Source organism: Pipistrellus hanaki (genome assembly GCF_964339955.1).
Source record: "Pipistrellus hanaki genome assembly, chromosome: 18".
NCBI lineage: Eukaryota > Metazoa > Chordata > Mammalia > Chiroptera > Vespertilionidae > Pipistrellus > Pipistrellus hanaki.
This window is the reverse complement of record NC_140520.1, coordinates 22,373,362-22,941,213: the sequence shown is the minus strand read 5'-3', so window position 1 is coordinate 22,941,213 and position 567,852 is coordinate 22,373,362. Positions and strand designations below refer to the sequence as shown.

Sequence of the window (567,852 nt, the reverse complement as noted above, 5' to 3'; positions counted from 1 at the left end):
AGGAGAAATTGTTGGCACTTCTACCAGGTTTCTGACTTCTGTGCCTTAAACAGAATACATGAATATAATAGTAGTGAGAAATCATAAACAAGTTACTTTCTGACTTATAAAACAATTATTTGTGAGTTCTATCAGCTTAAGTTTATTCTCCAAAGCATGAATATATCTCTGGAAAATAAAAGTTTCTAAACTTAACTTAGAAATGGAATTTTTTTTTTATAAATCTTATTGGCACTGGCTTAATGAGTGGTTAAAATGGACTTCTTCCTAGAAGGGGAATTTAAGAAACCTTTTCCCTAAATCTCTCTCCCACTGGCTTTTCAATGCATGAAAATTTGCAATTAGAGATTCATTTCTTTAGATTCTTAAAGTTAGCTCTTAATTACTCTTTTACTAAAAGATAAATAGTTCTTTAGAGGGGTATACATTGGCTCTTATGAGCTAATTAATTGCTAGTTAAAGGGGAGATGGGAAAGTGGGGATAGGGATAGGAAGAGAAGAATAGCCATTAGAAGGAGGGACAGTAGAGCTAGATTTTGCTTATTTCACAGTCTTGCTTGGTTTAGTCCAATAGCTCACTTGAGAAAACCAATAAGTAAACTTGTCATTGCATCATTACTGAGCCTAAATAATGAGGCATGCAGTAATTCTCTAACAATGAGTTGACTATACAGACAACCGTTAACGACCCAAATAACAACTTACCATATGCAGAGGGAGAAGTCTTACATTTTTAGTAAATAATTTGTCATCCAACTTCTCTCAAATCTCGCACATTTTTCCAAGAGAATTTTTTTTTTTTAATTGGCATATTAGGAGAAATGGGCATTACCATTCATTCATTCGTTGCATTCCGTGAATACAGACAAATGTGTTTCTGTGCTTACTGGACTAGCACAGTGCAAAGCTCCTCAGGACAAGTAATGAAGTCACAGTTCTCGCCTCTGATTTGGGAGGCGAATTGTGTGTACAAGAGACAACAGGGGAAAACAGTAGGCTGGATTAAAATCAAGTGCTAGGATGTCTGGGTCAGATTGCAAGCACTATAGAAATCCAGAAGCAAGGAAGAACACACAAAGAGAGAAATCAAAGAGCAGTCACTTTGAAAGAGATCGCAAGAAGCCGCTCTTCCTGTCTCGGGTGCCAACAGTCAACTCTGCGCACTCCTGTCATCCCGGGGAAGATTGAAATTAGATTGTGTGATATCCCACACCTGTCCCGGACAAGTCTGAGAACAGCCTAGGAACCACCCAGAGACGAAAACCACCATGGACTCTGGAAAGTAATTCCACGTCAAAAGAGCAAGCAATTCCTATTTTTTGGTAAGTTTTTTTGTGCTGAGTAAGAGCTTCATTGTGGTCCTCACTGTCCCGGAGAAAGCATCAAGCATGAGGATATGGGTTTGAGTGTCGCAGGTACAATCTCAATCCACAAAGCCAGGCTTGTTTGTGTTCAAACTCAGGAAACTATTGCTACAACCCCTTAATCTAACATGCGGAGCATATTTGAATGTATGGGCCAGTGGATTTGGTAGAATGTCCCTCAATTTGAGTTTTACAGATTGTTTCCTCATTATCATTCAATGTTACAGCACAACTTCATTGCAGTTTTAGGCCCTCCTGTTCTGATGCCGGCTCCTGGCAGGGCTGGGCTGAGTACCAGGACTCAGAGGACACAGCCACATTGCTCCTGTTTCCCACACACCTCGGTCCCTGGTCCAGGGGAGAACGCGTAGGAATTTACTAGAAAGCAGACTGCCTTCCCCTCTACCCAGCCCTACTGAGTCTGAAACTCTTAGAGTAGCGTCTCGTGATCTTTGTTTTAATAAATTCATCAGGAGACTCTGATGCAAGATAAAGTATGAAAAGTACTGATTTATACCTACAGTTATTTTTCTTGCCCTTAGTGCACTACTTCTCAAATTTTCACACACTTCAGAATCACCTGGAGGGCTTTTTAAAACAGCTTGTGGGCTCCCACCCACAAAATTTCCGAGTTGGCAAGACTGGGAGAGGCCTGAGAGTTTGCATTGCAGCAGGTTCCCAGATGATGCTTGATGCTGTTGGTCTGGGGACCACATTTCAGCGAACCATTGCCCCAGAGTTCTTAGCTCTATAATTCTCTTTCCTCTATCTCTCCCAAGAAAATCCATCTGCTTATTATTGCTAATGTACTAACATGTATGTTCTAGAACCTGCCCATATGTAGTCATTTCCAATCCAGAACCATCATCACTAATATGACATGAGCATTTACGAAGGTTTTTGAGAGCCAAGGTTTGATCTTAGGCCAGAATTGCTTATGTTTTTCCATCCCAGGGCGCTCCCCAGTTCAAGGGCTCCCTTAGCTAGTCCATCTGAGGGGCACCTCACACGATTCAGAAAGAGAAAAGAAGCGCCCTGTTCACCTTGCCATCACTAGTTTACTGTCAGCAGGCCAGGGGTCCATTGGCTTCTTCTAAGAACCCAAAGGTTTAGCAAGATTTGGTTCTTTGGAGAATGCAGAGGAGTCAGAGAAAAGGGGGTGGACATAAATGAGCAAATACTTTGAGAGTCATTACTGTTTCTTTTGAGGTGGAGACTTTTTGTCAGGGTTTGGGGCAGAGGGAGAAGCAGTCTAACTAATGAAATCTTGTGGTTTGACTTCTGGTTACAATATCCCCAGATATTGTAATAAAGTGGCCACCATCTCCCATTCTTACTTATATTCAAATACACTTCTTCGTCTGAAGCAATATCAGGGTCCCCCAGCCCTTGATTTCTTTATTTTTGTTCTTTACTTGGCCTCCTGAAGAGACTTTATTTGTGTGTGTACTTGTTTATTATTTATGCTTCATTACCACAGAATGATTCCTGTAAGTCTGCAGGAAACAGCCACACTCTCAGGCAAAGAGCCACTCCAGAGAACTGCTTATCCTACATTAGGTCTTTTGTTTTTTTCTTAAATAAAATTCTATTTTATTAAGTGACCCACATGGTTCTGGAGGAAAGTATCTACTAAAGAATCTGCTGAATATTAGTTACCATAATTATTTGGATGGTTCAGCATCATTTATTAATACTTCCAAGCATTGCTATTATTAGGATAGTCCTGAGGGCTCCCAGAACATAAATTGGACTATTTCACTTAAGGCAAAACTGCAAAGAGTTTTCTGCTGAAACAACACTCCTACTGCCACTATATTGACGGGTATGGGTTTCTTGTGGTCCAATAGAATGGGGTTACTTGTGTTCTTCAAGCACTTTCTGTGATTTTCTGCCTCCATCTTTTACTCTTCCCAATGCTAAGCACAATGCCTTATTCTTTGTAGGCATTCAGTAAGTATTTATTGAGTGGAATCAAATTAAAATAAATACTAGAAACTTGCAATTAAAGATTAGAATGAAGACTTTCCTAATCTACTCTTCTATGCTAAACCAATAACAACAAAGCAATACTAACAAACCTCAGAGAAGAATATGAACTAAGGAAGAAGTGCCAGGGAACAATAGCCTCTGCAGAATAGCTGTCAAACATAGTAACATGAGGACCAAACATAGAGAGCACAGCAAGAAGGGGCTGACAGCCCCACAGAGCTGGAGGAGCACATGGATTTCTTTAAAGTAGCTGGTCATGCTGAGGGCCAAACCATTATTCACGTTCTATAGCAGTAGCTCTGACAGGATGGAGGTGGGTTGTGGGAGTATGCGAAACCTAGATTAACATCACAGGCAGAAGGGAGATGGGGGGCTGAATGATAACCTGTGCGGTCCTGCCATTTCTATAAGAAGCAGAAGTAAGTGACAATCAGTTCAGAAACTGCTGATAATAGACCAAGAAAATAATCAGGAACAATAACTACTAAATCACCACTTAAAAAAACAACAAACAAACAAACATGGCATACAAGGGACTAATGAACTTTCTGTTTATCCCAAACGTGGCTCCAGAACATTCGAATTTGAGAACATGCAGTGTATACATATATGTATGTGGTAGGGAAGAGAGAAAGTCCTAAGCCCAATCAATCTTCTGTCACAATTCAGCTCATGAACCCTTCCCAGACAATATTTGTAAGTAATCGGTCCACAAAGAACTGATCCCATTCAAAGTTGAGTAATTATCACAAAGCAGCCACAAAGAAAACAATACATGGTAAGCAAAAATCAGATTAAAAAAAACATTCCCCAGAGGAAGACACACCACAGAATGTTTCCTCTAGATATCAACTAAATTAAAGATTTGGTCTCCAGAAATATTAAGAGGAAATAAAAGAATTCAAATATAAGGTGAAAGGAGATAAAGAGTGAGTAGTCAAAGCTTTGGAAAGAATAAAAGAGAAAAATAAAGCCATTACTGATTCAGAAGCCAAAAGAGAAGCAGAAAAAGGAACCAATAGTAAGGGTCAGGAAGATAGGAAAGAGACAAATGGGGGGAAATGTAAAAGGACATGATTAAGAAGACTGTGAGACAAAAGGGAACACACATGGAAAGCTATCCTTGCCATATTAGAAAAGAACAGATTAAAGAGAAAAGAGAAAGTGCTAAAAGTATAATAGAAAACACTTTGAAAGATGAGGAAGACATGAATTTCCTGACGTCACCTTCTTCAAGTCTTTGCTCAAATTTTACCAAGTTAGTAAGGTTTCAGCTGGTGGCTATATTTAAGATATCTACCTGGGGTTGATCTCCCTTCCCTATTCTACTTTTCCCATTGCAATACTTGAAATGAAAATTACACTGCCTGAGGTTAACAGCATCTTAGACTCCATAGAAAAAGTATCAATGATCTTAGAAATTTATCTAAAATGAAACACAACAGGAGAAATCTTGTGAGAAAATATTAAGCCATTTAACATATGTAAAATTAGAACCCTAGAAGGGAGAAGGAGATACAAATATTTGAAGAAATAATGACTGGAAAATGTCTAAATTTGATGAATACTCTAAATTTACAAATAGAAACTCAATGAACCACAAATAAAATACAGAGAAAATCATGTCAAGACACATCATGATCAAATTATTGAAAATAGGGATGAGTAAAAATCTTAAAAGCAGATGAGGATAGGGGAAAACACAATAATAGAGGGAGGAAAGGAAATAAGGAAGAGAGCACACTTCTTGTCAGAGCCAGAAGACAATGAAGTACTGAAAGAAAACCCCATCAACCTAGATAAAGGATAAAAAGCTATTTCAAAAATGAAAGTTAAATATAGACTTCTTAAAAGGGAAACTAAAAACTGAAAGGTCTATGTTACAAATAGTGTTAAAAGAAGTTCTTCAGGCAGAAGGATCTGATACTAGAAGAAATGTGGATCAACACAAAAAAATAAAGAGCACTGAAAATGGTAAATAAATGGTTAAACATAAGATACATTTTTTTTTCACTTTTAAAATCTCTTTAAATGGTAATTCACTATTTAAAGAAAACTAATAAGCACATGGTGAAATAATAGAAAAAATATATGTTGGTCCCTGCCCTGGGTTCCTGGCACAAAGCTCCTAAAACCTTGTAATTTCCTAAATGATAAGAATACGAGGAGCATCTTTTGTTCTAGAATTTGGTCTTTGACCCCAGTTCCTGACATACAGTTTTTAAATCCCTTGGAATTTCCAGGGTGATATCAGTGTCTTTTGTTCTAAATGAGGTAACTCTCTGTGGGCCCCTACATAGGGGCCGGTCACAAAAAAGATCAAGAATAGAAGCTTCAAGCCGAAACCAGTTTGGGTCAGTGGATAGAGCTTCAGCCTGTGGACTGAAAGGTCCCGGGTTCAATTCCGGACAAGGGCAAGTACCTTGGTTGTGGGCACATCCCCTCTTGGGTGTGCAAGAGGCAGCTGATCGATGATTCTCTCTCATCGATGTTTCTAACTCTCTATCCCTCTTCCTTCCTCTCTGTAAAAAAGCAATAAAAATATAAAAAAATAAAAAGAATAGAAGCTTCAAATTTTCAGCCTCCACTCTTCTCCCCCATTCTTCAGAGATGGAGTTGGAAATTGAATTAATGACCCATCAATCATGCCTATGTGATGAAGCCTCCATGAAAATCCCCAAATCAAGAGGTTTGGAAAGCTGGCAGGTTGGTGAACAGGTACAGGTGCTGGGAGAGTGACACACCTGGAGAGGGCACGGAGGCTCCGCACCCCATCCCACACACCTGGTCCTATACATCTTCTCATGTTCACGTGTGTCTTAAGGAGGAAAACAATAAGCAAACTGCTGTCCTGACTCTGTGTTCTGCTCTGCACCTACGAGTTACAGCCAATCTGTTAGAAGCCAGGTGACAATCTCAACTTGTGGTTGGTATCTGAAGTGGGGAGGGGCGGTTTTTTAGGACTGAGCCCCTAACCTGTGGGATCTGATGCCACCTCCAGGTGGACAGTGTCAGAGTTGAGTTAAATTGTAGTACACCCAGCTGGCGTCATAGAATTACCTTGTTCTGGGGGAAATCTCCACACAGCTAGTGCCAGGAATGTGAGTGTGGTAATAGTGTGAGAGTAAAGAGAAACACAGGTGGAGAACTGGGCTTTTCCCTACTCACATGTATTGTGAGGTTTAGAACATATATGAACTAAAGCACATCACAACAATATTTGTTTGAGGCGAGAAGATGGAGTACACTGTTGTAAGGCTCTTAAAATATACGGCAAATATTGTACATTTATCTAAGAGATGTATCTAACAAGTCAATAATGGAGAAAATAAAATACAAAAAACATATTTTTAAAGCAGGATAAATCAGGAAAAAAAGCAAAGAATAGGTGGGACAAATAGAAAATAAATAGCAACAGAGTGTATGTAAATCTAACCATATAAATAATTGCATTACATGTAAATGGTATATAATGTTTCTATAAGAAATCTGCCTTACATATAAAGATACAAGCAGATTATAAGTGAAAAAGATAAAAATGCTGATCTAAAGAATGTTCAAGTGACTATAATAATATTAGGCCAAACAGACTTTATAACAAGGAAGGTAATAAGAGTATATAATACTTTTTAACTTGTTTGGTTAATTCCTAGAGTTTGAAATGATTGTGTGTGTGTGTGTGGTTTTTTTTTTTTTTTTTTTATAAGTTTGTCTAGTTTTATTGCTTTGGGGGGGATAACATGTGCTGAGTTCCTCACTCAACCCTTCTGGAAGTCTTATCCTCTACCTGGAGTATTAGAAGAATGATTGTTGAATTTAGTAAATGCCATTTACCCCTTGTTCTAATGAATTACTTGGATAGACACTCTAAGGTACTTCACACTCCTTGAATAATTCCTAATTATTCATGTTCTTTTATTCTTTAGTTAGAAAATGCTAGAATTCATCTTCTATAAGAGTATATGATAAGATGTTGATCAAGAGTAAAACATATTAACTATTTGAAAATTAAGAACAAAAGGACTTGTATGCATGCATATAAGCATAATCAATGGACATAGACACTGGGGGTTGAGGGCATGTGCTGGGGGAGGAGGAGGGAAGAGGGAGGTTATTGGGGGGAAAAGGAGACATATGTACTACTATTTGCAATAGTTTAAACAATAAAAAAGAAATATATAAAAAAATATATAAATTTTAATATAGCCATTAGGGTCAAGAAAATCTTAATGATAAAATTCTAAGTTCTATGGAAAGTATGAAAAAAATATTTCATACATGAACTTATGACTCACAGTCAAAGATGTACTCAGAACTAAAATATAATAAAATATATGGTCCTAATATCTTTATTATTTTAGTAAGAAAAATGAAATATGGGGAAATTTGCTTTCTACCTAGTAAATTAGAAAAAGAATAAGAAAACTTTATTTTGCAATTTAGGAAGAGAGAATTTACAAAGATAAAAAACTGAACTTAACAAAATGAGAAACAAAATTTAGTAGAACAATAAATAAATCTAAGTGCTAGTATTTCAAAAGAACCAATAAAATGTATAACCTCTTGCCAACTTGAGTAAGGAAATAAAGTAAAAAATATTTTAAAAAATAGGGATGAGAAAAAAGACAAACTACAATGTTAGGAGAGTTTTAAAAATATTATAATAGGGATTAAATAAAGTTGCAACTCTATGGATGCAACTTTGCAAATCTGGAAGAAATTAATCATTTTCAGTAAGATATAAATGACCAAAATTAATCCAAGAAGGAGACATGAAAAACTTTGAGTAAACCAATTACCACAGAAGACAATGGAAAGGTCAAAAAGATATTTTACTAAAAATGTTACCTACTTGTTTCAGAGCTGAAATCTATCTAACCTTTAAAGAATAGCTAGTTCTACGTCATTTAAATGATTCTAGGCCATAGTAAAAAAATATTGAATCACCTGTTTCCTTTTACAAAACCAGCACAACTTGAATACCAAAAATTTTTTAAAGAAGGTACCTCTAATTTTTATACACATTTAGGAGTTGAATCAGATTATATGAAGTTAAGTATCTGGCTTCACTACTCAGTATTTATGTCACCTTAGCTAAGTTACATAATTTATTGGTGTTAAGTTATTTATAAAGAAGCAGTAATATTATCTCTTTCCTAGGGCTGTATGAATATTAAACCAGATAATGCCTCTAAAGAACTTGACACAGAGGCTGGCATATACTAAGTCCTTAGTAAAGGGCACAGTGGTTGGAGAATAGTGAAAGGAAAGACTTCAAGCACTGGGGAGGCCATGATGGATTTTTTTTATCCATGGTAAATAGTTCTCCGTAAATAGCTATTAGGGGCTTTCATTTAAATATTAGCTGATCATTTAAATATTAGCATTGGATATTGTTTTTTTGGACTGTAAATAAACAGTTCAAATTGTTGTAAAAACCAAAACAAGTGAACAAAAAAACACACAAATGTCTAAAAGTTTTAATTCTAGCCTTGGCTGGTGCAGTTGGTTGGATCATTTCATGCACTGAGGGGTCCCGGATTAGATTTTTGGTTAAGGCACATAACCAGGTTGAGTATTCTGATCGCTCTCGCTCTCGCTCTCGCTCTCACTCTCTCTCTCAAATCAATTAAAAAACATATTCTTCGGTGGGATTAAAAAAAAAGAATCTTCTTAAAATAAAACAAAATTTTGATTCTATGAGAAAATGCTTAGAAATTATAACAAGGAGAAGCATTTTCATCTGAGAGGCATTAGTCCTGACTGTTCTTGAATCTGCACTATAGCCCAGGGCTTCTCTGCCAGTGAGTGCTCTATTTTGTACATAGACTGTTCTTGAATAGTAAGCAATTGGGCCTTGGGGACAGCTGGCATTTTGTAGCTAAGCAGAGTTCCAGGCCCATAAAAGGAAGCATCAGTGCTTTCTATTTACCATCCTGCATTAACACAGATGCTGAGATCAGACACTGCCCAACACTTCAGAAAACATCTTCATTCTGATGCATCCATGGCATATCTGTATCCAGTAGATGGATGACTCAGTGTTTCAGAAGAACTTACCTTTCCTGGGAGAACTATAAATATCTAGTTACGACACAAAAACTCAAGGTAGTTTAACTTGAGGAGCAGGTGGGATATGGACCACGTAACCCTCAGTTTGAATTCAGGGGAGAACCATCAGCAGCCCAGATGCAGAAGGAGCAGGGGACCCTGGTGGCACTGATTTCACACTTACCTTCATTTATAGACTTGATGTAACAAGTGATGATGGGTCGCTATAATTCTTTCAATTGCTGGCCCTTTATTAAGCTCATGAGTAGGGCAATTACAGTGTCACATCTGGAATATCAGTAAGATTTCCATGAAGCATTGAAAAATCCCAGAGGCAACAGAAATGGGAATGCCCTTTGAGCAGTTTCCCAGTTAATGACTGCTGAATACAGAGTGCCCCAAAACTTAGTGTTTTGAAACCACCACTTTTTTTATTATTATTATTTCTCCTGATTTCATGGGTCAGGTATTTAGGCAGAGCTCAGCTGGGCAACTCTACTGTACAATGTGGTGCTGTGTGGGGTCTTTCACTGTTGTTCTTCCTGGGTTGTCAGACCTGGAGGGTCTGAGATGTTTTTACTCACATACCTGGTGTCTTAGGGAGAATGGCAGGAAGCAGGGCTGGATCCTCCTTCTACTCTATGAAGTCTCAGGGACTCTCCGCGGGTCTCTCAAGCAGGATAGTTTGACACCTGTGGGACATTCCAGGGCTTTAATCAACCAACCCAACTTAGACGCTGCCAGTTTCTTAAAGGCTGTCCCGGAAGAGGGAGAGTGTCATTTCTCTTGACTCTGTGGTTCAAAGTGCTCACAGGCCCTCCCAGATTCACAGGAAGGAGAGCTAGACTCCACCTCTTGGTGGATGGAAGGAGCGTCAAGGAATTTCAACCCACACAATTAGGGACAATTGGTTGGATTGCAGTGACCACACAGCACTGAAAGGCAGCATTTTCTAGAGCTGAGAACATAGACTCTGGAATAGAACTGCACAGCGGAACATGGCAAAGGGACTTGGAGAAGTTCTGAGCCTCCCAAGCCTTCGTTCTTACTTTGTCAAAGAGATAATCATGTTCTCTGCTATACTTCTTGTTGGGAAAATGAGATAAAACATCTACCTGTGCTACTCAGATCTCCAGCAAGCATCCTCGATGCTCTGAGCACACTGCAGGCAAAGCTCCTCATGGCACATTTCAGGCATGGCTTTGCTTTGAAGGCTCAGGTTTTATCTGAGAAAATCAAGTGAATTATGCATTATATTTAATAATAAATGTGTGTTTGTTTTCATACAAAATGGCATTTTAAATGTCTTACTGTCAGGAACAATGAAGTGATGCTCCTTATTCTTTGATCTTGTATACCTGTGTCACATCTCCGATGATCTCTGTTTGAGAAACAACATTATACAAAAGAAAGCACATTATAAACTATAATGGAAAATGAAAACTCATAATATTAGATTCAAATATCAAATACTGAAAGTATCACATTGGTCTTAGCTCCATGTGGTGAATCTAAGAATTTTTAAAGAGTTAGCAAAACCGAAGTCTATAAAAATACAGGATTCCCTTTTTTAAATACAGTCTGATCTGTTCTTTTCAAACTCTGGTGCAGTAGGTTTTTTTAGTTTGACTGTTTGTCAGGGAGGTTTATTCTCAAGGAAAAAATATGTAAAGAGGAATAAAAACCAGTGTTATGTGATGTAGGAGATACTAGGTCTCTAGAGCTTCCATAATCCTCATCAACTTTTTTTTTCCCCAATAGTAACATGTCAAATAAGCTGAATTATTTCTAGCATCTTTAAAAAAAATGTATTTTATTAAATTTTTACAGAAAGAAAGAGAGAGGGATAGAGAATTAGAAACACTGATGAGAAACATTGATCAGCTGCCTCCTGCACGCCCCCTATTGGGGATATGCCCGCAACCAAGGCCCTTGATTGGAATCAAACATGGGACCCTTCAGTCTGCAGGCTGATGCTCTATCCACTGAGCCAAACCAGTTAGCGCCTCATCAACTTCTTAATTATTATCCTTTGAGATGGCCAACTGATGCTTTCTCATTCTTCTTTAAAAATTAGTGCAGCTTCAAAAAGCACCAGTTTCCCTATCCCAATCACCACTCTCTCTTTAAAATCCCCACACCATCATTTTTAAATTAATATGAGAATCCCAATGCACGAAATTCATGCAAGAGTAGGCCTTCGTTCCCCAAACTGCCAGCACTGACTTCCCTCTGGCATCTGAGGTCCCGACTTCCTCAGGCCCACCTGCCACAGCCTGCTGGTTGGTGGCTTGGACTTCCCTCTTTGGGGCTATCATGGAGCCCCCAGATTGATTGCCCCACCGGCTGGCCTGGCCTCCCTTTACTGGGTGGTCATGGGTCAATGGCTGGGCCCATAACCCACCTTGGCTGGCCTGGTGCCAGTGGGTGTCATAGCGTGGTCCCAGGTGGTCATCCAGATGGTTGTTATGCTGTTCAGGCATTAGGTCCATTTGCATATTATGCTTTTATTATATTGGATGACCAATACTCACAAGGGCACCAAGAAAAGAGGATCTGAGTTCCCTAGGACATCCTAGGCAATGGCCAAAAACTAGGTGATTAGGAATGTTGGAAGCCCTTCTAGAGATTTGGTTAGACCTGTATTGTATTGCTCTCACTCAATTCTCGAATGGCCTTCGATCTACTCAGCTTATCAGCTAGGGGCAAATTTCATCAAGGGGCCCAGAAATCATTCCATGACTAACACCACTGGAGAAAGCTCCCATCTTCTTACAACGTCTTTTTTTTTTTTATCTCATTTGTTTCTATTGGAGAGTGTCATAGGACTTAAAACACAGTCCCTTCTCACAAAATCCTTCAGGAAAATAACGCTTCCCCTGCCTGACAACTATACAAATGCATGGTAATACTGTCCTTAGAAAAATATTGTTTTAACATATAAATGGTGGAGATAAGTCACAACAATTGTGTCTTTGAGAAAATTGCTGTCTAAGTTTGTTAAATAGACGAGCCAGATAATATTCTCAAATTTGTAGTCAGGATTTAAATGGCTGAAAAATGGAAGTCTAATGAAGATCTGTTATTGTGGGAAAGGAGGAGCCTGGGTAGTGCACAGAATTGCTAACGAGACGGTGTCAAAACAGGCATTCATGGGGCTGATTGAGAATCTGCAGAATAAAGCCAGCAGACACAGGCCTTTGTGGGCTCATGTGATTAAACAGCAATAGGGGAATGGGTTCTGGTATGAGAGGCAAAGACTGTTTAAGACGGGGAAATGAGTAGCTTAAAGCAGGAATTTAAAAGTAATATTCTTGCCAAATAATCCTTTGGGTTATTTTTCAAAACAAGAAAAACATTGCATGTTTTTGTTCATACCTTGTGAGAAACTAAATTTCAATTCTTTTGCCTTCTACTCTCTAAGAAATTATCAGTTTGCCTTTGCTTTTCTTTTGGTCAAATGTACAAATCCGAAAATGCTATGAAATCCATGCTGATTCAAACTCTGTTCTCAAACAAAAGAAACTCATCTACTCTTTGTCCTCCACTAACCTGACCAGTACTCTATTTTTATCTCTCAGCCCTGAAATGACTTTGGCTCTTAATTTGAATTTTCCTCGCCTTGTACACGTCCTAAGGAAACTTGGAGATGTCTGCTTTTGGTTCACTAGTCACAGTGCAATTCTTGCCAACTGGTGACCTCTCTTAGCTTCACCTCAAACTCCCATTATTCACACATCAAGCTGTTCGAGGGGTATGACACTTTGGACGTGATCGGAAGGCCAAGTGAAAAATATTTAGCGATGTCACATGACAAGGCCACTTGGACAAAAGGACTTTCTCCATGTGACTTCACACAGTGGGGAATCATGAACTTTTTCTCACCCTGCAGGTGGCCTTGTGCCAGAGTAAACTTTGAAGCTTCCTTCTGGCATGAGTCTGGAAATCTTTTCAGTTCTGATATCTGGAGCTTTAATACTAAAATAAAAATGAACACTGGGAAGAACTTAATTATTTATCATAGATTAAAACTGTATAAACCCCTAAGGCTTGTTCAAGAACACTACGTTCTTATAGGCTAGAAATTTCATTTGTTACTAACACTTTGTGTTTATGCAGTATTTGTCACATATGGGAATGATATAAAAAATAAAGGCATAATAGAGCACTAGACAAATAGGAATGGGGAGAAAACAAGAAAGTAGAATTAAATTCATTGTTCATTTAAGTGAATATTGTTCTTCCAGACTACAATCACTTATGCAACTGTTCTCTTCTTTCAGAAAACAACTTTTTTCTTTAAAAGTACATTTCTGAAGCTCCCACCGAATGCTCTGAACTGAACTATGTGTTACAGAGAATATAGGGGGCTGATACAATACAGAGCCTACTTTCAAAGACATTAGTCCTCTAGAAAGAGGCAGTATAATAAAATAAAGAACTGGAAACCTGTAGTAAAATCCAGCACATGTCTGACATTTTATATACTTTACCTCTTATCATCACAACAATTTTACGAAGAAGGTCTGATCCTTCCCGATTTGTAAGTAAGGACAAAAGTGGTCCAGAAAGGTGGAGGAACTGGCCTGGGGTCAGTGAGCTGGCAGGTTGCTAAAGCATCATTCACATCCAAGTGTTTCCACTTTTACAGAACCAAGTGATTGTCACTATGCCTCCCCCTTCCTGTGGCTAGTGTACCACTCTGATCCTTAGAACAAGTCCCTCAGTCATTCTGTGGATTGGTTTCCTACTCTATACAATGAAGAGGTTTCTTCCCTGAAATGGACGTTCATCCTGTTATCTTTAACCCATGAAGCAAAGACTGGTATGATGGGATGTCTAGGTGGGGTCGCCAGCCTCCACCCTCAGGAACAGGGCCAGCGGAGTGCTGGGCACTCACTGGGAGACGCACTGTCCAGGGCAGCTGGTGTGGAGGGTAAGGAGGAACTGGGTGGGCAGGGGAAGCGGAGGGTCTTTTGACTGAAGAGGGGCCAGAGCAGGAGCACAGAGACAGGAGAGGCAGGCCTGCTGGCCGTTGTTTCAATTTGCTAAGTGCTAAGTGATGGACAGAAATAGAAAGCAAACCAGCACGTGCTGGTGTCAAAGTTCGTGCACTGGCACCACTTTGCCCCCTGTACATATCTGAATCAGTCTTTTTTATTTAAGAAACAGATCCGCATGCCACTCCCCATTTTATGTATTCTGTTCCAGAGCATGGAAAGCTACCCAACTCATATTTAACTCTCCAAAACTGTGCAACCCAGGCTGCGGAAACAGCTCCTGTCTCTGGGCCTCAATGCCTTCTCTGCAAAACACAGTCAACACTACATCTCATTTGTCATTGCTGTAAGAATTACACGAGAAAATGCAGCGTTTGGGACATAGTATAAGCTTTTACAATGATTACAACTGCCATTATTATTTTCAGTAATAAAACATAACAATGATAGGATAAAAAGATAAGAATTAATATATATGTTTTTAAATTTTTAAGTAAGTTAAAAGCCAAGTGAACTAAAAATATTTAAAAAGAATAATCTAGTACAACCTAATAGTATCTATCCGTTGGATTTAATATTAGGAATGTATTGTCATCCATCGTATCACACTGAGAGATCAATAGAGGGCAGGCTGACAGTTGTCAGGAGATGGGGGCTGTGAGATGCAGGGTTTGAGTCAAAAAGAGAAAACTCATGGGCATGGACACAGTGTGGTGATTGTGTGTGTGGGGGGGGACTGAAGAGATGGGAGGGGAGGGGAGGAGAGGAGTGCCTAAGGGGATAAATGGTGATGGGGAAAAATAAATAGCTGTAAAAATTTTATTGTCATCATATTATATTGTTAGATCAAATTAGAAAAACTATATGATCATTCCATTTTGAAAGGCCCTGATAAAGTATTTCAATCATTTCTAGTGTGGATTAATATTTTTGTTATCTATGAATAGAAGAACACATTCATAAAATGCATTAAAGCATATTTTTCACTGACAGCTTATATCATCATTTATTGCAAAAGTACCATTAGAGACATTTCCATTAGCATTGGGAACAAAACAAGGATGTCTGCTCTTCTCCCTATTGTTTAATATTATTTTAGAAGTTTTGGATACAGCAGAAAACAGAAAATAGGAAGTGTGATTACTGGAAAAGAGGAAACAAAGTTATCATTATTTGCAGATGATAGGATCACATACCTAGAAAAACCCTGGAGAATCAGCCAAAAAAACAATTAGAAGTGAGTTCGGCAAGATAAATGAATGTAAGTATCCATGGATTTCAAACATCCCAGCCACAACCAGAAAATATAATGAGGACAAAAATCTCTTTCACAGAAGTAACAGAAATCTCAAACACCAAGAAATACAAGCTTAATAAGAAATGTGTCAGACCTCGCGAAAAATGCCTCAGAATTATACCAAGAAACATGAAATAAGGCTTAAATAAATGGAAAGACATACAATGTGTCTATGTGGAATATTACAAATATATCAATTTTATCCAGATTAATTTTTAGGTTTAATGCAAACCAAAACTCTTTAAATGGGATTTTTCTGGAAGAATAAATACATGAGAATAATTTTTTCCAAAAGGAAAACTGATGAGGAGGAGTGGACTTGTTCTAATAGATAGAAGATATATTATAAAGCTATAGCAAAGGGTAGTGCTGGCACAAGTATCCTATATAATAAAAGGCTAATGTGCAAATTGACCTAACAGCAGAACAACCAGTTGTTATGACGTGCACGGACCACCAGAAGGCAGACGCTCAATGCAGAGGCACAATGCAGGAGCTGCCCCCTGGTGGTCAGTGCACTCTCATAGGGGAGCTCCACTCAGCAGAAGCTCCCCCTTCCCCCCCTGGGGCAGCCAGACATCCCCCAAGGGGTCCTGAACTGAGAGAGGGTGCAGACTGGGCTGAGGAACACCCCTTCTCCACCCCCCACCCCCACCTCCTAGTGCACAAATTTTGTGTACCAGGCCTCAGGTGAATTAATAAAAGAGAATTGCCCTGGGGGAAAAAAGCCCCCTTTTGCCGAAACTGGTTTAGCTCAGTGGATAGAGCGTCAGTCTGTGGACTGAAAGGTCCCAGGTTCGATTCCAGTCAAGGGCATGTATCTTGGTTGTGGGCACATCCCCGGTGGTGTGTGTGTGTGTGTGTGTGTGTGTGTGTGTGTGTGTGCAAGAGGCAGCTGGTCAATATTTCTCTCTCATCAACGTTTCTAACTCTATCCCTCTCAATTCCTCTCTGTGTAAAATCAATAAAATATATTTTTTAAAAAGCCCCTTATTTATGTGCAATGGCTTGAGATATGATAAAGGTAACATCACAAAACAAAGGAAGAGATGGATTACTGGAGAAATGGAATATAAAAAAAAAATCAAGTTAGATTCTTATCTTATTCCATATGTCCCAGACAAGCATTAATTTTAGTAATGTTTAAATAATACAATGTATGTAAGCATGGAAAACAACACAGTTATTAGGATAATATAAGTGGCACTCAGGAGAAAAACCCTTTGAGCAAGGAAAAGACTAATAGATTGGATGAGAGAAAGTTTCAAACTCTGAATATCAAAGTTCTCATCTCTTAAACTAAAAAGAAAATATCATAAAAAACATTAAAAGGACAAACTTTAAAAAGTGCTTACCACTGATAACAGGCAAAGAGTTGGTAACACTTCTTTTCAAAGTTTTTATAAATCTGTATAAAAAACACTAATATTTTATAGAAAAAAAGTATAAGAAGACGTAGGTAATTTATGGAGAATTACAAAAGGTCTATAAAGATAGGGGACATCTAACATTCTTACTAACCTTATAAATCTAAACATCATCTTTAATGTATTTCATTTTCAGCTCGGGGCTAGAGAAGATCGGATGGCAGATGCTGTCAGGTAAGCCTGAGGGGAGTATTTGCAATATGTTTCAGGAGCCTAAAAACCTCTGATCATTTGACCAGAGTTCCTCCTTCTAGAATTCTGTCATTAGAAGCGTAAAGGAGATGTAAACAATGTCTTTTTTTATTTTGCAGAGATGCTTTTTACAGTCTATTTATAACATCAAACAATGGAAAGAAATTATATGAAAAAATGCATTAGGATGGTTAGACTATGGTACATTGGTGCTTCTGAAAAATTTTGCTTTTGAACAACTTTTCATACATGGTAAATGTTCATAACATAATTTTTAAGTAGAAGTATACATTTTAAAACAAATGCTAGAGAAATTATCTCTAGATTTTATGGCATGGTATTTTAGTTGGAATATTTATTTGCATTTTAATAGCTTTATCTAACCAGAAGCATTGCTTCCATAATCTAAAATAATAGCATAAATGGGTCTATGTGTGTTTAAGATGTAACACGTATAGTCAGTCAATATGCTCTTCAAGGAATCAATCCAACTTTGAAAACTAGACCTGGACTTTATTGGTGCCTCAGGATGTTGTTTTAAAATATTCACCCTTCTCTCTCTTTCCAAGCTTGTTCTGGTTTCTCCAAGAAGCACAGCCCACTATATTTATTACTGCCTCCATTTTTTTTCTTTAAGACAAATAAATATTTTAAAGTTGGCTTTTATCTTTACCAATTTATTAAAAGATTTTAAGACTTCACTTTGCTAAAAAGTGACAGAACCATACTCTGTTGCCTAGGTAGCAGAAATCTTAACTCAATCAAAAAAAATAAGATTTCTAAAGAAGCCTATGTCTAAGAAAGTGGTATTTTCAAGCGGTGAAGGAGTTAAAGGTCTATGGGGAAAGCTGAAGAGGAGAATCAGGAGGCAACTTGGAATGAAGAGGACGTGTTTGAATAGATGTTCACCTGGGCAGGTCATGTGATGAGCTAACACTGAGATAATACTCAATGGAACATCTTGAAAACACATTTTGTTAACTTTTAATTCTTTATAAATTTCTACAATAAATATAAAAATTCAAATCATATAGTAAAATACAGGAAAAAATAACCACCAATAATTCAACAATCTGTTTCAGTAGAGTTACTTCTGATTTCTATCCTCTCTCTACCTCCTCTCCACATGGACTGTGGGCCCTAGAATCAATCTACAGTGAAGTATGACAGTTGTCAAGCCCTACACATGCGGATGGAGCTTTTATTTCCTCTTTCTCTTTCTTAAAAAAAAAAAAAAAAAAAAAAAAAAAGATTTATTTAACAAATATTTATTGAATATCCACTAGATGCTGGACAGAGTTCTGGGCATACAAGAATAAACAGAAGAGACTAAAACCCCTGCCCTATTGGAGCTTACAGTCCTGTGATGGAAGAGGGGTGGGAAGTAAGCAAATAATTCAGTACACTAGAGTAGCTATGTGCTATGGATAAAAATAAGGCAGGGATGAAAGAGAGACTGAATGCTGGGGCAGGGCTGCAACTTCAACTGGGTGGTCAGAGAAGGCCTCACTCAGTAACATTTGTGCAAAGATACTAGAGGGTCAAACAATTCCTATTTAAAAAAGGAGCCTGCGGGTGCCAAGATGTGTTAGTGAATGGTGACACACAGTTAGATGCACCTGTGTGAAATTCTGGATGTGAGATCATAAAGTTCCCAACAATGAGAGAAGACTGGAGAGGGGAGGGAGTGGTGACGTACAAATGGATGAGATCCCAATTGGCATTAAAATTTTCAAAAATAACCAAAAGAAAATGAATCAATGTCTTTGAGGTCTGAGAAATATATTTAGAATATACCGCTCAACCAAATGATCAACCCAATAATAAAATATATTCAAATATACCCCTACATTGAAATTTTACCTCCCAGACACCCTTCTTAGAAAATTACTTGAAGATGTACTTCTCAAAAAAATTAAGAAAGAGTACTAATGGAAAAATAAGTTTAGGTATATTCAATAGAGGAAATAAAAATAAGAATTCTATTAGGGTTTTCCAGAGAAACAGAACCAATAGGATATATCTCGAAATCAACTTAGTATGAGGTATTGGCTCATGCAGTTATAGAGGCTGAGAAATCCCACAATCTGTTGTCTGCAAGCTGGAGACTGAGGAACTCCAGGGGTGTAGTCTGAGAAGGAGAAAGTAGACTTGCCATATGAAGCCATCAGACAGAGGGAGGGCAAATCCAACCTTACTCCTCCTTAAGTTCTATTCAGGCTCTCAATGGATTGGATAAAGCCCTCCCACATTGGGGAGGGCCATCTGCTTTACTAGTACTCAATGCCCTCATTCAAATGCTAATCTCTTCCAGAAACACCACCATACAGCACACCCAGAAATCATGATTAAATCTGATGTCTGGATATCCCAGGGGCCAGTCAAGTTGACACAGAAATGTAACTATCATGCGGACCTAGGGAAAAGGAGTGGCAAGAGATAAATTACAGGCCTACTTCTGCAGAGGGCTAGTTACTAATCTAATGCTAATGTTGATCAAGCAAGAAATAATGGTATAAACTGAGAGATGATGGTCACATCTCCACCTCCAATGTTAATGATCTCATCAATGGAAACTATAGAGCAAAAGTTGATCCTCCAATTGGCTGTCAATAGTGAAGGGTTAGGTGAAGAAGGAGGACACAGGATAGGGATAAAGCAGAAACTCTGGAGTCATATCGGGCCTAGATGATGTTAAGTAGAACTGAGAGAATTTCCTGAACTAAAAAGGAGAGTACTTACAAAACCCCTTTATAGAGAATATGGAAAGGAAAAAATGATTGAGGGGAGCTTCTCTGTCAGCCCACCACGGTGATGTAAATGTAGAAAAGATAAAACACACTGGCTGGCTGGTGTGGCTCAGTGGTTGAGCATTAACCCATGAACCAAGAGGTCACCAGTTTGATTCCTGGTCAGGGCACATGCTTAGTTTCAGGCTTGATCCCCATTAGGGGGTGCACAGCAGGCAACTCATTGATGATTTGCTCATCATTAATGTTTTTATTTCTCTCTCCCTCTTCCTTCCTCTCTCTGAAATCAATAAAAACATATATTTTTAAAAGATATTTTAAAAAATATAAAAACACATAGATTATTTTTTGCTTGTAGTTGAAATCTACATAATTCTATGAAAGCTAATTTATCAACATTCATGATCTATTCATTCATTTGTGATTTTTTGTGACTGCTACATATCAGGCACTACTTGAACTGATTGAGCAATAAAGATAAAACAGATTCTCTCCCAATAAAGACAAAAGACATTATTTTAGGGACTCATGGGAAGAATCTGGTAAGGGGAGATAGGCATGTAATGATTCAGTCGATAAAAGCATTGTAGGTGCTGGGACAGAAATATGGTCAGAGTCCAAAGTGGACACCAAAGAAGGAGTGGTCCCCTCTGTTTGTGGAAAGATAAGTTCAAGAACTGCCTGATAAATGAAGTGAGAATGGTGCTGCCTTGAAAAAGAATTCACCTTCATTGATTTGAAAATTATAATTATTCTTTTATAAATCAAGCCTAAGGAAGCAACCTTAAAGAAAAAAGAATAAACAACAACAACAACAACAACAACAACAAAAATCCAACCAGCCAAATAAACAAAAACCTTTTTTTGGTGAATTAGCTTTGAAAATGCCTTACAGCTTTCATCCCCAAATTAATCCCAAATATTGAATAATTATTGGGTTAGTGCAATGCTCCATCAGTATATGTATTAGAGATAACACTGCCTATCCTTAGGATTATAGTGTGAATTAGAAATAATATACATACAGCTCTTAGCATATAACAGGTACTCTGTGAAGGGATGGTGATGGGGATGGAAATTTGTGTTTAAATCTTTGCACTGGGGCAGAAAAGTCAATAGTGAATCAAGCATTCTATAAGCAGACCTTTCAGGGAATGAAGAGGCCTCGAAGGCTGGACCTGGCATGGGTCTCAGAGTGCAGTCCAGCTTTCTCATCTTATTGCAGCGGAAACAGACACATACAGAAGCTAAATGATTTGCCAGAGAAGTCTGCATTACATATGAAACTGCCCTTTCCCCTTCTCCTCCCCAACATACTAAGAGACGTGTGTGTTTTAGACAAAGGATGCTGGTGAAATTTGAGAGCCCCTTACTGTTTCTAAATTACTTAAATGATGTGTCAGCAAAGTCATGTTTATAAATTATACACACAATGTACTTTAGGAATCTTTTATCCTGAAATCAGTTATTAGCCCAATCAGTCATAAGACCAATTGTTCTGGAAGCTAAAATAAGAACAATCAAAACCCACATCTTAGGGTACAAACACGGCTTGGATCAAAGCGGTGTCTCCTCTTTAATAGCATTGTGTACTGGTGTGCGGCTATCGCCTACTATGTTCCTATAATCTACTATGACCCACATTTGGTAAGGGGTCAAAGGAGACGTTAGTGCTATCACAGAACTTGCAGAAAGAAACATTATAAATCCCACTCTCTCCTTTTCTTTTGCCAAATCTGAAAAAATAAGGAGGAACTTAACTTTGCTCAATATGAATCCCGGGTCTGTGTAACTCATGGGCACAGCTGTGATCTCTTCATTACAAGACTGTCATCAAAGCATGTGATGAGTGTGTGTCCACCACATCCATCCTGTCTGCCTTTCTCTCACCTGTGTCCCCTTCAAGAGGAACTCTGTGCTTCCTCTCTCCAAGTCAATGCTAAGAATATATGCATTTACATTCTTTGAATTTCAGTTTTTTCAACTCTAAATTCAGGATCTTAACATCTTTGTTAGTGGTTTGTCGAGATAATTTAATTAGTTACATTGGTAATATCTATTGGGAGAAAATGCAATAAATATTACCTTCCTGCTTCCTCCCTCCCCCTTTTGTACCCTCTGTGCTTTCTCCTTTTTTCCTTCCTTCCTCTCCCTTTCTTTCCTCCCCTTTCATGCTGCTCAAATACATTGATCCTATTTCTAGCATCCTTCAATGACATGGACCACACAAGCCACAGTGCCTATTCTTATTCACCTACAACTTCCATTGTGTGAACTAGAAGAGAAGCATTGTTTTAGAGGTTTGGACCAAGATCCTTCTATCTCTAAAATTCCACATTTTTTTATGGCACCAAATTTTACAGTCTTAGGGGTAGAAGCATAAAGGAAGTTGGGTTATAAAAATTTTTGCTTTGGAACTTGGGCTTTAAACAGCTTCTGTTCAAAATCTCTTATTCCCTTTTCTTAAGAGAGAACTGTGAAGACGCCTAGGTTGGGACGAACACACATTTCCAATGGTGATTTTTCATACTGCTCTGAAGGCAGGAAAGTGGAATTGATTTCTATTTCTTCATTTTCTAAAGAGAAGGATGGATGTTTTCATGTGCTATTTTTACCTACAGGGTTTGAGGCAGAAACAATTCTTGGAAAAATTCTATGTCTTGAGAACCAGCCTGGAAGTTTGGTGTAAGTGGATTGTATTTGTACCAAATTTCCCTTTTTTTTTTTTTTTGGATTCCCACTGAACTACATAATACCGTACTGTAGTAGTTAGTGCTTCACTACCCTTTTGCTTCTAAGATCGGGAGACCCAGAGATACAAAACAATGAACACTGAGGGAGAATTTCTCAGGATGAGTTTTGAAATAGAAAATTATTTAGTTAGATTAATACTATGCTTCTTTGCACTCATTTCAGGAAAAGACCACAGATTCAAATATGTTATGACAGTGAGAGAAGTAGCATGGATGTGGAAAAAGACAGAGGGGCAGAAGAGAGAAAGCGGGACAGACAGAAGAAAAAGATGACTGACAATGTAGTCTCTCCTAGTCTCCCAGACATAAGAAACCAGAACCATCAAAACCCATGCTTAGCGAAAATTTCTAAACTCACAGTAAATAGTAGTTACCTTCTCTTCACAGTGAGTGACTGCCTAACTTAATGCCAGAGTGAAAGCTTAGGTGTAGGGTTTGGCCATTGCTAGCTAAAGGACTCACCCAATGGAGGAGGACATGGCAGGAAGCAAAATGCTGGATCACAGAAAGGAGGCGGAGGTGCTGAGAGCCACCAAGCTTTGTCCACCCAGCACTGCCTTCCCCTCTTGCTGCTCCTTCTCCCTAATCATCAGAATGAGCTACAGAAGTCCTTTTTGAAGGAAGGTGGTCTCAGTTACATTCTTGCCCAAGCATCCATACAACCAAAATGATCTGTCCAGATGAATGTATAAGCAAGATGTGATATGTACATACAATATTATCCAGCTTTAACAAGGAAGGACATTCCGACACGTGCTACATTGAGGACATTACGCTAAGTGAAAAAAGCCAGTCACAGAAAGACAAATACTGTATGATTCCACTTATATAAGTTATCTAGAGCTGTAACATTCAGAGAGACAGAAGGTAGAAGGGTGGTTACCAGGAGCTGAGGGAGGAGGAAATGGGAAGCTATTTTTTTAATGGAGATAGAGTTTCAGTTTGGGAAGATGAGATGGATGGTGTTGAAGACTGTCTAAAAATGTGACTGTACTCAATACCAATGAATTGTACATTTAAATATTGTGAAAATAGCTGAAGCCAGTTTGGCTTAGTGGTAGAGCGTCGGTCTGTGGACTGAAAGGTCTCAGGTTCGATTCCGGTACATTGGTTGCGGGCACATCCCCGGTGGGGGGTGTGCAGGAGGCAGCTGGTCGATGTTTCTCTCTCGTCGACGTTTCTAGCTCTCTATCTCTCACCCTTCCTCTCTGTAAAAAAATCAATAAAATATATTTTTAAAAAATATTGTGAAAATAGTAAATTTTATGCTATGTGTATTTTACCACAATTACAATAAATAATATTAAAATTACCTGTCCAGAGAGAAAAAGCAGCAATGAAGAAAATTGCTTATAGAAAATAAGCTGCCTCCAGATGAACCAACACAGAGAAGTGGACAGAAAAGGGAATAACTTTGACTGTAAACAGTTCCTGCTGTCTCAGATATTATGCTAATGCTATCTTATTCAGCAAAAACTCTGTAGGGCAAATATCATCAGGAAAGGGAGCTCAGAGGTTACTGGTGTCTATTCTTAAGGCCTGGGAGTGGCCACAGGAGAGATCTGACAAAGCCCTCCTCCTCCCCTACACTGCTCTTTCTTTAAAGGGCTGGTTTTCCCCTGAGTTTGAAAATCTGAAGATCATAACTCCCTATGCTTTAAAGGAACATTTAAGAACATGCAAACATTGCTCTTGTTGTGGGAAGAGAAAGCAGGAGAAATGGACCCTGCATGGCAAGTGATGAGAAAGTTCCCGTTAACTTCTAGAGATAGGTCTGTGTTTCTTACCCCCTTTGATTCTATGAATTATATAGAAATCTGAATCTGAAAGCTCAATAGTGGATATGCCTATTTTATTCCTAAACTGCTGAAACAGGAGACTCATAGGAGCCTCTTCTGAATGTTCTAATCATAATGGGAGACTTGGGCATTACTTTGAATTTTTAAGAGAAAAGAGGACCAATTCAAATAAAAAATGGCATAGCTCAAACTGAATTAAAAACTTAGAGATAAGAGCATCACTTATCCTTCACCTTAATAATATCAACTACCTTCCTGATTGTCTCGTTTTAAATGAGTAAATTGTCCTGTGATAGAGCATGTCCCTGGAATCACAGAATAAGGTTTGTTTCCATTGGCTGCTTCATAAATGTGTCACTTTGAACTCCTCTCCTAACCTCTGTAAGCCCTAGTTCCAGATACATAAGATGGGAAGAATAATGCCCAATTTTCAAGGTTGTTAAAGGATTGAATTACATTAAAGGAGATGCTATTTGTTACAGTGCTTGACGCACTTTGATTAAATACGAAATGGGAGAGGATCCAAGATGGCTGCTCGGGTATACACCTAGCCGCAGCAGCTCACAACAATTTCAAGGGAATACAACTAAAATGTAGAGTGGACATTGCCCAGAGCTACAGGTAGTCGACTGACTGAAAACTCTACAATAGGAAGGAGGGAGAAAACCAGAAGGAAAATCAGAGGAGCTGAAAAAAAGCCTAAGGTACGGAGACATGCTGTGCGCTCGCACGCACGCGCGCGCGGAGAGGTCGCAGCCGGAGAGGAGGAGAGGGCTGGGTGCTGCCTGGCGTTCCCTAGCAGGAAGGAAATAGAACCCCCAGCCTGGGCTGAACCCCCGAACCGGCAGCGCTGAGCCCCAAGTTATGTGCCAGACCCTGGGGACCCAGGCTCCGGCAGGGGGAGACAATCCCGGGGGACGGCGAAATGCGGGGCCCCCGGAGTCGCGCGCACATGGCGCGCAGAGGACTGAATGTTGACTCTGATGCTGGATTACCCTAGCCGGAAGAAACAAAGCCTCCGGCGGCAGCTCTGAGCCTCAGTCCAGACCGCCCCGAATTCCAGGTCTGGGCCAGTCCCTGGGGACCCAGGCTCGGGCGGGGGAGACGGAGCTGTGAGGTGGAGTCCTGGGAGCGCGGCGAAAGGCCGAGCCCCCGGAGTCGCACACACTGTGCGCAGAGGACAGTCTGTTGACTCTGATCCTGGACTCCCCTAGTGGGAGGGAGAAAGAAAGCTCCAGACTGGAGGAACGCCACGAGGAGCAGGAGCCCCTGCCGGACACCGGCCAGCTGGGCGCCAGCAAGAAGCCAGGCGACGGGGCCCCCAGTGGGGGGGGGTGCCCCTGAGCCTTCGACTGCTGAGCGCTGGCAACGGAGCCAAGGACGGGGGCTGCTTCCTGGGCAGCGCCGACCCCGGCAACAGGCTGGAGCAGCGCGGGAGCCCGCAGAGAACAAAGGGGTGCCACAGGCCAACCTGCTGAGCTCCCAGGACAAGGAGGAAGAAACCAAAGAAGTTCTCAATGTGAAGAAATCAAGTGAGAGCAAATGATAGTAAAATTACTTAAGAAAGAATACAAAGAAGATCTTGAAAAATCAAAGACTAAGTCAGAACTCAACGCACCAGCCAACATTGCAACATAAATGCGTTTTGTTTTTTTTTTAAAAAAAGAAAAAAAAAAGGAGAAAAAAGGGACAGAATGTTGGAACAGCGGCGACCAGGCCTAGAGTGGCCAGGCACAAGGCAGTGGCAGCTGGGCCCGGAGCAGCAGTGGCCAGGCCCCAGAGCAGCAGCAGCCAGAACAAGAGCATCAACGGCCAGCACTGGAGCAGCCAGACCTGGGGCAGTGGCAGCCAGGCCTGAGGCAGAGGCGGCCAAGCCCAGGGTGGCCAGTCCAGGAACACCCAGACACGGAGTGGCTGGGCCCGGAGAAGCCCGGTCCAGAGCAGCCAGGTTGGGAGCAGCCAGGCCCAGAACAGCAGTAGCCAAGCACGGAGCATCCAGGCTGGGAGCGGCCAGGCTCGGAGCAGCCGGGTCGGGTGCGGCCAGGCCCGGAGCAGCGGCGGCCAGGCTGGGAGCGGCCAGGCCCGGAGCAGCTGGGTCTAGTGTGGCCAGGCCTGGAGCAGCGGCTGCCAGGCTAGGAGCGGCCAGGCCCGGAGCAGCAGCTGCCAGGCTGGGAGCAGCCAGGTCCGGAGCAGCCGGGTCTGGTGTGGCCAGGCCCGGAGCAGCGGCTGCCAGGCTGGGAGCGGCCAGGCCCAGAGCAACAGCTGCCAGGCTGGGAGCGGCCAGGCCCGGAGCAGCTGGGTCTGGTGCGGCCAGGCCCGGAGCAGCGACTGCCAGGCTGGGAGCGGCCAGGCCCGGAGCAGCCGGGTCTGGTGCGGCCAGGCCCGGAGCAGCAGCTGCCAGGCTGGGAGCGGCCAGGCCCGGAGCAGCCGGGTCTGGTGCGGCCAGGCCCGGAGCAGTGGCTGCCAGGCTGGGAGTGGCCAGGCCTGGAGAAGCGGCTGCCAGGCTGGGAGCGGCCAGGCCCGGAGCAGCCGGGTCTGGTGCGGCCAGGCCAGGAGCAGCGGCTGCCAGGCTGGGAGCGGCCAGGCCCAGAGCAACAGCTGCCAGGCTGGGAGCGGCCAGGCCCGGAGCAGCTGGGTCTGGTGCGGCCAGGCCCGGAGCAGCGACTGCCAGGCTGGGAGCGGCCAGGCCCGGAGCAGCCGGGTCTGGTGCGGCCAGGCCCGGAGCAGCAGCTGCCAGGCTGGGAGCGGCCAGGCCCGGAGCAGCCGGGTCTGGTGCGGCCAGGCCCGGAGCAGTGGCTGCCAGGCTGGGAGTGGCCAGGCCTGGAGAAGCGGCTGCCAGGCTGGGAGCGGCCAGGCCCAGAGCAGCCGGGTCTGGTGCGGCCAGGCCAGGAGCAGTGGCTGCCAGGCTGGGAGCAGCCAGGCCCGGAGCAGCGGCTGACAGGCTGGGAGCGGCCAGGCCCGGAGCGGCCGGGACCGGAGCAACCGGTCCCAGAGCAGCCGGGTCGGGTGCGGCCAGGCCTGTAGCAGCAACAGCCAAGTCCAGAGCAACTAGGTCGGGAGCGGCAGTGACCAGACCCGGAGCAGCTGGTTGTGGAACGAACCAGAGCAACAGAGGCCAGGCCCGGAGCAGCCAGGCCCGAAACAGCTTGCTCCTCGCCTGTACCTGCCCACGGCTGCCTCTCAGACATGGCTGGAAACTTTTGCGGGAACTTGAGGGTCTGCTGAATCAAGTGATGAAGGCTTAGATCTGGATGTGTTGAGTTAGTATAGCGCTGGGGTGTTGATCTGTGAGTGCCTTGGGTGGGGCCTGGATGAGGCTGGTTGACCTATTTGAAAATGTCTTTTGTGTGAAGTGTATCATTGGGCATGTGGAGGTATTATTGATATGAGAAAATGCTAAGTAACAGATTTACTATCTGAAAAGGGATTTACTATCGGGGAAAGGGAGGGAGGAAGAGACTGAACATAAACTGTGCACCTATGGATGAGGACAATGGGGGATGGGGAGGGGGCAGAGGGTGGGGTGGGAACCTGGTGGAGGGAGGAAGAAATGAGGAACCTTTGTAATAATATGAACAATAAAGATTGATTTAAAATAAATAAATAAATAAATAAATAAATACGAAATGGCTGATCATTCAGGGTGGAAAAAAAAAAAGATAATTTATTTCCAAGTAACTGGTCTCTTGTGTACAAGAGATCTCAAATAGCAGTTACTGGTAAAGAAGGGAAATGCTTAATAAAAACTGTAACCTTTCCATGCTTTGAATATAAAGTGGTCACTGGAAGAATTTTAACACTGATGGAGATCCAGTAAGTAAAATAAAATGACACAGCCATCACATCACATGTTTCGCTGATTATTTTTATTTTTTTTTAAATCTCCCCACCTAAAATCTCTAGGAAAACTAGTGAATATTCGCTAATCATAACAAAATTCTTAATAGTTCACATATTTTACTTATTAGCATTCCCCATGCATAGCCAGGAAACAGTTCATTTGACTTGATCCAATGAGGAGTGGGCAGATTCAGAACATATTTGCTAAAAGTAAAATGAATAATTAAAATATAAAGCCACCACATCATTTTAAGCTACAATTACTGGCTTCAGTGGAGTGAAAATGATCTGAGCAACTGGTCCTTAACGCCTCTCATCAATTGCTTTTCAGTGAAGGAGAGTGGTTTAAAAAAACTAGTTTTGAACTCCTGGTCATTGCTGGTCAGTGTCACTTGGCCAGAGTGGAAGAATAGAGAATGGAAAAGTTGATGCATTTTGTTGTTGTTGTTTTACTGTATCTGTATTCCTAATGTGTACATGAGCATTTTGAAATGGGAGGAACTGCAGAGTCCACCCACCACTATCAGGCAGTCTTCCACATTACTAATTACCCGCCCTACTTCACGGCCTGGCTGGGTGGGAAAATCACACCAAAACCTCTGAGATATGAGAAAATGGGTATCTAGTTCCATAGCTGCTTATATGCTTACCATCATGGAAAATCATTAGCTGGCAACATGTTTTACCACTCTCTTGGAAGAAAATAATAATGAGTATTGTACATATGAGGCAAAGCCAGCTTGCCAGTATGTTAAAGAAAGAAGCTGTTGCCTGGCCAGCATGGTTTGGTGGTGGAGCGTTGAACTATGAACCAGGAGGTCACCAGTTCGATTCCAGATCAGGGCACATGCCCGGGTTGCAGGCTTGATTTCCAGTAGGGGGCGTGCACGAGGCAGCCAATCAATGATTCTCATCATTGATGTTTCTATCTCTTTCTCCCTCTCCCTTCCTCTCTGAAATCAATAATATATATATATATAATATATATATTATATATATATATATATATATATATATATATATATATATATATATATATTTAAATAAAGAAGCTGTGCCCTGCTTATCCATACGAGAGTTTAGACACATGGAACCTCTGTGTTAGAAAGCACGTTACCATCCCTAAAAGACAAAATAGCAGAATTGATATTTTTCTCCTTTGTCAACTAACATTTAGCATTGGTGCCAATTATAGCAGCAAATACAGAGGTGGCAAATGTGCTTATCTCTGGTGAAAATGTGATTTGTTTATTAATAATAGCTCTTAAGATTAACCGGAGTTCTGGTAACCTATCACCGGTGTTTTTGTTTTTGTTTTAAGAAAGGACCTTAGTCACTTTCAGTTTTGACGTTCTTTCTTACTTCCTTGGTGTCTAGGGAGGGAAGAAAGCAAGTAAGAAATCACAACTACGTGCAATCTTTTTCCTGATGTCTAATTTTAATATGGCAAATGTTCCTGATAAAACCAGGACCCTCCCTTTCCCCTCATTCTCTGCCTGCTTCCTGGCCAGAGGTTGATGGTAACAATCCAGAATCTGAGTTGAACGTGGCATCTTAATTTGGTCATCCAAGTCATTTGGGATCAGCTGACTGTCGAAATACAGATCTGACATGTGTTAAAAAGCTGCTCAATAAGAAAACAATTTCATCTACTTCTTCTTATTCTCCCCCTTGGATTAACTGTTAATCAAGTAGTGATTGCTCCTGTTCCCTACAAAGACCCCAAAGTCACATGGGCACCCATCTCTCTTGAGATTTCATTCCCTTCCCTCGTTTATTTTACATTTAAACAGACTTCAATGAATCCCCTTCTAAATCTCTGAATTTGTGTCTTTAACTAGATGCCAAACAGTAAACTTAATGTCACAGGCTTTTTTATTTTTATTTCAATGTTAACTGCTCATTCCTTATTGTCGTTTGATATTGTTATTCAACTACTGTAAATAAATGCTCATTAACAAAATGTCAGTTGACTTTTAAAGCAGCTGCAGATGGCTTTTACTTTTCAAAAACCAGTTTCATCATTATCAGCAACAGATGAAGAGCCACTGTATCTGACAACACAGTGATCCATAATGGCTCCAACATATGCATTTTAAATTAGGCTCAATACAGTGTCTACTGAATGATATATTTTAATTGATTTAATAATGCCTAATGTGATTTTAATAAATGGCCCTCACTGGATGGATTCTTAATATAGTTAAAGATATTTTTTAAAAGACTCACAAAAGAAAAAGAAGGATAGAATGGGCATATGAACAGAATTATATAGAATTGTCTCATTTTTTCCTCTTTTTGAGACATTTTGTAACAAACTGGCAGGCTCAAAAAGTAAAGGACCAAGAAATTTCTGGAGCCAACTAAATGTTCGCATAATAAGTAAGAAAACTCCATTTTAAACAGCAGAAAAAACCTCACTAAATTAGAGAAATTTAGAAATTAGCAAAGATTAATCAGAAGCCTGAAAATATAGTTTAAGAAAATATGTCTTCCCAGACATTGGACTAACACTTATCAGGAAAGATGTGATAGCCACATTTTTCTACTTGAAGGTCTGGACATATTCAGAAATATGAACTAGGTAGGTTTAGCCCTAGAGTAATAAGATATAAGACATTTAAGTGGTATTAGAAGAAGATTCTCATATCTGAGAAGGGATCAAGAGCCAAATTTTCTTGTAACTGACAAAAGAAGAAAGATGGAAGCAGAGAGATGAAAATTTTATGTTTCTATTATAGGAAGCTTGGCCTACTTCTGATTATAATGGAGTACCTCATGGCAGACCAAGTCTCCTATTAAAAGTACCTAGAAAATCCATACACATAAAACACAAAGTATACATGTTTATAAGACATCAAAGAGCATCCAAAATACCTAGAACTTGAAGAGTCAAATCCCAGAAGGCAAGACTCTGATTAGGGTGACTACAGTATTCTCTGTGCTACAGTCAGGAAATTTGCCAATTTTGGGCAGGGATGAAAGGCTGAGAATTGGGCAGAAGGTGGAGGCTAAGAGGCAGAGAATTCAGAAGACCTTTGAGCAGCTTCACACAAACAGGGGGGGAAAACTGGAGTTCAGGATTGACTCTAGGGAGACAGGACCCGAGGAGCCGAGATGTCTAGGAGAAGAGATGTGTAGAGAATACTCTCATTTTCATCTAGAGGCATTTGTTACATTCTTAAGGAATGTGGACAAGAGGCTAAAAAGCCAAGCAGAAGGCAGATAACAAGAAAAAAAGTATTTGGGAGCAATCTCAAGAGGGTGAAGAGACTAAACTGGGGCTCAGAATCTGTCAAGGAGGCTCTGAGTTGATATGCCAGATTGCAAAGCTTACAAGTTGCCTGAATCAGCCCAGTTTTTGTTTTATGATAGCTGGTTGTTAGAGGATAAGATAAATTTCCTCTGGAAAAAGATATCCTGAACATCTATAATTTTTCATAAGCAATGTTGTGCATTCAATAAGACATCACTAGACATATCAAAAAACAGAAATAAAAAGAATTGGCAACAGAAACAGACCCATAGTTGACCTAGATATTAGGATTGTGAGAAATTGATTTTTAAATTTGATTAATGTGTTCAAGAGAAACAAACATCAAGAGGGAAGCATTGAGGTCCATAAAAGCATGAAATGGAACTTCCACAATAGAAGAATAACTATATATTGGACATAAAAAAAGAGGAAGTGTTAACTGGACGATAGGTCAGAATGAAGTACAGAGAGCCAAAGGATGAAGAATGCAAAGAGTCATCTAAAAGATATATTAAATATGGGAAAAAGATCCAACATACATTTAATTGGAGCCATAAAAGCAGTGGAGAGAGATAACAGCGCAGAAGAAATATCTGAAAGGATAATAGCTGAGATGTTTATTCTAAAACTGATGAAAAATATCAAAGAAGTGCTACAAGTTGCAAAAGAAACCACGGTTAGGCTCATAATTATAAAATTCCTGCAAATACAAATCTGAAATGCATCCAGAAAAAATGGACACATTACCTTAAAAGGAGCATCAGTCAGACTAGCAGCATTTTCTGGAAAGAGAAATAAAAGCCAGAAGGCAATACAATGCCAAAAGAAAAGAATAAAAATGCCAACTTGAAATTGTTTATCCAGTGAAAATGTCCTTCAAATGTGAAAGTGAAATAAACATTTTTCTAGATGGAAACAGAGAATTCATCACCAGGAGACCTGCACTAAGAGAAATGCGAAAGGGATTCTTCAGACTCGAGGAATATTATCCCAGAAATCCAAGAAGGAATAAAGAGAAATTGAAATAATAGATGATAAATCTAATGCATATTAATCATCTTATGGAAATTAAAATATGGAGAGGATTGAAATTCATGAAAACCATAACACAAAATTAGGATGGTGACGCCAATTGGACTATATTGTAGGAAGCCAAAATAAACTCGATTGAATTGGCTAAATCCTTGGGGTCCTTGTGAAGACATCTGGGCAGAGCTCAGTCACAGTGATGTTAGTTATAAAAGGGGTGAGGGGACCATGGGAACTACAAAGAACACCAGGCTAAGGGCAGTGTCAAGAGCTGTTGGAGGAGTATGATCACATAGCCCTCTCTCTGAGCCGTGGGTCTACCGATGGAACTAACATTATTCTCATGTATAGACTTTTAAATAATTTTAGATGAAGAAATATTTTCATGAACACTTCCTTCACTATTTTATTTTCTGTTCTCAACTTTGCTCATGATTGGTTATTAAACACCAGGGCCCTTTGTTCTTTTTTCATTTCATTATCTAAAACAAACAAGCAAAAGGTAAGAACTTAAATTCCATTGTAGCAGATCAAGTGAATTTGGTCATAAGACCAACATTTCTATGTAGGACAGAAGCGTCTACATCCTGATGACCCAGCGGGGAGCTTGTCATCAGGGGGCCGAATGTGGCTCCAAAGCTGGATTGAAAATTATCAGTTTAATGTGGGGAAGAGAAGAAGGACAAGTTTTCTTTTCTCCCAAAGCAATATAAATAGATATTCCCACAAAGTTGGCCATGTTCTGAAAAGTATGTAGGACTTTTGGTCCAAAGAAATAAACTTACTCAGGGGGCACTTCCTAATTGTGGGACACTGGATACTTCTCCTCCAAAATGGGCTACTAATATCTAATTCAGTCTTTTGGTGTCTAATCTACTATTAGAAACTTCTATTAAGTTTTTAATTTTTGCTTGTTTCATTTTCCCGTTTTAGAAATTCTACTGGTTCTATAAAGAAAAAATTATGCTGACATATTTAAATATGGTAGGTTTGGGTTGTTTTGTGTGTGTTTTTGGTGTTATTTTTGTTTGTGTGTTTTGTTTGTTTTGTTTTGCTAGTAAGCCTGCTATTTTTTCCTTTCAAGAATAGTAAACATTCTTTCTCTATAATGGTATCTAATAATTCTATTAGCTAACATATTTGCAAATGGGCTTTAGTTGACATTGTGGTACTTTGTTTGATAGTTACCTAATTTTCTTGACTCTATGCTAGGTCCTTGTGTTGGGAAATCATTTGTAGGAGCAATTTGAAGTCCAGGATTCATCACATATTCCTTCTTCCAGAAAGGATTTATATTAGCTTCTGAAGAATGTTTAGCAGGTAGAGGGGGGAGGTAAAAAGCTGTTAAGTTGTCAATTATTATTATTGCTAGAAAGCAGAAGCAAAAAGCCCAGTTTTTGTGGGGTTACCGTCTCATGTGGTGATTGCATCATCCTTTCAGAATGGCTTGGGTTTGAAGCTCCCACTTAGTATTTAGTCAAAGAAGAGAATGTATTAGGGCTTTAGTACAAACAGAGGTTGGAAAACTATAACCTGTGAGCCAAGTCTGCTCTACAGCCTGTTTTTAAAATAAAGTTTTATTGAAACACAGACAGCCCCAGCCAGCTGATTGAGCACTGACCTATGAACCAGGAGAGGTCACGGTTCGATTCCCAGTTAGGGCACATGCTCATGTTGTGGGCTTGACCCCCAGTGTGGGGTGATCAGGAGGCAGCTAATGATGAGTCTCTCTCATCATTGATGTTTTTTTCTCTCTCTCCTACTCTCTTCCTCTCTGAAATAAATAAAAATATATGTATTTTTAAAAAGAAACATGGACAGACACACTCATTTGCTTACATATTGACTATGGCTGCTTTTGTGTTATAAGGACAGAGCTGAATGGTTGAGACAGAGCCCACATGGCCCACTATTGACTCTCTGGTCCTCTGCAGTCCTGAGAAGTCTTGCCTGACAACTCTGCATGGGAGCAAGTCAATGCTATGATTTATTTCTATGAGATTTTCTTAAGCAGGAAATAGCACTGAAGAGAAAAATTAGAATATCTTGAAGGAGTAGCATGGTCATTAAATCACTCTGAAACAGCTCAGAAAAATTTTCCTTTTCTCGCACAGGTATTCGTTCACTTAGTTCCTGCTTTTGTGAAGGATGCATTTTCTTCTTCATTGATAAAGTCAAGCTCTTGGGGTTTTTGTTGTTGTTGTTGTTTTCTTCATTAACCTGTCCTTCTCCGGGCTGTGTAAAGTACCAAAGGCTTAGAGGGAATGGAAATTCACAAGCAGCAAGGAGAGGCGAAGCCGGGCACAGCTCGCTGGTGATGGAGTGAGTTTTAGCACACACAGCTGACTCCCTCTCCACCCGACCAGCAGGGCTTGTGAGGCAGAACACAGCTGACTCCCTCTCCACCCGACCAGCAGGGCTTGTGAGGCAGAGCCAGCCTGCAGGGGTGCATGCCAAAGAGCGGTATACTCACTGTGGCCCTCCCTGCCTCTCAGGAGTGATCAGGGAGACCTTAGCACAAAAATCAAAGAATAAGAACCAGGGAGAGGGAGTTCCTGCCTTTCCCTTTTCCCTCAGCACCAGCTCTGACAGACAGATTCCCCGATTCTGTGGATGATGTCAATTAAGCTACTGCTCTGGCTGCCTGCTGCGCACAGGCTTGTCTATACATAGAGGGTGGTGATGCACTCCTCGCTGTCGCTGTTGAGACTGCATCACGGTCTCTAGGCAGAATTCTGGTTTAATGCTGCGTGCTCCTGAGTCAAGAAGATGACCGGGATGAAATGCCTCTTCCCCGGATGACTCAGGAGTCGTGAAATACTCATAGTCTCGTGGTGAACGTGTTTGTGTTGCCACATGAAACGCAAGAAACACAATAATTTCCCCCGACCCAGAGCCGCGCTGGACAGATGCCTTCTTCCAAGAGGCGGATAATAGGCGTCGGATCCGGGAGTGAGGAATAATGAATGGAATCATGTCTTTAGATAGAATCAGCTGCCTTACATGCCTGCCACTTTGTTTATTAATCCCCCTGAAACTCCCTGGGGACGGGGGCTGGCGCTCTGCCTGCCGATGGGTCCGTAACTCTGTGACCATTAGCTGTAATGACTCCAGGACAGACCCTTCTAAATCACGGCCGGGTTGTGGGCTGCCAAACACCATCTGCACCTGGGTGGCTGGCTAACAGCACCCTCATTTTATTCTGTGTTTTTCATGTGGAATCCACTGTCCTCCGTCTTCGCCGGAGAGCCAGGGCGGCTCTAAACCCTGTCTGTGATGTGGCACGGTAGGGAAGGAGAAGCTACGGCCAGGGAGGGGGGATCTGTGGGAAAAGCCAAGGGGCCTGCTTCTCTAAGTCCAGGACACTGAAAGCCCCTCTGTTCCCGACCACCTGGGCTCACCAGGCCCGTTATGTGAGAAGGCGAGAGCTGACCAGGCAGCCAGGACCCAGGAGCGCCAGAGAAGGGAGCTCCTATGTGGCAGGGAGGGGGTTGGGGGGGACACACTGTGTGATGCTGCTGGTAATTTTCCGGGCACTCAGTATGCTCCACGGTGTCACTCACAGAAGCGGTGCCCACGTGGCTGGGGAGCCAGATGGGCTTTATTCTCGGCAAAGGCAGGAGAGGGACGCAGAGGCGGGGTTCGCTCAGCTCCTCAGCCTTCCTGCTGGCCCTGTCTTCCAGGCCTGGATTCACCTCTCCCAGGTCCCCACAGGGAGGGCACAGCCCAGCTGGGTCCCCTGGAAGCCGAGGATCTGCTGATTTGCACCCTTCCTGCACATATTTGTATGTGGGCTGGGAGACAGATGGCTCCATCCAAGTCGCTGAAAACCCAGCTGGTTATGGCTGCTCGAGAATGACCTGAGTGTGGGGCCTGATCTTTCCTGCCAGAGCCTTGGGGCAAGTTGGGAAATCTGTCCCTGACTGTCTTTGAACTTGAGCATGGACAGATGAGGTCAGCATCGCGCATCCCTCCCTGTCCTGTGAGCTATGGGAAGTACAGGAACCGTGACATCAAGCACATTACACCCAGCACCTGGCGCCCTTACACCCCTCCCCCCCCTTTTTTTTATCAGAAAGTTTAAATATTAATTTTAATAAAACAAACCAACAACAGTCAACCTCCTTTGTCTCTCATTTTTTAAACCAAACCTGCACCCTCCCCCCATTCCAGGTAATGATGAAATAAAAATTCAGAAATAATTCCACGTTTTCTGAGCACCTATTTTATTCCAGGAATCACGCTAGGTGCTGGAAATATAAAACTGAATAATGCGCAACCTCTATGATCAGAGAACTCATAGTTTAGCTGGAAAACACATTTGTAAAATATGTATCTAAAATCACAAAAGCATAATATGCTAATTAGACCCAACAGTCAAATGACCTTCTGGACATCCTCTGGATAAAGCTGTCACACGGGGGCCAAGGCAGAGGCAGTTAGGGGTGATCAGGCAGGAGAGAGGTTAGGAACCAGTGGTCCTTGATTGTGAGAGGGATGTCCTGGATTATGAGAGCGTACAGGCTGGGCTGAGGGACCCCCTACTTACTCCCACCCCCATCCCTGTGCTTGAATTTTATGCACCAGGCCTCTAGTATATCTATAAAAAGAGTAGGTGTAAGTGGTATAATAGAGGTAGGAACAGAGTGGCATGGGAACCTAAGGAGGAGTGGATTATTTTCCCTGGAGAATAGCAGGACCTAGCCCTGGAGTGGCGATAATTGAAGGAAAGTCAGGCTTTGCCTGGAGCAGAGGTGGGAGGGACAGTCCCACAGTGAAGTATGGAGGCCTGTAGAGGACACTGCTGGCTGTTACCCACTGTGCAGTGCCCAGCTCTCTCTGCCTCATCTCCACTTATTCGGCGCATATCACTGCTCACATGATTCCGGGGAGTCCACCTCATCCCGGCTCTGGGGCAGATCCCAGGGAGGCTACAATAATCCTGGCAGTCGTTCTCTCCTGTGAGGATTGGGTTTAGAAATGTGTACATAAAAACATTCTGGCCCTGTCCGGTGTGGCTCAGTTGGTTGGAGCATCATCCTGTACACCTGAGTTCAATTCCTGGTCAGGGCAAACACCCAGGTTGCAGGTTTGATTCTCAGTTGGGGTGCATACAGGAGGCAATTGATGTTTCGCTCTCACATTAACGTTTTTCCTCTCTCTCTCTCTTTCCCGCACCCTCTCTCTTTTTCTTTCTTTCTTCCTCTTTCTCCCTTCCCCTTTCTCTAAAAGAAAAAGAAAAAAATTCTACCAATGACACATGAAGTCTCTGTGGGGTATCTAGCAAAACTTCCTGCCTCCTAAGAAAGCAACACATGAAGACATGGCTTGCCTTTCTCCCCACAGATGTCCTGTCTCCTCTCAGCAAGGGGCGAGTTCTCAGCAGGGGAGAGTCAGGGTCTGATTGTGGGGTGTAAGTGTAACCAGGGCAGGGAGCCTCACCGGGTGGTGGCGGAATATCTACAAAAGGGCCTTAGAGGAATTGGGGGTCCTACTCCCCCAAACAGGTGATGGGTTACTCCCGCCGCCATGGCCATGACCCCATGACAGCAACTCTCCTTGATTCAAGGTGACCTCCTGCTGGGGTAGAGAAAAATAGTGCAACCAGGTGAGGGGACGCAGCTCTAAAAATGGAGGTGGCTCCTTTTTAGCAAAGAATCTGCCTAAATGACGCCCTCCATGGGAACCCTGAAGCTGCGTGCCAGCCTCTCAGCCACCTCCGTGGCAATCGCTCACCACAGAAAACATGTGTAAGGTGCTTAGAACAGTATCTCAAACATGGCAAGTGCTTAGTCCGTGTTAGCAACCAGCATTATCACGGAGAGCCAAGGGTCCTTTCTGGGTGCCAGGGATGGCAGAGTCATCTATAAAAGTGATCCAGAGGGTCTACCTCCTCTTCGCCGCCACTGGGGGGTTAGTTTGTCTGTTTGCATTGTTATTTCATTTATAACATGTATCTTCTCGCAAGTTCTTCCTTGTACTGCTGGGCCCAGCGGAGCAGCGACGCCGGCAGGGCCCTGGCTGCAGGCTGCATTTGGCCTCCCTGGTCCAAATCTTCAAATTTAGGTTGCTGATCCCACAAGTGTGAACCTCTTGGCTCCGTGTCCGGGCCTCTCTGCTTTCAGTTAGACAGGAAACCAGGCCCGGGCAAACCTCCAAGGTTTCAGATGGGCCTTCTGCTCAGATAAGCTTCCAAGGATGTTTCTGCTTGGGAACAGTGGCAGCTCCAGTTCTTTGCTGGATTTTAACTTGTGCCTCTGTGACATACCAACAGATTTAGAGCTGACGTTATAATTGGAGCGCAAATGCCTGCATGTGACTGGAATTAACCAGATGTCCACAGATCAGAGACACAAAGCTCACTGACTTCAGGGTGTTAAGCTGAAATACCCCGAGAGGCACCGAGCAATCTACTCTGTGAGAAAGACTTCTTCGGCCATTATTTTCAACCCAGTACAGTTTTGTGTGTGGATACAAAGCCGTGGGGAAATGAGCTTTCAAGCCATTCTGCCCTGAGCTCCAATCCCTGCTCTGTCCTTATTAGGTGTGGCTGAGTTATTTAATTTCTCTGATCCTCAGTCTCTAGTACTTTTCTCATAGGATTACCCAATCAGATAAGTGGCAAAAATCAGAGCACAAAACATGCTCAGTGAATGGTGGGGATTATGTATACATCCCGGAGGAGAGGAGATTGCTATTGTACAAATGTACGGTACCACGTTTAGAAGAAATGATGTTAATAAAAATAATGAAAGCTAGAACTAATTAAGATTACATGCTAGGCTCTTGTATAAGCATTTACATGTTATATCTCATCAAAATAATCACAGCTCTTTATTATCCCTGTTTTTCGGATGAGGAAATTCAGGCACTGAGAGATAAAGTAACTCCTTTAAGATGGTTATTCAAAATATGCCTAACTATTAGTCCTTGTGATGGGCCTGTTTGCTCGAGAGCACAGATCCTTTCAGACCTTGTCATTATACAGGATTCTTTCTAGATCTTTCATATTGGTTACCCAGGGTCTCTTAGAAACAATATATTAGGGAAAAGTTCTTTCTAGCATGGCTAAAATAATAGTGTTTTCTAGCTCCACTTGGGAGAATTGAACACAGCCTTGGGGAAAGGAGGTTCTTATTTTACCTTTGCAATCAATTCAGCTTTATCAGAAACAGAGGATGTTTAGTTTGTTTAACTAACATTTAAAAAATAGCCACCTGGATGCTCGGCCCTTTTGGAAACAGGATGGCACCCTGTGCAGGCATGGGCATCTTTTCATTCAGGTTCAGGTTCACTTAAATTCGGGAACTTGGCTTATCTATGAAGATCTGCTCCACAAACAGTTTTTGAGCACCTACTGCTTGCTCAATAGTGAAGGGTTCGTTCAGTGATTGCAGAGAAAGAGCATGTAGGTGCCTTAGGTCAGATTTGAACTTGAGGAACTCTAAGATGAAGTATTTCCAGCCAAGAATCTGAGCATCCAGATCTCCCCTCCCCAGATGAACTGTGCACCCAGACTCTCTGGGCTGGCACTTTCCAAAGAACGTGTGAGCCACCCCTCACCCACTCCTTCACCTCTCCTTTCCGAATTAGAGCCCCCTCAATTCTGTCTCAATTTATTAATTAACTCTGCAAAGTGGCTCTCAAAATATAATCCATGGGACACAGGTAAGACCAGTTCCTTAAAGTTTAAAGTGCTCATGCTTAAAAACCAAGTAATAGCAATACATTTCTTGACAATATGATTGCTTATTTCATGCTACACTTTCAAACCCCATGCAATTTGCTCCTTTCAGCAATATTACCGTACTCCACCAGAGTCCTACATCTTCCTGTCAAAATTCTGCATTCTGTATCAAGGCCCTGACTCCATGAATACTTCCAAAAACCATAGCCAATGTAAATCAGAAAAGACTTCAGCACTATTATAACATTACTCGTCCCACCAGTTTAACGGAGGTGTTGAAATGCGTTTGAGGGACGGTAGTTATACGGCAGCACCCTTCTCCCCTCGAGTCTGTCTTGGGGTGGAAACCACAAAGAACCACCTGTCTAGTGCCCTCCTGCCAAGACCGCCTTTCTTAACGGTAGTGAGCCGAGCCCCTGTGAAGCGCTGCGGGAGAGCGGTGATGCAATCATCGCTAATCAGGCTGTTCTGGCTGATATCTGGGCATGGCTGCCTTTGTTTGTGGCACATACGAACACATTTTTAAAGATCCAAAGAAAATGACTGCAAGTCGCCACTTCCAGTAAAAGATCAATTCTGAACTAATAAATGCAAATGCAATTATTGGTGAGAAGGGATTGCTTTGGATCTCAGCCTGCCTGCCTGACTTCGACTTCAGCGGGCTCTCTTGCTGAAGGAAAGGAAGAACCATTCCATCATCTCAACTCAGGAAGGTGCACGTGCACCCCGTGAGGGCTCCAGGCGCCCAACCCCGCCAATACAAGCACATCCTGTACTAGCCAGGAAACGCCAGCGATCTGCGTCCTCAAAAACATGCCGCTTGCTTCTATGACAATGCTGGAAACATGCAAATATTATACATTTAGCAAAATCCCACACATCAGAGAGCACACTCCTGGCTGTCTGAAATGTTCGACAGTTTTCAGTTTTATTTGACATATTTCTTTCAAGTCTGGCATTTCATGCAAAAAGGAAATTGGTTGCCTTAGGCCAATTTTTTTTATTTCTCAATGCCCTTAAGGGAATCATGCCACAGAGTCCTGCAAAAATTTGCAATCGGAACTTTGCTCACAAACTTACAATGGCTTCTTTTTTTCTTACACAAAACGCCAAAACACTTGAGGCTACACAACCTGGTACCAATGAACCTTTCTACGCTTCCATATTTTCTGCGACAGCCCCTCCCCCCCCTTTTCCCAATACCTTATGCTCCAACTATACTATTTATAACTGACTGTTCCCTAGAAACATCCTGTACTTTCAAATTCCATGCAATTTGCTGCTCTGCCCACTTTACTCCACCCTTCCCCTCTTTCCCCAATACTCTGCGAGGGTCTACCCTCCCCTTTAAAAATCCTGTACCAAGGCCCTGATTCAATGAGTCCTTCCATAAACCATAGATCAAAATACATTTAAGCCGAAACTGGTTTGACTCGGTGGATAGAACGTTGGTCTGTGGACTGAAAGGTCCCAGGTTCGATTCCAGTTAAGGGCACATCCCTGGTAGGGAGTGTGCAGGAGGCAGTTGGTTGATGTTTCTCTCTTATCAATGTTTCTAGCTTTCTATCCCTCTCCCTTCCTCTCTGTAAAGTCAATAAAATATATATATATATATATATATATATATATATATATATATATATATATAATTGGCCTTTCCTTAATTGCACAAAAATATCTTTTTAAAAATACATTTAAAAGTTTTTTCAACTATTATAACGTTATCTACAGCCTATGTGATATTGCAATGATCAACTTACAATTTATTCGCTTTGCGTGCCACCAGCTCTGCCACACCCCAAGGCTGGCACATGGTATATGCTCACTGAGTGTCCTCCTGTGTGCTGGAATGAAATAAGGGGTACAGTTACTATTGTTATGTTACTATTGTGGGCAGGTTGATGGGACGGGAAGGGAAACAACCACTGTACTTCAGTGAACCCACTGAATAGTAGACAATCTGTCTTGGGTGGGTAGAGCAAGAGAAAGAGGAGGGAACAGGTTTAGGATAAGCAGTTTGATAATGACTAAAAGAAGCCTTTTAGGGAAAAAAATAAACACTACTAGGGAGCCATGATGGGTTCCTGAGCAAGCTCAAGGCAGAAGCAAGCCTTTCTCTTTGTAAAGATTAGTGTGGAAGCTGACTGCAAAGCTGGTTGGAGGTGAGAGAGACTACCCACCGGGAGACAAGTGAGGAGGCCAAGGCTGTGTTGGAAGTGGAAGGGGAGGAGGGAAGGCCTAGTTAGGATGGTAGGGAATGCGTGGAGAGTTGAGAACTCCCACAGGCAGTCAGAAGGAAGAGAGCACTCACTGTAGGAAGCGGGGAGGGGGTCAAAGAGGAACCACCATTCCAGCCTGGGAACTTAGCAGGGAAGCATAGTGAATTGGTTCTTCCTTTAGGGCACATGTGTCAAACACAAGGCCCGTGGGCCAAATCCAGCCCGCCAGGCCTTGCAATGTGGCCCGCACCGCGCTGTCATCACTGCACTCCGCTGTCAGTTTATGACATTGTCAGTTTATGACTGTTCAGTAAACCATTCAGCCCGCGATTTAGGCTGGATTTTAGATTTTGGCCCCTTCTCTGATTGAGTTCGACACTCCTACTTTAGGGGATGGGGAGAAAAAGTTTTTTCTCAGAACATACTTTTGAATGATGGCCAGAAAACTGTATATCGAATGTATAAACTAATCAAAAACTTCTCAAGCATTTACAATCGGCTAAGTGCTGTGAATCCAGACAAGAATTAGTACAGTTTCTGTCCTCAAGGAGTGCAGATGCAGGGGTAGGTGTGGTCAGGGGGTGGTACAGCAGATATTATCAGGACCCCAAGTTTCTAAGGAAGGCTTTCGGAGGAGGTGCCTTGAGGAGTGATCTGGAGATGACAAGGTGAAGAGGGCCGTTGGGAATGAAGCTTTTCCAGGTACAAATAGGAGCCTGAACAATGATGAACAGAGCTGAGAAACAGGGGTTCCACGTGGGTACTGATGATTGGCGTAATAGGTTTCGCCATCTGTATGTCCACGCTACACTTTGAGAGATTGCACTCTGCCCCATCCATCATCTAGCACCTACAGAGCTGCAAAGGAATAGTGAATAACAATAACAAAAACCAGGAGTAAGTGGAATCAAAGAACCCAGCTCTGAACAGTGAAAAAGATTGCTATTTATCTCTCCTGCAGTTGATCTTGAACTATTTAATGGTGCATATACAGACAAGGTGAAAACATCCCACAGCCGTAATATGAGCCCTTTGCTTGTCTGGTAGACTAGGTAGGGCCAGAAAACTGTAGATGGGAAATAAAATTCTGTAAATCTGTATCACGGATATGAATATGAAATACTGATTTAGTGCTGCCGCTCTTCTAAGTTCTGAATAAATTACCCGAATACTCTCTAAGCACCTAGTGGGCTGAAATATTCAGGGGCAAGATGCCCATCAGTTATTGAAAGCATACCGAGATCCTACTGTCAGACTCTTCCTGTCAGGCGCTATGACAAAATCATCGTGGTTTGGAACAAACAGCAATAGAGTAAGCAGATGTTAAAACTGGCCTAGCCCTGGCCAGTGTGGCTCAGTTGGATGGAATGTCGTTCTATGCACCAAAAGATTGCTGGTTCAATTCCTCATTAGGGCACATACCCGGTGAGGGGCGCATAGGGAGGCAACCCATTGATGTTTCTCTCTCCCCCAACCTCCTCTCTCAGATCAGTCAAACATATTCTCAGGTGAAGATCTAAAAAAACAACTGACCTACAACCAAATTGGTTTTGTGTATGTGTGTTTGCTGACTCTTTGAGGACAGATGTCCTTCAGGTACATCAGATCATCAAAGGTCCTACGTCTATTGCATGTGTAGCACAGGCACAAACAAGCAGAGCAGCTCCAAAGAAGAGGGTTTTTAAGAAGGGTTATGCATGCTAGGGACATGGGGATGTAGGCTGGGGTTTCTATTCCTTTGTGATTCTTCTGATACTTTGTGTGTTTTAGGCTCTCTTGCCACTGGAATCATATAGTGGTTCAAGGTACAGTTTATAGCATAAGGAAATTCCCCCTGGAACCCCAGAGATCCTGATTTCATTCATCTCAGATGAAACCACCAGTATTTTCAAAAACACTGCCCAGCTGATTACAAAGTGCAGCCAAAGTTGAGAAGCAGGCCTGACCAAGAAGAGCACTACTAGAAGGTGGACACGTGGGCCTTGGGTGTTAGCCCCTGTCAGCATGGCCGTGATCCTGGCTCCCACACTCCATGCCACACAATCTGGGGCTGACTCACTCCCGCCCCAGGCAGGGAAGAATGAGCGCTATAGGCTCTAGAGTTGTTTTTCAAACTCTGTCCCAGATGCTCCACTTTTACCTACTCTTGCTCCAAAGGTTGGGCTCCTCCAGAGAGGAGGTAGAGAAGAGGTTGGGGATAGAACTCTGATGGTACTTCCTTACCTTTTGAGATTTCATGAAGACATGTCAACAGCAGCTGACAGGCAGCCCTGATTCTGGAAGCACTGTAAAAGCAAAGGCTAAGCTTTTCTGGAGGTGCACACACACACCGCCCTCCCACCCCCCTTTATACATGGAGTTCATGCCCTGTAGTGACCTGTTGTCAGTGCACACGGGTGCAAATTCCCGGCATCACTTTGGGAGCAGAAACTTATCACTCCCATCTCACCTGACCTCATGGAGGAATCAAGAGGTTCTGACTGCATGGATGGGGCAAGGAACCAGGGCTCCAGGAGGAAGAATCTGCTATGACTTCTGAAGACATGAGAACTGAATATTTTCAACAAAAACTTTCAAGGTAAGTTCCATTTATAGTTCTGAACTCTGCTGTCTGTTAGGGGAAAGCCCTCAACGACATTGCTTTTGCTTCAGCAAAATGCCTTCATCGCCAGCCTTTATTCCCTTATTCTGTCTCCTGTAAGGAAGACAGATGAGTAACGGATAGGCACGTAATTAAAACCAGTGATAAAGTTCCTTTCCTCCTGGATTACAGAAACGCTGGGAGGCCTGGGAGGACCCGAGTGTCAGCCAGGCCACTGTGCTCATTTCACAGGACAGGGAACAGGGCTCCTAAGAGTTGAAGTGACTCGACTAAAACGCACAGCTAGTTGGTGCCAGACCTGTGTCCTTTAACCTGCTCTCAGAGGTATTATCTTCCAGACTTTCAATCATCCTGACAGCTTTCCTCTGAAGCCTGTCCAAAGCCCTTCTCAGCCGAAGCTCCCGGAATGGGACACATGACCCCAGAGGGGCTGATTTTATCTGGGTCTGAAGAGAAGACCGCTCCAGCATCCCGATTCGAGGTGTGCATTCCAGCGCCAGACCTGCTCCAGGGTTATTTCTGACGGTGACCCTCTGGCCCATTCTGACATGCTTGAACACGGCCGCTGAGCTCATGTGTCCCGGGCCTGCTTTCCTTCCCCAAGGGGAATGATGTCCTTATTGAGTCACACCCCGCAAATGATAAAACCTCAGATGTGCAAAACATCTTCCTTTCTGCAAACACAAAGCACCTTTCTAAGACGGCCCGCCTCCTGGATGCTGTGTCAGGGACAATGGGCTGCCAAATGCCAACGTTCTGGACAGACAGATTAAAGGCTGGGGTTGAATTAACACAGCCTGAGTCACCTGTGAAGATGGGGGAAACTTATTCTGGAAGGCAGAGAGGTGACTTTACCCCGGGTCAGCACTGAGCCAATCAGTCCTCACGTGAGGCACCCCTCCCCACCTGCCCACGCTGCTGGCAAAGGTTTCTCCCTTGACTACCCCAGAGTTTTGCCATATTCAATGCCCATGTGCTTCAACTGCATGGCAGACAGACCAAGCCAGTCAAAGGTGCTGAATCCTTGCCCTTGCAGGAGTTCGCAATCCAGCAATGTTTAAGTCATCAGGACATCTGTTTGTTTGCCAAATCTCACCAAGCTATTGTACATTCCTATACATGGGGATTTAAGGCCCTTTGAGATGGGGTCAGGATCAACTGCCTGGTCCCGTGCTCCCTGAGCATTTTATTTCCCATCACTGAATGCATCCCATGTCCTGGACTCACTTAGCTGTCTCATGCTGTTCTCCTCCCCACCCCAGGCTCTAGCCAGGAGCTCCAGACCTGCAGGGCCTGCATGAAGGCGCGGCCTATGCATGTCTATGGAATGGATGCGTGCTCCAAGGAAGCCACGCTGTAGGCCGCCACCCCACCTCTGGGTGCCTCCACTCCGAGTGTGTCCCAGGAAACAGGGAAGCACTTCCTATGTGTAGTAGACAGGTTCTGCTGAGGAGTGTGGATGGAGCTCCACCCTCAAGGCCATGAATCAATGTTCAACTCCTTTAGGGAGCAGCAGTCTCCAACATTTAGGGCTGATTCCCGCCCCAGTGTCTCACTGTGAGCCCAGAGGGGAGCGGGGAGCAAGCAGACACTAAGCTGACTCCAAGATCTGAATGGTTTCGGCCCCACCAAGCTGCCCTGGAGGAAGGACACTTGCGGTGTTTGTTGGTGACTTGACAACGACGTCCTCACTACCTCTCTAGAAACACTCTGAGGAGGGCTCCTGTCTGCTGCAGTCTTTCCTGCCTCAGAAAGCCTGACGCGGTCTGCTGAGGACACAGCATTCTAAACGCTGAGCTCCCTTGGGATGGTGCCCAGAGCAAGATTCTGGGAACACAAATATTTCCTTAATTCCTGGGGTGAAGCTACTGCCCGGAAGCCACTGGGGTGAAATCCCAGCAGGGGGCTTGTGATTCCCCGGCCTCTGTCCCCCACCCTTCCAGCAGGGATACAAGTCAAATGAATGGCCGGCCCTCTGGCCTTCCTCCTCAGAGGGACTCATGGCTGTTATTGTTGGCTTAGGCCATGACCCTGTGCTCGAGACAACCGCACATTCACATGTGAGAAGATAATGTCCCTACAATAACCCTCTGACTAGGGACATTCATCGAGCACTCGTTATGAGGCAAGCTCATCCCATGGGTTACCTTACTTAACATGACCCTGTGAAGTAGGCACTCTATGTCTGAGTTACAGATGAGCAGGTACATGACTTTCTCAGTGTCACTTATTTTAAGTTTAGCACATTGCAGGATCGGAAACTCTAACTCCACGCAGGCCAGGTGCCCGCTGGCCATCCCGTTTCCATTTCACAATACCGCCGCTGACGGTTGGGGGCCGGAAGAGGATCAGGCCAAGGGACAGGACAGCCAAGGCAGCAGGATGGAAAAGGAGCAGAGTCAAGAGTTCATGTGTATAAAACTGGAAAGGCAACGTGACTGCTTCATCCAACAGAGGCACTACCTCCAACACGGTGACACAATACTGATCAAGCTTCTTAAATAAAAAATTGGAGGATGGATGGGGAGCACTGCTTTTGCAGGAATCTGAGATGCACGTGTGTGCACCCCCGGCCCCCCACAAAACAGAGTTCACTGACATCAAAAACACAGACAACCTTCTGTTCCCTTCTGTTTGCTGGGTTTCTGCAATGCATCCCAGACAGAAGAATTCAACAGACTGAAATGGTAGAACTAAAGTCAGTGGCAAGGCCCAGAGTGGAAGCTTTAGAAGAGAAAATCGTTGCTTTTTTCCTGGAACTATCTCAAGAGAAAAAAAAAAAAAGCCATTTGAAGCAAACTCAGTGCCAGTGAACAACTAGACAATAGAAAACATTAGATGTGAGAAAGGATTTGGCCAACTGCAAAGGGCCACACCACAATTTACCCTCCACCTCAGAACTGACCTCCCCCACTTCAGCTTATAGACCCCTTTACAGTGATTCCTATAATACTTTATTGCCCTATCTAATATCCATCTCTTCCCTTTTAGACCTAAGGGATGGTTTGTACTTCAATCCTTCATATGGGGACTACAAACATAGGAACTCAGTATTCATTGGCTAAATTAATCCATGACTTTTTATTTTGCCAAAAGAACACAGTGCTTCTTCCTACCCTTGAAATCTGTATGTCAGTCATCATGAATGTGGACTGATGTGAACCTAGATGCTCTTCTTTTCAAGGCAGTCATAAATGAGTCCAGGCTTGGAAGTCAGGCAAAGCCTGGCTTGAGTTTGATGCCTGGCTCTGCCACTCACTTGATTTTTCTGCCCCAGGTTCTCATTTGTAAAATTCAAAGTCTAGGAAACTCAGAGAACCACTGCAAGGTGGAGTGTTATTCTCAACACAACCACCATGAGTGATTCTTTAAAAGTATATGTTAGACCATGTCATGCATCTGCTCAAACCTCTCCAGTGATTTACCATTTAATTCAGAGTAAAAGTCAACTCCTTCCATTGGCCTGCAAGACCCTATAGGATCTGGCCCCACATACTGCTCTCCTCTGCCCAGTCATGTGGGCCTCTTTACTTGAACTCTTCATGTACCTCCTGCCTGCGGGCCTTTCCATTGGCTATTCCCTCTGCCTTGAGCTCTCTTCTCCAAGATACCTATGCGGCCAACCTCTTCTGCTGCTTCAAGTGCCACCTTCTCAGGAAGGCCTATCACCACCTGATTTAAAATTGCAATCTGAATCACAATCCTGGTTCATTACACTCTGATCTATTACTTTTCCAAAGCGTGTATCCTCTTCTAACATATTCTCTATTGTTCCCTGTGTATATGTGTATTGCCTGGGAGTCTTCTAGGCTAATCTCACCAGCAAATCTTTTCCAAGAGCCCTAGTTTTTGTGTGTTTTGTATATTGATGTATCTCAAGTGCCTAGACAGTGCTTGGCACACAGTGTGGGCATTCAATAAATGGTTTTTGAGTGAATGAAGGCAGAATGAAGTTAGTAAATTCCTGACACACATAAAAATCTTGATAATTGTAGCCATCATTACCACCACCACCACCACCACCATCATCATCATCACTATCATCATCATCACCATCGGGTCAGTGGTACCTCTCTTGTAGTCTTGAAGAGAATAACAGAGTTAAGGTGTGTAATGCATCTAGCACAAGGTTAGTACATAGTACATACTTGATAAATATTTTATTTTTTCTTCTTTTGTGGCTTTTTATGTTACTCCCTTTCTATGGAGGACCCTTGTAAAGTAAAATCAACTAGTAAGTGCACATATAAGTATTGTACAGGACCATTTACAGAGCACTCTAAACTGTTGGTTAATCATTACTACTATTACTAGCTGAGTATCAAAACTGAATTTATATGACTGCATTCTTTTGATCACGATTCTCTGTATTAAGCAACTTTCTGGTACTTTTTTTTTCTACAACCCATGAAGAAGGAAGAAGTGGAGGAGAAGTAAAAACATACATTTCAGCTTTCATAATACCTGGGTTTACATATACCAAGGGAAAAAAATACTTACAAAAAAAGAAAATTACATCCTCAGCTTAAAGTGAAGCATTCTTTAGAAAGTTATATAAGCATAAAAATGATACTGAAGAATACAAAGGTAAACACTGCCATGTTAGTGGCTGAAAATAGACTATAGATGTTTTCAAGCCAGCAGAAATATTAACTTTTTGTTTTACCTTTTCTTTTCTCTCTCTCATGTCAGTGTAAAGGGAATCATTTTCAAATATTTAGTGCATGCTGATGCACAAATTCTGCCTGTGGATAGTTAATACAAAACACAGTAATGATTCGTGTTCCCTGCCCCTTGGAAATGCAAAGAATGCGCAGAACTTAAAGGTCTAGATAGGACCAACCATCAGGACAAGTTCCTTCTGGCTGTCACGTCCAACGGAGTCCTCAGGCTGGAAAAGTACCTGTTTCGCCCTCCTGTCCTCAAAACCCCAAGCACCATTGCTGTGTGACTCGCTCATCCTTCCTCTTTCAGATAAACATTTTTTTTATCATATCTTTTTCCAAATCAAGCAATCCTGGAATGCTGCGTGGAGCAGCTCTAGCAGCTGTTGATGGAGTTGTCTTTACATCAGCCTGGACATGTGCCATTCTGGTTTTCTTGTAAAATGCCTTTACAAGAAACCATACTTTTCATGTCACATTAGAAAGTCAAATGGCTCCTTTATAAATTCTATACTTCTTTCATCGGAAATCATGCCCAGATGCCAACTCTTTTACCATGCCAATAAATATATCTTCTGCATAAAATATGCATTATCTTAACTTCCTACTGGCCAATCCCTCCCCCTATTTAGGAGATAAATAGTCAGAGTTGGTGTTCCAGTGGAGACAGCCAAGTGTGTTTTGTCTGGGGTGGCTTCCTAGAGACAAAGCTAAGGTGGAATTCACACTCAAGTTTAAATACAATCAAAATTCAAATGGTAAACAAATATACACATTAGTCCTGAAGATAAGAGACAGGGCTGCAGCTAGGATCCTAAAGCCAGGAGTGGGACTTATGTGAAGCAACAAGACTGTGGTATATTTACACAATGGAATACTACTCAGCTGTAAAAAAAAAAAAAAAAAGAAGAAGAAGAAGAAAATCTTAACTTTTGTAACAGTATGGATAGACCTGGAGAACATTAAGTTAAAGAAACAGTCAAAGAAAGACAAGTACCGTATGATTTCACTTGTATGTGGAATCAAATGAACAAAATAAACTAATAAACAAAATAAAAATAGAATCATAGAGGCTAAATACATACTGCCAGCTGTCAGAGGTGAGGGGAGTTGGTGACTGGATGAAAAAGAGATGAAAGGGGGGGAAATTCATAGACAGAAACAACAGTATACCAGATACCAGAGGGAAGGGGAGTGTGGGGAGGTAGAAGAAGGTAAAAGGAGGATAAATGGTGATAGAAGGAGATTTGACTTTGGATGGTGAACACAATACAATATACAGATGATATATTATAGAATTGTACATTTGAAACCTATTTAATTTTGTTAGCCAAAGTCACCCAAATAAATTCAATAAAAATGGGGGGGGGGGGAATTTCCTCATACCCATCTGCACCACTGAGCCACACTGTCCAGGCAAGAGAGTCTAAGTTTATAAGTTGTCCACAGACCCTTAGATTGGCCATCAACTGAAAGGTACCTGGGCACTAGCCAGCTTTAGTTTACAAACATCCTTTGCATATGAGATTTTGGTCCATGTCACAGCTCAGTTCAAAAGATTGGGATTGCTGAAACCGGTTTGGCTCAGTGGATAGAACGTCGGCCTGCGGACCGCAAGGTCCCAGGTTCAATTCTGGTCAAGGGCATGTACCTTGGTTGTGGGCACATCCCCAGTAGGGGGTGTGCAAGAGGCAGCTGATAGATGATTTGCTCTCATCAATGTTTCTAACTCTCTATCCCTCTCTCTTCCTCTCTGTAAAAAAAAAAATCAATAAAATATATATTTTTAAAAAGATAACCCCCAAATATACAGTGGGATCACCACTGTATATTTGGGGGTTATGACTACTAACCTCTGGTGACTTCCAAAGGGATGAGTTAGGGAGGTGAATGAATATGTGTGTTATGGCATTATAGGCTGGCGGTAGAGAAGATTAGGAGGAAAAACTAATAGAATTTTGCCTCTAAACAATTATACCGTCCTAAGAAGAGGAAGAGGAGTCACACATTCAAGTCCTGGGTAAATCCTAACCTTCTAAATCCCAATACCACTGCTGAAGGCCAAGTGGTAGCTGTGATGACAGCAATCCCCAATGACCCATGTGCGATGGGCAAAGGAATTCCAAGAACAAAAAGGATGACATGTGTTGTTATGAAAGTTCATGTTTCTCAATAGAGGGGAGAAAGAGATCACAGAAGATGCCACCAAATCTCCTGTGTATATTGATTGTATAAACTTATTTCTCCTGATAGTAGATCAATGACATTTTCTTTTTCCCAAAAACCTTTTCTTTCATAGAAAGAAAATGGACTCCTGAGCTGCTGCAGGAGTGGCCAATGGTTTGTTTAATCACTTTTCCTGGGGCCTGAGAAGCAGCAGCTCCGATAGATGGATGGTTTTCTATAAGAGAGCAAGCATGCACATGTTAACACAGCACCTCCCTTCCCCTCAGAGGCCCTTCAGGGGGAAATAAAAAACTTGCTCGCTTTTGCCTCATAATCAGCATTTGTTTTTCAAAGATTAAAAAGTGGCTTATTATTAGAGTTCCATGGGGTCAGGAAGCTTCACATGAAATAAGATTTGATATTGATAAACGCTATGCTCCCTTCCGGAAAGATGGTTTCATTATAAATGCAGCCTCCTTAGACCTGCATAGCCATTCCTTCCCCATCACAAGTCCGCAGCATACATACTATGACATGGCATTAATAGCTTTTTCTTACCTATTGGTATATGTCACTCAAGCTACTGCTGTCCTCTATGTGTCAGGCACAGGCAGAGGCTGTATGTGGATGTGACTGAGCACAGGTCCTGGGGGCAGGCAGATGCAGGCAGATGTGAATCTCCTTCTAACTGTGGGAACTTGGGCCACTCACATACCCTCTCTGAGATTTCATGTTTCCATTTGTAAAATGGGATCCTTTGCTTGCATTAAACAAAACAGTGGAGATAAGGTGTTTGTCACCCAAACTGCTACATAGTTATCAGACCTGAAACAGCAGCTATTATCATTGTCAGTCCTACCAGGCACCGAAGTGAAGACATGATCCCTGCCCTCAGCGACCCTAAAATCCAGTGGCAAGACAAGACTTGGACAAGTACTACGACCACTAAAAGTGCCAGGCATTGCACAATGCCTGCCACAGATTATTTAAATGAGGTAGTTGTACATCTAACCAGAACATCTGAAAATGTTATGCAGTAACAGATGGAACAGAATCATGCTTTCATTGCTATTTCAATATTATTTCATCTCTTACAATTATTAAAAATTCTGCCTTCTCTGGACATGCATTGGGGTACAGCCTAGCCCCCTTTCCTGATGCTTTTTTTTTTTTTTTTTGATATGTTGATATCCTTTGTTTCTAGTTAATTTCAGGTTACTGCAATGTGACTTAAGTCTACTAGTCACTATAACAACAGCTAAAATGTCATCAGTTAGATGTTAGGTGTTATGCAAATAATTAACTATGTCCAGAGAGGTCAGAGAAGAGAGTAAATTCATAAAGCAAAGATGAAATGCTCTGTTATTCCTAGCTGGGAAGCAAAGGCCAAGATAAAGTAAGAAGTACAGGAGATGGGGGGAGGGAATGCCTATGAAAGATAAAGGGCAGTGGGAACAGGAAAAGGCAGAGTCTTCAGTCTGTGATACAGGTCTAACAGCTTCGAAAGGAGAGGAGATGGAAATAAGGACTTCAGACTGCCGTGAAGTCTGATAAAGTCTCAGCCAGCCATGGGGGTGTCACAACTGGCAGAATGACCAGGCTCTATCGGCCCACCAAGCTCAGTCACTGCCTGGGCGCCTCCAGGGGGTGAGGGCTGGGGCTGGATGTTGTTGTGATTCAAAGGTGGTCACCTGTCAGTTACCCGCACTCCTTCAAGCAGGTTCTTGCAGGGAGGTTTGAGGGGTGCACGTCTGTAGTGGCCACAGATGGCCTATAAAACGAGGCAATCAGAGAAGAACAAAGAGCTCTCAGAGACAAAAAGAGGGACTACCGAAACTAGACATTCAACTGAAGGATTGAAAATTAAAGTTGAAAAAGATCACTCAAAATGTAAAATGAGTCAAAGAGATAGAAATATGTAAAATTTTAAAAATGAGACATTAGAAGAACGATCCAAGAAAGCCATTATCCTATTAATCGGACCCTCAGGGAAAATGAGAGATAAGAAAAAAATATATCACGAAGAGAAGAGAAATTCCTGGAACTGAAAACTAGGTACAGTGTTCAACACAATGAATTTTAAAAATACCTACACCTGAATACAACTGCCTAAAACCACCCAATACTAAAAAAATAAAAGTAAAAATAAATAATAATCCCCAAAGCTTTCAGAGAGATGCCACAGTTCACCTGTGAAGAAAGGAGAATCACAGAATGTCATCAGACTTGTAAAGAATTACGCTGGATGCTAGACAACAAAAGGTGGAGTGCTTTAAAGACGCTAAAGAAAGTGCTTTTCATTCTAAAACTCTCTACGTGATCAATAATGAGAGAAGATTAAAGCATGAAAGCATTTTTTGAAATGCCGTTTATAAGCAACTTGCCTTCATCACTGGAGGAGGTACTCCAGCACAACTGGAATAAGAATAAATAAATAAAATAAAATAAAATAAAAATACAGGAGCCAAGAAACAGTAAATTCAACCAAATCAAACAATGATGGCAATTTTCAGGATGTTATTTATAGCAGATCTAGAAAACCTCAGTCCAGGCTGGAGTAAGAGGCCATACAGGACCGGGAGGGAAGTCTCAATGGAATAAAAGGTGTAATTAACACTGATAATAATTGAGGATATAGTAATATGCTGAAATGCCCCCTCTTCTACCAAATAAAAGGGGTACAAAAACAGGACTCCAGGAAAAACAAAAACTATAAGAAAACTGTGATACCCTTTCATGCCTAGCCCTCTGGAGAGATGGCTGTGGTGCAGGAGGCGGAGATGGATGGGGTCCATGGCAAGCTGAAACTGAGCAAAAATGAGCCAAAGGGAAGCACACAGCTGGCACTTCTGACATCTGGAAGCTGAGAAGAAAGTAGCAGAGAAGGAGGCCAAGCAAAAGGAGCTCCGTGAGAAAGAACTAAGCCAGGCCAGTGCTGCTGCTTCCACTAATGACGATGTGGGTGCTGAGGAGGAAAGCATGGACCCAAACCAAAACCAATGATGTCTGCAGCCAAGTAGTCCACCAACTAAAGGTCAATGGGAAAGACCCACATCACACAAGCTCCATGTAGGTATGTTACTCATTCACTTCATTCAAGAATACAGCCTTCTGCAGCCTGGGGACCACCTGGTGGCAGGTGAGAGCCATACTAAAGAGCTTTTTTTGGGGAAAATTCATCTCCTATGACTTGGAATCAAGTTGCAAATCATGCACAATTCCAGGAATTACAAATCAGAAGAAAAATGTATTCATATCAATAACTAACTGCATTAGGAGACTTAATTGAAAGTTCAGAGGAATCCTGGGAAAACCAAGAAGAGTGAGCTGAACATCATTCCCTATAAGGTCACACTGCTGTCTCCTTGCTTGCATATGTTACCTCATCTTCACTTTGGCCTTAAAGACAAAGAAACACAATATTGTCAGAGATCCTTGGACTTGATCCTGAATGACTTAGTGAGGCAGAAATTAATCATCTGCTCCAAGATCATCACATATATTAAGTTCCTTGGATGAGTCAGGATTCCTAGAGATTGGACCTTCCATGATGAGCATCATCCCAGAAGGAGCTGTGGCCACACCTTTTACCACCTACACAATGAGCTGGGCCTGAATTTATATGTGAGATTTGCTCCAGAATTCCACTGGAGGATGCTGGTTCTTGGTGGCACTCGCGAGGTTTATGAATTTGGGTGCCAGTTCTATTGTGAAGGAAATGATTTGACCCACAATCCTGAGTTCACCCCCTATGCGTTCTACATGGTCTTACACAGTCTACGAGGAGCTCATGGAAATCATGAAGATGATCTCAGAGACAATGAAGCACATTCCAGGCAGTTACAAGGTCACTTACCAGCCAGATGGCCTGGAAGACTAAGCCTTCACCCCATCCTCCAAAGAATCAGCAATAGACAGGAGTTTCAGAAAGCCCCGGGGAAGAAGCTGCCAGAAAGTAACTTCATGGAAAAGCTCTTGACTTCTCTCCACCAGGCCACAGCCAGCTTCCTCAATAAGCTTGTTGGGGAGCTTCTGGAAGTGACATGCATCAATCTCAGAGATAATGAATCCTCTGGTCAAATACCACTGCTCTACAGAGGCTCCTAGTAAGCACTTTGAGCTGTTTGTCATGAAGAAGGACATATGCAATGCTGAATCATCCCATGTGGCAGTGGCAGCTTTCTGAAGAATAGACCAAGGCCAAGGCCACTGGTAATAATGAGGCCATGTTTATAGATGAAAACTTCTGCAGTGCCCTGAACTATAGGCTGGGGCATGAGCATTAACGGACCTAATCATCATGTTTCTCACAGACTACAACAGCATCAAGAAAGTACTCCTGTTTTCTGCCACTAAACTGGAAAACTAGAAGGAAAATGTAGCAACTATTGATGCACTGGTAAGCACACAGCTGGCATTTCTTTCTAGTAAATAATCATTGCAAGTCACATAACTCACGCATCTTTGCACTTCTGCAAAAGTCAAGGACTGCGAGGGAATCCTTGTTTTACTGTCATAGCAAGCTGCTTCGTTAATATTAATTATTAATAATAGGGAAGGAGGAAAGGGGAGGCCAGGCATTATAAGCACAGATATCCCGGCCACTTCACCAGGAAGCTGCAACTTTACACTCCTCAGGGAACTACTGGTCCACTCCCGGCAAATCACTTCAGGAAGGGTCCAACAAAGGGAAGATGGGCGCATGCACAATGAAGCTGGGGTGACACAGGGAAGGTGCTTGTCAGTCAGTCTAACCTGGGAAAAGGATACTTGGCCAGAGGGGTGGAGCCAATGCAAGCATGCAAAAATGTGGGAATCCATAATCCCAAGACAAACAAGTTCTCTTCCTCTTGTTCCTCTTGCTTCGCTCCTGCTTCCTTGAACCTGCCCATGCTCCTTCCATAGCCAAATGGCCCTAGAAGCCAAACGGACCTGCCATGCAATGGACTGCAGCTGGGGACACAAGCCTGATGCTGGACTGGACTGTGCAAATAGAGAGTGGAAAACGTGGGCACTGGCTTTAATTTTAGCCCTGATGCCGACAAAAATGGGACTTTTTCCATGTTAGGATGAAGGAAGATGGGACCTTGGAGACTCTGGGATTTAATTCCACAGAAATAAAGCTTCCCTGGATATCTCACTCTCCCATGGGGACCTTGGGTAATTGTTATTCCCGTAGCACCCCAAGAATCCCACTTTCACCAGCCACAAGTGGGGACTCCCCACCGATGACACTTGTATATACTGTCCATTTGACTATCACCAGAAAAGAGAGAAAAGGAATCAAGAATTCTGTTTATACTCCCTAAAACCAAACAAACTGTTTGTCTCTAAAAAAAAAGAAAAAGAAAAAAGAAAAATGGGTTGCAATAAGAAGCAAATTTATGTCGATTTAGGCAAATGACAAAGTAGAAAAAAGGAAAATCTATTTGACTTTATGCTGGGAACAGTCTCTAAAACAGTTCAAGAAACCTGGTATTGAACCTATAGAACACATGTGTCAAACACAAGGCCGGCGGGCCAAATCCAGCCCGCCAGGCCTTGCAATGTGGCCCGCACCGCGCTGTCATCACTGCACTCCGCTGTCAGTTTATGACATTGTCAGTTTATGACTGTTCAGTAAACCATTCGGCCTGCGATTTAGGCTGGATTTTAGATTTTGGCCCCTTCTCTGATTGAGTTCGACACCCCTACTATAGAAAGTGAAAAGTAACCTAATATACTGCTTGGCCAAGCAGTAAACTCTATTTACATTGTTATACAAATATAGACACTATTTATTCATTTTTAAATTTCAGAGTCAACCCACAGACAAAGCAGGCATATAGGTGAAATTTCAGGACAAGTTGTGACTCTTAATAAATATCTGACAAGGTACAATAGTACATAGCTAGCAAATGGAATGTGGGGTTGGGGTTATATATAGAGGAAGGGTAAGGCCATCTTCCAAATTGGAGTGATACAAAGTTGGTGGAAACAAATAATTTACTCATATTACTTACTATCACAGAAGTAACTAATGGAAGCATTAAAAATAATAAAAATACTAAATATTGGAAAGAGGATGGGAAAGAAGAGGTTAATGTGAAATAAATGTTCATTTCTTGTGAGTTAATTGATAATAACTATAAGTTATAATTATGATAGAGAGTTAGAATTATAGTAACTGTACTTGTGGAAATAACTAGCCAAAGAATTAAGTACAGGAACAATGAAAAGAGATAAAAATAAATCAAGAGCTAGCTGGAAAAAATATCAGTGTTCCTGAGTTCTTCTGTATTATTTGATTTGTACGGAGTACAATTATTGTTTTGATAGAAATTAAAATTAAAAACAAAAAAAACCCTTAACCCTTGCATTGTTTTAAGAAAATAGGAGTTGCCACTTTAGCTACGTATTTATAGCACATGCATCCTAGAAGAGATTTTAAACTCTTTTTTGTTCATTTCCCTTCAGTGGGCAGAAGATCGTGCAACTAATTTCTTCAATTCCCCCATTGCCTCCTCTTCCCTCTCCCGCTTCAAACTCTCTAACAAACACACACACACACACACACACACACACACACACCCACACACACAATACCAGAATGAATAAAAAAATTGGCACAGTTCTTAAGGAGACACAAATATAGTAGTCACCATTTTTAATTGCCTGTCATAATTAAATTATTATTTCATGCCCAAAATAAAACTGTACAGACACTGGCATATTGTGAGCATTAAATTTGCGGTGACATATCAATTAGAGGAGTGTTCTGTAACCACTGATCTGGACATCATCCAGGGCTCAAGCCTGTTCTTTCCCTGGTCCCCTTTTCAGCCCTTCAGGACTCAGAAAAACAAAAGTATAATTTTAATCCCACCTTTGAATCAATAGTCAATGCGGTTAGGAAATCAACTTATAAAAAATGAACATAATTAGACAATGAACATCCATAATCACATGACTACCTAGATTCTACCATCTGGCGTACCTATTCATCTGTCTGTCCATTCATGTATTCGTTCAATCCCCTGTTTGTTATTTCACAATAAATCCAAATCCTTTATATTAATGTTAGTAAGGAACCTGCAGACAGATCTCAACAACAAGGGGTTGGAATAAAATCTCTTGGTTAAAGCTTTGAAGAGAAGATGTTTTTAAAGAAAGCATTTGTTTCTCACAGAAAGTAACCATCTGTTCTTTCTGACAAGTTCTTTGACTCCTGTCATTTCTAACTATGTCTCTAAAATAGATTTTTCAGAAAACTGCTTGTGGACCAATGGGGAAGAGTTCTTAGGGAAAACTCACTGACTGGGGTAACCCAAAACCAGAGGAGTATGTGGATACAGCACTTCCTAGATGATGATGATGATGATGGTTGAGAGGGAGATTTCCAATTTTGAGACTCAGATAAACATCTCTTACTCCTGAAGGCTATTTGAATACCAAGATAATTTACATGCCCTGAGTCACATTCCATTCTTATTGACTAGATTTCACTCTGAGGTTTGTGTTTCTGGTTCAAGTTCCTGAAATCAGGCCTCAAGCATTTGGGGTTTTGTTAACTTGTTTATTTGTTGAAAGGGTTGTTGAGGCAGTGCTGGTCAGATTTCAGGTGGAAAGGTAATGAAGCAGAAGCAACCTCACGGCCATTTTTGAAGCGTAAACACTAGTTAATATCTACCTCTAAACTAGGGAGCATCTATCCTTGGTGCCATTTGTCAGTGTCCTGGCAAGAGATTTCATTTGTGCATTACATCTTGATGGGTGAGTAGGGATGCAATAATGTGTTTTGGGAGAACCGGGAAGGTGGAATTAGCAAGTGGTTGGAGAAAACTTGCTTTAAAAAAGGAGATAGGAATAATACTGCCAGGAAGGGAGAAAAGGCCTAATCTGTAAAGAGTATTGGAACATAAACAGAATCCTGGCACATGTCAAAAACACAAAGTAAAGATGAAAAGTAGGAGAGAAGTGTGGGCATCACCTGCATTAATATAGACTAAATGAAGAAGAGTCATCTCTGAATTCAGCTAGGAAATACTCAAGTAACCAGGTGGTGTCTGCTCAGATCTGGCCTGGGTGATAGGGTACAATAAAAATGAGATGATTACTGGGACTGATAAAATATCTCTGGAGAAGCTAATCTGACTCACAGCTCTAAGGATGGACCCTAATTTGCTTAAGCCGATCAGCATAACCCATCACCTTGGCCACAGTCCCTGGTTCAGGGATGGCCTTGTGGTCCTGGAGAGACAAGTAGTCTCTCCTAGATGGTATACTCTGATTGTGAAGCTTGGAAATGCTTCAGCCATGTTGACACCATGAAGGAAGGCAGTCTTAGCCATGGAAGGCAGAAAAATCAGGTCCTTGAAGACAACACTGAAATTTAAATGACCCCAGAACATAACAAATTTGACCTCATCATTAAATAGCTACAAATTGGTAATGGTGTTGTCATAGTCCAGAAAGCATCACTAGCTTAGCTAATAGTGCAGAATTTACTTCTTATTAGAAAATAATATTTTATCACATCCTCTGACACACAGACAATGCCCAATTCAAATAGGGAATGAAGAAAACAAATCTCATTTTACCCAACACATATTGCTAAAAACCAAGATTAGAAGCAAATATATCACATGTTTGTGTTAGCAGAACATGGTGGTGATGATGAAGGAGGTGGAGGTGGAGGTGGAGGTGGTGGTGGTGATGGTGGTGGTAGAGATGGAGGTGGAGGTTGGTGGCAGTGCAGTTGTGGCCATGAGAGGTAAGGAGGAGTTGAACTTAAAGTAGAAAATTATATGGAGTATATCTCTCCCATTCACCCACTGGACAGAGATAAAATACCTGAGCATGTAGGAACAGTGAATCAGCAAACAGGTTTCTTCATATATATTATCTCAGCTGTTCTTTCAATTTCGTTCTGTTTCTGACAGCCAGCGGTTCACAAGAGGAGAGAGATGATATACTTCTCTTCTGATTTTTCAGGGAAGAGAGCTACCTAAAAGGGAAAATAAAATCCAATAGTGTAATATTAGAGTTCTTATCTGATATTGATTTTTCTAAGGAACCATTGTATCCCCAAATAGTTTCTTTCCACTATTGGTAAATAACTCTATCTTTTCCAAAGAGGAGATAATAAGCCAACACCATCTTACTGAGATGCTCAGAAAAATCTTCTAATATAAACTATTTGAGAAATACTCAGGTACTAGCAGAGAGAAGAAATTACAGAAAAAAGAAACAAAAGCAGCCATTTCCTTAGTATTTATATCCAGGGGTGTGTATCAGGCCAGTGTATAAATTGTCAGTGAGTAGCACCCTGGAGCCCTTTCCTAAGAATCCTAAACAATTTTCAGAGATCAAACAAGGCATCATTTTGGTTAGCAAACAAGGTCATAAAGTGATTACACCGATTTCCAAGGAACCATTGCGTGTAGGAAGATTTTTTTTTTTTTTTTTTTGCTTTATGAACTAAACACATTAATTTTTATAGAAGCTGATTTTCTTCTGAGAGCAGTAGTGTATCTCATTCATCAAGACCCTGTGTTGTGTGTTACAGGGAGACAGAGAGTTAATAAATGTGGTGCAAGTTAAAAAAGAGTGGCTCACCTCTGGGAGGAAAAAATGAGAAGAACTGGGTGATTACAGGGTGATTACAGAAAGGGAGCCGCTTCCTTAATGCCTGTGTCCTGTGCCAGATCCCCAGGGCTACTCAGATGCATGAGTGTAAACATCAGAAAGGTCAGGGATTAGCCTCCAAGTAAATATCCAGTGACTTCTGGGGCTTAGCCCAGGAGAACAGGGGTCAAGGCTTATCATCGAAGTCATTTATGCACCAAGTACTTCAAGAGGTAAATGAGAGAGTCTCTGCTCTTGTGAGATTTACACTCTATTTAGGAAGACAGATCATGCACAAGAAAGGTGGGATAGTATGCCTGATACTATCAGACAGGGCTGAAGGCGTTACATACAGTCTTGATATTGCAGTGAGCCTGGGTAGTTGGGGAGAAAGAGGTGATTTTGAGCTGGGCTTTGCAGAGAGAGTACTAGTGCTAAATGGTTGGGTGGATGAAAAGGTGTAAAGGGAAGTCAGAGAGGTAAGAAGTAAAAGACGGATTCGGAAATCCATGGACCCCTTGCACGCCCACAAATTATTCCCTCATTTCTGCTTTTTAAGCTACTGTGTTGTATGTAAAGGAAGATGATTGAATGAATAAGACAAAGTGCCCTGGAGGCCTTCTAGATATCCCTCACTACAACATTTCTATTGTAGTCCTAGCTTTCTATGATATCTATGTGTGCAATTACTTTCTCAAAGTAGAAGATATGAAGAAAGGAACCTGTAGGCTCCAATCATGATAGTCCTTAGCAAACTAAAATGCAACAGCAGTCCTCTAGAACTTCAGAATAATAGTGACATCCTCAAGTGAGGTCAGAAATCACTTCAGGCACAAGATGAAATATTTTTTTTAAAGTTTTCTGGATATCTTCTTAGGAAGAGGTTTCAGGTCAGGAGTTAAATTAAGAAACTAGTCATTGAGCACTGGGACAAATCCATTCACATGTCGATCTCTGCGATCACCTACCATATTGCTAACACAGGCCTCAATGCCATCATGTGGATGGAAGGGAAAAAATGATAATGTGGGAAATGATGACTACATCTGCTGGAAGTGTCAATGATCCTGGAGATCCTTCCTGGAATTGCTGAATGGTTTCCATATTCTTAATGAGCAACACCTCTTGGGAAGGCAGTAGTGATGTCATGTGGACTGCAGAGCCCTGTTAAACATGAACTAACATCAACTCAACTGCCTGTTAATGTAATAATTTCATCACTTGAAATGCTCAAGCCATGTGTACAAAGCTTAAGTCATGTTCTTTTCCTATTTCCTTCCTTACCCTTAGGGCAACCTATGCTGCCTCCTATCCTAGAGAATGGCCCTACCATTTATCTATCCAGTGACCTAAGCCAATAACCCAGATTCCTCTGTTTTCTCACTGCAATTCCCACTCATTTCACTACTACTCTCTCAGTAGTTTTCCTGTCTGTCCCTTCCACCCCCTTCCTATTGCTATTGTCACTGATCAGGTTCGCACCATTGTGCAACTAGAATGTTACAAGTGTCCTAACTGGCCGCCTTTGATCTTCTGCAACCTATTCCCCAAACTGAATGAGGAGTCACCATTCAAAAATAATTCTGTTCTTGTTACTCTCCTAATTTAAATCTTTCCCTGCTTCCAGGACAGAGTTCAAACAATTCAGCTGGCAGAGACAAGTCCTGAAGATCTACCTCATGAACCTTATCCTTTACCACACCCTCCTTTCTTATCCCACAGTCCAGCCAGGATGGATTATTTTCACAATCTCTGAACACACACACCTCTACTTCCTGCTTCCACATCTTTGCCCAGGCTTCCTTGTGTGGAATGTTCTCTTTGTGACCAGGTCTACCTGGGCCACAAAGCTCACCTTTGAAGGCTCAGCTTAAGAATTATCCACAAAGTCTTTCCTGTCTGCTCCTTTAAGAAGAATCATTTCTAATCCAGGGCTCCCTTGAAACCTGCATGGTCTTCTGGTATCACACACCTACTGTGCTTCCTGGGTTCCTTCTCAGCTGATGATGGGGATAAAGACACCACTGTCATACTTGTGTTGGATTTATATTTGTATTGCCAGCTGGCCCCGTGTCAGGCTCTGCCTAAGGGAGTGCTGGGAAGAAGCTGCAAGACTGGAGGAGGAAAGGACTTGCCTCTTCCTGTCTGCTGCTTTTGGCTTCCTGTCTGCTTCCGGTTCCGGGGAGCAGAACTCCAGCAATTCTTTACCCTACTGCAGTAGCAGCTGAATCCAGTTTTCACTTTCGCTGGCCCTTCAGAACTAGTCTCCTTGTGCCCCAAAAAGAGTCTATGGCATGGGCCAGTACCCCTCCTTAAGATCTTGGGTCCCAGCCCTAGGGACTCCTCCTCCAAGCTTCTAAATTTTGGTAATTCTAACCTCTTTTCTTGTCCCACATAGAGGTGGAGCTGCCTCCTGCAGTGGCCTCCCTCATGATGTGTAGTGTTCTCTTTTTACATCTGTATTTACCTAGTTAACAGCTACATCTGGTTAGCAATTCTACAGATTAAATTTACTCTGTGTAAATAACTGGTGTGGTTTTCAATTTCTGACCACACCCTGACTAATACCGAACCAAAGAAGTCCTTTAGCATGTGGGTTTCTAATTCATATTTCTTCCCATAAAAATCCATCCCCAAAAAAGTTTACTTCCAAAGCATGCGCTGAATTTATGTTTTGCAGGTGGTTTTATTCAGAACACCTTCACTGGCCTGCCCTTTGACATCATTGCTTAGCAGACCTGCTGGCTAATTAATGCCAGTTCCTTCCTCCAGGGCCAAAAACAAGCCCTTTGTGACTTGCTCCCAACCTGAACTGATGGCACTCTTGCTTCCCATTCCAGTCCCCTTCTGACTGGGCCCACCCTCCTGAGTATCCAAGTACATTCACCATTATGCATGTATCTTCTGCCCTTTCCGGTCCCAGCCTGAGAGCAGGATCATTTCATCTGCTTCTGAGAATCCCCACCCCACGGCTCAGTAAGCGGTATACAAATAAAAAAGGAAGGAATGAAGTGAATAATCAGGGAAGAGGAAAACCCATTTGCTCTGAGGTATCACTGTTGACTGGGTGGGAGGCCTTGGGCACAACAGCACTTGATAAACATCGCTGACTGCTCACCAGTATAATTCATGACCGTGTTTTCTCATGAATACCTCTGCCTGTTTGGCTTTTGTTATTTGGATCTAGGTCTCTTATAGGAAACTTTCATTTAAAGTCTACACATGAGTGATGGAAGCAGTTATTAGCAGGAAGAGTATGAGTTCAGAGTCGGAAAAACCTAGGTATAAATTTTGAATCCACCACCCATTACCTATATGACTCTGGGTAAGTTATTTTGCCTCTCAGAGCCTCAATATCCCCATCTGTATACTGGAGTTATAATGATAATGGTAAACGCTTATTAGATGTGATATGCCAGATATGTTCTAAGTGTTGTACATATAGTAACTCATTTAATCCCATTATATTAGCTATTTACTATTATTACCCCCTCTAGAGACAAGGAGAACAGTCTCGGAGGTTAAACAGCTTGTCTAAGATCACCCAGTGAGGCATTCTCAGGGTCCAGGTGGAGAGCCAGGCAGTCTGGCTCCAGAGCCCCGCTTCCTAACCATCTGCTCTATTGCCTTTTTCCTTTCCCGATTCCCAGAAATCTCCCTCACTGAGCTAATATATGTTGAGGGCGTGGCCCATCTAAGCACGGCATACAAAGAGCGAATCTGGCACCTGGGAGAGGGATTCACAAAGAGCTTGCATTTATTAGCATGAGCTCAGATTAGATTTACTACCGAAATGACCTGGCTACAACGACTGTTATTCTTGTGATGAACCATTTGGCAAAAGACTCTGCCTCAAATATAGCAGCACATTTCCCTGCCGCCCTTCATGGACAGCGTGGTGAAAGGTATTTGGTTCTGTAATGTTTCTTCCGTGTTGCTAAGGAAAAGGTGCTATCATCAGATAAAAGGAGTGAGATGAACATGGAGCCACATAATGCCACTAAAACCAGCCACTAAGCGAGCACACATGATCCGTTTACCCTGCTGTGGGCTTCTTACCCATGCCCATCATTATCTGAGTATGTAACATATTTATTCACTTATGTGTGGTCTATCCACAAAAAATATCGGCTCCAAAGGGCCAAAACTTTGTGCTTCTTTCCCTTGGCCTAAAACAATGTCCTGCTCAGCGAGGATTCTGGTAAGTGCTTGCTGAATGAACAGTGGGTTATGTCTTCAGTACCAATGTCCTGCAAATACAGATAGAGTCTTCTGCCATCTGCATGCCTATGGTTGACGGGAATGGAGGACCTAATCCTAAAATGTAACGGAGCAGGTCCAGGCACAGGGCAGAATCAGGGCTGGAACTTCCTTCGCTGCTGGAGTTCAGGATGCAGTGTCAGATACACCGGCCAGACAGGATCTCAGAGGACAACATTTGAGGACGGAGCCCAATGAGGCAGAGGTGGTGTTGGTGTCAGCACTTCAGTCCAATTTGAGAAATTCCCTTCAGAACTTAGTACTGGAAAAAACATTGTCTCTTTCAAAAAAGCTCCGTGCTGTCCTTTTTTTTGCTTTGGCTGCTTGGAAGCTTAAAGCCAAACTTACTGCTCAGTAACAGTAGTGGTGTGGGCCTAAGCTATGGTTCTAGAATCATGTGCTCTCTCTCTATTTCTCTGATATATTTATTTCTACTTTAATATTAAACATTTAATATAGCTTTCTGATATATACATAATCTTTTCTATGTTTATACACTTACATATGTTTCTTTTATTGCATCTCAAACTCAGAAGGTAGACTGTCAAAGTAAATATTCAAATAAAGAAAGAATTCAGAGAAAACCAGGCACAGCAGGTTAACCTGGTGACCCCGGAAGAACCCGCCCTCCTCTCCTAGTGCCCTGCGTGGCATTCTGTCCCTTCCGGCACGCCCCCTGCCTCCAAATCCTGCCCATGGCTCCAATGGCAATGAATGTTCCCGTTCATCTCCTTCCAACTCCTTTCCTGTCATCTACACCAGCCACATACCCAGTGAATTTTTTCCTGTGCTCTTCTACTGACACTGCATAGGACACCCAACTGGCCACAGAGAACATCCACTGAGCCTCATAAACTCTCCAGCCACGTTCTGTGCCATCCCCCCTTCAAATTTATGTTCAATGTGATTCTGTTATAAAAATGTATGGCATGCCTACTACATGACTACTTGCCTGGCCCGGGTCCTGTAAAGCTTAGCGCCCTCTGAGGAGTGCCCTGACACCCTCGAATTAAGCACTTCTCCCTATATCCTACCTTGTGCACTCCATTTATTCCTCTATTACTTTGCTCCAACCCACACAGTTGGATGGGAACTTGCTTAGCTGGATGGCGTGTTTCCTCTGCTTGCCTCTGAGTTCATGGAAACAGGAGACATCATTCATTCTGTCTTCAGGGCAGAGGTGGACACACAGGGGGTGCTGAAATATCTATATGTGTATAAATAATAATTTTTTGATTGAGGAAAGTAAGAACACAAGAAGCAGAAATAGCACCCAGAACAGAGCCTTTTACATAGTATGTGTTCACAAAGTCCTTGTTTACTGCAAGAGAAAATGAGGTTCAGAGATACCCAGGACCTGGGTAAAAAATAAGGGAAAACTGGCGGATGGGATATGCGAGAGCCAAATGTAAGCATATGAAGAACCATGTGTCTGGAAAGCAGTTGTAGGGACTGGAATTTTGGATGTGTGTATTTAGTTTGACTCAATAAATGTTTCTTGAGCATCAGCTGTAAGTACTAGATGAAATGATCAACACTCACCTGTTCTTGATGCGCTCTGGCCAGAACCAGCAGGAGGACTGGGTAGAGGCAGGCAAGATGATCTTATTCAGTCTGCCTCCTAGATCTTAACCAGATCTCCTTTTAGCTGCTGACTTCATTCCCTGTGTGGCTGCCACTGCCACACATGGCCCCTGGCTTAGAAATGCTACATATGCTCCCCCTAATTGATATGTGACGCGTCGTCTCACAGCTACGACAGCAGCACTTTGGGGGCTGTCTCTGTAGAGCGAAAGGCAGATGACAAGAGAGCTTTTGTCTTTCATATGCCATCTAGCCCATGATATGCCCAATGGACAAGCTGGGCGTCAGTGGGTCTCTTCCTTCTATGAGAGATGTGACATGTGTTAGGGAAATGAGCTGGCTCCCGCTTCATGTCGAAAACTTGCTTCTTGCCCAGAACCTGGGATAGCTACCAGGGGGCTCACTTTGTCTGCTAAGTACACAAAGATTAGGCGAATCCCCCAAAACTGACCCAAGACAGCAGTCCTTCTCCACCAGGCAGCTGGGTAGTAAGGAACCTGGTCTCAGCTTGACACTGAATTCACCCTGTGGCCTCAAGCAATTGCTCAACCTCTCTCTACCTCTGCTTCCTGGATTGTAAGATGACAGTTCTGGAGTTTGTTAATAGTCAATAAATTGTGCTACACATCAATAAATATTAATCAGAGCTGACAATGGTGATGGTTTTGCAAAATATTAACAGTGCCCTGGGAAGAAAAGCTTGTCTGATTCTTCTGAGTAATTTCCATAAAGTTGGGCTGGCGCCCAGATATTATAAAACTGTGACACAAAGAGACTGGTATTTGCAGCTTATTCTCTTATTAACTCATCCTGCTTTGTTTGTATTTAGGTGGCTGTCTAAGGGGATGCCATCAACATCCCGTTTGTCACGACTGGGACAAAGGTGTCCCTATGTCAGGATATGTTGTGAATCTGCAATGTCAGTAGTAGGCAAAGCCAGCATGACCCTCTGACTGGGATGCCAGAGGAATGGCTTCATTCCAGCATGGGGTATAGCAGATCAGACACAGGCTCAGAGCTCCCCAGTCAAAGGTACTAGTGAACCCCAGAAGCTGAAGGTCAGGTCTGACAAATTAAGGCAGAGTTATGTTCCTTGAGGAGAGACATATTCAAAAGACATATTTAAAGCCTTGTGTGCTCAGTTTTCTTAAAGTTCAAGACTGCCTATTGCTGCTGCATTTAAATTAAGGAATTTTTCCCAAGCTTGAAGCTAGTCATGCATTCAATAATCTTTTACTGAGCCCATCGCAGGCCCTGTGAGCACTTCTCTCCTCAGCCCTGGCGATGTTAAGGATGAAAGACACGATGCCTGAGAATACAGTCCAGTCAGAACGACTGAGCAGAGACAGACAGGCTCAGCACTGAGCAGCACGGGCTGAGGAGAGGTAGGTCCAGGGTGCCCTGGAGACAGCAGGGCATCTCAATGTGGCAGGAGAAATGACTTCTGGTTGAAGGTAACGGGTTAGCCACACATCCTCAACTTCTCTCTCTCTCTTAAGAGATTATAACCAACAATTATAGAGGAATAAAATTGTGAGGATAAATCCATAAAAAAAAGAGAGAAGTGCCTTAAGACAAGAGACTTGACAAATCTATGAAAGAGAGTGGATGTAAGAGAGGTACTTGGGGACTCGGGAAGGCGGTGACAAGGGGGGAAGGTTGGGAGAGGGTGCCACCGAGAAGCAAGGCTCAGCAAGGCTCAGAAGTGAGGACTCGGGCCTGACAGATGTGAGTGTGGGACTGTGCCAGGCAGTGGAGAACAGGACTCACTGGAAGCCTTCATGAGAGAGCAGTTTCTGAGACAACTTACTTCCCCCAGCAGTTGGCAGTTGACCTCGTCTCCAGAATAAATTAGGGTGTCCTCAGGGTACTGGATGGCTCCAAAGAACAGACCTGCACCTTCTGGCATTTAGAAGTCCTACCAATGAAAACAAGGCTTTCCTCCATCACCCCGATGTGGTGGAGTGTTTGTAGAGGGCATTTTGTGTCATCTGGGAGACACCCTCTTGGGGAAGGTGCTACTGGCATGTGGAGGGTGGAGGTCAGAGATGTTGCTAAACATCCTACAATGTGTAGGCAAGACCCACGAACAGAGATCTCTTGCCCCAAATGCCATCTGTGCTGAGTTCGAGAAACCCCGCTGTAACAAAGCCCTCCAGCTTAACAACCACACTCCCACAAGCAACACACGATGCTCCAAAGCCATGTCAGCAAGAACCTACTGATCAAGTGCCTGGCCAGTGCAAGATACTTCATGGCAGACCCATGACAGTCACTGGCAGTATGGGGAGATGGGGTGCTTCAACGTTGTCTGGAAATCTCTGAGGCAGTACCACGGTTATTGTTTTTCAAAGAAGGAAAAGAAAGCGTGAGAATTAGGACAGAGCAAAGGCTCCAGTTACAGATGACAAAGGGTTGACCAAAGTACCCCTGATGGCCAGCAGAGGGCAGGTGGGGCAACAGAGCCGGAATCAGGGAATTTCTGTCCTCCAAAGGGGCAATTCCAGTGATGTCCATTCAATATCAGAAGTCAAGAGTTCAGATGGAATTAAAAGCAGGAGATAAAGAATGCATTTGCTCACGGACTCCAGGGAAACACAATTTCATGTGGTTAAGAGGTGAGGCCATGGAAGAACTGGGAACCAGGGATGATCAGCCAGGTAGGGCATGGAGCTGGGGTGGGAGAACCCAAACCTTTGCCAGGAACTGGGATCACCACAGAGCAAGAGAGAATAAGCTCTGAAATGCTATCAGGGGCACCTGAGTGTTGACAGGTCTCGGCTCCTCCTCAAATTGGCCTCTACATTGCTCCTTAAGGCCCCGTGTGAGGCAGAGGACAACTGAGAGGATGGCCTGCAGCGATGGGGATGCATCTGGAAGAGGTGAATTCAGAGCTGGTGGAAAAGTGCATTCTGGTGCATTCAGGCTATTCCATGTGTGGTTCCTGCCGGCCCCTCTCAGGATGACCTGCAAACCCAGTATCAGGCAGGTGTGTTTCAACTGTACAAACCTCCTTTACAAGTCACTCTATAGGCACTTCTTGCTTATAGAAATAAAGCAATTAATACAAGTTAAGACTCCTCCAGGGGAGTTTTCAGGAAAGGTATGGAGGTATTCAGGGACAACAAAAGTAAAATTCTGACCATCAATAAGCAAACAGGGCCACTTGCAAATATTCACTTAATCATCACTGATGGTAGTTCCTCCAAGTTTATTAGCTGGAAGTATGAAATAGAATCAAGTTTGAACATCTCAGAAATCTTACAGGTTAAAAGCCCAGGAATTTGGACTGAAGCTGGTAAAACTTTGACCAAGATTATAAGGCACAAAATGCTGACTTATCCTGAATTTTGGACACAAAATTCAATTGTGCGCATTCTGATTTACTGACTGTTTTGTAAAAAGGATTTTTTTTGTCTGATACACATCAGAACCAGAAGTAAATAAGTCTTTCATGCCAAAAAAAAAAAAAAGTGGGGAATGGAACTACAAGTGCTGGGCACTGTGCTAAGTGATTTATTTGTTCCAGCATTTAATGCTCAGAACAGCCATTTGAGTTAGGATTATTGTGCTACTTTACAGATGAAGAAACCACGGTTCTAAGTTGTTATTGTAATAACCCAACACGTTATTAACCATTTGTACACCATTAAGTGTATATAGACACAAGCAGCGGACCTTTCTTCATCCAAAATATCATGGCAGTTAACCGGTTAAGTGCCTTCTATGCCAACTGAACTATTCTCTGGGGGAAATAGATGGAATGACAGACTTTCCCATGTCTGTAAAAACACAGGTACATACACTGACAACTACACACTAGAAACACTACAATGAAAGTGGGAGACTTGCCCGAAGGAGTTGAAGACAATGCCATAATGAGGTGACACCAGGAATTGGGGTTTTCCAGTCCTCCTGCCTACCTGACACTGTATGCCTATACTGTTGCAAAATGGTATCTCCAATTTCCATGGAAACTCCCCACAGGGTAATTAGAGCCCAGTTTATAAATTTAAAATAGGTAGAGCTTGATATCCTCTGATGCATACCTGTGTCTACTTCCTGCTGGCAGAGTTCTGTGGCAAATCAAGAACCTTTTGGGGATCCTCGAGATGGGACAAGAAAGATCAAACATCTGACTAGATGAATGCCACCACCATTCTTATCCAGCAGCTACATTCACCTGAAACATAACATGGGCAACCGGGCCCCCCACCTCTACTACCTGCCCTGAACTCTGCCCCTTGGCGGGTGGTTCTCAGACCAGCTCCGCGCAGACCCACCAGTGGCCTTGTCTGCACCTCCTCATTGGAGTCCATCTTTAAGGGACAGTCAAGGAAGAGAAGCTAACATCAGTGAAATGGACTGGTTAATTCCATGATGACAGGGTCTCTGCTAAGAGTTTTCCAATTATCAACATTCCCGCTCAAACGTCAGAGGAAGCTGTTAGTGAAAAAGAAGATCTTAGTCCTGGTGTTCCATGGTGACAAGTGCTACCACCACAAAGTCCGGTCACTGCTGTTTGATTGGCCAGAACAATATTTATGGTTGCAGCCCATGTCCAATGAGTGCTCTAATTTTTTTTTATAGACTTAAGCCAAGCATCATCAGTGAAGACATCGGTGCAGAGGCAGCAGCTATGTGGGTAAGATGGCTCATGGACTCGTGGCTACGAAAATAAGGAAAAACTAAACCCCCCTGGGTTGCCTGGAGACCTTACGGAATATTAATGTAATGGGTTCATAACAGGCAATATCATTCATTTTAATTAGGACCCCACAATTAAGATGGAAAAGATCTATTAGGTCACCTGGCCTATCACATTCCCCATCCCCTCTTCAATGCAGAATGGCTCCCTGGGGTCTGCTCACAAATGCGTGGCTCAGTCTAAATTTAAATGACTGCAACTATGAGGTTTATGTCATTTCCCTTGGGAAAATATTACTCAGTCTAATGGATTTCACCATGATTTTTTCCCCCCCCCAGAGATTCAGCCCAAATTTCTCTTTGCTTGAGTTTGTCACATTTTTCCACATTATATACCCTCAGATTCAGAAAAATCACAAAAATGACAGTGAGGATAGAGACCAACTCTCAATTTCCTACTCATTCATAATAAAGATGGGAATCTTGGCCCAGACTACTTCCTCAGTTTCACATTTACAGCTGAGCTGGGACATTACTAACCCTTTTACCCAAGTAAGATGTTCTCCTTTTCTCATAAAAAGAATCCACAGACTCACCAGCCTGAGGATCCATTTTTTTAATCCTCACCCTATGTTTTTATTGGTTTTTGTTTGTTTTTGTTTTTGTGGGTTTTTTTTTGTTGTTGTTGTTTGTCTTTTTGAGAGAGAGAGAGGAATAGGGGAGGGAGAGAAATATCACTGTAAGAAATGTCGATCATTGATTGATTGCCTGCTGTATGCACCCGGACCATGGATTGAACCTGCAATCTTGGGGTATGCCCTGACCAAGAATCAAACCTGCAACCTTTTGGTGCATGGTATGATGCACCAACCAACTGAGCAACCCAACCAGGGTCAGGCTGAGGACAATTTGAGTTCCCATGGTGGTGGTGCATTTGACATGACTCATGCCACTCTGTCTTGTCTGGCTCCAAAATAAACAAAGATACATCTGCCAAGACTTGAGATACTTTCTGTATCTGTGAACAGAGGAAATCCTTCTGGCTTTTGGGGAGTGGAACCGAAGTCTTTACCTTCATTAGCACCATTACCTACCCGCTAAGCTACTGGTCCATATTACATTTCCTTGGATAACACCCTAGGAATCTTAGAACATCAAGCTGGTTAGGTGGATAAAGACCTTTGGATCCTTTATGTCATGTATTCCACATATATGCCCATATATGTACAGAGACTGGCAGCGGCATCAGGCGAGGGAAACAAAAGAGAAACACAGCAGGGCTGCAAAACATCCCATGTTCACAATCCCCTATTTATAAAGGGGGATTCAGTCCCGTGCATGGTGGACTGTGGTTCATTTGCACTCCTTAATTAAAGAGGAAGGCCTCCCTGGTGATTTTACTTCCTAGGGTTTGTTTTGGGTTATTATTATTATTATTACAATAATATGAGAAAGAGAGCACTGCCCTGCTCTCAGAGAGGATCATTCTTCTGAGCACCACAGGATGCTGAGAAGACACTAATGAATTCAGAGCACAGCTGAGACTGAATTGCAGCTCCTTGCTGTCCTGCAAGCAAGGATCCCTCAATGCAACGCCCTGAATTATTATACTACATGGCAACTCAGGCTGAGGGAGATGGATGGGAAGGAAATGACTCTCAAAGTGTGATTTAATGACAGAAAGGGCACAGTGTACCTATGACTGGGCCTCTATTTCCAATGACAGGCCCATTCATTCTTTCCATCCTCACTTATGACAGGCTCTTCTGGAGCCAGGCACTGGGCTAGGTATTGGGGAGAGTTGTCCTGGGCTATTGGAAGGAGCTAGCAGGTCATACATCAGCGATTTAGTAGCAAATGATTATACTTTCACCTTCCTTTGTGTTGGAAATCCAATCCAATTTAAAATCTTTTTAAATGGGTTACAAAATTCTGTAAAGTTGTACAAAGTGAGAGAAAAATAACATAATGAAACCTTGCCTGCCTACCATCTAACTTTATCAAATCTTAACATTTCCCCTATTTGCTTTAGACTTTTTGAAATAGTAAAATATTACAACTATAATTGAAGTCTCCTATACACACCTCCTTTAAGCCACCCTGTAGGTAGCCATCATCTTAAATCTAATGTTAATTATTCCTATTCATATTTTATACTACTCTTCACCTATGGGAATTCAAAGATAATAAATTCCTAAGAAGTAAGACTGTCTCATATACTTTTTAACTTTTTAGAAATGACATTCTACTATGCCCATTCTTCTATAATTTGCTTATTGACAATCAACATAATGTTTTTAAAATTTATCCTTTTCAATCCATGTCATTCTAGTTCATTTATTTTAATCCCTACATAATATTCCATTGTATGAGTATTCTATAACTTATCCACTCTTGCTGGTCATGTAGGTAGTTTTGCCTTTTTCTTGTTTTATGACTGACAATGTTGTAATCAACATTCTTCTATAAATCTCCCATGCAGTGTGATAGAATTTCATTAAATTATATGCCTAAAACTGACTCAAAGTGATTGTAATTAAGTACAAAGTAGTATGAGGGAATTTCATCTACCCACATCTTAGCTTATACTTGCTATGATCAGACTTCAATGTTTTGGTCAACATAATGAGAGAGTAATGGTAGCATATGGTTGTTTTAATTTGTGTTTTATTAGTTACTGGGGAGCTGGAGCATCTTTTCATGTATTTATTGGCAATTGATGACTATCATCCCACTTTGCCTGTTTTTATTTTGTTTTCTTTCTTATTGAGTTGTAGTTCTTTTTAAATTCTGGGTACTGGCCTTTATCAGTTATCTGTGTTTCCAATAGCTTCATCTACTCTCGGGCTTATATTTAATCTCTGTTTGTGGTATCAATAAGTGATGAAGTTTTACATTTAAATGTTAGTGTAGTCAAATTTGTCACTATTTCCCTTATGGTTTTTCTTTCTTTCTAAAGCCATGGTTGGCAAACTGCGGCTCGAAAGCCACATGCGGCTCTTTGGCCCCTTAAGTGTGGCTCTTCCACAAAATACCATGGTCTGGGAGAGTCTATTTTGAAGAAGTGGCGTTAGAAGAGTTTACATTTAAAAAGAAATTTCAATCATTGTACTGTTGATATTTGGTTCTGCTGACTAATGAGTTTGCCAACCACTAGTGTAAGGAATCATTCTTCAATCCTTAAGTCAAAGATGCTTTCCTATGCTTTCTTATAAAATTCTTACACTTTTGCTTTCAGGTAGAGCTTTTTCATGCAATTGAAATTTATTTTTATGTGTGTCATATGCTTTTATTTTTCTCCATGTGGTGAACTAACTGTCCATCATTTTCCTGCTTTACTACACACTTTATTTCCTTTTTTACATAAGTAAAAATATCACATTGTTTACTTAGGTGTGGGGCTTGCTGGTGTCCAGTTTATTGGTTCATTTTTTCCCTATTCCTGCACCAGTACCATGCCCCCTAATTGCTTTAACATTATAAGAGATCCTGGTATTTGGGAGGAGCAGTTTCCTATTTTGTCCTTTTTCCCACCTCCTCTTGTCATCCTTTGTCCTTTGCTCTTCCATTTACATTTTAAGCTTGCTAGATGCCACGAGGCAATGACTAGAGTAGGCACTAAACTCTAGACATCTGAGCCAGTTCATCTCAGCTCTGACCGCAGTGATGTACTGAGCTCAAAGGAAATGCAGACATGGGCTTAGTACTTTGCATACATTGACGCATTTAAACTGCACAACATCCCACGAGGCTGTTGCTAATTGTTATTACCTTGTAGTTGAAGGGACTGGGGATCGATGAGATGAAATTATTTGTCCATAGTCCCTGGGTTACTATGATGCTAGCCAGAGTACACCTGAGTAAACCCATTCTAATACTAAGCCAGGGCTCACCGGCACCTTCAAAAACTTTAATTTTTTTCACTCACTGACAAAGCAAGAAAATCGTAATGAATATCCTCCTCATTTGATGAAAGAAGAAACTAAAGCACAGACCAGGTACATGATTTGTCTAATAGCCTAATCACGTGCACTGCAGACCAGAAAGTACGTCCTTGACCTCCTGTGTGAAAGTCCCTTCGTCCGCCCCTGATCCTGCCACAGGTTCTTGCCCCTGTGCCATCCCAGGGCAGATGACCGGCATATGCACAATGAGAAGGTGACAGTGCCCTGCTCGTCTCCACGGGACGCTGCTCAGCCTTCCATGGGCCCCGCGGCCCCGCAGGTGAAAATCAGCTCTAAAGATGCCATGGCGTCTCAGGCCTGTGGTTTCTGGATGGTTACTGACACTTTCACTTCAAGGACCTGGTAGTGGGGGTGGAGACGGACACAACAAGGTCTCTCTTACCTGTGTTTGCCCAAGGGGCGCCCTCCCGCAGTCAAAGATCCGCCTTTCACTCTCCGATCTGCAGTCCGCCCTTCCATCTCCAGGTGCACCCAACCACAGACTGAAAGCAGCACTTTCCATCCGATCCAGCTGGGAAACTGCGGCTGGGAATGAGAAGATGCTGTTTTCAATCCCTGTTGGTTGAATCCCAAGCCGCAGATTCGAAGGGCCAGCTGTATTTAGTGAAAAGAAAATAAATAAATAAATAAATCCTTAGCCTAAGTGGAAACTCCGCAGTTCATACCCATGTTGTTCAAAATGTAACTGTAGTTCAGTAATGAAAATACTGTCGTGGCCGCCAAAGAGAAAAGTTGTTATAAGGAGACACTCACTGACCCAGGCGTGTGTCTGGGGGACAGACCCCACAAGCAGCAGTTTCTCTCATAAATCTCAAGTGGGCCACCAGTGTGTTCAGTGACTTTGAGCAAGTCACTCCAGACAGCCTGGTGTCTGTTCCCCTAGTTTTGAGAGGGAGCCGCGGGGAGGCAGTTCTTAAGGTGAGGGCATCGGGGTGGTCTGGCAGGAAGAGTGTGATCCTATTTGTGGGCTCTCCCTCTGCCAGGGATTGGGGGACACCCTCCTGGGGCCCAGCGTGAGGAGGTGAGAGAGGAGGGCAGTGGAAGAAAAGCCACAAAATAAACCGAGGGCACTCAGACTCCTCCAAGAAAACTGTGAATGTCTGAGCGCTCAGTCTGCTCCCACTTTTTTTCTTTTTCATCCTTTATTTTATTACGTATGTATTTTTATTATCAAACTCATTTAAATTTAAAAAAACTAAAAATAGTTCATCTGTTTCTAATCTACATCTGACAAACTGTTCTCTGTATCTCTGAGCTTATGATATTCATATATATAAGATCATATGGTATTTGTCTTTCTTTGTGTGACTTATTTCATTTAGCATAATGCCCTCAAGGTCCATCCATGTTGTCAAACCACTGTTTTCTTTCACTCTCTTGTACTGGGGAAAAAAAAAAAAAGGTAAATCACATGATTTTCTCCCATGCCAGTCCTCCCTCTCTAAGGTAATAGTATAGTTCCTCCGGCCTAAAATGGAACAACAGATGTGAAGGTTAGGGTGAGGTACTATTAAGTTAGCACCTAGAGCAATTAGAGGAGGTGAGGAGCGGAGGTGGGTGAGAGGTGCTCCTGTGGTCCGGGCCTCCAGCACAGCTGCAGGGGCTGGGAAGAACTGCAAGCCAGCCCCACGCCTCACAGGGATTGCCATGCTGCCCAGAGGCCCCAGGAAGGAGCCTGTTTCCTACTGGGTTTTATATTAATGAAGCAATTACTGTGTGTGTTTATGCACCTGTGCCTTAGTCTCAGCCTCTCTGCATTCCTTCTCCAAGCAATGGGGATCCCTCTCCTGAGCTTTCTCTGGCAGGAGGGGATTAAAAGGAAGCAGTGAAAAAGAAGAAGGTTTTCCTTTCTTTAATTTTGGCTTTAACTTCTGACTTTACCTCTGGTTACAATAGTTAGGGTTTTAACCACCATAACAATAGCTGCATTTACTGTATTTCCAGATTACCTACTAGATCTCAGATAATCTTCAAATGAAGTTTTAAATGATTTACTGTTAGTTATTAATTTCACACACTACAACAGAAGAAACAGAGACCCTGTCCCCAGTTACCTCTGCCTCCCCTTACCCCCTTAAAAGACAAGTTTTAAACTATTCTTACATGCACGTTGCTCTTCTGGATGATCTATGAGCCAATGAGACCCCCTGGGCCTGTGGTCTGTGTAACCAGCACCATACCCATGGCAGATGGGGAGTCCTCCTAGGCACCAGGCACCACACCGGGGTTCTTTCAGCTCTGCACATAGTGGGAGCTGTGGTCACATGACAGGTTGTCCATGAAGAAATAGCCAGAGCCAACGTCATGAATATGATTTACTCACTCATCTCGCCAGGAATTACTCAGCATTAACTCTATTCAGGGAGCAGCACAAGGCAAGACATAGAGCTATACAAAGTGGGGTCCTTGTCCTCAAGGACTTTTCTCACTGGTAGTGGAGCTTACACACACACACACACACACACACACACACGCATAAAAGTAACCAGAACACAAACCAAGTGCTCTGGGCCTGAAGAGCAGAGAAGGGTTAGGAACAAAAAACTAGAAAAACTTAGAATGTGTCAGCACTTAACACTGACAAAACATTTTCAAAACATTTAAGCCATTTGACCCTAAATTTTTTTTGTGTGCTACCACCAGCCAGTACATTTTAATGTTAGTTATTAATTTCACACATTACAACAGAAGAAACAGAGACCCTGTCCCCAATTACCCCTGCCTCCCCTACCCTCCTTTAAAAGACAAGCAAGTCCCTGGGATCTGAGCTAGACACCCTTTATGTGACAAATATTTTGCAATATCCTCTTTACTATTACAAAACGAAATTAACTGAAAATACAACTTCAATACACATATGATTTTTTTAAAAGGCAATTATCTCAATAAAAGAAAAACTATTCCAGATTTTCTAACATGGTCATTAAGGAACTCGACCCAATGCTTCTGATGCCACCACTGTGATATTCCCAGCATCCTCTAAAGTTGTTTTTAATTAAAGACAATTAAAATGAACAATAAGAATTCTCTAATGCTATTATTTTTTTTTTCTCCTCCGAAAGTAGGAGAATACTGTCTTTTCTTTTCTTTTTTTAAAAAAATATATTTTATTGATTTTTTACAGAGAGGAAGAGAAAGGGATAGAGAGTTAGAAACCTCAATGAGAGAGAATCATCGATCAGCTGCCTCTTGCACACCCCCTACTGGGGATGTGCCTGCAACCAAGGTACATGCCCTTGGCCAGAACCGAACCCGGGACCTTTCAGTCCACAGGCTGACGCTCTATCCACTGAGCCAAACCAGTCTCGGCGAGAATACTGTCTTTTCATCTCAGCATCCTGTCCTAGCAAGCCTGGTTTTGTTGTATAGGTCAGCTCTATACAGTAACAAACATCCCCCGATTCTTAGTGGCTCATATGACATTTGTTGTTCATTTGCATTGCTGAAGGTTGTGGGTTGGCTGCTCTGTTCTAGTTTGTGGCTTGGCTCCAGGTCAGATGCGGGCCTGCACCATGTGTTCTTTTCCTTCCAGGCTCCAGGCTGAAGGACCATGGGGGTGTGCTGATCCCCAGGCAGAGGCAGAGAGCTGAGAGCTGGTGATGACCCACAATGCCTTTGAGAGCTTCTGCTCCAATGATCCACACATGGATGGTCTCACAGCAATGGCCAGGGGTGGAGAGTCCTCTCATAGGGGAAGGAGGTGAATAGTTTCAAACTGATCAGATTCACCAGGGCACTGTGGGCAGTCCTAACAGACTCAAACAGGCACAGAAAAATGTGTTCACCATCTTTCTTTCTTAAAAAAAATATATTTCAGAGAGAAAGCGAGAGGCAGAGAGAGATGGAAACATCAGTGATGAGAGAGAATCCTTGTTCGGCTGCCTCCTGCACACCCCCTACTGGGGTTTGAGCATGCAACCTGGTCATGTGTCCTGACTGGGAACTGAACTGTGACTCTGGTTCATAGATCAATGCTCAACCACTGAGCCACACCAGCTGGGCCACCCATCTTTCTTAATACCAAGGGTCACAGATTCAATCACTAAGCGGGGGTGATGGGAACTGAGGCAAAGTGAGGAGGCACCTCATTTAAAGGAGCAGCCACTGTCAGCCCCAGAACATAGCACAATGTAGAAATGAAAAGCCAAGTCCTCAGATTTTCAAGAGAAGTCAGAAAATCAAATAGTTATGTAAAACCTCCCAATTTGTAAAAATTTGGCAACTATTTTAATTTTTTTTAAAAATAACATTATTCTGCAGGCCAAATTAAACATCTAACATCCAAATTTGGACCACTATTTAAAAGGTTTTGTCCTCTGCTGTAGGGAAATTTTAGGGGAGTGGCAAACTGGGTAGAGGCACTGCTGCTCCAGTAAGGGGGTGACAAAGGGTTTTTCTCAGGTAGTTTAGTGACTCAGAGAAAGTCAGGTTCACCCGGGGCCACAATCAGACTCCATAAGTTGACTCAGGACTCGGGTCACCGTCTCACTCAGGGCCTTTCGTTTTTCTGTCCTGAGCTTTGCTCTCGGAGCTGTGCCAGCTCCCAGGAGAAGCCTTGCAGGCTGATTGACTTGAAAATTAGAGCTCAGATGGCAAAAGAAGAGGGAAATAATAGGGCGAGAGATTGCACTCATCTGCCTCTTTAAATTTTAATATGGAGTGCGATTTGTTAACAAGGGGGAGGTCCTGCGGCAGGGAGGACATCAATAATTCAGCAGATGCTGTCAAGCTGCAAATGGCCCCATCATGCTCAGCTGATGCTCCCGGTTGTGACATGGCCTCTTTCAAGTTCTAAGGGATGAAAAAGAGTCAGGTTTCCATCCAGCCCATTTCAGCCCTGCAGTTCCTAATGGAACTGAAGACCATTGTACTTGAACGCTGTGACCCAGAAGCTAAGAGTCCATAATGCTAAGCTGATCACAGGTCAAACACAAAAGTTCCCTGTGTTAACTCTACCTCCCAACCAGATGCATTTTGTGCCCAAGTTTAATAAATTCCCACAAAAAAACAAAACAAAAAACTAATGTCCCTCTTCTCTGTTTTCCAGATCTCATTTCTGGGAAACAATGCACAAAATTCATGCAAGGGGCTTGGCTCTCGCAACCACCACTTCTTCCAGAAGTTCATCTAACTGTCAGGTCTAATTAGCATATTATTTTTTTATTATTATAGATTTTTTGTTGATTTCAGAAAGGAAGGGAGAGAGAGAGAAAGAAACATCAATGATGCCAGAGAATCATTGATCAGCTGCCTTCTCCATGTCCCCTACTGGAGATCAAGCCCACAACCTGGGCATGTGCCCTTGACCGGAATTGAACCCGGGACCCTTCAATCTGCAGGGCAATGCTCTATTCACTGAGCCAAACCAGCTAGGGCTCATTTCTACCCTTCTTCAAAACCAAACTCAAAACTCATCTATTCCTGGTCACTGACCTCCCTGGACGATGGCACCCCTTGTCCAGGGGAAGATAGACATAACTGGATACATGAATGAATTAGGCAAGTTTCTGAATCTTGACCTTCAATTTTTCTCACCTTTAAAACAAAAAAGTACAATGCCTACTCATTTCAGGATCAAATAAGGAGGACAGGCAAATATATTATGATTATTTTTACAACTTTCTGAACAGATTTCCAGATGTTTCCTTTCCCACCCACCTGTACTCTGCATGTTGCCATTTGAGACCACATGTCACATGAGTGAGATTGGGCATCTTCATGCCAAAAAACCAATGACTCAGCTTTATTTTTAACCATAAGGAATAGAAATAGATTAAATTAATATCAGCCAATTAGTATAGGGGCTACCTAGGGCCTGTGATAACCAAACTCAGATCATCAACAAACTGAGGCCCTGGCTAGCTCTATTAGTTGGAGTGTCAACCGATATGCCAGGATTGCAGGACTGATACCCAGTCAGAGCACATACAAGAAACAACCAATGAAACCACTGATCGCATGGATAAGTAGAACAACAAAGCAATGTTTCTTTTTCTGTCTCTCTCTCAAATCAATAAATACAAATTTAAAGAAAGAATGTCAACAAACTTAGCTTTCTTTGGAAGGCCCACCAATTGTTAGCCACAGAGGGCAATTGGCAACATCAAGATGACATTCATTTCCTGTCACTGTTGCTTGGCACACGCTGAGCCTTGGATCCACAGAGGCTCTTTGCATAGCAGGACAGGCCCAGTATCTTTGAGAGAACAGGAAAGGGAGAACACATCGACCCAGTGGGTTCTCCTTCCTGTACCCCATATTGTCTGGGATGGATTTCATAAAACATTAGCAGTTGCACTATTAGCCAGGAGTAGGTCTGGGAAATGCTGTTCAATAGTTTTTCCATGTCTGAGTGAGGGAGCTGCAGATTAATACTGCGACAGGAAAAGCTTTTCTCCTGGCAAAGGGCATGTCCTCTCCCTGTGCTGTTTGGTCACTTGCTTAGAAACAGGAAGCAGAAGCAGAGCTGGGGACAATAGTGGAGCAGAGGGAAGCAGTTATCTTAGTTTATAGTTTTAATCATTTGCTCTTCTATGATTCCCTTTGACTCAGTGTAATACTTTAGAAAAATGTGGAGTCCCTATATCACTCTGAGAAATGGTGTCATGTAGGATAGAGGGATGAGAAGACATCAGAGCTTTCTTCTTCCCCATCCACACCTTCACTGGCCCCTGGGTTGAGGACACTGACTCTATCCACTGGCCCAGGATTTTCAGGTATGAAATGAATAATCATGAGATGGATGGCGGCCAATACCAGGGCTGTGAGTGGCAGGCAAGATGGACAATAAGCCCTCTGTGTCCTAACACACACATGGGGAGATAACCAACACAAGGAGTAAGAGGTTGGTAGGAAAAAGGGGATGGCAGACAGGCTGATGCTTAAGTTATACATTCATAGTCATGTAAAGAAAATAATAATATGAAGGATGGAGTGAGTATGGTGTGAATATGTAATAATTTGGTGCTTTCAATATGGTGGCTTTTGCCTCTCCTGGAAAGTCTTCTCTATTCAGAAATATTTCTACTGGCCTGTTACAGTGCCTACAATTCCATTATGAAGTGGAACTTTCAAATTTATAAACAAATTCCACTTGAAAGAACACTACATATTGTTTTTGACTCACAACAAACTTGAGTTGTGGGGAAGGTTGGAACGTATTTCTCAGGTCCACCAGATGTCCATCTCCTTTGCCACTACTTTAGTCCCACTTCACCATCTCCTTCCTGGGTAACTACAATGGCTCCCTTCCTGACAGGCCTCCCTGCCTCTGCTCGTGCCCTATTCTAGCCCCTTCTCCGGAGAATAGCCAAGTGGTCTCTGTTAAAGGCTACTCAACATGTCACTCCCCTGCTTCAGACTCCAATCACGAGAAACGCTAAATGTAATGATATGGGCTACGACAGTCTCTGCCTACTGCTCCAGGCTCAAAATTCACCCCCATCCCCACCCCCATCCTGTGAACTATGGGTGGTTCTTCACTCCTGCCCCAGGCCTCTGTACCCGCAGCTCCGCCAGTCCAATGTGCCCTTCCTGTTATCTGACCTCCCTCTCCTAGACAAGTCCTATGAAACCTCCTGGTCTGGATGTGGGACTCCTCCCACCAATTCCCATGAGATCCTGCACAAAAGTCTATGACAGCACATGCCCTCTTGTTACTCTTATTGCTGTTCCATTGTTAAACTATATATTCCTTGAATGTTGAATTCACTTAGGTCTTCCTAGCATTTAGGCATGGTATAAAGTGGTTCACAGTGAATAAATTGTGAATGAATAAATTCATTATTTTGATAAAAAACTAATGCTTGAAGGAGTGTTGAGCTTACTCAAGGTCGAACGCTATTTATTGCTAGTGTCAGACAGACGTGTGCAGTTTTTTCTAGTTAAGATATTAATCTTTTCTTCTAAACAAGACGCTAACTCTATGGTGATGAAGGAAATGTCTGTCTATGTGACAAAAGATATCATAGAATTAATACAGATGTGATGCATTGGGAGAAGAGTATTTGCAACACATATAATAGGCCCCTCTCTATATATAAATGTATAGAAATGGGGCTGATAACAATTATAATCCTTGAGACTGGGAGTGGGATGTGGAAGTGATGGTGAAAGGAGTTTTCATTTTTACTTTATTTCAATCATTTGAATGTCTTACAATGAGGAAGTATATGTGAATTATTTGTGTGATCTTTAAAAACTATGGCAATCAACACTCAGATCCATTTGACTATATTCAGAGAATTTTCCCCTACTAAGTATAAAAGAAACTGGCTTAAAAGCTGTCATATTAGCTTATGCATTTATAAGAAGGAAGGTTTCTTTCTAGAGACAGGAATACCCAAACCCACTCTCAAGAGAATAGTTCCCTAATAAAAAAAATATGTAAGAAACCAAATTAGTGAACAGAAGGGACGTGTTAAGCATGAAATCAGAGCACAGAAAGTCAGATGTCCTTGAGGGATGTTTTATCTGAGCTGAGGTTTTTAACTCCAATGAATTATCCACTTGACCCCACCACTTGGGCCTCGAGGCACAGCCTCTCTTTCTGATAATAACTGTCTCTCTCTGTTCAAGAGTCACTTGAAAATAATGAGCAAATTCTCCCTCTGCCACTGTACATCTAAGTTGGATTTCCTATTTGCACACGGCACCGTGTCCACTCCCTTTTTTAACGGACTCTATCAGACTGTCCTCCATCTCTTAGTGTTTTTAGTTTCCTAGCAGTGGACAGAGCTCCATACATTACCCTAGTTAACAAAGAATAGAGTGGGTAACCTCACAGGCAATTTCTGCTAATCAACTGAATCTAATCATGCTAGGGCTTTTTCTCAGCCTCCTTATCCTTGTCCCTAGATCTAGAATTTCAACTTATTTTGGAGAGAATCGAACTTCTTTAAATTAAAAAAAAAAATTGATTTCAGAAAGGAAGGAAAAGAAACATCAGTGATGAGAAAGAATCATTGATCAGCTGCCTCCTGCACCCCACCCTAATGGGGATAGAGCCCACAACTCAGGCATGGGCTCTGACCCAGAGTCAAACCGTGATCTCCTGGTTCATAGGTCAATGCTCAACTACTGAGCAACATAGGCCGGGTGGAACTGAGCTTCTGTCAACTATTCTGAATTATCTTCCTGACTGTGTAACCTTGGGTAATGTTTATTTCTTTTTATCTAAGACAAGTAAGAACTCAACTTCTGCCACCTTACAGAAAACATCTACCCATTTGACAAATGTTTCCCGAAGTCCTTTACTCTGCCCAGACCCATGCTTGTTCTAGGAATACAAAATATATAAGACAGAACCTGCCTTCATAGCACACCCAGTCTTGTGGGAAAAACATACTCATGAATAATTACAATATGGAATAATAAAGGCTAACATAGGATCTTTATCACACCCTGATGAGGAGTAGGAGTAAGAAAGATTTGGGGAGTAAACTCTTTAGCAGAATTTTGAAGAAAGAGTAAGAAAAAGGTGTTTAGGACCAAAGGAACAGTGTGTGAAAAGGCGGGGAGGCAAGGAGAAAACTGCAAGAGTGACCATTGCACCTGCATCTTTGCAACTCTAGTCCGGGAACAGAGACAAAATACTAGTAAATGTTAGCAGAATGAGCACATCTGGATGAGAGGGGATGAAAGTCTGGACAAAAGTGTGCATTCAGTTCCTGTGGCCAGATGTGGGAATGGCTGCATGAGACTCTTGCACCTGAAGAGGACATGAAACAGACAAAGACAAGCACTCACAGTGGGGGTTCAACTTGGAACCCAAGTGCCTCTCTAGATCTTTCACACCTCCGTCCCAGCCCTAATCATACCACCACCCATCACTACCACCGCCCACTCACATCACTAACCAGCCATTCTGGAGTGGCATTTACTACACTGGCCAGATATTCAGAGTCACCTGGGGATACTTATTAAAAACATACACTCTCAGGCTCCTCTACTGGAAATTCTGGGTGGGGTCCAGGAACCTCCATTTTCATTAAGAATCCCAGGCCAGTGTGCCATGGGGGAAGCTTAAGGACCAAATTGGAGCGGATCTAAAATATTATTTATTAGCATCTGAGTAATCTTGGTGCTGATTACAATAAAGATTCCTACCCCCAAACCCACAAAAGATTATACTTCAAAAACCTGAAGCAGGATCCTTGAAAGCTTCAACGTAATCAACACTCCCAAGAAATTCTGAGAGAGGGACTATGCTGTAAGAAACATTATTTTAAAGAGAAAATAGCTTCCTGTTCTCTGCCTACTGCCAGTAGGATGTGGGCGTAGCCCTTTTTCTACCCATTCTGTGATGGGTAGGCCAGGAAAGGACTTTGATCTTTGAGGGAGCCTCAGCAGCCTAAAAATCAAAACCACTGGACTGGAGGGGCAAAGAGACAGGAATGGTCACAGCAATAAAGATAGATCTATCACTTGAAAAAAAGAAACACACTGCATTTGAGGCCCGATGCACGAAATTTGTATGAGTGGGCTTTCCTTCCCCTGGCTGCTGGCACTGGCTTCCCTCTGGCACTTGGGACCTGGCACTTGAAACCCTGGCTTCATCTGGAAAGACATCTGGTCTAATTAATATTTTATGCTTTTATTATTATAACTAGTGACTGGTGCACAAAACTCGTGCACGGGGGAAGGGTGTCCGTTAGCCCGGCCTGCACCCTCTCTAATCTGGGACCCCCTCAGGGGATGTTCAATTGTCGGAAGTCAGACATCCCTCTCATAATCCAGGACCGCTGGCTCCTAATTGCTCATCTGTCTTCCTGCCTGATTACCCCTAACCACTCTACCTACCGGCCTGATCAACCCCAATTGCCCATCTTGCCAGCCTGCTTATCCCCAACTGCCCCCCCTTGCTGGCCAGCTCCCCCCACATCTGTCCCCGCTTCCTGCCTGTTCACCTGTAACTGCTATCCCCCACTGGCCTGCTCACCCTCCAACTGCCAGCCTCCCAACTGCCTCTGCCTCAGCCCCACCACCATGATTTTGTCTGGAAGGTTCCTGGTCTAATTAGCATATTATCCTTTTATTAGTATAGATTAGGGGTGTCGAACTCAATCAGAGAAGGGGCCAAAATCTAAAATCCAGCCTAAATTGCGGGCCGAATGGTTTACTGAACAGTTATAAACTGACAATGTCATAAACTGACAGCAGAGTGCAGTGATGACAGCGCGGTGCGGGCCACATTGCAAGGCCTGGCGGGCTGGATTTGGCCCGCCGGCCTTGTGTTTGACACATGTGGTATAGATAATAACAAGACAAAGAGTTGCTTACTGACATCCTGAACTCTTACTATGCTCTAAGTGCCTAAAAGATGCTATCTCATTTAACCATTGCAAACTGTTCCATTTGTATTTTGGAGAAGATAAGAAACGTATCCAGACACACAGCAGGTAAGTGGCAGAGCCTGGCCTCAAATCTAGGGTTTGGTGAAGTCAAAGAACATAGTTTTTGTTGTTGTTGTTGTTTTAAATATATTTTATTGATTTTTACAGAGAGGAAGGGAGAGAGATAGTTAGAAACATCGATGAGAGAGTCATCGATCAGCTGCTTCTTGCACACCCCCTACTGGGGATATGCCCGCAACCAAGGTACATGCCCTTGACTGGAATTGAACCCGGGACCTTTCAGTCCCCAAGCCGACGCTCTATCCATTGAGCCAAACCGGTTTCGGCCAAAGAACATAGTTTTAACCACCATGAGTATGTGGCTAGAAACACGGATGACTTCTGAAGGCAGGACAAAGAAATCCATAAATGTAATGTTATATACACTAGGAGAATTAGGGACTACTAAAAATGACACTGAGTTTGATCACAAAATCTTTTTGCGGTAAAAAATAACCCATCCCCATAATTTACTAATTTTGTGAGCTCAGATTTAATAACTTGTGTTTTATTAAATTAGACACCTGTATGGTTTAAGAGGACCCTAGAGCTCCCCAGATGTGCAAATAATTAAAAGACGCAGAAATGATGTAAAAGGAAATCAGCTAAGGATCTGAGACTAAATAACTTCCCATTCCCGTGGAAACGGCTGCCCCTGACATAAATCAGATGGCTGTTGGCGCTGTGACAGTCCTCTGCGTTAGTCAGTGCCACGTTCAAGGAGCCTGCTCTGTCCTTGTTCAGCGTAGCCCCTGCTGCATCCTCACTGCAGACGAGGCCACTCACCCTGGTGTGATGGTCACCCAAAGCCGGCAGGGCTCAGGGCTCTGATCCCCATGCCTTGTCCAGCCCCCAGGTCCTCATTCAGGCACCCATTCGAGCAGCCTGGCCCACTCCCTCTGACCTGGCTGCTCTGGTCCCTCTGAATAGCAAGAAGAGGCGGGTCTGACTGGCCTCTCACTTTCTGCAAACTCCTGTGTTGAAAGCAAATATCGATAATCAAAATGCTCCCTGGGAACTCTGCAAAGTGGAGGAGGCCTTTACAAAGGCTAAACTCACGTGTCCAAGTGCTTGCCTTCCAAGCAGTCCTTTAAGATACTAGAAAATGAAATAAATGAACAAACAAAATGGAAACAAACTCACAGCTGCAGAGAACATTGTGATGGTTGCCAGATGGGAGGGAGATTGGGGGCTGGGGGAAAGGGGAAAAGGGATGAAGAAGTACAAATTGGAAGTTATAAAAACAGTCACGGGGATGAAAAATACAGCACAGGGAATATAGTTAATGATATTATTATAACTATGTATGGTGTCAGATGGGCACTAGATTTATTGGGGGATCACTTAGTGATTTTATAAACGTCTAATCATTATAGTACACACCTGAAACTACTATAAAAGGGTATGTCAAACTGTAATGAAAAATTTTTTCTAACTACTATAAAAAATAAAAATAAAAACATACAGGGGGCTGTGGTGGGAAATACAAGGGCAAACAGTGTAGCAAAGTGCGGTGGCTGAGGCCTGGGTGAGAACTGAAACACCTTAGTGTGTCTCCAGCCCTGCTCCCAGCTCTGCCTCCCTCCTCCAACACTGGAAAGACCTTTGTTTTGCTTTTGCTCTAATCCAATCACAAACACAGATAAGAAATGAGTGTTCTCTGAAGCACTAAGAATGCTTCCCAAAGCTCTTTGGAGATTGATGACATACAAGTAACCCCAAACCACAGGGGACCTCAAACCTCCCTACTGCCTGAATAAGGGGTTTTTGAACATTTGAACTCTCTGGTTCTTTCATTAGTCACTTTATTAGCAAGTATTTATAGATTACCATTTGTAAATCCATCATTGAATTGAGCAAGAGTAAAAAATGTAAGACCTAGATGGGCCTTTGAGCTCACTGCTTAGAGGAGGAGGTCAGATTGGTAATTAGAGACAACACAAGGCAGTAGGATTCGAGCGCTACCTGGAGAGCTAGAGAGATGGACTTTCTCTTCCAGGAAAGAAAAAAAGATTCAGGGGGACCTGATACCAAGGAAAGCTTCCTAGAGGAGGCAGGCTTTGCAGATCAAGAGAAAAAAGTGCCTAGGGCAACCCAGTTAGTGGAGAAGGTGGTGAGAGGCATCTCTTCTTTCCTTTTAAAGATTTTCTCAGGCCACCTCAGATTTGGCTTGCCTCTTCAGTCCCCCACCATGAGGACTGTGATTAACACCGACAGGTTTCTGAGTCTTCAGAGAAAACAAGTCTGCTATATGCAGAGTTACATAAAGCATCAATGAATTACATAACATCAACTGCAATTAAGATATTGCGGACGTCACCCTGGCAGGTGGTCCAGTTGGTTGGAACGTTATCCCAAAAGTGTTTGCAGGTTTGATCCCCGGTCCGGGCTCATACAGGAGGCAAATGATTAATGTTTCTTCTCATATCACTCTCTCTCTCTCTTCCTCTTTCTCTAATCAATAAACATATCCTTGGGTGAGTATTAAATAAATATATTATGGACTTTTTAAAAAGGCAGCATCCTATATTCTAAACACCATGAAATTAGAAAACTAACCACCAGATACCTTTCACCTTCTGTTTGCTTGGACACATTTAAAATTCATTGGATTGATAAGTGGTGATTTATTTCCTCTGTAAAAACAGAACAGCTGCATTTAAAGCAGATCATGAGATTCCATTATAATTTAGGCCATCCCTAACCTGACATTTTTCGGAAACACTGGAAATGTAGTTGAAAAGATAGTTTGCATCATATTTGATTATGAAGAGGCAGCATTCTGTGATGGTAAGTGAAAGCTATATTGAAACCCTACACCTGCTTGCAAATAGAATTTTAACAGGCAATTTGGCTTCTAGGTGGTGTGTTATGACTTATAAAATAAATTAATCTTCTTTCTTTCATAAAGAACACAAGGCCACAATCAGTGCCAAGCCTGCTCCCCAGAATTGCTTGGCTGTGTTCCCAGTTGTTTCAATAGCCTCGTGGCAGAAGCCTGCCAACCTATTTGCTAGGTGGTGCTTTTATGGTTTTTCCAGTGTAAATAGCTTGCAGTATGTTGCACCATTCTTCCTGGTATCCTTGGACAACAATATTTTGAACTCTCCCTTAATGTCTTATTTTCCCAAACCTGAGGTCTTTCTAAGATTGACCTTATTATTTGAGTCTGTTATTCTTTTCAAGCCCACATTGCTATATTATTCCCTAAAACAGCCAAATCAAACTCTAGTAGATTCAGATTTAGGTTGAAAGGTGTTCCCCGAACAGTCAAACTTCTCAAGGTATTAATATATTTTCAATAAGATAAAGATTTTGATGTCAAATAAACAAAGGAAATGCTTAAAACCTTCTACAGTCTATCTAGGGATTTATAACTCACATTAGCTGAGAAAAAACTTAGAGAAATCAGTAGGAAATATGTTTAATTTGGTTAAGTAAAATGATTTGATTACTGAATCCTTTCCTTCCCTCTTTTTCCTCCTCTTCCTTTTTTTTTATTTTATTTATAAAATCCCTGGAATGTAATAATTATCTATATATCTATCTATATATATAAAAGCCCAAGTGACCATTTGATCATTTGACAAGTAGCTATGATGCACACTGACAACCAGGGGGCAGATGCTCAATACACAGACATGGAAACATGGAACAGACTGAAGAATCTCAGAGGAAAGGGGGGGGGGGGTGAAGGGGGAGGATGGGAAGAGATTAACCAAAGATCTTATATGCACATTAGAGGCCTAGTACACGGATTCGTGCTCCAGTGGGGTCCCTCAGCCTGGCTTGCAGGAATCGAGCCAAAACTGGCAGTCCAACATCCCCTGAGGGGTCTCAGATTGTGAGAGGGTGCAGGCCAGGCTGAGGGACCCCACCGGTGCACAAATCCATGCACCAGGCCTCTAGTAATAATATAATAACAATAATAATGATGAAAGCTAACATATTAGCTAGTTGTTTTCCTTTAATGATCATCCCAGAAATCTAAACATGCATAATTAAGAGTTTAATATTAATAGTTTTACTTTTTCTGAATCACGTAAGAATCTTAGAATGTTGCCATGCTAATCATTTCCCTCCCTAAGTTATATGCTATCTTCTCTTGATATGCAGCCTCATACATTAGACACTAATTTTTCTATTATACAGTCAATATTTATGATTTCCATTTTTATGTATCACAAATCTTTCTCTGACATGAAGTTCCTTTTGTGAAGATGTGTTGGTGGTAACTTTGTCTTTTTGTCAGAAAATGTCCTTGTTTTGCCTTTATTTTTGCAAGATTGTCATTATTAAGTATAGAATTCTAGGTTGAAAGTTACATTTTTACAGTACTTTGAAAATGTTTTTTTTAATTCAATAAATTAAATTCATAATAATTCTTATTTCTTAAAAATTACCCTACAACAAACAACTAATCTGATAATCATCTAAATGCTATTATGTTATTCATACTGATAACTTATGTCTATGTAGTATTTAAGTCAACAAAGTAAGTGAAGAAATGAGTAGCATTACTTTGGTACTTACTAACCAAGAAATTGTATTATGATCCAAGTGGTGAAATACTTCACCAGCCTCAGCCCTGCCACATCGCTTCATGCAGCTCAGTTGCAAGTTCAGACCTGCTGTAGCTCCGAGTGCTTGCTTCTCGCTAGAGCACGCTTAGCCCCAGTGAGATAGGGCAAATATGTCCCTATTTCACTCTGTCATCCCTAAAATGTGACTCTGAGAAAAGAACTTCAGGACATGTAACTTATTTGAGAGGTGAATTCTGGGAAGGACATTGAAAAAAAATCAGAAAATAAGACAGAAAAGAGGTAAAGCCAATAAATTGTAAGTTAATGAATTGTGGACTAATGGGATTTCAGACTTCTGGGGCATTTTAAGAAAATGGATGGAACGGACCTGAGAACTGTCCCTCTGAGGAAATAGAAGCTGAATTTTTATTCAATACTCAGACCTCCTTGGTAGAGGCCTGCTCTGGGAGCACTGGCACCAGCACCACTGGCCTGCTCTACTCCTTTGAGCGACCTACAGCTGACTACACCTTCAGGCACAGTCACAGGAATCCATCAGGGTGTGGAACCCTTGGCAGGAGACCTCCAGGGCAAATGAGGGGAAATGGGCGGGGCATCAACAGGGTCCCCCTGTCCCTGGAAACAGGGACTCATTCAAACATCCTTCTCTGTTTACCCTAATCAAGCCCAAACATCAAAAAAGAAGAAGGGAAATATGTCAGACGCTCACTCATGGAACCTGACCCCGTACAATATTGTGCGGTGAGGAGACAGACAAAACACTTCCCAACAGTTGCCGAATGGGCAAAGGTTAACAAAACAGTCCGAAAGCAAACCAAACCCTTGGCCCCTTCAGCAGACTCCTTCCTGTAATCTTCTGTGCATCTGGCATGAGGCCGGTGCTGCAGCGGGGTCTCCATGGCACTCAGACTCATGGCTGCTGTGTTTGTATGAGGAGTTGATACGTGAAGTGCACTTTGTTAAGGGAGAGACACTGCCCTTAGGTTTGTTCCCAGAGGACAGTCATGGCCATTTTACCCTCTGTTTTTTTCGGTTTTTCTCCAAGGGATGTGAAGGGGGAGGGGCAAGGCTTCTCACAACATACAGGTGGCCACGGTGATCGGTATAGTTTAATGCCCCAAAGAACCTTGCTCAAACCAAAGCAACACAGTCACCCTTTTATCATTCACTTTTATCTCTAAGTGAGTCCTCAGAGAAACAGTTCTCAGGACAGATACATTTGATAATTTGTGTTCTTATTTTCATTTAATTAAAACATGGTTACATTTCTCTTGAGATTTTTTTTCTTTGACCCAGGTGTTATTTAAAAATGTGTCATCTAATATCCACATATTTTAGGATTTTCTAGTTATCTTTCAGTTATTGATTTCTAGTTGAACTTCACTGTGGTCTAGTTGTGGTTGAGCTCCACTGTGGTCTGAGAGCAGACCCTTTTCCTCTGGCTGTGGGGCACAGGGAGGCAGAGAGGCCTGCTGCCAGCTCTCTGACCATGGGCCCTGTGGCTCAGGCCATACACCCAGGTCATAAAGCCAGGCCTCTCACCTACAGGCAGGCCTTAAAAGGCAGAGACCACTCACCTTTTCCATTCCTTCATTCACACACAGGAAGGGAAAACCATTAGCACTTAACACAAGGACCAAGATGAACAGCAAAGCAAAAGGACATAAAGGAAGCAGGCAATTCAAGTTAGAGAAGAGGACCATAAGGAATTAAGAGATTTCATCCATAAAGCAAGAAAAGGCTGCTATCTGAGAATATGAAAGAATTTCCAGAAATTAAAAATATCTTTGTCAAAATAAGAAGTTAAACAGAAAGACTGGCATTGAGGACAGCCACAGAGGGTTATTAAATCTCTCACTGTCTTAGAGGGAAATCAAGAGATACGGTTTCATGTTTATGGATCAATAAATGGCAGGTTGAATATATTGCGTAAAGCTATGGAAACATCTAACAGAATTAAAAAAATAAAATATATTCGGCAGTTGTCCAAAGGAAGTATATATGAGCCAAGATCCTCATCTTTCATATGCTTTGAAGTTGGTAGTCAGGAATAAAGGGATAATAAGTTATTATAATGGAGGTTGGCCTCAGGAGGATGAAACACAGAAAAATGTTAAGCTGTTACCTCTAGGGAATGCCATGAAGAAAGAACTTTGCATTTTTTTTTTTCTAATTACTCTCTGTTACCACCTGAATCAGAAAGCCTGTGCCCAGATTTTAAAGGTGGTATTTTTAATTTAAAAAAAAAAATAGTTTCTATGAAATAGCAGAGTTTTTAGGACAGAAAAAAAAAAAAAAAAGTAATCCAACAGTTTGCAATTACATGCTGTCTACCAGCAAGGCCCGTCAAACGTTTTGCAAACATTATCTGGTGGTGAGTGTCAGAATCTACATGGGCCAGATGGAGAAATTCAGACAAAGATGGAAGTGACTTGCCCATTTTCAGCGCATCTGTGACCAAGCCGGTGTTGAAACTCAGGCTTCCCGGATTCTGAGTCCAAAGACACATTTGGATTGATTTCTTCTTAGAAAACCACCACATATTGGTATGACGATGGTTATGGGGAAAAAATCCAAACAAGTAGATGGCATGCTCTGTGTTTAGGGCTTGGAAAAACGCCTGTATTTTTCCATCCAATAAGCTGGTGCCAAAATGCACATCGCTTGTCAAGAAAAAGGCCAGTGCTCCTCTGAAGCACCTGATAGGAATATATATTATTTCAAGCAGTTGTGTCTGCAAAGATTTTTTAAAAATAGCAATTACTGTAACAACTACGATGAATTTTTAAATCTTGCTCTGTAAGTAAAGGTTTCTGCCATGTTGTGGCCACTCTGGAAATGACATATAGTTCATTAACTTGATAAGTAATTCTGATTATTCTGCCATATGCTTCTATTATTAATTCAGACTATTGGCACAGGTGGAAAGGAGAAAAAATGCTCAAGCTGGCATTATTTTACTTACTGTGGATTTTTAAATATATATATGTATTTATATTTATTAATGTGGACTTTTATTATAAATATATATACATATACATACACATATACATATATATGTATATATGTATATATATGTGTGTGTGTGTGTGTGTGTGTGTGTGTATTTGCCTGACTTCCTGTATTGAAAACTTTGGAGGGAAGAGAAGTGGGAGTCATTAAATGGTTATAGAAGATACTTCTTGATTTGTCAGTAAAGTTTCCTCCTCCTTCAATTCTACTCCCCAAACTACCCACTAACACTTGGAAACAGGTCAGATTATTATAGAATAGATAATACACGTTCCCTTGCCCATTCCTCTCCAGCCATCATCGCCTTCTGGAAAACCAGTCACATCCCCACCTCAGAGCCTTTGTACCAATATATGCTGTTCCCTCTAATTAGAATGCCCTTCCCTGAACCACCCCACTCCCAGTAGCTGTAATGCCTTGATCCCTAAGCTCCTTTAGATCTTTTTTTCAAATGCCACCTTCTTAATGAGATCCTATCTGGATATATAGAACGCAACCTTCTAACATTTCCTAGTCCCCTTTTTCATCTTTAACTTTTTCCCTAACATTTGTTGCTCTTAATTATCATATATATTTCTTTTTTTAAACTTTATTTTATTGATTTTTTTACAGAGAGGAAAAGAGAGAGATAGAGTTAGAAACATCGATGAGAGAGAATCATTGATCAGCTGCCTCCTGCACACCCAAAACCAAGGTACATGCCCTTGATGGGAATCAAACCTGGGACCCTTCAGTCCGCAGGCTGAGGTTCCATCCACTGTGCCAAACCAATTAGGGCTTTACATATTTCTTATCTTCTTACTTATTGTTTAACTCCCTTGCAGGCTCCTTGGGAGTAGGGATTTTTGCCTGTTTCATTCACTACTATATCCTCATGCCAAAGAGTGGCTGGCACATAAAAGTAACACAATATATATTTATCAAATAAGTAAGTGAATGAATATAAATTCTTCAAGAATGATAGAGTTTATGGGGAAATGCTTTCTTAATATTTTTAATGGGCAAGGTTAAAGCTCCCCAAGTAATATTTATTTTATCTAACTGCTCTCCTTCTCCACAACCATTCTCCTTGTCAGAGCCTGAGCTCCTGTCCGGATGGCTGCAGTTGCCTCCTAACAAGTATTTCTGCACCTGTCCCTGCTCCTTACAATCCTTTTTGTCCATCACAGCTAGGGTGGTCTTTTAAAAAGGAACCCCTTTCACCCAGCCCCCTGACCACCCTCTCCTCTGGATTAAGAAGTACAAATTGGCAGTAACAAAATAGTCATGGGGATGGAAAGTACAGCATAGAAAATATAGTCAATAATATTGCAGCAACTCTGTGTGCTGCCAGGTGGGTATTAGAATTACTGGGGGGGGGGGGGGCATTTTGTAAAGTATATGATTATCTAACTTCTATGCTGTGCACCTGAAAACAAAACAAAATAATATTTAAAGAAAAACTGTAATTGAAACATTTAAAAACTTTTAAAGGAAAACCTGATTGTGACCAAAGCAGGTAGCGTGGTCTAACAGGACCTGCAGGGTCCATCCCCCCACTTCCTCTCCATCGTCACACCCACGTGCTGGCCTCCTCATTCTCCTTCTAGCTCCCCCCATCTTGCAGTTTCTTAAATGGCCACGACTCTTCCCGCCTCGGAGCCTTTCACAAACTGTTCCCTTTATCATCCCTTGGCCTTGTCAACTCTTCCTCTTCCTCCAGATCTCATGGCAAAGATCACTTCCTCCGGAAAGCCCTCCCCAAATCCTTGGGCTCAGGTTTCTCTGACATGTGGTGCCTTTCCTTGAACACACAGAACACAGTTTATCATCTTATGTTTGTGTAAATGGTTGCCTTTCCCGACATTCAGCAGCTTCAGTAAGGACCTCCTAAACTAATTCGACAGATCACTGGGCTAAGCGTGGCCTCAGGTTCAGATGAGCCCTTTGAGGTTGAGTGGGTTGCGGTGTGACACAGGAACCCCTGAAGGAAAGCGCTTTGCATAATCAGTTGAGTCTTCCAGGAAAGACTGGTTCCCACAATATTTCTTTGTCTTTCTAAAGCCACAAAGGTCTATAGACCACTCCTCCCTGGTGACCATCACCAGCCCATTAGCAGAAGAGGGGTATTATTCACAGTCTAAGGAGGGTGGGTTCAAGAAGAGCAGTCTTGTCTTGCTTGCATTGTCATGGTTTATGTAATCAAGCATTGCTTGAGCTACAGCAATTAGGAACAGAAGTGGACCAGCAAGAACAGAGCAGTGCTGATTACTCAGGAAGATTAGCCTCCTATCATTGTGAACAAATGACCACAGACTAAGTGGATTAAAGCAAAACAAATTTGTTAGCCAACGTTTTCCATGGACCAGGAGCCTGAGCACAGCTCACTGGGTCCCTCTCAGGGTCTCACGAGGCAGCAACCAGACCATGCTGCATTCCTCATCAGAGGCTGGGGGTCCCGTTCCCAGCTCATTCCCAGTTGGCAGAATCCAGTCCTTTATGATCTAGCAGGAATGAGTTTCCCATTTTCTTGTTAGCTGTCAGGTGGGGATCACGCTCAGCTCCCAGAGGCCATCACGCTCAGCTCCCAGAGGCCACTGCCTTGCTCACCATATGGTCCCAGAGGCCACTACAGCACGGAGGTCAGCTTTCTTCCAGCCAGCAGGCGTGTACCCCTCTGACTTACTCCATGACCAGTGGAGAAAGCTCTCTGCCTTTAAAGGGATCACCTAACTAACCTCAATAACCTCCCTTTTGTCACAAAACGTAACACAATGTAAGGTAACATAACATCTATAATAATAAAAGCATAATATGCTAATTAGACCAGATGACCACCTTCTGGATGAGGCCAGGGCTGTGAGGAAGGCTGGAGGGAAGCTGGTGCCAGCAGCCGGGGTTGGGGGGGCGCGCGCGCGCAGGAAGGCCTACTCTTGCATGAATTTCATACCACGTGAGTGATATCACATCTTAGATACTGGTCCCCTTCTGCATCCCAGCTGCTATTAACAAATATAATTCTGCATTGTAAACGTCATCACAGCACCCCCACCTTGTGTTTTGGCAACTGGAGACCAACTTCACCTGAAAGTGGTATCTTCTTTGTTTGTCTTGATGGTTCTCAATGAATGGCTAACTTGGTGCAGAAACAGCCATTAAAAAAGGCATAATTGACCTTGGCTGGCATAGCTCATCGACCTATGAACCAGGAGGTCATGGTTCGAATCCCAATCAGAGCACATGCCCTGGTTGTGGGCTCGATCCCCTGTGTGGTGTGTGCAAAAAGCAGCCAATAAAATGATTCTCTCTCTCCCTCTCCCTTCCTCTCTGAAATAAATTTAAAAAAAAAAATTTTTTTTTTAAGGAATAGTTGTTTCCTATACCCCAAATCTAACCCCTCTGTCCTGCAACTGTGCTTCAGGCAAGAATCAGAAAACAAAGTTATTAAAAGAGTTTCTTTTCATTTGAGTGCCCCACGTGGTCAAGGTTTGGGTTATAACTGCGTTCCTCTTTTGCAGCCACGGCTCTAACTGAGGTCAGCCACAGCTGCAGCTGACCCAGGCATCGGCGGCCCCCTCCTTCCTCCTGCCCCTTCAGGAATAGCTCCCACTGCCACTCGTCCCTGGGTTCTACACCATCCCTTGAAGGTTCTTACAGCCCTGCTCAGACCTCAGTGAATAGCTCCCTCATGAAAATATTCTTTGTTACCCTTTAATTAATTAAAGTGCATCAAGAACCCTGGCTGATAATCACTTTAAACTCTTAATGGATTAGTGACTTCAACAACGAGTATAAAATATTGTTAAACACATTAGGCATATGGTTGATGGGACACTGGACATTTGTATATTGCCAAAAGTAATACCACACAGTTTACTTTTCAGCCACAACAGGGAAAAACATAAGGCTACAACAGAAGGATAAGACTGCTTTAATTAATTGGTCAATGCTAGATTGCCTAATGGTGGGTCAACACACACACACACACACACACACACGCACACACACACACATATATATTATTACATATATATATATATATATATATATATGAGGCAAAATGCAATATGAAGTACTCATCTCCTATCATATAATCTAGCTAACAAGGATTAACTTAAGTTCATTATGCTTTTCCATTTTACTTCCATTATTTCCAGTTTATAAGAAATAACTGGGTTAGTGAAGCAAGGTAAACGATATTGTAAGGAAGCAACCAGTCAAATCCAAAAAATGAAATGTTCTCTAGATAACTGGCCAAATATATTTAACAAGCATGATGGGATACCTATGCTTGGTTAAAAAAAAAAAAAAAAAAAAAAAAAAAAAAAGCTTAGAAAATATCCATACAATATATATGCCTGAATTGGTCCCTAATTGGACAAACCAGCTAGAAAGTACATTTGGGGGGTGATTCAGGTAATCAAATAAATGGACTGGGTACTAGATAAGATGTATTGACATGGAAAGTTTCCAATTATTAACTTGAAAAAAATTACAAAAACACAGTAGTATTTTTCTCATTTGGTAGAAAGATACATGCATTAAAATTCTGGAAGGATATACAACAAGATACTAAGAGTGGTAAGTGGGAACAGTGTATTTTCATTTTCATATTTTTGTTTACCTGTACATTTGCTGCTTTGTAATCATAAAAGGTTTTTTTTTTTATTCAATAGGAAAGTTATCAGAATATAAGTTGTCACCAAAGCCATGGGAGCAAATTAGATTGCCGGGGGAAGAGACTCTGAAAGGGGCTGAGGACAGTCTTCAGGAACACCAAGACTTCAGAGAGAAGAGTGGCAAGGAGAGCTGCCCAGGAACTGGGGAGGGGCCAAGGGAACAGAAGTGGGGAAGCCATAGGAGGAGAGTGCCTCCAGGTACCACAAATGCTACCAATGGGCAAGCAGGGTGAGGACAGAAAGGAGGCCACTGATTTGGCAGCAACAAGCCCTTGTGGTGGAGTTGCCCTTCAGGTGTATTGTAGGTAAATGAAACTACTCCTTTGCCCAGAGTATGGTATGTGTGGCGCCCCCTGGAGGACCTAAATGGAAGGCTCTATGAAGCAGGCAGAGGAAAGCATTGTTTCCAAATGGAAAGTTAAACATTTCATAGACTGACTGGAAGAGTCCAGTGGGAACGGAGACAGTGGGAATCTGAGAGGAAGGAGGATCATTTATGGCACACAAGGCACAGCATGCACAAGTTCACAGAGGAGGGACCAAGGTGGAGGGCAGAACGGGTTGATGAGCCTCGTGAGGCAGGAGGCAGGGTCCTCCGAATCAGAAAGGAAGGAGCCAGGACCAACGCCTTCAGCTGAGGCCACCAAACTGGTGGTGTATTCTTTGAAAGCAGGTTTTCAGGTGGCAGTGAATTGGTTTTGGAGATCTGCAAAGCCACATCGGCAGCCACGAGATCCCAGGGCCTCGCATAATTGGGGCAGGGATCTGCCAATATGATGGGATTTGAGGGGAAGGCAAAGATGGTCACCCCAGGAATATCTCCAAAAGTCTTTTTATAATAACAGTGCAATAAAGTGAACAGACAACACAAGGTTTTGAGACAACAGATGAATTGGTGGGCCGTTCCTTTGGTCACATAGTTTTTGAATTTCAGTTTGACTTGCTTCGGTGAACATTTACCAAATACCCTCTGGGCAAAAAGGCCACTGTCCTCAGTACAACCCAGAACATTTCTCCTGACCAAGAATCTGCTTGGAGAAGGGGCTGGACTATCAGGGGCTGTGCCTGCCGTGGGAATCAATGACAGTTCTCCAAGGGCCTGGAACAGAGAGCCGCCTCCCTACCAATCGTCTGACAGAGCTAGGGGCCAGTGCTGACTACGGCCATTTCCTTTCTCTTTTTTTCTTTCTTTTTTTTAAAAAAATTAATTAATTGATTTTTAATTGATTTTTTACAGAGAGGAAGGGAGAGAGATAGAGAGCTAGAAACGTCGATGAGAGAGCAACATTGACCAGCTGCCTCTTGCACACCCCCCACCGGGGATGTGCCCGCAACCAAGGTAAGTGCCCTTGACCGGAATCGAACCTGGGACCTTTCAGTCCGCAGACCAAGGCTCTACCACTGAGCCAAACCGGTTTCGGCTCCTTTCTCTTTCTATACTGTTTCTTTCACCCATCAACGAACCAGAAAGCCCCAATGTCTTCTGGCCTCTTCTGCCCCACGGAGTCCTGCCTGCCTATTGCTACTGACCACACAGCAAACCGCCCTGCGTCAGCAGGTCTCAGATGTACACACCGCACTCCAAGTGAGGGCTTCTGGGAGACCACAGCTGTCTCCCGGGGGAGTCAACAGCTGCTGCGGGTGGAGCAGCTCAGAATGCATCGGTCAAAGGTTATCATTCCCAACAGCTCAACTTGCTCTGTCAGACCGGTCTGGGACTAGCTCCTGGCCGTGGGGGAGGGGGAGAAGGGAGGAGGCGGTGTTTCTTCCTGGTGTCTCTTTGTAGACACTCATCTTCCCAATGCATCCTTCAAGCAATCCCTTGCAGGAGAGGAGCAGCATCCCCGATTTCCCGCGTGGCTTTAGGAACTCGCGGGCTTTGCACAAACGTGTCCAAAATGCGCAGACTGCAGTCAAGAGACGCGAGCGGGAAGGAGCAGTGCAGTGGGAGGGGCTGGAAGGTGCTGGGCAATTAATTACCCAGCGCAGTGGGGATGGGGGAGGAAACCGCGACTCAGAACGGAGCTCCTGAGCTAAGGCAAACAGGAAGGCTGAATGAGAAAGTCCCAGAGAGGAAATGACTCAGTGGTTTGGAAAGAGTGGGCTCCAGCAGGGCCCTCTCCTTGGGAAAGGAGGGAAGCGAGCCAGAGGGGGGCCCACTGGGGAGGTGGAGGGCTGTCTCTTTGGTACCAAGACATAGCAGCCAGCCTCACCTTCACATCCCCCTGGGGTGGGATTTGCGGAGGTGATAGAGAAAAGCCTCTTGACTCCCAGTATGGGGGTGGGCGTGGGAGTGGGGGTGGGAGTGGAGTGCTGAGACCATGCTGTCAATAATCTGTTTGGCAAAGGTGATGGAGTATTTGGGGCTGTGCCCGCGGTGAGGGTTACACCGTGGTCCTTCCAGTGGCTGGAACAGAGAACTTTCTCCCTAAAAATAAATGCGGAGGAAAGGACGAAGGCGCCACGATTCCCACGGTCCCTTACAGACTTGGAGTGCAGAGCAGAAAGGGGGTGTATTTTCTGGTTCAAAAATCAGAGCGTGGCATCTGACCCGACAAAAAAAAAAAAAAAAAAAAAAAAGTTCTGGTTTCTGAATCCTGGTACATGAAATGCCTTAAAGAGGTGTGAAGTGAAATCATGCTTAATCATAAATGTAACAGAATGTATGACTGCATTAACGATCAGCGTGTGACACGGAATTGGCAGCGTCCTCGGCAATCCGATACGAGTGAACACTGTGCTTTGAACTGAAGCACATCTGAGAAGAGAGGGGACAGAACTCTTTACACATCATGAAACGACTCACTTCTTTATGAATCGGCAGGTGGGGGGTCAGGAGGAGAACAGGATCCCTCTGTGGGGTGGGTGTGGGAGAGCTGAAGCCTCTCCCTAGAGCCGCTGAAGGGACAGGGATGTGTACGCTGGGACAGGGACCTGCAGTTGAGCCCTCACTCCTCAAGTCCAGGCTGTGACTCAGGCAGAGCTGGGCTCCCTGATCTGCAGAGTGAGGTCAGCGCCGAGCCCGTCAGGCGGCTGTGAAGATTCCAGCTGACGCCCATGGGCACCTGGTCCAATATCCACAGGAATAAGTGTGCATTCCCGCCAGCTCTCTCCCTACCTCCCCCATCTCAGGGGTGTACGAGAGAGGTTCGGTCACTGATAAAAACCTTGCAGTTTAGCAGACGTCTGGGGACACCTTCAGAAGCATGAGAAGACCTGTCTCTTCTCTCTCAGGCAAGTGGGCGAGAAGAGCACACCAGCATGTCAGGCTGCCTGCTGCTCAGTGCCCACCGCCAACCAGTATGGCCAACCAGTATGGCCAACCAGTATGGGCCGGCCCTCCCACTGGCTGGAAAAGGGCACCGAGAAGGAGCTGTACTGGGGGGAAAGGGCCCGTCTGGGAGGAAAGAGAGTTTCCTGTGCTCAAATGAGGGGCGAGGGAGAGCCTGGTCATTCTGGAAGAGCGAAAGAACAAGGACAGTGAGGGGGAATGTAAACACAAGGATTTGGCCTTGCATTTGGCCTGACCCAGGAGCAGCACTGCAGGGAGGAGGTGGAGCCTCAGTGATGCTGACAGTGACCACGAGCAGCCCCCCAGCCAGAGCTGACACAGCAGGCAGCTCCGCCAGCCACGCACAGGGGCATTGAAAAGCCACTCGCCGGGGGGAACAGGGAAAATGTGTCATTTCCCCCCAAACCCAGCTTTCAATGCGGTCACTTCTTCGTACCCTGGCTTTCTCTAAAAAGGCCTCTGTCTTTTCAATTTCATCATCTACACCACTTGCTTCAGTGACTCTGAACTTGGCATGCGGCTCCATGGCGTGCTGCCCTCCGAATCACAGGCTGTGGCCTGCATTACGTAGTGGGGCTTGGAGTCCGGCCGCGGGAGGAGGTTGCCAAAGCTCCCCAACCCCTTACCGAGGCTGGCTGGTGGCTTCACTGTCAGAAACACACGCCCTTCCCCAAGGCCTCTTTTCTGACTCCAGATGAGCTGTGAACACAGTCCAAAGTCTGGGCCATGACTAGCTGAGAGTCAAGTCATTTCAGATAAATACATATTTGGCACTAGCTATGTGTCAGGCAGAAAGAAGATTCCTAGGTGAGGACCCCTCCTTTCTATTCTCCGGGACCTTGCTATCTATGGGGGAGCACTATGTAGGTCTATATGGAGTCTATAGGGGAGGCTGGGCTAGAGGTAGACTAGCGCAATGGAAACAGTTCACTGTCCTACTAGAACTCTAAAGATATTTATTGAGCATCTAATATGCACTTTTCATTGCTCTGGGGACCTGACCTGAGGTCAGACAGAACCCCATGGCCAGTCTCTCAGTCCCAGCCCCATGCCAGTCCCCCGTGGCAATTCCTATCCAATAGCCCTGGCCATCTAGGAGCCAGGTTCTGTGCATCTCCAGTCAAACTCATCTCGCAGCTGGAGCAGCCTCCCATGAGGCTGCTCACATGCTCCACCCAACAGTTCTTAATCAAGGAAGGGCAAACCTAGGAACCCCACTACCTCAGTGGGCTGTTGCTGAGCCCTCTGTGGGAGGATGAACGTAGTTACAGTGGGGCTCGATAGTATGCCTATGGTCAGACCCATCGAATACAGTTAAGCATGAAATCTGGAAAATAAGCTGGAGATGGAAATATGTACAAAACATATGTCTATCGCTAGGGGAAGAACAGAGAGTGCATGGGTGGGTATATATACAATTGGTCAGTATGGTACCAAGGGTCAAGATTATGAGGTCTGGCTGTCGATGGGCGTGAACTCTGCCTCTGGAAGTCCCCCAGCTCTCTAAGCTCTAACATGGAACTGAGAATAGAACCACCGCATAGGGATGTTACATGGACAAAATGAACGGATACTGTAAATGCCAGCACTGAAAACGGGCACAAGGGAAGCCCTCAGTAAGTGGGAGGCCCTGTCTTTTCCTGATAGGGATCAAGAAGGAAGTATAGGGGGCTGGTTAAGGCTGGAAAAGTCCACACGAGAGGCAGCTGAGAAACGGGCAAGGCATCTCATTGCCTCAGGGGTGTAAGGGCCCTTTATGTTCCTCCTCCCTTCCCCCAGAACCTCCACCGCCCCCTCTGCAGCTACCACCCCGGATTGTTTCTGAGCCATGAACAGTGCGGGCCCCTGGGACTAACACCCTGGGAAAACCCTGCCTCCCTCTCCGCCATCTCATTTGAAGGCTGGCGGAAGGGCCAGCTCGCAGCACTTAACATAACAATCAGAAAACCCACTTAATGCCCTTGGTTTCCCACAAACCCGTGGTGGAGCGGCCGCATTTGCACAAGACGGCATGTACAAAAATAGGCAGTTTGAAATATTCCTGGCAGATGGTGCTAAATATAGCTGCAGGGACAGATCGGCCGGTCAGCACAGCTCCTCGCCTGCGCGTTAATAGCGTGCAGGGGCCAAGGGGCTTCTCTTGGCCGGAAGACCGTGGCAAGGGCCCCAGAACCTCACCCTGCCAGGGAGCTGCTAAGACCTAGGGAAGGGAGGCACCTCGGAGAGTGAGCATCATGGTAAGAAGCTCCCGGATTCCACAAGAGCTGGAAATAAAAAGCCAGTGCAGAGTGATGTTCTGATGAACTGAGTTCATCTGTTGCCCATCTGAAGGGTCAGTCAGTTACTCTCCCAAGATGTGTCTTCCATCAGCAAAAAATGGCTGATGGAAGTTGAGGCACTGTGTACAATGGTTAAGGTACAGAACCCTGGTTTTGCTGTATGCCAACTTTCTTGGCCAAGTTACTTTTTTAAAAAATATATATTTTATTGATTTTTTTTACAGAGAGAAAGGAAGAGAAATAGAGAGTTAGAAACATCGATGAGAGAGAATCATCAATCAGCTGTCTCTGGCACGCCCCCCACTGGGAATGTGCCCGCAACCAAGGTACATGCCCTTGACCAGAATCGAACCCGGGACCCTTCAGTCTGCAAGTTGATGCTCTATCCACTGAGCCAGACCGGTTTCAGCCAAGTTACTTTTGGAGCCTCTGTTTTCTCACCTGCAGGGGAATGGGATCATAATACCTATCTCTTGTGAAGTTTAAAGAACACAGTATCTAAAGGCCATGCACTGTGCCTGGACAGAACTACTGTGGCTTGGATGGCAGCTATTTTATTTCATAAACTAGGGAGGACAGACAGGTACCTAACATGGCTAAAGGGTTTTTAAGCTTGGGGGTGATATTTTGGATAAAAACAAAGCCAAAATTAAAAAAATAAAGCCAGGTTGCAAATTTTTAAATATCAATAGTTTCTATCTCCATAGAGTGGCACCTGGAATGGGCAATACATTCAGAGCTACCCAGTGAAAGGGATCGTGCAGGGGGTCGGGTGTTGGCCTGTGAGAGGGAGGCTAGCTTCAGTGGGCGGGAGAAGACCTTTTGGAGGGGCTCAGTCATCTTAAAGGGGAAGGAACCCCTATCTCTCCAAAACTGTTAAGGACTGGGACTTTAAACACTGAAATTTACTATCTGACTTCCATACTGCAAAGCATTCCACACAAACCGGGAGGATCGTCTTTTGTATTTTGAAAACATCCCCTGTCAGTCTGTGCCAAATGCAATAAGGAGCCTACGAGGTAGACCTGGGTTCTGGTTCTGTCTGTGCCACAGGCTGTGCTCAGTGTGGCTGTGCCCCTGGTTTCCCTCTACCTGATTCTGCTCTCTCTGAATTCTGTGCCCTGTGTGCTGCTAGGACCACGTGCTGCAGGGCAGCGTGTCCCTACAGCCCACATTTCCTTGTGAATGGCCTGGTGAATGAGTGCCGCCTTTTAAGAAGGAAACACCAATTGCCCTTTAAAAGGAAGCTTGTTTTCCTCCATATAAAACTCATAGTTTTGCACTGCATCGGTGTTGGGGGTTTAGGAGGAACTGCTACGAATACCCCTCCAAAGCTGTCTGATTCTGTTACATCAGCAGGGTGCGAAGGAGTCTCAAGGACAAAGGGTGAAAAAAAGAAAGAACTCCTTCACTTATGAGGTGCCCAGCCTTGCAATGACCACAGAACAGCCTCCCAGTGTTTAAGTCGGAATCATCAGCTGCTTTTCTCATTCGTACTGACAGGAGCTATATGCACGAACATGATGCTATTTGTAAGTTTACAGCATTCTCCCTCCTTTATTATAATTTACAAGGGCATTATAAAAACTTCTACTCTATTAAGGAAAGTAAATCATCTTGCTAGGGCTTTAAAGCCCTAACAAAAATTCCATTATACTTCAAAATTGCAACAATATTGTTCCATTGTACAATCTAATGTTATAGTAAGATATGAATATAATACCATTTAACATACACTCTACACTGTGCATACTTCTATCTGACACATCTTATAATCTATAACATTAAATTTTTCAGTAAATGCTTTCACATAGATCAATAGTTCTAATACTTTGTTGTAAATCAAAATCAGGCACAGCTTATTAAATATAGTTCCTGGAAACTACCCTGGACCTACTGAATATGAGAGTTGAGACTGGGTGGTATGTATTTTTAACAAGCTTTCTGGGCAGTTTTGATGCATACCAAAGCTTGAGGACCATGCCCAATGTGTCTTAACACTCCCAGTATTTGGCATACAGTAGGCACTTAATATACAGGGATGGACAAAAGTAAGTTTACAATCATGAGTAGGTGAAACAGAATTTATTCTTGCATTATTTATATTTTTTTTCATACAAACAACTGTAAACCTACTTTTGCCTCACCCTTTATATTTGATGGATGAATGAATGAGTGAATGAACTAAATAAAATATATACTCTTATAAATAAATATGTGATTGAGTCTAAAGCAATAAAATAAAAATTCACTGGGAATTTACTGCCACAAACATTAAATACAAAAATAAATAATTTCACTCCCAGGAAAGCCATAATAATAATTCAGCTTGTCTGTATAATGCTTATTATCATGTTACCCTGACATCAAATATTCAAATTACTGCTGGAATGACAAGAAGTCATAGGAGGATATCAGCGGCCTCAGGAAAGGGTATGTCACACTTAGAGGGGAAAGCAAGAATGAGAGAAAATAATTTTCATGACAGTATAGTGTCTTAACACAAAATTTTCCATCTTCCCAATGTTCTGGGTACCTCTGGCTGAGAGCTATTTATCTAGCCTCAAGCCCACTTAATGGGTTTTTATAACTAAAGGACAGGGATTTTACTAGGAGTAGAGAGATGCAATTTAAAACCAAAATGAGATACTGGTTTGCTATGATCACAAAGACAGACAATAACGAGAGTTGGTAGGGATATGGAGAAATTAAAACTCTTTCACCCGCCAAAACCTGTTTGGCTCAGTGGATAGAGCGTCAGCCTGTGGACTGAAGGGTCCCAGGTTCGATTCCGGTCAAGGGCACGTACCTTGGTTGCGGGCACGTACCTTGGTTGCGGGCACATCCCCGGTGGGGGGGGGGGGGTGCAAGAGGCAGCTGGTCAATGTTTCTAACTCTCTATCCCTCTCAATTCCTCTCTGTGTAAAATCAATAAAATATTAAAAAAATAATAATAAAATAAAATAAAACCCTCATACCTATGGTAATGGAAAGGGGTAGAATGACTTTGGAAAATATTTTGGTGGCTTTCTATAAAGTGAAACATATTTACAACCCAGCAATTCCACAACTAGATACCTATATAAGAGATATACTAGTACAAACATATGTCACAGAAAGACTTACAGCAGAATTTCATAATAGCCCCAAACTGGAAATAACCTAAATGTCCACTAACTTTTGAGAGGATAAACAAATGTGGTATGTCCAGGCAATGGAACACTATTCAGCAATAAAAAGGAGCAAACTACCAACACATGCTACAACATAGATGAACCTCAAGAATATTATGCCAAGTGAAAGAAGCCACACACCAACATATTGTGTGGTCCCACTTATATGAACTATCCAGGAAAGGCGAATCTATAGATAAAACAGAGCAGTGGCTGCCTGGAATTGAAAGTGGGAGCAGAATCTACTGCAAAAAGGCATAAAGACATATTGTAGAGATGTTCTAAATGTAATGGAGATGTTCTAAAACTGGATTATGATGATACTTACACATTTCTATACATTACTAAAAATCAATGAATTGTACACTTAAAATAGGTGGATTTTATAGTATGTAAATTATACCGCACTAAAGCCACTTAAAAAAGGGAGGTGATGGTGATTTACCAGTGGTCGGCAAACTCATTAGTCAACAGAGCCAAATATCAACAGTACAAGGATTGAAATTTCTTTTGAGAGCCAAATTATTTAAACTTAAACTTCTTCTAACGCCACTTCTTCAAAATAGACTCGCCCAGGATGTGGTATTTGTGGAAGAGCCACACTCAAGGGGCCAAAGAGCTGCATGTGGCTCATGAGCTGCAGTTTGCCGGCCATGGGTTTAGAGTCTATTAGACTATGGGGTCTCCGAGGGGAGGTGGTGAGAAGTGATATCACAGATGGGAGACATTACACTAATGGGGAGATTGGGGTCTTGATCCAGGGTCACCGTATTAGCCATTTCTCCAGAGAAACAGAACCAGGAGAATATATACAGGTAGAGTTAAGAGGAAAATTATTATAGGATTTGGCTTAACCAATTATGGAAGACGAGATCTACAATCTGCCATCGTCACCAGCCTAACAATTCACTCCAAGGACTCTGATCTAATCCGTGGCCTGCTTCGGGACCAGCTATACTGTTAAGCTCTAAGTCTTACCCATGAACTAACACCCACTGTGTAAATACCTTTGGAGACTGCTTCCCCATTAAATTTCTTTTTAAATACAAGAAAAACAGAGCAGTCATGATGTAAAACCTCCTGCCCCATCAGCAACATGTAGTTGAGTTTTTTTAATCTTTTTTAAAATTGCATATGCCCCTCCCCCATCCTCTACCCACACATTCATTTTTCTTGCTTGCCTTTTTGTAGTTTCCAATCCTAAGTATCAGAGCTGGTATTGGAGACTCTGTATTCCATTTATTAGTGTCATTGCAGAAGCCACCACGTCTTCCTGAGCTCATTCATCACCCCTCCTCCTCTCTCAGCTCATTTTAAATATGCAAGGTCTCATCACCTGCCTCGTGGTCCAGCGGCAGTGGCAGCTATCCTGGCCTGCAAATGAAAAGAAAGGCAAGGTTGCAGGAATACAACCTTAAGACATAGTCTGCCTTGGAATCATTCATTCGTTTTTTTATGTGTGCGGACATTTGTACTGTTATTGATATGTGAAAGCCACTGTGGAGGTGCTTCACGGAATGCTAAAACATAAAGCAGTCTTTACCTCCAAATAATTTCCCAGCAAGGAGTGAAAACGAAAGAGATATGAAAGAAGGCAGCAGATGTCAAGCAGCTGAGAGAGCTGGCATTTCACAGAAGCACCAGATGCCCAGCTGGTGCAGCCAGAGGAGGACTCCTGGAGACAGGGGCTTGAGAGTGGCATTTAAATGGGACTTAGAGAATGAGTACGGCTTTGAAAAACAGGGAGAGGGGGGCAGGAGAGAAGGCATTCTAGGAGGAGGGAGCAGGATGCACAAAACCATGGAAACAGGAGAGCTTAAATTATGTTTGAGGGTGATAAAGGTAGGAGGCTGCCCCAGTGCCCCGCCCACAAATCTAAACCAAGGTCAGCTGGTCAGCAGGCACTTACTGGAAATGTCTCACTATGAAGAAGCCTACTACCAGTCACAAAACTCCAACTCAGCTTTAGGTAGCTTGCCTTAGAAGACAGGACCGCTGGCCTTCTCGGAAATCCCCGACCTCCTAGCCAATCCTGCCTGTTTCTGTACGGCCTCTTCTAATGCTCTCTGAAACTCAGCGCTCGCTCACGATCCTCGATCCTCGGGGGGAGCGCTCTACCGTGGGGGAGGCACTGTATTCCCCCATCCTCTGACTGTTTTCCCTGGACACCAAACTCATTACCCAATTGTTTCACCTGACAAGGACCTCATCAAGATCAGGAGCTCCTTCATTAGAAGCACGCAGAAAACAGAGAAAGCCAGAGGTGCTGCTGGAATGTTCTTCCCACTTCTCTCTGTAGGACTACTGTAGCTCCTTCTCATCCTTCAACTCTGAAGTTACACGTGACCTTCTCAAAAAAAATAAAAATAAAAAAAGACTTCTCTGATCACTGTGTCCACCAGTAAGATTTCTTCCTGCCAATGTTATTTCTCTAAGTACCTGTTTTAAATCATACATACATTATAGTTAGAATCACATTGTGATTCTCCTCCTTTGTTAGCCCCTTCTCCACTCTGCCTGTCTCATTTAGTTCATTTATTTATGTAGCAAATGTTTAAGGAGGACCTTCTACACGCCAGGTCATCACAGGAGGTGGAGCAGGGCACAAGTCCAACCTGGTTTTGACTCAATGAACTTGCAAGCTGGAGACAGTGTGTATGTCATGCCCATGTTTAAAAACATGGGTCCTCTTTCCCAAAGTACCTTAAGTGTTTCCAGAGGGCTGGGCTAATGGGAGATATAGCAGAGAAAGTCAGCTTTGCTCTAAAGAAGGGATTACCTGAAACAACAACTTATGTGTGTGTGTGTGTGTGTGTGTGTGTGTGTGTGTGTGTGAGAGAGAGAGAGAGAGAGAGAGAGAGAGAGAGAGAGAGAGAGAGAGAGAGAGAGAGGAGAGATATGGCAAGGGGGATTTTTTAGGAAATTTTCTGGTAAACTCCTGTCTGATTTTAGAAATGATCTAATAATATGTATAGCTGTGATCAACACTATATAAAGGGTGTCAGGTGTATGTATGCCTATGTGTGTGTGTGTGTGTGTGTGTGTGTGTGTGTGTTATCCTCAGGGTTTCAGTAGATATTAAACTACAGCAAGGTGAAGGAGTTCTTGCAATAAACAAATGCCTTTCAAAGGCTCAGGATTTCCCAACTCTGGCTTTTTCTACAAAAGAGGAATTCCTTCCCAGACTGTGAAACTTTTGACTTTTAATTACTGAAAAGAACTGATCTTAATGTGAGGAAATGTTATGGGTTTCTCAGGAAAAAGGTGTTGTGTAAATATAGTGGTTCTGCCTCATTATCTTGGCTCAGCCTGGAAAAGCAGACACTACAGGTGACACGTTAACCTTCCTCAAGTACAGAGACAAGTATAAGAAGGGACATTTGTCCTCCATCACGCGCGCAGGGAAGATAAAGTAAAAAGTCTTGAGAGAACAGCCTGATCAGGCTGAAGTGCAAGCTTCTGGATTATAGAGCTGGTTTAGGCAGCTTTTCTAAAGAGTGCAGGGGATTTGACAAGTATTTCCTGAGTGACTATTGTGTAGAGGGCTTACCCATACAGTCTCTGCTCTCCAGGAAGTCACAATCCAGTTGGAGATAAGACAATAACTCACAGAATGAAAGCTAATATTGAATAATAACTCCAGATATGTCCTGAGACAATCTACACAGGGATCACATGGGTGGGAGCACTCCAAATCCAGAATAGGGAGAGATGCCCACAGGCTGCAGCAGGTGGAAAATCTTGGTTTAGAGCTTTGAAGGATGGAAAGGGTTTTGAGAAGAAGAGAGAAAGAGCTGGAGTAGAAGGACATTTCAAGAGAGGTTAGTGAATATTTTAAAAATGAATTTAAAGGACAGCTATGACTGCACTTATATGAAGTACCCAGAGTAGTCAAATTTAAAGAAAGAGAAAGTGGAATGATAGTTGCCTTGGGGTAGGGGAAGTGGGGATTATTCATTAACAGGAAGAGTTTCAATATGAAAAGGTGAAATAGTTCTGGAGATTGATGATGGTGAATCCATATTTTGCTGGATTAAAAATAAAAAAGTGTTGATTATCCTTTTCTTCATTATATGGCAGGCAAAAGAAAGAATATAAAGAACAAGGCACCAAGGCAAAAAGAACACCACGCTGGCTTTGGAAAGACACTGACTGTCAGCAAAGATGTTGATAGTAAACCAAGTCAATAACCAATATTTTGGCAAGTTTTTAAAAGAATCAGATTCTCCTTTGTAACTGGGAAAGGTTGTATTTCAAGTGAACACTGGGTAAGAGCATAAACAAAGACTGAGGACTCTGTGGATGGTAAGGATCCAGAAGCAAGAAAGCAATAGCCCAGTGGAGATCAGAGTAGGAGACACTGAGATGAGGATCAGTGGAACCCAGAGAAAGAGAACCTAAGGTTGACATCAGACCACTGTCTTCTCTTAACTCTGTGTGTGGGTGTCAGTAATTCTCAACGAAGCTTTCTGCCTTTCTGATAAAGAGCTGAGTCAAATGCCCTCAACATACTGCCATAGATAAATACCAGATCTGTGTGGGATTTCTTTGACTGAAGAAATAGAGGTTCTAGTAGCCTTTTATCATATTTTTCTATCAAGGTGAACATCTTTTTGGGGGTATTACTATTTGGATATGAAGCACTTTCCTTAGGTGGTGGCATGGTAGCTACCTCCAACACTGATTAAACAGGCACAACCAAGGAAGGCTGATGGTTCCATCTGCCCATTGGTGATGCTGGCTGCCCTGGTCCAGGCATGGGGCAATCCATCACATCCCAGCTATGAGTGTTCTGTGGTGCTTTCAATTGGACCTAAGGTGCTGAGCTAGGTAGTTGTCCCCTATGAATGGGACTCCTTCACCAAGACAACTAGAGTTAAGCTACTTCTCTACAAAACAGATGGATTCCTTGGTAAGGCCTACCTAGGAAGCTGATCCTAATGCTTTACAAAGAACCATGTTAAAACAAAGCAAACAAGCAAAGCCCCACACCCTGTGAATGAATGCATACAAAAAGTCCTCATAAACTGAAGGCTATGTGAACTATGGCTGATCCAACTCACTGGGGATTGGTGAGACTTCCCACAAGGCCCACTTTGCCTTAGGGATAACAATGGAATTAAAAATTCCAATTCATAGCATCTGATTCCAATCAAAGGCAGTCTTTGGGCTACTCAGTTAACATTCAAAGAATGTGGTATATTCCCTAGATAGCACGCAAGCTCTCCATGGCTCAGGGTCCCAGTGGAGATGTGTTTTGCCTTGGTGAAAATGAATTTCTGTGGAAAATGGGACAAGCACACTACCTTTGGAGTCTCAACTGCATCTGGTTTTATACTAGGAAGACTTTTCTCATTAAAAAGGTGCTTTGGGGGCGAGGTTGTCAAAGGGCTTGTGAGGCTTCCTGAGGGTCCTCAAGCGCCTCTGGGGCCCTGTGGCCTTCCTTTCTTCTTCCCATCCTATAACAAATGATTGCATAGTGCAGCTCAAGATGAGAATGGCTTTTCCATTCAGGCTTTCACCTACTGAGGCTACTTCTTGGTGCCCAAGCTGAAGTTGTCTGCAGTCTGCACCGACATCACCAGCTGCTTTCAGCAGGTGGATACATCAAAAAGATTGACTCTCTGACTGGCTGCTTCTTTCCCCCCCATTACATTTGCCCACCCACTAACGCTCCTCTTTTTCTTCCCTCCTGGAAAGTCACCTCCACATCCCTTGGTACTCTCTACAAAGCCTTTCTCCATGCTCTGTCCTCTGTGACTGTATGTTAGTAACTGTTTCTCTGCCCTCACACTAAACTGCAGCTCTTTGAAGGCAGGATCTGAGTCTGCTTTGCTTTAGCACTCCCAGTGCCTTCAAGGGGGCCCGGCACATGGTGAGCGTTGAGTAAATGTTTGGTTTTAATGAACACATTAAATCAATGTTGAATCTGAGAACAAATAGTTAGCAACTGGGAGATACAAAAAGAAGTGGGCTCAATGATTCATATTTGAGCTCATCATCCATCTGTGACAGAGGAATAATGGACAAGGGATCCTACAGTCTACACCACCCTGCCCTATGAAGCCAAGATCAGTGGGGAGGAAGGAACAGGAAAGAACAAGAGAAATTTCAACTGTGCCTTATGTAGTCTCTGGGGACAGGTGAACAACATGGATTTCAAGAAAAAGTTGAGGAAAAATAAAGACAAAATAACCCTTTCAACTGGTTGCAATTAAACCAAAGCAACTTTCTTTCCATTGGTCTGGAGTCAGCATATTTTTTTTTTCTTCCTCTTTTGATACCATTTAGAATTCTGACCAATAATCACAGATGGTTCTGTTTTTCCAAAGAGATTTTAGTACCAACTGTAATGCATTCATTTGGATTTAAAATCAAGCAAAAGGAACTGGTCTCTTCTACCCCCTTCCCCATTTGTCAGTTGGAGGTCTGCAGCTCAGAAGTCCACTAGGAGAGGCCTGATGGAGGTGTCCTGAGGGATATGTACAACATTATGAAACCAGAACAGAATTTCGGGAGGTCCTTTCCCTGATGTGCTCATGAGTCAGCTAGCTGTGCTTCTGAAGAGATGGAACAGCCATTAGTCAAGGCCAACCTGAAGTAAAACCTCTTGTACTGTAAACTCAACCCTGACATTCCTAAAACCTACCAGCCTGGCCTGCTTTCAGATGGCAGAGCCTACATTCAGAGAGGATGGAACAAGTATGATGATCAGATTTTATTAGTGCCCCTCTGGCCTGGCTTCTGGCATCTGGTTGGCTAAGATGTTCTCTTAGCTCATCCTCGGGATGCAAACATATTCCTGATGGATGAGTGGTTGGCATAAGCATGTTAGTGCCTCAGAGGAAAGATGCAGTCATATTACTTGACACCATCATTATGCTTTTTATACAGAAATAAGACTGGAAAGTTTCAGGGAGTGTAGTTAGCTGTCTTTCTGACATCCCTGATTTCTCACGAGGCTTAGCATGGATTTGCCAACTGGTTAGTATCAGGATTCCCAGAATTCCCTTTCTCTCCTGGGAAGGAAGCCATTTTATTAGAAGCAGTAATATAGGCAATAGCTACAATAACCCTCTGCCTTGTGTCATGGTGCTGTAGCAAAATCCTCTGGGAATTAGCTCTATACTGGGCTGCTAGGGCTCTCATAACAAAACCCTCAGCTTGGGGGCTTGACAACAGACATTTATCTTCTCACCATTCTGGAGGCTGAAGTCCAAGATCTAGATCCCAGAAAATTTGGGTTTTGATGAAGATTCTCTTCCTGGCTTGTGGATGACCTTTCCTCTGTGCACATGAGGAGAGAAACCTTTGGTGTCTCTTCCTTTCTTATAAGGATACCAGTGCCATCAGATTAAGGCTCCACCCTAAAACCTCATTTTCACTTGATTGCCTCCATATAGGTTCTAACTCCAAATTTAGTCACATTGTAGGGTGAGAATTTGGACATATAAATTTGTGGGAAGCACAATTCAGTTCATAGTAAACACACTGAGTCCTCACTACAAGCTCAGGAAGTCAAGGGCCTTCTCAACTTTTCATCACTGAGTAATTTGCCAAAAGTCTCACTGCCAATAAATAAGGTATTGGTGGTATTGCTTGTTTCTAGAAGCGAAGCTACAGAGAGCTCCTTGGTATGAATGCGGGGTTGCTAACAAAACAGCAGAAGGATTGGCAGGTGAAAACAACAGCAGAGCACTGAATTCATGGCAATTCTGCTCAGACGAGTCGCTGGTCATTGTGCTGAGCTATGGGGACACGGAGACAAGACAACATGATCACTGTCTTCCAGGAGCTCACAGACTCAGCAACAGGGAGGGAAGTCTTCCTTCTTCCTTCCTGGCCTTTGCTTTGGGTCACATTGGGAAAGAGAAAAATGGTCCTTTGGGTCCCTGCCACACTCCCCAGAGTCCATCTCCTTCATGTTCACCTCCAACCTTGTTATTCCTCCCTTACCCTCACCCCTGTCCAGAACTTTGATATTTCTTCCAGTAAAGCATTTTTGTTCCAAGTGCCAGTCCCTTGAGGCAAGACTCTCATAGCTCATTCCTTGCTTCTTGGGGCAATGCACTGACATTTTTTGGTGGCCTCCAGAGACTAATGACTTATGCCACAAATTTCCAATGACAGGCAGCACAGTGGGAGTTTTTTGAGGGTGGGTGGGTCTGTCAGTGGACATAAAACTCACGGACAGTGAGACGTCATCCATCCTGGGCTTTTCACAAATAAGGCTGTTCTGCTGCTGCCAGAGCTGTGCTAAAGGGCATGTATCAATGCTTCGCTCATTTCTGTAGACCTCACTTTTCAGAACAGGAAGGTCATGCTGCTTCTGGTTGCCTGCCAAGGACATCCCTGGGAGTGGCTCTCAACCAATGACTCCCCAGAGATGTATCATAAATACCCCAGTCCCTCCTCCCTTGGGTGGCATCATTCTGAGGCATAGGTTTCACACATAACCTCATGCTTCCTCCATGGAGTTACAGCCACTCACTGTTTTAAAATTCATAATTCAGATTTAATAACATACCTATCACTGGCTGCCCACCTTCCCTCAGTCCCTTCCCTATCACCAAATGGCAAATGACTATAACTTACATGTCGACTACTTGCATTATAGGATGGCCGAGGACACAGGCAGAGGTGTGCAACCAGACAGTATGCAGGCTTTCTCTTCATGCCATGTGGTTAGCAATCCCCCGTGGGAAGCCTTACCAGCACCTCCACTCACAGCCAGTGTGGCTCAGTGGTTGAGGATAGACCTATGAATCAGGAGGTCACATGCCTGAATTGCAGGCTCAATTCCCAGTAGAGGGCAGGCAGGGCAGCTGATCAATGATTCTCTCTCATCACTGATGTTTTCTCTCTCTCACCCTCTCCCTTGCTCCCTGAAATCAATATAAATATTGTAAAAGAAGGAGGGTGGTGAGCCCACACCAGAGCAGGTCTGCCTGCGGAGATGTTTGGAGGGGAGCAGCCCTCACTGATGGTGTTTAACTATATATCCTAACCTCTCGAAGAGGAATCTTAATTGGTGTGAGCATGTAGAGGGCCCTAGGAATTAATGTTTCAATAGAATGCATAGGCTTTGAGTCAGAAATTCCTACTTGGATTCCAGCTCTACCACATATGAACTATGAGGCAATTTAATTTCTCTGTGCTTTATTTTCATCTGTGAATCGGGATCATAATTGCTGCCTCAAAGTATTGTTCCAAGGATGAAAAATAATAGCTAATAAGGTTCCAAAAGGCTTACATGAAGTTAATGTAACTCAAGATAATCCTATGAGGGTGTATCACATATCCTGTACCAAAACCCCCATCAGAGTCTGGGGAGTCCAGTATTTCAATACCAAAAATAGGAAGATTTAGACTAAGAGGGATAGTCTTATTTTGGAATTGCAGATAAAGGATTGTGTCTCAGAGAAATTAATTAACTTGCACAAGATCCCACATCAAGATTTGAGCCCAAAAGACTATAGTGCCAAAGCCCCTGCTCTAACCACTAGTCAGCACTGCCTCCAATAATAAAATCCTCCCACCAAAATAAATGAAGGTAATAAAGACTTATATCTGACTCACAAGGTATGTGAGAGCTGTTTTTTGTTAATATTATAAATGAATTTACATACATAACTTCCCCCAGAAACAAAACTAAAAATATGGTCATATTTGAAACATTAATGCTATAAAATATCAGCTACAAAAAATAATAGCTACCATTTCTTGAAAAATTTGCCCAATAATTTATACATATTCATCTCATTTAACCTCCATAAAGGCCCTAAGAGACAGGTTTCATTAGTACCACCCATTTTATAGAGGAGGTCAAATAACTAATCCAAGTTATTTGATAAGTTTGACCTTAACTGTGTGGCACAGCAGGAGATCCAATCAGGGCTGTTGAAGCTGGCATCCCTTCCGTTACCTGCCCTGCCTTCAAAGGGGTGGTATGTGCTGCTGTCCATCACCCCATCTCCATGTGGTTCACCTGAGGTCACAGGAGAGCCAGCCCCAAAGCACAGGCTACCTTGGTCTCGCTGCCTCCTCAGAGGGCTTTGCAGTGATGGACTTCTGCTTTAGAAAGCTCCCTAACTCAGTATCACTCCCTTTTGCTGCCCACTTTTGCCACTCTGAGAAAAGAACAGTAGCTAGTGCTCACTAGAAGATGCGAGGGAATTGATTGAAAATTTTACCTTATTCCAGCCTTGTCCATAGCGTGCACCATTCTATATTTAGAGAAATGTTCTGTGCAGCCAGAAGAAGAAGAAAAAATAACAAGCTAAAAAGGTACTAGGTTCATGCCAGGAAACAATTAGAAGCTGCAAATTCTCATCCTTGCCTACAGAATGACTGCTAAAAAAACAAGAGATATTAAAAAATAAGCAATGTCTGTAAACACACAGTGTTTTAAGGTCTGGGGCATCGCAAAATCTCCAGGCCATTGAAGGATGAGAGAACGCACAGCTCTCCTTCTGCCTTTACAGAAGTGAGGCCCTCATGGGTTTCATCGCATAAGCATGTTTAAAGGAGCATTTATCATGGGATGAGCTCTTTCATGGCCCAAGAAACACTGCTCCTCCTTTGCTACATGGTTGACAGAACAAGGGCAGCTGATCCTTGCCCTGTCCTTAGGATGGCAGAGAGAATGCTGGGTGAGAAGTAGTCCACTTGTGGGCATTTGAATGCAATCAAATCAAACATTATGGAGCTCTTACTCTGTGCCAAGTACTATATCACTAATAGGTCGGATGCTGCCTGGTATGCCTAAGAAAATTAATTCTTCTGAGAGAAATATGCACGTTAATGATAATTAACATCTGTTTGTGAATGTAGCCGGAAAATATTTTGATATATGAACTGCCATGTTTTCCGCTCAGAACCTGAGAACCTTTCTCACACAGGCTTCCTGGCACAGTGCCTGGGCATGGGATTATGCTATAGAACAAAAGAGGCAAATTCTTGCCTTTTGAATTTCAAAACCTGAAATCTTGGCAAAAACAGTATGTTTGGAAGAAACTAGGTTGGGAAATGGTCATAGACTTTTTTCTAGCCTAAGATAAAACTCGAGGGAGAAACCTGGCAAGGACAGGTGAGAGCAAACATGGAAAAACTAGGCCCTTGCATGGGTCACCGAGCAGAGGCCCGGTTCTCTTCCCTTTGCCCTGACCCCGTCGGAGTTCCTGAAGCAGAGGAGTGACAACAGGAAATCGGGGGGTTCACCTCACTCACGTTCGGGTTTTTGTGGCCAGCACCCATGCCCAAACTCCCGCGGCTGCCTCCAGGTTCAGACAAAGCCTCTGACAGCCACCCACGCAGCCTTTTGTGGTGACAACAGGGAAGAGCAAATCGAGATGGAGAGGACCTGAGACAGCCTGAAAGGTCCCTCACATGCCTGGGGAGTTCAGGCACAGAACCAAATCTTTCCACACCCCAAGTGGAATAGCCGAGAGAGATTCAGATCTGAAGGAGAACCAGGATTAGGAGGACATGGCGGTGACGTGTGTGGAACACGGGCACCGCAGTTTGACACTCAAGTCAGCCAATGCCAGCATGGACTGATGTCTGCCCCCCACCCATGTTAATGTACCAAGTGCCCCAAGGTCTACAAATCCTCCACGTCATGATCCCACTAGTTATCCATCCAGGTTCCTCACAAACCCAGCACCATCTGAGAGTCCATGTTTAACAGCTTCTTTCAAAATATTCTCGTAGGACCCAACTAAATACCTTACACGGTAGGCACAAATGCTTTCTTTTTCCTGTTCTTAGGAAGTCAAGACTATGACAACATACTCTGCGTACAGCCCAGATGCATCAGAAGAGGGAGGAGAGTGGTCCTAGGTTCCTGACTCATAAAAGATTTTCCTTGTGAGATGCTAACCCCATAGCCTGAGCAGAAAAGTAGAGGAAAGTTTGTCTTCCAAACTATCCTCTCCTCCTAGCACCTAGGTTGGCTCTTTTCCCACTTGGGTGGTTTAGCGCCCTGTCCCTCTTATAATGTCCTCTCATTATCTTCCCATTGCAAAACGAAATTTATTTCAAGTGACTCAGTAGAGGCTGAGCTTTAATGCCTCTATTCCCACAGCTAATCAGTTGTCAAATCTACCTCCCTGCTGTCTCTCCTCTCCTTTCCATTACCTGGAAATGCTGTTCTCTGACTATTCCTTCTACTTGTCCAGGAACATGGTAGAATTCACATCCTCTCCTCCCTGAAGTGGATCATGGCTGGCCATGTGACTTGCTTTGGCCAATAAGATATGGGCAGGGGTGCCATATGCTGCTTCTGGTGGAAGGAAGCATTTTATTGCCGACACTACAGTCCTTTCTTCTTCTTGCCACTGGAACCAACACTCCAGAAGGTGGAGGCTCTGTTGACCTGATTCCCAGAATAAGGACTCCAAGTCTATGTGAGCAAGAAATAAACATCTGTTAAACTAATTCACTGGTTGTTAATGCATCGTGATCTCGCCCATCCTGACTAACATACCTGGGCTACTGTTGGAGTGCAGGTTCTCAGCGCTTGTCATCTGAACTCTAACACATGCTACTCAAAGTGTGGTCTACACACAAATGTCAATCCACAAAACATCACCAGTCTGCAAAGAGGCAGGCATAGAGATTGAGAACAAACATTTAGAAAATATTATAACAACTTAACTAATTTTTATCTGTTGAATCTATTAATAAAATATTTGGGCTTATGTTTCCCCCAAATATTAGCATTGTGCCTTGCCCATGGGATGCTACAAAAGATGCTTGTCATTAATTTGGATCAAAGCTTCATGACTAAGAAGAATTACAGTAAGATTTCAAGCAATAGCAGGCAGAACTGGGGGATATTTAGGGTGTAAGACCCTTCCTCATTCAGGGTGAAATCATTTAAAAGTTCCAAGTCTACTCTTTGTGCCAGTAGTTTAGCTTTAACAAGCAGAGAATCTTTCTGAGTTCTCACTTAGCATTAAATTTTGCTTTAGGTTCCCCTACATAAACATTAATGTATTTACTGTTTGTGATAAAACTTTGTAAGTATATTGCCTATGAATATGGTTTTCCAGATTACCCACAGTTTGACAATTTGATACATTTGTTCGAGAGTACAAGAGGATAATGCAATTAACACCTAAATCACATCCTAACTCCCTCCAGCACTAACTAGAGTTATGCTTTTGTTTCCAAAGTCTCTTTGGCACACATTAGTATATTTCTGTGCACCATTCAGGAAAGGGGCAGCATGGTATTCTGGAAAGCTAGGTGACAGAACTGCTTCTAGTCCTCATTACCTACTCCCTCGCTACTACACAAAGCCCCTACTTAACCACCTGGTACCCTAATTTCCCCATCTATTAAATGATGAAAATAAGTTAATAAGAACAAATAGCATCAACTCTTTTGTAAGAATCAAAACAGAGTGAAGCACTTGGTAGTGAATGAAGTGCTACAGAACTATATGTTAGCATTTATATATAATACTGCCTTAGAATCTCTCCAGTTATCTTGTATACGTAGATTTTCTCCAAGCTAGCTAGACAATAAGTCCTTGAGAGGTGCATTGTGAATATTACTTTGGGTCCTATTCAAAGTTCAGTCCTCTGGGACAAATAATACACATACGATAATTGCTTGAAAAGTATTTAATATTCCAAAAGCTGAACCCCTTCGTGGTTAAGTAAGCTGTATAAACTTCACAGACCACATGACAGGTATGCCTCACTCACCTGGCATAGTTTTGGATTTTGGCTGAGAGTTGTCATTGGCTACCTGAGTCTCTTGAGAGCAGAGGTCATATCCCAGTAATCTTTGTACCCCCAGCACTTACCTAAGTCATCTAAGCACACAGAAGGAGCCCAAGTGATAAAAGATAAATAAGTGAAGTGGACTTTAATTACAAACTTCCTAATATTACCTCCACTCAATACCCTGAAACCTAAAAAGCCAATCTTGATTTTGGTTAAAACGGTTTGGGGGAAGTTTTCCAGAATCATCTGGAAAATGCACCATTTTTAAAGCACACCTACGCAACAAGTCATGTGATTTTCCCAACCTCTTTCCTTACTGAACACAAGCAGTTCTTATTCAAAGATCATTAGAGGCTTGTGCTGAGGGAGATGGGGTGGGAAGGAACAGAACAGCTATTGGTCTGAGAGAAGGGGAAATTGCACTGTTCATTGTTCAGAGACGACAACATTATTCTGCACATGTAAACAGTCAAGGTGAAAACGCAGCAGACAGATAAAGAGCTTCTGTATGGAATATAAACTTTGGCAGGAGCCACCGTGCTGTGGTAGCAAAAGGCCTCCTGCTGGGGCTGCAATGGAAAAAATGACCTCAAAGAGGAATTCAGAGCAGAAAGGCTCAGAAAAAGAAGATGAAATGCCATGCAGTTTGGGTGAAGTCCTTTGCTCCTGGGCATATTAAAGCATAAAGCAATTTCAGTTTAAAAACTACAGATCACACGAATTGGTTGGAGTTTAATATTTTTTTCCTAATTATAGCTTACAATTCCGGAGTGCCACTCACTGCCCTCGTGTTTCTCACAGGAGATCCACAGTGCTTAGGTCAGGAGGGGAACCACGTTAATCTGGACTCACTGGACCCACATCAGCCAATGTTCCACGGAGCTGCCTTGGCAGAGGGTGCCCTGACCAGGCAAGGATGGAGAAGCGGCAGCACCCCTTTTCCTCTTTCTGGAACCCACCTGGAGAGGGCTGCCCTCCTATGTGTATTCCAGCAGCAATTGGCGTCTCTCATTGGTGGTGAGCAGCAAGTTCAGCAAGTGTTTCAGGTCGGGAGTCTTTGGCTATGTAATCTGAGCCTGAAATTTCTTTAATAAATTTGACATTTGCAAGGGAGAAAAATGAATCATTTCATATGGATAGGAACAAAACCATAGTCTAGAAAAAATACCCACACCACCCACCCCTGCCCCAAACAACCTTTATTTTTAGACAGAGCTGCATTTTGAGAAAACATGAATAGAGTCACAAACTCAATGACAATCGAGAGTAATTTTAGAGGCACGCCAGAAAGAAAAAGGGGGTGTGAGCACATAAAACTCGTTTTTATTTTTATTTATGTTATTTCCCACAGGCTGAAAATAAACTTTGAAGAGCACCATTTCTCAAGCTGATCAGCTCCTAGAATCGGAAAACTTTGTGCTTATTTAGCAGTGCCCTCTGGTGTCCAAGTGGATTTTAGTTTTGCCTTGAGGTAAAAAATAAGCCATTATAGAATTTAACAAGTCTACCAGCAGCATTCATCCAGTCATCAAATATTTATTAAGAGCTTAGTAGCTATGCCAGTTACTGTGGAAGGTGGTGGGATACACAGATGTTTAAAAGAAGACATGAATGTAAATGCAATTACAAAATTACTTGGTCATACACAAGAAGTCTCTTTACCTAGTTTTCCACTAAAATGAGACAGATATAGCGGGGTTGTCTCCTTTCCAAACTGTTCTGGATCTTTATTCACATTAGCGGGTATCTGGCTGGCTGTGGACGGAACAACTTAGGTCAAGTACACTGGGAACATTCTGAAACTGGGTAAACATTCCCGGACATCCAGTTTTAACAATTTCTGCGAAAAAGCTTTCACGGTCAACCCGAAGGACACTTCTGGTCTTGTAGTATTCTGGTCATCAGACAGGATACACAAATCTAACATTAAGCTTTACATTTCTTTCTAAAAATGCACCATTTTCCTAGCACTATGATGAAAATCCTCAAAAGGAATGAAGTGGGAAAAACCCTGAGAATTAATCATTACTGTTTGAGAATTCTTAGATCTGAAAATTGACAACTAGAATTTCAGAAACACACATTGTTCTGAACTGGTACATCTTCAGACTTTCTGGAGGAGCAGGGGGAATCTAAAAAAGTTGCCAAGACCTTCCATCGAGAGATTAACCAAAGAACATATATGTATACCGGTATATGCATAACCCATGACACAGACAATAGTGGGAAAGGCCTGGGGTAGGGCAGGGGCTTCTTGAGAGGGTAAAGTGGGGGGAAACGGGAGGCATCTGCAATACTGTCAATAAAAATTAAAAAGTAAAACAAACGTGCAATTTAAATGTCATCAAAGAAAGGAACTACTGCAGACCAGGAATGCTGCTTTTAAACCACCTTGTAATATTCTTACTTTTTGCCATTTTCCATTCTTGTTATATTTGGTTTTCTAGAGTAATCAGCCATGACTGGATTCTAACCAATAGATTATGGCAAAGGTGAGAGGATTATATCATTTAAGATTATGAAGTCTGGCTTGCAGAGAATCTCCTGGTTGGCTTTGAGGAAACAACCAGCTGTGCAGGCAAGACCCACGTGGCAGAGCTGAGTGGCCTCTTGCCAGGAGCCCACTAGGAACTGAAACCCTCAGTCCAACAGCCAGCAGGGAACTAAAAGCTGCTACTAACGACCAAGGAAACAGACTCTTCTCCCTGCAAGCCCCAGATGAGACTGCAGCCCTGCCAACACCTTGACTGCACCCTTATAAAGGACCCAACTTTGAGATATTAAATGGGTGCTGTTTTAAGTTTGTTATATTATTTGCAATGATAGTTAACATAAATCTCAAGATCCTTTTTAGAAACATTTTTATGATAAAAAGAAATAATGAAGACCAACTCATCCTTTTACTGCCCTGCCATTCTACTATAACCACAGTTAGCAATTTATTTTGTCATCTTTTTATATGCTGGGTGTTATTTATAGCCGTGATCATATCCATTCATACACTTTTATATCTTGTTTTTTTACTTAATATTTTCTCATGTTCATTATATTCTTTACTAATTTTTAATGAGTACATAATGTACCATTCATTGGATATATATATATATATATACACACACACACATATATATTTGGCAAACTATGGTCCTGCATTTGTAAATAAAGTTTTATTAGAACACACTCATCCATGCTCATTTGTTTACCTACTGTCTATTGTTATTTTTGTGCTACAAACTACAGAGTTGAGAAGCTGTGACAGAGACTACACGGCCTGCAAAGCCTAACTTACTTACTTCCTGGCTCTTTACCAGGAAAGTTTATCAACCATTGCCCTAAACTTTTAAGGGGTTTATAATTTGGGCAATTACAAGTAATGCTATTTATAACATCTTTGTGCATATAATTTTTATACTTTAGGCAACTTGATTGGATTAGAACAAAAGTGGAATAAATGGGTCTACTTCATAAAGATGTTTTTAAGGCAGACACTGTCCCCCACTATTTCTCTTGTAACAGTCTAGTCTGATATAGGATTGTGGTAATAAGAAGGGAAAGGAAGGCTCAGTATCTTTGTAGGTAGCACTTCTCTGGTCCTTATTAATCTAGACTTGCAAGGTCACACTCTGGATGACCTTAATTATAGTTTTGATTTAAAGTAAACAAAAAAGGAATGTAACAGTAATTGAAACATTAGAAACAATTACAGAAATATTTACTTTCTACTGGGATTAAAAATCAGACTAAAGTAAACTCTTCAGGTATCAAGGTGTATATGAAAGGTATTCAAACCTATGTGTAGTGGCCAAAGGCACTGAGAGAGCCGAGTTAGGAAAAGGGTGGCAGTCTCAACGATGAGCTGGCAGTAACAGCAGTGAACGATGAGGCAGCTAAGAGTGGAGGATAACCCTCTTATAACATCCTAGGCATAAACTTGTATACAACTGTAATTAAATTGTCTTAGATAAAGTTTTAGAGCAACTACCCCATATTTTTGAACAATAACAAAAAATTCTCTATCTGGGCAATTTTCCTACTTTAGAAAAACACTTATGGAATAAGACCAGCTAAGTCAATCCTGACTGTCTCTGAGATAAAAGAGTAAGCAGGTTGAGGGGTCTCAAGTCCAATCTTGTATGAATAAAGTAAGCACCAGGAAGTATAGGTGTCATCTTCTAAGGGAAATATTCTGCAACATAAAAAACAAAGATCAGGATGGACCTTTGCCCCAATAACATAATTTAAAAGTAAAACTAGAAAGATATTTAATTATTCTAATTATGCCAACAAGTCTGTAAAAGTATCATAGGGAACACACTTATTTTATTAAAATATTCCTGTCAAAATGTCCACCAATTTAACATACCACAAAGAAGTGTTCTTTTGGTTAAAGCTATCATTAGCCTTTACTTTCCACCTCAGTTACTTGTCAATACTAAAATGCACTACAACTTCATGAAGTACTCTGGGAAACCATTAAAATTCTCTACAGAAAAAGAAAATCATTCTTATGAAAACCAAGAACATGTCACTATGAAGAAAATATAGCAGGTATGAAAATAAAGCCATTATTTTTCATGAATTTTCCTACTGCAAAGGAAGAGGTAGTTCTGTGAAAGGCTTGATTCACAATTAAAATTATGTCATAAATTCTCTCTTTTTTCACTGTTTACTGTGAGTTGCCTCAAAACTGACCTGCGGGTCTGGCAGCATAAATCCATCAGTGAGTTTATAATAGACTATTGTGGAATCAGACTCCACTATGGCCAAAGTGAAAGACATCGGCAAATCTGGATCACCTTGCAATTTCCGAGATGCCTTCAAGATCTCCCTTATCCTGAAAAGCAAGCCACAATGAATTTAGGATTCACACAGTCACTCATTAATAAGATCAAATAATGTAAAATCTTGGGCAGGAGGCAGGCAATAATCACATTATATCTATTGTATAATGCTGACTCGGGCAATGTCTGAAGGCTCAAATATAAACATTTAAAGTTGTCTTCTCACACAGGAAATCCTGCAGGTAAGGGTTGTCCGGACTTGCAACCCTTCTCTTTTTCATTCGCCCATCTCTCCCGATCATCAGACCTAAAAGTCAAACTATATTTAGGAACCTACCGAACAGGACTCTAAAAGTGAGTGTTTAGTGCATCTGAACTAAGGATCATGAGTGTTCATTTTCCAATATTCCTCTTACAAGTGAAATAATCTTGTATTGAAGTTTTTTAAAAAACAGACTGTAATAAATATTTCCCTTGCTGTGTTTATAATTACTACTTTTAAATTGCTGTGTAATATTTTATTCACTCATAATTTGCCCAATCATTCCCTTATTGCTATAAAGTTCTTCCAGGTTTTGTGGGGGTGAATGTGCTAATAAAAATGAGCTCTAAAGATCATCTTTCTGAAGGTAGTTGTTTCTTTTTAAATATTTGTTGAGTTTTTCCAAGTATTGGAATTATTAAGTCTGAATATAGATATTTTTATGGTTCTCAATATGTGTTCTGATATTGAGCCAAGAGAAAAATAGAGAGAAAAATAACACTTTTAGGGGTAACATTATGTATCAAGCAATCAATGTTATATCTTATTTCAGTTTGCTTACTGTGGAAAATAATTTATCAAATCTGATATTTAGGCACTATTACCATTTGTTTACCACCAACTGAAAATCCTTATTATGTACTCAAAAAAACCCATGTTCAAAATTCAGTAAATGTAACCTCAAAAGGTGGTTTCTTTAAAAGGCAAATAAAAAATGATTACTTGTTTTTTCACTAAGCTAACCAAGTCTCCAAAGATTGGAAAAAGATTTACTAGCATATTAATAGCAAAACACTGTATTGTATTTAGTAAAAGTATAATTTGTCCCCTTAAGTTCTACTTCCCATCCTTAAGTAAAAATTCTATGGTCACTCTTCCCCCATCCTATTAGCTATTGAAACAACAACAAAACAAAACAAAAAAATCTTAAGAGAAAAGTCTATGCTTTGAAATATTTTACTATAATAATTAAAATGCTTTTTTAAAAATCTGTAGTAAAGACTGGAGATTTTAAGTGAGTTAAAACAGCAGTAAAAAAAAAAAAAAAAAGCTGAAGTTCTAACTGGTTTGTTGGAACATCAGTCACAAAAGACTACTTACCTGCTACCTATCATTTAAGTTTACAAAGGCATGAAGTGAGATGAGAGGGTGAGTTTCTGAGTTTGTTCCCTCATATTCAAACAATTTCTAAAATGACTCTGAAAGAGGTAAGCCAGCAATTTAGTAACACTCCAATTGTCAAGTATAACTCACTAGAAAATAAAATATGTGTACCTGGCAAAATTTTAATTCCTTCCCAGGAGTCAATAAAACAAAGCATCATCTTCTCTCAAGTCTTTCCTGTCACCTTTCTCCAACCTCTAGGCAAAGTTACATGTCTCACCCTACAGAGACACCCTCTGTAGCCTACCTTACTGTAATCACTGCTTTGTATTTATACATCTCAGTGTCTGTTTCCCATTGGGTTGTACTCATTTTGAGGGTCAAAGCTTTTCAAGAAATGATGCTGTAACATGAAGGCAATATACCTGTACATCTACACACAGGACTATTGAGGTGGCATACACGAAAAGGCTTTACAAACTGTCAAGTAGTCAGCAAGTACAAGTATTACTATATGGTACCTATACCAGCTTTGCTACCTTGAAAACTGGGACATGTTTCTATCCACACCATCCTTAAAAAAATGATTTCTAACTATGTTAAATTACATGAACGTCAATTAGATTCCACTTCATTTCAGAATTTTTCTTTAGAGATACTCAGATGAAGCAACCATAGATATTAACTGGCAACCTCAATACTTAGCACTGATGAAAAATGACAGTCTTGAGACACTGCAGTACACACAAGTTAAAAATAAGTTTCTTTAAACATCCCTAACTGGCAGAGTGTGACGAGGATGGGACACAGATGGAAGGGAAAAAACCTATTAAGAAAACTGTTACATATCTTCTGTTTCTCAAGATATGATACTTAAATGAGAATGTAGGTGTATGAGTTTTGTAAGGTAAACTGTGTGGAAATTCTACACATATATTAAAATTTAGAATAGAAATTTCCATCTCATTCATATTTGTTTTCATGGTTCTTTGATATAAACAGCAAAACATTTTCTGACTTACTCAGAACACCCACGTGGGAAACCCTAACATCTGAAAATTAGCTCAGACTTGTAAAGCCTGGTTTGTCTTCAGAGCTGAGGGGAGTCACTGTTAAAAATGAAGTGGAAGTTCCCATCCCTGAGCTGTTTATCCTGTCTGGGTGTATGGGAAGGAAGAAGGAAATAACAGTTTGAAATCATAATTTACAAACCATAGAATGAAGTTTCCTCAGAGGCACATTTTTTAAAAAGCTTAGTTCTTTAAAAAGTATTGTAAAGATGTTTCACCATAATAAATATTGTTATAAAATAATAATTTCGATAATAAAATTGCTTATAGTTCATATTTTATGTAAATCCACATATGAAAAATATAACTTACATAATGAGAATTTCATATTTTTGAGTGAATTATATTTCAAGGGAAAACCCCACCTGAAGAAATAGATGTCAATAACAATTATAATTGCTGTTCAACAGTAACAGAATTTGATGTTTGCAACAGTTATGATGTTCTCATAACTAACAGTTACAAACAATAACAGTTCTGATGTTGTCATAACTGTTCAGAGGGGAGCTTGGCATACAAATGGGAGCTCAGTAAACAAAGGGATCCCAAAGTTTACTAAAGTTAACTTGACAACAAGTCTGAGGCAGTCAGACAACACCATTTGGCTATTGCCCTTCCTCTAAACGAAGCAAATGCCTTCCAGAAATCTCAGCATTCATCTTTCTGTAAGATCCTCCAACAGAGCCTACGTGATCTCTAGAGATTTACAAAGAGGACAGAAAGTTGAAGGCAACATTACTGATTACTTTTAACTTGAAATGTGGTTGCAACAGAATGCATCATGGGTTAAAATTATTAATTTCAACCCACAGAAAGTGGTATCTCTTCTTCTGCCCTTCAATGTGACCAAACTGGCACACGTTGTAGCCTCATCAATTACAGGCATTAAGTCCTTAATCTGCCTCATTATGATACTTTAGAACCACACTCCACAATCCAACTCTGGAACACAATGCAAATTTAAATTGGTGCCCGAGGTGGCCAAGAAGCTGTATTCATCCACAGGCTCAATCCTGAAGGAAGGTTCAAGAATAACAGACCACCTCCTTGGGAATCGTGCCAAGGACTGCCTGGTAAAAAAGCAAGGTGGCTTAAATCCCAAAGTGGCAGGGTTACTAAACAATTAAGTGCCTGTGTGACTATCCACCCCAGTGGGGAGCCATCCTGTTAATATAAATGGCAAGCGTGTGTGTGTGTGTGTGTGTGTGTGTGTGTGTGTGTGTGGAGGGTAAGAGAAAAAATGCTGTGTCTGTTAAAAGAAGCTGCCAGAATTGGGGGTTCACCAGTAACAGACTCCCAACAGAGGTAATATGAGGACACATATCAGATATGCAGGGAAGTCAAATGACAGAAATCATTTTACCAGTTATTAAACTTTAGGCCTCACATAAAGTAATGGCCATTAAATGAATCTGTAATAAAGAACATACTTTTGAAGAATGGAAATATTTTTCAATTAAAGGGGAATAATAGAGTATCCTTCAAAAATATTGTAGCAATGTCCTGGGGGGAGGGAGTGGCTGGGGAGGAGTCAATGGGGAACAAAGGAGACATATGTAATACTTTAAACAATTAAAAAAAATATATATATATAAAATTTTTTATTGTTTAAAGTATTACATGCTACTATATTTATATATATATACATACACACACACTATATATATATATATCAGGATTAAATCTCATAATTAAGAACATCTTTTAAAACATTCTAAATATAGTTAATACTATATTGCATAATTGAAAGTTGCTGAGTATTAAAAGTTCTTATCACAAAAAAACCTTTTTTTAAATTCTGTAAGATAATGATATTAACTAGGCTTATTGTGTTGATCATTTTGCAATGTATACAAACAATGACACTATTTTACACCTGCAACTAATATGTTATGCCAATTAAATTTTTTTAAATGTTCTAAAGAAAGTCAGTTCTAGTTACCCTTCACTCCACCATTAGTAAGTCCTTTTCCCAGGGCACTAAGGAAAAAGAAGGGATTAAAGGTAGGGGGTGGATATGATGAAAAAGTTTCACTAAATTAGTAAGGTGGCATTGTGATTGTTCTCTATCCTCAGATCAGCATAAAGTGTGAAAGCAGTGCTAAATCTGGAAGCAAATGGATTTTGCAGACATTCTAATTTTTAGAAACTCTTGGAAGATTGCTTGTGCATATTCTATTTTTTTAAAGATTTTATTTAGCAAATCTCCACTGCAGGAACTTAGTGGTTTAAGACAGCTTATTCAGTCATTCAACAAATACAGATTTTAATAGCAAGTACCAGATACCAGGCTATGCACTGCGGAAACAGCAATGAGCAGAACAAAATTCCTGCTTTCATGGAGGTTATTTTCAAAAAGGGAAAGGAAGATAGCAAACAATCAAAGAAAACCAATTATCTATCGAGTAGCAATAAATGTGATAAGTGTTATAAAGGAGGGTTACTTAGTTGCAATACTATGGCCAAGAGTCCTGATCAAACCAAATGACAAAAGTTCTTAGATGTTTAGCCAATGGCTGCTGAATTAGCAGATGACCAATTTGGTAAATGGCATATTGAAGCCTTTTTCTAAATTTCTACAATAATATTCAAATAGGAAGATGCTAAGAAATAGTACATTTGGAAAAGTTTTCTCAGATAACATGGCTGAGGGTACCCATTTATCACCAGAAACCAAGAGAAATGCCACTAATTTGTGGGGTTGGAGGATAAAGTGGTCACTGGAGAGGCTCCACCCTCACATAAGCTATCCATTATCCTTCGCTGGCACCAGGGTGAAAGAGCCCTTTATAATCCAGTCAGTTTTAGCAGGATGAATAATTCATTGGTGTTACTAAGCAAAAAGAGAGAGAGAGAGAGAGAGAGAGTGAGTTATAGATCATTTCAAAAATAATATATTAACTGTCTCAGGATTTTGTAATTTATAAAAGACTTCACTTGGCTTTTTATATTTTTTATTTTTATTGATTTCACAGAGGAAAGGAGAAGGAAAGAGAGATAGAAACATCAACGATGAGAATCACTGATTTTCCTATTAGGAATCAAGCCTGCAACCCAGGCACATGCCCTTGACGGGAATCAAACCTGGGACCCTTCAGTCTGCTGGCCAGTGCTCTAGCCACTGTGCCAAACCGGCTAGGGCTTCATTTGGCTTTTTAAAAATTAACTTATATACAAACATAGATAAGCTTAAAATACAGCTACTGTGGTTTTAGTGTTCAGCATCTTATATTTTACCAAAGAAACTGAATTGACCTTGAAATTGGGAAACAATATAGATTCTATGGGGGGGGGGGGCAGTAGTGGAAAACAAAACTTTTTTTTCATTATTTTAAGTCATTGTGTAAATAACTTAAGATATCTTCCCATTTATAACTATCCACAATATTAATATTATTACAGAAACCTGAAATTCTATTATCATAACTTTGTTGTAATATACTTCTCAACAAATATCAGTGCAAAGTGTTCCAGAAGAAGCTCATCAAGCCCTCTGAATACTAATGTGACTTCATTTGCTATCTTAGCACTGAAAAAGGCCCTGGCTTTCCTTAGGATTCCTCTAGTTATCTCATCTTTAAACTTAGCAGATCTCTTGACCTCTGTGAAATTATTAATATGATTTTTATACCATTGCTGGGTCTGGGGAAATCAGAGTATTCATAACCTTTACAGTCATTTACCAAAATTGCTACATGGATTCTCAGATTCACGTTAGTAAGAAACAATCTACAGAGTACTTTCCATATGCATTTATAATCCAAATATATAACCTAATATAGTATTTTTAAATGTGAGCTAAAAATTATTTTACATAGCATTCAGTAGTATTTTCATTTTTTAAAATATATTTTATTGATTTCAGAGAAGAAGGGAAAGGGACAGATAGAAACATCAATGATGAGAGAGAATATCTCATGCATGCCCCCTATTGGGGATCGAGCCTGCCACCTGGACATGTGCCCCTACCAGGAATGGAACTGTCCAACTGTGACTTCCTGGTTCCTAGGTGGACACTCAATCACTGAGCCAAACTGGTTGGGCTAAGTTGTAGTTTTAGATAAGAGAAAAAGATGTGTCCTGTTCTTTGTGAAACAAAAACAACCTCATACTCCATCAGCATAATTTTCCCACTAGGTAATCAGATATGTGTACTTTACAAATTGTTTCCCTCCTGGAGATCAGCAATTAGTATTTAATCAATATTTTCACAAGCACTGGCGGGTGTAGGTACCAGAGTCTGTAATTCTTCTCCTATCTCAGTACTGACAGGCAGATGAGCTGAGGATCTGGTAATCCCACCCATTTTACTTCTCACCAACTTTTACTTGAAGACCTCCTGAAACTTTGAAAATATGCCAAAGTGTTTTACTAGGAACATATATTATGTATAAGAAAATACCAGTCACAACTACCTTTGCTCAGAGTAGTGCATTCAGATTCACTCTGTAATGGAATTTGTCTGCACTCTTGCCAAAACTATGTAAATAAGATCATTAGGTCCAAAGCCTGGAAAACTAAGTGGGAAATGGATACAAAAACTGTAGGGGAACTTAGAAATTCAGATAGATATGGCATCAGATGTTACCTAGAATTGCTACCTTTTAAGGAGTTGGCAAATACACATACACCATAAAATAAATAATGGAAATAATAAGCTAATGCAAATATCCTATCTAATAAAGAGGGAATATGCTAATTGAACATCACTCCATCAAAAAGATGGCTGCACCGACAGCTGAGGCCAAGTTCCCATAAGGAGCTTTAATGAGCAATCAGCGGGAACCTGAGGCTACGCCCTCCCCCACCTCCATGGGGCATGACAGGGGACCTCAGACCTTGTCCACCACCTGGCAGGGCTTGACAGGGGATCTCAAGCTGTGCACCCCCGGCCTGGCATCAGGCTGGGGGACCTGAGGCCATGTCCCTGGCCTGGCAGAGCTTGACGGGGTACCTCAAGGTGTGCTTCCCATCCTGGTGCGGGGCTAGGGGACCTCAGGCTGCTCCCCTTGCCCCAGCACCAGGCCAGGGGACCTCAGGCCACGCCCCCCACCAGGTGGGGCTTGACAGGGAATTTCAGGTTGTGTCCCGGGCCCTGGTACCAGGCTGGGGCACCTCAGATTGCACCTCCCACCTGCTGGGGCTTGACAGAGGACCTCAGGCTGTGCCCACTACCCAGTGGCGCTTGAAGGGGGACCTGAGGCTATGCCCCCTGACTGGCAGGGCTTGCCGGGTCTGGATCTAACCCAATGGGGGAGGGTGGGCCCGGTCTGGGTCTCACGTGATTTTGAGGCGTATGTCAGTAGGCAGGAACTTGACTCTGGGTCCCGTAGTGTGCCCCAGACTCTGACAGGAGGAAGGTTTTCATATACATTTTACTAATTTTCTTTCATCTCTGACACTTCTCTTATAGAGAAAGGGCAAGTAGCAATATTAGATTATTTTCTCTAATTAATCCCTTTTAATGTGCACGAATTTTGTGTACCAGGTGTGTGTGTGTGTGTGTGTGTGTGTGTGTGTGTGTGTGTGATTCTGTCTCTCAATAGTCAAGATAGCTATTGAAGTGGTTTTAAAAGATAATGAGATTATTTACTGTTGTGACTGGGAAACTATCTTATGACTAAGTTGTAGTTAACTATGTAAATGACAGAGCTTAGTCCAGTTTTACAAGTTGAGACTTTAAGAAAGGGGACAGCTATCATGCCTTATATGCTACATGCCCTGTGTAAATAACATGGAATTACACCTCCAGCAAAATGCCAACTCTCTGGCTCTCAGATTTTGTATATCACCCAGAATCCCTAGTCATAAAAATGTTATTTAACATTTTTGAGGAATAAAGAGCATTAAAAAATCCCCACTAAACACAGATAGCTAAGCAGGATCAACTAGAATAGCAATTTACTACTGGTGTGCTCAGACTAGTTGTGCAGTGTATGGAAAATAATTTGCTTCTAACAATGAAGTATCAAAGTTGGCATGTTACTTTTAATATAAAATTAATTGATATCATTTAATATTCCCTGTTACATATCTTCACTGTCATCCATTCACATTCCACCATGCTTTCTTTATTAAATTGAGATGAAATGGCATACAACGCTGTATAAGTTTAAAGTGTACAATGTGATGAACTAACCTACTGAAGAGCAAAATCACCTGCCCACCTGTTATGGCTGAGGGAGGCATTGATGGATGTAGGCACCACAGTCTGTAGCCCTTCTCCTTCTATCTCAGTACCAACCAGGCAGATGAGCTGGAGGTCTGGCAATCCCACACAGTTTACTTCATGCCAACTTTTACCTGAAAGAGCATCATTAAATGGATAATGTTTATTTAAAAAAATCAGATAAAAATTCTAAACATCTGTCTAATATTCAGCTGAGCAAAGTCAGTTATAACGCTATCTTCTCTTTACATTTTTATTTATCTTCTCTTTTATTTATTTTGTTACCAAGTAATTCCCACTATTAGTGAATGAAGAAATTACAAAATGGATAACAGCAAATGCATAAACAATGGCTTATTATAATGTCAATAATTCTATACCCAAACCCAACTCCCCAACCCTCCACCATGGCCCCAATAATAAAGCAATATAAATAAGAACTTACTCTCCATGAGGTCCAGGTAAACCAAGAATGCTATATAGACTTGAGTAGCATCTCCTATATCTAATTCCATCATTTCTAAATACTGAAAATAAAAATATAATTGTTAGAGAAGGAAGAATCGCTTAATGTTTTATTTCACGCAACCAACTTTTATTAAATATATAGAAAGTATCAAACTCAATTCTAGGTATAGCGGGAGTTATAAGGCAATGTAAGACCTGATTCCTGACTCTAAAAAACCTGCAATTATTAGGGAAAACACACTGCACACCTGTACCTGTTAGGCAAATAACAATACATGACAGAAAATGGTTAAAAACCAAGTGAGTGGAATTAAAGAACCTTGATACAACAGGTCAGAAGAGCTATACTCCGGTGAATTGGTTTGTGAATGTTTTATGAGAGAGGTGAGATACAAGTTGGGTCCTGAAGGACATGTATGATTTGACTAAACTAGAAGGTAGTGCAACAGTATAACTAACCACACAAAGGTAGTGCAACAGTATAACTAATCACACAAAGGTGGGAGGGAATAAGCCAAACCTATTCAAGAGCCTATAAAGAAACCTATCTGCCAGAAGTAGACATTTTTAATAAGAATTTTGTTGGGGCATGTAGTGGGAGCTTCTATTCTCCTGGTCTCTTATTTTCATGTGGAGAAAGTCTAGTAGAATACTACTCATGGCCTCTCTCTCCTTCTCCCTCAAGAGCAGCCAGTTATTTAAATGCTAGATTTTAAAGAAAGGGCCAAGCAAGATGCTGCTGCTTTCATACTTACTGGTCAGCACTGTGGGAACATTCATCAGGGATCTACTCCTGTAGGGGAAGCCTGAGATTCTCCAGCTACGCCAGTGACTAGATGGGTAAGCAAGACTAATGCACAAGTGAGGAATCAGCAGACCTGCACGGATGCATATCTGATATCACCTTCTTCTTTCAGTTTCATCGTAAGTGTACAGGTACAGGAGAACAGGGGTGTTATGAGCTGTCCTCCTCAAACCTTAAATGTGCTTGAACACAGCACTGAAAAAGTAATTGGGAACCAGGTTGCAAGGAATGGATGACCCAGCTAAAAGTTTGAACTTTACCCATAAGGAAACACTTCTAAGCATGAGAGTAGGATGAATGTGGTGTCTGATGACAATAAATCTGATACCATGTTACTGGACTGGCCTAAGTCATTTTCAAATTGAATAATAAAAAGGCAGAAGTAGAAAAATCAAACACCCACTATCTTTTTTTCCTTTAAAAAAAAAAATTAGACCCTTCAAGAGGGAAAAAAATCGAAAAGGAAGATTTGATGGTGAAGACTAGGGCCTATATGGCCATTAACTTCAAAGAGGAAAAAAAATCTGCCAGTATAAAAACTGAGTAGCACCACCAAATTTAAAGGTTTTTAAAACTTGTTACTGGCGTTTCACTTCTTACTTACACAGTGCTTGCTTACTACATGTCAAGTTCTTCCCAAATAGTAACTGATTTAATCCTATGAGATAAGTACCCTTATTATCCCCATTTTATAGATGAGAAAACCTAAGTGCAATGAGATTAAACAATTTGCCCCAAATCACAAAGCTGGTAAAGGAACCAGGATTCAAACTCTGAAGATGTGTCTTTGAGTTCATGCTCCTAACCACTGTGCTGCCTCTCCATTTCTTTTTAGGGCACTGAATAACAGCTCCATGTTAGCGTTTGTTTTTCTCACCTTGAAGGGGGAATAACGGGTCGGAGCAGCAAGATAAAATTAAGCAAGGTAAAATGAGACTTTTATCTTCAAAATTTTTCTTTTCTTGACTTTTTATTTTAATGTTTTAAAAATATTTTTTATTGACTTCAGAGAGGAAGGAAGAGGGGGAGGGAGAGAGGGAGAGAGGGAGAGAGGGAGAAAGAGAGAGGAACATCAATGATCAGAGAATCACTGATGGGCTGCCTCTTACACGCCATTGCCGCCCCACGCTGGGGATGGAGCCCGAAACCCAGGCATGTGCCTTGACTGGGAATGAAACCATGACCTCCTGGTCATGCTAGATTTTAAAGTCTAGCATGACTTTAAAATCTAGCATGACCGAGTCTCTCCATGCCAGATCAACACTCAACCACTGAGCCACAGGGGCCAGGCTCTTGACGGTTTTTAGATGATTACTTATGAAATATTACAATGCAGCAGAAGGCTGCGATTCTACCAGTTACTAGACCAGTCCCTGAGATTCCTACACCCCCACCCCCCCATCTCCATTACATGTCTACTCACTGCTTGGGGCATTACTGGTACAAGGCAGCAATTTGCCAAGCAGAAGCAAGCAAGGAATTATCTTTCTCCTCCTGAAAAGTACAACCACCAAGTGAGCAGTTCTGCCTTTGGGAAGAACCTATTCAACTTTCCAAGAAACCCAAAGAACTTAGGAATCTGCACTGCAGGCAAAATCAAGACGCACGCTCTGGGCCCAAGACTCCGTGCCTACACCTTTACCAGGACTGACTCCAGGCCTTATCCACCGCCCACAGGCCGTGTTTTGCGTGATTAGTGTGAGGATTAAGTGAGACCATCACCAGGGGAGTGGCTAGCATTGATATCCCGCGTGGGAGGGGCGGGCGTGTCTACCCCTCGGTTTTGGAAGGGCAAAGTGGGGTGGGGTTGGGGTGTGGGTTAGTGTCAGGGCAAGAGATCAACTCATTGAAACAAACGAAAACAACATTGCTGCGGTTGGCAGTGTGCACAGGGGTACCCCTACAGTGAGGGTCGTGCAAGAGGGTCCGGAGGGGAGCGCGGCCTGGGGGGGTTCCTCCTGTGCTGGGGGCCTGGCCCGGCGCCCCGCTCCTTTCGCGCCTCCTGACCTTTGGGTGGGTGGCCATCCAGGCGTCCTCCGGGGCCCATGGAGGGGCGCCACCACCGTCGCCGGGAGCGCCGCCCGGGCCCTGGGCGCTGCAGCCCGGGGTGGACTCGGAATCGCCGAGTCTCTCCATGCCAGGCACACCGAGTCCCTACATGCCGGGCACGGATGCAAGCGCGCCAGCTGTGCACCGCGCCGGCGCCCGGCCGGAAGCAGGGACGCGCGCACGAGGGTTCCGCCGCCCGCCGCCCGCCGCCCGCCGCCCGCCGCCCGCCGCCCGCCGCCCGCCGCCCGCCGCCCGCCGCCCGCCGCCCGCCGCCCGCCGCCCGCCGCCCGCCGCCCGCCGCCCGCCGCCCGCCGCCTCCAGGCAGGAGGGCTTCAGTGGGAGCAAAGTTAGATCGGCCCCGCCTTCCAACAAAGGGAGCTGGAACCTGCACGGAGTTTTCTCTAGTTTTTGCTCTGCGTTTATTCAAATCGGGGCAGAAACTAGAGTGAAGAGGTTGCCTTACACCAGTGCTGTTTGCAGCTCTGTGGAGAAAGAAGGGACTAACATATAAGGTCTCTCTTTGCCTTCAGCATTGGGTCCAGGTCTCCAGCTCCTGGGAACAGGAAAAGCCCCATTCAGTGTCCTGTAAGCTTCAAGTGTGGAAGTGGGTGAAATCTCTATCGAAGAAAGTGGAAAGAGGAAAAACCAGAGTACCAAGAACCGTATTTTTAGGGTGGATCCAGCTTTTGGGATGAGAGGAGCAAAAGTAAACAGGATTTGTTGAATGAGTGGTCAGGAAAGTAAGATGCAAACAGCACAGACATGGGACCAGGAAGCCAAGGATGAGGAGTTTCAAACAGGCAGGGTGGGGCATTGTGAGCATTTATAGATTTACTCTGAGTGAAATGGGGAGACACTGGAAGTTGCTCTTAACGTTTAATAGTATTCCCCTGGCTGATGTGTTGAGAATAGACCTTAGGGGGCAAAGGGAGGCACAGGGAATAGTTAGGAGGATATTGCATTGACCTAGGCAAGGAATTACTCTCTCAAGATTGAAAAGTCCCAGGCAGCGATAGAACCTCTGAGTCCAAATATGATAAAGATCCTACTGGACTTTTCTACTTTCTAGTAGAAAACACCTGTAAAACTTGGACATCATACAAAAGGCAACCACCTGAATACACTGGAATGCAAACAGAAGTGGGCTGACTTTGGTTGGAAGGGCAACTTGCGTGGAGGTGGGCTGATGAGGAGCTATACAAGAAAGTTCCCTTTCCTTGGCATTTAGGTTACGGCTAAGTGCAGTCCAGGAGGCAGGCTCCGCATTTGCCAGGGTTCACGTGGAAAACCTCTCCAGTTTTCTTATCTGGGGAGCCAGGACATTGAAGGCAGGAGATTTGAATGCATGAGAAATGAGGACATCCCAGAAGGGAAAACCAAAGAGGGTATCCCCAAGATCTCTCTACTCAGGTTTCTGGTAGATCCTGAACCATTCAAAACAGAATCACAGTAGTTCAGTTAAAAACAGATGATCTGAACTGCGACCAGAGCTGTCCCCAAGAAAGAGTTTGCAGTTCTAATCCAGCCAAGAAAATTATCTACCAACACATAGGAAGTAACATTCATCATAGAAAAACAATAGAATCCAAAACCTCTACAATTCATCATTCATAAAGTCCAAGGTATGATTCAAAATTACTGACATATAAAAATAAAGAAAATGGACCACATTTTCTAGAGTCCAACCCTGAGATGAATCAGATGTTGAAAATGACAGGTAAGGATTTGAAATTAATTATTATAACTATCCTAAATAAACTAAAATGTGTTTTCAGTGAAGGAGAATTTCAAGGGACAAATAGAAGAACTCCGCAGAGAAAAAGAAGAAAAAATAGAAATTCTGGAACAGAAAATTAAAATTTTAGAAATAAAAAAATTCCACTGGATAGAATTAACAGCCAAATTACAAAGGGGATCAAAGTGAACTTAAAGGTAGAGGAATAGAAATCACCCAAAATGAACAACACAGAGAAAATGATTTTTTAAAAAATAAACAGAGGCCACTACATGATATCTAACAATCCAACATACATATAAGTAGAATACCAGATGGAGAAAAGAAAGGGAATAGGGCAAGAAAATTTTTGAAGAAAAAAAATTTCCCCAAATTTGATTAAATAAATTTGCAGGTACACAGTGCTAAATGACCACCATGTAAAATAAACACAATCACGTCCACCCTGAAACTAAACTGTTGAAAGTCAGATGTAATTTTAAATGTGTCAAAAGAAATGCAGCATATTATATGCAGAGACAAGAAGTGCATCTATTCCTGAATGTGATGTAAAACCACACATGAAGATCCATAAGTTTCTCTAGAAAGTAATGCATTGAATCATCATTAACCTTTGTCTCCATGAAGCAGCTGCTAAGCCCTGAAGAAGCAAATGGCCCTGAAAGTAGTAGGCTCTTTGAAGCACTGACATTGACGATAATTCAAGTAATTAGAAGTGAATAAACATTTCTCTCTGACCTCTAAAGACCCCTGTCAGTTCATATGATGGTATTTATAGAAGTATTAAGGGCATTTTGTTCCTAATGTGAATTGAGGGGAAATTTTATAAATTAGTAAGGAGATCCAATCAAATTTAGGTGCTATGTGGACAAAGCTCAACCATCTTCAGGGGAAAATTTTCAGCTTAAGCTTAAAAAAAAAAAAAAAAAAAAAAAAAGGTGGGGTGGGGGTAAGGAATCCCAGAAGGATGCAGAAAGAACTCTAAACTGAAAAATCAACAGACTAATGGTCCTTTTTTGCAAATAGATGATATTCTATTACCAAAAAAGCATGATATATTTAAGTGTGCATATTAAATGCTTCTGGCTTTTCATGTATATTAAAAAGAGTTGAAGAATGAAATGGAATGTCTCTTAACTTTCATATTAAAAGCAATGGACATTTATAAATAAGTCTTGATGATTAGGACTAGCCAAGAAAGAAAGTATTTAGGAATACAAATACAACATAGTATTTGAAGTCCTAGAATCAAAATGATTATTGTGGCAATCTGGGGTGAAATCCACAGAGAACAGGTTAGAGTTTCAGCTTTTGACAGACTGAAGGATTTCTCCTTTTATAACTGCTTTCGTAGTTCAGTATATTAGAGTCAGAGTGGTTAGGAAAAAAGCTAGGTAAGTAACAACAGTAAATCCCCCTGAGTGTACTGGTGTGATCAAATTCTATGTAATCTGGCACTTGCTCTACTGATTTCCCATCTTGATGTCTGAGCCAGACCACTTACTCCCACAAAAAAAAAGTCTCTATTGTCTAGGCAGAGACATATTAATTCAGTTTGAGTCTCAGAAGAAAAAACAAACTTTGAATTGTAATGTGAATTTTTAGTGTATGAAAAAGAAATGTTTTTTCAATTTCAAACAAATGTGTACAAGCTTAAAATTTATTCCCATATCTCAATTAAGAACACTAGATGCATCAAATTGTATCCACTCATTCGTTCCAACATAAACTTAGTGTCTACCATGTGCCAAGACACAGGGAAGGAAAATGCATGGATAATTAATATGTAACATATGAATAAATAAATATAATAAAGTGGTATGTGTTATGGTGGAAGAGGAAGATAAGAATGGTGGAAAGACAGAAAATACTCTTTATATAAATGCCTTTTATTTTAGTAGTATGTTTTATGAGAAGAACAGAAGTCACCGGAGAACGGAGAGGTTGTTGAGGGTTATAAGGAGACACAGATTTGAAGGATAGAAAAGGAAAGCTAGCAGAGGACTTGAGTTTTTATCTTGAAGGACAGGATAGAGAGAACCAGTTGAAGATTTGGTAGAGTGAAGCTAAATGGGGGGGAGAGGGGGAAGTATGGAGTTTTCTCAAAAATTAAAAACAGGTCCATCTGGTGTGGCTCAGTAGTTGTGCATCTACCTATAAACCAGGAGGTCACAGTTTGATTCCTGGTCAGGGAACATGCCCCGGTTGCAGGCTTGATCCCCAGCAGGGAGTGTGCATGAGGTAGCCAACAGATGATTCTCTCTTTATCAGTGATGTTTCTATCTCTCTCTCCTTCTCCCTTCTTCTCTGAAATCAAGAAAAATATATTTAAAAACCCTAGCAATCCCACTTCTGGGCAATATATCCTAAGAATCCCAAAATGCCAGTCAGAAAGAATGTGTTCACAGCAGCATAATTTCCAATACTAGCTAAGATCTGGAAACAGCCCAAATCCCCATCAGTAGGTAGATGAGTGGATTAAAAAAAGCTGTGATACATTTACACAATTGAATACTATTGAGCTGTAAAAAAGAAGGATCTCTTCCCATTGTGAGAGCATGGAGGGACCTGGAAGATCTTGTGCTAAGTGAAATAAACCAGTTGGAGAAAGACAAACATCCCATGATCTCACTTATATGCAGAATCTAAGGAACAAAACACACAGACAAATAAAATAGGCCCAGAGACATGGATGCATGGAACAGACTGACAGAGCTCCGAGAGGGAGAAGGCTGATAGAGACCAAAAGAGATTAATCAAAGAACCTGTTTGCATATATGCACAGCCCATAACACAGACCATAGTGTGGTGAAGGCCTGGGGTGGGGTGGGGATTGGATGGAGGGGCTCAAAGGGGGAAAGAATGAGGGACAAATGTAATACTGTCAACACATAAAAAAATAAATTAACCTAAAAATAAAATAAATTAAAAATAAAATAAACTAGTGGGAAGACGGTGGGACAGGGCTGAAGGCAAGTTGGGATGGAGGTTCATGAATGTGTGGTGGTACCAATCCACCCTGCACACCACTGATCAAAGCCTGCACAGCCTCACAAAGGAGGGACTTGGGATTTCTTTACTGGCTTCTCTGTGTTGTTCCTTAACACAGCAGCAGTGCATCCTAGCAATTTCCTTTTACCTGCTCATTACGTTCTTCCTTCTTCCTCATATCTCCCGTCCTCCAAAGTGTATGGCTTTTCCTTCTCTTGGTTAGTTTAGACCAGCGGTCGGCAAACTCATTAGCCAACAGAGCCAGATATCAACAGTATGATGATTGAAATTTCTTTGGAGAGCCACATTTTTTTTAAACTTAAACTTCTTCTAACGCCACTTCTTCAAAATAGACTCGCCCAGCCGTGATATTTTGTGGAAGAGCCACACTCAAGGGGCCAAAGAGCCGCATGAGGCTCGAGAGCCACAGTTTGCTGACCATGGGTTTAGATTATCAGGGAAGAAGAAGGCCATCTAATGGCATCCCCTCTCCGGGGCTCTGTGGTCCCCGGGGGTTGGCAGGTAGAGTCGGGCTTCAGAACAGGTCCACAGTCTGTCCTTTCCCTCCAGGGAGGTCCATCTGTCTGCAAAATTCTGCAAGTCTTCCAGCTTGGTCTACCCAGATCTGAGGTCTGCTCGGCAAAGAATCCACTTCCGGAGAACTTGAGCATATAAGTGAATGCAAGCAGCCTGCCTCGGGAGTCAAAGGACCCTTTATCATGGTCATGAAGAATCGGGTGGCTTTCCATTTTAGAACTCTACCCACTTAGTCAATAGGTGCATTATGAAGAACTGGACACATTGCATCACTGTGAAGAGCTTTGGACTGCGGTTTGCGAAAGCAGAATAAATTTTCTTGCAGTTGTACCGTTATGTGTACACACACACACACACACACACACACACACACACACTCTCTCTCTCTCTCTCTCTCTCTCTCTCTCACACACACACACACACACACACACACACACACACACACGCCCATTGGCAGACAAGGCCACACCTCACGGCTCCGGGGGAAGCCACAGACCTCAGCTGTCCAGGCTGAGCCCGGCCGGGAGGAACTTTCCGCGGGACTGAGGACAAACAGCGCCCAGACAGACCGCCTGCCTGGAGCCTGCGCCCCGCGCGAGCGCTGGCGGCCGCGGGTCCCGGGTGCGCCCCCGGCGGGAGGGTCCGGGGCAGCGGAGGCCGGTGCCGGCGTGCGCGCACCCCCAGCCCCGCGCACCCCCAGCCCCGCCAGCCGCACCCCGGGCTGGGCGCTCGCAGCAGCAGGTCCCCCGCCGCCCGCCCGGAACATGGCTGCGCGCCCCGCCGCCGGCCTCGCCTGCGCGCTGCTGCTCCTCTCCGCGGCTCTGCTCCGCGGCGGCTGCCGGGCGCGCTTCGCCGCCGAGGCGGACTCCGAGGACGACGAGGACCAGGAGGCGAGGGTTTTCCCCGAGTCGCCGCTGCAGAGACCCACGGTGCTGGTGGCCCTGCTGGCCCGCAACGCGGCGCGCGCGCTGCCCCTCTTCCTGGGCTGCCTGGAGCGGCTGGACTACCCCAAGAGCAGGATGGCCATCTGGTGAGCCGGCCGGCGGGGCCCGGGCCGCCCGCGGGGACCTGGGCGGGGGCCGCTGTGCGCCGCGGGGACCCCGGGGAACCAAGGGGAACGCGGTGCGCACACCCCCTTGCTGCAGGCGCGGTCCCCGGGCGGGCGGATCGCGGGGCCGGGCTGGGAAAGGACACCCGGGTGGGTCCCTGTGCGCTAGGGGTGCTCACAGGAATAACCAGCCGATGGGAGCTCCGGGAGGGGAGCGGGGGGGGGGGGGAATGAGGGGGGGGGGTCTGGGCAGCCTCGTCCTTTCCCGGCAAGATTTGGGGACACCCCACTCTAGTGCTAGCTTCTCTCCCTTTCCGCTCTCGAGGTTTCCTCTTTCCTCGCCCTGGAGGAAGGGGTTCAGGGTGTCCTCCCCTCCAACTCCAGATGTGTCTGGGAGGGTAACTGAGGCTGACCAGTGGGCTCCGGAATGGCTGGGGTGGCGAAGAGTGCGTCCCAGGTGCTGGCCGGCCCCTGCTCCCTCCTCAGAGGCTCCCGGTTCTTGGGGTTGAGAGGGAGCAAAGAGGAGACCTGGACCCAGACCTTGAGCCCTGGTGGGACCCCTGTGCCTCCTCAACCACGCCAGCATCGCGGGTCCTGTCTCCATGGAGCGCTCCAGACGGTCCCTGCCTGTGCATCCTCTTGGGACTCATTCCCTGCCGTGGGGCGCCCTGGAGGAGGCAAACAGCCAAATGTTGCAACCCTTAGCCCAGAGCTGCGGGTGGGCCTGGTTCCTGGGTTTGCTGCGGGGAGGGCCGGGGCATCCTTGGAGATGCCTGTCCAGCTCCAACTTTAGGAATGGGTGTCTGGTCCCACATCTTTGAAAAAACGCAGGTATCAGAGGGCGAGAAGTTGGTGGCCAGGTGAGCTGCTAAGGAGCCTGCGGGGGAGGGGATGCATGCTGGCCTGGGGCGATAGGCAGCCAGGGGTACATGGACTAGAAGACAAACCCCAGTTCTCTCCGGAGGGAGCAGTTTCTATCTTATGCTGCTAAAGGGAGCTGTCCGAAGACAGAGTTTATCCTGGGAGCAGCGGTTGGGCAGAGAGAAATAAGGATGGATAACGCAGCAGCAGGAATTGGCAGCCAGAGGGTACCTGGTGGGAGAGGGGCAGAGGTGAGAAAGCAAACACGAAGTATAGTGCGGCACTGTGCTGTACACTGCTTCAGTGTATACGCCCTCTAGACGTGACCGCTGCCACGGAAGAGAGCATGCTATGTGGCCGGTGGGAACGCTGGTGCAGCCAGGTTTCAAACCAGAAGGAAGTGCTTTTTTAACCACTTCAATCCCAAAAGGAAATTCCACAGCTGTCCGTTGCTAGATGCCTGTTGCAAGAGAGATGCTTTACCTATGGTCTTTATGCATTGCTTAGTCTTAAAGAATGTTGCAATAGTTACTATTTAGAAGAGATACCGTAGCCCTGTGTTACAAACGAAGAAACGGAGACTTGAATCAGTTCAAAGACTCCAAGTCGCAGAATTAATAAACGGTAGAGCTACGATTTGAACCCAACTGTGTCCCTAAACACTGCCCTAGGAAGGGAGTAGTGGGAATAAGACACTAGAAGCAAAAGTTATATAAGCCTATCAGCTGCAAAGTAGGAAATGCGAGTTGTCAGTCACTAACTTGATATGTGATATAGGGACAGTTTCTTGGGAGCCATAGACATTAGTTTCCTTAGTTAAAATGATGGAATGCGGCTGCATTTGAAATTAGGATTTCAGAAGTCCTTTCCGGCTCTTGAATTACATACATTTTACGATGTGATCAGAATTGACCAACAGCAATTGTACTTCCTATGTCCCTGAATTCTCCAGGTTCTACTGACTTTGGTATTCTGTTTAGATGGGTAGTTTCCCAATTCTGCATAGATCTTTGGGATTTATATATTCCTTACTCTCATTCATGGTCCATGTAAGTGCTTTGTCCTTTATGGCCAGTGTTGGAAAGTTAAGGAAGAAACCCAAGGTTTGGGTAAGGCCTTGGGCAACCCATGGGTTAGCCACTAAAAACTCTTTTATGAGTTCTAGCTCAGAACCCTTATAGCATTTATTAGATAAGAGTAACCAAAATCGGCAGCTTTAAGTAGTGCTTTACAGCTCTCAGAGTACTTTCATCAGCTATGTTATCTTATTTGATCCTGACTGTCATTCTGTAAAGCACTAAAATTATCTGTATTTTATAGAACTCATTCTGTTAAAAGTAACTGACTTAGGGTTACATTTTTTTTTTTAAATTAATTTCACAAACACTTAATGCTAAGAGCTCACAGTTCTTCTAAGCACCTTACATTCAATTTCTGGTTTAATATTCATAAAAACCCTATAAAGACCTATCAGGTGTGTACTGTATTATATACCCTTTTACGGGTGAGAAAACGGAGGCACCGAGAGGTTGTACCAGCACATGTTCCTAATGACTGTGTGTGTGTGTGTGTGTGTGTGTGGATGTGTGTGTGTTTTGTGAGAATCAGGCACTATGCCAAATTTGGGCCAGTTGGACTGAGAAAAGTTGAATTAGATGTGGCTCCTTATAGACGAATATTGCTTTTTCTTTTTCCTTTCTTAAATATATTTTTCATTGATTTCAGAGAGGAATGGAGAGGGAGAGAGAGAGATAGAAACATCAATGATGAGAGAGAATCATTGATTGTCTGCCTCTTGCATGCATCCTACAGGGGATCGAGCCCAAAACCCAGGCATGTGCTTTTGACTGGAATTGAACCTGGGACTCTTCAAGTCTGCAAGTTGACACTCTGTCCACTGAGCCAAACCAGCTAGGGCTTTTCTTTCTTCTATTTTCTGGGCAGTGTAAGGTCATCTGAATGGCATTTACAGGATGTAGGGGAGTGACATAGGACTCCTAAGTCAAATTGGGACAGATGTCTGAATATGAAAGACTTCTCGAGGAGTTGACACTTTGTTTGAACTCAATTTTAAAGGACAAATAGGAACCTACTAAAACCTGGGATGGGAGGGAAGGAGGTTTCCAGAAAGAGGGAACAGGGAGACAAGAAAACAAAAGGCACTGGGACATTAACCAGAATTTACTGTCAGGGAAATAATATGGGCGGCAGGTCTACTGACTGCAAACCTCCCAACTCATCGCCTTGTATCACCAGAGCTGCTACCTTTGTGAATGGCCCTCGGAGAGCATTTGGCTGGGAAGATTATGGAATATAACCCTCTAGGAGGAGGTGGTACCTAAGTTTAGGTCTTCAACCAATTGCTTACCTCTAGTCTTTCTGTCCTAACTCTGCTCAACATTCTGAGATGCCAAGCTGGTTAGTATTCACTCTGCAAAGCCAGCACATGCTGCTGTCAAAAGCAGTCAGTGTCAAAAATGGCTGTGAGCTACCCAGAACCGTACAAAATAGAACCCTGTTGAGCACAGAGTCTGGGTGCCAGCTTCCAAGGAGTCCTGCTTCTCATTCATCTACTTACCTCTAACCATGACCAGAGAGCACCTGCTAAGGCATCTTTCCTGTATGGGTAATTGAGAGGCCTGGCTCACTAATCACATTCAGACTTCTCAGTGATAGGATTTTTTTTTTCTTCTTACCTAAAGTTCTGGACCAGGGCTGCACGGCCCATCCAGGTGGAATGAGGGTCAACACATTGACCTGAAAACTTTTGCTGTCAGCGAATGAGTGTCGATATCTCAGCATCAGGTTTGTTCAGAGTAGGTTGAACAAAGGCAAGTTTATATTTTTGAGATACTTTGTACCAGCAAAAAGGAAAATTTGTCCCATGTACCCATCTGAAAACCCCAACAAGCTAATGGTTTTCCTTCAAATTGGCACAGCTTTGTGGTATGGGACTAAGGAGAGTACCCCTCGTGTTCTAATTCCATCCCGCACTGAGTGTGTGGGAATCGCTGCTGTGCTGAGATGCAGGGAGCTGGAGGCATTGTGACATGTGGCGGTGGACTTGGGTGGCTTCTCTTTAATTCAGTGGAGGCATGCACAGTGGCCTTAGCCATGGAGGGAAGGCTGAACTCATCCCTCTTCCAAACCTGTGATTAAGGGGAGCAGCGCCAAGTTCCGTGATCATGAAAAGTGGATTGGGGCACAAGAAAAAAACATTTGACCAAAAGATACATTAAGTTTGTCTTTTGGAGAGCCTGCTATTGTCCTTGGGAAGGCGGCTAGGGTTCGCAGAGTCTGTACAAATCACAAGGCTGTAACTGCCATGTAATTACAGAACCATTTGGGCATTTCACTTGGTAGAGTGTTGAAAATTAATATCCTCCATTGGGGGCCATTGTATGGCTTTCTAAATAAAGAGATGAGATTCTGTAGACATGCGCAGACATAATGGTGAGCTATACTTGGTCTGGGTACTGATCCCAATATTTTTGTACACTACTTACTCTGTGCAGTGCTTGGGGATTAGCTTGGATTGATCTCCACATTTTAATGCCCAACCAGGAGCATTTTGGTGAATATTTAACTAGAGTCACTAATATACATATGTTTATAAAACGTTCCCAAACTACTATTAACGGTTACTTTCAGCACCAGCAGTGAGAATGATGTCACATTTCATCTCAACATTAGATGTTTTCATTACCCTTATGGAGAGTTTCAGTTCAAGGCTGAAAAAGTGGACGATACTTTAATCCCCTTCTCTCCATTAGTCTTTTTTCCTCACCTTTATTAGTCACAGCCGGTGGCTTAGTACTGAAGTAGGAGTGTGTGAGCTTAGAGTTAGACAGACTAGGGTTCCATCAGCGAACCTATGAGTATAGCTTTCCCATTTGGAAGTGACTATTAATAACACCTATCACAAAGATTTCTCCTAATAGCAAATGAGATAATACGTGGACATTGTCTTTTACATAAATGTTAATAAGCACCAGTTACCATTTTCTATTTATCTCTTCCTTTTTGTCCCACCTCCTTTATCTTCCAAATGAAAATTTAAAAAAAATTAAAAATATCCTATATAATAAAAGGCTAATACGCAAATTGACTGAACAGCAGAACAACCTGTCACTATGACATGCACTGACCACCAGGGGGCAGATGCTCAATGCAGGAGCTGCCCCCTGATGGTCAGTGAACTCCCACAGGGGGCACGCCACTCAGCCAGAAGCTGGGCTCACAGTGCAGCAGCAGTGGCAGAGCCTCTCCTGCCTCCACAGCAGTTGGACATTGCCTGAAGGCTCCTGGACTGCAAGAGGGTGCAGGCTGGGCTGAGGGACTTACCCCCCCCCCACCTCCCTGAGTGCACAAATTTTGTGCACTGGACCTCTAGTCTAATATTAATATATATATATATATATATATATATATATATATATATATATAATCAAAAGGAACTCTATTTTCTTCTTTTGAATAATAAATGGTCAACATAATGCAAACTAACATTAAAAAGAGATGTGCTCTTATAAACATTTTTGTTTGATAACCAATTTATTCCTGACAACCACCCTGGGTGAGAGGTGCCATTACTCTCCTCACTTTACAAAGGAGGAAACTGAGGCACAGAGAATTTAAATGACTTTCTTGAGGTCACCAGGCTAGTGCATGTTGGAGCCAGGATCTGACCCAGGCAGCTAATGCCACAGACTGAGTACAGGTGGTCTGTTTAAGATCAAGAAAGGACCAATTGGTTCTAATTTTTGCTTCTGGCAGTTGACTCAATTTGGGAGGATAAGAGAGCCAGTGTTTCTTTGAAACAAGAATGGCCCCTTCTACTTAAATGGCATAGGACTCAGTGGTTCCATTCCGCTGTCTTGATAATTTTGTCACTTAGCTTAGACATTTCTAGTTACCGAATTCTTTCTGTGGTAGAATTCATAGGAATAGAATGAGACAGACTATGTTGCTTGTCCATACATATTCAGGTCACTTGCTATGATCACAGCTACATAGAAACAGAAAGAAATGTACCAAGTATTGTTAGCAACAAATGAATCAAGCAGCACTATTCACACACGAGTGGCTCTAGCATTTTAGGTTCATATTGGCAAAACTGAAAATACCAGGTTTTCAGTCTTTTTCATTAGCATCCTTAGATATGCTTGACCCCTAAACTCAACTTTCTTCCAAATGATTGGAGAAGATTATCAATACCCCACCCCCCCTAATTTCAACACACAGTTGGCTCTCTGAATTATATATTTCCTTTGGGTAAAAAGTGAAGTGACTAACACAGGTTACCAATCCTCTTGAGTTCTAGCTATGACAGATTGCCTGCAGGGTTAAGAAGGATGCCTGAATTGTCCTGGATCTGTATTGCTCATTACCTTCCCTGGATGGGGAAAGTAAAGCACAGTTCGAGGGTTTGACCCTCTTATATTATCTCTCCAGGGACTGTGCATGCAGATGAGACACCAGACCTTTAGAATTCTAAGCCCTGTGTGGCTGTGTTCTTTTGGAACCGATGTCGCTCACCGGGTAAAGGAGCATGCCACTTATTCTCAGCCGGGTTCAGCTTTACAGGCTCGTCTTCAGCTCTCTCTCCAGGTGACTCCCTCACCGGGTTTCTCTGTGGCTCCAGGCACATAAGCATGCTCCTTGTGACCCTCTCCCTGCGCTGTGTCTGGTGGGGGGAGGAAGGAACAGTGAGGGCTTTGTAACCAGAAGGGCTGCTGGTGGTATGCCTCGGCCCTTTTTCCAACCCTTAAACGTACACTTGGGTCCTATCACTGTGCGGCACTGTCTTCCAGTCAACGGCACAGTATAGTGGGACATTATAAGGCTCCTATGGGGACTATAGTAGGACTATTATAAGGCTGGTTTCTCCGAGTTTCTTCAAATAACAATAGACAGTAAAGTAAGAGCCTCAGAGAAAATGACCAGCCTGTGGTAAGGTCGTTAGGCCCATTCTCCAGGTGCCATAGTATGACGGGCTCTCACTACATGTGTTTAAACCATATTTATTACTCATCGGGAATTCAAAAACACCTGTACTGTATATATCTTGACATTTGTATTCACAAAGGACTGGCTTGTTCATTTCATTGTACATAGGTTATTAGAATACCACATAGTACTGATTTAGGGGGAAAAAAGAAGAAAAAAAGTAAATCTCTTAGAGTCCCTGTGGGTTTATTTAATAGTAGTTTAAGTATTTTATAAATGTTTTCTCCTGACATTTTAAAACATGAAATAGTAACATAAAAACTCAAACAGTGTGAATAGAAATACAATACTTCCTACCACCTGCCAGAGGCAGCCACTGTTACCTTCTAGAAACTTTCTGTGCACACACACACACACACACACACACACACACACGTTTCCTATTGATGTCAACCCAAATGTGAGTATTTTATGTAGCCTGTTCTGCATAAGTGTAATTTAAAAAAACACACAACTACTTCTGTTAACCTCTGTTCAACTCTGCCAGCCCACCTACACTCATTCCTGTTCCAGGTAGCAACTCTGAACCTTGCTCTATTCTGCTCTCCTGTCCTATATCTCTGGCCCTTAGAAAATCTGGTCCTACGCTCATTAAAAAAACAAACAAAAACAAAACAACCTCTTTTATTAAATGCAATATGCATCCAAAAAGTGCATTTATTATAAACACATAACTGAATAACTTTTCACAAACCGAATACTGTGTAACCAGCACCTGCCTCACCGTTGCCTTTGTGCACAGCAATGACTGTTGGGGCCAAGTAGCTGCTGTCCCCTGCAGTTTTCCTAGATTGTCACATTCCCACGGGGACCACACTGTGTGCACAGTCTGGCTCTTTGCTGTGGCTTGCCTGGCCCCCCATTGGCACTGGGGTGTGACCCTTGCATCCTCCTCGGACTCCCCTGGGGCCCTAGGACTCAAGTCATAACTGCATTCTAGAACCAGCAGCCTTGGCCTATTGCCAGCGAGATCTAGAGGTCAGGGGATCGGGATCCTATTTCTTTCCCCTCAGCTCTCCATTCCTCTGGTAGGAAAGCCGTGTGTTCATGTTCATAAAAGTAAATAGGGATCTCGTTATAGGTAATCATCGAAAAGTCCTGTGGAATATAAATCGAGCGGCTGTAGTTAATTCACTGGGACTTGCTGCCATTCAGATCCGTGAAAACGCAGTGTTTGTGGTTGGTGGCGTCAGCCAAGTCTCCTGCATGAATTAAACCTTAGCTCCGGCTGGAGGGCATTTCTTTTCCTCTCTAGGAGCTCCACACAGAAGTCATTTCAGGGCTCCTGAGAGTCGCCGCACAACATCCTGCCCAGGCTGGACTCATGACTTTGTAACACGTTGCATGTCCTGGGGGCAGTTTTTGTTATTCTAGTTGTTTATCACATTTGGCAGGCTGGGGCCTGGCCCTGACTTGATGGTTTAGCTGATGAGGTTTTGTTCCTCTCTGCAAAGGGAATGCAAAATAATCCCCCTCCCCCCAAGGTTTTCTGATTAATGTTTCAAGATCCCTTAGAAGATATGCATTTCAGGAACATTGATGATAAGTCACCAGTGATCTTGGGTTGCGTGCTCCTAGGAGTGGAGCAGAGGACTGAGTGCGGGGCCAGGCCACTGCTGGAAGCACTCTGGTGCAGCTGGGTTTCATTGATAAATGAGCTGTTTTGAAAGAGTTCTTTACCTAGGCTGACTCACTTCAGAGTCTATTGAGGGATTTGTTAGGCTGGAAAGAGGAGTTTCCTTAAATGAATCTTCCCCTATTTTGGCTGTTGCTGTAGTCTGAATGTGTCCTCCCTTCCCCCAAATTCATAGGTTGAACTCTTAACCTTCAAAGATGATGGTATTAGGAGGTGGGGTCTCCCAGAGGGTTCCCCCTTCCTGAATGGGCTAAATATTTAAGAGAGGCTCCAGAGAGATCCCTCAACCCTTCTGCCACATGAGGTGGGCACAGCAAGAAGTCCCCAAGCCGAAGAGGGTCTTCGCCTGACCTGGCCACGCTGGTGCTTTGATCTTGGACTTCATGAGAAACAAATTTCTGCTGTTTATAACCCACCTAGTAGGTGTGTTTGTTCTAGCAGTCTGGACAGATCCAGCAGCTGTCAAGCTCAAGGAAACCATGAAGGGCCCAGCCGGCATGGCTCAATGGCTGAGTGTTGACCTATGAACCAGGAGGTCACAGTTTGATTCCTGGTCAGAGCATATGCCCAGGTTGTGGGCTCAATCCCCAATGTGGGGTGTGCAAGAGGCAGCCAATCAGTAATTCTCTCTCATCATTGATGTTTCTATCTCTCCCTCTTCTGTCCCTTCTGGAATATACAATATATATATATATTTGAAAGAAAGAACACCATGAAGATAGCTTAAAGTGCCTGAATTATAGACAACAGGGAAGTAGAATTCTTTCTCTTCTCTCTGAGAGTGATTGTATATATGTTTTGGAGGTTGGGGCAATTGGTTACAGCGAGCTTCCTATTCTCACGGGACAAGAGCTGATTCTGAGTAAGAGGAATGTATGGAGGTTCCTTGGCAAGCTCCCTAAATGTCATGTCAAGTGAGAAACTACTGCTTTTCAGGGTCTTGGGAAAGGTAGAATTTTCTGGAGACTGACGGCAGAACTTAAATTCCTGGGCCATCTGTGAGAAATGTGGTTGTGGACAATTGGTCTGTGGCATTTCCAACATGGAGTTACTTGCTGGACCGCAGGACGGCTTTTTAGTTTCTTTCTTGGTTTCCAGCCAGCCGCATAATCTGTCCAGGCTCCACACACTACAGCGATTATGGTGTAGACCCGCCAAGATAGTGGGAAGTTGCTGCCAAGTGGAATCAGGGTTTTGCGTGTCATGGCCGCAGCGTCGCACAGTAAGTGTGTATGAAGCTCCCACATTCCATCTGCTGGAACCGATGGGGGCCGGAGTGCATTCAAACCCTGTCTTGTGTTTCCGATGGATTTTGTTAAAACAGCTGGCATACTACAATATTTCAGAAACTCACACTCCTCCTCCCTCCATGGCCTTCCTCAGTCCTGTTTGACTTGATGATTTCCTGGGCATATTGATTTCCATCCGAGAAAATTCTCTTTCGCGCCATAAACCATGAATTTCTAAAGCAATGGGCTAAAAAAAAATGTTATATGCATTCCTTTATTCACTTGGCCATTGCAGAGAGTCTATGTGGATGAATCCAGGTCATCATGTTGAAATTAGTAGTTGGGATGGCCTACAAGCAACTTTCTCTCCATTCGTCAAGTTTATTGGCCATGAATGGACATTGGATCTCATCACTGTTCTGTCCACCTTTTGGTGTAAAACTGCTGGACTTCAACTCGTGGTTACTAAACGCTGGTTCAGGGGCCAACTGTATCACAACACCTTCAACGTTTGTTAGTTACACAGATTTCTGGGCTCCGTTTCAGCCACATCCAATCAGATGGCCCGTGGCAGGGGCCTGGGAAGCTGGTCTTAAACATGGGCATGAATGATATGGATGGAGCTCTGGGTTTGGGAACTGCAAGATGGGCTCTCAGAAGGCCCCCTGAGGATCAGGGGATGAGGACCAAAGGGTCTGTCTGTATCTAAAATACAGGCCCTGGGATTTTCAGAGCTTGGGGAGTTGGCATAGTGTGGAATCTTCTAAACTCCAGGTTTCAGGTACTGATGAATGAAGGCCAATGGGCTCTCTTATCAAGTGAAGTAGGAAGGAACAGAGTCATAGAGGAGATGCTGTGCCAGTTGGGCATCATTTGTGTTTTTCATTGAGTCAAGCACTTGTGTTCTCCTTTCTTCCAACAGTAACTATTTAAAAAAAAAAATTTTTTTTAAAGAGTGCCCTCAACAGCCCACTGGATGAAGTGGTCGGTATAAAGTGACACTCCCTGAAACCTTTTTCTTTGCTCAGTGTATCTCACATCATGAGCTCATTAAGCATTTAGTTCTAGAGAAGAAAGGATAGCTATTGATAAACATCTCTTAATAGAGCGAAGGGAAATCAAACCCGTGCATTTCCTTCGAGTAAGTAGTTGTCATTTGAACCACTTTGGTCCTCATCTTGGTCCCTTTGTTGCTTGTATTTAATTTTCCTACTTTTGGTTTTCTTTTTTGGCATGCAATTAGAAACCCATCCCCTCATTGGTGAGGGGGGGGGGGGAATGGTCTATTAAATTAGCCTGCATTTAGTAGTTGGCACTTCAGCTCTAATTATATGATACTAGAGGCCAGTTGCATGAACAGATTCATGCAGTAGGCCTTCCTTCCCTTGGCTTCCAGCACTGGTTTTCCTCTGGCACCAAGCCTTCGCTCCAGCCAGAGTTTGCCTTCTTCGTCTTTGCTGCAGACTCTGGAGTCTGCAGTCTTGTCTTCTCTGTGACACACCACTCGTGTAGATCCCTTTCCCCCCACTTTCTGCCCTCCCCCTAATAGCAGGCATTCTAATTTGCATACTCACTCTGATTGGCTGTGGGTGGAGAGGAGGTACGGTCAGTTTACATGTTTGTCTATTATTGGGTAAGATTACAAAGTCCCTACATCTTGTGTCTTCTTTAGTTACGGAATAAAAATATAAATTTTTGGAAATTCTCATTGTTCTGGTCAGCTGCATAAAGGATTGTTCTGAATTTGTCACTGCTGTGCAATGGTATGGCCTGAGTTGATATAGTAGCATTATTACAACCTCACTTACAGGCAGCCTTTCCTGGAACAGAGAATAACTCAGTCACTAAATCTTGTACTGGTCTTTTGTTGTTAATCCTCACCCAAGGATATTTTTCCATTGACTTTTACAGAGAGTGTAAGAGATGGAGAGAGAGAGAGAGAGGCATTGATATGAGAGAGAGACATCGATTGGTTGCTTACCATAGGAGCCCTGACCAGGTGTGGGGATCAGGCATGCACATACCCTTGACTGGACTCAAACCCAGAACACTTGAGCCTATGGGTCGATGTTCTATCCATGAAGCCAATCCAGCTAGGGCTTGTACTGTTCTTGTACCTTAGTTTCCTTCTGTCCTTTTGGTGACAGATCTATCCAAAATTCCCACAGTCAAGCTTCTCAAGTTTATGTGTCTATTTTTGTTGTTTAGTCCTTTTTCTTCTAAAAAATGTGAGCTGCAATCTATTGATTTTTCCCCCCCTTCAGATAGGAAGGGAGAGGGATAGAGAGAAACATTGATTAGCTGTCTACTGCACACCTCCTACTAAGGATGTGCCCGTAACCAAGGTACATACCCTTAACTGGAATTGAACCAGGGACCTTTCAGTCCACAGGCCAATGCTCTATCCACTGAGCCAAACTGATTAGGACTGCAATCTATAGCTTAATGTATCCCATGGAGAAGATAATAGTCATCTTGGGGGGAAGGTGAGCCCTGGCTTGCACACCTGGAGTTGCTTCTAGCCAAGAGCAGCCTTGGTCTCATGTGCAGATATCATCGTTTTGTCACTTATGCTGTCTTGTGAAAGAGTAGGAGGCATTGCTCATGTGTGCCACTTCAAACAAGCCACTTATTCTTCCTGGACCTCAGTTTCCTCTCCTGCAGCATAAGGGAGACATGCTAGAGTTGTGATGGTCAATGCGGTTGCTATTTAAAATCACTTGATGAGGTTTTAAACAAATCCAGTGCTGGGCCCCACCCCCAGACCATTTACATCTGAATCTCTGGGGTAGGGCCAGGGCAAGTGACAGCTGTTGGAAACTTCCCAGGCACAGCCAGGCTTGAGACAGTGGGGCGGGGACAGGGATGTCTGCATCAGACATTCTCTGGGGTCCCTCCCCGATCTGATGTTAGTACCCGCTTCCATGGCTGTGACCGTATCGGAGGAATCTTCATGAATCATAACAATCTGCATGACTGATGTTTCCTGGATGCTCAGGCCAACTCTAATCTTTTTGGAATGGCCTAAAAATAAAATCGAAGTTTTCTCAAAGCTCCTGGTATTCCATCCTGTGGCGCAGAGTTGGTGCTCGGGGGTCAAGTTCACTCAGACTGTGGCGTCCTGCAAGAAGGTGGTGCTACAGGATGAGCTGCCAAGTGCGGTGGCAGCCAGAGGACTGGCCTTACGGGGGCACCTCTGGAACATCTCACGAAGGGCCGTGGGCGCCAGATGCAGAGGCAGCGGCTGCGCGGGGCTTGCTTCCTGCAGCGCCCAGATGCTGCTCCTTGGCTGAGGGAGCAGCGTGCACCCAGCCTTCTAAGGGCACCATCCGGCCAGGCTCTGGCACACAGGATTCCTTCTCGCTGTGTGTGTTTTGGTGCGCTGCCCAGCTTTGCTTTACCGCATCTGTTTCATGCTGGTGCAGGGCCTCTAATCATCTCTGGGGGATTGCATTTCTGGTGTTACTTTTAATGGCCTCGGATGTTAGCTTCTTTTGTTTCTAGATTTGCATACACAGTGCCGCCTTTGTCCTGTGGTCTTGACGGGGCTTCAAAGCCTGGACTGGGCATCAAAGAGGCCCTGGATCCTCATTCCTTAGGCATCCGATTGCAGCCATGCCAGCAGGTGACTGGAGGTTCCAGCTCCACTTCTGGGCCAGTTTGCTGTCTCCCAAAGATTAGACGCTGCCATGGCCCCTTTGAGAATGACCCTGAATCTTAATAGCTTTTCCTAAGGCCTGTGCAAATGCTGGTGAATGAAATGGGCACTGCTGGCATTTGTCTGAAGAGCAAAGGACAGTAACTTGCTCCCCACCCCACAAGAGACCCATGATCAAGGGTTGCTCTGGGAAGCCTGGAAGCCCCAGGCTCATTGGCCAGTCTTTGCAGATGTTTGGTGGGGCTGGGGGGGGAGGGGGCGTGGGGGCACACCCTCACTTCTCTGTATCTTTTCAAAGTAAAGGCAGTAACGGAACTCTTGGTTATCCGCAGCAGGATTGTCTGTATGTTGGTTACAGAAAGGCCAGCTTTTGATCAGCCTGTATGGCCCAGTCATCCAGCACAGCCTTGAGCTGTGTCTCTATGCTGCCCAAGAGTTGTGTGTTTAGATAACGGAGAGTAATTTTTATCTCAGCTCAGAGGAAAGCTGGAAGGTGTTCGGCAACATTCCACAGAGGGCATTCCGGTGCCAGTGACATTTGGTTTTGTAGCTCTTTGCCCTTTGTATCATCTGTACCATGTTTTCAGAATTTTCTCAACACAGTATGCTATGTATTTGCAGTTCCACCACTAATACCATGAAACATGAAACAACCTGCTCTGTTGCCATATAATTTGGGTCTTGATTTCTCTATTTGTGTGTAGATCTAATTTCTTCGGTACTTTTGACTTATCTGTGTCTCTTTGCTAAATAGTTTGATGGTACCTATCTATATAAAATTGTAACACTTAATACATATCCCCCTTTGTGATGGTTAATTTTATTGTATCAACTTGGCTAGGCCATGGAGCTGGGATATGTGCCAGATGTTACTCTGGGATGTTTCTGTGAAAGTGTTTGTAGATGAGGTTTCTATTTAAATCAGTGGACTTTGAGGAAAGCTGATTGCCTTCCATAATGTGGATGGGCCTCATCTACTCAGTTGAGGGACTGAACAGAACAAAAGGCTGACCTCCTTTAGCAAGAGGGGACTGTGCCACCAGACTGCCTTTGAACTTAAACTACAATATCGGCTCTTCCCTGAGTCTCCAGCCTGCTGGCCTGCTCTATACACTGAACTAGCCAGCCTGCATAATTGCATGAGCCAATTCCTTAAGCTCTTTCTATGAAGTAAACATAGTGTCTATTTGATGCCCAGTCCAGGCTTTGAAGCCCTGTTATAGAGAGATATATTATTATATATGATCTCTCTGTATAGCTATATAAATCCTATTGGTTTTGTTTCTCTGGAGAACTCTAATATAACCTCTAACTTGAAATAAAACACCATCTCTTTGATGAACAACAACAACCAAAAGAAGGGCTGTGGCGAGAAGAATAAGAACCCAGAGAATGATGTCAGAAGAGATAGTTACAGATCTGAAAAGTGGACTTATTGCTGTGGACACCTGGCGAGAGATCTTTGCCACATGTGTACATAGTTGGCTTTTCTCATGCGTGCAAAGTAAGTGCACACATTCCCTAGAAGGTGGCAGTAGGGGCTTGACATCTGCCGGTGTGATGGGAAACAATATGTATGTGCGCTCTTTGCAAAGGCTGCTGGCCAGACTGCAGGCCTGTGCAGTTTGCTCAGTGCTCCGAGTGAGGAGAGTGGCTTGCATGTGCTCTTTGGGGGTTGGGGAAACGTGCTGTTAGAAATCGAGTTTCACTAGGCCCGTCGTCGGCAAACTGTGACTCATGAGCCACATGCGTCTCTTTGGCCCCTTGAGTGTGGCTCTTCCACAAATACCACATCCTGGGCGAGTCTATTTTGGAGAAGTGGCGTTAGAAGAAGTCTAAGCTTAAAAAATGTGGCTCTCAAGAGAAATTTCAATCGTCATACTGTTGATGTTTGGCTCTGTGGACTAATGAGTTTGCCGGCCACTGGGCTAGGCTAATGGGTTATTGCACCCAAGTGAGAAGTCCCTGTCCCCTAAAGGTGTCATTGGACCCTTGATGCTGAAGTTTGGCCTGTGCTGACCTTCAGAGGCCCAGAGCAGGAATGTCTACACAAGGTCTCTTTATCATTCAGCTAAGCGGGGCCCTGTCCTTTCTTGCTGATTCTTTATGGGAGGAGCAAAAGAAAAAGTTGAGGGTGGGGAAAAATGTGAAGAAAAAAAAAAGAGAGACAGAATCGCTTGTCTTCAATTTTGAATGTAAAGGCCTCAGAAAACTAAAATGAAGAAGGCAACAATTTTATTTTTCAAAGAATGCTCCCCCTGGTGACCCTTTGTCTCACCAACTCGGGGTTCAGTCTCTTTACAGCAAACTCTTCCTTTTTTGAGCCATAACCAATAAATAACGTAAACCCTTCGGCTGGATCAGCTGCCCTTCGGCTCCCTCTCTCAGCCTTTGCTAGTCTTGCTACTCAGATGAGACTCAATCTCTAAACCAGCCGCTTCCTTCCCCTACGGCCCAGCATCTTGTGCCCATGGCTCTGAGTTCCTGAAGACTCGCATAGGATGCCTTAGTCACACTGGGACTCGGGCATGATAATGTAAAGTGCCCTAGTGAGTTTTTCTTCTGATGGAACAGTAAATGTGATTTAAGGAACTTGGGCGGGGGGAGGAGAGGGTCAGATTGTTTAACCCTGCTGAAAAGTGGATTTTGAAGCTTTTCTTCTCTTCTGTATAACAAGGTATCTGAGATTCGTTGTTGCTCTCTCTGGTCTGTATTTCAGCTGTCAAGTTTTAGATAAGAGACTGTGTTGGCATTCTGCTCCTTTGAGCTAGAAAGCAAATAGTTTCCCTAAATGGGACACTTTGTCTTTGTGATGTCAAAGGGTCACAGGACAAATAAACCATAGTCCATGTTTTACCCACTGAAATCATTTCTCCATAGATTTTTTAAAAATTTCTTATTCTAATGAATGTTTGTGTGTTTTGTTGTTGTTATTGTTGTTGTTTTTTCTTTTATTTACATTTCAGATTTGGGGCCATTTTCTCTTTCCTTTTTATTTATTTATTTATTTTTAAATATATATTTTTTTATTGATTTCAGAGAGGAAAGAAGAGGGAGAGAGAGGTAGAATGATAGAACAATGATGAGAGAGAATCCTTGATTAACTGCCTCCTGGGGATAAAGCCTGCAACCCAGGCATATACCCAGAACGAGAATCAAACCATGACCTCTTGGTTCATAGGTTGACGCTCAACTGCTGAGCCATGCTGGCTGGGCATCTTTTTTTTTTTTTCAAGGAGGTATTTTTCTAGGTAGGTTTTGGTTTATTTATTGGTGGATTGATCTCTTTCTTATCAATAGGTTTGGCAGTACTGGAAACACAGGTGTCTTATCCACAAAAAAAAAAAGAAAAAAAAAGAAAAGAAATTAGGAAAAGCTGTTTTGCACATCACCTTATAAAAAATGATTATGACTTTTAAAACTCCAGACAGGTAATCCTATTTTCAGCCACTTAAAAAAATATTTGCTTCCCTTGGCCTTTGATCCCTGAGAAGACCAAGGTTACACATGGCTTCAGTCTGCAGTCAGTTTCATCCTGGGTGGTAAAATAATCCAGGGCGGTTTCCAGACCCCCTGAAAAATCAGCTGTTAACAAGTGAGGTCACTTTTGGTAGGAGAATTGCATATGTCATTGTCTCAACAGAGACGTGGGCTGCAGAGTCTGTCTGGGGCCAGCTTCCAAGGACTTGCTGAAAGTCCTTCCAGCTTAGTTTGGCCGTGGCCTTCACCTCACTTTCCCATTTCAAAGCACTGGAGTGCTGCACCCATCCAATGAGGTATCGAGTAAGACAAAACCAGTAACCTGTTGTTGTTCAACAAAAAGTGGAAGTGACAACAGTAGTCGTTTTATGATTCTTTTCATGTAATCTGTCACCAAGAAGAAATGTGTACTTTTTCTAATCTCCTTAGAAAAGTAGAACATGTTACTTCTTAAAAAGTTCTTAAGTATTAAATGAATGTGTACAAATATGAGGTTGCGTGGATAGTTTCTCGTCTCGGAGGCCTGCTTTCTAAATAGTAAACTATAGCCTTGGTGTGGCAACCCATCCCCACAATGGCCTCCAAAGGGCCTTGTCCCCGGTGTCCACTCCTTCCCTAGTCTGCTCCCCTCCTGACTCCTGTGAACAGGAGAGCAGGCGCAAGTGAGAGTGCATGACCTCCGAGGCCAGATCATAGAAGGCACTGCATGTTCTGCCACGCTCTGTGGATTGCTGGCCTCGGGAGAAGTCCCCTCTGCTTTAGGGACATTGCAACCGTCCCAAGGAAAGGCCCACGATGAGTGGAAGTAAGATCTGCACCCAAGAGCAAGCGCCAACTTGCCGCCATGGGAGCGAGCCACTGGGGAAGTGGGTCTTCCGGCCCAGTCGGGCTTTCGGATGGCATCTCAGCACAACCTGAAAGACTCCGAGTGAGGATGCCCTAAATGTGCATGGAGCTCATGCTGAACAGCACTGGGAGAGAGTGATGATAAGCAAGTACATTAAACAAGATGATTTTAAAAAGTATGCGCTACCAGGCCCGACTGGCTCAGTTGGTTGAACGTCGCCCTGTGCACTGAAAGGTTGCTGGTTGATTCCCGGTCAGGTAGCAGGTTTGGTCCTCCGTTGGGGTGTGTACAGGAGGCAACTGATTGATGTGTCTCTCTCACGTCGAAATGTCTCTCCCTTCCCTTCTTCTCTTTCTAAAATCAATAACAACATATTTAAAAAATGAAATAAAGGTATGTGCTAAGAGGAAAAGAAAACAGGATGATGGGGTAGAGTTTTCCTGGAGAGCACTTCATGAATAAGGTGGGTGGAGAAGGGCTCTGAGAGGGTGAAAGTTGAGGAAGCCATGTGTAATGAGAAGGAGCTGCTTTGTCAGCATGGTGGAGAGAAAAGGAGAGGGGAGGGGAGGAGAGAGAAGGGGGGGGAAAAGCAAGGAAGAGAGGGGAAACCAGGCTCCTAAGTCAGGGAAGGGCTTTGCTTGTTGGAGGAAAGCAAAGAAGGCTGGCGTGCCTAGTCCCCTTGGGACTTACGTCAGATTTGCCTTCTGAATGGCTCTCCATTCTTCCCTGGGCTTCCTCTTGGGGGAAATGGGGTCAGTTTTCAATATCATCAACCACAGTATAATATTTAAAAAAAAAAAAAAAAAACATTTTGGCCACTCAGACACACATTTAATAGTTGAAGAAATCCAAAAGAAGCTCAGCACCAAATCTTGAGATCATGAGTGAGGAGCCCTCAGTGAGTTGGCTTTCCTGGGCTGAGTGGGCCCCCGCCTTCCTATGACCCAGTGGGGCTGCCTCCACCAGCCAGGCAACAGGGGTCTGAGTACAATGCCAACCTCTGTGTTCTCTCAACCGTATTTCACGTGCTGTGTGTTTAGTTTCCATAAAGCATTTGTACCAACGGCTCTGGAGCTCGGAGGAAGACCAAAGGAATGTGCAGTGGTTCTGGGTAAGGTGTGGGCCTGCACAGGCCTATCCTTGGGGGAGAAAAGCCATTTCTTCCAGTGTCAGGACAGTCACAAGTGGCACAATCTTATCCAATTAGATCACGATGGCTAAAAGGCTGGATGATACGTTTACATTTTAATTCTTATCTATCTGTGTAACTATACAGTGGAATGCCCACCAGTGAGTGGAAATAAATATTATTTGTGCTAGTAATCTTTGAGAATTGACAAAGGTCAATAAATTCAAATGTCAGGAAGTTCTCTGCTTTAGCATCTTCTGTAGCCTGGCTTCACAGTGGAATGTTCTCAGAATACTTTTTTCTCGGTTGTCATCAGTGGCAATGCCAGCACTAACAGGATTCAACTCTTTAAAAAAAAAAAATGCTTTCTTTTAAAATAAAACTGAGCAAAACATACAGTCCCAGCAATAAAAAAGACTTTCTGCAAAGCCATCCAAAGAACTTAAAACAAAAACAAAAAACAAACAAATAAAAAAAAAACAAGAGAGTGCAGGACATGATCAGATCTGTATGTTTCTTCTTTAAAGCACAGGTTGGGAGTGTTGAAAAGATCTATTTTACTTCCAGCTAAAAAACCAGAATTTTAGGTGAATTGTTTCCTGTCCTTTTACTATGTTTTCTTTATCCATTAAGCAAAATTTTCAAAGCCATGCATCAGTGTTTTAGATCCTGCTCTGCATCTTCCCACAGAAACAATTTCAACACAGCCCACTTTTGATTCCCTGGTTCCCCGCCTGACATCACTGCACATATTATCTTGATTAAAAAGAACATTTCTCAGATTGGCTCTGGGCTAACAGAGCAATTTGTTTTGGACTTGTGTCAGCATGTGCTTAATTTCTGAGTTTCAACCGTGGAGTATTATACCCCATAAAAACTCTTCTATTATTTTCAATTGTTTGAAGCTTTGATTTTATTTTTTTAAATCTCCAAAGATAGGAATGAGGCCACCAAACATAACGACGGTGAATTAAAAACAATCTGATTTGGTAGAATATTTCTTTTTGTTTTAAACTCCTATGTTATCAGCAGATGTAACCCAGAACTTTGTCAGTCCCAAGTGCAGGTGAAGGGTACTGGTTATTGATCTAAAAAGAAAAAATCTTGTAAGTCAGTATGCGAGTGATGTTTCCTGCAGAAGTCCACTAGTTCCATCCTGAGGAAAAGTCTCAACGAGTAATTATTTCAGACCAGTGAGCTCATGGCTGTCTGCTTGGCAAAGCTCAGCTCTGGTTTCTTCATGAAAAATAAGACAACCGCCAGCATTTTTCTGTCTCTTGCCTGAGTGCTCACAAGCGCTGCTTTTCACCCCTTATGATTTAGATTCTTTAGGTCAATGACGTTTCCTCTGCCTCCCACGTGTAGTGTTACCAAGAAGTGAGTTAATATTGGGAGAAGGGGAAAGTCAGAGGAGAGAGCAATGATTCATCTGTTTGAGAAGGGAGAGATACATTTTTAGGGACTGAAAAGGGACCTCAGCCATTCAAATCAAATGCTCCCATTCAAGATGTTTCGAAACCCAATCTCTAATAAAATCATAATTGCAAGCTGATTTGCTTTGAGCAAATGTATGGTTTCACAATGATCTCTATTTTTTTTTTTTAAAGCTTCCCCCACTCCCTGCCATCTGGCATTCTTACTGCTTGCTACTGGCAGAAACTATTTATTTTTTCTCAATTTATTCTGATCCTGGCTGTCGGGAGCATCTCTCAGCATATGAATCCTAACTTAGGAAGATCACATATTCATCTTGGTAGGGCCTCGGTGCCAAAGTTGGCTCTGAAATATCTCGTGCCCTTTCACGTAGATATTTGGTGCAGTGATTCTATGTATACATTATTAAATACCTAGGGACAGTGAAGGTGTGTGTGTTTAAAGAGAAGAATGTGTGTAGCCGGAAAAGGGTTTTTACTGTCCCTTGATTTTATTAGCAATGAGAAGTTTCCTATGAATGAAATCATTGTTAGGGTTTGTGTTCCACTTTGTTTGCTTTGCATCTGAAGATGTTTTGAAACCTTGATTTCTGGGAATGTAATTCTTTATATGCTTCCTAGGAAAGGAACTATAACACACCATTTAGAATAATTAATACAAGAAAAGACATGTTCTTCTCTCCCCTGTAATACCATATAGAACAAATCTCCCCAACCCCTAGTTCAAACATAGTGAGATGTGAAGGAATATGTGTAATTTGTTAACTTTCTCAAATATAATTTTTTAAAGTAATTTCATTCTTTTTTTAATGCATTTGGTAACTTAAGGTAATGTTATTGCTATCCTCAGAGAATCGTTTTAAATAAGCATTTTAATTAATATATACAACTGTGTTTTTATGGTTGGTATACGAATTGTTTTTCTAGTATTCTGCAGGGTAATGCTGTCACTTAATGAGAACTAATAGTCATTGCACACTTACTGTGTCCCAAGCATTGTGATAACGTTTTCTGTGAATTAACTTGTCCAGAGCACTCCACAAGCCCATGAAACACAAATTGTTCTGGCAAAGCAGAAACTGAAGTTGAGACAAATTAAAATTTTTCCTAGAGCCCTATGCTTAGTGGCAGAGCAGTGGCCTGACCCAGGCCCAGAGGGGGTTGATTGTGAAGTTAATGAAGCTTGAGCTCCAGTCCCCCTGCCAGGGGCCCGTGGCTGTGTGTTCACAGCTACTTTGATACAATATGCAAAAGGAAAATATTTTATCAGCAATTGGATCAGAACACTTAGCCCACTTCCACTTAATCACATTTCCTCTTATTTCGGGTGGCGGCAGAATGGCAATGGGTACATATGGGATCTGGTTAAGGGGAAGCTGGCTTGGGGAATGCGTTTAGCTTGGGGTTAGCCAGATGATGTGTCTCAGCGTCACTTCTGCGTATAGTTTTTTATTCTTAGGTCCACTTGACACACAGGGGAAGGACCAACAGCCCTGTTATACAGCTAATGTCAGAAGTAAGATATAGAGGAGAAACAACGATGCAACTTGTCTCTGGAAACTATCTTCAACCATTAGCTGTGCAAAATTTTAAATGAATGATTTAATTCTCATTAATTCCTGGTGAAAGCAAAACTTCTCTTCTACCAGAAGCATACTTAATAATGCAGTAAATACAATTGAGTCCTATATAATAAAAGCCTAATATGCTAAGTGCCCAGTCTCCAGTCAGCTGTTCAACCAATCAAAGCATAATATGTTAATGATATGCTAAGGCTTCTCAACCGCTCACTATGATGTGCACTGACCACCAGGGGGCAAACAGTCAACCGGTCAACCAGTCACTATGACAGTTACTGACCACCAGGTGGTAGACGCTCCAACCAGTAGGTTAGCTTGCTGCTGGGATTTGGCTGATCAGAACTGAGCAAGACAGGCCAGACATGCCCTGGAGTCCTCCCACGGTCCCTCTGTGGCCCTGATCATGCATTGGTGGGGTCCCTTGGCCTGGCCTGCACTCTCTCACAATCCAGGACCCTTTGGGGGATGTTGGAGAGCAAGTTTCATCCTGATCCTGCAGGCCAGGCTGAGGAACCCCACTGGTGCATGAATTCATGCACTGGGCCTCTAGTATCATTATAAACCTACTGGACACTTCCCCCTATGGGAATCCAACAGGATAGAATCTATCAGAATTACTGTGTCTATAGAGCATAAACCACAGTGGCCGTAGGCCTGAGTACATACCTGTTTTCTGCACTGTGACACCATGAGCTGTGTTGTAACAGATCTAGTGCCTCTTGTCCTGGCAAAGTCTGGCAGCTGTGCTGAAAGTGGCGCACAGCAGTGTCACCAACATAGCAAGATGGCTTGAAACGCTCCAAACTGTGAATAATAATAAGCAAGTTTCAGTCAACCTTGGGGAAGGCAATTATATTTCTATCCTCTCTATCCAAAGAGATACTGTGAAATAATTACCACGTGAGGAAGTGATCAAAGAGTATGTAAACAAACATCTAGAATATAAATTTGCACAAGTATATTTGGTGATAAATTAATAAACTGCTTTCTTGGGTTGTGGGTGTTTATGGCATTTTTCAGCTTTGGAAAACTTGTGACAATTATTTCATTATCGTGTCACTATAAAACACATTTGTTAATTGGTTGTAATTACTTTAAAGGTTATTTTCTTATTCTAAATAAATATTCACTTTTATGCCTCCTCTTATATTTGGGATCTTGTTTTCTTCTTTTAGATTGGGTTCTCCCAGGTTATATAAGCTTCAAGCCCTTGATTCGATCCCACCCAGGTCCTTGGCTTTCAAACCCATTTCCTGCCCTTCTGCACACTGCACTGGAGTGGCCCCAATTGTCCCTGTCAAGCCTTGTTTTTAACTTTTGATTGTCTCACTAACCAGCTGTTCTTTCCATTAAAGTTTCATGTTAGCACTTTCTGAACTAACAACATTTATCCTTATTTAACACGATGAAATCCCACTACTGAAAAAAAAAGGCTCCTTCAAATTTGTAGTTAGAAATAGTGCGTTAACACCCACACTCGTTTCCCACAATAAAACGTGTTGAAAGCATGCTGGCTTTGCCACACTGAAGGACAATTCTCAGCACGAAGCGTCCCACTCCAGGCCTGCTGTACAATTCCTCCCGAATCGTTCGTGTCATGCAGTGAGTGACAGAAATTGTAGTGACGGGTAATTTAGAATCCCAGAGGACATTTCTAAATCATGTTGACTCTGAAACAAATTTGATAATTGAGTGTCCTTTAGGCCACAAAACACTCGTGTTGTCACATTTTATTAACTGCCGATGGCCTCAAAACCCACCCCGAGCCTATAAATAAAGCCACCCCTGACAGCTGGAGCCTTGGAGGAAGAATTCATTTCCATAACATCACCTATGACACTTGAGGTTCTTCAGCATCACCTCTCAAGTTAATAGTGACTGTCTAGAAAGCATAATGAGTTAGAATTCCCCGAGTGTTTGAATGTCACACACATCTTGTGACATCCACAGCTGGGACTTAAGATCTTTTCCTCGTTACACATGTGGAGCCCTTTGTTTCATTGACCCAATCCTCCGAGCTGCTTGGGAGGTGCCCTGTGAACTCTGTGGCTGTCATCTGCCACTGACCTTCAGTTCTTCCCATCGGCCCCACGGTTCCCTCTGTAGTTGCTTTTCTAACTCTCAGTGTAATGATGCCATGGCTCAGAGCCAAGGATCTGCTGTGTGGACCTCAGAACTAAGAATGTTCCCTGTACACCTGTGCAGGGCAGGTGAACAACATTGTCCGGATTTCACCAAATTGGAAGTTATGCAAACATACGGGGTATTCTCTTATTTCTCCTTTCACCACAGATAGCAAGTGTCTTTCTAATGGCAGGCATCAGGCTGTAAGGAAGGGAGTAAAATACCACCTCACTCTTCACCCTGGTAGCCAGCATCACAGAAGCATCGCGGGTTCAGGAATGAGGTGACACGGTTGGCAAGGTCACAGATGCCTCCATTGTCAGGGCCATCCAGAAAAGGAATAGGATTCGATATGTGTTTACCTTACATCAATTTACATAAGGTTTTCCTTGGGAACAGGCCTGTCTTATTGTAATCCCAGATTCTGGCACTGAGGAGCCCAGCAGGAAGGGCTCAATAAATATTTGGGTAAAGGTAAACAAATTATTTTAATCGGGTTTCACATCAATGTCCACTTTACCATTTTATGATAAAACAGAGATCCCCAAAGACAACGAGTGGTTTCCTCCCGGTTCCTCAGGGGCCTGTCTGGTTACAAAGTCCGGACCAGAACCAGGGGAGTAGGCATTCACTTCTGTGGGATCCTTTCTCTCAGTTTGCTTATTTGGTGATGGGATAAAGTACAGTGGTGCCTCGCATAACGAACGCCTCGCACAGCGAACTTTGGACAGGTTTTTCATGAAACCATCGGCCAAAAAGCAGAAAATGGATGAAGATGTGCAAGATTCAGTAGACTCTACTTAGTCTGTCTTAAAATTAAAAAAATGTGTGTTTTTTTTAAAAAAAATTATGTTTTTAGATGTATCTAAATAAAAATATGTCATCTTAGCATATTTTTTTTTATGTCATCTTAGCATATTTTATGCTACAGAACGAATTATTTTTTTTAACATGTATTGTTATGGGAAAACGCGTTTCACATAACGAACTTTTCGCATAACAAACTTGCTCCTGGAACGAATTAAGTTCGTTGTGTGAGGCACCACTGTACACATTTTGAAGTGCGCCCTGAGGTTGAATTTCATGTTTACTGGAACCCCATACCCACGCTGAAAATATAGTTCCTTTATCATGATGCTAATGCAATAAAAACAAACCGTGATGGTTTCGAAGAGTGACCCACACTTACTAGGAAAATTAGATTCAGTCTGTTTTCCTCTCTCTTAAGAAAAGGGGTTTCGAAAGGTGACCCCCCCCCCCATCACGTTTTCATTTGGTTTGGTAGGAAATAGTTTTCTCCTCCAATAACCCCAGATGCTACAGGATACCTTACACATGTTTTGAATATATATTTTTTATTGATTTTTGTACAGAGAGGAAGGGAGAGAGATAGAGAGTTAGAAACATCGACGAGAGAGAGTCATCGATCAGCTGCCTCTTGCACACCCCCTACTGGGGATATGCCCGCAACCAAGGTACATGCCCTTGACCGGAATTGAACCCGGGACCCTTCAGTCCCCAATCCGACGCTCTATCCATTGAGCCAAACCGGTCTCGGCGTCACACACGTTTTGATGTAAATTCAGTGACTACTTAAATTTCTAAGTTACTTTTCTATGTTTGTATTAGAGGATAACATTTCACGATGTTAGAAAGACATTTGCACATGGTAAGGATAGTGGATTTTAAAAACACCATTTGCACTCAGCATCCTAAAGGAGCAGGAGCAAGAAATGCTGTAGGGCTGTGGGCTGTGGCCACGTGATGGGCTGGATTCAGGCGAGATCCCGGGGAATCTTTTTTCATTATTTTCTTTTCTTCTGGGAGAAGACGGGTATGAGAAATGTATATGCAGCAGGCAAGAAGGACAAAGAAGTGTCATTTTTTTCCTGCCTTTTCCTTTTCACCTATTCTCCTTGGAGATAACAATAGTCTGAATTATAACAGAGTATTTTATAGTGAGAGCTAGTGTACATGCAAGGAATTTGTGAAATGTACATTTCCTGCCAAATCATACTGGTTAGGTCACATTTATTATTGGTTCGTGGGACAATAATAAATGTGCTGGGAGCGCCCTGACCCATACCAGTCAGATGGCGGCCAACCCCAGACTCACATGTAGTGTTTACATGTTACGTCCTGAAAGTGAGATAGGACAGGCAACCGGACGAACTGCCTCATGATGATAACTGCACAATCACACTGAGAACAAAAGGGAAGTCCCAGTTGCTGTGAGAATGGTCCGCAACCTTATGGCAAACAGCAGGACCGCTATCTGGAACAAAGGAGTTGGTTTTGCACACCCTGCCTGCTACCTTATAGAAGAGTCTGTCTCAGAGATGGAGGCTGCCTGGGTTTCTGTGTAGCAGCAAGCAGCAGACAAAGGGGTGGGGAGAAGAGGTTTCCGCAGACAGCTTTGAAGGTCACTGGAGGCTGGAATTATCCTGGAGTTGGACAGAAATGGGAGATTGTGCATAGCCAATATTCTCCAGTTTGCCTTCTCTTTCTGGAAAGTTTCTCTCGCCCAGTTAAGTTGTCAGAGACCTGTGTCGGAGAAGGGGGTGAGGTGAAGTGAAAGCTTTTATGGGTCCTGATTCCAGCTTGCATGAAATAGGCTCCCCAAACAGACCATGTAGCCAGCACTTACAGAGCAAACATCCACTTAGAAGCGTTCACAGAGTATCGTGTGTTCAACTCCAGATCGGGAGGCGCACCGAGGAGGGAGATGAACCATGGACGTCACTGTTCTTACAAGGCTTTCGGTTGTTGCTTGAAACGGCTGCCACGGCCCTTGGGACTTCACGAGCGCCCTTGGTAGGTCGCTGCTCCTGGTAATTACATGTCAAGCAATGACCTTCTCCCAACACACAGCTCTTGACCAAGCCTGCAGCCTGGTGCCACTGGAAATTGAAAACAGACCTTCCTCCCCGCAAGCCTGTTGTAGCTGCTTCCTTTGGCTGGAGGGCACCGCTGGCTCCCGGCTCAGTGGCTGGGATTGGTCTCCTGGGAGCTGCTGATCATTCGTCTCAGTTGCCTCAAACCTGGCCAGGAGTTCTGTCGGTGCGGCTGTGACAGGTAGCCAGCGTTTGGGAGCAAAGACTGGCCCATGTCCAGAGGAGCCTTGGCGTTCTTGCCTCCTCATCGATGTTTCTAACTCTCTATTCCTCTCTCTTCCTCTCTGTAAAAAATCAATAAAACATATTTAAAAAAAAAAAAAGGAACATGAGCAAGACTGGAATGAATACAAGTTATGTCCAAAAAAAGTAGGCAGAGAAGTGATATGTTAAAATCCTGCCGTAATCAGATGTTTCATGTAAGTCAGCGTCATTTTTGTTGTTAAACTTTCTGTCTCTGTTGACTTCTTGAGCTGTCACTCCCTGTGTTCTGGTTGTTCAGTGATTTGAAAAAAAAAGCAGTGTCATCATCTGCTAACAATATGAATCTAGTCTTCAAAATGATCTACTCACAACTCTCCATTTAAAATCTGAAATGGGCCCTGATTGGTTTGGCTCAGTGGATAGAGCGTCAGCCTGAGGACTGAAAGGTCCCGGGTTCGATTCCGGTCAAAGGTATGTACCTTGGTTGCGGGCACATCCCCAGTAGGGAGTGTGCAGGAGGCAGCTGATCAGTGTTTCTCTCTCATTGATGTTTCTCTCTATCCCTCTCCCCTCCTCTCTGTAAAAAATCAATAAAATATATATTTAAAAAATACGCTATTACTGTGCAACAAACCATCCCAAACTTCGTGACAGAAAAGTACAACCATTTTATTATACTCATCAGTTCTGTCGGTCAGAGATTTATATCGGGCGCAGCAGGGATGATTTTTCTCTGCCCCATGAGACCTGGATCCTCAGCTCAAAAGACTCGAAGGCTGGGGGCTGAGATCATCGAAAGGCTCACGCACTCCTCTGAGTGGCCCCTGGACCTGGTGGACTTGGAGACTGAGACTGCGGAGCACAGTGCATGGCCTCTCCACGCGGTGTGGCTTCCTTACAGCAGGGCGGCCTCTCGCTGATACTGGACTCTGGCTTGAGATCAACAAGTCTCCTTTAAGAATTGGCCTTGAAAGTCACTTCCGCCACTCAGATTCCAAGGACAGAAACCTGACCCCCATCTTTGCTGCAGCTGTCTTTGGAAAAATACATACATAATCTCACCCACACCTGCAGTGGGAATTTATTCTACTTGGAGATTATTCTGTATAGATCTCTCAGGCTAATTTACTGCTTGAGTACAAATCATTTCTTTAACCAGCCACCTGCTATTGAACATTTCATTTGTTTCTAGTCTTTTGCCATTACAAGAAAGGATGTGACACATTTTTTATTGTATCTTTTATACATATATTTCCAAACGTGGGCTATATTTTTAGAAGTGGGATTGTTGAGTCAAAAAAAGGTGAAATTTTAATTTTGATAGATATTAAGCCTAGTTCTTTGCATCAGGATTAAGTTTGATTGAGTGTGAAAATAAAACTTCAAACTTAATGGATATCTGCATAATATTTTTTGTATATATCATTAGCCCAAACTTATACATACATAGGCATGTGATTTTAGGGAGTAGAGCCTTTTATCTGAGTGGTTAAGCCCCCAGATAAAATCATAGTACTTATTACCAGGAAGATCCAGAAAGGAGAGAGAATTGGATACCAGGAGATAACTAGCAATTTCTGTATCATTTCTTTATTTGTGTCATCTCTGATCTCCCAAAGATGCAGTTATTATCCCATTTTTATTTTTTCAGATGAGGGAACTGAAGCTCAGAAACGGTAAGAAGCTTGCTCATGGTCCCCAAAATAGGAAGTGTGGGAACAAGAGTTCAGACCTAAGGCCTCTTTCTACCACCCGATCTGGACTAGGTCTTGAGGTTACAAATTCAGCCTTTACTCGGCCTGTCCTGACATCCTGCTTTTCTCTGAGATCCCTGTCAGGTGACCTGATCCTGTTCTGCTTCTGTGCCGTTTGCATCGTGCACACAAAGATGGACTTTCCCACGCGGATTATACCTTAAGTGGAAAACTCTCTTCCTGCCACAACAAAGCGGCAGCGGCCCAGAGCAGCTGCTTTTGCACCTTGAGCCCGGTGACCTCACAGTCTCCCCAGCTTCCTCTGTCGTTCCTTCTTTCAGATCTTCTAGCCTCCAGCTCGTCACACAGTGAATCCTTTCATAAAGACCGGCTGAGTCATGAAAGGGGATATAGATGGCCGTGCATTTATTTGCAGGTCCAGAGTCCAACCCAGGTTTCTTCCCCCAGCCTGGGGCAGTGGTCACCTGACCACGGTCCACTCCAGGCCGAGGGGACCCTGTTTGGAACCGGGCCCAGGCTCTCCGGAGCACCATCTGTGAAACCTAGACCGGCGTCCAGTGAGAACTGGGCTTCCATCCCAAACTCCCGAAGCCTAGTGTTTGCTTTCTGCAGCGGTGAAATGGGAAAATTGTCGTCTTCAAACTAGAGAGGGGGGGGGGGGGCGGAAAGGAGTATGGGTAGTGTGGCTAAAGAGAGGGTTTATACTTTGTCATTCAAAATATCTCACTGGAAGAAGCTTATAAAGAAATTAAGTTTTCTTTATAAGAAAAGCATAAGGTCAAAATCTGCAGACCCGTGGAATATTCTCAACCGTAACGAAGGGTTTGGATTCTGACTTGACCTAAAAAGATTGCGATGATTTTGAGATTCAGGGGTATGAAGGCAATGGGGCTACCTTTTAAAGGGGTTTTTAAAATAAGGCAGAATATTTGTGTGTGATTCCAGCTGACTTTACTAATAACAAATAGACTCATATGCTAGTTTAAAAAAAAATGGAATTGGCTTTGGAAAAGTGATTCTCTGCATATGAAGATGTGAAGGGGGGATGCGTGAGTCATTCTAAGAAACAATATAATGCTTTAAGTAATAAATGTGGACTAAGGACAATATAAGAGTGAATTAATTAATTGGAAAAATAGAGTTAAAGAATTATCCTGAATTCAGTGTAGAATGTCAAAGAGATAGAAAATACCAAAGAGAGGTTTAGACATACCAAGAAACAGAGGATAAGATTTAATATATGCCTGCTGCACTTTCAGAAGTCAACTATAAAGAGAATAGGGGAGAGGCAGTATTTGGACAGAATAGGGCTGAGAATTTTCCAGAACCTGTAAAAGGCACCAATCTTCAGATGCAGGTTCCAGTGAATCCCAACCAGGATAAATAAAGAGAAACCCACAACTTGATAAATCATAGTTAAACTGCAAAATACATTTCCAAAAAAGATGAGACCTTAAAAACAGCAGAGAGAAGAGTCAGATTACTGAAAAATAACAAAATCAAAGCCAGAATTACAACAGAATATAACTGACATCCTGGAATTCTATACCTAGAAATCTCTCTTTAAACAAGGAGGGTCAATGGAGACATTTTCAGACAAAGAAAAAAATGAGAGTATTTGCTACCCTCAGATGCTGACTAAAGAAACATCTAAGTAATACCAGAAAGAAGATTTAAGATGCAGAAAGCAATGGTCTACAAGGAAAATAGTAGACATGTGGGTGAATCCTAACAAATTATTGACTTTATAAAATAATAAGTTCTAATTTAAAGTATTAAAAAATCAAGGGAGAACTAAAATATGGGATAACATTTATTTGGGGATGTGGAGCAGTGAGTTAAATCATTCTAAGATTCTCATGTTAGTTGGCAGAAAGTGAAAATGTTTATCATATTTAAACTGTGTTGTTAGATACATATATTCTAGTTTCTATGCTAATCACTAACTATTGGAGGGGAAAACACTGAAATGAGAGGAAAATATCTCAACCTAAAACAAGTCAAGAGAGGAAATAGTGAAGAAAAAAAAACTAGTCATGGGAATGTCAAGTACAGCACAGGGAATATAGTCAATAATATTGTGATAACTATGTATGGTATCAGATGGGTATTAGCCTTATTGGGATGATCTCCTCATAAGTTACATAAATATCTATTTTAAAAATAACACACACTACCATACCTACAGAACACATATTCTTCCTCAGACACACATATAATTTTTACAAAAATTAAATACATAAAGGCTAAAAAGCAAGAACTTATACTTCTTATCTTTAACTACTATCCCAGGGAAAACTTTTTATTTCATATTTATCTTTAGAATACCTTTGATTAGCAAAGGTAGTCTTATTTTGCAGAAAATAAATTTGAGATGTAAATGTATTTGCTTGAAATTCCACACTAGGTTGGCTGGGGCAGGGTCCCAAGCCTCATGTTCTATGGAAATATTTCTGCAGATTATCGGTTTCATGCCATGAATTCATTTCTTTTCCTGTCCACCTATTCCTTCACTTAATATGGATTCCCCGTCCCCCTAGTTGAGTGTACTATACAGTTGAAATTCTTTCAAAGATTAAAAGCTCAATCATGAAAAAGGTTTTAGTAGCTAATATTTTCACTACCTCAGTGGCACTACCTTACCTCTGGGTGCATTCACCCTATTTTTGAGAGGTCACCCCTTCTGCCTGCATAATACAGTTGGTTCCCCGCCTATGATGGTTCAACTTGTGATTCTTTTTACTTGATGATGGTGCAAGAGCAATACACATTCAGTAGAAACATACTTCTTATTTGTGAATGTTGGTCTTTTTCTGGTCTAACAATAAGTGGTACGATACTCTCTTGAGATGCTGGGCAGCAGCAGTGAGCCCAGCTCCTGGACAGCTATGGATCTCGAGGGAAAGCAACCTACACTATACAGGGCATCCATTGGGTGAGATGATTTTGCCCAACCGTAAGCTAATGTAAATGTTGCGACTATGTTTAGTGTAAGCTAGGCTAAGCTGTGTTGTTCAGTGTGTTCAATGCATTTTGATTTACAATTGTTTCGATTTGAATGAGTTTACCTGTAGGTAACCCCAGGAGAAGTGGAGAAGCCTGTGTGTTTGCCTTCTTCGGGATCCCTGCTAACCTGCTGCCCATCTCCTCCAAGGACAACTGTTGCCTGTGTTTAAAGAAAGCCAGAGCCCTGAGGGTATAAGACAGATAAGCAGCTCACCAGCTGGCAGGCCCTCACCTCTAGGCAGGCAGGCTTTGTTCACAGGCAGAGAACTCGGGAGCCTGCAGGAATGTCAAAGCACTTATTTTGGTCTAAAAGGAGATAACTTGGCAGAAAATAGCCTTTCCTTCCCAGAGCTCTGAGTGCAATGTTTTCGGCTAGGTCTCCTTATTGCATCTTCAAGTTTTCTCTCCAATGTGTCTCATTGGTCCTCATTTGGGGGTCTCTTTATTGAGCACTGAACCCAGGATTTTGAGTGGATTAATCCCAGGGTTATCATTTACTAGCTTTGTGACTGCTTTCTCATTTATAAGACGGGGAGAAAATCTACTTCCTAGAATGTGATGGGTTTTAAAGGAGAAAATAGACATGATTCATTGGACCAAATCCTCCTCCTTGAGTATGACTGCGTTGTACCAAAGGGCTCTGTCAGTCTTCCTGTCAACAGTTGTTCTGATGAAAATGTTGTTCATCTGAAACTGATCTGATCCCCTGCGGAAGAAATTTGGGTGGGTGAGCTTGCATCTGGCTCTGGCAATGCCTAAATCCCTTCTCCAAATGTTGGCTATGAGGGAATGAAAATGAGAATTTCATCAGCGACACGCCGTGATATCATTTACAGAAAATGTGAACTGAAACACCATTTGGGAGATTCTGGGGACGTGGCTTGAAATGCTGGACATCATTGGCCTTGTTCCCATGGTGCCTCTAGAAAAAGGTGGCGGCAGCTAGAGACTGAAGCGTGCCTGAGATGTGGCCTGACTTGCAGCTGGGGAAGAAGGAGCAGGAGGAGCTCCTTTCATCCTGCTGGGTCCTGGGGAAGCCATCACACCCCCTTCTAGGTCTGAGAAGGAAGTTGCGGCTTTGTCCCTCTGTTGGCTGGAACTGGACTCTGTTTATAATGGTGCGTGCCAAGTCCTGTTGCTGGATTTCTAATTTGGCTCAGAGGACACACCCTAATGAAAGCTGGGAAGAAGAATGACTCACCTGTTGCCGTATTTACCATCAATTACATTTGCTTGAACTCTGCCCTGGCCAAATGTCTTCGGGATGCTGCCTTCAGAGCGATTGATCATGTTCCCCACTTCCCCCCGGACAGAGGATTGGGCTCCATCAGAGCCTTTCAGCAGCTCAATACCAAATGGCATCTGCCCCCGTGCTTGTGTCCAAGACCTGCTTAGCCTCACTCCTGCCAGATATGGATTAGGAAACAGAATGGAAGTGCCCCAAAAGATATCTCTCTTCACTTGTATAATTATGCGTTTTGTTTTTACTGGTATCATATCCACACTTTAAGTATTTAGGGCTTAGGAAGAAGGATGGGGACAGCAATCTCGCACTCAGTTTATTCATTTAACAATACCTTACTCTGTGTCCTGGGCTGGAAGCTACAATGATGAGCAAAGACAATCACATCCCCACCTTCACAAAGCTTATGGATCGGAGGGAGGAACAGATTATGCAATACCACAGACATAAAGATCAACTTGCAACTGTGATGAGCACCAGAGAGAAGAGGTGTGTGGTACCAAAAGAACTGACCACCAGGGTTTGCCCCATGTGGGGGGGTCAGGGAAGGCCTCAGTCCCTTGGAAGTCTAGGATCCAGGATCCGACCTTCCAAAGTCACCAGGTGACATTTGTGTCAGGCTTTTGAGAAGTTAGTGTCTCCATTATTTTTCCCCTAAACCTTATTTGCCAAGGCAAAGGTCCTTAAACCTCTCTGCTAGCGAGGAGATGACCAAGATCACAGAAAGCTTGGGAAACAGCAAAGAGTGAAATCAACCAGTTATTGATAAGTGCCATTTGCTGCTCAAGGCATTATTGAAAAGTAGGAGGGCTTGGTAGGGTGTGTCTGTTCCGGAGGCAGGAAGAGGGCCAGTGACCCCTGGGGGCTCAGAAATAGCTGAAATGCCCTGTGGCTGTGGCAGTTTTACTAAGCGCACAAGCCCCTGCTTAGATCTAGCACTTTGAAGGCACAACTGCAATTTACTCTCTGCCTTCTTTAGAATATTTCTTCCTGTTTCAAACGTCACTCCAAAGTACAATTTCAAAACGAGCCTCAGGAGCGGTTAACAAGACAGTCATCTGAGCCCTGCTCTCTGACTCTGTTGCTTCTGAGGCTTGGACATGACGTGTCACCTCTCTGGACCTGCTTTTCGTCGTCGTCTTCCTAATGTGATTAATGGGAATACACAGCAGGGTTGTGACAAAATGAGAGGTTACAAGTCGGGTGCCTGACCAGTAGTGAGCACACTGCTGTTGGCTCCTGCAGAGGTGGAGTGAGTGATAAAGAAGGAAAACTTCCCTGTTCTGTGGATTTGTGCATGGCTCCCTCCCCAGCAACACGTGACAACCCCACGTGGACCCTGGAAATGTTAGGAGCACAGACTGTTCCTTCCTTCTGACAGCAGTTTTCCATAATAGAGATGGAGGAAAAAATGCCATCAGAATAGCCTGCACCATGGACAAGAGTAAATAATTCGAACCACCTCGCCCATAAGTCTTGGTACTCTGTAGTCTGCCTGAATGTGATTATAGAAAATGAACACGGCACTAACATCTGCCAAACAGTAACCCCCCTTCGCCCCCATCACTCCCAGTGAAAAAAATCTCAAATGAAGTGATGTGGGAAGGCCAGACTTAAAACTTTTTACAGCAGGTAAACTCAAGGCAAACATTTTCTCTCTCCCTCCGGAGCCGGCCAGGCCTGTTATTACTGGAACCAAGACAACAGGTTTGAGCTACAGCAATGCACCGAACTGAAATGTTACGTTAGCTGGAGCCAAGTTCTCATGGCCGGTGTCTCTGAGGCAAATTGGACATTTTCTGTCTTTGCTCATGTGTCTAGCCCACCTTTTTCAGTGGGGAAATGGGCTATAGCAGGAAGAAGTCTGATGGCTTCTTAATAAGTCAAAATGCTTTATTATTATTCTGTTACATTTGCTGCTGCTTTTGCTTATGTGGCAGGCCCTTAGTAAATATGGAGAGTATATTTTTATTTTGTCATCCATTTATGCCAGCATTTACTGACTCATTCAGTAGGCCTGTGCTAAATGTTTACTATATGCTAGACATAGTTTTTGAGTGAGAAATTTGGACACACCATACATGCATAACCCATGGACCTGGATAATAATTTGGTAAAGGCCAAGGAAGGGATAAGAGGTGTGGGAGTGGGCAAAGGGGAGGAAGAGGGAAACTCCAACAATAATGTTAACATTTACAAATATTTAATAATAATAATAATAATGATAATAATTGGACACATTGTCTGAGAAGTATACATGAAATTTGCCAGTAAATGGGTCAGGATGTTAAAAAATCACACCTTTCCCAGAAAACCCATCATATATGGCAGCTGAACCTGTGCATGAAAATGGAATAAAGTAGGCCAATATTTCATAGTATTTTTAGCATTTCCTTCCCTTGAGGAGTTAAAAGAATAGGTCCATACTAAAGGCAATACCTGCCACAATTTGGCAAAATACATTATTTCATAGAATTATTCACCAGTTTGTTTTTTTGTTTTGTTTTGTTTTTTAAATATATTTTATTGATTTTTTACAGAGAGGAAGGGAGAGAGATAGAGAGCCAGAAACGTCGATGAGAGAGAAACATCAACCAGCTGCCTCTTGCACACCCCCTACTGGGGATGTGCCCGCAACCAATGTACATGCCCCTGACCAGAATCGAACCTGGGACCTTTCAGTCCGCAGACCAACGCTCTACCACTGAGCCAAACCGGTTTCAGCCAGTTTGTTTTTCTTAAATGGAGCAAGACTCCAGGGTTCCCAAGGGAAATGACAAACATATGTGCACCCAAAAATTTGCGTATGAAGGTTCATAGCAGTAATACTCATAAAGGTAAAAAGTGAAAACAACCTACATGTCCACTAAGTGATCAATGGGTAAATTAATGTGGTATATCCATTCTGACTGAGGCCTTCCCTGACTGCCCCACACGGAGTAGTATGCAGCCACAAAAAGGAATGAAGTACTGATATAGATGGCAATATGATAACCCTTGAAAACATTATGCTCACACTGTTAGTTCAGACATAGCACATTTGTTATCTATGCTCAGCCATTGTAGACTTTGGGTTGGATTGGATAAAGTCCCCTTGAAATTATTCATACTGATATTTTTCATATTGGTCATGTTTATTAATGTCCTTGACAAGGCAGATAATTTATTCTAACCTGACAGGTGGGCATTCACTCTTTGTGAGGGAGTGTGGTGGGGGAGTTTGAGATAAAGGTTGTACTAGAGTATCAAAAGTCTGAAGAAAAAAGTCCAAGCTCTAATACCCACCATTTATATGACTTATGCAAGTCGTAACCTCTCATCCCTAGCCTTCTCTTCTATAAAACAGGGAGATCAAAATAATGCCTAAATGAGGATTAAAATGGGATACTATGTGATATATAGGTGAGGGTTTCTTAACCAAGAGAGGAAAACTATAGCTCAGAATTAAAGGTTTTAATAAAAGGCTCATTTATAATACGTTTCATTAAGTTCATCCTGATGTTGAGTTAACTACTAAATGGTCAATAGGCAGATTTTACCATTCCCCTTTCTGGCCCTTAGGAATAAAATGGATTTGTTGTTTGGCTGCCTTTCCAGAATCACATTTCTTTTTATATCACTCTTACCCAACCTTTGGGTGTGTGAAGTCTGTGATTGTTTCTGGGATTAAGCAGGACGAACCAAGGAGGGATGTTGAGAGCGTATAAACATTTATTTTATTGGTAAGGAGGGTTCATGAGAAGTAAGTTTTCCAGATTTCTTCATTCATTGGGAAGAATTGCTACTAATGGACTTGGTAGGACTTAGGAAAAGGCTGTTTTGGGGAGAAATCCCTGGCCTCCACAGTCCGTATTTGTATCCTTAAACATATCCATATCAACTTCCCACCCAGCAGATGGATTCTAGATCTTAAACAGCTCTATACCATTCCCAAGAAGCAAGAACCCATCATCATATATTGCCAAGTGGCCAAGTATCTCTCTTCCTGTTGGCAGCACAGCTGCTGGTGAGGCTGCCCTGAGGACAGAAACAGAAGTGGTGGGACTTGATGAAATAGGTTTTACTAGTTGCTTCCAAATGTGGAGTTTTATTTGAAGGTGGAGCTCTTTACTTTCTACATCTACACCAATGAGCCTTCCTTACTGAATGAAAACAAGAGACAGTTAAGAGGACAGTCTTTGAAGTCTCGAGTTGGAAAATTCATTTTTGCCAATTCACTAGCTATGGTATGAGTCCAGGTGGTGACTAATTTTGTTGTTCATCTCACCACTCTTCCCTTGAGCCTCTGGAAGATACTTGAGGCAGCAAAGATCACAGTGTTGCCTCCATCCTGCCCACCGATGGCAGTCCTGATGCTCTGTAGTGTCAGAAATCTAGACTTTCTGGGGTGGCAGGGAGGCTGAGAACATTCCCCGAGGGTTAGCGCAGATGGACGTGATCAAGAGTACCGTTTCTTCAATATCTCTGTTCCACCGGCTGGGAGAACTGGCCCATGTGTGTATATGGCTCCCATGGCCCTACAATTACCAATGTGCGTTTAGCCCTCACACCTTAGTACGCCTTGTAAAAATAAATGAGTCAGCACTAATTATTTCAAGTTGCCTATTAATTTAAGAGCCAAGACTGAGGAATGAAAGCTGTCCTGGAAAATGGAGAAATGTCAGGGTATTCCGATATTACCAGAGAAATCTCCACTCATTTTGGAGCGTGGTGGGCACAGCCAAAGAGGGAAAGCTCTATCATCCTGCAGACACATTTATTCACTGGTCTGCTCTAGGAGTTCTTGCTTTTCCCTGTAACAGTGACAATGCACCTGTTGGCCAGGGAACTCAGCCAAGGAGATCCATGCACATTCTATTGATTGTGTGTGTGGTTGGTGTGTGTTTTTCTGTCCTAATTTTACTTTGAACCTGAGACGAACGGGCTTTTGCTGACATGCAGAGCTAGAGAAGTGGAAGAAGAAGCAGAAGCAGAGAGAAAGTAGATGGGCAGCATGACGACGAGAAATGGCCTAGACTTCCCTCTGAGGCCAGCTGGATTTTGCACCTGTTTCTACCAGCTCTTCCATTTCAGGTACTAGCTCCAAAGGAAGCCAGTGAGACTGGTGGACAGAGAGGGGACCGACTGCAAGCACCACAGCCGAATCAGGGCCACAGCTCTCCTAGATGTGGAGGGGAGAGATCTTTTAGTGATGGCAGGTCCTGAGGCTCCTTAAGAGATCAAGGGAAGTCAAACTTCCAACATGGTCTTCAAAGAAAAGGAATTGTATGAGGACTGGCAGGCTCAAGAGCTGAGCTGTCCTTACCATCCTATTCTGAGCCAGAGAGACCAGGGGAAGAGAGAGGGAGGGAGTTGTTTATTTAAATATGACTTGACTCCAGTTGGGGAACTGAGGCAAAGATTGAACGGTCTTGGACTCCCAAGAACCTCCTCCAGCCAGTGCATGCCTATGTGCTCCAACAGTGGGTTTCTGGTTTGACTAGGACTGGCAATCACTTGCAGATCACCGTGGCCGATGTCTCTTCCCATCATTTGTTTCCTTCAGGGAATCCTTTAGCCATGCCTGTTCCCTCCCCGGTGCCCTTCCTGGTCTGCCAGGGAGGAGGATGGCTGACCTGAGACAGCGCTCACTTCCCACGGGCCTGGAAGGAGCTTCCAGGTGATGGAAGCGATGCCCGGGCTTCTGAGCGAGTGGTTCACATATTCCGTGTCCTCCACTTCCCGGCTCGATGGAAAAATCCATCTCAGCCTCACAGTGTTTTGCGCCCAGTGCTCATGAAGGCTCGCAGCAGGACAGATACCGGGAGGCCGCATGCTTTTCCAGGGCGCTGGAAACGGAGCCTTTAACTGAAGCCTCAAGCTTCCTCCAGGGAGTTCGCATCTGGGCCTCTGCTATCTCTCTCTCCAATTCTCTGAATGGACCAGAGTCTTGCATGCTTTCATGATTATGTATTTGAACAGAAACACATTTGTGTCAGGGATACAGGCAGCAGTGAGAACTGTCTGCTGGGTTTTGGTTGATCTGCCTTTGCTGGGACGGCAGGGCAGGGAGTGGGGAGGGCAGAGGGCAGGCCTTCCTCGGTGGGCAGGTGCGGCCAGCGCTGCCCTTCCTCTGGGACAGGGGCTGGCCCTGCACATCAAAGAGCAATGTGGATGGGCCTCCAGCCACAGCCAGGAGGCCTCTTCTTTTCCCAAGAAGCCCGAGAACAAAGGGAATCTTACTAATTCCGGGAAGTTCTATAAAGGAACATTTTTCAACTCAATAAAAAGAGTCTTTAACATCTATGCTTCTGTTTTGAATTAGACAAACTTATCTTTGCCTACTCCAAGCAACTAATATCGAAGGAGGTTTGTCAGTAGTGGATACTTAGAGTTTGAAGTTGTCTAGTGTGTATGCCAGGAAAATAAATTTCGGACTATGAGGCCAACTTGGTTCCAATGCTTAGGAAATGCATCCATGTGTACCGAGGGCAGAGAGCATGTAAGTCCCGGGTAATGGAGAGACAATAATCAAGGAAAGAAAGAGATGCTGTATAAATGCTCCTACACTGCTGATAAGTGATTTGGGAATCATATAGAATTCTCCTAACATTTGGCTGACCTTGAAGTCAAGGTATTTTTTGTTTTGTTTTCACATGCTCGTAATATTGTGAGTGAAGCATAACGTGCGTTAGAGCTGATTTCCCAGTTCCAGGAATTTCCCTGGTCAGCCTTCATACTGGAAGACCATTGACCCGACTCTCTCAGTGCCCTTCATGGCTGTTTCGCTGGACATCAGTGGCATGTCGTCACATGTCACAGTGCATGTGACTCTCGCTGCCGTGCACATCTCAGCCCAATTGAAAATCAGATGGAGCTCGGAGCCCTCTGATTTCTCTCCCACTTTCCCACCTCCTTGGATCACCCCATCTTCGACTAAGGGGCTCCCCCGATGTCCCTCGGCACCATCAGCCGCACACACACCGCTCTCCCCCTCCAGCTGGTGGGATGCCAGGCGGGCCTGTGGGTCTTCCGCCCTCTCAGACCTTGTTCTGAAAAGAGGAGCTGGTTCTAGTCTGATTCCCAGGAAAGCCTTGGAACTAGGTGCGTTAGCCTTGGTTTTTAGTAAGACTGGCTTTAGTTCAAATATCCATCTTACAAAATAAGATTTTCCAAATATAGTCACACACCTCTTATCCCATTTTTTTTTTTTTATCCTTTACGACTTACGTGTGACTTGAATTCCATATCTGTTTCAAGTTACTTGGTGTTTTACAGAAATCTATCCCCTGTGTAGCGTTGGGTTCCACTATGCTTTGCTTAACAAATCTTTTTTCTTGAACATTCCTGAATATGCTATTAAAGATTTTCATTTATTACTTTTGGAGCTGCAGTGACTTCCCAAAGCTCAAGTAGAAAGAGGGAAAGCCATTGTGGATTGGGTTGAACAAAGTCCTATTTACTGAAATTGCCATCTCTTTATTGGCTCTTCATCTGCTCTTATCAAGGCCTTGCTCCCAGGGAATGACCACTGCTGATAATGCCCATGGCTTTCTCTCCCGGAAGGAGAGGAACCTGCTGAATTGCCAGTAAAATCTAAGCACTTTTAATCCCTTTTATGAATCTCAGACATCTCTTTCTTCCCATAATTCTTTCTTTCCTGGTCTTACTTTCTTCTTCCTTCCTCCTTTCCTCTTTTCTTCCCTCCCTCCCTCCCTCCCTCCCTCCTTCCCTCCCTGCCTCCCTCCCTCCCTCCCTCCCTCCCTCCCTCCCTCCCTCTCTTCCTCCTTTCCTTTGAAATTTGATTTAGTATGGTATTTTAAATTTAATATATTGAGATGACATTGCTCAATAAAATTATACAGTATGATTTTTAAAAAGCAGGGATAGATGCTCCATTTTGATAAAGATCTTTCAAGCATTTATAGAGATAATCATAAGATTTTTCTTCAGGTCTATTAGTATAGTGAATTATATTAATGGATTTTCTTTACATTGAACAATCTTAGGACATGCTATATAATATTTCCTTAATATGATGCTGGATTCTGTTTACTAATACTTTATTTAGGATTTTTGCAGCATATTCGTTGAAACATATTGGTCTATAGTTGTGGTGGTGGGGGGGTATCTTCATTAAGTTTAGATATCAATAGTACCTGACTTATTAAAAGAACTTGGATTCCCTCCCAATCCTCCACCTCCACCCCCATGCTCTGGAAAACAAGCCACATAGCTTTGGAGTTATCTAGTCTGTTAAGATATCTGGTAAAATTCCCTTGGGAAACCATTTGGCCCTAGAATTGCTGTTTTTCTATCTTTCTTTCTTCATTGAAATTGTTCTGTTCAAGTTTTATATTTCTACTGGATTCAGTTGTGCTAACATGCATCTTCCTAGGAAATCTCCCATTATATCTAGTTTTAAATTTTAGTTTTCATTGATGTGTACAAAGTAATTGCTTATGATTTAAAAATGTCCTTCCATCTCAATCACAATCCCCTATCCTTGTCATTTCTTATTTGTGTTTCTTGATTAGGTTAACTAGTGGTTGTCTTTTGTTAATTTTTTTTTTCCTTAAAAATTTTTCAGCACTTTTATTTATTTACTTCTATTCTTTTTCTGTTTTCTGTCTTGTGACTTCCTGCTTTATCTTTATTATTTATTTCTTTATGCTTGTCTGTTTTCTTGTTATTTCTCTAGCTTTTTTGAGTAGGAATTCAACTTCTTTGTTTAGATTGAGTTAAGGAGATAAAGCTACCATTTTCTCATAATTGTCTCCCAAAATTTTTATATATATATAGTATTTTCATTATTCATTTTTATAAGTTCTGAAATTTATTTGTATTTATTATTTTACTCAATAGTTGTTTAATAGGGACTTTTTTAATGGAATGCTTTTGGTTTTTATTTTATTGCTAATCTTTAGTTTTATTGCACTGTGACCAGAGAATGCTGTTGATATTATTTCAATATTATCGTATTTCTTTGTCATATAATTGTTGATCAATTTTTGTGACTGTTCCAGGTGCATGTGAGAAGACAATAGAGTCTCTTTAATGTTTCCTACAGATCCTCTCAGTGTATTAACTTTATTCCCATTTGCACCGTCTTCCACCGAAAGAGAATTCCTTGCAATTTCTATACTTTCCACTATATCAGGATTTCATAAACTATAGCCTGCAGACTAGCTGCCTGCTTTTGTAAATAAAGTTTTGGTTGGCATACTAGAATGCTCATTCCTTTTTGTGTGTTTATGATTGCTCTACTGCTACAATGGCAGAGGAAGTAGCTGGCACAGAGTATTTGGCCTGCAAACCTAAATATTTATGTTGTAGCTCTTAAAGAAAAATCTTTGCCAGCCCCTGTACTATATCAAGGTACAAACATATCCACATTTGTTATATCTCTGATGTGAATTATATCCTTTAAAATTATAATTATCGCTAAAACTGGTTTTGCTCAGTGGATAGAGCGTCAGCCTGCGACTGAAAGGTCCCAGGTTCGATTCTGGTTAAGGGCATGTACCTTGGTTGCGGGCACATCCCCAGTGGGGGGTGTTTCTCTCTCATAGATGTTTCTAGCTATCCCTCTCCCTTCCTCTCTGTAAAATATCAATAAAATATATTTTTAAAAATAAAATTATAATTATTATGCTTAATTTTTTTACCTAAATTCTGCATTATTTGATGTCATGATTATAAACCCTGCTTTCTCTCTTTCTTTTCCAAGACTGGTATATCTCTTAATTTCTACCAGTCCAGACTTTGTTTTAGATGTGTATCTGATACACAGTATGAGTTTGCTTTGTGATATAATATGAAAATACTTTTGTTTGAATAGACTAATTAAGCTATTTTGAATAGACTAGTTAAATGGATCAGTTTGTTCACACATTTCAAGGTAGAACAGAAACAGAAACTTTGCATGCATTATTTGAAGACTTTTGATGGTACTCTTTTTTGAATAAGCGAAGTTAATCCAAAATGGATCTGTGAAGGTACCTTAGATTTGAACTTTATTGTGGAAACTGTTATTGTGGCCTTCCCTTCTGCTGCTTGGGATTAAAGAAGCACTGGCTATAAATTTTGTTGTGGCCTTGCAAGTGAACTTGAAGTGAAAATGCAGCTGAATTACTGCTTAAATGAAGGGTAATTGTTCGTGAAGTTAAAAGGCAGAGTTTGTATCTTGGATACATGAGAATTAAAGCTTATAGGAAGATTTCCAAGAAGAGTAATGAACTCACTGTATCTTAATTCATTTTCGTGCATATACTGTTTTATAATAGTACAACTACTTACGCTGCTGTCAGCCAAGCCTTGTTTAAGGATCTAATGACACAGGGTGATTTGAAGCGGTATCTCTCTCCTTAGAAATGTATTGTTCCATCGGGACTGTGTGGGGATTGTTTTCGTATGTCCAGCTTTTAGAACTGGTCATTCTCCTGTCACTTAATCTGGGGTCTTTTGGATCCCCTCCTCTTCCTTTGCATGGCGTAACTGACCTCTGTTGTGCTTTCTCTCGTGCAGGGCGGCCACTGACCACAATGTGGATAACACAACAGAAATCCTCAGGGAGTGGCTGAAAAATGTCCAGAGGCTCTATCACTACGTGGAATGGAGGCCCATGGGTGAGCCTGAGTAAGTAGCAAGAGGACATTCTGTGAACTCACTACGGACCCTTCCTCCCTTAACCAGTTCTCCAGCCATCCAGGCTTCTAGCCTTGGAGGCACTTGTGGCCTTTCTTTGTTTTTCATCTGCATCTCTAGGAAGTTTCTTCCTCTGGCGGATGTTCATCTTTCTCCCTTCCTCTTTACTCCAGCAGGTCCCAGCTAAGTTCCGGTTCTCATGAGTTCACAGAAAACCACCATGGCGGTCTATGTTTTAAAAGAGTGATAATATTTATTCACATTTTGAGTATAAACCTTTTACACTTGAGGGGTCATGGTGAAAAGTTTGTATACTTTTTATATACACCTTGCTTTTTCACTTACCATATCCTGGTAAGCCTTTCTATAGTTAAGTAGCTTCTTTGTTATCGTTATGACTGCAGAGTATGCATTGTATGGAAATACCATAGTCACATAATCAGTCTCTTACTGATGGGCATTTGGGTTATTTCTAATCTTAACCAGACCAATTTCTTAGGTACGTCCATTTTCAAGTCATTCTACATACCGTGCTATCAAATCAATCTACAATATCTAAAATACTAATGATGTGGGTTAGTTTTTCTGTTAAGAAAACTCCAGTGACTCTTAAACCTATACACCCACATTTCCTGATTCCCGCCCTCCCCCCCCCAAAAAAAATGCCTGCTTTATCTAGAATGTTTCTTTTATTTCCAACCCCAAGCGTTTGCTGGTGCAGGTTTGTTCTCCTAGGAAACCCTTCTTTCTTTATAACCAACTCTTATCCCAAATCTCACCTCCTACCCAAAGCTGTTGCCAGTCATTCCAGTTACAGAGCTCTGTCTCCCTCAACACGTGTGTTGCTTATTTTCTCCATCATCCTTTCTGACACAACTGTACACTTAACGAACATAAACTATGTAATCTATGCATTTTTCCAAGTTTCCCAGTTCTTTGTCAGGAGCTAAAGTACACAAATTATATTACCCTCAATGCAGTTTTTGGCAGGCACAAAATTAAAACTTGTTGGATGAACAAATGAGTGAATGAGTAAATATATTACTATTGTACATATTCCCAAGGCTACTACAATTCCAGCTTATGGAATTGTACAAGTAGAATGAATTGAGTTGCCTGAATTTTTGCCCAGGATAAGTCATTTACTGAAAGCCAAATTTGTATTATAAGTGCCATTCCAGAACAAATGTTTGTTCTTCTAGTCTCTCTGGATATAATCCTTTTTTGTTTGTGTATACATGTATGTACATTTCTCAAATCCAAGCTTGGGGTCCATATATCAAGCAACATTTAACTACAAAATGGGAACACTATAAAAATTCTTGAACAAACTCCAAAATTCTTTTTGGAGTCCCTTATAATGGAATTTGGCATAATTCGAATGGCCCTGAAAGACTTTATGTTCCTACCTTGCATCCTGGTAATTTTCTCTATAGCCAGTTTCTGATTATTATATTAGCCAGTTTCTGATATTATATGCCAAGGTCAGTGTGAAAAATATTAGGAGAGGTGTTTGGGAGGAGGGTGATATATTCAGAAAAACAGGAATTGTACTGCTTTTTGTTGAAGCAATAATAGGGGAAGTCAACCCAGAGGATTCCTGTGCATAAATAGTTTTACTCATTCTACTTGTAAAGTTTTTGTGGTTTTTCATTCACCAAGGCTCATGTACTACCAGCACAGCTCTAAGAACTTGAAGTGGTGGCCAGTTTGGGCCACTATGGCGATATCAATGCCCATGCCAATTTGGAGTTTTTAGAAGGGTTCTGGAGGGTACAGCACCCATCGGCCTATGTGGCCATGCGAGAGTCTGGAGCTGGCCTTTCTGAGGATGCTGATGGAGATCCCAAGGACTATGCATCCGCTCCATGAGCTTCTTTCACCCGGGACACATCCTTGTGTTGGCTTCTGTGGCATCCTTTACTGAGACTTGCCCAAGTAAATTAAACCTTTCTTTCCCTTGGGAAATTCATATTTTTATGCTACAAATTTTCAAATGTACCTGATGGCAAGATGTATTCTAAGAAGTATCTAGGAGCATGAGCTTTGGGGTTATGCCTGGGTTTAAATCCTGACTGTGCCCTTTATTAACTACACGGCACTAAGCAAATGGCTTAAACCACTCTACACCAATTTCCTCTTCTGTGAAATGGGGAGACTAGCAATACAGTTGGTGGGTTCCATATCTGCAGTTCAACTAATGGTATATCAAAAGTATTCAGGAAAAAATTACTACTGTGTGTGTACTGCGACCTACAATGTATCTATGCTGATCATGTACAGACTTTTTCTAGTCATTATTCCCTAAACAACAAAGGATAACGACTATTTACATAGCATTTATATTGTTCTGTGTATTCAAAAATAATCTTTAGAGATGATTCAAAATTTACAGGAGGATGTGTCCAGGTTATATGCAAATGCTTCACCATTTTATAGAGGGGACTTGAGCACCCACAGATTTTGGTAACCACGGGAAACCAATACTTCTCGGATACTCAGAGACAATTCTACTTAGCTAGGAGGGACTCCGTGGGTTCCCTTTAGAACCAACTGAACTATTTCGTATAAAGATTCTTGTGTGCGGTAAGCAGAAGTTACTTGCTCTCTCCTTGCTCCAGTTTCTTTATGTCACTTGTGTCAAACACAAGGCCCGCAGGCCAAATCCAGCCCGCCAGGCCTTGCAATGTGGCCCGCACCGTGCTGTCATCACTGCACTCCGCTGTCAGTTTATGACATTGTCAGTTTATGACTGTTCAGTAAACCATTCGGCCCGCGATTTAGGCTGGATTTTAGATTTTGGCCCCTTCTCTGATTGAGTTCGACACCCCTACTTTATGTGTATGTGGGGATGATACTAACAATAATAGTATCTACTTCAAGCGAGGTGAGTGGTAGATTAAATGTTTCTACATAGTGCCTGGAATATATAGGCATGCAATAATTAAAGGTACTACTACTACTACTTATTCTTATTTTAGGTCTTATCCTGACGAAATCGGTCCAAAGCACTGGCCTGCCTCCCGGTTTGCCCACGTGATGAAACTACGACAGGCAGCTCTTCGAACTGCGAGGGAAAAATGGTCAGACTACATTCTGGTAAAATGAGATGTTTGATTTCTTGGCAACTGTTATCTAGAATATGTCCAGATCAGTTGTCCGAAAAACTAGGACTGTGGGATCAAGTAAAAACAGTCTTATGTTTAGGCCCTACTTTCTCCACTTTTTAATGAAGGCCCAGAGGAAATGTTGGGAATTTAATATTGAGATACCTGGATTTCATCTCAGACCCACTTCGCTGATGCATTTTCTGTAAGCAAACAAGCTCTTGAATTATTCACTCTCTTTCATAGAACAGGCATAAACACCCAAATGTTTGTAGCTCATGGGAGATGTAGGTAAAAATAATATAGTCTTAATAACTTTTCAGAGAAATTAAATTAATTATATAACAAGAGATTCAAAACAATAGCTCTGAAACACCATTCCCCTTCGCTCCTGAGTGACTTGGGGAAATGGCATCTCTTTCTTGGATTCCTAGCTGCTCCCCATGATTCTGGGCTCTGGTGGTGAATTTCTCTCCATGAAGAGGTTCCATCACTTCCGTTAGAACTTTGAGCTGGTCCAGAACGTGCTGGACTTGATGATCAGGAATCAATATTGTGTTCCATCCTCGTCCTCCATGAACCTCTCTCCACTGGAAAGACAGCTTCTTAAGCATCTACAGTTCCCACTTCCCTTTTGAGTATTGTGGGTTGGGTCCTGATTGCGTGGGTCCCCAGCATGGTAACACCAATTCATTGCTGGTGCCTTTTGCAGAGCTGAACGTGTAGAAGTTAGACTAAGTGTATTTAGTCTGAATGAAAGCCATCCTGTTGCAATGAGTTTCCCTAAGGGGAACATAGATAACTTGGTTCTATATCTCATGAGCCAGCCCCTGCGATTCTCCGGAGATGTTGGGTTGCTCCTGAACCCATGACAAGTACCTTTTCATCTGATTTGATCTTTTCCTTTTCCTAGTTCATAGATGTGGACAACTTCCTGACTAACCCACAGACCCTCAGTCTACTGATTGCCGAGAACAAAACCATCGTGGCCCCCATGCTGGAGTCTCGGGGCCTGTACTCTAATTTCTGGTGCGGAATCACACCTCAGGCAAGTCTTTGGCTAATGAGTTAAAGCCGTGGCCTGCAAACTGCAGCTCGCAAGCCACATGCGGCTCTTTGGCCCCTTGAGTGTGGCTCTTCCACAAAATACCACAGCCTGGGCAAGTCTATTTTGAAGAAGTTGCGTTAGAAGAAGTTGTTTAAAAAATTTGGCCCTCAAAAGAAATTTCAGTCATTCTACTGTTGATATTTGGCTCTGTTGACTAATGAGTTTGCCGACCACTGAGTTAAAGCTAAGAGTTTTAACATGGCAGCTACAGTCACCAATAGTTAAGACCTATTAACCTTTTTCTCATTTCCTCCTTTGAAAGATGCATGCCATTTCAGACCAAGCATTTTCAGGAAAATCCAGGCCCAATGCCACAACCCAGTGAGTGCTTCTGAGTTAATGAATTATGAAGAAAATATTCTAATGACTTTAGCTTTAGAAGCTTACATGAACCAATAAAGCTTGCTGGAATTTGTACTTTGTTTCTTTCTAACTCAGAGATTTTTTTTTTTAAATTTTAATAGGGGTTTTTGTTTTTGTCATTAACACTATCCTAAGAATACTATAGAAAATTTTTAAAATTAAAAAAGGTAAAAATATCATGTTAATTCCCACCACTCTAACATCATCGATAACAGTTTGCATGTCCTTAATAACTATATCAAGTGGCTATAGTGCAACTTAACCTTTCTCTTAGTTTAAAAACATTTAAGTTGTTTGCAACTTTTAATTATTATAAGGACCGTCATGATTAATATAATTTTTTTGTATTTAGTATTATTTCTCTAGGATAGCTTCTTAGAAGTGGAATTACTTAGTCAAAGAGTATAAATATTTGTATGACCTTTGATATATGTTGCCAAATTTATTTCTAAAGAGATCCAATAATTAGAACTGCTATGGTAGCTTGTTTTTACAAAATTCATGTTAAAAACAGAATCCTTTTATTTCCATCACCTCTCTTTTCCACTGTAAAGTCTTTAAAGTCTAGAGATCTGTTACAGCGAATGCTTGTGGCTGGTTATATTTTTACTCTTTAGTTAATAAATGTGGGAGATAAACTGATCAAGGTCATATATGTCAAAATAGAATAAAGACGTGCTTAAGGAAAAAATATGTATGTGTTAAATGTGGTCTCAGGCCCAAAGGGCTAAAATTGTGAGTCCCTCTTTCATATTTTGTTTGGTTTGGGGCCAAATGATAAATGTTTAATAACTGGCTCTCTGTGGGAGGAAAATCCTGATGGGTAACATTTGCCAGGTTTCATGGTGTGAGTTACTCCTACCACGCAGACTACTTAAACGTTGTTTAAGCTAAGGGAAAGGTTAAGTAAATTGCCGTGTAGCTACTTGATGAGATAATTATTGAAAGTATGCAGAGCTGACATCTGTGGTTCTGTTAGATGGTGGGCATTAACTTGATTTTTATTTTTACAGCTATCAACATGTCAGCTGGCTTGCACAGTTCCTGAAAACATAACAGTCAGTGGCTCTAGCACACTCCTGCACGAGGCATTCCTCTTTCGTTACAGTATTTCCCGCAGTCCCAAGAGGTTTTGAATGCACGATATTATCCACATCTCTTTTAGGGAAGCATTAAGTTCATATTTGTACGAGTCATTCCGTTCTTGGTCTGGAACGCTCTTTGGGTGCATTTGAATTCACACACTCGTAGTTAACGATCTGCAGTGTTTTCACATGGCAGAATCACTCGGTTGTTTTTAATGAGTTATGCTTTGACATCAGCAAAAAGGGTGGATTATTCTAGGGACTTCAGCCTCCAGGTTTTAATTATCTTCTTATTTGCTTTCATTATGAAAAGCAAATAGGAGAAATTGCTCACTTTTTTTTTGCACAGTTAGAGTAAAAAAACCTGGCCCCCACTAGTGTGACTCAGTTGGAGCATAATCCTATACTCCAAAATGGTTTGGGGTTCGATTTCCAGTCAGGGCACATACCTAGGTTATGGGTTGGATCCCCTGGTCAGAGTGCATGTGGGAGGCAACCGATCGATGTTTTTCACGTGGATGTTTTTTCTCCCTCCCTCCTTCCCTTCCTCTCACTTTAAAATCAATAACCATATTCTCAGGTGAGGATTTTTTTAAGTAAACATTTTAACACGTTAGGGGCAATTCTAATTTTTGCCCCCCTACTCTTGGCTGCCATCCCCAGCAGGCTTCTGCTAGGGCAGTCAAAGATGTCACATGCTTAAGGCAGGGCCTGGTCTCCAGAGCATCCAAAACAGAGCGGCCCTGGTGGTGTTGTCTGGCCGGTGAACAGGAATTATTACCAACAACATTCAATCTTTGTGGGCGGAAAAAGACACAATTTTCACCTCTGCCTGTGTGCAGGAGGCATATTAACTCTCTCTGCTCCCTTCCTCCCTGCCCCCAAGATATTCAGGGATTCATCATCATCACGAAATTTCCAAGCTTCTCATTCCGAGAATATTGTGCCTGAGTTGTCTAGAACTTTATATTTGACATGCATGCTTAAAGACCAGCATTATCACCATTTGCCCACCATCCAGAACTGAAATATCATTGCTGACATGTCCACATAAGTAACTGTTTGACATTGAAATTGGGTCTCAAAAGAATTGCTGGACCAGAAAGAAACTTTCTACAGACTGATTCATATGCCTTTCATCATAACTATTATTGCTTCTCTCATTTTTTATTCTTATAAGTGTATTTCTAGTAGGACATGATCTCACTCATCTAGGGGAAATGGTGAACAACATAGACTGATGAACAAGAACAGACCCAGAGATAAGGAGCCATGGATCAGCCTGTCAGACCTCAGAGGGAGGGTGGGGATAAAAGGGAGAGATCCACCAAAGGATTTATGTGTATACATATGAGCCTAACCAGTGGTCGAGGACAATAGGGGGGCATGAGTGGGGGTGGGGTGGGGGATTGGAATGGGGGTTGAGGACAAATATGTGATACCTTAATCAATAAAGAAATTTATTTAAAAAAAAAAAAAAAAAAAGACCAGCAATCCCTTTATCCCTTCGGGAAAATGTTTTCAAGTTCAAGTATTAAGAGAACCCATGTTCTAACTTAAGGATATTAAGTGATCCTTAAAAGCTAATAAAAAAAATTATACTACTGATAATACTTCCAATAATGAATCACAGTTTTCAGAGTATCTTCATAGACCTTAGTACTTGTGATCCATTCTACACTCAGTGAGAAGAAACTGATCAAACGTGGGCTGAGATCCAACAGCTGGACTAGGGTTAAAGTCACTGTAAGCCTCATATCCTCTAAGTTTCAACTTGCATTGCTTCAGGCTTGCTACGTGGTCAGGGTTAGGGTTAGCTCAGCTGGAACACACGTCTAGACACTAAAGGGATTGCCTGAGGTGTGAAAGAGGCTGTATTACCCAATGTGTGGGCCCTGACATCACAACAGAAAATGGGACCACAAAGTAAATGGATTGGTTGTCCTATGTGCTTGCCCACAAGGAACTTTCCAAAGGGGAATTCTTTTGAGCAGTGACAGCTCCCCAGAATATTGAGTAAGTAGCTTCATAGGAAGAAGACCCTATTTCTAGGTCTCATTACTGCATGTTGAGTTAAAAATATTAACCAGTGTAATGTAGCAATTTTAATAACAGCCAGTGATGCTTTCTCGGTGCCAACACTATTATAAACAATTTTTAAGGCATCCTCGTGGTGTGGATAGGGCCATCATTTCTGTTTTACAGATGAGGAACTAGGTTGAGTACTGTGACCAATCCCTGCAGACAGTAAGTAGCAGAGGTGGGATTTGAACCCAGGCCGGCAGACACCTTCATTGCTTGACTTTGTCACCTCTTCATACTCATGCTTTAATCATAAGCCAACATAAAATGTACTTTTACGAAATTATTAAATCAAGAGATATGCTGAAACCAAAATTATTTGTTAATAGGACCCTTATAGTATTGTTTAATATGTATATAGCAATTCTTGAGCTCAATCCAAATTCTTAGGCCAAGATAAAAAGAATGACAGTGACTTTGCTTGTGGACTTCTTCACGGGTGCTGGCTTAGAAGGAATCAGCTAGCAGATGAGCAGGAAAGATGAAGTCTCATGTCAGAGAACTCAGCCTCCATGCTTGCTCTTTCCCAGGGCTTCTATAAACGGACCCCAGACTACCTTCAGATCAGAGAATGGAAGAGGCTGGGCTGCTTTCCTGTCCCCATGGTCCACTCCACATTCCTGATCGACCTCAGGAAGGAAGCCGCTGACAGGCTGATGTTCTATCCCCCGCACCAGGACTACACCTGGACCTTCGATGACATCATCGTCTTCGCCTTCTCCAGCAGGCAAGCAGGTACTGTTGGTATTGGTGGCACCACCCATAGGGAGACACTGCAAATAACCAGCCTCTTAGTTTTGTTGGTAAGAAAATGGGCGTCCTCGGCAGGTAGTGTTAGAGACAGTTGATTGCTGCAGATCTCACCCCAGCACCCCCTGGGTTGCTGTCCCTGTGAGCACCAATGACCAAGAGCCCTTACCCAAAATCCGCTATTGTTACTGAGCAGTAGGAGTAGGGTGGTGGCGGTGGGAGCCTTGGGCAGTTATTGGTTCTCTATGGTGCATTGCTTTGTTCATTATAGGAGTCCTTTTATTAATCAGAAACTATGACAGAGACCAAAACAACACTGGCAAAAAATAAATAAATAAATAAATAAATAAATAAATAAATAAATAAACAGACTTTAACAAAGGAAGATTATTTCTTCTTTAAAAAGTCTGAGCTGGTGTAGTGGCTCTAATCCACACATTTTCAGGAGACCCAGGATCCTTCCCCATTGCTTCTCCACCCTCCATGAAGCATCATCCTAAATGTATGATCCAAGATGTCTCATTATTAGGGATGCATTCCAGCCATCAAGTGAAAACCAGAGAGGGACGGCAGTGTCTTCCCCTTGAAGGGTACACTCTGAAAGCTGAACACATCACTTCTGTGCATAACCCATTGACCAGAACTTAGTTCAGGACAACACCGAGGGGGCTCAGAATGTTGTTTATGCAGTCCAGAGCTCCGTTCTCCTGCTCCAGAAGAAGGAGAGAGCAGATTTGGGGTGACAACCACAGTCCCCATCAAAGGTCAGGCAAAGCCAGACTTGAGTCTTTCATGAACCATAGGAAAGCATTTCCAGAGGCGAGTGTAAGTCTCTTAAAGAAGACAAGTCAGTAGGAATGTAAGTTATTTCTCTTGTGTCACCTGCATGTGCTGTCAGGGAGGACGTAATTCGCCATAGCAGTTCAATAGGAAGATATCGAATGTTCCCGAAGCCAAGTTTTATTCTCAGGACGGAAGTTAGGTCCCATTATCAACGAGCCAGAAATGTGTCGCTGAGCCACTAGCCAAAGTGAGTGTAGAAACCAGGCAGGTGGTGAATAAACTCGCTGTGTTGTAGAGTTGGTTGGAATGCGAATATTGGGTGGAAATGTGGAAGGCTGATTCCCCCCCACCCCACACCCCCAACTTGGCTGCCAAGGCCATTGGGATGCTTTGGCCAGATGCAGGCATTTTCAGGCCTGTGTCAAGGCAAAATCAAGGTTCTTGTTCTTCTGTGGGTTGGAAGTCTTCCTGAAGGTTCTATGTCAGTGTTAATGGAATTGCTTCTTTCCTCCTGGTCTGTGATTGGCTCTGACCTCCCCAGGATGAGAAGCAGACCCTCCTTCTATTTGTGCCAGGCCCTTTGCTTCAGAGCTAGGAGTAAGAAAGTTCCAAGAAAGTGAACTGTGAACAGTTACAGTAATGATCCTTGCCTAACAAAGTCCCCCTTTACAGCGCTGCCCAAGGTATTATGGTGAGCCAGGCACTAAATTATGATTATGATTCTTTTCAACCAAGAACTGGATTTGTGGTTAGGAGAGTGACACCGGCTGGGGAGGGATTTGTCAGCTCTGCCCTTTGCTTGTCCTATTCACTCGGCCTTCATTCATTATTGGTCAGGCTTCCCAAGGGTCCTCCCGGGACACTGAAAGCAGGTGCAGAGACCCAAAGCTGCTTGGTGATTCCTCGCTTTGGGGAGAAAAGAGGGAGAAAAGGAAGGTGAGTGGATCAGAGCTCTAGGCCTTCCTCTTGTGCCTAGCATCGTGTTAGGCTCTGTGTTTGGGGAGAGAGGACCTTTACATGTGGAATCGTAAATATAGTTATGAAACAGTGAAAGCTGAGGCACAGGTTGGGTAGTACAAACGGTGAACAGGCCAAGTGTCAAGACAGAAAGAATGGCCGTCATTTGGAGGAATGGAAAAGCTCCCCAGATGGTGGTGTGGTCCTAAGGCAGCTCTTTCACTTGTCTTGAAGTATTTTCAGGAGAGACATGAATGCAGTCGATCGACTATTCCTGGGCTCTTCCATTTTTAGATCCAAAGCAAAGCACTTCCCTTCCCCCTTGAAAGAGACTTGATGAAGGATGATCTGCATTCTTTTGTTCTCACTCTTGTGAAGCTCTCTAGCTGTGTTTCATCCATTGGAGCGTCATTTTTTTAGCTGTTGAGAAGGAAATAAAGGGTCTGTGTGTCCCAGTTAGGACCATCTAGCCACAAACCTTGATCCTTACTCTTTAAGCTTGGACTTCAGGCATCACGTTTGGGTGATGAATGAAAGGGTCAAACCAAGTGCGCCAGGGCACTGGGGCATGGCTGCCCATCTAGCCCAAGAAGAGAGCAAGTCTCTGTGGCTATAAGGAGGGCAAGGTCAGGAGTTCACTTCCCATTGTGGCCAGTGACCTGGGTCTGTATTGTGGCCACGGGAACCATCTTTGGCGCCAGCCGGTCATCTTTCAGTGTCAAAATAGGCAAGAGACATGGGTGATCTGCCTCCTGCACATCACTGGTAGTGACCAAAAGGGCCCCGCCTCCCCCCATGTGCAGGTATGGCAATCCAGAGTGTTACTAGTTTTCAGACTCAGCTTCCAAATTCTGGGTGGGTAGAAAGAGGCTTGGCATTGGCCTGTAGGGACAGAGGTTTGGCAATTAATGACTTACTGTATGACCTTGGGCCAATCATAACCTCTCTGAATTTTCATCAGAATAAAGGTAAGTATATCAATTTACAATATTAAGGTACTATGTGAGTATAAGAAAATGATGGGTATCTTCGTAAGGTGAGTAGGCACAGTTCTTTAAGGTGCAGCATCAAAGATAATTTTGTTTGCCCAGAAGCAGCTTTCACTGAAAGTATCAGATTCCTTCATAGACTTTATCTAGTTGTCAACACATTTCCTTTTAAAATTTAATTCCTAATTGTCTAAAACTTATGTTAGAATGGTGACTCTTTTTTTTTTCATAACTAAATACGTCTGCAATCATTTCTTCTTTCCTTCTTTCCTTCCTTCCTTTTTTTTTTTTTTTTTTTTTTTTTTTTTTTTTTTTTTTTACAGTTTACATTCAACATTATTTAGTTTTGGGTGCACACAATGGTGGTTAGACAATCATATATTTTACCAAATGTTCCTCTTGATATTTCCAGTATCCAGCTGGCAGCATACATAGATATTACAATATTATTGACTGTATCCCCTATGCTTTACTTTACACCCCTGTGACTATTTTCTAACTACCAATTTGTTCTTCTTAATTCCTTCATCCTTTTCTCTCAGTCCCCCAAACTCCCTCTACTCTGGCAAACATCAGCCTGTTCCCTGTGTCTATAAGTCTGTTTCTATTTTTTTCTTTATATTTCACATATAAGTGAAATCATATGGTTTTTGTATTTCTCTGACTGACTTATTCCACTTAGCACAATACCTTCATGGTCCATCCAGAAAGTTGCAAATGGTAAAAGTTCATTCTTTTTCATGGCTGAGTAATATTCCATTGTATAGATTTACCACAGCTTTTTTACCCACTTGTCTGTTGATGGACACTTGGGCTGTTTCCATATCTTGGCTATTGTAAATAACACTACAATAAACATAGGGATGAGATAATTATTTTGAATTAGTGTTTTTTGTTTTTAGAATCGTCAGATTTATCTACTGTTCTTATTGGTTATGGTGCCTGGCCTGGAGCCTCTGATACACTCTTAGTGGTGCCACAACTGTCAACCTGGGACCTTCTTCTCTTGTCCTCTTTACTGTGTCCCATCTTCCTTGTTGTTTGTAACCCTCCTCCACCTCTCTTCCTCCCCCCTCTTCTTCCTTCTCCTCCCTCGTCTTCCACATCATCCAGGAACTTGGCGAGACAGTATGATGGAAAGTAAATATGTGTGACCTTGCATGTTTGAACACGCCTCTCTTGTTTCCTCACTTGATGGATAGCTCAGCTAGGCCTCATGACCTCTTTTTACTGAAGCTTTGGAAAGTTGAATGGTAACTTTGGAAAGCTGAAGGGTTGAGAGGCAACCTGAAATCACTTTTCTTCTCCTTTCTGAATCCATCATGACTTGCAAGAGGTAACTTTGGGCTTGATGTTCCCCAGAAGCCCTTGTGTGGGCAAACAGCAGAGCTAGTGACTTCACTTGGTGAAGGCAAAAGAAGTGACAGTGATTGGTGTGGGCCAACCCTGACTCAGCCAGAGTCAGGAAAAGGGGGGATAGAAGCTCTTTTCTTCCCTGTTCTTTTCTGTTAATGCCACCAGACAGCTGATCTGGCAGGTGATCCTGCAACGGGAGAAAATCTCATCTGCACAAAATAGAGAAGGCTCTGTGCAGGTAATTCTCCCTGGGAAGCATAGATGATTCTAGCAATTAACAAGTCAGAAGCTTGGACACATGGACCAGAGCTTGCAGACTTATTCTTTTAATTAAGCAATCTTCTCATTAGTCAAAACTGTGTCTGCTGCTGGGTCCCTAGGAGACCATCTTGATCCCTACATTCCTAGCTATCTGGTTGAATACGGATGCTGTGTAATATAACTCTCGGAACTAGCCAGCTGGGACTGTAAGACCAGTGTTGAATATGAGAGGGCTGTGGCATATTTCTGGCAGGTTCTTCACAGGACTTGAGGTGCAGACTTTCTTTTGTTTCTTTATGAATTTGTTCTAGAAGTTTCATGTCCATTGGCTGATGCCAAACCCAGGGAGCTTGCTCTCAGGGAGCTTATTCAGAGAAGAAATAAAACCAAAGAGAGTCATGGATAATTTAAATGTCCTTGCTTTTTATTTTTTGTTCTACATATGGCTAGATTTAGCCCTAGTAATCTGTCAGCCTTACAGATTTTCCTGTTTGCTTTCATATCAAATATGGATTTTTATTCCTCATCCTCTCATTATTTCCGGTAGGTGGATTGCCGTGTTCCATTCTGTTCTCTGGAACGGGAATTCCTTGCCTCCTTTTTGATTCCTTCATGCCTTGATTGTTCATTTCAGACCACAACTATGCTTTTTCTTTAGAGAGAAAAAAATCAATTTCCTCTGAGCTCAAGAATGGCCCAGGCTTTTTATTAGACTCCAATGCTGTGTTATACTTTCTTAATAAAGGAGCATTTTTGAGGTCTGCGGACAGTATCTGAAACAGCTACTTGTTCAATATCAGAGCCAAACCCAGCACCAGCCACAGTCCAGCCTCCTTTTTCATAGTTATCACTGTAGAACTAACAAGTGTTGTTTCCTGATTGATCAGCTTTGTCCCTCTCTTGGGTCCTCCAGGCATCCAGATGTACCTCTGCAATAGAGAGCACTACGGCTACCTGCCCATCCCCCTGAAGCCCCATCAGACCCTGCAGGACGATGTTGAGACCCTCATCCATGTGCAGATAGAAGCAATGAGTGAGTAACCCAAGAGCCTGTGATGGCTCTTGTTCCTCTGCCACTGTGACCACAACAGACACACCTCGCCTGCCCCAGGACTGGAGTCTCACAGCCATTAGTCTGCCTTGGCTGAAACATGTATATTCATTTGTTAATTTATCCTTAAACTTTCCCTATCGTGAAATGTGAACATGACCAAGTCTTTTCCCTCAGGGAGCATCTGTCCAGGTGGAGAGCTGGGTGCACAGTAAATGCATTTCACACGATGCCATCAGGGCTATAATGGTGCTTTGTGTTGGGATTGAAACTCTAACTTTGCTGCTTTCTAATTATATGATTTTGGGCAAGTAATCTAACTTCTGCAGTTATACAATGGAGATGATGAAAAGTTGTAGACTTTGGTGGAAGATGTTTAATAATATATATAAAAAGTCTAATAACTACAACAATAATTATGACTTCATCTTAATAGCTTATGATATATCAGATACCATACTAAGCGCCTTTTAAAATATATTTTAATCGATTTCAGAGAGGAAGGGAGAGGGAGAGATAGATAGAAACATCAATGATGAGAGAGAATCATTGATTGGCTATCTCCTGCACACCCCTTACTGGGGATCAAGTCTGCAACCTGGGAATGACTGGAATCGAACCTGGGACTCTTCAGTCTGCAGGCCGATGATCTATCCACTAAGCCAAGTCAGCTAAGGCTTCTAAGCATTTTTTGTACATTGTCTCATTAATCCTTACAACAGAGCAGTGAAAAGGGTACATTATCTCCATATTGAGGCAAAGAGAGTTTAAGTAACTTGCCCCAGATCCATTCTGCTAAGGAAATGACAGATTGAGTTTTGAACCCATTTTGTTGTCTCCAAAGCTTGTATCCTTACACAGTCCACCCTGCCTAGGAAGGGATATTGGAAATGGCTTCCCAAAGGAGGGCATATTTGCACCGAATTGTCACACAGGATCTAAGACATTCAATTGTTCATCACTGGAGCACAGGATGTGTGCATGTGGGCAGTGTGCAGGACGTGAGCCCAGTCAGAATGACCTCTAATGTATAAGAAAGGTCACTCTGACTGTGGTATGGACACTACAGCATAGGCGGTCCAGTATATCTCTCTTGGTGATGAATGATGGTGTTTGGGATGTAAGCTGTAGCAGGGAGGAGATGAAAAACAAGCAGATTTAGGAGATGTTTTGGTGGTAGAGACAACAGGACTTACAGACACCTGGATGCAGCCCGTGAGGAAAGAAAGGAATCAAGGATGGCCCCAGGATGTTGGACTGGTTTACCATTTAATGAAGTGGGAAAGGCTTCATGGGAAAAGATTTGGGAGAGAAATTTTGGTGATGTAAGTTGAAGATATTTATTGAACATCTGAATGGAAAGATTAGGAGATACTTGGCCCTGTGAGTCTGGAGTTTAGGAAGAGACTCCAGCTGGAGGCAGACATTTTAGGTCATTCGAATTAAAAGAATATTTGAAGCCATGGAACAGAGTGAACTTGTTTAGTAACAGAACATCGAAAGAGAAGAGGAGAGGGAGGAGGACAGATCCCTGGGGGAGATGAACAGCCAGAAAGCTGGAAGGAAAAAATGAGAACTGTTCAAGAAGGAGCCAGATGCTGCTGAAAAGTCAAGTAAAGTGAGGATAGGGAAATGATTATGTGTTCTGTCAAGATAGAGATGTTTGGAGACCTTGATAGAAGCCACTTCAGTGAAACGATTGGGACACAAGCCCGTTGGAGAGGGCTGAAGAGAGAACAAAGGGGAGATGAGAGTGGGATCTTGTTGGGATGGAGAACAGAGGAATAGGATGGTGGCTGGAAGGCAGTGAGAGATCAAGGCAGAGGTTGTTATGTTTTGTGTGTTATTTTTTAAGATAGGATTTTAGCATATGTGTGCGCTGAGAAGGAGAACATTATAAGAACTTGGTGTTGTAGAAGAGATGAAGATGATTGTTAAGGCTGAAGACCTTGAGAAAACAAAAGGCGTTGTAACCCAGGACAACATTGGAGAGGTTGTCCTAAATAGGAACAGGGATGCTTCTCCCATGGTAGACAATGTGTAGAAGTCAGAACGTGTGGGTGCAGATGCTTCTGAGTTTGTAAACTTGAGGTCAAAGGAAAAGGCAGGTCTAATTTGGCCTTGGTCTCTCTATGACATATGTAGTCCAATCCACAGCTTAAGAGAGATGTTGGAGATTTCAGAAGAAAGAAAAAGGCATAAAATATATCTTTCTGAGAACAGAAAGTAAATTTACTATGGAAGTGTATAGTTGCATATTTGGCAGTGTTGAGTGCCAATTTGACATCTGTGGTTATAGTTTTGAAATGACTCAGAACAACTGTGTGAATTTCTCTTGCGGTATATTTTCTCTGTATGTGTAAATGGACAATTGAATTTAACCGAGATTGGAGTTTTGCTAAATAAGATCAATGGAAGAGACTTAAGAATGTTTACTAGGGTGGTTAGAGTGCTGGACCATGTGGTCCGGGTTGGATACTGATGGAAGCAAGGGCCTGAAAGCCATGATGGGTGCAGGCATGGTAGTGGGTCACTGAAGGAATGGTTGTTGGTACTAAGGTCTAGGACCTGGGAGCCACTAGGCTGTTAGACAGATCCACATGGATGCTGAGGTTTCTAAGAATGATAACAGTGAGACCATGAGTCAGAAGCCGTAGTTACCAGTGTCTGAAGGGGCCTGATGAGGAGCTAGGTGGTATGAAATAAGCATCAAAGAAGCTGGGAGTTTTGAAGGATGAGGGATAAACAATTTGAAATGAATGGTGGGAGCTGCACAAAAATTTGTGGGTGTGCTTCCTGTATAGCAAATTTGGGGGTGAATTACAGGAAGCTAGAGCTTATGAAAGTGTTAGAAGTAAATGGGTATGAGGTATGAGAAGTTTGCTCTTGCAAATCAGAGCATAAGATAATGGAAATGTTAGGTGCCCATTTTCAGCAATGATATTTTGAGGCAACAGAATGTCATGTAGATTATTAAGAATATTGGTCCTGCCCTGGCCAGTGTGGCTCAGTTGGTTGGGCATCATCTCGTGCAACTGAAGATTGCTGGTTCGATTCCTAGTCAGAGCACGTGCCCAGGTTGCGGGCTTGATTCCAGTAGGGGGTGAAGGGGGCATCTGATCAACATTTCATTCTCACATCAATGTATCTCTCCTTCTTTCCCTTTCTCTTCTTCTCTAAAAATGGATAAAAATATTAAAAATATTAAAAGGAATATTGGATCTGAAGTCATAAGGTCTAAAACTGAGTTCTAGCTCCTCCCATCACTCACTATTTGACCTTGGGCAAGTCTATAGCTAGGCTCATCTCAATTTCTTAATCTCTGTAAAAGAACAACAATAAAAAAGGAAGCTATAAAATGACATGGTGAATATGAAAGCACTTAAATTATAAAGCACTTGAGTGTCATGGTCAAAAACAGAGCTCTTTTTGTGGAAGAAAATTATATTGACAACAGTGTGCCCAATGAGTTAGAATGAGGCAAGAGTAAGAGCACGTAAGTGTCTAAAAAATATTAAAACACCCCACGCATGGTGAATGAGCACCTGAGCTAGGGCGGTGGCTAGAGCAATGGAAGTTCAGGAGAAGTTATAGAGAAGCGTTAGGGTTTGGTCCAAGCATAATTTCTCAAATACTTTTCCAAGTGTGCCTGGGTTGGTATATTGGTTGCTGGATGGTGGGTGCTCCAGAAGCAAGGACTTAGCTAACTGAGCTGCTATGAACCCAGACCCATTGCCCAAGGCTAACTTGGCTCCAAGGACTCCCAAGGAATGGCTTTGGTGGCAGGGTAGAGCTTGGGGGTTAAGAGTTCAGGTGCAAGAGTCAGGCTAAGGTTCAGACATCAGTTCTATCAGATCTGTGACCTTGGGCAAGGCATTTAAGCCTTTGTTTCCCTATCTGTAAAATAAGGACACTCATAGCTGTCCCGCGCTACATATTGTGAAGAGTAAATGTGATTGCATATGCCAAGAGTGTGTAGCCCAGAGTTCAGTAAGTGATAAGAACTCTGTAACAATAGCTGTCATTATTCCTAGATCTTGAACCTATCCAAGAGCCAATGAAACATGTTGCATCAAATGTTGGTATAGGGAGGAACTATGTCTAAAGAGGGATTCAATGAGGGTCTAGATCAATGATGAATGATGGAGTCAGAAATGGCCCCAAACAACCTGGGATACACCTAAGTGTCAAGTTTTTAAGGTCTGGCTCATATCATTTCCTGTTTTTCCTATGGCTTAGCTCTCTGCCATCAGTGGCAAAACCCAGGCGTATTCCTCTAATGTTTTCTCAGTGGTGGTCTTCAGGAGGCAGCCACTTTGGGCTTTTTGGGGAGCACTTTCCCTATGAATGCAATGACCTCCCATGTTTGATGGAAGCAAAGTGGCTGAAAGCAGTCTGTTTGGATGACATGTTAAAGCCACCCAGGCCATGTGAGTGCCAAACAGAGACCAAGAATGTGGAAAGGGTAACTCAAAAAAATAACCCCCCTCCCAAGTCTAAGAAGGCCCAAGGAGGGAGAGCTAGACAGCTCCTCAAACAACAGTATAAACAAGGAGGAGTTTATATGTTACGTTTCTTTCTCTTGGAAATCTAACTCTGTACATGGTGGACCCTCAATAAATATTGGTTGATGTTAAAAGCAACTAGTGAGGCGTGGGGTGGAACAGAAAGGACCAAAACATTCAGGGTTGCTAATGGCAATGGAAACATGAAATTGGACGGATGGGTCAGGGCTGATGTAAGAGCCCAACTCTAATGTTTGGCTTAGGAAACCTGTCTCACTGTCTCACTGTCTTCTAGAACTTCACATTACTTGGCCCTTAGTGAAACTACAGCCATCAGTCTGCTGGCTTTCTCTTTAATGTCCCAGTGAAGGGTAAGCTAGTTAAATAACGCCCTTTGGACAGTATCTCAGTCAGGATGAGGCAAGTTATGCTGGTATATCATACGGTGCCCAAATCTCCTCCGCTCAATCCAGCAATGGCTTGTTCCTGGCTGTGCAAAGTCTGCCTCGGTCTGATATCTTCCCTGAGCGGCTGCCCTCCACATATGGGTACCTCAGTCTGGGCTGCTCCAGATGTGTGGCTTCTCCATATCCCTATGGGGGTTGGGTTGGGGGTGGGAAGGGGGTTTGGAGAGTGGAGCCATGGGAATTCACATGGTCCTGACTAACTTCAAGGGTGAGGAACTGTTTTCCTCTCACATCCCTGGGACAGAGGAGAATGGATGCTGCTGAACACTAGTAATGACCATCACCCATAGGTCTTCACACAACCCACAGGCCAGCTTTTATTTTAAATTCTGTGTTCTCTCTTCAAGAAAAACCAAACAAGTACTTTGAATGTGTCCAATACCAGAAGTCTTCAAGACTCTCTCAAGTTTTTCAACCAACATGGCTATCAATCTTTAACATACATTGTTTGTAAAGATAGTTTGTCTGTTTTTTGAGTTTCAAATAATTAAAACTTTTTGTGAGTTAAGATCTGATGGCCCTTCCATCTGGAAACTTCCTTGTTAGCCCTGTTCCAGGTTCTGGGACATGAGCTGGCCCTCAGAGCTGAGTTTGTATTGAAATAAAGGACCTTTTGTGTGCCTGTAGCTAACCCTGCCTGGCTGGGATAAAAATAGTCCTAGGCTTTGACCATTTTAACTGTATAGGAAAAGTATTATTCCGAGAGAGTCTGGCCTATTTCTGAACCCTTTCATCATTGGCCGCAGAAGTTATCCTGGGCTAAGCGTTATTGCGTATTTATTATGTTAATTTACTGTGCCTGCCTGGCGTGCCAGGATCATTTAAATTTTATAACATCCTAAAGATACACTTTTATTATCTTGATCTTACACACAAAGAAAGGGCCTAAGAGAAATCACCTAGCTGTTCCAGACTTTCACAAACCTAAGTCTCGACCCAGGTCATCTGACTAGAGAGCCCTCACCCTCATCCATTACCCTAAATGCTTTGACAATAAGTCTTTTTAAAAAAAATTTTTTTTTTATTAATTTCAGAAAGGAAGGCAGAGGGAGAGATAGAAACATCAATGAGGAGAGAGAATCATTGATCGGCTGCCTCTTGCACGCCCCCTACTGGGGATCGAGCCCACAATCCCAGCATGTGCCCTGATGGGGAATTGAACCATGACCTCCTGGGTTAGAGGTCAACACTCAACACGTAGGCCATACTGGCAGGGTATCTGACAATAAATCTTATGGGAAATGGAGCAAATACTGCAATCTGCATATAAACAAGTGCTCTCAAAACCATGGCCCTGGCTGGCAGGGTTCTTGTGCAGCCACTCAATCCTGGAGAGATACTGAGTGCTTGTCCCTGCCCTGGACACGCAGGTTGTGTTCCTAGAGATCAGGCGTGTTTCTGCACTAACAAAGCCCTCTGCGTGTTTCTTGTGTTTTCCAGTTGACCGTCCTCCAATGGAACCCTCCCAGTTTGTCTCAGTTGTCCCTAAATACCCAGACAAGATGGGATTTGATGAGGTAGGAAAGGTGCCTATGTGTGTGTGTGCACGTGTGTGCAAGTGTGTAACATGTTTGTATGTTTATATCGGCTCACAGGCCTGAGCATAGGTCTGGGAATCAACAAGACGGCCTTGGCTGCTAAAAAGGCACTGAGGTCTTGGGAAAAATCACTCACTATTTTGTTGTACCTCCGTTTTCTTATCTTAAAAAAGGAGCATCATGGTAAAAGTGAATTTATCATGGAGTCAGAAAGAAGCTACTGTTGAGTGATGAAAGTGAATTTGATGTTATTTTCTAAAATATTGTCATATTTTTTCAACATTTTTATCAAGACTCAAGGGTAAGGTAAAGAGGATATATGTTTTCGGGATTAGAGAACTTGAACTTGACTCTGAGTGGGGTGGAAACTGTGCTGGACCAGCCTGAGCTTTATGTTCTCTCTACTATTCTTCCAAGGAAAAAGGTTGGAGGGTAGGGTTGAGAGGACAAAGAAAAAAAGAGAATGAAGAAACTATTCTAAAATTCTGCCTTTCCCCGGGCAAGAACTTCATAATAGCTTGCTGAGGGCCGCATTTATCAGTAAGTTTCAATTGCATCGAGAAAGAAGCAGAAATATAAAGAGATGCCTCTCAGTAATATGCCCCACTTATAGATAGGATAGTTGGCAGGGCCAGAAAAGTGACTGACTCCTTCATGATTCCTCGTGTCCTGTATTCAGGATCTTGGTGAATACAAGGCAAGTCAGGGACCCACACACTGGAAGCTTTCTCACAGAGTCTGGATAGGTTACAGGCCAAGCTTTTTGCTCTGTGCCCATTGTGGCTGTTCCATTGAGAGAAAGTCCTGATGTATCAGCTGGTATCATATAATGCATGTTCCCTTAGCACAGCCACTTAAAGAGCTGCTGGCACTGGGAAATGGGGTTCTGTCTATCAAATGGACCTGGGGGCTGAACTACTGGGATGGGAAGAAGTCTTTCATGAATATCAAGTGGGAAGGAGCACTACTAAGCAATTTCCACAGAGGGCGGAATGAGGAGAGATGACTGGAAGTGTGGGAGAGAGGACTGGAAGTATAAATGGCTTTTAAAAACCATCAGAGCTGCCGAGAACGTTGGTCTGCACTGTGCACTGGATGGGCTCCCGTGTGTCCCTGTAGCTTTCCTCCCCTGGAGCTCCTGGCTCTCCAGGTAAAAGAGCCTGTGTCTTCACATATGTCCATCTTCCTTCTATAAACACATTCCCTTCGGGATCAAACAGAAGCAAATAAACGGGACAGGAACAGGATCTTCTAGCTCTGGCCTTACATTTGGATGTGGGTGTGATGACTGGGTCACTTTTGAAAGGGGTAAAGGAAGGAGTGGACCCACCAATGGGTCACATTGCATTCTGAAAAGTGCCCACTCTAGGAAGTGACAGAGCCTCAGGGACTCCACTCTCCTGGGCCCAGGGTAATCTCTGTCCTGAATAGGATGGTGGAAAAAAAGATTTGCTGGGCATTTCCAACCTTCCCAGGACTCTCCGACCTCGGAGGTGGTGTCTGGGTTGCACTTGGCTGTGTGGCTCTTTCTCTGTTTACCGTGCTCTAAGTATGAGCGAGCTGTCTGTGTTTTTTCTTCGTGGCTGCAGTTTTTATTGCACTTGTCCTGGTAGGAACTGGGACAGGCTTGTTATTTCCTAAAGTCATCCCAGGCCAGAGGTCCTTGGTGTGAGGGGACTTTTTTGTTGTATTTCTGTTCATTTTTTGTTTTGTTTTGTTTTGTGGTTTGCTCTCCTGGAGTGACCCCAGGTAGCTCCTTGTGTACCCACAAGCAATGCCCTTTCTATATCTGTAAATCTAAGGGATGGAATATGGCCCACCGCAGTATGAGTCTACACAGGAAGAGAATGAAATATGAAAGAACACCACCCATGAAGTTGTAAAATCACAAGTACCAAGGCAAATGGTCACCATAGAAATTGTGTTGTTAAAAATAATTACCTAGCTAGGTAAACAAAGGAGACGATGACATCATGACGCGCCTGACACAATTTGCCCTAAATCAAGAGGATGATTTTTTAAAGAGGTCATCATGCCTCCCCTCCCTTTCATGTTCTTTGCCCAGAGCTTTATAAATGGATGGAAATGAGAATATTTTGTTAAGGAAGAGTTGAAATTTCAGTTAGTGTAGCTTTGTATCCCAATAAATCATACAACATCAATAATCACACTCCGAATGACCATATGAACCAAAGTTTTACCCAATCTAGTCTGAACTGCAAGCTGGTCATAGTTACTTCTTTATTCCGGACATAGCATAAAGCAACCCTATTACAAAGCGTGGATCGTAGATGGTTTCCTCTGAACTGGACTTGAGAGATGAGCTTGTTCAACTCCCTCTCTTTACAAACAAGTGTCTGGACCCTGTAACATGAAATATCATCTTGATGGTTAAAGAGGTAGCCAGCATCATCTGACTTATTCCTGTAGGTTTCTCCTTTTCCATGCTATGTGTCAATCATTTCTTGCTGGCAGCTGACATCTCCCTCCCTTTGAGGACCAAGTGGGTTTATTACTGCCCATAGGAGAGACCTTATTAACATATTAATTTACCTAAAATAGCATTCACGAGGCTTTGGGTTCTTCTGTGGCCCCTTAAGCCTAGGAATAGTTATCTGAAACTTCCTGTCATGGCCTGGTAATATGTGTTTAGTGCAGCCATCAGGAATGTAGGGACTAATGTGGGTGCACAGGTGGACCCCGCCCTCGTGGGGGATGATCTGAGTGCACCTTCTTTGGGACCAGTAGGAGTCCTTTCTATACCTTTTCCCATAGATCCACCTGGAAGTTTAGAGTTTCATTTAAGCCTTCACTTAAGCCTTTCTTTCCATTTCCCCCTTCTCTCTTCCTCAAAGGGCTGCCCCTGAGGCCATGGCTCCTTCCTTTACCCCTTTCAGAAAAATGCCCTTGTCTTAATGAAGTTGAATTTTGACCCAGAAGCTACTAAAATTAAGGCCTTGATCATTTTGTTTGGAACCTTTGGAAATAAAAGGAATGTGTTAAGTCTAGATTTTTCTTATTCTTTGATTTTAGATTTAGACAGAGGATATACATGATACTAATAGCTGATACTTAGTACCCGTGAGATAAGACGGTTATTATCCTAGTTTTACAGATGAGGAAACAGAGGCAGAGGAACTGATCCAAGGCAAACACTAGTAAATAACAAGATGGGAACTCAGGTCTGCCGATGAATGTAACCACTTGCTAAGATGCCTCCCACCCCGTAGTGCCTATGCCTGCATTTAAGTCACCATTACCCTCCCGGAGAACATTTTTCAACTTTCCTATCTCAGAAATAAGGTGGAGGTGTTCACCAATGAACATCAGAGGAACAGGGAAGGTTAAATCACCACAAATGCTCAGTTTTTAAAGTAATTTCATTTGGATTCATGTCATTTGACCTGATATGAAACGTATACAAATCTCCAGTTTCCACTCCTTATTCTAACTGAAACTTTAAAACGTTAATGCTACATTTAAATTCTCCAACAGCCTAAAGGAAAACTTGAGTCATCTGTGTTTCCTTCTCTTTTTCTCCCTGCGTTAGATTTTCATGATAAATCTCAAACGCAGGAAGGACCGGCGGGACCGGATGCTACGCACCCTGTATGAACAGGAGATTGAGGTCAAGATCGTGGAGGCTGTGGATGGAAAGTGAGTTGGGTTTCTCTTGGAACTTTGCAGATGGGGTTGGAGTGGGGACATGTCCTACCTAATGGAGTAGTTCTGGGTGAAGAGAATCTGTGGCCATTGGACAATAGACGCATTTTTATAACAGCCCCGTGCAGCCTACCTGGGGAAACATTATAACTTCTAGTAGCAAAGAAGTTAATTTCACCATGTAGATCTGGACCACAGTCCACTCACCGTCCAGCCATCTCTGGTCTTCATGATGCTGAAGCTCAGGCCGGAAGTGATGTTCCCATCTCAGGAGTTCTTGCAGTGGTTAGGGTGGTCCCCAGCTTCCTGCAGTATATTGGAAAGAATGCGTTCAGAGTTGCATTCAGAGCCTGGTTTAGAGCAAAGTGTCTACTAGTAAACTTGGGCGACCCAACGAAAATGAATGGGAAAAGTTCATAATGGTCTGTGTATGCTGTTGCATGAGATGCTGGCCAGTTGGTCTGGGCTGATCACTTTCCCAAGAATGGCAGGCAAGTCATATGGGGCACACGATAGCTCCCTTCAGGGGGGTTTGTTATTACTGTTGTTATTTTCTTCTGCTTTGCTTTGACCTTTTATTTGACACCCTCCTTCAAGGCATGGATTTTGCAAACACTGCAGTTCCAATGTTATATGCATGCCTCTAAGAAGGATGGTTAGAAGCTGTAGTGAGAGGACTTATGATTCCTTTAGAGAATCCTATAAGTGTTTCTTGAAGTGTGGCTGGGACACCCACAGCAGAGTACCCAAGGGCTGGGAAGGGTACTTAATGTTCCTACGAGCCACTTTCCTTCATGAAGAAAATATTTTTCAAAGTTGTCAAAAAAAAGTGATGATACTTAGAGCGATGTTGGGCATTGGGAGGGATACACCAACTACAATACACCCTCTGCTCTCCGCAAAGCTCATACAGTCCCCAGGACATGTGAACCCCGGGGAGCTCCTAAGGAGTTATGGGAAACCTGGGACATTTTTTTCAGTGTGCGTGAAGGCTCTGGGGAACATGCAGAACTCTCTCTTGTTGGCTTCCTGGTGGGGACATCTCGCCTTGTTCATTTTCAGACGTGTTCTGTATCACGCAGGGCGCTCAACACCAGCCAGCTGAAGGCCCTGAACATTGACATGCTGCCTGGGTATCGAGACCCCTACTCCTCCAGGCCTCTGACCAGGGGTGAAATCGGCTGTTTCCTTAGCCACTACTCTGTCTGGAAAGAGGTAAATGATGCTTCATGTACACGTGCACTTTGTACTGAGGAGGAGGGGGAGTGGGACTTTGTAGGTAAGTGAGGGCCAGGTGCAAGGTGAGTCCATCACTATTCTGGAAATACACTTGCAAGTTGCAGTTGCTCCGTGTATTCCTCTGACACAAAGCCAGCCACAGGCAAGGAGGGGTAACCTTGGGCCCTTTGGGACAATGACAGGGGAGGATGCCCATGCTCTTAGGGCCACACTCCTGCTGATGCATTCTCATCGTTAGGAGGGATGCCTTGTATGTGTCTAGCATGTCATCATTTAGTAAGTGACTTCATACAAGTAGACCGACAGAAGTCACATGAGGTGTGTCAGGAGGGATGGGCCCATTTTATCCAAGAGGAAAGAAATATGTTGTCTAAGCAAGAAGTGGCAGAGCCAGATGATGGGGGTGGTAATGGAGTGTGGCATTCTTGATCAAGGTTCAATGCTCACAAGAAAAGGAAAAGGCTCTGACGAAGGGCCTCTTGAATGCCTTCTCTCTTTGAATGCTCCAGTCTAGGCCTATCTTTTTTTCCTTCTTTAAACTTTAAATGACACATAAGAGAAATGTATAAAAATATGTAGTTTGTAAAAACACGGGCCAATGGAATTTGACAGACTGAACAATGCACCCACGTTAACCAGCACCCAGACCCCGAACAGACTGCCAGCACCACAGATGCACCCCCTCTACATTTCCTTCTAGTCACTGTTTCCCCGGTAGTCACCATCCTGACTTTTAATGACAATAAGAATAGTTTTGTCTTCTTTTGTAATTTTTTTATATATATGAATAAAACCATAGGGTATATCCTCAACCTTGTGTTTGCGAGATTCATCTAGAACACTCGATTTGATTGTACAGCATACATTCTTATTGTTATAAATACACCACAATCTACTGATTCATTCTTATAAGTACCGCGCGCTAACCGATTGCGCCACTGGAGCCCCCTCTACTGATTCATTCTACTGTTGACTTAGAATCCAGTTATGAGCTTTTACATATGCTACTAAACTCCTGGCATTTTAATACTGATCTAATAAAAAAAAATAAGTATTGAACATTTCATAGAGTGTCTTCCCACTGATGATCTTCACAGGTAATTGACCGAGAGCTGGCGAAGACTCTTGTTATTGAGGATGATGTGCGTTTTGAACATCAGTTTAAGAAGAAGCTGATGAAGCTGATGGATGACATTGACCAGGCTCAGCTGGATTGGGAACTGATGTGAGTGACAAGGCAGATTTATCAGAGTGCTCCGAGAGGCACTGGGTCCTTTCCAGAGGCAGCGAGCCCCACCTCCCCCACTGGTAGGAGAGACACCTCAAGCTTCCACTGGTTTTCTCTCCATAAACATTACCAGAAAACAAAGAAGGGAGCAGAGGATAGCCACTGGTTCTGCATGTGTGTGCTCTGCAGGATGAGAAAGAAACTGAGGGAGATTCTGTATGAGACCAGGGGTCAGCCTGCACATCAGGGGCCTTCAGACAGAGCACCCACTCAGGAGCAGAGCAGACACCCCACCCTCGAAGCCCGTGGCCCAGGGAGGGGGTTTATTCCAGGGCAAGAGTCCTGGGTCAGTAGAGCAGGTTCCCTCTGTGGGAGATTGAGCAAGGGGAGGGCTTCTCTGTTGGGAAAGGGAGCTGGGCAGCAGGGAGAACACTGACGGCTGGGTTTGGTGGAAGATCAGAGGCTGTTGCAGGAAAACCAGGCTCAACAAGGGACTGGTGGCTCTGCACTGACATTAATGAGTTAACAATGGGTTAATACTCACTGTCTGCCACCTATTGAATTGAGTTCTCTTTCTCTCTCTCTCTCTCTCTCTCTCTCTCTCTCTCTCTCTCTCTCTCTCTCTCTCTCTCTCTCTCTCTCCCCCCTCTCTATTTCCTCCTTCCCCCTCTCTCTCATTTTCTTGTTAAACCCAAATGACACTTTTCTTCTCTCCATGAGGCAGAAAGCTCCCAAGCCCTGCGTTCTCCTCCCAGCTGTGTGTCACAGGCAGTCCCATCCCATTAGAGCCTGTTCCTTTGGAGCACCTGCTCCAGACAGGCTGTCCCCGCCCCTCCCATCCTTGGAGGGAAAGCCGGCTATGGGCCCAGGTGGAATACTTGTTCTCTCAGAAAATGCACCCTTCTGCTGAAACTGGTTTGGCTCAGTGGATAGAGCATTGGCCCGTGGACTGAAAGATCCAGGGTTCGATTCCGGTCAAGGGCATGTACGTTGGTTGCGGGTGCATCCCCAGTAGGGGGTGTGCAAGAGGCAGCTGATTGATGATTCTCTCTCATCGATGTTTCTAACTCTCTATCTCTCTCCCTTCCTCTCTATAAAAAAATCAATAAAATATATTTAAAAGAAGGAAAAAAAAGAAAAGAAAATGCACCCTTCTGAGCTCAAAAGCAACCTAGCAGAGGCTCCACTGACCCGTGGGAAAGAGGCCCAGTAGTCAGCACAGTGCACTAGGGAGACTGGCTCCCTGTCAGATGCTCTTGGAGAACAGGACATGCACTCGGGTGCCTGTCTCAGAGCAGAGCTCGCAGGAGGAAGTGTGGGCAGAGCTAGGGGCATGTGAGGCTCTGGCATCATCCTCCCCAGGAAGAGCCTCCTGGGGGCCACTCCTGCAGACTGCCTCTTCCCCAGCCTGTTCTGGCCTGTGTTCACCACCAGCTTTTGGAGAGCTTGCAGACAACAAAGCAGGCTAAAACTTGGGGGACTTGAACATAAACAGGATTCTCACTTCTGGCCTTTTGTGTCCCCTGCCAGCCCCTGTAAACACAGTGGGAAACCCCATACCACCTTTGGGAAATGATCTGAAAAGACCTTTCATCTCTTCACATCTTAACTTTCTGGCTTAAACACTGTCTCCTAGACAAGGGTAGATGGGATGCTGATAAATGGAGCCAAGGAAATGGCCCCACTGATGACAGTCATGGTTGGTGGCAGATGTGCTGTGCTGTGTGGCCTGATGCACTTAATATACAGGCAGTCTATTAGGTCCAAGCTTTCAAAAGTGTCTACAAAGCTGTGCTCCATTGCGATGGATGCCTGGTATTCCAATTGGAATTTTCTCCTCTGCCCGCTTCCTTTCAGTTATATTGGTAGGAAGAGGATGCAAGTAAAAGAGCCGGAGAAGGCGGTGCCCAACGTGGTCAACCTGGTCGAAGCCGACTACTCCTACTGGACGCTGGGCTATGCCCTCTCTCTGGAAGGAGCACACAAGCTGGTGGGAGCTGATCCATTTGGGAAGATGCTGCCAGTGGACGAGTTCCTGCCAATCATGTACAACAAGCATCCTGTGTGAGTTGCCCTGAACTCCCTGACCGTCCCATGAGCACAGTGCATTCGTGAATCAGCCTCCTCAGTTTCTGGGCAGTACGTGGTATTTTCTAACAGTGTACTATAATCACGACCCAGGGAGGTTGACTCGAGTGATTATCCCATAATGGGGAAGCTAAAGCAGAAATGGTGTCTTGCATAGGGGTCTCCTTTAATACCCCATGTGCAATTCAAATGGACATAATCTGCTCTGTCCTCTCCTTGTCTTTGATGTCCTTACTTCCATAAACCCATACACTTCAAGGTGAAGGTCATCTTCCTAAGCATCTCAGAATTTTCAGCTCATTTCTTAGTCCACTGTGGATCCTGTTGGCCAGGCAGTCAAGAGCGCAGGCCCATGAGCAATCATCATGATCTATTGTGCTACCTGTGATCATGGAGGTGTGTTAGAGAATCAGGGCAAGGCAGGTGGGCTCTGGGGTGGATCCATGGGAGAAGGCAGTGTGATGCTCAGGGATTGTGTAGCCTAGGAGTTGGCTCTGACCAACACTTATCAAAGGGTTTGGTAGTTGATGGTTTACTTGTCAGTCTCCCCAATAACCTGTGAGCCCCTGAGGTAGGCACAGCCTTACATCTCTGTGTCTTTAGAGTCTGGGCCAAACTCTCTACATAATTGCTGTTCTGTCAATGATTCCTAAATTCCTTAATGGAGCGGGAGACCAGGTCCTAACCTTGGCTCCTTCCCTCAGTTGCTGGGTTACCTCCTCACAGAGATGGTCTTCATTTTAGTGGTTAAGAGCTCCTGACCTCCATCACACTCATTTTATCTCCTTGCCTGCTTTTACACAACATAGTAGAGACTGACTTTATCTCTGAATCCTGAAGAAACAGGGAGGTCAACCGTCATCCCCTTAACAGAAAGGAAAGGAACACCTATGAGGCACTCACTGACATAGGGGCTGAGCAGATGTGGTCTCACATAATCTGCACCAGAGCCCTGGGAGGGAGGTCATCTCACATGGACCTGCAGTACAAAGCCACGTTGGCCTGCCTCCAAGCCTATGCTATTAGTTCACTTAACTCCTTCACTGCTGTCCAGATCCTGCTAATTTATTAATCCAGCAACAGGGCATTTTCTAGAGTATTATTACGGTCCCATACAGAGTTCAATTCTTAACTTTCAGAGTAAGAGCTGAAATTCATTTTAAACTAGTCCAGCAGTTGGCAAACTGCGGCTCTGTTGACTAATGAGTTTGCCAATTACTGCCTTAGGGAAAAACACTTAAAAAACACACACACACATTTTAATAATGTACTAATGTCTTTAACCTGAAGTCAAAACTTCTAGGTAAGGATAATGCCTTATGCAGTGGTCGGCAAACTCATTAGTCAACTGAGTGGCAAACTGTGGCTCGTGAGCCACATGTGGATCGTGAGCTGCAGTTTGCCGACCACTGAACTAGTCCATCCAAATACAACAGAAATATCCTGACTTTTTCTGTGTATTTGCTTAGGTCATCCTAAAGCTTCTAAAGAACCTTTATTGTATTTATAGACCAAAGTTCTCCACAGAGGACACAACTTAAAAGATAATCATATGACCACCTGACCATTAAAGAAGTAACAAGCAGGGCCCCTGCCCCTCTCCCTCTGTTCTGTAAGCACCCTGCCCCCCTCACGCCTGTGCACCTCTTGTTTTCAGAGAGGAGTACAAAGAGCATTACAAATCCAGGAACCTGAAAGCCTTCTCCGCAGAGCCCTTGCTCATCTACCCCACACACTACACAGGCCAGCCGGGGTACCTGAGCGACACGGAGACCTCGACCATCTGGGACAACGAGACAGTGACCACTGACTGGGACAGGACACATTCCTGGAAGTCCCAGAAGCAAGGCCACATCCACCACAATGCCAAGAACACAGAGGCCCTGCCACCGCCAACCTCCCTGGACACCGTGCCTTCGAGGGACGAGCTATGAAGGCTCTACCCGGCGTTCACCACCCTTTGGTTTCTCTAACGGGCTGTCCATCTGTTTGCTCCGGCTTCTTCCTATGGTCACAGTCATCAAACCAAAGTGATTGATCCGAATCAATATATTTTTGAGAGGGGAGGAGAAATAAGAAAATTAAAACCCAAATTTCCTAAGATGGCTAGAAGATAGGCTTTATTGCACCCATTAAGATAAACTTTAATGTAGACACCTGGTCCTTTAGTTCATTACCCGATGATGCTGGTTGTCACATTAAGGTTGAAGAGTATGGCTCAGAGACTCCTCCAAGAGGAAGTCACATCAGTGAATGGGTGAGCAACCTTGCCATGCCCACTGAGGCCATGTCTATTGGTCTAGTGAGCCCACTTCATGTCACAGATGTGGCCTTAAAAACTTGTGTAGGTAACAAGTTTGTGGGGGGAAATCAAATAGTTTAAAATCAAATTAATTGGGCTTTTTGTTGAAAGGAATTCTGTCATGAGCCTTATTGCAGAGTAAATTTTCTATCAGAGTCCTTGCTGTCCAGCAGGGATTTGTGTTGGGTCTGTCTGAGCCTTGGCCTTTGACTATCGTGGCAGTCGGAGCTCTCATAACGAGGCTCCAATGGGCCATGTGGGTAGCTTAGTTGATATTTGGGGGTTTGTGTAACTATTTGAGGGAAAAAGAACTCAAACGTTGGCCTCTTTATTGTGGCCATTGGAATTAAGATGCTGTATTTATGAAGATAAATTTAATATATAAGGGGGGAGGGTTTCAGCATGTCAGACCCTCCAACTCCGCCTGGGGATGAATTGCAGGTGTGAGTTCCATGAGTTACTGTTAAGAGGCAGCAACTGCCCTTGCCCAAGTTTCAGTCTAGTTTGAATTATTTATTTTTACAAAGTGGGGGGAGATATTTATATGATAAGGCAGAGAAACAGGTGTTTTTAGCTTTATCGTGTTTGAAGACGAAACACAATGGCACCCTGGGAGCAGTCAGTGTAGACACACCGGTTCAATCGTCTGGTTCTCCCACATCTCCCAGGCAGACTGGTGCTTAGTGGGAGAATCTAACCATCTGGAAACAAATGATCCAGGTGAGGGACGTTGGTCAGAAACAACGGTTTGATCAACTGATGGAGGCCAGCCACCAGGGAAGCTTCCGGTGGAGTTAGGATGTGGACAGACAACCTCTGCATTCTCCACAGAGTGATTTTCTGTTGAAGGCAGAGTTGGACTGCAGCATCTCTTCCAGCTCCACTGTCTGTGATCCTCGGAATCTCTTGATGGTTTGCTTCAGGTTTATGTTCTTGTGCCGCCAACAGTAGAGCTTTGCCTCTGAAAATGTAGAGCTTGTCCCTCAGGGTCCTGATATTGGAGCAGAGCCATGGGCAGGACTGTTCTGTGTGACAGCTAAGTGCTCCTTGGTGAGGGCCCGGCTGCAGGACAAGGCAGCTCACCTTCCACAGAACACCAGTCTTTGGCCTCCCATCTTGAATTACCGCTGATATCCCTCTACATAGACTGATAAGCCAGGAAACTGAGGCAAGGGGTCTTGGCTGACTCCAGTTTTTACTGCTTAGACAAACCATCAGAGTTTGACTCTTTTTTTTTTTTTTTTTTTTTCTAGAAGCAAAACAAAACAGGAAGAACACCTGGAGAGTTTGTGAAAGCTCCTTAAATAATCCCTAAGGTTTCCTTGGGTGTCTTGTATTTTGTGTATTTTAGTGTGTGCGAGTGTGTGTAATGTTCATGATCCTTTTTAATGGGGTGGGAGGTGGCTGGGGTATTGGGAGTGGAGGAGGATTAAGTTGTTTGTGTGGTTTTGTTCAATAGAGAACTTTTTTTTTTTTTTTTTTTTTTTTTTTTGCCTCCATCAGCTGGTCTGATGGGTTTCCGAATTCCCATTCTTAAAAGACATTGGTCTTAAATTCTAGAATTTTAGATTAGGGCTGTTCTACTGTGAAGAAAGTTCTGGCTCTCTTAGCCCAGCCATTGCCTCTCCCTGCTCAGGTCTGGAATCCCAAGCAACATTCTTCTGTTGTGAACGTTGCAAACTGCACAGCCAGCATTCCTTTCAAAAGTTGTCTCTTCAGCAACCCAGGGCTTCCTGGACCTCATCCTTCCTCCTGCCTCCCCTCCAGTCTTGAGTCAAGACATCTGACCTTCGCAGTGTCAGAGCTCTGCCTTCAGCCATGGCACCTGTTCTCTGCCTCTGGCCGTCACACCCCACCTGGATGCCGGACTGGATCTTGGGATCTGAGGTGGAATCTTCTGGACAGACGATCGTGACCTCAGCAGTGCTGGTGCTGCCGAGTGTGGGCTGAGCGACTACGCTTGCAGAGGACACGCCGCATGGCCTTGCTGTGGGGTCCCTGGGCTGCAGCAGGGACTCTGGACAATGATAAAGAGCCAGCCTCCCAGCGCCCTACCCTATCCGTCATGCTGTGTCATTTCCGGAAAGGGCGTGAAAAACTACTACTTGCCTTCTAGAGCTCTTTGTGAAAAATTAAAAAAAAAAAAAATTTGGCTCAAGCTCTGATTGTTCATTGGTTCTTCCAACATGATCAATGGCCAATATTGGGGTTTTCAGGTTTGCTCTCATACGAAGATGTCGAAGGCCAGAGATAACCTCATGGCAAACAAGGCAGGTTGGCCTTGCTGCCCGGTGGGGGTGGTTTTAGGTGGCTGGGTGGAGGTGGATCTGCTAAAAAAGATTTAGGCTACAAAAAGACAGGAGTGCCCAGTGGGAGGGTGTTGAGGGAGAGGGCATTTACATTTTTTGTGCTATAGGTCAGTCTATTCATCAAAAGGTACTATGATTGTCCAAAGCTAAAGAGCTTTCTCCTGAGGCAAAGAATAAATAAAAGTTCCATATTAGCCTCAGCAGATCATGCTGCCCCAAAACTGCAAACACCAGGTGTGAGTACTGCCTGCTGAGGCCTGTGCTGAGCACTGAGATGCTCAGAGGGCGAGGGGAGGCCCCGCTGCTGTGGTCCGTGAACTGCTCTGTGAGGCTGGAACGAAGCGGGCCAGAGGACCCAGGCACCTGCTTCTGCTGGGAGGACTGTTGGGACAGCTCTGTGGGGGAGGGGACAGTTGTCTAGCCTGAGGGGCACGGATGCGAGTCTAGATGAGGCAGGAGGGTTGGGCAAAGGGGGTGGGAAAGCTTTCTAGGTGCTGTGAGGCGTGGGCAGGGCCTGTGGCAGGGCCTGTGGCAGGGACGGGAGCTCGGTAGGACTGGAGAGTCAGGTATGTGTTGGGGTTGATGGCAAGAAACAAGGCTGAGCCAGATAATGACGGCAAGGTAAGTCGACTCCCTCCCGCTCAGGCTGCCTCGTCAGCAATGCAGAGGCCATTGCTCCCGGCGGATCCTAGGCTTGGTTTCCTGACAGACAGTGCAGAGGTTTCCAGCAAAATGCTGGTGCCTGAAACAGAACATTCCCGCTCACCCACACACTGGGAATCTTTCACCTGAGGTTGGAGTAAACCCCTCTAACAAGTACCTGTCAGATACAGGTGAGTGTCCGCCAGGTGCTTTTGAGACTTTCTCTCCAGGTGAACAGAGGGGGAGAGAAAGATCCAGAAGGAACTCATTGGGTGAGGAGTTCATGACAAAGTGAGAGCTAAAATGGTGCTGGCCCTTTGATAAGGAAAGAGCACGACGGGTAACAGAACACAGAGCAGGCAGCCTTGGAAACCATCATTACACTTTGTGGTGATGTTCACTATTTCGGAGAGAACCTTCCTCCCTCAGGATGTTCTGATGCGGCCAAGGGAGGAGATAGCAGTGAGGTGACTCCATTGAACAGGTGCTGACAGCCCTGAGTCGGTGCAGGCGGCTGAGACGGGACGAAGAGCCTGGTCCGCGGTGGCCACGTGTCCTTTTGGCCTCCTTGGAAAAGGGAGGAACGGGATGGTGGGTCTGGCTCGGCGTGTTAGACAGATGACAGGGAAAGCGGCGCCTCCCCATCTTCAGGGAGAATCGGTTCAGATTGCCCAATGCTGAGGGGGATCCCAGGGTAAGAGCAGGACTGACTGCTGCTCCGTGCATTGACCTGAAGTGGCCTGTGTGTTTCCTCCAGCCCACGGCTGTGTTAACATTGAGATGATCTTGCTCTGGCCACTATGACAGCAGCTGGGCTGCTCCCAGCCCAAAGCCTCCCTCCCATCTGCCCCGAAAGGGGTGGAAAGAATGAAGAATTGCCTCTGAGCATTGGTTTCTCTTTTCGGCTAATTTACTGCGTTTATTTGTGTGCCCCGCCCTGCGGTTTCTTCAGCTCGGCTGCCTCTAGAATGGGCATTTTTAATAAAAATCTCATGTCCAAGCAGTTCCGGGTGCAGAGCGCAAGCTTCCCTGCTCTCCCTCCCACCCCCTTGCAGGTCCAGGGGGCGCGCCTGGGCGTTTCTGGGTCTGGGGGAGGCTGGACAGACGTCTGAGCTCTTGCTCATGAGGGAACCTGACCTTCAGAGTGCAGTGGACCTCTGCGTCCTTCGGGGAAGCTTAGAAAATAATGTGACAGAGCAGCCTGTTCTGAAGGAGAAGACCCCAGGCAGGAGGAGCTGCCTAGGTGCTGATGTCCTGGGCCGCAGGGTGTGAGCTGCTCTGAGAACAGACTGCTGAGATTGGACAGGGCTGTGATTGCTCCTGAGGAGAGGGAGGAACCCCAGAGCTGAGTTTCGGGGGACAGAGGAGAGCCAGGCCAGAGGGAAATGCAGGGAAGAGGAAGAGGTGGCTTCCAGGCCCTGTACAGCGCCTGGGACAGAAGTGTCAAAACAGGAAGAAGAGACAGATTCTTGCCTGTCAGGCCCCCTTCACCCCCATGCTCCAAGTCACAGCCCGGCCATGGGCGTCCACACTGCACAGCCTGCTCCGGCCTGGCTTGTGCGCAGGGTGCTGTGGGGCCCATGTCCCGCTCTGGGAGCCTTGGCCTGCGGCTGTCCAACAGGCTGGAGCGGCCCTGGCTGCCCTCCAACTCCGAGAGCAAGTCTTTCCCCAAAGCAGCAGCAGGCCGGGCTTCCCAGGGGGCTGCTCACACATCGGAGCGCTGCAGTGGCTGCTCGGCAGGGGAGGAGGCTGAGGGCTTCTGGCACTCCCTACACCAGAGCCTCCCCGGACAGCGGCAGCCGGCTCTCACCGTGTGCCCACGTGCTCTCTGCCCACGTGCTCTCTTCATGCACGTGCACCTTCCTTTAATCCCACGTGAACCTCCACAGGTGGGAACTGTCATCATCACCTCCTGCTTTTCAGGTGAGGCCACGGCTAAGTGGCTTCGCTCAGGTAGTCAGTGGCAAAGCCTCTGGTGTAGTCTGTCTTATTTCTCACCAACATCTAATGTTTCCATCTGTCTCTCTCTGAATGCCTATCACACACACTCACACACACACACACACTCACACTCACAGCCTGCAGCTCCATCCCCCTGTCCATTCCCCACCTGTGGCCTCTCATGTACTGACTGTTCAATGATCAGACTTGTTTGATGGCCTCTGCGGGAGGTGTGGATGGCAGCCATGGCATAAGCAAGGAGCAGAAGCAGGAGTGCGGGGAAAGCTAAGTCCCGTTTGGAAAAGTGCTTTGATATATATATATATATATATATATATATATATATATATATATATATATATAGTTATGCCCCATGAGCAAACCAGAAACAGTTTAAAACCATTCACTGCATCCTTTTCCCACTTGATGTTCTGGTCCCCCTTATGGAAGAATCTGGAACTGTAGCGCCCAGAGTTGCATTAGGGTGAAACAATGTGGGAATGAAATGAATTCTTTGGCTGCCAGAGGCTGAAAGGGAGGTCCCGGCTCTCTCCAGGGCCACCCTGCCCGTCACGCCCACTCCTCCTTTATGTCCTCCCGCAGTTGGTGCTTCTCACAGGAGACCCTCCCCCAGCACCCACCCCACCCATGGCACGGCCAACTTCAGAGATCAGAAACGGATTCAGCCGGGACCGGTTTGGCTCAGTGGATAGAGCGTCGGCCTGCGGACTGAAAGGTCCCAGGTTCGATTCCGGTCGAGGGCATGTACCTTGGTTGCGGGCACATCCCCAGTAGGGGGTGTGCAAGAGGCAGCTGATTGATGATTCTCTCTCATCAATGTTTCTAACTCTCTATCCCTCTCTCTTACTCTCTGTGAAAAATCAATAAAATATATATTTAAAAAAAAAAAAAAAAAAAAAAAAAAAAAAGAAACGGATTCAAATCCCAGCGGGGGACCGAACGCACAGGAACCCTGACTTCCATGGCCCCGTTTCCTCACCTGTGAGATGGAACCGTGCTCAGGAGAACAGGTGACCAGCAGCACAACCTTCCTCGGAGACATTGAAAGAACCAACCATTTGCCCATCGAACCCGGGTGGTGTGAGTTCACAGGGTTGGGGGGCTGTAGGTGGAGAGAACCCCGGGCATTCTGTCCAGCTTGTCCGAGCATTGGTGAGTGTCCCGCAGGAAAACCTCCTGGATCCAGCGCCCACCCACCGTGACCCGCACACAGTGGGGCCGCTAATCCAGAGCTCCGCCCCCAACCTTGGGCAAAGGCTTCACTGCTCGGGGCCCAGCTGCCTCTGTAACAGGAGGCGGCACTTCATGTCTGAGATGCCTTCTGACTCCACAGAATGCTAACACGCTGGTTTCACCAACCGTTCAGTGAACTGCTCCCACGCAGCATTCTGGGTAGAGATGTAGGGAAACCACACCAAGCAGGGGCCTTCAAATTCTGAGGCTAACACGATTAGCTTGCCTGGATTCTAATGGGTCTCGTGGGCCACGTGCAAGCAGTTCCCATTTATGAGACTTGTTTTCAACTGCGTCCTTCAGGAGCTCCGAGTTCAGTCCAAGTAGGAGCATCACAAGCAAGTGAACCGGCGGTGACTGCATGCTGACAAACGAAAATAAATTCTGCAAGGCTGACAAAATCACGTTTCTTTCTGGCATTTTCTCCTCCTCGAGCAGTTGTCTGTCTTCAGCCCTTTGTTGGCTCTGGGCAGCCTCCCTCTCCCGCCCCCCCTCCCCGCCACCTCCTCCTTTTCCCATGACTGTGGGAAAATGAACCTGCGCACCCTACTCAGAGACTTAACTCCTTGGTGGCTGGGATGGCAATGTTGGTCGTCTCCTCTCAGGGTTCTCTTTCATCGCCCCCCACTCCCCTGCACTTAGACTGGCCCCAGGGACTGCGGATGGAAGTGACATTGCCGCTGTGCCCCAAGGCCGTTAGGGACAGTTCTGAGTTCTGCCTTCAGAAACCTGAGGTGGCAGAACTGTGAGGAGGATGAGGAGGACGCTGCCCGGACCCTTGGCCACCCTTAGAGCTCCCGGTGCACCACGCCAGGACACCCTGGGAGTGAAACTCGTAGATCGCTGAGATGTCACGGTTTTTCACCTCAGCCTACCACTGCCTCCCTTCCAGGGGTAGGTATTCCATTTAAGGGGAGAGTCTAGGGAACCAGCCATGCTAAACACAATGGAAGTGTGTTAGCTCCTTGCAGTGGAGCTGTGGTAAGGGTGTGACCACAGCCGTCGTGGCTGTGTCTGTAGAAAAAGAGATGGCCTGGGGGAGCCTGCTGGATACAGAAGCCCAGGCCGCAGGCCTCTACTGGTCCTATGCTACATGAAAGGGAAATTTTGAGACAGTATTCTTTCAGGCAGTAAGTGTCCAAGCCCAGTTTCCAGACAGAAGCAAGACAAGGGAACCTGTTCTCTAGAATGATCCTGGAAAAGCAGTCACCCGGTGCCGGAAGCAGAAACCCCTTTTCCTTCCTGCCCCACCCCATATTGTCAGTTATTAACACACGTGGTCAGCTCTCTCCCAAAATAACACGAGGGCCCAGAAAACTGGGTGACTTGGAACCATTTAAAAATTCACTGGGACGAAACCAGTTTGGCTCAGTGGATAGAATGTTGGTCTGCAGACTGAAAGGTCCCAGGTTTAATTCCGGTCATGTACCTTGGTTGCGGGCACATCCCTGACAGGGGGTATGCAGGAGGCAGCTGGTCAATGTTTCTCTCTCATCAATGTTTCTAGTTCTCTATCCCTCTCCCTTCCTCTCTATAAAAAACTTAATAAAATATATATATTTTTAAAAAGAATTCACTGGGAGATAAATCTGGGGCCCGGCTGGCATGGCTCAGTGGTTGAGTGTCAACCTATGAACCAGGAGATCACGGTTCAGTTTGATTCCTGGCTGGGGCATATGCCCAGATTGTGGGCTCGATCCCCAGTGGGGGGTGTGCAGGAGGCAGCTGGTCAGTAATTCTCACCATTGATGTTCTATCTCTCCCTCTCCCTTCCTCTCTAAAACAAATAAAAAATATTTTTTTAAAAGCAAAGGATGATTCTGGGAGCTTCTTGGAAATAAGATGGGATGACAATAACGCACAGCTGGTGAGCGAAGCAGGCCTTGGCATGGCTGCCTTTTGGGAAGACCTTCTCCCACGGAGGCCCTCGGGTTTCGAGGATTACTTAGATCACATGTGTCAAACACAAGGCCCGCGGGCCAAATCCAGCCCGCCAGGCCTTGCAATGTGGCCCGCACCGCGCTGTCATCACTGCACTCCGCTGTCAGTTTATGACATTGTCAGTTTATGACTGTTCAGTAAACCATTCGGCCCGCGATTTTGGCTGGATTTTAGATTTTGGCCCCTTCTCTGATTGAGTTCGACACCCCTAACTTAGATGGTTTCAAGTGCGAAATAGGGATCGGCTGTCAGCAAGCAGGTACTGACTTCGAGCCGAGCCTGAAGTTCAAAGTTAGAAAGTGTCCCCCACAGCAATGGCTCCCAGGAAGAACAAGCTAGCAGACGGGAGCACCTGACTGCAGTTTCTGGTCACTCTTTGCTCCAAACCTGATGTGCTGGCTTTGGGACATGGCCAGGGGAGAGGGTCCCGCTGCTTTTCCCTCTGCTCCCCAGACAGAGCCCGAGCGGGCATCCACAGAGCCTACCGACACACCTGGAACCAGACCCGCCTCATTGAGACTCCAGATACAATCCCTCTGGGGCCGGCGGCACGCGCCACCCAAGTCCCAACCAGTTTATTAGTTTAACCAAAAGGTAAACAGACAGACGATGGAGATGCAGAGAGACAAGCATGCGAGCAGCTAAAGGCATGACCCGGCTGTCCACCAGGAAACAGGTTTAAGACATTTCAAGTGGCATTAAATAAATGAGGCTACGTTTTATCTACTTGGAATTTCCATGGTCTTTTAAAAAAGGAAAATATATTTTGACATTGCAGTATATAAATCTAGATTCTACATGTACAGTATAAATACACAGGGCGAGCACATGGGCACACGTGTGTCTCGGTAGCTGCACTCGAAACGAGGCCGGCAGTTCTTTACTTCCTCTTGGACCTCCCGACCGAGGAATCCAGGCGCAGGCCACAATCACTCCAGTGTCCATCTGTCCGGCGCCCTGGCCACCTCCTCCCAGCCAGGGGCACGGCGGGACAAGCCTCGCAGGAAGAAAGTGCTTCGAACCAGCTGGAACCCGGTCGGTCCTTGTGATGCACAAACTGGTCTCGTAAGAAGGTCCAGAGGAACAGCGACCCCTTCCCGGCTCATTCTTTGGTCCATTGCCCCAGGCTCCACACTCCCCCTGGTGTTTCTGGCAGATTTCATTCAGTCATTCACGTGTGACCTTTGGGAGCCAGCCCTCTTACAGGATTTGGGGGGGAGGTGGGGGGGGAGAAGCTCCCTGCTACAGTCTACACTTCATGTGTGGTTTTGTTTTATTTCTGGAATGAAATCTGGTATTTTGAGAAATTTTTCTTAAAAAGGACAACATTCTGAAAGTGCTTCTTACACATGTCAACGTCCCACATATGGCTTTTTAGTGCAAACCCCAGCACAGCCCAGAGTTGGAAGGGAGAGGTTGATGGTGTTACTAGACACACACACACACACACACACACACACACACACACACAAAAGTCACTAAACAGGGATACTGTATTAGCAAGAATGGGGACCTAAAAAACAAACCAACAAAACCTCATGGATTCCAGGTGGAAGACTGTACCCCTTTAGAAATGCTGTAGGTGACACGCGCAGCCCGCTTCTCTCCCGTGAGGAGGCACTTAATGCTACAAGTTAAAGGTAGAAAGGACAAGCTGCCGCAGGGAACCCCTTCCCAGGGGCTGCTGACGGCGCAGTCGCTGCTTAGGAATCGTTCACAGGCTCAAAGTGACCCAATGGGAGTCTAACGCAGTAGAACTTCCTACACCTGAGGAACAGATTGCACATAGTGTGGGGGTGCGACCACCCAGATGCAAAAGGCTCCAGACACAGAGCTCTCCACGAGAAAGGCAATCGGAAAGGGCCCCCCAGTTACCGAAGAACGCGGCTGCTTGTGCAGGGATGACGGTGATGTGCAAGTTAGTGGGGGGGAAACAGACACACGATGCGGTTGCCAGACATCAAAATGGACTCGGGTTGGTTCCAGAAGTGTCAGCGGGGCCTCCCTGCCTCCCTGGGGTGGAGGAGGTGGGATGAAGGCAGAGGCCGGCAGAGCCACGGGCTCATCCAAACCCTTTCCCAAGAGGCCTCTCATGGAGCCCGGGCGCCGCAGCCTCTGCAGCTGCTCTCTTCCGGTGGCACTTGGTCGGGAGAGGCTTCCTCTCCCTGTGAAACGGTGTGGGCTCCTCATAATACTGGCACGAAGACACTGCATTCCTAGGACTGGATCCACTTACTTGGCAGGTAGGAAACCGGGTTCTCAGTTCCTTCTATTTCCCTGTAAAAAGTGACCTCAACTCCCCAGGCCATTGTGCAAATTTGTTTCTCTACAGACCAGAATATCCTCTCAGTCCCTCATGTATTTTCACATACACACATACATACCAAATATGTGTCATATGTATTTATAAATGTGGGTAGTTTTGCATTTCAGTATCAAATTGGTCAAAGAGAATCAGTGAATAGTCCATTCTTTGCATTTCAGATCCATCTCCGATCTGCCCATGGTGCCTGTCACACCACAGGTACTCAATAAATAGCCGCTGACTTCACCGATGATCCTCTAACACTGGATGGTAGCTGCACTCACCACGGCCTGTCCTTAGCCCCGCTCTGCCGTGGGCAAGCAAGGGGCCAGTGGTCCCTCCCTTCAGAGGGTGATTTTGCTGTGTCTGTTGCTCCAGCAGCCCCGTTTAGCTGTCCTGGGCAAGGTCAAGCTTGTCCGGCTACGCAGTTTCACTGGGTCTTCCATGGGGTTCTTTTTGCGTAAAATGAAGTCAAAGTTCACTTGGCTGTTCATGGCGTAAAAGACATTTGCAGAGTCTGGGATCACGAGTTCTAAAACACAGGAGCGAGAGAGGCAGTCAGCTTGTGCAGGTCAGCACAGCACCGACAGTGGCCGGGGCAGAGTTTGCCCAGAAACAGGCTGGGATGATGGCCCTCAGTCCTGGGAATGTGAATTGAACCAGACAATGACCTCCCACTGCTACTTCCCCTCTCCCCGACCCCCCACCCCCACCCCGTCAAAAAAAAAAAATTCTCACAACTTCTTAATCCCAAGTTTAAAAAACTAAGTGCAAACAGGAGCAGAAATTCAACCCATGTGCTAAATGTTCAAGTGCAGAACGTTTTAACTAGAAGGTTCTACAGGAGACAGAGCCCAGTGGAGTCAAATGACATTCCCAAGATCACAACCCTGTAAACATCAGAACTGGGAGTCTATTTTCTACTCCAATATGCAGCTTTTCTTGAGAATGAGAGGATCTAATGACATGGGGGCAGGGGGAAGGGAGGAACTATAAACTCTATAGTGTTTCCCAGAACTCTTTTTTGTTGGACTATCAAAACATTTTTGAAGCATCCAACCAGTATTTTATTCCTTGTGAGGTCATGCTTCATCAAGAGCTTGCGTTTTAACATTAAACAGCATCATACAGGACAGTGTATATCCGTTAACCTGTAAGCTATTGTCTGCTTCAATGAGTCCCAACTAGACAGCTGCAATTTCTGAGCAAGGATTATTCCAAGTGTGATATGAAATTATCCAGCAAAGTTATTTTAATTCCCTTTTCTTTTTAAAAGAAGGTACATACTATTTAGCACTCAGAGGTAATGGGTGTCTAAAAAAACAACAGGAATACAAAGGTAAACTATGCAAGTGTAGCTTCATGGCAGTAGACAGGGAGACATCTGATTGCGGGTCTGGCTAAGTCAACCTGTGTGAACTTCAAACACGGAGACTCTATAGCAAGACTGACACAACCAGGTTCCAGGCGACTCGGGTACATGTTGCATAAATGTTTCATAAAGAAAAACTCCCTTAAAGTGTTTCCAATCTCCTGCCCACATATTCCCAAAGACCAAGGCCTCAGGAGGTCGAGCAGCCAGACCAAGATGGCACAGCGGTGAGCAAAGCTGGGCCCAGCCTGCACCTTGGGATTCCTGGCTCTTCAGACCCACCGGCCTTAGTGTTGTTTTGTTGGTAACATGGTAGAACTCAAGAGATCACTTTTGAGGCATAGGATTTTAACTGAAAGTACATTAAACTATATCTTACAACTGAATGGGTAAGAACATTTGTAAGAGGTAGCTGAGAATGAATTTTCCATGAGCTTTACTCTTTCATCTCTAAGAACAGGTACTGCTAATTTGGCCTTTCTCCTCTGGGTCCAAGGTACAGCCCTGGGTGATTGGGTGGTCAAATGGAATATGACCAGCTGCTCCCTCCCCACACACCTGCCTGTAGAATTCTCCTTTGCCCTTCCAGGGGCTGGTCAGCATGGGGTCTGTCAGCTATACCTGCTGTTCCTCTGGACTTACAACCCCAATTCAAATGAGCAAACAGACACATTCAAGGTGTTTATTTGCCCAGAGTTTTCATAAAAGGAATTTTTAAAAATAATGGGTTCTAGGCATGTTGAAGTATGTCATAGTTCATCAATTTTTTGTTTCAAGAAGTGTGAGCGAAAGACCCTTAGATTCAGGTGTTGGAAGCTTTTGCTATTTGAAGATCAAACATGAATAAAGATAATGACTCAGCTGGGAGTTGTCCCATGAGCCAAAGGGTTGCTAGTTCAATTCCTGGTCAGGTTACATGCGCTGGTTGTAGGCTCGATCCCTGGTGAGGGGCCATGTGGGAGGCAGCCGATCAATATTTCACTCTCACATCAATGCTTCTCTCTCTCCCTAAAAATCAATAAAAATCTTTTTTTTTAAAGGCAAACTGAAAAACAAACATAAGCTTCTCATAAATGAATAATTGAAACATTGATAAATGATTACAGAAACTGCTACATTGCAGATTCACACACAACTTAGACACACATTATTGGGTAAAGGAGATGTGTGGCCATCTGCAAAGATCCAAAAGAACCCCCAACTATCCCCACCTCCTGACATAAGATGAGAAGTTGACAAAGAATGGGCAGTAGGAATGCTCAGCAAATAACAGAGTTGAGGTTGGGGGTAGCCTGAGACACTTAATTCTACAAGAGAGGTGATGGCAAGGTTCCCCACGTTAACTCCACCTTTGCACAATTAAAAACTCCACTGATTCAATTTTTAAAGACACTGTCCCCATTTTCTATCTTCTAAAACTGGGGCAACCTGCGTGAGGAGACGGGAGAAGGAACTTGTGCCCACCTTTGTCCTCCGAGATGACCTGCACCAGCTCGTACTCCTCAGCCGGGTCCGCATCCAGGTTGTGCTTCAGCATCGCCCTCTGGATCACAGCGGGAGTTTTATCCTGGCTCGTCAGCTGGAAGACAATGAAGTGGTGTTCAGAGTACTTAGCCTCCTGTCTCCTGAAAGAGTTCTCTGACCCCCTTATTCTTGCTGTCGTGTCCTTTCCAGGAGAAATGGCCCAGGGGAGTGAGAAGAAGGCCAAGAGCCAGAACTCCTGGGCTCTCGTCCTGGCTCCACCCTGAGGGATGATGATGGGCCACCTACTCTCAGTCACCTACTCCCTGAGTCACAGTGTCTCCCCTGTTAACAGAGAGAACACATGCCTGAATTATCTCACTCGCACTGGTTGAGGTTCCACCAAAATGATCCTTACCTGCTGAGCTGCTGCTATGGCACTGGTTACAACCTGTGGCCTGTGGTCAGAAATGGCCTGTTCTGCACCCCAACCATTTCAAAAAGCACAGTGGCCCCATGACCCAGCAATCCTACTCCCAGGTATCACCAAGAGAAATGAAAACAGATGTCCACCAGAGGACTTGTACACAAATGTTCATAGCAGATTTACTCGTAATAGTTAATCAACCTGGATTTCCATCAATAGGACATTAGGGAATAGATAAATAAATGATCACATGTTCCCAAAAGAACACTACTCAGCAGATAAAAGGAAATTAAGAACTTATATAGGCAACACTGGGGATGAATCTCTACAATATCACGTTGAGCCGAAGTAACCAGACACAGCAGATTACATGCTGCAGGAGTCAACTAGCCTGTGGTGTTAGAAAGCTAACTTCAATTAACCTTAACTTTACCCAGGTTAACAGGGGATTAACAGGAAAGGGTACAAAGGAATTTCTGAAGGGACGAAAACAGATTCTTTATCTAGACTTGGGGTGGTGCTCACATACATAGTCATAGACACAGACATGGACATAGACATAGACATGAACATAGACAGAAATAGAGGTTATTCTCACAACCAAAGAACTGAACACAGATCTGTGTATGTAATTGTTTGTAAATCATACTCCATAAAAGTCAGCTTCTAAATGTTTAAAAGTAATAAATCTAGCACTTTTTTAAGTGTAAGTAAAGTTTCCCCTCACCACCAATTCTGACTTTCTCCCATTTTTCTCTGCCCTTCAGCCCCCCATTTGCAGGGTGCTCAGAAATGGCCAGTCTGCACACTGAGAGGGCTGACTTATGTACCATCCCTTGAGTGATTTCTTTAAATATGACCGAAAGCAAATGGAAACACAAATTATTCTTACTTAAAAATAAACGCTGTTCTCACCAGGAGGTAAACGGAGAGACAACCACAAAAAACAATCAAACAAGACGTCTAAAGTCCTCCAGAAAACTGTGTCATTGTGAGCCCAAGGACGGCAGGTCCAGATGTCTCTCCCTCTACTCAGGGCAGCAGCTGGTATCTGCACTTCAATAAACAGCATGCCCTACAACGGGTCCTTGTAGGCGACAAAGACCTTGCACATTTGTCCATTACCAAAACATCTGGCATCTCCATCTCCACAAACGCTTACAGGAGGGAAATACGCTGCTGGATGGTCTGAAGGAAATGCTCCCACAGCTGAGTCCCAGGGGAGGAGGAGCATGAAGCCCGAGGAGAGAGGACACCACGTGAGAATGTTGGACAAAGACGCTGTCAACTTGAAACCTACAGCCAGGCTACCTCATCTTCTTTACCGTCATCTTCCCCAGGGGAGTCTGAACGAGGATGGGATAGGCAAGGGCTTTCCTTAAGCGCTTAATACTTTGTACCAGAAAAGCTACGGAGGGAAACTGAGGGCCGCAATTAGTATTGACAGCTCAGTCACGAGGCTGCATGCCCATGTACTGAGCCAGCACCATCCAGTAGTTATACATAATGAGCCATATTTGTAATTTTAAGTATCTATTAGCCCCATTTAAAAAGTGGCTTAAAAGAAAAATTCATTTAAATAATATATCATTTAATCCAATACACCCAAAATATTATTTCAGCATATAATCAATATAAAAATTGTCAAGGAGATATTTTACATTCTGTTTTTGTATTAAGTCTTCAAAATCTGGTGTCTAGCCTGGCCAGTATGGCTCAGCGGCTGAACGTTGACTTATGAACCAGGAGGTCATGGTTCGATTCCTGGTGAGGGCACATACCCAGGTTGCAGGCTCAATTCCCAGTAGGGGGCATGCAGTAGGCATCTGGTCAATGATTCTCTCTCATCATTAATGTTTCTATCTTTCTCACTCCCTTCCTCTCTAAAATCAATAATATATATGTGTGTGTGTGTGTGTGTGTGTGTGTGTGTGTATTTAAAATCTGGTGTCTATTTTATACTGTTCCTATTTCAGATGTTTAATCTCTACCCATAGCTAGTGACTACTCCACTAAATGAAGCCATGTGCAATGAGGCTTAGGTGTCACCTTCATGCACCTGAAATAGGGACTTAGACGATTCCCTGTGCCCCTTCCCTGTGGTGAGTTTTCTAACACCACAGGTTTGTGTAGCCTGTTTGTGAAAGAACAGACTCCTACAGGATATAATCTTCTGTGTCTGGTTTCTTTGGCTCTGTGTTCCAAAAAGACTTCCATCATCCAAAGAGCTTTTGGGACTATGCTCAAAAATATACAGTCTATACGAGAACCTCAAGGTCAGTCTCATTTATCTGTAAAAAGTTCCTCATGGACTCAAACTGTATTTCCAGTTTGATCATCCACTTTACTAAGTTCGATCCCAAATAGCTGAAAGAAAAATTCACCACCACAGAGGACATTGCTAAGACTGCATGGCCACTCAATGAGCACCCAGACATGGAACCCCAGAAAGAGCCCCAAGAAGGGGTGCAGCAGAGGTCTCCCTGGCACACATTATAAAGGCATCCAAGTAGACATTTCTGGAAAGGATGGCACTGACCCGGGGAATAAACCTTAGCAAATTTTAAGGTGTAAAAATCATCCTATACGCACTGGGAGTCGGCAGATATTTAGATACTAGAGGCCTTTCTTCCCCCAGCTGCTGGCACCAGCTTCCCTCTGGCACCCGGGACCCAGGCTTCCCTCGCAGCCTGGCTTCGTCTGGAAGGTTGTCCGGAAGAAGATCCGGTCTAATTAGCATATAATGCTTTTTTAGTTATAGATATGCATCATTGGTATATGCCCAGGGAGGTCTAGGAACTGATCCTTTGGCACATACTCATTTTATGTGAACGCGTGGGTATATGCTACGGGCACGTATTTTGGGGCGTGGGCCTGGCACCTCACCATGATGCTCTTGTACATGTTGCCATTGTTGTCCTCCACGCTGATGCGGATTATGCAGGTGTCTTCGTTCTGCTGGTTGTAAACGGGAGGCAGCACAGTCGAGGTAATGGAGGTCACGGAGACGGAGCGCTTGTGGATCTTGGGGTTGTTGTTGCAGGTCGGAGCGGGGGAGAGGGGGTTGATTAAGGACGACATCCCTGAGGAGTTTGTGTCCATGGAATGGATGGAGGAGCACGACGAGGACGACTCGGAGAGCTGGAAGAGTAAACACACCCCAAAGTAAATGGAGCGTTAGCCTCTTGGCCGACAGTGCGCTTCACAAGTCTCAAAGCACAGTTGTTGAGACTAGAACATTTCCGCTCTCCTCCACACAGCCCACAGCACACGTGTGTCTTGTCTCTGTGTGAGCACCTCCTTGGCAGAGATGCCTGTCAGTGACTCAGTACTTGACTTGATCGCTCTGCATCTGTGCGAGGCAAGGGGGCGCTCTCGTTCCCCCTTAGTAGCTGCTCTGAAGGACGTTAACCAGCAGGTGGCAGCAGATACCAGAAGCTGAGGCAATAGGGGCTCCCGCAGGAAGTCGGAAAAACTGACAGGGCAGGGGAAAGGGTCACCTGCAGTTTATCCGGCCCCACTGGCCCTGAGCAGGAACGAGGCCTGACATTCCCACAGACAGCATTTCCATCCTGATTCCACTTCGCCATCAGATGGCGTAGCAGGAGAGAAATGTTACTATTTTAGAGGGTTCTAAGAGGAGGAGTACATTTTACAGCCTACATGAGCTATTGGTCCTTAAAGGTCTCTGGAGGTCACGCAGTCTATTCCCTTTCCACTGTGAGGAGCCTGAGGCCAGAGAGAAAACTGGTGACAGTACCATCTGGACATGCTCCCAAGTTCCCTGGCGCCTGTGGTCAGGTTCACAGAGCCAAGGTGTACCATCGCGTAACCAGGGCCCAGTGTGCAGCTGGTGATGGCGCGGTGACTGAACACAGTACCCATCCCCTCGGTGATAGTTATCGCTGTGAGGTTGTGATGAGCTTGCCCATGATTGTGAACAAAACGCACTGTCATGATTAGTTAGAGATCATGTGACTTACTCAAGGGCGCACAGCCCATGAGCAGCTCACCACTTTCCATGTTTGCTTCTAGAACCAACTGTACACATCTCCATGTTGTATATCAAGAATAATTAAGGAATGAGGTGCTATAGTTCATGAGCTTTTCTGATTAACCACATCGTTTTCCTGTGTACAATACCAATTACCAAAAAAATAGGATGCCCCAAATTCACAAGGTGGTGTTCCAAAAAGCCATTACATTGAATCATTTTCAATATCAACTTGTATTGTACAAAATGACAAGTAGCCGAAACTGGTTTGGCTCAGTGGTAGAGCGTCAGCCAGTGGACTGAAAGGTCCCAGGTTCGATTCCGGTCAAGGGCATGTATATTGGTTGCGGGCACATCCCCGGTAAGGGGTGTGCAAGAGGCAGCTGGTCGATGTTTCTCTCTCATCGACATTTCTAGCTCTCTATCCCTCTCTCCTCCTCTCTGTAAAAAAATCAATAAAATATATTTAACAACAACAAAAAATGTCAAGTAATCTCTCAGATGAGGTAAGCCAATTAGTCCTATCAAATAACCTGGAAGTCTTTTAAAAAGTAAGCGACATTGATTTCTTTCATACCAGTCTACCTTTCCATGGAAACAGAGCTCCAGGAACTTACTGTTCTGATACCTGGCTTCTGAGTAAAATGGAGTCTGCTCCACTGGACTTCCTCCTGTGGCATAAGCATGCATTACATTCTGCATGGTCAGTTTAATTAGAGCCCGGCAAGCTGACGTTTCAGCTCTGAAATGCAGGCATCTCACTGTGGCTCCATAGTAATATGGCTTAGTTACATTTTCTCCTATGCTCCCTAGTGAATGAACCGGGGCTCAGTGTGAGGGCCAGCGGATGGTGGGTGATCCATAGGCTCACTCTGCCTGCAGTGTACCTCACGGAGGCGAGAGAGCCCATGTTCCAGTTACAGGTTCAATTTCATCACCTTCTTTTTCCTTCATATAAATGTACTGACCTTTGTTAGGTTTCCCATGATCTTAGTGACATTTACAATTAAGGTAAAGCCTGGGAGAGAAAGCTGGGTCACAGCAGCTATAAACAGGCCACCTGAGGAGCCCCATCTTCTTACTGAGGATTTACTCTGAGGGGCAAGTGTGAGAATAAATGTTTGGAAATTGTGATCAAGGAAGTGAAGACGGGAGGGGATTACACTTTACCAAACAGCCGGTGGGGAAGGCAGAGCGCCAGCCTGGAGGCTGCAGCATCGCGGAGCAGGAGGGGCTGTGGAGGTCACCGGGGCAGCTCTGAGTTGAGCAGGACAACCGAGGCCTTTCCCGTTAGCTTTCAGGGATGCTGAAGCCTAGCAACTACTTGCATCCAATTCAATGACTCATTTTTAAACCTACAGAAATTCCTGACTTGGAGCCAGGTTCATCCAAAGAATAAAAATGTCTGACTCGTGCAAGAAATTGAAGCACCGGCGTGATTGGGGAGACAAGAAGGAATGAAGCAAGGGCAAGTCAAGGACACGCTGGGCTTCGGTGTCGTTAGAGAAGGGATGGCCATGCATGTCCATTGCAGCAACAGGTGCAAACGAGATTCTGTCTCCTTCCTGACCGGGCGGAAATCCCACAAAGATGTGGGCGATACCTCAGTTGTCACTTCTGCACAATGTCCATCATCAGAAAAGGGGCCTACAAACCATAAAAGGCCTGTCCCAAGGTGAATAATGAGACTTCACTCCAGACTGACAGATGCAATGCCGCAGGTCAAGGTCACGGAGATGGATCACGCCCTGGGCTTAGGAAAAATGCCCGAGGTAGCTGTATGTGTTTGCAGAGACTTTCCTCACAATCTGGACAGTGTTATCTGGATTCCAAAACAGAGGGGCGAGACACCCGGGTGGGGCAGCCCGGAGTCATCTCGGAGATGGGCCCAGAGCATGGTGTCCCCCTGCACTGGCAACTTTGTGACAAGGGCACCTGAGGCCCAGGGTTGCTGCTGCTGCTTAGAACACCATGTGAAAGAGCACACAGACCCTCCTGCGTGTCCAGGTGGTACCGTCACCAGTTTTCTCTCTGGCCTCAGTGCGAATACACAGTGGGTATGCACACAATGAAGGCCTGTTAGTGACACTCCACCTCGCTGGCCTAAGCATAACCCAAGGGCCAGAAGTCACTTACACAGCGAGAGTGTATAACCCCAAACTTCCCAAAATGGTGCAAATTCTAGCCATGTCAAAGTGGATGCTTCTCTTTCTAGCTCAGTGACCAACAACTGAAGCAGATCTGTATAAGATTAAAATGGAATGTTGGTTTTCATTTACTTATGCAACATGGAAATGGAAGTCCTCTCTGGGAATTCTCTTATCACCTCTCATCACTTTCCTTTTTGGGGAACATGGTAGACGGAATCAATGTTACTAGTTCCTTACCCTCCTCTGCATTCATGCCCTTTGCTCTGTGACTCCTCAGTTCCTCCCACCCGAACTGAAATATAGTTCTCTGCCTCATTTATTTATGTGGGATTTGGCCACATGGTTTGCTTTGGCCAATAAAAAGGATCCAGGCAAAGACTTAATGTGTACTTATGGGTGGGGATTGCCCACTTATCCATCTGTCTTAGCCCATTACTCCAAAAAGAATGGAAGGCAGACAGAGCAGACCTGGACCAAACCCATGGCCTAGGACCAAGCCCAACCCAAAGCAGCCAGCCTGCTGTGCACGACAGAAAATAAATGGCTGTTGTTTTGAGCACCGAGTTTGGAAGTGCTTTGCTATTCGACATTATTGGGGTAAAAGGTTAGCAGAGACCAGGTATGACAGCAAGAAGCTGACAGATCTCTGTCTCTTGACTTTTTGCTCCTTCTAGGAAAATCCTACATCTCCTCTATAAAGTGTTGCCCGGGTTATAGGTTACAATCCTTCGGCTGCCTTTGGGTGTGGGTACGGGACAATATTTCAAAAGCTAGAGAAATAAACCAATCAGCCCCTTGCTTTGGGGCCTGGGTCTGTAAGGAATGAGTCCCCAGCTAGAAGTCCGCTTTTGTCACCTATTAAAAACATGCCTTTCCAAAGACTGTGGAGTGACAACCTGAAAACAGGCGTGCCCCACGTGGCAAACACTAGGCCGGATGCCTGAATTAGGAATCAGGGGAGGGGGTAAGGCCGTACCTTTTTTTGAGGCTCATCGGGTGTGTCCAAGGGGGTGATGGAGCCCTCCTCGGCCTCGGAGTGGTTGGACTCGCAGGAGGACACACTCACGGAGTCCATGCTTTCGCCAGAGCTCCCGCTGGCCGTGGACTTGGGCTGCTCTTTGCTGGGAGTGGTACTGGTCATGATGTCCGACCCCAGAAACAGTCTGCAGAAACACAATGCCAGGCGTTCGGCTCTTACAAAGCTGGAATCTGTGATCCAGCAAATATTTTTGTGTTTAATCCTTGATGTTTTCTCAATCTTGTGTGCTCTGTCCTTATTATTTTAGGAAAACATTTGCTACAACGTTTCTAACAGATCATAGTAAAATATCTTGTTCTGGTGGATTATTTCCAACCTCAAAGAACACACAGATTGCTTAGCTGAACCAAAAGCCATGTTAATCTGAGGTCTTTCTAGGTCAAGTGTTCTTCTTCTTTTTTTTAACAGAATCAAAATCCCATCATAAGACGAACTCCACGTGGGTGAAGAAGACTGGCCGTGAGTAGATAAGAAACCAAGAAGGCAGGTTCTGTTTCCTACAAGTGGATGAACTGTACTATCTAAATCACTTCATATAAAACAACTTGATAAGAAACATTAAAAAAACCTTTTTAAAGTTGGGCATGCGAGATAGTAGTGAAAATCCCTCAAAGCCAGAGAGGAAGGGAACTGAAGCCTGAGCACGTGAGCTGGTCCTGCAGCTGCTCTGGGTGGGGAGTGGGAGGCGCCAGCCTCGGCAAATGAGGGCATGGGTTTAGCACATACACAGCCCCCCAGGTGAGGGCTGCTGTTGGGTAAGGCAGGGAGTGGGAACTGAGACCCCTTCCATACAGACAGGACCCTCAGAGGGCTGCATCCTTAGTGAAAAGATGGGCCAGAACAATATTTCCTGTTGGCACAGAAAGACAGCAGGGCAGCTTCTCTGTCTCTGCCTGAGTTTGGGTGAAAGAAAAGTGTCTGGAGCCCAGCCAGTATGGCTCAGTGGTTGAGCATCGACTTATGAACCAGGAGGTCACGGTTTGATTCCTGGTCAGGGCTCATGCCTGGTTGCAGGCTTGATCTCCAGTGTGGGGCGTGCAGGAGGCAGCCAATTGATAATTCTCTCACATCACTGATGTTTCTATCTCCCTCTCCCTTCCCCTCTGAAATCAATAAAAAAAAAAAAGAAAAGAAAAACGTCTCTCCAGAAATCATATGTGATCTTAGATTTGCTACTAAGCATTCTAGGAACTCTCAGGACAGTAATACTCCTGAGGAAACTAGAATACACACACACACACACACACACACACACACACACATATATTTCTGGAGAAATATACGTTCAACCCAGGCTGCAAAGAATTCTCTGATAAAAATGAGCTCACAACACAAAATTATAAAATACATACAAGAAAGAATCCTACCAAAGGTTCTTCCAGCTGTGCAACTTAATGAGACCATTCTACTTTGTGAAGGTTAATTCTAACTCAGGGCGTCTGTGTTGAATACCCTTCCTCTCCCCCATTCTGACGGCGCCCTGGAGGCCCCAGGACCCTGCGTGACACTCACAGGCTGAGCCTCTTCACCATGCTCTTCCGGGGCTTGGGCGAGGTGGTGCTGGCATCAGGAGCAGCTTCCACCTCACAGGACAGGGCGTAGCTGGGGAAGAGAAAGGACGTGAGGTTAGGGCTTGGCAATTGGAGTTGAAATTCATGTGATTTGTTGGTTTTATTTTAGAGGAAGGTTCTGATTACTCAAAATAAAAGATATGTACCATGTTGTTCTATCACACGTGTCTGAGGGCACTGACTCAATGGCCAGATCTTACAAATTTACACCCGGGCCTCCTCCCGACACCCCCACAGGCATATACACTGAGGCCGGTTAGTCCCACGTGTCAAATACATGGATGTGTGCTTTGTAGCAGCATCAAAGGCTGATTCCATTCTGTTTCCTGGTCATTCTCCTCCCACTGCTAAGTCTGGGGAAGAATCATCTCTCTCTGTCTCCCTCCTATTACTGCGTGTGTATGTGTGTATGTGTGTATATATGTGTGAGTGTGTGTGTGTGTGTGTGTGTGTGTGTGTGTGTGCGTGCGCGTGAGTATACTTTCTGTAAAGAACCAGGCTTTGCAGGCTGCATGGTCTCTGTGGCAACTGCTCAACTCTGCCTTGAAAGCACGAAAGCAATCATAAATACAATGTGAATGAATGGGCTATGTTCCAATGAAACTGTATTCATGGATAAAATCTGAATTTTAAATAACTGCCCCATGTCACATACTCTGTCTCTCCTCTCCTCACCCTCGCCCCCTCACACACCCTTCCCCCCTCGCTGACTCCAACCATTTAAAAATGTAAAAGCATGCAGTGGGCAGATGTGGCCTACAGACTCTATTCCTCTGGGCTACATGATAAGCCGACACCACTGAAGGGCCAACATTCTGCCGTTAATGTACCTTCCCACACTCCCCCAACGACTACTCCAAAACCTGCCCCTTGTGTCCCAGCCACCCCAGAATTCTCACTGTCCCTCCAAACACCAAGCATGTCAGACCTCCAAGCCTTCACTCATATTCTTCTCTCTGGAATGTTCTTCTCTAGTTCTCCAGGTGCAACCCATTCTCCTTCCCAGACCCGCCCAAATGGGAACACTTCATGGCCAGCTTCCCTGCTTCTCCCCATCCTGTTCCTGCCTGGAGATCCTGCAGCATTTTACTCCAATTCTTCGTGAGCTGCCTCCCTCTCTGACTGAAAGCTGGTACCAACTCACAACAGTGACAGCATGGTGATGATTGGTTGTGGTGGTGGTGATGATGTAAGCACTTAAGCAATGTTTTCCCCAAATAGGATTTTATTTAATCCTCACAAACATCTTATACAAGAACATCCTGAAGATCAGGAAGAGTCAGTGACTCCATCAAGGTTACAAAGATAATCAATGGCAGAGCAAGAATCTGAAAGCACATCTTCTGATGTCATCAATTCAGCTGTTGCTGCTACATCAGTATCCTTTGAAACCTGAGGGTCTAGGGTCTAGTAGTTGTTCACTAAATAGCTGTTGAAAAAATGGCCACATGAGGAACTGGGTGTGGTGTTCCCCTCGCCTGCACCACAGCTCCACCGTGGTGGGCAATAGGCCTGCCTACCTCTCCTCCTCTGTCAGGAGCCGCTGCCTCTGGAACCACTGGATGAACTTCTGGTCTGGAGTCATGCAGTAGCTGTTGCAGGCAGACTGTAAGAGCTTTATTTGGGCAATCACTTCAAATTCCTAAAGCAGACAGGACACCAAAAAGAAAGAGTGAGTAATAAGGCCAACCAAATACACATCTTTTCAACATGAAAGAAAAAAAATGCCGCATTAGGATAAAAGATGGAAAAAATCATCTAGCCAGGACCGGTTTGGCTCAGTGGATAGAGCGTCGGCCTGCGTGTGGACTGAAAGGTCCCGGGTTCGATTCCGGGCAAGGACATGTACCTTGGTTGCGGGCATATCCCCCGTGGGGGGTGTGCAAGAGGCAGCTGATCAATGATTCTCTCTCATCGATGTTTCTAACTCTCTATCCCTCTCTCTTCCTCTCTGTGAAAAAAAATCAATAAAATATTTTTTTTAAAAATCATCTAGAGCACATGTGTCAAACACAAGGCCCGCGGGCCAAATCCAGCCCGCCAGGCCTTGCAATGTGGCCCGCACTGCGCTGTCATCACTGCACTCCGCTGTCAGTTTATGACATTGTCAGTTTATGACTGTTCAGTAAACCATTCGGCCCGCGATTTTGGCTGGATTTTAGATTTTGGCCCCTTCTCTGATTGAGTTCGACACCCCTAATCTAGAGGAACTCCAAAGTACTGCTTTCCTTAGAAATAAAATAGCTGAGTAACGCTTAGAAATTCTAACTTAGAATTTCTGAAGGTCTTGTCTGCTTTAATTGCCAATCCTCTGTTCCCCTGAACAAAGCAATTTGTGTGAATAAAATACTCTGTCAAAGCAACCCAAACTAGTTACTACCTAAGGTCTTGGTGACTTCCTTTTGTTCTTTTCTATTTTAATGCTAAGGATAAAAACGTTATTTTTTAAATCGAATACTTCTAAAAGATAAGCAAAAATATTTGGAAGCTCCCAAGTTCACCACCCTCATCTTCAACTCTTACCCCTCAACAAATGAGTTGTGGTATGTTCGAATATCAAAACAGTTCGGTGCCTCACAAACTAGAATGTTTAGATTTCCCCAATCCTCGGGTTTTTACTACTCCAGTAAATCATTTAACCAAGTCTTTTAAAGCTCACAAGAGAAGCAAGTATATAATTATGTTCAAAATTATTTATACTTCCTTAGATGCATCAATAAGGATTTTTAAGTCAGCTATGAGTATAAGCTTTAGCCTTAGGTTTTATACTCAAACTTTCCAAGAGTTCCGCATGCTAGTCTTAAAGGGAAAGAGATTACCATCCATGGTTATTCTGATGTTAAAGGACAAAGATGGGTAACTGGAGGCAACAACAGTGTGTTCTACCTTTACAGGACATGACAGAGGTAACTCAACAGCTGGCAGTCTATGGTGTCAGTTTCCCCTCCGAGGACCTCCACCCTTGGTCTTAGAATCCTCAGGCAACATTTATCGTTGGCTACAGAAGAAAGCACACTCTGCCAAGGACAGAAGCCTTACATCTGTCTAGGTTAGTACATCTTGTTACTAGTGAACTCGGCTTGCTCAGCTCCTGAAGTTCTGGTTTTAACTTCAAGGTCATTTGCTTCTGAAAATTTCTCTGACCCCATGAATTGGGGGATAGATCCCCCTCCTGCAGGCTCCTATAATACCCACTCCTACTCACAAGCCCTCATCAGGTTGCCTTATAATTGCCTTCTTGTGTGTTCACCTTCCTTCTGGATTGCGGGCTTTCCAAGGCTAGTGAGCACTGTTTTGTATGTAATACCCAAACCTATCACAGCGCCTGGCCCATGGTAGTTAATGTATGCAATCAGCATTCGTGGAATCAAAGAGTGAATGAATGACTGAAGAACAGTAAGAGTCCTCTGGAATGAAGTTATTTCTTTTTTCCCACTTATTTTCCTTTGAATCTTTTAAATAGCTATTTAACTATACCACATCAACACTAGAGCCATACCAAATTTTCAAAGCTTTCTGTCTTATTTTTTTTTTTTAGTGCAATGCAGAATTATTCTGCTGTCCACACAAAAAGTTAAAATTTATGTTGAACACCCTTTCCTATGCTGACAGGAAAGAGAAAGAATAATTCTTCAAATAATAATGAAGACTCTTTCCTTTCCTCTCTCAAATAGACCCATAAGAGTTAACCATTTTGCTCTAGCTGGTTTGGCTCAGTGGATAGAGCGTTGGCCTGCAGAATGAAGGGTCCTGGGTTCGATTCCCACCAAGGGCACGTGCCCAGGTTGCAGGCTCGATCCCCAGAGGGGGGCATGCAAGAGGCAGCTGATTAATGATTTTCTCTCATCATTGATGTTTCTATATCTCTCTCCCTTCCTCTTTGAAATCAATAAAGAAATATATTTTTTAAAAAGAATTGCTATGATTAATACTCTTTTAAAAAAAAAGAGTTAACCATCTTTATTAATTCTCCTATGTCACTTACTCTTATGAAACCCTTATAAGATGAACCTGTTATTACTGAAGCCAACTGTAAAGAAGCAGGGAGGAAGTGCAAGGAAAGAAAGGCGGGCTCTGCAGTGGCAGGGCAGGACGTGAGCCCTGGCTCTGCCACTACTCTGGCCACGTGACTTCATTTCGCTCAGTCCTGGTTTCCTCACCTTTGAACTGAGGATGAGAAATCTACCTCAGAGGGATCTTGGGGGGATAATGTATGGGAGCATGCTGAGCACAGTGGTATATGACAAATGTTCAATAAATGCTCATTCATTTTTTTCTGCCTCTGCCAAAAAATGTAAGTCCCCATTTCTTTCATTCTGTCACGCCCAGATAAAGTCACATGGAAAATCACAGCCAAGATCTCCACTTACCCTTCTCCTTTTCTCAAAGTTGATCAGCCCACCCTGAAAGGAATTAAGAGAGAGAGAGGGTTTGTGACAAACCAAACTACTTTGAAACACAGCCAAGCCCTGTGTTATTCTAGGCCTTTTAAAATCAATCGAAGGTTTTACTTAAGATTAAAATAAAGTCATCAATATCAATGGCACTATAATTATGGCTACTATGGGGAAAGAAAACATTGTTTGCTTCTAGAAAAATATTCTTTTAATTATAAAAGGACAGCATAGGCAAACAGCCTTCTCTTAAATAACTAAAACAGAAATGATTGAGGAATTACAATTCAGAATCCAAATACATTTGCAGAACCAAGAAGAGCAAGAGCTTGAGTAAATGTTTCATTACACTTTTTTTTTTAACCAAAAGTAACAAAAACAGATGGTCCTTGACTCATACTAGGAACCAAATTGTCAATGGTTTATCAAAAGGGAAGTCTCTTCTACACAGCATCATGAAAAGTTAAGTTTCAATTCTTCATCCCCCAGCTCCTATTCTCAGAAGGTTGAATTTAACCTCTAAATCCTTGGTCACTCCCCAAAATTCCCAACTCTGGTGAGTGTTTCCTGAGATAAGCTGAGGCAGAGGATGTAAAGAGACATAGGAAATGCAACGTGAATGAGCATGTCCAAAACATTCACATGAACTCGGAGGCAGGTATATGCAAAATTACTGCTACTTCTTCTAATAAAGGCTGATTACATGTGATAACCATGGGGGAGAGATGATCGTAAACATATCCTTCACTTTCATTACAATATTAAATTTATTCTCCACTTAATAGTTTAGTAGTTACTAAAAAGTAGCTAATTTGACTGGGCCCAGCTCCTTTCCTGTTGAAAGAGAGAAAGAGGAAGAGCACACACGCATGCCCAAGTGTGGCTGCCTCAGAGCAGATAATAAGAAGGAAAATATGGAATACTTAAAAATCCACAAACTTGACTCCCTACCCCACCAGATCGGATGGAATGTTAGGGCATCTTACCCCTTCCCAAAGCCCAACTCAACATTAAGTTCTTGCTCAAACCCATTCTTTCATAAGGTCTTGCCATCTCTTTCCTCACGTGGAACTAATCATGACCTCCCCTCTTACCAAACTGCATCTGTTTGAATTCTTAATTTTCTATCAACCCTGCCAGCTTTGACATCTACCTTCATGGGATTGTGAGCCACTTCTGGTTACTCATCTCTGTATTCTTCATAGCATCTAGCACAGTGCCATGGACACCATGGACACGCCAACAAAAGTGCATTTCTCTCTTGGGTACCCAATGAGAAGGCTGCAGGTGCAATGTCGCCACCTGCACAGAACTCACCTCGATATAGTCCTGGAGAGCAGTGTCAAGCATCGTCAGGTCGGTCAGGAAGGTGCCCAGGTAGGGCACAGTGCCCTGCATCTTCCCCTGAGGAGGAAGCACAACGAAACTGTCTTGGCTGTTACTGACAAGCCTACGGGTTTCAATAACCTCCATGCTGGAGCAAATGGACCTGCTGTGGGCTACGTTCGGCAACGTGCCCATTCGCAGAAGGAAGCAGCAATCTTTGAATGGCCAGGTAAGCCTTGACAAGTTGAACTCAGAACAATTCAGGGCCTAATTTGGAGCCATTGTTACTAATCCCACAGATGAATTGTTGAAAATTCCTACACAAATAGGACAAGAAGCTCATCATCTAATATCTGACTTTCAAAGTTCTAAAAACTGAGCCTCAAAGCCAGGAGACCAGATAAGAGTGCCCACAGGGGGCTTGTATGTTGCTCAGGCTCAGGCCAGAGACGTCTCTTTTCCTTCAGAGGAGTGGACACTCGATGGTGAGGAATGGCCTGGAGAGGGATGGCCTCGCCATCGGAAAGGGCGGGCCGCTGCACACGGGAGAGGAGTGTGCACCACAAGAGGGTGCGATGCGCCCATACAATGGCCCCTTGGTCTAGACTTCATGACTCATTTCCAAAGCACAGGAGGAAGAGAGAGAAGGAGTAACTTTATTTTTTTTATTTATTTATTTTTTAATATATATATTTTATTGATTTTGTACAGAGAGGAAGGGAGAGAGATAGATAGTTAGAAACATCGATGAGAGAGAGTCATCGATCAGCTGCCTCTTGCACACCCCCTACTGGGGATATGCCTGCAACCAAGGTACATGCCATTGACCGGAATTGAACCCGGGACCCTTCAGTCCCCAAGCCGACGCTCTATCCATTGAGCCAAACTGGTCTCGGCGAGAAGGAGTAACTTTAAAGGGGAAAACCTTGCAAACTCGACATGAATCAAGGCATGAAGGCTAATATCATGAGTGACACTGTATGTCACCCTGTTGTCATGTCATTCGCTCCTTGCTAGAATGCAATGAAAATGGCACTTCACCCTGTGACAGTCTTCCCCAAACCCATAACTTCAGTCTAGTCACTAGGAAGACAACAGACTCGCCCTGACTGTGGGGCATTCTAAGGGCACCAGAAGAGTGTTCCTTAAGATTGTCAAGGTCATGAAAAACAAGGCAAGACTGAGAACTGGAACAGATAGGAGGAGATTGGGAGACATGACAACTGAACGAGGGGGGTATGCTGGGTCGGACCCTGGAACAGAAAGAAGACACTAACAGAAACGTGCTGAGATGCAAGTAAGGGCTGCCCTGTAGGCAGCAGTGGCCTGCCAGGGTTCGTGTCTCAGCATGACAGGTGTGCATGATCATGGAAGATGTCCACGAAAGGAAACCGGGTGAGGGTTCACAGAAACTCACGCACTACCTGGAACCTCTCTGTAAATTCCAAAATAATAATAAATAAAAAAATTGGCCCTTGGCAATCAGGTAGAAATACTTCAACTGCAAGTATACACTGTATTGATTTCACCAAATTTCCTCTAAAGTCATCTCTGTTCTTCATAGGCACCAAGCACTAATGATGTTGAAAATAAAATAAAAGGGTACTTCCATGGTCACCTTCTGAATCCCACGGAGGCCCTTAGGAAATTCTGGCCAAAAGAAACCCTGAGTCTCAGCCAGGACAAGGCACCTGCACACCACGAGGTGGCTCTTCCTCAGCCAGTTCTGCCCAGTGAGGGTCACGCCAAGGAGGGCCTTGTCCTTCAGGGCCTCACGTCAGTGGCAGCTGGTCCTTCCCCATTATGCACTCAAGGTCTCATCCCGGACCAAAATAATCTTCTTTTTTTAACAGCTATTTTTAACTTGTCTTTGAACCACTGAAGAGTTGGAAATGGTGTACATTTGTATGGCTTTATGTTCCAGCAGAGTCCTATCAGTCAAGAACTTTCCCGACTTATGTGCAGCTTTCCAAAGACAAGTCCTCTGTAAACAGGATGAGAATATCCGAGTTGTCAATCTCTAGTCTCCTCTCTCTGCTTTCCCTCTTCTATGCTTATAGTTAGGGGAGCTTTTTAAGTAAAGCTAAAGATGATAATAGCAATCCTTATTAAGGAGGGAGGCCTGGCACTCCTCTGAGGACTGAAAATGAGAAAGGTTTGGCTGGCCCTTGGGGTTAGGAGAGCTGGGAACTGACTAGAGGGTGGGAGCAAATGAGATCTCCCAGCAGGTGATCAAATCCTCCCGGGAGCGGACATTCTGTCCCCCCTGGTCCTGGGCCACCACGTGTGCAAAGCTGACTAGGGAGGCATTCCCATCGGGGAGTGGAGCCCAGGAGGTCTCAAGGCCAAGGTGGCAGCAGCTTCTCAGGGCAGGAGTGGGTGGAGGAAGACAGCAAGAGGAACGGAAGTCTATCTGCAGCAGAATGTTCCTCACAGAGAAAAAGTGCCCCAGAGAGCACCATGATCCGAGACTCTCAGTGTTTACTTTCTGCTGGGTCCAACGGGAGTAATAATGCCTTTCCTTTCCTGTAGATCCCCAGGGTTACTGAGAGCAAACAGGCCAGGAGAGGAGGACGCTCATGAAAGCGCTGGTGGCGCGGGGGGCCACTCCCCACCCAGGCGGCTCTCCCGTGGGCCTCGGGAAGAACCTGGGGCACGTACCATGTCCTTCTGCAGCTGGAGCCGCCGCTGCGTCCGCTTCTGGTTTTCTTTTACACTGCTGTCCAGGTTGGCAAACTTGGAGGTTCCTTCCTGAAAGAGAAGCACACACAGAGGAGAGTGATGGAGAAGGACCCTGGGAAGAAGTGAAGTGGCGCCTACTACTGGCACGGACCCTCCACACAACTGTCTGGATGGCAGGCAAAATGGAGAGGCCTGCAGTGGGCTCCAGCTGAATTATGCAAATCCATGCTGGCTGGTTACAAGTGGTCTATTTGTAGAAAGACCTGGGCCTTGGATTATCCTGTACCCCCCTGCATGGGAATAAGAGCCATGGTTTGGGTATAAAGTTAATGGTCACTATAAGACAGGCAATTCCTGGAAGTGGAGACAATTTTCTACACATCCCAGATTTCACTCAAAGTCATCCCTCGGCCTGGAAATGAAGACCTCTTCCCCTAGACATCGTGTGATTTCTCGCTCTTGGCCTGAAGTGCATGGGCCAGCATTCTGTGAAAGAAAAGGGACTATTTCTGTGGTATTTCTTAGCCAAGTGAAACTTTTGTACCGGAAGTTCTTTGAGGAAGTCCAGTACTGGGCACAGCGCGAATCTGTGAAAGCCAGGACTTCGTACACGTTCCCCCGGTTTCTCCCCCGGTCAAGCCTCTCAAGTTGCCTCTCAGGTTAGAATTCTTACACGTCAACCCTTCCTCTGGGCGCCTGAGGACAGATGACTGTCCCTTCCCGCCTCCCTCTGTTGTAACAACAAACTTTTTAAAACTCTTCTACATAATGACTCATCTTGAGTTTGCTGACTGAACATAAAGTGTTTTCCGTTTTGTGGTTTCAGCCTTGTTAAGTTCTCATTTTCCAGGAACTGTATGAATGGGAGGTAAATTGCACGGTTCAGTAGCGTATAACCTCTGCATTAGTTTTCCTTCAGTCAGTTTTCCTGGGTTCATTACGTTTTCATAGCCTGTGGCCTTTCACTCTCTTACAGATGCTAAAGGGTCTTTCTCGGTGACTTGGCCTTCCCCATGGCAGGGAGGTTCAATTCCCTTCTGTCACTCACAACCCTTAACCCAGGCCCAGGGACACCGCTGGGGACAGAACCCACAGTGACTTATGTCCATTTTAATTCTCCCTGTGACAGAGGATAATCAGGAGCATTACCATTTAACAATCTCCTACTTAGAGTTTTTCCTGGGCCAGGAGTTTGTGAGTCCTCCCAAATTCTTGAGAATTTTCTTGGAGTAAGAAAGCCATTCTTTCTGACTGTAGTAAGAGTGTCCATCTCTGCCAGTGTGTCAGTCCTTCTGGCTCCCTTCCACTTGCTTAACCACTGGCAGAGGAATATGTAGGAAATGATTGCAGATTTACCTAAAGCTCTGACAAAGGGTGTCGGGACAGTTAACAGGCTCCTGAGAACCACAGATGGGGGACCTTGACAACCTGCTCATTGGTGGAGAGGCAATGCCCTGAGGTGGGAGCTAGAAGACGCACTGACTTCATGACTTGGCGTCCATCACTGCTGGATGGTTGGCTAGCGCAGTTCCTCCAAACGTGGTGTCCACGGAGAGTCCACTATTTGCCACATCCCACAGTTTCAGTTTCTTCTTCCTCAGCCCTACATCCTCTGCTCTGCAACGTCTCACAGCAATCCCTCCACACTTCTCGAAGCTTTTGACAGGTTTTGTGATTACATCACTCAGGTTCTTTCCTTCTGCCTCTTCTCTGCTCTCACTCACATGATCTCAGTAATTCTTCTATCAAAGTCATCTTCCTGTTTTTTACTGTACTCATGTCTTTGCAAACACTATCCAGTCCCCAGACCTTAATCGTCACCTATGTTGGGAGGGATTCCAAATCTCTCCCTCCATAAACCTCCCACTACTCAACACTCTCCTCTTTCCCTCTCTCGTGCCAATTCCTCACCTGAGTCTCACCAGCTCTCTTTCCACCTTTAGCAGAGTTCAGCTGCCCTTATTCATCCTGTTCCTGGCCTGAGAGGGGCCTCTTCTATTCAGAGACACACAAGCATGGGATCCTTCTCAATAAATGTAGATTAAATTATAGCTTGAAAGCTAATGGTAATTATTTGAGTGGGTCTTCACAGTCCTAGCAATTTCCTGCTCCAACTCTGAGTGTGCATTTGGGGGCTTTACTGAACAGTACATTTGTACCAGAGCCAAATTCTTGGGCCTTTCTAGAAGTTACTTGTGTCAACTCAACTGGGAAGAATTCTCATAAGAGTCCCAAGAACCAGGGAGATTTGTGATGTTCCGCTTCCCTGTAAAATTTGTAGATTCTGTGATTTACCTGCTTAGAATTATCTAAGTTATAGAAATCATAAGGAGGTAACAGGTTTAAGATCATGTTTGAGGAAAATAAAAACAATTTTTCCTAACAAAAGGAAACCCATAGATTCTCGCTGATTATAATGTTCCCTCACTCATTACATCTAACCAGAAGTAGAAGAGAAGAGTGGCCATTTAAGACTAAGCTTGCACAACCACAAATCAGTCTAAGTCCAGGTGGTTCTTTTGAGAACCTAATACCGTAACTTCATTTTCACAACTGTTCTGAGAATTAACACCCAGAATTATATATTTCACAGTAAAGAATGATCAACAAAGATGACTGGAAAGAGACCTACGTGTACGTGTGCACTTGGCCCCAACATTCCACTATCATTAATGACAATGCACAGACTACATGAGTTCATAGCCAAGTTTCTCATTTCTTTGGGAGTGGGGCCGTACATAAGAAATTTAACTTAGAGCACTGAGGTAAACTTCTACAGTTAATGTTTATGGGACCTTTAATGTCTAGAGATAGCTTTGCTTCTAAGGTTTCAGCCAGAAGACCGTCACCAGGCAATGAGCTGCACACTATTCCATTTATCTGCTTTGCAAGGATGACTCAGAGCTCTTGCGATTTGAATGTGTGGCTCCAGTCAGTCTAGCTTTCTACTACTGGTCGGGAGACCACTAAGCCATCTCCTTCCAGCCAGATGAGTTTCCATTTAAAGTCTGCAAATCCAGGGGGATGTGGAGCAGGGAGTAGTAATGTGATCTCAGCGATCACTGTATAGAGTGCAGTTGAGCAGGTAGGCCAAATCCAGGGTCAGACATCAGCACAGACTAGCCTGCTCACACCGTCTTCTCTAAGAAGGGCTAATAGTGGGCAAGTTGTTTAAGTCGTGTGAATTGTAAGAACCATCAATTCATGCAGTCAAACATAGTTTCTGAACACATGCTACATGCCAGGCACTGTGTTAGGCATCAGGGATGTACCCGTGAAAGAGAGAAACCCAGTCCCTGACTGCAAGAGGCTTGCAGACCAGTAGGGAGATAGGCGGAGTACACAGGCAATGACAGGGGGACGTATGAGAGGTGCTAGGTCAGAGGAATGATGGGCTTCCTCTGGAACACTTGGAAGGAACCTAGTCAGGCCTGAGGGTGTCCAGGAAGGCTCCCAGGAGGAGAGTGTACACGACAACATGAAGGATGAGTAGGACTTAGAAGGAGAACAATCAGAAAGACCATAACAGGTGCCCTTGGAGGAAGGGACTAATCTAACAGTTACCAACTAGTGGTCCTTCCTTCATCACCCCACCTCTACTTGACTTTCACTCCTATTCCAAGTGTCTGCCTATGGTCACATATGCAACTTACACTTCATTTATTTTCATGTGTCATGCATACTTTGGTTACATGAGGTCAGTAGACTAACTGCTATTACTGTCTACAATTTATGGAAAGTAGCGTAAGGACAAGTGGATAATTCTGAAGGCAAAGGATTAACAGGGGCAATAGCTTGTCAAATACTAAAAATAACTTACATCGGCATAGTGCTTTCAAATATTTTATCTTAGTCAATCTTCACAACCCTTCCATGAGGTCAGTAGACTAAATGCTATTATAGTCTCCAATTTATGGAAAGTAGAGTAAGGACAAGGATCCTACCCTCTAGTTGCCCTGTTCAGGGTTCCCCTAGGGTGGTACATCTCCTGCTATTTTGTAACTATCCACTCCTCTCCCTCCCCCATGAGACTGTCATCTCCTTAAAGTCAGAGACCGCCTTCAATATGGTTGCACCTTCAATACCTACCACATAGTGAATGCTCAATATTTTTTGAACTGCTGACTAACCTTCTCTATCAAGCTGTCCCCGATCTACCCTGTCCCTTACTCCCAAGGGTTCAGAATGCACAGGTTTTAGAGTCTCACCAGGTAGTATCCCCATCTAGCCCCACCGCCTATCACGTGTGTGATTTAGGGCATGTTACTTACCTGACTCTTGGCTACCTGCAAAACGAGGATCATAAAGTCCGCTTTATAGAAAGGCTATGAAGATGGTATCTGCTCTGTGTTCACCTCTGATGCATGTTCAGAGCCTGTCATGTGCATCTTGGACTTACTCTCATTTAGTGTCTTTATCTACCAATTGGAAGGATAACTCCTGAAAACAGGATCTGTTAGCCACCTTCCTACCTCTAGAGGCTGGCCCAGTGCTTTACACATATTAGGTATGCAACCAACACCAGGAGCAGTCAACTGCAGCACGCTATACCTTCACCTGGCCCGGGGGTCAGCAGTCAGCATCCTATGGTGTTCAACAAATATTGCTGACTGACAGATTGTGCAACGCAGTCCAAATAAAGGATGTGGAATTGCTGGCTCGGCCTCGGTCATTCTAGGAGATGTTTTGCTGAGAAGAATTATTCCAGGGCCTCTTACCCACCTAACTGCCAGCACTTGGTATTTGCGGAGCAGCTCATTAAAGAGGGACCCACATGAGCACAAGTTTCACAATCTGGTTGCGTAACAAGTGAAGCAGAGGAGCTGGTCTTTGGATTTTCTCAGCCCCAAGCTTCTTAGATTAGGCATTTAAAAAAAAAAAAAAAAAAAAAAAAAAAAAAAAAAAAAAAAGGCTGCCTTCTAGTCACCTGAGGCTTTCTCCAACTGCAGGAATTTAAGGAGCCTCACCACACGCCCCCCCTCCCTCCACCTTCTGCAAGCCACTGTTCCCTTGAATGGATTCCAGAGTAAAGAGTGCCCCCCCCTTCCCCCCCAAACCCCGTACCCATGTCTCACCTTCATCAGCAGTTCCCGGCTGGTCAAATGGTTATTATGGTCCGAGAAGATGTCGGAAAGTTCTTCAAACATTAGCATTCGCTCTCTGTAAGAGGGATCAAGAAAATACGAACAAATGAAGTTAGGAAAACCTACACCTTCAGTCCAGCTGTTCCCAGTACCTATAGCTACAGAGGGATCACACTGACCTCAGGGTCAGAGAGTGATATGAGCAGATGAAACCAATGACTTTTTCCTGCAGGATGGCTTTTTTTTTTTTTTTAAGTAGATATGATCACTTATGTGAAGAGAGGGATATTTCCTAACTATGTGTTTTATAACCATAAAAATATTGTTAAGTTGGGGAATTAAATTGTTCAACTGGAACATGTTCTCTTCAGAAAAAATAAAATCTATCTTGGCAACACACACGGCCCCGTGGACCTGAGAAATTATCTTGGCCGGTCCCCTCCTTTTAGAGCTAGAGATGCCAAGGTCAGGGATTGGCCCAAGTTTCCACTAATAACTGCTGAGCGTGGCAGGTACAGAACCCAAGTCTCCTGAATCACAGACTCGGAGTAGATGATGGGATCAAGATGGACTCGGGAGTCAGAGGAGTGGGTTCAAATCCCAACTCCACCACTTGCTCGTCACGTGATTTTGGACAAGCTGCTACTCTTTTCTGAGTTTCAAGTTTCTTATCTGGACAATGGAAATACCAGCAGTTGCCTGCAGGACTGCTGTGAAAGCCAGCTGAATCACACATGCAAAGTCCTTGCTCCTTTTTGTTCACTGCGTCTCGATAGGCCTCATGCTTTTCCCCACGCACCCCTCCAGGGTTACTGAGTGGATAATTCTGAAGGCAAAGGATTAACAGGGGCAATTTCATTCCATATGCAGCATTTCATTATCATGAGAAAGCCACTCTTAAGAACTTACTTATTTCACGCGTATAATATTGCTCTCATAATGAAGAAAACCATGAAAGCGATTTATATTTTGGAAAATCAATTAAGAAACTGATTACATGTCAGGCTAAATAAAGAGAAACAAATAGACATCTTCTTTGTCCACTGAAAGTTATTAGCATAAAGGGTGACAGGGAAAATGATAACCCAGTAAGCTATCTTAACCCTGTCACTTGAATTTAGCAATGGAAAATATGTAATGCTGATAACAGAAGTGTCTTCTCTGAGGAACTGTGACACTTCTGCAGCATCCCTGCTCAGCCGTGAACCAACCATCCAACTAAGAAACAAACCAGGCCCCCATGTTGTGCAGAACGCACCTCTGAGGTTGATTGTGTGGTGCGTGTTTTGAATAGTTAATAAAGGCAGCTGGAAGAATGGACTTTCTCGTATGAACCAAGGAGATTAAGATACAAGTCCACTGATTTTCTTACTTAGGTTTTAGCCTCAGGTTTGCTGTGGAAGAAGTCTCTGGCTAGCTAAGCGGCTTTTCATAGTGGTCCATCTGTCAGCCTCCAAAGAAACCTACAATAGGATTGCCCTTGACAGCCATCAGAGAAGGCTGCATGTTAGCACCTGCCCATGCCTTTGCTTTTGATACCACAGTTGGGAAGCAGTGGTAAGGAGAAGGAGTTGGAGTTGGGGGTGTTGAGGATGAGGACTCTGTTCACAGCTGACTTTCCCACCTATTTCCCCAGGGCTTTTTATCTAAGAATTTTATAGGATCCTACCTTTCAGAATATGTATGTACAGAGGAAAATCAATGAAGTAATCTCTCTTTCACACAGAGTCACCTAGGTTATTCAAACGAACGCAGAGGAGAAAGAACCCATGTGCAGAACGGTAATTAAGAAAGTTGCTATGGACTTTGAAAAGCCTGCCTGCCAATATTTCTACTGCGGGATAACGGCTTGGTAAGCAGAGCGTGAGCTTTGGGGTCCAAGTGGTGGTGGTTTCTACAGCTCTGCAATGCCAGGCATTAAGATCATCCATTTCAATGTTTCCCCCTTTACCCACCAAAGGATTATGTAATAAATAATTTCACTTCTCCCAAGCAGACTCTCCTCCGACTGGGACTATGAGCTCATCAGTAACCTCGAGATCCCTGGCACTCACTATTTTAGCGTAAATCTAGGAAACTCTGTTTTACCAATCTGGGGCTCTTGCAGTTTGGAGTGCGTTTGTCCCTTTGGGCTTAATCAGCTCTGAGAGAATTGATGAAAGTCAGTGCTGGACCTATGCTAAGGACCAAACCCACCAATTCCACAAGAGTGAGCCTGCTAGGGAGCCAGCTGGCCTCTCTCCTGACTGAAATGGACTATACTGCATACAGTATAGACTATAAACAGTTTACACATTCTTCCGATACAGCCTGACTTCTTGATTAGCTCAAACCTAGGCGGACCTGTGGTATGTAGCTGGCCTAGGCTGCAGCAGGGACACATCCCCCAGCCGCTCAGCCTGTACTGCCTCGGGGCCAGAACTGCCTTCTCACTCACCCTTCCCTCCTTTGCAAAGCGTCCTCTGGTCTACAAGGGAAGCTCTGGAAATGGGGGAGAGAGAGAGAGAGATGGCAAAATAACAAGGACATTAAGTTATTAATTATTCCAAAGGCCGCACCAGGAAAGGTGAAGAAAACAGCAGAGAGGAACAGTTAGAGGTGTTGCACATCACTAAGCTAGCTTTTCGCATGCCAAAGCAGAAACAACTGGAAGGAGTCTTGGTGAAGCCACAACAACAACGTCCTGGCTGCACACGTTACCCCTCACATCTTGGATCAGCTTAGGGCTTTGGGAGGCTGAAACATAACCTAAACTAATGGCAGCCCAGCTGGTGTGGCTCAGTGGTTGAGCAACAACCTATGAACCAAGAGGTCACGGTTCGATTTTTGGTCACTTGCTCAGGTTGTGGGCTTGATCCCCAGTGGGAGTGTGGGGGGTGGGGGGAGGCATGCAGAAGGCAGCCAATCAATGATTCTCTCTCATCATTGAAGTTTCTGTCTCTCTCCCTCCCTCTTCCTCTCTGAAATCAATAAAAAAATATATTAACAACAACAACATAAAAAAATGGCAAATGGCTGTAACTTTATCACTCCACATCCAGACTATCAGCAGCACATCCTTAAAATGGTCCCTGCAGCCCATGACCTTGGCTCTGGCACACTGAGAATGAGAGTGGCTTCTGCCGTGGCCCTGCCTCAAATTCATGAATGATTATGGGTAAGAAGCACACAGGGGCTTTCAAGTATGTTCCTCTCTTTACAAATAAAGAGCTTTGAAGGTGAGGACCCACACCATTTAGGCAGCAACTCATCCCTCAGCCAAAGCAAGCGGAGCAGACACTTGGGAACTTACTTTGGGACAGCAGCCCACGTCTTTTTTAACCGGTAGATGGAATTGGACTGCAGTGCCGAGACGATGGCCCTCAAGGAGGAGAAATTCTTCAGGATCCTACATTCCTATATGGAGAGTGATTAGAACAGAAAAGGCATTTAAATATCAATACTACAGTGAGCTGGCCATTTCCCGTTTTTAGAGGTATCACAGCTGCTCTGAATTCTTACCATGAAATAGGCAGCTGTATAAATACTGAACATCAAAAAGTGGCTCCTTACTCCCACCCCAGTCACTGAAGCACTTTATAGATTTTGGCACTGTATGCTTGTTTTTCTCTCCTTTAATATATTTTTTGTGTTGTTGTTACAGTTTTATAGTTTCCAGCTTTCCTAGTAAAAACACGACTGGAGGTGAGTCTGCAGAGCTACGCTAGAGAAAGCAAACTCACTTCTGCTGACAGCACACAGCTGCCCTAAAAATACACACGAAAGATCACTGCATCCTTTAGGCCCACAGAGCGAGCGGGCCAGCAGCCACCTCAAGGTCAGATGGTATCGAACATCTCATGACCAACCCTCGCCCAGCGAGGTGTATATAACTTGGCAATAAAAATTCACCACAAGTTGAACTTTGGCTTTTACGTTCTTAGCCAAGAGGGAATATTTTTATACACATTCATTTCATTTCAAATTGGCTTGTGCCACAATCATAAACATTCAGAAACACCTTGGTACTTCAATGTTTCCAAAATAGCTTGGGCTTTTAAAATCGAATTCATTTTGGCAACGCTTGAAAACAAAATAGAAGGGGAACAGGAAACATTCTGGATGTCATTTTGTGGGGAAGGAGAAAGGCTCCCTGAACCCGAAACTTAAGCTGCCACAGGGAGTCTACGGCCTCGGCAGCCAGTGACTGCGGAGTCCAACTTCCGCTGAATGAATGGCAGGGATGGCAGGACAGCCGGGGCGAGGGCCCCAGGCCTGGCTGCCCGGGCAGGGGGTCACGCAGAGAGAGGGGGCTAGGTCTCGAGTCCCAGCCACTGTCTGCCGTTCAGGCCGCCGGGAGCATGGGTTTGGCTTTGTGCACAACATCTGGGGAAGAGGCCCCAGAGTGATCGGGCAAAAATTCACATGGCTTAAAAGATCATTTCACAAAGTAATGCTAATCCTGAATATGAGGGGGAAAACAGCATTCTCTAATTTAGCACGCCAAAATCTGGCTACTTAAAACCGTGCCAAACAAACAAACCCTCAAACATTTTCTTTAGAGTAAATGCCAAATACTTTAAAAAAGTCTTGACCACTCTTTTGAAATGTCTGAATGCGTTCCCTTTATTTAAAGAGAGAAAGAGAAAGGAGAGAGAGAGAGAGAGAGAGAGAGAGAGAATATGCTGAATTACAGTCCATTTGGAAACCAAACATGGTTGGTTCAACGAAGGTTCAGAATCCAAAATTATGTTCTAAAAATCAGGAAACTTGTAATAAATAAAGGAACTTAGGCACAGATATTTCATGCAAATTCTAATAAACATATGGAACACATTACTCTGAAAGAGGCTTAAGCCAAGGGTTTGAAGGAGCAGAAAAGGCCTCTGGCTCCATTTCTAGAAAAGGAGGTATCCTTCCAGGAGATATGACACCAAAGTAAAAATGCAGCAGCGAGGCCCGTCCAAGAAGATATAGTCATATTTGGTCAGAAATGTTCTCTGTGTGTAAAATCATCAGTTTCCAAACACTCTCTCAGTAGAAATTGACTGTGATTATAATGCAGGAAAAGTAAAATAAATCTTGGCAGGGAACCAGCTGTGAGCTTCATTATTCTAAGTTAGCCCACACAAGTTCAAGGGACACAAGCGCTCAGTATGAGGAAACTGCTTCACCAAGAATAAGGACCCTTGGCTTTGAAATACCATGAAATCTGGAATATACTTCAAATTGTTCAACTCGCATTTCTTATTACCACATAAATGCACAATCCATGTTTAATTTGGACCAAAAGCCATTGTTAGAGACACACTGTTTATATACAATTGCTGTGTTCTTGCTATAGATTTGCTAAGCAGTAGAATGGATTAAAGGTAGACAGACTATTTTCTTTTGAGACATGTAGAAGGCTGAAAATGATATGGCATTTAAGGCAAAAAATTTTCTTATCATTCTAAGAAGACAGACCCTCTCCATCCCATGCTCTCGGTCATACTCTATCAAAACTTCTTTTTGTAGCTCTTACTAAGCTCAATTCGGGAAACGAAAAATCGACATTGCATGAGATATTCTTTGTTTCTGACTTTTCTCATATACTAAAATGCCTGTGCTAACAGACCACCTAAAAACACAACTAAGGCCCATTCTCTGGTACAATGATGACCTACTCTTTAATTCAAGTCATCTAAAAAGAATGTGAAAAAGAGAGCATGTGAAAAGTTAAGCATTGTGCTCTATAGACCACAGCTTAATAGGGGAAAAAAGGAATAAAAAAACAAAATGTGACTTTGTTGAGGGACAATCCATAAAACCCAGAAGATGAACTAATGAGATATTTACATAATAATTATACTTCAAAATTGTAAATTATATAGCTTACGCTGAGATAACTTCTACCTAGAAAAAAAAAACCTACCCAATCTTTAAATATCAGAAGTCCTATCTATCATTCAAGCTACATGTAAATGTCACCCTATCCATGAAGCCTTCCTGGATTGCTTCAGTCAGAGGGATTTCTCCTCCGTAGACTCCTGCAGCTCTTATCTCCCAGCGCCCTACTCCTCCCCTGCCTGGGCTGAGATCACTCCAGCAATCTCAGCTTCCTTGCTTGACCTGTTACAGACAGACTTCTATAAGACCAAATTAATTGTGCTTATCACATCTATGTCTCCAAAATACATACACAGAAGTCCGTGAAATATTTGGCGAACATCTGACTTGATACTGTTTACTTTTTCTCAATGATGAAATAAGATAATAAGTGAAGGTCACATGGCATATAAACAGCCTGACCTTAAGCGAAATGTAATTCAGGCCTAGGAATAGACTCTGCCCCTCCAATGTCAGATAAGGCTCTTGGAAAATCCCCAGATTGATGGGAAATCTGTGTATCTCAGTCCTTTAGAAAAAAGATTCAGGATTCTGAGAAGGTACAGGCTCTTCAAACCTGCTAAAGATAGGGTGCATGGGTAATCACTCTGGCTGAAGCACAGTCTGTTTGACACTTAGACTATCAGTTTATATTTACTGAACACAGGACAGAACAGACAGCCTGTGACTACGATGGAAAAAGCACAATGTTTCAAACTGAAGGAGCAGCAGTGCTAGGCTCCAGAAGCAGAATGAAGCAAGCAAGGAAAAACAGGAAAAGGAGGAAAAGCAAATAAGCTCCCGAGTTAAGAAAGACAACTTTCTTACTTCGGAAGAACAATAACAATAACAAAACCCAATGGACCCTCACATGGAAAGGTCTTTTGATTGCCTTTCAACCAGATGGAAACCACTTAAACACAGGGATGCAGTAGAATCCGATGCCGACCAAGCCCAAAGAATATTTAAAAAGAGACAATTACGTGAGCGATGTTAATCCACTTCTCGATGATTCTGGCTCTCTGCTGAGTTTTGAGTTCTTTGCCCCCCAGGATGGTGCTGACCACGCATTTGGTGAGGGTATTAAACTGAGAGATGGTAGCGCGGATCGTAGGAGCCAAATGTTTGTTTTCCTTCTTGTCCCTTTGAGACCAAATGCAGCCCAGGCAGTGGTGAGGCACCACTTTCTTGAATAGTTGCTAGAACAAAAGAGGAATTGACTGTAAGGACAACACAGACATTTCATGTGGCAACATACGTCATCTGGGTCATCTGTAAATTGCTATTTTTTTTTTTTCAATGAACAAATAATCCTTTTCTACTTGATTTGCCTCATGGTGTTCATATCAATAGACAAAAGTGAATAATTCATATATGAACTGGTCAGAAAAGCCTGCATGTTCTTCCCAAATCTGCTCAGCCTAAGAAACGAAACACAATGACCAAAAGAAAATCTAAATGCCCAAGATGGGTTTAACTTTTCTCTCTTAGGATGAAAGCCAAGTAAAAATCTATGCTTAAGATTATTTTCGACCCCTCACTTTGTAAGTTATATAAATGTCTAATTGCTATGCTGTACACCTGAAACTAAAATAATATTGTATGTTGACTTTAATTGAAAAATTAAAAAAAAATTATAAGATTATTTTGACCTCAAATTCATATCCATAGTGTTTTCTGGGCACTCATGACCATGAATTATGGACTATTATGAATTATTACAATTGTTTGGGCTCTTCTACACTTACCACTTTGGTAAATAATTGTCAATAATTGATATGTATGATGAATTGTCTATAATACATATGAATGCTCAACAACCACCTGAAAAGTGATCCACCAAAATGCAATACATGTGACATTCATCGAGGTCATTATTTATAATGAAGAAGGCAAGAAGCATATAAAGAGAAAATTATTCAACATCAGTCACACAACAAAAGGGAGAATGAGGGATTTGAAGCCTGGCTTTAAGGTCTTTGCCTAAAATTCATAACCGGTGACATTTCCCATCTTTCTCTTATGCTATTGAGAGGAACAATCACAAATTTGTTGAACAAATCAGATATCATTTGTACAACAATCCCATATGAGATGTACAGGGTTTATATGAAAAGAGCGACCACCAGGCTTTCCTTTACAGGCTGTCTGTGTTTATCTGCATGCTCTCAATGGAAACTGCAACTTTTTATGCTGCTTTTCCCAAAGCGGTAAATGCAGAAGAGCCCAAACGATCGTGATAATTCATACTGGTCCTTTTTTCTTCCGCTGGTATTTATCAGCTAAGGTTGAGCTACGCAATGTGGCTGACGTAATCAAACATGTGCAGCTAAAAAAAGTATTCGAACTTCAAAGGTGCAAGAAGCACATGTGGAAATGAGCTGCCAGATAGAGTCACATGTGGATTCGGTGGATTTATGTGATCCTAACTTACACTTTGACCCTTTTACAATACCCCAAATAAACAGTTCAGAACTTGAAATATTTATGAGCTTAAAGGGAGAGAAACACCCATGGGACAGGGCAGATTTGGTTTCACCAGGATTAAAATTCTTGTTTCCCTCTGTGTATTGAGCGCCAAGGAAAAAGCACCTTCACCCAGAACTGCAAGGAGAACGTAGGCCTGAATTATTCAGATGATTGATTGAAGTCACGTTTTCACCCTGCATTACAGGCACAGCCTCGCAAGGATTTGAAAAGACGTAAATCACCTTGCCCCCTGCTCTCTCGCCACCAGTACTGTCACACACACCCTTCCCCCCACAACCACCCCCCTCTCTGCCAGGTGTTAAGTAGAAGCACATCCGAGGCTCAGAGAAGACTTACTGCATCCATGTAGGTCAGCTGCTCTGCCACAAGATCCTCTGAGAAGCACGTGAATTCTGCAGACCCTCCGGCCTCCGGTTCCTCTTCCTCTTCCAGGCGAGAGGAGATGGTGTTGGCAAACCCATCTGTTGACAGATGTGGAAAGAGTTAGTTAGTTGGGGCCACTGTATATGACCTTGTTTATGGAATCCAACTCAACGTCTTTCTCTTAGGAAGGAAAGGGTGACTCCTTCAGGAAGCCCATAGGGAGAGAGGAGCAAGCACAATAAATCTGAGGGGAATGAATGGAGGTCTTCACCATCTCTGCTTGTTCTTTGATTCTTTATCAAGTGTAGAGGCCTCTGCCTTTGACAAACCCCTGCCTGTTTCCTGGGCCAAGGACTGAGCCAGGTTAGGCAAAGTCTAGAGAGAAGCAAAGCTGGGCTACATTGAGGTACTTATCCTCATCTTGGGTTCCCTCAAACCTTCTGGTCAGCTCAAGGACTAACCCAACTACTTCCTGTGTATGACATCCTTAGTTACTGGGCCATTTATGACCAGAAGCCTAGAAGGACTGAATGTGAAGGCAGGTCAGGCTTTGGGAAGTAAAATGGGCCAATTTGGTGTCACAGATGCTGATAAAGTCCTCAGAAGCCTCAACAAGTCCTCCGAATTCTCAAAATGCATGGAGTAGCTTTCAGCTTCCACCTCAAGGTAAATTTGCATGACAAATATTTTAAAACTAAATTCAGCCCTGGTGGGTGGTTCAGTTGGTTGGAGCATTGTCCTGTACACCAAACAGTTGTGGGTTGGATCCCTGGACAGGGCACATAAAATAGGTTGTAGGTTCAATCCCCTATCAGGGCACATACAGGGTGTGACTGATCACTGTTTCTCTTTCTCCCTTCCCTAAAAATCAATAAAAACATATCCACCAGGAGGATTTAAAAACAAAGAAATACAACTAAATTCACACATTGAACCTTATTATAGGTGAGATCCTCACTCAGCACATCATACAGGGCACAGGCTGAGTGAGTAAACGTCACTGCAATCACTACCTACAACTCCAAATCCCACCTGGAGGTCTCAGCACACACATGCAGCAGAACCCCCGGGCCCTGAAGACCGAGCAGGATGAAGTCTAACCAGCCCCTCTTCCTGGAACCTTTTCCCAGTTCCTGGCTGGTTCCCCATCTCATCCTCTCCACACTCCTTGCTGTCCTCTCTGTCCTCAACGGGTATATACCAAGAGCTCTATTCAGTTATCTCTTAGCAGAATTTTAATGTGTCACTATTCCCCCAAGGGTTTGCATTTTAAGCCTTTCCTTGCTCTTTCGTAGAATAAGAGACTTCTAGGCACCGTGAATCAAGCTGTGGTGGCCCTTTCTTAGTTTTCTCGGGTAATGGGGGTGCTGAGATCGAACCCTACTTCGCTTCCTCTATTGAGTGCCATGCGAGTGCTTGCCAGCTCTGATGGCAGGTACGCAGTTTAAGGCTGCTCCTCTCCCCAGAGTTGAAGGCACTGATGCGAGTGGAGATGGGTTATGCGTGGAGAAGGTAGCCTGTTCCGGAGCCTGGGACACACACAGGCATGAGCTCAAGAAAGCTGAAACCCCACGCTTCCACCGCCTGGCCTGCACACAGCCCTGATGCTCTCTCATTCTGTGGAGGAGGAAGACATCTGAAGTCCCAACCCCTCTTGCTAGCTACTATGTAAGTCTGTCTCCATCACTGCAATGCAGAGGCCGATCCACTTCAGCCAAGCGGTGTTCGTGATAAGATGTCATATACAGTGGCCCCAACTAACTAACGTTTTCAACATCTTTCCTCTCATTCACTCAACACTCCCCGGGGCCTGCATGGGCCTTGGATGCTGCGGAGATCACATGGTCCTTTCTCTCCAGGCCCAGACCTCAATGTTTGCTGTTGAATTTCTAGCAGAGGCCAAACACACATAGGAGAGGTTGCTGCTTTTGCCAGAATGAAATTGGGTAAACTTCATTCTACGCTCTTGGGAACCAAGCTCCTAAAAATCCTGTTCAGTAATGGCTCCTGTACTTAAACATCAGTTTCGGGCTTTCTTGATAAAAAAAAAAAATGTCCAAACTTAGAAAAAAGTCACTCTGGGGTACTGAAAGCCTTCCCAAAGCCTGCCAGGGAGCTCTGCCTTCTGTCCCTGGAAGGAACAATGAACGACTGGTCCCACCGGTTCCCCAATTAGGCTGGGAGCCAGGGGCAGCCCCAGGGAGAGCTGGGCTCTAACCCAGCCTTTCCACTGCGCACAAAGGCGGGCAGGAGGGCGGGGAGGCCCTGAGGTCCCGGCTGGAGGAGTGCCCCTGGCATTCAAGCATTCCCGGCAGATGAAGTCATCGGAGATAGCAGCGCTTGGCAGGCAGCTTCCAATGATGCAACTGTGCTTTCCCCTCGCTGGACCTCCACAACATAAAAAGCTCAGCAGGTACTGTTTGGGATTTAAGGGTATTTTCTTTGGCGCTGAGGCCGCATCCCTTATCGGTGTGGCGGAACTGTTTCCTTTACCCACTGAGGAAATCGGGCGTCACTTCTGGGACATGCCTGTCAGGAGTTCCAAGTGGGTCAGGCGTCATGGCAACCAGCGCCTGGCACGCCAGTGGGGGTGAAAGCATCACGCTGAAAGCCTAATCTCTCTCTGGCTTTCTGCAATGCCTGATAGCTCCAGGACCTGCGGTGGTGGCTCTTCCTTTGTCCTTGAAAATAGGCAGTCAGTTCCCCAAATAGGAAAAAACAGCCGGGGAAACTTCCCCCACGAGGCCTTCGGGGGCTCTGATTGCCCGTAATCTGCCCTGGCAGGGGCCAGATTAACTACGGTGACAAGGCTTTTCAGGGAAGGAGAAACATCCCTTCCCTGCTTCTGTGAGGGCTGGGGGCAGGACTGGAGGCCATTCCTGGCCTGCTGAATGGGGGCTGTTGTGTGGGATGAGTTTCCATCTGATCGGAGGAGGAGCCCTTGGGCAGATAATAAAGAGCAAATTCAGGCTCAGCGCAGCTCATCCTCTTTCTGATATTAGAAGAAATCCTAGAAAATGACTTCGCTTCTCTGGGTCCAGTTTCCTCCTCTGTAGAACGAGGGCACAAGACTAGGTGGTCTTGAGAAGCCCCTTTGCTCTAAAGCTCTAGGTTTCTGGAGTTAGGCCTCGAATGAGCTTGAGATTTGACAGCTTGTCCTTCAGTGCGGAGCCAAGGTCTCCTAGTCCACAAGGGGAGGGAGAACATTTCCTCAACGTGGCGGCTACGGAGTCAGAACCCAGCTTTTTCCCTGGGACCAAACCAGGACTCACTGTTGGCTTCCACCTCCTGCTTGTGAAACTGCTCCAGAAGGTTCTGTGCTCTCCTCTCTGGGTCGGAGCCCGGCATCATGCGTTTGAGATAGGCCAGCAGTTTCTGTAAGCACGGGAAGTGAGGGGGCTCCCGGAAGTCCTCTCCGCATTGGTCAAGCCAGGCCCGTAGGATAGAGGCGATGGCACTGGAAAAGAGAAAGGGGGAGTCACTGCACCTGGCTGGTTGTGGGCACTCAAAACAGGCCCTGGACTCCAGGACCCAGCCTGGGCACCCCCCAGGAAAACACGGGCAGGTGGTCAACAGAGAATGTGTTATCATCGGAATTAGCTCGTTAATACTAATGAAGGGAAGAAAGCAAAGGGAAGTCAGACATTGAGAGCAAGGTCTTTGGGCAGCTTCACCCAGAAGCTACAGCTTCACACAGCATTGTTCCTCCAAGGGGATTTACACCCCTCCCTTCCCCCCATCAGGTGCTGGGTTGTTGTGGGAAACAGTGGGAGATACAGGTGACAGAGGGGAGGTGTTTGCCTGTCAGTCTAGCCTGGGGAACAATGGATTGGCTAGCAGGTGGACCCCATCAGAAGTGTGCAAAATCTTGGAGAGTTAATTGGTTAAACACTAGACAAAGGAGTTTTCTTGCTCTGTGACCCAGACTTGTCTGTGTTTGTGCTCTCTCTCCAAAACCATGTGGCCTTAAGCACCATGGCCCATGGCCATGCAGACCTCACACACAATGGACTGCAACCTAAGCTAACCAGGAAACTCAACCTAAGCTAGCCAGGGAACACAACCTAAGCTAGCCAGGTGCTGGACTGGCCTGGACTTTACTATGGAACAGAAATTCCGGGCAGTGGCCTTAATTCTGTTGCTGCTGAAGACAAGGCTGGACGCTTTCCATGGTGGGGCGGGTGGGGGGGAGAAGGGGGGGACACGACACAGAGATGGGACCTTGGAGGGGAACCCCTTCATTTTACATCATCAATAAAGCTGAACATGAAACCCCATTCTCCCGTGGGTGCCTCAGGAAATTCATTCCTCCCGGCACCCCAAGATCTCCACTTTCTCAGGTGACAAGGCAATGTCAATTAAATTAAAGCACTTGAAAACAAGCTGACTACATTTTATTATTTTAAGGAGCAGGGTAAAGACTGATAAAATTTTTCTAAAAGACTATAATCCTTAGAAAAATCCATACAGGGCAGAAAAAAGACATGCAGCGAAGATTTAGTGAGTCTTGAAGCAACTTCAAAGCAGTCTGTGCACAAGAAGACTAAGTGTTTCCAATCCTGGATTCACTCAAATCAGAGACCACAAAAGCTACAGTCCTAGCATTTCAGGAATTAACTGACAGTAGGCTAGAAATCCGACTGATAAAAAGCTAAGTGGAAAACATAAGTGCATAAATTTAATTTTGCAAAGATCACCAGGGTTTCAATGTAAGAACTAAAAATGTCCTCACAAAATTACCCTTTTGCTTCTCAAATTACAAGAGAAAAATAGGGTTCAAGTGGGAGACATAGTATTACCAGAGAAGTTAGGTTGTGAACGGTGAAGATACACTTGGCAAGCAGAGCCACTGTGAAGGCGATTTCTTTTGATGGCTTAGCAGGCTGACTCCTACCGAACAGTTGTGCACTTCGAAAGGATGGATGAATTAATTTAACTAGGACCACAGTCAGCTAATATTTCAGTGAGAGAATACTCTTCCAATGACACTGATGGGAAAACAGGTATAGAGGGCTAATAATTCACATTAATACAAAAAAACACAAAAAACAACAACAACAACAACAAAAAAAAAAAAAAAAAAAAAAGAACAGCAGCCAGCCCTGGCCAGTGGGGCTCAATGGTGACAGCATTGGCCCATACACCAAACGGTCCTGGGTTTGATCCCCAGCTTTGATGGGGTTGCCTGTGGGAGGAAACCAGTCGATCCAATTGATATGTCTTTCTACACAACAATATTTCTCTCTCTCTCCTTCCCTTCCACTTACTCTAAACATCCTCGAGTGAGGATTAACAAAATTAAAAATTCAAAGAAAAACAGCATCCAGCTAAGAACAAGACCAGGAACTTAATGACCCCAGTGACCTCTCAGTGCTTCATGATGTAAAAGGAAAAAAAAAATTACAGGTAGAAAGGCATTACAATAAATTAATGTATCATTTACTCCTTTACTCCCATATTGTTATTCTTAAAATTATAAAACTGAATTATTTATACACAAAAGTGAATATTACAAATGGGTATAAACTAAAACAGCAAAACATCTACTCCCCCTTCACTCTAATCCCATTCCTGTGAATTTCTGTTAACAGTTTGTAGTACATTCTCTTAGACTTTTCTATGGATATGGATATGGATATGGATATGGATATGGATATGGATATGGATACGTTTAAATAGCTAGAATATGATTATGTAACCCAACATGGCTTTTTCCCATGGGTTAGTACGTTGCAGACACCACTGCACTCATTACCTCTAGATCGTCCTGTTTCTCAGAGCTGCGCAGCATTCCCTGCACGGACGCAACAGAATTAGCATCAGTCTTCGCCCACTAGTGTGCAAGTGCTGGGGTTATTTTCAGGTCCTCACAGTTACAAATAACTACAGAATGCGCATCATTGTTTCCCTCTCTGTGTGCATGTGTATTTCCATAGGCGCGCTCTAAAGAAATTACCGTATTTTTCGGACCATAAGACGCACCGGACCATAAGACGCACCAGTTTTTAGAGAAGGGAAATGAAGAAAAAAAGATTCTGAAACAAATAGTGTCCGAAAATATTTTATGTGCATTAAAACCCAACATCACAGTCATAAACACATGTAATCAAACCTGTAAACAGCAGCATTTAGAACCATTTTAGAGCCGGGCAAGCACACAGAGACCACACAGAGCCTGGCAAGTAAAAAAACTTTTTTTTTTAAGTATATGTGTAGGCTATATTTGGACCATAAGACGCAGGGACTTTTTCCCCCCACTTCTGGGGGGGAAAAAGTGCGTCTTATGGTCCGAAAAATACGGTACCTCCAGAGAGAGGTGCAGCCCCAGAAGGGAGAAGGGCTTAGTCCCGATTGGACGCATCTTTGAGTGCAAAATGTGTCCCCCCTCGGCCTCATGTTTAAACCAGCTCTGGTAAGCAATCTATCACTGTGCCCTCTGTAACAGTGCCAGTCCCGCAGTCCAGCCTTAGGCTTTGAAAGTTCACTACCAACCTAGACAGTGAACCAGCTAGCAAAAGCATTTTCATACAAAAGAGAAACGAAAGGAAGGAGAAGAAAGAAAGAGGAGGAGGGGCCGGGACCGGTTTGGCTCAGTGGATAGAGCGTCGGCCTGCAGACTGAAAGGTCCCGGGTTCGATTCCTGTCAAGGGCATGTACCTTGGTTGCAGGCACATCCCCAGTAGGGGGTGTGCAAGAGGCAGCTGATGGATGATTCTCTCTCATCGATGTTTCTAACTCTCTATCCCTATCCCTCTCTCTTCCTCTCTGTGAAAAATCAATAAAATATATTTAAAAAAATAAAAAATAAAAAAATAAAATAAATAAAGAGGAGGGAAAGACATACACAAACAATGTGATGATGCAGCAGGAAGCAGACCCCTGCCTCCTATCAGCAGAGGGCTTATCCACAGTCCAGGGCGGGAGGCCTCCTGGGAAGGCTGGACCAGGGCCCAAGCTCACAGCAGCTCTGTGCTTGCCTATTCTGAGAAGAAACTTTCCGTCCTTGATGGACGGACAAGCAGATAAAGTGTACAACTTGTACGATTTCAAAAAGGAAAGCAGCATCACCATCATGAGCTACCCCAGGGTGCGTGGCCAGTGGCTTTCTGTCTTCCCATCCTTGATTCCGCTCCTGCGCTCTAACTACAAACTCGCAGGAAAGTGCGACTGTTAAACCAGGGAAGCCACTTGGCTCTGGACACAGAACAAGAGAGGACGCTGGGGAAGGAACACCTGTGCCCTAAGGGGGGCGGTCAGGTCACAGAACTCCACTGTCCAATCTGGAGCAGAGACCTAGTAGTATCTGCTTTCCTCACCCCAGCCCTGGTCAAGCAGGACTCCAGGTGACATGATATCAATAAGGACATTGGGAGAAGGTAGTTCTAAAACTACGGGCCATAAGCTGTAGGTACTGAAAATTGTAAAATGCTTCAGGGAAGTCAGCACTCAAGGAAAGCAACAGAAAGAATTTACCGCCTATCCTAGAAAGAATGACAAACATACAAACCCGAATGCATATGGCTCCAGGCTCCGTGAACAAAACCACCCACAGCCACACCCACACCCACACCCACACCCCGGGGCAGCCTCCTCAGGACTTATCACCTGGGGCACATCAAGAAGGATACAAATTGCAGGACATGACTCTTAAATGACCGGTGGAAACTGAAGAAAGAATTTCTGAAGCCAAATGGAAAGATGAAGACTGTGACATAATCTGAACTCAGAAGGGACAAAAGCCACTATAGGACTCCTTTTCCAAAGCTACCTCTGGTGGTCACAGAACAAAACTCCCCGGTCCCACGGGAACATGTATAATACATGTGAGTAAGCATGCTGGGTATGTGCCAGGGGCAGAGGGCCAAACTTTATAGCTGGAGGGACAACAGGATGGCTTTTTCTGCCTCAAGCATTCTTGGCAACGTGAAAAACGTTGGCAGTACGTGAGCCTTTTCTAACTGCAAATCTCTGTAGAAGGAAGACATGTTCATACGTCAATGTGTGCGACTAATGCTGTTCTGAGATACTTCCTTCTAAGAAACAGACCTCTGGGGAGAACTAACTTGCTGATTAAAGTGCTGCTTACTGAGTGCCCTTTGTTTCCATATTCACAAAAACCACGTGATGAGTGTCACAACAGCAGTGCCTAGGGTCCCAGGAAGGATTTAACTTCAGAAAGATGTAATCTAATTAGGGCTTCAGGAGGACTTCCCTGAGGATATAATGTTAAAGCTCAGATAGTCAAGATAAGGGAAGGTGAAGGCTGGGACAGCAGCTAAGTAAGGGCCCTGAGATGAGAGAGGGAAAAATAGAAATAGAGTGGAGGGCCCAGCTGGTATGGCTCAGTGGTTCAGCATCGACCTAGGAACCAGTCAAGGCACATGCCCAAATTGATCCCCAGTAAGGGGTGTGCAGGAGGCAGCCGATCAATGATTCTTTCTCATCATTGATGCTTCTCTCTCTCTGTTACTCTCTGAAATCAATAAAAATATATTTTTTAAAAAATAGGGGAGAAGTATGAATCACAATGAGATTTGCTATACTTATTTGATTTCTTAGCCAAACAGACATCAATCATAGTTAATCATACCTGGTTGGAAGCTAACAGATGACTTAGCTGAGAGTTGCAAGGAAATAGTACAAAGGGGCCTTCACTGCAGAGTAAGGGAGCTGAGGTGAACGTTTAGTCTGTTATTACGTTTAGTCTGTTATTACGTTTAAACCATATATTTTTAATGCATAGAGATTATTTTTAGGTAAATGTATTAAGTCATATTAAAAGTCTCATCAGTAGTAAAATGCTCTAGAATTGGTAAATGTTTAATAAAAACTTTTTTAGGAATGAAGTCATCTCTCTCATGATTTGTATGTAACCTCCAAGCCAAGAAATAGGATTACCATACAAAAGGAATAACTGTCCATTTAGAGCTCTTTTCTCTCCCCAGAAAACTGATTAAGACAATCATTTATTGTTACTTAATCATTAGCAGAAGATAAGACATGAAACTATTTTTCAAAAGCAGCACAGCACAATGTTTTTCTATTTTAGGACATTCTCCTAGAACTGGATCTTTTCCTAATGTTGATAATGAAGAGGTAAGATCTACTCTGCTTGAGACACTGCCACACCCTGAGGGTGGGAGCCCATGCACTTTGCCCTTCAGGGGAAAAGAGCATAGAAACCCTGAGACTGACCCTGAGCGGGGCCTTCCACCTTGTTCTCCTCGTCACAGAACAGTCTTCGGGGTGCACGGGCGTTGCCAGATAGAGGCTGCCTCTGAGACCCCAGCTAGATAGTTTTCAGATGAGAAAGAACAGAGATTTCTTTTTTTTACTTTTTTCCGAAAAAGCCTGGAGTGGATGGAAACATTGTTATCTGAAGTTGTCAAGGTCGTTTTGCAATGCTTTCTGGTACTTTCCATTGTTCATTTTGGTAGTGGTGGTGAGCAGGAATTAGAATCCAGAGAGGGAACGTGAAAGAGGAATTAAGAGACGCCCCAGGGAAATAAATGAAACAAAGCCAGAGAGCTAAGCACCAGAAGGCAAGTACAGGGAACAAGCCAGTGAGGGGCTGTAGGCAGTTGGAGACAAAGTTCCAGGACAAGGAGAAGGAAGACGAGGGTGGTGATGGGAAGGACTTGCAGAAATACCAGTAAGTAGAGTGAAAAAGGAGAAGGTGAGCCCAAAGCCAATTACCCAAAGTCAAGGGTGTTTACCCACCTGTCGTTCATTCCCAAACGACATGTGCAGGCCCTGGCATCTGGAGGTAAATTTACAGAAACTGAAGCAAAGTACTGCACACAGACTGAAGCCCATGTCACCAAACCCTATTCACTGTACCTTCCATTAGAAAAGGAAGAACGCTAACAGGGCTCCTAAATGCCCACTTTCCATGAGCAGCTAAGCACGGTCTCTGAGATAGACTAGCTGGAATCCTGGTTCTATGGCTTACTAGCTATAACCTCACTAACCGCTTGCGTCTCAGCTTCCTAATGTGTAAAATGGGATAATAACGGATCCCTCCTCATAGGGCTCTTGTGAGAGCATAAGATACAATACATGTGAAGTGTTTAGACTAGACCCTAGAACATAGAGAGTGCTCAAAAAATATTAGCTCTGTGTGTTATTTTAAACAAGAAGGGAAGTATGTCAGACTAGGACTACAGGCAAAAGGAACTACACACATGCACCACACTGGTTGATGAAAGCTGTTTCCTACTGCATGAGTCAACAATTCTGACACTGCTAGACATGTATACTGGAATTGAACAGTTAAATAAATGAATGGCAGATGGGAGAAGCCAGTTTTCTCACTGTTGGAGAGGAATTTACAAATAAGCAAGGGGAGGAGTCTAGAATAAGCCATGTGGTCATGAACTAGAGTCGGAGACATAAGTAAGAGCTCGTGTTTAACAGAATATGGATCTGATGGCTGCACACAGAAATATTGATAATATGTATATTTACATAATTAGTACACACATATATTTCCTAGCCCTGTCAGCTGAGAGGGCCTAAAATAAGTGACACCCCTGTAGCAATGAGCACACAGAGCACCCAGATTGTGGTTTCTTATTTCTTTTTTTTAAGACTTTTTTATTGATTTTTAAAGAGAGAGGAAGGGAGAAGGAGAGAGAGAGAAACATCAATGTGAAAGTGAGACATCGATCGACTGCCTCCTGCACACCCCCTACCAGGGACTGAGCCTGCAACCTGGGCATGTTCAAACTGGCAACTTTTCGTGCATGGAACAATGCCCAACCTTCTGAGCCACACAAGCCAGGGCCAGATCATGGCTTCTAATACCATTCTTTAATCAAAGCAACTAGATCTCCTTGAAGAAATGGCTAATTCCAGATCTGCGGTAGAAAAAAAAAATGAGTCTAGAGTATCTTGTAGTGCCATGAAATAGTGCCAATGAAGCCCAGCAAAATAACAGTAAAGGAGCCCACAATGACAGGAGCATTTCAAAGTGACATAGGCGTCAACCAGAGAGCTCTTGCAAGTATGTCCAATCTGAGATCAGTTTGACATGCTTATCTAAGCGCTAAAGCTAGAACAATCTGAGCAACAAAATGAATAAAGAAGCATTGTATTATAACCCAAATATAAAATAAGTATCTACCAGTCCACACAGATTTTTTAAAATGATCAAATAAGTTAATAAATGGGGAAGACAAACCTCCCATGCAGAAGTTTTCCAAATAAATTATATACTTTGTCCTAAAAGAGGAAGCATAACTCCCTACTCTTTAAATGTGGGTTGTGCATAGTGGCTTCCTTCCAAACCATATGGTATGGAAAGGACAGGAAAAAGAAGATGTTTTCCATAGAGAAATTTGAAAAATACTACTTCAACCAGGTGATCTGGGCCAAAATCAGCAGTCATAAATCATGCTGATGGCCCCGTGACCACGCCTATCTTCAGTGGCATGGGGAATTATAATTTGACGTATGCCTGGAGGAAGAAGAGAGCTGGGATATTTGTAAAAAGCAATATGATACTCCCCATGCTTTATTTAAGTATTGTGTCAAAATACATAGAACTTGTTTTTGAAACTCTTAAAAAAAAAAAATCATGCTGACAGCCTGTATACTTGATATCTTGTAATGAGAACAGCATTTTGTCTCTGTTATTTCTTTCAAAGTCTCATAAACCCAGTCATGTTATGAGAAAATTGTCAATCTAAGTGTGATAACAAGAAAACAAAGAGGCATCCTATAATACACCTGACCGGTGCTTATCAGAACCATTAGGTCATCAAAAACAAAAGTCTGAGAAACTGTCAAGGCCAACAAGAGCCTAGGAAGACATGATGACTAAATGTAATGTGGGGTCTGGGTGGGATCTGGGAATAGGAAAAGGACATTTGGTAAAAAGTAAGGAAAACTGAATCAAATATGGGCTGTAATTAATTGTGTATCAATATTGATTCACTTATTATAATAAACAAACTACTGATATAAGAACAAGAGGGGAAACTGCAGGGAGGCACTCAAATTGTATAAAAATCTAACTGTTGTAAAAAAACAACAACAACCTCTTAATTTAAATAAAAATTAACAAGAGGGTCCTTAAAAGAAATATTCTCTTTTCACCACAGGGAAAGAAGTAGAGGCCACAGAGCATAGAGGTTAAGGCCTGGGTTAAATCCCAGATCTTTCGCTAATTCACTGTATGACTTTGGATGTATGTGCTCCTTAAGCTCTCTATATCTCAGACTCCTCATCTGAAAATGGGACTATTAATACATAGAGTTATGATGAGACTATTAAAGGATATACAGAACTGAACAGAGGGACTATTCCTACTAAGTAGCCAATGAATTCTAGCTATTATTATTTGAAAGGGATACTGCCAACTAACCAAAATTATTTTTCAGGGACCTCGATAACTCACTATTCTCCAATCCTGCACAGTCTGAGAAGGGAGTTTTTATGTTGTGCATAGGCCTCTAGTGAAAAGCTTGCTGAGGCCTTCTATAGTTTTCACATTAGAATGGAATTTCCATTGGCAATGACAGATGCTACTGGCACCAGGAACAGGAAGCAGGCACTCAGATTGATGGCCCGACCAACCTGGGCTTCCTTCTTTTTCCTCACATCCTACAACCCATCTCCTCCCCAGGAAACAAGCATAACTTCCACATTCCTAACAGCTGTTTGGAGTCCTTTCTCATGGTGTCCATTCAATAATGAAGCCCAGCAAAATAACAGAGTAAAGGAAACAATCCCAAATGGAAAGACCTCTGAATGCCAATAAGCTAAAACATTAGTCACAACCATGGTACTGTAACCTAGTTCTTCATGCACTTCTGCCTTGGCCCTATTACTGTGACACAGACGAACGGGGAACTTGGGGGTGGGATGGGGATTGTGGGGAGGCAGGGGGGGTGTTAGCACTTGGGATCCCAATGCTCTTTTTCAAATGGCAAGCCCCAGAGCTAAATGGTAAGAAGCCTAGGTCTTGGAATCAGCTGGACCTGAGTTCAAACACCAGACCTCTCTCTAACCCAGCTGCTTGATCTTAGTCCAAGCACATAACTTTTCTGAAGCCTCAGTTTCCATCCTGTGAAATGAGGACAGCATTGCACAGCCTACCATCAGAGAGGACAAGGGCCCAGCAGAATGCCTTCAGCAGTGAGCACAGCAGACTGTAGCCTGTGGCATTGGCCAGTGTGAGGATGTGGTTACCCTGGCTCCCGTCATCTAAGAGGCTGGAGGGTGAACCAAGTGACAGGCTGGTTGTGAGGTCTGTTGACCTTTCTCTAACCTGTAGGAAACCTGGGAGATTCTCAGATGACTGTTCTGCCTTCTTTCTGTATCACACATTATCAATGTTGTTAGAGTCCTCCTTAATTGTTCAAAACATAATTACTGCTTAGAAGCCTACTCTCTTCCCTTAAATGCAGTTTTAATCCAAGATTTCAATGAATTTTAAAACTTTAATTTCTATGTTTCTTTTTCCAGTATAGATGTTTGAAAAACAATACCAGGCTCTTTTATGTGGCATAATACTTCTCCATTTCTTTTTTTTTTTTACTTTTTTTTTTTTTTAAGTATTCCTTTCACATTACAGCCTTTAATTTCTCTAAATTTGGAGTTTTACATCTTTTTGCTCTGTTGTTCACCCCTCTTTCTTTTCCTCATTTTTGTTACAACTCCTCAGATTAATTTAATCGCCTTCTCCGGGTATGTGAATTTGCTGGAATGAATATTGGGAAGATTTTTAAATACTTTCCACTGCAAAGTTTCCCAGGCATTAAAGAATCACAGCCAACTTTCTTTAGCTCATCTCCCTTTTCTTTAAAGTGTCTCCAATGTCTTGGATAACTACTATTTATGTGATTCTTGACCAGTGACTAAACTCTGGTGTCACTGTTGACCGATGCTGGGAAAAGATAAGAGGAATGACATTCCCATCGTATCATCTGGATGTGTGGAGAGGGGAGCAGCAATATTTCAACAGCGTTAGGATCTGCTCCGGTGGGGAGCTTGGGAAAACAAAACATGGTGGTCCAGAGGGAGGTGAGGAGAGTCCATCAAAGAGGACACAGAAGCGACTTCAACATTGGTCGTTAAAGAAAAGGAAGAAAATAGCCTCATTTCCCGAGGTGGCTTAAACCCCTTTGAATGAAGTTATGGCTATAGATAGATATTCAGATCACCAAGAGGAGGGATGTCCGGCTCTGCATGGTCAACACCCCTCTTTACAGTCTCTTCACGCCCGAATTCGATGACTGCAAGGAGTCTGCAATAGGGAAAGTTTCCTTTTTCCATGGGCTTGATGTTATTATTCTCCATAGACAGCATGTTATCATGTAATCTGTCAGCAGGAAGGAAGGAAAGGGCACAGGTAGAATGAGTGTGGGCAGAGGTTTCCTTCTGATTTCCAAACAGTGGCAACTTGGGGATCGTAGAAATCAACCCCGTAGGCATTGGATCCATCAGTTTAACGCTAAAGTCAGAAATCACCGGGTGGCAAAGACCTCAATGTCTAGAAGCTCTGGAAGGTGAACGCCTTGCAACGGGAGGGATGACTGTCGGCCAGATAACTTCAAAGGCTTCCGGTAGCAGGAAGCCAGAACTGGGTAGAGCACTCGGGGCTGGGATTGCAGGTGGTGGTCGGCACAATCCGAGTCTTTGTGAGGTGCGTGAAGAACACTGGCCACGTGTGGTCCAAGACACCAGAAACCAATTTTTCATCCTGACTGCACTTCCTCAGTTTTCCTTCTTTTAATTCTTTTATCCTCTGGGAGGTTGATTAGATCCATATTTAGAAACACAGGAAAGAGTGTTATCTTGGGACTTAGGAGCCTGAATAAAATGAAAGCCTAGCTCCTTGCTTTCCAGCAAAAAAACAAAAAGCCAAACAATGGTTGTTCACGGCGAAATCCAGCAGTGATTCCCCATCCCTAAAACTCTCCAAGACTGAGGAACACTGCCCTAGAGCAGGATGTTTACTTCTTCCTGTGTCTGTTTCCCACCTGCAATCACAAGAAGACAGATTCCCAGCAAAGGAAAACAATGGGCATTTTGCCACTCCTGGTCTTACCCACAATGCCATGCTTTAGCTCAGCTCTTTTTTAATAACCACAGTGAGTAGCTGTGATGAATAACAAGCCAATCAAAGATGCTGTTTATTTTTTCTCCCTATTTTATCAAAACTGGTTGCATGAGAAGCAGTTAAGGGTGCCTTTCAAAAATGCAATATACTATTTGGACCACACCTCTGTTTCTGATATTCATTTAAATTTTAAGAAAGAGAAAGAGAAAGAGAAAGCTAAATAAATTTTATCTTAGGTATCATTAAACTTGAAAAGACCTCAAAGTTCACATATTCCAAGCACTCATGCTTCGGTAAAGAATCGAAAGTGAAAGAGGTAAAGTGACCAGGTCACATGGCTGGTCCCTGAGTGATTGTTGGGGGGGGGGGGGGGGGTGTGTGTGTGTGCAAGGAGCTCAAATTCGAGTTCTCCAGACTCCTTAGCCAGGGCCGCTAAACTTCCACCTTCCATGAGGCTGGCCCCTGGGCCACCTCAGCATTTGATTCTCCCAATTATAAGAAGGGATATGAACAAATAAATTTCCAAATAAGCATGGTCCTAATTTTACACAGATTTATATACTCAAGATGGCAGCCTCATCACCATATAGCAGGATTTCTTCCTTAGGCACTTTGGACAGGTAAGGTCCCACAGGTAGGGTGCTCTGTAGAATGTTCCACAGCAATCCTGGCCTCTACCCACAAGATGCCAATAGTGGCTCCCCATGGACCTGAAACCAAAATTTCTCCAGATATTGCCAATGCCCTCTGAGGGCAAAATTGCCCATTGAGAACTCCCATATTGTCCTAATTCCTGCACACGCTTCAGCCACCAGGAAGCCTTTGGTCTTCAGATGCCGGAGCGCTGGGTGATGGAGATGCTGTCAGTATGCCACCTATCGATGAGGAGGGTGGCCCCTGACTTCCTCTCAGAAAGACAGAGCAGTGACTCTATCACAAAATGACCAGGACAGAGTATGTTTAGAAAAAGGGAGCAAAATGGTAAGGGTGAAAGGAGGTGAAAATAATAAAAGGAGAAGTGGGAGGGAGAAGAACAGTAAGAAACAGCAGAAAGGGAAGTGGAAGGAAGAGAGAGGTCAGCAGACAGAGGGGTTTCAGTGTGCTTGCAGTACAGAGCAACCCATTATGAGAGAAAGGGGCATATTTCATCAGGCCTAATTTTCTAAAAAGGTAACTCAGTTCAAGAAAAAAGGTCAAAAACTTTCCAGTAATTCATTGTGAGGCTTTCGGAAAGGACCATTGTGGCCAGATGACGGGCCTCGGGGGCGTTCTATGTGAAATGCTTTGTAAAGGCCCGTATGCTTGAGACTGAAGCCCTTTAAGACAGCCTACCCTGGAGTTTCACCCACCTTACTGTTCCTGGTACACAATGAAGCTGAATGACGCTTTAGTTTTATAATAACAAGCCTTTGAAACACCGAGGGTGACTCTTCACAACCAGGGGAACAAATCCATTTCTTTAACTACTACTTCCCAGGAACCTATTGAATCTCAAATACCCCCTGGGAAACAGGGAGGCTCTGGGCATTGATCTTGGAGAGCTCCAGTGGCTGGTTGAATGGAAGCTCTACATCTGACTCAATTCCAAAATACATGGATAGCAGCATGCTCATTTCTGACTCTGGTCAAGGTGACATTTGACAAGCTGACCACTCAATTCTTACAGTATCTCCTCTTCTGTATATGCTTAAAAAGACACATCAGAGAAAGGTTCTTCTAAAAAAAAAAAAAAAATGGCTATTGCAGTTCGTTTTTATGGATAAACAAAATGAACGACAACAGAAATCCCTCTAATCCTATGATTCTCAAACTTTAAGGTGCATAGGACTCACCTGAGGACATTGTTAAAATGCAGATTCTAATCCAGGTGGGCTAGGGCCAGAGATTCTGCATTTCTATCGAGCTCCCAGGCGATGCTCATATGGCTGGTGGTCAGAAGACCACACTTTAAGTAAGAAGGCACTAAGTGTAATCCATTCTCCAAAATCATCTATCTCATATTATTTTCCTGCTATACAAATTCTCTTGTGACGAATTGAAGCCCTTCACAATATAACCCCAATTTACCTTCAGCTCCACTAACTCCCTTCCCCCAGCTCTATGTACTGTGAAGCAGCCACACCAATTCTGTATTGTTCCCTAAAATGTCATGCCCACTGCAAGTCCCTGGTATAGTTCCATTGGTTTCCTCTGCCTGGATGACTCTTCACCCTCCCCTCTTAGGACATAAGTCAAATGTCACCTCCAAGAAGCATTCCCCAAGCCCTCTAGGAATAAGGCATTCCACTCGCCACATCTTGCACTTGGCATTCAAATATCTACTCTGGGGTGTCCTGTTTCTTGGAAAGTTATATATAGCTGATCCAAAAAAAAAAAAAAAAAAAAAAAAAAAGTATAAAACTATCTGGAGCCTAATTTGGGAGTTTAAAAGACAGTTTCTAACCTTCACATCCCTGGCTCCTGAAGAAAGGAGTCCATGGGTTAATTCTGAGATAAAAATTCCATAGGAGTTTTTGGCCCAAAATGAATATTTACTACCAGTGTTCCAGGCACTCAGAGATATATCCCACCTACTCAAGAATATCACTGCTATAGTGGTAGCCCCCACCCCTGCATCATGGATTTTTCCAGACTGTCTTCAAGATCATCAGCATAAATGATCTCCCATTGTAAAAACAAAACAAAACAAAACAAAACAAAATATATACACAATGAAAACACCCTCTCTTTCCCTTAGATGATCTCCACCCCTTTATAACAAAACTCCAAAAAGCTGTCAAACTCACCATCCTCTCTCCCTCCCCTTCCATCCTCTCTTAAACCACATCTGTGCTAATCAAACAAAAGATCAAAGCATTGCAAAAGCAATAGTCAACTCCCCAGACTCCTCTCACTTGATCTATGGGCAGTGTCAGACGCAGCTGGTCCCTCCTCACCCTGAATCCTTTCTTAGCTTATCTTCTGGAACATAACATCTTTCTTCTCCTTCCCCCAGCTGCTCTGCTCCAGGCTCCTCTGCTGGACCCTCTCTTTTCTAACTCTAAACACTGAAGGGAACTAAAGCTCTGATTCAACATGGCCAGATCAGAAACCACATTCCTGGTTCCCTACTTGAATCAAACTCCCCATCAGGATCTCACCCCCTCACCTTAACTCATTTGCACTTCTCTCTCTCTATCCTTCATCCCCAGGAGGTCACATGCAGTCCCACAGCTTTAACTACCATAGAGAAACTAAGGATACTCAAATATATGCTCCCAGTCCAGACTTTTCCCTGAAATGTAGACTTTGATGACCTCAAATGAACATGTCTAAGATAAGTTACTGACACACACTCCCCATCAACAGGTTCCTGCCCACCAGTCCGCTCTGTCTGGTAAAACTGAGGTTCTGTTCTATAGTTGCTCACACCACAACCCTGGAGGCATCTTGCCTCTTCTTCTTATCTCATATGCCCCATCCTCTCCACCAGCACATCCTGTCAGCAACATGGTCAATGCTCTGCAGAAGCTGAGTTCCTCTGCTGTAATCTCAAGTCCACCTACCATCATCCTTTGCCTGGACCCTTAAAAGGCTCCTTGCTAGCATTCTTGCTCCCATCCCCACTGTCATGCCAGAGCCAGAGTAATCCTTTAAAAACACAAATCAGGACCCAGCACTACTTTTCTCAAAACCTTCTAAACACGCATCTTCCTCAGAATAAAACTCAATGTCTTTCCCAAGGCCTCTGAGTCCCCACGTGATCCGGGGCTCCTCCTACCTTACAAATCTTATCCCCTAGCAATTGCCCCTTCAATCACTCTGCTCCAGCCTCCCTCCCCTCCCCACTGTTTCTTGAACAGTGTTCCTGCCTCATAGCTCTTTCCAGATTCTCTTTGCCTGATAGTCACAAAGCCCAGCCTGCACCCCATTGAGGACTCTGATCCAACATCCCCAGACCAAAAAGCACATTCCTTGTCCAGTGTGAGTCAGACTCCACCAGGATCTAGACCTCTTACCTCCTTCCTCCCTTTTTGCATGGATTCTTTGTGTCTCTCTGCTAAAATATAAACTTCATAGAACTGGGCTTACTTATTTTTTGTTCAGGGCTGTATTCCTTAACACGGGGCCTAGCAAACAGTAGGTGTTCAATACATTTTTACGGGATGAATAAATGAATGTCATTAGAAAGTCAAAAAATAATGCTAAGTGCTTTTACATTATGGGAAAAAATGGCAATATTCCAAAGGAATTTTTAGGAAACCCTACTAAACCATATTGGTTCAGACAGTAAGTCTTGACTAAGAGCCCGTAATGCAGAGAAAAGACACTCACTTCCGGATCACTGTCCTGGACTCCGGTGAATTTTGGCTCCCATCTTCTTCACAGTTTGGGCTTGTCAGGTTTCCATACCTTTATGGGTGCAAACAAACAAAACCCAGTCAATGGTGCTGGAAAGCCACTCTACTCAGTTTCAACCATGAAAGAACATTCTTTCAGGAATAATTCAGGAAAGAAATATTTATGAAATAGCATAAAAAATTACATTGGATTATTGATATTTACTTAATGGATATATTGGCCTATTCTAAATGGAAAAGTGACCATGAATCACCCTACTTAAACTGTCTCTTAGTAGTTAACATTTCTTTGAATTTTTAAAAAATTAAATTAGACTTTTCCTCTCAGCAGAATAATCAGATGCTACATGATCCTTTGTGAACCTTTTTTGTTGTTGTTCATTCTCACCCGAGAATATTTTTCCATTGATTTTTAGAGAATGGAATGGAGGGGGAGACACACACATAGAGGGAAACATTGGTGTGAGAGAGACACATCAACTGGTTGCCTCCTGTATGCACCCCAACCAGGGCCAGAGATCGAGCTTGTAACTGAGATATGTGCCCTTGACTGGAATCAAACCCTGGACCCTTCAGTCCACAGGCTGATGCTCTATCCACTGAGCCAAACTGGCTAGGGCCCTTCGGGAACTCCTGAGCCCATGACTCGACACCCCCAGCCCTCTACTGCGTCCACCAGCCATGGCCCTGCTGACACAGCTTTCACACGTGCCACAAGTGAGCATAGAGCGACAATCCCACACTGACTGTGGTCCCTTCGAGGATAAGTCCTGTTCGAAAAAGGTTATGGAGATAATTCTGGACTCTCAAGTGATGGCTGAGATAAAGACAAGGACCAAATAGCAGAATTATTATATCTCAGGAGAGCAGCTGTGGGTACACTGAGGCTGGGCTGACCTAGACACAGCAACTAGGGACAGGGGCACTGAGGCACAATATTTTAAGAAGCAACAGGTGCTTAAATGTTAAAATGTGGCTCAGTGCGTACTCAAAATTTACTAAATAACTGATCAGTCCCTGGTTAGCTCTTCTTCCAACCCTGTATGTAAGCAAATCCATTTCATACAAATAGATCATGTTTTATTTGGTTCGGAATGTACACGTAGTAAGTTTACTTTGAATTCTTCAGGAGTCTTTACATTCACTTGTAATGCTTAGACTATTTCTGTAGTTCATCTTTCCAACAATGACAAATTCAGAGATTGCTTGGAATTTCCCAAGCCGACAGTCTGTGCCAAAGTTTGGATAATAGAAATTCTGTAACTGGTGGCTTTGCATTTTTAAAGAGCACCCTTTTATCTTTTACTAATGGGATTAAAGGTCCCTCTGCCCTTATGGTTCCTGGTTCCTAGGACTTAAAATACTTTTAAAAATAAAAATCCACCATCTGGTTTGACTGAATGCCAGTCCGTCTGGTCTCCTATCGCCCCATCCTGGTAGGTTCCAGTTTGCCCTTAGGCATGAACCGCTCCCTCCCAATCCACCTGCTCCTTATCCGAGCTCATCAGCCTTATAGACTTCTTGGCCTCCCTGAAATATTTGCCCCGGGCCTCGCCCTCCCTGCTCCTCTTCCTGCTGCCCTGCACGTGCTGCTCAGAGGGCTTCCAGGGCTACCCTTTGCTTTTCCAGAGACAACAACTCGCAGATAAAGATTTACTCCACCCCATGTGAATATGCGGGGAGAGATTCCTAGTAAATAAACAGAGTGGAATTTTTGGCTCACTCCTTGACCACCACCATAGTGAACTGAGTCCTCCTGTTCTCTCACAATAGGTTTTGGGGTTGACTTAAGTAGGAAGGTTGAGGGGCAGTGAGCAGTGAGCAGTGGGGCTCTGAGAGTCACTGTAACAAGCTCTTCTTGCCTGTCCTCCATTAATTCTCTCCCTGGTTATTTTAGAAATATTGCATCTTTTCTCTTCCAATGGAAGCCATGAGTAAGAGAAATAAGAAGGAAAAACCCTTCTTACGAAGAAAAGACACACATTTTACTGCTCCTGTGATTTCTTCTTCAGAGCTGTCTGTGCTAACAGTGTCCTGACCTTCCTGTTCCTTGTCTTTACTTGAGCTTCTCCAGCTCTGCTGCTCTTTCTCTGCATTTTCCAGACTGAGAGCTGAGATGCTGGCTGGGATGGCACCCACACCTACCACACCTCCGTGCCAGAGGGACAGGCTCCAGGTGCAGCCAGATGTGTGGAGAAGGACTAAGCAACCTACCCTGGTGAGCAAAGCTCTCTCATTAATGAAGTGAGGACCATTTTCTCAGAACATGGGGCTAGAAGATGATACAGATAGCCCCCGGCCACCAGGGTGTCTGCAGATTCATAATTGGGAACAGACTTGACTGTGATAACTTGGAGGCCAGTGAGAACCAGCAATAATAATGCACATGTGGCAGAGGAGAAACATCTCCCTGTGGTCTAGGTGCTCCGACTTGGAGTTTGCACACATTATCAATCTTCTCTACCCAATCCACCAGGAAATCCTTTTGACTCCGTCTTTATAACATATCCTGAATCTACATACTTCTCATCACTTCCAGCCGGCTCAGCCTACCAGCATCTCTGCCCTAGAGCAAGGCAACAGCCACCTAACTAGCCTTCTGGCTTCTGAGCAGCAGCCACATGATCCCAGTCAGTGTAAACTACATCATGTTGGCTCCCACCTCGCTCTGAGAAAAGGCCAGCGTCTTACCTGTCCCACAAGGCCTTAAACTACCTGTTCTCGATTGTCTCTGACCAGGTCTCCTGCACTCACTCTTTCTCAGCCTCACTGGCCTCCTGGCTGCTCCACCCACGGCCTAGGCATCCTCCAGCCTCAGAACCTCGCACTCCCACACCTTGCCAAAGGCACACTCCCTCAGTTCCTTTAGATCTCTCCTCAAATGTCACTTCATCAGTCAGGCCTTCCCTGACCACCCTATTGAAAACACAAACCAACTCTAACACCACCACCTTTAACACCTGCTAACATGTGTGATAATTTCCACTCTTTGTTTTCAATGTGCATTACAGCATCACTCCATGAGAGTAGGATTTTGTCTCTTCTGCTTGCTACTCTTTAAAACTTAAAACAGGCACTCATGCCCTAGCTGGTTTGGCTCAATGGATAGAACATGTCGGCCTGGGGACTGAAGGGTCCTGGGATTTGTTTGGGTCAAGGGCACATACTTAGGTTGCATGCTCAATTCCTGGCCTGGTCAGGGAACATGGGGGAGGCAATGAATTAATTATCTCTCTTGCATACATGTTTCTTTCTCTGTCTCTCCCCCTTCCTTCTACTCTCTCTAAAAATCAATGGAAAAATATTCTTGGGTGAGGTTTAAAAGAAAAACCATAGGCACCCAGAAGGCCTGCTGATGGCTATTTGTTGGGAGCACATGAGAGTTCTGTAGGGTTCCATAAGCATATATAACAATGGACCTTTCAGCTACTAGGTTCTGCAAAGGCACCACCTGATTACACAAGTGTCTTAGCCTATCTGTGCCTTCATTTCTAAAGATTTAGGAGCATAAAAAAGCTTTAGGATAGCTGTAACTCTTGCAAAAATTTAAGACACAAAAGAAATAAAGTTTTAAGACCTTTAAGTTGAGTTCATGAAGGTGTAAGCAGTATGAAAATGCAAAAAGAAAAACAAAAACAGAGTGATATATACTGAGTGGCCAGATTATTATGATCTCTGAATGCATAATAATCTGGCCACTCAGTATATATCCTATATAATAAAAGGCTAATATGCAAATTGTTCCCCCGACCAGGAGTTCCACCAGCAGGCAGGCCGACCAACAGCCCATGTCCCATCCCCCTGGCCAGGCTGGCGGGACCCCACCCATGCATGAATTCATGCACTGGGTCTCTAATATATATATATTGAAAGGCCAGATTATTATGTGTTCAGAGATCATAATAATCTGGCCACTCAGTATAAATATAGAATTTTACAAAAGAGACCTTTAGAAGTGAAATAAAATTAAAGTGCCAGGGACTTATGGACTGGGGATTATTTGCCCCTGAACTTTTCTTATCATTAAGGAGAATTAATGCTTTACAGTAAAGAACCTAGACCAGCTTTGGAATCAAGAACTCTTTAATGTTCGAGCTAGGGTATTTGAGAGTCCATTTTACTAGATTAAGAGCATTCCTTTGATGTTTCCTGGACCCTCTCACAGCTTCCCAGCAAAAACCAAAGTCAAGTTCAATTCATTGACACCAGGGGAGTAAATAAAGGGCGTGTGGATGCTTGTGTTTAATTAATGGCAGTAGAATAGCTACAGACAAACTGCCAACAATGTCACCTCCAATTTCTGCAAAACCTCCCAGGATCTGAGATCAAAGCTCCAACCTCTTAAGAAGGCTTACCACTGAGAAACTGCCCTTTATTAAATGGTAACTCAGAAAACAAATTAAAAAACAAAAGGTCAGAATGACTTTTGACATGGTTTTCTCTGTATCACAAGGGGAAAGGCAGATTTACAAGTATCTCCTAAAGTAGAGCCTTCAGCAATTATTTACTGCAGCCTAAAAATTACTAGAAAAAGAAGAAAAAAAAAAAAAACAACAACAACATAATGTTTAACTGATTGCTAATATTTAAACAGGAAACAGTTTTTTGTGTTTGTTTGTTTTTTTTTCCAGGGGGGTAGGTGTATTGTATAGAGCCCATCTGGGCAGATGAAGTGTTTAATATGTGTTTGAAGGGAGGACCAAGGATATTCGTGGTTCAAAGAACTCCTGAGATATGACACTGGTCAGGGACAATCTTTCTGGGAGGGAACCTTGCCAACCTTTGCCCCCAAACAGAAACATCTCAGTAACCCTAGACCAGGATGGGCGAAGTCCTGAAGAACCTTTCAAGCTCCACTTGATTCTGGCAAGTCATCTAATAATAATAGCAGTTAATAATTGCCAAGAGCTTATTGTACGCCAGGCACTGTGCTGAGCACTTTATTTAATTTTTTTGTTTTCATTTTATTTTCACAGAAATCTCCTAGGGTATTATTATTATTATTATTATTATTATTATTATTATTCCTATTTAGTAGATGAGAAGATGAGGCCCAGAAAGCTGAAGTAATTTGCCCTTGAAAATTTAGCTAATAAGTGGGGCAGGGATTATAACCTGGATAGTCAGACTTACCAGCATCTGAGTCACTGCCCAACCACACAGCTGTGGTTATTTTGTTTATTTTTTCTATGTCTCTCCCCCACCAGATTATAAATTCTTTGAGGTTAGAAACATTGAGCTTTTTATTCATTCACTCGGTTATTTATTCTTTCACTCGTTTTGTCTTAATCCAATGACTATTTCCTAAGACCCAAGTCCAGGTCCTATTCCGAGCACTGGAAATACAGCGATGAACAAACCACGTCCCCTATTTTCATGGCATGTACATAGTCGTGGAGGGAGATAGACAATAAATGTTGGTGTATGTAATTAGCTGACATGGGCTAAGTCAGACAGTAAAAGGTGCAGTGGAGAAAAAGAAAGCTGGTATGGATTGGACATGATTGGGGGGTCAGAGGTGGCTACTTCACAGGAGGTATTCAGCGAAGGTCCAATGTGATTGAGACAATTAAGTAAAATGCTCTAGAAGGTGAAGGAGTGGGCTTCTGAGATCTCTCCAGGAAGAGAGAGCCAATGCAAGGGCCTGGCTGCAGTGTCAGAGTGACAAGAAGGCCAATGAGCAAGGAGAGACAGTAAGCGAAGGGGGATAAGATGAGGCGTGGAGGTGACAGAGACAGATCATGGGTCACGGTAAGGACTTGGGTTTTATCTTGCTTACTGCCATAACCCCTGAGCCTAGACTAGACACTCAATTAATATTTGCTAAACAAATGAACTGATATCCTCTCCTACCACAAATAAAAGAAAGGCTCGGAGGGAAGAGAAGGGAAGACGCTGGGGAAGATGAGAGAACAGAGAGGAGGAAGTGAAGGAGAGAGACCTCACATGAAGCTGCTGACTCAAGGACCTCGGGGAGTCTTCGCTTTCCTAACTAGCCCCAGCCTGTGAACATCTGAGACATTTCTCTTTACCTGACCTGCAAGAACACAGGTCAGGTATGAGAAAAATGTGCAGAAGCTGACCCTGACTCAGGAGAATGACTCGGGTGAAATAGCCTGCAGATGTTTGGAAACCAAGCCTTGACCGAGACCCATCTGCGTCCCACAGATCAGTGAGGGGCTGTTTTGAATCACTCTGAGAAAGAGCCTCCATGGCAGGCACCTCTCCACCCAAGTCTGACCTTAGAACTGGGTTGTGGCCACCAAACCTACCGTGGAAAGGTCTTGCTACCACTGTGGAGTTAATTCAAGGAGAAGACAAAGGTCAAAGGCAACAAGGCAAAAATGCCTTGTTCCCTTGCAAGAAAGGAGGGGCCAGTGACACCGAGCAGAGAACCCCATGGGGTGCTTTCTGCTCATAAGATCTGGTTCTCTAGGCAAAGTTGGCCCTTGGATAGAAAAAGTTGGAAGACCCAGAAAGAGCTGCCCTCCTCCCCTCTGGCCTTTTGTCGTGAAGGGCCCTCCAGCATCTTTGCCCTTCGAGATAATTCTACAGATTATCTCCATAGAAGTCCCTGCAAGTTAAGGCAACATTAACAGGGAAAAAAAAAAAAAAGAAAAAAAAAAAAAGGCACTTGTTGTTTCTGTTTCACTTGACAGTTACAAAAATGCTATAACATGTTCCTTGCGAATACTACCTTCACCCAGCCACAGCCCACAACCACCTAAAGAGGAGACCACAACTAGATAAAGGTTTTATAATGACCATTCATCCAGAGAAAGAAAACTAAAAGGTGTCTCTTGCTATAACTTTTGTCTCAATCAAATTTAAGGTTATTTCTTAGGTATGGTGGCCTCCACACTCTTGCTGTAAGGTTTCCTCTAGTTTCCATTCCAACCCCTTGTCATCCATTTCTCTTCTCTGGCTGGACGTCTGCCCGCAGAGCATGGTGGCTCATCAACACCCCTCCCTGCACTGCAGTTCACACCAACACTGAACAGTCAACTGCCTATTTGTCCTGTTAGCACGCTGTCATGCGGTCACAGTGAAAGACAACAGGAGGCACAGGTTAGGTAGGACTGGGGGCCAGGGAGTAGGCAACACGCTGACCATCACAGAAGGTTATTAACAAGTCAGGATTCTCCTCAGGTTTAAGATGAATTAATGCACTATTAACAAATCAGCCAAGACTGGTTTGGCTCAGTGGTAGAGCGTTGGTCTGCGGACTGAAGGGTCCCAGGTTCAATTCCAGTCAGGGGCATGTACGTTGGTTGCGGGCACATCCCCAGTAGGGGGTGTGCAAGAGGCAGCTGGTTGATGTTTCTTTCTCATCGACGTTTCTAGCTTTCTATCTCTCTCCCTTCCTCTCTGTAAAAAACCAATAAAATATATTTAAAAAAAAAATCAGTCGGGCCTGTGGCTCGGTTTTCCCCACCCACAAAAAGCTGCTAACAAACAGCTCTTCTGGAGCCCTGTGAAATGCCCTATGCAAAATCACAGGCAGTGCATCTCAGGCTAGGTCATGGTACCCATCATTGCGAGGACTGGTTACTTCCAAGCTTAAGAAAACTCAACAGAGCATCATCACTTTACCTAAACTGGAGCTTACTGGCAACTTCAGCAAAGACCAAAGACAGGGATTACATTTCCCAGGACAAGGGACCTCATGTCATTCTCAGTGGTTAAGTTCACACACACAAGTTCACACACAAATCCAAAAGGTGAAATATGAAATGTCAAGTGAGAGAAAAGTGATTTAAAAAAGCAAACATAGAGTAACTGTGATTAAACCATTAAATAACTTTAATGGAATTAATGAATTTATTTTTCAGAACCATATGGTTTCAGAACCATACTTAGGACATTTGCCCTATCACAATATAAGCTAGGAGCAGTGCCCTTCTCATAACGGCATAATGGCCATCCCCACTGCCCTTGTCATGTAAGAGGCTTTGCGGGGGGTGAAAGGGGTCACAGCAGAGTCCCTATGGATGAACTCATGCGAGTCTGGAATCTCTAAACAGCTTGCAACATTAGGTGATGAGCTTTTTTCCTATAGAGAGGGTCCATCGTTTTTAGCAAATTGGTACAGGGATTGGTGATCAACCCCTCCCACCAACTGCTAGAAAATGGTAAAAACAAACAAACAAACAAACAAACAAAAAAACACAGCAACACCGTTTTTGGATTATCAAAACTGAGTTTAAAAGGGGCCAGTCACCACTCAAGATATATGCACCTGTCTCTCAGTGTTTTGTCAGTTTTGGATTTGTTTGTTTTTTAATTCCCAAACAGCAGCACGTTTTTTAAACCTGCTGAGAAATTTGGCATTCTTTTCTAAAAAAGGGTAACTGTATGTCCTGCCTCCCTTTGCCAAATGAAAACACACACACACACACACACACACACGCACGCACGCACGCGCGCGCGACTTCACAGAAACATATTTCTCGAGTTTGAAGAAAGGAAAGCTGGCCTGGTCCTGGTCCGTGGGGAAGCCTGACACATCGTCAGTGTCTGCTTGGACAGCACCCGCCACCTCGTCAAGTTAGGGCCCTGCAGTCACCCAGGCTCCCACGGGGGACCCACAGTGCTGCGGGGTGACAGCAGGGGCCACTTGGCAAAAACAAAGACAGATTTACCAAAGGCAAGCAGCCCGGCAGGGAAGAGAACTTATCTCCACTCTCCCTTGTGTGCTTATAGTTGAATAGGATTCTAAAACAGCCAAATTAAGCCTTCTGGTTCCCCAAAGCAGTGTCGCTACAGGGAGCAAAGGGTAACAAAGCCCGTCACGCTGAGGCTAAGCCCCGTCGCTCTGTTTGCAATCACGCTTCCACAAGCGGAGTGTGTGGGCCACGGCTGAACAGGGTGTGATGTCCTGAACAGAACAAAGGTGAAGTTCAACCAACAACTGACCTTCAGCTTCTTGAGCCCATGAGCACCACTAAGTCCCTGAACAAGAATTCCTGGTCTCTCTGATCCTGTTTCCATCCTCACATTTTCTTCCTCTGACTCTTTTCCTTCCACCTTTCACATTTCAGGACCCTTGTGACAACACTGGGCCCACCCAGATAATCTAAAATAATCTGATTATTTTAAAGGCAGCTGGTTAGTAACCTTAGTTCCATCTGCAACTTCAATTCTGCTTTGCCATGTAATCCAAAATATTCATAGGTTCCAGAGATTAAGACTAGATGTGTTTGGGGGCCATTATTCCATCCACCAAAGATGGGTATGTAAATTATTATAAATGCTATCTTTTCTATAGTTTTATTATCTAAATTGCTTGTCTTCACCTAATAAAGCATTTACCAAGAAGAGCATGGGACCTTTCATGAATTGCGTGCCATCTACAAGTTTTCAATGTTCTTTTTGATGTTAGAAGCATTTCGATACTCAGAGATTCTCTTATTATAATCCTCTTTTCTTTTCCATTAGCAAATACTTTCATCTTCCTAATAGTCACAGGAAATACGATCTGAATCCAATTTATCTTTCAGCAATCTGCCTTTATTTTTAACCACAACATATATACCAGCAGAGGGTTACTGGACTGTGGAATCATAAACACTCAAACCTAGAGAAAACCTATTTAAACTCATCTGTTATAACAAAAATCTTAAGAAATGGCCTTGGTTTTCTAAGAAACCCTCACTCTCATCAGGATGTGCAATGTGTCTGTATTTTGAGTTAGAAAAGGAAACAAAGCAATGTTAGGATTTCCTGACAGCTTTTCCACTCTGTGAGTGGGATGAGCATCCTGGAGCCAACCGACAAATAAACCTCAATTTTTTCATGCACAAAAGATTCTATTTCTACATTTTGGGGGGAGACATAGGGAGTAGAAAGAAAATAAACAAATTAAGAAAATAGTATAGCATTATTTTGAAAAACTTTCCCATATAAATGATAGAAATTAGACATAAGAGACTCTGAGAAGAAACCAAGTGTAGGAAAAGTGATATTATGAGTTTAGTTGTACCATTTAATATAAGTGTTCCTGTTGTAAGAGGTCAGCGCCTGAAGGTACTGGGGTCACCAGTGTACGTGCTGTGAGGCCCCCAAAGCAGGTTAAATTCCAGTATCTGCTCCCTACAGCGCTCTCTGCTCATAACGCCCCTCTCTTTGGACTTGGAAGAGCAGAGGGAAGATACTAGAAGCCTTGCCTCCTACTGAAAGAGAAGGAAGGAAGGGGATCTCATGATCACTGCATGCCAGCATGAACTGAAATATTTGGCAAGGGCCCAGTCTAATTCTAGAATTAAATTTAAAAAAAACTTAATTATTTTTAAGTGAGGTTTTACAAAAAGTAATTTGGAACATATTGTATGCTTCTCAAAAATGCTTACCCAGCTTCTCATGCTAAGAAAGCATTGGAGAGCTGAATGGATGTGTGTTATGAGCTATTGAAAGGAGGATTACTATGACCACCTCAAGGCTCCCAGTGGAAGAAATGTTTTTCTTTTTTTCTCTTTTTCTATTGTTTAAAATATTACATATATTAGTACATAAATATCCCTTTTTCCCCCCATTAACCTTCCCCTAGCCTCCCCTACCTCCTATTGCATGCCTTCAAGAAAGGTTTTTCTTAAAGGTGCATATTCAGTCAAGAAAATGAGAAGATCGGCTACAGCTTAAACCTCAACAACAATAAAACAAACAACCCAATTTAAAAATGGGCAAAAGAGACTTCCACTGCCCAGTTTAGTATGGACGGAGCTTAGAAGTAGCCATTCTATCCTAATTAACAAGTAAAAAGCTGAACCAATTGAAAAATCCACAACTCTTCTTAGATCCATCATAGACATGAGATCAGATCTCCAAAACTGGAGACATAGACAGAGGATCCCCAAGGGAACCAGCCAACCGAGGTAGGAAAAACTGAACTGTAGTTGGTGAATTGGTAGAGCCCAGCATGGAAACATCTGAAAGATAAAAACTATAGGTGAAGCCACCGGGTTGTCTATAGAACCTATACCATGTTCTCACAATAAATAGCAGAGAAAAAATCTCCTCCTGCTTCCAGCAAAGGGATGGGAAAGGGAGCCATTTCGAAATACCCCAGAGCACTCCATTCTCCGTAAGTTCTTCTTCACAAGACCTGCTCTCGGGGGAAACTAGTTACCCAGAGCCTAACTCACTGGGTTTTCTCAGAGCCTTACTAACCTCCCTAAAGGAAAATCCCCATCTCCAGGTCCCCCTAGCCATCCTTTCCCTGAGGGAGAACAGAACATAAACTCAGAAACACCAGTAAAGGTCACAGATCAGGGGCCCAGGCTCATCATAAGACTCAAACCTAGTCACAGGACTGCAGAGCAACAGACAGTCAACTGATCTTCGACGTGAGGGTGAGGAATCTACACACAGACTTTGCACCTTCACAAAAGTGAACTCCGAATGGCTCACAGACCTAATGCAAAATCTAAAACTATTGTATAAAACCTCTGGAAGATAACATAGGAAAAAAACCTACGTGACCTTGGGCATGACAAGGACCTTTTAGACACAATACCAAAGGCACAAATCATGGAAGAAAAAAAAAATTGATGAGCTGGACTTTGTTAAAATTAAAAGCTGCTCTGCAAAAGACGATGTCAACATAGTTAGAAGACAAGCCCATGGAGAAAATATTTGCAAAAAACACATCTGCTAGAACACTGTTACCCAAAACATATAAAAATAAATCCTCTTAAAACAACAATAAAAAAACAAACAACATGATTAAAAAATGGGCTGAAGACTTCAACAGACACTTCACCAAGGACATAAACAGATGACAAGGAAGCACATGAAAAGATGTACAATGTCCTATGCCTATTGGAAACTGCAAATTAAAAATACAGTGAGATACCACTATACACCTATTAGAACAGCCAAAATCCAAAACGAAGACAATATCAAATACCAGCAAAGATACGGAGCAATAAATACAAAATGTTATGGTCCATTTGGAGGACGGTTTAGCAATTTGCTACAAAACTAAAAGTACTCTTCTCATTTAACCCAGTAATCTTGCTCATTGGTAGTTTCCCAATGTAGCTAACAATTTGTGTCTACACAAAAACCTGTATGTGGATGTTTACAGCACCTTTTTTCATAATTGCCAAAACCTGAAAGCAGCCAAGATATCTCCAGCAGGTACAAACAAGCTACTACACGCAGACAATGGAATCTGACTCAGCAGTAAAAAGAAGTGAGCTATCAAGCCATGAAAAGACATGGAGAAGCTTTAATTGCATGTTACAACACAAAAGAAGCCAATCTTAGCCCAGCCTGTGTCACTCAGTGGTTGAGTGTCAACCTATGAACCAGGAAGTCACAGTTTGATTCCTGGTCAGGGTACATGCTGGGGTTGCGGGCTCAATCCCCAGTGTGGTCATGCAGGAGGCAGCCAACCAATTATTCTCTCTCATCACTGATGTTTCTCTCCCCCCCCCCCCTCTCCCGCCCTCTTTCCCTCCTTCCTTCCCTCTCCCTTCCTCTCTGAAGTCAATAAAAAAAAATATTTTTTTTAAAATAAGCCAATCTTAAAAAAGATTGTATGCTATATGACTCCAACTATAATATATGAGGTTCTGGAAAAGGCAAAACTATAGAGACAGTAAAAAGATCAGTTATCACCAAGGATTGAGGTGGGGGAAGAGAGAGATTACAGGGAGAGCACAGAAGATTTTTAGGGCAGTGGAAATACCCTGTATGATTCTATAATAATAATGCATACATAACATTATATATTTGTCCAAACCCATAGAGTGTACAACATCAAGAGTGAACCCTAAGGTAAACTATGGACTTTGGGTGATAATGATTGTAATAAAGGTACCACTCTGGTGGAGGTGCTGGTAGTGGGGGAATGTGTGGGGGCAGGAGGTATATGAAAACTCTCTGTACTTTTCACTCAATTTTACTGTGAGCATAAACATTCTCTAAAAAAATAAAAAAAATAAAAATTAACATATTCATTGAGCCCTCACTGCCTTGACAATGGCACAAGTCTCCAGACATATCTGTCTCTTACACGAGAAGTAGCCAGAGGCTGGGTCATGTTCACTGCTGTACCTTCCAACACAAGTGCTTATAACAGGCTTGAATGATAATCACTATTTATTTTTTAGACAAATCATTTGTAAGCACCTACTGCCAAATAGCATTCCTCTCTAACGGTGCAGCAATGAACACGGCAGACATGACTCTGAATAGGAGGCCGGTAGGGAAATAACAGGATACATAAGAAAGGCAATTTCAAAGAGTGCTAAGCATCATGAAGAAAGAAATACTAATCGTAATCTCGTAAGCATTTAGTATTTGCCAACCACTATACTTTATATTACCAAGGTTAAACCTCAGAATATCCCTATAGATAAGGCTTTTTTTTTTTTTTTTTCATTCTCATTTTATAGATAAGGAAACGGAAGCTGGTAAAATAAAGCAGCTTGCCCAATGTTGCAGAGAGTGTGAGGGACACGAAACTGGAGTCCATTTCATTTTCTGACTCCCAAGCCCATGCTCTTAGCCACTACACTCCTGGGTTGCCCATAACTTTCATGACTCGAAGACAGGAAAACTGCTTTCCCCAGAAGCATCCTAAAACTCTGAGAGGAAAAGGAAGCATATCTGGCACTTAGGACAGACTATGGAAAAAAACAGAATGTTTTCCTTTCATGTTTGATCAGCTCCCCTCTATGCTGGCTTTGCTGGCACGGGCAGCCCCACTTCCTGCTGGCTAATGGTGCAGCATCTTCTCATATGAAGGTGCTGCCTCGCCAGGTGTCATGAAGTATGGATTTAAGATTGCCATCCCCATAGGGGTAAGATATTTGTGTAAATCCTCCCAAGCTTTCTCATTTGCTATCCCTAGCCTCCAAGAAGAGTTTTCTTTAGGAAGGAGCAGATTCGGGTCAGGGGATTTGGCCTGAGCACATCAAATAAACAGAAACGCTCCAGATACACAGACCCAGCAGTGACAAATCATGCAAGGTGAGATGCTGTGCTTGAAAAAAGCTCCCCCATCTCCCTCCTGGACACAGACAATAGTGTGGTGAAGGCCTGGGGTGGGGGGCCGGGGCAGGCTAGAAGAGGTCAGTGGGGGGAGGGCATGTGTAATACTTTCAACAATCAAGATTTAAAATAAATAAAATAAAGTCATAAAGAGCTTCCAAGTCAGAAAGATGGAGGTCTTAATTCCAGCTCTGCCACTTACTGATTGAATGTTTCTATGCCTCAACATTTACATCTGTAAACATGGGAGTAATGTAATGACGGATGAACTAAGTGAGATAATGTCTACGAAAACTCATGGCAAGCAAACATGGGAAGAGGAAATAAGTTCAAAGACCCCTCTCTGTGAGCTAAGTAAGCAAATTCAAGCCACTGGTCTTAAAGCATCATGTTCACGGTGGCTGCCACCTTAGTCCCCTCCACAAGTCCTCCCTGGAGAATGCCCTTGAAACGAAGGGGTAACTCAGGTTCCTGCTCAGTCCTTTCCAAACTGCGGCCTGAGTGCCATCAGTGACTTTCTGGGGACCTCGTTCACCCCTATTCTGCCCGTTCTTAGCATCCTGCTTATTTCTGCTATGAGAGATGCAGAAAAAGAGAATTGAGAAATATCCCAAAAGTAGCTAATGTGACAGCTGCCTGAAGAAAATTCAAGATGTTTTTACAAACACTTCTAGGCTCTCAGTGAGGATCACTAGCTGAGTTAGGTTTCTCCCTGCACTTGACGTTGAGTATTTTCAGAGGAAACTTCCTCCCTTATATTTTTTTAATGGTGTGGTGGGAAGAATATATTTTTAAGTGGAATGTATGTTTAAAGTTAGAGAAGATAAAATCTCAAAGCCCCAACACAAACAACTAAACCACAAAACTTTCTCTCAGACTGAAAGGAAGCCAGTGAGCCCTAGAATTAACTCTGAGCCATGGTGAGCAGCACAGAAAGCAGGATTCCTTGGGAATTGCTGATCACCCCAAGTATAGGGTAACGCAAACACATGGAATTAGCCGGGGGGGGGGGGGGGGGGGGGAGGGGGGGGGTGGTGGTCCGCGGGACTTAAACCACTGTCTACTGGTCAAACACAAAGGCTCACATTAACAGAATAAAAAAAATTATAAAAAGATTTTTTTTTTTAAATCACAGAAAGCAAACAGTTCCATAGAAGAAAAGCGGTGTGATTGGAAGTCTTAAGGAAAATCAAAGCTTGACCCCAAATAAGCTCTTCTCTGGATGAAAATAAATACTGCAGCATCTGCCTTCAATCCATTCTTGGTTGGTTAGGATTAGCACATTCTACAATAGCTTTTCAGTGTTGATTTCACAAAAGATAAGCAACATATTATTATAAAACCAAGATAAATTATTTTTAAAATTACACCAGAGACTCACAAACAAGTCTAACTATAATTACTTAACAAGAAACTATAATTACTTAACATATTGCCTGGCTAAGTGGCTCAGTTAGTTGAATGTCCCATGGACCAAAAGGTCACCAGGGTTCCATTCCTGGTCAGGGCACATGTCCAGTAGGGGGTGAGGCAGCTAATCAATGTTTCTCTCTCTCCCCACCTCTCTTTTCTTCTCCCTCTAAACTAAATAAAAACATTCAGAAAAGGTAAGCTCATGCAACTTAATCGCTTACCTCCCAATTATAGACATTAAAATCCCCCTAAATAAATTTAAGAACCCAGTGTTGTACAGAATCTGAATTTTTATTAAAATGAAACCAACATTAACATCTGGTCATAAGATCTAAGTGTGAGTAGGAAATGGAGTGAGGAAGAAATACTCATGTTAAAGTTTGTACATATCTGGACAACTCCAGATTTCTGCAGAGGAAACAAAATAAATGGGGTTTATTTCTCTGAACTTCTTCAGAGCATGTTAGAGTTTCATTTTTATACCATCTTAAGTGGTTGTCTACTTGTTTCACAAATGTAAACCTTATCTTTTTCAGTAAAATATTAAGTTCTCAGGGTGGATCCAGGTTTTGCAAGGTCAGCATATGTAATCTTAGGGGTCCTCTTGAAGAAAAAGAATACAAAATTATGAATATAAGTTATGTAGAGGGGGGCTGTAAGTGAGGGTTCCTGAAGCGTAAGTACTAGTAGCTTCTCAGCAAATTCACCACCACAGTGAGAACCAACCAAGCCTTATATATCCGTTTCATCAGTACTTGTTGATTCCACTCACTTCAGAAGCAAGGAAAAACATACTATGAGGTTAAATTCAAGGCCAGGCCCTGGCACATCCAAATGGTTCAAAATAAACTTTAACTCTTCATTTAGTTATACTTTAAGTGACTGTTTACTTAAATGGAATTAGAATTCATATTGATTCTGTTATTTAATCACTGTCATCTAGTTAATATTTTAAAAATCTAAAAATGTCTATTATAGAAGAACAAAGAGAAGATTTTTTTTAAATCATCAAATAAAAGCTGGATGTCCACCAGTCATAGACTAAACACTCTAGTTCCTGTGTGTCTGTCCACTGCTTGTGGTGAGCAGCTGGAATTCACACGTGCTCCTTTACTGATTGTGGCCATCTGTAGCCAATAATCAATGGAGTTACCCCAGAAGTAGAAGAGATCACCCATTCCAAAAAAACTCTGCAGGAGTTCTGATGGGTTGACCTATTTCCTCCTCCTGCCTGCCAACAGTTAGCATACTTCAGCCTTTTTTTAAATATAGAATAGCAAAGAGAAACTCACATAATTCTTCAGGTTCTATTTATAGGTGAGAGGTATTATACACGCAAACAAGCTATGAAAAAAAATGACTCACTAATCCCACAGGTTTACACTCCAGGCTTAGTATTTTAAGTACTGCTATGCAAAAATCTACAGGACTTCCTAAGTCCAGAGTTACTATAACCAGATCAATGCATGATAAGGAGGGATTATCTTGTGAATGCCCCTGAATATACAGAACATACTGTCCAAATGATTTCACTCTGGATGCATCTATGAGGAAAATATCTTGAGAAAAACCCACTGTTATCAATAATCTTATTTCCATTGGAATAGAACTTGATTATTAAAAGGCCTTTCGTAAAACCAAGATACAATTGCAGAAAAATATTTAAATGTCTTCATAAAAAAGATTTTAATAAATAACTTTTGAGCCCAAGGAAAAATATTTCCAACATATGATAAGCAAAACACCAATTTTGTTAATATACAAATAGTTGTAATTAAACAACCAATAATTAGATGACAATAGCCCAAACTAAAAATAAGTAAAGGATATGCAAAGACAGTTCACAGAAAACACAAACGCCCCGGTAAGTATTTTAAAGAATGCTAAACCTCACTCATAAATGTAAGAAACACATGTTTAAAAACAACGAGTTATTTTTCAGTGGACAGATCATGCTAGAGACAGTTCCAATGGCAGAGTTGGCAAGGGTGTAGGAAAAGTGCCCCCTCCTCTGTGGACAGGAGTGTGGTTGGTGCAGCCGTTTGGAGGGCAATCTAGCAATATCTCTCACATTATAAAGTGGTAAGACATTTTGACCTATCAACCTCTCCTCCATGAAATTATTCTATGGAATTCTCAAACAGATACTCGGAAGATACATATTCAAAGACACTATTTACAGCATTGTTTAAAAAAATTTTAATTAAAAAACTGGGGAGAGCTTACTTGTCTATCTATAGAAAAATCAGTTCAATAAAAAATAATATGGTAAATCTACTTACATGTGCTGATTTTGAAATAATAACAGTTTATTTGAGCTTTCAAAATGTCAGCACTGTTCCAATAAGCCCATTTATATATGTTAATTCCCTTAATAACAAAAAAAATCTCCAAGGTAATAATAATGGAAAAGAAAAATTTCAAAACAGACTATGTATTATGATTCTATTTATATCATACTTAAGTGTATAATCTACCAGTATATGTAATATTATGTGCATGACACATATCTAAATAAATGTGCATATCTGTAAATGTATTGGGTCGGCAGCTAAGTAATTGCGGGTTTCACACATATATGGCTTCAGTTGAATTTTTAGGTTTGCAGACGTAGTAAAATGTAAAACACATTTTGTTATTTGATAGTTGGCTATTCAGCTGTTAATCAGTAAAAAAAGTTTTTTGATCTGTTTTGTAGTTTTCGTTTGGCGTTCGTTGAAAAATGGAAAATCAAAAGGAACATTTTCATCATATTTTGATTTTTTATTTCCGCAAAGGGAAAACGCATCGCAAGCTCATAAAAAGTTATGTGCTGTTTATGGTGACGAAGCCTTAAAAGAACGGCAGTGTCAAAATTGGTTTGCCAAATTTCGTTCTGGTGATTTTTCACTCAAAGATGAAAAACGCTCTGGTCGTCCAGTTGAAGTTGATGACGCCCTAATCAAAGCAATAATCAATTCGGACTGTCACAGTACAACACGTGAGATTGCAGAGAAGCTTCATGTATCACATACATGCATTGAAAATCACTTAAAACAACTTGGCTATGTTCAAAAACTCGATACATGGGTTCCTCACGAACTGAAAGAATCACAGTTAACGCAACGCATTAGCAGCTGCAATTTGCTAAAGAAACGTAATGAAAATGATCCATTTTTAAAACGACTGATAACTGGCGATGAAAAATGGGTTGTTTACAACAATATCAAGCAGAAAAGATCGTGGAGCAGGCCAGGTGAACCAACTCAAACAACATCAAAAGCTGATATTCATCAAAAGAAGATTTTGTTATCAGTTTGGTGGGATTACAAAGGAATTGTCTACTTTGAACTCTTACCACCCAACCGAACGATCAATTCTGATGTCTACATTGAACAACTAACGAAATTAAACAATGCAGTTGAAGAAAAGCGGCCCGAATTGACAAATCGAAAAGGTGTTGTATTCCATCATGACAATGCAAGGCCACACACATCTTTGGTCACTCGGCAAAAATTAATGGAGCTTGGTTGGGATGTTTTGCCACATCCACCATATAGTCCTGACCTTGCACCATCTGATTACTTTTTGTTTCGATCTTTACAAAACTCCTTGAATGGTAAAAATTTCAATAATGATGATGATGTCAAATCGTACCTGATTCAGTTTTTTGCTAATAAAAACCAGAAGTTTTTTGAACGTGGGATTATGATGCTGCCTGAAAGATGGCAAAAGGTCATTGATCAAAATGGGCAATACATTACAGAATAAAGTTATTTAGTTCCATGAAAAAATTGTCTTTGATTTTCTTTAAAAAATCCGCAATTACTTAGCTGCCGACCCAATACATAGGCGCTCCAAAATTTGGAAAAATACAAAAGCGATGGTGTGCAGTGATCACCCAGGAGCGATGGGACTGGGAAATGGGACTTGAGAAAAAGGAAATTTTTACTTCTTTCTTTTATAATTTTTTTAATTGTTCGAACTTTTCACTATGTATATGGATTACTTCTCCTTTTGAAATCTTAATGTGTATTATCTGCCTAATTAGGTTACGGTCTGTCTTAATTTTTTTCTTTCTACTTCTATATATTTTTTAAATCTAATGGAAGTTATTTGGGAAAAGGTAGCCACGAGGAAACATTCATATGGTTTTTTACACCTTCCGATAGTGTACGAACGTTGAACGTGAGGACATATTACTGTCAACTTTTTAAACCTACTTAAAAATCAGGATTCAACAACTCCAACAAAAACATCCTATCTCATTTCCTTTCTTGTACAGGAAACCCTAGAATATAAAGGTTTGGATGAACTCTCAGGATTCTAAAACAATTGTCTGGCTTATTTTTTAAAAGACAAAGTTTAATTAGAAATAAAGGAGGAAATACAATCATCGGTATGTGAGTTACAATGTACACTGTTTTACTAGATGTGACGTGTGACTTAACATAAATCAAGGATGGCATTTATGTGCATGTCCATAAAGCAGCCGATGCACAGTGGTTGTTGGTAGTTATCATCATCATCATCATTTTTACAGCCACCATTCATGAGCTGCTTCCTATAGATTTAACACTGAGCTCCATACTTTACACATATTAGCGTATTTAAATCTCACAACCTAATAAAATTTCCAGTTACTTATTGGAATTATATGAAAGTATAAAAGCATGGGAAAAAAACTTCTAGGGTGCCAAATAGTAAGTGAACTCTATAAACAATCAAGTCTAGATTCACAGCAAGTCCTCCTAACTCCTACAGATATTTTATGAGATATCATCATCACAAATAGACCATAAGTGGCTCCTGAATAATCTCCATGCCATTGGCTCCACTCCTTCATTAATCCTTTCTCATACATGTCACTCAGCACCAACTGCAGGTGATTCAGAGCCTCATCCCTCACTCTGCACAGTCCTACATTCCCATCGCCTCTCACCCACCTTCCGATTCCTACCTGTCCAGCAGTAGTTCCAACACTTCTTTGGTGGAGGCGAAGCCTCTGTACGTTGACAGGAAGATGCTGATATAGGTGAAGTCATTGTCCCCAAACGCTGTCAGCAGGTTCTCCACCAGCTTCTCCAAGGTGCCGGCTTTTATGGTCCGGATCTTACAGGTCTCATACTGGCTGACGGTGTGTCCCGGAGGGAGCTGGTCCCCTTCCACCTGTACAATAAATGCAGGGTTATTAGTAGGAGAAATAGCACAGTGAAGGAAAACTGTGATAGCTGAAGAGCTGAATCAGAGCCAGTCACGCTTTCCCTTGCTCTTATTTAATTTCCCTACAAGCCATGTAAGGCCATCCCTTCACCTGTAGGTGTGGTAGAATAGAGGGGCTGGTGGTGGTGGTGTGTGTTTCCTTCCTCTCTAGAAGTAGAGGTACTACTTCATCATGGTTACATTTGCTTCTATTTACTCTCCTATCAAAAACTGGGTTACTGACATATTTTATCAAGGATGTTCTCAATAATCCCAGGAGCAAGTTTAGCAAATGGTATCAATCATTTCCTTTGTACTGTTCCATGGTAAGTGTTCAAATTCATCCTTTTTAAAAAATTAAATATAGTTTTACTGATTTCAGAGAGGAAAGGAGAGGGAAGGAGAAATAGAAACATCAATGATGAGAGAGAATCATTTATTGGCTGCCTCCTGCATGCCCCATAATGAGAATAGAGCCAGCAACCTGGGCATGTGCCCTGACCAGGAATCAAGCCCTGACCTCATAGGTTGATGCTCAACCACTGAGCCATGCTTGGCTGAGCTGTAAAAAAAAAAAAATTATTGCAGTTTTCATTCAATGCTATTTTGTATTAGTTTCAAGTGTACAAAGTGTTCCCTCCAATAATGCAATTGACCACCTGGCACCATACATAGTTATTACATTATTGTTAACTATATTCCCTCCGCTTTACCTTAAATCCCCATCCTATTTTGTAATGACCAATCAGTACTTCTTAATCCCCTTATCTTATTTCACTCACCCCTAAACCTTTTCCCTCTGGCATCAGTCTGTTTGTTCTCTGTATCTATAAGGCTGTTCAATCTCCTTCTTAAAGACATCACCCACAGTTGTGAGCTGGAGCCAACTCACACTGGCTTTGGACATCTGATTGCTAAATTGTAAGCCAGTTGACATCATGCTGATAACTTGAGAAATCAGCCATGGTAAGCATATGTTCTCCATGGAAATCTATGGAGATCTGACCGTGATCTGATGTTCTTCATCAGCAGTCAACATAGTAGACTAAGAAGTGGCCATACCAAACAGCCCTGGGCTGATCTCTGGGGAGTAATAAAAAGGGTGGGGAGAATGGCCCCTTACTTCTAGAGACTTGCATTGCCCAAGAGAATAAATCTGTTCTTGAGAAGTAACTGTCACATGAAAATGAAACTGTGAATAATACTGGTAGGTGTAACTGCACCTTGGAAACAAACCATAATACTAAGAAGTGATTAGTGATAAAATCTGTACAGCTTAAAAACTGAGTATGAAGGAAGATAATTAGGTTAAAGAACAATACAGATATGCCATTCTGCAGTAAATCTGTGCTTATCAAAGTTTACAGAGATGCAGTATTCAAAGCTTAACTTGTCCTTCACAGGTGCGGGGGAAGATGACCTACCCAGACAATCTGTTCCTAAACCACGTGATCGTTCCAAGTGATCAAAGCAAAGACTCACCAGGCAATTTCTCTGAATTGTAATTCGAATGGTTTTATATCAAATTCTTCTCAATTGAAATATTCAAACATGTGAAAATTAAAAGATGGGTAAAGAACTGGATCTCTAAATGGAGACATGTGCTTACGACGTAGCATGCTTGCTTTTTCTTCATCTGGCCTGTCAGAGGCTAAAGCACTGGAAGGAAACTAGCAGGCGATATTGCTTTCTATAAAACCAAAGTGTGGCAATCTCTGCCCGAGGGGTTAAAACAGCTAAGTGTCATCATGTCTAACTGCCAGCAGGAATTCATGTAAGCACTCCAGCCTATGGACTGGTGGCTCTGTATTTAATTATGGATGATACTAAAAAGAGGGGTCTGATTCAAGCAAAATACCAAATGTTTCCTTAGGCCTGTGATTCAGATCGTGGCCTAGTAACTGTTCTTGATCACTGTGTGTATACTTTCAGAGCAGGCCTAATATTTCCTGTCTGTCTCCCAGGAGCTTCAATTAACATTATCCAGAAGCAATAAATGAAAAAGATATAGGTTTCAAAGCCTAATTACATTGTTAACTACTTGGTACAGTGGTGACCTACGTGTATAGTATAAAATACTCATTCCAAATCAAAAGGGGCTGAGGTCAAGTCTGGGAGCTATAGAGTTAAAGTCAAGTACATGGCTTCCCTTTAGCATCTTTTAATGTCTTTCATATGCTAGCATGTTATGAAACTCCAAGAGAAGGGTAGGTATATGACATACATTTGCAAGTGAACTTCCCTTTATTCTCACAGTATCTAATAGAATGTTAGAATGAACAAAGTTAGGGGAAATGTTAGCTTAGTAAGTCATTGGGATGCATGTAAAACTTAATTCATATTTGTCACTTCTCATTTAAAAGAAAGAAAAATGAAGACCAAATGTAATGTTAATTTTTATCTTCTATAAAAATATCTATAGTTCTTTGACCTCTCTTACTATCAAAATTTAGGGATATTTTGCGTGTTTTACTTAGTCATTTTGAAAGACGTGGTCAAAATACTTACCAGCCTGATAATATTAAAAAGTGATAGTCAAAGAGTATACTTCAGTGTCAGCTGTTAACAACAAGAAGGAAAGGAAGGGCTTCTCAGTCTGCGGGAATGTTCACGCTTTAATTCTACATCACGCTTCCTTACCTTGTGACAATGTCAGGGTTCCCTTACCGAACAGCTCTGTAATTTGATGATCCTTATTTTACTCACAACACAAATTCCAATTTAAAACTAAATCCTTCCTTATTGAAAGTAATAACTATTTAAAAGAACGAATTTTTCACTGAGCATTAATGTGGCTAAAAACTCAAAACACAGAGAAAAACGCCTGTCAGAGGACCTGATGAAGTGGGTCCCTTTTCCTGCCAGAAAGCGGGCTTGGCAGGAAGCCACGTTCTCCCTTGGGAATGAAATCATGGTGCTCATTAACCCAGTCGCTTCCTTTCAGCACGACTTTTCCTCTGAAAAAATATGTCAACCTATGAACCAGAATGCCACAGTTGGATTCCTGGTCAGGGCACATGCCCGGGTTGTAGACTCCATCCCCTGGAGGGGGCGTGCAGGAGGCAACCAATCAATGATTCTCTCTCATCATCGATGTTTCTCTCTCTCCCTTACTCTCTGAAATCAATAAAAAGATATATATTTTTTAAATCCTTCTCGAAGGGCGATGAGTGAGCATCAATGACAATGTCACGAACCGCAGTACAGGAATTGCTCTGGTGCCTAAACTTACTCTCCCCCAAATTAACAATGCATGTTAGGGTGTCAGGACACTTGCCCAATGTCACCTTTTGCACATCTGCTCAGCACCCTAATATTTACTTGCTACAGCAAGGGGAAGATGAGGTGTTTGAAGATGGGTCCTAATTACCAACGTTCAAATAAAGTACATTTTCAAAATGGAGAACAAAAACTTAAAAGTAATATCTATCTGCTGTTTCCTGAAGTTATTTTGAAATAAAATTATACAAAAGTGAAACATAAAAGAAAATATACACTCTGCCTTATGGTCAGACTGGAGAAACTAAAATGTTGGTTTCATTTTTGCAGCAAAATATTCATAACCTTTTAAAGAGACTTTAGAGCTACTTAACACTTTTAAGAGGCTTTAGGATCTTTTTGTTTGTAATATCTCAATACCTTTGAATTCTAGTTTAAAAGAAAAGTGAAGGGGGGAGGGGCTTGGCAGACAAGTGTTTAATAACCCAGACTTAGAGGCAAGGCGGGGAGGGCTGAGCCTGCCCTCTGCGTTAGCACGCTAACAGGAAACAGCTCAATCTGGATTTAATCAGAGACCATCGCTTTCCTGACAAGATCATGATACTGAGGCCACAAAAATGTTTCATGACTGTATTTTTGGCCAATCTTTCCGCCATTAGAATTCAGCTCTCTCTTAAGAGAATATGTCTGACTCCTAAGGGATAAATATCTAAGACTGCCATGGAATTTTCATAATTATCAATTTTGGCATGAGGGAGACAGGAGAAAGAGGATGTGGGAGATGAAATGTGCCATATTTCAGCTCTGTCTCCAGTCATGGAGAAACATACTCCTTCATTTCTAAAACATAAACTGTTAACAAGTTGGGTGTTTCCAACTTGAAAAAAAAACAAGCATCCTTCAATCAAAAGAATGCATCAGTTATCTGATACCCTATCAGGGAGTGTGCCAAATAAACAGCCCGTTAGCCTGGAGGCGGTGTGAAGTCCTTCTCCAGGTCATGCTCTGTCTGCAGCACATCAGCTCCCAGGCATCCTGCCGGAGCAGAGGAGGAGTGAGTACTGTTCCAGTCACAACTCCTTAAGAAAATCCAACACCCACCTCCAAGGTGTTAGAGACTTTAGGAAGATAGAGTACACACTGCGTCTCTCCGTTCACACTGCGTCTCTCCATTCACCTCAGAGCAACACAGGTTCATTTATACTCCCTTTTCAAATGCCTGCAACCACCACTGAGAACACCAAGGAACCACAGAGAGGACAGGAAATGCCATGAGGTGACTCCAAATAAACTCCGATCATCTATCCATAGCGCCCAAATATGGACAGAATAAATGACCTTGCCGAGCAAAGCAACAGTACATGTACATAACAGCACACAGCAGTGTCATTGGCTAAGCCAGTGCATCTGAATACAGTGAGATGTTTACACGTGGACCATTCAGAGATGTGAGACATAGTCTACACAAAACCCGGGGGTGACCCCAGCTCAATGTCTTCTGCCCTGTGTGGACTTCTACATTGGGTGAACTCACTTATTTTTTTTCTTACTAGGTTAGGTCTGCCAGGGCTCCCAATTAAGTTTTAGTTTCAGGTAAATAACAAATGATCAAATAATTTGGGGGTATAAGTATGTCCCAAGCAGTGTTTAGGGCCTACTCACACAAATTTTTTTTTTTGTTTATCTGAATTTCATATTTAGCTTGGCATTCTGTATTTTTATTTGGTAAGTCTGGCAACCCTACACTAAGTGCATACGAAGGGTTCACAATGGATCTCTCATTCATTTACTCATCTACTTATTCAACCACACATTAGCTTGACAGCACTATGTGCCAGGCACTGTGCAAGGCAGCACAGATATAAAGGAAAGAGAGTGTAGTTCTGACACCGAAGTTGTTCGTATGATGGAAGAAAAGGACACAAAGATGCCATTAAGACGCAACATGAGTAAAATGGCAGAAAGTGATAGGCAGATACCATAGAAAAACCAGGAAGGAGCCAGGATAGAGGCTGCATCAAAAAAGGCTTCCTGAGCAGGTGATGCTTGCATTGGATTTTAAGTCAGAGTGGGAGTTAACATGTTAGGAGGGCAGAGCAGGCAGGAGACCAGCCCGAAGACATTAAGAGGGGAAAAAGGTGTGAAGGGTGAGGGGATCTTGATTGCGGGAGCAATGTGATAGAGGAAATGTCATCTTGTTTACAGAGTCAGCAAGATACCACCTGACAGGGCTTCAGAGCAAAACCCAAGGAGTGAGACTCCATTTTCTGTAGGTGTAAACATGGCCAGAGAAATCTCAGTGTGGACAGATTGGATGGGAGGCTTAAAATTGAGAGTCAGTAGGAAAGTTGTTGAGACTCCAGGAAGCAAATCCAGATAGGTCTTACTTGTGCAAGGGGATAGAGCAAGTGGGGGGTGGGAGGGGGCATATTTAGGGAATATTCAGGAATTGGAAGAGGATGAAGATGAAGGGAAATAAAAAGTTCAAAATCTTTACCTAATTTCATGTAGTGGATGACTGGAGAGATAATGGTACCACCCAGAAGTTGGGGGGGGGGGCAGATTTTTGTGGGGCAGAGGTACTAAATTCCAATTTAGAAGCCCCTTTGGGATTTTCCATGGGACAGTCCAATAGGAAGTTATAATCTAAAAGGTGGGGAGATGGGGTCTAAGATGGAAATAGGCAGAAGTTACATCAATGAAAATGGTTTCGCTCTCCCAGGCGTGGCACCTGGAAGAAGACCAAAGTCAAGAGGGTTCCAAGAGTACAGATGTCAAGCACCAGGAGAAGCACCTGCACATGTGGCAAATTCACACATCACCTCATCTGTGGCGGCATCTCTGGGCAGAGAACCCAGAAGAAACCTTCACCACCAGTTTCATATATATGCCAACATATGGACCTACCAACTCACTGTGCAAACATACCAAGGTCTAGCCAGCGGTGTGCTGGAGCCAGCTGGTATTACTTGCAAGAACCAATTGCACACACTCTGTCTCGCTTCCATGTTCAGTGACACTGTGTTGGTATCTTGAATTCAGCCATGGTAGAAATTTACACTATGGAAATCAGCAAATGGACTATAAATCAGGACTTTTGCTCTGGAGAGCTGACTTCTCAGCACACCACTGCCCAGGGGAACATTTTTCTCATTCTGTGTATACTGCAGTGAAGGGATTTGCATTGTCACTATGACATTGATCTTATAGAAGACAGAAAGGTATGTCTCTGAGCTAAGAAAACAGATGTGTGATGGAGGGACAGGTACAGGAGCATGTGCATACAAATGAGGGCACTCTAAAAACATTACAAGATCCTCAAGAGTTGACTTCGCTTGAAGCCACATGTTAGAATGTGGTCAGGTTTCTATGAAGGATACCCTTCTTCATCCTCAGGAAAATGCTAAAGGAGCTGTAATAACAAATCACAGCCAGTGTTTTAGCACACAGAAATCCCGGCCCTCCACCATCTAGTCTCCAGGGTTTCCCAGATCACCCCACAGAATCCAGAAACTCTCCCGGGGGAAACAGGAAGTTGTGTTTTCAATCTCCTAAAAAATAGTAGTCCTCCTGGCTGTGAATCTGCTCAGCCCAATGTAATCCATAACAGACTCAACCTCCTCTGACATAAATCCCTATTTCTGACATCCTGGTCCTCCTTTAAGGATTCCAAAGTCTGTAAGGAAGCAGATTCCAAAATTCAGTGGATTTCAGGGAGTTTGCTGACTACACTTTTCAAATAAAACAATTTTACTTATATATGCTACTCTTCTGCTTGAAACTCAGAATGCTAATGATTAAGATGTTATGAATTAGCCTGGGTTCTACTTCCACTTCTGAGACCAACTGACTTAAAGTTTCAATGTCTTGGACATCTAATTTATAAAATGAAGAAATCACATGGTATTCTGAAAAGTTCAAGGATTTAGAGTTACATAAGGGGAAAGGTTTGAACTAAAATAGTCACTGTTGCATTTGGCAAATAACATCACAAATCCTCGCATTCTATTTGGTATCCAGAGTGAACTCGTAAATTTCCCAATCTCTCTCTCTCTCTCTCTCTCTCTCTCTCTCTCTCTCTCTCTCTCTCTCTCTCTCTCTGTTTCTCGGCCTGAAATGCCCAAGGTCTTCCTATCCTGAGGTCCCAGGCTAACAGGTGCCCTGGCTTTCTGGAATCTGTTCTGTTTTGGTGCAGTCCAGCCAACCTCTGTCTGAAAAGGTCAGCAGGGGGGAGTGAGCTTCTGTGTGACCTAATATTCTCAGTGAATGGAGCCTGCTATGAATGGAAGGCTCCCCCACAGCCCAGAAGCTTTCCCAGCCTGCCATAAATCCCACAGACAGCTCGTGGACCTTTATCTCCTGTTGAGATTTCCAGCGTTCCTCACCAGTCCTTGGGGAATGGAGGGGAGGTGCAGAGCAGGAAGGCAGGGGGTGGCGACTGCCTCCTGTTTCCAGACTTAATCTTCAGCTTGATTATTACCCTGCATACCACATTACGGGATCTCTTATCCTCCCCATTTTCCTCTGGGATTGGTTTGGTTTATAAACAAAGTAAACATTTACTTCCCCCTATTATTACCACCTATTATTATAATGATTAAGCATAAAAATCAAAGCTTCATTACCAAAATACCAGTAAAATCATTACTTCCCTGGATCTCAGAATTCCAGTAATGACTGTCCAAATTGTGTCTTTTCCCTCCCAAACTAAATCTTTCCAGTCAATGTGGACTTGGAAATTCAAATGTGAAATTTAACTCGATATTTCCCACAGAGTCTGGGACACGGGGCCTCTGGCGAGGACTCTGTCCCTCAGTGAGGCATCTGGCACAGGTAATATCCCTAGATCGTGGGCTTGTAGAACTGACTACCGACAGAGCAAGCAAGGAGCTTTCAAACATACTATCAGGTAATCAAATCTAGGACAAAGGAGGAAGAACTTCATTTGAGTACACCTTGACAGGTAAAAGAAAACTCTGAGATGTTCTTAAAAATGATAGCAGGCGGGAGAAGGAGAGAGGGAGCAGTTAGGACAGTAGCTGGGGGGTTGGCCAGCAAGCCTGCCCACATTCCTGAGTGTATGCAGGAACTCTGCATTAACTTCTACATGCGGCTATTTCTGCGATTATCTAAGAGAGGATAGCCAAGGCCACTGAAGCCCAGGAGCCACAGCTTGTGTACACGTGAACTTTCGGGACCGTGGCCCACCCCTAATCCGGAGGAGCAAATGCTTCCTTGGAACTCCCTGCCCAGCCCAGAAGCAGCCACACTTCACCTTCCCCGGCTCTTTGTCAAGAGCCAATGGAAATTCTTCCAAAACAACCTCCATCCTTCTCCCGTTCACCAATCCAGGGGGCAAGGCTGCCATGGTTGCGCCGTCATGCCCCAGGCCCTTTTCCTCGCTACCAATGGCCCAATAAACTCTTTCTTTTAAACAGACTTTCAGCTGTGGAGGTTAACGTTTTTTGTTCCCCTGTCTCAGTGAGTGATACAATGACTTAAACTGACTTTTTCCTCTTCACGGGTTTCCTCTTCAATAAACTACAAATTAATTCTAAGAAAACCCCTTTGCCCTAAAGAAAAAGAAAAAGAGGATAAACACATATTTATTGAGCACTTTAGGGTCAGAACCTCAATCCTACACAATGATCCTCTAGTGTAGGAATTATTTTCACTTTCCTTGAGGAAACTGAGTTTCGGAGAAGTGAGGGCTCTGTCCCAAAGTCACCCAGCCAATCAGCACAACTGACCAAGTCAGGATATAAAACCAGCCCTGTCTTCCTATTACAGCGTGTGTGTTAAAGCACCAAGTGACAGTGTTGGGCATTCAGTCTCAATCTGGTACACCCAAGACTCTCATTGCTACACAGAACTAAGAGCCCAGAATCTCCATACTCCACAGGCTTGTTATAAGAAAGAGATAAAGTTAGATAATAGATCTGAAGGCACATTAAACTGTGACAAGAACTATTTGGGATTCCACAGATAAAAGAAAATATTGTAAATAACAGATAAAATCTTTCTCTTTTCACTTCCTCCCTCTACCCCGATTACTTTGACTCAAAGTTCTTACAGCAAATGCTCTCTGGTACTACTATCCTTACCACCTCCTGACACTGACTGAAATATCAAAACCTACAAGTGACAAATGTTGTTTTAATGCTAAACACCCTCTTTGGAAGAAAACAAAAAATCCCCTCATTATTAATTTCTAAAATGAGTAAGTCAAAAAAAATAAAAATGAATGACTTCACCCAAGGGTGCACCATCAGGAAAACATGTCGGTAGCCATATGAGAAGCTACTGGATAAAAGAGTGCAGGGCCCATGTGGAGCACTCATGCTCTGCTCTGGTTTCCTGATTATTATTTAATTTTCCTACCCGCTAAATTTAGAAATCTCTCTAGTCAAGAGATAATTGCCTTCTATGTTTAGAAAGAAATGGAAATGAAAGCAAAGCAGGCACAATTGATTATGGAGTCACCAAAGTGGCAGGTTTGTAAATGGTGGCACATAACAAAAATAAAGGAGAAGGTAAAATGTAGGAAGGACTGATAACTGGCAATTAAAAAAAAGAACTGAAACCGGTTTAGCTCAGTGGATAGAACGTCAGCCTGTGGACTGAAGGGTCCCAGGTTCGATTCCGATCAAGGGCATGTACCTTGGTTGTGGGCACATCCCCAGTGAGGGGTGTGCAGGAGGCAGCTGATCGATGTTTCTCTCTCATCAATATTTCTAACTCTCTATCCCACTCCCTTCCTCTCTGTAAAAAATCAATAAAATACATTTAAAAAAAAAAAAGATCCTATTTCTCCAAATGCACATCAACAGACAAAAAAACAACAAACATTTTTCGCTAGATTTTAATGTCAAAAAATATGTGTAAAAACATAGGCATGTCGGTTTCAAAGAAAATATTTATCCTTCTAATAATATGTTCATCATTCCCGTGGCTCATGACCCACTCTTGATGCCAGTCAGTAAAAACAGCATTAAAAGAGCTTCTATTGTACCAAGACCCCAAATGAGTTGCTAAGGGAATCTATAAAGGAAATGAAGGATTTATCCTCTTTAAAAACCTAATAGTAGAGATTCTAACATGAAGGTGCATTTTTCCATTTGCTGGCATGGGAGAAAGAGGTGTATCGAGTTTAACACAAGTGCAGATTCAATAAATAAATGCAGGGGCCTCACAGAGAGAACCGCAGAACCAAAGGGGATAAAGACCTTTTGCAACTCTGAGACTCATTGATAAGGAAGGCAGGCAGGGGAAAAAATGGTAGTTCAACTACCTACTAGTGCCTGCTGTGTATCTCAGCAGTGGACCAGAATCACTCTTTTTAATTTGGTTGTTCTTGTTCACTGCTAAATACGTTTGAGTGGATTTATTCATTCAACAAATACAGGGTAGGGCAAAGGTAGGCTTACAATTGTTTGTATGGAAAATAAAATGATTAATAAATAATAACATAAGAACAAACCCTGTTTATGTACTCACAACTGTAAGCCTACTTTTGTCAATATAAGGTAGTCATGGATACATCCAAATAAGGTAGTCATGGATACATCCAAACTGCTTCAAATTATTTAATTCTTGAAAAAATGATGTTCACAGCAAAAGGGGCAGAGAGTTCCAGGGATACCACAGGAGGCCAGTGCTGATGCATTTCTGTAAGATGGGCAATCAGGCGGAAGGGTGATGAGGGCTGAAATACACTCTCCACACTAGTCACAATAGCTTCCCTTCTCGTAGGAAAGCCCATTGAATTTCATAGGCTACACACAGCAAAGGTCATGTGGTCTGCTTGAAAGCATCCCAGGTCACAGGAACGAATGCTATTAATACCGTAGCTTATTATATAGTCCTTTTATCTCAAGCAGTTCAAAGCACTTTTTTTTTTTTTATCATCCTCACAACATCAAGGTGAGTTAAGGAAGGTAAAGGTAATACTATTCCCAGTTTACAGATGAAACTAAGACTACTGGAGGTCACATAGCTTTGTCTAAGCTTATAGTATTACTTAATCAACTTCCCCTTTATCCCTCTTATAAGCTTTACACATCTTTGTTTGTAGATGGTCAAATATAGTATTTCTCAAAGGAAAATCAGTGGAATTTCTCAATTTAGAATTACCTGGGATGCTAGTTAAAATACAGATCCCTGCCCTGGCCAGTGTGGCTCAGTGGTTGGAGTGCTGGCATACGTGCTGAAGGGTTTTGGGTTCCATTCCTGGTCATGGGCATGTACCTGAGTGGTGGATTTGATCCTTGTCCCCCAGATCTCTATCTATCTCTCTATCCCTCCTCCCCTCCCTCCCTCTGAAGAGCAATGGAAAAAATATCCTCAGGTTGAAAAAAAAATCCTCAGGAGAGGATTAACAACAACAACAAAAAATGTAGATCCCTGGCTTTACTCTAGGTCTACTGATCAGAATCTCTGGAACATGGGCTCAGGAATCAGTGATTTTACTCCAGCATCCCAGACAATTCTCTTGAAAACTACTTAGTGCATTCAAGGAAACAAGTAAACCCCAAAATATACATTGTTTTTAGTGACCTAAAAACAATTTAACAAAAACAATCTTAAAATATTTTATGTTCAAAAACTCAAGCCACTATAACTAAAACATTAGGAACTTTTCTGAACATAGTATTATCCCTACCTAACACAAATATTATATTAACTGCCAAATCTTTGTCTCCAGTTCTTAACTTTTCTTCTAAATTCTAGACCTGAATTCCCAATTACCACATATCCACCTGGATAATCCATATGGCACTCTAATTCTACATGTACTTAAAAAAAAAAAAAAAACTCATTTTATTCCTCTAAAATCTCACCCCTTTCTAGCCTCTGATTTGGTTAATGGTCTGAGTCACAAATTTGCAAATCATCCTTATCCCCATGTTATCTTCCCCTCACCTCCAAAATCCAACCTCAATGATTCCCCAAATAACCTCTCCATTCTGTTCTTCTACCCCAACCTCACTGTCTTGCCTTAATTTAGAACTCATTTTTAGTGGGTGTGTATAGTAAGCACTTAATCTTGCTTCCCTCTAATCTTGCCAAAATGATCTTTCTAAAGCAGAAATCCTACTTTTAGAACAAAATCCAAGTATCTACAAAACTAAACATGCCTATCCTATGACTCAGCAATTCCATTCCTAAAAGATATGCACTTGCAGGTCCACCAAAAGACACAGACAGAGACATTTACAGCAGTTTCACTCAGAAGAGCCACACACACGCTCCATAGTCAGTTGTAAACATCTGTTTACTTACAGGCGTCCTCCACCGGTCTATGAAATCTTTCAAGGCAAAGACTTGAAAGATTGTACTTATGTTCAGATCTCTAGAAAATTAGACTAAAACCACATCAACAAGCACTTCATGAATATTGGTTAAATATACATTTTTAAGAGAAAAATTGGTTTTTATCTAACAAATCTACCTAATGGCATTATGTTCCCTATAAAACCTTTACTTGCTTCTTCCAAACTCAGCAAATTAAAAAAATCTGAACATACAAATAAGAAAACTGTGTACACATACAATAAAAGCATGCAATGCTTGAGCACCAATCTCAGCTGGACTGCTAAAGTAAGTACCTTTTAAACTGTGCTTTTGGCATCCACAGTGATCTTTTAAAAACACTAATCAGTGTTACTCCTCTTCTCAGAAACTCCCACTGGCTTCCCATAACTCTTGGAATAACGTGCAAACTTCTACCAGGGCCTGCAAGGTCCTTTCTGCTAACCTCCTTGACCTCATCACCAAAAACCATCTCCATCCATAAGCCCCAGCCACAAGGGTGGTCAGTTCTTATTTTATTTTATTTTAATATTTTTTTATTCACTCCAGAGAGGAAAGGAGAGGGAGAGAGCGATAGAAACATCAATGAGAGGTAACTATTGATTGCTGCCTCCTGCATGCCCAACTGGTGATCGAGCTCATGACCATGGCTTGTACCTTGACTGGGAATCGAACTGTGACCTCCTGGTTCACAGGTTGATGCTCAACCATTGAGCCACACCAGCCAGGCAATGGTGGTCAGTTCTTAAAACATGCCAAGCTCATTCACACTGCATGGTCTTTGCATTTGTTTCTTCTGCCTAAAAGGCTGCTCAGCCTGATCTTCTCAGGGTAGATCCTTACCCCCATTCACTTCTTTTGATCAGGTAGTATCTCCTCTGATAACTCCCCTTCCCTGACCATCCCCTCTGGTAGTATCTCCTCTTATAACTCCCCTTCTCTGACTATCCACCCCCACCTCCCAGGCCAGGTCACCTATCCAGGTTAACTTCAGTTGTTTGCTTGTTGTTTGTAAATTACACAACAGCAGAGCCCTATCTGGGTTGCTCACTACTATATCTCTGAGGTTTAGAATAATGTCTAACACACAAGGAGTCTCAATAAATGTTTTTGTAATGAGTGAAAAACAAGTAAATGTTGTAAATAAATTACACATTCTTTTAAAAGTCTGAACTGAAAGCTTGCTAAACTCCATAGATCTTCTGAAAATACAAAACTGGGTCCTCTAAACTAAAAATCTTAGGTAAACAAAGTTAAATGATTAAATCTCTCCACAGAGGTTGAGAACTGAAGTGAATTTATTGAAATGACTGTTCTGAGCTGCTTTTGCATCTCAATTTCATACTTGGTTATCATGATTTTTAAAATCATGGGTTTTTTTCCTCCAGAATTCCTTTCCCATCAAGATTGAGATGATGAATCAAACTACACATAACAAGGATCTCTCATGCTCTGGAGCTGACATTGCCCTCATTGTTCTATCAGATGCAAATGCCATTGAACCAGTTGCTTGCTTTGCAAACAGAGAGTGGGAATATGCACTTGTTTTGACTTCTTACAACTCCAAGTGGGAGTATCAGAGGACATGAATTCACAACTAATCAACCAGCTACATGATATAAGTGTAAATACATTGCAAGAAATTTTCTTGTGGGGTGTTGGACTACTAGGAAGCTCCCAGAACTTCCTGCATGAAAGTCACCATAAAAGATTTCATTTGAAGCTTTTTTAACTTCCCCTTTCTGCCGGGCGCTAGCCTGGAACATGAGGAACATTTCTGAGGTTTCTGAATTTATAATAAGTTTTTATTACGGAAATCAATAAGTGCTCTAATTCCTTATTCTATAACTCTAAGGGTGATTTACACCTTATGACAAGGCCAACTTGCTACCTCAGTCACTAAACCTTTCAAGTGGAGGTCTAGAACAGTGTTTCTTTACCACAAATCCCACTTTCATTCATTTATTCATTCAGAAATATGTATTGAGCTTTGAATATGTTCTAGGTGCTACTTTAAGGCACTGCAGGTACAGAAGTGAACATAGACATGGTCTCTGGCCTCATGAAGCCAACATACAAGCAGAGAAGACAAATATTAAACAGATAATTTAACAGTTAATCATCCAATGGCACTAGACATCATTGCTCTCCATTAAAAAAAAAAAATGCTAAAAGAAAAGAAAAGGACATTAGACTTTGTCTTGGTGATTAGGGAAGGTTTCAATAAGGAAAAACAGAGATCAGAATAATCAGAGGTGTTCACCAGGTAAAAGGGAGAGAGCGTATCAGGTGAGGGAACTGCATCTGCAAATGCCCTGAAGAAGGAAGCTTAGAGAGATCAGGGAGAAGCTGATGTGGCCGCAAGGAGTGAGGCAGAGGAGAGTGGCCAGTGATGAGCTTAGCCAGGAAAAGTATTTTGATCTTTAACTAATACCAATGGGAAACCATTAAAAGCTCTTAAACAGGATCAAGGATAAAGTGTGTCTGCATGAAGAATGAACTGTAGGGAAGTGAAGGATTCAGTTAGAAGACTATGAGAAAAGGCAAGAGTTTCTCAAAATGTGGACCACGATCCTCCTGCATCGGAATCACTTGGGATGCTTGATAAAAGCAGATACATGCTCAACCTCCAACCTATTACATCCAAATCCCTTATGATTGGGGAATCCGCATTTAGTTCCAGGATATTTTTTTTAATGTATTTTATTGATTTTTTACAGATAGGAAGGGAGAGAGATAGAGAGTTAGAAACATCGATGAGAAACATCGATCAGCTGCCTCCTGCACACCCCATACTGGAAATGTGCCAGCAACCAAGGTACATGCCCTTGACCAGAATTGAACCTGGGATCTTTAAGTCCACAGGCCAACACTCTATCCACTGAGCCAAACCAGTTTCAGGAAGTACAAGGATATTGTAATAAACATGAAGGACCAAGAAGCATAGTAACAATACCAAGGGAATTCCAATAATCATTAAATGAAATAAACCACGATTAAAGTAATAATCTGCTGTACTTGGGTACGACTTCTTTCTTCTAAAATTTTGGTGTTTACACTCTTCTCTCCAACCCTCTTCTCCCTTACCTGTAGCAAGGGACCTATTTTACTCTTCTTCCATAGTTATCAGTGATACTAGTTTTATTCAATCCTGAGTAGAAACATTCTGATTGGGAATGCTGTTATCTTTTGTTTATATGGCCCACTCTAATATTCAAAGTTCTTTTATATATACAATCTCACTTGATCCTCACAATAATCCCAGTTCACAGATGAGGACACTGAAGGTCTCAGGGGGCTAAGTAATTTACCTGGTCACGTTCTCAGTAATTGACAGAGGCCAGAGTCAAGCCAGGACCCTTCGGGTTTCAAGGCCACACTGAAGGAGCAGTGCCAGATGGCTCCTGTGGGTCAGACCCTGTTTGCTGAATGAAGGTACCCCATGAACTACCCTCTACCCTTCATTCCACACATGGCAAACAATGAGTGTCTACTCCATGTCAAGTGCTGGGAATGAATAAAAACTCTCAAGTTCTAGCCCTAGCTGCCTGGGCTCAGTGGATAGAGCATTGGCCCATGGACTGAAGGGACCCAAATTCTATTTCAATCAAGGGCACGTAACTGAGTTGCAGGTTCAATCCATGTGTGGGAGGCAACCAATCCATGTGTCTCTCTCACACCGATGTTTCTCTTTCTCTGTCTCTCCCCTTCCACTGTGTTTAAAAATCAGTGGAAAAATACCCTCGGGTGAGGATTCACAAAAATTAAAAAATAAATAAACAGCCTTCTCAGGTTCTAGAGTCAACAGCAAGTCAAAATTCCCTCTACGGGGGTACTGAGAGGAAAAAGACACCATTGTAGGCAAATTAGGACATATCTAAACTATTTGAAGGCAGCCTGGCCGATGTGGCTCAGTGGTTGAGGTCAATTTATAAGCCAGGAGGTCATGGCTCGATTCCTGGTTGGGACACATGCCTGGGTTATGGGTGATCACCAGTGGGGGGCATGCAGGAGGCAGCCAATCAATGATTCTCTCTCATCATTGTTGTTTCTATCTCTTCCTCTCCCTTCCTCCCTGAAATAAACTTAAAAAAAAAATTTTAATTACTTGAAGACAAATATTTAGATTTTATGTTAACAGGATAGATGTCACAGAACTATGGGAAACTGTAACTGTCTTAATCAAACAAAATATAAGCTTCTCTCATCGAAGAGGTGTAATGGCCATGTTGCCAGAAGTAACTGTATGTTTGGATTTTCAAAAATGCCTTCTCCTTTCCTATTAGACAAACAAAAAACTGCAACATTTCCCTTTCCAGGAATGTGATTTAACGTAATGGTTCAACTAATAACCATTAGCTGCTTATTTGGTGCAAACAAAGAGAGCACTGTCTCTGCAAGTGGCTACAATGGTCCTGAGTGTGAGACGGATTTAAGTATCTGGCGGACAGTGACCACTGTATTACATAACGTGAAGCTGCGTGAACACCGAGTGCCTAGCTCCATCCCAACTTGTCACCGGTTAGAGAGGGAGGACTTTTCTTTCACATCAGAAAGCAAACCTCAGTCCCTTCCATAGCTTGTAAGTTTGAAAACCTTAAATTACATTGAGCTAATTAAATTGTGTATGCAGCTATTGTGTCCAAAGTAAATAATGAGAGAGGGAGAAAAGGAAAAAAAGCTTCTTCGAGGACTAGAAGGCAATGTGGGAGAGGGTAGAATTTGTAGAAGATGGCCAGGCTAGAGCCAAGGAACTATGCTTTGTAGCCATGAGTTCATTAGGGGGAAAATACAGCATTTTCCAAATTGACCTTTGTGACTTGATGGGCAGCTGGCAGTCATTTAGAAGCACATACTGATTCATTTTGCCAAAAAGGCAAGAGAGGCACCAACAGGCCACCGATGTCACATAAAGCAGCCATCAGTATGGAAGCAAAACCAGTGGGAGTGTTCCTAGTTCAGTCATTTGTAAGTGCAGCCACTACGTATTTCTCTGTAGCCCCAATGTCTAACGAGTTCCACACCTTCTGGCCAAAGGTCTTGGACACAGAAGGAAAGAGACAATACCTTTAACATTTCCTTCTAGTAAATCTGGAAGGAAGCTGTTCAGGCTGTGAATGAGGTCAAGGAAAAATGAAACTTTTAAGAAACCAGTATATTTAAATCACATCACAGTGACCCTTCCTGGGGAAATTTAACGTTCAGCATAGTTATTTCCCAGTATGGGACCCTTTAAACACCAACAGAAGTTTTACTTATGTAACAGAAATGTTGCTGAAATGTATTATTTTTTTTGTCTTTGGAAGTAGAATATCCTGAGCAGGATTTAACCTTCCATTCATAGCTCAGCAGGCCACCAATGCCACCAGAGACTGTAGTATCTGCCCCAGAGACACTGACATAGATAGCAGTGCTTATTCCAAAACTAGATGATCCCATATACCTATACTTCTCTAGTGCATATGCCTGGTCTTTTTTAAAAGATATATTTTTATTGATTTCAGACAAGAAGGGAGAGGGAGAGAGAGAGAGAGAGAAACATCAATGATGAGAGAGAATCATTGATGGGCTGCCTCCTGCACACCCCCTTTTAGGGGTCAAGTCCACAACCTGGGCAAGTACCCTGACCGGGAATCGAATCTTCAATCACTTTCTTACATCCATTTATTCAACAAACATAACTGTGTCTTCCATGTGCTAAATGCTGTTCTAGACAGCAGTGGCGGGGGGGGGGAGGGGGGGGGGGACACCCGCAGGGGAGGCAACAAAACGCATGTGCTCATAGAATATATATTCTAATGCAGGAGAGAGACGGTAAATCAATCAATCAATCAATCAATAACACATAAAAGGGTATACTAGACAGTGAGGATAGGGCGCTCCAGAGTTGGGGAGGGTTGCAGTTTAAGTGAGTGGTTAAAGTAGGCCTCATTGAGAGATATTTGAGCACAGCCTTCTAATGGGAATGCCAGTTTTTGTTATTATGAATGTGTCTTCCTCTAAAAGCCCAAATTTCTTCAAATTTGCTCCTTCTGCCCAACTATAAACAAAAAAACTCCATTATGACTATATGTAAATAACCAACTTTGCCAGGTATTAGGAATTGACATGGTGTGTATTGAGAATAATGGCCCTTCCCATGGAGTGAGAGACATTCGGGCCTCTCAGAGAACTCATATATTAACTTCCAGCTTGACTAGTAAACATGCTCTGGAAAGCTGAAATAACCCAAAGGGAGAGGTGTTAATGTTAGGGACAGAATTGAAGTAGTACAGACTAGCTGTAATTATAAGAAATAGTCATCATACTCTGTTAACCATAATTGCTTTGTTCGCTCATATATCATTCAACCAGAGGCAGCTCATTCACTGATGTTTCTACTCTATCCCTCTCCCTTCCAGAAAAGAAAGCATATTCTGATCTGGCTGGGAGTGGTCCTCCTTGGGGCTGGGAGTTAACCTTGGAATGCAGTCCATTCTCCTTATCTAAGGACTGCCTATCATCATGGAAAGATTAACAACTATGTTGCCAAAACAATGGACTCCATTCGCCCACTCTTTGCAGCCCCCAGCCCACACTGCCTAGGATCTGTAACCATTTTACCCATTTTTATTCCTTTTGCCTACTTTCCCATGTAATCTTTGCAGAGCAGATTTTTGTGGATGACCTGCTGCTCTCCCATACTGCTGGCATCATAAACACTCATATATAATTCAACCATGCCTGCTTAATTGGCTCAAGCAGTGAGTGACAGGCAGCCCAGATCCACTGGTCGTCCAGTTTCATTAACTCTACTTGTTTCTGTTTAGAGTGCAGTAGCCTCTAACCATGATGAAACTTTAGCCTCTCCATATTCTGTGACATTGAGCTAGACTGTTTCTCCTCCTTACCTCCAAACTATTATACATTATTTCCGACTTCTAGACTAACTGCCTCTTGCCTCCAAAATTGACATTACCCAAGCTTGGCCCCTCAACCCTCTTCCATTTTCGTAGCATTCATTCTCACCATGTCATTCACCTATGTGTGAATGCTACCCAAATGTATTCATCTATAATAATTCCAAATCCTGAACCGGAAACCTCCAGCAAGCTATGTCTAAAACTGAAATAATCAAGTCTTCACCCTCCGGCCAGCACCATAATGCAGCTCTTCTTCCCAGAACCATTATTCTCTAAAGTTCATCTACATCCAAAGTCTTGTAATCATCTTTGACTCCTCCACTGTAGAGCAGTCACCAACAGCTACCCATGCTTGCTGTCTTCTAGGTTTTATCTCCTCTGCTGATAGAAGAAAATGAAGACAACTCCAGACATAATAAGTTATCACTCATGCAAAGTGACTGCTGCAGGATTTAGGGAAGCCTTGGAAGAAAGTAATTATATTCCTTGGAAGCATCAGACGTGTTATCTCAAATGTCAGGGAAACAATGATTTTTGAAGTTAGTATAAACCTTCAAGAGAGGGAGAGAGAGAGAGAGGGAAAGGATTCAAGAAAGGTTGAACAAATATTTCAAATATGAAATACTAAAGAATTAAGGTGGTTGTATTATTTTGCCAAATTATCAGAAATAGAATGAAGTCTATATCCTTCAGATAGCATATATCTAAAAACATGGTGACAAGGACATGAATAGTCATAATGAACTGAGTCTTGTGAAAATGTTAAAGTCCAGCCGAAACCGGTTTGGCTCAGTGGATAGAGCGTCAGCCTGCGGACTGAAAGGTCCCGGGTTCGATTCCGGTCAAGGGCATGTACCTGGGTTGTGGGCAGACCCACATGAGGTGTGCAAGAGGCAGCTGATCGGTGATTCTCTCTCATTGATGTTTCTAACTCTCTATCCCTCTCCTTTCCTCTCTGTAAAAAATCAAATATATATATATATATATATATATATATATATATATATATATTTTAAATGTTAAAGTCCAGTAAAAGCTTTTTCAGCTGTACTAAGAGCAAGAATGAGGAAGGGAACACTGACAGGCGGGGCAATAATAACTGATGGGGCAATAATAACTGATAACGGAGAAAAGAGAACCACTTCACCCTTCTTATGCATCTATCTTCACTATCAAGGAAAATGATCTTCAAACTGGAAAGGGTAGGACAAACATTGCGAGGAGGAAACTAGAGCCTATGCCAGGGAAGGCGATGATAATAAGAAAGCACTTAGCCCTTTAAGTGACTTCATGTCTCCAGAGCCAGATAAGTAACCTGAAAGGGCATTGCAAGAAGCAGCAGATGTGGTCCTCACACTAACTAATGGAATCTACACAGAAGCCCAGAAGCACTGACGTGTCTCAAGGCTGGCATCAAGAAAACATGCCCGTTTTCAGACAGGAATTAAGACAGACTGAAAACGATGGCTGGTCTGCCTGCTACCCACTGTGGCCAATATCCTGGATGGTTTGTATGCGATGATCACTAGGAGTTATCATGAACTCACTGAGAAGAACGAAGTCATATCAAACTAACGTTCCATCCTATTCTGATCATAGGCAATATAATATGGGATGGTACTGGCATGAAGTTCATATATTCAAAAACCATTCTGACTCTCTTTTTAGATCTCTACAGATACAATAAAGCTTTGCGAGTTGAATAGTTATAGCGTTGACTAGATTTAGATCTAAGTCAAATTGTCAAGGAATGCTGAATGGGGAAGCAATGGCAACCTGAGGGTACTGCTAGGAGTGGGGATGTCGTCAGCCACGTAACAGAGTCTTGTCTTTGGCCATGCTGATGAAATCATTGTAACAAATGAAGTAGATAATTATGTAGAACCTTATTAAATGCAATTGAAATTCATAGTTCATACACTGACGTGCTGAATCAGAAATTCAAATGCTAAAAACACTAGAAAAATAGCTAAGACTAACAAAATTAAGTTTAGCAATAATAAATATTTTCTACATTAGTTTTTTTTATATCAACTCTCTAAGTACAGGTTAAATAAGACTTAGTTTTATAACAATTAATATTACAAAAACTAAAAAAACCAAGGAATCTTAGCTGAACATAAATCATGAGTGTAATACATCTGCAAAGAGACCAAATTTAAGCTCCACACATAAACACTCCTCTTAAAAACAACCATATAGAATTGCCACGAGCCAATCACTGTTAACCCACAAATATGATAATCTCATACAGTTCAACCTAATGGCAGATTACATGTGGTGTCACAAGAAAAGTACCAAGTGCTCGGAGTTCAAAGGGACTTTGCCACCATTTGGGAAACCAGAGTGGATTCACGGAAGAAGTGACATGTAGCCGAAACCGGTTTGGCTCAGTGGTAGAGCATCAGTCTGCGGACTGGAAGGTCCCAGGTTCGATTCCGGTCAAGGGCATGTACATTGGTTGCGAGCACATCCCCAGTAGGGGATGTACAAGAGGCAGTTGGTCGATGTTTCTCTCTCATCGACATTTCTAGCTCTCTAGCTCTCTCCCTTCCTCTCTGTAAAAAGTCAATAAAATATATTAAAGAAGAAGGAGGAGGAGGAGGAGGAGGAGGAGGAGGAGGAGGAGGAGGAGGAGAATAAGAAGAGGAGGAGGAGACACGTGAACTGGAATTTGAGGAGATTTGGGGAAAGGAGCACATTTCAGACAGAGGTAACAATTGGAAGAAAGATCCTAGGCCTGGGAAGTAGCTTGGTTAGGCTAAAGGGGGTAGTGTGTAAAGGTAAGACACAGAAAATAACACCAGACAGGGAGACTGACACTAGACTCTGGAGTAAGGCTCTCAAAGACACTGTGATAAGCGCTCTAAAATTCTGACAAAGGCCAAGAGCCATATTTGTCACATAGGAACTCAAATATGAATAAGTGAGTGAGTGAATGAATGAATGAATGAATGAACAATTAGTGGTAGGTACTGAACAAGAGGCCAACATAAACACAGTCCTTCATTAGAATCCTGGTACTTTTCACCTACAAAGGATCTCAAAGATCATTTGGTCTAACTCCCTCAAAAATTCTGGGTGACTACCAACAGGACTGGAAATACTCAAGCAAAATCGAGGAGAAAGGCTGCCTGGCCCTCTGCCAGTTCTTAGGCCGAATCTCCAAAGAAGATTTCGGTTCAATAACTGCTAAGTAGTGTGCTTTTGGGCCCTTTCCTGATAATGAATGCCATCTAAGTCTACAAGCTCCAGAAACAAATGCCTGGTGGCTTTTGTGGGCAACTGTTGTTTTAAACATCAACCCGCCCAAGGTATAATTTGAAAGAATCTGGCTCCAGCAGGAAAAGCTGAAGCATTGGTCACATGTTTTACATTTCTGCCTCTTGCCTGCCAGATTTTTTTTTTTTTTAATTAAGAAAGGAAAAATGGGTCAGCTCAAAAGAATTTTTACAACTGTCAGAATAAATACAAGGCCCATGCAACCCCATAAATTTCATTTTTCAAGCCCTTTCCGCCCCCTCTGTGTGGCTTTAAGTGTCCTTTATTTAGAACCCAGCCAAAGGCCTGAGTCCAGCGACTGCCCCTCCATCTCGCACTGAAAGGACATGTCTTCTGTCAGGAGGGAAGAGGACTGATATGATCCTAGATTAGATGGCAGCCTCTTCTGATTTCAACAGGGCACGGTGGCTAGAGGGTCAAAGGGTCAAAGAGAACCCTTGTCTGACCCAAGTTGACTCCACGGTCATCAAGAAACCACACTGCTTTTTAGAAAGTATCACCACCCAAGAGAGAATTCTGAAGAAGTCTTCAAGATACAGCTAATCAGCAAAAGTCTCTGCTGGGGTCAAGGGACACGTTAGTTCTGAGCACATGGGTCCGGACTTCAATAAACACACCTGCAGCCCTCCTTAGCTAACCTTCACTCTGGGGGTCTCCAAAGTAGCCATTGCTTTTAGGATGAGCCCTGGTGCTCCGGTCCCCTTTCACGCAGCATCTGTTTTAGGTGAGGAGTTCTTTGCAGAAGGGCTTCCACCAACCAGACCTAAAATCTATGTGGTGTTCCTGGTACCAGCGTGCCCCCTTACGGAGCAGACCAGGCCTCCTGGAATGCATTAGGTCATGGGTGGGGAACCTTTTTCTGCCAAGGGCCACGTGGATATTTATAACATTATTCAAGGGCCATAGAAATTACCAACTTAAAAAGTAGCTTGTTATAATTGGTCAGACATTTAATTAACTCACCCCTATGCCTCTGCAGGGCCAGATCAAATGATTTCGTGGGGCCGGATGTTCACCACCCGGCATTAGACGAAGCCAAACCACTTTCAAACAGTGGCTGTCAAACTTTGTAACCATGATTCGAGGTAGAAAGAAAAGACACATTTCACACGTAACTCAGTATTCACGTGCACGAATTTAAAACAAAAAAGAGTCACAAAAATGCCATTCTGATATTTTCTAGTCCATTCCATTCCAATTTTGAAATAGTGACTTCTGACCTACTGAGTTGATTTCAGAACCTACTAATAAACTACACCCTGCATTTTGAAATGCTAGACCCTGGATCCACACTGTCCAATAGAAACAGAATGCCAGACACACATGTAATCTTAAATATGCGAGTAGCTACTTTAAAAAAAAAAAAAAAAAAAGGTAAAAGAAAGAAATGTGAGATTAATCTTAACAATATATTTCATTGAGTCCATTATATCAAAATATAATTCATTTCATCATGTGATCACTGTAGACAATTACTGAGCTATTTTACATTATTTTCTTTTTTTTTTAATATATTTTATTGATTTTTTACAGAGAGGAAGGGAGAGTGATAGAGAGCCAGAAACATCAATGAGAAAGAAACATCGATCGGCTGCCTCCTGCACACTCCCTACTGGGGATGTGCCTGAAACCAAGGTACATGCCCTTGAATAGAACCGAACCCGGGACCCTTCAGTCCGCAAGCTAACACTCTATCCACCAGTAGCCAAGCCAAACCAGTTTCGGCTACCTTATTTTCTTTATCCCAAGTCTTTGAAATCTGGTATGCATTTTATATGGACAGAACATTTCAATTTGGACTAGCCACATTTCCAGTGCTCGACAGGCATACATGGCTAGTAGCTAACATTTTGAAAAGCTCAGCCCCACAGAGTTCTGGTCCCACATCCCCCAATGAGGCACGTCCCCAATGGTGCCAGGCAGTGAGTAGAAGGGACGCCACCCACTCCTGCTGAGTTGTCCCGCACGTTCAGTCATAGGCCCTCATCTCATACCATCGGGCTCACAAGCGCTCCAGAGTCCTGACCCAGGGTGGAGCTTTCACAAGGAAAAAGCCCAGCAATGAGGCTTGTTAGCCAATAAGAAGCATTGTAGCCTCAAACATGAAGTCCAAATGCATTCTTCTGTCTGTGATGTCAGAAATATAACAAATGTCACAAGGAATTCCAATGAGAAAGTAACGTTTAGGGAATGTGTTCTGAAAACTATGTCTCACTGATTACAAAACTGAATAAATGGCATGATAGCAACTATGTTCAAATGTGTGCCTGTGAACCAAGATTGGAGGATAAAAATCAAAAGTTTAAAGTACTGTTATAGTGGTAGGATTATGGGTAATTTTCCCCCCTCTTTAAAAATAATATGCATAGCCCTAACTGGTTTGCCTCTGTGGATAGAGCGTCGGCCTTTACAGAAGGGCTTCCACCAACCAGACCTAAAATGGACTGAAAGGTCCCAGGTTCAATTCCAGTCAAGGGCATGTACCTTGGTTGCAGGCACATCTCCTGTGGGAGGTGTACAGGAGGCAGCTGATCAATGTTTCTAACTCTCTATCCCTCTCCCTTTCTCGCTGCAAAAAATCAATAAAATATATATATTTTAAATATGCATAATGTTGCTGTATCACTCTTTTAAGAATAACCATGCTTATCAAAGATTCTTCCTTCTTCTGCAAAGCAAATACAGATGCCATTGTGCCGCAAAAATCTCAGATAGAGCTTCATCATCATGTGCAGAGGGTGTCAGGTCCCTTTACCAAAATCTCCTGTATGGAGCAAAGCTGAATTGGCCTGGTAATGGATTAATGCAAGCCTGAAGCAAACTGCATCCCGCAGACATAAGATATAGGAAGATTTATGAAGACCTTAAGTAAAATAACGTGAGATTTCAAAGCAGAACTTAGGTTCCTAGGGGTCTAGCCTTGGCCCATGACTCAAACCTGTATGTCACTGAGAAAACTATGGGTTAACTCTGAATACCTTGCCCCCAATCTACAGAGGTCACCATCATGGTTAAGTCAGTCTTCGTAAGATCATGAATTGTGAGGATCAAGCAATGATGAGAAAAGTGAGGCAAAGTAGCATTTTCCTTTTTTGTGTGTCATTAGTTGAAATATACAATGTAAATCAACTCTAACTTAATGTTTTCCCTTTTGTTTCAAAAAATGGGCTTTATAACATTACTAAAAGGAAAGAAAAAAAAGGTCATAAAAATATATGTTTTATAACAGAGATGAGGTTAAGCAACTTACGTATAAGATGCTTACTGAGTACCAACCAGGGCTCAGACATGGTTTTAGGTGATGAGAATACAAAGATTATAATAAAAAAAAAAAAAAGGTCCACATCCTTGAGGCACTCAGATGAACAGGACAAAGAGAAACATTTTAAAAAGAAAAATAGGATATGGTCTGGTAAGTGCTATAATAGCACTTTTGGAAAGTGCTAAGGAGACGCAGATAAAAGGGTAATTACGCAGAAGCGAGTCTGGAAGAGAAGAGTGAAGATGACACTTGAGCTGGGGCGTGAAAGGTAAGTAGTTCCTCGTCCATCAGCGGGAGAAAGCACTGCAGCTGACACCCTGACACAGACAGTGACGCGAGAACAGAGCGGCCAAAACGTGGACCTCCCTGTGGTGTTTGAAATCTGCAACTCTGGCTTCCCACCTAAGAATCAGGCTAGTTGTCTCCATGGAGACATGACCCCACAGGGAGCAGGACTGGGAGATGGAAGGAACCTCTCCAGCCTCTGCTACACCGATGACGCGCACCATCCACCCCTTTGCGGTAACTCTTAGCAAAACAGAGCTCAGGTTAGGGCTTGGAGCTGCAATCAGAGCTGCCAGCAGTCCTTTTCCCAGGGTCATGTCAAGTTTTACAAGCCTCCTTCCCTCAGGCTGACGTCCATTTGTGAACTGTGGAGGTCAACACCGGACAGAAGGTCATTTTTGTAAAGAATATCAGAATCGTCCAATTCTAACCAAAGAATGTTCATGAAGAAACACTTTCATGGACTTCAGCACCCTGAGAAATGCTACTGTAGGAGCAGAATGGCAGCTGGTCTCGCCCGAGGGGAGAGAAGGAGTTGGGGTTAGGGTTAGGGTTAGGGTTAGGGTTAGGGTTAGGGATACCATGGCAGTGTGCTGGCTCACGGGGCTCCATTGATCCCAGCATCACTGCTTTGCACATGTATGATGGTTAAACGTGTGCCTTGAGTTCATGTACAGGGCCCCTCTCCTTTACATCACACACAGGGGCAGCAGATACAGTCAATGTTTGTCACTGACACTTCACGTGAGCAAATCACTTCTTCAGCGTCTCTGTATAAGAGATTTCATTTTCAGTTACAGCTTTAGTGCAAGGGTCGGCTAGCCCCACAAGTCAGCTGAAAACAGGCACAAATAACAGGGAATGCATAAAGGGGTTTGAGTATCTTGAGAGAGTAGCAAAGGACCTTAAGATGTTGGGGGTGGGGGTTGGAAGAGGACTCTGTATGAATAGAAGGAAGGTCAGATTCATGGGCAAGCAGCCAAAGACCCTGGAGACTATTTTTAATCCAGAGGAAGAACAGGAAGGAAACAGGAACAAAAACCGGAACTCACCCAAGAGAGATAGAAAGCAAAAAGGAGCAACTGCAAGAAGCAAATGGAAAGATGATGAGAAAAATAGATCTTAAAGCTAAAATTGTAACAGGGAAGCTAGGGGAGCTGTAGGAAAAGGCCAAAAGTGAGAAGAAAACTCAGGAAGCAACAATGGCACTACTCAGAGGAAGCATTTAAATGCCTACATCTTAGGAGGGTCAATGAGGGCTGTTGGTACATTCTTGCCTCTGGCATTAGGTCATGAGTTCAAGTCCCACATTAGGATTTGGCCTCAAACCAAGCTTTGATTTTCAGCAGCTCTGGAAGGCTGGGAGCACTTTCCACTCCTTGGTGCAGTGACATGACTACCCTTCTGTGGGACAAATGAAAAGTCCTAGCCCAGTGGTCAGCAAACTCCTTAGTCAACAGAGCCAAATATCAACAGTACAACAACTGAAATTTCTTTGAGAGCCAAATGTTTTAAACTTAAACTTCTTCTAACGCCACTTCTTCAAAATAGACTCGCCCAGGCCGTGATATTTTGTGGAAGAGCCACACTCAAGGGGCCAAAGAGCCACATGTGGCTCGTGAGCTGCAGTTTGGCAACCACTGTACTAGAAAGAAAGGGGGAATCAGAGAGAACCAACAACTAGTATCTCAGAGAACCAACAGCTAGTATCTCAAAAATAACCAGACTGGAGAAAATAAAAAACAAGCGAGAAAATAGGAAGTTTTCATGTGCAACGTATCCAGAGCATGTGTCTTTAGAACTCTGTGAGTGTGGGGGATTTTCCCCATCCAATTGTAGAGTGAGACCGAGTCCGCATATTCCGTGAGCCTGGAATACCAGGAGCAGCAGGGGTGGTGGTGGAGAAACACCGGTCCTGCTGAGCATGAAGATACCATTAGGTAACCAGCAATGATAACTATAGAAAAGAAATAATGTATAGAAAAGACTGCTTCTGAGATGAGGAAAGAAATGCAGGACTAACGAATAAACTGCATGCCCATCAAGCACATAGATAGTGAAGAGAGAAAGGAAAAAAAAAAAAACCTTTAGGTTAAATAATAACAATAAGAATATCCCTATATTTGTACAGTAAGTTACATGTTAAAAGGTACTTTTATATAGATTAACTCACATGATTGACACAAAACCCACAGGCAGAAGAAGCCAAGTATTATCCCCATTTCACAGATGAGGAGACTGAAATATTTTTAAAAGTCACGTGACATTCTGAAAGTCACAGCCCCGAGGGCAAGTCGGCTCATTCCCAGAGTGGGGCTCAGGCATTGCATTAGCTGATCAACCTATGGCCCAGGAGAAATTTTACCTTTACTTTTTACTTTTACTTCAGCAGTTTCTTTCAGAACTTGAAATCTGTGCTGCAATTTACTAACATCCTAAATGATATTCAATGAAGAACAATGAGCATAATGCTTACTGAGCCATTTTTAGAAAAACTGTTTCCTACCCTCCCATTTTTTAGTCAGAAATAGCAAATATAGAAGACAGAATGTGGCTCATTGTTAAGTAGTCAAATTTTTATTTTAAAGCAGAAAAACAAGAACACAAACAAATTATACAGAAAAACACTTGGAAGGAATCTGATATGCAAAACATTGGAGCCCAAGTGATAACTGTATTTCCTGTACAGGCGGCCAGACAGAGAAAACAATAGATATTCCTTCTAATAAACAAGATTATGACACCCTGCCGTGGTCTTTCCTCCCAGACGTGCAGAATGAGAGTGACGTCAGGAACATGCCTTAAAGCCTGGCTGACACTGTTTCCTAACCAAGCAATCTGGTTTACATATAGCCCCAAGCACATGGTAAGAAAGGCACCCCTACCTCTACAAGGTTCCACCGCAGAGCTCAAAAGCGGGGTCCTCAGAGGGAAAGAAGGATGGAAAGAGAAAGAAGAGGGTAGAGCGGGGATAAACGGTGATGGAAGGAGACTTGACGTGGGGTGGTGAACATACAACACAGTACAGAGATGCTATTTCATGAAATTATATATTACCTGAAACCGATATAACTTGATTAACCAATGTCACCCCAATTAATTCAATTTTAAAAGTGGGGTCCTGATGAGAAGCCATACTCAGTGAGTATGTGCCACCATACCCCAGGCACTGTGCCAAGCACGCTCCACTCGTACGCCTTCACTCATCAGGAAGGGACTGTACTGTCCTCCCTTACAGGCGAGGAGCTCGGTGTGTGGTGTGGTGTGGTGTGGTGTGGTGTGGTGTGGTGTGGTGGCCACCAGTTTTGTCTTCAGGGCTGCCCGGTTCCAAAGCTCAGGCTCTAGACCACGGCACTAGGTCAACCAGGGCTGCCGCTGGAAACACCCTGCCCAGGTGCCACTCCTGCAGAGGCCCCGCTGAGGAGAGCCAGGGGCTAATTCTCCAGCCGGCCCGGACGGCTCTGGACCCGGCTAACACTTGGTTAAGTTGTTTTTAACTAGCTATGCCCATTGTGTTGTGTAATTAGGAGGAGTCCACAAGTGGACAGAAGCCAGCACATCTTTTCCTACACTTCACAGACTAACCAAATGCTTCTGATATCCTGAACTTCCTTAGGAATACCAGTTATCTCAACAATTTCTAGTGTGCTAATTTTCATCAGAAAAGTTATGACGATAAAGCATTTTATTTTTAGCCAATGGCTAATCCAGTTTCAATGATCTTTCGTTTACCTATGGCCATTAAATGTCCTTTAGTTACCATCTGTCCAGATTCTGGCCCCGTCACTAGCAGTGACAGAAGTTACTGCATGAACTCAGCACATAAGTAGTAGGAAAGAGTTACTAGGAAGAGGGTAGCAGGGAGCCTTGGCGGATAGGACTGACCACAGATATCCTACTTTTAACAGAAAAGGCTTGTTTTTGGCCTTCGGATTTTCTTTAGAATTATGAAGCTGGAAGGACTTGGCCTTGGCTTCACTTTTATAAAAGATGAAAATGGGTATTTAAATCAGCAGGAAACACAACAAAGGAAATAGTTGAATTGCTCGATTCTTTGCTGAAAAGAGCAAATAAACAGAAACTGTCAGGGAGAGTACATGGGAGAAGACCAACTGTGTGGAAATGAATTCAAATGAATGGCCACAGATGGCACGAGCTTTTAAATGCTAGAAACTGTAGGGTAATGAGTGTATGAGGGTGAAAAGGTAAATAAATCCACCACCAACACACCATCCCACCCCAACTGCACCAGGGGTAACCTTAGAGGTCATTCACTGAGTGACACGGAGGAAAAGGTGGCTCTGAGGAACCAAGCCAGGCAGAAACCCATCATCGAATGCAGCACCCAGCTCACCAGTGCGGAGGCACCGGGAGCTCGGCAATAAGCCAACAGGGTCCGTGGTGACTCCACAAACTGCACCAAACTGACTGCGCTTCCTCCAAGGCAGAGTCTCCTACCAAATGCTATAAGCTTTTTCTTCCTTACTTCCTTCCTTCCCTTCTTCCCTCCTTTCTTCCTTCCCTTCTTCCTTCCTTCCCTCCTTTCCTTTCCTCCTTCTCTCCTTCCATCCTTTCTTTCCTTCCTTCCTTTTTTCCTTCCTTCCTTCCTTTTTTCTTTTCTTCCTTCATTACCTCACTCCTTTTCTTTCTCTCCCTCCTTCCTTCATTCCTTCCCTCCTTCCTTCCTTCCCTTCATCCTCTACTTTTATTCTTTGTCAAACTGAAGACTGATGAGGCTTTAATCAGTTATATAGAAGAGGCCATGGAGTGACATTATAAAGATGCAACAAATCCTAAAAAATAAAATGCAAAATAAATTTTAATTTAGGGAGAGAGAGAGAGAGATGGATGGATAGATTGTGGTAATCTGGGGGAGCATCAGATCTTACCAAAGTTTCTTCTATAAAATGAGTGGAGTTAGCAATATGTGACCTCCAAGCGCGGTGATGCCCGCAGCCAGGATAAACAGTGTCAGGGTTCAGAAGCACTGAGAAGGAGGAGGAAAAAGACCAGGACACCCAACCATAACATTGCTTGTGTCCCTAACAACACAATTATGAGTTTGACTACTGTTGTCTAAAATACAACTCTGTAATCAGTGACCTGTGGGTTCCATATTTACTCCCTCTCCATGGCCTACAGAGTCAATTTGTTTCCTTTGTAGAGAAACAGAAGACTCAGAAAAAAAGAAAGAAACCGCCAGCCCTCCAAGTGCTCGGAACCTGAGAACCAAGCAGTGCTCGCCACTGCACAGGGAGCCTCCTGAGATTTCCTCCCCGAGATTTCGCCTCTGAGCGTGACACATCAGGCAGGCCTGGGTCTGTTACTGGGCAGTGCCCCGGACAGTGGACAGCGAGGGAGGCTTTGCTAGTGTAGACACTGGGAGGCCTGGATCGAGGTCCCCAGGACATTTCCCCCAAAGAGAGAGGATGACGCTGGCCCCCAGAAAGCCAGAAGGTTCTGACCTGTTCTTTGAAACCAGGCACCTGAGATACATGCCTGCCAGGCCTCCTCTCCCTTCCTCCCCCCCACCAACCCCCACACTGTCCCTCCTGGGTGACTCTCCCCTCCACCCCACCCTCCCCTGTGACTCTCCCCTCCTGCCCTCTCTGTTTTTCTGCCACCTCCATTCAGCACCCATCCCTTCCTCAATTCATCACGACTTTGGCATCCTTCTCTCTCCACCCTCCTCCTCCCACCCCCACCCCATCTGGCTCCTTTCCAGCTGTCAGTCATCTTTCTAAAATGCAAATCTGACCATGCCACTCTGCCGAGAGCAGAGGGACTGCCAGAGCACTCAGGACAAAGCCAATTCCACAGCGTAGCATGCCAGGTTCTCGGGGACAGGCTCACTCCTTCCTCTCTGGCCTCCTTCCTGTCACTTTCCCATGCTGGGCCCCACATGGTGGTCTCATCCCCAGCCTCCATGCTCTCCCCACTCATCCTCATTTAACTCCTACTCACCTGACAACTCTTCTTTCCGAAGCCCCCACCCTCCACTCCCATCTGATTGACAGGGCCCCTTCCAGGGCTCCCCTAACATAGCGTGGATCTCTCTCACGTGGTGGCACTGATCACACTTAGCACAATGCACTGTAACTAGTCAGTCTCCGTCTGTCTCCCCTTTCCCTGTCAGCTCCTTACGAACAAGAGTGTTAAGTTTTACCTTGGAGTCCCAAGATTTAACATGGGGTCTGGCATACAGTAGGCTTTTGATGAATAAATGAGCGCTCTCAAAGGCGAGGTTAGCAGACTCAAGTACAGATGACAGAAGCATGCAAAGAGACATGCAACTGTAGTGAGGGGGTCACACCAGATGTGCTTACTAGCAAGCGACCCAGAAACTACCCAGAACTCCACACTCCAGCTCAACTCTGTGGAGACATCCACACCCATCAGCAGGCACGAGTGAGCCGGCTAAGTCTCTCTGATGGAATAAATGAAACATCATTTAGTTATCTTCCCTCACTGAACCAGTCGTTTCCTGGCTTTGCTTACGGAAATCACTTTTTTCTATAAAAAGCATATCATAGTAGAAATTCAAATGTTTTGTTACTTTAGCTTATTATTGCACATTTTAATATAAGACAGTCATTACCAGACTCTGATTGACTAGAAGGGGGAAGCATAAAAAGTTATGTAAGCCATAGAAAAAGGAAACTACAGGAAGGGGACAGTAAGATAGTGACCAATGGCAGCTAAGCGACAATGGGAAAGGCATAATATATACCAATTGCTCTCCTTCTCTTTCTAAATTGAAAGCTCCAGCCAAAACCGGTTTGGCTCAATGGATAGAGCATCTGCTTGGGGACTGAGGGGTCCCGGGTTCGATTCTGGTCAAGGGCATGTACCTTGGTTGCGGGCATATCCCCAGTAGGGGGTGTGCAAGAGGCAGCTGATCGATGACTCTCTATCATCGATGTTTCTAACTCTGTATCTCTCTCCCTTCCTCTCTGTACAAAATCAATAAAATATATTTTTTTAAATAAATAAATAAATAAATTGAAAGCTCCAAGAAACTCTCCCCTTACAATTTCATGGGAGTAAGAAGGAAACATGTTTATAATATAGGTTTAACAGATGTATAGTTTAAATAGAAAAAGTTCCTGCACCGGGGCCTTTTATATTTTGCTCTTACCTTATGTATTTTGAATTCAGCTGGGTGCCCTCTGGGTGGCTGAACTGAAATGGATATTCTTGATAACAAGGCTAACCAGTCCTTGCACAGATCGATCCCAACAGGTTTGGGAAGCAGTGAAATGACCCAACTCACTCAGGCAACTCAAATTTACTGTCTTTTTTTTTTTTTTTTTTTTTTTTTTAATGGTTTAGGCTACTACGTTATTGGGTTATTTTAGAAACACTCTCCGAAGGTCAAAATGAATAATGCCAGTTGGTTCATTTGAGGATGGTTACTAACTTTTGACATTTACGTTCTAAAGCCCAAACTAAACATTCCCATAGACCAGAATAATGCAACCCAAGGGCCAGTTTTCCTAGATGAAAACAGAGATGACCAACTATAAACGAAGGCTCTCTAGGGCTTATCTCCTTACAGCTCTGAGATCCCGCTCCTGCGCTGTCCCACCACACATCACTGCAATGCTCGCCAACATTCTTTAACTCTTCCATGGCCTGTCTTCCTTCCATGTTCAGCAATAAGACAAATAGCCCCACTTGAATTTAGGTTAAACACATTTTCCTGGACCCTCTGTCTGTCATAGTCTAAATACAGCAGAATGGGCCCTTGTTAAGAACCTTAACAGTTGGCCCTGACTGGTTTGGCCCAGTGGATCAAGTGTCAGCCCGCAGACTGAAGGGCCTCAGGTTCAATTCCAGTCAAGGGTTGGGGGAAAAAAAAAAAAAGAACCTTAACAGTTGGAGTTGGTACATTGAATATGGTACATTTCCTGCTTCTAAAGAACACTGACATTTTCTTAAACCATTTCTACATTTCATGTCAATGTATAATCACAATGCTGGGACTCCTTGCTTGTAAAAGGCACTGGAGAATTCCCTAGTTATTTCACTGCCATGAATTTTTTGTTAAAATGAAGAATAACTACTTTTGTCTGTGCCCTGCTTTGTTCCAGAAAGGATGTAGTAGGATAGCTATAATCATTACCTAGTTGATTTTTCTTGCTCCCTTGCTCCCCTCTTCTACTTTATAAGTTAATATCTTTGTGCTGATTTCTTTATGAGTAACCATACATTCATATTTATCAAGACAGTATCTGTTTCCCATAAAGGAGTGAAGCTTGATCTGTTCATTTAACAAACTGTTACTGAGTTTCTGCCAGCTAGGTGGCCACAGATGCCACTTTACCCAGCTGATAGCGTGGTGGGGACACTCAGAACAAACAGGCAAGTACAAGAGTGAGATACATGCATGGCAGAGGGACAGAGAATGCTTCTGTGCCATGCCCCATGGATGCCTCCTCCAAACTTGGGATATCAGGGAAGCTTCCCAGAAGTGACATTAGTTGAAAACGCGAAGCATTATAAGCCACTTGAAGGCAACATGAATAGTAACACCAGCAGAACACCAAGTGGAGTCAACTAAATAGTGTACCTAAGTGAGAGTCAATTTCTGAGTCCAGATTTGACAAGTGGTTATCTTACCACTGTCCCCCATGTGACCCATGGACTGGCCACAATTCACCCTACATGCTAAGTTCTGTAACAAATTTCAAGTTCCTTTATTTCTAAATATTTCTGCTTTCTCTGAACACAAAGTGTGTTTCACTATCTTTACCAGCAACCCAGCTATGAAGCATTTCAATTCAACCCAACAAGGGCCTGTGCGGGAGACAATGTGATAAACATGGGGTGTAGGGAGGGGAGGCGCTGGGGCCCCAGCGCAAGGACCACATAACCATAGAAGCGCAGAACTGAGAAAAGCCCTGTGACTATCCACTGACCATCCCATGCCCCACAAACCCTGCAGAGGTGATCCAACCCTCCCACTCCTGCTTGTGAAACAAACACCCCCACTCTGAACTTATCTGAGGTTAGATACATTTTTCTGGACCCTGTGTCTGTCTTATTCTGAAGTCAGCAGAATGGGCCTTTGACAGCAAGGCTCCTTACCTAACAGTTGGGTCCTTTTCCTATGTCCATTTGAATATGGTACATTTCCTGCCTCCAAAGAATACTAACATTAATTTAAATCATTTCTACATTTCACATCAATGTATAACCACAATGCTGGGACCAAAGAAAAATAATCAGTTTTGACCATTTGCTTTTCCAAAAAATCACTGGACATTCTACAAGCTAACTGAATAGTTGGATGAAATTACTTTTTAAAAATCTCTTCCAATCCAGAGATTTTATGATTCTATGACATCATTGGAACCATTATTCTTTGAGGGCTCTAGCCCAGTAAAATTATTCCAGTCTATGATGTTATTATAGAATAAGTATTGGGTTGGTATTTCAATAATATTTGGTTTTTCAAAGTTACCAAACAAAATCTCACTGTCAATGGGTAAAGCTGCAGCTACATGTATAAGTGAACCCAGCCTGGGCCACACTCGGTCATGTGATTTACAACCAAAGACAGAGGGTTCTACTTCAAAAGATAATTGAACACAAAATTTAACTAAACAAGAGAATGCCCTACATATTGTGGATGGTATGATACTTCACATCTAAGGGTGTAAAATTATTTTGCTATTGCCTGGCCAGTGTGGTTCAGTGGTTGAGCGTCAACCTATAAACCAGGAGGTTGCGATTCAATTCCTGGTCAGGCCATATGCCCGGGTTCCAGTGGGAGGCATGCAGAAGGCATCTGATCAATGATTCTCTCTCATCATTGATGCTTCTATCTCTCTCTCACTCTACATCTCTGAAATCAATGAAAATATAAAATTGATATTAATTAATTTAATTTAATTATTTTGCTATCCTTCCCAAACTGAATCTAATTAAGTTTTAAGATCTGAGTACTAGAAAATATCAAAATTGCATTAGTCTTTTAGGCTTTTTTAAATAAGTCTTACAAGCTGGGAAGGCACATGAGCATTTCTTAATTATTGTCAGCTGAATCCAGTGGCACTGGCAGACCCAGGTCCTGGAAACACACCTTGCCAGAGGCAGTAGTGTTGTCAGTTTGACCTTCAGCCCAGGCACCAGGGGTGGGTTTCATTATCTAAACCAGTCAAGCACCAGGAATGAATACAACTCGGGCCACCCAAGAATGCACATAATGTCCTTTGTCTTGGGCTTTAGTAAAATTTCCTGATTTTTGCCGTATAAATTAAACAGACTGTATTGGCTTTCAGTCCCTCTCTCTCCATCAGAGGACAGTGTTCCCACCCAGTCCCAGCTTTCCCTACTGTATTTGTATCTGTCTCTTCATTTTCTCAATCCCCCGTCGCTCCTACTCAGGAACCAGATCACTCTCTAGCTGCGCTGGACTCAGAAAAGAGAGAAATATTTGTAACAGACATGTAAAGGAGAGCTATGCTCACCCTCTTGTGCTACACAGCATCATACATATCTTTGGCACACCATACTTTACGAATCCAAAACGGAAAGCATATTGATAGGATACACATCTCCATAACCAATATCTCAACTTGTAGCTCAAGTGATCATTCAAAACATAAAGAAAAGAAGCCACCTTGCTCAAGTCCTTCACCAGGTGTGCAGTATCCAGGGTACGATTACACCAGAAGTATATTTGCTCTTCTGAGCCAATATTCTCTTCCACTACTCTGAAAAAAGTATTATAATTAAGGTTGTTCCTGACAGCAAGCAACTAACCATCTGGGTTCAAACTTTCTAGCTGTGTGACCCTGGCAAATAATTCAACCTCTCTGGAGGGGGGGGATATGATGATGATTCCACCCTCTCCAGAATGTTGTTGTACTATTTCAATAATTCCCTTACATAAGCTCAGTCTCTAGTTTGCTTTAAACCAGTTGCTTTAAAGAGTTTTGAAAGGGATACTAGAATACAGGAAAATAAACATGGAGAAGCCACTGACCCCTAAAGAGAAAGAGTTTGGAATTGCTATGGCTCCACTGGTTGAGTCACTTTTCATTAAGTCTGGAGTTCCCAAGGACAAAAACATATCTTCCCAACAGAGACACACATACACACACACACACACACACACACACACACACACACGCACACGCACACACGCACACGCTAGTGGGATCAGCGTTGGAGAGTTCCTAAGAAGTTGCTCCTGAGGACTGGGGTAACAGTGAATAGGACTCTGTTGAAATGGGAGGGAAGGGGCAGATTCCTCCATCAACTAGAAGCAATCTTTTTACATCATCCTCTCTCTCAATATTTCAGCTCTACTGCTCAGTCTGGGTGAACCAACTCTAAACACTGTATAAACTTGGGAACACTGGGAGACGGGGAGAGAAGTGGAGGCCAGTGTACAGAATGGCCAGTGAGACTGCTACTAATACTAAGTAACTGTGAACATCTCAATGAACCATACTGGGTGCACTTGGGGCTACAGAGTTAACCCCTCCACTTCCCCATGACTGATTCATTGCTGCTATGTTTGGCTAAAACTAAAACTGTCACCCAAGCAACATCAGTCTCATTAGAAGAAGAGGAACAGCCAGCATCAGCAAATACAATGACCCTTTTGAAGGCAGCTGGTTCAGGACCTGTGAATCATTTTGCAATACCCGGACAGGACAAACCACATCAACACTACATCTAAACAAAAAGCATATACACAGCCATCAGAAACAAAGTGATGACTTGTCAGCACTCCAGTTCTTCTTTCCCTAGTAGGCCTACTGGTGATGCACCTAATTAATTTTTAAATCATATTCAGAGTAAGTCTCTGACCTGTCCAATGAGAACCTCAAGTCAGGCCACACCTGCAGATATACTAACAGTTACTCTCCTAGTGGGTGGGACCTCAGCCCAAAGTACAGAGCGGGAAAGACCCGAGTTGAAGCAGCTGGGAAAGCTGAGAGCAACGAAGGCCTGTGTCAGGAGGTCAGCAGACCAGCAGACCCGGCCAGAGGAAACTGTGGCTGCTGGCCATCCTGCCTTCGGTTCTGGGAGTTACAAGCCACATGCTGCTTCTGGTCTTTTTTGTTTCTTGTTTGTTTGTTTGTTTGTTTGTTTGTTTGTTTGTTTAAATATATTTTTATTGATTTCAGAAAAAAAGGGAGCGGGAGAGAGAGATGGAGACATCAATGATGAGGGAGAATCATTGATCGGCTGCCTCCTGCACGCCCCCCACTGGGGATCAAGCCCACAATGTGAGCATGTGGCCTGCCTGGAAATTGAACCACGAGCTCTTGGTTTATAGGCTGGTGTTCAACCACCAGGCCACTGAATTTTCTGAGACCCAAAGTCAATAAAGATTGATGCAAGTGCATAATCTTCATTGCTCTCAAGCCCATAACCAGTGGAGCCTAAGTGTGGCTACTGGTAGAATAAGGCCCAGTGAAAGAACATTCATTCCCTCTATCCACTCTCCATTGCCTATGCCCTGCTTTGTAACTAGTGCCACCTCGCACTGCTCTCAGACTTACTTCCAGTTCCAGATCAAGAGCTCCTTCCTTCTGCCACATGCTGGTGCTTGCTCAACTAGTGGTCCTGTCGCCAAGCTTTCCATTTCTCACATCTCCTAATTATTTGGGATGTGTTGAAGGATCCATTCGATGATAAGGATTAACCTCACATGATCCCACTCAAGATTTTAGAATCTCGGGGGGGAGGGGGGGGGATGATATTGCTTATGGAGGCAGTGTTTCTCTCCCAAGGCCCAGCAGTCTATGTGCACTACACATGAGCCGCGGGCATGGTGCATGCCTCTGCCTCCTGGTGGGCTGTAGAAAGAGGTAAGAGCGGGACATCTGCCGCCCCCCACAGGAGGCAGATTTGGATGGTCTGTCCCCTGAGCATTCTGGGTACTCCACAAATGTTGGAGTAAGAGAGGGGCTGTCAGCATCAGCAGAAGGAAGACAGGGAGAGAAAAGGGTGCCATTTGGACAAAACCGCTTGTGGTTCTTGTCTATGAGAGTGCTACTTTCCGGTCCTGTTATTCTGTGTCACCTTCTGCTCCTCCGTCCCAACTCCATTTGCCAAATACCTCAAGATGTTTCTAAGAGGTTCTGAATGATTGAGGAACCTTGGAGAAGATGCTTTGGAAAAATTAAGTGCAAAAACAGACAGCCCTGTACAGCTGGTGCAAACACTTGGTCACTGGCAGTTTCTTTCTAAGGTGGAAAGAGAAGGGGGGGGGGGGGGGCGCGAAGCCAGCCTCTGCTAAATAATAATGAGATTCACAGAACAACACACACAGCAACTCCAAAGTTCACATCTCCCCAGCTTTACTCACCCCTAGCCATCTTGCTCCTTTATTGGCAGCCTGTTGAATCTGGACTCTTTTCAGGGTGACATGGTAAACAGCTCCTTCCTCTACCTCTTCACCCCAGTCCTGAATCGAGCTCTACCAGGGGATGGGAAAGAGAAAGAAAAAGGTTTTTTGTTTTGTTTTGTTTTATTGTCCGCCCCCCTCGCTGCAAACCGCAATCTCTCCCAGCTGCTTCGCTGCTTACCCCAGCACTCAGAGCAAAAGACAGGCTGTTCAAAATAAATATTCCAATCAGAGCCGTGCAAGACACATTGCGATAAAGGGAATGCTGAGATTTTCTTGGCCCCCGGCCCTTTCCTGTGGTATCAGGATCCCCGGACTTTTCCACTTAGTTCTTTTCCTAGACTCACTCACAAATCTTAAATAATTTTTAAGGCGTGTGTGTTTTATTTTTGTGGGGTTGTTGTTGTTTTCTTCTTAAAAAAAAAAAAAAAAAAAAAACTGTGGTTTAGTCCTGATTAACTTTTCCTCCTTAAAGGAAAGAAAAAAACAAACAAACAACCTAAATCATTGGTAGAAAAGAAGTTTGTACTTTCAGAAGTGGCTCAGGGATTTGGGCGAACTGCACTTTAAAGTCAGACACAAACAAGCATTTAAAACGCCAAGGGCCCTGACGCTTTGGGAAGTCAAACGCTCCCCATTGCCTTTTTCTCCTCTGATAGTTGGGGGACCCAAAAAGTTAGCGGGGCGGGGGGGTGGAAAGTTTTGATTTCCATAAAATCATCTGGCAAGTGCAGAAGAAGCGACACATCATCACGCAGCTTCTAGTAAAACGTGTGCACGGACTCCCGGGTTTCCATGTCCCGGGCTGGGCTTCCAGTCTGGGTTCGAGAGCCGCCGCGCACAGAAGCGCTCCGCGGCTCACCCAGACTCCGTTTCCTTCCAAGTTGTCCCTTCCGGATCTACATCTGCCCAGAAAAACACCGAAGGCAAGTGCCGAGAAAGGAGGACTCCCCGGCAGGGAGCAGCCCCGCAGCGCCGAAGGCACCCGGCGCCGAGCGAGAAAGCATTAGCGCGGAGCAGGGACCGACGCTCGCTCACTCGGAGGGAGTCCCGATCGCGCCCCGAGAAAGCAGAGAGGCTGCCCCAGCAGAGCGGGGAGAGGAGGGTTCCGTTACCATTTTAGCTTGCCAAAGCAATTTCATTCTCAGTGTTCCCTCCGGTACGGGGACGCGGCATGGCGCGCCCTGCTCCCAGGCCAGCGGGGTCCCTGCGGGTTCTGCCCGGCGCCCCGGCCCCGCTCCGCTCCGGGCTCCGCGCTCACACACGCGCTGCGCTGCCCGCGCCGCCGCCGGTGACTCCGGCCACAAAGGCAGCGCGGCGAGCGAGGGAGCGAGGGCGCCGCAGACTCCTCCCCACGCCACTCCGCCACTCCGTGATGTCAGGCTTTCCTGTTTGTGCCTGGGAGCCACGCTCCCCTCCTAAACCCCAGGGAGAGTTAGCGGGAAGGGCTCTCTCCGGCTCTGCAGGTGATCCGATTTCCCCCGTGGTCAGCCGGGGCCAGAAAAGGATCGGGTGCGGTATAGGGGACAGAAATGTGTCTCCTCCCTCCGCTAAAAGAAATAAAGGAGGAGGAGTGCAAGAAAGGGGGTGGAGGGAGAGGGTCTGAAAAACGTGTTATCTGCCTGTTTCCTATGGGATGTCCATTAAATCTGGGCGAACCCAATGAGTGAAGCTATACTACAATAGAATGCAGAAAGTTTTTTATTAAGGAAAAAAAGGGGGAAGGAAAAAGGAATTGTTCAGAGGTTGTATACAAAACCTGTGCCCAGGTATGAACCCTGGTCCGAATCATCATTCTACACACAGGAAATTACTCTGGACTCTACCACCCATTACAAACCGTAGGTCATCCCACAGTACCTGGCCGTCGTGGAAGGGAAGGCAGAAAGGGTTTTGCTGGGACTGAGTGAGTGGAAAGTGGGCGGGCAGTGGCCCCTGGGGCAAGTTTTTTGTGAACTGTCCCCACCTCCAGTGTCTGTACTGTGGGAGCACAGCAGGATGATAACCACAGGGGAAAAGCCATTCATGGAGAGCCTGCCAGGGGGAGTTTTGTCATAACAGAAAGATCTGCTCTCAGGACAAAAGATTATGGCCATTTTTAGACTCCACGTTAATAAATCAACAGCAAGATATCAGATGACAATGTAATCAAACTTTGGCACATTGTGGAATTCCATGCCAATTATAAAACCTTTAGGGCTCATGTCATTTACCCCTAAATGAGTTTAATCGCCTTTGGTGTGTGTTTTTAAAGATCGCTCACGAATTGCCATGGTAAGCATAAGGTAGGCTCTGGTTAATAATAAATATAGCACGAGCTGTTGGAAAAGCTAGAGCATCAAGTGTTCTGACGTTCCCAGGAATGCAGAATAAATGACACAGTGCATCAAGGAAAAACAAAAGGACATCAGGACACTTGAGGACATCTTGAAGTCACTCAGCCAAGGCCTCCTCTCCCAACCAGAACCTCCAGGGCTCAGTAACTGTGGAGGCAGGAAGCCCAAATCCTTCTGTGACCACCGGGACAAGGCCCCCAGAGTCCTGAGGAAAATCATGTGGCAGCCCAACCTCCTGCTTCCTCAGCCATCCTCAGGCCCCAGGCACCCCCTGGAGAACCTAGTCAGTGATTCTGAAGACCACAATGTCCCTGAATTAACTTCACCATCGCTGTGAATGTAAAGATCACTGAAGATTTTCAGGGATATCAAGCCCTTTCTTTGCCCCCGCCCCTTCCAGGAAGCCTTCCTGGACAGGGAAGCTAATGGTAACTCAGATCTCACCACCTTCTCCCTAGCTGGCCACCTGGTGGGGAAAGAGAAAAGGACAGTCTTCGAGCAGATCCAGCTTCAGACCCACGCTCACATGAGGACAGAACTTTGGCTCTACTTCCCTGAGCTTTAATTTCCTCATCTGCAAAGTGGGATGAACGTCTACCGCATAGCGTTTGAACAGGATGAAATGAAATAGGTTTGCAAGCCTTCTAGCACTTGGTAAGTGATCAAAAAAAGTTCCATTCCCTTATTATTGCACTTCCTCCCAAACTGTATTTTCCCAGACTCACTGAAGTTCTGTATGTACGCCATGTGGGGAAATCTAAAATGATGTCTTCTCGCAGAAGTTATCATTTCAGAGAGGTTTTCCCAAGGATAATTATTTGTATTTATACCTGATAAAGAATGTGATTTTGTCCAAATGCTGATTAAAAAAAAAAAAAAAAAAAAAAAAAAAAAAAAAAAAGGCTGGTTGTTGGTTTTTTGTTGTTATTGTTAATCCTCTCCTGAGCATATTTTTCCATTGATTTTTAGAGAGAGTGGAAGGGAGGCGGAGAGACAAAAAAAGAGAAACCTCAATGTGAGAGAGAGACATCGATGGGTAGCCTCCTGCACATGCTCCCACCGGGGTGGGGATGGGATCCCAACAAAGGTACCTCCCATGCCCCTGTGCTCTTGACCAAAATTGAACCTGCAACCCTTCAGTCCAGGGCTCACACTTTATCCACTGAGCAAAACTGGTTTTACGCTAGATAGAGCAATCTAGTATTGCAGTTAATAATTTTTTTAAATATTTGTTTTTAAAGATTTCACCTGCAGGCAGCTCAGTCATTGTTACCTTCTTACACATACCTTTGGGTGGAATACTCCTAGTCAATATGTGGGAAGGATAAACCAACAAGTCATATATAACTAAGTTTGAATTTATTTACCAAACTAGTGTCCCCATCACCTACCACAGTGGTCAGCAAACTCATTAGTCAACAGAGTCAAATATCAACAGTACAAAGATTAAAATTTCTTTTAAGAGCCAATTTTTTAAACTTAAACTTCTTCTAATGCCACTTCTTCAAAATAGACTCGCCCAGGCCGTGGTATTTTGTGGAAGAGCCACACTCAAGGGGCCAAAGAGCCGCATGTGGTTCTCAAGCCACAGTTTGCCGACCACGGACCTAGCATGATCCTAAGGAGGCAGGTCAAGTTTTATTAAAAGGAGATCAATAATATTTTAAAGGTTTTAGTGTACAAGTCTCTGATCTCCTTGGTTAAGTTACTCCTAAGTATTTTATTCTTTTTGATGCTATTGTAAATGGGATTTTCTTAATTTCATTTTCATTGTTAGTTACAGAAATGCAATTGCTTTTTATATATTGATTTTATATCCTATAATTTTACTGAATTCATTTATTAGTTCTAACAGGTTTTATGGGGATACAAAAAATGTGAAGCAACATCTCATGTTTATGGATTAGAAATCTTAATCTTGTTAAAATGTGCCTACTACCCAAAGCAATCTATAGATTCAACGAAATCCCTACAAAATTCCAATAGCATTTTTTACAGAAATAGAAAAAAACCTGAAATTTATATGGATCCACAAAGGACACTGCTTAGTCACAGCAATCTTGAAAAAGAAGAACAAAACTGTAGGTCTCATACTTTGTGATTTCAAAACAATACAGAGCTACTGTAATCAAAACAGTATGGAACTGGCATAGAGACAATCAGAGCCCAGAAATAAACTCATGCATCTACGATCAACTGATCTTTGACAAGGGAGCCAAGAATGCATACTGGGGAAAGGATGATTTCTTCAACAAATGGTGCTGGTAAAATTGGATATCCAAACGAAAGAATGAAATAAGACACTTATCTTATACCATGCAGCAAAATTAATTCAAATGGATTAAAGACTAAAACACAAGGCCCAAAAGTGTAAAACTCCTAGAAGAACACACAGGAGAAGCTTCATGTCATTGGTCTTGGCAGTGATTTTATGGACATAATACCAAAAACATCGACAACAAAAGTAAAAATAGACAGTAAGACTAGATCAAACTAAAAAGCTTCTGCACAGCAGACAAAGCAATCAACAGAGTGAAAAGCAACCTATGATATAGGAAAAAATATTTGCAAATAATAAATATGATAAGGAGTTAATATCCACTATGTATAAGGAACTCTTACAAAAAAAGCAACTGTACTTTAAAATAAGTAAAATACTTGAGTAAATATTTCTCTAAAGAAGACATACAAATGGCCAACAGGTATATGAAAAGGTACTCAATATGGCTTATCATCACAGAAATGCAAATCACAACCACAATGAGATATCACCTCATACCTATTAGGATGGCCATTATTTTTTTTTAAATGTTGGCAAGCCCGGCCAGCATAACTCAATGGTTGAGCATTGACCTATGAACCAGGAGGTAACAGTTTGAGTCCAGTTCAGTGCACATACCTGGGTTTTGGCTCCTTCACCAGTGTGGGACACAGAGTGTGGGGTATGCAAGAGGCAGCTAATCAGTGATTCTCTCTCATCACCGATGTTTCTATCTCTCTCTACCATTCCATTCCTCTATGAAATCAATAAAAAAATATATTTAAAATACACATGAATAAATAATAATAAATGTTGGCAAGGATGTGGAGAAAAAGGAATCCTTGTACTATACTGTTAGTAAGAATGTAAATACAGCCATTATGGAAAACAGTATGGAGGTTCTTCAATACGTTAAAAGTAGAACTACCATATGATCCAGCAATCCAACTTCTGGGTATGTATCCAAAAGAATTGAAATCAGGATCTCACAGAGATTTGCATGTTCCTGTGTTCATTGCAGCACTGTTCATAACAGCCACAATGTGGAAGCAATCTAAATCTCCATCAATAGATCAATGGATTAAAAACCGTGGTATATACATGCAATGGAATGTTATTATATGCCCTTAAAAAACAAGGGCATCCTGTCATATGTGACAACACAGACGGACCTTGAGACTTTACACTAAGTGAAATGAGCCAGTCACAGGACAGAACTGCATAATTCCATTTATATGAGGTATCTATAGCATTCAAACTCATAGGAGCAGAAAGTAGAATGGTAGTTGCCAAGGGTAGCAGGGGAGGGGGAATAAGTTGCTGTTCAATGCATATCAAGTTTCAGTTATGCAAGATGGAAAAATTCTAGAGATCTACTGTACAACATCATAGTTAATAATAAGGCACCTAAGAGAGTACTTGGAATGTCAGAGGCCTTGAATAAAAACGTATCTCCTTCTCCCCCCTCACCCCCTACATTCTCCCATTCTCTCCCTTTAATGTAAATCTGTGATCATTTACTGCCCTTGGTTTGCAGTCAGCCGGTTTACATGTTTGCTTGGGTAATAGTTTGGACTGCATGACAGAAAAGAATGGGCAGTAGAAGAATAATGCATATTGTACTTGGATATATAGGGTGAAAAACTTGTCTTTTTTTTTTTTTTAATGACTTCAGAGAGGAAGGGAGAGACAGACATCAATGATGAAAGAAAAAAAATTATTGATCAGCTGCTTCCTACATGCTCTCTGCTGGAATAGAGCCCACAACCAGGGCCCTTGACCAAAATCAAACCCAGGACCTTTCAGTCCACAGGCTGACACTCTATCCACTGAGCCAAGCCAGCTGGGGCTGGAAAACTTGTCTTGAAGTCAGCAATACCAGCATGGATGGTAAGAAATGGGAAGGCCTTGGTTCTGACCTCAAACTCATTGCTGGACTATAATTTCCTATGCCCAAAGAGAAGTTTGGAGAACAGTCCTAAGAGATCAATAATAATAACACTAGTAACAACTACAGCCATAGCAGTTAGGTGAAGAAAGCTAAATAAGTGAGAGGTCAGGATTTCCCCTCCACACTTCAGGGCTGTTGAGTGCCTGTTGCCTCTACATGCCTGCAGCCTTACCTAAAGTGACGAGTCTGAAAACCTTTCCCACCTTTGAAAGGAATTGATGGTAGCCATTTGGCAACATTTTATTCAGAAACTACACCTTCAGCTATCTGTAAGTCCCTAAAAAACTTTTGATGGAGGACATAAGCAAATTAACGTTGCTTTTTTAACTCCTTTCCCCAACCATATTCAAGTACTGTCAAAAGGCAAACTACTGTTCTTAGGTCAATGGGCCATGTTGCTCACCAATTTACTTCATGTTCCGCTTCCCACTATCAGCTGGGCAGCCTGCCAGAGTTGTTTGTAGCTATGCTGATTGGGGTTGTCCTGTTTACCCACTCTTCTCTCTCTCTCTCTCTCTCTCTCTCTCTCTCTCTCTCTCTCTCTCTCTCTCTCCCTCTTTAAAAAAATATATATATATATTTTATTGATTTTTTTACAGAGAGGAAGGGAGAGAGATAGAGAGCTAGAAACGTTGATGAGAGAGAAACATCAACCAGCTGCCTCCTGCACACCCCCTACCGGGGATGTGCCCACAACCAATGTACATGCTCTTGACCGGAATCGAACCTAGGACCCTTCAGTCGGCAGACTGACGCTCTACCACTGAGCCAAACCGGTTTCGGCACCCACTCTTCTCTTAAAACTTCCAACCTTGCCTTGCAAAGGGTAAAGACCCAGGCATGCTTGGTTAAAGATGAACAGACCTCACCCTGGCCAAGTGGCTCAGTTGGCTGAAGTGTCATCCCATACACCAAAAGGCTGCAGGTTCAATTTCTGATGAGGGCACATACCTAGGTTACGGGTTCTATCGGGGCATGTTTGGGAGGCAACCAATGATGTTTCTCTCTCACATTGATGCTGTTCTTTCTTTCTCTCGAATCAATAAAAAATATCCTTGGGCGAGGATTTAAAAAAAAAAATACAGTCCTCTAAATACTCTTTAAGCAGTAGAGAGTTGCTTCTATTTACTGAGGGACAAAAGTAATTTTATTAATTATCACAGAGATACTATAAGGTATAAATTAAAATCTCAATGCTGTTATTAAGTTCTATTTAAGGAAGCAATTCACAAGCCAATGTTAGATGCACCTACTACAACTATAGAACAGGCTGCCCTGGGGGTAGAAAGTGGAGACAGAGGAGATATAAACATAGCCCTGACAGATGGCAGCCAAAGCAGGGGACTCCCCTGGTCATGATGACAAACATTTTACCAATTGGTGGTGGTTACTCTTAATTGTTGATGATGCTCCCCCGAGGAGGAAGTTGGTTACTGGAATACTATGTGTAACTTGGACTAATGAGCGTTATTCCTCATCTAATTATAGATTTCTGTAAAAGAAAAAAAGACAGCTAGAAATTTGTTCCCTTGATTGAAAACATACACAATCGGCTCAGACATGAGGCCAGGTCTGTGTTATACATAATAAAACATTCTGCAAAATGGAAAATAGGGACCTGATGCCATGAAGATTTTGACCAAAATTACAGAAGGACTCACTGGGCAATTAGCCAAGTCATATGTTGTTTGGGGGCTAAAGGAACCTACTTTTTCCATAAAAAATGATATTGAAATGGCACTGAAAATCCAAATAAGTTAGAGACTAAGCGTGGTGGCTTTGAGTCCTGGATGCATCACTTCTGAGATGAGGTGTTTAACATCTCTAAGCCTATAAAAAATAGGGATAAAAACATCTTGGCTCATAGTGAGAATTAAATAAGATAATCCACACCAAACCCTTAGCACAGTATCTGGCACCATGGTTACTACTCAATGTTGTCTAGTAGTAGTAGCCATCGTCATCATTGCCTTGAACATATCCGGGTCACTCCATCACAGAGCCTTTACACATGTGCTTCTCCCCTTTGAGGATATCCCTCCTTTCTCCCATCCCAGTTAAATTCCCCAAGATGTGCTCTCATGGCACCATGTTCCTCTCTTTGTAGCTCTATCACAGTTGTAATTTTACACTTAATTGTATGATTATTCGGTAAATGTCTGTTCCCCAAACCCTGCAAAGTCAGAGGGAATGTGTTTTTATCTCACCACTGTATTCTAGCAGCTCACACAGTGCCTAGCACAGAATAGATGCTCAATAACCATTTGATTGACTGACAGCTAAATACGTAGATAAATGCCATGCTACAAATTCAGTAAGTGCTTAGTGATTGGTGTTGAGTCATATAAATGAATCACTCAATATTGCCTCCACCTCTAAGTTGCTTATACTACTTTTCTACAAGTAGAGAAAGGACATAAAGGGAATAAGTGAAAAATGGACTTTACAAATCCACAGATCAGAGAGTACAAATTAGGAAAGCCGGCAGACTGGGCAATGTGTCACCAAGAGGACACGGAAAATTGGTCAGGAGGCCCTGCAGATAATTACAGCCTTTATCAAGGCTGTGCCAGATACAGCCTTTAAAGAAAAAGAAATATGGACTGGGGGGAAGAGAGGGAGGTCTTCCAGGGGAGAGAATGGCAGGTTCAAAGGATGATATTTGGTTGGAGAAGTGGCTCATACAGTCCAAGGAAATGAGGTTTGGATAAAGTAGCTGGTTGGTGAAGATTCTTGAATTTTTCTTAAGAGGACAATGAAATGATAAAACAGCTGAAACCGGTTTGGCTCAGTGGCTAGAGCATCAGCCTGTGGACTGAAAGGTCCCAGGTTCGATTCCAGTCAAGGGCATGTACCTTGGTTGCGGGCACATCCCCGGTGGGGTGGGGCTGGGGGGTACAGGAGGCAGCTTGTCGATGTTTCTCTCTCAATGATGTTTCTAACTCTCTATCCCTCTCCCTTCCTCTCTGTAAAAAATCAATAAAATATATGTTTTTTAAAATGATAAAACAGAGTGTGAATAAGATGATTCTAATAATTTCCCATAGGTTGGCTTAGAGGGAAGAAAACATGGAAATAGGAAGCTGTTGGAGTAAAGGACATGCCAAACAGTTAACACCTAGGTTGAGACAAGATTTGAAATAAAGATATGAATTTCAGTGATTTTTTTTTAAATTGATATCACAACCTGATAATAGGCACCATATTGCAAGTAAATAGGAGAGGGGAAAAACCTACAAGGTTTTAATACTGGGACACTGGGATTGTAGTAGAAACGTGAGAATATAGAGAAATGGGGGTGGATTCTGCTTTAGGGAAAAAACATTACCAGTTCAGTTCTGAGGAGAAAGAAAACAGAGATATTGAAGAGTGATCAGAAGGAAAGATAAAGACTAGAAATGAAGAGAAGTTAGTTGCAAGTTGGTATGTACATAAGGAAGTTGTTTGAAACCATAAATCATATGATTCCTCCTCAGGGGAAAAGAATCAGAGTCTCAAGAGGCACCCACAACTGAAGAACAAACAAAAATAAGGAGAGAGAAGAGCATGAGGAAGAGAAGAACACAGAGAGTTGTGAAAATTAACTTGGAAAGGAATGCTCATGCAATTAAAAATTCTCAAATGCTAAAATCAGCCTTGGGATACAGTCGGTGAACTTTAGAATACTGAAAAGGATGAGATTTACCTTTCTTGCTATCACAAGAAGTTATACATACTTCAAAAGGACTTCCCCTTTTTAAAACATAAAAAAGTGTTTTTTTTATTATTATGGCTAGTTATTCTATTCGATGACACTCTTCAATAAAATGTAACCAAAGTTAATTGAAAGCCTTAGTGTGGTCAGTTACATAACACCAGAATTGCTGAATAGCTTAAACGCAGTGTTTTCCCAGAAATAGTTGTCTTTTGGATGAAACCATGAATGGAAAGTTTCTGCCTTAAAGGAGAAGGGTTGAGAAGGTAGAGAGAAAAGAAAAACATACATAATGGAAATATAACTATAACAATAATTAACCAAAACACTACAAATATTGGTAACTATTCACAGAGGGACAAGCAAAACAGAAAGAACTTTACCACTTTAGAGAGTTAATTGTTGGTTGTGTATCATGTCTTCTTAAAAATCAGAAAATATCTCATATAATGCCTTTGCCAGGAAAAATATTAGACAGATCTTTGGTTCTTCTGATTTTCTTGTTCAACTGGCAGAATCAACTGAGACAAACCCACACTGATCCTGTTTTGTCTAAGAAGTAAAGTGAGGTCTGCAGAATGAAAACGTGTTTAGTTTGGGGCTGGAGGAGGGATGTGTCATGACCTTGGTTTATTCAGCTTCTTCTAGTTAGGCAAACAGCTGCTGCTCTGGAAAGCTGCACAGAGATCTCACTTCCACCCTGGCTCTTCTGCCCTTCCCCTCAAAGAGGACATTGGGAAGGAGAGAGGGAGAGAGGAAGGGAAGGATATATTTTTAAATTATGAGATAGATTGACTCCATCAAAGAAGCCATAGGCCTGACGTTACAGGAGCTGAGCAAGGCTGTTGAGAACAGGACACTGTGGGAAGGGAGAAATGATAGAGTTGGGTGGCCTTCATCTCAAACCTTAATCATAAAATCTAATGATTTCTCTCCAGAATATCATAAACCCAACAGAAAAGCATGGTACAATCATAAGTTATATGGCCACCTTATACAAAATAAGTAGTATATTTTTTTTTCTTATAGCCAAATAAGTAATGTGTTTAACATTATTCAAAGGAATTTCTCTCCCATAACTTGCCAGGATGTCCTGCTGTGATGTTCGTGTGTCCTGTGCCTGAGGAAACCACACCACCCTCGGTTGAAATGAAGGCTGCACACACTTAGCATGAGGACCAGCTGGCATTCTTGGCATACATACCCACCTCCGGCTAAGTTTTTAGCCTGCCCCCACCCAAAAAGGCTTAGGGGTAAAGTGGGGATTGGGAAGTGAGCGGAAAACCCCTCGATTTGATTAGTTCTATAAATTTATAGCAGGCTCAAGATGCCCTAAGAAGGTCCAAAAGGCCCTAGAATCAGTTCCAGGTACCAAAAAGAAATTAAATTCACTTTGTGTATCGGTTCCAAAGATTTCAAAACAAAATTAGACCTTCTAGGATTTTGGCATGTCAGTTAACCATGTGGACAAGGGCATCATCCTAGGATGGTGGAGCAGCAAGACAGACAGAACCTGGCCATGGCCATCATCTCACAGAACAAAGCTGCCACATACCAGCCTTGGACTGCCTGTCTCTGGACCAATTCATGAGAGACAGAAGTAGAATTCCTTCTTGTTTAAATTGTAGTGAAATTGGCTCTCTCAGTTACATGCAGCCAAATCTTTATTCCAGTTAATACATTTTTTAAATGGAACAGAAATCAGTAAAGGTAAGAGAGTCACTTTAGCCAAAGGCTAGATCATAATTCTGAAATTTACTCTGATGTATTCTGATTCTGAAATTATTCTAGGCTCTGAAAAAGAGTACTTTACCTACTTATTATTAACTCAATGAATATGCAGTAAATATTTCCTGAGTGTCAAGTATATATCAGGCACTGTGCTAGGCAATAGAGAAATAACTTTTGACAAGACAGTTGTGGTGCTAACAGATTAGAGAGAGAAACAGACAAAACATGTGCATTATAGTATCACAAATGCTGAGAGAAAGGTTGCTATTAGAGCATACAAGCTGAGTCTGTAGGATTCAGGGATGCTTCCCAAAGAGAATGATCCCGAAAGTGAGTTCTGAAAGATGTGATGGAATTAGAAATAGCACAGGGAGGGGTTGAGGGTGAGGAGCAAGCGACCAGGCGAAAGGAACAGAATAGGGGAAAGCCCAGGACTCAGCGGGATCACAGATTGAACAGTCTCCTAGGCATGTCCCACTAGCTCACCACACATACCACTCTGACTCTGGTCAGCCCTATGAATGAGTGACAGCCGCATTGTCCTCAACAGCCCTGCTCAGCTCCTGTAGCCTCAGGCCTATGGCTTATTCGATGGAGTCAATCCATCTCATATTTGGTCTTCCCTTTTCCTACTGCCTTCTGTTTCCCCAGAATTACTGGCTTTTCCAAAGAACCCTACCTTCTTATGTGTCTGAAGAAGGACAGCTTCAGTTTCATCAGTTTATCTCCAGGATCTACTAGCTCATCTGTCTGGTGGTCCGGGGTATCCATACAGCTCTCTTCCAACACCATATTTCAAATGAACCTGTTTTTTCCCATCAGCCTCTTCATTGTCCAACTTTCACATACTTACAGAGTAATTGGGAATAGGCTGGTACTGTACGCCTTTTTTCCCAAAAAAATAAGTTAGCACTATATCTTCTATATCTTCATTTTGTGAATACTAATTTGTCTTAATAGTATAATATACTAACTGGATATACGTCCCTTGGACACATGAAATATGCTTTTGTTTTATTTTATGTAATCCCATTATCCTATAACTAATCCTCTGTGAAGGCTCGGATAAATAAATGACTATTTTAATGACTTTAACAGAGCACATCCTATGTGTGAGGCACTGACCTGTACTGTACATACTGGGTCCAAAGTAAGAGAGGCAAGAAAGGAAATTAAAGAAGTAAGCAGGCAAGAGGGGAGGGCGTTATTGTGGGCTTCTATGGAACCAGCCAGACTCTAAATTCCAAACCAGATTGTGAGTGTTAAAATGGCTCTCCCAGCACATCCCAGGTAAGAGTCTGGACATGTCTGGGGGAAGAAGGGGAGGCCTTCTCTCAAGTCCCACCTTGGAAATACTCAATGTTAGTGCTATCCCTGACCAGAGAATGGGAGAGAAGACCAGAGAGGGGGGTCTCTTTACAAGGGGTGGGGGAGTAGGGAGGGAAGCAGTTTTAAAGATACTAAACGCTGTGAGCCACCTGAAGGAGACTTGAGAATGAACCGAATTTCAAGGCAATGGGAAAGGGTTCAGGGAAGCAGGGTAGGAGAAAAGAGCAATCCAAGCAGAGGGAAAGGCATGAGCCCAAGCAGAGAGGTCAAATGCGGGGTCATCATAGACCAGGCAGAGGGAAGGCAGCCACCCAGAGAGAATGACCTGCTTGACACAAGCCACTGTACCTGTTGCTCACTCTCTTGCCAGGGAATTCCATGAGTCAGATTGATAGAAATACATAACTTCACCCAGTGTCGATTAGCCAAGTTCCTCTGCGTTAGAGTGGTTTGACCCTGCTTGAGGTGGGTGAGAATTAAGTGTAATTTAGCTACCACAGCATGACTATCACCTAAGTGCGGGTATGCATATTTTTGTGTTGCTAATTACTAATGCTTTCTTGTCACTTTACAAAGTAATTCTACATATATTAGTTCCCTTAATCTTCACAATGACTCCAAAAGTAGAGATATTATTATCTCCACTCAGAGTTCTAGATTACAAAGACAATGTAAAGGAGCCATGTCTTGGACCCAAATCTTTTAATTCCAAATACCATGCTATTTTGTTCATAGGACATTTATTTGCATCTTTGCTGTTGCTTACATTATTTAGGACTTAAAGCACCTTATGAGTATATGAGCTCTTCATACCCATTTATAATCAGGAGTGCATTCACACAGTTGCCTGCACTCAAGAATTATGATGTCCATACTGGCTCTTTCCTGAGTGACTTGTCCTTTTCATTCCCACTATCCTGGTTCAGGTTCGTGTTGCCTGGCACAACGGCTCCATTCATTCAGACATACAATCACATAGGCAGCCACTATGCTTCAGGTACTGTGCTAGGTGCTGGCGATCAATACAGTGCCTCAGCTGTCAAAGAACTTACAGTGCAGGGAGGAGAGACATGAGTAAATAGGACCTTTAGAAGAATGTGAGACCATTACAATGGAGCAGCCACATGTCAGGGCCCTTAGCATCACGGGCAAGCACCTAATCCAGAGTCAAGGAGTCAGGAAAGTCTACAGCTCAGACTTTAATAGAAAGCCAAAGTTAGCAGATAAGAAGGGTCAGGAAAGGGAATGGCATGAGCAGAAGCATGGGTGTCAAAGAAAGCAAGTGATTTCACAGAGAGAACGGGATATAGTTTGATATGCCTGAAGGATGAGTGCAGTGGGAAGGGCTGTGGGGAGCTGAGGTAAGTGTCAGATTACAAAGAGGTTGGGAGCCATGTTAAAGAATCTGGATTTTATCCAGCACGTAGAGACCATAAAGAGGTTTCATGTAGAGTTACACAAGAAGACTTGCATTTTTAAGAGATCTGACTGTGACATGGAGAAAGGTTTGGAGTAATACTGCCCCCAAAGAAATGTAATCTGAGCCATTTATGTAATTTCAACTTTTCTAGCTGCCTAGTTTAAAAAGAAACAGATGAAATTAACATTTTATTAACTAATATTACCAATGTTAATAATATAGTTTAACTCACATTATTAGAAAGAGGAACAGCCCTAGCCTGTTTGGCTCAGTGGATTGACAGTCGGCATGTGAATGAAGGGTCCCAGGTTTTATTCTGGTCAAGGGCACACACTTCCAGTCATAGACTCAATACCCAATCCATGCAGGAGGCAACCAATCAATGTGTCTCTCTCGCATTGATGTTTCTCTCTCCCTCCCTTCCACTCTCTCTAAAAAGCAATGAGAAAATATTCTCAGGCGAAGATGAACGAGAGAGAGAGAGAGAGAGAGAGAGAGAGAGAGAGAGAGAGAGAGAGGGGGGGGGGGAAGGAAGAAAGAAAGAGGCGGGGGGGAGGGGCGGGGAAGGAGGGAAGGGAAATGTGAACACATTGGAGAAGTATTCAGAAAGGGGAAGAGTAGAAATTTATTACAAATGAACTTTAGTTCATTTTACACACTAGGGTCGAACTAATCTTGCTGAAATATAGCTGTGATTAAGATACTCCCTTAATTTTTCCTTTTTTTCTTTTTCTTTTTGCCTTTTGCCTTTTCCTACCAAATAAAGCCCAAGCTCTTTAGCCAGCATTGGCCTGAGCCTTTTCTCCAGTGTTTGCAACCTCCCATCCACACTGCTGGGCCTCTCTCTCCACTCCCACCTGCAGAGATGTCCCAACGTCCAAAAGCAGGCATAACCTTACACAGAAGGAATGAGAAGACCTCAGCTCAGCACTCTGGGATGTAGCGTCAACTGTTCCTACTGCTAGTCAGGCCCGGTGTTCCAGGTCTGACTCCTGGCTTGGAACTCTGCCCAGTCCCTCTGGGGTGGGGGCCCTGCTTCTTGCTTTCCATTCTTTTCTTTCCTCCTTCCAGAGCTTGGAAATCTGCCCATGAACCTGAGCTCAATGGCTGGAGCCTGCTGAGTGCTGACTGACTTTCTTATTCCCTTATTTCTGATTACATTTCTCAGTGCCACCTGTCCTAGATTGCCCAGTACCAGCACCTCCAAGCCTGAGACTTGTCGCCCACCTTCCAACACCAATTCTACTTGGTGACCGCCTGCCCCTGTTTCTGTAGACCTCTGCATATCACTTCTAATGCCTTGTCTGCCACCTAGGTTTCCTCGCAGCTCTTGCCCCATCCCCATGGGCAGATTGAGCCAGTCTGCCCTGTCTTCTGCAGGGAACCAGGCCATTTCTTACAATTGACATTCTAAGTCCTGCAGATTAGAGTCCCACCCACCAGGAAAGTTCTTTCTCACTAGGCCTGTGTACACTTGACTCCAGTCAAAATAATCTCACTGTTGTTTGCTAGTTATGCCCCACACCTACAGACCTCTTGGATTTATTCCTGTCAACCGCTCACCTGAAAAGGGCTTTATCCCATTCCATCCCCCACTTACTGAGGAATTCTTAATAAAGAACAAGCCCCAAAATATGACAATCCAAATCTCTTCCCAACCCTAACTGGAAATTACATCTCCCTCCTCTGAAGTCCTATGGCTCACTATCTGGACTTCCATTATGGATTTTATTGCCTTTTTATTTCAAATGTCTTATCTCTGTAAGTATATAAGTCAACATTTTGGAACTAAAATGCATATGTGATTACTTAGCAAAGAAAACTAGGTAGGGAAGAGGGAAAGAGAGATTTGGCTCAATTTTACAACATGAGTAATGGTACATCAAAGATCATAACTGAACAAGATCATACTCTTAAGTGCCTGCTTAGCATCCTTAATCAAATCATTCCTGAAACATGGGGGATAAGGGCCCCTGTCCCAATGGACTTATGGAAATTCACTGTGAGTCCCTTAGGTAATGTATATATTCCTTAGTCTTCCCTTTCTATTTGGAGTTATCTTTTTGCATCTCTCCTTCCTCCCTCCCTTTCTGAATGTGTCTGGAAGCCCCCATCTCCCACCTCAAAGTTCTATGACTCCCCAAAGTTCTATGACTCCCCAAAGTTCTATAACTGGAATAAATCGCCATTTAGTTGAAATCCCTCTACTTCTTCCTTTAAGCATCTACTGGCCCATAAGTGTGACAAAGGGGGCATAGCAACTTTCTTCCCTGAGAGGGGAAAACTCAAGGACCCAGTGAACAACCCAGCAGTGCCCTCCCCTGCCTATCTTTGAAAAATTCAACAGTAATTGAAAAGACACAGGTGGGAAAACCAGACTGGCAAGTGGGTGTTTCTGTTTTTGATTAAGGGGGGCAAAGTTCATTCTTGCATCCTGTGTAATACACAGCTTCTTATTCCCAGCAGTACATCTAGCCATGGAGGGCCCACTGCCTTCTTAGTTGACCAATTCTATGCCATGGTGTGATGGGGAAAGGTAAGCAGATTGCATACCCTTTTCCAGCTTTCCTCTTAGGAGCTCCAGATACTTTTTAAAAAAAAAAAAATATATGACAAGGAACTCACCAAATCCCTGAACAGTAGCTAGGCACAATGCCAACAAAAATCAAATAATTATAATCCACCCACAATAATGTCTGTTCTACCTGCAATATTAGACATCTGGGTGGAAATATACAGTGCCAAATCCGAAGCCATGAGGTCTGAAGGCCCAATGGTCAGGAGTTCTCTCTGCTAGACAGACATCAAAGTATCAGGTTTTCTGAAGGAAGAAGCATTTAATTATGATCACACATGCTTCAAAGTGCTTTCAAGTGGTCAGTAGCTCCTCCCTGCTTCCCTGTCTGGGCAATGAGCTCTACTTCCCTGATGAAAGAGTTGTATTTCAAAGAGGATTCTCTCCGGCCCCACAGATTTGATGGGGCAGTAGAGTTGTGATCACCTTTCAAAATCCCATGTGTCCATGTTGAAATGAAATGGTCAAATCCTGCCTTCCAGGTGCTTTGCCTGGAACTGGAGACCCCATGTCCTTTGTGGCAGGTATCTGGGGACAGAATGCCATCAGTGGACAGTCCTCAATTAGAACCCACATCCTTTTCTGGCCCAGCAGGGGTTAAATTAACTTTCAAGGTGTGGAGCAAGAATTAGTCTATTGATTAGCTTCAGAACTGAATGGATCTTTTAGGGCAGAGGGGGTGGAAGGAAATGATTCGAGTATCATTCATTAGTGTTATCAGATGTCCAGAAGCTAAAACATGGGGAGCACTTTAAAAATAAAAACAGAAATCAACTACATAAGCCTGAGAAACCATTATTTCTCTTTCTACTAAAAGTAGATTTTTATAATCTTGAGAGTGTACATAGGTATAATCTTTTTAGAGCACAATTTGGCAATATCTATCAATACTGTATTAAAAACACGCATTCACTTTGAACAAGTAATGCCACTATTAGGAATTTATCCTATGAATATACATGAAACATTCAACAAAACATATGTAAAAGAATGGCCAACAAAGCATTATTAGTCATGGTTTTAAAAATACCTCAAAATGTCCATCAGTGCAGGGACAGGCAAATAAAAATGACACACCCATATAATGGATTACTACGGACTGGTTAAAAGAATGAGAAGGATTTGTGTGTGCCCATATGGAAAGATTTTGAAAACACATCATTTAGGGGGAAAGGCCGGGTATAGAACAGTGTGTAGAGTATAATTCCTTATATGTTAAAATACACACATATTTGTGGGCATGGGCACTAATGACATTCAGGCATATGCATGAAAAAAACTCGAGAAATGGTTAGTAGTGGTTGACTTTGAGCCAAGGACTTGAAGCGGGAGAAGAAACAGCTTAACAGGGTGGCATTTAGGAGAAAGCTCAGGGACCAGTTTAAGTTTCTTATTTGCCTTCCCCATTGTTAAAAATAGTAATAAATATTCTGTTATCATTTTAAAGGTTATCTAAATTAGTATCTTCAACCTCAATTGGGTATGTGGTCAGAGAAAGAACAACGACAACAAGAAAAGATATTCACAGGGAGATCAGCAATACCCTCAGCAGCTAAGCTAAAGAGGAAGTATTCCAGTCCATAGGGGAAGATGCAGGCCTCTGAAAAATTTTTTCATGAGGGTGGAGGGGGAAGTGGAAAGAAGAAGAGTAATACTTGCCTCCTCTGGGTTTTAAATCCAATTTAATTTTTTTCTACTTATTTTACTTTGGAAAAGGGTCTTTGATAAGAGGAACTAGACCTTGTGGGAGAATGTTAGGGACCAAAATGTTTTTCTAGCTATGCAGAGAGTCAGAATGAAATAATTTATTTCACTCTTATCCTTTCCTCACACACTGGCCAATCGAAAGGCCAAACTAGAGGTGTTCAGAGGGAATGTTGACAGAGCTGCTTAGCAATGGGCCTGGAAGAATGAGGAATATGAACCAGCCCCTGAGAACAGACCTTCAAGAGCTGCTGGTGACTCGGTTACTACCGAACAGCAGGACTCCTTTGTGTTCTTGAGCCTGGGAAAGAAAAGAAAGAAAAAACCCTTTTGCTTTTGCAAACAGTCTTGAATTGCAGTTTCATTATTCCATTTCAAGGTCCAGGTTGGTGTGGCATAGGCAACTGTTTACCCGCCCAGTGAAGAGATAAGGCAAGGCTGAGCCTGCAGAGAATCCACCAAGTCTCACCTGTCACACAGCTTCCGTTTATGATCCACATGGAGGCTTTCTATTGGTCAAGACCTACCTCAACGGGTTTCATATGGAGAAAAATGTATCTGGGTAAAATGCCATCTGGCATAGGCCTAGACACAAAGCCTATAGAATAAGCATGACTTTCACATTGTTTTCTACCTGATGGTGACCCCAGGGCAGGCACAGAACTTTCCCCTCTTCTCGCTCACCACCTGATCATTCCTCACGAGGGCAGAAGAGGATGGTTAAGAACATGATAAGCCTTGTTGGATAGTTTCTAAACGTTGGAGCTTCTTCAAGGAAGTGGGCACTCCTCCTCCGCAGTTACTTCAGCTAGCTACAGGGCGAATGAGGCCAAGGTCATGAGCTTATTTATCCTGAGGGCTATTAGCTGTGATTTGTTTCATGACCACATCCTGCAGCCCTCAACCCAAACAGCTGTTTCAAAAATGGATGCCCTTGATGACAAGAGGGACTGGTCCAAAGTAAAATAGATGTGTTAGTTCAAATTCAACGTACTCCAGGAAAAATGATACAAAGCACATCAAAAGTATTAAAATGACATCATCTGGTATTTGTTCCAAAGAGATCAGGAATAATGACATCAAGCAGACCTCAACAATCTGCACAACTGCTAGGCTGGTCATCAGACAAAAATAGCTACTTATTCACAGGCAGCCATTTCTTCTTAAGGAGAAGACCATCACACTAACTCTGAATCCATTTTTTCAATAAAATAAAAGTCTTCAAAGAAAATTATTTCATTTAGTACATAAAGAATGTCCTACTTGTTTACAGGTGTTCCCCCAGGGAGGAAACTGAAGTCAAGATGAGTTCTATCAAAGTCTGTGCCCTTTATAAGCTCATTGCTATGCATTTTATGGAAAAACTAAACTAAATGCATTTTAGTCATGACTTGATCTGTGTATTTCTCATGCTAATCAGATACTGATGTTTTTCTCTTATAAACTGTTAGTTCTTTAAATTGCCCCGCACAGTTCTTCCCTCCAAACATGTTCTTCACCCACACACCATGCATAAAATACCTCCTTTATTTTCTGCAGAACCCAGCACTGATGCTTTTCCATCAGTAATACAAAGAAACAAATTTACAAACTGTCTTTCCTGACACTTCAATCTATTGTCTTGCTTTTGAAGTTTCAAATATAATCCACAAACATAATCTCTGAAATACCACATGCATCAGTATCTGACACACATATAAAAACCTAAAATTGCCCAGCCTGCACGGCCTATAAACCAGGAATTTCTGGTTCAATTCCCAGTCAGGGTATATGCCTGGGTTATAAGCTGGATCCCCAGTGTGGTGCGTTCAGAAGGCAGCTGAATAATGATTCTATCTCATCGCTGATGTTTCTTTCTCTCCCCTCTCCCTTCCTCTCTGAAATCAACAAAAATATATATCTTTTTTAAAAGACCTGGAATTAACCTTGAGGACTGTCTCACACACACTCACCTTAACCTAAAATTAGCCTTGGGGGTCATCTTACATACCCTGAAATCTGAGCACCTGTGCAACTGTAAGCTCTCTAATCTCAAAATAATGAAAACTTGCAACACTTCAAATAAGAATCACCATTTTTAATCCCCGATCCCAGGAAATGGGCAGCTACACTGCTCCCTTACTGGCATGAGTCTGTCCTCTGGGAGAGGAGAGAGCCTCGCCTCCTCGGTTCCTTCCTACAGGTGTCCCCTGAAAGACTGAGTCTACCGGAGGCTCCCAAGTCCAATAGTCTCAGGTGTACAACTCTGCCGGGGGCTGACACAGGACCTTCTCTTTCAGGAACTGATCCACCTATCACTGTTCATTGCCTTCCACGAGCACTGAAGCCAGGCCTCAGGGGAGGATACAACTAATTTTCTAAATATTGAGCCTATTTTGGAAATGATCTGAGAAAGTGTGTCACCCTAATCAGAGAGACATATGTCAGCCATGTATGTCTTTATCCAAAACCTGAGGCATGTTGATTGGACCATGGATAACACATTGAATCAGGCTTAGGATAGAGATCCTGGGATATGGAATCCATACCCTCTTTCTACCCTAGTATTCTATTCTTCCCAACTTCTTTCAAGAACCTCTCCCAGTTCTTCATGGGTTATCAAGCTACCCACAGTTCCTCTGTTTGCCTCATATATGGGGTAGTATGTAAAATAAGGGGCCCCAAAATCCCTCCAAATCATGGAGGATTATATATGACTATCATTTTACTTAATATATTCCCACCCCCTTTCTACAAGGTTATGAAGTCACGAGAAAGAAAGAAAATCCTGCTCCTTTAATGCCTTTTCTGTTTATTTTTTATATCCCCCTTTCTCCTTGCCTAGCTTTTCCCTTCTTCTCTACCTTATAGTACAGAGCCCCTTTTCTTTACTTCTTCTGTATAATTCTAAACACAGCCTCTGCCAATAACCCTGAGCTCTTGCTGCATCATGCTGATTTGCACCAGCTGTGCTTGTGGTGGTTAACCCATACTTATAACAGGGTCTCCTTAGATCTTCCTCTGAAAACAAGATTCCACATATACATCTAAAAGTCATAAGCAGTGGGAAGGAAACTGAGCCAAGAGTAAATAGACCCTGCTTTGAACTACTGATCACATTAAATAAGAGAAAAAAATACAACTGGAGAAAAGAAAACTGCTACCCAGAGTTGTAGCTTAGAGATTTTCTTGGATATGTACAACAAACTGTAAAATGATCTGTTCAGTTAAACATCCCACTTCCAAATTTAATGTTAAATTTCTCAATATTAATGCGAGGAAGAGGCAGGGCAGGGCAAGGCAGGGAGTGAAGGATGGGAAGACTGCCATCAAGAAGGATTCAAGTGACAATACAAAGTATACTCCCAAATTAAAAGAGTGAAGCCAGGAACCTCATCATATAACTTGAGTTTGCAAAGCTTAGTCTTTGACAATCTTATACAATTGTTAAAAAAATAAATAAATAAAAGTGCATGAAGCAGCTGTTGGGAGTTCGAGTCAAATGATGTTATCCTGCAATTTGGGGCAAATCAGAATCTTGGATTGTGAGTTTTCCTATCATCTCCCTCCCTAAGGGGTCACTGGCAAAGTTACCAGATAGTTTGTGTATACTGAACGGTCTGGCCCATTTATTTTCCATTATGAAACAATGTGTAATGGTCGTATGGTTGAACACGACCTGGTAATGTGAATGACTGTCATTAGGATGTAATTAATCTTCATCTCTGCCCCGTGGAACTACGTTCCAGAATCTCCAAACCAAACTGCATTTGTCCTAGCTGTATGGGACAAATGCTGTTGGTTTTGTTGAAATAAACGTCACCCAGATTGTAGAATTATTTACCAGTTTCAAAGACTCTGGCAATCTCAAAACCAGGGACACAAACATGATCCATCTGATATAAGAGGACATCAGCAGTCTAAGAAAAATATGGTGAAGCTAACCTTGTATTACAAAGCTCATCTACTGACAAGCTAGGTTCCAAAAGGCTGTCTTCAAGTCTGCTCCTCTGTAAGTCCAGGAGGACATTAAACAAGCCACTGCTAACAGTCTCCTATTGAGGGCAGGCAGAAAGGGGAGACAGCTTCCACCCATCTGTGAAAGGTCTTAGGTTGAAAGTGTACAGGAGACAGAACTTCTATATTCACTTTATGCACTTGAAGGAGTTAAGAGTACGTTTCTGTCCACTAAAAACAGCAGCAACATGACTTCAAGGCTCCCAGAACACTTTATTCTGTCAAACTTCAAGCACTGAGTTCCTGAGCAGCAACAATATTACTACAAAAATGGAGCCCCCACCAACAGGAGTTTGGTGGATAAACTATTTACCAGGAGGTAAAGGCTTACACGGCCCTTCCTGATCTGACCCCCACCATCCTTTCAAGCCTATCTCCCCCTATACCTTCTACTTGGAACCCTGTCTTCCATCCATATTGAACTTCATTCCCCATTTCCTCTAGCCTCTACACCTCTACACATACATGCCTTTCCCTCTGCATGTGCAAAGGACTTCCTTCCCCACCCTCATCGTCACTTACTCCTGCAATTCATTAATTACTCTTAGCTTTTCCTAACACCTCCCAGATTCAGTTAAAATGTGCCTCCTACATGCTCCCTTATAACCTGTATTTCCTTTTAATTGCCTTGATCACATGTATGATGCCTTTTTTAAAAGAATCTATATTTCCCACTGAACCATGAGTCAGGGGTTATATCAACCCTATTCACAGCAGTTATTCAACAAATACTTACTGGATAAATGCCCCAATTCACTATTTTACATTTACTAAAGTAGGCATTAATGTATTTGAGATGCTTTCTTTATTTAATGATATCTGTCACTTTGGTAGCCCTTTTGTCTTGACATGTTTAATTATAAAATTGTAAAAGTACAGAGAAACACAGAAATATATAATCATGTTCACGTTACTACCATTCTGGAATGACTAAATGTTAACAGCTGTACATTGTGCATATTACTTTCAGTTTATTTAAGACTATTTTCAAAGGGCCAAACTCAAATGGTTTTGTGATCAATCCTGAGTTACCTAGAGAGAGAAAAATGGAAACAACATTAATGAGCACTTGCTATGTGCCAATCATTGTCCGAAAGGGTTCATATACATTGCATATTGCCTTCCAAAGAATATTATTATCCACATCTTATAGATGAAGAAACTGAGATTTAGAAGATTAACTACCACCCAAGATAAAAATACATCTGGTAAATGTCACTAATATGCATAAATAAAATCCTACTTAAATCCAAAAAAAACCCGTAGGGCTTTCCCCTTTATTATCTAGATCCTCAAATTCTACACGTATCTGGAACTTGCACTTTTTGAACCATATATGTAATTCCTCCATTCATTTTATTTTATTATTATTTTTTAATCCTCAACTGAGGGTATTTTTTCCATTGATTTTTAGAGAGAGTGTGGACAGGAGAAAGAGAGAAACACCGATGTGAGAGACACATCAGTTGGTTGCCTCCCCCATGCCCCGACCAGGGCTGGGAGTTTGCAACCAAGAAAGGTACCTTGACTGGAAAGGAACCTGGGACCCTTCAGTCTGCAGGCCTACACTCTATCCACTGAGCAAAACTGGATAGAACTCCTTCATTCATTTTAAAAATGTACCTAAGTGCCTACTATGAGCCATGTGCTATCTCATGAATGTACAGAAAAATAAGGTAACCAGGGCCCTGCATTTATTTACAAGCATTCTTATTAATTTAGATGCAGAATAAGAACTAAAGTTGTTATATAATGCACATTCTCCACTGCAAAAGAAACATGCAACCAACCAGGCAATGAGAAAATAGCATCAATAGGCCGAATAGACCCATCACACACACACTATCTCTGTTCAAGGATGACAAACAACAAGCTACACTCATGCCAGATGGCCCCTGAAGTTTCTCCTGGTCCTACCACAACTAGAAGCTTGTGACTGTGGTGGGAGAAGATTTTACAAGTTGACTAGATACTTAAGAGTCATACTTAAAAACTGGCTGTCATTTATGATTTCTACAGGGCCCTATATTTTTGTTTTCACAATTAAAAAAAAAAAAAAGAAACCTAAGAATGAATAATGTATCTTCTTGGCTCTCAATTTAAAATCTAATGGGCTCCCTGGTTGGCACCTGTGTGGCTCTTCAGAGCGGGTCTGGCGCAGGTCAGCCTCTGCACCTCTTCCTCGTGGTCCTGGCCTCCCTTCAGAAGATGGATGACACCTTGGTCCCTGTCCGAAAGAGATGGTGTGTCCTTGTATGTGTACGTTGTATGGAGGGCCTTGCTACATTTCTCTCGGTAAGTCTTGAATGTTTGGGAATCACTCACTCTGTTTGTGACAGTACTGTCAGCAGTTTGGGCTTCTCTTAGTAAAGGATAATACTTCTAAACATCCATTTGAAATCTTGGCTTGATCTTGCTTTCCCCGATCTACCACCCTCAATTTTCCTTACAAATAACTTCTCCTCCCACCTAGACATAGCATGATTCTTCCATCACAATGTTTCAAGTCTCTGCTATTTTTCTCTTCCTTGATCAACATTTTTATTGTGGAAACAATTTACATTTGTCCTGGCATTGCATCCATCCTACTTAAAAAGAGTGTTCTGAGGCAAACCTAAGTTAGTTTGACCCTGAGGGTAAACATGAGTGGATGGATGGGTTATTGTTTACTGAGGACTCTTTTCATCAGGCTATTTGCTTTTATTGTCACTGTATTTTTACTGTACACATATGTTGTTGATGTCTCAGAAATCCAGTAAAATTGTAATGGTTCCTACTATTGGCATGTACAATTTACAGAATAAAACATATGCCTTTTTATTACATCAGAGAAAACACCACTGATCCCAGAAATTCTGTTACTTAAGTGTTCTTCTCAAGATAAGCACCAATATGAGCGATGTTCCTTATCTGCCCATTCCTTTGTTCATTCATTCAATAAACAGCTCAACAATGTAATTATGTAACTTTGGAGTGATGTAACTTTGAATAAGACAGACAAAGTTCCTTATGCAGAAGCTCACAGTATACTGGAAAAAATATATATAAAATAAGTGACTGCCAAATAACGTGATAAATATACATAAAGAAAACCCAAGTTCAGAAAAAAAGGACAGCCTTAGCTGGTTTGGCTCAGTAGTTAGAGCATCGTCCCACCGACTGAAGAGTCCCAGGTTCAATTCCAGTCAAGGGCACATACCTTGGTTGCAGGCTTGATCCCCAGCCCTGATCGGAGCCTGTGTGGGAGGCAACCAATTGCTATGTCTCTCTCACATCGATGTTTCTCTGTGTGTCTCTCCCCCTCCCACTTTCTCTAAAAATCAATGGAAAAATATCCTCAGTGGAGATTAACAAAAAAGAAAGAAAGAAAAATGACAGGGGCACAAATTGTTTACGGAGATCAGGGGAAATTCCCAGAGTCTGAAGGATGACTGGGAGTTTGCTAGGAAAAGGGGAAGGAAGGTCATTCTAAACAGAGAGAAAAACAAAAGCACTTGGGGCTACTGTTATCAAATGCAATTTTTTTTAAAGAATGCTAATCACTTCCTAACAATGACATACCAAAACCTCTAACTTTCTAAAATTTTCTTTATCTATAAAATTTCCTGAGATTCACAGACCAGGGTCACTCATCAAGTAAAGCAGGTGAATTTTTCAGAAGCGGAGTCATGGTGAAAGAGTTTATAGTGAAAGGAGGGCCCTCTGCCATGAGAGGAAGTGCAACCTCTCCCAATACCCTATACATTTGGAATCCAAGGAACAAATTAACTAATGTCATCCCGTCCTTGTATTTGTCCTCAAAGGAGAGTTAAGTCCAAAGGACAGAAGACGCTTCCCTTCCATTTCCTTTCCTGGGAATGATCCATTTGTAAGCTCTTCTCTCTCCCGCCATGAATTCTGACTCCTCAACCTTGCCCTGACATGATGGAGTTTTCAAGAGAATAAAGATAGAACCTGAGCCCTAGCTGGTTTGGTTTAGTGGATAAAACATTGGCCGAAGGGTCCCAGGTTCGATTCTGGTCAAGGGCACATGCCTGGGTTGCAGGCTTGATCCTCAGTAGGGGGCATGCAAGAGGTAGTTGATCAATGATTCTCTCTCATCATTGATGTTTCTATCTCTCTCCCCCCTCCCATCCCATCCCATCCTCTCTGAAATAAGGCTGATACATAAAGAACTTTCTCCTATCAAAAATCATAGACTTTGCAAACATATATATAGATATATAGATATAGATATATAGATAGATAGATAGATAGATAGATAGATATATAGAGAGAGAGAGAGAGAAAGAGAGAGAGAGAGAGAGAGAGAGAGAGAGAGAGAGAGAGAGAGAGAGCCTGAGTGAACTCTCTTTGTGGTGAACACATTTTGGAAAACACTGGGCTGAAAGAACTGCTTTGCAAAGTCTTCCTTGGAGACCTGAAACCCTGTGAATGCAATCTCCATAAAACTAATCTGTTTTTGTTCTTCCTTCCTTCCTTTCTTGCTTGCTTGCTTCCTTCCTTCCTTTTTCTAAATTTGCCTGGAGTTTCCTTTACTCTCTGTACCAAAATGCAAAGTAAAGGCAGGGTTTGTTCTAGAACTCAAACCGAACAGCTATATTGTTTGCAAAGTCTATGATTTTTGATAGGAGAAAGTTCTTTATGTATCAGTCCTGTCTTATTCAAATGGTCATCTGAGCCACCTGAATCAACAGCCAAGATAATTCTTCTCTCTCTCTCTCTCTCTCTCTCTCTCTCTCTCTCTCTCTCTCTCTCTCTCTCCCCCCCTCCCTCCCTCCCTCTCCCTACCTCCCTAAAATCAATAAAAATATATTAAAAACAAAAACAAAAAAAACAGAGAAAAGATTTGTGAGTAAGGGGCCTTCTAGAATGTGGAGAAAATCTTGAATTCAGATAGCAGTGGTCAACATCAACTACTATATAATTGGTAGGCTAATACTCTACCCATCTGACTCAATAATAAAAGTCTACATCTATTGCTCATACAAGTACCGTTCCTATAATAAGTCTTATGAGCCAGGTAAGCAGAGGTGTTATGGAACTACACTGGAGGGTCACCAACCCTGATCTTCCTTAAAGACATTCTTGAGCGCCTCTAACACCAACACTAAAATGCAACTATAATGAAAGGTTTGATAGCTGGAGTATTCCCCTTAGGTTTGGACTATGAAATGTAGTGAAAATGTCATGCCATAGCTCAATGGTCTTACACTGGGCAACCTGCACCTCTGGCACCAAGAGTCAATGAAAAAAAGTAGAAGATACAAAGTGGGTAAACTGGAGCTAGAGAGACTTGAGACTTTCCAGTAACAGGGGTGGGCATCCCAAGGTGACAGCAGACTGTTCAGTGAGCAGTGTCTCAAGGACATGGGAATACTCTGATGTGATTCTGGAAACCTTTAATGCCAGGGAAGCAATAGAAGTTCAGAGGATGAGTGAAAATTTCCCAGTTTCAAGCAATCAGACTGTTCACAACTGAACCCCAATCAATAGCTTGGGGCACATGAAACTGAGTTCACTTATGCAAAGAGCCTAGCAGAGTTTTAGACTCCCTTTAAATAGAATGGCGTTCAGGACAAGGTGAAGACTCCATGAGATACTAGGATGCTATATGGGAGAATTGGGAAGGGAGGCCCAGTCACACTTTGAGAAATGGAAGAAAAGTATGATTCAGTGGGCACATTGGTTCAGTGTTTGTTCTCACCAGACATTCCAGAGCCAAGTTCTGTGAAAGCGAGGTTGATACCATTTAATGAGCTGAGGATGCTGCCCTTACAGGATGAGCTGAAGTCTCGGTGGGAAAGCCAAATATGGAGTCAGATTGATGTATACAATTTTGGTAGACAGCTTAATCAGGAGAAAAGAGTATAAAATGAAGACAGAAAAACTTGAATTTGAATCCTACTCTGCTACTTACTAGCTATGTATCTTTGAGCATGGGTCTTAACCTATAATCATCAAAATCTTTATGAAAAATGTACCTATGGCTGTGACAACTAAGTATATTGATGAATATGAAAGTGCCAAGTACAATTCTTCACAGAGTACGTGCTCAGTAAATGATATTTTTCCTCCCTTACAGACCCGACTGGATATTATTCAGTCTCAGTGTTCCATTTCTCATTGCTGATGATATGTCTACTGTCCTCACTCAGTAAAAATACTTCAAAGTGTTTCTTCTATATTAATAACTTCCTCAGCAGGACATTTCCATCCCTTTGCCTCATGTTATGTGTGGCAGAGAGAAAAAGAAATTCATTCAGAATCACAAAGAAGAACCCCAGTGTCACCAAACCACAGCCTTGAAGTTCAGCAAAGAGCTGACTCTTCAAAGATTAATACAATACACTCCCACTGCTTGTCCCAACTGTCATCCAGTGTGTGTTTTTTAATTCGCTCTCTTCCTGTGCCTCAGATGAATATGATTTAATCTCCAAAGCATGCATGATGAGCACATTACTATTTCCTCCTCCCAAAAATGGGATGTTACAATGTGAGGCCCCATTCCTGAGCTGGATAGAGAGGAAGAGGTCATGTGTCCAGTCTCCATACAGGCATTCATAGTTTCATTTTACACAGAGAACATCTCTGTTTCACAGCCATGGAGAGCATTGCTTATCTTGGCAACCTTCTCACAAATGGAAAACACTGGACACAGATAAGTCCAGCACACTGTGGATGACTCAATGCAAATTCAGTCAGCAATAATCATCACCACTTAGTGCTATCCACGGGTGGACCAAATGAATCACCTTTGTACCCAGAGATGGCAATAATTTGGTTGGTGTTATAATTTAGAGAAACCACATATTACCATAAAATTATGATTATGGGATTACATAATTACTATGAAAATGATTCATCAATCAATTATCATGTATTTATTTCAACTTGTGTCCAGAAGTATGTCAGAGCTTTAGGGTTCATAAGTGAAGTACAATTAAAACTAATGGATATGGTCCTGATTGGGTTGCTCAGTAGTCTGAGTTCCTGAATGACTATATGGAAAAAAGCTGCACTCTCATCTAAATTAGACTACTATGTGATTGAGAAATAAACATTTATTGTGTTAAGCACATACTTTTTTGTGTTTGTTCCAACATTAGTGCTACTCTAACTAATATAGGTTTTATTACTTTAAATGACGCAGGGAACAATAGACAAAGTCCAGGATTGACTCAATAGAGAGAATCTATAAGGAATACCCACTGCATAAACCTGGAACCCCAAAATGTTATTCCCTCGACATTAAGGCAAACTTGGAAGAAGGAAAGTAGCTTATCTTGAAATGTGGTACTGAATAGCAACAGGGAAGGGAGGGGAGAGTCATTTCCCCTTAGAATTAATTATGACAAGCATACCCATCCATAGGTTTCCAGCCTATATTCACAGTGAGTGGTCTGAAAAACCACAAGCTAAGAATGTACTTTAAAGTGAATTCCAGCTGGTAATGCTCCCAGAAGTAATTGCAAGTTCTCTCTGGAGAAAACTCCCTTCATGCCAAGAAAGGTGAACCCACAGTCAAAAATCATAAAACACACAAAGAAATAAAACACTATGTGCAAGAGCCAATACAAAGAACATATAGTAGAATAAGACTCATAGCTATTATAATTTCCAACCCAAATCAGAAAACCATTGTATCTAATATTGTAGAGAAATACTCCTCCATATGTCTCTCTTGTTCTTGCATGTCTTGCTCTGTGTACCAAAAAAAATCAAGGCCTGGCTGATCTTTACCGAGACCATTTTTCAGGCCTGTGTTTGCAACAGGTAACCTTAAACTTTAAGGTTTAAAGGATAAGATAATGTCTCTCACTAGGAGAAAGTATAGCCTTGTTTACTGTCTACTATAAACTGGCAAGTTCCCCAAGATCTGTGACCCTCCCATGTGCAGGTAGCTCTCTGTGTCACTCCTATAGGAATTAGATTATAGGGATCACAAAACAAACCTGTTGATACTCTGGCTACTGCTTCTTCAGTGATAATAAAGTTGTTGTTTTTTTTTGTCTCTGATTCAAGAGTCTCATGTCTTCTTTCGGCATATACCCAACTGTGGCAAGCTAACTTGCAACTAACATAAAATCTCAGACCCTTTGCAGTTCTTGACAGGCTTAAAAATTAAAAATATGAATAGAAAGCAGGAGAAAAAAAGTACTAGAAAATTTTGAAAGAAAACAGAACTTCTAGAAGTAAAAAATACAATTGAGATTTAAGTCTCATTGGTTGAGTTAAAGGGCATATTAGATATAACTGATGAGATAATAGTGAATTGGAAGATGCATCTAAATTTCATCAAAATGCAACACAGATAGGAAATAAAGATAATAATTTTGAAAGAGAATTTAAGGAATATGATCAAAATGTGAGAAAGGCTAACATAAATATTGTTGGAATTACAGAAGACAAATAAAGCAAAAGTAATTATTTGAAGATTACAGAGATGTTTCCAAACTTATGAAAAATGCCAACCAATATATTTGGAAGGCTTCATGAATTTCAAGAGGTTAAATAAAAGAAAATTCACACCTAAACACAGAATAAAAGTGCAAAACAGCAAAAATGTGGAGATATAAATAGAGATAAGTGGCATTATATCCAATTAAATAAAATTAGACTTCAGCTAATTTACCACAGAAACAGTGGAAGGTAGAGAAAAATGTAATATTTTCAATGTACTGAAGGGAAGTGATCTAGAATTCTATATATATGTATACTATTATTGTAAGAGGTTACTTGAAATAATGTCATTTTCAAACAAACAAACAACGACTTCTGCTATAGTTAGAACCTTAGAAAAGTAAATTCTACAGGAAAAAGAAAAATGATCTGAGATGAAAATGAAATGACAAAAATAAATGAGCAAAAAAATTAGATTCTATTTTATAACAACTAGATTAGAAAAGTTAAAAAATCTGACAATTTCAAAAGTTGACAAGGATGTGGAATAGGGAAAACTTTGTGCACTGTTAGTAGGAGTGTAAATTGGTACCACTTTGGAAAACAATATGGCAATAACTTATAAAATAGAACTTGTACATACTCAACTCAAAAATTATCTAATAAATATTAAACTAGAAAAATTCTAACACATGGAACACTCTTACACTGGGGCACAAGACATGTATAAATATGTTCATAGTGGTATTCTTTATAATGACCAAAAAACTGAAAATAATTGACGTGTCCATCAACATAACAATGAATAAATAAATCATGGTATTGCCACATAATGGTATATTTCTCAACAGTGAGAATTAATAAATTACTAATATATATATATATATATATATATATATATATATATATATATATGCCACTCAGTTGCTAGATGCCAGGCTGACGACTGTCAAGTACAACTGCAGCTCCCCCTACGTGCCGCCTTAGGGGCAGGTGGTAGGCACAGCGGGCCAGGATGAGCGGGAGTGGCACAGCACCCAGCCCAGGCTCGGGCTCCTCCCTGGCTGTCTGCCGCTTCACACACCACTTCATGCTGTGCGGGACTGACAATGTGGACAGCGGGCTGGAGCCCGAGGACCTGGCAGATAAGGCCAGGCTGTGGCAACACAAGGGTCCACTGATCCCTGCAGGCCAGGTCAAGAGATCCCACCAGTGCATGATCCATGCACCAGGCCTCTAGTACATATTAATGTCGCTGAATCTTAAAACCTTAGAAACATGTTAAGTAAAAAAAAAAAAAAGTGAGATTTGAACTCTAAATACAAGTACTGTGAGGACTTGGTATAATGATTTCTCATGGCAGCATCCTTCTCTCTTTACAGAAGAGAAAAACATGTGACTAAGCTTGGCAGTAAGCCTCTCTCCCCCATGGCTTTGTATCTTGAGCAGAGAAATGTGAGAATGAGGAGAGGATGGGAAGCCCTTTGGAATTTATACCAGGAGCAGTGCCCTGAGCAGTTCCTACTGACTTGGTTCCTGAGACCTATTTCTAAGTCTACTTTTCCAAACAACTCATCAATTCTGTGAGCCTCCCACCATCCTCCAATGATTTCCCTTCTCTTGTAAATTAGTCAGAGTTCATGTCTGTTGCTTGCAACCAAAGAGCCCTGATTGCGTAGCTGTCAAACAACAAATTTATATACTTCTGCTTGTTATGACTGATCCTTCATTATCAACTTTCTCCCCATGATTTTATTTCCCAATTAGATTTGGTAGGATTGCACAAGAAGAATGTGCATGTATACATTTTAAGCCTAAGTTCTATCTCTGTTGGCTGAGTCCCTATGAAGGCATTAATGTCCCAGGGACATAACCCTGACTCACCATTCTCCAGTCACCAAGTGCCTGTGGCCTCACATAATAATTTCCCAAGCTGGCCTGTGGTGCTGGCTACACTCAGAATTGTGGTCTCAAGGGGAAGAACATCCATCATTGCACCACCTGTGTTATTGAGGGCTGTCTTACCTCCTCTGACTTTAAAACCTCCCATATTCGAGCATGATCTTCCTCCAGCCAGTGCCCTGCGCCTTCTGCCTTGGTGGGAAGTTTGAATTTAGACACCACTTGAGTAGGCTCTCCCACAGGCTTCCCCTCCATCTTGAAAGAGCCAGGCGGGAGGCATTACGGACCTGTGTGGAAGAACAAAGTGTGATAGAGGTTAAAACATTAAGTAACGTAAAAAGAGATAGAGAAGCAAATTATCATGCTTGATTTGTGAACAATGAGACCGCTGATGACACTATCACAAAAGCATCAACTTTTAAGGCCACTTTTTATATTTTAAATATTTGTGCTTGGTATTTTAACACAGGCTTCTGGAGGGAGATACGCATCTTGCAATGATTAAAGTGATATACTAGTAAACGTTAAAGCCAAGTAAAAAGCATCCTCAGCTTGTCCCTTGGCCCTGGCCCCTCCAGAGGAGAGATGGAAATGGGGGGCTGTAAGATGAGCCCTAGTGATGCTCCCATACTGCATGCCATGCAGTGCGTGTGCAAGAAGCTGGCTGTGGTATCAAACGATTGCACACTTGTTTATACGAGGCTCCAGGCTAGACATATGCAAATAATTCGGTAGTTTGAATCTTAACCTTAAGAAGCTTAGTGTCGAGGGGCAGAGAGGGTTGTATACAAGTAATCACCGTATAGAGTGTACAGGATAGTGTGACAATAACCACATTTCCTAACGGAAAATGGAAGCACAGAGGAAGGTTCTCTTCTATGTTTGTTGGCTGTGTTACTTTCTTGAGCTCCAGTTTCATTAGCAGTTACTATAAAAAGAGTATTTTAAAATTGATAGCTATTCTATAAAGTCTACTCCTTGATATCTTTCTCTCTCCCATTGGCTATTCAGAATCACATCATGCCTGCTCAGCACCGTTCTGTCTAAAGGAATCTTCTGCCCTCCATTCAAGTCCCCCTGAACCTGCCCTTCTCAGGGTAACTTTTCTGAAAAGAAAAATCTAGTGATGATGTTCCACCTACCTGAAACTTTTCCCAGAGAATGAAATCCACACACCTTACTGTGCCATCCAAAGCCCTTTGTGTCTGCCTTCCTCCACCTGCCTTCTCCCACCACGCCCTCCTGCCTTCTCAGCCACTCTGGTTCAGCCACTTGAAAGTACTTATGGACCTCAAATATATCCAGTACCTTTTGTCTCTGTTGGTGACGCTTCCTCTCCACCCACCCCCAAGAGAATGAAGACTCTCCTTTGTTAATCTCTGTGTATACTCTGGACAGATTTCCATCATGTTACCTACAAGACTTCATTACATTTATTATATTTGCTTTCAATTCTATTTCTACCTTCTGGCCTTTTAAGCATCTTGGTGTCATATAATAGGATGAGTACTAAACAAATGTTGGATGAATTGGTTAATTCAGTCAATCATGAGAATCCAGATCTAATATATTCAGGTAACAGATGGATAAGTCAAGTTACCTCTTTAACTTTGTCATTGGCTGGAAGCCCTTCATAAGAAAGGGCCAAGTCTAACATTCATCGTACACTCCTGAGCAGCTAGCACTGCGAGCTGCAGTTGCTCATTAGTTAACAACAGACTAGGTTTCACGGACACGTCCTCAAGGAATGAAGCATGTCTGCAAAAAGCAGGTCCTCACATACCCAACTGCCTAAATAAAAGCAAATGGAAATCAACACTGATAAGTGGGCAGGGTAAGTCGGAGGATTTGAGAAAGGACCTTTAGCTGTGGACCTACTTTGCTGCTTCCCTTTTCATCCATATAAGCCACGGGGAGCAAGCCGTCCGCCTGCAGAAAGCAGTGATGAGGAAGCTGCTAACCCAAATGGCTTACAGTTACTGAACAAGCTGGAGCCCTTCAGACACTCCCACTAGGAACCAGGAAACAAGACCTTTATAATTAATGAACAAAGCTGTTCTGAGTGGACATACTAATAAATGATGCTGACACATACATGCAAGGAAATAAACAAAGCAGAGTCATGCGGAGATTTCAGTCCAAAAAGGAAACTCAAATAAACAGGCAAAAAATGGAAACAGGCCAGATTAGTAGGAAAGGAAATTCCATTGTTGTTATTGGAGATAACACTGTAAACAACAAATAATAAATCAAAACAAAATGAGAAAACTACATGAAATGGTTTTGGCTGTGTCCTTTGTATATCATGGAAACGTAACAGGATAAAATATACAAACTATAAGATCTCAGGGTGAACAATGGGACATCTTTAAGCCTAATGTGTTCCAGCGATCCCACACCCTCTCTGGTGTCTGCCCACAGCTGCTTTCTCATCTCCGCGGCGTGGGTGAAAGTTGGCAACTTTTCAGTATTGGGCTGAACTCTACTGTGTACTGACTTCCCCCAGATCGCTCCTTGCCCTGCTTGGGAAGAAGATGCAATTCGGAGTTTTAAACCATCCCAAAGCTAAGGATGGATGCAGAGAAGCAACCAGCTAGCTCTATGAGGCTCTTCAAGCATTTTGAGATCTTGCACCCTGAGACTTGAGGCCTTTGCACCCAGCCTCACTCCATACATCTCTTCACTCGCGCGCACACACAAAGACTATACATGCAATATCTATTGAGCTCCCACTGCATACCAGCCACCATGCCGGGTATCTTCTGCATGATCTCTAATCCCTACAATGACACTGCAAGGTGGCTATCACCATTTTACAGCAATGAAAGGTCCGATTCAGAGAAGCAGCTTTAATGCATTGCTAGAAAGCTGTAAGGTTTCCAAGATAATGTTCTCTGTCCTAAATCAGTTCAGAAGACCTTCAACCCCAACCCCCATCCCCATCATGGTGTAATACAACCCCTCTCTCAGGCCCCTCCCCACAGACTAAGTGTCAGTGTCTTAGCTAATTGGCCCCACAGTCCCCCCTGCACAGATGGTCACATCTGATGAGTACATAGATAAGGATGGGATAGAAAGAGGAAGGGAAACACAGGAAAAATATATTATCCCTTTTTCTTTTTGCTCTCATCTCAGTTTCTGGCCAGGGCAGGCTTGATGAGTGTTCCCTGTGCAGTCACACAGGCCTTGAGCTCAGAAGGGCCCCATACGACTCAGGGGTCTTCAAACTACGGCCCGCGGGCCACATGCGGCCCGCAGAGGAGTCTGATCCTGCCCGCCAGGTTTTTTGGGCAGTGAGCGCAGCCGAGGTGTTACAGTAGGAATTAGTAGTTCATATAGTCCGGCCCTCCAGCTCTCTGAGGGACCGTGATCTGGCCCCCACTTTAAAAAGTTTGAGGACCCCTGCTACGTGGTTGAATGTTCTATTGTCACTGTCTTGAAATTTTGAATTTCCAAACAAATGGCCCTGCATTTTCATTTTTCACTGGCCCCCACATATCATATAGCCCATCCTGCCACCTACCTATCTTTTCTCTCTTCAAACTGTAAGTTCCACTCCATACCTTCTTTAAAGATGCATTATATATTTTCTATCTGTTTCCCTGGAAGTCTATGTACTGGAGTCTATAAAGCAGGAGGAATATGTAGACCTTCTCTACTTCTGAGATGCTGCACGTCTTAGAGTTGACCTACTGCCTTTTTTCTTAAAACACACAGTCAAGGCTTACAGGTCAACTTCCATACAAGCACCACTAAACCAAGCTCATGCAACAGGCAAGGTGAATGCACTGTAAAACGAAAAGGCAGAATCTTCAATTCTGTTCAATAATTTGTCTAAAAAGACCATAAGCCTTATGAGCTCTTCTGGAAATCAGTTTTGAAGACTGTCAACTAAAACACCTGAAGCCCACAGCAGTCCCTCAGTTTAAACCGCTGAATGGTGAGATCACACTTAGGCTGGAGGTGGAGTGCAGAAAGGAAGCTGTATGTATATAAAGGCACATATTTGACCAACTAACACAGAAGCAAAATTCTGCTCAAAAATGTAAAATACAATCGCTTGAGGACTGTGTTTGTGTAAGTGTAAAAGGTGTGTGATTAGCCACTGTTTCTACTGCATGAGAAGCAACACAAGGACCAGGAAGGTGCTTGTGCTCGACCCTGAGAAACACTCTGCAGATGAGAAAAGCCGTGGAAGGGTTGTTGAGGTCACTGTGCCATCAAACTCCAGAACCCTAACATGTCCACTAAAGCTGAAAGGTTTTTTATTAATATCTCTAAAGTTAGGTTATATCCAAACACCATTCTAATCAATATTTATAAACTATAGCTATCTCACCAGGAATTGATAACAGAAATTAGTGAAACTAATAATTTGATTATGATTATATAAATAATCAAAGATATAAATAATCAAAAATATAGTATTATCAATGGGAAAGTATTTCCTTAAATAAATTTTTATCTTTAAAATTTGAGCTTGTAAGGTCTTTTTTTATTTTAAAATATTTACTACACTATGCTTATGATATAACATGTATAATATAATAGCATTTCTCCCATTTCTTCAAAAATAATCATTGACTAATGGCCATCTTATTTTCTATGGTCGTAACAGAGGGCTCATGACAGCTTTATATCCTAAATGATCAACAAGTACCAAAAGTAAATGACCAGTTCTTAAGGAGCTAATCTTAAAATCATAGGTATTAAGTGAAAAGCAAAGAACACAAAATTTTAACATTACCAGTGTCTGTTTTTGCCATTTAATAAAAATTATCCATAACTCCCATGAACATTTTTAAACCATAACTTTAAATATAAGTGCTAGAGCCCTGGATGGTGTGGCTCAGTTGGATGGAGCATTGTCCCTTATACCAAACGGTTGTGGGTTTGATTCCCAGTCAGAGCACATACCTAGATTGTGAGTTCGATCCCTGGTTAGGGCACATAGGAAGGCAACCAATCAATGTTTCTTTCTCTCTCTCTCTCTCTCCCTCTCTCTCTCTCTCTCTCTCTCTCTCTCTCTCTCTCTCTCTCTCTCTCTCCCTTCTCCTCTTACTAAAATTATGAAGCATGTCCTGGGGTGAGTATTTAAAATAATAATAAGTGCAAGGGTAAAATTTCACTAAAATCTGTGTTTATTGTATTAAACTCCATGCTGGATTTTGTTTGATAAATCAACATGTACTTTATTGAATTTGACTTTCCTTCTGATGATAATAAATAATGTATGAGACATCCCTCTAAATCATTATATTTTCCTCCTCCTTCTCTTCTTTACTTACTTTTGGAGAAAAAAAGTGTTAATATTCAGAATCTTGCTGAAATGGTTTGGTGTTTATCATTATCTGTTAGAACCATGCTTTTCTCCTGCCCCTGCAGATTCCACCATGTGAATTAATAATACAGTATTTCTGCTTTACACACACAAACTCTTTCTTCTACCTGAATAATTCTTTTTATTTTTTAACTCAACTCAGATTTATTCTAATCTTAAAAATGCCTGGCATTTGCCCCGTTCCAGTATCTTCCAGTGATTACTGGTATTTCTGTCCATTCTTTCCTCCTGTCTTCTCTCATTCTCATTCTTCCTCCTAATGACATGAGCTCCCATCCATATAAGATAGGTTTGTTTACAGTTATCTCCTAATACCTACAACTCTCCCACCTCCGAGTCTATTGATGTAATATTATATATCAACTGTAACTGAAAAATAAATTATTTTAAAAACTAATAATAAATAAACAACAGTCTTTGCATTTACTCAAAGATTCAGAATAGAATAATACAAAAAAGCTCTGAAATTCCAGTCAGAAGACTGGGTTCAAATCAGGAGACTACAGTAAATTCTCTATGTAACCGTTGAGCAAACCAGTTCACTTTTCTCAGCTTCAATTTCCTCATCTTCACTATGAACAGATAGACTGCAATACTGCCGAAATCCCTTACATTTATAAAATAAAGCATCCGCCTCCCCCCAAATATAGAAAACAAAAACTAATATGCATTGAATTATTTTTCCGGTCCAGCTGAGGGTTTTACACTACTGAATGAGGCTGTGATTTATCTCATATTGTGTATTTATTCCCACATTATGCATTATTCAAGTCAGACAAACGATACGATAATATAATAGCCCCTTGGCATTCATGGATATAACATCTGAGTTTTGACTACTTGAGAACAACACAAGATTCTCTGACATCTTGTCAACTGTAAGTTTGCTAAGGCTTTGTAAAGCTGGTGTTTGGTGCACTTGCTAATCCCTAGCATCCAGACCCTAGTTCAGTGGCCGACTGCTCTTGTCGTGATGGCCATTGTGGTGTTTACGGATTGGGGAATCCAAAAAGGTCTTAAGATCCAGCCTTCCCAATTGTGGGGGTGCATCATGGTGGTCTCCCCAGTCTCTTTCTCTTGAAAACAGGACAAAAGCAGCTCTCTGGGATCCAGGATTCCTGTGTGAAATAAAGACTGGGGCACAGACAGATGCCAGATGGAAAGGACTCCAGGAGGCTATGGCATAGAGCGATTCTTAGTGCTGGGCAGTGTTTGTCCAGGAAAAGGAGGCATATAAAATCCTCTCACTGCAACACTAGAAGTTGGCTGAGTTTAAAGTGACTGCATATGTCAACCTATTATGAGGTAAACAGATCCTCATTATCTCTTCCTCTTTGGACTCTCAGCAGCCTTCTAGTGTATTTGCTTTCCTCACCTTACTCTGGTCACCCCTGCTGGACTGCCAGCTTTTTGAGAGCAAGGCTAGACATAAATTTATTACTTCATTTAAATAAATAAATAAAAAAACTCAATCATCTTTAAATTTTTTTATTTTTTTCCACTAAACAATAAAACCTTTACCGAAATAAAAGATTAAGCACTTTCCACTATGAAGTATTTGGGACAAATGTCAATCATTGGGCAATCATTTTCAAAGGCATTTTAGTTATGTACTGTCTCACACAAGACTGAGCGAGGTTGCACAAGAGAGTCTGTGGAGTGACTTTCTCTGACTGCAACTGTCTCCTGTTAAATGTAGAAAATTAAAGAAATGCAAAACATTCCTGCTTCATTCAAGTTGATATTTTTTAAAGGCTGGTCCAACTGCACTTCAGACTTTATGTACTTTTCCCCCCTCACTGATAGTATTTGGCAGAAGTTTTTAAGAATTATTTTTTTAAAGCCTAAAAAAAAAAAAAAACAGACTGGTTTTGTACTACCCTTGTGAACCTCCTTGGAGAAATGCTGCTCTTTTGCTCAGCAATTCCTGCTCAGCACAGAGAGCCAACACAAGGAAAACAGCTGGGCTCCTTTCCTGGTCTCCATTCAGCCCAGGCAGTCTGGAAACAAATTTGCAAAACAGACATGGGGGAGGGAGAGGATATCTAAGCAGATCAGAAGCTGAGAACAGGAAGAATCCTTCAGGTTCTAAGAAAAAGAATTCTAAGGGACTATATTTCCTATGACCTGCATTTTTTTATTGGAGTGACATTGGTTAATAATGTCACTCCAATAAAAATAATAATAAGGTTTCAGTTATACAATTCTATAATACATCATTTGTATATTGTATTGTGTGAACACAAAATCAAATCTTCCATCACCATTTATCTTTTTCACCCTCCCACTTTACCCTCTTCTACCTTCCCCCACCACCTTTTTCCTCTGATAATCACCATATTGTTGTGTGTGTCTATGAATTTGGGGTTTGTATTGCTGGTTCTGATCAATTGACGCCATCAGCAGGTGTGAGCAGCAGCTGCTGGCCTCGATTGCTCCTGAGGGCTTCTCCATCTCGCCCTGCTCCTAAGGGTGATCGGGGCAGCAGGTGTCACTTGCAACCACTGACAGCACTAATTGCTCTGTGCAGTCAGTAGGTGTGAGCGGGGCGAGCGTCATCAGCTCATGGGAGCTGTTGTAATGGGAGTGGGGCTGCCTTCTGGCCAACAGGGGACTGTGGGCTGAAGCAGAGGGGCTGAGCAGAGGCGTGGAGGATGGGTCAAGACTTGCCCCTGTGCCCACCACAGCCTCTCAGCCCACAGTTCCTTTCAAGGTGCACAAATTCATGCACTGGGCCCCTAGTTTATGATAAAAACTCTCAACAAAGTGGGACTGAAGGATACAAACTTCAGCATAATAAAGACCATATATGACAAACCCACAGCCAACATCCTACTCAATGGGCAAAAACTGTGTTTCCTTTAAGATTGGGAACAAGACAGGGATATCTGCTTTCACCACTCTTATTCAACATAGTACTGAAAGTCCTAACCATAGCAATCAGACAAGAAGAAATAAAAAGCATCCTAATTGGAAAAGAATAAGTAACACTGCCATTATTTGTAGATGACATGATACTGTATGTAAAGAGCCCTAACGATTCTCCCCCCAAAAAACCTACTAGAATTGATAAATGAATTTAGTAAAGTAGGAGGATACAAAATAAACATCCAGAAATCAGCTGTATTTTTATACACCAATAATGAATAATCAGAAATGGAGACTGAGTAAACAATCCCATTTACAATTACACCCCCCCCCCCCAAAAAAATACCACTTGTTCAGTGTGGCTCAGTGGTTGAGCATCAATCTGTGAACCAGAAGGTCATGGTTCAATATCCGATCAGTGCATATGCCCAAGTTGCAGGCTTGATCCCCAATGTAGGGCATGCAGGAGGCAGCCAATCAATGATTTTCCCTCACTCTTCTTTCCTTCTTCTCTGAAATCAATAAAAATATATTTTAAAAATAAAATAAAATACCTAGGAATAAATTTAACCAAGGATGTAAAAGACCTGCACTTGGAAAATTTATAAGACACCGAAGAAGATACAAATAAATGGAAGCATATACTATAATATGTTCATGGATAGGAATATGTTGCTTTCTGGATGTACATTCCTTGATTTCAAATTGTATTAAAAGACTACAATAATCAAAACAGTATCATAGTGGCAGAAAAATAAACACACAGACCAATGGAACAGAATTGAGAGCCAAGAAATAAACATATATATGAGCAGCATCATTAAAATATCCATAGTACCCAAAGCAATCTAGATATTCAATGCAATTCCTCTCAAGGTTCCTATCAATTCCTTTAAATGGCATATTTCAAAGAACTAGATAAAATATCCCAAAAATATATATGAACCACAAAAGACCCCAAATTTTCTCAGCAATCTTGAGAAAGAACAACAAAATTGGAGGAATCATGCTACCTGATATCAAACTATACTACAAGGCCATCGTAATCAAAACAGCATAGTACTGGCATAACAACAGACAAATAAATCAATGGAACAGAATAAAAAGCCCAGAAATAAATTCAGGCTTTTATGGTCAATATTTGACAAAGGAGACGAGAACATACAATGGAATAAAGATAGTCTATTCAATAAAGAGTGTTGGGAAAATTTGTCAGATACATGCAAAAAAAAAAAAAAAAAACTAGACCACCTTCTTATGCCATACATAAGAAAAAACTTAAAATAAAGACTTAAATGTTGGACTTGAAATGATAAAAATCCTAGGAGAAAATATAGGCAATATTTTTTCAGATGTATCTTCTCAGGCAAAGGAAATGAAAGAAAAAAAAACAAATGGGACTACATCAAATTAAAAAGTTCATGGCTTGCATTTTTATTACAATAAAAAGCTCAGCATAAAGTGAGATGAGACTATAAATCACATGACTGTCCCAAACTCAAGTGTTTCACAATTCTATGACTCCAGCTTTAACTGGCTGCATGAGGGCAAAATATAAAAACCCTTAGGGAAGCACCATCCACTTGAGTAGTCACAGGCTAAATGTTATCTTTAAGTTGAAAGCAGTCGAGCTGATTCAGATCAGAACCATCCTTTAGGTCCCAACAGTCAAGACAGCAACATCCTTAACATTCCCTTCCCACTACAACCCATCACAATGATTTAGCTTTCATATACACTGGGCTGTGGGCTTGCACCTCATAAGCATCAGTTCATCCTCAAAACAGTCTCAGGAGAAGATCAGATCAAGAGAGATTAAGGAACAAAGCCCTAGTGTTTCTCTAGCCATACCCCCGAGTTATGCCCTCACCACCACAATACACTGCTCTGCTTTCACAGTCAATATTCCACTTATAGAATGGCACCATGTCCATGTTGAATATTTAAATTCCCAGGAATCTGAGCTCTTGAAAGGATTCAGAGGTGGCTTCTCATGGGAGAAATGCAAGAACCTAATAGTGTGAGGTGCAGGGGAAGGATAGCTGTTGAGTTTATCAGTTAACATGCAAAATCATTGTAAACTAACTTCCAGATAGAATGACCTTTCTACATGTCAGATTAAAGAGCAGTCTATTCTCAACCTTTTACTTTATCAAAACCAGAAGTCTATTCTCCTTAATTACAGTCATTTTACTAGGCCATAGGTCATGTTGGGGGGGAAATCTCTTTCAAGAAAACACTTCTGGGAGAGGCGTATGTGGTGACCTGGCGCAAGGCCAACCCTCATCCCCTCTCTCAGTCTCTAAACAGCAAGGAAACCATGATTTCTACGCATATCATGTATTCTTAATTATAATTCCTTTCATTAGGTCAGGTAACATCTTGCTCCATATAGAGGACTCTTGTTTAGCTTCCCACAGTAGTGATTACATCTAGTAGGTACTGCTGAATACCCAGACACCAATTTGCTAGACTAACTAGATACAGATATTTAGAGCAGCATCTTCATTTCCATCTAACTATGCTGTCCCCTCCCTGACCTTGACCTCTGAAATAGGACTAAATGCCATAAGTGGCGCGAGGGACACAGGAATGGGTCCGATATCCATCCAGCATGGACGAGGGTGGGATCTGTGTTGCCTTGTGTTAGGGGGAGTTCTACCACTGGCTTACATTTTTTACTTTCTTCTCAGCATTTCTATCTGCATCTGTGATATAATCTGGCAAGCCCATTCCACGTGGGATCAAAAGCTCCATTACCATGTGGACAGAAGAACACCAAGTGACAATGAAATCAAAGAGGAACCACTAGAGTTGCTGTTTCCCGACTCTGACTCTTACAAAAATCTTGTGGGCTTATCCTCTGATGACCTGTGTACCCACAGCAAAAAAGCAGCAGCAGCAGCAGCAGCCCTGGAGGGTGTGGTTCAGTGGTTGAGCATTGACCTATGAACCAGGAGGTCACAGTTCCATTCCCCATCAGGGCACATACCCGGGTTGTGGGCTTGATTCCCAGTAAAGGGGCTTGTGGGAAGCAGCTGATCAAAGATTCTCTCTCATCATTGACGTTTCCATCTCTCTATCTCTCCCTCTCCCTTCCTCCCTGAAATCAATTTAAAAAAATTAATTTAAATTCTTAAAAAAAATTTTATATATATATATATATATATATATATATATATATATATATATATATATATATTATTTATTTATTTAAAAGTCAAAGCAATATCTTACAGAATTCTAAGAAACCCTTCCAAACACTTGAACTTGCCATAGCATAATGACATTTTCCTGAGTAAATGCAGTTATGTTGGTTATGTTCCACATATATTGGGAAAGGTGCAATCATTATTGTTTATGATTTTTAATTGTTTTCAAATAGTCTGTTAGCTAACTCTGTAAGAACAAACCAACTGCTTTTTCTTGTTTTTTCCTTTTCCCCCCTCATGTCATGTTCTACAGGGTGCACCACAGAGAACAGGTCCTGCATTCATGTGCATTGTTGCATGAGAGGCAGCTATGGAATCTACCCTCCATGGTCCATTAAAGATAGAACCCCACATTATTTTGGGGTTGAACCAAAAAAAATCTTAAGCCTAAATAAGGCAACTGAAAACCAAGTCATATTCTCAAATCTCAAACAGGTTTCCGAAATGTATTTGAAAACTGCTTTACATAGCAACAGAGTCAGGGATGTTTTCAACTCAGCCTGTGGGGAGAACCTCGCTGGGATATATCAAATAGTTACTGAGTTAGAACCTCCTTTTTCTTTAAAACTGAAAATATTCCTACAGGGTCAAGCTGGATTTCTCATCAGGCCTTCAGAACGGTGCCAGCTGGCCATCGCAGCCTCTTCAAAGGCTGTATGGAATGACTGTGTACATCTGCAGGGTTTCTGCGTTTGATCCTAGATTATGTTCTCGCTAAGGTTAAGGGTTAGAGTTTGGACAGATGTGGCTGTGGTCTAATTGGCCCATTTTATCTGCCCTTTTTTACACACACACACACACACACACACACACACACACAGTACTTGATAGCCAAATTTGTGAAATGTCTCAATTTCAATACCAACACACGAGGGGTGAATGGAATGCGGGGCTCGAGTACTGGGTTAGGTGTCGGTCTGAGTTTCAGAGTCAGTAGAAAATCCATTGCAGCATCTGTCTGAGGCGAAATAGGATCATTTCATTCTGTGTCACCGTTTCATTCCAACTGGGTTGCGGTTTCTTTTCTCTCTTAATTTTCCCTCCTGAAACTTTTACAGGACTTTCCACTTTCTCCATTTCTTTCTCATTGCCACAGCTTGACCTTGCTATTTGTAATAAACCCGAGTGGAAACCTGATGAGATTGTGTCTCAGAGTCAGACCTCTTAGCACAATAGCAATTGTGCAAATTTCGCATCCCTGCCTTCTTAACTGAGGGGGGTCACTGGGCCGATATGCCCTACTGCTGCAACATGGCAAACTTCCAGGCACATGGCCGTCAGATTGCCTAAACCTTACCCAGCACCATGCTATGCAAAGGGAGGGAAGGGGAAGTCCCTAACATTTTACTTAGTTACAGCATAATCGTCATTCAAGGTGTGCATTAAATAAATATAAATAAGTATGTGTCGTCCTTTAATCAGCCTACATTCTGGGAGTTCTTAATCCAAATCACTGAAACGTCGGAAATCATATGAAGAGAAAGGTGTTTCAAAATTATAGGATACATTTTTTTAATGATAGGATAAGTGTTAGAAGAGAGATGTGCACAAGGCATTACACGGAGAGTTCTGGGAGGTATTAAATTGTTATTCAGGTAACTCTGAAGCTCAGAGAAGTTAATTGCTCAAGGTCAATTTTTGCAATGAGTGCCAATTTTGAATATAGATCTGTCTCGTTTGGAATGAAGCTTCCTTTTCCATTCTGCCAGATTTTTCACAGAATCATGCCCATGTTTATTGGTGGCTTTGTAACTTTAATGCTTAAAGAGAAACACTAACTCTTTGCACTCAAGTAGCAGGGGAAAGGCCGAGAGGGTTATCTGAAATTTGTGCTTCCTTATCTGTACTTCCTTAGCTACCAAAGCCTAGAGTCAGCTGCTCCCCACATCCCCTCATGCTCCACTCTGCCAGTTCCTTCACATTCTCTGGGACATATTTCACTTCCCCAGCTCTGCCCTTGCAGAGCTAAATAAACAATTATTCCACTATTTTTAAAAAGGAGCAGAAAACAGAAGCAAAAAATTGACAGTATCTCCCACTTCTTATTCACATCCAGAAAATTTTGCTACAGAAGTGTGGTGATCGGTAAGTCTAGGTCCTTTTTAAGGCTTTCTTTAAAAAGCATATGGAACCTATTATATTGGAGTACTCACCGACTTCTTCCCTTTGCTCCTGCTCCAGAGGGTGATGGTTTATGATTTACAGCTCTGGTGAGTGCAGTCTCGGGTTCATTGCTCCAATTTGATTGTGGCTGACACTGATTCTGGATACCAGAGAGGTTTTAATTGCTAACTTTACTGTAGTCTAAAAATGATTTACATGCGAGTGAAGCTTCAGCTCAGAATCACAGCTTCTAGGCCCTGTCCATTTCTCCACTTCAGTCTGGACAAAAAGAAAGTGTGGGGTTTTATTTTTTTACTAGAGCCCCAGTGCATGAAAATCGTGCGCTGGGGGAGGCGGGTGTCCTTCAGCCCAGCCTGTGCCCTCTCGCAATCTGGGAGCCCTCAGGGGATGTCCAACTGCAGTGGAGGCCGGAAAGGCTCCTGTCACTGCTACTGCACTCACCAGCTAAGAGCCCAGCTTCTGGCTGAGCAGTGCTCCTCCCCCTGTGGGAGCGCACTGACCCCCAGGGGGCAGCTCCTGCGTTTAGTATCTGCTCCCTGATGGGCAGTGCGTGTCATAGCGACCAGTCGTTCCACCCTTGGGTTGATTTGCATATTAGCATTTTATTATATAGGATTCTTTGGTGTGGTCTGAAAAGGAATTCCAAACTAGTTACTTTATAACATCATAAAAAGAATGAAGTATAGTAAAATTAGGTCCAAATAATTGTGAGGTCCTACCTGAGAAATAAGCGCATCGATTAAATCAGCCTAGAAATCTGCCAACAGGCTGCCTGAGTGAAGGTTGATTAAATTCCTCCCCCTCTCTGTTGCCTTGCCACAGACTTCCAAAGCTGTTTAGATTCTACTCCTGTTCCTACTGGACCAATTAGTCAAAAATAAATTGTGTGTTCTCCAAATTAAAATCTGGCAACGCTAGCTTTCCATTTATAACAGGCTGTCATAGCTGGTGTCACATAACTGAAAAGGAAATTGAAATAGAAAGGCAGGACTTCGGATACACTAAAGCAACACAATAGCAGTGACATCCATTTTAAATATGAGACTCCCAGTTTGAGCCACTGCACCACCTGAACACTCACTCTCCTCTTCCCCGTCATTATCTTAGGGAGAAGAGGTAGTGACATGAGCTAAACTCCTCCATGATCCTCTCAGCTGGATCTACATCCCCTCATGCTGCTCCCCACATCCCCTCATAAACTGAATAACAATTTAATACCTCCCAATGTAAGCACCTTCCTCTGGGTCAAATCTTCTGTTCTTCATCCTTTCATAGTTTTTTCCTTTAACCCACTGTGCCTCCTCATTACATAGTTTTTTTTCTTAACCTTCTGTGCCCCATCACAGCTTCAATATAAACACAAGGACTGTCTGACACTGTGCCCAATACAGAAAAAGGCTTTATACGGTGGAGAAACTGTCAACACCTTTATTCAGTTTCCTTGCACTGTCTCCAAAACCTTGTCCTCAAAAACAAAGCAAAAAAATAAGTATCATTTTGATTCATTGAAACTGGATGGCTATTGTGCTGGCTATTGTCATTTTTTTTTTATTTTTTTTTTTGACAATTGAAGGGAAAAGAGGTCAGTGCCCCTGACTAGTCAGGTATTGTATGTTTTCAAAATTCTTGTAGCACACTGGTTGAAAATTGATGACCTATTGAATGGAAGACTATATCCACAGATGACATATCCAGTAAGGAGTTGATTTTCAAAATATGTAAGAAACTCATACAACTCAATAGCAAAAAATAAACAATCCAATCAAAAAATGGGCAAAGGATATGAAAATACATTTCCCCAAAGAAGACATATATATATATAATATGACCAATTGACATTGCCAACTATTTCATGTATACATTCGCCTACTGATTGGCATGAGTGTTGCGCCTAGTTTGAGTTATTTTAAAAAAGGTAAGAGGAACATTCGTATACAACTTTTGTGAGGACATATCCCTTCATTTCTCTTAGATAAATGCTTACTTGTGGAATTGCTTGGTCATGTGGTAAGTATATATTTAATTTATGAGAAACTTCCAGGACTCTTTTCCAAATGATTGTAAAATGTTATATTCCCATTAGCAGTGTATCAGAGTTCCACTTACATCATACCGTCACCACAGTTGGTATTGCTGGTCATTTTAATTTAGCCTCTCTAATGTTCTAATGAATATGTAGTGATATCACACTGTGGTTTTAATTTTCATTTCCCTAATAGTAAAGGATTTTGAGCAGCTTTTAATGGATATGCAATATCTGTATGACCTTGGTTAAAAGTCTGTTCATTTTTGTAGTTTGTATTGGTTCTATTAGTGATTGTAAGATTGTTTTTATATATTCTCAAAAGCGGTCTTTGTCAAATATATATTGGATAATATTTCTCCCAGTCAGAAGCTTGTCTTTGCATTTTCATTTCCTTACTACTATCTTATGAGGAGCAGAAGTTTTAAATGTTGATGTACCCAACTCAAACATTTTACATTCATGCTTTTTGTTTCCTATCTAAGATATCTGCCTACCTGAATGTTATGAAGTTTCTTCTGAAAGTTTTATAATTTTAGCATTTACATTTAGGACTATGGTCCATTTCAAGTTAATTTTAGTGGGTGATAAAGTAAGGGCTGAGGTTCATTTTTTTCCTACATAGATAGTAACTTGTTTTGGAGAATTTGTAGAAAAAGTAATCCTTTCCATATTGAATTATCTTGGCATCTTGGTTGAAAATCGATTGACCATACATGTCAAAAGAAAGTCTATTTCTGGACTCTCTAATGAGTTTTATTGATCTATGCATCTAAACCTATGCCAATTAACACACTGCTCTGATTACTGCAGCATTATAGTGTTCAAAATCAGTAAGTGTAAGTCATCTATTCTTATTTTTCAAAATTGATTTGGCTATTCTAGGCACTTAGATTTCCATATAAATTTTAGAATAAGTTTGGAAATATCTACAAGAAAGCCTGCTGGGGATTTTTATTGGGATTCACTGAATCTATATATCAATTTGAAGAGAAGTGACATTTTAGCAATACTGATTCAATAGCAATATTAATTTATTGAGATTTCATTGAATCTAGAAATCAAATTAGAAGACAATTGAAATTATAATAATATGAAGTCTTCCAGCTATAAACATGGTAAATCATCCATGTAGGTCTTTAATTTCTCATAGAAATGTTCCTAGATTTCAGAATAACAGTTTTGTACATTTCATATTTTGGGATGTTATTGCAAATAATATTGTCTTATATTTTATTCCAATTTCTATTTGTTTATTGACAATAGATAAATATAAAATTGATTTTTGCACATTGATTTTGTATCCTGAAAGCTTGCTAAAATTACTTACTGGTTCTAGACGTCTTTTGTAAATTGAGTTGTATGAGTTTTTCTATATATTATTTCATATATTATAAATTATATTATTATATAAGAGATATAATTATAAAAATTTATATATAACATGTTATATGAATATATTTAATCTTCTAAAATAATTTCATATGCATATATATAATTATATAATACTAGAGGCCCAGTGCACAAAATTTGTGCACCGGAGGGGTGTCCCTCAGCCCAGTCTGCACCCTCTCCAATCTGGGACCCCTCTCACAATCCGGGACTGCTGGCTCCTAAGCACTCACCTGCCTGCCTAATTGCCCCTAATCACGCTGCCTGCTAGCCTGATAGCCCCCTAACTACTCCCCTGTCACCCTGATTGACATCTAACTGCTCCCCTGCCGGCATGATCATCCTCAACTGCCCACCTCTGTCATCCTGATCATATCCAACTGCCCTCCCCTACCAGCCTGATCGCCCCAACTGCCTTCCCCTGTGGGGCTGAGGGGACTGGGGACCTCCGGCTGGATGAGGCGGGGCTAAGAGGACTAGGAAACTGAGTCTGGATGAGGCAGGGCTGAAGGGACTTGGCACTGCCATCTTGTGGCTGTGAGTGCCATCATCTTTGTGAGGGTATGGCAATCAATTAGCATATTCCCTCTTTATTGGTTGTGGTCACCATCTTGTGAGGGCACAATGTTCAATTAGCATAGTCTCTCTTTATTAGATAGGATGTTATATAATTTATAATATATAGGTATAAGTATTGTATATAAGTATATCCTATCTAATAAAAGAGAAACATGCAAATTGACCATACCTTTGCTAATCCCACAAGCCACACCCACAAGCCAATCAGGGCAAGTATGCAAATTAACTCAACCAATATGGCAATTCATTTGCATATTCAGGCGCACAGTGAAGACTGAAGACAATGTAGAAGGAAGCCAAGCACTGCAGAGGGGAGCAAAGATGCAGAGAAGCAAGCAAGTGGGGCAGGGGAGAAGGGAGGGAAGCAGGCAGGACGGCAGAGACTGCAGCAGGAAGTCCTATTGCAGGAATCTTCCTGCAAAAGGCCTCTAGTTTTAAATATAAAATTATACATAATTATCAGTTATATGATTTGCAAAAATTTTCTCCCAATCAGTAGGCTGCCTTTTCATTTTGTCAATGATTTCCTTTTTTGTACAGAAGCTTTTAAGTTTGATATTAGTTCCATTTGTTTATTTTTGCTTTTGTTGGCCTTGCTTTCAGTTTCAGATCCAAAAACTCACTGCCAAGACTGATGTCAAAAAGCTTACTGCCTATGTTTTTCTTCTAGGAGTTTTATGGTTTCAGGTCTTACATTCAACTCTTTAATTAGTTTTTAGTTCATTTTATGTATAGTCCAGTTTCATTCTTTTGCATCTGGCTGTCCAGTTTCCCGAGCACCATTTATCTCTACATAAACTCCACTCCCTCCCTACCCAATCCATTTTCCACACACTAAGTAGTAGGACTATTACATGAACAAGACAGCCACAGTGCCTGACTTGAAAGGGACTTCAAATGAATTGAGAGAGACTGCCAATTACTAAGCACTTGTAATATAGACAAGCCGGTAGTATGATAGGGGAAATGAACAACTTAAGCAAATTGATCCTTTGCCAGAGGGGGCAGCCCCAGGATGCAGATCTCAACATGTTGGCAGCACCTCTGGGTCAGTTCTTACAGGTGCCTATATGGTTTTGGGTCAGTGGGAAGAATGGTAATGGAAATGGTAATGAAGCTTGTGTTTGAAGTGGGAGCACAGGAGTGATATGAAAGATTTCATTTCAGGGCATACATGCTTGTGCGGGTGCCAAAGGCAAAGGAGTTGGCTCTTCTGTGGTGTTTTTTACAAGCCACACGCAGGCAAGCTCCATACTTGCGAGTGGTTTTTTACTCTAATATTTTGGCATTAAACTTCCATTAATGATCTTTAAGGGCCTTGCTATATCTCCCTGGTGATTTTATCAGCTGTATTTTTCCCTTACTTCATTTCACATTTTTCCTTCTGCTCTATATCTCCATGGAGCCTTCCTTTTGCTGTTGGCAGACTTCAGTTTCTTTTCAAGCCTAAGTTTTCTACCACACTTTGCATTCATCTTTGTTTCTCTTCTCACGCCTTCCCTCAGGTATTGCTAAATCCTCTCTTTTTCTAATGCCATCTGCATTCAGCTTCTTTCTCTTCACTCCGCCAGACCATGTGAACTTGCTCTGTGCTCTTTTTTCCTCTGCAGACATTTACTTCTTCCCTCTAAACCACAGTGTGTCACATAAGCCAACATGGCCTTAAAAAAGAAAAGACAAAGCCACACCAGGGCATCAGGAAATAAAGCCCTCAGCTCCTCCTCAGGGAGGCTTCTCTCCTCATGCCCATACCTCACCATGCTCTGGAGAGGGAGAGAAGCGGGGGAGAGGGGGAGGGGGGAGGGGGAGGGGGAGGGGGAGGGGGAGAGAGAGACTTACAAATATTTCATTATTTATTACTTATTAGTTTTTTAATCATCACCCAAGGACATGATTAAAGAGAGGGAAGGAGGGAGGGAGGGAGGGAAGGTAGGGAGGGAGGGAGGGAGGGAAGGGAGGGAGGGAGGGAAGGTAGGGAGGGAGGGAAAAAGAGAGAGAGAGAGAAGGAAAACCCTCTATTCTCCTTAGCAAGGCTCATCTCCTAAACTACAAAGTCAGAGCAGGAGCAGCAGTGCACGCCTTCTCAGCCAGTGTCTCACACTCACTCTGCATGGCCTGTCAATCAATGAACACAGACTGCTGGGCCAAGAGCACTAGTGTTTGGAAGAGAAACACAATATGGCCTCAAACATGAGAGTTTGAGCCACAGAAGAGAAGCACATAAAAAAATAAAAATAAAAAATAAAATAAAAATAAAAAGTATATCAGACTGACAAGAGTACACTTTAGAATGATAAAAACTGCACTTGTAATGGCAGCTCCATCGAGGAAAGCTCTAACTCTTCCAGTTCAGTGATCTTGGATATCTCATTCAACCCTTTGAACGTCGGCCTCCACATTAGCAAAACAAGGATCAAAGGTGCCCTTGAACTTGACTCCTAGCTTTGCCGGGATGAGGGTCAGTTTGGGAGAAGTTTGCTCCACCAACCCAGGAGTTTCACTGCATCTGGGCAAAGAACTAGCTGCCTCCGCACAGAACAAGATTGTCTTTAACAGTAATATAAAAACCACAGAGTTCTAAAGTAAAGGATATCTTGGATATCAACTATTTAACGCTCTTGCTTTATGGAGGAGAAAACATTAGTAGCCAGTACTAGAAAAGCCAGTACCAGAACACAGATCTGATCTTGGTCCAGGGTGTGACAGAAGACTAGCTCTCCTCTGAGAATCCGTGTTCCCTCATCCACTGTGCAGGGTCCATGCTAGGAAGTGGGCTGTCCTTCCAGGGATCACACTTCCCAGCCCTCTAGCATTAGATTCAGCCATGTGACTGCATTCCAAGCAAAGGAATCGGATGGAAACGATGTGTGCCATTGCTAACGTGGCTCCTAAAATCCTCCATGCGGCACTTCCCCATGCTCTTTACTCATCCAAAAGGCTGCGTGGAGACAACCCCCAGGATGACCTGAGAAACTGAACATTAAAGATGAAAGGCTTCTTTCAACTGACTCGTTAACATGTCCTGTCTTTCTTATGAACAAGAAGTGAACTTTTATTATGCTTGTGCCATCATAAATCTTGGAGTCCATTTGGTATAACTATTAGCCTTCCCTAACTAATACACAATGTTGTACATAGTATGCCACCCTTCCTTTCCTTTGGTCTATTCTATTGAGTCACTTCAACCTTCTGGAAATGTGACAAGGTAATAGTTCTAGTATATGGAGACAATAGTTTGGCTTATGGGCTAAAGACTGATTGGACTAATTGCTAAAAGAGTAGCAATTCTTAGCTCTTTAATGTTGTAACGAGACCCTAGCATCCTGAGAAACGAGGCTTTTGCCCAAAGGAAACACTTCCGCAGTGTCCAGCGATCTGTTGCCATGCTACCCTGGGAGATGGGCCTGTGACAATCCCTGTATCAGTTCACAATGCTGCAGTGGGTGAGGGAATATAAAGGAGTTAAGTTCAACCTTCAAAGCCAAGCATCCATAAAGAGGACAGGATAAAGATATAGAACCTCTAGAATATGGGACCTAGATGGAATCTCACTCAGGACTCATTCAAATACTTTCTCTTCACAGTGGAGGCCTATCAGGGGAACTTGAGCAGTAACTTTTGGGTAGAATGTATTTCTACCTTAATTTATGTAGGTTTCCTAATCCTTCTAAACTTCCGTTTCCTCATTCTTCAGATGACCATATCCTCCTGGCAAAGATGGTAATTAGAATTAAACAAGATAAGAAGGATATATCATAGCCGTTGCCCAATAAATGTTAGTTTCTTTCCTGCAACAAAATCAGAATCAGAACCCAAGCTTCCTCACCCCACCGCAAAATAGTCCCTGCCCATCCCCACCACACTGCTTCCAACTCCCAATCCCCAGCCTTTCAGCGGTGGCTAAGTACTTTTTAAGAGGCACTGATGAGGACACAGGGAGTTCTTTAGGGTGGCCTGGCAGCTATATGGTGCAAATATAAAAACTGTTAGCATCTGGCCGGGACCGGTTTGGCTCAATGGATAGAGCGTCATCTTGGGGACTGAAAGGTCCCGGGTTCGATTCCGGTCAAGGGCATGTACCTTGGTTGCGGGCATATCCCCAGTAGGGGGTATGCAGGAGGCAGCTGATCGATGACTCTCTCTCATCGATGTTTCTAACTCTCTATCTCTCTCACTTCCTCTCTGTACAAAATCAATAAAATAAAAAAAATTTAAAAAAATTAAAAAAAAAACCAAAACTGTTAGCATCTGTACTCTTGTTCCTGGCTTTAATCGTTTGCTATATAGTTATTTTAAAAAATAAATAAAAATACCTTAGCTCCCGGTGGCTTGCTGTGGCAACATTGTGGAAAAGCACAGTGAGTGTTAACCCAGATTCCTATATTTTTTCTTGCTCTCTGCCCCTCTGGGTCTTGGCTTCCTCAGTGTAAACCAAGGAACTTAAATTGCATAATCAGGCTAAGGTCATCATTGGTTCTAAAATTTTGCTTGTTTATTGATATTTCATCAAACGCATCATCTTCCCTTAATGGTTTAATGTTGTTTCTGTGATTTTGTGGCTCTGAGTGTTTCTTTGTATACTATCAAAGCAGAAGTAGGCGGGAGGTTCTCTGTCTGATCTTCTACACCAAAGTGGCCCTTAGTTTAAAAAAGAGGCAGACAAGCCCCTTTCGAACACTGATCGTGACCATCAGAAAGCTGAATTTTATTATTCTCTGGCACAGTCTGAGTGTGACTTAGAGAAAAATAAAACGAAAAGCCCAGTAGTTAGGTTAAGTTAAACATCACAGGGGACATCTTATAAAATAATCACTGAAGCAAGAAAATAAATGAGCATCTGCCCAAAAAGGAAAGATTCCCCACCCATGATATTCATTCATTCAAATATATATATATATATATATATATATATATATATATATATATATATATATATATGGAAAGGGATGAGGAGAGAGTTTGGATAGTGTTTTCACAGAAAATCACTGTAGTAGAAACAAACCCCATATTTTCTTGTAGTTTAAGGTTTTAGCACTTATGACATTATGATTCAGTTATTAAACAAATATTTATTGAGCACCTTCTATAAGTTCCAGGGCCTGGGGATATAGTGATGAATAAACATGCAAAATTCCTGCATTCATGGAAATCACAATCTTGTCCTAGAATTCATAAGATAAGGTTTCATTCAAAGGGTTTTGGTGGGGGTTTTTTAAACGTGGACACTACTTTTTTTTTTTTTTTTACTTTTTTATATATATTTTTTTAATTGATTTATTACAGAGAGGAATAGAGACAGATAGTTAGAAACATCAATGAGAGAGAGTCATCAATCAGCTGCCTCTTGCACACCCCCTACTGGGGATATGCCCGCAACCAAGGTACATGCCCTTGACCGGAATCGAACCCAGGACCTTTCAGTCCCCAAGCCGACGCTCTATCCATAGAGCCAAACTGGTTTTGACTACTTTTTTTTTTTTTAAGTAGTAAAACTTCTTTTAAAAATCTTCATCCAGCCCTGGTGGATAGCTCAGTTGGTTAGAGCATCGTTCTGATACCTCAAGTTGTAGGCTCAATCCCCAGTCAGGGCACATACAAGAATCAATCAATGGCCCGGCCAGAGTGGCTCAATGGTTGAATATCAACCTATGAACCAGGAGGTCACAGTTCAATTTCTAATCAGGGCATATGTCCAGGTTGTGGGCTTGATCCCCAGTGTGGGGTGTGCAGGAGGCAGGGGATTGATGATTCTCTCTTATTATTTATCTTTCTCTTTCTCTTCTTTCTATCCTTCTTTCTCTTCCTCTTCTATCTATCTTTCTCTTCCTCTTCTTTCCTCTCTGAAATCAATAAAAATATATTCTTTTAAAAAGAATCAACCAATGAATGCATAAATAAGTGGGACAACAAATCAATGTGTCTCTCTCTCTTCCTCTCTTTCTCTAAAATCAATCAATAAAAAAATATTAGAACTTAAAAAAATAAATAAAAACTTCCATCCATCCCATTGCATCTAATCATCAAAATCAAAGGAAGGCCATGTAGGTCTTCTGTACTGCAGACTGTTCAAATACTGATTGAGGAAAACCACCTCGTCACAGTTGGTTTGATTAGGAGGGGTGAATATCCTAAGGCTTGGAATCCAAGATCATTCATAATTTGCAGGGGCAAAACTAAGATTCTACAGAGTCCTTCCCAATTTGTTCCTATTACCAGAATGCAACAAAACATTTCTTTATTGTAGCACCAGGAAACTTGATTTCCAGAAGTCTATACTGCTTTAGGAATTGGGATTAAGGTCCAAATTAGACCACCATTCCCTATAGCCTTTGCTATCAGCCTACACCCACAATAATGAGACACAAGTTCAATTTTTATATGATTTAATGTGTTATCTTCCTTGTCCAAAAAAACAGTTCATCCTAGTACAATCTGCTTAATAGGAAGCCTCGGAAACCCATGAAAAATGTGGCCCATGGGGAGTGAATAGGAATTGCTCACATGAATGCATGCAGCTGCGCGCGCGAGCGCGCACGCACACACACACACACACACACACACACACACGTACACATGGAGAAAGAGTTCCACAATCACAGTATTAAGTCACCAGCAGGAGTTGCAGCTGAACTAAAAACGAACCACTCACAACCTGTCCATCTAGGCACTGACATCTCCCTCCCCTAAGAGTTGACAATGGCAGGCTGTCAAGTGAATACCTCACGGCCTCCTCCCGCTGTGCCAGGCCTCACAGTGCAGCTTTACAAAGATAAAATAATATCTACGTGTCAATCAGGCCTTCTTTAGCTGCTCTGTGCAATGTCTGTCAAGGCCCCTCCAGGCCAGTTCCTGCCAGGAAATTACCATTGCCCAAGGAATGGCTGACAGCTTAAACAAGCATAACCCCTCAGGGGTCTCTTGGTAAGTATTTTTCTCATTTCCATGACTCTTCAAATTTGGAAAATATTTGATGACCATGAATTAGGGGACTTTAATTTACAGCCCTGCCAAGTAAACCTGCACTGCTATTCTGGTTTTATAGATGGGAAAACTGACTTACACAAGACCACGCAGCATTCTGCACCTGTGACTAACCATTTAGTTCTGGGTAAAGTGACTTGTAATCAAATCTATTTGCTATCAGAAGTGTCAACTATAAATGTCTTCTGCTTCTTTTCTGCCTCCCTCCCCTTTCCGCACCCCCCAGGAGAGAGTGTAGAAAGTGATCAGAGGTGAACACTGAGGACTTATGAACACATTTGGCTACACAGAGGTCTAGGGACCTTGACAAGTGCAATTTCAGTAGATGGGATTGGACTGGATTTAAGAGAGAATGGGAAGAGTGTTAGGTTAGAATTATATGGTGAATCAAAACCTTCTTAGAAATCGTATTTCAAGCTTCTGGGTCAATCTGCTTGAATATTATTCTGAGTAGGCATAGATGGTAAGAAAATTATACTCATTTGCAAGAATTTACCTTAATCAGATTTTTTTTTCAATGGGGCCAATCAACAAAACTTAAAAATATATCAGATATTAAGGCTTCAAATGACTACACAAATTCAGATTTCCAATATTTGTGTTCATCATAAATAGTCTATTAGCATTCCTGGCTAACTTGAAAGTAGGCTGTTAGAAAATGGAACTTGTGCCCAGCAGGTGTGACTCAGTGGTGGAGCATCAACCTATAAACCAGGAGATCATGGTTTGATTCCCCATCAGGGTGCAAGCCTGAGTTGTGGGCTCAATCCCCACTGGGAGGCTTGCAGGAGGCAGCTGATCAATGATTCACTCTCACCATTGATGCTTCTCTCTCTCTCTCTCTCTCTCTCTCTCTCTCTCTCTCTCTCTCTCTCTCTCTCTCTTCTCTCTCTCTCTCTCTTCCTCTCTGAAATGAATAAAAATATTTTTAAAGAAATAAAACTTGTAAAATAAATTCATACTAATAAAATAGAGCCTCTAGCTTAACATATTGAGCTTTTACATAAGTTTCATTTGCCAAAAATACTTTAAAATCACTCTTACAGTCTAATCATTTCTGCTGTTTTAAACTTCCTTATACACATTACATACATGGGGAGCTTTATCCACTTTAAAGTTGGCAGCTAATGATACAAAATATACTGCTCTCTAGTTCTTATGATCCAGTGGTCTACTTACAGGATTTTCACAAATCACATAAATTCTCTAAACTCTAGTTTCTTTTTATATAGACCAGGAATGATAATACTAGAAGGATTCCTTTAAAATGCTTTAAAATACTAGTAAATGCAGTGTTCAGCAGTGATAGTAAGGGACATATTAACACTGGACTACCTGACCAATTGGAAAGTGTGAGATGTTACTGGTCTAGACAGATGGCCTAGCTGACTCAAGTGAGCAGAACAAAAAGAAGCTAAAATAACAGACAGTGGGCCATAGCGTGCAGAGCTCCTATAAAGGACCCCTGGCACACTCAGCTGTGGAGCCAGTGCTCACCCCACAGCTTCCAGGTGCCATCAGCATGATGTCACATGTGAAAGAGCAGCCTCCACACATGCACTGTGTCATGCACACCTTCACTTATGTGGCTTCAGCTCTTTCCCACTTAGATCATCAGAAAGCTTTGGTGACTGGGGCATGGACACTTGCAATTCTGTGGACTGCTTTGCTTTTCATTTTCAATGCTTTCTGAAAACAACTGCAGAAACATCAAGATCTTTGGAAAAAGGCTGATCTTACTACATTTTCAGCCAGACTGCAAGCGGAGAGAAGTGGAAACATTACAAGCCTATTTTCCTGAAATCCCTGTCAGAGTTGCTCCAGGAATTTCTTGGCTTTCCACATGACCTCAAAACAGAATGATCTCCTCTTCTAAATCCATCTGCTTTTTTCACTCTAGCTCCAGCCTTACATTTAAATAAGCAATTAAGTCAGACACAATAGCTCTACAGTCCCAATGGTACCAAGATTTGCAAAACTGAGTTATGATATGACCATAGCAACTCAAATCACAAATCCTATAGCCATGGATTCGACTCCAACAAACCTATTACCAACAATGTACTACAATATATTTTCAAACTAGCTGAAAGGCAAATGCTTTATGTTGAAATGATATTAAGCAAGGATTGTGGCTATGATTGGCAAATGTCAACAAATTCAGTTAACGTTACCTCATAGCTAGTTTTTAAATCCAGACTAATCTAGAGGAAAGACTGAAAGAAAAAATGATTACCAATATTTAATGTAAAGAATGTGAGTCAAGAACTTCAAACCAATCTTTTATTCACTCAATCTGGTATTAGCAGACTCAGGAAGCTGTTGTAAACAGTCATCACTGCTCAGCCCACTCCTGCCTCTGTGGAGCTCCATGCACTAGCCATGGCTCAGCCACACCACATTCTCCTGGGGACTGCTGCATCCAAGAATCCATGCAGCCAGTGCTCTTGGAAATAAAAGTTAACCTTTCCCTTCCCAATAGATATAAAACTTTCTCTTCTGCTTCCTCATCCAGAGCCGTTTCCTGGGAAAATGACCAAAGAAACACCCATTCAGAAAATCAGAAGTCAGGTTGTCAAGGAAATAAGAAGCAAAAGAGACAATAGTGAGGGAGGAAAGAGGCTATGTTGCCCATGCCTTGCCTTAATAGCCCTTCAAAATCTCTAGAAGACTGCTTTCAATTTTGTTAAGGCCCAAAACACAAATTTATTTTTTCAAGGGGACAAAAAACTATCTTTGGACAAGAGTAATCCTGGGTAATCCAACCCGAAGAACACTAAAAGATCAAGATCAACTTAAGGGCTACTCCAAGGGCCCTCTGGACTGCACCCAACTTCTGGAACCTGGCTCAATTCTAACTCAAACCATATGCTCAGGTCCCAAACAATCTATATATATATAAAAGCCTAAGTGACTGAACCACCAAACGACTGGTTGCTATGATGCACACTGACCACCAGGGGGCAGATGCTCAATGCAGGAGCTGCCCCCTGATGGTCTGTGTGCTCCCACAGCCAACTTCCCACAGCTGGCCAACCTCCTGCGGTCCCTCTCCTCAGTCTCCCTGATTGCCCTGATCAGGACTGGGCAAGGCAGCCTGATTGGCCCAATTGTCATCCAGGCCAAGGAACCCCACAGTGCATGAATTCATGCACCAGGCCTCTAGTACTTAATACCACCTGATGTAGGGAGGCCTAAAGGCTAGGTTGGATATCATAGGTGTGCTCTGGTGAGCAGCAGGGCATCTAGTTTTGTTTTATTCTGGTTCACCTGACCACCCTTGGATTGAAACAGAACTAGACCAGCTTTCCATCCCCACTTATTTCATGTCCTTTCCATGTTTAAGATACTATTTCATTGTGTCAGATAGCATGAACTTAAGAGAAAAAAGGAAGGAAGAGAGGGAAAGTTGAAGCTTAAAAAATGAATCACCATATAACTCTAACCTAAGAAGGCTCACTCTTCCCATTTTCTCTTAAATCCAGTCCATAAACAACTTTGAAGTGTGTCCTCCACCAACCTAAAGAGCTAAGAAATGTAAGCCACACACTTTTAAGACCCCTGCTCTCTCATGGCCTTCTAGGACTTGTTTTTGTATACTTTGATCCATCATTTGTCTCTTATGTTTTATTTTTCTTTAATATATTTTATTAATTTTATAGAGAGGAAGAGAGAGGGATAGAGAATTAGAAACATCGATCAGCTGCCTCCTGCACTCCTCCCACTGGGGATTGAGCCTGCAACCAAGCTACATGCCCTTGATTAGAATCGAGCCTGGAACATTTAATTCCATGGGCCAATGCTCTATCCACTGAGCCAAACTGGTTAGGGCAACTATCAGATTTCTCAATCACTGAATGCAGAGTTGGACAGAGATGCCAACAACAGCTTCCTGGAACTGATGTGAGCTGCTATCAGCTCACCACTGTCTATGGGTATCTAGTACTTTGCATTTTACTCCAGTTACAGTGAGAAAGGAAGCAAAAAATCAGTGGAGTCAACAGCATGGAAGTATACCTTGCTTAATGCAATAGAAATGGCTCTGAGAGTTGCACCTGTGCCTCTTATGTTTTAAAGAGTTATTTCTCTGCTAGCATTTTCTTCTTTATTTTGTATATTTTTAAATTATCATGCAGTAAAATGGACTTTTTTTCATGTACAATTCTATGAGTTTTAACACATATATAGCTATGTGTAAACACCATCATCATCAGGATACAGAGAGTACCATGACCCAGACGCTATCCCTTTGCAGTAACTCCTAACCCCAGCAACCACTGATCTGCTCTTCACAAACAGATCATTAATAGTTTTTTTGTTCCATATTCCCAAACTAAATGCTATTGTTTATAGCTTAAAAGTTAAGCATCCTCTATGGCAGTTATTTTAACTCATATTAAAATTTATTTAAAATTAAATTTAGCCGAGACCGGTTTGGCTCAATGGATAGAGCGTCGGCTTGGGGACTGAAGGGACCTGGGTTCGATTCCGGTCAGGGGCATGTACCTTAGTTGTGGGCATATCCCCAGTAGGGGGTGTGCAAGAGGCAGCTGATCGATGACTCTCTCTCATCGATGTTTCTAACTCTCTATCTCTCTCACTTCCTCTCTGTACAAAATCAATAAAATATATTTTTTTAAAAAATAAATTAATTTAAAAAAATTAAATTAAATTTAAATTTATGTTAGGAAGCATAAAACTAGAAAAGGTGATGTATCTGAAACTGCACCTTTAATTCCAGCCAACATCAACTTGGGACCAGGCAGCCCAGAAAACTATGGCATCTTTATGAGTTAAATAAAGATCTATTCCTTAAAAATTATATGGTCTGAGAGTTTACATAACATCTTCCTTAATTCTTGACTTTTAAGACTGTTAAAATTCAACATTTATTAAATTAAAAGCAGTCATACATTTTTTAGGTTTTTAAATCTAATTCAACAAGTCTCCAGCATCATCAAATTGCTCAGCTCTTTCAATTAAACTGAATTCTTATTAAAAAAAATATGGATTATACTGATGTTTGAGCTATAATTGAGGTGTATATGTCTATTCCCTCTTTCAACATTACTATCTTCTTTTTTCTCAAATTAGTTAGTTTCCTAAAGAATTATAGAAAATCCCCATTGCATTATTTCTTTGCAGAAACTTTCAACTTCTTTGCACCTCAATTACTGAACTCTTACCAATTCCATCTTACATAATAAAACCCTAATATGCAAATCCAGTGAACAGCAAACCAGTCGCTATGATGTGCACTGACCACCAGGGGGCAGACGCTCAATGCAGGAACTGCTCCCAGCCTGCAGGCCCCAACCAGTGGTAGTGTCAGGGGGCAGGGCCAGCGAGCAGGCGGTGCCAGGCCAGCCAATTCGGGTGCTGGCAGGAGCTTCCCAATAGCCCCACCAGTGGCCCCACAGATCAGCCCTGACCTTACCCATGCACGAATTTTGTGCACCAGGCCTCTAGTAAACCAATAATATAAAGCAGTTCTTCATTATAATCCTTCTTGGAACAAGCCAAAGAACAAATGAATAGATTTTTTTTTTTCATGCACCTCCTTCTTCCTCATTAAATCACACTGTGACAAGACAGAGCTATCAGTTCAAAACATGTTTGTGACAGTGAAAAGCTCACTAAAGAGAAAGTGAAAATCCATCATTCCTGTCCCTGATGTGTTAGTTTTTGTAAATTGTCAGTTGGCAATGGCTGGAAATGAGTCTGAATGTTCTCTCTGTATATTGAGCACCCAATATTAAAAGAATCTGTATCTCTGACAAATAATCAGTCAAGTTCATTATGTTCAATTTTTATGATATAAAATACAGATTATTTATTGAGAGAAATCCTTATATTCAAAAGGTTAAAAATAATAACCCTTTAAAAGACCAACTTCAGTTGATTAAATTTCAAATACTGTCATAAACAAATAAATAAATCCCATCCAAGTGTATAAATCTGTCTGCCTTTGAATCTACTATATTTTTATTTAGGAAACAATGGGACAAGTTTTCCTTCACTTTTAGCTAAGTATTTGATTTCTCTCAAATAGGTAATGTTAACCCCAGAATGTTGGCCTTCATTGCTTAGAAGATCTCTTTTGATAATCAGCTAAAGATGTCTTATGGCTAATGATACATTTTCAGGGAAATATCATTGAAAAATATTAATACATGTATTGTGATTTTGCCTCTTCAAGCATTAGCCTAAATCTCTTTCTTCTCTCTATTTCCCTTACCTCGTGGGTCCCTGAATTCTTCCCCTTTCCCTCTATTTGAGATATCACAAAAAGACATGGTTAAAATGACTGAAATTACAAAATTTAGCATTCTTTTAAAATTCTACATCTAGCCAGGACTGGTTTGGCTCAGTGGATAGAGCATCGGCTTGGGGACTGAAGGGTCCCGGGTTCGATTCCGGTCAAGGGCATGTACCTTGGTTGCAGGCACATCCCCAGTGGGGGGTGTGCAAGAGGCAGCTGATTGATGACTCTCTCTCATCGATGTTTCTAGCTCTCTATCTCTCTCTCTTCCTCTCTGTACAAAATCAATAAAATATATTTTAAAAAAAAAAAAGAGGAACAATTGTAATAATCTGAACAATAAAGATTTATTAAATTTTTTTTAAAAAATTCTACATCTACATCTTTAAAAGCTGAACCATATCCCTGGAAAACCATATACATATACATATATAATACATATACATAAACATATACATATACATATACGTACAACATTTTACAAGGACTTCCAGGAGTTCAAAGCTCCTCTAAGCCGTAAATACAAAGTGTCGGTAGTCCCCAGAGGAAACCCTGCTCCACAGACTGATTCCCACACAGTCAACCATTCAACTCTCCCCTGGCCCAAGGCTTGCCACCTTCTCAGCCCTTCCTTTGGTCAACACTGCTGAGCCCAAATTAACTTGTGTCTCCCCTGTGAAGCCCTTCCCACCTCCTTCAACTCACATGGCCTTCTACCTTTTCTGGTTTCCTGATACACATAAAACCAAGTCTTAGGATTTGGCTTTCAACTTCCCTCTAAATGATTTATACAGGTAGATTAGACCTCTAAATATAACTGGTAACCCCCTGAAAACAGAGACAGTATATCTGACATCTCCACAGTTTCCCCCACAACCCTCGTTAGGGTGCCAGAAGCCCAATGAATATCTAGTGAGCGATCAATACTCCCATCTGACTATCTTCCAGGTAGCTTTTGTCCCACCACTGCCACTTTGCCCAAGGGGAAGGTTGGAGCCAAGAACCACATCTTTTTTTTTTTTTTTTTAATATATTTTATTGATTTTGTACAGAGAGGAAGGGAGAGAGATAGAGAGTTAGAAACATTGATGAGAGAGAGTCATCGATCAGCTGCCTCTTGCACACCCCCTACTGGGGATATGCCTGCAACCAAGGTACATGCCCTTGACCAGAATCGAACCCGGGACCTTTCAGTCCCCAAGCCGATGCTCTATCCATTGAGCCAAACCGGTTTTGGCTTTTTTTTTTTTTTTTTTAATATATAATATATATATTATTGATTTCAGAGAGGAAGGGAGAAAATGAGAGAGATACAAACATCAATGATGAGAGAGAATCACTAATCGGCTGCTTCCTGCACACAACCCAGGAATGTGCCCTTGACTGGAAACAAACCTGGAACCCTTCAATCCACAGGCTGACACTCTATTCATTGAGCCAAGCCAGCCAGGGCAAGAGCCACATCTTTCTGAGTAGAACCTAGATTTATGCTGATCTCAGGGGTTATCACTCGCCATTGTGCTCATTCATTTAACAAACACTTATTAAGTTCCTACAATATGTCAGGCACTAAGCCTGACACTGGAGATAGGAAAATGTTAGGTAAGTAAATTATTTATGGAGTGCCATATGCAGTAACAGAGATTCATATAAGGCAACCACAGAAAAGAAGTAGGTGTGAATGAATTAAAATTATACCTATTTTTTGTCAGATTGGCAAAAAAAAAATCTTTTGGGGTGCTGCAAAAATTTGGGAATTAATTTATGTGTGCCATGAGATGAAAAAGGTTAAAAATCGCTGAAGTAGACAACTATCTACCTAGAGATGTTAGTAAAGTCATCACTGAGAACAGGAAGCTTGAAGCGGATGTTGATTTAGTATGAATTCACCAGATGAGCTAGGATGGGAAAGGGATCCCCAGAGAGTAACAGCAAATGAGAAAGCACAAACTCATGGAAATAACAGGTCCCTCCTGTCCCCTCCTCAGTTTCTCTAAGTCAGCCCCTGGATGAGGCCCATTTCGACATGGCCAGCTTACCTCAGGATTACTTACTTGAACGGAGTAACAGGGATTTATTTTTAAAGATTAACTAAAATGCATTGCCTAGAAAAGATGAACTTCAAATTCCAAATTCAGTATTTTGGATTGGGAAACAGACACATGTGACTGACTCGAGATTCACTTTATCAGGTAACATATTTTTATAGTGAAGATTTTAAATACGATTTTAATTTTAATGCTCTGTCTGCCTCCAGGGGATAAAATAACATCAAGAAAGAATGGTTTGAAAGTTATTTATTCAGTGTTTCCATTCCTGTATCATGTCCTTCTCCAAGTGGGCTGCAGTCTCTGTCTCCTGGCCTCACAAACCTCTCTGTGGGCCTCAATAGCGATGGAACCACTTTCACTGTGAGGTTTAATATCCTGCTTCAAAGTCCAAATATGATTCACATATTGCATCTTCAGTATTTCTAAAACAAATCAATCTGCTTGGACTTGAAAAAAAAACTACTTTTCTCCAGAACACTTAAAAACATGCCTTCTACTATCTGGAAATGAGAGTTATTTAAACACATGCAATAATACTGCTTCGGGCTCATTTTCCTGCCTTGCATTTGAAGAAAAATGAATAACACTGCTAAACTAATTTTACTTAAGAAATACTAATGGTATTAAAATGCATCAATAGTCTGGTTTTTGTTTTTTAAAAAAAAAAAAGCAGTATAAAAAAGTCACGAACAGATCATTGCAGAGGTGCCATTCCTGGCACGCCTTATTTTTTTCAGAAACTTGAGCCTATAATTGCTTTTAAAGGCTTGAAAGCCTTCATTCTCTCTCCCCTGATATAGCCAAAGAAAACTTCATATCTGAGGTGCAAGAGGATGCTCACAAGTTTATAACAAAGTCTCGATGATACTACATAAATGGTGTTTTTATTGTTGTTGGTCCCAGATACACATATATAACCAATTAAACAAACTAGCAAACATTTCCCAGAAAAGTCATCTAAAACTATTTTGAGTTGTGCCATGAAACTCTGAGTTCAGATCTCAGATTTTCATAGCCATTGGAGTCCCAGAACCCCAAAGTTTAAAAGAGCAAGAGAATGAAGACCTCATACTAGAAGGGTAAGATAACGATAATCAGGATAACACATTATATTTGTGTTGTGCTTCATTCTTATAAGAATTCTTCCTCACGCCGAGACTGGTTTGGCTCAGTGGATAGAGCGTCAGCCTGTGGACTGAAGGGTCCCGGGTTCGATTCCGATCAAGGGCATGTACCTTGGCTGCGGGCATATCCCCAGTTGGGGGTGTGCAGGAGGCAGCTGATGGATGATTCTCTCTCATCGATGTTTCTAGCTCTCTATCTCTCTCCCTTCCTCTCTGTAAAAAATCAATAAAATATATATTTTTTTAAAAAATAATTCTTCCTTGGGATTCACTTCATATGATCATCCTAAACCTCCAACAGAGATAACAAACCTAGATTTCAGAAGTGACCTGCTCAGGGACCTGTGGCCAGCTATTGGCAAGAGTAGAATCAAAGTCCAAGTCATGCTAGTAAATAAATAAATAAATAAATAAACCAGATTTAGCATGCCAATCACTCTCTTAACCCTTCCATCATTTTGTTCTGCATTTCTTATAGAGTCACTGATTTTTTTAAATACAGTATATCAGGATCCTTAGAACTTCATTTTAAGTTCCCAGTTTTAAAAATGTATTAATCAGCCCAATATCAATTTCCTCTTTATTCAAAGTTAACCTCATTGGAGGAAGGGCAATCCAAAGCAAATAGGATGATTTTCATTCACTTCTCTGTTTCTCTTTTTTATCACTGTGAACATGCTTACTGAATGTCTCTCTCAACCAGCAAAAGTGCCTTCCCATTAATTTATTAGGCCCGGCCTCTGCCAGAAAACATGATTGGTTTCCTTCTCAGGCTTCTGCTGAAAATCTCTTAGAAAGATCTCAAGATGCACTAGATGCATTCAGCAAGACTCATAATGATCCCATAAATTTCACACTATAAAACTCTAATATCAATCTCAAGAATACAACTATATAATAAAAGATTAAGCTACCATTACAGCAGAATGACCAGTCACTATCATGCATACTGACCACCAGGGGGCAGATGCTAAATTCAGGAGTTGCCCCTGGTAGACAGTGCACTGCCACAGAAGGAGCGCCACTCAGCCATAGCCGGGCTCATGGCTGGCTAGCGCAGCAGTGGTAGCAGGAGCCTCTTCTGCCTCTGCAGCAGTGCTAAGGAGCAGCTAGCCTAGTGTAAAGGAGTGAGCAGATGGACAGTAAGGAGTGAGGAATCCTGGATTGCGAGAGGGATGTCCACCTGAGGGGTCATGAACTACAAGAGGGTGCAAGCCAGGCTAAGGGACACCCCCACGCCCCGTGCACAAATTTTGTGCACCGGGCCTCTAGTTACTAAATAAAAGTCTTTTGACACTTTCTAAAAAGAGCTCTAAAAAAACCAGCAAAGGAGTAATTTTCCCAAATCCCTGACTTCTGGAAGAACACCAGATTTCTTCCTTTCATTCATTCATTTGTTCATTCCTTCATGAATTCATTCAACATAAAACCCTGTTGGCAGCAGTGTTCTAGGCCCTGAGGATTCAGTGATAGCAAAACAAATTTCTCCCTTACAGAGCTTACATTCAAAACAAACCTATAAACAAATAATATCAGATATTGTTAAGTATAACAAAGAAATAAAAAAAGGAAATGAGGACAGAGTAGAAGCAGGGAAACCAGCTGGGAGGCAATCACTGTAGCCCAGGTAAGAGATGAAGGTAAAATTGGTGAAATCTAGTTAGATTTAGTAGCACTTGCTGATAGATTTGATATCAAGTTTGAGAAAGAGAGAAATTGAGAATTATTCTAAGAATATTGCATGAGCAAATTAGTGGCCAATGCCATTAGGTAAGATGGAAAAGAGTTTGAAAAAAACAAGACAGAGGTAGGGACATCAAGGATCCTCTTTTTTAAAAATATACTTTTACAGATTTCAGAGAGAAAGGGAGAGGAAGAGAGAATCATCAATCAGCTGCCTCCTACACGTTCCACACTGGGGATCAACCACTGAGCCACTTGGGCTGGGCAAGGATACTCTTTATTGCTCAGTCAAGTTTATGATGCCATTGAATTAGGAATGTTATTAAAAAAAAAAAAGCAGTAGGATATACAAGTCTGAAGCTCAAGGGAGAAGTCAGGGTTGGAAATACAAATTTGAAAATCATCAGAATTTAGGTATTACTTAAGGTCATGAGACCAGATGAGTTCTTCTTAGGACGAGTCATCAGAGGGGTTCAAATGACAGCTGTGCCACATATTAGCTAACTTAGGCAAGACTTCAACCTTTCCTAACCTTTTCATGCAGGGCTGACACACATCCGGACATGCTAGGAAATTGGCACAACACTGCACAAATACATGCTGTTGTCAAGCTCCTAAGAAATTAAACACCACAGAAAGACAGGAACAGTAATAACTGAAGTGAAAATGCAAATTTCCTGACCATGGTAATAAATTACCAGTTACCTTAGCAGAGCTGGAAAACAAATTTCCAGCAAATTCCTCGGAAGAAAGTGCCACGGGGGAAAATTAAGATCAAGCACCCCTACCTCTGCTCCACTGGAAAGAGAAAAGGTTTGCATGAACAAATATAACTAAAAATAGTACACTGAGCTATTAATAATGAATATTTCCAGGGGCTGGTTTTATAGAGGATAATTAATATTTGAAATTATTATTATAAGCATATATTACTTTCAAAAATTAGAAAGAGAAAGCTACACAAAAGGGTAATATAACAAAAAGTTATAATTTCTGAAGATAACATTGATTTTGCATGACATAACAAATAGGGGGAAAAGAGCAACTTGTGAACTATTTCCAAGGAACTCCAATGTAAGTCTTGGAATTACCAAAGGACTGATCAAACTGGTCTGGATGGTGATTCTTGCTAACCTCTAGACCAGTGTTTTTCAACCTTTTTTGGGCAAAGGCACACTTGTTTCATGAAAAAAATCACGAGGCACACCACCATTAGAAAATGTTAAAAAATTTAACTCTGTGCCTATATTGACTATATATAAAGTAATTCTCTTGAATAGGAATCAAATAAACACAAAGAAAGTATTTTATAATTACTTTATTATGAAATATTAAGTAAACAAAATAGTGAAAAATTATAAAATTCTTGTCTTGTCTGCACCTATGGCACACCAGGCAACATCTCGCGGCACACTAGTGTGCCGCGGAACAGCGGTTGAAAAACGCTGCTCTAGACTAATATGTACTGGTAAAGTAAATATAAATCAAGTGAATATTCTTACAAGTGCTGAGATTTTAAAATATAATTACCCTAGAAATCTCAAAGATCCCATACATTTACCTGTTATAAGCTTAAAATTAATGAATACATTCGTTTCTGATTGAAACCATCAGTATTTTTTTTTTTTGATTTTTTGAGTTCATTTATTAAAGCTGGGGTCATTGAAACAAAGGAAGGGCTTAAGACAGAAGAGGTAAGATCATGGCAACAGGAGTGAGCCTCCTTGGAGCTACCTTGGCCCTTTGGAAACGAGAAAGAGTCCATCCTAGGCGAGCTGCCTTGGCCCTTTAGAAAGTCACAGAGGCAGAAGAAGTTGGACTGCGTGGCCTCTGGAGACAAGTTACAGAGGCAGAAGGAGATCCTTTGGAAGCAGGTTTAGGGGGTTAGCCAGGGACAAGCTGCCACTACCTATTGCTCCCCCTAGTTACTTGTCTCTTGAGAAAACAAGCAAGGGGGGAAATGCCTGTGAGCCCCAGAGAGAGCACATATTGGATCCTTTGTCCTGTGAGTTCTATTTTTTTTTTTTTTTTTACTTTAAGATTTATTTCTCATTATTTGAATAATTTCTATGCCTATTTCCTAATACTGTTTTTCTTTTTTTTTTTTTAATATATTTTATTGATTTTTTTTTGACCCCCTCCCTCCCTCCCACACATCCCCTCCCTCCCCAGAGTTTTGAGTCCATTGGTTGCACTTATATGCATGTATACAAGTCCTTCGGTTGATCTATTATCTCCCCCAGATCTTCCTCCCCTCCCCGCTGTAATTTGACAGTCTACTTGTTGATATACTGTCTCTATATCTATCTTATGGTTCATCAGTTTATAATGTTCTTTATTATCCACAAATGAGTGAGGTCATGTGGTGTTTCTCTTTCATTGATTGGCTTAATTCACTCAGCATGATGTTCTCCAATTCCATCCAGGATGCTGCAAATGATGAGAAATCCTTCTTTTTTATGGCAGCATAGTATTCCATTGTGTAGATGTACCATGATTTTTGGATCCAATCATCTGCTGACGGACACTTAGGCTGTTTCCAAATTCTGGCTATTGTAGATTGTGCTGCTATGAACATAGGGGTGCATATATCCTTTCTGATTGGTGTTTCTAGTTTCTTGGGATATATTCCTAGCAGTGGGATTACTGGGTCAAATGGGAGTTCCATTTTCAGTTTTTTGAGGAAACTCCACACTGTTCTCCACAGTGGTTGCACCAGTCTACATTCCCACCAGCAGTGCACGAGGGTTCCTTTTTCTCCCCAACCTCGCCAACACTTGTCGTTTGTTGATTTGTTGATGTTGGCCATTCTGACAGGTGTGAGATGGTACCGCATTGTTGTTTTGATTTGCATCTCTCGGATAATTAGTGACTTTGAGCATGTTTTCATGTGCCTTTTGGCCTTCCTTCTGTCTTCTTTTGAAAATATTCTATTTAGGTCCATTGCCCATTTTTTAATTGGATCATTCATCTTCCTTTTATTTAGTTGTATAAGCTGTTTGTAGATGTTGGTGAAACCATCAGTATTTGTTAACTGGTGGAAAGAATATTTTATAGTAGCAAATATATTAAGGATCACAAAATTACTGTGTTACCATAAATAGTGTTTCCCAAAGTGTGGTACGCATACCCCCAGGGGTACGGGAAGAGTTTGGTGGGGGTACGCGTTGCACCGGAGTTTGGTGGGGATATGCACTGCACCATGCTTAGCTGTGCCTAATTCTACGTTCTCATGAGTACAAGGGGTACTCAGCATTACAAAAATTATAGAAGGGGTACACATATGTCAAAAGTTTGGGAAACACTACTGTAGGAAACAAAACTGTTGTCTGATCACACTCTTGTCGTTCTTTTGCTTATTTACATCTGCTTACCCTATTTATGTTATAGATATACCTAATTTAACCTACAACCTCAGGTTTCATTAGAACAATTAGAGAGCTGCTGCTATAAGATTTCAAGTAATTTTATGAAATTATAACTGTGGTTTTTAATGGTACTATGTTTTTAAAAACTCAACACTAAGGAGGCCTTGAAGAAAACTGTAGTATTTACCATGTTTTAACCAAAAAGGAAAGCCCTTTTTAATTATATAAACTTAAAGTCTTAACATGTAAGTCACTGAAAACAGAGTAGGATTTCTTAGTCTCCCATGTCCCTTTATAAGCACTTCCAATTATAATTCAAGGTAGTAAGCACTACGTGGCATTGCTGACTCATATCCAGAGAGTTGTTCCTTTTCCAGGTTTTACAGTAAAATTAATAATCATTGTTATTGGCCCTAGCTGGGTAACTCAGTTGGTTAGAACCGACACGTCAAGGTTCTGAGTTTGATCCCCAGTCAGGGCACACACAAGAATCCACCACTGAGAGATTTTGAAGATGGTGGTATAGGTAAACGCCTACAAGAGGAAAGCATTAGTTACCTATAAGGGAATGCCCATAGGAGTGTCAGCTAATTTCTCAATAGAAAATATGTAAGTGGCCAGAAGTGAGTGGCAAGAAATATTCAAAGTGATGAATAGCAAAGACCTACAACCAAGATTACTCTACCCAGCACAGCTATCATTTAGAGTTGAAGGTCAGATAAAGAGCTTCACAGATAAGAAAAAGCTAAAGGAGTTCATCACCACCAAACCAGTATTATATGAAATGCTGAAGGGTATTCTTTAATAAGAGGAGGAAGGAGAAGAAAAAGAAAAATATAAAAATTATGAACAACAAAATGGCAGCAAATACATGTCTATCAACAACTGAATCTAAAAATCAAATAAACAAACAAGAAATCTAATTAACAGAATAAAATAGAATCAGAGGCAAGGAAATGGAACCGAATGACGATTCTCAGAGGGAAGTGGTGTAGTGGGAGGTGGAAAGAGATTAAACAAAGATCTTATATGCCTATATATGCATTACCTATGGACACAGACAATAGGGTGGCAAAGGTCTGGGGTGAAATGGGAAATGAGTAGGGGGCACGGTAATGAGTAGGGAAAACAGGGATCTCTGTAATAAACTCAACAATAAAGATTAAAAAACAAAAAGAATCAACCAATGAATGTATAAATAAGTAGAACAACAAATATATGCTTCTCTCTCTCTAAAAATAAAAAAATAATAATTTTTTAAAGGATCATTGTTATTAGCAAACAAAGTTCTTGAAGAAATGTTGAATATTTCAAATGTTAAATATTTCAAGCCAATGTAGGGTGTTCTCTACTTTATACCTTTTGTCAATTGCTATTGCTTTAAATCAAGTTCTTGAAGTAAGGTGTTAAATATATAAACTATGTATAAATATAAATGTAAATATAAAAATATTTAAATCAAACATTGGTGTACTTTCAGATCATAATTATAATTTACATGGAAAGAAACAAGGTTCTCCAAAGGAAAGTCTCTGTCTTCAGCTCTGCTAAGGCAACTTGCCGCCAACAGCCTAAGGGCAGAAGGGGCCAGGAGCAAATTATGGGTTTAGCCTTTCATCTCTATAATGTGCTAACGACCTATATATAAAGGCTCTTCTGTCCACTTGGGGACTGAAGTCTCCCGGTCTTTCCACTTAAAAACGAGAAATGTCAATATGGCGAGTGTCCCAGCCCAGCCATTTCTGGAACTATTTTTGGCTTGTAAAGGATGGCTGACAGTGACAGTGAGGTCTCTCGCCTCACCCTTGCAAATGCTCCCCTCTACTCCTTCTGTTGTTCAGATAAATAGCCAGTGGCAGGCCCAGGTCTTCACCAAGCTAAAACACGTCTCCAACATCAAAAGCCTGAGGAAATCATCTTGCCCTTTCAAACATCACATTTTCTTTTTAAAGAATCTTGCTCTTTTGAAAAGAGATTAAAAATAGCTTCTCAGCTCACCAACAGTAAAAGAAAAATAGGTGATAATAGAAAATCTCGTAAAGCTTGCATGGAGATTAGCATTCACCAATTCATTCATTTATTCAGTGACTGCAGCCATAGGCCATGAATGGCCCTCAGAGCTAATAATGCAGCAGGCAAACAGAGGAGCTGGGTCCCTGTCTTTGCAGGGCCTACTGTTTAGTAATACAGAAATACTTTTTAATGTCGCCAGTAAATCAATAGACAATAATATCACCTCAAATCCCTTTTGGAAGTAGGCCTGATATAAACCAATGAAATTAAATTCACCGATCATGATATCATGGCAGGAAAATTAGGATAAATGCTCCATTCAATAGTGACAAGAGTTCTCTGAACAGTTTTTACCAAACTCAGTTTTCTTAGGAGATCTCAAAGTAAAAGGGTACATGAACTAGACCAGCCACAATCCCATACAGATGGTTGTATTTGGTATACGGGGAGATGGCTACTCACGAATTAAGCAAATAAAAGTAAACCGAAGTATTCTCAACTATAAATTCCTTTTTATAAAATTAGTAATTCAGTGTTTAACCTTGATTAATACTAAATATTCTCAACATGTAATAGAAAGTCTTTTAAATTCACATACTCAATAAGCTTAGTGTTCTTTTAAATGAAGTGGAACGTTAGAAGCTTTTTGTTAAGATCATCTGGGCATCTTAGAAATCTGAATCCTGAGTTGGATCCATTCCCACATTGTTATAAACCACACTACAAACTCTCAAATCAGGGATAGAGTCCTTTGTGGAAAGATGAATCCAGAAAATAAACTGAAACCAGACTTCAGTTTGGCAACTTAAGTTCAGAAGACAAAGACTTGGAAACAGAAGAAAAAGAATAGAAATTGACATAATTCAGGTAGGCTGGAATTCAAAGTATGCTAGGACCTTGGCAACATAGTCCAGCAGGAGCAAAACGAAGCCAAGACCAGGCCAGGCCCCGGCCAGGGAAATGCATACTAGTTCCAGATGTCTTGCCAGGTGTATGCTTGCAAACCCAATGCACCATGTCCAAAGACACAGCAAGCTCATACTTGGTTCGGGCAGACATTGGGAACAGGAGGGCAGGGCAAGGCCATGAAGCTACAGACTCACAGTCATGGCAAGACTTGTATTTTCAGCAATACTGTAATCGAAGTACTTGGAAAAAACTAGAATTGGGGGGTAAAAAATAACAAAAATTCGAAAATACAGAATGATTCACAGGGAAGTAAGGGAAATTCTAAAACCAAAACCAGAGAAGAATATAAACACAGATATGTTACACTGCCACTGACATTTAGGCTGTGTTGATACTGGTAAACAAGAAGCTTGGGACTGTAGAGACCTGTGGAAATAGATGACAAAGCCCTGGGTTTGGTCAATGTGACATGGAACAAGTCCCTTCCAGCCCCCATAAGCCCTCACATGGTTAGTCTCTCAGTAAAAAGACATACAAGAAAGCTGTTTATCTCAATAAAGTGTCTAGGGGAGCGCTCCCAAGCATAAGATTCAAATTTACATTACCTAATTGAAGAGAGGACCTTCCAAACTCATTTCATAAGGCCAGCATTATCTTAATACCAAAGCCACACCATAACACTACAAGAAAAGAAAATTACAGGCCAGTATCCCTGATAAACATAGATGTGAAATTCTCGGCAGAATACTAGCAAACCTGAATCCCAGAGCACATTAAAAAGGTCTGACACCATGATCAAGTGGGATTTATCCCTGGAATGCTAAGATGGTTCAATATACAGAGATCAATAAATGTGATACACAATATTAACAGAATGAAGGATAAAAATCATATGATCATTTCAATAGATGCAGAGAAAGTATTTGACAACATTCAACATCTTTTCATGATAAAACTCTCAACAAATTAGGTAGAGAAGAAATGCACCTCAACATAATTAAGGCCGTATATGACAAACCCTCAGCTAATATCACACTCAACAGTGAAGAGTTAAAGGCCTTTCCTCTAAGATCAGAAACAAAACAAATACACCCACCCTCACCACTTTCATTCAACATACAATAGTATTGGAAATCCTAGACAGCAATTAGGCAAGAAAAACAAGTAAAAGATATCCAAATTGGAAATGAAGAAGTAAAATTACCTCTGCTTGCAGATGACATGATCTTATATACAAAAGAACCTAAAGACTCTACACCAAAACCTGTTAGAATAAATAAATAAATTCAGTAAAATTGCAAGTATAAAATCAACATACATGCCCTGGCTGGTTTGGCTCAGTAGATAGAGCATATCAGCCTGCCGACAGAAGGGTCTCAGGTTCAATTCTGGTCAAGGACATGTACCTTGGTTGCAAGCTCCTCCCAGTCCCTGGCCCTGGTCAGGGTGCATGCAATCAAAGTGTTTCTTTCACATCAATATTTCTCTCTGTCTTTCCCTTTTTTCCACTCTCTCTAAAAATCAATGAAAAAATATCCTTGGGTGAGGATTTTAAAAAAAATAAAATATATATATTTTAAAACAAACAAACATATAAATCATTTGCATTTCTATACACTAACCATTAGCTATCTGAAGAAATTAAGAAAGCAATCCCATTTACAATAGCATCAAAAACAATGAAGTATTTAGGAATATATTTTAACCAAGGAATTGAAAAACCTGTACACTGAAAACTGTAAGATATTGAAGCAAGAAACTGAAGAAAACACAAATAAGTGGCAAGATATCCCATGTTGTTAGATTGAATGAATTAATATTGTTAAAATGTCTGTACTACTCAAAGTGATCTATAAATTCAATGCAATTCCTATCAAAATTCCAATGGCATTTTTCATAGAAATAGAAAATACCGTCCTAAAATTTGTATGGAACCAAAAAAGATCCTGAATATCCAAAGTCATCCATGAAAAGAAGAACGAAGCTGGAGATATTACCCTTCCTGATTTCAAGCTCTATTAGGAAACTGTAGCAATCAAGAGTATCGTTCTGGCACACAGAGCAATGGAACAGAACCGAAAGCTCAGAAATAAGCCTATGCATATACAGTCAACTAATCTTCGACAAGGACATCAGGAATACACTGCAGGGATTGACAGTCTCTTCAACAAATAGTATCAGAAAACTGAATATTCAGATGCAATGAACCTGAACCCCTATTTTTCATAACTCATAAAAGTCAAGTGAAATGGGTTAAAGGCTTCCCTATAAAACCTGAAAACACATAGAAGAACTCCTTGACATTGGCCTTAGCAATAACTTTGGGGGAAGAATACCAAAAGCACAGGCAACAAATACTATCCATATATCTATCTATTACATATACACATATATATAATGGAATACTACTCTTCCATTAATAACAACATGATGAAACTGCAGGACATTATGCCAAGTGAAATAAGCATAATTTAGAATTAATAAATATTGCTTAATAAATATTAATAAATATTGCAAGGTATTATTTATATGTGGAATATGTATTTTTAAGCTGATTTCATAGAAACAAAATAGAGTGGTTGTTACAAAGGGCTGGGGAAAGGGAGAAATAGGAAGATGTAGGTCAAAGGGTACAAACTTATAAATTCTACAGATCTAATGGATAGCTATTAAAAATATGGTATTGTGTATTTGTTATATACATGAAAGTTGCTAAGAGTAGATCTTAAGCATACTCACCACAAAAAAAATAAGAAACTTAACTATGTAAGGTGCATTAAAATACCTGTTCTTGGTAATCATTCCACAATTTATATGTATATAAAACCATCACATTTTATACATTAATTATATACAATTATAGTTGTCAATTATTCCTCAAAAATGTTGGAGGGAAAACAAACAAGAAGAATCAAATTGGCTTTGTTGCTTCTTCTCTATTAAAATATTTTTTACTGTTAAAAATATTATATTATCTGTGTAGTTCAGGAACCCAGAGTTGAAAAATAGCTATGAAAGTGATCCAGGGATGGAAACACACTCACAGTGCCTGTAAAAATTAAAGTCAAATTCTCTCTAGAGCAGTGATTCTCAACAATGACTTTGGAGCTTTAAAAACACTAATGCCTCAATCTCACACCTGGAGTATCTGAGTTAACTGATCTGGGGCTCAACCTGCCGCCCTAATTTTTAAAAGCTCACTAGGTAGTTCTAATGTGCAAAAAAGATTGAGAACCTTCGCTCTAGAGAGACATGCTTCTGTGCAGGCCACACAGAATCCTCACCAAGCATGACTTCAAAAACAACACTTTACAGCACCCAAAGGAACAATCCACCATCAGCAAGAGTAGGAGGAACAACTAAAAGCAAAGTTAAGCCTCCAGGAACTTTAGCTAATAGAATTATTTATTACAGATATATGATAACATGGAAATAATTAAAGATTTTGGGAAAACCAAAAATATAAAAATGGAGGAAAGTACAGACACAAAATAAAACTATAGAGGATAAATATATTCATTGATTTAAGGAACTCAATAAGTGGGTTAAAGAGTAGATTAACAGATGTATAGAGGAAAGTAGAGAACAAGATGATTGACCCAGAGAAAATATCAGGAATACAGCACTGAGAGTTAAATAATGGCATCTCTCAGTTGATTGAACATCATCCTGTGCACCGAAAGGTTGCAGGTTCAATTCCCGGCCAGGACACATGCCCAGGTTTTGTGTTTGGTCCCCTGTCGGGGTGTGTACATGACACAGATTATATTAACAAGAGAAAATTACCAAATATAATTATATACTCATGTATAAGAACTTGTCATACATGAGTGAGCCAGAGACCCACATATGTAAGAAATTCAGGGACAGAGAGGTAAAAGGAAGTGATATGACATTTTGAGCTAAGGATGTGGTCAGGCATCTGGAGACTTAGAGGGGAGGGAGGCTATTCACAGGACGATAACAAGAGCAGATTGTTCAGGAATGAGATGTGTGCCCCGCCCTACACATAGGTCATAAGAAGTTCTCTCTGGTATTAATCCTTACTATGGGAAAGGCCCCTCATTTAAATTCTTTAACGGAGGTATAAAAGTTTCCTGTGATCCCGCAGGGTCTCAATCGCCGACACCTCAAAATGATTCCGATGCCAAGGTGACACAGCTTAGGGAGACCTGTTCTGAGCCACCTGAAAGTTCCTAGAAGGTGAGAGGCAATTGCTATACAACCGAGCAATTCCAGTCTTCAGTATTTGTCCAAGGGAAATGGAAGCATATGTCTACACAAAGACTTGAGCATGTTCACGGCTTTCTCATAATGGCCCTGACCTAGAACAATACAAAAGTCCATGAACAGATGAATAAATTATAGCACATCCATACAATGAAGTGTTATTCAATATTAAAAAGGAACAGACAACTGATAAATATAATCGCATGGATGCATCCCAAAAACATTACCCTGAGAAGTAAGTGAAAAGTGCCAAAGTATACTTTATGATTCCATTTATGTGACACTGGAAAAAAACACATGTAATCTACAGTAACAGCAAAAAGATAGCACTTCCCTAAAGCCATGTGGGAGGGTGATTCATGGGAAAGGAAGGGACACAGGGGAAATTTGGAGTTGATGGAAATGTTCTATATTTTTATTGCAATGGTGGTAATATGAGAACATACATTTGTGAAAACTCAAAAAACTGTACACTTGAAGTGGGTGTATTTTATAATATGTAAATTATACCTCATTAAAGTCGGTGTTTTAATTCTTCCCTCTTGCCAGAAACATGTTCAGCTGTTTCCCCCTACAGACTTATCATCTTATCATTTTTCTACATTTTCTTCTCTCTCTTATTTTATCATTATCTCACTTTAAAAATATTATTTTCCCCATCTATCTTAAGGCTAGGTCACAAACTTGAAATTACTTTCTATTTGCTCAAAAAGTAGGATATGATGAATGGATCCTGGTATAAAGAAAAAGAGCTTTAAAGTGCTCTGGGTTCAAATCCCAGCTCTACCAAGCTATGCTATCTTGAATATTAATCACTCTTAACCTCAGTTTCCTTATCTGTAAAATGGAAAATGTAATAATACCTGGATCTTTGGGATGTGAGGCATGTAAAATTTTTGGCACAGAGTAGGCATTCAGTAAATGTTAATCAGTTCAACAAATGATATTTTCATTTAAGTTCTTCATCATTTGTATGTAAGCTAGCTAGAGGAATTAATTTAAATAAAATTTAGTTGATTTGGGAAGTAAAAGCACTTTCTAATAGTGACTTAAGTGCGATAGAAGAAGGACATGAAAGCAATGTCACTCAAAGCTAGGTCTGTGAACCAGGGCCCATCCTTACTTGCCACCAGTGTGAGCAAGGTAAGTACAGAAATTAAGAGTAATTATTTAAAAATGTTTATAGGAGATAACCCTGTATGATCTATGTGATTTAGAGTTTAAATCTTGTTTAGAAGGTTCTAGAATACCTCACAGAATAAGGAGCTTGAGTCAGAACATAAAGCAACACACTGCTCCTTCATTGAGAAAATCCTTCTTTAAAATAAAAAATAAAAAAGGCCAGTTGAACTAAACAAGATGCTTCACAAAAATAGATAACTGTTGAAATGTAATTATGAAATTGTATACACTTTATCTGTTGAACTAATTTTTAAAATGGGCTCATGTTTTCTGTGTACTTTTTGTTGATTTTTTTTCCCTATAAAATCATTTTCATTGAATTTTACAAAATTAGTGGTTTGGAAACTAAATTGGTCCTTCCCCACAGATGGTTTGAAACCTTTTTTAGATTATTTATACCTCCGGGAATAAAGATGCTTTCTCCACCCTGCACTTTCCCTCAGCTTAAGTTAAGGAGTTATCTTTGATTCTAAACATCTGTTTTCGTTTCCCTAGGACCATGGTCTGCAAACTGCGGCTTGCGAGCCACATGTGGCTCTTTGGCCCCTTGAGTGTGGCTCTTCCACAAAATACCATAGCCTGGGTGAGTCTATTTTGAAGAAGTGGCGTTAGAAGAAGTTTAAGTTTAAAAAATGTGGCTCTCAAAAGAAATTTCAATCGTTGTACTGTTGATATTTGGCTCTGTTGACTAATGAGTTTGCCAACCACTGCCCTAGGATAATGGGGGGAAACAACATGGAGAGATTCTGAAAAGTTTTGTGGCTTTAGCAAACTAAGGATCATCTACCAGTGTACTTGTGTTAAGACTGTGCTGCCACCCTGTGGCCATTCGTCTTATGACCCAAAGCTTCAAGCTCTCCCTTTCCCCTCAATACTAACACTTATCTTTCCCACCTAAGTCCTTATGAGCTTCATGAAATCTACCAAATTCTCTGCAGGTCTTTATTTTGTGATGCTCTTTTTCATCAGTTTCATCTAGTTTGTTACTGCTATATGAATGACATGACACCAAAAGCTCAGGCATCAAAAACAAAAGTAGACAAGTGAGAATACATATGGGAATATATATGCACAGCAAATGAAACTTAACATAGTGAAAAGGCAACCTACAGAATGGCAGGAAATATTTGCAAACCACACATATGATAAGGGGTAAGAGGCAAGGTATATAAGGAACTCATACAACTCAATAGCAAAAAACAAAACAAACAAAAAAAAACCACCCTGATTTTAAAAAGGGCAAAGAACTTGATTAGACATTGATCAAAAGGAGACATACAAATGGCCTACAGAGATATAAAAAGGTGCAAGTATCACTAATCATGAGGGATGCAAACCAATACCACCTCACATCTGCAAGAGTGGCCATTATCAAAAAGACAAAAGTATCGTTGAGGCTATGAAAAAGCAGACCCTTGTATACTGTTAGTGGGGGGTGTAACTGGTGAAGCCATTATGGAAAACAGTATGGCGTTTTCTCAAAAAATTTAAAATAGAACTACAGTATGGTTTAGCAAGTCCACTTCCAGATATTTTCCAAAAAAAAAATGTAATCAGATCTCAAAGAGATGTCTGTACTCCCATAGTCACTGCACCATTATTCTCAACAGTCAAGATATGGAAACAACCAAAAAGACACTGACAGATGAATGGACAAAGCAAATGTGGCATATACTTACAATAGAATATAGCTCAGCCTGAAAAAAAATGAAAAATCCTGCCATTTGCAGCAACATGGATGAACCTGGAGAATATTGAGCTAAGTGTAAAAACCAGTAACAGATAAAAACTGTATGCTCTCATTTATATGTGGGATTTAAAACAGTCATACTCATAGAAGCACAGAGTAGAATGGGGGTTGCCAGGCATTGGGGGAGAGGAGAGTGGTGTTGGTCAAAGGGTAAAAAGTTTTGGTTATGCAAGATGAATATGTTCTGGAGATCTACTGTAGAGTATGATGACTCCATTAACAATACTGTATTGAATACTTGAAATTTGCTAAGAGGTTATATTTACATGTTCACACTCACACACACACACACACCTAAAACGACAACTCTATGAGGTGATGGATATGTTAGTTAGACCAGTTGTTGTGATCATTTCACTATATGTAAATATTGGGTCGGCAGCTAAGTAATTGCGGGTTTCACACATATATGGCTTCAGTTGAATTTTTAGGTTTGCAGACGTAGTAAAATGTAAAACACATTTTGTTATTTGATAGTTGGCTATTCAGCTGTTAATCAGTAAAAAAAGTTTTTTGATCTGTTTTGTAGTTTTCGGTTGGCGTTCGTTGAAAAATGGAAAATCAAAAGGAACATTTTCATCATATTTTGATTTTTTATTTCCGCAAAGGGAAAACGCATCGCAAGCTCATAAAAAGTTATGTGCTGTTTATGGTGATGAAGCCTTAAAAGAACGGCAGTGTCAAAATTGGTTTGCCAAATTTCGTTCTGGTGATTTTTCACTCAAAGATGAAAAACGCTCTGGTCGTCCAGTTGAAGTTGATGACGCCCTAATCAAAGCAATAATCAATTCGGACTGTCACAGTACAACACGTGAGATTGCAGAGAAGCTTCATGTATCACATACATGCATTGAAAATCACTTAAAACAACTTGGCTATGTTCAAAAACTCGATACATGGGTTCCTCACGAACTGAAAGAATCACAGTTAACGCAACGCATTAGCAGCTGCGATTTGCTAAAGAAACGTAATGAAAATGATCCATTTTTAAAACGACTGATAACTGGCGATGAAAAATGGGTTGTTTACAACAATATCAAGCGGAAAAGATCATGGAGCAGGCCAGGTGAACCAACTAAACAACATCAAAAGCTGATATTCATCAAAAGAAGATTTTGTTATCAGTTTGGTGGGATTACAAAGGAATTGTCTACTTTGAACTCTTACCACCCAACCGAACGATCAATTCTGATGTCTACATTGAACAACTAACGAAATTAAACAATGCAGTTGAAGAAAAGCGGCCCGAATTGACAAATCGAAAAGGTGTTGTATTCCATCATGACAATGCAAGGCCACACACATCTTTGGTCACTCGGCAAAAATTAATGGAGCTTGGTTGGGATGTTTTGCCACATCCACCATATAGTCCTGACCTTGCACCATCTGATTACTTTTTGTTTCGATCTTTACAAAACTCCTTGAATGGTAAAAATTTCAATAATGATGATGATGTCAAATCGTACCTGATTCAGTTTTTTGCTAATAAAAACCAGAAGTTTTTTGAACGTGGGATTATGATGCTGCCTGAAAGATGGCAAAAGGTCATTGATCAAAATGGGCAATACATTACAGAATAAAGTTATTTAGTTCCATGAAAAAATTGTCTTTGATTTTCTTTTAAAAATCCGCAATTACTTACTTGCCGACCCAATATATCAAAAGATGTAGTTGTACACCTTAACAATATACAATTTTTATTTGGAAATTATACCTTAATAGAGCTATTTTTCTAAAATGGTGGCTACTTGGAGTTTGCCTATACCTAAAATCACCCTTAAATGTAATTGGTAAAGATACTAGTGGATACAGGCTCATTTTTTAGTTAATAGTTTTGAACGAAATATCATTTATTAAGGTTAAATAAAAGGTGGACTTTGAGGATCAGCTTTTGGTTTAATATTTACAAGTTAAATGAGTTAGGAGATGCTATGAGATTGGAAGCAAGATGTGGGAACAGTAAAGGCGTGATCAGTGGCACCTGGTTGGGAAGGAGTGGGGTGCAGTAGAGTGAGCATGTATGAAAGAAAGCCTGAAGGAAAGTGGAACAAAAAATAACTAGCTGAGGAGTTAACAAATGCACTAGAGACTCTGAAAAGGCAGAGAGTTCGTGTGGAAGAGACACTGGGGGGATAAGGACACATATGTAATACCTTAGTCAATAAAGAAAGAAAGAGAAAAGGCACAGAGATCAACATAAAACAGCCCAGCGAGAAGGCGCCCTCTGGAGGAGGAGGACCGTTACTGTTGTGGAGACTGGAAGTCTGACCTTGAGAAACAAGTAAGACTTGCTGAGGCTGCGCAGGAAGCCTTCTGGGTGTTTCCACCACCTGGTGGGTCATTTTCAGAGCAGTATATGTACACAGTAGTGATCACCGCTCACTCGTCCAAGTGGCCCGAGGGAGAGAAAAGAGGGAATATCCCAGAGTGGAATCATGGCGAACCACATGTCTAGTGTCCTAGGACAAGGCGTGGAGATGAAGGGGCAGGGGAAAGAACAGACAAAGACGAGTGGCTCTCCCATCAGCCGCAGAGAAAGGGCCACACCTGCGTCTTATCCTGGAGGGAACCAAGCACGTATCACCAGCAAGAGCCTCCCAGGGGGAACATGGAGGAGGAAGGACACTGCTGGTGCATAATAACCCAGGTTTGGGCAAAATAAAGAGCTCCCCCTTCGGGCACTGTGCTTCTGTTAGGAGAGATCGCCTCCCCCTTTGGGGAAGTCAAGTCTGCTTCCTCTCCCCGAAGGGAAACCTCTAAAGAGAGGCCCTGGAGCCTCCACAGGCTACAGAGCCAACAGGTCTTGTCCAGATACCAAGCCTGGAGCCGATATAGGTCAGGACAGAGGTGCTCAGACCCATGACCTCAGTACTTGATTCTCACAGCCAGGGGATGGGGGAGGCCAAGTTCAGTTAAGCAGTCAAATGCTACACTTTTATCCAGATTGGGAATATGTGTTCACAGATATTTTCATCTTTGGAGCAGGTGGTTTGAAATGCAAATAAAGTACTAAGTGTCAGCGCTGTATCCTAGCAGTAGCTACTTTGCAAACGTTACCATGGCACCAATTCAACAGTGTTCTTAGAAGCAGCCACACCTCGGCAAGTTCTTTCTAACTTGGGACAGCAAAGTTCAAGTGAACTAACAGACACACCGCAGCGTGAGAGAGTCCTGAACCGATACGGAAGGTGAATCTCTACAGTACAACTGCCGTCTGAAGCTGTTGGAAACAGGGCCTCAAATTTAAAGAGGGAAAGAGAAGAAAATGGACCATCTCCCGGAACACCTGGAGTGTGATCCAAGCCTGGAGACAAAATGACGGTAATTATAATTGCTAGCGTTTGTTTTTAGCTGCTACCAGATTGCGCACAGATTGGGAAAGGCAAACGCCGTTCTCCCGTTACTCCAGTGCACACTGTGCGTTAGCAGTGCTCGCGGGCGAATCCTAGCTGGTGAAATACAGCAGATTGTCTCATTTATGGTAAAGTCAGGCAAGCCGCCCTCCCACGGCAGGCCGCAGTGCAGGGGCCACTCACAACCGGATGACAGAGCTGGTTATGCAGGTCTCTGCTCCTCACTGCCCATAGACCTGCGGGGGTGGGGGGGGAAGAGGAAGGGGGACAGGCTAGAAAGGGTTAAGAGGGGTAGGAACGTATGTAATATTTCCAACAATAAAGATTTATTTTTAATATATTTTTATTGTTGATAGTATTACAGATATATCCCATTCCCCTCCCCCTTTACCTTTCTCCCAGCCCCTATTCACCACACACACACACACACACACACACACACACACGTACACACATACACACACACCCAGGTCTTCACTACCCTATTGCACATATCCATGGGCTATGCATACAAGTACTTAAATTCTTTGGTTTATCTCTTCTCAACTCCATATAAAGTTTACTTTTTTAAAAAGAAAGAAAAGGACTAGGTGATAGGACACAGGATGCTGGGGAAACAAGTCTTAGCCAACCCCCTCTGACCAATCAAGGTTCCTGAGATAGGTCCTGGGCCCACCAGAGCATGTCTCTGCCTGATTAGGGGAGAATGAAAGGCCAGACACCAAAAGTTAACAATACAAGACAGTCTGTGGTCAGTGGCTAATTGATATGAACCACAAATGGTGCCAGGAGTTCAAAGGGGCTCCTCTTCAGATGAGAGAGATCAAAGAACAACCCCAAATGAAGACTGAAAAAGGGAAGACCTCGCCAAGAGGGAGTCACGGTTGGGTGACACTGAAGAGTTCACTATCAGCAAGAAGGAAACTCCAGAGCTCCTTCCCTGACACAGGAAGGCGGCGGTCCTCAGACCTCCTTACAGATGGTAATGGCGCGCCATCCACTGCTAAAACAGCCGCAGGAGAGGAAGAGTGCCAAGGGGAAGTGCTGGGGTTTCCAGGCAGCCTTTATCTCAAAAGACACAAAGACCTCTGCGTCCCTAAAGGGTAATTCTGGGACCATTATATAGAGTTAACTCCACTCACCACTACGCCTCCCCGCCCCCGCCCCCCCCCCCCCCCAAAAAAAAGCAGAAAGGGGCCTCTTGGTACCATTTCCATGATATTGTAGCCAAATCCATCTGTAAGTTTCTATGGGTGAATTGAAATTGTAATTTGAGTAGTAACCTGGATATTAGGTGTGCCACCCAATGGCAGGCCAGATCCAGGGCACAGTGGTCAAAAGAGAGTGAGCCTTTGGGCTTGGTTTCAGCAAGTTTTGATATTCAGAAAGACCCAGTCCCATGGGTAAGTCCGAGAGAGCAGGGATGCTGAGAGAAAATAACGCTCAGGATCAGGGTGAGATGGGGTCAGGTCCCAGGGGGTCCGCCTGTTGCCAAGGGTTAAGCAGAAAGAGTCCAGGGCCCCGAGGAAAAGCTGTGCCAGGTCTAAGAAGCCTTGGGGCAGGAATTCCGTTGCAGCAGGAAAATGCAACGCTTAGGAGGAAACTGAGGCAACCCCCCAATCCTGCGGACTAAGTTGACAAGACAGAGGTTGGGAGGAGTCTGGAGTATAATGGGCGAGGTGCCCAGGGTTACTGCTGAGAGACTGGCCATTAGGATGATGGTGACATGAGTAAAGTCACATTCCATCTAGAGCTGGATTGAGGCCCTAAAATATTTTCTGCCCAAGATGGGGTTATACACAGAACTCTGCAGGTCTCAGTCTGGAGATAAATACAGCAATGACTGAGGGGATCTGAGGATGTAATTCTCCTAGGAAGTCATGTGAGAAAGTCTGATCTAGTAATATGACTTCTAGTGATCTACATTAAAGAAAGGAGTCAGTTATATGAACGATTTATTTAAAGAAATATTCATCAAAGTGTTACTTATAATAACAATAGGCAGGAACCTGAACGCTATCGTTATGTAATAAGACACTAATTAGGTGTGGATACTGTGCTTTTTGAAGAATTTTAACTACATAGGAAAATGTTCATGACACAATACTAAGTGAAAAAGCAAACATAAAACATGGCTTTATTTATGTTGGGCATAACAAGCACACGTAGCAAAGAGACTGGAGGGAATGGACCTGTCAATGGTAATGGAAATGGAAACTGATACAAACTGTCATGAGTTTTTATTTTTCCTTTATGTATCTATATTACAAAAAACTCTACAAGGAACATGTAATACTTACATAATAAAAAGTTATTTTACAATATTTTTAAACTATATTATAATGCCTATGTTGTTGCTTTGGAATACTGATAACTGAAGAAATATTTTTAAAGGAAAAATAATTACCTAAAGATCTTAACAGTTCAATTTTAACATCCCAGAAACTATCTGAAATATCCTAAAAACCCTATTGCTTTTAGAAGAGTAAAGTTTCCAAATTGCTCTAACAAGACCCACCCACTGGAAATAAAACGCTCAAATGTTGATGAATGCATATCTACGACCCAAAGAATACTCACCTGGGACTTCTACAAGAAGTCTCTGGTGGGGGTGGGATGAGGGCATGCAACAGGGTAGGAGGGGCTAAGGGAAGGTCAATAGGGGGAAATAAAAGGAGATATATGTACTACTATACATAATACTTTAAATAATTTTTTTAAAAAGAAAAAAAAATACTTATATTAAAAAAAAAAGAAGAAGTCTCTAGCAACTACCATGAGATTCCATGATCATATTCCCCAAAGGATAATCACTTCCAACTTATTGTCAACTATTAATAGAAGCCCAGTTGGTGGAGGGGGGGGGGAGGGGGGGGAGTTCCTCAGCCCGGCCTGTGCTCTCTCACAGTCTGGGAGCTCTCAGGAGATTTCTAAGTCAGCAGTCAGACATCCTTAATGCCACCACGGAGGCAGGACATGCTACCGTCACGGCCTCTGCACTCACCAGCTGTGAGCCCAGCTCAGGGCTTCTGGCTGAGCAGCACTCTCCCTGTAGGAGTTTTCTGACCACCAGAGAGCAGCTCCTACATTGAGCGTCTGTACCCTGGTTGTCTGTGCCTGTCACAGCAACCAGTCGTTCCACCGTTCGGTCCATTTGCATATTAGCCTTTTATTATATAGGATGATTAGAAGAAATAGCTGATTTGAGATGCAAGCACATGCAACACCTCTGCATGATATGCTAGACACTATCATATTTGGAAAAGAGACAAAGAACATTACAAACAAATGCAAAACCCCTGTTTATTTATTTGGACTTCCCTAAACAAGAATCATCTACATAACCCTAGGACTTATACTATTACTATTGAGAGCTAAGTGTTTATCAAGACCTGACTACATGTTGTATCCCATAGTGAAGCATTGTATGTTTATCTATCATTCGATCTTCAAGATAACCTTATGGGATAGGAACTATTCTGAGCCTCATTTTACAGACAAAGAAGCCCCCTGATGTTAAATAACTTGCCAAAAATCATTTAGCTGGTAAGTGACAAGGCCCTGATTTGCAACAAGTCTGTTTCTAGAACTTGCTCTACTGCCTCAGAATCTATGAAACAGGTAATGTATAACGCTTTTCTCTTTTGCCTCCTCCTCTTTCTTAGGAGTCTCAATAAAGCTGAATCCTGAGCTTTCTAATCTATGGATATATATCATTATCCTTTAGACTCAAAATACTACCATGGTTATTACACCATCTGCTTTAAAGAAAAATATGACTCAGTAAATTAAGGCGCTGTCTGTAGTTCTTCCTGCACTGGTTTTACATATATTCTCTCTCCCTTGCTTAGGATTCCAGCTAGAAGACGCTAAAACTAGCAATGGAGCCATTATATGAGGAATACCTAGCAAGTCGTGGAACCATAGTAAAACCTTATTACTGGCTAAGCTTCTCTCTAGATTGCTCTAATTGTCCTTACCACATTCGGACAGGCGAAGAAGCAAGAGTTTCCTACACAGAATTTTATCAGGTTTTTGGGTTCCCTTATGGACTACCCTATCCTCAAACAAGACACCTCACATTTTATGAACTGAAAACTTCTACTGGGAGCCTGGTGCAAAAGGGCCACGCGAGCAGTTGCACTACAAATAACACCCATCCAGAATCAATGCTGTTTGAGACGAATGGTTATTTTGACTGGGCCATATACAATAACAACGGCATCCGGCATATCATTCTGTATTCCACCCACTCCCCTTGCAACGAAGCTGACCACTGCTGCATCAGCAAGATGTACAGTTTCCTGACAACGTACCCAGATGTCACTCTCAGTATCTACTTCTCTCAGCTCTATCACACTGACCCCGATTTCCCTGCCTCGGCCTGGAACCGTGAAGCTCTCCGGAGCCTAGCTAGTCTCTGGCCGAAGGTCACTTTGAGCCCAATAAGTGGTGGGATCTGGCATTTTCTCCTCAACAGCTTTGTGAGCGGTGTCTTGGGATCAGCTGCTTCCCAGCCCATCTGGACTGGGAGAGCACTGGCGGACAGGCACAATGCGTATGAAATCAATGCCATCACAGGCGTGAAACCTTACTTCACGGAGGTCCTCCCCCAGGCAAGAGAAGACCCGAATGTAACAGCCCAGGCGGCCTTGGAAAGCTACTCTTTCATCAGTGCCTTTCCTGGACAGTCTCCTCAAGTGACAAGTGGGCAACCACAGGCCAATCTGGCACCAGACCTCAGGGTTCCTGTCGTGTTTGTGCTGGTGCCTTTCAGAGACCTCCCGCCAATCCATGTGGGTCAAAGCCCGTATAAACCCAGGAATATTGTACGGCATTTAAATATGCCTCCGATGACATCATCCCAGGAAGCCAAGGCGCTCAGAAGGCTTCCCATGGCAATGCCAGTGGAGACGATGGCAATCACAGAACAGTCTGGAAGCAGCAGCAAAGCAGATGAGAAGAAGAAGAAAAAGAAAGGGAAGAAATAAAATCGACATTCCTGCAAACAACTACTGGAAGACTTAGAAGACAGCCAACAGGAATCTGGAAACTTTCTCTCTTAGGTATGATACACTATAGGCAAAACCTGAATTATGTACCAGCTTAACTATTATAAAGCTACACTATTTTAAACATAATTCAAAATGTTTCTATAAGCAACTTATTATCTTTCCTTTATTTTGAAAATGGCAGTACCCAAGTGGAGCCATTAGTACCATGCTAATATTTTGGTGTAAATGTCATTATTTCGGTCTACCCATATCATCTTGCCACTGAAAATGCCCATGGACCAAATAGCTTCCTAAATTTGTTTCAGTACTAAAATTTACTATAAAGTTGGAAAACAGCCTGAAGTTACTGACACTCAGTACTGTTTGCAAAAGCAAACCAGTGATTTTTTTCCATTACTTATTCGTTGTGGACAGAAGATTTTAGGCAGCCTTTTTTTTTTTTCCCGAAAGTGGTTCAAAATACTTCTGTGTGGGGGGAAAGCTCTTTTGCTAATTGATTAGCTATAGCTACAAAAATTGATTTTTGAAATGTAGCCATGTGCTGGGTTTGATCTTTCCCAGCTCACACCTATGCCTCCTGAGTGGATGATAGAGGCAGGTGACACATGAGACTCTCCAAGGTTCCTTCCCTCACACACCACGTAATATCCACGCCCCTCTCACTGGCTTTCAAGGCTACTCCTCTGCCAACCTGTTGCCTGTCTCATCAGCAAGATTGCAAATTCCTATATGTCAAGTGCTGTCTCTTTCACGTATTTAGTTTCCCTTTAGGATCTAGCACCATATTCAGTCAAAATATGGGTAGCAAAGCTGTGAATCCACATCTTAGAACTTTACCAATCCCTGCTCCCCGACATCTCTTCTCCATTCCAGCCACGTGGCCACTTAACTCTCCTGCAATGAACATATTTTTGTTGTTGTTGTTAGCATCATTCCTCCTTCTGACATAGCTCCCCAGTGCATAATTGGTTCTACTTCCCTTTTTTTCTGACCACTTCTTTTTCACCAGTGCATATCTATTCCATGTCTTAAACTCTCGTTCAAAACACACTTTTAGGAGTGCTCTTTAACCCTATGAGCATGTGCATTAAATCACATTTGCTGCCTCACTTCCCTCTTAAAAGAAAAGAAAAATGTTTAAAATAGGAATGTCTGTTATGATTAAAAGAAATTTAAAAATTAAAAGAAATTTCTATTGTTAACCTGAAATTTTTTATAGATTTATTGGAATACTACCGGCCCAGTGCACAAAATTTGTGCACATTAAAAGGGAATGAATTAGAGGAAATGTTTTGATATTTCTATTTTCCCTTTCTCTATAATAGAAGTGGCAGAGGTGAAAGAAAATGTGTATGGAAATCTTCCTCCTGTCAGAGTCTGGGGCACGCCGTAAGACCCAGAGTCAAGTCCCCACCCACCCGCATGCACCTCAAAATCATGCAAGCCCCAGATCCAGCCGGCCCATCCCTATTGGGTGAGATCCAGACCCGGCCAGCTCCATCCCCATCAAGCTCCACTGGGCGGGGGGCACAGCCTCAAGGCCCCCAACAAGCCCCTCGGGCAGAAGGCACAGCCAGGCGAAGGGCACAGCCTCAGGTTCCCCAGAGCATGTCAGGTGGGGGTCGCAGCCTGAAGTTCAGCCTCAGGTCCCCCAGCCCAGGACAGAGGGTGCAGCCTGAGGTCCCCAGGCCCAGTACCAGGGCAAGGGGTGTACTTTGAGGTCCCCCATCAAGTCCCACCAGGAAAGGGGCATGCCTTGAGGTCCCCCATCAAGCCCTGCTGAGCAGAGGGTGCAGCCCGAGGTCACCAGTCAAGCCCTGCCAGGTGGGCAGGGAATACAGCCTCAGGTCCCCTGCCCTGGCCCGGCACCACGCAGCCTTAGGTCCCTGCTGATCACCCCACCTCCACTGTGGGTGCAGCCATCTTGTGTTACAGGAAACCAGCCTCCACTGTGCGTGCCACTATCTTGTGATGGCGTGAGGGTCAATTTGCATGTTACCTCTTTATTACACTAAGTGGCCAGATTATTATAATCTCTGAACACATAATAATCTGGCCACTCAGTGTATATCCTATATAATAAAAGGCTAATATGCAAATTGTCCCCTTGACAAGGAGTTTGACCAGCAGGCAGGCTGGCCAACCACCCATGTATACACACACACATACACACACACACACACACACACACACACACACACACACACACTGAGCGGCCAGATTGTTGTACGTTCAAGATCATAATAATCTGGCCATTCAGTGTATATAGGATAATTATTTTTTGGATATATATTAATTGTTATTTAAAGAGATACTTTTAAAGTTTAGTAGATCATAAAACCATTTGAGGTGTAGAGTTAAAAAAAAAAAAAAAAAAAAAAAAAAAAGACCCCAACATGACAAATGCAGATCACTATCAGAGTAGATCCAGGTGGACGACTCCGCTAATGGCGTCAGCAAGTCTGGGAGGCCCGGGAGCGATTCTGAAGCTTCTTGCAGTGGGAGAGGCCGCCCAAAATGTTTACCTCACAAAAAGAAGACCACAATATCAATCAAGCTACAAAGGATCCAGTTAGAAACAGGTCTGAAATTTATGATGAATTTGTATTTCAAATGTGAACCTGGATACCAAGTATATAACAAAAGGAGAGATGTTGCAAGAACAATAGAAAAGTGCTTGGGGCATTTAAACCTTATACTAGTTAGATAAGACTGGGGCTAGGGAGAGGAATGTTACTGAGAGATCTAAAAAAAGGCAGGAAAGTATAGCCCAAGACACTGAGTAGGGTGGGGGAGGGAATCATTACCTTGCTAAATCCAACATGGTCCCGGGTTTGACTCTCAGTTTTGTAAGTTCAGCTACTATTTAGTCAATACAGAGAGAATGGATTTATTAACCAGGAGCAGATCTGGATTAACAGAGCTTCCAAGAATAGCACGTAAAAGCAGAAAGCTAATGTACTGATTTCCAGTGAGACTGACAACTGGATATGCAACCACATATTCAAGTTGTCCAACCTTGACAGCTTTACCATGCAGATAAACTACATGAGCAGCTACTATAATTAGAAGTTTACTTTGAGGTTTAGAAGAGCTCATTAAGTGATTCAAATGTTAATGCTTTCAGTCTCTGCTTCCCAGGGTTAGACATCTGCCACTTGAAATGAAACAGTGTGATATACACCAGGGCACCTGTCCATGGACAGTGTTTACTAGTAGGTGGGCCCAGAATGTTCATCAAGCTACAATTTAATCCTGCTGGCCTGGGAACAAATCCTATCTCATTAACTGTTGTTACATCTCTTTTTTGATTCATTAGTGCATGCAAACCAAAATGTTTAACTCACAACATGAAATGTTATTCACCTGATTTCCAAGAGTTTTAAGGAAAGCTGCATGATAAACCTATACTAATTAAAACTTGTAAAATAATATTATTACTACCTAACATTTACTGAGAGCTACATGTTCTTTTCTAAGCATTTACATGTATAACTCATTTAATCCAATCCTACTAGACAGGTATTTCAAATATGAACCTGGTATATAACAAAGAGAGAAATGCTGCCTGAACTACAGAAAAGTGTTCAGGCAGTTAAATTTTTGTACTGAGGCTAGGAAGAAGAATGTTAGACAAGTCATGAGTCCAAGCCAATACTGTCAAGCCTTAAACAAGAGACTATTAAAAGAGCAGAAAGATACATGGCCCTGGGCAAGCAGCTTCTATGTCCTTGTCTGTAAAACAAGAGTCGTAAGCAATATCATTTTTAAGGTTCCTTTCAACTCTATCTGCTCTAACAGGGCATTTACCAGACTAACAGTTCTAAGAAGTGATTAAAAACAAAAGCTTCAAAATTTGTTCTGTTTCTCATACCAGTCTGCTACTGGCTAGCTATCATTGGCTGAGTGACCTAATCTCTCTGAGCCTTAATTTTCTCATTCATAAAATGGGAGCACTTAATTCCTAGGCCCTCGAGCTAATCTGAGGATTAACCAGTTAACTGCCACGCAATATCTTGAATTTAATTTTAAAAAGTCTGCCACTGGCGTCTATAGAAGCTTATGGTGTACAAATGGTTAAATAAAATAAGTACAATAAAGAGCTTGCTAACCAAGTGTCTAACAAACAATAAACACTCATCAAGTGGTTGCTATTATTAATAAAATATTAACAGGATGATAGTAAAAGAGGATAGGAATTGTAAGATATTTCAAATTCTATCAAAACTATAGTCTGAGATGACTACTTTCTATAAAAAGTAAAAGTATGTTTCTAGAATTTGTGACAATCAGGATAGGATGAGAAAAATGTTGGTTTTAATATTTTGCTTTAATATTTAATAGTAGCAATGAGAAGAGGCCATTGTTCCATGGTCATGGAAGAAACTAAAATAATTCTGAGAAAATATTTTTTGCAACTTCTTGTCAATAAATTGGCAATCTAGATGAAATGTATGATTTACTAGGAAAATACAACTTCTAAGTTTGACAAAGAGAAGAAGAAAGCCAAACAAATCGATAACCACAGAAAATAAATATGATCAAAGATCTACCTCACAAAATATTAGCAAGCCCAGATAATTTGGTGAGCCCATTCTGTAACTTTCAAAGAAATAATAGCACAGAAACTTTCTATTATTCACACTATTCCAGAGCACAGAAAAAAAAGAGATGGAAATCTTCTCAATTCATCTTACAAAGCTAGACTAACCCTAACATCAAAACCACATGAAGACAGCACAAAGAAATAAAATTATGAACCAGTATAACTTATACATATAGATTCTGCCAAAACCAGTTTGGCTTAGTGGTAGAGCGTGGGTCTGCGACTGAAAGGTCCCAGGTTCCATTCCGGTCAAGGGCATGTACATCAGTTGCGGGCACATCCCCGGTAGGGGGTGTACAGGAGGCAGCTGGTGGATGTTTCTCTCTCATTGACGTTTCTAGCTCTCTATCTCTCTCCCTTCCTCTCATTAAAAATCAGTAAAATATATTTTTTTAAAAACTTATACATATAGATTCTGAAATCATATAAACAAAATAAATACTACTTGAATTTAACAAGCAAGTAAAATAGTAACCAAAGAGAGTTTACTCTAGAAATGTGGGAATGGTTCAGTACAGAAAAATATAGCAATATAATTCATTAAGTTCATAAATTAAAAGCTCAAAAACTACATGATTTTTATCATTAGGTCATCCCAAAAAGCATTTGATAATTTCCATCATCATGCCTAAGATCATAAAGCAATAGAAAATATAAACTGGTAAAATACCAAAGATATTTCCATTACAACAGAAACAAAGAAGAGAAGCCTACCGTTCCCCAATATGCAATAAGATAAGAAAAATAAAAGTGATGTAAATACCATGTTTCCCCGAAAATAAGACATCCTCCAAAAATAAGACCTACTTACAGGTTTCCTTCTGAGTGAAATATAAGGCATCCCCCGAAAATAAGGCCCCCCCTAGGCTAAACATGAGAGATTTGGTCCACTGATTCTGAAAGAAATGGAGTCACAAGAAATACACCAGAAAAATTCAGGAATTGGATTGTTATAATGATGTTCCAGAAGATGATGACATGATTGTCATTGAATAAATGAGTAAATTCTTGATACTGTAGGATTCACAGTTTGTCAGGTTTGTGTTGACAACTACCATACTACTGTACAGTATACAGGTAATAAATTTCCTTTATTTTCATTTAACAATAAATGTGTACCGTATTCTTCTTCGTGGAAAAATAAGACATCCCTAAAAATAAGACCTGGCGCATCTTTGGGAGCAAAAATTAATATAAGACACTGTCTTATTTTCGAGAAAACAGGGTATTGCAAAAGAAAATGTAAATTGTTATTATCTCAAATATTATGCTTGTATTGTATATTGTGACAAGAAATGTTATCATTAATAACAGATCCCAGTAATGGAAAGGAATATGGAATAAGTAAATTTTTAAATCCATAGCTTCCCTTTATATTATTATAAGCAGGTAAAAAAAAAAGTAGAGATATAGTGCCATTGACAAAAATGTTTAACACACAAGATTTATTCTTTCATTTAGCATTAATATTTTTTCTTGATACAGGAGTACAGATTTAAATTTTTCAGTCTTTGAAGTACTGATATATAAATAAAGGTCCCTCTGTAAAACAGTCCATCCTATTACTCTACCTAAATATGTAATCATAAAATTATGTAAAGCTAAAATTAATCACACAAAAAATTGATGTTTTGAAAGTTGGTGGTTTCAACACAGAACCAGTTCATTTGATATTAAGTAAAGTCATTAAATCATAATATAGTCTATAGGTAATATACAAAAAAACATTTTTATATTGTAGTAATTATGTTGCTAGAAAAGCAGGAATTTAAATCATTACTAGAACTGAAATTTATTCATTTTATATTTATAACACGTTTTGACATATTTGATTAACAGTGAGTTCACTGCCATTTCAAATAATAATCCTGCCACACTACAGGATCTGAGGTCTTGGTTTCTAAAGTATTTAGTGGCAAGTCTGGGGAAAAGAAGCACAATCTAGATAAGAGTACTTGGATTAAAATGTATGAAAGGAAAAACCTATTATAGGATAATTTTATCAAAATACTTTCTAACTAAAATGATCTTCGGCTGTTTGCATCTTCATAGAAAATAAAAAGAAGCTATATACTCTCATGCAGCATTAACCTCAAAATTCTGATTCAGTCTTACTTTAGTAATGAACCAAACCAAGTTATTTGCACAATTAAAAAAAATGTCTAAAAGCCCTATGGATCCTTTATTTCAAGGATGGATAAGCATTTCTTTGAAAAATTAAAATAGGGAGAATACTGTTATCTACAATGAATGAAGTACCATGATTAACTTAAGAAATTTGTAAGCTGCAAGGAAGTAGAATAATGTATATTTTCTAATGAAATGATAATTAAAGACAGGTTTCTTCACATACACAGAAATTTCCTTAATGCTTTAGGGAAGTGATTACGGTGTTGATTAAAAAATACTCAATCTCACCCAGGCCAGTTTGGCTCTGTGGTTGGAGCATTGGCCTGAGGACAGATGGGTTCTGTTCAATTCCAGGTCAAGGACACTTGCCTGGGTTGCAGGTTCGATCCCTAGGCACAAGTGGGAGGTGACCAATTGAGGTGTCTCTCTCCAGCAGAGGTCAATCTTTCCCTTCCCCCTCTCTATCTGCCCACCCACACGCTCTTTCCTCCTACTCCCCTTTCTCCCACACTCTAAAAACTCAATGAAAAAATATCCTCGGATCTTCAAGTGAGGTTTAAAAAAGGAAAACCCTTGATCTCTATATATGATTCCAAAATTATTTTGTCAGGTTATTAATTTATTAAATAGAAATGTTGAGCACCTACTATGTACAGGTATTTAGTGTGAGACAATAAAAATACCCCTGCATTGGAAAAGCACATTTTTGGGGTACTATTACATCTCAAATGTAATACACATCACGTGGATGAGAATTAATTGTATTTAACACATACAGAGCGAAATTCCGAGCAATCAAAAACAATTATACCTTTGAGCAACTCGATTTTTTTTAAATTACCCTCTCTATTCCCTTAAGTTGATTTTTACTCCACGATTCTTTCCCAGTTCTAAAATGAGATAGGAAGGAAATTTCCTAAGTAAGACCTAATACAAAAGAATAGAGATGTAAGAGAAGCAATGTGTTAGCTCTTGGATTCTTGTTTCCATTTGCTCTCCACAGTGCTTCCAATGTTCAGTTTTCTCTTCAAAAATATATTGATTTAGAAGAACAAAAAGTACTATAATCTGTTCAGTTCTTACTAAAGTTAGCAAAAAATTGAAACTGAAAAAAATATATTAGGAATATTTATTCTATGTTATATAATATCATTCACCATAGTAATGATCTGATTCTTTTGGTATAAGACTTTTTTTTTTTAAATAAAGACCACCAACAGGTAGAAAAAAATTTCCTTTGCTGTCTTAAGACAGTCATTAGGGGATTTTTTACCAGCATGTTTGTTCATTAACTTGAATGTTAATTTCAAGAAATGTTGTTTTGGCTAAGACCAGTTTGGCTCAGTGGATAGAGCATCGGCCTGCAGACTGAAAGGTCCCGGGTTCGATTCCGGTCAAGGGCCTGTACCTTGGTTGCGGGCACATCCCCAGTAGGGGGTGTGCAAGAGGCAGCTGATGGATGATTCTCTCTCATCGATGTTTCTAGCTCTCTATCCCTCTCTCTCCCTCTCTGTAAAAAATCAATAAAATATATATTTTTAAAAAAGAAATGTTGCTTTGTCATCTCAATATCTTTTAGAAAAGTAATTTAATTGGGAAAAGAAAAATGCCATGTTACTTCCTCCTCCTAAGCAAAGAAAATGCATTCCTGAGGGGTCTCTGTCTCTACTTCTCTCTCTCTTCCTCCCTCCCTCCCTCTTTACCTTCCTCCCTCTCCCTTCATATATGTATGCATATATGTCCAACAAGTATTTGACATTGACCTATTTTCTTTTTACTGGTTCATTATGCTCAGTGTGATTCTCAAACTGCCATGCCTTTCACATTTTATTCAATTCATCAAGGAATAATTGAGTACCTGAGTGTACTGAGTATCTTCCAGACCCAAAGGAAGATACAAAAATAAAACAACCTCTGCCCTCCATTATCCTTCCATCTCTTCCAGGGGGCAAGGTGAAAACACAATGATCAGAAAGCAATTCATTAAATAGTGCCAAAATCAGCATACAGGTAACATGCATTTCATATTTACGTAGGATTTTAGAGCGGCAAAACACTTTCCCCTACTTACCCTCAGAACAATCTTGTTACATACACATTGTTAACCCCACTGAGCAGTGAAGAATCTGAGAGTGAGAAGTTTAACTGCCGTCCCTCAATCAAATCCATCAAGTGAGAGTCAAGACTCAAGCCAGAATTCTAAATCTAAGCCCAGTGCTCTTTTCAATATACTCGGTACAGGAAACCAAGGATTGGGATCCTTAGCAGGGCAATACCTGGCCTTCTGCTAGAGGTGGAATTAAACCAGATCTGATGGGATGTCAGGAAAGCATAAAGCCATCTGTGTCCAGCCAAATGTCCAAGTTAATTTTATTCTGAAAAGATTTATACTTCGTTGTTATATATGCAGCACAACTACCATTTCCTCAGTTTTAGTGCCTTTCCCTCTTCAATAGGAGCCTTGCGCTCAGAAACGGGGATGTCAAATAAAATAAAAAGCTGGCCTACAGGGAATCATACAAATCTTAAATGACAAATATAAATCTTACAGATCTGGTTTCCACTCCTTCTTACACATTGTGCTCGCCCTCAGCACCGGAGAATGTAACTCGCCCATATCATAGCTTTTCTAGCATTCTTGCTCCAAATATAACCACTTCTTTTAAAATGTCAATGACCGACCCCCTTACCCCACATACCACAGGTTCACCCCCCCCTCCAGCTTTGCCAGCTGGCCCCGACCCCTCTGTGCCCAGACACTTCCCCTCCCTCCCAATGGATACGATACCTAATTCGGGTTCTGCAGGTGCCGCCGCGGTGCTGTCACTGAGCACCAACGGATACAGAGTGACCTTTGGACTCCGTCCTTGGCACCTCCCGCGGGGCACGCAGCGCAGTCCCAAGCCCGGGAAAGGGGCTCCCCACTCGGGCACGCAGCCGCGCGGGCAGCGCAAGGTCCTCCGAAGCAGCAACGTCTCGGACAAGTAGGAGGAGGATGCCGGGCGCCCGGGGGCGTGCATCACTGCGCCCCATACTCCTGCCAACTGCAGGGGACCTGGTCTGACAACCAGTCCATCCCACCTCCCAGCCAGGTCCGGCCCAGCCGGACCTTACGCAGGACCCGGATGAAGATCGGCGGCGGCGGCGGCGATAGCCAAAATACAAGGCCACCCGCAGCCCCCAGTGTCCATCGCCGCCAACCTGAGACCTCAGAGACTGGACCGCAGAGAAGCGTTTCTATGGAAACCCCCCCGGGGATCACGTGACTCGGTGATACGCCCAATTGCCTCTCCGCGGCACCGCCTAGGCCCCGCCCTCTGCCCCGCCTCCTTAGCTCCGCCCCGCCCCTTCTCTGCGGAGAGTCCGCGCCTGCGCTGCGTCCTGCGCGCCCTCCCTCGCGCGCACGCGCCCCGCTCCCCGGAGGGAGAGCCGGGCGGCGTGGGAGGCTCGATCTGGGCAAGAACCCCGGAAGGCGCGTGGCCAGCGCGCAGGCCCAGAACCGCCCGAGCCGGGGCTGCCGGCGACGCCCCAGAGCGGAAGAGGGAAGTGAAGGCTTCACCGGGCTTCGGGTTCTTGGCCGGCTTGGCTCGCCGAGATAGAGACCAGAGACCGCAGGTAGAGGAGGAGGCCTTGGCCGCCGCTCGGGATCGGGGATGTCGAAGAACACGGTGTCGTCCGCCCGGTTCCGGAAGGTGGACGTGGATGAGTACGACGAGAACAAGTTCGTGGACGAGGAAGATGGGGGCGACGGGCAGGTCGGGCCCGACGAGGGCGAGGTGGACTCCTGCCTGCGGCAATATCCTTGCATTTACCCCCCCCCCCACCTCCCCATCCCTCCGCGCACCCCGCCCGCCCTTCTCCTGGGACCCCCGCGCTGCTGTCGGTGGAAGGGGCGGGCCCTCCTGGGGGAACGGGCGCGGCGGCTGAATCCTGTGTCTGGGGTCCCCCATCCTGAGAGGGCAGGGCTCTCCGTTTGTCACCGGGGCTCTCCGAGACCCCAGGAGCCAGCCCCTCAGACACCTGCCTGGCGGCGCACCCTCCACACCGGGATGCCCCAGGTTGCGCCCGGGTCCTGCCTCCCGGACACTGGCTGCGCCGGCCGCGCCCTCGCGGCGCTGGGACGGCACCTGGGCTGGTCAGGACTGATCAGGGCTTCGTTTTCCTCCGGGAACGCTGTTTTCTGGGGTCATATTAGCTCCAGCAGTTTATAACGGGAAGGGACGGGCATCTTCCTTCCGTGATTTTTGTTTTTGCTGTGATGGTTTTGTTTTGGGAGCGTTAGGATAGTTAATTCCTTGCCGGTCGAGATTGGGCGGTTGCTGAATGAGTCCCTCGGTCCTTCCAGCCTGGAGGCTTTTATTTTTCTTTTCTTTTCTTTTTTAAGGTATTTGGCGCTAAATTTGTTAACTGGGCAAGGGGTGTGAGTCCAAAGCAACCAAAACTCCAAGAAGGAAGCTTGGAAGCTTTGCCCGCTGCACAAAGGCAGTAGAAAGGAGCCGGAATGCATGCATGTGGGGAAATCCCTGAAAAATATTTAAAGTAAACCCCAGAGAATGAGATAGAAGAAGATGAGCTATTGGTTCAAAGCAGAGCCCATTTTTATAATCATGAAGTCGTTACCGTTTCAGTTAAAAAATTTGGCTGTCAGTTCCTGGGTTTGAATTTTTGCATATTTGAATATTCATAACCTTGAACATTTGCATGAGCTCTCCTTTAGAAAAATGTAAATGTTTCAATAGCCAAAGCTGTCGTTTTAGAGATTGTCAATTACTAAATCCACTCATTTCTAGTTATGCTTGAGTGTTTTCATAACGAAGGCTTTGTAGACTTTCCTCATCAATGGCCTATTTAATTCTAGTGGGGAAATAGATGAGTGATAATATTTGGTAGGAACTACATTTGGTCTTAAAGGCATCTAAAATACAGCCTTCAACATGTATCAACATACAGATGTTTCTTTCATTTCCACAACTTTTACAAGCAGCTGTTATTACATTGAATTATTTAAATATTTTAAGTGTTTGGGGTCTTAAAAATGAGCCCGTCTATATGCAAAAGGCTGCTTCCCTAGAAGTCAAGTAAGCCTGGAAAATAACAGCTTATCACCAGCATAGGTTTTTCTTTCTTCAGAAAATAAGTGGTGGACATTATTCTGTCTAAAAACCTTCTTTGTGATGAATGAATGATGTTTTGCAAAACTAATTTTAGATGAGATGAGATGACCCCTCAGTGGTTCTGCTTTATCCAGATAGTGGATCTGGATATAAAGACACTGTCTTTTTTGCTCTTGTTACAAAGAGAAGAGACAAATGCTGTTCAGGCACTCACAGATGGAGGAACAAGTGAGCTCTGTGTGGTTTTCCTTTTAGGGGAATGACTGTACATTCTGACAGTCTGATTGGCCATATGTGCTAACACTGGTGCTTTCAAAGAGAAACTACATGTAATAGGTATGGCCTAAGACAGTCTGAATAGCCTTAATGAAATATGAGAGAAAATATCCCAGAGTTCTCATCCAACAGTCATTGGATATGTTCTATAATGCCTCTTTTTATCCATATCAAGAGATTACTAGTATAAGTCATTCATATTGCTAATCTACCAGCATTTTCTACCAGCGTGTCAATTAATATAGAATATTAATTCTAGAAAAGTTGGATCTTTGTTTTTTCCAGTTAGAATCACATGTTTTGGTTGAGGTTAGGCTGTTTCCTTTTGGGGCCTGATAATTCTGATACATAGTAATATTTTATAAATATTACTGAATAATATTTCCATGTGTGTCTTATTAGAAGATGGGAGATTAGTAAGATATTCATTTGATAATTAGAACCAAGGAGGGAAGTCTTTGCTTTATTAGACAAATCTAATGTCCTTTTTTGTTTTCAGTATTTGATCTTTGACTGACATACCTGAAAACAAAATGTTGAGTTTTCCAATATTGAACATAGAGACCATAGTGATTTTTCTTTCTGTGCATGAAGTCCAGTCTTTAGAGCCAATGGTTCCTGGTAGTTGCAATGCTGCTTCCCTGAGGGTCACCCTTTGCTGCTATCCCTTAACCTCCATCACAGGAAACATGACAGCCGCCCTGCAGGCAGCCCTGAAGAACCCCCCTATCAACACCAAGAGTCAGGCGGTGAAGGTGAGTCACACACCAGTGCTCTCTGCTGATCTCTTACCTATAAACATGAAACTCAAAATACGATTCATCAATAACTTATTTCTGAAGGGTGGTTCAGAGATTTTTTAAAATCTGGATAGAATAAATTGGTCGATTATCACATCTGTCTCTAAGCAAATCCTTTCTGCTCTACCTCCAACCATGTCAGGAATCTGGCCACTTTTGACCATCTCCATTGCTACCATGCTAGCCAGAACCAGCCTGTGTTACTGCAATAACTTCCTCACTGGTCTTCCTGCTTCTGCCTTGTCCCCGATACCCCTCCCCCACCCCACCTCAGCTTATTCTCAACATGGCAGCCAAGTGATCCTGCTCAAAAGGCAGACAGATCGTACCACTGTTCTCAAAACCATCCAACATCATTTCCCTGAAAGACCAAGTTCCCCACAGTAGCCTGCAGGGCCTGTATGACCTGTCCCCCGCCCCACATCCTCTCTCCTGTTCTTCCACGACTCAGCCCCAGCACTTGTTCTTTTCTTGTCTGAAATACTTTCCTCAGATATCCCACCGTTTCCTCTTTCATGTCACCTCCTCAGGGCGGCCTTTGCAAAACTGGAACCCCACACACAGAAGTCTAACTGTTCTGTTACTTATTTACCCTCAGGATCGGGCAGGCAGCATTGTCTTGAAGGTGCTCATCTCCTTTAAAGCTAATGATATTGAAAAGGCAGTTCAGTCCCTGGACAAGAACGGGGTGGATCTCCTCATGAAGTATATTTATAAAGGCTTTGAGAGCCCCTCTGACAATAGCAGCGCTGTGTTATTGCAGTGGCATGAAAAGGTAAGTCATGAATTATAAATCCCTATGACTGGTTCCTTCATAGTAGACAATAACAATGACTCTTGTCTAAAAATAATTCTGACTTCTTGGTCATATATCTCTATTATTACAAATAAATGCCTAAAAATAAAAATTTAGATTTATGCTTACTAGTGTTGGTCTTAAGAGAGTCTGATTTGCAGCACTTTTATTTAATTATTATTGTTTAGTAAACATAATCTTGAACTTTGAATTAAATCAAATCTTTGAAAATAAAATAAGTAATAAAAATCAAGAATTATTTGACAATGGCCCAAGGTGAAAACAACCCAATGAGAGGAGCAGATAAACAAAATGTGGTACATGCATACAATGGAATAAAATACAAATTTTTTCATCCAAAAAAAAAGGGAAATTCTGATGTATGCTACAGCATGAATGAACCTTGAAAACATTATGCAAAGTGAAATAATTCAAACACAAAAAGACAAATGCTTTGCGATTCCACTTATATGAAATATCTAGAATAGGCAAATTCACAGAGACAGAAAGTAGGTTAAGAGGTTACCAGGGGTTGGGGAGAAGGCAAAATAAAGCGTTAATGATTAATGGGGGTGGAGTTTCTGTTTGGGCTGATAAAATATTGGAAATAGATAGTGGTGATGTCTGTACAGTATTATGAATATAATTAGTGCCACTGAATTTTACATCTAAAGATCTTTAAAAATGGCGCATTTTGGATTATATATTTTACCACAGTTTTAAAAAACGGGTGTATATTCTCTAACACCTTACAATTCCCAAAACTCAGTTTTTCAGAAGCTTTTTTTCTGAGTGAAAATACACACATGTGAGGTAAGAATAGGTAGTAAAAATTGCTGCTTAGCCTCTCTCTAGTCACTTTATCCCTCACACACTCTCAAATAAATGTGCTGACATGTATGGATAGGGTAGCCATACTCCCAGTTTTCTCAGGATTGCCCCAGTTTAAACCCATTGTTTCAGCATAAATATGAATAGTTCCCCTTTACTCTGGGTACCAATTTGGAGAATAATTTCATTTAACCCTTACAACAGCTCTATGAGGTCTGTAAACCTCTTTATCATCCTCAGTTTAGAGAAGATGAGCCAGCTTTAAAACCTAAGTAACCTATTCCAGTATCGCCTCAGGGTTATAGCCAACACTACTTCAGCACTTACTGTATTCCAAGCACTCTGCCAACTCTTTATAAATAATAATGCACTTATCGAGACCGGTTTGGCTCAATGGATAGAGCGTCGGCTTGGGGACTGAAGGGTCCCGGGTTCGATTCCGGTCAAGGGCATGTACATTGGTTGCGGGCACATCCCCAGTAGGGGGTGTGCAAGAGGCAGCTGATCGATGACTCTCTCATTGATGTTTCTAACTCTCTATCTCTCTCCCTTCCTCTCTGTACAAAATCAATAAAATATATTTTTTAAAAATAAAAAAAATAATAATGCACTTAATCCTCATAAAAATACAAGGAGAAAAAGATTGATGTTATTATTTCTTGTTAGTGGGGAAATTGAGGCACATATTTTTTAATATATTTTTCTTGATTTCAAAGCGAGGGGGGTTGTGGGAGAGAGTGAGAGAAATATCAATGGTGAGAAAGAATCATTGATCCCACTGGGGATCAAACCCCCCACCCAGGCCTGTGCCCTTGACTAGAATCAAACTCAGGACCCTTCAGTCTGCAGGCCAACTCTATATCCACTGAGCCAAACCGGCATTGAGGCATATATTAAGGCTTCATTTTTTTCCCTAACATGAGTCACCAGTGTTTTTCCAGTCTTATCTCCTAAATGCTTCTCAAATCATCTACCCAGACACATCTTCCATGCAGCTGTTCACAGCATCTCTCCCAATCTGTTGCTATCACTTCCCAGACTGGCCTCCCAGCTACCAGTTTTGCCTCCCTCATAGCCATTCTCCACCTGGTCATCAGAATGTCTCTAGAATCCACATCTACCTTGTCAGTCACCTGAAAAATAAAGTCCAGGTTCCCAATCCAGCCTCACCTTAGTGTCATTCTTCCCCTTATGCTCCAGTGGGACCTACCTTTTCCCTGAACACACCAGAACGTTTCACACCTCTCTGCCTTGCTCATGATCTTCTCTGCCTGAGTGCCTCCTTATCCTTTATGTCAGTCTGTCACCTCCTTATCCATTTACTGTATCATTCTCTCCATGAAGCCTTACCAGACCATTCCACATTTCATTCCACATTTCTCTATACCCTCAGGCTAGGTATGTGCTTTCCTCTGCTTTTATAGCGCCCAAAGCATAGCTCTGTCACCTCATACATTACATTACATTATATAATATTAAAATAATCTTTTTACATATCTGTCTCTTCAAAGTAGACCAGAATGTGCTGTTTCTATTTACTTTTGTATCCCAAACATCTAGCACAGTACCCAAAACACAAAGGTTCTCAGTGTTTTCAGAACACAAGTAAGCCAGAGTTTCAGATTTCTAATGCTTAATCATGACTTCCAATTCTTCGAGGTAAAGTCAAAGTTCTGAAGCTCTTAGCCATTAAATAGTAACGCTTAGCTTGGGGAAGAAAAATCTGACAAATCCTGACTAAATGGACCAGAGATTGGTTTATCCCAGTTTGAATTTATTCTGCCGAGAATAAGAGCAGAATATTTGAGCACCTGTTTTAGGCAAGAACATTATGCTGTAGGTCTTTAAGAACAAACTGTTGTTTGAAAACAACATACTACTAGAATGTAAATTAGTATCTCTTTGGAACGTAAGTGCATGAGGTCAGGGCCTCTAAGGGTTTTATTTTCCCCAGTGCCAAGAACGGTGTCTGATGCATGATAGGTGCTCAAGAAATATTTATGAAAATTAGTGAGTTCAAAATCCATAGCTGCACTCAACCTTCTTCAGGGAAAACGTTTCACTCTGTATGAGAATTGCTTCTCTACACTTACATTTGGTTTGTTCCAGGCGCTTGCTGCTGGCGGAGTGGGGTCCATCGTCCGGGTGTTGACTGCCCGGAGAACCGTGTAGTCCAGCAGGAACTGGGCTTCTCCTGTGGGTGTGGGAGTTGCTGGTACAAAGACCAAAACAACCAAATGCCACCACTGCCCTTCGGGTAGCATCTGTTTCCCTCAGCTTTGCCTTCCTGCTTCCTCTTTCGTATCTGTAAAGAAGAAAACCACATATCCATTTTCCTTTCATGAAAATCGGGATAATATATAGGCAATTTTTCAACAGGTGTCATGCTGTCAGAACTATTTCAGTGATACGTATACCAGTCTGTACATAGTATAATTTACATCCAGGTTTAACCACCTCTGTTGGCTGGTGGGTTTTTTTGTTGTTGGTGGTGTTTTTTGGGTTTTGTTTCTGTTTTTGACTAATAGTGATAAATTTGATGCCGATTTCCTAACTCATTGCCAGCCAGGAAATACCCTTATAAAAACATGTTTGAGAGACTGGCAGCTGTTAACATTACAAAACTGGACCATACTTCCCTTATTTAAGCAAAACGTGTTTCTGGAACCGGTGGTAGGTGAACACCACTGCCGAGTTCCAGCTTTGTGTCCGCCTCCAGATTATGTGAGTTTAAGTATATTCCTCCTCTCAGCACCCAGCGATCATGGCCTCTCGATTTCTTTGTGGTCACCAGGGTCCAGAGCAAGGAGTCTTGCTCGACACTAATGTTCCATAAAATACCAGAGCCTGTTGGGCTTGACCATAAAACTTTTGTTCCAATAATGTGGCCCTACGTGGGAAAACTCCTCCCCATCAGAAAGGACGTGGAAACTGTGATGTAGTTCAAACTCTGGGCAGCCTCTGAATGAAATGCTGTTTTCCTTAGAATAAGGTGACCAGATGTCCCGCTTTTGGCAGGACAGTCCCGATTTTTAACGATTTGTCCCGCATTCCGTTTTTAAAACGCCATGGGACACAGGACAAATTGTTAAAAATCGGGACATCTGGTCACCTTACCTTAGAACTACATAGCTGCCTTAACCTGTTGCGGTATAGAACCAGTGTTGAATACGCCCTATAAATGTGTTCAGTGTTCTTCAGGGGAATTAGGACCTCAAAAGATTTGGTTCAGATCCAAACACACACGCATCGTGTATTTTAGCTCAGTGTTTTTTAAAAAGAAGAAAATGCCACACACAGCAAAAAGTGTTTACTTGTTGGACAAACCAAATCAGTTCTCAAAACAAATGACCGGTGCTTATAAAAAGCTGTTATTCAGTAGCTCCAAATCCAACCACCTGAGTGCATATGACCAAGAGGGAAATCCGCCTGTGCTTCGTATTTACATTGGACACCGTAATCACTGACTTCTGTGAAAACTGGTGCAGAAATCCTGTAAACTCTTTGCTGTTTTTGATACTGCCTTTTGTTTTGTAAAAATTATAAAGTTGAAAAAAATAAAATGTCCATGTTGATTAATTTATTTTCTAGTGCTTAAGAATGTATAGTTTTTTAAAGGGAACGAGTTCCTATTTTATCACCAGGTTATTGTACGCTTGTCAAGAACTAGTTGGATACAGGTTTCTAAAACTACTTCGTTCAGCCCTAGCCAGTTTGGTTTCAGTGGGTAGAGCATCAGCCTGGGGACTGAAGTATCCCGGGTTCAATTTTGGTCAAGGGACGTGCAGAAGGCAGCTGATCAATGGTTCTTTCTCATCATTGATGTTATCTCTTCCTCTCCATCTCTGAACTCAATAAAAACATATTTAAAAATAAAGCTACTTTGTTCAAATACAAGGTAGTAGAGAAAAGAGTCATTAACAACTTCAGAGCACAGCCTTTGGAGTGATTTCAAAGCTCTCAATGCAGTTGAACACCATATTACCACTGCCCAGAGACCTCGGTCAGACCACGGGCACAGCAGTGTGGTGAAGGCCAGAGGGCAGGGGGGAAAGGGGACATTTGCAATAGTGTCAACAATTGAAAAAGAAAAAAAGACATAGACTACAATGTGCAAATTAGTCTAGCAGCTACAGTCATTTATTTCCAGCTTCAGAACTGTTCCTGATGCCTCAAATCTATTTCTTATTCTTACCTACTCACAGCAACCTCTGTTTGCTTTCCCAATGCACCGGATTTTGGCTTAAAGCTTCAGAATCTTAACAGGCAACTTAGAAGGCTGTGAGTTAAGAGAAGCTAAGCAATAGGTATTAGAAATAGTCAAGTGGGTATAGCCAAACCACTTATAAATTTTAAAATGAAGAAAAGTGATTTTGCAACACTTTTTTATAAGTTCCTCCATAACATTTTCAAGACTGCACTTTGGGGAAAACTCTGGAGTTTTATAGTCACAAGAATGAGTGCATTCAAAATCTACCAGTGAATCAGCTTTACTCGGGGAAGATAGTAAAAATATTTCACAATCGGTGCAGAATGGATGCCTGCTGGAACCAACTGGCTCCACGCTGCATCTGATGTCAGCCCAGGTTATACTGACCCTGGCATAGTGCATCCTGGGAAAGGGGATAGTTAGGATGAATCGTAGAAAATAGAAATAGGCAAGAGAGCACTTTCTGCCCCAACCTGGTCCTTTACCTCCCATTCTTTTCTACTTGAATCTCAGTGGTTTTGTTTCATTTTAGCCATGTTATTTGCTTTGTCTGCCACTTTTTAAAGGGGAAATTGGCCCTGGCTTGTTTGGCTCAGTGGATAGAGTGTCGGCCTGTGGATGGAAGGGTCCCATGTTCAACTCCAGCCAACGGCACATGCCCGGGTTGTAGACTCAGTCCCCAGTGGGGAGTGTGCAGGAGGCAGCTGATCAATGATCATCTTTCGTCATTGATGTTTGTATCTCTCCCTTTCCCTTCCTCTCTGAAATCAATAAAAAATATATTTCAAAAAATAAAGGGGGAACTGGCACATACACTCTTTTTTGGTCTTTAGGTAACAGCACCACTTAGGTAACAGTCACACTTGATGGGAAGTATGTCTTAAGGAAATCCATTAACACAAGTGAAGTTTATAGGTGGTACAAATTAGCAAAATGCTTCCTTTCTAAGCATTTCCTGTGTTCCCAGGGATCGTGTTGGACATGATAGAAGAACAATGTCTGGGCTTTGCTCTCAGCCTAATTGAGAAGATTTAGGCACTTTAAAATTAATGCCATGCCCTTGTATGCATATATGCATAACTCATGGATGCAGACAGTGGGGTGGTGAGGGTCTGGGTCTCACCCCTTTTATAGTAGTAAAAGAATGGGGAATTAAATTTTATAAGAAGGAAAGCATCACACATTAGCAATAAAGAGCCTCACTTATAACAAATGGGTCTGAATCACCCTATCCTTTAACTATTTTTTATCATTTATTAAAATGCCCAGTATGTTGAGAATGTCTGCTTAAAAGTAGTTCTTTAACATTGAAACATCAAGTGTCCTACCTTGTGGCCCAAAGTCACACAGATTGATGAACTATAATAGTATAACGCAATTAGCAGGCAGCCAGAGCGCCTTCCCGGCATAAGGTCGTAACATGGCTTTTCACTTCCAAAGCAACATTCTGAGTGCGAGCAGGTGAATTAAACACCAAGGCCACCCTTTAATGAGCACCATGCCAGTCTCATTCTGTTATTTTATCTTTACTCGTAGAACTGGATCTCGGAGAATGTATGTAAAGTCACACAATGTATGGGTCCCAGAATCTGACTCCACTCCCATCTGCCTGACTCCAAGGTTATACCATGCTTCTTTCTCAAGTTCAGTGCTTGGGGACAAATGAGGATGGGGGATTTCTCTAGAAATCTCAAACCTTAATGTTTGCAGAGTCCTTCAGAGAGGCAGACGTTGGCAGGTGTAGAAGTCAGAGGAAAGCTTTGGAGAGGGGCTACAACTAGAGGCACATCTGGCACAGCAATGTTTTCACCGAGTTTCACTTGCCTTTTGATGATTTTTAAAGTGGTGAGGTTAGAGGTCAATACCCATACCATTCATAACTCCACTGGAAGAGAAAAAACTGACTGAGAGTTTGGCTTCTCAAAGCATGCAGTTTCTCTTGTGTTCCTTACCCAATATTTTTCATGGGGTCTCTGTTTGCCATGTTTCCATAAATGATGTATTTTAACTCAAGCTTCTATTTTAATTAGTTTCACCATAATTCCATTTTGCAAGAACCAGAGCCTCAATCTCTCGTTTCATTAGCCATGCTGAAGAGATTATTGCCCGTAACTAAAAAATTACTTACATAATTAATTCCTCAGAATCGCTCTGGCCACCTTCCCTGTAATGGACTGGGGCTCCATTTTAGGGGTACTGCCCATTGAAGCTCATCTCTGTCCACCCTCCTGGAGTGCCTTCACATTTTGAGTTTTTGCAGGGGAAATCCTGAGGAAAGCAGGACCCCTGAGATAACACTGGGCTTGAAAGAAATTGGGTTCAACATAAACTGTGCACCTATGGATGAGGACAATGGGGGGTGGGGAGGGGGCAGAGGGTGGGGTGGGAACCTGGTGGAGGAGAGCAATGGAGGGGGGTGGGGGGAAAGGAACATTTGTAATAATATGAATAAAAATTTATTTTAAAAAAAAAAAGAAGCCAATCAGAGAGGCAATTAATTACATGGTGCCTCACTTGCTTAAAAAAAAAAAAAAAAAAAAAAAAAAGAAATTGGGTTCAAAATCATGGACCTGTGTGGTTAAGGACCTAAGGCACTAACCCTACAGCACATACCTGTGCTCTGGTGTGGCCCCATCATGTGCCGCCGGCCTGTGGTTGGCTTATATGGGTTTGGCTAGGTTCTCACCTGCTGTTGTCCCCCTTCGCCCTTCCCACTTCCTATGTTCACTTGCCTTGCATCCTTCCCGTTCCCTAATTCTTTTCATCTTTCTTTTTCCCTCTTCAGTCCCTTCATCTGCTGCCTTCAGTCCCTCTTTTTTCTCTCAACGCCTCCTGCCTCATTTTCCCGTTAGTTCATCTTATGCTCATTCCCAGACATTCAGAGTTATTCCTGCTCATTAACTATGCGGTGCTCAGGCAGGTTCTTTAAAGGTATGTCCTCCCACAGTTCTCCAATGGACTCAAAATGTCTGAATTGCTTCTTTCTAAACTGAGAAAATGCTGGGTTTTATTTCCATGGGTTGCTTTGGCTAGCAGTTGAGCGAATAAGTCAAAATCTCAGACTAATTTTTAAATACATTATCTCCCCTTTAGATGTACCAGTAACTTCGCCTTATAGGCAGAAAGAACCAGAGAGTGGCAAAGCGATTGGGAATGGGAAGACGAGTCTGATAAAAAGCAAATCTAATGGACCCAAAAACGGCTTAGAAAGGGGTGCTCTGCCATGGACCTTCCCCGACTCCTCTCTCCACCTTGGCCCAACACCACTCATAGAATGTGTGCGGACCCCAGGGTTGAAATGGTCTGTGTACCAGAATGCAGGTGCCTCTGGTACTAATCAAGATACAGCATGTCATCCGCCTCAAGGTGGTGCCACTTCCCCACACAGATGAGCCAACCACGCCACATGGGACATCGCAGAGTTCAGGCTTACATTTCTGTTTTCCTTCATCATTCATGTTACTTGGATGTTTAGAAATAATATACATAAATTGTCCAGGATTACATCTCTTATTTCACTATGTAACACTTCCACAAGGACCATATACATCAAACAGAGACTGAATAGAACATGACTCCCCTGAACTTCAGTCCAGCATGCTAAGACTCCCATGTTTCAGCCCAGCACTGAGCTAATACTCACCAGGACAAGCATGTCAAACTCATGGCCCACACACTGCATGCAGCATTTATTTGGCCTGTGTTAGCCTTCGAATTTGACATTTTCCTCTAGGACATATCCTCTCGACACTTCTGCTAGACTATACAGCCTTCCTGAAGTCACAGTAGCTGTGTCTTATTCATTCTCCACAGTTCCTAGACATAGCTGATGCTCAACCAATATCTAGTGGTTGCATAATAATGATTATATGCACAGGTCTGGGGGTGCCTGAACAGGACAATATATCAGAAGCACAAGTTGAAAACCAAACAAAGAATAAAATAATTCCACTTGGGTTCAAAGAGCTTATGTACAATTAAATTTAGTCACAAACCAATTCACTTCAATGTGGACATTTAGGTAGAGAATTCATCAGATTTAGGCGAAAATTAGAGACACCATAGGCAGCATATGCAACCTTTATACTATGTAGCTATAAGCAAGTCACCAGAGAATGTAGCTGAGGAGAATTCCAGCTTACCTCTGGCTGACAGTGGCATCATGGGTATTTACGTGGAACAAACAGCTTTCAATGTTCCATGACTCAGCTTCACCTTCTAAGATCAGAAATGTGTCCCAATACCTTCTGTTTCCCTTAAGTGTAAAAATCACGAAATAGTATCCATGAACTTATATCACCTTTCTTTACTCCATTGATACTTATAAGTTTTTAATCATGTCAGTTCTTAGGGTAATGAATGCCAGGAATGGACAAGGCCACTGAATAACATCATGTTTTTTCCCTGTTTATCCAAAAATTGAACCAAGACTCCAGAAATACCTCTACATTAAGGTTCTCTTCAATTTGATGACCAAATGTCAGTGTATTCACAGGAATATCATTTTGTAATTTGATTTATTATTTTCAAATAAGTAATTTGGCCCTAACAAGTTTGGCTTAGTGGATAGAGTGTTGGCCTGCCAACACAAGGGTCCCAAGCTCGATTCCAGTGAAGGTCAAATTACCTTGGTTGCAGGCACATCCCCAGTAGGGAGTATGCAGGAGGCAGCTGGTCTATGTTTCTCTCTCATCTCTCTCATCGATGTTTCTAACTCTATCCCTCTCCCTTCCTCTCTGTAAAAAAATCAATAAAATATATATATTTTTTAAAGTAAGTAATTTGTTCATATGCTTCAATATTTTTTTTTATTTTTCTTCCCACCCAAGTTTCCCTTTTAACAATCAACAAATATTAGTAAATCCTTGGGCATTTTCTCAGCTATTGTGTATGCATTTATAAGCAAATACCTATATAATTCTTGTCCCCTTTGTTTCTATAAATACTAGAAAACTCTACATAGTGTTCTGTGCCTTGCTTTCTCAGTAACAGTATACTTTGGCAATAATTTCCTATCAGTACATAAAGAACACCCTTATTCCTTTTTATGAATGCATAATATTCTATTGTAAAAAATAAATGTACTGGAACATCCCTGTTTCCCTGTTGATTTAGGTGACTTCTAATCTTTTGCAATTACAAGCACTGCTACAAATGAATAACATTGTACAACATTGCACAAGCCTTTTCACATATGTTGTAAGCCTCGTTATAGATTAATTCCTAAAAGTGTTTAGGTCAAAGGACGTGCATCTATCATTTTGACAGATATTGCTAGATTGCCATCCTTACAAATCATATCAATTATCCTTCCTAGGAATGATTGTTTTCCCATTTCTTTGCCTTCCCTATGTGTTTGTGATCAAAAAGTCTTTGGAAATCTGATAGGTTAAACAAGGTACATATATGCATGAGGTTGAACATGTTTTCATATGTTTAAGAACTGGTTGTATTTCTATATTTCATTTGTATATGTATTCCTGTGTATTTTTATGTTTTTGTTTTTCTGCATTTTCTTTGACCATTTGATGGCCTTTTCATTTCGGATTTGTAAGAGCTCCTTTTATCATAGGGATATGCCTTTTGTTTGCAATAGAAATGTCAAATACTTTCTCTAAGTTGATCTTTTGACTTTATGATGGTTTTTGTTATGAATAAAAAGTTATTTCATTTTTACATAATTACATTTACTTATCTTTTATAGCTTTTAGAGTTCAAGTCATGATTAGTTTGTCTGCATGCAAGAGTCCCACACAGCTCCTAATTGACCAGTTTGGCTGCCTTTCTCAGGACTTGAGGGTATTTTTCTTAAGAGATACAGCTACAGCCCTAGCCAGTTTGGCTCAGTGGACAGAGCATTGGCCTGCAAACTGAAAGGTCCCAGGTTCGATTCTGGTCAAGGTCACATGCCTGGGTTGTAAACTCAGTCCCCAGTGAGGGACTTGCAGGAGGTAGCCAATCCATGATTCTCTCTCATCATGGATGTTTCCATCTCTTTCTCCCTCTTCCTTCCTCTCTGAAATCAATTTTATATATATATATATATATATATATATATATATATATATATATATATATATATATATATATATTTTATTTTTTTTTTTAAAGATATATATCTACAACTACCCAAAACATTTTCTATGTTAAGGTACAAATCTAATGTTGTTCAAATATCTACATTCAACCTGCTAGATAGAAAATTTTTTATCTAGCAGGACCTAGATTTTAGTTGACAGACCCACAAGCAGCAACTGCTATTCTATAAGAAACAAGCTATTGTAGAGGAGGGAATAGTCAGGTAGACTCTCAGATGTGGAATAATTACCTCTCCAAGACTGAATGTTAGGGGAAAGCCGCAAAACCCATTTCACTGGGTTTTGAAGGCTCCATAGGAGTTTGCCACAAAAAAGGAATACCATGATATCAGAAATCACATAATTAGTCGGCATTCCAGAATCCTGCTTTTTATTGGTATTAAATCAAGTTGATCAAATGATACTATGGTACCATTAAGTGATTGAGCACTGCTTTCAATTTTTCTTGGTCCTCGGCAAAAAAACAAGCTTCCTAAACTTGGATATCATACCCAGTGTTTATTCTAGCCGGAGGAAAAACAGCTGCTGCTGAGACACGGCCACTTATGAGTGACATGCCGCAGATGGTGGGCCAGGAAGTATCTAGGCAAGGCACATGCTGCTTGATTGTGAGACTCTGGGGTGCTGTGTTGAGTAGGACACGGTGAGGCCCAGGAAGAAGCCTGGGTTTTAAAAGGGTAAAGTTATGGCATACACATACCATTCAATTGTATCCACAGCCGCGGTTCTCAACCTGTGGGACCCCGCTAGCAGGGTCACCTAAGACCATCAGAAAGCACAAGATATTTACATTACGATTCATAACAGTAGCAAAATTACAGTTATGAAGTAGCAATGAAAATAATTTTATGGTTGGGGATCACCACAACATGAGGAACTGTGTTAAAGGATGGCAGCATTAGGAAGTTTGAGAACCACTGCGAAAAAAGTCCCCTAGCATTCCTCCCATCTCCCAGAGATAAGCAATGTCAATACTTCCAACACATGTGCTATGGTCATATTCTTACTCATTTACCAAAAAGGTATCAAACTCTTCTTTAGGTTTTTGTTTTGTGTTGTGTTACTTAACTCAGTAGGCTAGCCATTTTTTAGCATCAACGCATGCAGATCTACCTCATTCTCTTCCTATACACATATCATAATCTATTTAATCATTTGATTTTTAGAAAATGTCTTACTTATTATAAAAAGTGCTGCAATGTGTGTGTGTGGGGGGCGGGAGGATGGTATTTGCATATTTGAATATTCAGCAGAACAGGTTTTTAGAAGTGGAATGCTGAATCAAAGCCTATTATCCTCCAGAAAGATTGTACCTACGTCAACTTTTCCAAAACTGACAGTCAGCCCTTTTTCAGAGCGAAGTCCCTGGATAAACTGGTCTTGTTGCCTTTTGAGGGGACCCAAGATCCTATTAATTGTGGGAGTATCTCAATTAAGAAAAATTCCTCCTCTATCAAAGGCCATGGCCGCAGTCAAAATACCTCCTATTGATTCTCAACTAACTCAGTTTCAGCTTCTCGTCTCTGTGCCAGTATTTGACAGGAAATGAAGCGTCACCCACATAGCCCAGCCCACACCACCACCAGGGTGACACTGAGATGCCCCACAAGACTCCTCATCCCCACAGGACATCCATGTGACTGCTGAGTCTGGCATAGACCCACCGATACTCCATCATGAACTTCACAGAGGTCAATGAGTGATCGAGTTCCTTCCCAAGCAGGCGGAAGGGAGGAAGGTTGCTTGGGCTTCTGGGCAGGCAGGGTCCTTGGTGCAGGCAGCCCTCTGACCCAGCAATCTGAGCTAGGGTGGGAGGAGCTGAGGAGTTTAGAGCCCACAACCCCAAACAATAACTGACACCCAAGGTCAGACCATATTGTGCACAAATCCAGGCTGTATTGGTCCCAGTTACAGGACTGCACTCAGGATCTCCCATAAAAAGGGAGCACTCTGGTCCTAACCAGTTTGGCTTAGTGGATAGAGCATTGGCCTGTGGATTGAAGGGTCCCAGGTTCAATTCCAGCCAGGGGCACATGCCTGGGTTGCAGGCTCGATTCCCAGTGTGGAGCATGCAGGAGGCAGCCAATCAATGATTCTCTCTCATCACTGATGTTTCTATCTCTCTCTCCCTCTCCCTTCCTCTGAAATTAATATATATATTAATTTGAAAATTTATATATATATATATATATATAATTTTTTTTTTTAAAGGGGAGCACTCGGGTGCTGATGACATGGGTGTACACACATTCACTACCTGTAAATCATGCTTCCAGAGACAGAGGGAGGGAGAGGCACTAGGGGGACAGGTCCCATAGTAAATCCTGTCGGCCCCATCCACGCACACCTCTCCTCAGAGAATAAGGCATGGTGGACCTTCTGCCCTCAGTTCCAGCTGGTACTAAGCGAGCTGCCCTGTTGGCTGGGAGCCCTTTGCCCGGCAATGGTGCACCCACTGTTGATAGTCAACAGAACAAGGGATGGAGTTACAGAAAGCAAGCAGCTCCACAGTAACAGGTGATGCTGTGAATTACTGATGGACGACCCCCCCTCACCCTCCCTGTTATTTTGTGACCTTCCCCCCACAAGCCAGTGCAGAAACAGGAGGCTGCCATTTGTCCCAGAGGTGACTTGGCTTGCTGGAACCAGCGAAGAAAGACAGGAAATTGTTGGCTTTTAAATCCAAAAGCAATGGCCCTTTGGGAGCACTGAGGGATGGGATGGAGGCATGGGGAGTGCTGGCTGAGCCAGCCTTCTCCACTCTCCACCACCCTGCCCTGCTTCCACCTTCCCCGCCCCTGAGGAGAAGACAAAGAAAGGAGAGAGACCAGCTGGACGGGGACTCATCAGAGAGGTGCTGAGGGCCATGTCTCCGAGGAAGGAGATGACACCCCTGGAAAAGTTTGGGGGTTTTGGAAAAGGTTGAAGCTTTCAACTTCAAGTATCTACATGTGCCTTGTACGCAGAGAACTAAAAATAGAGAGTTTGGAGGAACTCTCTACAGACTTATTTTTTCCTATCTGTATCAGTGGAAAGTGCCTATTTGTCACAAAAGTACAATTCTCTGGAGTAGATGTTTTTCATTGCATTCTGCATCACCCTTACCACGAAAATACATTTTGCAAGCCTAAAAGCACATGTGTGTTCTCGCTGGGGCAGTTATGGGCTTAGCTCCAGTCCCCTGGAGATTTCCATCCAGAGGGGCAGCGCAGACCTGAGTAGGAAAAGAGGCGGCCCTAGATTTCACGTCTCTCCTTGCCAAGAAAGACTTGTTTCCCAGCCCCTGGGCCCAGGCCAGCCACACCGAATTAGGGAGAGAGAGCCACGGGGCAATGAGGCTCCTTTCATATTTTACTTCCTCATCCCTGAATGTTTTGAGTTGAGGAGGGGACACCCAGGAACCAGAGGAGTGGAAGAGGGTTCAGTGTGCCTGAGGGCCTGTTACAGAGCAGCTAAAAAGAGAAGCTCGGAACAAGGGCCCCCCCGAGCCAGGATCTACCACCTGGACACCTGGGCCCCTTTTCTGTCTCCCCTCCCCACACCCCAGCCTAACCTGGGCCTCCCCCACATGTGGAAATGTCTCTCTTGTTCACCCCGAGCAGGGAAGGTTCGGTTCTGAGAGCTGAACTGGGGGATCAATTGGCCCAAGGTAACAGGTGGGGTTTGTTTGTTTTCTTTTTCAAGTTCATGGGGAGCAAATGAACTTAAGATTCTACAGTTTTCCCTCCTCAAATGAGTGCTTGGTGAACGGAAGGATGAAGTAATCTGAAGTGCAGAAACCCTGTCTTAGATGCTATCATGGTTGGGAAATAGTTTCTCCATCAAGAGCAATAACGATAACCAATCAATGCTGGCTCAAGATTTAGCAAACTTGACGGAGAAGAGTCATTTGAGAGCTAGAGAGCTGTCAGCATTATAAGAGGCACCAAAAATCTTTTTAAAATTAATTTTCAATCCTCATTCAAGAATATTTTTTCCTTTGATTTTTTTTTTTTTAGAGAGTGGGAGGGAGAGGGAGAGGGAGAGGGAGAAATGCCGATGTGAGAGAGACACATCGATTGGTTGCCTCCCGAATGCCCCCCCACGCCCTCAGGGCCCTGAGCCTGCAACTGAGGTATGTGTCCTTGACCAGAATCGAACCTGAGACCCTTCAGTCCATAGGTTGACGCTCTATCCACTGAGCTAAACCGTCTAGGTTGGGGCATGGAAAACCTTATTAAAAGCCAGCTGGCTGATTGACAGCCAAAAACAAAAAAAAGGCTCCCTTTGGTTCACCCAAGATGACATATTGGAGCAGCCGATCGGCTAGAACACTTTAATTCCAAAAGGAGGCAGAACTTACTGGGATATATTTGTTCAGAGCCCTAAGAGCTGAAGCATAAGCCTTTTTCATCTGCTGGAAATGGTGTGCAGCCCACACAGGCAGAGCTGATTTTCACACGGCCTGTTCTTGTTCCCATCGGTTCACACCGGCTCTTCTTAGCACCTCCAGCCACGTGAAAGCTTTTTGGGGCAAGGATCTCGACCGCCCCTCTGCGTAAGAGGCCATTGGAGTATGCAGACTGGGGCTTTGTCATTGTCTGAAGCCTTAACTAAGCTTGACACCAACCCTGGGTTTCAGTTCTCCTTTTCCTCCTCTCAGTTAAAACAACAAGTACACAGACTGATGAGAAGATGATTATTCTGAGGTTTAGCAGTTAATTCAGAGATTCATCGTGGTGACCGTTTGACTGAACAAAATGAGTGAATTGCTGGACCTTGAATTGCTAAATTTAAAACTTACACACTTGACATCAAAACATAACGAAGGGCCGAAACCGGTTTGGCTCAGTGGATAGAGCATCAGCCTGCGGACTGAAAGGTCCCAGGTTCAATTCCGGTCAAGGGCATGTACCTTGGTTGTGGGCACATCCCCAGTAGGGGGTGTGCAAGAGGCAGCTGATTGATGATTCTCTCTCATCGATGTTTCTAACTCTCTATCCCTCTCTCTTCTTCTCTGTGAAAAATCAATAAAATATATTTTAAAAAAACAACAAAACATAATGAAGGCCCAATTGGGTCAGAAAGCATCTGATTTAAATATATAAAAATATATATATATAATTTGTTATTGATATCAGAGAGGAAGGGAGAGGGAAAGATAGAAACATCAATGATGAGAGAGAATCATTGATCAGCCGCCTCCTACACACCCCTCTTTGGGGATAGAGTCCCCAACCAGGGCATGTGCCCTGACTGGAAATTGAATCTTGACCTCCTGGTTCATAGGTTAGCGCTCAACCACTGACCCACACTGCCTGGGCAAGCATCTGATTTTTAAAGCTACTTTATGGTCAACTAAACATATATTTTTTTATTCCTCTGAATTCCATATATTCTTCCAAAAATGAGAAGCAGGACTCTGCTGAGTTTCTGGGTCTTGCAGCTGGTGCCCGGGTTGCTATAGCGACCTAGGGAGTTGATTCCAGAGTGAGCACTTGTCTGAGGACTCTGCTTGGAGCCTGAAAACAGCTCAGTGGGGGCAGAGTTTTCAGACACAGAATTAAAATGAAAGCCCCAGGGAGCAAGGATTCGCCTGCTTCCTCCCCAGGCAGAGCAAATCTAATTAAGAGTTTATCTCCATTTGACTTTGACAAATGACCTCAGCAATATTTTATTTGTAGGTTCACGTAGCGTCTCAGGAAAGCCAAGAGTCAACCACAACCACCAGTCCCGCCAGCAGGGCCCAGGAGCCCAAGGACACCCGGGGCCTGAGCAGGAGGGGAGTTCTGAGGCCTGTCATGTGGCCCCACGGGACCTGAGAAGCCATGGCTGAGGAGACGGATGGAGCAGTAGGCTCTGCCCCCTTCAGCTGCAATGAATGTGCCTGAGGCAGAGCCCATGGGGCTAGGTCCTTGCAGGGCAAAAGCACCTCAGCTGGCAAAGACTACGCCAGGGGTTCCCAAATTCCAAATGTCTCTTTAAAAGCTGGCTGTTTTGTATTTATTTTGATATTTACTTGCCTTTGCAGGAACTTATTTGGGATCAGGGGCTGAGGAAACATGTCCAGTTGATTTAAGCTTTTAAAAAGTTCAGAGGTCAAAGTGGCCATGCAGAGTGCCCTGGGCAGCCCTTGAGTTGGAAGCCCCCACCTTCTCGCCCCCCAGCCGCCTCTTCCCCAGCTCCTGAGGTTGGCCTTACCCCCCTCTGCCCTCAGCCCCCGCAGCCCAGATGCTTCTTGGGGCTTGCTTCTCCCACAATGAGTTTCCTACTGGGAGAGACTCCATTTCTGATAGACTGGAGTGGTGGTTGGCAAACTCATTAGTCAACAGAGCCAAATATCAACAGTATAACCCTTGAAATTTCTTTGGAGAGCCAAATTTTTTAAACTTAAACTTCTTCTAATGCCACTTCTTCAAAATAGACTCACCCGAGAGGTGGTATTTTGTGGAAGAGCCACACTCAAGGGGCCAAAGAGCCACATGTGGCTCTCAAGCCAGGGTTTGCCGACCACTGGACTGGAGGGTCCTAGATTGGGCCCCGGATCCCAACGACACCGGATAAGAAGAGCCGTGTTGCTGGGGCTGCCCCGCTGCCCAGCCTCATCCCAAGGAGGCCTGATGGCCAGAACCCAACGCCGGCTAAGCCCACCACAAGAATGCAGCCACCCTCCGCTCCTGACGAAACATGTCTCGTCTCCCTTCTACTCTCTTGCTCGTACCCTGTCATGGAAATTCCACAAGCCAGCTTTTTCAGCTTTTCAAAAAGCCTACCCTTCTCTGGTAGGCAGACAGGCAAACATGAGCAGAGCAAGGACAGCGGGCCAGGAACAGAAGGTCACCAGCACTGAAAGCCCTGGGTGTCTAGCAGAGGACAACTGGAGGGTGGGACCTTGTCCCCAGCGTGACCGTTCCTCCCCTAGCCTATCGCTGGTCATGTGGTTTGGACCCTCTTACCTCTCCTCCCTAGAGATAACGTGTAGGCCTCAGCTGTATTTCAGCTCCAGGCCCAGAAAAGCAGCCAAACCAGACCAGGCACTCCACCGCTGACCTCTGACCTCGGGACCAGCTGTACTGGATAATGACCCCGTGACCTGGAGCCCACCAACCAATCCCTGGAGGCTCAACCCTGAAAGGACACACCTGGGAAACGGCTGAATATTCTATTGAGATCTTCTCCTGAGACCTCCCCTAAAATCTCCATGCCTTCCCCCTTCACTCTACTCTCCCCTGCCTCCACCCCCAGGAAAAATAAAACACTAATTTTACAGCTGAAATATCTTTGACATCTTTGGATTCTGGGAGAGGGAAAAATTGCCAAAGGGCATTCAGAATAGTTGAAATGCTTCTGAGGTGGCGATTTCGCTCTTCCTCTTTTCTGAGCGTGAACTGGTTTTGGAGTCAGAGAGGCCTGGTCACTTATGGTGTTGGTGGGAGTCAATGGAACACAGCAGGTATTTAAAGCTTCCTCAGCACACAGTAGGAATTCAATGGAGAATAACCGTGAGAATTAGAGTTCGTTGTCAGTGCCTACCCACCCCCTGACCCCTGAAGGATGTCCATCTCTGTGGCTACAGCAGTTAGATACGTAATCGTCCTCAGGAGGAAGCTTGCAAATTCTGGCTCATCTTTAGGGAACCACAGTGGCCAATAAATAGGTAGTAACGCTGAGAAGGAGAGGATGTAGGAGAAGGGGCTGGGCAGGCTGATGAAGGTCTGAGAACTGGATACTCCCAGCTGCTCATTGCTGTCATTCCTCTGTTCCCTAACCTCCTCCTGATAGAGTGAGCACTGGGGTGTGGGCCCGTGCCCGTCCCGCTTTCGCACGCTGCCTGGAGGAGGGCTGCTGCCGGTTTATTGCAACCATTAGTTCCCTTGCCCGCTGCCCTGCCTGAGACACCTCTGACATCCAGCCTTCGTGCCCCGAGGAGAGGAAGTGCGTGGTAAGGCCTGGAGATCATGTGCCTCAGACCTCCAGCGCTTGCAGTGGGCTCTGAAGAACTTGGGGTCCCTGCTACGTGGCACTGACCTCAGCTCTGGGACCCCAGGCGTTTCTCGGCCTGTTTGCTGAACTTCGGGAGGTAGCCAGTTTGGCTGCTCAGTTCTGGTCGGGAGGAAGGCAGTTAGAGCTCACGGCAGGAAGGAGAAGAAAGAACGCGTTTCATCAGCGGCAAGGTATGACTACAAAAAGACCAAGACCTGAAAGAACCTGCTGGGTTCAAGGCCAGTGCAAGGAGCCACTCTAGCTGAGAGTTCAAGGCCAGTGCAAGGAGCCACTCCAGCTGGAAGCACCAGACTCTTCCATTTTGATTTCTCCTCTCCTTTATGTCCATGTGTAAGACCTCCTCATCTCGGGCATTTACTCATACTCTGCCTCTCTTCCCGCGGCTGCTTAGCATTATTATTTCTTTCTTTTTAAAAAAATATATTTTATTAATTTTTTACAGAGAGAAAGGGGGAGGGAGATAGAGCCAGAAACATAGATGAGAGAGAAACATCAACCAGCTGCCTCCTACACACCTCCCACTGGGGATGTGCCCACAACCAAGATACATGCCCTTGACTGGAATTGAACCTGGGACCCTATTCACTGAGCCAAACTGGTTAGGGCAGCATTATTATTTCTTGCCTGAAATATTGCAACAGCTTTTAAAAAACATATGTGTATATATTTTTACTGATTTTTAGAGATAGGGAGAGGGAGAGAAAGATAGAATCATTGATTGGCTGCCTCCTGCACGTCCCACACTGGTGGTCAAACCACAACCTGGGCAGATGCCTTGACCAGGAATTGAACTGCAACCTTCTGGTTCATAGATAAATGCTCAACCACTGAGCCACACCAGCCGGGCACAATAGCTTCTTAACATGTTTCCTTGTTCTGCTAAGACCCACATTTCCCCCTTGCTTTCCCATGTGCCTTCCCAAAGTCATTGTCCCAGTGGACAGGGATAGAAGGAGAGAGCAGGAGAGGGTCTGGATGCTTGGAGAAAGAGATGTCTTAGCTACAGCTCCCATAAGCAGACAACCCCAAGAGAAAGAGAGGGAAGCAGAAAAACTCTGGTTAGTGGGAAATTACCATAGATTCTAAAGCAGGAAGTGTTTGTGTAAAAGGGGACTTCCACCGCATTTAATAACCCTGGACTGTGTGTCATGAATTTTGTGGCTTTAATGGTACCCCAGTCTAACAAACCATTCTGCAGACTTTCCTGTGCTAGGAACTCTAGGGAGGACATGGCTACAAAGCTGAGAGCAGACTAACCAGGAGCCCAGAGAAAGCTGCTTGGTGTTTGGTCAGAGGTGGAATCTGAGGATCTGGCTGAGGAGGTGGCGCCCAGCACACTCAGACTGTTGCTCAACTCAGCCTGTAGAGGGAGGAGGGGAACGTCAGAACTGAGGGCCAGAGTCAGAACTGAGGGCCAGAGCCCCGCGAAGAAAACAAAGACTGCTTGTTCATCTGCCCGCCCATGTGAAATCCAAAAGCACCTACTGCATTCAGCAGCTGCTTGGCACTTTTATCTAACACTGAGGCGAGGTGCAAAAATTCATGCACGGATGGGGTCCCTCTGCCTGGCTGGCGATCGGGGCCGATCAGGGCTGGCCAGTGCAGGGAGGAACTGTGAGAAGTTGGCCAGCAATGGGAGAGAGGATGTTGGCTGGCCAGGGAGAGGGACCTCCGGAGGTTGGCTGACTGCCAGGGGGGCAGCTCCTATGTTGATGGTCTTCTCCCTGGTGGTCAATGCATGACATAGTGACTGGTCGTTAGGTCCTTTAGTCATAACAATGGCTTAGGCTTTTATATAGAGAGATTTTATTTCAGTCTTGGGATACACCAGCGAGTTAGGCACCGTTCTTATAGCCGTTTTCCAGATGAGGAAACTGAGGCTCTTGAGATCTGAAGTGGCTTATGAAAGCTCACTCAGGGGTACATGACAGAGCCGGGGTTTAAATCCAGGATTCCTGACCTCACAATGCTTCCTTGGGTAAAGCACAGGATAAGAGGAGACCACAGATGGTTAAGTATATCTATGGAACTCAAGGGCAGGAATGGGGGCAGAAGTCACTGAGGCACCTCCAAACCCTGGCTCTGAGCAGCTGAGGCTCCCAGAAACCCTAGGGGCACTTGGAGCAAGGCTCTCAAATGCTCTCCTCTGGAGGGACACTGTAAAAAGTCAACAATATATATATATATATACATAATTTTTTTTTAAAGGAAAGAGTAGTTGCTTTGACCTGACTTGACTTTAGGAAACTCATGCTCGTTCCTGAAGGTCCCGGTTTCCATTTTGTTTTTGAGTGCCTTTGTTTAATATTCTACATTTTAGAATTCTGTCCAAGGATGAGTTGGTAAATCTTTGATGTCCTTTTTGGAATTCACGCCTTTAGAAAACTAGAACCACACTTACTCATGCGTCCTGGCTTTCTGGTATCTAGTCCCATTCTTTATGGAACTTCAGAGACTGACAAGGTTTTAGGGATCAGACTTCCAAAGTGGCTCGGTTCCTGGGATTTAATATATGGATATGATAACTGGAATTTCTTCAAAGAAGCTCTCAGCTTTCTCTGTCTATATCTTCATTCCCTGTGTAACTGGGGAACAAAGCAGGAGCTGAGGTGTTCTGCTTTCTGTCTTTCTTTTTAGTCTTTATTGTTGAAAGAATTACATATGTCCTCCTTTTTTCCCCCATTGACCCCCTCCAGCCTGTCCCCTTCCCCCTTCCCCAGGTCTTCATCACCCTATTATCTGTGTCCGTGGGTTATGCATGTATGCATACACATTCTTTGGTTGATCACCTCCCACCTACTCACCTGCCCTCGCTTTCCCTTTGAGATTCCACACTCTGTTCCATGATTCCATGTCTCTGGATCCACTCCATTCATCAGTTTATTTTGATAATTAGATTCCACATATGAGTGAGATCATGTGATACTTGTCTTTCTCTGACTGGCTTATTTCACTTAGCATAATACTCTCCAGCTCCCTCCAGGCTGTCTCAAAGGGTAAGAGATTCTTCTTTTTTATGGCTGCATAGTATACCATGGTATAAATACCACAACTTTTTTATTCATTTCTCTACTGGTGGGCACTTGGGTTGTTTTCAGATCGTAGCTATTGTAAACATAGGCATGAACATAGGCATGCATACATTCTTTTTTTTTTTTTTTTAATATTTTATTGACTTTTTACAGAGAGGAAGGGAGAGAGATAGAGAGCTAGAAATGTCGATGAGAGAGAAACATCGACCAGCTGCCTCTTGCACACCCCCTACTGGGGATGTGCCCGCAACCAATGTACATGCCCTTGACTGGAATCGAACCTGGGACCTTTCAGTCCGCAGACTGACGCTCTACCACTGAGCCAAACCGGTTTCGGCCATACATTCTTTCTGAGTGGTGTTTCCTGTTTCTTAGGATATATTCCTAGAAGTGGGATTACTGGGTCAAATGGCAGTTCCATATTTAATTTTTTGAAAAAACTCCATATTGTTTTCCATAATGCTGTACCAGTCTGCATTCCCACCAACAGTGTACTAGGGTTCCCTTTTCTCCACATCCTCACCAGTACTTGTCATTTGATGGCAGCCATCCTGACAGGTGTGAGGTGATACCTCATGGTTGTTTTCATTTGCATCTCTCTGATGATCAGGGACTTTGAGCATTTTTTTTTTTTTTCATATATCTCTTGGCCATCTGTATGTTCACTTTGGAGAAGTGTCTATTTAGGTCCTTTGCTCATTTTTTTTTAACTGAATTATTGTACATCTCATGTTTGTGCCTAAGCCAGTCAGAACCCCACTCCCTGAGGCAGTGTTAAGTAGAGACTTGAACAGAACTCGGGTTCTACAGAAAGGAGGAAGGGGAGCAAAGGGCAGCTGAGAAGGTCAGCTACCATCCTCTTCGTGAGTGTTGCAATCAAAGCCAGTCATCATGACTGTGTCTGCACTGGGGGACAGAAACAACCCGCAGAGGGTATACAGTTACAAATGGCCACAGCACCGTGCCCAGAGAGAACCGCGTGCTGTGAGAGAGGGAGCAGGGTGAGCTCAGTGAGGTCATAGAACAGGAAAGGCCACTCAGAGGCAGTGAAAGGTGAGTAGCACAGGCAGAGGGGACAGGAGCTCAGGGCGCCCGGAGCCCTGGGCGGGGCTGAAATGGCATGGAAGGAGCAGCACACAGGATCCTCCTCGCACCAGGGGAAGGATTGTATTCTAAGAGCAATGCAAAGGCACTGAAGGTTTTAAAACAAGGGAATGACGTGATCTAACTGTGTCTTTAAGAGATGAGCTTGGCCATGTTGTGGAGAATGAATGATGGAAAGGAAAGATGTTAGGAGTCTCTATGTCCCTCTGATAGGTTGGCCACAGGAGAGACGGCGGGAAAGTGGACAGAACAGTATGAATGGCATCTGGGGGATAGCAGGGTGGGCACAGCCTGGTCTAAGACACACAGGCACACACAGAACACTTAGGTGCCACATGGGCGTTTAGAAGGTGACTTGCAGGTGAGCCAGATTTCAGGGTGACTTCTGAAGGAAGGGGATATGTGAGCAGGACACGGAAAGCTGTGCCAGGTGGCTTGGAAGGGGCAGACCTGGGAAGGGCAGTCCAGGGAGACAGAAACCATCGGGAGCTGAAGCAGAGAGGCAGGAAATGAAGGCCCGAGGGAGAGAAGCAAGTAGTGGAGTTTGTAGGGGTTTGTGAAGGGGCATTCTGGGAAATAAGGCTGGAAAAGTCAGGGGTGTCATTTTAAGGAGAGTTCTGTGTGGCAGGTTAGGATAATAAATTCAAAAGTGGAGGGAAGCCAAAATCGGTTTGGCTCAGTGGATAGAGCGTTGGTCTGTGGACTGAAGGGTCCCAGATTCGATTCCAGGGCATATGCATTGGTTGAGGGCACATCCCTGGTCGATATTTCTCTCTCATTGATGTTTCTAGCTCTCTATCCCTCTCCCTTCCTCTCTGTGGAAAATCAATAAAAAAAAAACAAATAAAATAAGATAAAATAAAATAGAGGAGGGAAAGTTTAAATAAAGTCTAGCTTAGCTGCAAAAGAACTCATCTATTATCACCAATTAGCTACAAATCCACCTGGTTTTCCTAGAAATAATCAATCTGCTTATCGGGTTTCGATTACTTCTTTACCGGATGGGTCAGCAGCATCTCTCCCTGGTATCCCTGCCACCTGAAGGCATTGGTCAGTGATTTCTCACTGGTTTCTGGGATGCATTCCTTCATCCATCTCTTCCTGAGCATTGGAGCTGGGGAGTCCAGGAGGAAGAGGCGGGAAAGGAGGGAAAATGATCTCTACTACCTGGTGTGCCGGGCTGGACTTCAGAGAGGCGGTGGCATCTCATTGGGCCTTCCTGGACGAATAGGAGTTTGCCAGGCGAGGAAGTGAGGTGGGAAGGCCTTCACACAGGAAAGGGATGCGTGTCTTCTCAGTTCTCACGCCTTCAGTCCCGTCAGTCCTATAGAATGTCCATGTGTAAGTCTTATGTTCGGGCTCTCAGAGAAGTTGGGTGATAACTGGCGAGTTCTTTCCATTGCTACGGAATAAAAGTAAATATTTGGCCCTCCTAGAACTACATTTTCTCTAATATTAACAAGAAGCGGGGATTTTAGTAAGGCAAACTGGTTCTACTCCCTACTCACAATTGTTCCTCTTGGAGGTTTTACTGATTTTTACTTTTTTTTTAGGTCAGCAAAGAAAGGAATATTTGCCGAAACCCGGTTTGGCTCAGTGGATAGAGCGTCGGTCTGCGGACTGAAAGGTCCCAGGTTCGATTCCAGTCAGGGGCATGTACCTTGGTTGTGGGCACATCCCCAGTGGGGGCTGTGCAAGAGGCAGCTGATCGATGGTTCTCTCTCATTGATGTTCCAACTCTCTATCCGTCTCTCTTCCTCTCTATAAAAAATCAATAAAATATATATTTTTTTTAAAAAGAGAAAGGAATATTAAATGTCTCATTCATTTGTTTTGGAGAGTAGTAAACGCATCAGTCATCATTGAGAGCCCTGGTCTCTCCTGTTTTCACACAAGGATGGGAGAAGTCATCATTTATTCTCCTATATGGCTCTTCATTTTGGCCCTTCTGAGCTTCCTAAGCGTTCCTAAAAGTTATCCCAGACCCAGACGAACACCCAAGACCCACCTGCCACAGAAAAGTGCTCATTGCTCATTTTAGCTCAAGATAAAAATACAGATATTTCAAGACAGGCCTATTTCAAGACCGGTTATGAGAACGTGAGCAAGGCATTCCTGCAAGAGTGGAAAGAACTGTCCCCTCAGCCAACACCCTCATTCAACCAGGGCTCAGAAATCAGGGCCTGAATTTTGAGGAACTGAACCATGAGGGCAGGGTCTGATGCACTTCCTCTCCCACACTCCGCCCCCACTGGCCCATCTCTCGGTGGCGTGGCATCAGTTTCCGAAAGGCGGGGCCATTTCCTGACGCCTTTGCGACACTGGGGAGCTGTCTTAAGGGAGGCTGGGCCCCAGTGGAAGTGAAGGCCTGGGGCTGGCCAGCTGGGGGAGAGCCCCCTGCCCTCTCCCCGTCTCCTGCCGGCTCACAGCCTCCTCTTCCCCCAACACGCCATGTCCCTGGCTGAGGCCATCAGACTCTGGAATGATGGGGTGCTGGCAGCCGACAAGAAGGACTGGAAGGGAGCCCTGGATGCCTTCTCCGCAGTCCAGGACCCCCACTCCAGGATTTGTTTCAACATCGGCTGCATGCACACAGTCCTGGGAAACTGGGCGGCGGCAGAAAAGGTGGGTGAGTGAGTGAGCCAGGGAGTGAAGGTGCCCGCCCCCCCCCCTCCCTGCCTTTGCCCCAGCTGCACTGGAGAAACCTCTTGGGAGCTTTGTAAGAACCAGAGCTGCCCAGGCCCCACCGCAGAGGGGCAGCCAGGCTGGGATCCACCTTGGGTTCTACTCTCCTTTCTTCTTCACCTCCACATTGTTCTGGAATCGTTCTCTAGTCCCTATAGGAAGACTCCCCTGGCTATGTTTCCTCCTATGAACTCCTGCTGTCCACTCACAGCATCTCACTGCCTCACACCTGCTGCAAAAACGTCTCTTACCAGCTTTCCAAGACTTTTACTAATAAGATTCTGAGGCTGGTGGAAGGGAATGATGCAGTGATTGATTAGTGATGTCTGCCGGGGGCATCCATGTCGTGTGTTTTAGCATCTTTTTCAAATATGTTTCCCCTCTCACGTTCTTGAAAGGGGGGGGGGGGGGGGAAGGCATTCAAGCATCACCTTGTGGATTGGTGGTGGGAAGCTGGAAGGGCACGGAGTTTGGAAGCAGAAGACTGAGAGTGAGACCTGAGCTCTGCCTCTTTCTGGGCCTTGGGGCCTCAGCGAGTCTGTTTCTTGAACCTCTTGAGGTTAAGTGAGGCATCGCATGTGGAAATGCCACAATGCTTCGCAACAGGTTGTGCATGCTAGTTCTCGTTTCTTACCTTCAGCCAGACTTTGCAAGGCCTTGTGGACAGACAACTGGCTCCCCAGGTCGCTTAAAGAGCCGGTTCCTCCCTGAGCCATCCTCACTGTGGCCAGAAGTGAGCAAAGAAGGGGGGAGGAGAGAAGCTTCTTGGAAGACCTTGTAGACTGACAAATCCATCTCAGGTCCAGAATGGGCAGATAGGAGCACAGGGTGGGGCCCTCACCTCCTCTCAGGGGCCTGCCAGGGGGCTGAGCAAATAGCACCACAGAGTCTAAGGCTGCTGGAAGCAAAGTGCGCATGGAGGGGGAGGAGCGGGGCAGTGATGGCAGCCGTGGCTCCTGGCAAGGCCACCCCCCACCTCTGGGCCCTCTCCATGCCTTCCTGTCCCCACTCTGGATAGCTCCCTACCTCTGCTCTGCCTTCTCCCGCTCTCTGCCTCTCTCTGATGTCCTGATTGAGTCCTTACACCTGGCATTTTATATGCATTCATATTTGTTATTATTTTAATGTGTCATACTTATGTGATCAATGCATATCATAAACAAATAGAACACTGTATCTAACATAGTAATTATTTTTATATTTAACTACTTTTCTGACTGAAATCCTGTCAGTACTCTTGAGAGATATTCATATCCCCATTTCACCGAGGAGAACGCTAAGGTTCCAGGAGATCAGGTAACCTGCCTCACGTCGTGCTAGCAGGAAGTGACAGCACAGGGCGCTCTGATCCCGGTGTCACTGTAAAGACACCACCGTTCTCATGACCCTGGTTGCCTCACCCTCTGGCTCGTCCCACACCTCCTCTCCGCCAGCTCCTCCTCCGACCAGGCAGGCGAACCCTCCCTCTCCCCGCAGGCCTTCTCCAGAACCATTAACCGAGACAAACACCTGGCGGTGGCCTACTTCCAGCGAGGGATGCTCTACCACCGGATGGAGAAGTAAGTGGCCCGGATGCACCAGCTGGGGGAGTTCTCAGAGAAAGCTCGAGGCGCAGGGGTCCTCAAACTTTTTAAAGTGGGGGCCAGATCACGGTCCCTCAGAGAGCTGGAGGGCTGGACTATATGAACTACTAATTCCTACTGTAACACCTCGGCTGCGCTCACTGCCCAAAAAACCTGGCGGGCCGGATCAGACTCCTCTGCGGGCTGCATGTGGCCCGCGGGCCGTAGTTTGAAGACCCCTGCTCGAGGGGTCTCAGGCTGCTGGCCTGCGGAGCTGAGCCGTGGCTTCCAGCGTCTGGTGGGAATTGTGGCTGAACCTTCCCTGGGCAGTTATGCATTCTGTCAGCACGAGGCTTCCCCGGGGGCAGAGCAGCTGTGTCAGAGCTCACCGTGGCCCACGGAGCCACCGCAGGCCGGGGATGCAGCGGCTGTGGCACAGACAAGCATCCCTATGGGGCATGACTGGACAGTGCTGATGGTGAGTTGCCGGCCATCAAGGGAGCACGCTGCTGGCCCACTGCCGGGAGGTACTAGCTGTCACACATGATTCTCATGAAACCACATCGTCTTTCCTTCCTGCAGAATGTATTTTCATAAGCCTAGGTCAATCCATCCAATGAAATATTATTCAGCCACCAAAATGAGAAAACAAACTATTAACATTATAGGTACAAGACTATGTTGATATAGATAAATAGGTAGCATATATGTTAATACCGTGTTTCCCCGAAAATAAGACATCCTCCGAAAATAAGACCTAGCGCATGGAAAAATAAGACATCTCCTGAAAATAAGACCTAGCGCATCTTTGGGAGCAAAAATTAATATAAGACACTGTCTTATTTTCGGGGAAACAGGGTATAGGGAAACGTTCACAGTAGATGTTAATTAAAACACGGGTTTCAAAACAGTATGGACGGCACAAGCCCACTTCTGTTTCAAAGAGTGTCTATGGAAGGCCGTAGACCAGTGGTCGGCAAACTGCGGCTCAAGAGACACATGCGGCTCTTCGGCTCCTTGAGTGTGGCTCTTCCACAAAATACCACGGCCTGGGCAAGTCTATTTTGAAGAAGTGGCATTAGAAGAAGTTTAAGTTTAAAAAATTTGGCTCTCAAAAGAAATGTCAATCGTCATACTGTTGATATTTGGCTCTGTTGATTAATGAGTTTGCCAACCACTGCCGTAGACCAAAAGGTGTCAGCAGTTCTCTCTGGAGAGGGGGTGGTGAGCTTAGAGGGGTTTCCATTTTCTTCTATCAGCCTGTCTGTATTTTTTTGGTGTGTTTACAGTCACCACAAAATAATCAGTAAAAAAATAAAAAGATAACTAGATTGAAAATCAAAGTTAATCTCAATGTCATTCCCCTCCCCCAATAACAAATATGCAAATAACAAAGGAAACATATTCTCAGCGTTAACTAGAAGGTTTGTAGAAATCGCTCATTCCATTAGTGGGCACAGCAATAGGGAAAAGAATTTGGCTCAGGCTAATGAAGAACTTCCGGTGGGAATGGTCAGAGCGTGATGTGGGTGGTATCCAGCTACTTGCTCAGCTATTGCCAGGGGCAACTACAAGCCGCTGAGACTTCCAAGATGCAAATGTGGCCAGTTATATCTGACTCATCAAGGGAAGTAAGAAAGACCCACAGAGGCCGTCTGGAGACAGAAAGCCTGGGATTGAGGCGGACAGAAGATGCAGGGAAGCCTGAGCACAAACCCTCCAGGGAATCTTTAATCTTAAAAGACAGACTAGCAGGCCCTCCTTTCATTAGCTCTAGCAGCTTATAATGAGGAGAGTCACTTTCCAGGGGAAATGCTCCCGGGAAAAATTTCTACACAAAAATGCCCAGAAATTCCTGAGTCGGAAAGGCTTGGATTCCGAGAGAGTCAGAAAGATCTCAGATCTAAAAGTAAGACCCAGGATTTAGTTAGCATGTGATTGATAGTAGTCAAATCTGAGAGAGAAATCTACCAAACGTTACCTTTAATTCAGCAGCCATCTATGGAGGAAACAATATAAACGAGGCGCTGTTCTCACCTCAAGCCGCCTCCTTTTCTTTCGCGCAGTCCACAGTCTTCGGTGTCTTTCTCTCCAAGGCTCTGCTCTTGATCCCTTTCCCTCTTATCACGACAGCAGTGGTTGTTCAATGGCAAACTTTATGGGTTATCTTCCCAGAAACACACACACACACACACACGGCAGTTTCTGGGGATCAATGTCGCCTGAAAACCCATACCTGAACTCTGGGGATACCACCTTCTCCATTGCATCGGCCTCCCTCTGGAGCCATCAGGCTACTCAATCTCCACCTGAGAGCAACCCAGGATGGCTCCTCTCCTGCACCTTGCCAAGTGGACCTCTTAAATACCTCTTAAGCCCACCCATTCTCCTCCTCCCAGCAGCACTGCCCTGGCTTAGGCCTCGCTTTCCATCAGAACTGCTGTCACTGTTAGGGGGCGGCGAGAACGGCTATGGCACCCGGTGTTAGGCCGGTGAGGTCAGGCTGGACCTGCGATCAGCAACCTCAGCCCTTGAGTTCTGGCTAGGAGAGATTTCAGAGCCCAGACTTAAATATACGGAAAATCACTGAAGTAAGAAGCAATCTGTAGAAAAAAAACAGGCGTAGGAAACAAGTTAAAGAAAGGGCCCTTGGAGCTTAGAAGTGAGGAGGGTCAAGGGGACCCGCCTGGGGAAAGGGAAGGGCAGGGGCATACTCCGGGAGGGCCCTCCATTTCCGGGGTTGTAAGGGTGGAGATGTTAAGGGAAGTTCTCGGGGGAGATCTCTACAGAATCTTCAGCCGTTTTCCAGGTGTGTCCTTTCAGGGCTGAGCCTCCAGGGATTGGTTGGTGGGCTCTAGGGCACGGGGTCATTATCCAGTGCAGCTGGTCCTGAGGTCAGAGGTCAGCGGTGGAGTGCCTCGTCTGATTTGCTGCTTTTCTGGGCCTGGAGCTGAAATACAGCTGAGGCCTAGATGTCATCTCTAGGGAGGAAAGGTCTGGGGGTTCAAACCGCATGACCAGCGATAGGCTAGGGGAGGAACGGTCACGCTGGGGACAAGGTCCCACCCTCCAGTTGTCCTCTGCTAGACACCCAGGGCTTTCAGTGCTGGTGACCTTTTGTTCCTGGCCCACTGTCCTTGCTCTGCTCATGTCTGTCTGTCTGGTTACCACAAAACCACTTCCAAATTAATTTCCCAGCCATCAGGACAACATTGGGGCGCATGTCTGAGAAGGCGGGTGTGTCTCAGGGATGGCCCTGGCCAGCCTGTCATCTGAAAGGGGAGGGCGCCCGTCACCCATCTTCCAGCCCAGAAAGAAGGAACAGGAAGCCCAAAAGGACGTTAAGGTCTTGAAATGCTTCCTGCTTCGTAGGGAATGGCTTGCACGCTTTTCATAGGTTTTACACTCATACCCTGGATCTTACAAACCTGAAGGTCCAGGACAGCAAGAGTGAGACCCTTTAGATGTTGCGGACGCAGCCATCTTTGTCCTGCAGTCAGTCTTGGACACCGAAAACTGTGACCTCCAGCCTGTCACAGAGGTGTCTGACATTTTTACTTTTTTCAGCGGCTAAGCCTCTCCTTTATCCTGGACTCTTGAGGGCATGGGGCACGGAGAGAACGGGAACAATCGGGAACACAGCAGTCACTAAGAACCCTTCCCAGGGAGTGTTACAGAAAGGAGGATTACAAACACCCGAGGCTCAGAGCTTGTGAAAGGCGAGCCTGCCCTAGCGCTGAGCCCCTGCCTGGGGGCTCAGGGGCTTGGGTCTACACAGCCAAGGCACCCAGCCGGGGTGTCACTGGGAACCCGCAGAAGCTGCCAGCACCTTGGCCTCCTAGGGACACTGTGCCTTCCAAGTGGCACCAAAGAGAACTGGAGGTGGCTGGAGGCGGGGGGAAGGAGGGGGCTGCACGCTGTTTAGGGGCCTCACACTGAGCTGATTCAGACCCCGAGCAGGGGTAGCTGAGCTCTGAGGCTGAGGGCCCACTGGGGAGGCGGGGGGAGCAAGTTGAGGGTGGAGCAGAGGCCTGCTGGGGCGGTGGGATGCTGCTTTCAAGGTAAACAGACATTGCAGCAGGACGCCTCTCCCTGGTTTTTAACAAGCGCTTTGAGTAATGGGTGGGTTCTTTCCCTCTTCCTCCCTGGGGCCCAGATCTTAAGACAGCCCGGGGGCTGGAGAATTATGAGCTGGATGTGCTGGGGTCATTCAATACCGGTTCCCCGGGCGGTGTCACTTCCCAGCTGAAATCCATCTGCTTCGCCAGCGCTCTTGCCAGGAGGAAGCACGTTGCAGGCCAATGCTGACAGTGCCCGAGGGTGCCCTCTGAGGACCTCGGGCGCCTCCGGCACAGGCAGGGAACACCTGGAACAGCATGTGCGGAGGGACAGGACACCTGCGCCTCCGCCTGGCCCTCCTCCGTGGCTCAGTGACTTGGCGCCAGTCTCCCATCTTCCAGCCTAGAAAGAAGGAACAGGAAGCCCAAAAGGACGTGTTAAGGTCTTGAAATGCTTCCTGCTTAGTAGAGAATGGCTTGCACGCTTTTCATAGGTTTTACATTCTTTCAAACAAGACTGTGTTAGAGCGTCTCCCAACCACCTCCCTTAGGACCCTCCGGCCAGCCACCCTCCTGGCCAACTCCAGCTCCTTGAGGCCAGAGTTCCAGCTTCTGCAACGCTGTGTTTTTACCTCCTGATACTACTACAGTCTAGGTCCGTGGTTGGCAAACCACAGCTCCGGAGCCACATGCGGCTCTTTGGCCCCTTGAGTGTGGCTCTTCCACAAAATACCACGGCCTGGACGCGTCTATTTTGAAATGGCGTTAGAAGAAGTTTTTAAAAAATTCGGCTCTCCAAAGAAATGTCAATCGTTGTACTGTTGATATTTGGCTCTGTGGACTCATGAGTTTGCCGAGCACTGGTCTAGGTGTTAACGAAGCAAACACGAAATGGCTGGCGTGTGAATTCAACTGCCAGAGCTTTGGAGCTCTGAGGATGAGGAGACGGGCTGGGAGACATGAAACAATTTGCCCTTTGTCATTAGATAGTAAGTGGCAGAGCCAGGAGTCGAGTCCATGTGGCTTTGACTCCGGAAGTGAGATCCGGGACCACCTACCAGCAAGCTCCTCATTCTCTATGCTCCTTGAATGGGATATGCTGCCGGCACACAATCACTCCTTATGCTGGGCACCAGGAGCCCGAGGGCAGTAAGTTGCCAGAATCTCCCAGTTGGCGGTGGCAGAGCTGATGGGTCTGGCCCCAGTCTCCTGGCCGCTGTCTGAGGGCGGCTTCACACCACACCACCTCCTGCGAGTCCCCCGCCACCGGAGCCAAATCCCAGGCTCGCCTCCAAGAAAAGCCACACATGGCCGCTCTAGGACATGGCCTGGGGACTTGTGGTTCAGTTCCCTCATGGGAGCCACAGCCCGCAGCCAGCTTTGTTCCTTCTAGGCCCGGGGCCTGGGGGTGTGGGTAACGTGTTTTTTTTCCCCCTGCTCCCCAACCCCACACCCCGAAGGTCAGCAACATCTCCCTCCCACCAGGGCAGGGAGGTCAGGGGCAGGCTGAGCAGATGTGGCCCGAGTCCCGGCCACACCACCGTGGGCACTGTTGATGGGACCAGCCCCATTCTCTGCCACGATTGCACCACAGCAGCCCTGAGTCACGTTGAGCGGTCCGTACTAGGCCCATCCAAGCAAGCACAGGGACCTGCAGAGCAGGGTTAGACATGTTCTCTGCTCCAGGGGGTTTCTCTTTTCCAAAGTGAGGGTGGGGGAGACGAAGCAACCACAAAACCAAGAGCTAAGTTGGACTCAAAAGAAGCCAAGGAGGCGGCTCTGGGCAGGAGGAAGATGCCAGCAGCTGTGAGAGGGGCCTCTCTGAGAGGTGTCCCTGTGTCAACCTCAGGGGAGAAGGGTACCTGCACCCTGAGTTCTGTAGAAAACGAGGGCTCAGCATTGGCACAAACCTGGAGGAACCAAAAGGCTCTGTCCCAGGGAGACGGACAGAGGAAGGGATGCAGACACATTTAATTCTGTAGTCTTTCCTCCGGGGCCCGGGACTGGTCTGTTTTCTCCCTCTGCCCTGCAGGTACGACTCCGCGATTAAAGACCTGAAGGAGGCCTTGGCTCAGCTCCGGGGCAACCAGCTGATAGACTACAAGATCCTGGGGCTGCAGTTCAAGCTGTTTGCCTGCGAGGTGAGGAGGCAGGGCCCCCAGCCTGAGCAGGAGCACGTGGGTGGGTGAAAGCATCCATTGTAATTCGCATCCCTCAGGTGGGCAAGCTGCTCGCCCGGCATTAGACAGACACATCCAAATCCCGGGTTTGCTTTCCGTGCAGGACCTGCCGTGACCTTGCTCAGTTCCCGAGTTACAGGCCACGCTCTTTGCTATTCATGGTTCTGGCCTCATGTACTTGGTGGATGCCCAAAGGGAATGTGGGGATATTTTCACACAAGTCGGTTCCCTCTCGGTCAAAGAACGGCTCAGAGCACCAATTTAGGAAAGTTCTCCATAGAAGGAGAACTTCATCTCTATCTCGCTAAAAGGGAGAAACATGGTTTGGATTTCAAAAGTTGGCATACTTTTTGCAACCCGCCCTCCCCACGCCCCTCTTACAGCTCAAATGCCCCACTAGCTTTGAGAACTACAATCCCTGCAAATGTCACAGGTCTTTATTTAGAAGAATCTCTGAAGAAAGTCTCCTTGTTTTCGTGTCTCCAGCGGGAGAAGCCGAGTGTTTCCAGGGTCGCCCGGGGCTAAGAATAGCGTCCGCAGCTGCCCAGGCCCCTGGGGACACCCAGCCCTGCCGCAGGGCAGCCGCTCCCTTGGCTTCTCCCAGGCAGGGAAGTGGGGCCTGGCGGTGGGAACTGCCTGCCATTCGACTGGCTGCTACGATGGGGTTTCTCAACCGTGGGTCTGTCGGGCCAGATGGTTCTTGGTTGTAGGGGACTGTCCTGTGTAGTGTAGGATGTCTAGCAGCCTCCCTGGTCTCTACTCACTAGTGGCCAGTGGTCCCCCACCCCCAGTGTGACAACCGAAAACATCGCTACGTGTGGCCAATCACCCCAGAGCGAGAACCACTCATATAGCTTTGAGGGCTGGGGGACCAAGTAGCTCTAGAACAGCGGTCGCCAACCTTCCGAACCTCACGGACCACTGGTTGAGGGCCGTGAAGCAGTGGCATGGAAGCAGGGCTCCATGGGAGGAAGCTCCTCCTGCAGTTGGCATTGAGATGACCTGGGCCAGGAAACGCCGGGTGTAGGCCTCTCTGCAAGGGACACTGGGCTTTCCAGGGTCCAAGGCCCCTCTGCCACCTGGGACCCTTCTGTCACCTCCCTGCTCATAAATCCCGTTGCCTTTCCCAGGGTATAACCCTGACTCTGACAAACCCCACCATCCTTTTTAAAAGGAGGCCCAATCTTATCCAGTCATGGAGTCATCAAAGCCCGGTGTGGAAAAGGTCTAAAAAGAAGAGGGCTTAGATGGAAGAGGAGGTTTTTAAAGTGCCTGGAGTTCTCCTTTCTTCCTGCACACACGGTCAAGGGAGGGCCGGGCCAGCCAAGTGTATACGTAGGAGGCAACTGCTCACTGAGGAGCAGAAAGAACCTGGGGAGGGAGTTTGGTGGCAGTGGGTTTGTTCGTTTTTTGTGTGTGTAGTTTTTTTGTTTGATTGGGGTGGAGGGGTTATCTTGCTGATACATCTAAAAGATGTGGTTCTATGTGTAAGCTGTGAAGCATAATAATCAAACTCATAAACCTACCTCCCAACCCAAGTCCTGTCAAAGTCTGGCCGTTGGTGAATGGGCTGCTCCCTCCCCCTCAGGTGAGGCGCTGCCCTAGGCTTGGGCCGAGCCTCTTCCCAGCTGTGGCCCATAGAGCCTCCTCATTCCCATACGGCTGTGTCAGTCTTGCTAGTGCCATGTCCCAGGCAGTGTCTGCGGGGGCTAGAGCAGGACAATGCATCTGGAACCCTCTTCCTCCCCACCCTGCACCTGTCCAGTCTCTCAGCCCAGGCTCAGTGACAGGCAGGCGGTGTTTTGAGAGGCCACACACATGTATTTCATTCCCAGCTCTCCAAGGGGTCTCGAGCCTGTCACTCTTCTTGATCCTAAAGCAACACAATCGTTGTTTCCTCCTGACCTGCTTGGCTGTCAAAAAATGTACACGATGTTGGATTTACGCATTGCCTGGTGTTCACTCAACACCGTCCGTGTGCCGGGCATGAGTCTGTGGCAAGATGGATGTCTATTGCAGACATTCCCAGGAGAGCAGGGCGGGGGAGAAAGGTCCCCAGGCAACGTGCCAGCCCTCCTGGTGCCTGGATTGGGAGCAGCCCCTGTCTTATGGGGTGGCCTGTGCTGTTCTAGGTGTTATACAACATTGCTTTCATGCATGCCAAGAAGGAGGAATGGAAAAAGGCCGAAGAAAACTTAGCACTGGCGATGAGCATGAAGTCGGAGCCGAGACATTCCAAAATTGACAAAGCCATGGAGTGGGTGTGGGTAAGCACTGGGATGCAGGTGCAGGGAGGATGCCGTTGGATCTGGGCCTGTTCCAGTGGGCACGTGGCTTGAGAACCCGTGGACGTGGTGCTTTTACTTCCTCTGAGTCCTGGGGAACGCTCCACTGGGAGTGTAACTCCACCCAGGATTCTGAATCTGGAAGTGACTGTAAGCCGAAGCCTGGAGTATAGTAGAACAGCAGGATTCTGCCTAGGCCGCCCCCAGGTGAGGCTCCGTGGCAGCACACGGGGAGCAGGGAGCCGGAGCCAAGCAAGGGCAGAGGCCTGGCAGCCTGGTGCGGTGCCAGGCCCATGAGATGGCTCTCAACAAAAATGCATGGGTGATGTGAACAAATGCTAAAAGTTATCCGCAGCTTGTCTGAGGACATTTGGGATGAAGGTCCTTTTAAATCAGATTTTTAAAATGCCAGGAACAAGAGGGCACAGGTCTGTCTTAGCATGCCTGCCCACCCTAGCCTGTTTGCCTCAGAGGTTAGAGCATCGGCCTGCCACTGAATGGTCATGGGTTCCATTCCAGTCAAGGGCACCTACCTCTGTTTCAGGCTCAATCCCTGGCCCTGGTCGCAGAGCCTGCAGGAGGCAACCAGTCGATGTGTCTCTCTCACATCGATATTTCTCTCTCTCTCTGTCTCTCCTTCTCCCTTCCACTCTATAAAAATCAGTGGAAAAAAATGTCCTCGGTGAAGATTAACAAAAAATAATAACAAACATGCCCATGTCAGCAGTCACTGGTCCCAGGAGAGCACTGTTCCGAGCCAGTCTGGTGGTGGTGGTGGTGGTGGTGGTGGTGCCTCCTACACTCTGAGTGACAGCCCCATCCAAGTCCCACCAAGTGGGAGAGGGGCGGCTCCCCTAGGAAAAGGGTGCAGGGCAAATAACACCAACAGCTCCACACGGTCCCTGAGCGAAAGGTGACACCTACCTGAGACCCTGACACAATAGCAAGCACCATCCCTGCACGTTTAGGAGAACCGCTTTTGCAGGTTATCTCTCTGTAACCTTGCACGCACTCGGGGAGGAAGCCGGGCAAGCCTCGTACCCTGAGCTTCATGGTGAGGAAACACTGTGCTCTGTAGAAGCAGAAGCTGTACGAGCCGGTGGTGATCCCCGTGGGCAGGCTCTTCCGACCCAATGAGAGGCAAGTGGCCCAGCTGGTGAAGAAGGATTACCTGGGCAAGGCTACGGTAGGTGGCTCTCGGCTTCCCTGGCATCTCCTGAGGCCTGGGCCCTGCAGGGCAAGGTTGGCGGGGGGAGACTCTGAAAGGGACCCCCCACGTGATTCTGCCCTGGGATGGCAAGGAGAGACGGTTTATAGCGTAGGGGTCTTGCTGAAAGATGCTTCTAGGTTATTTTCTCCAGGCTCCTCTCATTCCTCTCTTCCACCTGACCTGGGGGGGGGCGGGGAGGGGGTACAGGTTGACTCACAGGATGCTGGTCTTGCGGACGGAGCCAGTGGGAATGCATTGGGCTGGGAGGAAAGAGGGGATCTCGGGGGCCATAGGCAAATAGGGAAACAGTGCTGGCAGAGCCCTCACACCCCCTTCCTCGGTTCCAGGTGGTGGCATCTGTGGTGGATAAAGACAGTTTCTCGGGATTTGCCCCTCTGCAGCCGCAGGTAAGGCTCCTTCCTGCTCGTTGGACTGAGGTGCCAGAGTGTTCTGTGAGCTCCCCACGGGGAGGGCGTTCCCGCTGAGCTGCCTCACTCCAAGGGCCCCTTCAGCTGGCCTCACAGTGCCGAGGGTCCTGCGGCCATTCCCGTCACAGGCTCCACGACGGGTGTGCGTAAAGCAGTTGGAGGCTTAACCAGCCTCAAGTCCTCAAGAAGCCATCCTTCCCGCTTGCCCCCGATGCCAGTCTTCACTTCTCAAGGTCTAGGAGAGCTGAAGCTTCGACTGTCCTCCCAGAAAACTGAAATGCAAGCTGACGGAGGCCTATGAACGAGTCCCCTTCGCAGGCACAGGGGCTGGTAGGGGCCTCCTGGGGGCTGGGGCCTGAGGCCCTGAGCTCTCCTGGCGGCACCCATCGGCCTGTGTGTGGGGGTTCCCTCGGGAACACAGGGAGGGTACCCACAGTGAACCATGTTCCGCCCCAGCTGGGCTCAGGGCTGTGGTCCCCGATGGACTGGATGGCAAGGGGTCCATGCGAAGGCAGAGCTTCCTGGTGAAGGGGAGGGGGAGACAGGCCGAGCAGGAGTCAGGCTCTGCTGCGGGAGACCCATGATGGGCAGGAGCGCTGGTCAGCACTGACGGGCGGGGCTCTGAGGGCAGTGTCGGCTGGGCCTGCCAGGATCAGCCTGGTGACCGCTGACCCCAAACGGGACCAGTGCTGGGGCCCGGAGGCTGAGATGCGCAGAGGAGAACAGAGTCCAGATTCATGGATCTTCTTCACACCCCCTTGTGGGGAACCTCCCTTGGGCTTCGAGCAGCCAGACGACTCCGAGAGGAGCAGGTGCCGGGTCACGGGACTCCGCGGCGCTCGGTGTAGAACAGGAAAGGCATGATGAAAGGGGAGCTTCGCCTGGCCGGTGGCTCCGGAGTCGATTTTAAACACCCACGGGAGTCATGTGATAGAGCAGACATTAATTATAGAGCAGAGCTTCTGGAAACCGTCCCAACGAAGGGCAGAGCTCAAGGTCAAAGGCATCCTCGTGACGCCACGCTGCTCTGTGACCGACCCACTTCCCGGGAACGGGTCTGGCCCCAGAGGAACTGCTGTGCGGGTGAACCCCTTCCGGGGTCCAGTCAGGGCGCTCTGTGCCTCTCCGGAGACGGGGTTCTGATGGAGCCACAAATGCAGTCTGTGGTTGTCTGATCGGGGTGAAAAGGCTCCACTGACCATTAACAGTTTGTTCTTTCTCTTTCTTTCTGGTCCTGCCCATCGCCATCTCTTTGTGATGTTCACTAGGCAGCGGAGCCTCCCCCCAGACCCAAAACTCCCGAGATCTTCAAGTAAGTGAGGGTTAGCTCAGCATGCAGATGGCCGAGCCCCACGCCTGGGTTGATGGGAGCGGAGGGGGTGGAGAGGACACTGGGGCCTGGCCGCTGGCTAGGTGGCGTCCCTGTGTCCCCCGTCCACTGCGCAGCCACCGTATAGGGAGCGCTTGTTGCCAAATGGCAGAGGTGTCCATGGGACGCAGCCCCCCTCCCAGCGGGCGAACGCTGGCCTAGGGCTGCCAGGGGCCGAGCTCTGGAGTCAGGCAAGCGGAGTGGAAGCCAGAAGGGCTGTTTTCACTCCCTGTGGGCACATGCTTTCTGGAGAAGAGGATGGACTCAAGAAAAAGAAGTCATTCTCCTGTAAGATGAAAGGCAAAGAAAGGCACAGCTCTCTTAAGAACGGCATCTCAGTGAGGAGGCCAGCCTGGCTCCCCACCCAAAGGAGATTTAAAACGAGTGAAAAAAGTTCCAAAGCAACTATACAAATGGGGGCCTGGACGAGCTCCTTCCTAACTGTCTGCCGGAGGAGTCTGTGTCTGCTGCGTAAACAGGCACAAGAGCCAGGGACAAAAGAAGGGCGAGGGGACAGCGCCAGCAGGGAGGGAGCGGAGGAACATGAAACTATCGCCCCCTGAAGCCGCCTCTTGGTCACACATGCCAAAGCCTCAGTACTGCCACACACACCCCCTCCTCCGCACAGCTCCCCCTGCAGGCCCCTCATCCCCTTCCGTGTGCCTGCCTGACCCCACACTGGCTCCGGGTGACCTCTCTGCCTGCCCCGCTGGCTCTCGCCTGCCTTCCACCGGGGCCATTCCCCTGCACACTCACCTGGGCCACCCCGGCCCGGACACGGGAGCTGGCCAGGCACACCAGGAGCCTTCCTCCCCAGAGAAGGGAGGGCAAGGACCGCAAGGCCTTTAGATCCACGCGGTTTTCTTTTATTCTTGTCCCACTGCATAGATGGCTGTGAAGCGAGTTCACATCCAGTTCCCCGCCGCGCCCTCTCGGGGCCCAGAGAGGGAGGGCCGTGCCTGCTCGGGGTCACACAGAAAGCTGGACGTGGAGTTAGAGGGTGTCTGGAGCAGTCTCCCGGCTCCAGGTCCACTGAGCTTGACCGACAGCAGAGGGGATGTGCTCCAGGCCAGAGAGTGGATGGGATCTTGTGTCTGCCCCGCAGGGCCCTGGAAGGGGAGGCTCACCGAGTGCTGTTCGGGTTTGTGCCCGAGACCCCGGAGGAGCTCCAGGTTCAGCCCGGGAACATCGTCTTTGTCTTGAAGAAGGGCAACGACAACTGGGCTACGGTCATGTTCAACGGGCAGGTATTCAGGGGGCCTGGGGGTGGCCTGTGGGGGTATGGAATCCTGGCGGCCAACGGCAGAGCTTTCCGAGTACCCCCACCTGCTACCTTCTTTGCAGAAGGGGCTTGTTCCCTGCAACTTCCTGGAACCCGTGGAGCTGCGCATCCATCCTCAGCAGCAGCCCCAGGTAAGTGGCGCCAAGGCCTGGCCCATCCCCCCCCACAACCCACCCACTGACAGACCTCCCCATGGAGGGGGAAGAGCAGTGAGGAAATGTCACCGTCACCGAAGGAAGATGCATGGATCCCGAGCCCGCCCGGAGTGGCACCAGCCGTCCAGAGCAGAAGGTCTTTGGGACTGACTGGGCCCACCCACCTTTGTGATTCCTCCTGGTCATGGGACCCAGTGCCCGCAACATATGAAGCTTAGGTCTTCCCAGAAATGTCCTCTTCACCTGGAAAAATAGTCAGGAGGAGGGAGGGAGGAAGAGAGGCCTGCTTTAGAGCAATGAGCTACTACCAGCCCCTCCACTGCCCCTCAAGGGCCCGCCCTCCTCCTGGGGCCTGAGCAGAGTGTAGATGGCTGGCAGTGCAGCAGGTGTCCGCTGTGGGCTGGGTCCTCCGGGGTTGGAATCACGGCATCCAGATGACTGGAAAGGTCATAAACAAGGGTGATTAGGCAGCAGGGCCCTTGAGGAGAGGTAGATTCTTATTTCTCCTGTGGTTTGTTTCCACCAGGTTCACCCTGCCTCCCCTTTTAAACCACTTTCCTTCGCCTCCCCCCGCCCCTCTATGTCACCAGCACTCCTGCCTTTAGGAGTCATTTGCACCTGGCTCTCTTCCCTGCGGGTCTGCTCCTCTCCTACTCCTGCTCTGGCCTAAGAACTTTGTGGGGGTGAAAATCCTCACCATCTCTTCCTGTCCCGAGCAGGAGGATGCTTCCCCAGAGTCTGACATCCCAGCTCCGCCCAGTTCCAGTGCTCCAGGAAGACCCCAGCTGTCACCAGGTGAGTGTCCTCGGAGGACATCCAGAGCGGAAAGGAACCCTCCAAGCTGCTTGCAGGAAATTCTGGTTTCTTTTCCTCTCGGCAAGCCACTCAGCTCATGGCCACTCAGCCCCAGAGCCCCATCTCTTGCTCTAGCCACCCACCCTCCCAGCACACAGGAAAGAGAGGCCCCCTTCCCCTGCCTGCTGCACAACACCCGTGGGGCCTGGGTAAATGGGGCTGGCTGGGGGCGGGGGGGGCGCGACGATTGTCCCATCCAAACCCCTCGGTCAGTACTGAAACCATGGTGAGGTAACTGCACGTTGACCTCAGAGGGGAAGGGGATGGTTCTTTTTAAAGGCCTCAGGAGCTCTATTATTGGAACAGAAATCTGCAGAGCCCTGGGGACAAAGGACCCAGGGGCAGGCCCTCCCGCTGAGTGACTGGAGAGCGATGGCTTGCTTTCTGCCAGGAGTGCAATTTAAGCAGATTCTGAGTGTTTGGTGGAGATGCAGTGATCCTCACGGCCACCAGGTCATCAGAATCCCTGGATGCTCCCCACACCTGTTTTATTTACAAAAATGTCAAAACCACAGAAAAGTTGAAAATACGGTACAAAAAAAATGCCAGAATACCTTTCATCTAAAGTCACCAAATGCTAACACTTTGCACTGTGTACTTGCCTGCCCACCCCCCCTCTCTATACACACACACACACACACACACACACACACACACACACACATATATATATATATATATATATATATATATATATGTACTTGCCTGCCCACCCCCCCTCTCTATACACACACACACACACACACACACACACACACATATATATATATATATATATATATATATATATATATATATATATTTCCCCTGAGTGACTGAGCCACGTACAGAGTTATGACACTTCACCCTACAATTCAGTATGTATCTCCTAAGAGCAAGGACATTCTTCTCCATAACCCCAATTCAACTGTTAAACCCAGGACATTCAACATTAATTTTATAGAATGTATATTGCATATTCAATTACTCCAATTATCCTCCAAAATATCCTTGCTAACTTTTTTTTTGTCTAGGGGCCCATGGGGAATCACCTATTAACCTAGGAAAATTTTAACGGTATAAATCCCTAGGTTTCTTTATTCTGATTTTTTAGACCTGGAATTAGCTTTAGGAATCTGATTTCTACAAAAAAACTTCCCAAGTGATTTTAATAGTCAAGCTTGGTTTGAGATCAATGATCTTTTTTTTTATTATTATGATGAATCCCCTATAGCATATTTATAAATACTTCTTATATATAAATGATATGCACATTGCCATATCAATATATTATACACGTTGAAAACATACACAGAAATAAAGGATGAGGTGAAAGTGGTTCTATCTAACATTTCTTCTTGTGGCCCTTGGCTCACCTCACAGTCCCGGTTTGTCTCTGCTTTGGAGCCCACTTGCTCAACCCTGCTGACCCCATGGGTTGGTGAGGATGGGCAGTCCTTTGATAATTACCCATAACTCCCTGGAAGCAAAGACTGGGTTCCTTTGTGCATTCATGGCTTTGCTCTTCGTGTGCCCCCCAGAGGCAGATTTCCCCCACAATAAGGTTAATAGTTACCTTAGAGATGAAAGGGTATGCAGTCCGGTGCCCTAATAGGTTTCATTCTGTGTATGAAAGGGGCTGGTCAAGAATGTTCACTCATCTTCTTTTTTCACTCCTTACCTTCTTCGTTTAGGTCAGAAAGAAAAAGAAGAGCCCAAGGTAACGTTTTCCCTCGTATTATTTCAAGAGGTAGAGAATGGAAGCATGTGGGCTGTCCACCACGGGCATGTCTCCCTGGATAATATAAATAGTCCCCAAGAGAGGACAGACCAGTGCCACCATGCTCACAGCCCTGGGGACCCCTCAACAACCTCCCACCCCATCCCCACGCACAATTTCCTGCTGCCCATAGCGGGTGGGTCAGATCTCTAGGTAGGAATCCCTGTCCAAGCAAGAGCTGGGCTGGAAGACCTGCAAAGATCCTTCACATTACTTATTGAAACCAGTCACGTGTTGGCCTCTCCCGGCTACATACAGTGCTCCCTGTGCTACCAGGAAAGCTGTGGCGAGCCAGGAGGTTGCTAAGAGGAAGCACAGACACTCATGAGTTCCCTCTGCTTCCTCTCCCCTCAGGACATAAAGCTCAGTGTCCCCATGCCCTACACACTCAAGGTGCACTACAAGTACACGGTGGTCATGGAGACCCAGCCTGGATTCCCCTACAGCCAGGTGCGGGACATGGTGTCTAAGAAACTGGAGCTCCTGCCGGAACACACGAAGCTGAGGTGAGCTCTGTGCAGGTGGCAGGTGTTAGGGGACATCGGGGGGACCTGGCGCTGGCCTAGAGGACTGAAGAGGATGGTTTTGCACTTCTGTCCTCTGACTTGGTTCTTCCCCATTGTCTCCATCCAGCTATCGGCCCAGGGACAGCCATGAGCTAGTGCCCCTGTCCGAAGACAACTTGAAGGATGCCTGGGGCCAAGTGAAAAACTACTGCCTGACTCTGTGGTGTGAGAACACAGTGGTGAGTGCGGTGAGCCTGAGGGTACTGAGGTCGTGGGCCCCATCCCCAGCAGCAATTCAACATCTAGCAGGCCCTCATGTATTCTTCTAGCCTTGATTTCAGGCAAGGAAACAGGTCGAGAGAGGTTACACTGCTGGGAAGCAGTGGTGCTCTGATACAAGCCTGGTCTTTGGACTCCTGGGCCATTTCTACTTTATTGTACTGCCTTTCAACTTAAGAGGATCTGCCAGGGTTGGAGACAACAGCTCTAGAAAACGAGTCCTTCTAACATAACACAGCGCTGAGCCTTGTACTTTCTCATGCTGATTCCTTAAATCCTATGACTCACATCTCTAAGAAACTGCATCTTTCGCTCAACACCTGTGGGACAAAAATGACCAAAGTGGTCTTGGCCTTGCATAGCATGGTGCTGTGCAGTGGTTCTCAAACTTTAGCGTGTACCAGAATGACCTAGAGGGCTTGTGAACACAAACAGCTGAGCCCCATCTGATCTAATAGGCTTGGGATGGAGCTGAAAATGTGCATTTCTTCAAGGACCCGTCTTTTGAGTGCTGGGGAAAGGGTGTCGGACTCAGAGAGCTAGGTGTGACTCTGCAGTCTATCATTTACTGGTGACTCAACCTGTTTCTCCATCTGAAAGAATAGTACCTATTCCACCTTTTCAGGATGACTGTGAGTTTTAGGTAAGATTTTTACGACTATCTGTGGTCCTGCAGACCTTGTTTCATTTATCCAACCGGCCAGTATTCATAGAGTACGTAAGGTCTATGCTAGACACTGATCCCAAATCTGCTGCTGAGTTTGTATCCAGGTGCTACTGACATTTCCCTGGCTGAGTATTTCAGGGATGATGTTCACTGCGCAGGAAGTTAGGAAAACTCACAGGCCCTTTATTATTTCAGGGTGACCAAGGCTTTCCAGATGAACCCAAGGAAAGTGAGAAATCGGATGCCAATAGCCAGACATCAGAACCACAGCTGAAGGAAGGGAGCCAAGTGGTAGCAATCTTCAGTTACGAGGCTACCCAACCAGAAGACCTGGAGTTTCTGGAAGGGGACGTAATCCAGGTTCTGTCCAAGGGTAAGTGCTACTCCTGAATGACAGAAATTAATTTCCATGTTAGCAGAAGTCAATTTAGGGGCAGAGGTAGAATACATCACTAACCTACAAACGGAACTTGAGCCAGTGGTCTCAATCTCCTTCTTCGCCCTCAGCTGGAGAGAGCAAAACCCAGTACTCAGCTTCTCCATTTGTTGCCCTAAGGGGCAGGGAAGCAACAAATGGCAACCGACTAGTAAATGACACTCAGTCCATTCACACTTAGAGATGCCTACGCTTCAGAAGCCACGGATCATCATTCCCAGAGTTAACCGATTAGAAGGTTGCGGGCATCATTTTGCCTTTGCACCAAGCCATAAGATGCCCATCTTCTGCAAACCATAGTTCTTTGGATGTACGTACTTTCAAAGATGAGAGTGGAAGGGGGTCAATTTTGTCTTACTAGCAGCTATTCAGAATTACTCTGTGTCCCTCCCTGGTGGCTTCCCTAATTCTGCAAGGAATCAAACACATTAAAAACGGAAACGTAAAGTTAGTGCTTCTTAAACTGCAGTAAGCGAGGTCCTTTTCCTGTACTGGTTTTAGAAATCGGTCTCTGCTTTCCCTTCACCAGTGAACGACGAGTGGCTGGAAGGGGAGTGCAAAGGGAAGTTTGGCATTTTCCCCAAGGCTTTTGTTGAAGAACGTGCAGCCACAGACCTGGACAGCAGTCCCAGGGCAGTCTAGGATGCCTCACAACTACGGAGTGGAAGGAAAAAACTACCATCGCATTTGTAAGGTTTCAGATGCCTCTGTGGAACATGGTACAGTGTCAACTCATCTACTTGCCCCTGTTAAGATGTAACCTGTTAGACAATGATGTGAGAATTTAGGATTATGAACACCTGGGGGGAGTGAGGGAGGTTGGAAGTGTCTGGAAGGGCATGAGGTGGCGTCCCAGGTGCTGATTTTTTTGCTCAGAGTACTGGCTACCCAGATGTGTTCACTTTATGAAAAACGCACTGAGTTGCAGTTATTATTGGTGCACTTCTCTGTATGTGTGACAGAAATAAAAACCTAAGACATTCAGAATGCAGGCATAAGGCCTAACTGTAATTGACTATTCCTGTTTACCATCAGACTACTGGGGCCTGACTAACCTACAGGTAATTCAGGAGGCACGCACACAAAAGTTAACTTTTAAGTCTTGTTGCTAGACTGAGTGAGGTTCCCATGGAATGACTAGAATTACATCCCTTCACGTCTTCTCAGAAACACTCAAGAGCTTAATGGGAAATTTTGCCACTAAGACTTAAGAAAAGAAGCGTGTTCAGGCAGTCAATTGGTTAACAGTATCCTATTCGTTAACATTTCACAATCCGTACAACGCTAGTGTGCACAATAGAATTGCTGTGGCCTTACCTTGGTTATCATGTAACCCAGTGGCCTGTTTTTCAGGGTTAACTTGGATGAAGGATTCCACAGATACTAGGCCTGGCCTTAATCCACTTCTTTCTTCTTGTGAGTATAAGGCCCTGTTAATAATTTTTCAGGTGTGTAGGTGAGGTACAGACAGAATCAACCCCTAGGCGGAAGGCCCAGCAGGCTGCCAATGGACATTTTGGATACAACTTGAAGAAATGCAACCCATTAAGAATAATTATTAATTACTGTTGCTGCCAATCCAGATTTAGTGAATTTTATAGGCCCAAATGATAAGCTTTCTCTGAATTGCCTCACTAACAGAGAAACTAGGGATAAAACTGGTGGATGTGTTAACTCCTTTGAAAAAGGATTCTTTATCCTAGCTAAGAGTAATATGCAAATTAACCATCACTCCTCTACACCCACCAGCCACTAAAAGCAAGTATGCAAATTAACCCCAACCAAGATGGCTGTGGCCAAGAGCAGGAGGCTTGGTTCGCTCCAGGCTAGCGTCAATTGTAGAAGAAAAAACAAACACGATACCAGGACCTCCCCTTGGGTCGCCAGGAGGGTGTGGTTGGCCTACAAAACACCATAGGCCCCTTGTTCAGTCCACCCCACGCCCGAAAGGAACCCCCACCCTGATTCAGAACACCCTTCAGGGCAAACCAACTGACCCCCACCCATGCACCAGGCCTCTATCCTATCTAATAAAAGAATATGCAGGTTGACCATCACTCCCACACACAAGATGGCTGCCCCCGTGTGGTCAAAGATCCTGCCTCCATATGGACACAAGATGGTCAGCAGGGAAGGGTAGTTGGGAGGAACCAGGCCTGCAAGGGAGGGGGTCCCAGATTGGAGAGAGTGCAGCACACGGGGCCTCTAGTTTATTAAATAAAGTAATTTGATAGTTCTTTCTACCCACCCCTTTTCATACTAATGCATGCTGGTTTGGAAAGCTACTAAAAGCAAAAGTAACCCTGAAGCATATCCAATTTCTGACCACCTCTGCTTTCCTCTAGGTGACTTCCGAGTAGTTCCCAAGTCTTGATTTTAGGGTAGAAAAGAAACCATCTGTACACAGATCTGGTTGGAGAGAACATGGTTTAATTAAAGGCAAAGCTGATTTTAGCAGCTGCAGGTCTTGCACAGACAGACCTAAACAAAAACAAAAAAATCAAAACAAAACAAAACACAAAAGAAGGTTTACTACACAAAACCAGTTTCTGATGAAGATTCTCCTCTCCCTCCTTATTACTCCACATGGAGGATAAGGCAAGGAACCCACCCGAATATCAGAAAACATTCCAAACACCAAATGCTCATGCAGAAATGGGGCTGCAGAGGGGACGTGGGCGCTCCTGGGAGCGACGGTGAACCTGATGAGCTGGTCTAGGGTGCCAGAATGGGTGACAGTTCACACACTGGAATGTTGCAGCTGCCTGAATGTGGGGCTCAAACACACAGAGTAGGGAAAGGCAGCAGGGAGGAGACTTGGGAGGGAGGGGCAGGAAAAAGTGGACACAGGAAGGGGCATGAGAGAAGCACAAAGGGTTTCATATTGCCATTGGATTGGGGGAGGGGGAACTTCACCCTTCCAGACCTTCTAAAAAAAAAAAAAAGAAAAAAACAAAAACAAAAAAAACACCCAAACACCGTGTCAAACTGAGAGAGCAATAATGTAAGCACACGGACTCCAACCACTCTCTCTGAAGAGCAATGAGCCTTACGCCCTGCCCCTTTCACTGCTGGGGCTGCCCACACTCCAGTGGCGCCAGACTCCGGATGTGCTTTGCTCTGTAGCCACCTTCCAGCTCTGAAGTTCCACACTAACCACACACCACCACCCCTTCCAGAGCAGGTGGGCGTGTGCGTGCACACTCACACGTGCACAAAGGAGAGACCTCCTGGAAAATAAACCCTACCACTAGCACAGCAATCGGACATTTAGATTGTTTCCATAATTTCCCCTTAAAATATTACTTTTCCAGGAAACGACTAACAGAAATGCTGTCCTTTTGTTTCTACCCAAGAAAATTTTCAGTCCTCGTTCCTTCTAATAAATATCAAATAAAAGCTCATTTTCCTTTCTTCCACCTCTTCCAGAATGGACTTCGTTGTGTTTTCTTCTGTGCATGATGCACATGTGTCCATGTTGCCTCGAGTTTCACTCTGAAGGTGGAGGCTGGGGGATTGCAGCTGGTGGGGGGCCTGGCCCCGCTGGGCTACACAGCCACGCCGCTCCTTCCTCTTCAGACTGTCTTTTTGGGCCCCAGCTGCTGGACCCCATGCTGTTGCTTCTTGTTTCGATGTTGTACACATTAGGAATAAAAACAACGACTAGCATATAGCATAGGGTAGAAAAGGGACGGAGAAAGGATGGGAGGGAGTGGAGGGAGTAGATAGGATAGGGACACAAAAACCAACCAAACAAAAAATAACCACACTGAAAGCTTCTACCTAGTAACACCAGGCCATGAATGGACTAGCCTGCCTTCTGGGAGACTGCTTGCTCTGCTACTGCAAAATGTACAGGAATCAAAAACGTCCATTTAAACCCTACAGCAGCCACCTGCTGGTCCAGCCCAGCACCACCCACACTGCACCCTCGAGTGGGGCTCGAGCACCTACAGAGTGAAGGGCATTTCCTGCTGGAGTCTCCGGGCCAGAGAGGGCCTACCGGAACCTTCTGAGCGAAGGCGAGGCCTTGTCCTCTCCCTGTGGAACACTGCCACTGGCCGGAGAGGTCCGCCTCCCCCTCTTGTCACCGCCAACCTCTCCAGGAGCAGTGAACGGGGCTTTCCTTGCTGCACACTGACCTAAAGCAGCACATCTGTGTATGGAAGAATTCAGTGTGACTTTTTTCACTACTGAGAATATAACAATAATAAAAGATGTTTAGGAATAATTTCAACTACATTCTCAGTCAGCAAAGCAATCATTAATGGATTCCTATTTTATTCCCCAAAGAGGGAAAAAGGACTGAGAAGTTCCCTCTGGCTTCTCCCACCTGCCTTCCCTTCTCAGCTTTCACTTCCCGTGTGGCTGGGGACATGCACGACGGAGAAGGCGAGAGGCGGTGCTATCCGGTAACCGAGTGAGACAAACAGCAGTTCCTCTCTCCCGCCGGAGGCCCGGGGGGACGGAGAGTTCCTGATGGTTTCGTTTGGTTGCACTGCGGACATTTCGTGCACACTCAGCGGGCCGGTGGAACACTTACACCCTCTCAACGGCAAGACACAGAGAAGAGGGCTGCCACCTGCAGGGGCTTGGGCCAGACCTGCAAACCCAACATGCCATGGTGTATGGAGCCTCGTTGCCAGGTTGCCACCCCATCCTCAGTGTGGAGGGTTCATGGTGCCTTGTCCCCGCTGCTGCTTCTGTTTTTGCTGCATCAACAGCTGCTCCAGAGCGGACGGGCCAGGGTGCATCATGGAACTGGACCAGATGGACTGAAAGACAGCACAGAGCTTGTCAGCAGAGCTCACAGGACCTGGTTGTCTGAAAGGACTGGTTTTCAATCCCAACCAAACATAAAGGCACAATGTCCCAAGATCCCCACCGCCTAAAAAAAATGCAGCTATTAGAAAAGACTGTCTTTAAGATAGTTAGCTCCTGCTAAGATTGTTTTAGACCAAAAAATGTGAAAGTACGTTTGAGATGAAGTCTTTTACTAAACTCAGTTCCATGTGTGACCCAGAGTATTTTACTGTTAGGTGCTATTCTTTTACTTTTTCAGGCTTAAATCAAACATTCCAAAATGAATCAGAACGTTCGTAAACTTAGAATGCAACTAGGACCTTTGTGTTTCTACCCCTGAAGATAATGCTTTGTCACTAGTGAATTCACAAATTAAAAACAAAAAGCCCATTCAAGAACCTCATAAGGCAGGCCATGTTTCCAGAACGCTGCTAGCTATGAGCTATTTATCAAGTGTAGGGGTCTTAGGAATAACCTAGCTATTTATGAGAATGAAACCAGCACCATTGGTTGTGGTTCTTAGTCCTGAAATCCACTCACCTTCAGGCTCTCCATGAGGACAGCAGAGGAGTCCTCCACAGAGGGGCCGTGGCCTGTCCAGGTGCCGCCTGGAGTGCTGGTCTGCTGCCAGCCGCTCTCAGAGGATGATGTTGCTGAGAGATAATCAATGCCAAACCCACCCATGGCTAAGGGATGAAAAGAGATAAGAATTCAAGAAAACGTTTTATCACTGCCAAATGCCGAAAACCAGAGAAAGACAGAGTTAAGTTATTTTAATTTTGTCAAGTTTGGGTCTCACCTGGCTTATCAGTTTTCCACCGATCCGCAGCTCTCCTATCCCTGTTATCTGGAGCCCCAATGGGTCCAAAATTGGAGAATGGAACAGAATTATGGTTGTGTGTTGGAGGGGAGCTTGGCAAGCTGCTTGGGTTAGAGGAATGAGGAGACTGGCTGGCTGGTGTTGAATGATCTATCAAATAATAGCAAAAGAGAATATTCAATAGATAAGCTGTTTCACAAACATGCCAAGAACTAGTTTCCTGTAGATCTGGTAACTTAAATTCCACTAAAAGTAATTAGAGGTTTTTGGAGGAAAGGCAAAATAAGGGCCCCCAGAAGGACTCTGCAAGATGTGGCAATCTGTTTCACTGAACATAAATATCGAGGCACACTCCTTGCCCTAGAACAAAACAGAATGAAACAAAGCAGGAGATGCTTCTGTCAAATGCACCCACTAATGCATCACACTTGTTTCAGATAAGTACCCATTGGTCTTCCACATGAGAAATAATACTGCCTAACTGTAAGAGTTACTATTAAATCAGACTCCATTTCTAAAATAGGCATTAAAAAAAAATCCTCTATTTTAAAAATTGCAGTTTTTCCTGCAAAGAATGTATGTCTATAAACAAAAGTAAAAAACAGCTGACATCCTTTAGAGCCCCTATTTTTCTCCCATACAACTCTACTGTTTTGCTGGTTACTGAGGATATGAAAAAAACCTTTAAAAAAAATTGCATGCGCGCACTCTTATTGGGAGAGAAACGGAGAGGGAGAGAGATAGAAACATCAATGATGAAGGACTCATTGATCCGCTGCCTCTGCATGCCCCGTACTGAGAACTGAGCCCACAACCTGGGCATGTGCCCTGACAGGGAAGTGAACCTTGACCTCCAATGCTCAACCACTGGGCCACACTGGAGGGGCTGAAAAAGCTTTTTTAATGGCATTTGCTAGGTAAACTAGCTCATCAGGTTTTTTCTCTATTTTCTTTCAGAAGTTACCTAGAAGAAAAAAAAATCAACACAATATATTCATGATAAAATCATTCTAACTCTTAATCAATTTGAGTTTACTGGTAATGCAAGGTCTACCACGTGCTGAAGACTAGTTAATACCTGAACTGGCAGGAAGTGATGGGGACCACGGAGTCCCTTCAAACAGGGAGTACAGGGATGTTTCCTGGGGGGCCATTGCGGGATTGAGTTCTGCTTTGGAGCTGGTTGCCAGGTTTTTCCCATATACCTCATTGAACACACTGTTGTTTGGGTATCTTTCCTGAAAGAAATGACAAGTTACAGAAGCACGTCAAAAAAGGAAAAGTTTTTAGAAAATGCACGTTCAGGTTCACAGATGATTGAGACACCTTCAACTTTTCTTAAGGCAAACTTTTGGAGGCTTTTATTTGTTTCTTTCAGCTTTCCTGTTAATTTCCCTTTGCTTTCCCTCACACTTTTGCTCTATCTACGTAAACCACAACGTTAAAAAGTATGAATAATTAGGCGAAACAGAGCCTAAGGATTTCAATATTGAGAAGTTAAAGGATTCAAACCTGTAACATACAAGTCTCTAGTGTACCCAATCAGAGAGAGAAGGGATAAAATAAAGAATCCAAAAGGTGCCGATATATGCGAGAAAGGCAGACATACTGAAATAGGATGGGAAAGAACACGGGAGCCCACAATGACAACACAAAGCAGGATTCTTCACTGTTTACTTACCTGGTTGAGAGAGAATCCGGTGAGGGACAGGAAAGAGGGTGAATGTGACATGAGCTCAGAGGGCTTCTCCAATAAGGATTTCTTCACAGACCCAGAAAAAAAAAATGGTAGTTAGATTATGCCTTGCCTTCCTTAATATTAATTTTAAGACTATACAGCCCAAGTATAAGACCATAATGTAAGGGCACTTGTACCCACTGTAGTGTACAGCATGAGGCTCATAAGATGTGAGTGTGAATCTGTTAAAGGCCACGACGCCTGCTCAGTGCCAGTGGCCACAGGGAGTTACAGACCCTCCTCCTCAATTAGACCCTCTTAGCCCAGCACGGAGATCCTGGCAGAGACCAGTAACTCTGGAATACTCTCAAGACAAAACGCTGAACTGATCTGGCAAGTTTTTAAAAACACTGACATTAACAACTGAAGAAAAGCCTTTCAAATCCATTTGACAATGGGTTTTGTGAACATGGTTACCTATGCATCTTTATCTACAGTTGACAAAAGTAGGTTTACAGCAGTGAGTATAATATTCTTATATTAATATTTATTAACTAGAAGCCCAGAGCGCAAAATTGCCTTGCTTGCAGCCCTGCCCATCCATGGCAGTCTTAGGTTGTTGCTGGCCTGCCCTCCCCTACCCGCCTGATCATTTCCAACTGCCCTTCCCTGAGGAGCTGAGGGGACTGAGGCTGGATGAGGCGGGGTTGAGGGGACTGGGCACCGCCATCTTATGAAGGCGTGGCAGTCAACTAACATATTCCCTCTTTATTAGCTGTGGATGTGGCCATTCTGTGATGGTATGGTGGTCAATTAGCATAGTCCCTCTTTATTAGATGGGATTATTGTATTATTTTCCATACAAACAACTGTAAACCTACTTTTATCCCACCCTGTACTGAAATACATAGTTGCTAAAATCAAGTCATTGGGGGAAAAAGCTGAATCTCTGATGCTTGCTGTCATTGAATAGTTGGTCAACATGCATTTATTAACCACCTATTACACACAAGTCACTTTCACACACATGATATCATTAACAATGTTAAATACAGAAAGGGTTATAGACAAGGTTTTTCTTTAAAAACATGTAACAAACACCAATATATGCCTCTCCCCAACTGCTCCATGAGCTTCATTTCCTATGGAAGGAGCAAGGGCAATAGGAACAAGGGATCAGGAAGCAGGTGGACAGAGAGGGAGACACTCCCCCGAACCCTCCAGCCACCCATGAAAAGCAGCAAGGCAACATGTAGCTACAGTAGGTCAGCAACTGGGGTTTCCACACCTCTAGGCACAGCCAGGGAACCACTGCTCTGGTTTTTAGGAGATTTTATTTCTCCTAACTTAGGGGGGGAAAATGGGAGCTTTCTATGGCCACTCACCAAGCCAAATTCAGCTTGTCACCAGGGCCATTAAGTTTTTATTTCTAATAAGAAAATCAACGCCTTTTAATTTTACATTTTCTTGCCCAGTGTCTATGGGGAAGAAAATAAATCTCAGAACTGTTTCACATTTTATTAAGATGGGGTGAAGGACAGAAAAAAAAATGACCATAGTGCACATTTTTCTTTTACTTCCCCATCTCAGTAAATATAAACACTGGCACAAGTACAGCATGGTATCCTCTGAAATGCAGAATGGGATATAGAAGATTTCTTAAAAAGATACAACTAATGAAGTCTTACACTTTATGTCATTATAGTTGTTTATTGCTGTTGTCACTCTTTTATGGCACTCTGACGCTTCTTTTTAGCCATTTTGTTTATATAGCACTTAGTTAACCAAACAGAAAAGAGCCACATAGCATTCAAAAGCATCAGTAAACCGTCTAGAACATATTTCACTTCCTATTTTGAGTGTATGAGAAAAAAAAAATCTCATGATTATAAATAAGATTAACAACAATGGACATTCCTGGGTCTGGATGGAAGTGCCACTTGAGAACTAAGTTAAATTGCCAGCATCACAACCTGTGTGTGCCCAGCCCTCAGGATGGTTTTAACAAAGTCACAACTGTAAGGTCTGGAGAAAGCAGGCTGTCAGAAACATTTTGTCATGTTCTACTACCACGTGAAGGCCAGTTTGGGCTGTTTGGGAAATAAACTTTACAATTCTGTAAAAAAGAAGTGCCCCCCAAAAAAAGAAATCACCTATTCTAAAATCTCAGAAAAGCAGCTGGGGTTAGAGCAAGAATTAGGTTAAATACATACAAAGAGGCTTCTTCCAGGAAGAGAGGCGAGAGGCCCCAGCAGAGCTGGGTAAAGATCAGGAGGGTTAGAAAAAATCAGCTCTTCCTCTTCCTCCAAGGCAGCCAGACTCTTTAACAGGTCCGGAGGAAGCAGAGGGGAGCCCTTGGGGTCCTAGTGACAGAAAGGAGCACAGTGAGAGGCCATAGGGATGTGAAAAGCACAAAGGAGCAGTGGCATGATTAGGGGATGAAGTCATTAATAGTGAAGCAAGATTATGCAAAGGAAAAGGCTCTGAAACACAAAAGCAAACTGGCACAGAGTGGGAGAGAAAGATCAAGACAATACAAAGAAGCAAAAACTGACAGAGCAGAACATAAAAGGTAAAAGTGGCTTGTGAGTCAAACTGCAATGGAGCCAAGTGACTAACTTACCTTGTGCTAACGACCAAGTTAGAAACACATCCCTGTGTCTCATGAATAGGAAGGGCAAGGAAGGGGAACTCCACTATTAAAAGATAACTGGCTGACTATTCCTCTCAGAAAGCAGTTTGTTTAGATGTGCAGTGAACTATTTTTAAACTTAGATGATTCAGCTCAACGCAGAGAGCTGTCTCCGAATCTCAAACATGGAGGTTAGAGAGTACCGCACATGACATCTCTGCCAGACTATCAAGTTTAAACTCGGTAACAGGATCCTTCAGCTCCTCAAATCCAACATACTGTGCAACTGTGGAGACCAGACGCTGTGCCCACTGCTCAGTAGCATTCTGTGGCACTGATGAACCAGTGACCTTTAGAAACAGCTACTGGGAAATTTAAAAGATTTGCAGCCCCAGACCTCTCTCTCAAGTGCCTGTGACGGCAAAGGACACACACCTCAAATGGCATCCTGGGCACAGGATCCTGCTCTGGACGGAAGACTCCTGGTGGCCGCTTGCCCCTGCGGTCCATATTTGCTTGCTGAGCCATCACAGCTCTATTGTCAGCCACGCTGTAGGAAGAGTCCCAGTAGAATTCTGGGACCTTGACTTCTGAGTGATTGTGGTTATATGGCTCCATGGGAAAAGGCTTCATTTTTTTCTCTAGGGGCTGCTGCTGCATTACAGGAGATTGCAATGACGGCTCAAACAGCTTTATGGGATCTTGGGTCTGAAGGTAGTAGGGCTGTTTCACAGGCATGATTTTCCCTAATGGGCCTTGAACCTGAGGAGGATTCCACAGCTGTTTGGAGGCATCTGCCTGCTGATACTGAAAAAGAAAAGCCTGTCATCAGGATGAGAATGAAACGTGTAATGTTCCTGACACTCAGTACTCAGGAATCAAAGAATGCACTTGGGGGTTTTATAATCAACACCACTCGGCAATGCAGCGGTTTCCTTTCCAGTTTTTCAATACAGAGAGCTATCTGGGTACAGATTATGGACACTAAACTCATAGTCTCTCTTTCAATTCAATTTTTTAAGAGGTTTAGTGAGTGTGTGTGTGTGTGTCTCCCTCCGGTTTCAAGTGCTATGTGGATGACAATATTTAAGGTTGATGTCACAGCTTTCTTAACATCTCATCAAGAATAAGATTCTACTTCCCTTCTATAGTTTATGTTCACACGGAAACAATTATTTCTAGAAAATACTTTCCAATAAAACTTAACAAGTAGCAGCAGCAAAGAATAGTATCTACTATCCTTTACAAAAGTGTAAAGGAAAACATTTACACTTTCCTAATCAGCAAAGGGATACTTTTATATTCTCATCATCATTACAAGTCTAAGAGGTAAATGAACGCATAAGTAGTATTTTCAATTAACTGAATATTGACTAACCTCAGCCTTCCCCCTCCTAAGTTCAGCTGGACGGTACAATGTCACCTACCTGCTGGAACCCAGAGTGGTGAGGAGGGCTTTTCCCCAAAGCTGGAACGGCTTTTGTAGGGGATTGCTGTTGCTGAGCTAGAGCTTGAACCTGCAACTGGCTTGTAGACTGTGCTGTTGGCTGAGCTGGTAGAGATGTAAGGGGTTGCTGGGAAGGTGGCTGTGGTTGTTGAGGTCCCTGGTTCATTGGCCCTGGTCCAGAGGGCCGTTGCTGGCTGTAAGGAATGTGGGACTGTTTCCCAGCTTGCACCTGGTTTCCTGCTGGAGAGTGAGCTGTAGGCTGAAGAAAGGTTCCTGGGACAGAAACACCAGCTGGGAAGGTGTAACTTGAGCCCATAGGAAATGCCACAGGAGGGGGAATAACATATGGGGGCGGGAACCCTTTAAAACAAAAGAACACAGCTTTAGTTCTAAAGAAACTTAGAAAGAAAAAAAAAGGGGGGGGGGGGAAGCAAAAAATAAGTCATTTGGGTTGAGATAAGGTGGGAAAGGAGTCTTCTCATAAGTTATAAAAGATAGGGGTCAACTGTCAAGATTGATAAAATGAAAATCTTTAACCTGTTAACCGAGCGGGACCTATAAATACGTCAAACGTAAACAATATCGGGAACGGGTAGGACATATGGAATACGTCCTTGAAATATATGTTGCGCCCCGAGAGGGATGGTATATATTTTTTGTAATCTTTTTTTTTTTTTTTTAAATATTTTATTGATTTTTTACAGAGAGGAAGGAAAGGGGAGGGATAGAGAGAAATATCGATGAGATGAGAGAGAAACATCAATCAGCTGCCTCTTGCACACCCCCACTGGGGATGTGCCGGCAACCAAGGTACATGCTCTTGACTGGAATCGAACCCAGGATCTTTAGGTCCGAAGGCCGACGCTCTATCCACTGAGCCAAACCGGTTTCGGCTATTTTTTGTAATCTTTATCACTGTAAAATTTATAATTTTTTAATTCAACATGTCCATTTTTTTTGTCGGTATTCTTTTCTATTTTCTTTTTTTGTATTTTTGTATTTTCCTTTGTGCTTTATATATATAAATAAACGAAAATATATATATTTCATTTATTTTCATTAAATATAAATAAAAAAAAATATGAAATTACGTCCTCCGTGCGTGACGTACTGACACGTCTTAGTGAAAGAGTACGCGCCCGTTACAGGTTGCGTCATTAAAAAGGGAACTCCCCGGTTAACAGGTTAATGTCATTTCAAAAATTAAATATAGACTACTGACTGCTACTTCTATCCATTTAAGCAAGTGGAATGTTCTAAACATCATGCTTAGTGACAGGAATTCCTTCATAAAAAACCTGCCCTTATATATAAAGTATCAGAGAAATGGCTCTAAAATAATTTCATAAGCATTAGGGAAAACATAACGTCCTTCTACCTTAAAATAAAAAGTATATATATATATATGTGTGTGTGTGTGTGTGTGTGTGTGTGTGTGTGTGTATTGTTTTGTTGTTCATAGTATTACAGATGTCTCCCACTTTACCCTCCTTTCCTCCATAAACTATAAATTAATCATGACCCACTTTGGCCTTCAGTTTAATTTTAATATCATAGTTAGTAATGTTACTCCAATAGAGTATGATTACTCAATGAATGAATGGAAACTCCTACACAGAGCTAATAAGTAGAAGAAATTACAAAACATATTTACCTGGCCGGCTAGGAAGAGGTGGGAAGGCTCCAGGGTGGTGAATGGGGATGAACTGGGAATTACTTGCTTGACTTGGGGTTTGAGTTACAGGTGTTTTCCTGGCTTCAGACACTGGAGTCTTTCTTAGTTCTGTCTGGGATTTTACCTGTGACCAACAGAAGCAAAATTATAATAATCTGAAACTTAAACGTGTCAGAAAGAAGCATCTACTCTAGGAAAGTATTTAAAACACCACTATGTCAAAAAAATAAACGTTGAGCCGAAACCGGTTTGGCTCAATGGATAGAGTGTTGGCCTGCGGACTGAAAGGTCCTGGGTTCGATTCTGGTCAAGGGCACATCCCCAGTAGGGGTGTGCAAGAGGCAGCTGATCGATGATTCTCTCTCATCGATGTTTCTAACTCTGTCCCTCTCTCTTCCTCTCTGTAAAAAAAAAAAAAAAAAAAAAAAAAAAAAAAATCAATAAAATATATATATAAAAATAAAATAAACGTTGAAGATACTTAAATTCCCCAAAATTAAAAAGAGGAAAATCAAAGTAGGTGATTTAATTGCCAATAAAAGATACACGGCTTCATTTTATTCATATAATTATTTTGCCCTCACAAAATCATAAAAATATTAAATGTGGAAAGAACCTGAGAGCTCATTTGTTTTACAAATGAAACACCCAATGCCAACAGGTTAAAAACTTGCCTCTGATCTTAAGTTGCCTGTTATAGGTTCCAGGGCCCTTTATGAATTACTCTAATTCATTAAGTAACATACATAAACTATAAATTATTCATGACCCACTTTGGCCTTCAGTTTAATTTCATCTGGGCAGCCTTAAGGGTACCAGTGAGGCATTCACCCTCCACCTTGCACCTTACCACCCTTCAGAATTGATAGGATTCTTTCTAAAGAACAGGCCCTGACTTCTGCACATGGAGCAAAAGAAGTGGATGCCCCAGGCACTGCTCAAGATGAGGAAAATGGGGGTGGGAGGGGTGTCAACCAGGGAAAAAGGAGACATGTAAAATTTTAAACAAGAATTAAAAAAAAAAAAGTAAAAAAGAAAAAAAGAAAAAAAAAAAAGAATAAAAGGAGGGAAAACAGGCAACTTTTACTGAAGACTTAGAATGAGGTACAGAGGGTGGTGATCCACTGACTGCTATCAGGCTCTTTATTCACCTATAGGCAGATTGTAAGAGGAATGAGGGATCAGGAGGAGATTTTATTTCTAGTCTGAACTGTGCTGGGAGGCAGTTCTACAGAATAGAGGCAGAGCAGGCAGGAAATGCTGGGATCTATCCCTGAAGCACTGAGCTCTCAGTTTTATACTTCATTTAGGTTTTCCCTTACCTTTCCGCAGCTCCTATCTTTCTGCTCCTGTCCTTTTCTTAATTTCTACCATGTTTTTTCTGTTTCTCCCCCTACTAATCTTAAAATGGAACTATTATATTCTTATTTCTCCCTTTCCCTCCCCCAATCCTGCAAAAGAAACACACTGAAGGCGGTTTATTTGCAAGAGGCTACCAGTAATATAAGGTTCCTCATGCCTACCACCAACAAATACATTTGCCAAATGTGTTAACAAAACAAATGGCATTTACTCAAACATTAATGGTACTAATAAAACCAGTACAGAGTAAAGAACCCTTTCCTTTTATATAAAATAATCTGTATCTCTTTGGAGAGGTATTAAAACACACACACACACACACACACACACACACACACACACACACACACACCTCAAAGCTGCAAATAACTGAGCAGTGTTTCTCTTTTCCCAGCAGGAAACTTGGGTTCTTGCTTTACAAATTCCCATGGCCAGTATAACACTAAAGTGTGTTAATAATGCTATGGCTGCGACAGGTACAAATGTCAAGGAAAAGAGCTTCATCTTCATCCTTTATCTTGTACAGTGACTCTAAAAAAACCCACCTATACAAGCCTTACTATACTTTTAGTTCTGCTGGGTCTATCAAAGACCCCCAATTTCTCACTATAGCATTAACAAATGGCAATTATATTTTCAAAAGAAAATGTAAGTTTTTGTGTAACTGACAGCTCTGCAACTGGCAATTTCAAACAACAGAATTTGAACAAAACTGATAAACATGCCAAACAAGTTAAGACACTTTCACTCATATAATTCCCAAGGGTCAATGAAGTAACCATCTACCACTGCTCTTTATAAGACTTACTATGAGGCATTTGAAGAATGCATTCAAGCTTCTAGAAGAGCCAATTGTCAAGGCTTTAGGAACAAGATGAAAAAATCTTGCCTTTTGTGTGAGCCTTCCTCTACCTGCTTTATAGTTCAAATACAGCTTACCTGCACTGCCACATTCTGCTTTCCTGTTTCCTGTAACTTTTCTAAGGTGCATTTCTTGGGTTCTGTTTTCCTCTTGTTGTTGTCCTTCTTTCCATCATTCTTAGTTACAGTTATTCCTTTGCTATAGTCCCTTCTCACCTCTTTGGGAGGAAAACTTCTTCCTTGGTCTCTGTTCACTTCTCGTAGCTTAATGTTCTCTTTGAAGGTGACCACTGGTTTCTCTCCCGTGTCACAGTTGTTGCTTAGATTTCGGCCCGTAGACAGCACCGATTTCAGTCCTGGATTCCCATTCTCAGCCAGTAACTCTATCATGGATGCTTCTTGCAGAATAAGGTTCTCTTTGGCTTCACTGGGGTCTTCCAGTATTAACTCTGGGATTTCTGTGATAAACAACAATTTCCCTACCTCATTTTCACACTGAATCAGCCTAAAAAAGTAAAAATAAATAAATCCATATATGAAAAACATAAACCTAAAAAACAGTACAATTGAATTGTGTATCCAACAGTCAAAAGATTCCCAGCTCTAAACAGGGAACAGCTGAAACCAGTTTGGCTGAGTGGATTGCGGACTGAAAGGTCCCAGGTTCGATTCTGGTCAAGGGCATGTACCTTGGTTGCAGGCACATCCCCAGTAGGGGGTGTATAGGAGGCAGCTGATTGATGTTTCTCTCTTATTGATCTTTCTAACTCTCTCTCTCTCTCCCTTCCTCTCTGTAAAAAAAATCAATAATAAACTTTTAAAAAAGAAAAGACTTGGAAATAGGAGGAAATAACAATGTGGATTCAGGTAACACAAAAAGAAATTATGTAGAGATTTATATTCTCATTATCATATTCAACACTGCAACACATAACCGTGCCCTTTTAATGTTTTCCAATAATTTGCAGCTACAAATACTGAACATGTTTTAAACATAGGCACTAGATTAGGCCCTTGAAGTAGCTATTTATAACTCCAATTTTATAGGTGTGAAAACTAAGCTAAGAGGTAATAAGTTCAATCAAACATACAACTACTTTAAATGCTCCCAGTAGGACAGGAACCTCAGTACAAAATGACTATGAAACACTGACTGACTTTGGACAGGTTATAATCAAGCAGAGGATCTCAAGGACACAAACTTGAGGAAGTGGCAGGACTAGAAGCTGAATTTAAATGGGGTCTGACTCTAAGACCTACGCCCTCCACTACACCAACTAACCAATGTGCTTTGTATTTAATTAGCCAGTAGCTCCATCCTGGTCTGTTCAGATTGAAACTGATCACCATGGCCCTGTCAATCAATACCAAGCACCGTAACTGTGAAATGTACAAATTAGATTTACATAAATGTTTATCATGAGCAGAAGCTCATGATAAACAAGGGGGTGAGGCCAATTCCTCTACAATAGGTAGGTAATGGGGAGAAGAGAGATATAAGAGTATAATGATCACCAAGGTTATAATTTGTTATGTTGCCATCATTTTGTATTAAGAGTTTATAACCAGTAGCATTATACCAAAGACTAAAACATAAGTGGCTGTGTATGTGTATTTAATGAAATACCTTGGCTGATTATCTGCGATCCATTTGCCTATAGAGATCAAGCGCTGCTGCCGTATTTGTCGTTGCTGACCCTCTTTGTCTCCTGTAATACCTTGGTGGCCTTTGGAAAAATCCAAGTTCCTAAAATTGATATAAGCAAGTTATAAAAGTTATTTCCTAGGCAAGCAAATGATTCTAATTAACTGAAATGGCTTCATATTTTTCCATAAAGGTTAACTACTTGATGTAATTAATTACATTTGTTTTAATTTATATTCCCCAAGATGTTAAATCCAATGAAGCAAAGCAGAAAACACAATATGGAAAATATTAGAGTGCAAAGCAAAAAAGGAGAGTAAGTTCCTTCTGATAAACTCCGAAAAGGTTTCACATAGCTGGCACCTGAGCTGGAGCATGGCCAGTTATAAGTGAGGGAAGGACAAAGAGGAAAAGGAAATGTTCTAGACATAGTATGAACAAAGTTTTAGAAGAATAAAAACACAGAGCTATTCAAGAAGATAACAGTGAATGTAAATATGTACAGGTAGGTATTAGTGAGGAGGAGGATGTTAAGTGGAAAATAAAGCTGAAAACTTACACTACATAGTGATAGAAAATACTAGTATGCTGCACAACTAAGCATTTGAACAACTGTTTCTTATTAGTAAAGGGCATCATTAGGTCCATACCTACTTTAAAAATATAATATGGAGCCCTGACTGGTTTGGCTCAGTGGATAGAGTGTTGGTCTGCGGACTGAAGGGTCCCAGGTTCGATTCTAGTCAAGGGTATGTGCCTTGGTTGTGGGCACATCCCGAGTAGGGGGTGTTGCAGGAGGCACCTGATTGATGTTTCCCTTTCATTCATGTTTCTGACTCGCTATCCCTCTCCCTTCCTCTCTATAAAAAAATCAATATATATATATATATTAAATGTGGAAACAGGATAGAAATAAACTATAGAAAGAGAGGGACTCTAAGTAGGGAAGGTAATTAGGAAACTTTTTACCGCAGGTAAATGATGATAAAAGCCTGAACTATGATGAAATAAATGGGAGGAGTTGTACCTAACAGGCCTTTTGGACACAGAATTACAAAGACTTGGTGAGAAAGATTAATGGAAATAAGAACTGTTTATGTAGTTGGATAATGGCATACAGATAAATTTAGAAAGATCACATTTTACTAACCAAATAAGAAAATGCTAGCTCACTTTTGGTTATGTCAAAACATGACTCTAGAAATATGAGTCAAACTCTTAAGTCAGAATTGAAAATTTTGGTCTTAGTATCCAGGAGGTGAAAGCTCAAGACAAAAGGATGGATATGATCACCCAAAAGAACGTAGAATGCAAAGGAAAGGGCAAGGGGAGAACCCTGGAGAACCCCAATATTCCAAGGCATGTAATACAAAAGAAAGAACGCAACTGAGTCTCATAAGGGTAGGAGAAGAATGATTGGGGGCTAAGAAAACAGAGCTAAGAAAAAGGTTTCATGAAGGGGAACAACAGACTGAATGCAAAAAAAAAATTATATAGGATGAAAATTATACAGAAGTCAATACAACTTGGTAACCAGGAGAGAGGCACTGAGTTTACAGTTGCAGTAGGCTGAGAAATAACTGGCTGTGAAGCAGTTCAACAGGACTAGTGCTCACGACTCTTAGAAGTTTAATGATGAAGAAAAAGCTGAGGTTGTGATTTTTACTTTAAAAAAAAACTCTCATTCAAATATATGTTTACTGATTTTTAGAGAGGAAGGGGGAAGAGGGAGGAAGAGAGAGACAGACATCAATTCGAGAGGGAAACATTAATCAGGTCAGTTGCCTCCCATTAGTTCCCCGACTAAAGAACAAACCCACAACCTAGGCATGTACCCTGACCAGGAATTGAACCTGCAATATTTTGGTGATGGGATAGCACCCTAACCAACTAAACCACCCAGCCAGGGCATAAATTTTATTTTATTTTTTTAAAGAAAGAATGGGGCATATTTAAATGTTACTAGGCCAAAAGGAAGTAATTTACTGTTAAAAAAAAAAAAAGATACTGAAAATATAATGCAGAGAGAGATGGATAGATGGAATAAGGTTCTTGGGGATGTAGGAAAGGATGAGATCAAGGACACAGATGAAAGGACTAGATTTGAAAAGGAGTAAGAAGTTATTCCTCTTAAAGAGAAGGAAGAGAGACAAAATGATTGGGAAAAGAGTGCTTTATTCTTAATATGAAATATGTCAAGCAATATCCTTTGGTTTCCATTTGGTTTCCATTTTGAGACTTTCTGATTTCAAGGAAAGTATAAAAGGAAATAAATTTCACTTGGAAGAAGCAATTCTCTTTCCTTTCCTCCATATTTTTTAAGTACTTAGTATTGGTATTACATAGTCATTAAAGACACAACATATATAAATCCATTTTACATAAAAAAACTTTGACTTAGAGGGAAGGTAGGGGAGGGTGGGGATAAGGGGGAGAGATCAACCAAAGGACTTGTGTGTATCGTATGAGCCCAACCAGTGGCCATGGAAAACAGGGGAGTGGGGGCATGCATGGGAATGGGTTTGGAATGGGAATGGGGGGATGAGGACAAACATGTGATACCTTAATCAATAAAGAAAATTAAAACAAACAAAAACGTTGACTCTCAGTTGCTGTTAGGAAAAGAAGACAAAGCTGAGAAAGATCAAAAGTGCTTCCACACCCAAGCCTGATTCCTCATAATTTAATATGGCAACCACTAGCAATGAACTCAGCCTCTTCCAGCTGCCACCCACCTGAAAGAAGGTCTCAAAGCCAAGAATCCTTGTAACTCAAACTCCTCTGGAAGTGGTGTAGCTAGAGAAGGGTAGAAATCAAGATTTATAAACATTGTAATTAAAATCCTGTTGTTTAGCAGAATACTGCTAAGTGTGTGTGTGGGGGGGGAGTCTCTGGAGAAACTATATGATATTCATAGTTCCCTGCTCTTCTTTATAGTAACTTACCTGTCAAAGCCCTGCATGCTGCCTTTGGGCCCTGCCATTGCCCTAACATTCACCCTTACCCAGTGCTGAGTTGCAGTATGATGTCTTCCCCCCAACCCCAAGCAGTCTTAAAATTTCATAGCCTCAGTCCCAGTAATCCCATAATCCCAAAGTATTGAATTACAAAATTGACATCATCTGGGAGCTTTTAAGAAATGTAGAATCTTGGGCACTATCCCAACCTACTGCATTTTCAACAAGGTCCCAGGAGATTCATTTGCAAATTAATGGTTGAGGGGCATAGATCTAATGGAAGAAATATAAGCAGAAAGAAATCAACTACTGATTGTGCAGTGTAGAATTATTTATAATGGGGGAAAATTTTAAAGCAAACAGATAATGATTAAATAGATTATGGCATATACATAGCATGGACTATTATGCAGCCAGTAAAAATAATGTGTCAAAATGTTTAAATGACAAAGCTTTTGCTAACAATATAATGTTAAATTGAAAAAGCCAAGTACAAGCTGAGTTAGATACCAATCACATAAAGGCTGTGTATACACACATACAAAAAGGTCCGTAGAAAACAATACTATCCCGTATCTCTATATGAGAGAACCATAGGTGACTTGTGTTCTTATATTTGTATGTCTCAAATGTTTCATGGTAAGTAGGCATTACTTTGACAGAGTAATGCTGTTTACGTTAGTTTTCTTTGTGTGTGTGCGTGCGCGTGTTTTGTTGTGTTGTGTTTTTTTTAATACTAAGAACGAGGAGAATGGAAAGAATTTGAAGATATGAACTCTCTGTGCTCCTGTTCAGATGCTGCTAAATAGGAGAATAAGCTACTGGAAGAACATCACCTCTACTTCCACCCACTCTATCTGGAGAGAGTTCAAAGTCACTTCTGATATATTAAATTTAACATCAAACACAAAAAAACACAAACCTGCTTTTCTGTGGCCATAGCCCACTATTAGTGATGGAGAACAATGTCAACAGCCCAAGGCTGAGGTTGCTCTTACCATTGGTACTTGAAAGATCCTCTTCATGGGGATGGAAACTATTTAGAAGAGAAATCAGCCAGGGCCAAATGCTGAAAATGAAAGCGATAGTGCAGACTTTATTTTCACATAAGAGAAACCAGAACACTAAACATCATGAAAATGTTATCTCAAGGACCTAGACTTCATGCATTTTTCGCCTTGCTTCAGCACTTTAAAGACTATGACTTCCTAAAACATATTTTCAAAGATGTCTAATGAAAGATACACCAGAGTGTCAAATTTCTATGAGATACTACTGCAGATATTTCTCAGGCTCCGAATTTAACACTAGTTAAGTTTAATAATTTTTCAGTTTTAAAAATTGAAAATTGGTATTTACTGAGCAACTATGACCAGAGAAGCAACATGTTTTCATAGGGCTTTCACATACATTGTCAGTAAAAAGTGGAACCCCTTTTTATTCTTAACCTGAATCAGCATGTATGGTTACACCAGTCAAATCACATTCTCTGGTCAATGTGATGAATATACACACTGTTACAATATCCCTACCTCTAAACTCTGTTTCCTAATACTCAAGCTATTTTTGTGAGTTTGTAAATATTTAAAAAATTTTAATGTTTACTTAAAATATTAAAAATATTTAAAATAATCCATATTCTACTTAAGGCAACATTAAGCTTTTCTTGGAATGTGTAACAACCAATGTTGGTGAAAAGTGTGATAAAAAAGCTAGGTCAAGGTGCCCAGGTTACAGAAATTAGATGTAAGTAATCACAACTTGGAGAAAACTTGACAACTACTAATACTTGTGCACTGTGAAATATGGGAATATGCCATTAAAAAAGTACAAAAGGATATATAGAAAAACATAGGAAGAAAATCTCCAGTTTTAGAGACATACCCCACACTTGTCTTTAAAATGAATTGTAATATAATTTACAATAGAATGAAATACCTGCAAGGGCATAAAAATCCTGATATATCTGATAGGAGGCAGGGGGAAGAGTAAATGATACGAAAGAAAAGCGGGGGTGATGGGGGGTAGGGGGTGGTAGTGGGAAGGTTTGTAAATAAAACTATTCCTCTGCATGAATAACCATTTTGCCATGCTAAAAAATGGGAATGCAGTCCTAGCTAGTTTGGCTCAGTGGATAGAACGCTGGCCTGCGAATTGAAGGGCCCCGAGTTCAATTCCAGTCTAGGGCACATGCCCAGATTGCAGGCTTGATACCCAGTAGGGGTCATGCAGAAGGCAGCCAATCAATGATTCTCTCATCATTGATGTTTCTATCTCTCCCTCTCCCTTCCTCTCTGAAATCAATAAAAATATATATTAAAAAAAGAAAAAAGAAATGGGGATGCAAAAAGTGGGCCAAAAGAGTCACTACAGGAACAAAACCAAACAGAACAATCAATCCCTACCCATAAATACAAAAACTCTCAAGTAAATATAAAATACAGAATTCATCTTTCATAGAGTCACTGATACAACTTCCTATAACAAACACAAGTTATGGGTTTTAAAGTACAGAAGGGAAGGAAAACGGTATAGCCTCTGGATGAAGAAATGAAAATTTTGCACCAGGAAGCAATGTTTAAAAATATACATTATTTACAATGCTCACACTGATATGAAAAGGAGATGTGTGGTATGCTGTGCTATGTTACTAAACTCTATTCATAGAGTAAATGAACTTATAGTTAGGTTTAAGGGGGGGGGGGGGGGGAGAAGAGAATTAAATAAAGGGATCACAGGGTCTTAAATGTGGCTGGGACATTTTCAAGATTGTGCGCTTGGTCAAAGTGTAGATGCTGGGACACAAAGCAGAAATGTCAAAGGGCTTCTTATATCCATCATCAAAATATGGCCAAAACCGGTTTGGCTCAGTGGATAGAGCATCGGCCTGCAGACTGAAAGGTCCCAGGTTCGATTCCGGTCCAGGACATGTACCTTGGTTATGGGCACATCCCTGGTAGGGGGTGTGCAAGAGGCAGCTGATCGATGATTCTCTCTCATCGATGTTTCTAACTCTCTATCCCTGTAAAAAATCAATAAAATATATATATTTTTTAAAATATATGCAGGGGAGGAATTTCCAACTCACTGAAAATTTTTTGAAAATGTTCCCACAATCCAAGGTAAGTTGAAGGCTTTCGTTTTTCACTCTAAAACAAATAGTTCCTAAGAACTGTCAGAATTATTCTGAGTAGAGATTAGTGAGAAAACGGCAATGACCAAAATATTCTATGCTTAAACCAAACAAATATAACTCAAATTGGGCATTACTATACGACAACACCAAACAGGTTATGTATAGAAAACAATGGAAAGAAGTAAAAATCTCTTTCTTTTAATTCCTAAACAAAAAATTGGAGCATACTGTAGTGAATATGAAATAAACTGGTTTTATCTCCATTTCACTTTGGAATGTGAAAAATGCCACTTCCCCAGGGTGGCAACGGAGACCAAGGGCAGGGGGGGAACGACAAAAAGTCAGAAATCCTTAAGATTGTGCTTCACATGAAGAATTCAAACAAATAAAGGGAAAGCATACAAAGAGGGCTTCAGTTCAATTTCCAAGGAGTGGGTGGGAAATACAGCCTTCCATTGTTTAAATGTTGTGTTTTCTAAGGTGGTTTCAACATATCTTTGAATATCAAACAAACAAAGCACAAAAGCTGACACGAAACTCTAAGATACTCACTACTGTCTTTCATCTACCACCGCCTCCTGGAAGACCCTGGGTCTGAGTCTCAGCCAGTCCATGGAGACCTTGACTGCAGGAAGGGGATAAGCATTGTAGGATTCCTCCTGAGACTTGTTCTGGAGAGGACACTTGCACAGGATGCCAAAAAAAGACACTCAAAAGAAAAAAATGTATACAGAAAGCGTAAGATATTTGAAATTGTGTTATCAGTCTCACAGCTTCTTTCTAAAGACTTTTTCATTCCCAAGTTAAAATTGTTACAGATACAGTGACGATGGATGTCAGCAGATAAGCAACAGAATTTAGAGTATGGGCCTCTTGATTCAATATTAAGACATACAAGACACTTCTTTATATAGCATTAATGCTTTATGATGAAAAGGCCAAAGAAGATGGAACAGAAAGTTAAAAATGATTTAATACTTACTAAAGAGGGCCAGCAACTGTGTCCAACACAGCTGCTCATCTTGGCTGTAACTATGCTGTTCTGTTTCATTGCTAAAGTCACGAAGGTGATGAAGTTGAAACAGGTTAATGACAGTGACGTGAACTAACTGCTGAGAGTTGAAAGCTTTTTGAAACAGCAGCCTCTGTAACAGAAGATAGGGAACACTGCATATACTGTTATCGAAAACAGGAGCCATCTTCAACATAAGAATTAAACTGTCAGTCTGTATTCAGAGCTACATTCGGTTACAGTAAATTACAGATGAGTAAACTATTCCGCTTTTAATAATCTCAGTATTTTAATCGAGTCTAACGTGGTCTGATGTTTCTCATGCTGACCATTTGCCTTGAAAAAAATTAACCCAAACACCACTGAACTGTTTTTTTTACAAGTTTTTAGTATCCATCAATAAATTCACATGCCTTCATCTATTAGAAGCTGTTTTATAAGAGACGCAAACACACTAAAATATCAAATTGGGCCCAATGACTAAAAAGTACATGCATATAGTGAGAAGAAAAATTTCAAATACTCAAAACACGTTTTTGAACTCTTGGTACATAATGTCTGACTTCCAAAATTTGTCATACAATTTACTCTTTCAAAGGCCTGACATACTTAAAGAAACTTACTTATAAACGAGGTATACAGCAAGAACATACTTTGGAATAAAGGGATAATGATATCTAAAGCAATCATTAACATACTACAGGTACTTCTACAAATTATTTCACTGACATTTCCCCCAAAGGTACATCCATGACCTTCATCATCAACTTCTTTTACTTAATAACCATGTGTTCAAAAAGACCTGCTAATCAGCACTAAAAGGAATAATTTACCTCCATGCACTCAGCTGGTGGCCTCAACCTAATCGCCCTTTTCAACCCCACAAGTTCCTAACAAAGTTGATAACAAAGATGACATCTGGCTTCATTCTACATTTTAGCTACAGCCAACCTGCCTCTGTCCCCAAGGAAAATTTGTGGAGACAATGGAGACTCTCACTGCCTTATGGTAGGAAACAGATACAGAATAAGATCTATAATTCATTAGCAAGACCTTTCACATTATCATTGGAGAAAAATATAATTCCATTCCACTTTCATTCTCCTCTCCCTATCAGATCTCTCAGCCTCCTTGCCATCTGTCACTCCCATATATACATCTAGAATGCTCATTTCTTTCCCAAAGACATTAAGCATTTTTCTACCATTTCCTGAAAATGTCTTGAAATCCTAACTCTTCTCCAGAATTCTCCCACAAAATTTTCAATCTCTCCATCCAGCCTTTACACAAATGTATTATTGTAATACATTTACATTATTACATAGGCATGAGGGGAGCCTAACCAGTGGTCTGGCATAAATGAGAATACTAATTTGTATTTTTCAAAAAGCATTTTTTTTCTTACAATTACAATACAGCAATGCAGTGTTCATTTTAGAAGGCAACGTCCTACATTATAGAATCCTGACCCTTTAAAGAACTTTCTAATGTAGGCACAGAAACATTGATATTTTTGCTAGTACTAGGCTACACCATATGCAAGATTAAATTCATGAAGGCACAGACTTTGTCTTGTTCTCTCCTCTGTGTCTCCAAAGGCCTAGAAAAGTGCATGGCACATAACAAATACTTAGGTGAAGGAATAATTCACACCTTTGGAAGTCAATGTGTAATTATTCAATTGTACTTTTGTAAAATTTAGATTGTACTGAAGTAAGTAGATTCTCCGCTGAGACAAATTCAAATAGGAACACACATATTGCTACTGAAAAAGTGTGAACAGCCATTGAGGAAAACACTGAATTAAGACCATTAGGAAACAGCATACATTTGACAGATATAAAAAGCCTTACACCTCAGTTCCTAAATTCCAAGCCTTAATCCTTCAATGAACCTCAACTTGGTAAATGTTTCTGCTTAGTAGCTAAAGATTGCTAGTTAAACAGACACACTGAAGTTTACATCATTATCTACAAACTAAAGGCTCGGTACATAAATTTGTGAATGGGTGTGGCCCAGCTGGCCCCTACTGGAGATGACAGGAGAGGGTCAGCCAGGGGGAGAGGGACAAGGGAGGTTGGTTGGCAGGGATTGGGATGGGGGAAGAGGAAGGCCTTGAGTGGTTGGCAGGCAGCCCTGCCCCCTGGTTAAACTCCCGGTCGAGGGGACAATTTGCATATTAGCCTTTTGTTATATAGGATTTAAAATACTTTTGTATATTTACTCAACTATGCTAAAATTTCACTCCACAATGTTCTTGTGACATTTTAGTACTGGGTGAGGTTTAAAATAGATCTGCCTCATCCTGTGTTTAATTTTAGAGTGCAGGAATGATACTTCACAATTGCCCACACACTCCCACCAGAACTTCACATACAAAATTATATATTTGAAGAGCATATTAGTGTTTGAGGTTGAACCAAATGCAAAACTGACTAGAGACTAGAATAACTTATGGAGAGAATTTCATTAAGGTAGGTTCCATGCCCTCCCTGTTTGGGGAGTGTATCTTTCATAGGACAAGAGAGCTCGAAGCAATCTCAAGAGGTCATCTTGTCCAATCCCGATATGTAACAGGACTACACCTACACCATCCAAGAAGATAGCTGTCAACCTGTCTGTTAAGTTTTCAAAGGAGTGTCCTCAGCAACACCCTACATATCTCTACTCAAATTCTAAGATTTGATTTTAGTTCTGACTCCAGGAAAGACAAAGATATGTCATTTTAAAATAATCCTTCAGTTATCTGAAAACTTATAATGAAGCTATTGAGACTTGTTTGTTCTTTCTAGGCTGAATAGCTGAGGGCATTACAAAGCAAGTTGTTGCTTTCATGCACCCGACCCCCCCTCTATAAATCATGGACTAAGTTTACATATGCCACTAAGAGAAACAGAAAACTGCAAGGGACTCTTATTTTATAAGCTTATTTTAAAACAAACAAACTTATTATAGTTATTTACTTTACTCTCTTTCACACAAAAAGTATCAACTACACCTGGCTGATGTGGCTCAGTGGTTGAGTGTTGACCTATGGACCAGGAGGTTGTGGTTCAATTTCAGGTCAGGGCACAGGCCTGAGCTGTGGGCTAGATCCCCAGTGGGAGCAGTGCAGGAGGCAGCTGATTAATGATTTTCTCTTATCATTGATGTTTCTATCTCTTTCTCCCTCTCCATTCCTCTCTGAAATCAATTAGCTTTTATATTTTATATAAAAGTATCAACTAAAAATTGATTATCTGTAAAAACCACTTCACATTTATTACATTTGGCTAATTTATGTCTCTTAATTAAGTTCTACAATCTCTGAATTGTGAGACTTTTATAATATCTGTAAAACTATAAAGTTGTTATAGACTAGCGATCACCAACCTTTTAGACCTCATGGACCACCTGTGGTCCACGGATCACCGGTTGGCGACTGCTGTTACAGACAATTCCAAAGTGTAAAGATACCCAGAAGTAACCACAAAATACAATAAAAAATGCTCATTGAGAATGTCTTGTTTAATGTTGATTCAGTAACTAAAACAGTGACAGGTATACAACAGTCAAACATTTGTTGAATAAATTAAAAATAAAGTTAATACTTAATTTTGACTCCTCCCACATTTTACCTATCATACACTACATTTAAACTAATTTAATATACTAACCTAACCCAAGATAATTTTCACATACGTAACTAGAAATAATTGAGTAAAATAATTGAATGAAATTTCTCATTTCTTTCCTTCAAACTACCACAAATCTTGATGGACCAAAATACAAGAGAAACGAGCTTGATTTGCAGAATGGAAATACCTATAAAATGGGTAACGAAATATCTAATCCATCAAAAGCAATACTTTGCAAATTGAGAAATAAATGTGGTTGGTCTGAGAAAGAAGTTGCTTCTTTCCACTTGGACACTTTTTGCCAAATGGCAGCTACTTATTAGGCCATTGCTGCTCCATGTATTTCTTTGTATAAAGGGCACCTTAGTTTAAATCAAAAGGATGCTGTATGCAAAACTTTCGTATTTAATGTCTAAGTTAATTTTTACCAACAGTTCACAGTCAAGTAACGGCATGAAAACTGAGAGTCATCTTCCTCCAAATCTTATGCTTATTTAAACAAGACAATAAATTCTCTGGTTTTGGAATCTAACCTTAAATTGTTCTTCCAATTTTTCTCGAAGAGGGCTCAACTTTTCCAAGCTCTTACTCAGGTACACATGGCCGTGGAACTTAATAAAGGCTTTGATGAAGTCAGAAACACCCCACTTGGTTTTCACCTCATCCCGGCTGAAATGAAAGAAAAACTTCCATGAAACTTAAGCAGTAAATTGGCTAAAACCTCTTAAAGGAGGCTTCAGTTTGTAAAAATACAATGTTTGAACACCTAGAGAGGATTCTGCGCCTGACTGACTTTCAAATGTGACACTCTCAGGTGGAGGCAGTAATCAGCAGCCTGTACTCTTCTACTGGGAAAAAATCAGTTGCTGATTGGTCAAAATTTGGTGAAAACTATATACAAAACTATTACTTATTATTGTTTATAAATCAGGCAAGTATAAGAGAAGCATAGGGAACTTGCCATTACTTCTTATATGCCTAAATTTGAGGGGTGAAGCCTACCAGGTTACACAAGTCCTCTTGGGAAAGTCAGCCCTACCTTTCCAGTGCTTTAGAAAGTGCTTTCTGTAGATTCGTGGAGGCAGCTGGGAAAGGGAACTTCACAGCAATGCTTCTGCAGTAGTAGAAAATTGTGGTCAGATGGTCTCCCTTGGAAGAAGCTAAGATAGCCAACTGATTGTAAGGCTGACCTAGAGGAGAAAGTCAAAATTCTAAAGTAACTAAAGATGCACCAAGTTTTGCAATCAGAAAACAAATTATCAGTTTTCAAGCCTTTAAATTAATAGGGTGGAGTATTGGATAAAGTAAATGTCATGATGATCTCATTACAAATAGGCATAATGTAAACCAACACACCTCAGCAATGAAACATAAAATGTTTAGGTTAAAAAGCCACATAATTACAGTGGACAGCACTTTAAGTTCAAATACAACTGGTAGAAAGGGCTAGATAGTAAATATGTTTTGATTTAGGGGGTCAGAGTCTCTATTACAACTACCCGGCTCTGCCACTGCAGTGGGAAAGCAGCCACAGACAATACGAAACAAACAGTTTGCAGACTACCATCCCTGCTTGAGACTTTCTCAAGGTTTCCTTTTAGAATTTATAGAGGAATTTTAATGTGGCTTAACAAGAATGACTTATATCATCAAACATCTGTTATAATTTCTCTACTTCAAGAATCACTGCTAACACATATTTCTGGGACCACCAAAATACAAATCCACTACCTTTTAGATAATGAGATAGTTTTCCTAGGACCAAAATGGTGGTTTTAAAGAGAGAATTATTCTCTAAGTAATTATGGAAGTCAGAATTGTTGAAATAATTTTAGATCACGTTAGGGAATATTCTACTTATACTGTTTTAATTTACAACAGTTATTTTAGAAATTTCATTTCGTTATGTAGTTAAAAGGGAAAATATGACAATCAATACCAAAACTCCTAAAACATGAAAGATAAGCCTTCAGTTATTTACCACACTGCTGTACTGAATGAAGTGTCACTGCCCACCAGTTGACATGAGAGACTCACTCACCATTAGAGGGGACAAGCTGAGCTGCGTGCCTATAGTAGGACTCTGCCTGGCTGGTCTGATTTCTGTATCGAGCTGAGAGGAGGAAGAAGAAAATGTCGTTTAAAGACAAACAAAGCAACAACTAGGGTAATATTTCCAAAACAGGCTATTGTTTTAAATTCTAAAGATAACAAACACATTAAAGTTGATTTAAGAGCATTAAAGACAGAAAAATACTTTAAAACAAATTAACTATAGGATTATGTGTGAGTGTCCATCCAGCCTTCCCTATGTGGGACATTCAGCATGTAACCAATGTTAAAGCTTACCTAGCCCCCACTTTCAGGTCCTCCAGTGTCATGCATCACCAGCTCTCACTACGGACTATGCTGGTGACCTGGAGCCGGCCAAGAAGGGGTGAGTTATATGGCACTTAAAAACAAAACAAAACAAAAAACACTATACAAGATGATCTGAAAATTATGTATTTCTTTCAATTATTTATAAAGTGATTTTGAAAAATGCCTCATACCTAAATGCAATACTAAGTATGTGTGTGCAAAGAATACACTGACAGCAAAACAACCTAAATACACTATTCCTTGAATCTTCCTGCAGAACTTGGTGCTTACTTTGATGTAACCCCTCATGGAGTTAGTGACTTATGACATCAAGAAATCTGAAATCTTTGATCTTAAAGCAGTAATGTTCTCAATTTCCTGTTATTTGAGGACAACAAAACATAATCCTATAGTTAATTTTTTTTACAACCATTTTTTAGATCACTTTAAAGGAATGAACAAGAAATAAATTACATAACATTCCCAGATTTAAATATATAAAATGGATATACAAATTTAACTGTTAAAAGGAAACAGAAATGAGCTTTTAATACACTGGCAGGAAGGAAAGAAGGCAATCTGGTTTCAGAAGGAATAATTCATAAACTCCACAATTCCAGGAGAATAGACTTAATTTAGGAAATATTATGGCACCATTCTGAAAAGTTTAGCTTTGATTACATTTTTGCTATTTATCATTTGCCTACTCTGCACAAATCTGAATAAAATTTAAATCTTAATATGAAAGTTACTTCCTTCAAGGTCCTTTGCCAATGTCAAAACAATGAGAAAATCTAAGCGCTTTAAAATATATTTTAGTTTCCTCTTACAACCATCTAAATTGTGTTTGCATGCTCAGTTTACAGGGAAATTGAGCTTCCCTCTATGACCACACCAAAGGAAAGAATAAATGTACTATAATTCCTTCACATCAAAGGCACACCAAAGGCTCACCAATGTCTCCAAGGTGCACGAGGCAGTGCTGGCAGATATAGGAGCAGGAGCTGGACTGTGGCTTCACTATGGCGCTGGTATGCGTCTGTTTATGGCTGATAATTCCCAATTGGGAAGACTTCACACGGCATGGTAAATCTACGTTAAACACTGTACACAGTTCTTGTAATAACTGAAAGGAAGACATAGTAAGATTTAGTATTAAGTCAGAAGTGCTCTTTAGTAAAACTTGTATACTTTAACATATGTATCTAATATCACATACTGCTGAAACCTGAGCAAGGACTTCAAGAAAATTTTATGGTAACCTTTCCTTCCCCTCCCACCCCCCCCAATCATTTCTTTTTTAATAGAAGCAAATAATAACAGCCTTTATTGTCATTTTCTCTTGTACATATGGTAATCCTTCATGTGATAATTAGTAGCATTCATTACAAATCATCTCTCTTGAATTCTCAAGTATTTGAGCAATCTAGAATATGCATCTAGAAGGAATGGCAGCACTTTATAATAAATAAATAAATAAATAACTTCAGTGCCTGGACAGTGTGGCTCAGTGGTTAAACATCGACCCATGAATCAAGAGGCCCCCAGTTCGATTCCCAGTCAGGGCACATACCTGGGTTAAGGGCTAGATCCCCAGTACGGGGTGTGCAGGTAGCAGCCAATCAATAATATTTCCCTCTTATTGATGTTTCTATCTATCCCTCTCCCTTCCTCTCAGTAAATATCAATAAGAAACATACTCAAAAAGATTTCACCAAACTCATTCAAAGGAGTCCACAATGTGTTATACCTGCTATCTTAATTCCTAATTCATTCCTTAATCCATTATGATCTGGCTTCTTATGGTATAAAATTTGGGGCATTTTTATTCACTTGAGATTATAGGTGATGAACTGGATGGCCCACATAGTGGTTACATAAAGTGGGTTTTTGTGTTTTGTTTTTTAAATATATTTTTATTGATTTCAGAGGAAGGAAGAAGGAGAGATAAAAACATCAACGAAGGCTGAAGCCGGTTTGGCTCAGTGTTGGTCTGTGGAATGAAAGGTCCCAGGTTCGATTCCGGTCAATCCCCGGTGGGGGGTGTGCAAGAGGCAGTTGGTCGATGTTTCTCTCTCATCGACGTTTCTAGGTCTCTATCTCTCTCCATTCCTCTCTGTAAATAATAAATAAAATTATATATATATATATATATATATATATATATATATATAATATATATATATATATATATAAAAATATCGATGATGAAAGAGAACCACTGACCAGCTGCCTCCTGCATGCCCCCAATTGGGGATAGAGCCCACAACCCAGGCACATATCCTTGACTGGAATCAAACCCGGGACCCTGCAGTCCACAGGCCAACACTCTATCCACTGAGCTAAACCAGCCAGAGCCACAAAGTATTTATAAGAACAAGATGTGTACAAAGAGAATTCTAGGAAAATTGGTATACAATGTAGAACTCACCTGAGTATAGAAGCCACTAGCTGCCTCTAGGAACAGAGAAAGGTTTGCCTGAACTTCACTCCGATTCGGGTTTGCTCGGTTCTTTGCCTGGCCTTGTAGTGTTGTGATCTGATTCTTAAAGGCATGATTCCAGCTGAAAACAAAATGTAATTCTATTTGTATAGCAGTGACTCACTGGGCAGACACTGGTCCCCCTGAGAACAAGAAAGAACTGTTTGTTATAATTATAACATACTAGATAGTGACTTAATTAAATAACTTTAGGCTCCCCTTTGAACAAGACTAGACACGCAGTAGAATCCAACTGGCCTTAGTAAACACTTAACCAAATATTTGAATAATCAGATTGTTTAGTTATTAATATTTTAGTGTTACTAAATGTAGAGCCTACTTAGGGATCCCAGCACAAAATCAGAACTACAGTGGTAACACCAATGTAAAAATAAACTATTAACAAATTTGCATATATCGTGCCAAAAAGTAATTGAGTGTACCCTAACAAGTGACATGTAGAGAGGGAAAAAAGTTTTGTAAATATTAGGCTATATCCCTAAAATCTACTTCTCACAGTTCTATTTCTAATTAATAGTTGGTTTCTCTTGGAGTTAATGTTTTCTTTAGAACTTGAAATATAAGGTCATTTTTTGACATTTTAATTTTAGCTATTTAAAAATAAGAAACAACTCAATGCTGAAGTACAGCATACCAAAATCCTGTTATAAAATGCCTTTCACTAATTGAGTTGTTAGAGAATCATTTTAAATTCAGTTTGGTGAAATACAACCACCTTCTAACTTGGAAATCACATGAGGGGGGAAAAACAGAACTAAGATGAAAGGATGATATTTCTGGCTTGATTCAAGGAAGCAAACAGATAAAAGGTTTACAACCTACCTGGAAAGTACCTAACTTTTATCAATGTCAACTTTTAAGGCTCCAGAGCACTGGTTTTTTTTGGTTCGTTTTTTTTTTTTTTTTAAACAATTTATGAGGTCAATCATTCCCTTAGAATTTTTGATGACATCTTATCCTTGACTCTAATATCATAGATATGGATTTTGAGTGGTTGTGATTAAGCTCTATTACTAGATCTAAAAAACTCTTCACTGCAACTTTGGGAAATGGGCATTACTAAATAGAATGTTCTTAACTGATTTAAAATTTTTCATCAGGCCAACGTCCTTGTTTCAATTTAAAAGGTAAGGCCTTCCACAAAAGGCATTTATTTACTCACTTGGGAATCTGGTTATCTGCCATTTCACCCCTCAAAGGAAGAACGAACAACCATTGAGCGACAGCCTGGTCAGTTGCTCAATGGTTGAGCATTTGACCTATGAACCAAGAGGTCACCGGTTCGATTCCCAATCAGGGCACATGCCAGGTTTTCAGGCTCAATCCCCAGTAGGGGGTGTGCAGAAGGCAGCCAATCCATGTTTCTCTCTCACTGATGTTTTCCTCCCCCTTTTTTTCTCTATAAAATAAAAAAATATATATATTAAAAAAAAAAAAAAAGAATAGAGATAGCCTAAATATACAAAATCTTTCTTTAGTCTTATTAAGGGGGAGTGGGGGTGGGGAGGGGAAGAAAATACCTCTTTATTTTATGAAATGCCCTAAAGATCTTAATGAGAGGTGACTTGGAAGATCTCTCTTGTCCCTGTCACCGTCCCCGCCCCCCTAAGCAAATCACAAGTATTATAATATCTTTTCTTTTTTATTTTCATTGAAAAAGCTTACTCTAAGAGAGGTTAAAAAGAAACAATCACATTGTTCTTTTCTATCCTAAAGTCTTGGTGAGATCCTTGATCTCAACAGGGGCATCCCAAATGATAATACTTACAGATCCTGTTCTACTTTCTTGTCTAAAGCGTATTCCAAATCAGTAACTAGCATTTTCTGGTACAGGTCCTGCAGAGCCTGCCTGGATGTCCAGACCTCAGCTGGACCCAGCTTAGAATCTGAATAACAAAACAAAAACAGAACAGTAGACGGGTAAATAGAGTTAAGACCACTGTACCACACCAATGATTCCTTCCCCTCCCCATTCCCCAAAGTATAATAAAAACCTGCTGTAAGTATCAGTACATACCATAGGTTGCTGAATTTTATACTACTGCATTTCAAATAACTTTCACCTTTGGACTAATGACTAAACCTATATGCTTCTGTATTTGTTTTTTTAGCTTTAAAATATTACCATGAAATGAAAAAGGCTGAGGAAAAAAAAAAAAAGGAATGGTATGCCCTTTGTTTTGGGTTTGGATTTCTATGTATTCATACCATAGGAAGCCATATTTCTCACACTAACCACCCTCTTTGAAATGATGGAATGCCACGTTGGTCTATTTACTCTCACAACTATACCTCTATTTGTCCAAAGTAGCTTTAAAAAAATTTTTTTTAATTATTCTCACAATTGTCCTTACGAAATCTTCCTATCAGCTCATACTCCAGCAGCTGTTTCGGCATTCTGTGTTACTCCTACTCTATATATGTCAATCCAATAAAACCAGGACAGTGAGCATTATTTTAATGATTGGTAGGATGCTTGCCAAGACACTTTTGTGAGCAATCCATACTTGCTATTTAATGTAAATGAGAACTGATGGCGGACAGTGATTAAACTGCTCAAGAGGCCAAATGAGACATTGCAAGATGAAATCAGAAAGTCAGGCTATTTCTATACAAAATTTCAAATTGAGGCCATATTGTCTGCCAGAGTCCTAAAAGGCACATTAGCCTTTCCAATAAGTAGGCTTATAATGTTCCTAACTCTCTATCCCTCTCCCTTCCTCTCTGTAAAAAATTAATATCTTAAAAAAAAAAACAAAAACCTAATACCAAAGGATATAAACATATGGTATGTGAATTTTTTTCTGTATATCTGAAATCATTGATAAATAATTCATAAAAGATAAATGATTCTCTGTAGTAAATTAGATAATATTCAATCCTTTATAGTACAGCTTCTAGAAAATTCTTGACTGGTCATCATCTAAGTAAGAATTCAAAATATAAAACAATAAATATTTAAACCAAATAAGTGCCTCAAATTATATAGTAAAAATATCCTTTGCTTAATTTAATGGTAGAAAATAAGTTCTGAAAAACAAAGGAGCAGCCACTACCTGTCATGTCAGCTTTCAGGACTTCTGCCTGCCTAAAAAGGAAAAAGAGAAGAGCAGTTAGAAACAAAGCAGGTGTACCCAGCAAAAATTAATACTACAAGTTCACAGTTAAGTGAGCTCATCTATCACAATAAGGATGTAAGCAGCTCTATTTGTGGTACTGCAAACAGAGCCTCTGCTTTCTCATCCAAAGTAGCACTAAGTCTGGGCAAATTGATGCCATTACTGAAAAGTTTACAGGTCATCATAAACTCTTTTATTGAGTTCACTTTCTTACTCTTTGCATATAAATCAGATAGATTTAAGATAACAGTAAAAGGAGATCTATAATTCCAAGAGATCCTGGTCCAGGCTTCCACTGACCAAAAAAAAATTTTAAAAAATAAAATAAAAAAAATAAATAAAAACTTTACACTATGTTTTTATATAATGTAATCTGTCCAAGGAAAACTAAAAAATTCAAGCACTAACAAAAGTGAGAACATGGTATAAAACTCTGATGTAAATGTTAAATCACTCTGAAATCCCAGGGATTTTGACTCCTCAGTAGACAAGAGTAGAGGTGCTCACTCTTATGCAGAGTTCTTTACTAGGTTCTGGAAGAGACACAAGCTAATGCCTAAAATAATCTTGCTAAATGAAAAATATAACCACCCTGGGAGATAGCTACTATTAATTCCCAATCTATAAACAAAAATACTGAAGCTCTGAAATGTAAAACAATTTGTCCAGCATCACAACCAGCAATTAGGTACAATTAGTTATTTCTGACACCAAAGTCCAAGTTATTTCTATTTCTTTCAAATTATGTAGAATAAAAATTCTATGACATAAAAAGCTGACGCAAACTTATCTAGGTTCAATTTGTATTGTCAACTAAACAGTAACATTTAAATCAACTAGCTTATATGAAAACTAGAGGCCCAATGCACAAAATTAGTGCAAAAATAAGCCTTCCTTCCCCTGGCTGCCAGCACCAGCTTCCCTCTGGCACCAGGGACCCAGGCTTCCCTCACAGCCCCAGCTTCGTCCAGAAGGACATCCGGTCTAATTAGCATATCACGCTTTAATTATTATAGGTATACTATCTAATAAAGAGAGACATGATAATTGGCCCTCATGTTATCAAAAATGTCAGCACCCACAGTCAATAAGGAGAAAATATGCTAATTGACTGCCCCACCCTCAGAGATGGTGGTGCCGATAGCCACAAGATGGTGGTGCTCAGTCCCCTAAGTCCCTCAGCCTCCCAGGGTCAGCCCAAGGCACAGGTAACCAGGGCCAGCTGAGGCTTGCGCTGCCAGCAGTGGCAGCAGCAGTGGTGATGGGGTGTCACCTTCTCCTGATTGCTGGGTCGCCTCCCGCCCCTGAGGGCTCCTGGACTGTGAGAGGGGGCAGGCCAGGCTGAGGGACCCCCACTCCAATGCATGAATTTTCATGCACCAGGCCTCTAGTCTATTCATCTATGATAATAAAAGCATAACATGCTAATTAGACTAGACATCCTTCCGGATGACCTTCTAGACAAAGCCAGGGCTGTGAGGAAGGCTCGGGTCCCAGGTGCCTGCCAGCAGCCAGAGGGAAGCCCAGGTCCTGGCTTCCAGAAGAAAGCCAGTGCCAGCAGTGGGGGGAAGGAAAGCCTACTCTTGCAAGAAATTCATGCATCAGGTCTCTAGTATCTCTCTCTCTCTCTCTCTCTCTCTCTCTCTCTCTCTCTCTCTCTCTCTCTCTCTCAAATATATATGAGACTATGTATGTATATACTTAAAAAGAGCCAGGGTCCATAACGACCAAGGCTCGAGGAAACATTGGAAGTCAGTGCTGGTGCAGCGACCTAGCACTGACTGCTGAGGGGGCTGTGGATCAGGCCCAGAGAGGGGCCTGCAGAGAGAGGGAGGGTCTGGTCCCCAGCTGTTGATCAGCAGTTGCCTCTCTCTTTCTCTCCTCAGGGGCTGCTGATCAGCCCCACCTCTTTGATAGGCCCAGAGATGCTGACTGGCATAGAAACCAACTGATCAGCACAAAATCAGGGTGAAGTGCCAGGAGCCAATGGCTGCTTAGGAGACGGAGCTTTTGAGGCTGACAGGCATAAAAACCGACCAATCAGAACCAAATCTGGGTGAAGGGCAAAGGCAGAACCTAAGGTGAGAGCTGAGGAAGGGTTTTAACAACATCGGCTGTTTGGTATAAGGTGTAAGAAAGCGGTTCAATTTTTTTCATGACCAGTTTGGTAGTATAGTGCATATGGCTGGCTATCAATCTAGAGCAGAGGTTCCCAAACTTGTTTGTGCCGTAGACCCCTTGCCATGTTTTTCGGTTTTGGGTAGACCCCCTACTTACCTGATATTGATTTTTTTGTAAATTTCTAACTGTAGTGAAGTTTAGTGTTAAAATTTAATAAAAAATAATGTACCTACTTTTCTCCGGCATTCTCAAACAAAATAACACTGATTCACTATAATTTGTATGATAAACTACCAGTTTATATTTTTTTAAATATTTTCTCAGCACTTTCCTATTCAAGATCCAGGAAACGAATGAACGTATTTTTCTCACATTCGTATTTATAGAGTGACGAATTGAACAAGTCGGTGCAAGTTCGCGAAGCTTTGAGACAAAAATTGGCAAGAATGTTTACTGCGAGTATGCTTGTAACAAGATGATACTGGTATATCATTATGTACAGGTTTTTATCCTACAACTTACACAATTTTATAAACATATATAATAAATTTTTTACTTCATAGGTACTTTTATAAATAATTTATATGTTTTTATATTATAAGATAATATGATGTAAGTAAATAGGTACTATCAGTGTATGTTGAGATCCACTATCGTGGACCCCCATTTTCATTTCATGGACCCCCAAATTTATTTTTCGCTGACGTAGACCCCTTGCAGGTTGTCATAGACCCCTGGGGGTCGAAATAGACCACTTTGGGAATCACTGATCTAGAGCTAGGGATTTTGTTTTTGTTTGCCAAACGCTTCTCCTCCTGCTGAAAAAGGCTGCCCTATGTCCTCCACCCATTTAAACAATCCTATCCTATATAATCTATCTATACTACTAAAAGGGTAATATGCTAATTAGGCTGAGTCAACTGGCCATCTTCCAGATGTCCAACTTCCTCCCAGACAAAGCCAGGTGGTGGGGGTCGAGGCAGAGGCAGTTGGGGGGAAGATTAGACCGGCAGGGGAGGGCAGTTAGGGGTGATCAGGCAGGCAGGCAGGTGAGTGGTTAGAAGCCAGCAGTCCCAGATTGCAAGAGGGGTGTCCAACCGCTGGTTTAGGCCCGATCCCACAGAAATATCCTCCAAGGGGTCCCCAAATGGAGAGGGTGCAGGCTGGGCTGAAGACCGCCCCCCTCACAAATTTCATGCACTGGGCCCCTAGTTAGGAAATAAATATCTAAGTTTCAATCAGAAGAACTACAAGTAAAATTCATTCTAGGGTAGTCATGAGCCTTGGTTCACATTTCCTCTTTCACTCTGCATCTACTTTTTGTAAATAAATTTTACTAGAACATAGCCCTGACCATTAATTTACATACTGTCTATGGCTGCTTTCTGCTACAAGGGCAGAATTGAAGAGACAAAGACCACACGGCCCACCAAGCCTTAAAACATGTTTGGTCCTTCACAAAAAAAAATTTGCCTCTTCTGCTCTTAATTGATTTAAAAAAAAGTGAGAAGCTGCCAAGACCAGATTGGCTCAGTGGTTAGAGCATAGGTCTGCAGACTGAAGGGTCCCAGGTTTGATTCTCGTCAAGGGCATGTACACTGGTTGTGGGCACATCCCCAGTAGGGGGGAGGGAGGGTGTGTGCAGCAGGCAGCTGGTTGATGTTTCTCTCTCATCGATGTTTCTAGCCCTCTATCCCTCTCCCTTCCTCTCTGTAAAAAATTCAATAAAAAAAAAAGTGAGAAGTAAAATATCTGTAAGTTCCCACACCAAATAGTTTTCCTACATGAGGAATCATCAATAGTTTCCTCAGAGTAAAGAAACCTTTTTATTAGTTAATATTGTAATCTGTGGCAAAGAGAATTGTTAAAAAATAGTTTCATGTAACCAGAAAGTTAGTGTTTACAGGCCATGTCATATTAACTGAATTTGCAAATTGTTTTTTGTTTTAAATATATCTTAATTGATCTCAGAGAAGGCGGCAAGGAAGGGAGGAGAGAAGGAAGGAGAGAGAGAAACATCAATGATGAGAATCATTAGTTGGCTGCCTCCCACATGCCACTGGGGATTGAGCTCAACCAAGTTAGGTTTATATACCACTAGGGGCCGGGTGCACGATTCATGGGGTCTGGCCAAAACCAGCTCTCCGACATCCCGAGGAGTCCGGGATTTCAAGAGGGCATAGGCCAGTCCAAGGGACTGGGGAGAGATGTGGGAGGTTGGCCACCCGGGGAGTACCGTGGGAGGGCTCCAGGGTGTGTCCAGCCTCTCTTGCTCAGTCCCAATTGGCCAGACCCCGGCAGCAAGCTAACCTACCAGTCAAAGTGTCTGCCCCTGGTGGTCAGTGCATGTTATAACGAGTGGTTGAGTGGTCTTAGCATATTACTCTTTGATTGTTGAGCAGACAACCGGATACTTAGCATATTAGGCTTTTATCACATAGGTTTATCCACTTATTCTTCCTTTTTACTCTACCAAATATATCCATTTAGGCAGGTGAGAAAAGGGTTAAACTAAGAATTGTTTATATCACAAGTATTAGTTTTCTTTCTTTACAGTGCATAACATACAAGAAACCAAATTAGCAGATATGTGATCTTATACCAACTTTCATAAAGATTAGCACAAAATTGTTATTTGATTATATTTTACTTTATAAAGAAAAAAGTACTGCACCTCAATTGACCTACTGGTCTTGTTAAAAACCAATACTGTTAAAAACCAACATTACAGTTTATAGCCTATATCCATTGCTTATATCAAGAGGTAAAAGTTTTGCCCTAGCTGGTTTGGCTCAATGGGTAGAAGTAAGCCTGCAGACTGAGAGGTCCTGAGTTCAATTCTGGTCAAGAGCACATGCCCGGGTTGCAGGCTTGATCCCCAGTAGGGGGTGTGCAGGAGGTAGCTGATCAATGATTCTTTCTCCCTCTCCCTTCCTCTTTGAAATAAATTTAAAAAAAAAAAATTTTTTTTTTTAAAAGACGTAAAAATTTTAAAATGTTTTCTCTTGGTAGAATTTGTGGCAACTAGAATTCCTTTATATTCTTACTTTAAGCTGAAGGGATCAATAAAGAAAATGAATAAACCAAGAATATAAGAGTTAAAATCATCATGGCTTCAATTATTTTAAAAATAGCATTATTAAATACCGTTTCCCCGAAAATAAGACAGTGTCTTATATTAATTTTTGCTCCTAAAGATGCGCTAGGTCTTATTTTCAGGGGATGTCTTATTTTTCCATCAAGAAGAATATGGTACACATTTATTTCCTTTATTTATGAAAATAAAGGAAATTTATTAGCTGTATACGGTACAGTAGTACGGTAGTCGTCAACACAAACCAGACAAACTGTGAATCCTACAGTATCGAGAATTTATTCATTTATTCAATGACAATCATGTCATCATCTTCTGGAACATCATCATAACAATCCAATTCCTGAATTTCCTGGTGAATTTCTTGTGACTCCATTTCTTTCAGAATCAGTGGACCAAATCTCTCATGTTTAGCCTGGGGGGGGGGGGGCTTATTTTCGGGGGGATGCCTTATATTTCACTCAGAAGGAAACCTGTAAGGTCTTATTTTCGGAGGATGTCTTATTTTCGGGGAAACACTGTAGCTTAACACTATGAATACCACTTACTATCACCAGACACTGTTCTAAGTGCTTTACATAAAGTAATCATTTAATTCACACTGAACTATTATTGCCATCTTATAGCTAAAGAAATGCCAGGAGATAAAGGTTAAATAACATGCCCAAGATCAAGTTAGAAAGTATGTGATAGAGTTAGCATTTGAACTCAGTTTGGTTCCAAAGGTGAATTCCTAACCATTATATCACAGTCCCTTTCTTACATAAGATTATAAGAAAAAAAATCTAGAATGTTTGCTAATAAATAGCTCAGAGAACTGGAGCTTTCAATAGTTAGTATTTTATAACCATTTTAAAAAATGTCACGAGAGGAAAAACACTAAAATTAATGGTTATCTTCTTTGACAAATATCTTGATTATACAGAGCACTTATATAACAATGCTAGGTAACATAGGATAACATATTATTAAGACACATATTAAGATTCTCAGTTTAAAAATAGAAAATAATTCCAAATCAGGGGTAGATACAATGGAAGATTCCTCTACCTGAACTCTCAACCCCCTTTTCTCCTATGAGCCGATCATAAAAATATAAGCCAACATCCTCTAAACTCACATTTGCTATGTAAAGGTGAATAATCCTCTTTTGTTTGGGAAAGCAAGCCTAGAGTATTTTTTTTTTTTTACTTTAATAAAAGCCATGTTTTATTTCAAGTTAATTTATTTACTTAATTCCATACAGTACTGTTATTGAGATTAAAAATAATTCATAATTTATTATCATAAGCATAATAACCTAATCATAATTACTTGTGCTAAAATAACAGGTCAAACATTACTAAGTATGTTCATACACTCAAGTACACAGCATACATAATCTACAGATCTCTAAGACATCAAATCTCATGGAATTAATCAGAAAAAATAAACCGTATTGCTGGTGTACTGTTGAATTTCATAGAAAAGAACATCTAAGGAAAATGTTGCTCCTAAAGAAGCTTTTCTCAGTAAAATAAAAATACTAACTTGCTTTCTCTCTATGGCACTTTATACTTTGTCATGAATTTTCTAATCTCCTGACACTCCAATACTCTACAACATTCACTCTATAATTTATTTAAAAACATGTAAATAGTTTAATTAAGGTCCTATTCTGGTCTGGAAATTTCAAAGGATGAGAAGGAATTATTCTTCCAGGCAGAGAAAGTAGCACAACAATAAAAGGAGGGGGAGAAAGCTAGTGAAGCAGGTAGACACAAGATAGGAGGCTAGAGGTGGGGGTGAGCTAGAGAGTCAAGGCAGACAGCAGATTGTGAGGTCTCGCATGACATATTAAGGAGCTTGGATTCTGTCTTTCAACTAATACAGTGGTTCCCAACGTGGAGCACATGCCTCATAGAAGGGCAATTTGATTTTTAAGGGGAGGCAATTCAAGAATGAGTTTAAGAGTGAATTGTTTGAGTTTCTTATGGTTCTAGGGGCCTCATATATGGTAAATATATTGTGACATATTTATGCATTTCAGTTCTCTATTATATTTTAAAACTTTGCTATCTTTTCATGTCACTTCATATTATTATCTTTTAAACAACTTATCTTCATATATATACTAGAGGCCCAGTGCATGTTTTCACGCACCAGTGGGGTCCCTTGGCCTGGCCTGGGGGGATTGGGCTGAAAACCAGCAATCCAACATCCCCAAGGGGGTCCCAGATTGCAAGTGGGTGCAGGCCAGGCTAAGGAACCCCACCGGTGCAGTATGCATATAAAAATCTCCCCCTTACACACCCACTCCTTCTCTCTCTGAGATTCATCAGTCCGTTCTATGTTTCCATGCCTGTGCATTGAGTGATTGAGTGTCTGCCCCCTGGTGGTCAGTGCACATCATAGCTAACAGTCAAATGGTTGGACAGTCGCTTAGGCGTGTGTGTGTGTGTGTGTGTGTGTGTGTGTGTGTGTGTTTTATTGATTTCAGAGAGGAAAGGAGAGAGGAGAGAGAGCTAGAAACATCAATAACAAGAGAGAATCATCGATCAACTGCCACCTGCATGTCCCCTACCAGGGATCGAGCCCACAACCCTGGCTTGAGCCCTGGGCTGGAATCGAACCCGGGACCCTTTAATCCACAGACCAACACTCTATCCACTGAGCCAATCCAGCTAGGACAACAATTTCTTAGTGATTTCTTCCTTAGTTCTTCAACTGTCCTTTGGTTCTTTTATTTTACTCTGTCATGGATGCCATGTTCTTTGGAAGCTTGTTTAGACCAAATTAATGGACTTTTAGGCTTCCTCTATGTGAATAGGAGTTCACTTTTTGAATAAGAATTATATGTCGGGCGGTGGAGGGGGGAGCGCGGGAGGCATAAGGACTTTAGAGATGCTTAGGTGGGGCATGGCCAAAAAAAGGCTGGGAACCACCTAACTAATAGGAAACCAGTACTAAGTTTTAGGCATAGCATTAACAGGGGCATAACATTAACAGAATTGCATTTTTAAACATTTACAAGAAGATATATGGAAGATAGATTTTAAAAGGGTAAGACTAAAAGGAAGACAACAGATGTATGGAAAACCTTCAAAAAAAAAAAACAAAAAACAAAAACAAAAAAAAACTAGAAATAAAACCAGCAGAAGAAATAGAATCATTGAAATAGAAATCTAAAATCATTCCCAGATTAAACAGCTGGTTGTTTGCCGAAATCGGTTTGGCTCAATGGATAGAACGTCGGCTTGGGGACTGAAGGGTCCCGGGTTCGATTCCGGTCAAGGGCATGTACCTTGGTTGCGGGCATATCCCCAGTAGGGGGTGTGCAAGAGGCAGCTGATCGATGACTCTCTCTCATCGATGTTTCTAACTCTCTATCTCGCTCCCTTCCTCTCTGTACAAAATCAATAAAATATATATTTTTTTTAAAAAGTGAGAACAAAGTTGATAGAGCATGATTCTGGAAAAGATGAAGGACATGAGAATGTCCTTACTAAGGCTGGAAGCGACAACTGGCTTTGAAAAAGAGGCAGGATGAATTAGAGAAAGGTAAGGTTAGACAGAAATGTGCTAGGAGAATTTGGGAATAATATGGGGTGGAGAAATGTCCTACATGTGTCACTGTCATGGTATCAACTTCTAGGGGCAACTATCAATTCTTACTTAAAAACCACATCTCTGAGATCAAGCACCTTCACACATCCTGTCATTATCACCGATACTAGCTACTGGGAAAAGTTACCAGTCACCGTGTGGTTAGAGAGTGCTTCTCTGTCTTGCACACTAGGAGACCTGACTGCATCCATGCTGATAAACAAAACCAAGAGCTAATGCTCCCTACACTCAAATGAACTGCTACACATGTAACCCAAAATGTAGGAAGGATAATCTACAAGATGAAGCACATGTCCTTAGGCTTATTATAAATATTCAGACATACATAAACACAAAGATTTCTTAAATTTAGTAAATGGTTTGAAAACTTCCTTGGAGTATAAGATACAAATACTCATGAGAAAGTAAACCTATGCCAAAGTTCTTAATGAAATCACATAAGTGAAAGAAAAAAAAATGTCTTTAGCACTTCCCACTCCCATCTTGGCTAATACCAAATGCTTCAGAAAGTCTCTAATTCTTCTGTTAGTGTTCATACAAGAATACTTTTGAATAAGAATACTTTAAAATACATCCATCTCTAGAAGGAACACAAACATGTAGAAACCCTTGTGATTTTTATCCTACCTAATATTACTTGATTTCAGATGCTCCTCTGATTTCAAGTTTCCGGTCCTCATCTGGGACTTAAATGAAACATTTCCTCCCACTATCTGCAAGAACATCCAATTTCTCATAAGGTAGAATGGTTTTAAGATATTCTAGATAGAGGAGAGGAAAATATGAGTTAACCAATAATAACAGAGAGAGCTACATGATGTAAATTAAATTATTTTCTCTTTATTTGAAATGATTTCATGTCAAAGGTAAAGAAAGAATATCAAAGCTTTTTTCTTTTTTAAATTTAGTTTCTTAGAAAACACATTTTTAAATTGTTTTGTGTATTTCTAGCATTTTGGTTTGAGATAAAAATGTGATCCTCATCTCCCTCTCTGTCTGAAGCAGAGTGATCTCTACAGAACAGATACCAGTTCCCCAGCAGGGTTCTTGTAGTACACCAAGGTGAGAGTGCCCTGTGGAACACAGGAGCAGATGGTTGGTCCGAGCAGGACTGCTTACTGAAGGAAAAACATGTAAAGCAATCAAACCACAGGTTTAATTACTTAAAAAAAACACACACCACCACCACAACATGTAAAGCAATTATAGGTGATACAAATAATGCTTAAATCCTAAGATCAGCTGTAATGGCAGATTTTTAAATTTTCATTCACTGAACAATGATTTGGTCATTTCTATGAGCTAGATACACTAATAATCAACTATAGAATAAAAGACAAAGTTATTCATACTTTTAAAACAATAAACACTAGTCTTAAGGGAAATTTTAAGCATACAAGAGGTTTATGTAGATTTTATCTCCATTTTTCCAAAGCATGTATCCGATTGCCTGTGACTTCAATTGTACTGTAGTGAAAAAGACCGACAGAAAACAACTCATGACAAAACCCAAGCTCTTTAACAGAACAGGTAAGGTCCCACAACTCCCCACTTTATACTTTATGACCCAATAAAACTGAATTAGTTTTTTAGTTCCTTGCTATTTTGCCCCTCAGTGTCTTATTCATGCTTTTTCACTCAACCTGCCCTCTTTCCTTCCTGTCAGATTAACCCTTTCTTATACTTTAAGACTTAGCAACTTCAGTAAGGGACCTTGCTTAGCCAAGCACTCCCAGTGCATCTTTTTTTTCTCTCATTTTTTTTATTAAGGTATTATATGTGTACATATCTTACCATTGCCCCCCCCCAATACATGCCCTCCCTCCCCAGAGTTTTTACTCCCAGTGCTTCTTAATGCCCACTTCTATTACTGTATGCACTATAATGAAGTTACTTGTTTACACATTCCCTCCTCTACCTTGTATATTCAGTGCCTAACAGCACCCCCAGACAAGTTGCTCAAATAAGCTTATATTAATTTGGAATAAACAGTATGGAAAGGCTAAGACCATAAAAATTCAAGGCTTCTCAAACTGATAATCATTTAAAAGGCCTTCCAGAAAAAGTTTAAAAGTTTTTCATCTAGTAACTAGGAATACTTTTTTTTTTTTTAATATGATTTTAGAAAGGAAGAGGGTAGGAGAGAGAGAAAAATACCAATGAGAGGGAAACATCAATACCAATGGGCTGCCTCCTGAAGATCTTGCTGGCAACCTAGGCATATGCCCTGACTGAGAATCAAACCTGTAACCTCTTAGTGCATGGGTCAACACTCAAACACCAAGCCACACTGGCTGGGCAACATACTTCCTTTTAAATCTACCATTTCATACAGTCAATTAAAGAAGTCCATGATCAATTTACTTGGCTCTCTTAATCAGATTTTGTTTTCTTCAGATTGGGATCTACCTAGTATATACAGTATATTATATAATCCTACAGAAATACAAAACCTGAAACCTCCAACAGAACATAGGTAAGTCCAAAATCTAACCTATGAGTTAGATTAAGCTATCAACAACTGGAAGACTATTTCAATTAAAATTTCACATTAGATGAAAGATGCCAGAATAATGGGTTTTCAGCCCTACTGGACCCAACACTTTTTTAAAAAGCATTCTTTGCAACAATCACTGTATCTTCCAAAAATAAATAAGATAATCCAGTTATTTAACACATTAAAAATAAATATCTAAATGCCTTACAGGCAATAGATTACTACAGGTCATTGAAGCTAATCCAGGACCTATATGGCAGAGGTCTAGAGCATAAACATTAAGAAGCCCTTTAGACCAGCGGTCGCCAACCAGTGATCTGTGGACCACTAGTGGTCCGTGAGGTCCGAAAGGTTGGTGATCACTGCTTTAGACAACAAGCAGGTCAAAATGATTTCTAAAATCATTTTTTATAAAATTATAAGATAACATACCAAACAATTTTAAATAAAGGATATTAACTCATGATTCCTTTTCAAAGTTTCACAAAGATTTATATTAATGGTTATATCTGCAACCCCCAAATGCAACATACAAACAATTAAATCCTCACACAAAAGAAAGCAATTCCCTGTTAGCATTTAAAATGAGGGGGAACTGCTCATGGTGACACATTTCTGAGTGCCGCTATCCCCTGTATCTAACTTCACACCAGAAGCCAAAAATAGTGGAAAGACTAATTTTATTACAGGTATGAAGAAACAGTGAAAGTAACAGGAAAGCAGAAAGCTGGAAGGTTATTTTATTAGCTTGGTATTACATTATATCACTTTTAAACTCATTTTACAGTACCTGGACATAATTCTCAGATTCCAAATTATTTTCTTATTTCCATCTTACCTTACTTGGGAACCTGTGAACCCAAAATTAATAACCTCAAGAAACTGTGTCCACATTTGAGTCTAAAGCCAAAGAAAGTAACTCATGCCTTACCAAGAAAAGCATACTTCAACGGGGTTCTTGTATGATGAACATGTACGTTAGTCACTCAGTCTGGCCCCATCAGTTCTCACTGGAACCTCCTAATTAATCACCTCTTTCAACTCACTAGTGTGGTCTTTCTCCCTCTGATTCCAATACACCAGAAGACTTAAACAGAAGCAGTGGGACCAATGGAGATGAGGTTGTAGTCAAAATAGAATGGTTGCAAGTAAGGTTTTAGAGGTAGAAGAATTCTGAAGAATGACAAGGTCTAAGATACGATATGGGCATATGTGAAGGTCATTTTATTACAGAGAAAGTTAAGAGAGAAAGGAACCGAAAAAAGGAGAGCCACATTTTCAAATAAGTGTCCCAAAAAAGTATCAATTTTGTGAGATGTGACATAATTTTCAGAAAACACTAAACTTTCCCTCTGAAAAGTTTCATAATCACATTAGCATGTTACAAAATATAAGATCCAGTTTAACCCAGGATTCTTAAATTTCTTTTGCCATGACAATATGGAGAATCCCAACATCTATGAATTTCCTAGAAAATTAATGTTTGGTAGAAAGCATTCTGAGAAATACTAGACAAATAAAAACATCAATGAATTTGCCTAAATAAATAAATAAGTGAGATGCAAGAAACCTTCAGTACTAGTGGGAATATAAGGATACAGATACTTTTAAATAGTGCTAAGGCCAGTACTAGTGGGAATATAAGGATACAGATACTTTTAAATAGTGCTAAGGCCAGAATAAGCAGTATGAATTTTCTGCAACATCTACCACATATTACTGTTACATCTACTACTGTTGATGTAACTGATTACCACAAATTCAGTGGCTTAAAACAACACAAACTTATTATCTTACAGGTCTGAAAGTCAAAAGCCTAAATGGGTCCCAGTGAGGTCAAATCAAGCTGTCACTATGACTGTGTTGCTTTCAAAAGGCTCTAGGGAAGAATTCATTTTTACTTTTGTCTGGTTCTCGAGGGTGTGTGCATTCTTTGGCTTCTGCCTCCCTTTTCCACACTACAGGATACTTGTGATTACACTGGGCCTACCAAATAATCCACGATAACCTTTTTATTTTATACTCAGCTGATTAGCAACCTTAATTCCTCCTTGCCATGTAACATAATAGATTATTAGAGCCTGGGAAACAAAATGTAAACATCTTTTGGGGGGTATGGGAAGTACATTATCCTGCCTACCACACTTAACGGAAGTACTTTTAAAAGTACATACCCTGTCATTCAAGTGTACATAAAGATATGTGTGTACAAGACTGTTCATTATAGCATTTTCATAAAAATGAACCAGTTCTATGTCAGCACTTGAAATTTTAAAAAAATTAACTTTTAAGAAATATGCTTTTTAATACATGAATTTGAAACCACTAATTAAGCTATCTAAATTATATACATTATTCTACTTGACAGTGCTAATGGCAAATACAGATAACAAAATGGAAAGTTCATTTTTAAGAGCACTGTCCAAATGTGTGCAGTGGTCAAAAAGGGAGCAGATTAAAGCCAATCCTTCCAGCAGGACATGTACAGTGTCCATGAAAAATAAAAGTAAAGCAATCCCAACTCTGCCACTAACTAGGTACATTATCATTTTCCTCCTCTACAAAATGCCAATCCAGTTACCTAAGGTTAGTACTGTACAGGAGAGCTAAGAAGAAAATTATATAAAAATGTTTGAAAAGTATAAAGTACTACTAAAAAGTAAAATGGTATCCTTGAAGAATAAAGTAGATCACTTCACAGTAAAGACCCTTCTACCACCCGATAGCTATTTAAGGCACAACTGCTCCCACCCAATTCAAAGGATACCTTAACAAGTTAATAAGTTAAATACTGATACGTGCAGAAATGCAGAAAATTAATACAATGCATAAATCAGGCTCTTTACCAATGTGGAATTATGTTCTCAAGTAATGTTCCCAATAATTCTATCATTGTCAGTTTATAGATAGGAAAATAGAGAGTAAAGGTTCAAGGTCACATTGCTATACAGTGCTGAAATCTGAACTTGGAACAACCTAATTACAAATTAGGCCAATTTTAACTCAAAGGCCTTGCTCATCCAATTCACTAAAACATGCTGCTTTGCTAGGAAACCATCTAAATTACATACATTATACTACTTGACAGCATCAGTTTACTCTAATTATCTTATTACAGATATCTCATCACTACATAGTATCTCAAAGAAAATCTGGTTAGGTTGGCACCTGATTAAAAACAAACTACATAAATAACTGATGACCTTTCTAAGAGGCATTATTAGTAAAACACATTCTAATATACATTAGTCTAACTAATATCGTAGTAAAATACTAAGCCATAGGGGAAAAAGATTTAACTTAAATGGTTGGTGAACCAATGGAATTTTCAGAAAACAGATTGAGGGTATTAAATACACCAATACAGCAGTTCTTTAAATATAGATTTTAGAATCATGCATTTCACTTAAAAGACACTACAGGGGGAAAAAAAAGTCATCATGAACTGTGAAAGTGTCAATCATCAAAAAGGGTCTGAAATTTTCTTTATGAGACTTTAAAAGTTAAATCCAAAAAGACTTTACTTAATGTCTTTCCCCCCTTATCTCACCTCTACCTCCATTCCATGTCTGATCTCAATTGGTGAGGATTCTATAAAGTAAGTCTATCAATTCAAAGATATTTTCAGAATTACATGTATTTACTAAAACTCTCATCTCCTACATAATCTATACTAATAATAGCCTAGGTGATCATCATGCCCTGAGGTCATGATGCCCTCATGCAGTCACAAGATGGCTGTACCCAGAGCAGAGGCAGGTCCTGCGGCTCCGCCCCCCACCTCCCCACCCCAAGCCCCAGCCTACCTCTTTGGGGCAATCCATTGCGGGGCTCCCACACTGTGAGAGGGCTCAGGCCAGGCTGGGGGACCCTCCCTGCCCCAAGTGCATGAATTTTGTGCACCAGGCCTCTAGTAATTTAATAATGTTCCAAATAACTAAGTTTTGCCAAAGATGAAGCTACTTTCAAAGTTAAGGTAAAAAAATTTAAATCTTTATATGCTTCAAAGGAAGTACTGCAGTCATTACATACATATCTTTCTTTTATTCCTTCCTATTCCAATAGGAACATGTACAATCAACATCAGCCATTCAAACATAAATTGCTCCCATAAGATTAATGACCAGGTTTGTAGAAAGAACCTTAGACTCCCAAAGGAAACACAGGATGAGAGAGTGACTAATCATAATCTCTTTAATTTATGACATAACCTGACTGCCAGTCTGATCTAATCATGATGTTTACATAAAAGGAATTATCATTCCTAATACCAAACCTTTTAGAATTCCTCAAATGCACTGCTCCAAACATTTACTCATTTTGTTCCCTGCCTACTATAGTCTTCCCTTCTGTCTTCATCTAGCTAATGCTACTCATCCTGTAAGACTGAACGAGGGCTTCAACTCCAGAAGCTTTCTCTGCACTCTCCAGACAGAAGTTCCACTTCCCTCAGTAAAGTCATGGCATCTCTTAAATGAAATAAAATGAAAACGTTTAACATAATAGTTGCCTCGTTATATTGAATTTGAAATACATGCACAGCATCCATTTCCCCCAGGAACAAAAATCTGTTTGTTTTTATATTCTCAGAGCCTACCACTAGTATCTCTAAGTATTCTGTGTTTTACAAAAACTAAAGCATAAAAACTTCATTCAATACCTCTTATGTACATTTTGTATTTAAAAAATGCTGAGACATGGTCTCTACCACACTCAGCCTAGCTGTAGAGATAATCCATACACACACACACACACACATATATATATGTATGTGTATATATATATATATATATATATATATATATATAGAGAGAGAGAGAGAGAGAGAGAGAGAGAGAGAGAGAGAGAGAGAGGGAGGGAGGGAGGGAGGGAGGGAGGGAGGGAGGAGAGAGAGAGAGAGAGAAATCATTACAAACTTAGAAATTTTAAGTATCAAATGACTAAGAGACAGAAAATGCTACAAAGTTCAAAGAATACAGAAATCACTGGTGTGCATAATAAGTCTTCAAAGAAAGTGAAGCTAAAGTAAGATACAGGAGGATGGTACTCTACAGGGGAAATGGCCTGGGAAGTGATATTAAGGAGGATTGGATAAACCGGGTTTAAAAAACAATAAAGAGATTCTGCAGGACTCTAATCAAACCACTTTCCCCATAAAGTCTTCAGAACTCCACTTCCACATCTCTACTCTGTCCATAACCTATCTTTTCTAAGGAGAACTTAGAAAGGCCTGGCCAGAATGTATTACATGGGAGTGAATGAATTTTTTAAAAATGTATTGATCTTTGGAATAAAGGAACCATGAGATGTTCCTCCTGCATGAAATATCAATTTGCCCAGTATCTACTTTTAAAAGTCCATCCATCTTTCAAAACCCAGATCAAATCTCACCTCCTCCAAAATACCTCACTTCCTCACTCACCTCTACCTCTACTGGAAGTTCTTCTTCCCTATACTTACACAGTACTTGGTTCCTCTAACATAGCACTTACCAGTTCATCTGCTCTTAGTGACTTAAACATCCTTCTCTAGTATCTCTGACTTTCCCAAAGGTGAAACCCCTATAACTGTGCTTCCCACATAGTAAGTATTCAATGATTTCTCATAATATAAAACAGAGATTAAAAAATACACTTAAATGTACAAGTTTTTATTCCTCCCTATTTCAATAAATGTTTAGGTAAAGTCTAAATATGGTAAATAGACTATTACTCCTAAGAGAAAACGATAAAGCAAAGCCTAAGAAGTGATCTGTGGCTTAACAAAGGTGAAAAAATAAATCTATGCTGTGCATATATATCTTCCTAAACCAGTGGTCCTCAACTGGAAATGAATCTGCACCGACAGGGAACACTGGGCAATGTGTAGAAACATTTTGTGTTGTCACAAATAGAGGAGAATGACACTGGCATCTAGAGGGTAGATGCCAGGGATGCTGCTAAAATCATGACACACAGCACTGCTCCCCACAATGAAGAACTGGCCCCAAATGCCAGCATGTGTCAATGTTAAGAAACCCTGTTATAAATGAAGCAAAGAAGAAAAAAAGACTTGGAACAAAATTGCTATGTTGTCTACCTGAGATCCTAAAATTTTCTTAAACAATTAGCAATCACCTACTCTTCCCACTGAACAAAAATTGGGTCTAAGGGAGGTTCAGTGAAAACAACCTCCCTACTCAGCTCCACTTACAAGCTAAAAGAAAGGAGTTGGTTACAAGTTCTCACTTACTATGTGACATGTTTGCCAAAACTCCATCCCTGTGTTTTTCTATAATTGCTGATTAACCCTTCTTAGTTAACAATCTCCTGGACCACTGATAAGTCTATCCACACAAGTGAACTTAATTAAAATATAGCTTGATTAAGACCTTAAATGGCAATCTGGTGACCATTTATCAAAATACCCACAATACAGAGCAATCTATTATTTGAAAGATATCTCCTTAATAATTTATTCTCTAAACATAAGCAATCACCTAAACTTTCAGGTACTCATTATGAAACCAATTAAGAAAATAAATGGCACTAGCTGGTTTGGCTCAGTGGATAAAGCATCAGCCTGAAGACTTAAGGGTCCCAGGTTCGAGTCCAGGTAAGGGCGCATACCTAAGTTGCAGGCTCAATCCCCAGTCGCGGGGCATGCAGGAGGCAGCAGATCAATGATTCTCATTATTCATTTTCTCTCTCCCTCTCCCTTCCTTTCTGAAGTAAATAAAAAATAAATAAAATAAAGGCTAGCCAGGTTTAGAGTGTAGTTGGAGGCTGTTTATAATATTTCTCCACTATAAAACAAACTAGTCCTTTTAAAGTGTCAACCACTCTCTATCACAAAAATGCCTCATGAATAACTTACTACAATAACATATCCAGAGCTCATTATATATCTTAAAAAAGCAAAACAAAAACTCAGCAATTGCTTCACCTACCATAAAGGTAAACTGTAACAGGTGAAGGATAGCGGTGAAACACACACTAGGAGAGGAAGTAACATTTTTAGTCCAACTGAAACCACAAGGGAAGCAGAAATTAACTGCCAAAATAATTTAGCCAGTCAATATTCAAGTAGGTAAAATTCTATTAATACCATTATAACAAAAATATGCTTAGAAGCCTCATGAGTTTCTTCCCCCCACCCTAAATTTTCAAACAATTTTACCATGTTTGGCAAGTCAGCCATATTGGGCTGATTTTCTGGGACCAAAGCTAAAATCCTGTACTTGGTGAGAGTGGTGGTGAATGCGTCAGGGTTAAGACTTCCTGACCACATGAGTAAGTAGCAGTATGTGCTCTGGGATCGCTTGGTTTCCAGAGATGGTGAGTAGCCAGGCCAAATGAAGGAATATTTATACTAACAACCCTGTTCTTCTCCCCAGGCTAGGTTAAGATTCTGCTTTATCCAGCCTCATCCCCTCCCTTCATCTCCCCCTGTTCCAAGATTTACAGTGATATATTTTCTCTTATAGCATATTGAATGTTTTAATTAATATTTAAACATCAACCTTATTGCTGTTATATTATTTCTACCTCTGGTTAAAGTTTCTGACAAAAAAAAAAAAAAAAAGTGCCACTGGAATGCAGCCTCTTCACTAAGTTATCATAAAAAAATAATAAAAAAAGGACAATACAACAGATAATTTATAATCCTTTCCTCTAAAGTAGGGGTGTCGAACTCAATCAGAGAAGGGGCCAAAATCTAAAATCTAGCCTAAATCGCGGGCCGAATGGTTTACTGAACAGTCATAAACTGACAATGTCATAAACTGACAGCGGAGTGCAGTGATGACAGCGCGGTGCGGGCCACATTGCAAGGCCTGGCGGGCTGGATTTGGCCCGCGGGCCTTGTGTTTGACACATGTGCTCTAAAGGGTTCTACCACCAAGGATCAACTTCAAGTATAGAAAGATCTCATTGAAAAACATACAGCATAGAAAGAAATTAAAGACAAAAAGAAGAGCACAGTGAAGGAGAGGAGGAGAGTTAGAGGGGTATAGAGTATGAACAGCTGGCTTCTGCAAGGGTAACAGATGTCAGTCAGTGGCACCTGTGCCACCTTTTCTAACAAGATTTGCCCTATGTGACTGGTATTCCCTATGGCTATGATTGTTCTACTTTCTCACCTTCCAAAAGAACTTTGATGATGTCTTCTCTGTCTAGTACATCAGAATCAATCCCACCCCTGCTTTTTCAAATCTGATATGTTAATTTTTATATTCTATTATTGCAAATACTATTATATTAAAGCATGACATTATACCTCACCTACTATCTTATGTATGGCCTATTCTCACCCTTCTCCCACCCTTATCATATGAACTATATTCAATACACCTTTTTCTTTTACTCAACAGGTGTTAGACTTTAAAAATCTTTCCATTGTGTCATAAATCAAGAGAAAATACTGATTTTTTTTTTTTTTTTCCAAATTGGGTAATAAATTTCCAATGACAGTCTAGAATCGCTATATTTAAGACCATGTCTTGCCCTAGCCAGTTTGGCTCAGTGGATAGAGCATCGGCCTACGAACTGAAAGGTCCCGGGTTTGAGTCCAGTCAAGGGCATATGCTGGGGTTGTGGGCTCCCCAGTGGGGGACTTGCAGGAGGCAGCCGATCCACCATGATTCTCTCTCATCACAGATATTTCTATCTCTCTCTTCCTCTTCCTTCCTCTCTGAAATAAAAATATATATATTTTAAAAAAAACAAAACCCACAAATGTATATTTAAAAAAAAGGAAAATGATAAACATTAAAATAAAAGACTATGTCTTATTTTATAAAGTATAGGAAAGTATTCTCAACTTATTCGTTTGGATAAGAAGTCTTGTCAGTCACTGTCTTTATTTAAATGACACATCCCTTCTAACAAAAAAAAAGTTTCATATTCTCTTGCCCAGATCACCACCTCCTTTCCCATACAGAAAAGTTTTTCCTATCTTTCAACTCGGCTCTATTTCTACAACTCAAGACTAATTTGGTCACTTGGTGTTAAATCCCTTTTCTTTACTTGTCTTACTACTGCTTAACTCAAATCCTCACTTCTTACACTTTTGAAACTACCATCTTGCTCCTGGTTTGCCACCACCCTACCATTTCAATATGAGACACTCAGCTCACTTACTCTAACAAATTATTAATAATTCAGCTGAGACAAAACTAATTTTCATCTACATGGGGAAGATCTGTAGCTACGCAGTTTAAAAGTTGCCCAGTCATGCTCTTATACTGACAAAGGTAGACAAGACCTAAAGTCAAGGTCACAGTGAATAACTGCTATACCCTCTACTATACTCATTCGGTAATACCTAGCATCCTCCCTGAGTTGTATAAAAACCAACAGTTCCTTTTTCATCAAAGAAAAGTGAACATAATGCTTCCCTGAAGACATTCTCTAGTCTCCCCACACCAAACTTTTAAAAGAATGATTATCTTAAGAGGGAGAGAGGACATTGGGCTGGTGGAAGCCTTTATTTTTAGAAAGGCTTGTCCCAGACTACCATTAGCCCTAAGTCTTGCTTTATTTACTTAGGACGGATGTGCATGACTGGGAAAAGATTGGCTCCCAGGAACCTCTAAGGCAGAGGTGGCCAACCTTTCCGACCTCGCGGACCACCGGTTGGCAACCGTTCCTCTTAGGGACTCCAGGTCTTACACCAGCTCCATTTCACCTGTTCAACTGGAAAATAAAGGTCATTCAAACACTGTGTTCACTCTTATTCTTTCTTTCTTCTATGAACTAGATTCATCTCCAGCTGCCTACCATTGAAGTCACATCTTAAGGATAAGTCTTCTAGACCACGTTGACTTAAAATATATAAGATATATATATTAACACAGAAGCCCCTCAAAGCCAAGTGATCTTCCCATTAATATTCCCACTACTCTCCAGATCTGCTTTTTATCATACCTTTTTGTCCCACTTCCACCACCTTATTTCTGGCCTTAACCCCCCATTGCACTACACAGGTTCATCTTTCTAATGCATAGCTATGAACATGTTAATTTCCTTCTAGACAAATCAACTCAGATTCTCTACTGCCCATTAATTTAAATATAAACTATAGATCATGAGAGTCAAGACCCTCTCAGATATGGGCACCTTAGGAAGTTGTCACCCTCTCTTGCTTTATTTTTCTTCCTAGTATTGTCACCACCAGATAAACCTACCTATTCATGTGTTCATTTTGCTCACAATATCCTCATTGCTTAGATAGTAAGCTCTCAATACATATTTATGGAAAGAATGGATAAGCCCAGACATTTTGCACAATGCAGCTGATTTGGGCTTAAAAGACCTACATTTGAGTTACAGAGCTTCCACACACCATCAGGGGTCCTCAAACTTTTTAAAGTGGGGGCCAGATTAAGGTCCCTCGGAGAGCTGGAGGGCCGGATGAACTACTAATTCCTACTGTAACACCTCGGCTGCGCTCACTGCCCAAAAAACCTGGCGGGCCGGATCAGACTCCTCTGCGGGCCGCATGTGGCCCGCGGGCCGTAGTTTGAAGACCCCTGAGCTAGATGATTCTCAATAATTTTAACTTCTTTGGGTTATATTTCCTCATGTATAAAAAGAAGGTGTAAAACTTAATAACTTATAAAACTTTTATGTTTTTCCACCTGCATCACTCTATGTTATTGTGTAACTGGACTGAACACCTCTCAAAGTCAGTCGCCAACCTCCCTACCTACATATCTCTGCTCAGTTTCCTATCATTTGGATTCCACTCTTCTCAACACACACTTTTAATATTAGATAAATAATTTGGATAAATAATATTGGATAAACAATCCAATATTATTGTTTATCCTTCAGGACCATTTTAAGTGCCATTTTCCCCTTGAAGCCTAACAAACTGTAAACTCTGTAAGCAGCGGGTGGAGTACCTCCTTTTCCATTCATAGCAGCTGGTATAAGGTTTCCTATATAGGTGATCAACAAAATGACTGATGAATCATGAGTGTATGTAAGATTGAATGAGCAAAGGACATTTTTCCTGATTCCCACCAACTGCTCAAGTAATCTCCTGCCTTTGGACTTTTGTAACACTTGGCATCTTTTATGACACTTACCATTTTCACTCTGTGCTGTTACTTATTTACTTGCCTAATGTATACTAGAATACAAATTCCTTAAAATTAAAAGGAGTATCCAGATGATCAGTTTCCATACCCACCCCTCTACAGCATCAACCTCAGATCTTTCCTGCAGGTGTATTAAGTTTATCTGACATATGAAACAATAAACAGATATCAGAGAAGGGGAAAAAAGGGGCCTTGATATACAGACATCCTTCCAACTACCCTCTAAGTCACTGGGCCCACATGTTGTGTGGACCCCAGTCCCTGTTAAACCCTGGCATTCAGCCCATCGATACTTTCACTTCGCTAAACAACCAAAGTGACTTTTCTGCTGGTCTCAGACATCTCCCCCATCCAATTTCCTCCTCTGCGAGGTATGCAATCACTTTGTGGTGACAAGCCTGCCTTTCTTGGTTCTGCTCCTCAAGACAAAGGGACCCACTTTAAAGCCAGCCTTCCCCTTTTCAACAGCAGCAACTCCCCAATTCATCTCGGGGTGTAGCCACCTTACTTTTCTCTGCCATCAAGATGTTGACCCTCGTTTCCCTCTCCTTCCTAGTTCTTAATTCAGCTTCCATGGAACCTTCCTGGGTGCACAATTAAATAGCTGGTGTCTTTCCACCCCATGTGCTCTCGCCATCGCATGCTTGCTTCCAATTGTGTCTGCATCTCCCCCCCTCCTAAAACGTGTACCAATCGCCCCCACCCTCACCCTCACCCCACTCCAGACACATCTCATACCCGCACACCGTATCCATGCGTCATTCTGCCTCCGACAGGCAAGGTCCTCACGCCACTCTGAAAAGAATGGTATCTCCCGACTCCACTGGTTCTATCCCAGTTTCTCCAGGGGAACCCAACCCTGGCCGTCCATCGTACCTCTCTCGCTCCTCACTTCCTCATCCATTTACCCCTCTTGAGCCCACCCCCACCCCCACCCCGCCAACTAACTATAGATGGCAGGATTCCCCAGGACCTCCAGCCCGAGAAGGAAGCACTCACTCGGGTTTCCTGCGGTTTCTCCCTCCTCCAGTCCTCCTTCCCCACCCCCCACCACCATCCCAGGTGTGCACATTTCCACCCGGTCTTCCCGATTACGCGCCGCTCCAGCCAATGCCATACCCCACACCACGTTTCCCCCGCCACGGGGATCAGCCTCCTCCTCCACACCCACCTCCACTCCGGGCCGCCGCCGCCGCCTCCCCGGGGCGCCCTCCCCAGCCCGCACCGGCGAGCCCGCGACCCGAGCGCGCGCGCGCACACATGCTCCCGCTTCCGTAACCTCCTTCCCCGCGCCGAGGCGAGCCGGCTCCGCTGGGGGACGGAGCCCGACCCGCAGGGGCCAGGACATCCCCGGTGCGCCCGCTCCAGCCCCGCCACCTCCCGCCGGGGAAAGGGAGAGGACACAGCAAACTCCCCCGCCACCCCGGATATACCACCACCTCGGTGTCGGTGGTGGCTCCATGCCCCAGCCCTCGGCCCGCTTCCCCTCCGTCCGGGCCGGCCCCGGCGCTCACCGGAGATACTGCGCGCTCTGCAGGCTCATCCTCCGCCGCCGCGTCTTCCCGCGAAGCCTCTAGGGGTTCCTCAGGCTCCTCGGAGCGGCCCCGCGGCCCCGCGGGTGCTGGCGGCCGCCGCCATCTTCCTCTCCTCCGGCTCCTCCTCGCTCGGCGCGGGGCGGGGGGACGGGGGGGTGGGGGGGAGGTGAGTGAGGCGAAGGGGAGGGACCGGGGAAAGCTGCTCTCGCTGCAGCTCCGGCCCGTGTGGGGCGCAGGGACACTCCGACCCGGGAGGAGGGAGGGGGGAGGGTTGTGGGAAGGGGCGGGGGGAAGAGGAGAAGCGGAGGAAGGAAGTAGGAATCCCTCTCGCGAGACTTCGGCGGCGCCGGCCCCTTCGGTGATTTCCGACTCGGAACTGCTTCCTCCGGGCGGAGAAGTCAGCTACCTGGGCTGCAGCTGTGCGGTCTCGGAGTCGCCCGCTGCGGGCGCTGGGCGGCTTCCGGCCAGTCCACGCCTCTCCCCCGCGCAAGGGGGCGACCCCCGCCTCACCGGGACCATCGAGCCCAAATCGACGGGGAGTCACACTCAAAGTCTTCCCCCGTCTTTCCACTCCGGCCCGACTTCTCGCTTCCTTGTTCCAATCCTCCACTCCTCCCCGCCGGAAACGGCGCCCTTTCCTCCTACAGTTCCGCCCGCCAGTCTGGACTCTGGTCTCCCCGTCGTGCCCTAGCCTAGAGAGTGACACGGAGGACCCCCCTCTTGTTTTCCGCGGCCCCTCCCTCCCCCCACCGCACGCAGGGACTGTTGGAGGGGATGGGGTGGAGCCCAGGGAAGAAGAGAAAGGAAACCCCACTGGATTGGATAAGCAGCTGCCATGGAAACTGGAGCTGTAGTATTGTCATGGTAACCAATGTGCGCCCACCGGTGGGCCCTCCCTGGCCGAATAGATAGATGATACCCGGGAAGGTGCCCAGGGTTTCCCCCTCGGCTTCCCTGACATCGAAAGGCCGTCCCCCAGGTTGGGAATCCGGGTGTTTCTCCCGGGCGGGCGGGGAAGTTCGTTTCCTCCTCCCTTTCCCCAGCCCCCGCAGTTTTGGGGGAGACCCCGAGGCATTCACCGTGGGCTTTCCCGCCCGCTCGAGTGCGGGAACCACCTCCTCCATAGTTTCCTCTCCCTGCCCGGCGAGGAGAGGGCCGGGCCTGAGGAGAAGACCACGCAGGGCCCTAAGGCTGGCGGGCGGCGGGCAGGAGCGGGGGGACGAGGCGGCGGCGGCGGCAGCGCAGTCGGCGGAGGCGGCCAAGGGGGTTCCCCTCCACCGCCCCGGGCTCCGGGAGGCGGGATCCCGCCGAGGCGGGGTCCCCGAGGGAGGAGAACGGCACCCGACAGCCGCGACCGCTCTCCCGCCTGCGGAAGGGGCATCAGACTCTTCCCAGCGGGTCCCTCCCCCCTTATAGGGATCCCCTAAACCCCACCCTACACCCTCCCTCTTTAGACGGAGCCTCCTCGGAGTCCCCCCGCCACCCCCCGGCCTTCGGGAGCCACCACCAGCCGCCGGGAGGCCAGCGTGAGCGGGAACACATCCTAGGAAGCTAACAAGTGGGTTTCCATCTTTCAGAACAAAAAAGGGGGTTGTACCCCCAATGGAGGTCCCGCTTGATTGTCAAAAGGAGACCGAGTTTCTCCCTTCTTTGCGAACCTCATTCTCTGATAATTCTGCAGCGTTTTTAGAACTTGCCACTCCGCGTCTCGGGGTGCAGAGGAAAGGGTTGGGGAAAATAGGATTAAAAACAAAAACCACCCCTAGATACGGGCGCGAAGTTCCGATGGAAGGCGTCTAGGGAAACATTTTTTTTTTTTCCTTCTCATTAGAACAAATGTTTTTGGATGTCTGTGTATTTTTGTGGCAGTCAGGTTAGGGCCTAAAAACAGAGATAAAGAATGGGGCCAGTGGTACTGAGTGTGTGAGAAGCCGCTGGAGAAGCCACCCTACTAGTATGAAGGCATTTGGCATCAATTAAATTTTCAACTGATTGAAGCAGCTCCCCCAAAGTCCTTGGGGATGTGGAACACTCTCCAGCAATGCCGTCCTCACGGGAGAGTGAAAATCAGGATTTGGATGGGCTGATTCTGTGTGATTCTGATTCTGTGCTGTCGTCCAGGCCAGGCGGACAGACAAGACCCTCCCCTGACATTGCATCTCCTGAGAGACTGACCCAGCCAAGGCCTGTGTGGAGCATCATGTGTAAGTTTGGAGGAAATGAAAGAACAGGCTGCTTGGAAATCAATCCCTAAGACCGGCGATGATGATGAACCAGACAGAAGCTGAACTCTGCCCCTCCGGCCGCCTCGCCGGACTATGCCCCCGGCAGCCCTCCCCGCGCCCACGCGCCGCCCACTCGCGGGAAAGGGAGCCACCTAGTGAGAGGCTGCTCTCATCTCTGGTTCTTCGACCCCGAGAGCCCAGAGATGGAGATTATGCCTGCATATGACCCCACACGCCCGACGTATCTCTCCTGAAATGTATTGGCTAGGTTTTTAAAAAAATGATTTTAGCCAGAAGAAAACTTCTGTGATGTAAAATAATCACCCCTTTAGTAATCATCATAATGATACCTTCTTGGTGGCCCCTGTCTATGTAATGAGAGTACATGAGCCTGTATTATGACACTCCTGATAAGCAACCTAGAAAAATATTACTCTTCTGATTTTGAAAATAAGGAGACTAGGATTAAAAAAAAAAAAAAGATGAATCCTTGTCCTAGCCGGTTTGGCCCAGTGGAGAGTCTACCTGGTTCAATTCCCGCCAAGGGCATATGTCCAGGTGGCGGGCTCAATCCCCAGTAGCGGGTGTACAGGAAGCAGCCAAGCAATGATTCTCATCACTAATGTTTCTATCTCTCTGAAATCAATATATATATATATATATATATATATATATATATATATATATATATATTAAAAGATTAATCCTTTTGTGTTGTTTATTCAATAAAATTTTACTGAGCACTTGTTATATTTTAGGTACTGCCTAGGTTACTATTGATACTGCAATAAAAAAGACACGGTCCCTGTCTTGGAGGAACCACCTGCTGATCAAGATACCAGAGAGTAAAAAAAAAAAAAAAAAAAAAAGATAGCAGAGAGTAGAGAAGTGATTAGGATCCAATACGATAGATATGGTAATTAAGGTAAGAACAAAGTAATTTAGGTACACAGATGAGGGTCCAAAATATAAAACAATCTTGTATTTTATAGCAACTTTCCCAATAACTTTTTAAAGCTTGTTCAGTAGCTTTACAGTGTCCTTAAACACTAGGCAGGACAGCCACATTCACATTTTACAGGTTATGAGACACCGATGCCCATCTTGAAAATACTTTAAAAAATCAATAGGACTCAGAAAAATTAGGATCCAGGATTGACATGTTGCTTCATGTACATTTCCTTATCTCATCTCTTCCTATTGCCCCTCCCCATCAACAGATTTGTAGAATACAAGCATCTTTCTGCAATAGATTTTTCCTCCCCCCCCCACCCGCCCCCGTGCAGATACAGATTATATCTAAATAAAAATAAAGAGAAGAAGCTGTCTCATTTCATTTCATCCTACCTGAGTTCGAGCTTTTCAGTTTGGGCCTAAGTGATTTTATGGGAAGATCATAAGCTAGCATACCTGAACTTCAGTCTCTTCCTTGACAAAATGGAAACATCACCTATACCTGCGCCTTGTCAATTTTAATGATGATTGACATGACTGAGTATTTGAGTGCCTGACATACTACACTGGCACTGGATAAATGCTAGGTTTTCTTTCTTTTATAGCAAGCAAAAATGAATAATTTAGAACTGCTGAAGCATAAAATTATTTTTTTAAATAACTTGTTTAATCTTTGGCTATCATACTCAGGTCTGGCCATATACCCAAATCTATTCTCATGATTTATATTATTATCAATTATCAATTTATCTATCTTATTATAAAAAAAAAGATAGATTTATTTGGGGGGGGTTAGGGGGAGGGTGGTGAAGAAGATAGATTTCTTTATCCTTGACTCTGATTACAGAAAAGAATACAATATCAGGATATTGAGCACCAGATTCTAGAGAGTTGAAACTTAAAATACCTTTTATCATGAAAAACAGCCTAACATAACCACGTCTGTGCCCAAGTAAGCAGCGTGGCCAGTTTTCAACCAGACACCAAGCACTTTGCTGAGAAGCTACTCTTAACGTGCCTACCAAATTTACCCCGAGCTTTGGTAACCTGACAATTAATACATAGCTAGCCACCTCCCTTTTTATAATAATAGACACCTTACCTATTCCACAAAACCTTAACAAGCGCTCATTTATTCTGATAGTTAGCCTACATAGTCAGAATGTTTTCAAGTCACGTATCCAATTAGGCACTTAATAAATGTGTTTCTTATGTTGAGAAGAATGACTGATCAATTGCAGTACTCAGGTACGTGATGTGCCTGCCCCTGGCCTGTGCTCTTTGTGCTCCCACACCTTGTACCACGGAGCTACATGAGTCAATCAAATGAGTGATTCATTCTCTTTGAAAAGAATGAGTCAGATTGACAAACTGACACCTAAACGTATGTCTCCTGTGGCTCATGATTTCTTAGACCAAGGGTCAGCAGTCTTTCTCAAAGAAGTTTGCTAAGTAGATACTTACTTATTCATTCCTACGAGGGAGTCACTGAGCCCAGAGAACAGTCAGGAAGCAATGCCATCCACAAACCAAGGGAAAAAAACCTTATTAATCTTCAAGAATTTTCTCCAACTCCCCAAAAGACAATACCTCTAGGAAAGAACCACACCTTAAAATCTTATCTGCTACCAGGCCAGTCAGTGGTTGGGTGTGTTGACCCATAAACGAAGAGTTCACGAGTTCGAATCCTGGTCAAAGCACATACATCCCAGGTTTCAGGCTCAATCCCCAATAGGGGGTGTACAGGGCAGCCAATCAATGACTCTCTCTCTTCATTGATGTTTCTATCTCTTTCTCCCTCTCTCTTCTTCTTGGAAATCAATTTTAAAAAGTGAAAGAAAAAACTTTTAGTCTGTAATACACTATATTATCCAAGGGCCTTAGTGTTCCTGGATCTCTTTCTTCTTCTAATACTACCATAGCCATCTTGGGATCCCTAGTAAAAAATTAATCTATTTCAATTCAAAATCTATTGTATTACCCAGTAGTTTTCACTTTCCTGATTTTTATACTGTAGAATGCTATTTTTTAAAAATATATTTTATTGATTTTTTTTTATGGAGAGGAAGAGAGAGGGATAGAGAGAAACATCGATGAGAGAGAGACATCGATCAGCTGCCTCTTGCACACTCCCTACTGGGGATGTGCCTGCAACCAAGGTACATGCCCTTGACCAGAATCGAAGCCGGGGCCTTTCAGTCCACAGGCCGACGCTCTATCCACTGAGCCAAACCGGTTTCGGCTGTAGACTGCTATTTTTGAGCACGGAAAATGTGATACCGACATTCATTGTTATGAATTTGCTCTTCTCCAAAACCATGGGAAAACACACACACACACACACACGCACACGTACACACACACACGTACACACGGGCACACCTCTCTCCTTTCCTGCCTTTTTTATTTTATTACCTCCATTTGCAATTCAAGTTAAAACAATATTAATGAAAGGCAAAGAAACATAGGCATACTAAGAATATGTACCTACTAAGTACTGCACCACTTTGCTTAACTATGCTAGGGCAGTGGTCGACAAATTCATTAGTTAACAGAGCCAAATATCAATAATACAACAATTGAAATTTCTTTTGAGAGCCAAATTTTTTAAACTTAAATTTCTTCTAATGTCACTTCTTCAAAATAGACCCACCCAGGCTGTGGTATTTGTGGAAGAGCCACACTCAAGGGGCCAAAGAGCTGCATGTGGCTCGCGAGCTGCAGTTTCCCGACCACGGCCTTAGGGTCTTCTCAGTTCTCAGAAAAATTCTACATATCAGAATTCTAGATATTTTTGTCATATATATACTGATATTATTGGATTACTGGATAGTAGAGCACATTCCAGAACACATTAAACAGTAAATCCATGTATTCTTATATTTCACATTTTAGCCATATAAAGCTTTACATTTTTTTTATTTTTTGTTTTCTGGCCTAAAATTTCCATTGCCCTTAAAATACAGCTCCTGGTCCTTTGGATGACTTATGTGATCGGGTCTTTGCCTGCCTCTTCTCCAACCTTAGATAATGTATGTAACACACGTAGCAGTCCCAGAACCTTGGAGGCACTCAACAGGTGGTACTGCTCTCTTTATGCAAATGAGGTGAATCAGAGCTTCACACACTCAACTTCACACTGCAATTAATAGGAATTAAACTTGATTTTCTAAAAACAAACACAAAATGTTGTAAAATTGCATTTGTAAAGAGAGCAGTACACAGCACACTGCCTCAAAACTATATGATCAATTGCATCTTGATCAAATATAAATTGCCAAGAGAGAAAACAGTTTCCATCTATTTACAGAGGATGTCTCAATTCATTATCAATTTTGTTTGAATGAGATGAGATCTGAGATTTTCCAAAGCTAAAGAGGATAAGGAGGCTCATCAAGAGCCAGATAACTGACTTCTCTGGAATTTTTCTCTGGCGCTCGCTTGCGCTCTCTCTCTCTCTCTCTCTCTCTCTCTCTCTCTCTCTCTCTCATTAGCTGTAAGCTTGTTATTAATGTCCCTCAGTGATCCAATACTTTGTCCAATAGGATATGTGTGGTTTGAGTTCTTTAACAATGTTCTTGTGGCAAGCCTTTAGGCATGCCAAATATGGGAATGCTACGATTTCCAAATGTAGTCAGCAGTGGCTTAGATGTTACAAAGATTATTAAATGAGGAAAGAGTTGAAATGAATTTTCTATAAATATTTGTGGACAGCCAAATTTAAGCATTAAAGCACAGTAGAAATATATATATATATATATATATATATATATATATATATATATATATATATATATTATTGATTTTGTACAGAGAGAAAGGGAGAGAGATAGAGAGTTAGAAACATCGATGAGAGAGAGTCATCGATCAGCTGCCTCTTGCACACCCCCTACTGGGGATATGCCCGCAACCAAGGTACATGTCCTTGTCCGGAATCGAACCCGGGACCTTTCAGTCCCCAAGCCGATGCTCTATCCATTGAGCCAAACCGGTTTCGGCCACAGTAGGAATCTTAGGTAGAGTCAGGAGTTTAGGGTCTTAGTGGATGCTCCACTGATGATCAATTTCTATTTTCTCTACTCGTTTGAGACAAATCTAAATCTACATTTTACTTCTGGGAAGTTTAATCCAGATGCATGCATCCTGATACTGGGGAGAAGGCTTGATGAGTTATGGATCCTCTAGAATTGTAGTGTTTCCTTTTCCTTTCATTAATTCAATCTCCAAAAATATACTGAGAATTTTTTACATAAAGGGTCATAGGCTGGTCCTGGGGTAGAAATGTGTATACAGTCTTGCTTTCAGAATTTAAAGTTTAGAGGAGAATCAAATAAATGGGGGCAATTATAGAGGATAAATCTGTGGTAGAGGACCCTAGAGCCATTCCACTCTGAGATAAAGAACAGACATGCACCTAGATAATCCACTTACTGTCTCCTTCAAAAGGAAACTCTGCAGAGTTACTTTTTCAAATTCAACTTCACAGCAGGAAAAGGAACATATACAGTTCCACTGGCCAGAAAAGGGATGGGAAACCATAACTAAAAGTATTCAAGACTAGCACATGACCGGAAGATACAGAACCACATATATAAATGTAATTATGAAATAGAATTGCATAGGAAATGGTCAGAAATACAAGAAAATATTAATAGCAGTTATTTCTGTTAGGCAAACTATTGATGGGTGGCTTGTTTATTTTTATATTTTTTAATATCTCCCACCAACCAAAAAGTAAAAGATAGATTTCTTATTTTTGTTATTAGGAGTTTGTCATTGGTTTTTTTTTGTTTTTTGTTTTTAATATATTTTATTGATTTTTTACAGAGAGGAAGGGAGAGAGATAGAGAGCTAGAAACGTTGATGAGAGAAACATCAACCAGCTGCCTCTTGCACACCTCCTACTGGGGTTGTGCCCGCAACCAATGTACATGCCCTTGACTGGAAATGAATCCAGGACCTTTCAGTCCGCAGACCGATGCTCTACCACTGAGCCAAACCGGTTTCGGCTGTCATTGTTTTTAAAGAATCTCTCAGCTACTCCTACGGCAAGAGCCTGAAAGTAACACTGGAAATTGAAAAGGAGATAGGTTAAAGATAAATGTAACTAAATCTAACAATCTCTTGTAAGTTCTCATTCTTTCAAACTTTATGTTTCATTGGGCAATACCAGCACAATTTAATTCAGTGACATTTTACATCTTGATGGCTGGAAAAAAAAAAAAAAAAAGATCCTATAGACATTTCCTAAGGTATATATTTCCTTTCCTAAGGCTCACTCTGATGCAATATCAGGTACTGATACTTTTGTATAAACAAAAACTAATGAAGGCGATCATCTTTGAATACATGTTATTGACCATCTTTGGTAATTTTGGGTCACCTGTGAAAGATGGAATACCTGGATAAAATTCACAAAAGAATCATTTTATGTAATAAGCGTCTAAAATGAAACCTATACTTAACCTTTCTGCCTTTCCTTTACCTTTAAAACCTTCCTCTTCTCTCAACTTTAGATCACACCCCTAGCCTCTCCCAGGCATACAACAACCTTCATTTCCTTATTTCTCTGGAATGTAACCAGTCAGGAAGCTCAACATTTTTGTTTTCTATTTATGGGTGAAGGGGGGGAAAAAAAAAAGAAGAAGAAGAAGAGAGGCAGGAAAACCGAAGGAGAAGGATGCAAGCAGAGAAGGAAGCAAGCATAGGGAAAGAGAATACAAAGAAAGGAAACCATTGAGTCTGGGGGAAGAGAAAGAAGAAATGCATGAGTAAAGGACTGCACTGCCTGTGGTAGTAATAGTTATTAGACACATATCTATTAAAATCTGCTTTAATTGAGAGATATTAAGAAGAGACTAGATTCCCATTCTGTCTTAAAAACAAGGAAGGGACTGGTGACCACTGCAATATGCCTCCAGGCTCAGCAATCTCTGTCTTCTGAAGGGACATCCTGGCTCTCCTTGCCTATCATCTGTGACAGCTGGAAATAATTCTATGTAATGAGCCACTTCAAGGAGGCCGGTATGTACCATGAGAAACTTGGCATTGTCATTTTAAAGACTATTCTCCAAAGGGGGGGGGGGGGGAAGTGTCATTTGAATTTAACCTGTGGGTACAAAGTGTGATGTCACCCAACTCTTAGCCATTTTGGTGAAAATGAAAACATGTAAAACAGCACAAAACAGCGCAGTCCAGATGTTATCAGTGAGGTGCACTCTGTGCCCCGCACCTGTTGCTGGTGGAAGTGAGCTTCTTGGGGTGCCATGGAATAAGAATTTCCTGAGGCCCCCATAGGAGGATGAGGTGTCTTGGGAAGTTTTATCTCTGTGGAATTAAACCCGAGTTCCCAAGGTCCCATCTCCCTCAGTCCCGTTCAGGAAAAAGTCTCATTTTGTCCTCAGCAGTGCTCCTGCCCAGAGCCTCCATTCCTTATCAAATACAGTCCAGAGTAGCTGGTGTTCCCCACTGCAGTCCATTGCCTGTGGGGTCTGCATGGCCTTGGGCTTCTAGGGACACCTGGCTATGGAGGGAGCATGGGTGAGTTCAAGGAAGCAGGAGCAAAGCTAGAGGAACAAGATCATTCCTTTGTATGCAGATTTTAACCTTCTAAGATTTCGAGTACTTGTAGTGTACTACCTCCTCTAGCCAATGATCTGTTTCCCAGATTAGACTAACAGGCAAGCATCTTCCCTACATAACCTCAACTTCACTGCATGAGCATCCAGCTTCCCCCTTGGTGGGTCCCTTTCCCCAGTGGTCTGCAAGGAATGGACCAGTAGTTCCCTGAGGAGTGTCCAGCTGCAGCTTCTTAGTGAAGCTGCCCAGATGACCAAGCTTGTCATGTCTGGCCTCCCCTTCGCTCCTTTCCTGTGATTAATATTAACAGCTAGCTAGTTACAACAGCAACACAGACACTTGTTCAACTACTATAGACTCTGAAGAAGTTCATCTTTTATCCCTCAGGTGACCTTGAGATCACCAAGAACCTTCTAACTAAATCTAACCATCTCTTGTAAGTTCTTATTCTTTCAAACTTCCATTGGGCAATACCAAAACTTTTTTTTACATTGACTTCAGTGACATTTTAATTTTTTTTTATTCCACTTAACCTCATCATCTTTAATTCATTATACTGCTATGGCTCTAGTGATGGTTAATAAATTCTGGGCTATAAAAATTCCTTAAATGGAAATATGATGATAAGACTTGGTCACTTATTGAATATAAGGGAGGGAAAGGAAGAAGTCAAGGAGATTCTCCCCTACCCTCCCAGGTTTCTGCTTGGGAAACTGGAAGAAAATAGAACACATGGGTGGAGAAATCACTTGGAGAGATGTATGACTGAGGAGATAATGAATTGGTTTTGGACACATTGAACTGCAATTGCCTGGGATTTAGAGATCTTGAGGATCTGGAGAACTTGAGAGAGATCTGAGTTTGTAGATCAAGGAACCATCAGCATGTGGTTGGCAATAAAACTGACGTGAGTGGCTTCAGAAAGCTTGCCTATAAAATGAGAGAGCTAGGAGAGGTTTCATCTTATAAGAAGGTGAGATACATCAGCCAGAAAGGATCCAGGATACAAAAATGATATTCTCTCTTTCTGAGGCTATTTATTAAATGCCTCCTTCTTGTGTTCTGGGTATTGCTATGCAACACCCCACCCCCCAATAATCCAAAACACAACCTAGTGGTATGAAACAATAAACCATTTTACTGTCTCACAGATTCTGTATGATATGAATTTGGATAGGTACTTTGGAAGAACTTGACTCTGCTTCATGATGTAAAGAGTGTCACATGAGAAGACTTAAACAGCTGTTAAGAATATCATCAGGCCGGCACTGGTTTGGCTCAGTGGATAGAGCGTCAGCCTGCGGACTGAAAGGTCCCGGGTTCGATTCCGGTCAAGGGCATGTACTTCGGTTGCAGGCACATCCCCAGTAGGACGTGTGCAAAAGGCAGCTGGTCAATGATTCTCTCTCATCGATGTTTCTAACTCTCTATCCCTCTCTCTTCCTCTCTGTGAAAAATCAATAAAGTATATTTAAAAAAGAATATCATCAGTTATACTGTAAAATTTATTATATTAAGTGGTCTTATGCCAGTAAATTGAAAACTGAGGTAAAAATAGACAAGTTACCAGAAAAGTGCAAATTTTCTCAAAATGAAATAGAAAGTCTGAACAAATCAATAATTAATAAAATAGATCAAAAGTAGTCAAACGTCTCCTGGTAATGTCCTTCCCATCCTCCCCTCATGTTTTGTCAAAGAAACCATGCCTAATGGTTTTACAGATGACCTTTACCAATGTTAATGGCACAATCACATCTATACAAATTGTTCCAGGTACTAGAAGTAAAGTCTACGCAGCTTATTTTATGAACTTAATGTAATCTTGATTTTTTAAAAAATTAGACAAATATCATTTTTTTGAACTTAAATATGAAAATCCAAAATAAATTACAAAATCAAATCCAGCAGAGTATACAATATAATACATCGAGCACAGATAAAGTTGACCTGAAATACAAAGACTTATCTAAAATCTATCTATAACCCACCTATTATCAGATTAAGAAAAAGATCCATATGCTGCCTATCTCAATAAATACAAATAAAATGAAAAGTCAAGAAACATAATTAATAACAAAATCTTTTATCTAACAAAGACTATTGATGTGAGTATACCATATACAAAGAATCTATAACAAAAACTAATTATGAGACTAGAACATGATGAGCCTGCTCTAACCTCTATAATGAAATGTTATGCTTCAAGTTCTAGTCCTGTATTTAAGGGGAAAAAAGCTGTTCAGTGATTAGCAAGAAAAATTATAAAATATTTACAGAAAACATTGTAATGGGATCCCTATCCCACACATTATGCCAACAGTTCTCAAACTTTTTGGTGTCAGAACTCCTTTATAGTCTTAACAATTATTGAAGATCCCACAATTATTATTTATGTGGGGTACAGCTATTGATATTTACCATATTTGATGATGTGAATGTTTGTGTTTCCCCCAAAATTCTTATGTGGAATTCCTAACTCTTAGGTGATAGTAGGTAGAACCATGGAGGGTGAATAGGTTATGAGGGTGAAGCCCTCATGAATGAGATTAATGTTCTGATCAGGTACCTCGCAGCCTTCAGAACTGTGAGCACTAAGTTTCTGCTGTTTATAAGTTGCCCAATCAGTATGACATCATTACATATCACATAGCCTCTGGAAAGTTCTACTACTTATGAGAGAATGAGAGTGAAAAAAAGCAAATGATGTCTTGGTATTATTACAAAAATAGGGTTGACTTTGTAAACTTCCTGAAAAAGTCTTGGGACTTCCAGTTATCCCCATACTACAGTTTGAGAACCACTGCTATAAATTAAACTCCAGGTGAATTAAAGATCTAAACCTGGAACAAAATAAAAACATTATAACCATTAGAAGAAATTATAGGTGAACACCTTTATAATCACAGGGGAAGGAAGGATTATTTAAATATACCATGAAAAGCACAAATTATAAAGGAAAAGCCTTTATATTTGAACACTCCAAATTTAGTAATCATGCTTGATAAAATATCCTAGATACAATATTTAAAGGAAAGTCACAGTCTGGGAGAAGATAATTGCAACATAAATATCAAAGTATTAATATCCAGATAAATTACTTTTACCAATAAAGAGAAAGAAAAATAACCTATAGAAAAATCGATTTAAAAAATACACTCAACCTCCCTAGTAATCAGAGAAATGTAAATTAAAGCATCTATCAGATTGAGGGGAAATTCTAAATCTGACAATACCAAGTGTTGGCTATCAGTTATACAGAAATGGGAGACCTAGCCCTGATCAAGGTACAAATTCCTATAACCACCTTTAGGAGCAACTTGGAAATACCATGTGCACACATTCCATGACCCAGAGATGCCAGATCTAGATACACAATTCAGAAGAAATGTTGAAAAATGCATAAGGAAACATTCATTTATTGAATGAATATTTATCAAGTTCCTACCTGAACCAACCATCACAGTAGGACTATGGGAATAAAAGGTGAACAAGAGTGCTCTCATGATCCTGAGACAGACTTATGGATACATACCAGATCAGTATTTTGAAGCAAAGTTTAGCAGGGTAAAGACCTGGATGCAGGAGGTGCTATTTTAGCTAGATGGACAGGGAAGGCCTTCCTGAGAAGGTGAATTTAAGAATTCACAGAAACGAGGGAACAAGCAGTATACATGTTTAAGTTCTGAGGAAAGTGCATTTCAGGCAAGAAGGTATGGCAAATGAGCTTAACATTTTGAAAAAAAAACAACAAAAAGTCCATGATGTAAAGTGGAGTGAGTGGGGTAGGCGAGGAAGCTATTGCAGTGGTAGGAAAGAGATGTTGGTAGCTAGGATTTGAGAGTGTTGCAAGTGGATGGATTTAGGATACACAACAGCCAACTTGATCCAAGGTGTGAAGGAAAAGGTTCAGAATTGACTTTGAGGTTTTGGGCTAAGCAACTATGCCTGGTGCCTGGTGATGTCACTTCCTGAGATGGGAGATAACTGTAGTTGGTGAAAAAAGGTAGGCAATGGCTGAAACCGGTTTGTCTCAATGGATAGAGCACAGGCTTGGGGACTGAAGGGTCCCAGGTTCGATTCCGGTCAAGGGCATGTACCTTGGTTGCGGGCATATCCCCAGTAGGGGGTGTGCAAGAGGCAGCTGATTGATGACTCTCTCTCATCGATGTTTCTAACTCTCTATCTCTCTCCTTTCCTCTCTGTAAAAAATCAATAAAATATATATATATTAAAAAAAAAAGGTAGACAAGGATAATTACAATATTGTTTGTATTAATAAAATACTGGAAACACTCCAAGAATGAGTGAATAAATAGGGAACTAGGATATATTCTTTCAACAAAATACTGTACAGAAGTTAAAACAACTCATTCTATATCAGTACATGGATAAGTCTTCTTATAACATCAAATTGTAGCATATTATATTCAGTATGATATTTGTAAACACATTTTTAAAACAAATACCAGATTTTTTTTTTGGCTACAAATATATCACTTTTTCTGTAATACACATATATTATATATTATATATAACTTTATATGTCATTTATAATATATCTTACCTATCCATAAAATATGTTATGTGGTATGTCAGCAGAGCTTCATTACAATAATCCTTGCCTGTTACATTTACTGTCCTGTAAAATTGCTAGATTAATGTACCAATCAGGGATTTTCTTCTGATACTCCAATAACTAGTTCTCTTACAATTTTATACCCTTTACTCAATTCCATAGTATAGCAAATTATGTTCTAAGAAGTTTCTCTAAAGATTGTGTACCTGTTATGTGAGAGAAGAAAAATTTGTGTGAGATTAAAACAAATAGACAAAAATATCCAGATATTAGTCCTTTATATGAATAAGGCGGCTGATCCACCTTCCTTCGGTCAGAGGGTCTGAGCTCCCCCACAGGAAGACTTTTATGTCATACGGAGCTAAGCAAAGGTTAAGGAAAGCATTGAGCAGGAATGAGGTCAGCTGCCTTCCACTGCTT

General features: G+C 42.7%; 7 protein-coding genes and 1 pseudogene across 16 annotated transcripts; 5 read left to right on the top strand and 3 right to left on the bottom strand.

Moving 5' to 3' along the window:
- The first annotated feature begins 52,966 nt into the window (after window positions 1-52,966).
- On the top strand, window positions 52,967-55,968 carry LOC311613053 (lysine--tRNA ligase-like; annotated as a pseudogene). Its single transcript has 2 exons — window positions 52,967-53,021; window positions 54,952-55,968. The product of its transcript is annotated as a lysine--tRNA ligase-like (transcript).
- Window positions 55,969-122,963: 66,995 nt separating this feature from the next.
- TSEN15 (tRNA splicing endonuclease subunit 15) lies at window positions 122,964-139,096 on the bottom strand. Of its 2 annotated transcripts, XM_084866610.1 has the most exons (5): window positions 138,904-139,096; window positions 136,069-136,150; window positions 135,622-135,757; window positions 126,930-127,071; window positions 122,964-126,423 (listed from the first exon to the last, which is right to left on the bottom strand). In XM_084866610.1, the coding sequence occupies exons 1-5, from the start codon at window positions 139,030-139,032 to the stop codon at window positions 126,403-126,405; spliced, it is 510 nt and encodes a 169-aa protein (XP_084722736.1). In that variant the 5' UTR covers window positions 139,033-139,096; the 3' UTR covers window positions 122,964-126,402. The 2 variants fall into 2 exon arrangements, with proteins under 2 accessions (XP_084722736.1, XP_084722735.1); XM_084866609.1 differs by lacking the exon at window positions 122,964-126,423 and having other exon boundaries at window positions 126,882-127,071.
- A 5,608-nt stretch (window positions 139,097-144,704) lies between these two features.
- COLGALT2 (collagen beta(1-O)galactosyltransferase 2) lies at window positions 144,705-222,006 on the top strand. The gene is made up of 12 exons (XM_084866593.1): window positions 144,705-145,238; window positions 188,811-188,921; window positions 191,912-192,029; window positions 192,951-193,085; window positions 197,206-197,410; window positions 202,685-202,804; window positions 209,235-209,311; window positions 212,883-212,989; window positions 214,078-214,210; window positions 215,332-215,459; window positions 217,320-217,526; window positions 219,208-222,006. Exons 1-12 carry the CDS (start codon window positions 144,973-144,975, stop codon window positions 219,482-219,484), a joined length of 1,884 nt encoding a protein of 627 aa, XP_084722719.1. The 5' UTR covers window positions 144,705-144,972; the 3' UTR covers window positions 219,485-222,006.
- Window positions 222,007-228,666: 6,660 nt separating this feature from the next.
- RGL1 (ral guanine nucleotide dissociation stimulator like 1) lies at window positions 228,667-444,769 on the bottom strand. Of its 2 annotated transcripts, XM_084866584.1 has the most exons (19): window positions 444,363-444,769; window positions 377,502-377,665; window positions 344,039-344,149; window positions 304,202-304,410; window positions 283,826-283,903; window positions 267,717-267,901; window positions 264,418-264,542; window positions 262,575-262,790; window positions 259,037-259,140; window positions 255,736-255,820; window positions 250,640-250,729; window positions 247,970-248,056; window positions 246,629-246,661; window positions 243,779-243,900; window positions 242,200-242,289; window positions 240,625-240,811; window positions 236,391-236,645; window positions 233,081-233,195; window positions 228,667-230,776 (listed from the first exon to the last, which is right to left on the bottom strand). In XM_084866584.1, exons 2-19 carry the CDS (start codon window positions 377,631-377,633, stop codon window positions 230,589-230,591), a joined length of 2,412 nt encoding a protein of 803 aa, XP_084722710.1. In that variant the 5' UTR covers window positions 377,634-377,665; window positions 444,363-444,769; the 3' UTR covers window positions 228,667-230,588. The 2 variants fall into 2 exon arrangements, with proteins under 2 accessions (XP_084722710.1, XP_084722711.1); XM_084866585.1 differs by lacking the exons at window positions 377,502-377,665; window positions 444,363-444,769 and adding an exon at window positions 345,193-345,419.
- On the top strand, window positions 429,618-434,814 carry APOBEC4 (apolipoprotein B mRNA editing enzyme catalytic polypeptide like 4; the record flags this gene model as incomplete). Its single annotated transcript, XM_084866597.1, has 2 exons — window positions 429,618-429,791; window positions 433,675-434,814. Exon 2 carries the CDS (start codon window positions 433,705-433,707, stop codon window positions 434,812-434,814), a length of 1,110 nt encoding a protein of 369 aa, XP_084722723.1. The 5' UTR covers window positions 429,618-429,791; window positions 433,675-433,704.
- Window positions 444,770-444,992: 223 nt separating the features above from the next.
- Window positions 444,993-452,970, top strand: ARPC5 (actin related protein 2/3 complex subunit 5). Its single transcript, XM_084865269.1, has 4 exons — window positions 444,993-445,371; window positions 447,648-447,719; window positions 448,363-448,539; window positions 451,501-452,970. Exons 1-4 carry the CDS (start codon window positions 445,228-445,230, stop codon window positions 451,561-451,563), a joined length of 456 nt encoding a protein of 151 aa, XP_084721395.1. The 5' UTR covers window positions 444,993-445,227; the 3' UTR covers window positions 451,564-452,970.
- Window positions 452,971-474,127: 21,157 nt separating this feature from the next.
- NCF2 (neutrophil cytosolic factor 2) lies at window positions 474,128-496,069 on the top strand. Of its 3 annotated transcripts, none has more exons than XM_084866595.1 (15): window positions 474,128-474,443; window positions 475,980-476,062; window positions 482,156-482,264; window positions 484,436-484,570; window positions 485,667-485,774; window positions 486,146-486,205; window positions 487,495-487,538; window positions 488,701-488,842; window positions 488,940-489,008; window positions 489,752-489,827; window positions 491,561-491,586; window positions 492,001-492,152; window positions 492,280-492,391; window positions 493,294-493,471; window positions 494,064-496,069. In XM_084866595.1, exons 1-15 carry the CDS (start codon window positions 474,270-474,272, stop codon window positions 494,174-494,176), a joined length of 1,581 nt encoding a protein of 526 aa, XP_084722721.1. In that variant the 5' UTR covers window positions 474,128-474,269; the 3' UTR covers window positions 494,177-496,069. The 3 variants fall into 3 exon arrangements, with proteins under 3 accessions (XP_084722721.1, XP_084722720.1, XP_084722722.1); XM_084866594.1 differs by having other exon boundaries at window positions 474,131-474,443; window positions 489,749-489,827; XM_084866596.1 differs by having other exon boundaries at window positions 474,326-474,447; window positions 489,749-489,827.
- On the bottom strand, window positions 495,945-553,237 carry SMG7 (SMG7 nonsense mediated mRNA decay factor). 5 transcript variants are annotated; one of them, XM_084866576.1, is made up of 23 exons: window positions 553,078-553,237; window positions 529,100-529,131; window positions 527,812-527,929; window positions 525,972-526,104; window positions 524,495-524,666; window positions 523,221-523,292; window positions 522,219-522,369; window positions 521,713-521,848; window positions 517,533-517,695; window positions 517,103-517,259; window positions 514,413-514,483; window positions 513,193-513,253; window positions 510,440-510,559; window positions 509,029-509,317; window positions 506,569-506,713; window positions 504,895-505,274; window positions 503,903-504,274; window positions 503,049-503,198; window positions 500,839-500,919; window positions 500,236-500,395; window positions 499,137-499,307; window positions 498,878-499,023; window positions 495,945-498,309 (listed from the first exon to the last, which is right to left on the bottom strand). In XM_084866576.1, the coding sequence occupies exons 1-23, from the start codon at window positions 553,104-553,106 to the stop codon at window positions 498,196-498,198; spliced, it is 3,423 nt and encodes a 1,140-aa protein (XP_084722702.1). In that variant the 5' UTR covers window positions 553,107-553,237; the 3' UTR covers window positions 495,945-498,195. The 5 variants fall into 5 exon arrangements, with proteins under 5 accessions (XP_084722702.1, XP_084722701.1, XP_084722703.1 ...); XM_084866575.1 differs by having other exon boundaries at window positions 508,891-509,317; window positions 553,078-553,215; XM_084866577.1 differs by lacking the exon at window positions 503,049-503,198 and having other exon boundaries at window positions 508,891-509,317.
- Between the last annotated feature and the right edge of the window lie 14,615 nt (window positions 553,238-567,852).

Bases quoted from the DNA above. Each gene is read 5' to 3' on its own strand.
- TSEN15 (XM_084866609.1), bottom strand. From the start codon at position 139,032: ATGGAGAGACTCGGCGATTCCGAGTCCACCCCGGGCTGCAGCGCCCAG. The intron at 135,758-136,068 runs GTAAGTTCTTAT...ATGCTCTTTCAG, and splicing joins TTACCTGGACCTCATGGAGA to GTAAAAGTTGGCATGAAGTA. The intron at 127,072-135,621 runs GTGGGCAGGTGA...CTTGCTTTTCAG, and splicing joins GCCTCCCTCAGCCATAACAG to GATAAGGGAGATCTTGAAGG.
- COLGALT2 (XM_084866593.1), top strand. From the start codon at position 144,973: ATGGCTGCGCGCCCCGCCGCCGGCCTCGCCTGCGCGCTGCTGCTCCTC. The intron at 193,086-197,205 runs GCAAGTCTTTGG...GCTCTTTCCCAG, and splicing joins GGTGCGGAATCACACCTCAG to GGCTTCTATAAACGGACCCC. The intron at 209,312-212,882 runs GTAGGAAAGGTG...TCCCTGCGTTAG, and splicing joins ACAAGATGGGATTTGATGAG to ATTTTCATGATAAATCTCAA.
- RGL1 (XM_084866584.1), bottom strand. From the start codon at position 377,633: ATGGAGGGGAAGCCTGTGGGAGAGCCTACTCAAGTGGTGTCTAAATTC. The intron at 264,543-267,716 runs GTGAGTCCTGGT...ATCTGTCAACAG, and splicing joins GCAGGAGGTGGAAGCCAACA to ATGGGTTTGCCAACACCATC. The intron at 243,901-246,628 runs GTAAGTGGAGAT...TGTCTGCTTTAG, and splicing joins ACTTTGAGAAAAGGAGAAGG to GAATTTGAAGTGATTGCCCA.
- ARPC5 (XM_084865269.1), top strand. From the start codon at position 445,228: ATGTCGAAGAACACGGTGTCGTCCGCCCGGTTCCGGAAGGTGGACGTG. The intron at 445,372-447,647 runs TATCCTTGCATT...ACCTCCATCACA, and splicing joins TGGACTCCTGCCTGCGGCAA to GGAAACATGACAGCCGCCCT. The intron at 447,720-448,362 runs GTGAGTCACACA...ATTTACCCTCAG, and splicing joins CCAAGAGTCAGGCGGTGAAG to GATCGGGCAGGCAGCATTGT.
- NCF2 (XM_084866594.1), top strand. From the start codon at position 474,270: ATGTCCCTGGCTGAGGCCATCAGACTCTGGAATGATGGGGTGCTGGCA. The intron at 489,828-491,560 runs GTGAGTGTCCTC...TTCTTCGTTTAG, and splicing joins AAGACCCCAGCTGTCACCAG to GTCAGAAAGAAAAAGAAGAG. The intron at 492,392-493,293 runs GTGAGTGCGGTG...TTATTATTTCAG, and splicing joins TGTGGTGTGAGAACACAGTG to GGTGACCAAGGCTTTCCAGA.
- SMG7 (XM_084866575.1), bottom strand. From the start codon at position 553,106: ATGAGCCTGCAGAGCGCGCAGTATCTCCG. The intron at 509,318-510,439 runs GTATTTCATTAA...TTACTTTTTTAG, and splicing joins ATCGCAGATAATCAGCCAAG to GCTGATTCAGTGTGAAAATG. The intron at 500,396-500,838 runs GTAAGTAAACAG...CATTTCTTTCAG, and splicing joins CCGGATTCTCTCTCAACCAG to GAAAGATACCCAAACAACAG.